At 37.8% G+C, this 576716-nt stretch overlaps 2 protein-coding genes, 1 non-coding gene and 3 pseudogenes across 6 annotated transcripts; 4 read left to right on the forward strand and 2 right to left on the reverse strand.

The window, feature by feature from the left end:
• The first annotated feature begins 47772 nt into the window (after positions 1-47772).
• LOC122752241 lies at positions 47773-47874 on the forward strand. The gene has a single exon (XR_006356026.1). It is a non-coding gene; the product is annotated as a U6 spliceosomal RNA (small nuclear RNA).
• A 50092-nt stretch (positions 47875-97966) lies between these two features.
• On the forward strand, positions 97967-302505 carry FLT1 (fms related receptor tyrosine kinase 1). Of its 2 annotated transcripts, XM_043994779.1 has the most exons (30): positions 97967-98409; positions 125002-125098; positions 127345-127571; positions 147649-147773; positions 151486-151657; positions 151750-151886; positions 155937-156111; positions 157358-157475; positions 161997-162166; positions 162565-162724; positions 186337-186451; positions 195377-195485; positions 201408-201716; positions 206848-206994; positions 223426-223557; positions 237640-237746; positions 244656-244788; positions 251520-251624; positions 255752-255862; positions 257726-257814; positions 262286-262454; positions 262995-263092; positions 264919-265041; positions 266641-266752; positions 269142-269241; positions 290036-290141; positions 290252-290394; positions 294396-294480; positions 297116-297210; positions 299527-302505. In XM_043994779.1, exons 1-30 carry the CDS (start codon positions 98346-98348, stop codon positions 299726-299728), a joined length of 4035 nt encoding a protein of 1344 aa, XP_043850714.1. In that variant the 5' UTR covers positions 97967-98345; the 3' UTR covers positions 299729-302505. The 2 variants fall into 2 exon arrangements, 1 of the variants encoding a protein (XP_043850714.1); XR_006355646.1 differs by lacking the exons at positions 262286-262454; positions 262995-263092; positions 264919-265041; ... (5 more) ...; positions 297116-297210; positions 299527-302505 and having other exon boundaries at positions 255750-255862; positions 257726-257811.
• A 6617-nt stretch (positions 302506-309122) lies between these two features.
• Positions 309123-313535, forward strand: LOC122747805 (annotated as a pseudogene).
• A 7927-nt stretch (positions 313536-321462) lies between these two features.
• PAN3 (poly(A) specific ribonuclease subunit PAN3) lies at positions 321463-480861 on the reverse strand. 3 transcript variants are annotated; one of them, XM_043991259.1, is made up of 19 exons: positions 479792-480861; positions 451925-452046; positions 444930-444996; positions 442883-442953; positions 422544-422705; positions 398143-398293; positions 356858-357105; positions 354305-354409; positions 351352-351409; positions 348607-348765; positions 348072-348188; positions 347877-347978; positions 344353-344518; positions 343729-343816; positions 338115-338254; positions 336281-336410; positions 329442-329506; positions 325892-326030; positions 321463-324490 (listed from the first exon to the last, which is right to left on the reverse strand). In XM_043991259.1, the coding sequence occupies exons 1-19, from the start codon at positions 480294-480296 to the stop codon at positions 324350-324352; spliced, it is 2736 nt and encodes a 911-aa protein (XP_043847194.1). In that variant the 5' UTR covers positions 480297-480861; the 3' UTR covers positions 321463-324349. The 3 variants fall into 3 exon arrangements, with proteins under 3 accessions (XP_043847194.1, XP_043847193.1, XP_043847195.1); XM_043991258.1 differs by having other exon boundaries at positions 348607-348768; XM_043991260.1 differs by lacking the exon at positions 422544-422705 and having other exon boundaries at positions 321464-324490; positions 348607-348768.
• Positions 480862-496307: 15446 nt separating this feature from the next.
• Positions 496308-497249, forward strand: LOC122747806 (annotated as a pseudogene).
• A 67995-nt stretch (positions 497250-565244) lies between these two features.
• On the reverse strand, positions 565245-565301 carry LOC122752342 (annotated as a pseudogene).
• Positions 565302-576716: the final 11415 nt, after the last annotated feature.

Here is a 576716-nt window from a genome sequence, read left to right on the forward strand (position 1 = left end):
AATAAAAAGGAAAAAAACAAAACAAAACCAAAACAAGCCAGGGCTTCTTTTCTCTTTCTTCCAATGAGCCTCACTTCTCTATCCACCTCCTCGAGCCAAATGCCAACAGGAGGTGCCCTCCCTGCTCCTGCTTAGTACCATCCCTTCCTAATGGGGCAACCGCGAATGAACTTAGACCCATAGAGAACCTTGGAGGAATTTTAGAAATCATTTAGATTACCTGCCTCGTGTACCAATGCACATCCACATTTTACAGTTGAGGAAACATTCAGAGGAGTTAAGTGATTTGACCAAAGTTTGCACATAGGTACAGTTAGAACGAAAACCTGCTTATAGGCTAACTCATATATATATATAAAATGAGCATATTGAACTATATAAGTATATGCATGGGTATAGAGGCTTGTGTATAAGTAAACTCATATATGTTGTACATATACATGATAAAAGCACATATATAATAAACTATACGTGTATATAAGTGTAAGTCTTGTAGAATCTTCTTCTTTAAGTGACAATGGCCCAGATAGAGCATCTGATCACTGGACTTAGGCATTCTCTCCTCCCTCTAAAACCTTCTTTTACCCAGAAGGATGGTCTTGGTCTTCTACAACTCCTCTCTACTTATGAAAAAGCTTCTGTAATAAAACAGCCCAAGAAGAACTTGTGTCCTAAGACAGGATTAGCACTGGAATCCGTCCTTACTCCCCTCGCCATGGGATGTTTGAATGTCACTTTCTCACTAGCTGGACTTCTTACTCCGAGGATTTCCTGACAAATTATATGTAATGTATACTATATTACATATAGTATACACATATAGACATATATCTATAGACATTATACATATATATGAATTTGTGTATGTGTTATATTTATATTGAGAGAAGTAATTATTAATAACCAGTAACTTGTATGGGGGAATCTAGGTCCCCCCCATTTCCTCATTTAGTTAATAGGTCAAAGCAACCTCTGAAGGACATGGCTGATAATGAGATTTGGGTTCAATCTTGGGTAGGACTCCACCAAACTAGAGAAACATAGTTCTAATTAAAGGATAAAGACCATCTTATCCAAGTAAAATTCTTACTGTAACACTGTCATTGCTCTACTGTGGTTAGACTCGGTCGAGAATAGATCCTTTTTGTCTAGATCACCCAAGGCAGGGGTAGTCTGGATAGAGATGAGTTTCTTTATCCAAGAATAACATAGTCAAAGTCTTGGTCCCCTAGACCCTCATTAGAATAAGTTTACCTCTCTTTATAATACTTATTGTCTCATTAATTATTAAGCAATCAGAGGTAAATATTCTGTATATGTATATGAATGTGTGAGTATGTTTTATACACACACACACACACACACACACACACACACACACATATTCGTATCACCAACATCTTGATATGGTCATTCTGTCCAGGGTGCAAGCCAAAATACTTATTCGGGAAAATATCGTGCCCAATTTCTTAAGTAGATGTTTCAAACAGCCCCAAAATATGATCGGCTTGTGTGTCAGGAATACCTACTCTTCCAAGGGTATTTAAACATTCAGTGGCCTTCAAGGTTTGTCATTGGCTTCTAAGAGAACTCTTGACCTCACTTTATTAATTATTTGCTAGACATAATTAATAAATTGATTATTAATTACCAAGAAATTATGTCTTTCAGACTTTTTATTCATCCCGATATATATTATAAATATATTTAGGCAGTGAAGTGACACAATGGATAGAGTGCAGGGCCTGAAGTCAGGAAGACATCTTCCTGAGTTCAAATGTGACCTCAGACACTTGACTAGCTGTGTAATCTTAGACAAGTCACTTAACCCTCTTTGCCTCAGTTTCCTCATCTGTCAAATGAGCTGGAGAAGGAAGTAGCAAACCACTCCAGTATCTCTGCCAAGAAAACCCCAAGTGAGGTAACAAAGAGTCATTAACAATTAAAACAACTGAACAGCAACAACATAAATATATAAATATATATGCACATATATATTATACTAGCATATTGATATATTCATTCTGTATATGTATACATGTGTAAGGGGCTAAAATTCTAGCTAGTCTGTCTAAAATATCTAATGAGTGGCCGCCAATAAAATATAAGCTTTAGCAAGAGTTAGACTTTTAAGCATTTATTAAGGAGATTAAGAATTTGGTGAAGAGAGAGAGAAAGGCCTAAATTCATCTATCTATCTCAAGGAGCTATAGTTCTCCTGCTCCGTTCTCCATGAGAGTCCTGGTGAAAGAGAGCAAGAGCCTCAGCCTTGCCCCCTCTTCATCCCCCAAGCCAATGTCCCTTCCTGACACCAAAGAAAAAGCCGCATGGTCTTGCCCTCAGAGGCCTTCTCCTCATGGTGGAGCTTTCCTACAGTAAGTCTCCAGCAGGTGGCATCATTCCAGTCATTACACATGTATGAGTTGTCATTCTGTAAATGTATAGGAATGTGTGATCTATATCATAAATATATATAAGTAACTATATATGTTACACTAGCATCTTGATGTGCTCATTCTGTGTGTATGTGTGTACATATGTGGTCATTCTATATATGCACATGTTCTTGAATGTGTGTTATATATCCACCATAAATATATATAATAAACAAATATGTGTGTATATATACATATATGTTATGCTAGCATCTTGATCATCTGTGTGTATATACATATATTCATACATATCTATCTATCTATGACTGGCCATTCTTTATATGTATATGAATGTATGTGATTATATATAATAAAATATATAGCTTAAGTGAATGTATGTATATATGTTATACTAGCATCTTGAGGTAAATATTCTGTATATGTATATGAATGTGTGAGTATGTTTTATACACACACACACACACACACACACACACATATACACACACATATATATATATTCACATCACCAGCATCTTGATATGGTCATTCTGTCCAGGGTGCAAGCCAAAATACTTATTTGGGAAAATATCGTGCCCAATTTCTTAAGTAGATGTTTCAAACAGCCCCAAAATATGATCGGCTTGAGTAGACAAACCCACTGCTGTGATCAGTTTCTGATTTTCCATTTCTGATAAAGGTAATATGGCCTAATAGAGTTCTGTATTTGGAGCCAGGAAAGTTTGGGTTCAAGCCCTGTCCTCCACACTTACTGTCTGCGTGACCATAGACAAGTGACTCAACCTTGCTGAGCCTCATTTTCCTCCTCTGTAAAATGGGGATAATAATATCTGTAGTGACAACTTCACAGGGGCATTGTGGGGCTCAAATGAAACAATGTGTGTAAAGTGCCATATAATTATTAGTTATTAATATGAGCAAGAACCCAAGCTTATTTCCAGATACAGTGCACTTTTCATTGCCTCTCAAGGGTTCTTAACCTTTTTCTGTACCACAGACTCCTTTTCTCAATCTTCCAGTCTTTTACACTATGAAATAGGCTCTTCTCCACTCTCTCCTGGTTCTCCTCCTACCTCTCTGGCTGCTCCTTCTCAGTTTCCTTTGCTGGATCTTCATCTAGGTTATGCCTGCTCTCTGTGAATGTCCCCCAAGGCTCTATTCTTCTCCCTCTATACTATTTCATTTGATCTCATCAGCTCCCTCAATTTAAATTGTCATCTTTATGCAGATGCTGCTAAGATCTAGCCCTTTCTCCTGACCTCCTGTCTCATATCTAACTGCCTCCTAGATATTTTGACTGGGATATCTGGTAACCATCTTCAACTCAACATGTTCAAAACTGAACTCATGATCTTCCCCTTAGACTTGCCCCTTTTCCTAACTTCACTGTTACTGTCAAAGGTACCACCCAAGTGTCTAGGTGTCATCCTTGACTAGTCATATTCTCTCACGCCATACTTTTTAGGCTTAATCTTACTTGTTAGCACTTAAAAAACAAGTATAGACAACCAACAAAATATTAAATCAGCCCTGATTTGTAGCGTTTCCACTTGCCACATGATCTTGAGCATTTTGTTGAACCTCTCTGGGGCTCAATTTACTCATGTATCACATGAGATATTTGAGCACTAGATGTTCTACATTGAACATCAGATGTTCTCTAATCCCTGTTTCAATTCCAACATTCTGTAGCCATGATGTAAACAAGTACCAGTCCACTGCTAAAGTAAGCAGCCCTGGTTCCTCTTTTCCAGAAAACCAGACACTTTTTAAACAGTTAAAATTTCTACTTAGCTGATATTTAGTTAATATGAGGTTAAGAACAGAAATTAAGTTGTAGAGAAAGAAAGCCAACTCCTCTCCTTAAACGTCTCCGTAGATATTGATATAGATGTCACTCAAGGAGTCCCAAAGGCCCAGGGAGCTAGGGAATGGTTTACTTTGTAACTAACAAAGAATAAGAGAATCCTTTCTTTTCTTTCTGCCTTCGGTCTCGCATTTTAGCCACCAAGCGAATATTTTTATTTTGTGGGTACTTAAGTGAATGCAATTTAAATCTCTTGGTTTTGGAACCCATCACCCTTGTGTTCCAACTTCTCCCAAGTGACACAAACCCTGCCTGACTGGAAAACACTGATCAGGCCTCTACCTCTTGTCTGCATTATTGCTTCTAGTACACACAACATTCAAACTCTCCCAGAAGAGCAAGTCTGTCTAGCCATTTCTGTCTTTCAATTCACCAAAGAAAAAGATTCCTCTAATTCTTGTACCAAAGTGAGAGCTTCCACAAACATTAAGAACTACATGCAGAGCACTGTGCTTGGTCTGATGGAGAAATACCAAGTATACAAAAAATACAATCCCTACCTACAAACTGTTTCCATTGGAATAGGAGGATAAGATAGCACAGTGGAAAGGAGCTCTGTATTTGGAGTCAGAGAACTAGGACTCATCATCACATGCTGTCTCTATCACTTCCCAGCTGGGCAAGATGGAACAGTTAGGTAACAGTGGATAGAGTGCTAGGCCTGGAGTCAGGAAGACTCATCCTCCCAAGTTCAAATCTAGCTTCAGACGCTTACTAGATTGTGACCCTGGACCAGTCACTTCACCCTCTTTGCCTCAGTTTCCTCATCTGTCAAATGAGCTGGAGAAGGAAATGTTAAACTACTCCAGTATCTCTGCCAAGAAACCCCAAATGGGTCATGAAGAGTAAAATACAACTGAAAAAATGACTGAACAATATATGTGTGAAACACTGAAGACGCCTTTCATAATCTTGGGCTTCATTTTTTTTTTTTTTTGGTATTTGTATGCCTAGCATGTAGCACAGTGCCTGGTACATTGATTAATTGACTGATTGAGGGGGGAGATTGCCTTAAAGTCCCTTCCAGCCCTAAATCTCTGTTCCTTTGATACAAATAAAGATAACTATAATTTACAAGATCACATAATGAGTACTTCAAAGATCTACCAAACAAACAGCTACCCATGAAATCTGTGAGGAGGAAGTTTGTTACCAACTGGGAGGAGTGAGATCTGAGGGCTTCTCAGAGGAGGTGGCATTTGAATTGGGCTTGAAGGGAACAGGAGGAATGGTTCATTCAATTTACAAGTCACAAATCAAAGGTTTTTATAATGTCTAACCCCAACTGACCAGATTTTAAATATGCCATTGTACAACTTCTGGGCAGGTAGACCTAGTCGGTCTTGAGCTCCTGGTTATTATTATTATTTTTTTTTTGCAGGGGGGGCGGGGGAGCTATTCCTTGGAATTAATTGTTGAGGATAAAGGTGTCAGAGCTGGGGTAGGAGTTGTTTGTTTAGTCTCAGAAAGGTGGGTGGCAGCGAAGGATTGGCTGAGATCAACATAATGTCTGAGTAATTACTTTTATATAAAGTGGAATTATTAGAACTGTAACATGAAAATAGCATTCTGTGAATGAAGAGGAAAAAGAGGCAGGGAAAAGGAAATATGAACTGAAAAGTTATGTACAGGGCTATGTGAGAGACAAAGAAACATTCATCTTTTTTTTTTTTTAGGGCAATGAGGGTTAAGTGACTTGCCCGGGTCACACAACTAGTCAAGTGTCTGAGGCTGGATTTGAACTCAGGTCCTCCTGAATTCAAGGCCAGTGCTTTATCCACTGCGCCACCTAGCTGCCCCTAAACGTTCATTTTTAACCCATTTTGTCAGAGGAACAAGGTGTAAGACATTCTTGCCTTTGTGGGAATAATACCACTGCAATCCAGGGGTTGAAAATTGTCAAATTTGGCAAAAGAGGCACTTTTAAATCACATAATCAAGGCCAGCCAAAGCAAAATTCATGTCTACCCTCATCCCTATTAGCATCCCCTTCTTTTCCCCTAATATCTTTCTGCTTCCCAGAACCACAAATCTCGGAACTGAAGCGGTCCATCTAGTCCAGAGCTTCTTAAGCCTTTTTATGTTGTGGGGCCCTTTGGAGGTGTGGTGAAGCCTTGGAACCCCTTCTCAGAACCATATTTTTAAATAGTGGAAGGAAATGCTAAATGTCTGTTAGAGGTACTGCCACCAAGCTGATGTCTCGAACCAAAAAGAGGCAGATTCTGTCTGCTAGCATCTGTTTCCTACTTCCTGCCCTCCTTCCAGAAATGGGAGGTTCTTCAAGTTGATTGGCTGAGAGCGGTCTCCTATCGATGTAGCAGCCAATCAAGTTGGACCCCTGGGCATCTACCAAATTCCATTAACTTAACACACCCATGAGATGCATAATACACTTTTATCAACTAACTGACTTTGGACAAGTCACAACTTCTGTGACCTGAAGTTTCCTGATTTGTAAAATGAGGGTGTTGGACTACATGACCCCAAACATCCCTTGCAGCTTGAATCTGTGGGTCTGTGTTGTGTCCTCTCCCCAGGATGAATCCTCCAACTTATCATGACTTAATGTCTGTGGCTTTGCAATGTTTGCCTTAAGGTGGCTCTATCTCTGTCCACAGCCTCCCAAAGTAACCCACTCTACCTTTGGACTACTCTCATTATTAGGGAGTTTTACCCTTTTCTTCCTCCTCCTTACCTTGTGACTTCTTTCTCTCAGTTGGCTTGCCAACTTCAGTCTTGCCAACTTCAGTCTTGCCAAGGTGTGTTGATGATAATTAAGGTGTCAGTTTTTAGGTTTAAGGTGTGACCCTTTAGGGAAGTATTTACATCCTAACAAAAGGGGCTCCCAGAGACCTGAAGGCAGAATAGCAGGTACCAGGTGGGGTTTTGTACTTTGCTTACTGGTAAGGCAGGCTGTGCAACAGCAGCTGGTGAAGTCTGTCTAGTGGGGAAGGACCTTAATTGCCTCCTTCATTTCTGAGACTTCAAGACTCAAGGGATGTTTCCTGTTGGTGTTCTCAGCCACCAATTATGCTGTTCCACAATTGCTTTCACCAGCTGATCCAACTCTCCTGTTTTTAGGAAGGAATGCAAATGCCTCTAATTCTTAGAGGAGCTACTAAAGCAAGACTTGGTACACCCTATTTGAATGTTTCCTCTAACCTAACTCCCTCTTGTTGCAATAGAAGCCTCTTTTGTCAACAGAAAATCTAAACTATTCTCTGCTAAATTACCCCTCCCTTACCTTCTGTGGCATGGAGATGATAGAGGGTTCCCCAAGCCAGTAGAGTGTGAGCTCTAACAAATCCTTTTTGAAGGGAATAGTGATAGGGAGAGTCTGGACCTGTGGCTTCATAACTGTTGTTGTTTGGTTGGTTTCAGGTGTGTCTGACTCTTCACGACCCCTTTTAGGGTTTTCTTGGCAAAGAAACTGGAGTGGCTTGACATTTCCTTCTCCAGCTCATTTTACAGATGAAGAAACTGAGGCAAAGAGGGTTAAGTGACTTGCCCAGGGTCACACAGATAGTAAGTGTCTGAGGCCAGATTTTAATTCAGGTCTTCGTAACTCCAGGCCTCGTGTTCCATCCAGTGCTCTACCTAGCTGCCAAACTTCATTACTGTAGATATATCCTAGTGAGGAAGGCTGCCCTACCAATGTCAATTAGTAACTGTTCTACCACTTCCAGTCTTAGAACAGGGGTTCTTAACCCTTTTTTATGTCTTGGACCCCTTTGGAAATCTGTTAAAGCCCATGGACCCCTTATCAGAATAGTGCTTTGAAATGCATACTATAAAATAAAAACTATTACAAAGGAAGCCAATTATATGGAAATAGTTATCAAAAATAGATAAACTGGGGCAGCTAGGTGGCACAGTGGATAGAGCACCGGCCCTGGAGTCAGGAGGACCTGAGTTCAAATCCGGCCTCAGACACTTAACACTTACTAGCTGTGTGACCCTGGGCAAGTCATTTAACCCCAATTGCCTCACCAAAAAAAAAAGAAAAAGAAAAAGAAGAAAAAAAATAGATAAACTATTAAAAATAATTCACAGACTCTAGGTTAGGAGGCCTAGTTTTAAAGAGATGCTTGCGGAACTGAGAAGTTAAAGGATTTGCCCAGGGTCACCAAACCAGGATGAGTAAGAAGCAGAATGTGAATGCAGTTTTTTTTCTGAATCTGAGAGATGCTCTCTATCCACTACTCTATACCATGGTTTGGGCAGACCCTACCAAGTTTCTTCTGTTGTCCAAGGAAGAGTCTAGTTTGTAGGAGTTCATCACCAGGGGGCACTCCAGGTGATTTAGTTTAGTTTTGTTTTTGGCCACAGCAGCTCTCAAAAACTATCCACTGAGATATAGAAACTGTCACATGCGCCATGGAGGGGGTATTGATGCCTACAAATTATTTAATTTCCTATATCTTTAATATCAAATCACTGTATTTCCTACAAAATGAAGGAATTAAAGTGAAATGAACTCCAAAGTCCCTTCCAGCTCTAAACCTATGACCCATAGGCATACAGGTATATAGAGTTAGAATTTGAAGTGGGACAGCTAGGTGGTGCAGTTGATAAAGCACCAGCCCTGGATTCAGTAGGATCTGAGTTCAAATCCAACCTCAGACACTTGACACTTACTAGCTGTGTGATCCTGGGCAAATCACTTAACCCTAGTTGCCCTGCCCCCTCCAAAAAAAAAGAAAATAACTGGAAGAGAGCTTAGAGGCCATGAAGTTCACTCCCCTCTCTGATTTTGCAGATGAGGAAACAGGCACAGAGAGGTTAAGTGACTCTTCCAAAGTCATATAACTAGTAAGTCTATGAGGCAGGATTTGCAAACAAGTCCTCTTGGCACCAAGTTGAGTGCCTTATCCATTATTCCATTTTTCCTTTGACTCCCAGCTCATTATTGTTTCTTTCTGAAGTAGTTCCCATCATTGTGTATTTATAAGCATCAAGTCCCTTCTCAGATTTCTTTTCTCTGTATTAAAAGCTCCCAGTTCCTTTGCCTCTTCCTCCTAATATCTTGAATAGGAATATCACTAAAGCAGGAAGGCACCCTAAAGGAGAGACAAGAAGAAGCATGCACTAGGCAAGTCAAACCACCACCCATATCTTGTCCACCTAAAACCCTGATGGAGACAGTCCAGGACCCTGAACCCAGGAGCCTTGGGAATAATGATGATTCCAACCCGATGTCCACAGCCATCATCCTGGAAAGCAATCCTTGTGGAGCTGGAGCCTGGCACCTGCTCCTGCAAGCGATGTGACCATAGCTCCTGATGACCCCAGAAAAGAAAGCTCTTGCTACCAAAATCCTTGGCATTGTGTAATGGTTCAACATTTAAAAGGGATATGATTTTATCAGTGGGAATGACATCAAAGGAGAAGCATTGCCATCACTTTTACTGCTGCACCTTGAGGACCACGGGACCTTTCCATTTGACTTGTAGCTGTCCGTGTTGTCTCCCCCATTAGAACGAGTTCCTTTAGAGCAGGGACTGTATCATTTTTCTATTTGTATTCTCAATGTTTAGCATAGTGCTTTGCTAGACTCTTAAGAAATGCATTTTCATTTCATTCATTCATTTACCTAATATCTCCCATACCCATATCCTTTTTTTTTTTTTTTTTGCAGGGCAGTGGGGGTTAAGTGACTTGCCCAGGGTCACACAGCTAGTAAGTGTCAAATGTCTGAGGCCAGATTTGAACTCAGGTACTCCTGAATCCAGGGCCGATGCTTTATCCACTGCGCCACCTAGCCGCCCCCACCCATATCCTTTTAATCTCCTCTACAGTTAATTTCTGTAGCTGCTGTTTGTGGTCAAAACTATCTGTTAAGATTATGGAAGAAGAAAAAGAAAAATATAAGGGGTGATGAGGTGGTGTGAAGGAATATGGGACAATACCTAGCTAAGGAATTTAGAAATGTTTATTGCCACAGAGCCTGAGTCTTATTTTGTTCCTAGTTCTGGGGGCTTCTATTAATAGACCAGGAAATTCTCAGCTGCTAAGATAAAAATTCAGCCCATGACTTAAAGCAGTGTATACATATCCATAGTGAAAATCTTCTTTCATGCCAGACAAAACTAGAATGTGACCAGAGGCCAATAAGAAGACATTAGAGAGAATTTATAGGTATATCTGTATACCCAAATTTTAGCAAGAACAAAATCTGTGCTAAATATGATTCCCAATATATTTCATTTAATTAAAAAGTATTATAAACTATAAAGCACTTTATAAATATGATATATAAATGCTCAATGAGAAGAAATTAATAATAAATGGAAATTATTATTGGTTGAGATGATTTTCTTTAATGAAGTCTTGCCAAATTATAGTTCTTTGTTATATCAATTAAATTTCCTTTTGCATCTCACTCAAAGAGTCATCCCATATAGCAACCAGCAAAACCAATCACATCAAAATAATCAGGAAAAATAAGCTGTCACAACAACACTTTTGGAATGCCCTATATATGCAATGTTCTACACCCTGTGGACCTCTCACCTCTGTAAAGGAGTAGTGGGAGGTGTCTTTTGGTATCTTTTCTTTGAAGTCATGTCAATAAATATTTAATAAGTGCAAATATTTATTTAACCATGTTCCAGACACTGTGCTACCTCTTGGGGATACTGAGACAAAAAAAAATAAAAAGAAGAAAGAAAGAAAAGAAAGTTCTTGTTCTCCAGGCATCTAGGTGGTGAAGTAGATATAGCACTGGGCTTGGAGTCAGAAAGACCTGAGTGCAAATCTACCCTCAGACACTTACTAGGTATGTCACCCTGGATGAGTCACTTAATCTATCCATCTATCTCAATTGTATCAATTGTAAAATGAAGATAATAATAGCACCTATCTTACAGGCTTATTGTAGAGATGAAATGAGATAATATTTTTATTTTGCACACCTTAAAGTACTATGTAAATGCTATTTATTATTATTACCTTCTAACGAGTGCAAACAACATGTGGATACAGAATTAATTGGGTGGGAAAGGACATTAACCACAAAGGATCAGAAGCTGGCACTTGAGCTGAGCCTTGAATGAAAGGAAGCCAAAAGGCAGACCTGAAGAGTGAAAGCATTCCAGGCAGGAGGGTCAGCCTGCACGGGTCAAGGCAGGAAATGGAAGGGAGTGTGCAGAGAACATCAGGCAGGCCAATCTGGCAGGAATGTTGAATTTGTGAAGGGAATAATGTGAAAATAGTCTGGAAAAATATGCTGGAAAGATATTGGGGACAGATTTAAATGCAAAGAGAACTTGTAAGTGGAGGATCTATGTTTTAGGAATCTGGCAGCTTTGTGGAGGATGGATTAGAGAAAGGAAATGTTTTATGTGTATTTACATATAATACACATTTATATACAAATTTATTATATCTATTATAAATTCAATTATATTTATTATATATTGTATGTGTATGTGTGATATACCACACATGTGTTATATATATATACACAAAAAAACCATATAACATGTAATACACATTTGTGTGTGTATCTATGTGTACTAAGACTTTATCAGTGTGGGGAACTACTTCCTATTCTCTTTACCCTATTGTCCTTAACTGCCCCTTCCTTGTACCTAGAACCACGCTGAGCTCTGATAGATGAGCTTTCATTTATCTTATCAGGAAAGAAAGCATCCACCTTTCCCAAACCAGGCCACCCTAAGCCTACTCCCTTTTAACTCTCTTTATTTTATCATCTTTTCCTATTAGAGTTCAAGTTCCTTGAGGACAATCCTGTCTTGCTTCTTTGCATGTGTATCCCCAGCACAATGCCTAGCACAAAGTAAGCACTTAAAAATGCTTTATTATTCAGTCATTCATGATACAGAGCAGAAACTATTCTAAGTCAGTCAATAAACATTTATTAATCACCTACTATGTGCCAGGCACTGTGGTGAACACTGCAGATACAAAGGAAAGCAAAAACAGTCCAGGCTCCTAAGGAGCTCACAATCTAATGAAGTCACACAGGGCAATGTATATTATTTTTAAAACCTCACCAATTATAGATTATATTTGGTTTTTTATTTAGAATTTTATTTTTCCAAATCACATGTAAAAACAAATTTTTACATCAATTTTTTAAAACTTTGTGTTCCAACTTCTCTTCCTTTCTCTCTCCCCCCAACCCCAGGAACTCAAGCAATTCAATATAAGTTATACATGCTTTACAGATATCATCCCTTCATAATCAATTCCCACCTGTGGCCTCTGTCTAAATGTATTATTATCATCTGCACTAATACTCAGAAAGCTCTTTTGATTTAGACATATCATCTTCCCATGTAGGAATGTAAACAGTTTAACCTTTTATCATCTCTCATGATTTCTTTTTTCTGTTTACCGTTTTATGCTTCTCTAGGGTCTTGCATTTGAAAGTCAAATTTTCTATTCAGTTCAGGTCTTTTCATCACAAATGCCTGAAAGTCTTCTTTTTCGTTGAAGTTCCATTCCCCCCCACCCCTGCCCGAAAGATTATATGCAGTTTTGCTGGATAGGTGATTTTTTGTTGTAATCCCAATTCCTTTGCCCTCCAGAATATCATATTCCATGCTCTCTGATCCTTTAATGTAGAAGTTACTAGATCCTATGCTATCCTTACCGTGGCTCCACAGTATTTGAATTGTTTCCTTCTGGCTGCTTGCAATATTTTCTCCTTGACCTGGGAGCTCTGGAATTTGGCTATAATATTCCTGGAAGTTTGCCTTTTGGGATATCTTTTAGGGGGTGATTGGTGGATTCTTTTAATTTCTATTTTACCTTCTGCTTCTAGAATATCAGGGCAATTTTCCCTGACAATTTCTTCAAAGATGATGTTGAAGCTCTTTCCTTGATCATGGTTTTCAAGTAGTCCAATAATTTCCAAATTATCTCTCCTGGATCTATTTTTCCAGGTCAGCAGTTTTTCCAAGAAGATATTTTACATTACCCTCTATTTTTTTATTCATTTAGATTTGCTTTATTGTGTCTTGATTTCTCATAAAGTTGCTAGATTACATTTGTTCAATTCTAATTCTTAGGCAATTATTTTCTTCAGAGAGCTTTTGTATCTCTTTTTCCATTTGGCTTTTCAAGCTATTGACTTTTTTTCTCATGATTTTCCTGCATTACTCTCATTTCTCCTTCCATTTTTTCCTCTACCTCTCTTACTTTATCCTCAAAATACTTTTTGAGCACCGCTGTGGCCTGAGACCAATTCATATTTTTCTTGTAAGCCTTGGGTGTAGGAGTCCTGGCATTGTCATCCTCCCCTGAGGGTGTACCTCGATCCTCCCTGTCACCAAAGAAACTTTCTATGGATTGCAACTTTCTCTGCTTGCTCATCTTGCCCATCTTTTACTTGACTCCCAACTCCTTCCCAATGTGGGGCCCTGCTTCCAGGCTCTACTGTCCCAAGCCTCAGGGGGTCCCAGGTTATAAGACTCAAGTTGGGGCAGGTTCTTCACTCACCTGGCCTATGCTTTGGTCCGTAAATAACCCCAGGCCTACTTGCTAATTCACCAGGAAACAAAATTTTGTTTGCTGTGTTTGGAGTTTTTTGGAATAATTGTGTCAGGAGCTCTGAGTGTTTAATGCCTTTTCTCCACCATCTTGGTTCTACTCCCCAGCATTCTATTGCAGTTGATTTTTTATACAAATCACATTTTGGGGTAAAGTGTGGCTTATATTTGTATCAATATTCTAATTTAGTTTGCTAAAAATTAGCCATATGGGAAATATAATGTTGCTTTATTTCTCCACTGTAATCATTTGTCAACATTTCTATTATTAATATTTATTTAGATATAAATGGGGTGCATCACTGTGTGATGGAAAGTATACCTGTCAGGGAGTCAGGGGATGTGGAATCTAATCCTGGTTCTGCCATAAATTCACTGTGTGATTTTGGGCAACCAAATCCCCACTTTTAGGTCACAATTTCTTTATTTGTAAAATGAGGGAGATACAGCAGCCAAGATGGTCTCTTAGGTACTTGCAATTCAAACATTCTGGGAATTTATTATTTAACGCCATATTCTGAGTTTAAATATAAGTTGTATCATTGACAGCCACCTGTGTGATATTAACCTCCATGGACTTTAGTTTCCTTATATGTCAAGAGAAGGTGCTGTTCTAGCACATAGGAGATCTATTTGAACTGTAAATCAGGGTTCTGAACCCCTTTTTGCATTATGGACCCCTTTTACAATCCAGTGAAACCTAAGGACACCTTCTCTGAATGTTTTTAAATGCATAAAATATGATGCATAGGATTTCAAAGGAATCCAATTTTATTGAAATACAGTTATGAAAAGACTTTTTAAAAAGCAAATTCACATAACCTCAAGTTATAATCATTTTAATTTCTCTGGCCGTCAATTTTCTTATCTGTAAAATAAAGGGGCTTGTCTAGATGACTTCTAAGGGGCTTTCTAACTGTAAATCTAGGAGTCTACTTCCTTTATTAGGTCATTAAGCCATTAAATTAGCTTCAGCAAGGTAAGGATTTTTGCAGTCAGTTTGTATTTCCTTAAACACAAGTACTCCCTGCACTCCTGAATGATGAAGAACTCAGCTCTGATTACACATTCACAGCCTGTTCTGTCCTCTGGCTTGTCAGTTCCCATCATGTCACCAATCAATTAGCACTAGTTTATTAGGTGCAAACTCACTTCTCTATTTCTCCCAGCAAAAATCCAATCCTCCAACTTCCCTGGCATTTGGCTATTTTATTGTCTGTTACTTGTGCCCTAGAGCATGAGAGCATTTTTAATGGTGAAGTCAGCAACCTTCTGTCTGCCCCTATTTATATTATGTCAGAAATATGGTGCAGTAACATACTTAAGCAATAGCAAAGGACCTGTTAGAATTTTCCATTTAAAACCATTCCATTTCAGGAAGACCTGACTTCAAGTTCCTTTTGATACACACTGACTATGTTATACTGGTTGGATCACTTCTCAGATCTTCATACAGTCTCTAAGACCCTAAGCTAAAGAACTGTTAAAGATGTATAATGGGTAGAGGGAGTTTCTTTACTGGAAGGCCCCTACACAGATGAAAAAAAGAGATTCAGACCACCCCTTTCCATGAAACAACAACAACATCCAGCTAAATAGAAAATAACAGTAACATAAGGACCTCAGGGAGTGAAGCCAAGATGGTGGAATAGAGAAATACTTCGATGAGCTCTCCCAACATTCCCCACCCCTCCCCCCAAAATTACTTTAACATAATGCCTAAAATAGAATTCTGGAGTAGAAGAGTGAACAAAATGTCAGGGTGAGATATTTTTCCAGTGTAAGACAACTCAGATGTACATCACAGAGGTGGGGGCTGGCCAAGAGCCCAGGCGGATGCAACACCAGTGGTAGACTTGGTGGTGGTGACAGCAGCAGCAGCTTCAAGAGCTCTCAAATCAGAGATAGTAGGAAGATCTAACAACTGGTAAGAAAGAGATTAAAAGGGAACCTCTGTGCTAGCAATGGGCACAGGACCAGACAATGTTTAGAAGCTGCATTGCCTATACCTACTTCCAAGTCACAGTTGAAGAGTGGAGAGGAGCAATTTCCATCACAAGGGATCAGGAATTCTGCGGAACAGTATTGTTTGTAATCCCAAGAGACCAGTGGCTTTTCCTGGGTAAGGACCAAAGCACAGACCAGGAAAGTAGTGACCACACCTCTCCCTGAATCATACCATCTTGAAAGCTTTTCCAAACCCCCAGAACTAGCTCTGAAAACAGCAGTGCAAAAAAGTCTGAAGTTTCAGACAGTGCCTGTCTCCTCCCACCCCACCCCAAACCAATGCCAGGAACAAGGCCCAACTTTAACATAAAGTTCAAAGTCAAGAAATAGACTGAAAAAATGAGAAACAAGAACAAAAGTTATTGGTGTCACTATAGTGACAGGGAAGATTAAGATACAAACTCAGAAGACAATGATGCTAAAACAGGTACAAGCAAAGAGTCAAAGAAGAAAAAGTGAATTGAACACAAACTCAATAAGAATTCCTTGAAGAGCTAAAAATTATTTTTAGTATCAAATAAGAATAATACAAGAAAAATTGGGAAAAGAAATGAGAGTGATGAAAAAAAATATGAAAAAGATAAAAACTTTGTAAAAGAGGCACAAAAAATTTTGGAAAAAAAATAACACCTTAAAAAAAAGAATCAGTCAAATGAGAAAAGAGATACCAAACTTCACTAATGGAAATAAATCTTTATAAAGAGGAATTGGGGCAGCTAGGTGGTGCAGTGGATAGAGCACGAGCCTTGGAGTCAAGAGGACCTGAGTTCAAATCTGGCCTCAGACACTTGACACTTACTAGCTGTGTGACCCTGGAGAAGTCACTTAACCCTCATTTCCCCACAAAAAAAGAAAAAAGAAAGAAAAAGAAAGAAAGAAACACACTTGAAACAGAGACAAACACAGTTAAAATAAGGGGTGGGGGCAGACTCTAGTATGTGTCAGCTGAAGTATAAAAGGCAGGGGTAGCAATTATGATCTTAGAGAAAATAAAAGCAAAAATAGCCTTAATTAAGAGAAAGATACAAGGCAACTATCTTGCTAAATGACACCATAGACAATGAAGTAATATCAATACCAAACATATATGTACCAAAGAGCATTGTATCCAAATTCTTAAAGGAAAAGTTAATTGAATTATAGTGGGAAATGTGGGGACCAATTTTTAATTGGGGAGTGCTAGCTAAGCGGCTCACTGCAATATTGGGGCAAGGAAGGAGACCAGCAGCCTCCCTCAAAACAGAACAAGATTTATTTTAACAAGAACGAATTTCAAACAAACAAACAAACAAACAGGATCAGTAGGATCAAGGGAAAGGAAATAAAATGGGTAAAGGGAAATTATAATACCTGAAAAAATACCACTGCCCAGGAATCAGCTGAAAATACACAGCAGAACGCCTGTCACTTTCCAGCTTCCACCTAGAATGCCCAATTCTTCTCCCCCAAACCTAGAAAAACACCCCACACAGCCCCAGCCAATGGGATGGTCACTCTGACAGTCACATGACTGCCCTCACTAGGCTTCCAATCATTATAATTTTGCCAGGCCCATGTAGGCGTCGGCGAGTAGTGATGACATGAGGTGCCAGAGCCCTGGCAATGGCTACAACAGTGGGTGGAGCACTGTGCGGTCTGCAGAGCCCCAGGCCAGTGCGCGCTGAGGCATTAAAAACCTCAAATTACGGAAATATACAGTAAAACTATACTACCAGGGAACCTCAACTTTTGACTCTCAGAGATAGATAAATCTAACCATAAAACAATTAAGAAAGAAGTTAAGGAAATGAGTATAATTTTTTAAAAGTTAGATATACTAAATCTCTGGAGAAAATCAAACAGAACATAAAGAAATATGCCTTTTTCTCAGTTGTACATAGCACCTTCACAAAAACTGATCATATATTAGGGAATTAAAACCTCGCAACAAATGCAGAAAAGCAGAAATGTTAAATGTACTCCTTTTCGACAATAATGTCATAAAATTACATTAAAGGACCATAGAAGCATAGATTAAAAGTTAATTGGAAACTAAATAAGCTAATCCTAAAACATGAGTGGGCCAAAAAACAAATCATAGAATCAATTATATTGGAGAATGACAGCAGTGAGACAATATACCAAAATTTGTGGGATGCAGCCAAAGCAGTACCTAGGGGAATATTTATTTATCTAAACACATATATCAATTAAAGAGAGAAAGAGCAAATCAATGAATTGAGTGTGAGAAAATAATTATTAATAATGGATTTTTGGGAGAAACCCAGACATTAGTTTCACTGCTCTCTCCTCCTCCCCAGAAACCAGCCTGGGATGAGCCTTCATATTAACAAAAAGAATGTAGATTGATCCTTCTGATTTGCTAGGGAAAGAAGCTCACCAAGATGGTTAGAATTCTTAGGTGGCCAACAACTCTAGACTTTTGATGTGGTTCCATGGATTTCAAACCCCAAAATACTGACTCAGCTGTGCAATGCCACTATTCCTACTATTCCCTCTTCTCTACTACCTTCCCTGTTTCCCTTTGGTGAATGTGTGTGTGTGTGTGTGTGTGTGTGTGTGTGGATAGATAGATAGACAGATACATACACAAATATATATACACATACATATACATATACATATACATATACACATACACATACACATACATACATACATACATACATATATATATATATATATATATATATATATATATATATATATATATATATATATATATATATATATATATATATATATATATATATATATATATATATAACAAAAAGCCTGGCAATTGATTTCATAGACAGCAGTGTGAGGGTATAAGTAACATCCTATACCCTTCTCTACAATTAAAGTCTGGAGACGAGAAATGGTAATCATGATGGAAAGTGGTATTAGAGACAAGGCCAGGGCTCATATCCCGAAGAAAAGCAAGAGCTTCTGGCAGTCAGTTTAATAGATTAGAAGCCCCTGGAGGGCAGGTGCCATGTCTTATCTGTTTATCTCTATGCCCAATATCTAAATTCAGATATAACAGGGGGTCAACAACAACAATTTGGGAAAATAATGAAGAAATGGCTTACTTTATTTATTTTTTTTTCACATAAAAGTCAATTTAATAACAATACCTTAATAGAGATATAGATCCCAAGGGTTAAAAGTATTATCCTCCCTCATAGGGATGTAAACAGTTTAACCTCATTGAATGACCCTTCCCTTCCCCACCCCCCCTTGTTTACCTCTTTATACTTCTTTTATGTCTTGTATTTCAAGATCAAATTTTCTGTTCAGTTCTGGTCTTTTTTTTCAGGAAACCTTGGAAGTCCCCTATTTCATTGAATGTCCATCTTTTCCCCTGAAAGAGAATGATCAGTTTTGCCTGGGTAGTTGATTATTGGTTGTAATCCAAGCTCCTTTGCCTTCCAGAGTATAATATGCCAAGCCCTGCAATCCTTTAATGTTGAAGCTGTCAGGTCCTATGCAATCCTGATTGTGGCTCCATGATATTTAAATTGTTTCTTTATGGCTGCTTGGAGTATTTTCTTCTTCACCTGATAATTCTGGAATTTGGCTACAATATTCCTTGTAGTTTTCCTTTTGGGGTCGCTTTCAGGAGATGATTGGCGGATTCTTTCAATGATGATTTTATCCTCTGATTCTACAATATCAGGGCAGTTCTCCTTGATAATTTCCTGGAATATGTTGTCTAGAGTATTTTTCTGATCATGGCTTTCAGGTAGTTCAATATTTCTCAGATTATCTCTCCTGGATCTATTTTCCAGGTCAGATGTCTTTCCAATGAGGTATTTCACATTTTCTTCTATTTTTTCAGTCTTTTGATTCTGCTTGACAGATTCTTGGTGTCTCATGGAGTCATTAGCTTCTATCTGCCCAATTTTAATTTTTAAGGCATTATTTTCCTCCGTAAGCTTTTGCACCTCCTTTTCCATTCAGCCAGTTTTTTTCTCCCATTTGGCCAATTGTATTTTTTTTTTACTTTCAACAAACATTTATTTTATTTTTTTCCAGTTACATGTAAGGGTAGTTTTCAACATTCATTTTCATAGGATTTAGAGTTCCAAATTTTTCTCCTGCCCTCTTTTTCCTCCTCCCTCCACAAGACAGCAACCAATCTGGTATAGGTTACATGTGTTCAATCCACAAGTGCTCTTTTTATCAGTTCTTTCTATGGGGGTGGATAATATGCTTCATCATTAGTCCCTTGGGATTGTCTTGGATCATTGTATTGCTGAGAGTAGTTAAGTCATTCACAATTGCTCATAGAACAATACTGCTGTCACTATGCACAATGTCCTCCCAGTTCTGCTCATTTCACTATATATCAGTTCATATGAGTCTTTCCAGGTTTTTCTGGGATCATCCTGTTTGTCAAGAAATTGCTTACTTTAAAAATGCTTCCCCCATGATTCCTTTCTGACCTAGTAGCTTTCTTCACCCAAGGTATGTAATAAATTGGTGGTGAGGGAATTAAATGTCTTGCTCTATGAACATTTTTAAGAGCTTGAGTGTCCTAGTTCATAAATTCCTCTAGCAGTCAGCATATTTTTGTGCTATGTTACCATCTTCAGGCCTGGTGGGAGATATTGAGTACATTGAAGTAGGGATTTGGGGGGGGGGCAGATTTAGTTCAGTGAATTTATTTATTTTTAATTTTAATAAGCCTTTTTATTTAACATTTTGAGTTCCAAATTCTGTCCTTCTCTTCCTCCACTCCCCTTCCTTCCCTTTCCCCCACCAAATTGGCAAGCACAGATATAGGTTATACCTATGCCATTACATGAAGCAGGAATTTTTTTAAATGCAGTATTTTTTTCAGTCAGTCAATAAACATTTATTAAACATCACTATGTGCCAGACTTGTGATATACACTGAGAATGAAAAGAATGACAACAGACAATCCCTGTCCTTAAGGAGTTCACCATCTAATAGGGGAAGACAAGAAAGAAAAAGAAGCTGAAAAGGTGAGGATAGGAGGAAGTAAGGAAGGCATGATGAAGTCAGAAGAGCACAGTCAGGTGGGAAATGATGAGATGACCACCCTTAAATGAAGGATGAGGGAGGAACAATCCACTGTAGGATACTGAGGAGGTATAAGTTTCAGAGTTGATGTGATCTTGCAGGACGACGAGATTCCAGAAGGCATGACAAAAGACCAGAAGAAAGCAGCCAGATGGGAAATTATGATAATATTTGGCTTCTTTAATACTTTCCTTCCGCAAGACAAACCTCACCCCTTGTGATATGATTGTTGGCAAGGGTTTTGAACATTTATGATTAGATTGGACAATCCAATGAGTTTGAAAATTAGAACATATATATTATGCATGACATAAAGCATATCATGCAATTCAGTAAGTGACATTATGCACACATAAGCAACATGTTATATATCATATACAATATGATGTTTATTACATTGCATAACATGTCTTTCTTACATTGTAATGTCACTTACTGATTGCAATGGCATGTGATTTATTACATATATGCCATGTGTAACTTGTACATGTTTAATATGTCATTTATTTTCATACAACTATTCTGACTGGATCCACTACAAATTTTTGATACACAACCTCAACTGGGCTTGCAATCCTACTATATCTTTCTTATCACTTCACTATCCTACGCTCCCACAGCGGCTCTTCCAAATCTTTTTATCCCTCCTCTAACCTTCCATGGCTCCCCTTTACCAACTCTCAAGCTAAGAACCTTGTCTTTTATGGAAAAATTTAAGGTCATTTGCCAATGAGCTCCTTTTTCTTCCTTCTTATGTCCTACCATTAAGATGCCTTTTGCTACTATCTCCACTTTCATCCCTGTCTCACATGACAAAGTGGTCTTACTTCTTACCAAGGCTAAGCTCTACTTGTTAAAGAAATTCTATCCCATCCCATTTCCTCCAACAGATTGCCCCCAATGTCATTCCCATTCTTTGGCTTATTTTCATTCTCTCCCTTCCCACTGGCTCCCTTCCTATGGCCTACAAACACATGCAAGTCTCCCCCACCCTGAAAAAACCCCCTCACTTGAGCCTTCCATTATATCCTATATTTCCTTTGTAGTTAAACTCCTTGAAAAGGCTGAGGGTGACATAATCAACCCCACATTTTAAGACAATCACTTTAGTGGCTGATTGGAGTGTGGATCGGAGTGGGGAGGGACTTGTTGCAAGCAGACCCACCAGGAGGCATGTGGTGATGAAGGCCTGGAGCAGAGTGGTGCCAGTGTCAGAGGAGAAAAAGGGGTATATTCAGGAGACGTTGCAAAGGTGAAATGCTTAGGTCTTGGCAACAGCCTGGATTGGGGAGGGGGGCAGGGTGGTGGTGAGAGATAGTAAAGAATCCAAGATGAATTCTACGTGTGAGCTTGAAGGAAGGAGAGGATGGTTTTGTCTTCTACAGTAGGTAGGGGGTAGAAAGAGTTTAAGTGGAAAGAGAATTCCTTCTGTTTAGGACACATTCAATTTCAGATGTCTAGTAAACACGCAGTTTAAGATGTCTGAAAAGCAGCTGGAGATGTGAAACTGGAGGTCAGCAGAGAGACTGGGGTAGGATAAGTAGATCTGAGAATCATTAGCATAAAGAGGGTTTTTAAATTCATGTGAGATGATGAGAAGTGAAGTCCTATAGAGGAAGAAGAGAAAGAGGTCACAAACAGAGCCCTGAGGGACACCTATGGGTATAGGATGTGATCTGAAAGAGTATCTAGCAAAGAAGACAGAGAAGGAGAAGTCAGAGATGTAAGAGGAGAACTAGGAAGAGTGTGGTGTTCAAAAAATCTAGAGGGAAGAGAGTATGAAGGGGGAGAGTATGATCAGCAATGTCAGAGGCTGCAGAGAGGTCAAAGGGAGTGAAAACTGAGAAAAGACCATTGAACAGTTTTGATGGAATAGTAAGGTCAGAAGCCAGATTGCAAAGGGTTAGGAAGAAAGTAAGAGGAGAGAAAGTGGAACCTATTGTAGACAGCCTTTTTGAGGAGTTTAGCTAAAAAGAGCAAAAGAGACAGAGTTAGTGGAGATGGAAGGGACAAGAGAAGAATTTTTTAGGACAGGGGAGAGAGACATGGGCATATTTGTAGGCAGTAGGAAATGAGCCAGTAGAGAGGGAAAGAGATCTCCACAAATGTCAGACCACATTTGAACAACTCTATTAGGAAGTTTTTCATTACTTCTAGCCTAAATTTGCCTCTTTGTGACTTCATCTCATCGTCCCTTGGTCTTCCTTGTGAGGCCAAGCAGAACAGGACTAATCCCTTTCCAAATACTTGAAGAAAATGATCACGTCCTGGACCCTAAGTCTTACCTTCCCCAGGCAAAACATCTACAATTCCTTCAGCTGCTCCTTATTTGGCACGAAATTAAGGTCTTTCACAATTACAGTTGCCTCCTCTGAAATGTGCTCTATCACATCATTGTCCTTCTGACCTGTAGTTACTGTAACTTAGTGCAAGACTTCATATTACCCAGGCAGATTGTGGTGAAACTATCACCTCCTTATTCCTGGAAGCTATGAGGAGCTGAAACCAGGGTTAAGCCAGGAGACCCCAGATGTGGCAGAATTTAAACAGCTCCAAATCTATGTCTTGGATATGGGTTGAGCAGCTATTGGTCTGCACTTGGGAGGGGTAGACATGGCACTCCGGACTCACCTAGCATACGTCATTCATCTGTAACTCGCACCTCCTTCACAATGATCTAGAGAAATCAGAACCAGGCACCTCCTCTTCCTGCTGAGTGCTTTGAATCTAACACCCTGGCCTCTTGCCACAAAAGCCAAAGCCAGGAGTGGGCTGTGAGAATAAGAGTGACTGAGTACCTTAATCTTTAAACCTCTACCACAAGAGGATTGGGGTATCTGGGTGCAGGCAGATGTGTAGGGACACCCTGACTCTATGATAAGTTCTAGAATGAGCTCATTCATTTGTCACTCTGATCCTTTAGTGCCTGGTCCTGTTATTCTCTCCCCCAACAATAGATGGGAGACTCCGAGTCATGGAGCTAGGACCAGAAGATCCCAGGAGTAGCAGAACCCCAACTCTCTAGTAGCTCAAAGGCTTATATTGGTATTTGGTAGGAGGGGGTAGGTATCCTACTAGCACCTGGTACACTAACTGGCCTAAGCTCCCACTCCCTCCTACATCATAGGCTTTTTTTCCCTATCAATAGGACTCATATGGACAAGGAGGTAACCCCATGTGGATCATGACCTTCTGCTGCCCCCTCTGCACACATACATACATACAGTAGACACAAAGCCACTTGGATGGTAGCCCACCTAGGTCTGGTTAGACCAAAGTTCTCACTTCTGACTCCTTTGTGCCTCTTCAGAAGTACAAAGTCCTTTGCCACTCACTTCCTGGGGCTGGTTTTCACCAACACAAGTGAGAAGAAGGGGATATAGACTGCATATAAACAGGGATAGCAGTAGTGTTAGGGAAAGATAGGGCAGAAAGGATGCAAGATTTCGATGCCTCTTACTGTCACCATCCTGGAATTGTGAGGCATGAACTAAATAGTTAAGACAAAGAATAATTATTTAAAACAAGAAACTATATTTCTCCCTATTTCATAAACCCATAGAAAAAATAATCTATATTCTCTCTCTCTTCCTACTCACTTCTCAACCTCTTCAAATTTGGCTTCCAACTTACCATTCAACTGGAACTGCTCTCATGAAAATTATCATAGATCTCTTAGTCGCTCAATCTGATAAACTTTCTCATTAACCTATCCTTCTTGACATCTGTTCAAGTTTTTGATACTGAACGTCCCTCCCTTCTGGATACTGGTTCCTCTATTGATTTTCAGTCTTCTTTGCTGGATCATCCAAGTTTTGCTCCCTAACTATGGGCGTTTCCTGAGGCTCTGGCCTACACCCTCTTCCCTATCTCTTCTTTCTTTCCTGATAATATCATCTACTCCCATGAATTCAGTTATCATTTCTTTACAGATGTCTTCCAAAGCCATATCTTTTTCCTGAGATCCAGTCCCATTAAGCCAACTGGAAATCTCCAGTTTGAAAATAAATCTATCAAATTCACTATTTTGCAAATGGTCTTTGTCAAAGTCCCTAACTATAGAATATGATCTCCTTGAGGGCAGGGATGGTTTTTCATTTTTTCTTTTTATTCCCCAAACCTAGTAGATATTTAATAAGAAATTTTCATTTCTGATTAGATTCGCAAGCTAGAAAATAATCTGCAGGATTGAACTTTTCAACACCAACATTTCAACTGAACACTAGCATCCCAGAATTTCTGTCTCTTCTTCCCCAGTTGAGGGTGTCTTTCAAAGTGCTTGCCCCAGGTATAAAAATTCCTAGTTTCATCTCTGAAGCTATACTCTTTTAATGCAGCCCAAGAGAGCATTAAATTCTTTTCATTACATTGACTTTATTACTGAATTTTCTTATCTGCTAAATGAGGGTAAGAATACCTACTCTGTCTCACTAACAGGATTGTTATGAGGATAAAATTATATAATAAATATCAGATGATAACAAATGACATTTGTATAGCACTTGGAGATTTGCAAAGGCCTTTATCTCTACAAAGCAATGGTACTTAACCTTTTTTGTGTGCCATGAACTCTTTTCATAATTAATAAATCAATCAATAAGCATTTATTAAATGCCTACTATGTTCCAGGCACTGTGCTAAGTGTTGGGGATAGAAAAAGAGGCAAAAGATGGCCCCTGACCTCAAGGAGATCATAATCTAATAGGGGAAAAACATGCAAACAAATATGTACAAATAAGCTATATACAAGATGAATAGGAAATAATTAAGGGATGGAAGGCACTAGAATCAGGAGGGGTTAGGAAAGCCTTCTCGTAGAAGATGGGGTCTTAGCTGGGATTTGAAGGAAGCAAGGGAAGATGGAGATGAGGAAGAACATTCCAGGCAATGGGGGACAGGCAGAGAAAATACCTCTAGCCGAAAGATGTACTGTCTTGTTCATGGAACAGCTAGGAGGCCAGAGTCATGGATCAAAGAATATGTGTTGGGGAGTAAGGTATAAGAAGACTGATAAAGCAGAAGGGGACATTCTGACAAAATCTAAGAGTCTGGCAAAGCCTTAGGACATCTTCTTAAAATAATATTATTATTGTTTTTTAAAATTCACAATTGAAAGAAATACTAAACTTCAGTTAGAAGTTAAGTGAAAATAGAGATTTTTTTTTTTTGCCACCCATGATCTCAAATTTATTTTTGGTACATCCTAGGGTAAGAGCCCTGACTGTAATTATACAAGGTAGTATTATTATTATAGTCACTCCAACATCAGGGGATAAGATTTACATCTATAAAATGAACCACTCATAAGATATCAGGCTTTTATTATGTATAGTTATATTTGAAGGGATACCAATTTGCCCTGTGCTATACCCAAGTCTATTTAATAATTGGCCCTTTATTACTAGGCCTTGCTTTCTCTTTAGTTAAGTAGAAACACATCATTAATAATAAAGGCATTTATTTTTTATTCAGCACCTGCTAATGTCTTTAATATACATACATTTATTTGTAGATTTATTTAATACAAATGATATATTAGTATTTCTGTATTGATTTATATGCAATTATTTCTATTTAATCTATTTATATATATATTTATGTGTATATGCATGTATTTGTGTATATATGTGTGTAGTTCAAGTCTTAAATCATAAGTTCCAGTGTTTCCAGGGATTGAGGTCTGTAACTGATAATCATTTCCACTAATGTAAACAGGTGGGAGTTATTTTTTTCAAGTACTGTTGAAAAGGGTCAGTAAATAAGGACCACTTGGCACATACCAGCAGTTGGTACGTGCCTATAGAAGAATAACATAAGAACAGTTTTCATCAGGGCAATCTGAATGACTTGGCTGATATTCCTTCTTCCTGCGTGGTTGAGGAAGTTCACATCCCGACCATGGAGTAACATGCACCATCTCTAGTACATGTTCCTGTGCCAGGTTTGCGCTATAGACCTGCGATTTGCTTAGAAAAAAAAAAAAAAAGAGCAAGTGTTTCTAAGTTTAGGTCCCAAGAGGATGGAATACAGACCATAAATATTGTTACAAGGTTCAAGTCCCGAGAGGGAGCAATACATAGCTTACTCCCTAAAAGCTCAAAACCAACATAGAACATAGGACATTTAAAAATAGTTGGTGTAATGGGTCCTAATTCTGTAGATCACACAATAGCTGACTGTTATGTGCCAAATGGACTAAAATGTGTTAATGTACATAAGATATCAGGTAATAATCAAGATCTTTGATAGCTCCTACCTAGACGCTAGTGCTCCAAGCCTGTGAGGTAGGAGCTTTGAGAGATTGTGACTCACAGTCACATAGCTAGAAGAAAAGCAAGCTTAAACCCACATTTCCTGATTCCATGTAATGCTCTTTCCACTACACCTTCTGCATCTAATACGAGCTTTCATTAATGTGTAACCTCTTCGAAGAGTATTTCCACTTTAACATGGTAAAAGAATGCACTGGGAGTTTTCAGGCATCTGGAATTTCCCTGGGAACTCCTGTTATTGGGTGGGCATAGACTCTTTTCCTGTACTGAAGTCCTAATAGACGGTCATCTTTTTTGCCTACTCATTAGGCTAGTCTGGCCCTGAGGAATGTGGTGTTTGAGAAAGACTTTATTTAGACACAAATTCTAATTTGCTAAAATAAAGTCTCATTCATAGTAGCAAGTCCTCTTCCAGATACTTTGTTAAAACCTAACTGATGAAGTATTCTGGAGTTTTGTAATTGAACTTATTCTGCCTGGCAAATAGGGATGTAAGCACTAACTCATTATCTGTCATAAGGCGTCCTCCCTTCTATGGGAAACCTATGCATGACTACACAATGTGACATAGTGTACTGGAAATTGAGGTGACTGGACCAATTTCAATTCTGCCTCAGACTGAAGCCAAGTGTGGAGTTCCACTCTCTTATTTGCTAATAAGAAGGAGCCAGGACTGGATGAGTCAAAGTGGAACAAACATTTCAGGCTATTTGTGCAACAAGTTTTGCAGTCTCAGACTCATCTCAGGACATTCTGAAAAGCATCTTGTCCTCTCCTAAGTTCCCTATGACAATCTAACCTTTGATTTGTCATCTGCTGCAGATATAGAAAGAAACAAACTGGATTACCTTGCTGCTTTTGGTTTGTGATTGTCTGGCTAGTCCAGTTTTCATTCAATCAAGAAATTGTTAGTCAGTTGGGTATAAGATATTATGCTAGAAGCTGAGAGGGGGAGAGAAAAAGAGAGAGCAAGAAAGAGTAAGAGACAGCAAGAGACAGAAACAGAGAGATGGGGGAAAGGAGAGGCAGAGACAAAGAGAAGAGGAGGAGAAAGAGGAAATGAAGAAAAAGAAGAGGAGGATGAAGATGAGGTTGAGGACTAGGATGAGGAGGAAGAAGAGGAGGAGAACATAAAACTAAATCTAGCACTCTATGCACTATGCCACCTAACTGCTTCAAGAGCTGGGCCAAAGGAAAGAACACATCAACAGGAGGCAGCTCTATCCCAAACACAGGATTGCCTAGGAGGCCATGTACTTATGGAACTGCCCAGTGTGGTAAAGAGCATCTTCCCAATTCTTCCCACCATACCTCCAAAGCTCAGAAAAACATGCTTATACCTAGAGGCCTGTAGGTAGAAAGGAAGCCAGAGGAGCAGGGATTATCCCTTTAGTATGTCCACAGAGTTCTGGCTCAGTAGCCATTTAAAAGTATCCTCATTGGAGACAGGAAGCAGTCAGAGGATATTTGCCCCTGCTCTGAAATGGAGGAAAGGGACCCTCTAAAATTTACCCCCAATGGGGAGGGCTACGTATACAGAAGAATTTGTAAACTTGTAAGCAATTATGAAAATAACATTTTGTTGCTTGGTCATTTTCAGTTATGTCTGACTCTTCATGACCCATTAGGATTTTCTTGGATAGATACTGGAGTGGTCTGCCATTTCCTCTCCAGCCTTATTTTACAGATGAGGAAACTGAGGCAAACAGGGTTAAGTGACTTGCCCAGAGTCACACAGCTAGTAAGTATCTGAGGCTGGATTTGAACTCAGGAAGATGAATCTTCCTGATTCCAGGCCCAGCACACTAGCCACTTTACCACCTAGTTCCCCATAAAGATGGCACATACACTTTAAAATATAGGTAGCAATTTCTACAGAGAATAGCATCCCACAAAGGAGAGAAACTGGCTGCCATATTGTCATGTGCCCTAAGCCATCTCTATTGATCATTCAGTTGATCAATCCACAGCTTATTAGTTAGCTATATGACATTGGGCCAGTCATGCATCTATCCACCCTGAGCCTTATTTTTCTTATTTATAAAATTGAGCTATGGACTAAAGTATTTCTAAAGTTTCTTTCAGTTCTAAAAAGTTCAGATCTATGAAGTCTGTGATTCTACTTTGTTGTCAACTATAAGAGGTAACTAGGTGGCTCAGTGGACCATGGGCCTGGAGTCAGGAAGACCCGAGTTAAATCCAGCCTCAGGCTGTGTGATCTCAGGAAGTCTACTGTTTACCTCAATTTCTTCATCTATAAAATGGAGGATAATAACAGCTCCTATGTCCCAGGGTCATTGTGAGGCTCAAATGAGCTAATTCTTATAAGGCACTTGGCACAGTATCTGGCACATGATAGGTACTATATAAATACCAGATAATTTCACTATAACTAATTTTACTCTAAACTAAAAAGTGATCTCACTAAATATCTAAATAAAAATTTTGATTGAGGGGCAGCAGATAGAGAGCTGGCCTTGGAGTCAGGAAGACTTAGCTTCAAGTTCTGTGTCTGACATATTAGCTGTGTGTCCCTTGCCATATAACTTAACCTTTTAGGGAACCCAGAAACTCTTTAAGACTCAAAGTTGGAGAACAGGTGCTATTCTGTGTGGGTAGAGGGATTTTCCTCACCAGAAGTTTCCTCTACTAATGAAATTATAGGTCTAAATTTTGGGGGGAGGGGCAGGGCAATGGGGGTTAAGTGACTTGCCCAAGGTCACACAGCTAGTAAGTGTCAAGTGTCTGAGGCCAGATTGAACTCAGGTCCTCCTGAATCCAGGACCAGTGCTTTATCCACTGCACACCACCCAGCGCCCTGAGGGTCTAAATTTTTTTTTAAGTTTTGATTGTGTTGCTGCTGCTGTTGTAAGTATTGTTATCCTCACTGGAGAAAATAACTTGCCCAAAGTCACATAACTAGTGAATGCTATAAAAGAACTCATGACCTTTCTTCCCCAAGCCCTCATCTCTTCCTAACCAGCCTATCTCTGTCTTAAAATAATAATAATTGTTAGCATTGATATAGCACCTATTAGGTGCCAGGCACTGTCTGAAGCACTTGGCAAATCCAGTCACCCAGGTTCATGATTTAAGTCATCCTCAACTCTTCACTCTCATCAAAGTCACTGAAATTTTAGAACAAAGGCCTGTACTAGACTTTCTGTAGTTACTGAGATGGGTAGGAGGAGTGAGGAGGAGTTGGTCTGTTAAGGCTACTCTGGCTTACTAGAGGTTCAGTCTCAATAGAATAATATTATTATTTTAATTGGGCATCTGGTATTTCTCTGTGTGGTAAAGAATTCATTTAATGATAAAGTTTCACTACTATAGCTCAATCCAGAATCACAGTTCTAAAAATAGAATTCATGTAAAAATGAGGCCTTTTGAAACATTTCTTTTTTTCTTTGGAAGCTTAAAAATGTGTTAAAAGTTCCCAGTTGAAAATCTTGGAAGGCCTGATTCCCAGAGAACAAGGCTGGCATTTGAACTGCTAAGCTTCCTTTCTTTGCCATGGGCCAACATCAATTCCCTCTATTTGGCAGCAGTGTTCTCTAAGATGCAAGGATCCTGACGGGATATTTGAGATTGTCCAATTTCTATCTTTTTTTCTTCTGGTTGTCTACCAATCAATCAACAAGTATTTATTAAGTGCCTTCTATGGGCTAGGCACTGTGCGGAGTGTTGAGGATACAGAAACAGTGAAAAAATCCCTGCATAGAATAATGATACCAACTTGTATCTAGTGTTTCACCATGTACAAAGTGCTTTCCTCATAATACCTACCCTTGTGAGATAGGTAGTGAAAATATGGTTACTCCCATATTACAAACAATGGAACTAAAACTCAGAGAGGTTAAGTGATTTATCCAGGATTGCAAGGCAAGTGTCAGAGTTGGGACATGGCACCCAGATCCTCTCTGTGACTCAGTCCAGAGTTCTCTCCACTCTATCACCGTATCTGAGATCTAGTGTGGATTTGTAAGGTTTGTCCAAGATCCAGATATATCCCCCCGACCAATCAGGACAGGTGTGGAAGGGTCTACTTTGTTCAGGAATGACCTTAGAAATTTGGGTTTGGGTCAAGATCATCCCTATTCTTTTTTTTTTTTTTTTTAGTGAGGCAATTGGGGTTAAGTGACTTGCCTAGGGTCACACAGCTAGTAAGTGTTAAGTGTCTGAGGCCGGATTTGAACTCAGGTACTCCTGACTCCAGGGCCGGTGCTCTATCCACTGTGCCATCTAGCTGCCCCAAGATCATCCCTATTCTGAAAGATGTAAGGGAATCAGGAGCTATCCCTACATTTGCTCCAGTCTTATGCTAGGATTGGTCTGTATTCCTGGCTACCCCTCAGGATGGATTCAAGCTGGTCAGGAAGATCTGAGTTCAAATTCATCCTCAGACACTCATTAGCTTTGTGACCTGTACAGGTCACTTAACCTCCATTTGCCTCAGTTTTCTCATCGGTAAAATGTGGGTAATAACAGCATCTATCTCCCATGATTGTTGTGAGCATCAAATAAGATAATGATTGTTAAGTACTTAGCATAGTGCCTGGCACATAGTAGGCATTATATAAATGCTGCCACTGCTGCTGCCATAAAAGGAAACAGTGTATATAGCAGAGATAAGTGTAGACCACTAATCTATATTGAAGCAAGATTCCTGGCCTGCCTTAATTCTACTAGGAGTTCTTAACTTGGAGTCTGTGACTTTGTTGGTTTTCTTTAAAAAATTTTTTTGATAACTATATTTCAATCTAACCGGTTTTCTTTTCAATCAATAATATTCAATTAAATAAACATTTATTAAAGGGCCTACTATGTGCCAGGAGGTTACTTCATCAGATATAGATAAGTCTGGAAAAGAGGAGGGTTTGGGTTGTAAGGAATTAATTGTGATTTGGAGTTTTCATAACCCTATCTTTGCTTTATTATGGTCAGACTAAAAAATGTAAGCTTAAAAGCCTTAGAGAGCTTGAGTATATACTTTGGGAGGTAATTGAACAAACAAAAGGAACTCTGACCACAGGGAACATTTATTGAAACTGAGTAACTAAAGCCTTCTCTAATAGCTTTCCCATGCCCATGTGGGTCTGGCTAGGTTATAATAGGGATAGCCCATGTTGGTGTGCTGAGCCAAATGGAGACTCAGCATGGCTAAGAACCACCACTCCCCTTCCTATGGAAATGTCAGAGAGACAGTTGAAATTCAGTTAGAGGGGTTAGGGATTCAGTGAAAAGGCAGTTAGAGAGAATTCTGAGGGAAACAGGGAAGGAAGGCAGACATTTAGAGGAGCTGCTGGTGTTTGACCTTCGGACAAAAACAGAAGAGACTGCACAGCTGATTCTCCTTAAAGCTGCAGGTTTTGGGTGTGATGAGTTTTGTGTATTTTTTTAGGCAAAGCTATCTCTTTGGAGCTAGCTGGGCTGGAGGCAGGTTCGGGTGCCTGGGACCTTTTTACCCCAGAGATTTATACATTGTTTCTAGTTCTATTAATCTCACTTGTGTGATTCAGATAGTATTTTAAACTTGTTCCCATTAATAAACCTATTTTGTTTTTGAAAGAGGCTATTTCTTTTCTTACCCAATATTAAGGCAAGCCACCCAATTAACTCTTCCCATACTAAATTTGGCCCTTACAGGGGGAAAGGTAATGAGTTCTTTTATAGCATTTACTAGTTATGTGACTTGGGGCAAGTTAATTAATGTCTCAAAGCCTCTGTTTTCTTATTTATCCAATGAGGATAGCAATGCTTGCAGTGGCAGAATCAACATAATGAATCTTATGTATTTATTTCATTTATTCTCTTTTAGACATTATTCTGAGAAGGGGTACACAGACTTCAACAGATTGCCACAGGGGAGACACAAAAAAAGTTCAGAATCTCTGGGACTCTGGACCTACTTACCAAATACAGAATACCAAAACAGATGGGAATTACTTACTCTGGAAGTTTACAATTGAAGTCAGATGCAGTGACAAAGAAATACAATGAATGACTTGTGCTATTCATTCAATAAATGCAATTATGGGTGTGAAAATATTTTGGAAAACTAAAAACACTAATTTGAAATTAGAAGTAAGATGACCAAAAGTATAAGCATCTAACTATTTCCTATGTGCAGAATAGAAAGAACAACAAAGAAAGAAGAGAGGGGAATAATAGGACAAACCAGTTTTAAAACGTTTTTTGTTTTATTTTTAATGGTGCGACAATGGCATGTGCCTTATGGTGAGTTGATGAGAAGGTAGGTAGCTGTCAATCACTCTTAGCTCCATCTTTTTTGGGGACAAAATTACTTCATATTTATTATATTTTGGCAACTTAAGAGACAAAGTAAATATTTAAATAAATAGATGACCAAACTTTAAGAAACGAAAAATAAGCCTATTCTCTCAGGAAACATTATTTTGACTTTTAGCCTGCCTAAAAGTGGACAAACTAGCAGCTCTCATACACTTAGTCCTGTGAAAACCCAAAATTTGTCCCACAACAAATAATGATCATGAAATCCAATGAGAAATCATGGTAAGTGACTTATTTTACTACCAGAATTGCACCCAAAAAGCAGCCAGAAATCCACAAATAATAGAAAAGAAAGTCATGAACAAAGGTAGGGTAAGATCATACTGATAGGTCCATAGCCTTCCAGTAAGACCAGAGACAGACACAGAGACATGTGTACCCTATAAGGTGTTATGTCTACAAGAAGCAAGAGCAGAGGATTCCCCTTAAAGCAAAAAACCCCAAACAAACAAACAAACAAAACTCCACCAGTTTGATCAGAAAACCCCAGGGTGATAGCATTGGAAGCCCCAAGGAATTATGGTTCCTGGTGTAGTCTAATAGAACGTAACACCCTAAGCCCAGGGACTCTAAGGTCCCTAGCACTTTGTTCTGAGATGCCACAGAAGGTCTTAAAGATCCAGTGCTCTAAACCTCAAAGAGACAGGAGGCCTAAATCCTGTGAGATGGAGATCAGTTCAGAAACCATTGTGGCCTAGGGTAAGATCATGTAGGGCCAACCACTCTTCTTCACCATACCAGCTGCCCGCCTCCTCCCCAGATACCACCCCCCCACACACACACAAAAAAAGCACAGGAGCAGAAGAATCTGACCAAAAAAACCCAGAACAAACAACTCAATTCAGGAACTAAGGCTGGAGAGATGAGTAAACCAACAAAAGCACTGAGCAATAACAAAAATTATTGTAGACCTAGAGATCCCCTCTCCCTCAAAGGAGATGGTAGCTACATAACAACTCCAAGCAGATACTGAAAAGAAAAAATGGATTTTCCACAAATACTATATGAATACTTAGCAGAATTAAAGTAAGATAAAAATAAAAGTTCTGGAGGAAAGATAATTTCCTCTAAAAGACAATAAATCTTACCTAAGTAACAGGCTTTCTAAAAAAGTAGATTAGGCCAAACACAAATGACTATATCTATGGGATTGTAAGAAATATTAGAAAAGTCAAAAGATCATAAAAATGGGAGGGCGATGATATTACAAACATTAGAAAACAGAGAGGATATTTTAGAATCACTGGCCTCCCTGAAAACCATGATAAAAAGTATGCACATTATATCTCAAGAAATTATAAATGAAAACTGTCCAGATCTATTAGAATAAGAGGACAAGGTCAAGATAGAATTCACTAATAATTCTGCTGAAACTCCAAAAGGAAAGGTTCTAGGAATGTCATAGCTAAATTCCAGACCTCCCAGATCAAAGAAAATAATACTGCATGCCTCAAGAAAGAAGTAGTTCAAATATGAAGGAACCACGGCCAGCATCACACAAGACCTGTTAGCTTCTAACATAAAAGAGAGGAAATCTTGGGATGGAATAATCCAAAAGGCAAAAGAGATAGGCTTCCAATCAAGAATAACTTACCCAACAACGCTAAATATAATCATGCAGAAAGGAAATGGATCTTTAATGGAAAAAACTTTCAAGCATTTCTGATGAAAAGAGCAGAGCTATGTAGGAATTTTGAAATAAAAACACAAGAATAAAGAAAAACCTATAAAGGTAAATTTCTTTGAGCAATTGGAAGGGGATATGTAATGATTTACTAATCACTTTCTAATAGAGAAAGAAAAAACAAGTGTCCCTTCATTACCTTAATGTCTTTGAGAAACACTGAGGAAGTGGTAAAAGAAAAATAGAGGAAATGGGGGTGGATTGATTCTGTTCTGTGAGTTTGAAGAGGGTAAAGAGAAGAAAGAGCAAAATAAATATGTGCAGAAAGGGGGAAGAAGGAAGGGTGGGAAAATTACTATTTCTCATTATTGGGATGAGTGAGAAGAGTATACAAAAAGGGAAGAAAGAGGTTGAGGAGAAGGCACCAGATGAACTTCACTCTTATATGAAACAGGCAAAGGAAGGCTTGAACACACACACACACACACACACACACACACACACACACACACACACACCCATGCACACACACACGTACATGAACAGAGTTTGGTGCAGGGATACACCAAATGGTGAAACAAGTAGAATGAACTACTACATCCATATAGGCAACCCTATGTCCTCATCTCAAACTTTTCCATTCTTATAACACATGTCATAAGATTCCTTGAAAAAGAATTGTGACCTGAGGCAGGGGAGGGAAAGGGTAAGACTGCCTGAACAATAGTGGCAGGGATATTGTCATGTACACTGGTACATCAGTATTCAGGTCAGGAGAGATGTATTGACTTAGCTTCTCTTCCACAAGTCTCCTAAGCGGAAGCCCTAAAGAGTTTCAGGCCTGTCTTCTAGCCAAGGGCAGAACTGGGTGTTTGTGCAGAGGGGGTTTTCTCATTGCTTATAGCAGTAAGTAGTCATAGTTCATAGGATTTCAGACTTGGAAAGAACATGAACAGCCACATCATCTAATGCATGTTTGAAAAAGGATCCCAATCCAACCTCTGACTGATCCCTTCCCAAGACATCCCATTCCACTTTTGGACAGGTGTAATTATTAGGAATTGTTCTCCTTACCTTGATCATAAATTGACTCTTTGAAATTTCTCATTCATTCATTCCTCTGGAGCCAAACAGAAAAAGTCTGATCCCTGTTCCATGGGACAATCTTTTAATAATTGGAGACAGCTATCATATTCCTTCCCCCACCCCCAACCCAATTTACTCTTCAGGTTAAAATTTCTAACTCCTTCAAATGATCCTCAGATGACATGAATTCAAGGCCCTTCACTATCCAGACTGTCCTCCGATCATCACTACCCTTCCTAAAATATCATCCCCAGAAGTTAACTGAACCTTCCAAATGAACAGAGAGGAGTACAGTGGTGCTATCACTTCCTCTTTCCTGGAAATTGCCTCTCTCTAATGTAGCCTATATTACATTTGGTTTGTTGGTTGTTATATCACAGAGTTGACTCATTTCAGTTCATTAAAACCATCATATCACTTTCAGACATACCACAGTCTAACCATGTCTCCCTCATCCTATACTTCTTTTTTTCATAAAAGTATTTTATTATTTTCCAGTTACACACAGAGATAGTTTTCAACATTTGTTTTTATATGATTTTTAGTTCCAAAATTTTCTCCCTCCCTCCCCCCTCCCCAGGAGAGTAAGCAATCTGATATAGAGTAAATATGTACAATCACATTAAACATATTTCTGCTTTAGTCATGCTATGAAAGAAGAATAAGAGCAAATAGGAAAAACCTCAAAAAAGAAAAAACAACAACAAAAATAGAAATAGTATGGTTCAATCTGCATCTATATTCCATGCTTCTTTTTATTCTAGATTTGGAAAGCATTTTCCATCATGAGTCTTTTGGAACTATCTTGGACCATTGTATTGCTGAGAAGAGACAAGTCTATCACAGTTGATCAACACACAATGTTGTTGATACTGTGTACAATGTTCTCCTGTTCTGTTCATCTCACTCAGCATCAGTTCACGTAAATTCTTCCAGGTTTCTCTGAAATCCACCTGCTCATCATTTCTTACAGCCAATAGTAATTACAGCACATCATATACCACAACTTGTGCAGTCATTCCCCAATTGATGGGTATCCCCTCAATTTCTAATTCCTTGCCACCACAAAGACAGCTGCTATAAATATTTTTGTACATGTGGGTCCTTTTCCTTTTTTTATGATCTCATTGGTAAAAAGACCTAATAGTGGTATTTCTGGGTCAAAGGGTATGCATGGCTTTATAGCCCTTTGGGCATAGTTCCAAATTGCCCTCCAGAATGGCTGGATCAGTTCACAGCTCCACCAACAATGGATTAGTGTTCCACTTTTTCCACAGCTTCTCCCACATTTATTATTTTCCTTTTTTGTCATATTAGCCAATCTGATAGGTGTCAGGTGGTACCTCAGAGTTGTTTTAATTTGTATTTTTCTAATCAATAGTGATTTAGAGCATTTTTTCATATGGAAATAGCTTTGATTTCATCTGAAAACTGCCTGTTCATATCCTTTGACCATTTCTCAATTGGGAAATGACTTGGATTCTTATAAATTTGATTTAGTTCCCTATACATTTTAGAAATGAGGCCTTTGTCAGAAATACTGGCTATAAAAATTGTTTCTCAGCTTTCCACCTCCCTTCTAATTTTGGATGCATTGCTTCTGTTTGTACAAAACCTTTTTAATTTAAGGTAATCAAAATCATCCATTTTGCATTTCATAATATTCTCTATCTCTTGTTTGTTCATAAACTGTTCTCCTTTCCATAAATCTGAGAGGTAAACTATTCCTTCGTCTCCTAATTTACCTATGGTATCACCTTTTATGTCTAAATCATTTTGACCTTATTTTAGTATAAGGTGTAAGATGTTGGTCTATGCCTAGTTTCTGCCATACTCTCTTCCAGTTTTCCCAGCAGTTCTTGTCAAATACTGAGTTCCTATCCCAGAAGCTGGAGTCTTCGGGTTTATCAAACAGTACATCACTAAAGTCATTTAGTATTGTGTCTCCTGTGCCTAACCTATTCCATTGATCCACCACTCTATTTCTTAGCCAGTACCAAATAGTTTTAATGACTGCTGCTTTTTAGTAAAGCTTCAGATTTGGTAGAGCTAGCCCATCTTCCTGTGCATTTTTTTCATTAGTTCCCTTGATATTCTTGATCTTTTGTTTTTCCAGATGAATTTTCTTAATATTTTTTCTAGGTCTATAAAATAATTTTAGGTAGTATGATTGGTATGGCATGAATAAATAAATTAATTTAGAAAGAATTGTCATTTTTATTATATTAGCTTGGCCTATCCATGAGTAATTAATATTTTTCCAATTATTTAGATCTGATTTGATTTGTGTGAAAGGTGTTTTGTAATTGTGTTCATAGAGTTCCTGGGTTTGTCTTAGCAAATAGACTCCCAAGTATTTTATATTGTCTACTGTTGCTTTATTTAAAGATTTTTGTTTGGTTGGTTTTTTTACCATTACTTTAAATGGAATTTCTCTATCTATGTCTTGCTGCTGGACTTTGTTGGTTACCTATAGAAATGCTGATGATTTATGTAGCATCTTGTACTTCTAAAGTAAATTTTTTTAACCTAAATTTGTGTCATCATATTTTGTCATATTTATACTAATGTGTTAATCTCTGGAGATCTTTTTGAATCCCGACTGTCATACATGGTGGTCTAGTCTTCTTTCTCAGATTTTCATTGCCTACACATTGTATAAGCATTTCATCTCAGTGGATCAATCAATCAGCAGCATTTTACTAAGTGCCTACTATCTACCAGGCACTATGCTAGGCTCCAGGGATACAAAGAAAGGCAAAAAACACACCATTTTTCAAGTCATTGACAAAAATGTTAAATATCATGAGATCAGATACAAATCCATGCCATTGGATTACTCTTTCCAAGTTGACATGGAACCACTGACTCTTTGGATTGAATCAATCGACTTGTTCTAAATATGCCTAATTGAACAGTCATCTATCCTCATCCCTCTATCTTTTCCGCAAAAATATCACGAGTCTTTATCAAATACTTTAGTAAAATCTATATACACTATATCCATAACCTTCCCTGATCAAACAGTATAAGATCCCAAATTTGGGTCTGGAGGAGACCGTAAATGCCATATAACCCAGTCCATTCATTTCATAGCCAAGGAAACTGAGGACCAGGAAGATTATATAACTTATTTTAGTTCACACAGTGAATATCAGAAGCATGATGTGAACCCAGATCGTCTAAATCCAGAGCCAGTGCTTTTCTCCTTTAAGTCACAAAATCTTTTCATAAAATGAAATAAGATTATTCCAGTATAATCTCTTCTTTAAAAAAATCTGATTGAATTAATTTACTTTTTAAAAATCCACACACAAAAAAGGCCTCACAAAATGTCATTTTCCCCCTTGACCTTTCTTTAACACACACAGCAAGGCTTTAATAAGATGCTGAAAATGTGGTACATTTGTTGGGTGATATTCTGCAGAGAATAGCACATTATTCCCTAATAAAAAACCATCGATGAAGAAAATTCTTGCAACATAAACACCTCTAGTTCACATGAATTTGCCTGCTGCAAAGTTAACCTCTGACATCTAGCTTTTTGCTACAATTAACACTATAGCTTTGAATAACTAAATGTAAACATTTTTAGATCCTGAATGCAATATTTTGAGGGGAGAAAGAATGAAATTGTATTTAATTACTGAATCCACAAACCTTAAGTATCTATAATTCAACAGTAACTTAGTAAGGCTCAACAAAATAAAGATTCATCTTTGTCCTTGGCTCTTGTACCATAGTTTCACAGTTTTTATTCAATTAGTGACACTACTTAATAAAAATACATACTGAAATAGAGAAAGGGATAATTGGGCAATAAACCTGACTGTTTATTTTAGTCTCTCTAGATTGGGTAACCAATAAATAGTCTTACACACTGGAGAAGAATATTTCAAGATGGGAATTAGTTCTTACTTATGGTTCATAAACTGTAGATTGACTTTCAATGACATATGAAGAACAATGACTCAAAGTGGCCACACTTGGCAAGGTTTGAGTGATTTAGAATAACATCTTTCTCTTATTCTTTCAATTTTCTGTTGTGTTATGCATTATAGAAGCTGGCATTACTTACAATGTTTCCTCCATTTCCATTCTAGCATAATTTTCAAATTAATAGCTGGCTAAGATTGAAGATTCAACATAATGATCTCCTATTTTTTAGAAAATTCACAATAGAAGATACTAAAATTATGCCAGAATTCAAGTGAGAGGAGAGACATTAGAAAAATAAAGAAAGTAGTGTGACAATTAAAAATATGAGAGACATAATTTCTGGGTAATTTAATCATTTAATTAATATGGCCAGCAGGATATTGATAAAAGGAAGTGTATGGTGTCTCTCTCAGACCAAAAGCCCTTAATGGCAGTGGAGTCTCTGTTCATATACCCTTCCAGCTGTAGGAGGTCCATCACATAGCAAACAATTCTAATTGGTTATTATCATTCAAATCTAACTGATTGACATGATTGAAGGTAGGTTATATTAAAATGAAGTCCAGGGATGACATCAGAGAAAGGAATTTCCTTTTCTTCTAGGTGTGGTTTAATCTCTTCAATCCTTCAACTATCTAGACAAAAGGATCTGTCTCTACCCAAGACTCCTTTTGTGAGCTTAGGTCTGGTTTGACCCAGATGAATTACTTTCAAGGATTTAGACCTTGAGTGGAGGAAGAAGAAAGGATTAAGAAAGAAGGGGAGATCACTGTGATGTGGGTGGAATTTGGGGTCAAATTTATCGTGAGTTGTCCCAAAAGAATTATAAGACTTAGGACTCAGTTTCCCAAGTTGTATTGCAATACTGTGGGTGACCACAAGGAGAGAACCAGAATAGTGGAAAGGTGACTCTCGAATAGTGAAAGAAAAGACAGTTATATTTATAGTATAGATAAATTGATTATCAGTCTCATTATAATAATCTCCACCTTAGGGAGGTACAGGGGAGGGCCTATCCTAATTTGGAGTTCCTGGGGACCTAAGCCAACCCCCAAGGCGGTTACCTTTTTCAGTGGAAATGTGTTTTGGGGGTTTACATGTCATAAGGTGAATCTGGGGACAAATTTGGCCTTTTCTGCGCATGTCTCTTTCTGATTCCCATGGCTAGTTTCAAAACATCTTCATTTATCATTTATTCCTAGTTTGAGTTTCTATAGCCTGTCATTTTATTTAAGGTCTTCATGGCCTAGGTCCCTCTGTTTTCATTATGAGTACTGATTTCTGTGGGTCAGAGAACTTAGCATCCTGACTTGTAAGTTATCCATTAACTGGGGTCTGACTCTGTTTTAGAGCTAATATCTGAATTAGAGCTTGGGTCTCAGGTTTTTCTGTTAACCCTTTTTTCACCTCCTACATCAACTGGGTCCCCCAAGATATTGATTTTTTTTTTTTTTTTGCGGGGCAATGGAGGCTAAGTGACCTGCCCAGGGTCACACAGCTAGTAAGTGTCAAGTGTCTGAGGCCGGATTTGAACTCAGGTACTCCTGAATCCAGGGCCGGTGCTTTATCCACTGCGCCATATAGCTGCCCCCAAGATATTGATTATTAATGATTATTTCTCACAATAGGCATGACCACTGCTTGATGAAGCCATCTTGACTCTTTGTGATCATTTCCTTTTCTAGATTTTCAATAACCATCTCTTTAATAACACATTCTGGAATTTTCCAGGAAAAGAAGTAAAATTCACTTATCTATACATTGTAGATGACATTCCCTTTCCTTTTTGGAAAACTGAGACATCTGCTCTTCTCTAGTCCTGTGGTGTCTCTCTACCATTCCCCACATTCTTTCAAATGTAATTAAGAATGGCTCAACAATTTTTCCACCAGTTTTTTCATTAGAAAAAGCTGTAGTTATCCTTTTTCTTATTTTTTAAAATTTTATTTTTAATTTATGGACTAAAACAAGCATTTTCATAACATAGTACAATAAAAAAGACAATTGTACATGAAATTGCAAATCTACTGTGCTCAACTTGTTATTCCTTTCAAATATACAGCAATATTATCATGTAAATTTCTTTTTTTTCTTCCCCTCTCCCCGACTCTGGAGATAGCTATCATTAGACACAAATATGTATGTTGTATAAAATTATTTTATACACACTTCTATTTATCAGTTCTTTCTCTGGATACAGATAGCATCTTTATAGGTCCTTTATAGTTAATTTGGGTATTTATAATACTATATAATCAAAATTATTCATTTTACACCTAACTTGGTTCTCTATCTTTTGTTTATTCAATAAATTTGTTTGCCTAGCCACAAGTCTGAAAAGTGATATATATGTTCCATTTTCTTCTAATTTTCTATATTTATCTTGACAAAGTGACTTGAATCCAGCAGTGACAATTAGGTGCTCTCACTATCTCCTTTCTCATTTGAAGTATTCACTCCCTATTACTCATTTTTGTTCTTTCTAGCCTACTCTAAAGTAGAGAAAATAAAAGCAAAGAACTTAGTTCTATTTCTGTCATCAGTTATCTGCATCCCACCCACTTTAATCAATAGACCACTTACACTGAATACTACCATACCTCACATCCTCTATTTCCTGCTCTTACTTCCACTTTGTGTATTTAAAAATCTAACTTGGCTATTGAATTTCCAGTGAATCTGGACAACTGAAACTCAACCTATCTAAAAGATAATCCAGTTATTTTTCTATCTAAATCTACCCCTTCTCCTGTCTCCCTATTTCTCCTGAGGAATCTACCATCCTTCTAGTCACCAGGGTAACAAACTTGGAGTCATCATTGACTCTTCCCTTTCACTCACTGCCTGGCTCTCCACTACATTCATTTGGAGGAAGGCCCCAAGTGGTAATGGACTAATTCCCTTGGCTGAGAAGCCAAGTGTAGAAGAAAGTCTTCCACTTTTTCCCCTTTCCCTTTACTATATCTGTTTAGATCAAGAGTACTTAACTTGAGGTCCATGAACTTTAAAAAAAAATTTATGTCTATATTCTAATATACTTGGCTTCCTTTGTAACCCAATGTATATTTTTTATGTTTTTAAAGACATTATTCTGAAAAAGAGGTGCATAGGATTCACCAGATTGTTAAAGGAGTCAATGAAGCAGAACAAAGGTTATCATAGAGCTAAAAAAACGAACAAAAAATAGTATGTCTTATTTTTCTATTCCCTCTCCTCCCACTCTTCAATTGATGATGGTGGTTTTGTAAACCTGATTTGATTTTTATAAATGAGTTTATTCCCATTTTCTGTGGGTATATCATTACTTGAGATCATATTGTACATGAAGGGGATGTTCATGAGGAGTTGTATAATTCACATTCTATCTACACTGCTGTTGTTGTTCAGTCGTTTCTGACTCTTCATGACCCCATGGACAATACTGTCTATGGGGTTTCCTTGGCAAAGATAGTGGAGTGGTTTGCCATTTCCTTCTCCAGTGGATTAACTCGAAAAGAAGTTAAATGACTTGCCCAGGGTCACACAGCTAGTAGATATCTGAGGCTGAACTTTAACTCAGGTCTTCCTGACTTCAGACACAGTGCTCTAACTAGGGAGCCACCTACCCATCTCCTAAACAAACAAAGTGACTTGCATGAGGTCAAGCAGCTAGTCAGTGTCTGAGGTCAACTATATCTATATATACTAGAACCTTGCAATTCTGAATTGGGAGGTTAAAAATTTTTCATCTGGGCTACTAAATACAATTTACTTCTATAAAAATCCTTTAATTCTTCAAGCAGAACCCGACGCTTGAACTCAGGGTTCACTTAGATTTTCCTTGAAAGAATGAGCTGATTGGAGACATGGTACCACAGCTAAAGGTGTGAGTTCTATTCTCAGAGGCTCAAGTTTGCCCTTTTTAGGCAAAGGGGAGGAAAGAAAGGTGTCCCCTCCATCCCCTATCCCTGAGAGGGAAGAATCTCTTTTTTAATTATTTGTCTTTCTTTCTTTCTTTTTTGCGGGGCAGTGAGGGTTAAGTGACTTGCCCAGGGTCACACAGCTAGTAAGTGCCAAGTGTCTGAGGCCAGATTTAAACTCAGGTCCTCCTGAATCCAGGGCTGGCGCTTTAACCACTGTGCCACCTAGCTGTCTCCAAGAATCTCGTACCACTGAAGATCTTCCTCCAATTGAATCACTGCAGTCATGGTTACCTGCCATGAACGGTGAGGATGGCCACCCTTGGGAGAGCCTGGTTGGCTCTGCTTCTCATTTTGTCAAACTATAAACTTTATGTATATATAAATATGTATGTGTATATTTATGAAATTTAACAGAACAGTAACAAAACTGGCATTGTTGTATTCCTATACTTTTTGTTTTCTTCTGTGCATAAAAGAAAGTTACTTGATTCTATTTTTGCATATCTATCACTATCCACTGAACTATTCCCCTCTGTACCCCCTGTTCCCCAAGTTGAAGTCTTCTCTTGCTGCAAATACGCATACATTATCAAAACAAGTCAACACATTGGTCATGTTTGGAAGTGCATCTCATTCTGTGCCTCTGGGCCATTACCTAACAGTTGTTATTCTTTTTATCTACATCATCAGTATTCTCTATTGTTATCTAGTTTAGTGGTTATAAGCAGGCAATTTTCTTGCTCTCTTTTTTCTTTATTTTTTAAATCACAAAAGTATTTTATTATTTTCTAGTTACATGTAGAGATAATTTTCAACATTTGTTTTTTTGTGGGGTTTTTTTGGTGAGGCAATTGGGGTTAAGTGACTTACCCAAGGTCACACAGCTAGTAAGTGTTAAGTGTCTGAGTCAGGATTTGAACTCAGGTCCTCCTGACTCCAGGGCCAGTGCTCTATCCACTGCGCCACCTAGCTGCCCCCAACATTTGTTTTTATAAGATTTTTAGTTCCAAATTTTTCTCCTTCCCTCCTTTCCCTCCCCCCTCCCCAAGACAGCAAGCAATCTGATATAGGTTATATATGTACAATCACATTAAAAATATTTCTGCATTAGTCATGCTGTGAAAGAAGAATCAGAACAAAAGGAAAAAAATCTCAAAAAAGAAAAACCAAAAAAGTAGAAATAGTATGGTTCGATCTGTATATAGATTCCACAGTTCTTTTTTCTGGATTTGAAGAGCATTTTCCATCATGAGTCCTTTGGAACTATCTTGGAGCACTGTATTGCTGAAAAGAGTCAAGTCTATCACAGTTGATCAAAACACAATGTTGTTGATACTGTGTACAATGTTCTCCTGGTTCTGCTCATCTCATTTAGCATCAGTTCATGTAAGACCTTCCATATTTCTCTGAAATCCACATGCTCATCATTTCTTACTCTCTCTTTTTTCAGTTTAAAATCTTCTTCATTAGATTTCCAATGCAAAAAGTAAATATATATTTAGTTTTAATTGGTAGGTACACTCCATCATTGGCCTGAAGCCTGTCATTCCTATATTTGAAGCTTTAGTCCAGAAACCCAAATCTAATTTTCAGATACCATGATCTTAACCAGTTTCATAACTTCATTTACTTGCCCAAGATTTTGTAATCTTAATCAGTGCTTTCTAGATTCCCTCAAGCAGTATTATTTGAGCTCCTATTCATTGCCAGAGGGGATATAATTTATTTTGACAAGTCTTGGAGATTCTCTGACATATATTGGATACATGCCACAGGAAGACAACAGATATCGCTGATGTACCAGATCAATAGTTGCCTCCTCCTTTCACACTATATTCATTGGTATTTCTTTCCCTTCTCCTTTAGGTGACATTCTCCTCTCAAAGTCCTGCCACAAGTCAGAATTTCTCCATTTGCCTCTTCAGATCCAATTTCTTTTTGCCTTGAAACCCCTCTTTCAATTTATTTGTTTTTAGAAATACTTCAATTGTCCTGATAATGTGGGGTAAGGAGAGATGATTCTTCAAGTAACCCTTTTTTTTTTTTAACTCAGAAATTTTCTGAATTTTATCAGATCAACAGCAGAATACCAGAAAACAATATAGTACCCTTTTGCCCACGGAGGGAAAAAGTACATACTATCATACAGAATTGTTTCAACATCATCAGGATAAAAATCCTTTATTCAATATCCTTGACAAGTGGTCATCACTTTTCTTATCCATCATGACTAGCCTATTCCATTCCTTAATATATCATTATAAAGCATTCACCAAAATCTAACATTGGGAATTTATATTTGTGACAATGGATTTATTCAGAAATTTTCTTTGAAACTTTCTATTTTAAAAATATTCCTGTTCAAAGAGTAATACAACCTTGTAATTTTACAATGGAAAAATATGACTATGTGCATAAACTTACAATTTAGGACCATAGCATCATACATTTAGAGCTGGAAGATGTCTTGATGCAACAGTTCTTAAAGTATGGTCTGGGTACTCCTGGGGGTCCTTAGAGCCTTTCAGTGGATCCTTTGAGATCAAAACTATTTTTATAATAATACTAAAACATTTTAATTTCTAATAGGTAAATATTGATAGATGTAATCCGCATTAACTAAAAGCTCTCTGGGAGATCCTCAAAAAATTATAAAAAGATCCTGAAACCAAAGAGTTTGAGAACCTCTGCTATACAGAAGTTCAAGCCCTTCATTTTCCAGAAAAAGGGAAGCTCACAAAGGTGATAGGAAGATCTTGCACCAGGTTGAATTGCATAATGCTTATTCCTAATAAATGAATAAATGTTTTAGATAATGCCACAGACTCCAAGACTAGAAACAGATTATGCTTTCACATGAATAGAAAAATTCTATTTACATAAAATATTATTTTAAGAATATATTGGGGGCAGCTAGTGGGTGCAGTGGATAAAGCACCGGCCCTGGATTGCCAGAAGGACCTGAGTTCAATCCAGCCTCAGACACTTGACACTTACTAGCTGTGTGACCCCGGGCAAGTCACTTAAACCCCCCATTGCCCCGCAAAAAAACAAAAACAAACAAACAAACAAAAGAATATATTAGGGAGGAGGGGGGAGAGACTGATTCAAACTGTTGAACTGAAAGGATTAAAGGAAACTGGTTCCTTCAAAGTCCCTCACCCCCCATCAAAGAAAATTTTTTTCATTTAAAACCCCCTAAATAAAGAAAAATGTTTTTAAAAACACACAAAGCAAAAAGATATTAATTTTTAAAGCACAACATTTTAATAAATCTAATTAATAGAGAATAAAAAATTATAGAGCCAAAGAATTATTCAACTAAAGTATCAGAAACAATGAAAATGGAAAAAGAAATCACAAAAGATTTTCTGAAGCATTCTAAAATAGATAGACATTTAAATAATGAAAGGCATAGCATTGTTATTATTGCATAACACATAATAATTTTAATATAAAAACTAAGAAACCACAAAACCAAATAACTCTCTCTTTTATCTCAAATATCAGATGCCAAGTCCTGCTAATGCTACCTTCACAATTTTTTTCCTAGCCATTCATTTCTCTGTGGAATGAAGCTGATCTTTAAAAGTTTAGAACCTAATGGCAGAAAAGGGGCTGAAAATGAGGCATTAAACTAACTTAAAAATCCCAGCTATTCTTGGTGATTTCTTTATGAGTCATGAGTCCCCAGAGTGAATTAGAAAGGGAGTAACATGATAGATTGAATAATGATTGGCTATGCCCCCTGAGGGGTTTTTCAGTCAGTCCAGGTGAAACTGTGACTCAGAGAAGAGCCCCAGAAGATGCTGCAGAAGTGCTCGCTTTGACAGCACATATACTAAAATTGGAATGATACAGAGAAGATTAGCATGGTCCTTGCCCAAGGATGACAATTCGTGAAGCGTTCCAGAGGATGCTGTGGAAGGGAAGGTTTCCATAGTGAGAGCAGAAACCCAAGCAGAGCCAATCAGAAGGAGCCAGTCAGGACTTCAGGTGTGAGGCTGAGTAGACTGATGGAGCATGAAGCATGTCGTGTTAGATTCTTTGTGGTTGAACCAACCACATGACTGCAGACCCCAAAGTGATATTTCTGTCTCTCTTTCTGATTTGAATTCAACTTTGTCTGATATCACTGGTGACAACTTGGCTTGCTGTGATATGGCAGTAACAGATTGTCAATTTTAGACTACCTTAGATTGTTCTGGCTTAACTGTGTCTCCTGTAAACAATATGTTGTTGAAGTCTTCTTTTTAATCCATTTTATGTCTTTTTAAACATTTTACTACGGAGTTAGTTTATTCCATTTAGATTCATAACTATTTGATTTGTCCTTTTTCACATTTTTTACTCATAAATGCACTACGTTATATCACACACACACACACATTTACCTCTTGTACTCTTCCAGCACACCCCCTCCCCCACCTTTTCAGATTGGTAAACATTTTGTATTTATATATTATTTTCCAATCTCTATCTCTTCCTTCCCTCCCTTCCTTCTCCCCTCCCCAAGGCGGCAAACAATCTGATACAGGCCATACATATATGATCATGCAAAACATCACCATATTTGGCACTTAATGAAAGAATGTGAAAAATAGCATGCTTCAATTTGTTCCATCAATATCAGTTCTTTCCTGGGAGGCAAATAGTATACTTCATCAATATTCTTTGTCTTGGATTGTCTTGAATCATTGTAGTGTTGAGAATAGTCAAGTCATTCACAGTTCTTCATCAAATAATATTGCTGCCTCTGTGTACAGTGTTCTCTTGGTTCTGCTCACTTCCCAATACATCATTTCATACATGTCTTTCCAGACTTTTTTGAAGCACTTATTTTTTTCAAATAATTTATGTAGTATTGGGATGAATTGTTCTTTAAAAGTTTTGTAGAATTTAATTGTGAAGCCATCTTATCCTGGAGATTTTTCAACTCATTCAACTTCTCCCTCAAAAATTTAGATGCTATACCATTTGATGCTTATATGTTAACCATTGTTAAGTCACTCTGACACGTTTATTCTTCCTGTGTGTATTATTAATATAAATTGAACAGAACTGTTCCAAACAAAATGTTCCTTTTTTGTCAATAACTATGTAGGTTGTTTTGCATTAGAATTCCCCTTTATCCAAGAAAGCAACTACTGTGACTCCTGCCCTTTTTTGTTTTTTATTCCCCTTTTTCTGAAACACCTTTATGCAATATTTAGTGATGTAGTTAATATAACATTCTAAGAGTTCCCATGCATGTATGACATAAATCCTTTCTTAGATCTCATCACTCACAATTGTGCTACTTGTGATTTTGAACTCTGAAATTCCCCTCCTTAATCATAATCTCTCCTTCCTCTGCCATAATCCTCCTACATCTTTCTTTTATTATCCTTGTAATCTTCATGCCCTCTATCCCTCATTCTCTCAAGTCTATCACTTTCTTCCTTTCACAGTCGACTGTATCATTAACCAATTACTATAAATTTTCCTCCATCCTTGGCTAACCTTAATTTCTTATCCTTCCACCCTTCATGTATTGCCAATCTCATGTATAGATGGACTCAAACTTCCATCTTCTTCCCTTTTACTCCTAAGCCATTGTCCACTGAAAGAATTGATGCCACCATGCTGAAGGGATCCACTACAAATTCATCTCATCTCAACCAGGCAATCATTGCTGCATAGTAGTCCTTTCATTCTTCTTGATCAACCTTTTACCTCACACCCTACAGTAGTCATTCCAAACCTTTTCTTCTTTCTATAAGTTCCTAATGTCACTTCCCCCTCTTCTCTAATGGCAGATTTCTTGCCTTCTTAATTTACTGAGAAAATCAAGGCCATACATCATGAGATACTAAATCCTAACCTCAACTTCTTCAACCATACTCTCCTCCTTTTACTCTGGTCTCTGAGGATGAAGCATCTTTCTCTTTAAACATATGTACCTAGTAAGTGATAATTGACTGTCTACTGACTGACTTGAAAAAGCCAATCCCTCTATCTATGTCCTCCATCTCATTGCTTCTCATCTCTCTGTATCAGTCTCGTTTTCTTAAACACATATTTGATTGCTCCTCATCTGCTGGCTCCTCCTGCCTACTCAGATGCCCTTGTCCTTAAAAACCCTTGATCTTTTCATCCCCTTAAAATGATATCCTATATCTTCTCTCCCTTGTGTTTTGAGGTCTCCTATCTAAACTGGGTGCCTATACTTCCTCCACCTTCAAATAACTTTCCAACTCTGTATAATCTGCCTTCCAACCAAAACTTAAACTGTTGTCTCAAAGATTACCAACAATCTCCAATAATTTTCAAATTATTTCTCCTGGATTTATTTCCAGGTCAGCTGTTTTTCCAAGGAGATATTTCACATTGCCCTCTATTTTTTTATTCATTTGAATTTGCTTTATTGTGTCTTGATTTCTCATAAAGTCATCTGCTTCTATTTGTTCAATCCTAATTTTTAAGCAATGATTTTCTTCAGAGAGCTTTTGTACTTCCTTTTCCATTTGGCCAATTTGTCTTTTCAAGCTGTTGACTTTTTTTGCATGACCCTCCTTCATCACTCTCTTTTCTCTTTCCATTTTTTCCTCTACCTCTCTTACTTTTCCCTCTACCTTTATTACTTTATCTTCAAAGTTCTTTTTGAGCACTTCCATGGCCTAAGACCAATTCATATTTTTCTTGGAAGCTTTGGATGTAGGAGCCCTGATGTTATCTTCTGAGGGTGCATTTCTTCTTCTTTGTCACTAAAGAAAGTTTCTATGGTCACATTCTTTCTCCATCTGCTCATCTTGCCATCTTTTACATGATTTTTAATTCCTTAAAGTGGGGCACTGCATCCAGGATGTACTGTCTCAAGATTCAGGGGGTCTAAGGTGATATGATTTATAGAGAGGCGCAGATTCTGCATTCGCACTGGTCTGTTCTCTGGTCTGTTAGATAACCCCAGGCCAATATTGCTAATTAAACAGGCAGCAAAGCTTTGTGTACTGTGGTTGTTAGCTCTGACAAGCCTGCAGCCCTCCCTAACCTGAGCCACTGCTACTCAAAGCCTAATTCCTGGTTCCTAGAAGGAATGAAACACCCAAGTTCTGCCCCAGCACTAGCAGAGACCCCTGTAATCTCCCCTCCAGCCAACCACTTAGCCATGAGCTGAGGTCCAGATGACACTGGTGCTGCAACTGATTCAGAGGCTCTGGGGGGTCTCTTTCTCTGGCCTGGCCTGCCTGGGACTGTATTTGTGTCAGTGTGACCAAGGGAATTGGCTCCACTCCTGCCCCAGCATAGCAGCCCCTCCTAGCTAACCTTCTAAAGCATCTTTGGCTAGAAAATTATCTCAGCCCATTCTTTTGTGGGTTGCTGCTGCTTCAGAAATTGTCCTATGGCATTATTTGGAGGTTTTTTGGAGTGATCTGAAAGGCTTACTGCCTTTCCTCCACTATCCTAGCTCTGCCCCAGAAACCAATTATCAACAATCTTTTTGTTAGATACTGAATTTTTCTTGGTACTCATGCTCCCTGACTTTATCCTCCAAAGAATTGCAATTTTCAACACTGTTGACCACTATCCCTCCTGGGTACCCCCATTTCTATCTTAGGTGACACGGTTTTATCTTGACTCTCTTACCTGTTTTGTCTGATCATCAGTTTCCTTTGTTAGATAATCATTTCCCAAATAGGAAGAAATGGATGTATAACTCTCCTTTGTGATCTCATTTGCTCCTGTGATTTCAGTATCATATCTAGGTGGATTGATTCCTAATCTATATATCCAGTTCTAATTTCTCTTCTAAACTCCAGTTCTGAACCATTAGCTTATCTTGGCTAGACATTTGCCCTTGGGTAACCCTTCCGCATCGCAAACATGTAAAAAAGTAAAATCATTATCTTCTCTATCTTCTCCTTCAACCATACCCTTCCTTTCAAATTTCCCTATTTTCTGCTAAAGATACCATCAGCCATTTCAGTTTGTAATTTTGTTAGTCTTCTTTGATTCCTACTTGTATCTCCCCTCCCCGCATACAAACTATTGTCAGCCTTGTTAATTCCATTTCCAAATTATATCTTATATCTTTCTTCTTCTCTTCATTTACATGTCAACATAGATTAGACCTTCATCTTTTTATATTAAGTAAAATTATATCTGCCTATAATTATTTGTATTTAAAGGTGTACTTCTGCAGAGAAAGAAGACTGAATTAGAAATTGCAGTTAAGAATGACCACACAGGGGGGCAGTTAGGTGGCTCAGTGGATAAAGCACTGGCCTTGGATTCAGGAGGACCTGAGTTCAATCCAGCCTCAGACTCTTGACACTTACTAGCTGTGTAACCTTGGGCAAGTCATTTAACCCTCATTGGCCCCATGGGGGGGCGGGGGAAAATGACCACACAGTATATGAAAGTAATGGAATACTATTGTGCTGTAAGAAATGAGAGCAAGTAGATTTTCAAAAAAAACTTCCAAAAGACTTAAGTGAACTGATGCTGAGTGAAGTGAGCAGAACTGGGAGAACATTGTACATAGTAACTGCAACATTGTGTGATGATAAACTATGATAGACTTGGCTCTTCTCAGCAGATCAATGATCCAAGACAATTCCAAGAACTCATGATATAAAATGTTCTCCAGAAAAAAGAACTGTGGAATCTGAATGCAGATTGAACCATACTGTTTCTACTTTTTAACTTTTTTTTTTCTTTTTTGAGGGTTTTTTCACTTGTGTTCTGACTCTTCTTTTCAATATAACTAATGTAGAAATATCTTTAATATGATTATACATATAAAACCTATACAAATTGCTTTCTGTCTTGGGAAGGGAGGAGGGAATGGGAGGGATGGAGAAAAATTGGGACTAAAAAACTTATGAACAAATGTTGAAAACTATCTGTACATATAACTGGGAAAATTATAAAATACTTTATGATTAAAAAAAAAAAAAGAATAACTACAGAAGTTCAGTGGTAGAGCCAAGATGGTAAAATAAAGACAGGGACTCATCCAAGCTCTCCCAAATTACCCCTCCAAATACTTTAAAAATAATGCCTCAAAATGAATTCTGGAGTGGCTAAACTAATAAAAGGGAGGCGTATAAAATAATATTTCAAACCAAGACAACTTGGAAGGTTGGCAGCAAAACCCTGTCTTGCTGAGATAGCAATCTAGCCACATGTTGCACTTGCCAAGCAAGCAGTTAAGACCTGTGCCTCTACACAAGCTGGCAGTGAGGCCCAAGCCCCAGTGCAAGCCAGAAGCAAGCCCATACCCTGCCACAAGCCAGTAGTGAGAACCCAGGCTGGCACAAGCCAACAGCAGGCCCACACAGCATAAAGCAGCAGTAGGCCTTGCTGGCACCTGAATAAGCAAATTTCCAAGCTCTCAGACCACAGACATTAAGAGGGGGCAGAAAAGAGAGAGCAAAAGGAGATTATTGTCAGGACAGAGAGTCATAGCTGGTACTGTGTATAGGACTCTGTTGTATTGCCCACATAGGGCATTGCTACTGCAGGGGAGCAGAAAACATAGTTACAGTTTCAGAGCAGAAAACAGTGCTTGTGGTCACTCACAGACCAAAGTACAGGCCAGGAGAGCAGTGACCACACTTCTCCTTAAATCAACCACCTCAGAAAAACTGAAAACCTACAGACCCCTATAAGGGCTAAAATTCCAGCAAGTCTGTCTATACATCTAATGAGTGGTCACCAATAAATTATAAGCTTTAGCAAGAGTTAGACTTTTAAGCATTATTAAGGAGAATAAGAATTTGGTAAAGAGAGAAAAGAAAGGCCTACATTCATCTATCTATTAAAAGGGAGAGCGCATTTCTAGCTGCCTTCCTCCACCAGAGTCCTCAGGAAAGAGAGTGAGTCAGTGCGCCAGCCTCCCCCTTCCTCCTCCTACATGCCAACGTCACTTCCTGACGCCAAAGAAAGCCGCATGGTCCTGCCCTCAGAGGCCCTCTCCTCATGGCGGATCTTTTCTACAGTAAGTCTCCAGCAGTGGCATAATTCCAATTGTTAATACCCCCAAAAGTAATTCTAAACTACAGAATAAAAAACCTAAACTCTTCCCACAGTTCCCCCTCTACCCTGGAAGCACAGCCCAACTTTAACATAAGGTTAAAAATTAAGAAAAAGCTGGGAAAATGATCAAGCAACAACAATAACAAAAAATAACCTTACCACAGAAAGTTACTATCATGACAGGGAAGATCAAACATAAGCTCAGAAAAGGACAACAGGTATCAAAATGACTACATGCAAAGTCTCAAAGACAAATTGGATTTGGTCACAGGAACAAAAAAGAACTCATGGAAGAGCTCAAAAATGATGTTTAAACTCAAATAAGAAAAGTAGAGGGGAGAAATGGGGGAGAAATAAGAGTAATGCAAGAAAATAATGAAAAAGGAATCAATAGCTTGGTAGAGGAAGCACACACAAAAAAAGACTGAAGAAAATAACACCATAAAAAACCATAATAAACCAAATAGTAAAAGAGACAACAAAAATCTACTGAAGAGAAGAACTTTTTAAAAAGTAGAATTGACCAAATGGAAAAAGACATACAAAAATTACAAAAATTCACTGAAGAAAACAGTAGAATTGACAAATGGAAAAGGAGGTACAAAAGCTCACTGAAAAATAATTCCTTAGAATTAATAGAAAATAATTCCTTAGAACTGGGCAAGTGGAATGTATATGACTCCACAAGACATCAAGGAAACATCAATAAAACAAAATCAAAAGAATGAAAAAAATAGAAGAAAAATGTGATCTCACTGGAAAACCAACTAACTTGGGAAATAGAATGAGAGAGAAAATTTTAAGAATTATTGGAAAACCTGAAACCATGATAAAAAAGGAGGCTAGAACATCAACTTTCAAGAAATTATTAAGGAAAGTTGTCCGGATAGCTTAGAATCAGAGGTTAAATTGAAATTGAATGAATCCACTGATCACATCTTAAAAGAGATTCCAAAATGAAAACTCCCAGGGAATATTATAGGCAAATTCCAGAGCTCCGAGGTCAGGAGAAATACTGCAAGCAGCCAGAAGGAAAACAATTCAATATCATAGAACCACAGTCAGAATAAACCAGTCAGCTTCTACATTAAAGGATCAGAGGGCTTGGAATATGATATTCTGGAGAGCGAAGGAGCTTGGATTTTAACCAAGAATTACTTACCTAGCAAAACTAAGTAATCCTTCAGGGAAAAATGGACATTTAATTAAATTGAGGGCATTTCAAGCATTCCTGATGAAAAGACCAGAGCTTTAATAGAAATTTGACTTTCAAATACAAGACTGAAGAGAAGCATAAAAAAATGAGTAAACAGGAAAGATAAATCATAATGGATTCAATAAGGTTAAATTACTTACATTCCTACACGTGAAGATAATACATGTCACTCCTGAGAACATTATCATTAATAGGGGAGGTTTAGAAGGAATATACATAGAAAGAGGGCACAGGTGTGAGTTGAATATGATAGGATAGTTATTTTAAAAATTAATGGGTGATGACCCTGGGCAAGTCACTTAACCCCAATTGCCTCAACAAACAACAACAACAAAAATTAATGGGTGAGAAAGAGGATACACTGGGAGAAGGAGGAAGAGAGGTAGACAGGTAAAATATCTCATATAAAATAGGTGTGAAAAAACTTCTAGAATGGAGAGGAAGATGGGGGGAGGAGGAGGCGTGCATGACAGGTAATTCCTTTTATGACACAAATATGGTGCTGATACCTAAACCAGGAAAAGCTAAAACAGAAAAAATAGATCAATTCCCCTAATGAATGTTGATGCAAAAAATGCATTCTACATTTTTAATCCATCACCTGTCTGTCTATAGGTTAATTGCATAGTTTATCTTCAGTCCTATGCATTAATGGTTAGTCATTGTATTGGTCATAGTGCCATCAAAGTTGTTTGTCTTTATAATGTTATTGATATTTTTATTATTTTTTCACCTGGTTTTTCTCACTTCGATCTGCATAAGTCCACACAAGTTTTCCTGGGTTTCTTTTAATCTATTCCTCTCATCATTTCTTATAGTATGATAATATCCCATTGTATTCATATCACAATTTGTTCAGCCATTCTCCAACTGATGGATACTCCCTTAGTATCTAGTTCTTTGTTTCTAGTGCTTGTCATGATAAAAAAGGAGCTGCTATAAATATTTGTGCACATTGGTTCTTCTTTTTTTGTTGTTATTTTTTGGTAGAGATATGTTTTTTAAAATTAATTTGCTATTAATATCAATTTAGGATAAGCATATATTAATTTATAATATTATATAATTAAAGGATTGATCATGTGTCTCTCTAACTTCTCATGATCTCAGGCGGCATGGTAGAGAAAGCAGGGAGAGAGCTTCAGCATGCCAGTTTGCACAGGCAGGAGAAAAGTCCCAAAGACCAGGCTGTCTCCAGTGAGAGTAGCATATGGTCTCAAGCAAACAAGTAAAAGCCTAGAAGACTGGAAGACTTAGAAAACCCCATGAAGAACCATGCTGTCCTAAAAGGAGAGTGAGAGCCTCTAAAACCCCAAAAGGCCTTGAATGGCATCTTCCAAGGGTTTTTATCCTCTTTTGATAGAAGCGGGGTCATTATACATTGAATGAAATTAATTGTCTAGCATCATCCAATCCCATTGGTTGACATGGTGAAGGTGGTCTACATTAAATGAACTCTATAGATGACATCAGGGAAAAGAAGGTAAAAGACCCTCATATTATCTAGGTGTGGTTTAATCCCATCAGTCCTTCATGGATCTAGACAAAGTAATCTGTCTCCATTTCTTTTGTTCCCTTGGATTTGTCCAAGATGAGATTTGAAAAAGTTTCTCAGGAGTTTCTGGGGTGGAGAGGGGTGGGTGGAGGAAGGACTGATCTCTGGGTCCCCCAAGAAATCCATTATTAACAATTATTTTATCACATAGGCCTACTAGAGGTATTGCTGGGTCAGAAGTATACCCAGACATGATTTAACTATAAAGGGAGATGCCAATGAGCCCAAATTAGAGACCATGGAATAGTTTATCTGTCAGATTTATGGGTAGAGGAAGAATTTAGGACTAAAAAAGATATAGAGAGCAATGCAAAATGTAAAATATATAATTTTGATTATATGAAATTAAAAAAGCTTTTGCACAAACAAAACTAATGTAACCAGAATATAAGGAAAACATAATACTGGGAAAGAATTTTTGAAACAAGTATCTCTGATAAAAGGCCTCATTTCTCAATATATAGAGAATTGAGTCAAATTATAAAAATACAAGTCATTCCCCAATAGATAAATGGTCAAAAGATATGTACAGGCATTTTTCAGACAAAGAATTGAAACCCATCTATAGTCATATGAGAAAATGCTCCAAATCACTTTGATCAGAGAAATGCAAAATTAAAACAACTGAGTTTGGAACTATGCCCATAGGCCTATAAACTGTGCACACCCTTTTGACCCAGCAATACCACTATTAGGTTCTGTATCCCAAAGAAATCATAAAAAAGGGAAAAGGACCCACATGTACAAAAATATTTATAGCAGCTGTCTTTGTGGTGGCAAAGAAGGAGATACCCATCAGTTGGGGAATGGCTGAACAAGTTGTGGAATATGAATGTAATGGAATACTATTGTGCTGTAAGAAATGATGAGCAGGCAGATTTCAGAACAACCTGGAAAGACTTAAAGTGGACTGATGCTGAGTACATAAAGTATTGATATTAATTCATCTCTATGTATCTTTCAGCTTAATGTATTTTTCCTGTTTATCTCTTTTCATCATTTCTTTTTGCTTTGGCCTCATCTGAGATAATGATTACTAACCCTTCACCCTTTTTTTAGATTTGCTCCAATCTTATTTTAACTCTGTGTGTCATAATCTTCTAAGTATGTTTTGTGAACAACATATTTTTGAATTCTGCTAAGTCATCAGATACCTTTTTCTGTTTTATGAATGAGTTTGACCCATTCACATAGATGACTATTAATTGTGTATTTTCCTCCATTCTATTCTCTTATAGTTTTTCTTCCCTTTGCTTGCTGCACTCTCTTTACAAAGAAGAGGGTGTTGAGAGAGGAATGTACTAGTCATTTATGCATGATGTGATCTGCTTCTGCTCAGCTATCTTTCTACTTTTTCCCTCTCTTGGGCCCCAATCAGATTCTTTCTTCCCTCTCCCTATTCCCTATTGTCTTCCTATTGTGTGTGAATATGTGAGCGTGATCCCTTTTGACAGAGTTCTGAGGAGACAAATATTGATTCTCCGTGTTATATGTTAACCTCCAATTTCTCACTCATGTTTAGCTTTTATGTCTACTCAGTTCTAATCTTTTCACCATTAATGCTTTCAAGTCCTGTATTTCATTAAAAATCTATTTCCCACATCCCATATGATTATATTCATTTTTCCTGGTAAGTTATCTTTGGTATTAGCCTTTATTTTTTATTTTTGGAATATTGTAAAGCAAACCCTCTGTTTCTCTCTCATATAAAGGCTAAATCTTCTCTAATTCTGACTGTGGCTTCTTGGTACTTGAACTCTTTTTTTTTTTCCTTTTCAATCACTTTAGTACCTTTTGTTTGGTATTCCCAGATTGCCCACCAAATAAATTCTACAACTTTGAAATTTTACCAGCAACAGAGGAACATGTGCCTGCTCCTGTACAAATCTGCCAGTCTTGGATGTCACTGCTTTTAACAATTTTTTGCTAGTTTGGTGAGGGTGAGGAATTAAAATGAGTGTTTTCCAAAGTGATTTATTAAACATGTGTGCTTCCTCTCTTGAAAATTCAAATCCTTTGTGGACTGTGAATTAACATTATGACTTCTTAACTGTTTTAGAAGTCAATTTTTTAAGAAGAACATAAATTTAGAGATTGAAGGGACATCATATCTCATCTTGTCCAAGTAAGTGATCCCAGATCAACTCATTCATAGTCTAGTACTTTTTCCACTTCACCAGGATTTTCTAATGCTAGTAAGCTTCCTCTAGAAATGATGGTCTTTCGGGGGCAGCTAGGTGGCACAGTAGATAGAGCACCGGCCCTGGATTCAGGAGGACCTGAGTTCAAATCCAGCCTCAGACACTTAACACTTACTAGCTGTGTAACCCTGGGCAAGTCACTTAACCCCAATTGCCTCACCAAAAAAAATTAAAAAAAAAAATAAATAAATTATGGTCTTTCAACCTAAATCTTTCAGTAACTTCAAGTTATCTTCATCCATCCTATCTAAAGGAAAAGCTTCTTCTTTCTCTCTTCTTTGAGCTCTATGAATTTGCATTTTATCTTCTGACAGAACAAGTTTCTTAGATATACATCTTTCACAGTTTGTTTAGATCTCCTTTGTTCTTTTTGGTATTTCTTGGAAGTATTTTGCTGATTATATGGCTTATTTTTCAAATTGTTGTTAAGTTTGACTTTATTAGTTTTCAGAAGCTTCTGAAAGCTCAGGACCCTCTTTTTTTTTTTTTTTTTTTGGCTTTCTGGCTTTTTGGCTTCCTCATCCTCAGGCTTCTCAGCAGCAGCACCAAGTGGAGCAGCCTTTATGGGATCTTCCATTGGTACCATGGAGGAAAAAGATCCCAGTCCACCACTAGACATTGCCCCAGCCGCAACACCCTGAGAAACATGTGTGGTCACAACTAAGATACCATAACTGGAAGTCCAAGCAGCATAACCTCAGGTCACAGTCACACCACTTCCTTCCAAAGGTCTCTTCACAATCAGAAATGGTGAATGGGGTTGGACACCAACTTCTCTGGTCAGGGAGGGAGAAGGTCACCCTCTACATATGGCATCCAGGATAGCAGTCCTGAAAGGGAGGGAAGGGAACTGGGGCAAGGAGAGGAGGTGCATGTGCTTGAGCATGAGGGACTTAAACTCTTTTTAGCTGCTTGTAATTTTTTTTCTTTGACATGGAAACTCTAGATTTGGGCTCTGATATTTCTCTGGGAGTTATCATTTTAGGATTTTTCTGTTTTCACTTTTCCTTCTGGTTCTAGTAAATATGTGCAGTTTTCTTTCATGTTTTTGAAGTATAAGATCTAGACTCTTTATTTGGTCATGACTTTCCAGTGAGTTCAGGCTATAGTGATTCTGAAATTATCTCTCTCATATATTTATCAGATTAGCTTTTAAAATATATTAGATGCATTACATTTACTTTTAACTTTCAGTCTTTTGACTTTAAAAATATTTCTTGTTGCCTCATGGAGTTATTAACTTCTGGTTGGTTCATTTTAATTTTCAAGGAGCCTGTTACTTGGTGTGACAAGTAAAATTAAGTGTGGTCACACTATTTCTGTCCCAAGAGTAGGGAATTTTAGTTGGGGTTTATCATATATTTGTTACTTAGAAATTAGAGGCTACTGCACCAGTTTGGGGGCATTAAGCATTTATTAAAGTATATTAAATATTAGTAAAGAGAGCACACATGGCTCTGAAAGAAAGGAAAGCCTAGAGAAGAGAAAAAATGGGGAATCCTAGAGGGCTGCGTCTGCACTCATCCAGATCCCACATCAAAAGAGAGCAAGTGTCTGTACAAGCTTGCTGAGGGCATGAGCAGAGCCTGCCCATACACATTGTTCAAAGCTAATTGCGGGTAGCTAGGTGGCGTAGTGGATAAAGCACCGGCCCTGGATTTAGGAGGACCTGAGTTCAAATCTGACCTCAGACACTTGACACCTACTTGCTGTATGACCCTGGGCAAGTCACTTAACCTTCACTGCCCCACAAACAAAAAACAAAAACAAAAACAAAAAATCAAAGCTAATTGGCTTAGCATCACTCAAATTTATTGGTTGACTGGATTTGAGGGCGGTTCAGAGCAGTCTTGCTGATGTCAGAGACCAGAGAACAGGTCCTCTGGTGGGAACAAGGCTTTCAGGTAGGTGTGGTTTTGAGTGAGGTAACTTCCTGACTCTGGGCTGACCTTAAGAAAGGTCAGGCCAGGCTCTCTGGGGGATGGGGTGGATGGGGGGGGGGCTGGAAGTCCCCAAACTCCTATTATTAATAATTTTCTCACATTGGATAGGTTGTTAATTGCACTGAATTGTTAATTCCCCTTTCAAATCTCTCATTTTTTTCTAATTCTTTCCTCTATTGCTCTCATGTCTTTTATAAAATCATTTGAACTCTTAAAAAAAAAACAAAACAACTGCTGCTTCATTTCTTCTAGGATTCTAATTGACCTTTTGGCCAAACTGTATCTTTCTTTTGAGCTCTGCTTGTAAGTGTTTTAGAGTTATTATTTTCTCCAGGGTTTTTTTGTTTGTTTTTTGTTTTTTTGTCTTGACAGTTTCTGGCACTATGACAGTTTTTTATTGTAACCATCTTCGTTGTTGTTAATTGTTCACTCATTCTTTGAGACTTATTTTCTATATTGAGACCTTGTTTTAGAGTCAGGCTCTACATATATCTGGAGGAAATATCACAGCTTTATTTGATACTTTTTTATGTGGTTTTTGGGGTCCTTCTATTTTATCCATCTATTGAATGCTTTGTTCTTTAAGGAGCTCAGGGATGGTTTTAGTTAGCGACCTGAAAAGTTTTAGTGCACCCTACTTGTTTTGATCTAGGGTGAAGTATGGATGTCACCTTTCTTGTCTGAGTTTTGTAAGCTTAGAACCCAGGTTTGGGTTTGGTCACCACAATTCTGGGCTTTCCCCCGACTGGAGCTCTAGTAGACTACTATAAACCCCAGGCACTGTCAGCTAGCTAGCTAGTTAATTTAGGAAATTCAGAGCAACAGAACTGCTGGATCCACCTATCTATAAACTCTCCTTCCTAGTCACTCAGTTATAGGCCTTTGATCAGACTTCAGACTGAATCCACGTCAGCACATTAGGGTCAACACCACATAGCTGCTACTTGTTTCTGTCCCTGCTCTTTGTCCTGTACAAAATCTCAAGACATATCCAAATTGGATTCACTAGAATCATGACTGCTCCTTATACTTTCACACAGACAGTTGAAAATTAACATGGTCACCTCGACTTAAATGCAAGTATTGAATAAAGGATTACTCAATGTTTACATGTTATAAAGAGATGATAGTGCTAGTATACTTTTACATTCACTTCTAATTTAGTCTCACGGAAAATACAAAGGCTAGGATTATGAAGGAAGAACCCTCTGGTTAAAAAAACAAACAGAATTAGATCACTGGGAACTGAAGGGAAGGAGAGGTGCAGTTCCAAGTTAAGGTTAATTAAACAAAAGTAGTGTGGATTCCTTTCTAAAGCACCTTCTTATCTAGAATATGCAGGGAAGCATAAAAAATAGAAAAACATTATATTGGGGGTCTCTCTTTAGCATGGGCATGTATGAGTGAGGAAAGGCATGTGGTTGGATGATTAAAACTAAATTGATACAAAATAAAGAAAACTTTATTTGTATTGGTATTGGCATGTGAGGGTGGCTATCTGTTATTATGGGGATCAAGACTAGAATATTGAAAACAACACAGGTAGTATAGTTTCTTGTCATAATAAGAGGGAGAAAAAGGTAATATAACAGCACCCAACAAAGGTAAGTAAAATCTAATAATTATAACCTTGAATCTCAATGGGTTAAGTTCACCACTAAAAATGAATCATCATCTTGGATTAGAAAATGAACCCAGTAATTTAGAGCCTCTAAGTAACACTTGTAAATCATAAGGATATATATGTGTGTGTGTGTGTGTGTGTGTGTATACATACAACATGTATACACACACACATACACACACACACAAAGTGAAGGGCTGGAATAAGCTCTGTTATTTTTTAGCTAAATTCAGAAAAGCAGGGATTAACCAGATACATAATTATAAACTATATTAAATTAAACAGATACAATTAAAAGGGACAAGTAGGAGAGCTATATTATTATTATTAAAGGAAATGCATGGGGCAGCTAGGCAGCACAGTGGATAAAGCATCAGCCCTGGATTCCAGAGGACCTGAGTTCAAATCCAGCCTCAGCCACTTGACACTTACTAGCTATGTGACCCCGGGGTAAGTCACATAACCCTCATTGCCCCACCCAAAAAAAAAAAAAAAGGAAATGCAGATCAACAAGAAAAAAATTAATTAAGGGCATCCTATGTGCATGAAACTGGAAAGTGCTAGGAATAAAAAGGACAAAAACAGTCACTGTTTTCAATGAGTTCACAGTCTAATATAGGAGACAATATGCAAACAACTATAAACAAAATATATACAGGATAAATTGGAGATTATCTTAGAGGGAAGATGCTAATATTAAGGAGTACCAGAAAAGCTTCCTGCAGAAAGTGGAGTTTTAAATACCACTACTAGGTCTGTACCCTAAAGAGATCAAAGAAAAAAGAACAGGAACTACATATACAAAAATATTTGTAGCAGCTTTATTTGTGGTAGCAAAGAATTAGAAATTATGGGGATGATCATCAATTGGAGAATGGCTGAACAAGTTGAAGCATATGACTGTAATGGAGTAGTATTGTACTATAAGAAATGGTGAGGGAATTGGTTTCAGAAAAAAAAATATGGCAGGACCTATATGAACTGATGTAAAATAAAGTGAGAAGAATGAGGAGATCATTGTGCACAGTAACAGCAATGTTGTAATGATGATCAACTATTGAAAGACTAATCACTAGAGTTGATTGAGCTAATTCCAAAGGACTCATGATGAAAAAATGCTATCCACCTTCAGAGAGAGAACTCCAAGAGCAAATCGAAATATAATTGTCTTGCCTTTTTGTGATATGGCTCTTAACCTCTTAATGTTTCAGCAAGCTCTCTAAGACAATAAGGCATAAAGAGTCAAAATTGCATTGGTAGAGGAAATTCCTTACTGGGAATTCCCTACACCAATAAAATCACAGATTCATTTTTTAAAATTAAGTATACACACACACATATATATATATAGATGTGTATATATATATACATATATATACACACATACATACATATATAGATGTATGTGTATATATGCACAAACACACATACATACAAATATACATACATAGATATACTCAATGGCACATAAAAGAAGTTCTCCAAAGAAAACTAACTAAAATGGAAATAATCCTCAATAGTAAGGCTGTAATTCCAGGCAGTTCTGTTAATATTCTCCACAGATTAGGGGGTGTACAAAAATTGGGGCATTAATGTATTGTTGCTGAAGTAATATACTGATTCAACCATTCTGTAGAGAAATTTGGAAACTACACCCAAAGGGCTATAAAACCATGTATATCTTTTGACCAAGCAATGCCACTATTAGATCTATATCCCAAAGAGACAAAAAAACAAACAGGAAAAGGACCTATGTACAAAAATATTTAAAGCAGCTCTTTAGTGGTGGCAAAGAATTGGAAATTGAGGGGGTGCCCATCAATTGAAGAATGGATGAATAAGTTGTTTTATATGATTATGGTGCAATACTATTATGCTATAAGAAATGACAAGCAAGACGCTCTCAGAAAAACCTGGACTTACATGAACCGATACAAAGTGAAATAGGCAGAACCAGAAGAACATTATATAGAGTAACAGCAATACAGTATGATGATTAGCTGTGAATGACTTAAGTATTCTCCGCAACTCAATGATCCTAGACAATTCTGAAGAACTTATGAGGAAAAATGCTATCCATCTCCCAGGGAAAGAACCGATGGAGCCTGAATGAAGATGAAGGTATATTTTTCTTTACTTTATTTTTCTTTGGGTTTTTTTTGTCTGTGTTTTCTTTCACCACATATCTAACATGGAAATATGTTTTGTATGATTGCACATGTATAACCTATAGCAAATAGCTTGCCCTCTCAATTTGGGGGGCAGGGAGGGAAGGTAGGGAGAGAGAGAATTTGAAACTCAAAAAAATTTTTAAATGAATGTTAAAAATTATTTTCATGTAATCAGGAGAAAATGAAATAATTTTTTAAAAAGATTCTCTACAAATTGAAAATTAACATAAACAACATTGAAGTTTTGTGCAAAATCTGAAAAAAGTATATTTGATAGATCTATGGAGACTTCTGAATATGTATATTAGAGAATATATATGTGATATTTATATTAACAATAATCAAATATTAGAATGCTAAAACCTCATATAAAAGTCAGAAATCTTAAAGCACATTCTTTATAGACTACAACATAATAAAAATCAGAACCAATAAAGGAAATATGAACAAAAGGCCAAGACACTTTGCTACTCAATGGATCTGCGATCTCATCAATTTGGATACTCTCTCGAATAGTGCAAATTACAACTCATCTGTTCCATCTGACTCTCCATGACTTTTTTTTTTGGTGAGGCAATTGGGACCAAGCGACTTGCCCAGGGTCACACAGCCAGTAAGTTTTAAGTGTCTGAGGCCGGATCTGAACTCAGGTCGTCCTGACTCCAAGGCCGGTGCTCCATCCACTGAGTCATCTAGCTGCCCCTCTCCATGACTTTTGACAATGTCTGCTAAATAAATAAAGTAGTGGTACAAGGGGCCCACCCAACTCCTTGCTCTCACTCACCTCATATTCAGCAAATTGGTAAATATTGTCTACCTCCAGAACATCTCTCACACTTGGTATCCAAGATGTAAAGATGAGAATGGACAGGAGACAGACAGAGAGTAAGAAACATCACCCCTGATGAGTTGCACTGGCAACTGGTGTGATCATAAGTGACCTCATGTTGAAGATGGCACTTAAATTAAGCCTTGAAGGAGACCAGGAATTCTAAAAATCTGAGGCGAGGAATGAGTACATTCTAAGTTCTGCTAAGGGTGGAAAGCCAGCACAATAGTACAGAGATAGGAAATAAGAGTTTTGGGTATGAAATGACAGTAAGAAGCCTAGTTGACTAGACCATAGGCATGAAGGGGAACAGTAAAGCTAAAAAGATAGGGGTGGGAAAGGTTGTGAAGGAGGGCTTTAATTGCCAAACAGAGGAAATTATACAGTCATACTTGCCATTTAGTAAAAGCACTTTGGCAGTTGCATGGAGGATAGATTAGAAAGGCCGTATGTAGAAGGTAACACCTGAGCTGGGTCTTGAAGGAAGCTTTGTTTTATGAAACAAAAGTGAGACAAGAGTACATGGAGTGGAGTTGAGGGATAGGGAATTTCCTATCCAACCAAAAAAAGTAGATGAAATGCTATATCTGAGGAATCATTAGTAAGTAACTTTGATGGAAATGGTGAGTTCATGAAGGGAAATGATATGACATAAAACTAGAAAGACAGGTGGGGTCTTTAAGATTCTTTTAACCTATAGGGAGTTTTCAAGGGAAGAAATCCAAATTATCAATAACCATATTAAAAAATGCTCCAAATATCCATTAATAAGATAAATAAAAGCAATGCTGAGATTCCACCTCATACTCAACTACAAAAATGTCAAAAAAGGGAAAATTATAATCATTGGAGGGGCTGTGGGAAAACAGGTACATTAGAGTACTCTTGGTAGAGCTATAAAATGGTATAACCATTTTTTAAGGCAGTTTTGTAAAGCAACGTTATCCCCAAAGTTATTAAACTTCAATACATTAACAGAGTTCTACCACCTATAAGTCAAAGATCAAAGAAAGAAGAAAGGGACCCACATGGACAAATATAATTATAGCAGTTCTTTTTTTGGTTGTAAAGAAGTGGGGACTAAAGGAGTCTCCATCAACTACAGAATGTCTGAAAAAATGTTGTATATAAATTCAATGAAAAACTATTGTGCCATAAGAAATGACCAAAGGGACAGTTTCAGAGACAACTAGGATTTCTTGAGTGAAGTAAGGAAAACTGGGGCGGGGGGGGGGGGGGGGGGGGGGGGGGGAGGCGGGAATTATACAATAACACCAACATTTTAAAAACTAAAAAGTTTGAAAGACTTAAGAACTCTGATCAGTGTAATGATCAATCATGATTCCAGAGGACCAATGAATGATGAAGAATGTGACCCACTGTTAGTGGACTCAATCTGTCTAATGAGATGTATGTTTTGGACATAGCCAGTGTGGGAATTTGTTTGCTTAACTATGGATATCTGTTACAAATGTTTTGTATTTCTTTGTTTTTCATACTCAATGGGGGTGGGAGTGGAAGGAGAGAAAAATTCTTAGCCGAAAAATTGTAATTAAGATTTTTTCAACCTCTACAATTCTGATTCTATTTTTAGGCATAGATAAATATAAGCTGGCATCCATGCCATCACAGCATTTATAAACTAATTTTTGAGAGGATGGGGATTTGCTCAGGACCTGTGATTTCATTAGTTTGGGGAAAGTCTAGCGTGGAAAGTCCCTCCACTGATGCAGAGTACCAACTCTTCTGTAACTTATCATCTCCAAGAATTTTCTGGGGGGCATTGAAACAACAAGAGATAAAACATGTACAAATGTCTAGAATACAAAATAGAAAATGAATGTGTAATAACTTAGAAATAGATAAAATTTCCTGGTGGTTTCAGAGGAGGGGGAAGCATATTTTCAACTGTGAAAATCAGGAAAGGCCACGTGGACAAGGTGGTCATTTGAATTTGACCATGGTGAAATTTGAATTGGACCTAAGAAGATGAGTAGAAATTGGACACGTAGAACCAAAGGAAAATGCTTCAGGCAAAGGAAACAATATAATCAGAGGCACAGAGGCAAGAAAACATGGGCTATATTCTGGAATTAACTCATAACTCATTTGACTGAGCGACAGGGGAATAGGAGGAGGTAGACAATACAGTCAAACTGTAGAAAGCTTTAAATATGTCTACTGAAGGCTTATAGATTTTGTAAAAAAAAAAAGGCAATGGGAATTCACTGAAGGCTTTTAGGCAAGGTTCATAACTTGCCATTGTTACCCCCCTCACCCAGAAAAACACCAAGGGGTCCTTCTTGTTCCCCTTCCCTTGAAAAACAACATGAACTTGAGAGTAGGGACTGATTTTTTGCCCCTTTCTTTTGTATCCCTAGTGCTTAGCACAGTGCCTGAAACATAGTGGGTGCTTAATAAATGCTTATGACTCAATTTGATTCAGTTGGGGTAGAAGGAGGGGAGGGACCCTTTTAGGTTTCCAAGTACTACAAGGACTACTCACATAGTAGCCATATGTGTGGGCATATGTTGTAAAATGATATTATGCTCTGATTTCATAGAAACTTTTATAGGCTGGTTAAGGGCTTAAATTCTGTAACAGCTTTAAAACTTTGGATTCTTTTTTTTCCAATACTGCAATGGATCAATGATCTCATGCATTTGGAATTCCCCTCCAAGAATGAAGATCTCAACTTATCCACGTCTGCCCATCCTGTATAACTGTGTCCTCCCATAAATTTGCCATGAAGGCTCCACTCAATATCCTGGACTCCTTCCTGAATTCCTTGAATTTTCTTTAAAAAAAGGAAAATCTGTTATTTCTCACTATCTACCACATTTGTAGAATTTGCCTAGTGGTAGGGGATGGAGGATGGAGGGCTACCCTTTACAGAGACCTTTCCTGATCCTCCCAATATTTAATTCCTTCTCTTCTGAGATTATTTCCACCTCATTTGTCTGTATCTTGTACAATCCTAGTTATTTCTGTCATTTTCCCTACTGCAATTTGAGATTGTTAAAGAGAGGAACTGTGTTTTTTAACCTTTTTTTTTTGTATTTTCAGCATTTGGCACAGTGGCTGACACATAGTCAGCATATGATAAATGCTTATTGACTGAATGAATGACAACCAAAAGTGAGAATAACATTTCTAATGATACACCAAACTAACTCTGACTCACATTTTCTAAAAGAAGTTTCTGACTTTGTTCCATTTTTCAGTCGTGCCATGGTTCCAACCACAACTTGTTTCTGAATGCTGAAACTGAAGACAGAGTGTCTATTATTGAAAGCAATGTTCTCAGGGTGGAAACCCCCAAATTATAAAACTGAGTATGTGAAACCTTGCTTCATAATAATTTTATGCTTAATTCTAAGTTCTATACTTCCTGTCAAATAGTAGCTGACAAATAGTAGACACCTACCTCTATTAGAAATGTAATAGGAGGTGTTTTGGTTGAGTGAGGTAAGGTGGCATAGCATAGAGCCTGGGGTTTGACATCAGCGGGTCTGGTTTTGCTACTTCCAGCCTGTGTCACCTTGGGGAAGTCAGTGCATCTTTCTGAGCCTGTTTTCTCATCAATAATATGACAGTAGACTGCTCAATCTCTAAGGTCTCTTACAGTTACAAATACTATGAACTGTGAAGAATATACTAAACACTACCTATATAAAAACCTTTGTGATAATAATAGCTAACATTCATATAGCACTTACTATGTGTCAGGCACTGTGCTAAGCACTTTACAATTATTATCTCATTTGATCCTCACAACACCCCTAGCAGATAGGTGCCATCATTATGCTCATTTTTAGAGATGAGAAAACTGAGGAAAACAGAGGTTAAGTGACTTGCCCAGGGTCATAAATGTAGTAAGTGTCTGAGATAGGATTTGAACTCAAGTCTTCCTTACTCCAGACCTGTCATTCTATCCACTGTACCATCTATCTGCCCCTGCACTGGAGTCCTACTCCAAAGCCCCATCTTGATACAGAAGCTTGTCATGGTTCTCAAAGGCAATTCTAAAAGAGAACAAATACCAAATGGTTCTACCAATTTGGAAAAGGTATGAGTGTGGGCCTGGCAATGAACTGAATATCTACCAAATCTACCTAACCACCAGAATTCTGGTCATCAGGTGATGAAATTTGGGGGTCCATGGCAATTCATGAAGACATCTCCTAAGTCATAAAAGGATTTTGACCTCTCTCAGTGAAAAGGAACACTCACATTAATGAAGAGAGGGAGGGAGAGGGAGGGAGGGAAAAAGGAAGGGAAGAAGGGAAGAAGGAAGGAAGGAAGGAAGGAAGGAAGGAAGGAAGGAAGGAAGGAAGGAAGGAAGGAAGGAAGGAAGGAAGGAAGGAAGGGAGGGAGGGAGGGAGGGAGGGAGGGAGGGAGGAATAACTGGGGGGAAATCTTTTATAAAGTACTTACATGCAAAGCACTGGCTTTCAAGGAGCTTGAATTCTAACAGGCAAAGATAGCTAATAGCTAATGTTTACATAGAGCATACTTTGCGCCAGGCACTGTGCTAAATATTATCTCATTTGATCCTCACAACAGCCCTGGGAGGTAGGTGCTATTATTACTCCCATTTTATGGTTGAAGAAAGTGAAACAAAAAGAGGTTAAGTCACTTGCCCAGGGTCACTCAACTAGTAAGTGTCTGAGGCTGGATTTGAACTCAGTTCTTCCAGACTCCAAACCTGGTATTCCATCTACTGTGCCACCTAAAATGCCTCAAGATGACACATAAAGAAGGTTTCAGCTGAAATCACTGACCTTTCAAAGTGTCAAAGAAAGGAAAGTATAGAAAAGAAAATAGAACATTATACATATGTGCATATAATGTCCAACTGAACATTAGGTATATGGAAATTCAATATTTTACATACATATGCACGATGTGTACATTAATCTAAATACATCTTAAACCAATTTATGTTTATCCCATAGCATTTATGGATTCTATTATATCCTCCACCAAAGCCTTATTCTTATGTCTCATCCTGGTATAGATGTGATACTGGGTTCTTAAGAGTATTCCCATGGAACACAAGCTTTACTGAGTCTTAATCTACTTCCAAAGGCTTTGTTCAGTTCAAGGACTAGCAACAGACTATATGAAAATTCTGAGGATCAGCTTAGCTTAAATTAGAAAGTCTCATTACTAGATTAATCACAGGATGGTGAATTTTTGAGGGGTCACAGAGACTTTTGAAGTCTATCTACTAAGCTATCAAGCCCACAGGGTTGTTCTAAGGAGAGTGCTTTATATAAAGAAGCAGTGTGGCTTAATGGAGAGAATGTTCCACTTGTAGTTAAGGAAGCCCTGAGTTTGACATCCCCACCACCACCATGTACCATTGTGATCCTAGGAAAGTCATTTAAACTTTTTCAATCTCAACTTGCCCATCTGTAAAAATTAGTATAATGATAGCACCTACCAAGGCTGTTGTGAAGATACCTTGAACATTTTTAAAGCACTAGATAAATGTTAGCTAGTGTTATTATTAATGGCATTATAGGATTCCACTTCATTAATGTATTATAATTTATATAATAATTTCTTGTTATTGGATATTTAGTTTGCTTCTAGGTTTTCGCCAATGTATATGATGCTACTTTGAAAAATCTTTGAATAGGTAGGTTTTTCGTGTGTGTGTGTGTGTGTGTGTGTGTGTGTGATTTTGTTTTTTGGGTTTTTTGCAGGGCAATGAGGGTTAAGTGACTTGCCCAGGGTCACAAAGCTAGTAAGTGTCAAGTGTCTAAGGCTGGATTTGAACTCAGGTCCTCCTGAATCCAAGGCTGGTGCTTTATCCATATTTATTTATTCTCAATTTTTAATTACAGCATTGAAATTATTGGGTCCCCAATGAACACAAAAAGAAATCTTGAAAAGCAAAGGAGAGATTTATAAAAATGAAATTTTTAAAAATTCATCATAACCAATGAAAAAGAAATAAAAGCAATTATTATGAACCACTTTACCCATCTGTATGCCAATAAAGCTGACAGTCTAAATTAAATGGATGAATATTTACAAAAATATAAATTGCCCACATTAACTGAACAGGAAATAAAATACTAAAATAACCCATGTTAGAAAAATTAATTAATCAAGCCATAAATGAACTCCCAAAGAAAGAAACCAGAGGACCAGATGGAATAACAAGTGAATTCTACCAAATATTTAAAGAACAATTAATTTCAATACTACATAAACTCTTTTTAAAAATAGGTAAAGAAGGAGTTTCCCAAATTCTTTCACTCAATATGGTCCTGATACCTTAGCCAGGAAGAATCAAACAGAAACCTCAATGAATATTGATGTAAAAACTTTAGATAAGATACTAGCAAGATTAAAGCAATATATCACAAAGATCATAAACTATACCAGGAATTCAGGGCTGATTCAATATTAAGAAAACTATAAGCATAATTGAGCAGATTAATAACAAAACCAAAAAAATAATTATATTATTTGAGTAGATGTAGAAAAAGCTTTTGATAAATACAACACACATTCCTGTTTGTGTTTGCTTTAAACAGCAACAACTAGAAAGCTTAGAAATAAATGGAATTTTCTTCAAAATGATAAGTAGTAGAGTAGCTAGGCACAGTGGATAGAGCACTGGCCCTGGAGTCAGGAGTACCTGAGTTCAAATTCAACCTTAGGTATTTATTAGCTATGTAACCCTGGGCAAGTTACTTAACCCCAATTGCCTCCCCACCCCTCCCAAATATAAAAGAAGGAAAAAAAGAATAAACATCATCTCCAATGGGGACAAACTAGAGGTCTTTCCAATAAGATCAGGGTGTGAAGCAAAAATGGTCCATTATCATCATTACTATTCAATATAGATATGACAAGATAAAGAACCTGAAGGAATGAACATAGGTAAAAACTCTCACTTAGCACAGTATAATGGGCGTTTAATAAATGTTTATTGATTGATTTTTTTCAGATGATGTGATGGTTTATTTTGAAAACCCTAGAGAGTTGATTAAAAGACTAATTGAAACAATTAACAAATTCAGCAAAGTAGCAGGCTATAAAATAACCCTCCAAAATCATTAGCATTTCTATATATTACCAACAAAATCTGGCAGGAAAACATAAAAAGAGAAATTCAATTTAAAATCACTATAGACAACATAAAATATTTGGGAGTCTACTTGTCAAGACACAAGGAACCTAATGATACCTCTATCAGACCAATACTCCAAAGGAGCAGTTCTTAATCTTTTTTGTGTCTTGAACCCTTTGGCAAACTGGTGAAGTCCCTGGACCCTTTCTTTTTTTGTTTTTTCAATGTTTAATTTTTTTTAATTTTAAAATTTTAAAATTTTATTATTTTTTTTAGTGAGGCAATTGGGGTTAAGTGACTTGCCCAGGGTCACACAGCTAGTAAGTATTAAGTGTCTGAGGCAGGATTTGAACTTGGTTCCTCCTGACTTCAGGGCCGGTGCTCTATCCACTGCACCACCTAACTGCCCCTGGACCCTTTCTTAAAATCATGTTTTTAAACGCCTAGAATAAAATACATAGGATTACAAAGAAACCAAATGTATTAAAATAAGGAAATAATTTCCTCCATGTAAATTCACAGACCCTATGAAACATAATCCAGATTAAAATCTTCCCTAAAGAAATCAAAGAAAGAGGAAAGGGGACTATATGGCCAAACATAGCAGAACTAGAAACTAAAGGTGTGCCCATAATACTGTATTATGCTGTGAGAAATGATAGAAAGGATGTGTTCAGGAAAATCTAGGAAGACTTGTGTGAACTAGTACAGAGTGAAGTAAGCAGAATCAGGAGAAAGAGTCGTATGATAACACAACATTGTAAAAGCAAACAGCTTTGAAAGACTTTAAAATTCTGACCAATGCATTGACCAACCATGATTTCAGAGGATTGCTGATCTTTATATGCAACCCATCTCCAGACAGAAAGGCAATGCATTTAAGAGACAGAATGAGACATCCATTTTTGGACATGCCCCATATGGGAATTTGTTTTGACTGATTATGATTATGATTAATTATGGATATTTGTTTCAAATGTCTGTTTTTCTTTTGTCCTTTTAAATTGGGGAAAGGAGTGAGAGAAAATAAATGGTTGTTCACTGAAAAATAAAATGAATGCTTAAATGCCTAAATACCCTAAAATGAGGATTCCTCTGCAGTCTCTGAAAAGTGAAGAAGCATTCATAATACACATTAGAGATGGGATTCTACTAGTATAGAATGTGAAATCTAGAAAAGCCATTGGGGGCATGGGGGAATGACTGCCATATCATCACCCCAAACTGGATGTTAACTTACCAGACCACAAGATCCCTTCTGTCTCCAGAAGATTGTAAAGAATATCCTTTAAGAGATCTAATTTAGATAAGTATATCTTGTGTATTGCTTTGTTCCTTTACCCCCTTTCTCATGTGGGTAACAACGTATTGTACTTGTAAATGTGCTATCCATCTCTCCCAATGCATCAAATGGGCTTTGGGCCAAGGATATATGTATGTAATTACTCATTTGAAGGATCCCTTGCTGCTCAATGTATGACTTGAAATGTTTAAGAAAAATTAAGTCTTATTTTAAACTCTTAGAACTTGCACAAATAGCTATAACTCAAATTACTGAAAGACCCTGACTTAAAATGGGGAACTACTGAAGGTTTTTGAAAAGAGAAGGTTAACACTACTTTAGGAAAATAGGTAGAGGCGCGCAAAATGGGGAATCAGGGACAAACCTGAGACATAAGGTTGTTCCGGTAAGCTAGGTGTGAGGCAATAATTGCCTGAATTAGAGTCAGCAGCAGAATTGGAAAAAAGACAGGTGCGACAGATATCGAAAAGAGAGCGGGCAGTACTTGACAACTACTTGCAGGTGAGTTGGATGCTCTAGAAGTCAAAGATTAGGCTGAATTGTTGGTGTCAGTGTTGTGCTGTTTGTTTTGTTTGGAGGACTGGGAGAGCGGAGGTGCCATTAGCTTAATTTTAGCAAAAAGTCAGACTATAAAATACAGATTTGGGAGTAGCACGCCTAGAGGGGAAAGTTGAAGCTTAAAGTCTGCAGAAGGACTCAGAGAAAAAAAGGATGAACGACAGAACCTTGGAGAATACTCATAGCTGACCCGAAGGTCATCTCACAGAAACTAAAGATCAGATTCCAAACAGGAGTGTCCATTGGTGTCTAGAAAATATTTCAACCCCACCCCCTGTTTTGTATAAAGTGCCGTAAGGGCTCTGGGGGAGTTTGGGACTTGACTTTTCTTCTCCTTTGCACCCCCCCCACCCCCGCCTCAGCTGTTTTTGTTTTTTTTTTTAAATGTACTGAAGATTTGATTTCATTCAAATCAAGAAATTAAGATGGAACCACAGATATACTGGTAGCTGCTGGCAGCTATTATCCCAAGGAGTTAGCCTTTGAAACCGAGTTGTTGTTTCCTCAGGAAATTCTCCCCCCAGACGGTCTCCTCTGGAGAATCTGTATCATTTTAACTCCCATCCCACCAGGGATTCCTACAGTGCCCAGAAAGCTCTTGTTTTCGCTGACAATTTCAAGGGTTTGTAGAATTTTAAATAACCCCTTTGGGAGTTGATGTCTACTTTGTTTAAGAGATCTTCATTCACTTAGGACGGAGAAAAGAGCAGCCCAAGTCCGCTTTTATAAACTGGCCAAAGCAACCGCAGGCTCCGGTTTTTTGTTTTGGTTTGGTTTGGGGGGGGGGTTTTCTTTGCTTATTCCCTGTCCTACCTCCCCTCTCCGAAGTTCTTGTTCAGACTGGGGAGGCTGCACCGCGGTTCCTCAGATGTTATTTATCTTTTCCTGCAATAGACTTGTGACAGTGCGGAGTGCAGTGTATCCTGTGCGATTGTTTATCACCCAGCTCCTGCTCTCGCCTCCTCTCCGGCACTCCACGTACCCACACTAGGGACTACGTGAGGGAGATAAAGGGCGGGGGAGGTGACTTTGGGGGGCTTCGGCATGAACCCGCGTCCTCTGAAGGCTTAAGCTCCCGTGTGCCCTGGCGGGCAAGCAAGCGAGCTGACCCGGGCGGGCCCAGGTGAAATGTGACTCAGAGCATCCAGCTCAGTCCAGTCCAGCCCAGCCCAGCCCAGCCCCAGTGCTGCGTCCAGGCGGAGGAGCCCCCCGCCCCGCTCTTCGGAAATAACCTCGGAGCGTGACCAGCTCAGCTCAGCTCCCCCTTGGGGGTGGGGGAAGGAGAAAGGGAGCCGCCTAGCCGCCCCCCGACCCTTGTGCCCGGCGCCACGAGTGCAGGGCGCGTCCCAGGAGCGACGCGCAGGGCGCTCTTTCCACCGGTGTCAGCAGCGGGTCAGGCTCGCCGGGCCGGGGCGCTCTCAGGGGAACCTCTGGGAATCACCTCCCCCCGGCGGCCATGGGGATTGCTGAAGCGTTAAATCTTAACAAACCAGCACCAACCCGCCAAATTACCGGGCTCTAGGAGCCAGCGCTGCCGGTTTCGCATAGGACTTGGGTGATTGATTGTAAAAGAAAACGCAATCTGCATTAGTTGATTGCAAAAATCTTGACTTAAATTGATTTTTTAAAAATTGCAAAGTTTGAGATGGAAGAGTCTTGTTTGGAGCGAAGGCTGGAGAGAATTTGTCGAGGAGCCTTTCGCAGATCGGATAAGGAAGGGGCCGGGCAGAGGTGATGTCCCCTGGTTCACTGGGACTCCGGCTACCCCTTTCTTAACCCACCCCCATATCTCACACACTCTTTTTGGGGAAAGATCAAAAGCTCAAGGCGGCCGCAGAAGTCTGTTTTCTCAGGCGTCCTTCCCCCATCACCTCATTGTTAGTGGGACAATGGGCTCCTGTGTCAGTCTTGTTGGCACCAGTTTTGTACAATACAGGAAACAGCATTCCTTTCGCGCTGGAAAATTAACTTGGATCGTGCTTTCCCCTTTTTTTATGAGAATCCGCACACACCCCGGGAAACTCAAACTCCCGGGGAAAGGAAGGCACAGTGGCAGGCGCAGCAGCAACTCAAGGGCATCCTTTCCCCTGATGGTGCTGGCCCCTTCCCGCTCTACTTTGCAGCGCCTCCTGGAAACGATGCTGAAATTAAACGATGAGCTATCTCGAGGTGTCTAACTCAGACTATTCCATCCCTCGGGAGAAGCAATCACCACACAGCTTCTAGTATAAAGAAGTGGGGGAAGAGATCATAGGTTCGTGGATCTGGAAATAAAGGGGCCTTTACAGATAAATCTAGTTAAACATCCTCATTCTGCAGATTAGGAGACAAGACCACCATGGTCCATAGCCCCTGTCTGCAGAGCTACAGCATATCCTTCAGCCAAGTTGGATAGTATTAGAAATAGAAATCAAAAACAAACTGGGCTCCCAAATAGTGCAGAAAACAGCTTTTTTAGGAACTTCTTAAAAAAAAGTCTTCTCAATGGATAATATCCTACAAAGAGAAGACATTTGAAAATGCTTGTTGAATTGAACAGAAAGATAGAAGAGAATAACCAATACCCTTCTTCTCCTCCTCCTCCAATCCAGTTTACATGGTGCAATTTGGGGGCCCGGGGTTCAAAGTGTTAGAACTAGAAGGGATGTTAAAGACCAACCCCTTCATTTTGGAGGAAGAGGAAATTTAATTCAATAGAGAAATGACTGACTTGGAGGCGATGAAGGATGAAGGCTATGGGTTCAGTTCCTGTTGCTTATATTTTGGCAAGTCATTACTAAATGCCCTGGGCCTCAGTTTCTTCATTTGTAAAATGATTGGGTTGGACTAGATGGTCTCAAAAATCCCTTCTATTGGGGCAGCTAGGTGGCACAGTGAATAAAGCACCAGCCCTGGATTCAGGAGGACCTGAGTTCAAATCTGGCCTCAGACACTTGACTAGCTGTGTGACCCTGGGCAAGTCACTTAACCCCCATAGCCCCGCAAAAAAACAAAACAAAACAAAAATCCCTTTATCTTTGTGATACTGTGTGAACTTATCTCAGATCTATCAGAGAAATGCCCACATTGGCTACGTGTGTGTATAAAAGTCTTCTGCATAGTAAAAAGCAATGTTTCATCCATTGCATTTGGGTTTGCATCATTGTTAAAGCTATTCTAACCCTTCCCCCCTCCATATATAAAAGTACAGTAGGTCAAAAGATACTATATTTCATTATAGTCTTAACTTTAATGTCAGCACAAACTCCATGTAAGTCAGGATTTCAAACAAATTATTGTACCTACTAAGGATCCCTACTAAAATCTTATTTCCAAGCCCAGGAGACCCTGGGTTCTCCAAGGTTTTGTCAAAGGAGTTTCTAAGCCCTAGGAGAGCCTATAAACCTGAAGGTTTTGAGTTTGGCCCTGGGGATGAATTGCATGTCTGTTACCTAAACTTCAGCTTAGTTAACCCTAGGGAGGCTCACAACAGGTTAACTCCAGGGTAATGAATTTTTCAGCAATGGCAACTTTTAAATTACAGAGGGATCATGATCCATGTCAGGGTAGTGGAGTACCTATATCAGTTAAATTACAGATTTTTTGAGAAAATGAACCTTCCTCCCACCTAGGCAGTGAGGTGGGGGGGAATTATGGATGTGGAAAATTTGAAGGCTTGGTTACTTTTGCTTAAATACTCTTTTTTTTCCCCCTTTTCTATTTTATTCTTTGTTACAAGCAATGGCTTGCTGAGTAGGGGAGGGAAGAGAGATGTATTCAGAATTAAAGGTGATGTAACATCAAAATATATTAATAAAATATTTTAAAAAGAAATTATAGGGGGCAGCTAGGTGGCGAAGTGGATAAAACACTGGCCCTGGATTCAGGAGGACCTGAGTTCAAATCCAGCCTCAGACACTTGACACTTACTGGCTGTGTGACCCTGGGCAAGTCACTTAACCCTCATTGCCCCACAATTAAAAAAAAATTACAAATCAATTAAATGTATTACAGTTAGAGTTAGGATTGTTGTGGTTTGGGGGGGAGAGAGTTTGGGGGGTTGGGGGGGTCCAGACTATAATTTCATTGGTGTATGGAATTCCTAATGTGAAAATACCTCTACCATTGCAAATAAGCAACTGATATTAGAGTCACCTGGGACACTTAATGGTTAAGTGACTTGTCCAAGGTCACAAAGCTAATTTATGTGAAAGACAGAACTTAAAGCCAAGTCTGAATACAAAACTAGCTCTTTATGCACCACTTGATGATGTCTCTCAAGATTAACGTCACAGAAATGCTACTTTGCTTGAAAAAGTTACATTTACCAACAATATCCCTTTTGCCTCCTACCTGTCTCCATGTGGTACAATGGGAAAAGTAATGCATGTGGAATTAAACCCTTGTTCAAATCCCATGTCTATCATTTACTACTTCATGACTTCTGGCAAATCACTTAACTTGTTATTCAGTTTCCTCATGTGTGAAAAGAGGGACTGGAATATATGGTCTCTTCCATGTTTCTATGATCCCCATCTCATTTAATCAATGTTTCCTCATTCATTAGTTTATTTGGGAATAAATGTGATATTGTAGAAAGAGAATTGAGGCTGAAATCATACATGAGACCAGTATGTTGCACCTTGCAACTTGGTTGAGCTGAGAGTCAATAGCTACTTTGCCAAAAAGACATGATTAAATAGAGTGGGAAGAAAAAAGAAAGACAATTTTAATCCTATTTTCTTCAATTGAAATAGCTGTTTCTGTCCAGCAATTCAGAATCTTGAAGGCTGAGTCTGTCCAAATTCTCTGTTGGCATTTTCACCTCTCTCTACTGCTGCCAACATGAGCAGGTTGTTTCCCACAATCCCCTCACAAAAGGATTAACCAGAATTTAAACTAAACCAGTCTGGGGCTTATTTCACTGTTCAGCCGCTTTGATAACCTTTCCCTGGAAGGATTTCATAGCATTCTCCTTTCACCTCAGGAGTTTCATCTTCTCTAGCAGTTGATGAATTTATAATACTTGGATTTCAACTGATCTTTGTGCTTACAGTACATGGTCGCTTAATTCTTGGAGGCTGCCACATATGTATCTTACATTAAAAAAAGAAATAAGCTTCTAAGATCTTTTCAGTAGGCTTAGTCTTTTTATCTTTTACACATGTCTAAATGAGTCAAATCTGTATGGATTTGTGTTGCATGGTCTGAAAAAATATTAGTGGATTAGAAAGCAAAAATTATAATAAAATTTGAGAATATTACTGTGAGACTTACTGTCCCTATGCAGTTTGACTTTGGTAGGTTCACAACCATAGGGACTATTGTAGTCAAAACCCCTGTTTGGGGTTTTCTTGGCAAAGATACTATAGTGGTTTATCATTTCCTTCTCATTTTTTCAGGTGAGTAACTGAGGCAAACAGGGTTAAGTGATTTGCCCAGGATCACACAGATAATAAGTATCAGAGGCTTGATTTGAACTTATGAAGATGAGTCTTCCTGATCCCAAGCCCAGTGCTCTAGATTCTGTGCCACCTGGCTACCCTAGGCAAGATACTATGATTCAAAGATAAAAATCATATTCCTTACCTTCAAAAGGCTTGAAGATATAAGTACACAAATCAGCATTCTACAGTAAGGGGCACGATGGGAGCAAAGGAGAAATATTGACAAAGTGCTTTAGGAAATCTGCCCAGATGGCCTTGAGGTTAGGAAGATGGGTTCAAGTTCACTCCTATGACATGAAGGTCAAGTTTATTTTTTTCAATTCATTTCTTTCAGACTTCATTTGGCTTGAATCTTTATCCAGAAACCTGGAACCATCTTTCAGAGAAAGCTTTCAGAGCTTAGAAGGGCCTTCACAGCCCAGCTGCCCCTACCTTTATCTGAACAAGAATTCCCTTTACAAACTTGGAGGCAAATGGTCATCTAAACTTTGCTTGAAGACTTTTTGTGAGGGCTAACAGACTCTTTCTCAAGGCAGCTCATTTCATTTTTGTATAGCCCTCCTAATTAGGAAATTTTCTCCTTACAGCAAAAGCCCATATATACCTATTTGTATCTCGCACTCATCATTTCTAATTCTGCCTTCTTTGGTCAAGTGGAATAAACTGATCCTACACCCCACCCCCTAATCCTTATTTCTATACAAGACTATCCTTCAATCACCTGGGTTTACATACTGAAAGTCATCCATGAGAGGGGCAGCTAGGTGGCACAGTGGATAAAGCACTGACTCTGGATTCAGGAGGACCTGAGTTCAAAGCTGACCTCAGACACTTGACACTTACTACCTGTGTGACCCTGGGCAAGTCACTTAACCCTCATTGCCTCACCAAAAAAAAAAAGTCATCCATGACTCTTTCTCTTCCTTTTCTGTCAGTTGCCAAAGCTTGATTCCGGTTACACAGCATCTTTTGCATCCATTCCCTTCTCTCCACTAACACATCCCCTCCACTAGTTCAGAGTCTCATCATCTCTTGCCCAGACTATTGTAGTACCTTCCTAATAGATCTCCCAATTTCCAGTCTTCTTTCTTTTTGTGCGTGTTGTATTGTATTTTCCATTTATTTTGTTAAATTTTTCTTAGTTACATTTTAATAAACATTTTTATTTAAAGATTTGAGTTCCAAATTCTATCCCTTCTTCCTTCCTTCCCAGTCTTCTTTCTCTAAAATATTATTCATACAGGTAACAAGTGGATATGCCTGAGTCACTCCTCTACTCAAGTATCATATTGCTTCTACAATAAAATACAAACTTCTCATCTTGGCACATAAAGCTGAGGTCCTGGTCATTTCATATCACACCCCTTCATTTATTCTCTGTTCCAAACAATCTAGCCTGTGACCTCTTCCTTGTATATGACATTCTGTCTTTTGTCTATGTGTTTTTGTACAGGTAGATACTCATGTCTAGAATTCCTTCCCTCTTCATTTCTGTTTCACTAACTCCTAGTTCAATTACTACCTCCTACACATGATCTGTTCTGATGCCCCACCAATTGTTAGTTATCACTCCCCTTTTTGATTCTTTAATGTGATTTTAAACATATTTTTCCATGACTTATCTGCCGATATGTTAACCACCCCCCCCATGTCACTGGCATGTTCCCCATTTAACAAATGACTGTTGAAATGAAGTAAATTGAATTAATATCTAATTGTTCTTCAGCCCTTCCAGTATATGCAGGCAAGCATCTCATCCTGCTAAGTCTTTCTGAGCTAAAACCCTCAGTTTCTTTGACACACAATATAGTTTAGTGGATAAAGTGTTGGACATAGGGCCAGGAAAACCTAGGTTCAAATCCCACCTGAGATTCTTCTTATCTGTATGACCATTGTCAAGTCACTTAGCCTCTTTGGGCCTCAGTTTCCACATCTGTAAAATAAGGGGTTAGGTTGAATGACCCCAGAGGTACCTTTCAAGCTCTAAATCTATGATTTGTAGGGCAGATATCTCAAAAGAATCTTCTTTCCTCCTCATATCATTACCAGCACTAGGTCCCCACTTGCAAGTCCCATGACCAACTTATACAAAGACAATTTTGTTAGGTTCTACTACAGATAATAATAAAAAAAAAATCCTTAAACAGGTCTAGGAAATCCTAATTCAAAAGATGCCAGAATGAGCTTTTTGCAAAAGTGATCAATAGTTTTGGTACCAAGAGCTTTCATACTGGAAACCACCAAAGAAGACTCTCCACAGTCTTACCTGAAGGGTTCCCATTTGTCTATTGTCAATCTGTACTTCTCAAGATGTATCTGTAAACAGATGATATTCTCTACAGCCATCCTTTTATGCTTTGCCCCTCTCTGTTTCTTCATGGTCCTTTCCCTGCTGTTGCTTCACGATCATCTCACCATGGCTGTGGTTCTCCGACAAGAAGTGCTCCTTAAAAGTAACTTGAGTGTTCAGGCAGGAAATTAGCCAGACTTCAGCCTCTGTATCTCTCCCACAAAGAGCCACCCCTTATTTACCTATATTTCTTCAGTGCTAGCAAGGGGAAGGTCTCAGCTTGTGACCCCATATTAGGCTATTGGATTAGGGAGTCCTAATCATGTCACTCTTTTTTTGGGGGGGGAGGGGAGAAGCAATTGGGGTTAAGTGACTCGCCCAGGTTCACACAGTTAGTAAGTGTTAAGTGTCTGAGGCCGGATTTGAACTCAGGTCCTCCTGAATCCAAGGCCGGTGCTCTATCCACTGCGCCACCTAGCTGCCCCATCATGTCACTCTTAACATAGTGATTTTTTTTTCTAACCCTACTTGGAAGAAGGTGAGATGCCTTCCAGAGGATCACGTATTCTACCTCTTTCTTTTAAAAAATTTTTTTCTCTTTTTTCTTTTCTTTTTTGTTTCTACCTCTTTCAGGGAGCAGAGAGGCATCCTGTTTAGTTGCTCTCAGTTAACTTCAGTGAGACATTAAGTCTTGTTAAGAAAACTAATCACATGGAAACAAAGATCCCTAGAATTCTCCATAGTTCAAAGTGAAGTCAAATCAAGAAGGAAAAAAAATTCTTTTTTTAATAGCCACAGGAAAGGGAGGATGACTGACTGGATTGAAAGCAGTAGATGTCTACACATTGAGTACAAAAGATGGTCACCTAAGAATGAATCTATATTATTTCCTCATTGGGGTGGAAATGTGAGTTTACCTTAACATGTATAATATGGAACATGCATGCATATGTGTGTGTGTGTGTGTGTGTATGAATCTATATAGGAGAGAGAGAGAGAGAGAGAGGAGAGAGAGAGAGAGAGAGAGAGAGAGAACACAAAATGCAAAATGTAACATTACAAAATGTATGGACTCCTAAATTGCCAAAAATGGCCCATGACTTTCAGAATACTCTAGTTTTGCCTCAAATGTTTCTACCTTTTCATCTGAACATCATCTTAAAATGTCATCCCTTGAGTTTTATCATGAAAAAAATTTCACCACTTTTGACTTATGGTAATAGTTCATCAGAAGATCCTAAGGGAAATTGAAAAAGATCAGGATTAGATTGTCTCAATTCCAGAAAGGCTATAAAGGTGATAGGCAAATCCTCAAATGAATAAAATAGAAAAACTACAAGTTGAACTTTTGGACCAGCAAAGAAATTCTTTTTGAGTTCATTTCCATTAATGACTTTATAGTCTATTACTATAACCACTTACCATTGTGTTTTTATCTGTGTTATTACTAATAATTTATGATTTATGCATGTACCTCGCCACTTTACCACATTTGTATTATTCTGTTGAGTTCATGGAGCACATCACCTCAAGAGCACCAAAATGGTACTTTTTAATCATCATTAAATTATACAAAATACAGTAGGAATATTGCAACCCAACACATTCCTGCCTTCACCCCATAATCTATAGATCTATGATGTTAGAAAAGAAAGAAAATAAATCTTCTTTGTTGCACTTGGATACAAAAGAAGCCTCTTTAACTTTTTTTTTTTAGAACGTGGCCCCAGAAACTCAAAGTGATCTACAAGGGCATTAACTAGAGATTGCCATCTCAATTTTCTCTTCCCTCTGCAGAACTGCAAAGCTGAGCAGGTCTCACCTTGAATTATCTTAAATTCACTTATCTCTTTACTTTTATACTACTCTAGGGTGTATATTGCTTAAGGGAAGGAGTGTTTTCCATTCTTGATTTTATATCCCCAGGGGCTAGAAAAATGCTGGAACACAATAGGAGTTTAATAAAGGTTTGTTGAACTGACCTGAACTGAACATAATAGTGTAGAAGGAATCACAGCAGAAAAGAGAACAGTAGCACAATCATTTCCTTCCTGCCAGACATTCTTTGTTGTTGCTAAGTTGTTTCAGTCATGTCCGACTCTTCATGACCCCATTTGGGGTTTCTTGGCAAAGTTACTGGAGTGGTTTGCCATTTCCTTTCCAGCTCATTTTATAGATGAGGAAACTGGGGCAAACAGAATTAAGTGACTTTCCCAGGCTCAAACAGCTAAGAAGTATCTGAGGCCAGGCTTTTCTTTTCCTTTCTTTTCTTTTCTTTTCTTTTTGGTAGGGCAATGAGGGTTAAGTGACTTTCCCAGGGTCACACAGCTAGTAAGTGTCAAGTATCTGAGGCTGGATTTGGACACAGGTCCTCCTGAATCCAGGGCCAGTGCTCTATCCACTGCGCCACCTAGCTGCCCCCTAGGCATTTCATATTTATTAAAATGTCTAAGCTAGTAGGTTTTGTTTTGGATTGGTTTTTGTTTGTTTTTTTCTGCCTCTGAACACTGTAGATTCATTTTGAGTTTTCGGTCAACTAAAATTTCTAACTCTCTTTCACCCTGTCATCTACCCATGTTTCCCACATTGTATCCTTTTTCAACCCAAAGTGCAAGATTTCACATTGATCTCTGTGAAACTCGACCTCATTGGTTTTGGCCTATTATTCTTGTTTCATGAAATCTTTTTGACTCCTGATTGTCTCCTCCAACCTTTTAGCTATGCCTGTCAGCCTCAGCCTTCTGAAAATGTGATGTACATCACCCAAGTCATTGATTTAAAAAAAAGAAAAGCTGAAAAGAACTGGGATAGAATTAGAGCCCTCTACCAGTTGAGGCCTGAGGGGACTTAGTACAAAAGAAATTTCACCTTCAGAGATTCCTTGGAGGAGGAGGAGGATCCCTATGTTAGAGCAGCTAGACCTGAAGATACAAACATACAGTGACTAGAGTTGCTTTTAACAGTCACACTTGCCAATTCTTTCCATTTGAATTAAATTCAGCAATCCACTATTGAGTACCTATTATATACCAAGGGCACGGTATATAGAGCACTGGAGTGGGGAAGACAGTTCAAATCTGGCCTCAAATACTTTCTAGCTGTGTGAACCTGGGCAAGTCACTTAACCCTGCTTGCCTCGGTTTCCTCATTTGTAAAAAAATGAGCTGGAGAAGGAAATCGCAAACCACTCCAGTATCTTTGCCAAGAAAACCCCAGATGGGGTCACGAAGAGTCAGGCGTAACTGAACAACAACAATTCCATGCTAGGTACTATGCTTGGCGTTGGGGTTAAAAAAAAAAGCCCAACAACAATCCCTGAGATTTGGGCTGAGTGACCTGAATTCATCAAGGACTGTCAGCATCTCTCTACTTATTTGAGATTGTCAGCTCACTGATAATCATTTTTGTTCTCTGACCTTTTCAATTCTGACAGGGAAAAAGAGCAAAATATGAACTGATAGTTCTCTATCAGCTCTCAGCATTCCATCTATATTGAGCAATGACCCTTCTTAAAGCCTCCTCCTTTTGCTACATAGTTTTTAAAATCCTTGTTGTTGTCCTCAGCATTATTTGCTGATTTGCATCATTCTGAGCATTTGTACTCTTTAACACTATTATTACAACATAATGGCAAAGATTTTGTGTTAAGCTGTTGTTGAGTTATTTCAACTGCTGATGAGCCCATTTGGGGTTTTCTTGGCAAAGATACTAGAGTAGTTTGTCATTTCCTTTTCCAGATGAGGAAATTGAGACAAACAAGGTTAAAGTGACTCACCCAAAGACACACAGCTAATAAGTGTCTGAGACTGGATTTGAACTCATGAGGATAAGTCTTCCTGATTCCAAGTCCAGGGATCCATCCACTGAGCCACTTTGTTTAAAAAAAAAAATGGCGGGGCTGAGCCAAGATGGTGGAGGAAAGAAATTAAACACACAGAGCTCCTGATACAAATGCCCCCCAAAACAGCAATAAAAGAACCCCTGGAGGAGAAAAACCCACAAAAATAGGGACTGAGATTATTTTCCAGCTATAGATAGATTACAGGGGGCCGTGCCAAGCTATGAGTAAAGTCCAACCCTGCAATCCTGTCAACAGAGACCCCAGGCATGCCGCATGGAGGAATTTACTCCAGAGCCTCTGAATCAGCTACAGCTACAGCGTCTTCTGGAACTGAGCTTGTGGTCGGGTGAGAGGGCTGAACGGCTGTCCAGGGGGAAAAGGGCTGGGGTATCAGCAGGACCTAAGGAGGAATTCAGCTGTCCCACCTCAGCTGGGAAACAGGAAGAAATCCTGAGTGGCGGGAGGCCCAGGTCGGGGAGGGGCACAGGCTCGTCTAAGCCAAGAACCACCCCACAGAAAGCTTTGCTGGTTGGTTGTTTAGTAAGTAGGCTTGAGGTTATCTTCAGACCAGAGAACAGGCCAGATGAGAAGAAAACCTGCCCTCCCTCAAACCAAAACACCTGGGACCCTCTGAAGCTGGGAACAGGAGTGGAACTGAAAAACAGGGCCCCCCAATGGAGAGTTTAAAGTCAAGTAAAAGATGAGCAGCAAAGAAAGTTCAGAGCTATAGAAAGTTTCTTCAGCGACAAGGAGGATCAAGCTGCACAATCAGAAGAGGAAATCAACCACAAGGCCCCTACATCCAAAGCTTCCAAGAAAAATGTGAACTGGTCTCAGGCCATGGAAGCTCTCAAAAGGGACTTCGAAGAGAAAGTAGGAGAGAAAGAAGATGTAGAGAGGAGAGGGAGGAAAGAAGGGAAAGGGAAATGAGAGCGATGAAGCCGTCATGAAAAAAAAGTCAACAGCTTGAAAAGTCAAATGGAAAAGGAGATTAAAAAACTGTCTGATGAAAATAATTGCCTAAGAATGAGGATTGAACAAATGGAAGCTAGTGACCTTATGAGAAACCAAGACACGGTAAAGCAAATCCAATTGAATGAAAAAATAGAGGGCAATGTGAAATATCTCCTTGGAAAAACAGCTGACCTGGAAAATAAATCTAGGAGAGATCATTTGAAAATCATTGGACTACCTGAAAACCATGACCAAAACAAGAGCTTAGACACCATCCTCCAAGAGACTGTGAGGGAAAATTACCCTGATATTCTAGAAGCAGAAGCTAAAATAGAAATTGAAAGAATCTACCGATCACCTCCTGAAAGAGATCCCAAAAGGAAAACCTCCAGGAATATTATAGCCAAATTCCAGAACTCCCAGGTCAAGGAGAAAATATTGCAAGCAGCTAGAAAAAAGGACTTCAAATACTGTGGGGTTACAGTAAGGATAAAGCAAGATCTAGCAGCTTCTACAGTAAAGTACCAGAGGGCATGGAATATGATCTTCCAGAGGGCAAAGGAACTAGGACTACAGCCAAAAATCACGTACCCAGCAAAACTGATTATAATCTTTCAGAGGAAAAAATGGGACTTCAATGAAAAAGAGGACTTTCAGGCATTTGTGATGAAAAGACCTGAACTGAACAGAAAATTTGACTTTCAAATACAAGACCCTGGAGAAGCATAAAAAGGGAAAAAGGGAAAAGAAATGAGGGACATTAAAAGGTTAAACGGTTTACAGTCATACATGAGAAAATAATACTTCCAACTCATAAGAACTTTTTCAGTAAGGAATACACACAGGATACAGGTCGGAACTGAATATGAAGGGATGGTATTTGTAAAGCATTTAATTTTTGTGTATCCTTGTTCTTTGTAGAGCAAACAGGGTGGGTTGTCTAGTGTCTGGGGCCGGATTTGGGCTCTGGGCCTCCTGGGCCCAGGGCTGGTGCTTTGTCCACTGTGCCACCTAGCTAACCCATGGTGACATCTTTAAAATAGGGTTGAGGGGTAGGAAAAATAGACTGAGGGAGTGGGAAGGGGAGGGGTGGAATGGGGAGAAGTAGATCCATGAAAGGAAATAAGAAAAAGGCTTATGGAGGGGAAGAGGGGGAAGGAGTGGAGAAGTGAGTGAACCTCACTATCATCAGAATTGGCTCAAAGATGGAATAACATACATACTCAAGTGGGTATAATAATATATTTTTGCCCCGAGGAAAAGCGGGAGGAGAAGGAGATGGGAGTGGGGAGAAGAGGGGAAGGAGAGAAGGGAAGTTTGGGGGAGGGAGCTGTAAAAAGCAAAACACTTTAGAGGAAGGTGAAGATATTCTGCATAACAGCACATGTATGACATAGATTGAATTGCTTGCTTTCATAGGGAGAGTTGAGGAGGGAGGAAGAAAAATTTAGAAAACAGAATTAGCTCAAAGGCCTTAACCTCATCAGAGTGGGCTCAAGGAGGGAATAAGACACACACACAATTGGGAAGAGTAATCTATTCAACCCTACAGGAAAGTAGGAGGGGAAGAGGATAAGGAGGGAAGAGTGAATGAAGGGAGGATAGAGCAGGGGAGGGGGCAGTCAATAGCAAAACACTTTTGAGGAGGAATAGGGCAAAATAAGATAGACAATAGAGTAAATATCATTGGAAGGGAATGGGATGGAGGGAAATAGTTATGATGATTGACTACAATGTCAAAATGTATGGTACCTACTCTGCTGGGCTATTGTGAAGAAAATTCTCTGTAAAGTTCAAGGTACTATATAAAAATTATGATGAACAGGATGCTATCAGAAAAACCTGGAAAGACCCACATGAACTGAAGCAGAGAAAAATGTACTGTATACAAAATAACAGCATTAGTGTAAGATCATCTGCTGGGAAGCACATGGTTTTTCAGCAAGGCAATGATCCAATATAATTCTGAAGAACTTAGGAAAATTGCAGTCCATCTACAGAGAAAGAACTGATGGTATCTGAAAACAGAATGAAACACATTTTTTTTGACAATTCCTTAATCTGAAGTTTTGTTTTTATCTGTTTTCTCTCACAGCCTAGCTAATGTAGAATTATTTTCCATGACTACTCAAGTATAATTTATGTTGAATTGTTTGAGTTATAGGTGTGGGGGTGGGAAAGGGAGGGAGGAAAAGAAGTTGGAACACAAAGATTTTTTTAAAAATTGATGTCGGGGCAGCTAGGTGGCGAAGTGGATAGAGCACCAGCCCTGGAGTCAGGAGTACCTGAGTTCAAATCCCGCCTCAGACACTTAACACACACTTACTAGCTGTGTGACCCTGGGCAAGTCACTTAACCCCAATTGCCTCACTTAAAAAAAAAAAAACTAAAAAAAAATTGATGTCAAAATTTGCTTTTACATGTAATTTGGAAAATAAAATTCTAAAAAAATTTTTTAATCTAATTTCATTGATGAAGTTAGTTTCCTTGTGCATTCATACCAGAACCTTTGTCTTCTCTTCTACATAAGAATACTTTGTCTCATCAGAATCTCATTCTTCAAGTCCCTCCTAGACAGATTTTTTCTTGTAGTATTTTAATCCAAGGTATCCTATTCTAGCCTTTCCCTGAACCCTTTAAAAGTCTGCTCTCGGGGCAGCTAGGTGGCACGGTGGATAAAGCACTGGGCCTTGAATTCCAAGAGGACCTAAGTTCAAATCCTGCCTCAGACACTTGACACTTACTAGCTGTGTGACCCTGGATAAGTCATTTAAACCCTCATTGCCCCCCCCCAAATCTGCTCTCCTCAAATCTAGACCACATGACAGGCTGTTCCCTGATATTTTTCCCTTCTCTATCACAAATTCTCAGATAGAGTGATCATTTTTCCCAGTGCTATGACCATTTCTACTTCAGCAACCACTTACTTCTTCTTATGGATTGGAATTAGATCCAGAATAGAATTTCCCTCTGTCATTTCCCCCACTTCTTGAAGCTCAGCCAAGGTTATATTACCTGTTCTGCTTCTGGCAGAGTGACAGCTACAGCAGATGTCTAGATAACTGATGTTCCTCATCATCCTTTAGTCTTAGGTTTGTGATCTGTTTCTCCCTCATCAATTTTCTCTTATCTCAATGTTCTATAGTAGAGTTGGCTGATGATATCACTAATTTTTATGCCCCAACTGACTTTTACACAAATGCTTTCTACCATACTTTCCCCTCTTTGGTTCCTGGATATCTGAACATCAGTATATCTTCTTAAAGTGTGATGCTGTCCTTCACTTTTCTACTCTGATTAGTCACAGACTTTTACTTATCCCTTTCCTTTTAAATAAAGTATATTCTTTCAGAGCCAGGTCTCATCCCACTAAACCTTAATGATACTTCTGAGGTCAATTCTTGCACTAGGATGTCTAGTTACATTGCCTGTTAACTAAAACCAGTGCATTTGTGCAGAGCTATTAACTGCTTTCTTTCTTGGATTTGGTCTTCTGTGAACTTTCCAACTGTATTACTACTCTCTGTAGTTTAGGGGTTTCCTAACTGGTTGACAAGATCCCAAGAGTAGTGATCACTATCAATCTGGAGGAAAGTATTTAGAGCAGCTGGGTGGTGCAATGGATAAAGTGCTGGAGCCCAAAGCAGGAAGATTCAACTTCCTGAGTTCAAATCTACTAGCTGTGTGACTCTGGGCAAGTCACTTGAGCCTGTTTGCTTCAATTTCCTCATCTGCAAAATGAGCTGGAGAAGGAAATGGCAAACTACTTGCTGAGAAAACCCCAAATGGGATCATAAAGAGTTGGATGACTGAGCAACAACAGCAACAACAATGAAAATATTTGGAAGTATGCTAAAGGGATCTCCTTAAGGAATAAACTGTTAGAGGATTGGCATGTATCTCGATATGTGTGTTCTATGATATTGAACTCAAGAGATTAAGGATATACTCAATATATTCCTAATTTCTTTTACTGATCTGTTAAGTTCTTTTTGAACTTATCAAGCAACCAACAATTATTTATAAAGAACCTACTATTTGCTAGGCAATATAGCTATACATGTATGTGCATATGTGTATATTCATGTATGTGTGTGTACATGCTGAACTTGTCAACTCAGAGTGGGAACTAACAATACAGGCTTAGGAAATGTTATATAAAATATAACTACTTTTTTGTTTGTCATAGGCAACGTCCTTAAAGTATAAGTACTCAGGATGACTGTCCCCCCACCAACTATTTAAGAACTGTTGGAATTGTTGGCTTCTAAGGAAGAACACACACACACACACACACACTCCTATTGATTTAGGGCAATGGATAGTGGTATCAGGAGGTAGGAGGAAATAAGGGTAGAAGGAGAAGGTAATTTAGGTGGTGCTGAAGAAGACCTGTATATGTACTTATATGGGTCTGTATGTACGTAGTTCATGAACGTCAAGATAAATAGTGAGTGCCAATTTCCCAGATTGGAGGTGAGCATATGCAGGATAGAGTGCTGGGCATAGAATCAGGGAGACCTGAGTTTAAATTCAGCCTTAGAAAATTACTGTGTGACCCTGGGCAAGTCACTTCACCCTTTTGCCTCAGTTTCCTCTTCTGTAAAATGAGATGGAGAAGGAAATCAAACCATTATCTTTGCCAAGAAAACCCCAAATGGGGTCATGAAGAGTCAGACACAATTGAAAAACAACTTAACAACTGGAACCACAACAACATGCAGGATTAGGGTCTGTGCCAGCAAGATTACAATAATATCAAGGCTTGTTTTTCTCAAAGTTTTGTAATAGATTCCCCCAGATATACCCCATCAGACTGCCAATTAGGAGCATCTTTCCCTCAATTTTACTTTTGATATTCATTCTAACATAGTTTCATCCTATATAAAAGGGAAAGAAACATTGTGTGGACCAACAGAGGTTCCACAACCTCCTAGGAGTGGCCCTAAATTTGGGTGATTTAAAAAAGCAAAACAAAGCAACACCTGTTACAATATCCCAAACTCTTAAAATGAAAAAGAGAGAGAGAGAGAGAGAGAGAGAGAGAGAGAGAGAGAGAGAGATTGAGAGACTGTTGAAGAAATCCATATCCTTTGGGATGGGGAAGTGGGTAGTCAGGCTAGAGTCTTTTTTTTTTTTTTTGATCCAGACTAGAGTGCTTCTCTTTTTATTGTCTTTCATTATTTGGAAGTTGCTTGAATCCCTACTTATTTTTTTTTATCTTCACTGAATCTTTTCTACATTTTTAGGTCTTTGTTAAGGTTGTTGACCATAAAAACACTTTTCTAGATGTGAATATATTACAATTTTATACAAGCATAAGACTATACTAGTTTCTGTTTCATATCCAATAGCTTTCCTGACAGAGTCCAGCTTGTTTTCTTTAAGCTAATTATCTCAACTCTTCCCCCCACCCAGAATCCATTTTTCACCTCTTTTATCATTTTAGTCCTTCTTCTCTGGACTCTCTCCAATTATTCCATATCTCTTTAAAATGTGGAGAACAAAGCTGGCCACAACACTCAGACTGTCACTAATGAGGCTTTCAAATGTCAAGGCTAGTGAAATTCATCAATCATAAGCAGCAGAATGGTGTAGTGGAAAGAATACTGGTGTTAGGAGTAGGGGACTGGGCTTCCCAGATGTATGACCTTGGGCAAGTGAATTCACCTCTCTTCTTCATTTGTAAAATTAAAGGACTGGAGGCATCCTCAGGTCCCTTAAATCCACTCTAGCCTGTGATTCTAAGTGGGGAAGGCAGTCTAGGTAAGGGTGGTGAAGAATATTATATGAGAAAAGGTTTGTGTGAAGGGTAGAAATGAGCTATACACATCTTGGATATGAAAAGTAGAACAGACTGGCTGGAATATAGTTTGTAATAGTGAGTAAGGAGAGACGAAGTTCATAAAGGTAGATTGGAGAGAATTGTAAAGGGCCTTGATGCCAGGAAGTTTTCTCCAGTTTGAAAAGAGTATTACATGGAACATCATAAGATAAATCACTGAAATCCAGCTAGATCATATATAGAGTCAGTCAAGAAATTTATTGTCAATTCATTAAGCACATACTATGTGCCAGGCACTCTCTGTTATTCTCATCACAGAAGAAAATCTAAGTTATCATCCTGGCTCTGCCACTTGCTGTGGGTCATTCCATTTGTTTTTCTGTGCCTCAATTTCTTCATCTGTAAAGTCAAGACACTGGATTGGATGATCCCTAAAGTCCCTTTAGGCTCTAAAATCCCATGATATTTTGACTAAATTATCTAGAAGATGCCTTCTACTGCTAATATCATATAATGTTATAATTCTATGACTAAATAATCTCAAAGGTCTCTTCTGACTTTAAATCTTATCATCTTCATCGTGCCTTATATCTTTGGGGCACTCAGTGATGCAAATTGTTATACTTTAGCATATTGACAGATATTTAAATTAATGGCTTTCTCATTCAGCCCTATCTTACAAGACAGAAACTATTACTTTTTTTAAAAAAAATATTTTCCAGTCTTCAGTATGCATGTGTCTTTTCATTGCTCTTTCTTTGGGTTTATTTGTAATTTAGATTCTTTCTAAATTACGACATTCCACAATTTATAACACTGCTGGGAGAATAGGATTGTTAAAGAGAAAAGTTTAAACAGAAATGAGTAGTTTAGAGTTGTTGAAAACACTACACAATTCTCCAGCTATGACTCAATCCAATCTCTTCCTACTACTTCACTAGAGAAGGTTTAATCGCAGGTATCCTTAACCTGGGATCTATGAAATTTTTTTTTAAATTTTGATAACTGTATTTCAATATAATTAGATTCCTTTATAACAACATTGTATTTTGTTTTAATGTATATAATAGTATTATTCTGCAAAAGGATCTATATGCTTCACTAGACTGCCAAAGGGTTCTGTGACCCAAAAAAGGGTTAAGAACACTTGGGAAAAAGTTTTTTGGTTGGTATTTTTTTAATGACTTTCACACAATGGGCCATGTTTGATTCAGACAGAAACTTTTTACTTTTTCCCCCCAGAAACAGTCTGAACTCTTAAAAGGCTAGGCAAAATGTTTGCTAGCATTGTTAATTACTACTGAATTAAATTCTCCCATGGTGAGTTAGATGGGTTTGAGGGGGAAATCATCTAAATCATTTGCTGCTACAGGCAGCTCTTGTTTGCTAGCCTAAGTATAAAGATGGGCTAAGGCAAGAATCTTGACCTGATTACTGCATATTTACATTATCTAACCTCAACTGGGCACTTACGGAAATCCTTTTATTCATCTCTTGTTGACCACCTATCACTCATTTCCTCTCTCAGTGCTGTCCCCAAATCACTCAGAACTGTTCTTCTTTTTTCAACCCCTCAAACTCTATCCCCAAGCCTTTTTGTATCAGCAGATGACTTTCTAGATCATCTGAGTTCCCTCATCTCTCTTCATCTCAAAATAATTGTTTTATCCCACCCTTTCTTACCCCCCCACCCCCATCTCAGAGAATGATGTGTCCCTCCACATTGCCAAGAATAACCTCTCCATTTGCCTAAGATTTCATCACCTCCTATTTCTTATGAAACATCAAAAAACCCTATTCTTTTTAGAATTTTCAGCCCCTTTCCCCTTATTGATTTCATTGACTCCCTTTTAGTTTTTTTTTAAACAAATGGTTAACTTTGGAAGCCCAATTCCTTACACACAACAGGTGCTTAATGAATGTTGAATTGAATCATTCAATAATAACAATATTTGACTCTGAATTTACTTCAGCTGCTTAATCTAATCTGTCAACCTAGTCACCAAACTAATACTGGGCATTTATGCTATTCATGTTAACAATCACACATTTCCAAATGGAAAAGAGAAGGAATCCTCAAGAAAGAATTGTTTTGTGGTTTACAAGAAAAGCGTATTTGGATATGCTAACTACAAGCAGAAAATAAGCTATTCAATTATGTGTTGGCAAGATGTAGATTTCAATAGTTTTTACATATGTCAAAAATATTGAATTTGATTTTTCTCATTGAAACTATTTGTGAAAAACCTATCTCATTTGGTTTAGATGATTAGTATTACAACCTTTTCTCATTCAAGTCCATCACAAAGACAGCATAAACAAAGGAAAAACTCATTGGATTTGGTAACAGAGGACCTGGATTCTAACCCTAGCTCTGCCCCTAACTCCCTGTGTGACCTTGTGTCTGACTCTTCATGACCCTATCTGGTAATTTTCTTGGCAAAGATACTGGAGTGGTTTGCTATTTCCTTCTCCAGCTCATTTTGCAAATGAGAAAACTGAGTCGAACAGGATTAAATGACTGACTATTCCAGGATCACACAGCTACTAAATGTTTGAGACTAGATTTAAACTCAGGTCTTCCTGACTCCAGGCGTATCACTCTAGCCACTGGGCCATCTAGCTACCCCAAATATCTGGATACCCTTGGGCAAATCAACTGTTCTTTTCTGGGTTTCAATTTCCTCATCTGTAAAACAAGGCAGTTAAACTACAGGACTGTTAAGGTGTATCTCAGATCTATATTTTGATAACATATCTAAATTGCAATGTAATCACTAATAAAATTTTATAGTAGCTATTATCATTTTAAGTTCATGGGAGATATTGCCACTTATCCAAGTGCCTTGAGATAGATAAATCGGACTATTTGTGATTAAAAATCAGCATTTGGTGTGTGTGGGGGTGTGGGGGGTGGAAATGGATGTGGAATCAAAGGATTTGGGTTCTAATCCAGACTCTTTTCCTTAATTCCTGGGTTATCTTGGCCGTTATTTAACTTCTCTGCGCAGCATTTTCTTAATCTGTTAAAAAGACAAAAATTGGAGTAGGTCATCTCTAAGGCCTCTTCAAGTTCTAAACCTATCACCTTTTCAAATGTATACATAATTGTAAAATTTATATAGATATATACTACAACAGAATGCATGGTTGTCTGGGTGTCAGCAAGCATTTGAAACTGTTCCTTTGTACATTTAAACCCCTATGTAAGGGTTTCCAAAAGGCAGTACTTTTACTGATGTGTCTTAGATCAATTTATCAAATCTGATAGTTAACCCAACTAGCAAACACATGATGGCTTTTCAAATTATCTAAAAGAGGATTCATTTTTGGCAGCAGATTAGAGAGATTTTTTTTCTCTGTTGGCTTAATTAGTAAAATGGCATTACAAATGTTTAATAAATTATTGATGAGTTGTATAAACATGTATATACAAAATATGTGTAAAGAGAAATAACAGTTTTTGAGGAGACAAAAGTAGAAGAAAGGGAGAAAAGCAAGGGGAAAGGAAAGGAAAACACATAGGAGAGGAATCTTGAGTGGAAAGAAGCAGAAAATCAGCCAAAGGGAGGGCAATCCTAACTTCCTCTCATTTCCCCCCACCCCCACAAGAAAATGGTAAGCCCTATGTAGATAATTAGTTTTCTCCAAAGCAGATTTAAATTTTATGTGTTGGTAATTTTTAAGTCCTTTCCTCTGACATATTTCTCAATCACTTTATATAGCTGACTTTGTCTGTCTTCTGGGGACAATCCAGCTGTGTTCAGGAGGCAGAGATTTGCTGCTTTATTAGAACCATTATATTCCCATTTATCTTAGTCCTCCTTATCTAGCAAAGTCTAATGAGGGTTTGTTTGATTTGGTTTGGGGTTTTTTTTAAACTGAAGAGTATTTCCATAAGGTTTGGGGAAACAAGTGTTCAAAATGCTTTCTGCTTTGGGGATCAGTGATGCATAAAATTTGGGAGCATTTTGGAACTGGTGTCATGGCGAATGACCTAGTGTCTTAAACTTAGTTTGACCCATGAATTCCAACAGAATTTAGTTATAAGAATGACAAAGGAATTCATCTTGCAAGGATGGACCAAAGAGAATCTGTCCTTAATCAAGGCATTTGATAAAGATCAAGCCACTTAGTTCTCACTGAAGTCTGTAGACAGTTCTTTACTTTCTCCAGTGATTATGGCATTTGGACTTTTGGAAAATAGTGTTGCTGGGTTCAGTACATCTTTGCGGTCTCGAGGAGACCAGGACCATGCCCTCTGTCTTCTTGGACAGAGAGCCTGCTCCCATAGGCTGCGCCCCAACCGCTGCAATTTAGCATATTGGTCTTTTCCTAAAAGGTTATCCAATCCCAGCCAAAGTACTGGCAGCCAGGTCTCGCTCCTGGTTCCATGCCAACAGAGCATTTCGTGGTGCAGTAGTAGATGATACTTCAGAATAATCCTTAATTTGGGTGGAGTGGGAAAGATTGGGGAATGGAGGGTGAGAGTAGGAAGAAGACTAATTGTTTCAATTAAAGTGTGCCAAGGATACCCAGGCGCTGTGAGGGTAGATTTGAGAGGGAAGGAAGGAGCTTAGCAGTCACTGCTGGGAAGCTGAAGGCTGAGAATAGGGCAGTTCGGATTTTCCGAACACAGGAAGGGGGGGGGGGGAGAGAGTAAGGAAGCCTGAGGAAAGGGGTCCGAAGAAACCAAGAAGTTTGCATCGGTTTTCAAAATCTTTGCCATCTCCTCTTTGCAACTTCTTTCAGCACAAGGTTCCCAATAAGTTGGGCTAGAAGGAGGCTGTGTGAAATCTCCTGCTCCGGGTGGACTGGACTGGTCCGAACAGGACAGGATGAGATGGGTTTGGAGGGCGGGGGAAAGAAAGACCTGTGTGCTGGCTCCTTGGGCTGGTTGAGTGTTGGGAGTGCAGCCACCGACTGCCCAACCCTCTTCCCTCTCCCCTCTTCTCCAGTCTTCTAGACTGCTTTCCTCTCTCGGACCTCAGCTAGCAGCAGAAAGGCCGGGAAGTGGGTGCGTCGCTGCAGGTCCCAAGAGGAAGAAAGGGGTGGGGGGGTGTCCTGGAGGCGGATAAAAGGGGGTGGGGGACCCCTTGACGTCACGGGAAGGAGGTGCCCAAGGGAGGAGGGAAATCGGACTGGGGAAAGGTTATAAATCGCCCCCGCCCCCGGCCCTCCTTCGAATTGATGTCCGCAGGAGGCTAAAAGGAGCTCACCCCTCGGACACTCCCTCTTTTCCTCCTTGGCAGTAGCAGCTGCAAAAGCCGCAAAGACTGCCGCGGCGGCAGTGGCAGAGGAGAGCAGCACGCGTCCGGGAGACGGCCGCAGCGGGCTCCCGGGGGCACTCACCAGCCGACTGGAGCAGGAGCCGGTCTGAGGATTCAAGATTGGAGGGTTACACTTTGCCCGGGCCCGAGCAGCCACGCTGCCTAGCGCGACAGAGAAACCTTGGGGATCAGGAACCGAAGGCACTGGTGGAGTTGAGCCGGAGCGCAAGGGGGCCCATCCGGCTTTATTTATTGGCGCCTCTGGGAAAAGAAAGGACAGACATCTACCCACCTCGCCACGTCCCTTACCATGTTCAGCTGGGTGGTTACCGGGGCCGCGCTCTCCGTCTTACTGGGCTGTCTGCTTCTCACAGGTAAGAGTTCCCGGCCGGCTGCCGTCTGGCATGCCAAGGGCAGTAGTGGCGGAGGGACTAGAGGATGGAGAAGGGAGGCTACGTAGAGACCCAGGGAAGAGAAACTGAAATGGGGAAGAGAAGTGGGGTTCCAACCCGCTTCCAAGAGAAGACCGGAAGGTGAAGTTGCTGGGATATATGGGGCGGCAGGTGTGGAAGTCTTGAGAAGCCGTGAGTAGAAAGTAGGCAAGCAGGCAGGCTGGGCAATGACGCAGGGGACGCCTTCTCCGTCTCAAAACCACTGAACTTGCGCCTTTGCTCTTCGCTTCTAGTTAGTCTATAGAGCTGGGAGTTGGTGCAAGTCATCAAGGGTGGTTGGCTCCGGGGACTTCCAGCTCAAGAGCTGAGTAGCCATTCTCAGTGGTCGGTCTCCCACAGCTCCAAACCCACGGCGTCCCTGCTCCGCCTCCCTCCGTTCTCCACCTGGCTTTTCTCAGCCCCGAGGGGAGCGCAGCGGGGTGGCGTCCAAACCTGGGATAGCGAGCTCACCACTCCAGGTTTAGGCTTGGGGCTGCACAGTACAGGCTTACGGACTGTCTCTGGACTCAGTCAAACTAATCCAAAAATTCTCTCTGAGTTAAGTTAGGTTGGGTTGGAAGTTGGGACAACATATGGATCTGGACTAGCAGAAGGAAGGAAGAGTAGGAACAGAACCTGACAGTTTACCAGACTTGTATTGCTGGAGGAGACCCAAAAGGTTTCCCAGAGTAGTCTAACTCCCCCAAGACCCCAGACTTCGACTTGGATCAGGGAAGGCAAAAGGTGTCCGTGGTGTCTGTTACCAGAGCCTGACTGAGCCCAGGAACATTTAACGAAACTGTTGGTCTTGTCATCAGTGAACTGTGGCTGAGTTGGGATGTTTTTGGAGACAGACCTTAGAGCTTGGAGACCTCAACCCGTTATCTTGGCTCAGGCAGACTGGCCAGTTCTTTCCCAAGTGCTGTTAAAGAGAGCGATTCACTTCTCATCTTACTCCCTTGCCGACTTGGTTAATCTCTCGTATTTCAACCCCAGACGCTTAGATTTTCACTGAACTGGGTGATACATATTTGCTTTAATATGTTCGAGACCCTTAATTTCACCGGTGTGGGTACTCCCATACTAACGCAGAGTGCAACCCAACAATACCTTATCAAACTGTATTTATAAGTTGCCGTGGCCAAAGGGGAAAATAAAATATCACTTGGTAAGCAAGCTACCGATGATGCCATTCTCACAAACCTAAGTAGGCTGATCCTCAGAAGCTATGTCCCCATTGGATAGACACATTCCAGCATTTATATTCTGCCAGCATACCTTCAAGAATCGCAGGGTCACCTCTCATAGTGTCTTTTTAGGCAAGAGGTGTAGAAGTAGGATTTTAGTGGCAGAAGGAATGAATAGATTTCAGTAAATGTACAGATACCTGCTTAGAAATTAGATGGACAAGTTCATCTTTGAGATCCAATACATCTCTGAAATCAGTACTTCCAGGGAATTAAAGAAGTCAGGTGGCCCAACAACTTGGGGATCAAGAATATAAAGGAGAGTTAATGCAATGAATGAAAAGTCCCAGGTGCTCAAGAAAGGCTAAGACAGGTTTTTGGCCATTTGTGCTTTATTTCTCCCTTTCCAACATCGGAAGGGTGAAGGGATCTTCTGACTTCTTGGGAAAGGTAAGGCGCCCACCTCTAAGAGATTCCTTTGTATGGAAGGATAAAATGGTTAAAAATCAACATGAAACTTCATAGGAAGGGCTGTCAATATAGCAATATGGGGGGAATGTTCATTAATCTTAGACACAGCTGAATTTTCTCAGTGGGAAGACCAATTAGACTGTCAATTCTGAGTAACAAGTAATAATTCCAATCAGACTGGTTAAACTATTAAACGAGGAGCCAGGAATTTTTTGTAAGGTCTAAAAGTGCCATAAAGATTGGGGAAATTCCCAAAATGACTGTAGTAAGATTGACCATTCTGTTTCCTTCTCCTAGCATTTTTTTTCTTTTTGAAAAAGTTGTCTGTTACAGGGACCCCAAGTTCTATTTGCTCTCCTTAATTAATCACTTAGAAAGAACTGATCTTCTTGATTTGTATAGATTTGGGGCAACACTATTTTGTGTTAGGTGGCCAGAAATATTGAATCCTTTTCATGTTTTTTAAAAAAGAAAATATTCAGTGAGAAGAATTTGGAACAAAAGGTTTTCATGGTGAAGGACTATGAGTTATTTTCTTACTTTTACAAACGTTTGTGGTATAAACTCTAATCATCATACCTAGTGCAGCATTATTATATTCAGGCATGCTCCAAAGTTTCTCTATTTGGTTTTGCAACTTATGGTGTAAATATTAGCCTTGATTTCTCATTATCTTCTTCTAACTCCTAAAATGCAGCAAAAATAATGGCAAAAATAGAAAACCTCTAAAATCCTAGTACATTCCAACCTTGTAAGTGAACAAATCTTTTTTTTTTATGGTGTTTTTTTTTTCTTTAAGAAAATTAGAAATTTTCTTTCATTCCATTAGCTAATGGTTCATCTCCTAACCTTTCAGGTACTACACCTGGAAAGTAAAAATGAAAATATTTTATTTTTATTTAAAGTTAACCTTTTATCATTTTTAAAAAAGAAAGATCCTTGAGATGTTTATAGATTTTAAGGCTGTATGTATTTAGTTTGTACTGAATTTCAGGAAACTGGCATTGAGAAGTAGGTGAAATCAATGTGGGAAACTATAATGAACACTGAAGTAAATTAAATGCTAGAATAAAATGAACCGTGATGTCCAAATTGAAAGAACTAAATTTTAGGGTTGGGGTAATTTTGCTTAACTGAATTTTAAGGTAGGAGTAATTTTTGTTCTGTTTTGTATGTTAACTATCCTTTGCTCTCCCTAATATACTAATGACAACAAAAGGAGATTCCAAAAATTGAGTTGAATTCCCCAAACTGCACACAACAGATTACAGTTCAGTGTCTTGTAACCTACATTCTTGACAGGTGTTTCCTAAAGTAATTCTTTCCTAGAAGCTGATTTGTCTTTTAATCAATGCATTTTACAATGTCATTAATCCATCCCCCAAAAGGAAAGCCCTGGAAAATGTGTTTAAATGCCCTCTTCTTATTAGTTGCACACTTGGGACCTATATTAAGAGATTTGTGTCTATGATATCATTAATCTATAAGTCATGTTCATCCTGCCTTGCGTGAAGCAAGTGAATTTGTGATGGGTCCAAATAATTACCATGTAAAGGTGACTGAAACACTTTATTGTTTATAAAATTCTAATATTAAACAATAGCAGTCAAACTTCTCCTCTAGCATATAGAAAATTAGCATTTTCTTAGGTATTGTTCGTCTTTCTCCCATGCACATGCAAACACACATCTCAGAAATCTGGAGTACCTAGACTCATACACACATGTACACCATAGCCAAAGAATTGTATTGACTAGTGTGTTTGGTTTTTAAAAGAATATCCTATCTGAGGACTGAGCTGCTGAGAATGCCCTGGGCTTCCCCAGTAAGCAGTAATTAATTAGACTATTCTTTTTCAGTACTAGAATATATCTTTGTGAGCAATAAATTTACTCTTAGAAAGGATGTACTTTATTAGTTGAGTTGTTGGCGTTCATAATGGATTTCCCCTTACTAGCAGTAATTATTATATTTTGCTTTTTTTTACTAGCAGAATTTGCATTTATATGGCACATGATGATATAACTTGGTATCTTGAACTGTCACCAATCATTGAAAATGTATACACTCCAACTTTGGGGAAGAAGAGGGAATGAAATATCATCAAAGTTCACATATTTTATCTCGAAATAACTTTCTAGTTAGAGTTTCTTCGGAGGAGAGGAGGGGGAACTTAGCCTCTAATGCCAAGTTTAGCCTACATTGTACGGCTTATCTTATTTTTTAAAAGAGAGAGTGCTTTGTTCTACCTTACAGTAGCAAGGAAACTGTCAAGACATGACTTCATTTACTTTGGGGACACTATTATGAGTGCTGAAAATGACATGTTGGAAAAATGCATTTTAAATGGACTAAGAAAAGTGTCATCAAGGAAAAACATTCTAAACCACTGCTACCTAAATACTAAAGTTTTTACCCATTTTTACTGTTTACTTTGGTTTGGACATTTCATATTTATTTGAAAAAGTAAAATTTTAATCCTAAGGTTTAAATATAATATATGCCAGTAAAGTTATCCCCATTAATATGCTATTTTCTTTTTTACGTTAGTATTGTAGTATACGGACAAAGAGATGGATAGGAAATTACTTTTGGTCATGGGATTCAAAATGTAATTCAATAACATTAATGAAAAATACTCACCATTGTTAGAATACTAATTAAAACTGATTTTTCAGTGTATTTGTCATGAGAGGAAGATAAACTGAGATTCAACCAGATTTTTAATTTCAATTTAGAAAAAAAAAGTTCCTGACTGTTGGAATATTTTTTTTTGATACTCTGAATATGGTTTAGATACTTCAAAGGACAGAATAATCTATTCAATGCTTATAGGTTTTGGGGAAGGCTGTGTGAAAAGAACAGCATATCATGCCTGTTGCTTTCTAGAACAATTGTTCACTCCTCACACTCTTGGGTGGCTTGGAAACTGCAAGCTGCTGATGATTAAATTACTGGATTTTATGCCAGGCTGAGAGAGTGAAAGGAAATAAGAGGGATAGGGGTAATTGAGGAAGGACTTGAAAGGAAGGGCTCTGGCTCAGCTTGTGGGACTGCAGTGGGGTTTCATTAAGGAAATGGTTCCATTGAGTCTGCTAGAGATAGTGGGTTAGATTTCCTGAATCACAACTGGGAGCAGGAAGAGGGGATACAGCAAGATTGCCTGGGGCTTTCCCACTGGGCTTAGGAAACCTGACAACCCAAAGGCCATTTCTTCTCACAGAGCCAACTCGTTCCTCTCTTGTCACAGTGGGTGCTAAATTTCCCTCACAGATCTGGGCATTCTCCTTCTGGGAAAAAGTTTTATGTAGTAGTAAGAATTCCTAACTAACTCATTGTTACTCAGCACATGAAAAAGTCTGGTCAAGGGATAAACATATTAGGACAAAAGTACAGTGGAAAGAATGCTGGATTGGGAAGTAGAAGACCTGGATTCAAATCTCAGGTTGGCAATTTTAATCTCTCTGTGCCTCAGTTTCCTGATGTGTAAAATGAGAGAGAATAGTTCAGATTAGATGGTCTTTAACATTCCTTCCAGCTCTAAGAATATAATCTTTTTGAATAGCTGTGATTGTCATAAGATAATGCTATGATTGTTATGGAAGAAAATATTGTCCCTAGCTTCCAAGGGCCAGAAATAGGGTGAACCCTCCATTGTAGAGTAGTTTTTATGCCTTCATGGCCGCTGATACCTTTAGAGCAGGTAGTTTCAGTGAAGGATTTTTGCCAACCGAAATTTCAGAGATGGGTTGTCCTCTTCCCAAGAGAACGCTGCTCACGCAAAGAAGGCATAAGCATAAAATCCTAAAACCTGGATGGAAAGACCCTTCAACGTCCAAATGCCTCATTTTATAGCTGAAAATTGATGTCCATAGAGGCTAACTTGCCTAAGGTGACACAATTAAGAAAGAACTTTAGAATGAAGAGAGATCTTGTTTAAATATACCTTATTAATAACTTTTTAAAAACCCACTAACTTCCAGATTCCAGCAGTCAGACATTTACTACCCAAATAAAAGTGATTCAGGAAAATAACAACTGGCATTTCTATAAGAAAACAATATTTAAGATAACAGGCACAGTGGAAGAGTTTCTTATGAATAATAATCTCAATCTTAGGGTACTTTTGCCTTAGGGATGTAGGCATCTAGGTGGTAGGGGGATAGAGTACTGAGCCCAGAGTCAAGAAGACTCATCTTTCTGCATTCAAATATAGCTTCAGACACTTACTAGGTATGTGACCCTGGGCTAATCATTTAATCCTATTTGCCTCAGTTCCTAATCTGTAAAATGAGTTAGAGAAGGAAATGGCAAACTACTCAAGTATCCTTGCCAAGAAAACCGCAAAAGGGGTTACAGAGAGTCAGACATGAATGAAAAACGACTCAGTAACAAAATTCTTAGGCACCTCGTGCCTACTGACCTCATAAGTAGACAGGAGTAGATCATAAAACAATCCTATTTCCCATTGCTGACAGTGGGAACCCAAAGTTGAAAGGGTGGCCCAGGTCTGTACTTTCTCCGGCTTGTGCCAGGGGAATCTCTGTTCTGGAAGTTCCTCTTTGGAAATTATTGAGAAAGAACTGAATATTTCCTCTTTAGCTCTTCTAAGGAAGAAGAAAGGAGTAGGTAAAAAAAAAAAGGTAGAGGTATGCTAAACTTTTCTTTTATTTAAAAGACATTTATATCTATGGAACTTTGCTACCAGCAAAGAATAGGGGAAACCATTGATCCTATTATTTCCTAGAGCTAAATTGAGGAAGTGTACTTTTGGGGGGAGGAGGAGGCGGGACAATGAGGGTTCAGTGACTTGCCCAGGGTCACACAGCTAGTAAGTGTGAAGTGTCTGAGACAGGATTTGAACTCAGGTCCTCCTGAATCCAGGGCCACTGCTTTATCCACTGCGCCACCTAGCTGCCCCCAGAAGTGTGCTAGTACATGTAGTAGGTGCTACCCATGTCTCTGATAAATCAATTTAGCAGCTGTGATAATGATCGTCACAGAATCCTAAAAATTGGAGGCTAGTAGTGATCCCACTTAGTCAGGGAGAGCATGGCTTATCAGGAAAGAGCACAATAGATTTAGGTTTTGAAAGACCAAATTCCAGGCTCTGCATCTTACTCCACTGGTGCCTTAGCTAGAAAACAAACAAAACAAACAAACCTGTAAAACAATAAAGGTAAAAAGAATCAAAACTAAAGGCAAGCTTGATCCCAGTGGAGAAATATGAGAATGTACTCCTCTCTGCTTTGTAGAGGAGCAGTATGGGTATGGAACATTACATGGAAAGTCAGAGTCAGTTGATGTTTTTATTCGTTTTCTTGAACTGTTTTCCCTCTTTCATTCTTCATTATGGGTTTCCATCACAACAAATGCTCATCTTTTCAATACATGTTTACCAATGTTGCTGTGAGGTAACAAGTCCTAGAACAACACTGCCTCTGAAGAATACAAGATGAGCATCACACAGAGGGTGATGGGAAGGCATGGAGTAGGTGTGAGTAGGCTGTTACATAAAGCCAAAGAAGAATTTCTGAAGAACAGGAATAATGGATCTTATCAATGAATTATATGACAGACAGAGAGATAGACTTTCATGTAGTAAGAATGAGGAATGGAGAGCCAGAATGCTCCCCTAGGACCCTCAAGATATTGGGACAAGATTTTCAGTACAATGGAGGAGACAGTCTGTAGACAAATTTTGGGGAGGAGATTGAACGGGGTGGGCAGGCATGGATAGGTTGCAATCTGAAATTGTTGGAGGGAATTCCTGAATTGAAGGTGATCAGAGATCCATTTGAATATTTTGGTTTGCTGTATTATAAGGGTGGTCTCTCTGGCAAGATTAGGTAAGAGAGATATACTGTGAAATGTAGATGATATAAAAACAAAAGATATTAATAATTTTTAAAAGATGATAGTGTTGGACTTGAATATATCCTCCAGATGTAAGCCCTATGGCCATCTCTCAAATACTTGACTTGGAAATAATTCAGTCTGCCTAAATAGGGTGAGGACAATGTGAGACAAAAATCTAACAGTAATTCTCCTAAACAGAGTGTTCAACCCATATGGGCTTGAAATAACTCAGGCTTCCTATCCACCAGGTTCCTTTTCAGACTCCTGTTTCCTCTTCTTTTAGGAGCTTTCAGATCTTAGGAGCCCCAAAGATCCATAGTTCTCTGCAGCTGCTCCTTAATGGGGCAGGGGCAGCTGAAGGAGGATCTTGAGACTTTGTCTCACCCTGAATGCAGGGTGGGGTAACAGTGTGAATACAGCAGACTACTAAAATACATCTCCAAGGAAGAGAAAGGGAGGAAATGTGTATCAAAGAAATCTTGAAATGAGGAAGAGCTAGTGGAATACATAAGGAAAGAAAAGCAGGGAAGGAAGGTTGGAACAATGGTCAGCTCTTCACTAAGGATTCTTAACTTGGAGTCCATTAATTTGGGATTAATAGATAAATACAGAGATAGGTAGATGATGGATGGATAGATGGATGGATGGATAGAAAGATGATAGATACACACATATGTATGTGTGTACATGTATAATTGTATATGTATATAGGTATTGTATACATATACATATTGACAATAATATTTGAATACAATTGGTTTTCCTTATAATCCTATGTATTTTACACGTTTAAAAATATTTTTTTAGACGGGGATCATAAGTTTGACCTGACTGTTAAAAGTGTCTACTACTCAAAAAAAGGTTAAGATCCCCTGTTTTAGCCAAAAATGGGATTTTTTTCTCTGAGTAGAAGCTTTACTGTTTTACAGACTGAAAAGGAGGTAAGTATACTTAAGCACTAAGAAGATGCCACTTTTCAGCATGATAGCCATAGGCTTCCATTTCATTTTGTAATTGATGACAGCAGATATCATTGTTGTTGTCATCATCAAAAATAAATCTTTGCTTAGCACCAATCTGCACATGGGTTCAGGTCTTTCATCACAAATTTCTTTTATTACATGTTCCCGAGCCTACATGTGAGCAAGAGAAGGCTAAATTAGCATCTAACTTCCACCTGCTTTTTCTACAGTGGGGCACTTTTCATGATCAAAACATGGTCACATTTATTAAAATTTGTGGAAGATATGTATTACGCCACCTCTAAAGTAGTTTCATCCTATGTTTGTAGGGAACATCTAGAAAATAGAAATTTCTTGGTTGTATTGTTAGAGGGACTATTAGCATGGTGATTATCTGGAATTGGAAATATGAATGTTTTTAATTTTTGTGGCTGTTTTCTTTTTTCTAAATTGACATTAGAGTAATTGTAACTGTAATGAACAGTTGGAAAGGGAGGGATATATTTAAGAGGATTACAAACAAACAAGTATGGTCATCCTTGATGAGTTTCATTGTTTTCTACTTGGGAGCTGTGGTTAACTCTCTTTCCCAACTAAAGGCTCATGCTGGATCAGTTTTTTGTCCTTTGTAATTCTTTGGAAACTTTTACAGTTTAACAGACTATTCACTGAGAATTTTAATTTAATTAGCAATTAGGAAAAATATGTAGGGACTTAATGTTTGCAGCAGCCCTGATCTGGGTTTTAAGTCATCAATCTGAAAACTACTTTGTTTAGGTACCTAATTATCTCATATACCCCTAACTCTTCAAATAATAAAAAAAAAAAGATCATGTGCAAAGAGTCTGACATATAAGGGCATTTTTTCAAAAATATCTGTGAAAATTTTAGGATATGGTTAATACAGATGGCAATATTTAGGAGGCATATTATCTTTTTGTAGGCTACCTGAAGTTTAATTAATCTATATTTGCATGCAAATTATTCTAGGGGTAAATTTCCAGAACTCAAAATGAAAAGGTTTTTTGTTTGTTTATTTTCATTTTTTAAAATATGCATTTTTCAGGGAAGCTAGGTGGTGCAGTGGATAAAGCACCGGCCTTGGATTCATGAGGACCTGAGTTCAAATCCAGATTCAGACACTTGACACTTACTTAGCCGTGTGACCCTGGGCAAGTCACTTAACCCTCATTGCCCTGAAAATAAAAATGCATTTTTCCTTCAATTTCAAATGACCTACTGGTGGGACTAAATCAATCAGTAGCTTAGTTAACAATGTGAGTTAGTAGCTTAACTATGACCTTGATAGGAGAGATTTCTCTTAAAAAAATGCTTTGGTTAAATTATTTTAGAATACTGTGTGCTTCCCTACTGGGATTTCACATTGATATTAATATAGTATATTGAGCCTAATCTTCTTGGGGTGGCTTCTAAAGAACCAGTTCAAGTATATGGCTGTTCCATTATTGATATATTTAGTATTCTCCTCTGAGAGGATCTTATTTCTGGTATGGAGGTGATCTGATGTAGTCCTATTTATTCTCATGTGAAATTTACTCTGGCTAACATAAATTGGCCAAGAATTGATACCTGGCTAATTTACATTTAATTTAGAAGAAATCTTAGTGTATTTCCTTAAGTTTCACTTCTGTGTTGTTTGGCAAATCCACTGGCTACTTACACCTCACTGGTTCCTTATAAAAGATAGTGTAGAGGGGCAGCTAGGTGGTGCAGTGGATAGAGCACTGGTCCTGGAGTCAGGAGTACCTGAGTTCAAATCCAGCCTCAGACACTTAACACTTACTAGCTGTGTGACCCTGGGCGAGTCACTTAACCCCAATTGCCTCACTTAAAAAAAAAGTGTAGAATGTGCTGGGCCTTTAGAGTTTAGAAGGGCTCTGGAGTCTCAGGGATCCTTGTTGGGGATGTTACAGCCCCACCTTGATCCTAGAATAACTTCATAAGAATCAATACTCAAAGAAGGATGGGGTTCCCTGAAGGAGCCTGGCTGGCATCAATAAACCTCAGGCTATGCCCTCTTCTCTCCCTTAGGTGTCCCACTGAGCAATTTTAGACCCTGGGCAATCCTGACCCTGCTCTGCTGAACTGTTAACTTGATTCTAGGCACAGAGCAAAATATTAGTCTGGGAGCTATAATATCATGTAGTCAACCCCATATTTTACAGATGTGGAACCTGAGGCTCAGAGAGGTTGATTTGTCCAAGCACACAGTGGCAGAGCTGAGATTTGAACTCAGACCCTTTTGAGTCTACAACTGCTCCTCTTTCTGCTGTGACTCTTCAGCAGCTAAATCTTTTCTACTACTCTGAATTTTAATGAAAATATTTATTTTAAAACTAGTACATAGGGGACAGGTAGGTGGCACTGTGGATAAAACACCAGTCCTGGATTCAGGAGAACCTGAGTTCAAATGTGACCTCAGACACTTGATACTTACTAGCTGTGTGACCCTGGGCAAGTCACTTAATGTTCATTGCCCCACAAAAAACCCAAACAAAACAAAACAGAACTAGTGCATCAATATGCACAGAAATAGTGATGGGTCAGTATTTTATTGATATTCAGTCTGATGAGGTACAACATGGCATAGTCCTAGAGAGCTGGCATTGGAGTCAGGAAGTGCTGGGTTCAAAACATGCCTCTGTCATTGTGACAATAGAGTGCCACAGGCAATGGAAACTCTAGTTGTAGAAGAGTTATGACTCTGCATTGGCAGAGGGAGCTTTTGTACAGGGCATTCCCTGTTGTGATTAAATCACACATCAAGACCAATCTGATATGAATTACTGATGACTAGTTTTGATTTTGACACTTATTAACAGCTACGGCAAGTCATAACTTTTCCAGCCTCATAAAATGGTAACAATAACTGACTTGCACTACCCACCTCAAAGGATAGTGGTGAGGAAAGTACTTCATGAATCTTAAAGCATTATGTCAAAGGGACTGACATATTTATTCATTCTTACTCTTAAAACAGTGCCTTCAAGGTGGCCTAGAGTCTCCACAAGGTGCTGGAGTCTGGATGAGGTTCACAACCTGCCACTCTCTTCTTGGCTAAGAAGTGATGATTGAAGAGAGTGGGGATCTACAGTGGGTGAAAGCAGGGAGGAAGTGGGCAGAGGAAAGATGGGAACAGTCTCCCTAAAGGATAACTCACCTGATAACAGGGTTTTGTGTCTTTTCTCTAATTCTTTTATTCAACTCTTTACCTGAAGTCTAAAATGACCACCTCTACCTCCATCTTCCATGATGCTTCTACACTAAAGTACCTAATAATCAGAGGCAGGTATCCAGGAGGTTGGATTTTTTTGTTTGCTTTAGTTTTTTTTTTTTTTTTTCCCTCCCAGAGGCAAGTGAAAGTGAATGGTATGGAGCATGCCCAAGGGTGTTTTACTCTTTATAAGTGGCTTGTAAACCAAAAAGTTTGAGTAGGAGGAAAAACTAATGGAGTTTTTTTTCTTATTTTAAAGGTTAGAGATGAAAGGAAAGAAATGTCAGAAAGGTAGGAAGAGTTATTAGACAGGTATAAAAGAAAAACACTAAAGTAAGAGCAAAGATAGGCCGAAAAAGGCATGGAAGTGGGAAATAAAGAATTTAAAGCCATAGGTAGATAGATGAAGGAATACTAAAGAAAAATTAAAGTTCTAGAGAGATAAAGGAAAGAAAAATTGAAAGATGAAAGAAAAAGATTGTGGGCCACTGGAGAATATATTTAAAAAGCAGAAGCAAGAGCTGGTTGGGCATAAAAAAGTAACCAAAAAAGGTAAATAAGAGACAAGAGTTCTACAACGTTATGCTTGCTCAAATGATCATACTTTGGATCAGATCTTAACCCATTTCTAATTCTTCATTATTATGGTGGTGTGTAATTTCTGAAAATCTTTTTTCCTAAACAGAATAATTGAAGTTGATTAAAAAAATGCAAAAAAGTTCAGGCCAAGGGCACTGCATAGGTTAATTGTTTGGGAGTATACATATTTCCAGGCTATTAATGATTTCAAGTGGTCTTAGACATTTTTTCAAGAAAGACCTATCCCTATATGATAAAATATGCTGACTAAAATAATTTACCATATCACTCCTCTAGAAAATAACATTTATGATGGAAACACAATTCCTCCAATAGACATAAGCAGAAGAATGCTTGTAAAATCTTAGAAAGGCGCCTCAATTAAAATATTTACTACTCCAAGGAGCCTAGAGAACATATTAAAATCATAGGAATCCAGTATGGAGAAGACCTGTTTGGTCAACAGACATATTCCTCTGTTTAAGGAGGATTACTCTCCAAAGTATGTGCCAGGAAAATCAATCTCATTTCAGCCTGTAACGTTTAGAAAAAAGTTTAATTTGACAATAGAAAACACAATGGTCTAATAGTGTTTAATGAGCCTTAAAATGTATGCAAACACAGCATTCAGGAAGGGATTCCCTGTGATGGATAGCTTTATTACTCAGTGTTGGCAACCTAAAGCCCAAAGGTCAGAGGCTTTGAATATGTTATTTGTGGCAAAGATAGTAAAGGTCTTTCTTAATTTACCTCCATTAGTGTCTGGATTAAAGACGGCTCCAAAGGATAGGCAGGCTCACGTACTAAAGAAAGATCTCTTCTTGGTAGATTAAACCAATATAGAGGAAAGAAATTATGAAAAACAAGAACTTTATGATTCTCAGGCACCTAGTCAATATTTCTGATACAACATCTTTTTTAAAAACAAAATAAAACCTCATCTTGGCATTATGGAATAGCTTATAAAAAACCTCTTAGCTGAAGAACTAAGTGAGAACTAAGATATGAAGGGGCAGAGATAAAACTTTCTTCAGTGTTTTCTTCAGAACACATAGATGGCACTAATGTGTATATATATATCATATATATCCTATATGTGTATGATATATATGATATATACATCACCACTATTTTGTATTTAGAATGTAATGTTTTAAATAGTTGTGAAAATTATTTTTACTCTTCTAGTTACTACAAAATACCACAACCTGGAAGAATCAGACTGACAAAAACTGAGGCAAGGAAATATGAAATGAATCAGAAGATTGGCTAAGGGACCAAGCTCATAGGGCTTGGATTAGAATTCAGATATTTGAGACCCAGCACCATGCTTTCTGAATAGGTACCCTGGGGAAAGAAAGCACTAATAAGATATTTCCCTTTTCTTCATTCTATTTTGCTTCCCAAGGGAACCCATGAGGAATACATAAAACATATTCATGAAGTTTCATGAGCATGCTATCACTTTTCACAAAGAAGGGAATAACATTGTGAGAGAGAAAACTGGGACAATGCTAGTATCTTGACAGGGCCCTGTGCTTACAATGAAGGCTGTAAGCTTTGCTGCAGAGGGTTAAGACACTGAGACTGATAACCTTTGCCCAGAAAACACTCATACTCTAACGTATATTAAAACACAAAATTATGTCAGGAAGATAGATACTGGGTATCTATCTATCTGGGTATCTCTACCTGGGCTATATCTCAATATATTCATATGGTAGCTTACAGTTTCTAAGGCACTCTCACATAAATAATCTCAATAGATATTCAAATGAGGAGTCTCAAATGGATGTTTTAGGCAGTCAGGACAGTTATTGTCATCTCCGTTTTTCCAGATAAGGAATTCAAGGTTTAGATTAAATGACTAGCCTGAAGTCACAGGACTTGGCAGTAGTGGAAGCAGGACCAGGGACAGGAGGCATTTGACTCCTAACCCAGTGTTCTTTCTGACCAAGCTGGCTCTGATTTATGGACTGATTTAATGGTAAATCATATATCGAAGTAGAGATAGGACTAGAGCAGGGTATCTTAACCTGGCTCCTATGGATCCACCCCCTCAGGTAGCTGTAGTTGGATTTCAAGGGGTCCATGAACTTGAGTGGGGAAAAAAATTACATCTTTATTTGAATATAATTAGATTATTTTGTAATACTACATATTTAATTTTATGCTTTAAAATATTTTTCTAAAAATTAATAATAATAATAAAATATTCTTCTGAGAAGGGATTCATAGGCTTCATCAGACTACCAAATGGGCCCATTGTGACACAAAAAAGGGGTTAAGAACCCCTTCTCTAGAGAAATGGATAGATTCATCTTTTGAAAAATACACTTTGAGTAATTTCTACAACTCCCAAACACTGTATATGCAACCTTGCTACTATATAGGTGTCAATATTTACTGAAATGTCATTTCTGTTCTATGAGGCAGCCAGTTTGCAGATTTTCTTATAAAAGGGCTCGATTGACATGCATAAAGCATAACTTGACAATGATTCATGAATCCATTTGAATAATAGTATAATATGGTTGGCAATCATTAGTCAGATTCTCACTCAGTGAGAAGTGGTGCTTGAGTACAGGAACATTAACAGTAGTAATATACTGGCTAATACTACTTTTTTTTCTGATTAACAGAGAAAGTAGAAAAATAGCCCCTCTAGAGACAAAGCCTCCTTTAATCATTTTCATGGGAGTAATGATCGGGTTTTTTGCTCATCTCCCTAAAAATAACTAGCTGAAAGGTCTAGCAGATTTCTACAGTCAATGCTTTATAACTTGATTTTGCATTTCCCCTTAACCAGTTTTTGGACTGTCAGACAACTCAGATAACTTGGAATATGGAAAATTGAAATGATATGTTATTAAACAGTTCTGTGGAGAGTGTCATTTCTTTTTATTTCTCCAGTAAAGAGGTCTGGAGTGTTGGGAATAGGACATTTTTAGGGGAAGGTAACAACACCTTGTTGGCAGGAGGTTTCTCACTGACCAACCTTAATTAACTGAGGTTGTCACATGAAAAGAAGCTGCACACGGGTGTAGGTCATTGTAAGGGTAGGCTCTTTAAGGTCGCCTGGTGACAGGCATAATGATAAATGAATGTGCCCTGTTAAACTATGACCCCTTAGAGAAGCCAGTGTCAAGTAAAAGGCAACATAGAGAGGCCCGCTGAAGATGTAGTCCCCTTATAAATATTTACAGTAGGAATTTCTGTGTTGTATTATTTTTCCTGGTAAATATTCAAACTAAACAGAAATCTCTTTTAAATTGCTTTTGTAAAGTTAAAGAAAAATTAATTAAGATAATGACCCAGCAAGTGCATGTCATGTAAAAGTTTTAGCTTTTTCCATGCAAAGTTCCTGTTGAGACAGTCCTCTATTCTTTGTACTATGCACTTGAAATATTATCGTAGGTTCCATGTTTGACTTCTTTATACATAATTATCTAGAATATGGAGTTTATTTCAAGTCATTTAAAAATAATAAGACTACAGTGGAATTGCTAAAATTTTTTGTGGTTAAGCATTCACGGTTAATTGCTGGTTTGGAATACTTAAAGAAGTTAGTGATTTCTAAATTCTCAAGTCTGAATTCTGGACAATAGTTGCTGGTCATTTCATATTCTGTATATAATGATATTAGGACTTTTTATAATAGACTTGTTAAAACAAGTAAACAATTCCCATTTTATAAATTCAGGTAAGAGCTGGAATAAATGTCATGTAAGTCCATCTCTCAGACTGATTTTATGCTGTAAAGCAGTGACTCAAACATAATAAATGGATTATGATAAAATGGAGATCCCTCGGAATTAGATACAATTTACATATTAAACTCACCAATACACATTTCAAATCAGAATTCCTCTGCTGGACAGCTACTTGAATATTTCTGTTCTGCTGGCTGGATAGGAATGAAGATCAATTACCTAGTCTAATCTCAGCTAGTCTACAATCTAAGTTTGCTGTCTTAAAGTTGCAAATAATCTTATCTTCACAAGAGATTAGTTAGCATTGAGTCAGAGCTTCATGCTATCTTAATGTATGGGGTGATTTCTCAATGTTGGCATACCTTCACACTCTGCCCCAGCTGAAAGAAAAATGTGATGAAAAATCTAATTCTATTGTTTAAAAAGAGTTATAAAGTTTTCAGAGAAACAAAATTGTGTATATGTGCACGTACACACACACACACACACACACACACACACACACTATCACTTCTGTAACCTTTTGCCATGAAGCCAAAAGTTTTGGAAACAGATAAATTAATATTTTTTTCAGTTAACATGGTTAATTTCATGAACCACTTTAAGTGCTTTAAGACTCAAGTTGTGCTAGAACCATTCAAATTTCTGTGGCTATGACATCTGCTATTAAGTCTTTAAGAAAAACAGAAAATGAACCTTTCAACCACCCTTTCACCCCTTGAAAAAGAAAAATAGAATACTTGTCCCAATGACATGCCTTTTTAAGTTTATCCAATGAAATTAAACAATGAAGAAGAAATGGTTTCCTTAAAACCCAACAACTTGAGTCTGGATAGCCATATACATTGTATAGGCAGATCAATATATACCTGAACTGTTAAAATATTCCATATAATCCAACAACCTATATGGCCCAACTTTACTCATAAATGTTTTTGAAACTTGATTTCTAATTTTAAAATATTTTCTCATTAAATTAACCATAGGATAATAAAATGTAAGAGCTGTAAAGGGGATTTGGCGCTTTTCTATGTAAGTGGTTCCCATTTCATAATTTGTGAATTCTTGGGGGTTTGAGACAATGGTCCGAGGTGTTCAAACTAAAAATTGTCTAATGGTGCCTTAAATAGTAAATAACTATCCAATTATGTTACATATATTCTTCCTCTGTGACAACAAACTATGTGCATATTATAAATATTATAAGTTTGTTTCCATAGTAATTCAAAACTATTTTGATCAAGTATGCACAATTTCGGTGTTTTGCAGTGATTACATTGAACTCTGACTACTTCTAAGTGTACTGGGGTCTTGTAATTTCTCAACATGTCATCAAATTGTTTGCAAAATGCAACAAGGTCTTGACATTAGATTCCCATCATCAGATACATGCACATACCCACATTTGTTTTCCTTATACTACAGTTCCCTCATCTTCTCTGTTACCTTGTGATTGTGCCCCATCAGCTATATAGTCACAACTAAGATATTACAAATGTCTGCATTCTTGCAGTGCAAATGTTGAGCTGATTGAAAATCATGATTACCAGGCATGCACATTATAAGCTATTTTGAAACTATCACAGACCATCATCAATATTGTACAGAAACAAATATCCACTCATTATAGTGTTATGGCTATTTTCCAATTTAACTTATTTTCCATTTCCATTACTTTCTACTGGCTGATTTTCAAATGAACTGGTTGGCAACAGTGGTTAGTTGTTTGGTAGAATTTCTGTGAGAGTGTTACCAGTGCACCATTGGTAGAAGAAAAGAATGTCACATCTGAAGATTTCCTTACAAAGTTTAGTTTATATGTAGAAGGCATATATCCAATTAAACTTTAAGTACATTTATCATTTAATACAGTGTTTGCTATTATCCAGTAGGAAAATAAATAAACATTTTGTATAATACTTAGCTATTCACTTTTGTCAATTAGGTGGCTAAATTTTTAAAAATGAATTTTAGGGGGCCGCTAGGTGGCGCAGTGGATAGAGCACCAGCCCTGGATTCAGGAGGTCCTGAGTTCAAATCCAGCCTCAGACACTTAACACTTGCTAGCTGTCACTTAACCCCAATTGCCTCACCAAAAAAAAAAAACCAACAAAAAACAAAAATGAATTTTAGTCTCTCAACAAAATAACTTATAAAAAGCTCTTATCATTTCCCACCACATATTTATGTATTTTCACTTTATTCTTGTTTTATATCAAATGTCAACTATTAGAGATTCTTGTTCAGATAAAAAGTCCAACATTGAAGTTAAGTTTATATATGATTATTATATTATGTTAAACATGTTACAAGCTGTAGCTTATGTCATTTAAAATATTATTTGATGTTTTATATGATTGCACATGTATAACCTAGATCACATTGCTTGCCATCTTGAGGAGAGGGGAAAGGGAAGGAAGGAAAGAGAAAATTTTGAAACTCAAAATCTTTCCAAAAAATGAATGTTGAAAACTGTCTTTACGTGTGATTGGGAAAAAAATAAAATGCTATTAAAATAAAAGGTTATTTGTATTCAACAAACATCATTGTTAAGAAATTTAATATGAAGTCTTGCAAATAGTAGGAAGCATATGAGATCTTGATGGATTTCATATTTTAATTCTTACAGAATTTCCCACATAAAAATTCATAATAATTTCATAATTAAATTTTTATAATTTTATAGTACTTTAGTAATCTAAGCAAGATAAAATTTTATATTTTATAATTATATAATGTAAATTTTTATTTAGAGGTTTGGAAGGCAAAACTTATCACTGTAGTTACTATAAGCATTTAATGAATAAATATAAACTGTTATGAATAGCATATTAGAAAATCCTGGGAACTCACAATAGGTTTGTTGTTACTGTTGTTGAAATGGCTCACAAAAGAAAAAAATGGGAAACATTAATTGTTTGAGGCACAATATAGCATATTTTATTTTCTACTTTTATTTTTGTCCCTGAAAATAAACTTTAAAAAAAAAAATTTGAGTTCCAAATTTTATCCCTCTTTCCCTCCCTCCCCTCCCCACTCCCTGAGGCAGTAAGCAATCAGATATAGGTTATACATGTGCAATTATGTATAACATTACCATATTAGTCCTTCTGTATAAGAAAACTTGAATAAAAGAAAAAAATGAAAGAAAGTGAAAAATAGCATGTGTCAGTCTGTGTTCAATCAATACCACTTCTTTCTTTGGAGGTGGATAGTAAGCTCATCATTATCATTGTATTGCTGAGGATAGTTAAGTCATTCACAGTTCTTCATCAAACAATATGGCTGTGCATAATGTTCTCTTGGTTCTTTTCACTTCACTATACATCAGTTCATACAAGTCTTTTGAGGCTTTTCTGAAATCATCCTGCTTGTCATTTCTTATAGCACAATATTCCATCACCATCATATACCACAGTTTCTTTAGCCATCCCCTTGGAAACATTAATTAGAAGAAGAAAATGAAACCTAGAAAAGTTAAGTGACATGTCCACTTGGTCAGCTAAGTGGTGTAGCAGAGAGACTTGGAATCAGGAAGGCCTGACCTCAGAGACTTACTTAGCAATGTGACTTAGCAAGTGACATAACCTCTTTCAGCCTCAATTTCCTCATTGCTAAAATGGGGATGATAATAATAGCACCCAATCACAGGATTATTGGGAAGACAAAATGACATAAGTATATTTAAAGTGCTTTCCAAACCTTAAAGCATCCTATAAATGCTAGCTATCATTAAATCTGTCCAAGGTTATAGGCCTAGTTAATGATAGAGTGAGAACTTAAACCCAGATCATATTACTCAAAATCAAATAAGAAAAAATTGTAGCTTGTGTTTCGGAATTTGTATTTGTAGATTATTTCTTCCTTGCATTGGGAATTTACTTCATCATTTTCCACTGAAGTGAAAGCTTTGGCACAATTTTAGATAAAGAAGGGTACCAAGTTCTTAATGGAGCCTATTAGGAACTGCATTTTTTTCATAGCTATCAAAGTTAGCCAAATAAAATGACTTAGTGGGTGGTTTCCAGTACACTGAGTAGATTCTCTATGGAGGATGTATGGTAGAGTGTGGACAAGAAACTCACAGGAGCATAAAGCAAGCTTGTGATCTGCACTGATGGACAAAATAATGACTCATCTTTGTAGAGTACTTTAAAGTTTTCCAAGTGCTTTTCTCACAACAATCTTGTAAGGGTGGTAGTGAAAGCATTATTATACCCATTTTCCAATTGAGGAATCTGGGGCTTTAAGAGTTTAATTAATATGCCCATGGTCAAGAGCTAATAAGTATTTGAGATAGGATTCAAATCCAAAATTCTATCCACTGTACTATATTGGCACTGATTCACTGAGGCATTTAAGTATACTGTTAGCCTGGAACAACCTTAGAATGGACATTAATTCTTTTGATTACATTTTGTTTAATTGTAAATGTAAGTTCAGACACTTGGACAACACTCACTGCATCCGTTGAAGTCACTTTTACTTAATATATAGCCTGGGAAAAAAGAGAGAGAGAGAGAGAGAGAAATGAAAGGTAGAAGCTCAAAGTAATTTCCGGATAAAATTTTCTTTTTGTTATTTAAATTTGTGATTTAGCATGTGAAGTATAATAGATTGTCACAAATTTACTAAGGAATGCCCTGGGTAGTTCTTTCTTTCCGTCAACAATGAATAAATAGCAAAACAATTTGGTACAGGATAAGAAATAGAGGTTGATCAATAGAATCGATTAGGTACACAATATAGAAAAGCAAATGAGCACAATAACATAGTGTGTTTGATAAACCCAAAGATCCCAGCTGTTGAGACAAGAACTCACTGTTTGACAAAAACTGCTGGGAAAATTGGAGAGTAGTCTTGCAAAAACTAGGCACAGAACAACATTTCACCTATATACCAAGATAAGTTCAAAATGGTTTAGGCATAAAGGGTGATAGATATCATAGGCAAATTAGAAGAGCATGGGGAAAAATGACCGGCACTATGGATAAGGGAAGAGTTCATAACACAATAGGAGATTGAGAGGTTTGCAGGAGGTCAAATGGATAATTTTGATTACATAAAATTAAAAAGTTTTTGGACAATAAACATAATGCAGCCAAAATTAAAAGGAAAGCAGGAAACCAGGAAACAATTTTTGTAGCAAGTTTCTTTAATAAAAGTCCTGTTTCTCAAATATATAGGGAACTGACCCAAATTTATGAAAATGAAGGCCATTCCCCAATTGATTAATGGTCAAAAGATATAAATGGGAAATTTTCATGAGAAGAAATCAAAGATATCAATAATCACATGAGAAAATGCTTTAAATTACTAATAATAAGAGAAATGCAAATTAAAACACCTCACCCCTATCAGATTTACTAAGATGACAAAAAAGGAAACAAATGCTGGAAAGCATGGAGAAAAATAAGCTAGTGCTCTGCTGGTGGAGTTTTGGACTAGTCCACTCCTGGAGAACAATTTGGAACTATGCCCAAAAGGTTATAAAACTGCATACCCTTTTACCCAGCATTTCTGCTACTAGATCTATACCCCAAGGAGAGCAAAGGAAAAGAAAAAGGACCCATATATACAAAAAATATTTTAGCAGCTTTTTGTGGTGACAAAGAATTGGAAACTGAGGGGATGTCCATTAACTAAGGAATGATTGAACAAGTTATGGTGATAGAATAAATGTGATGGAATACTATTGTGCTATAAGAAATGATGAGGAGCTAGTTTATGAAAAATGTGGGAAAACAACTGAACTGGTACAAAGTGATATGAGCAGAACCCTAGTACATTGTTCCTAGTACAACAGTAGTATTGAAAAGATAATCAATTGTGAGAGACTTAGTAACTCTGATAAATACAATGGTCCACCATCACTTCAAAAGACTCATAATGAAAAATGCTATCCATCTAATACAGAACTAATGGACTCATAATGAAGATTGAAGCATATTTTTCTCTTTTATTTCTAGTCCCCCTTCCCAAACATGGCTAATACAGAAATATGTTTTGCATGCCTTCATATGCATAATGGATATCATTATTTTTTGCCTTCTCAATGGGTAGGAGAAGGGTGAAAGTTGAGAGAATTTTGAATTGAAAATAAATAAATATTTTTTAAAAGGAGGGAAAAAATGGTCAGGCAACTTTCAACTCCATAAATATTTACTGAAAAAATACATACAAAGACACCTTTAAAACAAAAAAAACAATAGACCAAATAGTATAGAGAGCAAAGAATATTTGATCTCTTCATAAATGACTAAAAAGTAAAATTATTTTCTGTTTTTTGCCACTTGGGAAACTGAACTGCACAGGATGCAGTGTGGTATAAAGGAAACACAATTGGATTAGGAGTCAGAAAACCTGGGGTTCCCATGTTGCATTTACTACTACCTGTCTGATCCCAAGCAGGTCTCTGGGTCTTAGTTTCCTCACCTATAAGATGAAAAGGATTCATTTTATTTTTTTAAGATTTCCAGGGTCATTATTATGGCCCAGTATGGTTTGACAGCTTTCTTAACAGTAATGAAAACAATAGTTTGCGGACAGACTACTTTATAGGAGGGGGAGGGGAGGAAGTAATTCTTTTTATTCAGAGAGCTCAGGGTGCTAAAGTAGAGGAGTGGAAAATTCCAACCTCCCTTAGAGCTCCATGGTGGGGTAATTATTCTAGGCTTCACATGAGATTTACTCTTGGAAATCACCTCCTGATAACGTTACAATAAGGCAGTGGCATTCTAGGAGTAAAAAAAAAAAATGGGTTGGAAAAGGTTGTGTGAATCCCAATCCAAAGTAGATCCCTATTTTAGTGCTTCAGTTCAATTCAGCAAAGATTTATTAAAGTGTTTGCTATGCGTAAGGCCCTCTGGCAGGCACAGGAGATTCCAAGACAAAGTATAGTTATTGTTTTACATGAATGAATGAACATCAATAGTTTCCTGTGTGCAAAGTGCTAGGGATACACACAGAAATATAAGATAAGCCCTACTCTGAAGGGGCTCACATACTTACAGGGCAATAAAATATAAAACAAGGAAAATTGAGATGGAAAAAACCACCAACAATTGGGATGGAAGGAATCACAGAGGAAGATGATTAAGCTGGGTTTCAAAAGAAGATGAAGTTTATTGTGAGAGGAAGATGAGGAGGGGAGTACATTGTGGACATGAGGGGAAGTCCTTTATGACCATATGCAGGCAGAAGATGGAGTGTTGAGTTTAGGAAGCAGCTAGTAACACAGTGTGGCTAGAAGGTAAGGCTGGTGGAGAACATCAAATGAATAAAGTCTGATTAACTAACTTTCACGAGGTGCCATGGTCAACATTATGGCGATGAGATGTCTCCATTTATCTAAGTAGGTTCTCAGACTGGTCCACTGTGGTGTCCATATTTGCTGGGCCATATTCAGAGTCTCTCCAGCTTAGTAGGACCTTCCAAAAGTTACACTCCACAAACACTGATTATTGGACCTTAAGGTTACCTCCATGGCATGATGAAATATTGGCATCGGACTTTGGTGGAAGGTAGCAACTTAACATCTTAAAAATAAACTTAACTATTAAAATATTCCCTTGACACATAGAAGCAGTCTCATCATTACAATCTGCAGACAGGAATATTATGGCATTTAGAAAATTAATAACTTTGTTATGCATATAGATAAAGGAAAGAGTAGAGAATATGGAGGTAACCATAGAAACTCACACTTACTTTTGTCTCACAGACCTAGAATCCAGCATTTTAAACTACTCTTCTACCATGTATCATGTTGTAGAAGTTGATGTATTAAGGTAAAAAATTCCCAAAATGCAGCCAACTTAGATTTGCTTTCCAACTCTTCCTTTATCCTCAGGATCTCTATCTGTTGTGTAATAGAAACAACTTCATTGTTCTCGTTTGTAAAAATGGGATAATATTTAAAGTTGTGTGAATCAAATGCCATCTATCGGTAAGTCAGTCAATAAGCCTTTATTAAGCACTTACAAAATAGCAGGCACTGTGCTAGGGATACAAAGAGAAAAGTGAAGTAACTTCTGCTCTCAAGGGGCTTGTGTTCTAATGGGGGAGACAATGTGTAAGTAGGTACATACGAGAAATATTTGGTAATCTCAGAGAAGAAGGATTCAATGGACCAGGAGAGAACTCCAACCAAAGGTGAAGTTGGATTGGAATCTTGAGGGAAGCTACTGAAGCTAAGAGGTGAAGGGGAAGAAAGAGCATTCAAGGATTGGGGGAGAGTCAGTGCAAAGGTTTGGAGATGGGAGATGTAGTTTTATGTGAGAAGCTGGGCCAGAGGAGCTGGACCATGCAATGTGTAGAGGGGAGTAAAGCCTAAGAACATTTTGGAGGTAGGAAGAGGCCAGGTTATGAAGAACTTTAAAAGACAAACACAGGATTTTATATTTGACCCTATAAGTAGTAGGAAACCACTAGAGATTATTGAGTTGTGGGTGGAAGGATGTGACATGGTCAGACCTAGGCTTTATAAAATCACTTTGACAGCTGAGTGAAGAACAGATTATTGGGGTGGGGGAGAGAGACCAAATGCATGGCTTAGAATGAGTGTAAATAGCAATTGTTTTCTGTTCTGGCCAGAAACTCTCAGACTGATATCTTTGTAATGGTAAATTGAACCATCTTTTGTCTTGACTCTTTTTTCCTTTGTGGGATGATGAGGGTTAAGTGACTTTGCCCAGGGTCAAACAACTAGTAAGTGTCAAGTGTCTGAGGTCAAATTTAAACTCGGGTCCTCCTGAATCCAGGACCAGTGCTTTATCCACTGTGCCACCTAGTTGTCCCTCTTTTTGTCTTGACTCTTCTCTTACCCAATTCTTAGTCGTTAAATGGGCATGGCCTCAGACAAACTGAGACCTGGGAAAAACTTTAATTTAGAAAGATCAAGATTACCTACTACTTCCCCAGGGCTATCTCCTGTCATTTTGACCTTTGTCTTTCTCAATGACTCTGGAGGAGAGAGTGCAGCCAATGACTTTGTACAGCTCTGTCAAGACACCACCCTCAGGATATCAGTGGTCCCCTTTGAGAATGAAAGACAAACAACAACAATGTGGCAATAAGTCTAGACACAAAGTGATGAGGGACTGAACTACAATGGTAGTTATGAGTGGAGACAAGGAAAACTATTCTGTGAAGGAGAAAGGTGTGGCAATAGATTGGATGAATAAGGTGAGTAAGATTGAGTAAGTAAATAAGGTGAATAAGATTGAGGACTCCAGGATACTATTGAGTCTGTCAGCTTGGATAATTGGGAGGGATGATGGTGCCTTTGAAAATAGAGAATTTTTAAGAGGGGAGAAAGATAATGAGTTATGCTTTAGATATGTTGAGTTTTGATGTCTATGAAACATTGGATTTGAAATGTCCAAGAGGCAGTTGGTGATGTGAGGCTGGAATTCAAGAGAATGATTATGACTGGATAAATGGATTTCCTAGGGCTGATAATTGAACACAGGAGGACTGATGAGATCACCAAGTGATAGTATAGAGTGAAAAGAGAAAATATACCCTGGGCATGACATGGATAAAGAACCAGCAAAGAGAGGTCATACAAATAGGAAAAGTTTCAGAAGAGTGTGGTGTCATAAGAACCCAGAGGAGAGAGAGAATTCAGGAGGGGAAGCATATTGACAGTATCACAGGCTGCAAAAAAGTCAAGAAAGATGAGGATTGAGAAAAAGGCATTGGATTTTGCAATTAAAGGATCACTAGTAACTTTTGAGAGAATGATTTTAGTTAAATGATGAATTTAGAAGCTGGATTGCAGAGTCCAGAAGTGAGTACAAGAAGAGGAAGTAGAAGCAGGGAGTATTAATAGCTTTCTCAAGGAAAGTGTTTTGTAATTAGATGTAAAGAATTATTAAAATTATTATAATTATACCTATACATGAATGTTTAGGTTTTTAAAATTATATATAAACCTTTAATTCCATTGGTATAGAGAATTTCTGCTGCGGAAACATCATAATTTTAGATAATTGCCTGGATATACCAACTTGACTATGATCACATAACTAATATCTGTCAGAGGCAGAATTTGAAACCCAGTCTTCCCAATCCCAAGCATTCCCCAGCCAGGATGTCATGCTGCTGATTCTCATTTGTACATAAATGGAAGAGATAGAATTCAACCTGCCCACCACCTCTCAAGGCAAGCTGCTGAGAGAGCTGCTTTCTACTCTGCCCTTATCATAGCATTCTGACTCTATCTGCTCTGTTTTGTAAAGACTGGAATAAATAAGCTTTTTTTCTTCTAGAGTATATGGTGTTAGGTGTTGGACAAAGAACTCCTCTGTTGTGGAACTAAATCATACTAATAGTGTAAAATTCAAGAAAGATCTCAGCCCTGTTAATTATTGCTGGCTATTTGATCAGCATAACTGGGGACCCTTATCTTAGAGAAAGATGGGGGAAATTCAAGATGAAAATTTGTTCTTTAGAATGAAGGTAAACTTGAAAGAAGAAAAAGGTTGGGGCAACTTACCAATAATAATTTTTATTTTTTTTTTCAGGATCCAGTTCAGGGTCAAAATTGAAAGGACCTGAACTAAGTTTAAAAGGCACACAATATGTCATGCAAGCAGACCAGACATTATATCTTAAGTGCAGGTGAGTGATGGGATTGGTTTGGGACACTGACAAGTAGACACTGGTTCCAGCCTTCCCTATGTCTAATCATTCCCTGGTACCATTTTGAATTAGTCTCTTAGGGAGGTATAGCATGTTAAATGACCCCCAGTGTTTGGGAAAGGTGAATGTTGTTTCAAGAAAACCAATTCAGTTTGAGTCAGCTCAATCTAATTTAATAAATATGTATTAAATGCCTACTATGTGCAAGGAAGGAACTGTGCTAAGTGCTGGAGATCAAAAGATGAAAATGAAGTAGTCTCTTATCTCAAAGAATTTACATTTTCTAGGATGAAATAACACATAGTGAGTAAACACTACATTGTATTTATATATATATGTGTGTGTGTGTACATGGTAAGTATGAATATACATAATTATATAGAAATATACTAAACTATACATGTATATCAACATACACATATATGCAAATTAAATTTCAAAGGACCAAGAAAGACCTCATTGAGGAGGTAACACTTGGGGTAAATCTTAAATGGAGGTAGGTATTCCCAGAGGCATAGGTAAGGAAGAAAAACTTTTCAGTCATAGAATTCAGTCTGTAAAAGAAGAACAGAAATTAAGGAAGTCTGGCTAAAATGTACTGTTCATGAGGAAGAATAATGTGAACTACATTGCAATGAACTATAAACATCAAATGAGGGGGTCTGCATTTTACTCTGGAAGCAGTAAGAGTAACTGAAGCTTTTTGAGTAGGGGGGTGACATGGTCAGACGTGTTTTAAGAATATCCATTTGGCAGCTGTTTGTAGAAAGGATAGATTGGTGAGGAGAGAAGCCAGAGGCAGGAAGGCCAATCAGGAGACTATTGCAGTAGTCCAGGCAGGAGGTCACTATGGCTTCATCAATTATGGTAACTATGTGAAAGAGAAGAAGTGGACAGCTGCAAGAGCTATGGAAGTAGAAGTGACATCTAGGCAACTAATTGAACATGAAAGATAAAAGAGATTAAAGAATTGAGAATAACTCCAAGGTTATGAATCTAGTTGACTAGAAGTGTGGTGATGCCCTTGACAAAAGTGAGGAAGTAAGAAAGGGGGATTGGTTTGAGGAAAATGATAATGATCTCTGTTTTGGACATGTGGGACTTGGGATTCATAGGACATCCAGTGGAGGGAGATAATCAATAGACAGTGTGTGATGTAGTACTGGAACTCAGCAGAGTTAAGGACTAGATAGGTTGAAAACAGCACCTTTGGAAGCTGATAAGAGAGCCAATAGAGTCAAAAGCGGGCCCAGGACATACTCACACATAGAAAGTCAGATGTGGATGATTATCCAGCAGAGACTGAGAAGGATTCAGACAGTTAAGAGGAGAACCAGGAGAGAGCTATGTTGTAAAAAGCCATGGAGGGAAGAATTCCAAGGAAGAGGGCACAATCAAGAATGAGGTCATGGGATCTAGCAATTAGGAGATAATTGGTAACCTTGGATAGAGCAGTTTCAGTAAAGTATGAATTTGGAAACCAGAATTAAAAGTGTTAAGGATTAGAAGATGAGGAAATGGAATATAGATGAGTATAGATGGCTTTTTCTAGAAGTTTGCCTATGAAATAGAAGAGAGATATAAGATAGCATGGTTAAAGGAAGATTATTTTAATATAGGGGAAATATAGGCATGTTCCTAGGCAGCAGGGAAGAAACAGGTAAAGAGAGAATGAAGGTCAGAGAGGGAGGGAATAATTAAAGGGGCAAATTCCTAGGGAATATGGGAGGAGGAAAGATCAAAGATGCAAGTAGAAGGGTTGGTCTTGGTGAGAAGAAAAGCCAACTCTTTCTTTGTGATTGGAGAAAAGAGAATAGGGGATGGTTTTTTGCGGGGGGGGGGGGGGGTTGAGCTGGAGGAATAGAAACATGAAGTAGTAACCAAATGGTGTTTATTACTTTGATATAAAATATGAATCAGGATCATCTGCTAAAAGGGAGAGGTTTAGGGGGCTATGGAATGACAAGATTTGGTTTTGCCAGTTTGTTGTTTTTTTTAAATAACATACTGATGAGAAAACCCCCAAATCTCTTTGACTCCTTATTTTAAGCATTGTTTTAAAGCTTTTTTAAAAAAAAAGTATTGCTTTTGTGTCGAAGAGGAAGGTTACTACAATTAGAGAGGACCCTGAAATAGCGGTCCAAATAAAATGAATAGTTGGGAACTGTCGCTGTGCCACAATACCCCGATGTCATTGTTTTTTGTTTCCTTATCTTTGATTACAGGGGGGAAGTGGCCCATTCATGGTCTTTGCCTAAGACTGTGAGTAAAGAAAGCAAAAGACTGAGCATCACCACATCTGTATGTGGGAGGAATGGTAAACAGTTCTGCAGTACTCTGACCTTGGGCAGGGCGCAGGCCAATCACACGGGCTACTATAGCTGCAGATACTTATCGACACCTGTTTCAAAGAAAAAGAGAACAGAATCTACAATCTATATATTTATTAATGGTAAGAATGTGTCTTTCTAAGTGTTATTTGGCATTGTATCCCAACTGGCCACAGATTAACCATGTCTTTAGAAATGGGGATATTTCTACTTGATGTGAATAAGATTAATGGAAATATTGAATATCATTGAAAGGGGAAAGCATAAAACCTGTCACTTAAAGCTCCAATAACCTCCTATACGTGTTCATTCTTGGGTTTAACCCAAAGAGAATGATTTAGATGTTATAATACAAGTCGTTCAAATGGTTCCCTAACAACGTTGTCACTGTTTTTATTTTGGGAAATCTGGTATATGGTGTTGTTTGCTCTTAATTTAACAATGACCTTGAATTTTCTAGCACATAGAAAAATATATTGTGACAATATCATTGAGTTCCATGTTCAGTGGCTAAGTACTCATTACTGAATTATCTCCAGAAATGCCTTTCCAGATAATAAGCTAAAAGATAAAGAGGAGCATTTTTTGTGGTTGTTCCCATTTTTCTTAGAACTTATTGCTATTGACAGTGAGCACATTTAATTACATGATAGAGAGAAAAATCAAACAAATTTTTACATCAACTTTGGAGAGCCTGAAGTACAAATTGACAAGTTCAGGGCCTTGTACTTGTCTTCTAGAAAGAGTAATGAAACTGAGCTGCTGTAATTTCATGATTACTTACTTTTGGGGGGTCATGGGATATTCTCAGAGCTTTATGTCACATTGAATAAAATACTAAGCCCTTAGTGACCTTCTGGTAGAGATCTCAAGCATAGACAGTGGCCAAAAACAACCATCTGAATTGGTGGTACAGCTACGCCATGTGGATCCTATCCCTTGTAAGCTAGCTTTGGATACGCACTGGGGAGTCAGCAGGGCCTGACGAAATACAAAAGGGATTTGTACCTTTGATGAGATTCCCACTGACTCACTGAAAAGTGACTCATGTACAAGGAAATTCACCACCTTTGACCATTAGGCGTACCACCTAGTTCCTGGTTCTGGCACATCTTCCAGAACTCCTTTCTTTGTGTAGTCCTTTTATCCTTCCTATCTGGTGGGGCAGGAGGGGGTTTCCTGCTTCAATTCCTAGACAATTATATTTATAATGAGTATATTTGTCCTGGGTTCATGCCTCTTTTCTTTCCACTTTTTAAAAAGAAAAGTGAGTAGATGTTAATGAAAGGGCTAGCCTAGAGTGGAAAACTTCAGTGAAAAACTGATTTCCATAGAGATATGAAAAACATGGACGTCTGTGAGGAATGAGGTGGAAGCTATTCAGAGGCAAAGGGTCTGGTCGAGGGAAATGTTAGGAATTCAGAAGAGAGATAAATGGACTAGGGAAATGAGTGGATACAAACAAAATTGCTATGATGGCTGTTGTATAGGAAGCTCTTTCTTGGAAAGATTAAAAAAAGAAGAGGTTATAGTTACTTTATTACCTCTCAAAGAAGTTTTTGGGGAGCAGTAATTTTATGATAAGGGTAGCTAAGTGGTGTAATGGCTAGAGTTCTGGGTGTGGAGTCAGGAAGACATCTTCCTGAGTTCAAATCCATCCTCAGCTGGGCCTTCCTATCTCCGTTTCCTCATCTGCAAAATGAGCTGGAGAAGAAAATGGCAAACCACTCCAGTATCTTTGTCAAGAAAACCCCAAATGGGATCACAAAGAGTGGGACACGATTGAAAAACAACTGACACAATTTTATAATGATGATAATAATAACTTGCGTTTTATAGTGCCCTATGGTTTACAAAACATTTCCCCTATTCTAACCTTGTGAAGTAGGGAATTTAAGTTTTACTATCCCTATTCTGTAAGAGGCCACAATCACAAATCAGAGAAGTTATGTATCACTCATCGTCACATAGCTAGTAAGTAAGTTTCAAAGCCAGGGTCTGACACAAAGCCTCTAGATACTGAGTCCACAGATCTTTCCACTCAAAAATGGTTACTGTTATTTATATCCTATTGCTCTAATTTCCACGACGGTTATTCATGCCCTTCTTCAGTTATTTTTCCCCGAGTCCTATGTGGACATGCTTCCGTTGTCTTAGTGGCCAATTAGGCATGTGATAGGTAGCTTGTACTTTGTGCATTTTTCCAATGGGGCCAGCATCAATGGTCAACTTTGACTAGAAGCATTTGAGCATCTGAGAAAATACTCAGCCTTTTACATGGTGGTTGCCAAATCCTGTATGATGAAGCCAAAATCCAAGAGTAGGGAAATGGATGGAGAAGCTCCACGGATGATAGCAGTCACTCTGTCTCTGTCAGAGGAAAAGAGGTGTGGAAGGAAAGACATTTTACAAGATGGAGAAGAAGGTGTGGGATAAAGAGAAAAGATATTATCAATAGAGGGAGATGAATAATTCAGAAAAAAAGGATAAGAACCTTGAATGGATTAGGGAAAGTCATACCATGTTTTCTGTTCAGCCTCATTTTCCTTGTCTGGTTACAAAGCATGGTTGCTGAAGCAAGAAAGCCCTTCCCCCGCTTCCCTTATAGGAGAAGAACAGAAAAATTCTTTCTTTAAGACAAACTCCAGAGAACTTCCTTCTAATTATAGAAAGGATGGGTAGGCGGATTGCCCCATTTGGACACGCCCAGATTACAGCTGAAAGTTCTTTCCTCCATCCCTACCCCAGTTACTCACATTTTTATGTTACTTATGTGATCATTCCTGTCTGCAACTCTACCACAGTCTAACTTGAGGACTGGAAAACTGAAATGAACATAAATGTCTTTTCTTCCATTCCCCCTGCCTGGAAAATGACATATAAAACACTGTAAGCCTTAAAGGGTTTATATAAATGTCAGTTACTTAAAATTTTTTTCTAACATTTTACTTCTGTTTGCATCATAGCATTTTGAATTGCATGTACTCCATGATTACAATTAGAGAGGAGCCCAAAATAACAGTTCCAATAAAATGAGTGGTTGCCATCTTGTACAACCCCTCCCTCACCCAAGTGATAATTTCTTCACAAACCCTAAAACCATTCCAAAAAAATCCCATAAAACCACAAAACATAAAACCATAGATCTTTGAAACTCAAAGCGAATTTTCAAAAGTGTAAGATTTTGTGATATCATACAAGATAATATACCAGTCACATTAATGGGACATTAGGATTAGAAGATAGCAAATCTGTGACACAGAATGTTGGACTGTGAGTAAGGAAAATCTGGATTCTTCTCCTGCCTCCATCACTTACTATGTGACCTGGGGTAAGTCATTTAACCACTCTGAGCCTCAGTTTTGACATCCACAAAATGGGAATAATAATAGCTATAATACTGACCTTTCGGATGTTGTGAAGCTCAAATGAACTAATGTATGTAAAATACTTTGAAACTTAAAAGTGCTGTGTCAATTGATAAGTTGTTATTGACTGGATTCATAGCATTGTTTGTTGTTGAGCCCTTTCAGTTGTGTCCAACTCTTTGTGGCTTGCCTAGTGTCACACAGCTAGTAGGTGTCTGAGGTCAGATTTGAACTCAGGTCTTCCTGACTCCAGGCCTGGCATTCTATCTGCTTTGCCAACTAGCTGGTTGGCACATTTTAGGCATTTGATAAATGGTTCTTCAAGTATGGTAGAGATTGGGAAACTAACATGAGTTCCAGCCCTCCTGTTGTTGTTCATTCATTTCAGTTGTGTCCAACTCTTCATGACCCCATTTGGGATTTTCTTGGCAGAAGTATTGAGTTAGTTTGCCTTTTCCTTCTCCAGCTTATTTTATGGATGAGGAAACGGAGGCAAGCAGGATCAAGTGACTGTGACCAAGGTCACACAGCTAGTAAGTATCTGAGGCCAAATTTTAACTCGGGATGATGACTCTTCCTGACTCCAGACCCAGGACTCTATCCACTGCACCACTTAGCTGCCCATAGTGTGCAATACTATACTATTATGAAGTATATAATGATTATGGAGTACGATAGAAGGAACCTGGAGAAAAATACTAAATGAGGAACCTTTTATATATATATATATATATATATATATATATATATATATATATAAATTAAAAACTTTATAAATCAATTGCTGACTGTTGTTTTAAGTGGAATGGCTTTTCTTCAGAACAATTTTTTGAATGGATAAGTTCTGGGCAATTAGGTAGCACAATGGATAGAGCACCAGGCCTGGAGCCAGGAAGACCTGAGTTCAAATCTGGCCTTAGACACGTACTAGATATGTGACTCTGAGCAAGTCACTTAACCCTGTTTGCCTCAGTGTCCCCATCTATAAAATAAGCTGGAAAAGGAAATGGTAAACCACTACAGTATCTTTGCCAAGAAGACCCCAAATGGGGTCATGAAGATTCTGATACAACTGAACAACAAAAAAAGTGTGATGTAGTAAAAAGAGCATTGGATTTAAAATAATGAAGCTCTAGATTTGAATCCTCACTCAGATACTTATTAGTTGTGTGATCCTGGGCAAGTCACATAGCCTCTATCTATCTCAGTTTCCTCATCTGTTAAATGGAGAGGTTGGATAAGATGAACTCTGAGGACCCTTCTAGTTCTAAGTCTATGATCTTGAATTAAAGGCTATATAGGAGTGAGTATATCCTTGCATTTCAGGGTTTCACTGAAGTGAGTCTGGTAACAAGGGGTGTAAATATAACATATCATAGAATTTCAGATCTGGAAGTGACTACTTATCTTGTCCAGCTCCCTCATTTTACATATGAGGAAATGTTGATTTGTTTTCCATTACAGGGTGAATTTGTGCCAGTGCTAAGACTAGGATCCAGTGGATGGGGCACTGAAATTGGGAATCAGAGAAGTCTGTTTTCAGATCCTGCCTCAGGCACTTAGAGGCAGTGTTTCCAAGGTCACCTCACCTCTCTGGTCCTCAATTTTCTCATCCAGGACACCAGAGGTTTGAACTTCAAGGCCTCTAAAGACCCTTTAGCTCTAAATCTCTGACCCCATGACCCCCAGTTCATTCAACTAAGCCATTCTAAGGGATTGATATGCCACATGAAAATGTAGGAATATTTTACAGTTGGACCATATGTATCCAGTGTGTTTTATGGAGCTTTCAACTCCTAATTTCTAATTTCCTGTGTCAGGTAGGAAGCAGAGAGTTATTTCTGAATGTAGTTCCTACATGATGATTTCCAGGCTGGTTTCCTAGGCTTTATGGGGGCTATATGAGCAATAGTAGTGCCGATTAAATCATAGGTTTAGATCCTGATGACAGCAATTTTCTTTTCTCCTACAGTACAGTACACATTGTCTTCTCAGTAAATATTTGATTTATTAATTGATTTGCCATTGCATTTAGATTATTTCCTCTGCTGGAAAATATTTTTGAAAAGGAAAAATTCATCCTATGGGTTGTGATTAAGGATGTGTGTGTGTGGTTTTTTTTTTAAACTACATAGGAAGCTTGTCTGTTTTCTTTCTTGTAAGTAATCATTCTCTGTTGCTCTTCCCTTAAATTGTTTTGTCTTTAAGTTTATGAATGTGAATGTATCAAAGCATTTTCACAGCAGGATAGATTTCTCTGCATGGTCCCCACATGTATAATCCTGATGATATTTAGATAACAGCTTAATTTCAGGTTGAAATGGTACTGTATGCACTACAACTATAACCAGAAAAATAAGGGAAAAGTTCGCAATCAGCAAATATGGAGGGAAATCCTAATCATTAAGAATATCTGGCTTAAATTATAGACAAGTACATATTTTTCTTTATGGGACCATGGATTATATCGGTGTTGAGTTTTCAAACATCTCAAACTTTTTTTTCTTTTCATAAATAAGATGAAAGTTTCTTTTATTTTGTAAAAAAAAAAAAGTTTAGCAGTTTTTTTTTAACTTTCTGGTTTTGGTGGGGGGACCAGATTCAAGAAAGAGAAAGCTTTATGTTATCTACTGTTTTGGTCAACTTCCCATTACCTCCACGCAGATAAGCTGTGTGTTTCTTTCCTCTGTTGGAGATTGTCACAAATGAAGGAATAGTTGGTACTCTATTTATACAGTGAGTTGATATAGGAAAATACCACCAACTGAGGGTATTTAACGAGGAAACCTCCTGCGGAAGGATGCTCAGGGTTCATTTGCATGCCTTTATTCCAAATTAGGTGGGAATGGAAAGCATCCCTGTTCTACCAGGATGTTATATGTAGCTTTAGCTGTTTTGTGGCTTGCGGAAACACGCCCACGTGTTTCCCAAGATGCGATTTCCTCAAAGTAGGTTTAGCCTAAGGAAAAACACAAGTGAGGTCTAATCTGTTGTATTCTCTTCAGTTTGTGACGTCACAAAATCAATCAATCAGTCAGTCAGCAGATGTTTGTGATGCCTCTGCTTAGTGCAAGGAAATCTGCAGGAATTGCAAGGAGCATTATTATAAAGCCTAATAATGAAGCTTAAAAGGGCTCTGATCATTGTACAATCCTAGCTATAAGGAAAAGACTATTTAATGAGTTTTATGAGGATGTGGAAATGCACAGGTTTAATGGAGGGCATACACCCACATCTATATAAATGCATATATATACACACATGTGCACATACACATTCCTGTGTACATATACGTACATATGCATGTGTATACATATATAACACACATGCACTCATATATACATACACATATACTTGCCTGTATGTGGGTATGTGGGTATGTGGGTGGGTGTGCGTGGGTGTCTATATCTAGCTAGCTAGCTATCCATCTAGCTTTCTCCTGCCTGAGGTACCCACCAGATGCCTGCCTACCACAAGTTAAAAGGATTTAGCTCAAGTGAGTTTTCTAATATGAATGCAGCATGGGAAAGTAATGATCATAGAAACTTAGCATTTTTATAGGACCATTTTATGACATCAATGCATTTCCTCCTGTGGAACTTGAAAGTCAAACTGACAATTAACAATGCCCTATAAAAATTAATAATAATTAAAAAAAACACCAAAAAACAGTTTCCTATATTTCTCATGAGAGTCAGCATAGCTTGGTAGATAAAAGGTTGTTCTCAAGATCTGGGTTCAAGTGCTGCCTTGAACACTTAGTAGCAGAGTGACCAAGGGCAAATTAAGTTCTTGGTACCTCAGGCAACTCAGTATGATGAAAAATTACACAGTTGCCAATCTGTATATCTGTCTGTGTGTTTCACACCGGGAATGTTGCACACCAATAAAATCAGAAGTTTAGACCCCCCCCCCCACCTCAAAAACATCTATCCTGACCATGAAAAATTGAATTTCTCCTATGGTGCAATGGACATTGTCAACTTCATGCTCTATTTATTAATTGATTTGTCAAAGCATTAAGATTACAGATAAAGATAGAAATGGAAAAAAAAGCAAATCTGCATATTTACTGAGAGAAGCCTTGTTGCTTTAACATTTTTTTCCCCTTTAGTGAGTTGAAGGGCACTTACCATATGTAAATATGCACAGGATCAGAACTATTCATTCAGAGCTGAAAAGGAGGTGTTAATGTTTTGGCTTGTTTGGCTGACCTGTCAGACACACTGCATTATGCAATGTTATTAATGCAGATGGGCAGGGAGAACTTTGCATGACTGAAAGGGTTTCCAAAGCCTCTAGAAAATTTCAACAGTGTCATTGTTTTGTGAAGAGAAACTTTGAAGTGAAAACATTGGTTTTATTCATGGGAAATTCCTTAGAAGGAAAAACAGGCTGAAAAAAAGTTTACATTTTGTGGGAAGAAAAAATTAAGACACACACACACACACACACACACACACACACACACTCAAAACTTGTAACTGCAGTGGTTAGATTAATTTCTTGTAATTGGGTTCCCTCATAATTCTCTGAGGTTATGAGGCTTTAATGGCCTCATTGTTTCTTCTGTGCAGTCAATTTCCAAAGTTTACCCATGAAAAAAAAAACCACCATGTTTTCAAACACTCATTTTCTCTGTCTCCTTCTCATAGTAGTGCCTAATTATTAATTTGAACAATTTCCCCCACTCTTTTCTCTTCTTTCTTGTCTCCTTAGAATGTTTTTCTCCCAACTTTGTGACTTCCAGTAAGAACAAATTTCCAAAGTTGTCAACTTTTTGATTGTCCAAGATCACCCACTCTACTAACCACTAGATTGAATGAGAAAATAAATTAATGAATTTGCTTGTGGATGAGAAAGAAGTTGAAGCTAGCCTGGGAAAATATTTGCTAAGTTTCTCTTCTCTGAATGTAAAGTCGTGAAGGCTGGCATCTAACTCAGGGAGTTTCAGTTTACAGGCATAGGGCATATGATAGACCACGTCTTAAATGACAGCAGTGGTTGAAACAATCAGAATTTGCAAAATTTTGCCTCCCATATCCTGAGAGCTGGGAATTTTCTGGAATTACATTGTACACAGCTTTATCTAGACCCAGAAAAGAAAAATAAATTTTTGCTCCTCAGAAGTTTTACTATTTTCTGGGAGCAACCTGGTCAAATTTCCTCATCTTCTAGCAGGATAATACCAAGAAATTGGGAAATTCAATCAAGTGCCAAGAAATAGGGAGGTCCAGTGCGATCAAGAGAGTAGAAGCGGGACAGTTAGGTGGCACAGTAGATAGAGCATTGGCCCTGGAATCAGGATGACCTGAGTTCAAACCTGGCCTCAGACACTTGACACTTACTAGCTGTGTGACTGGGCAAGTCACTTGACCCCAATTGCCTCACAAAACAACAACAACAACAACCACAACCACAACCACAAAACAAAAATAAAGAAAGTAGAAGCAATATTGTCCAGGAAAAAGAGTTCCAAATTTGCAGTCGGAAGATCTCAGTTTAAATTGTTTCTCACAGTGTCTACCTTTGTGACCTTGGACAAGATAAGTCATTGCACCACTCTGGGCCTCAGAATATTCTGCTTAATTGAGAGTTCAGGGACCAGATGGTTATGAGTTGCCTCCCTTTTCTAAATCTGTGATCCTATGATCTATGTGATAAATGAGGTCCAATCAAATGCCAAGAAATGCCAAGGGACATCCAATTGGGTGCCTAGAGGATAGCAAGGTCCAGCTGTACTGAGATGTAGTCAGGTCCAATCAGGAGCATTGCTGCATGGAATATAGTCTACCCAGAGATGGTTGACCCAAATAATTCCATACCTCGATTATTTTTTTCCATAGTAGAGGTGTGGTAAGGCTTTTTACTATTCCTTATCAAGGATATTATTAGAAAGACATGTTTAATTTCTATCCATTTCCATACTGTTCTTCAGAAAACAGATACAACAAAGGTATCGTGCTAGGGGGCAGAAAATCGTCATGAAATTGTTGCTGAGAACCCCTTTTTGTAGAGGGGCTTCACTGAACAGCTCAGCCCTTTCCTGCTCTGTGTACCCCTTTCCCATTCTCCCTCCCTCCCTTCATGTATGACTACCTCTGTCTCTCTCACTGTTTCTCTCCCTTTGTCTCTGTTTCCCTGTTTATCTCTTTCTCTCTTTACTTCTCTCTCTTTCTCTCCTTTATTTCTCTGTTCATTGTGTGTTGTCACTTGTAGCCTTGCCACTGATAGATTTGTTTTGCTGAGAAAGCGATTCAGTTGCTGGGTATGCAACAGTCCAAACAGAATGGCCGAAACATGGAAAGAAGTTTGGCTGTCTAACTTTCTCTTTCCCAGTGACATGACATTTTGGCTTCAATTTCTTCAAACCTTCTTAATTCAGTTGCATTTTATGACAGACCTCTTTGAACCTTGTCTGCCAGAGAAACCTTGACTGTATATAAGATTATTAATTTAGAGCTCAGAAAGACCTAAGAAGTTGGCAGCATGGGACAGTGGAAGGAATCCTGAATTTCACAGAAGAGAGCCAGGATTCAGCTAAAGAATGTCACTGATCAAAAATGATCAGTAAAGTGGATAGAACACCGGCCCTGGAGTCAGGAGTACCTGAGTTCAAATCCGGCCTCAGACCCTTAACACTTACTAGCTGTGTGACCTTGGGCAAGTCACTTAACCCCAATTGCCTCACTAAAAAAAAAAAAAGATCAGTAAAGATTTCACAGAGAAGGCTGCATTCGAATTAAGTCTTGAAGGATTTTTATAGGCTAATATGGGGGTAGGGCAATCGAAGTAGAGGGAGAGACATGGAAAAAGAATGGAAGCAGTTAAACAGAGCATGTGCAGGAGATGACGGTGAGTATTCCAGTTTGCCTATAGCATAGGATCCATGTAGGAGAGGAGTGAAAGATAAGACTGAGAAAATAAGTGGCGCAGTGGATAAAGCACTGACCCTGGATTTAGGAAGACCTGAGTTCAAATCCGGCTTCAGACACTTCACACATGACTAGCTGCATGACCCTGGGCAAGTCACTTAACCCTCATTGCCCTGCAAAAAAAAGAAAGAAAAGAAAAAAAGAAGAAAAGAACTGGAGGGCAGATTCTGGAAAAACTCAAAATCTAAACAGATAGGTAGAAGAACTGGTGTAGCAGGAAGTAGGGATTCATTGTAGTTTCTTGAGCAAGGGAGTGTTGTAATGAACGTGTATGGTCTACTACTATAGCACAGTAAGTACTACAAGATAACATGCAATGCTAAAGACCTTAAGTAGCACATTAATATTGGGATTAAGAAATTTTGTAAAAGAATGTACTATCTACTTGTGCACATACACACGTGTATGTTGTGTTTTATTTTCTTTATATATAAAAATAAAGATATAGCATTGCTTTAAATATGTAGGTGTAATTGCCCATGTCTTTCCATATTACATAAATGTAAAGACTATGTTCTGTTTCCTGGAAATTGTTTTTATAACTTTTCCTCTGTCTGCTCTGAACTGGAGGATCTGGGTTCAAATCTCAACTCTACTGCTCCCTTTATGACCTTAGGACCTTGACCTCCCTGAACCTCAGTTTCTCATCTGTAAGATGATGGGCTTGGATCAGAACCTCCCCAGTTCTAAGTGCCATATCCTTCTAGACCCCAAGGATATTTGTTCAACATGAGCCTAATGCTTTCTGGTAGACACAATTCCTACCAACTGTATAAAACTTGGCCATGTGGCAGGTCACGATCATTGTTTTTGCTGCTAGTCTCTCTATTATGACTTTGTATTAAACTTTAAATTGTGCTTTGCTGTGTCCTTTTGGAGAGTTTCTCTGGTCTAGTCCTAGATCCACTCACCATCATACACTTTTGGGCTTATGTTCCTGCCATCTGTGCCAAGTATGTATTCAAATACCTGAGACTGCTATGGAAAACACTGCTTCTGTATGGGTAACCTGGCTGCATTCATTCTTTATTGCTATCTCCCTAGGTCATATGAAGTATATGGCTCCTAAGTGATCCTAATTAAAGTGATCATGAAGTCCAAAGAGGTGTCTGTGGTGGATACAAGCATCCATGCCTTTAATTTGGAGCTTCCTCTTCTGTGTTTGCACCACTGTAAACATTAACTCTAGGGTTAGGAGTCCTAAGTGAGAGAAATAATTCTTAATAACTAATTACTAATGAGGGGAAGATTTGGGGGTTTTCCCCCTTATTTCCTCATTTAGTTACTAGGTCAAGGCAGCCTCTGAAGTACAGAGCTGGTGATGAGATTGGGTTCAATCTTGGGTAGAACCCCACCCAACTGGGAAAGCTTAGTTCTGATTAAAGAATATAGGTCATCCTTGGATAAAGCATCAGCCCTGGATTCAGGAGGACCTGAGTTCAAACCTGGCCTCAGACACTTGACACTTAATAGCTGTGTGACCCTGGGCAAGTCACTTAACCCTCATTGCCCTGCCAAAAAAAAAAAAGGATATAGGCCATCTTATATAGGTGTAATTCTTACCATAACCCCATCAGTTCAGAGCTTTTGCTCCATGAAACTAGCTTTAACTTCAACTATGCCTCCAATGACATGATAAACAGCTTGTATTTAAACAGGGTATCCCAAAAGTCTTCATGCAGTTTTAAGCTGCTAAAGCCCAAGTAATTAATTAAAGCTAATATTTGCATACTTAATATTTGCTATTAAAACTTTAAATTTCACAAAGACTTTTGGGACATCCTGTATAAACACCTCTGGTATTTACAAAAACAAAAACCTTTTGCTGATATTATCTAACTTGATCTCTGTAACAACCCTGTGAAGTCAGTATGCAAATATCATTATGCTCATTTTACTAGCATAGAAACTGAAACTGAGAGAAGAGAAATGTCTTATCCAAAATTATATAGCTGGACTAGTAAGAATCAGGAGTCAGCTGCTAGTCCTCTGACTCAAAAGTCAATAATGCTCTTTCCATTATATCATGCTTCCTTGGGTGTTCTAGATTCCTCCCCATCCCAGTCACCTTCTACTTGATGTGTTTAAACTTGTTAATATAATTTTAAACCGTGGTGCCCAGAATGGAACACAATGCTTCAGATGTGGTTTGACCAGTCCTGAATAAAATGGAAATACTACCTCTTTTGTTCTGAACACATCTTTTTATAAATACAACCCAAGATTGCATTAGTCTTTTTGGCAGCTCCCTCATCCTATCTATCAATGAGCTTGCAAATCAATGAAAACTTCTGTGTCTTTTTCAGAGATTGCTGTCTAGTCATTTCTCCCCTGCGCCATACTTATATAGTTCATTTGTTTCAACTTAAACATGAGATTTTGATATTTGCTTTTAATACATTTCATCTTCTTCGTTAAGGCACACAGCCTGCTGAGAACTTTTTGGATCCCACTTCTCCTGTCAAGGGGATCTGCAGATTTCATCAGCATGCTTACTCCCTCTATTTTTATCCAGGCTGCTGATGAAACACATTGAACTCAACAGAGTCAAGAGTATGCCATGTCATGTGAGGCAGCTCTGCCCATTTATATTGATACTAATCCACTGGATCCTTTGGGTCCAGTCATTCAACCATCTACCAATAGAGCAAACTGTAAAAGGATCTGGCCCAAATGTCTCTATCTTTTCTACAAGGAAATCATGAGTCACTTTCACTTCAGCAGCTAGTTGGTATTAGCACAGGAGTGACATGGATATGCCTTGTACTTCATCAAGGTTGGTAAGAGTGGAAAAGGAGACACAAGGTTTTGCTTTTATTTTTGTGTTGGTCCTATCTTCCCCATTCTTATTGAGAGCAGGAGCCATGTAGTTCTCTATAAAGCATGTACATAATAGGCTGTGTAACATATAGTATATAGAACCTCTTGGAGACCATGGTTGCATAACAAATATTGTTGACCAAATAGAGAATTCTTCTCCAACTAAGAAGCAACTGTTTTACTTTTCAAAGGTATCTATCTTTGTAATCCCATTCCTTAATTTTGGTTTATTATGTTAAAATAGGTGCAAAATAGCTTTTATTATATGTATATATCCACATACAGATATGTTTGTGTGGAAACATATATGTATATTTCATATATATGTATACAAATGTGCGTATATGCAGTTCCTGCCCCCAGAAGTCTGTAATCTGATTGAATTGACAATCCATTTAGTATTCTATTCTTTTATTTAGTCTTTCTAATACTAGTGTTTCTATTCTGATTAATTTTTTAACTTTGGGGGGGGGATGGGACAATGAGGGTTAAGTGACTTGCCCAGGGTCACACAGCTAGTAAGTGTCAAGTGTTCAAGGCTGGATTTGAACTCAGGTCCTCCTAAATCCAGGGCCAGTGCTTTATCTGCTGTGCTACCTAGCTGCCCTCTGATTATTTTTTTTAAAGGCACAATTCAAAGTCCCTGAAACAAAGGCTATAATCATTTTATACCCAGATTATTAGAATAATCCCCTAAACTGATCTCCCTTCCTCTGATCTGTCTTCCCTCCAAACCATCTTACATACTACTTAATCTTCTTAAAGTACTGCCTTCATCTTGTCATCCTCCTGTTCATTCTCCTCTTGACCCTGTTCCTGACATATTGGACCTCAAAATCATGCCTTCTCTACTGTTGACTCATCCTGGGACTTCCTTTAGGACCTAGGGCTTCCTTGCCCTGGAATAGCCAGCCTACCAAGCCTGTGGCCTACTTATGCTGGAATATTTCTCAATGAGACCTGCTCCCTTCTTCCACTGGTGAGCTCCTCCTGAAGCCCCCCATTTTGTAAAAGGACAAACCATCTTCGTTCTCCTTTCCGCCCTGTCCCAGACTTTCTAAACTCAAACCACACCTGCTACCTCTCTCCTCTCCTCTACCTTTTCAACTCCCTTTTGGGTATTATCTTGCCCTGATAGAAAGTAAGCCCCTTGAGGTCAGGGACTGTCTTTCTTTTTACTTGTTATTTTATGCCCAGCATTTAGCATGGTGACTGATACATAGTAAGCATTTAATATCTTTCCTCCTTCCTTCCTTCCCTTCTTCCTTTTTTCTTTCCTTCCTCTTTTCTAACCTTCCATAAACTAAAATGGTTCCTTATTTCTCATTTCCTACCACCTCAACCTCTCTCCCTGGAAAATAACTCCCATCTCTCTCCTGAGCTTTAGACCCCCATTTCTAATTGTCCACTGACCGGTTTCATCTGAATGTTCTCTGGCATCTAAAGTTCAATGTGTCCAAACAGAATTCACTGTCCCCTACATAAACACAGCCTTCCACCTGTTGTCTCTGTTTTCCTCGAGGGCACCAGCATTTTTCCAGGCACTCAATTTCACAACCTCAGAATCATACTTTCCTTGAATTAGATTTTGAATAGTTGTAGAATTGAGACATGATCTAGCTAAGACAAGTTGGAAGCAACAGACTTTTCAAAATAAATAGTAATGGGGGCAGCTAGGTGGTACAGTGGATAGAGCATCAGCCCTGGACTCAGGAGTACCTGAGTTCAAATCCGGCCTCAGACACTTAACACTTACTAGCTGTGTGACCCTGGGCAAGTCACTTAACCCCAATTGCCTCACTAAAGAACAAAAACAAAACAAAACAAAAAAACAAAACAAAACAAATAAATAAATAGTAATGATTCTGTTGCAGGTAGCAAATTTTTTATTTTTGTTTTTAAGCTCATATCTCAAAGAACAGTCTCGCCTTAATCAATTTTAAAATCTTTCATTTAGCATCTATGTGCAGATAGTGTGGCGTTAAATGTTATGTAGGCAGGATTCAATAAACAAGCCTTTGAGGGTTTATACCCCGAGAGTTAGTCCACCTAGGTACTTCTGTCTTTATGAGGGTGTTGGTTTATTTCTACCCCCAAAGATGAAACCAACTCCCATCCTCAAAATAATCATTAGGTGCCCTTATGCCTGCAAAGAAGAGGAAAGGAAAACGAAATCAAAGGGAATCAGGAAAAAAGGCTTACAAAAATTATAAGAACATAAATGTGCTAGGAAATAAGATGTTTATTGTTGGATCCCCTTTAATCAAAACCAGGAAAATGTCCTAAATGCTTTGTGCCACCCACTGCCCTGAGCAGAGTAACGGAACTCCCCAGCTGATGTCAGTGGGAAGTCTATGTGGAATGAAGGTGGTATCTGAGCCCTTTATGTCTGAATACTTTTAACCCAGTGGCACCATGATTGCAGATTCAGAAAGGGAAAAAATGCTTTTAAAAAATAGATCCCAACTCCATTCATGGGAGCAGGAACCCGTGTTTGATCTTTGCCTGTTTCAGAGCCTGCCTGTGGGCTGAAGGGTGAGTGGGTAGACCATTGATACTTGTGGGTGAGAAATCTTAATATTTGGTGCCAGTTTCCTGTCCCTGCTTTTAGCTTGGAGAGTTCAGAGGGGTTATGGTAGTTTGGTCCCCACCTAGATCTCTGTTGGCATAGGCCTCTGGTGACAGTGTGTCTGAGCCAACAGGACACCGGTAGTCTTTGGAGTAGCTCTTCCTCACTCTTGAAATGGTCAGGAGATGTGGATTCAGGAAATCACTCTGGATTGCTGGCTAGTTTTGGAAGTCATTTTTAATTTCATGACAAAGATAAATGAGTCCTGAGGGAGCCATAAGTGGGTTTCACTGGTGATATTAAAGGAGCAGTAACCTTTTCCGTATCTAAGGTCCCTGCAAAACAAACAAACAAAAGTTTTGTGTTATAGCATGGCAGGCAGGTTCATTCTCAGTCTTTCCTTGAATCAAATTGCAAAGGAAATGTACCATTAACAAGTCCACAGAGTATTTTTGTTGCATGTGCAATTATAAGCTCATGTAACAACACAATAGATTATAACGCTCACTATTTACTAGGCGATATGTTTCAAATGATGCCTTTTTTACTTTTGTTGGATTATATATGAATCTCTGAAGTTCCGGCATTGTAATTACAGGGATCCTGGTACTAGGACTATATGGTTTTTTAAAAGTATGGCTAAGTGAGATGTAATAAAGTTTACATTTTTGAAAGAGCCCCATTAAGTGATAAAGAAAAGGAAACCAATTTAAAGAGGCATCCCTTATTTTCATTTGGGATTGGCACTCCGTTTGGTAAGAGCCACAAAAATGTTTACTGTTTCCTGTAGGAACTCCTTATGCCAGTGGTCCTTTGTTGAGGATGATTACTTAAGGAGACAGTCAATTATAAGTGAAGGATTTACAGTTTAGTTAAATGAATTAAACCATTTCCTGGCATTTCCATTTACCTTGGGACTTACAAAGGAGACAAAAATACAGACTCACAATAGGAAGGAAAGGAATGATCAAATCCCAATAGTCACGGCCTGAATGTCTGGCTCAGCAAATCTATTTAGAGAAGGAATTTAATGCTGATAAGTGATTCCCACTTCAGTGTTAAAAAAAAAAACCCAAACCCTGCATATATGAGCAAGTACACAAAGCTTTCTTAATAAGCAAACAACTTCATTAACTATGCCATTTTATGGTTCTTTCTGGTATGGTACCCCAAATTCAATTTTACTAGAAATGTGTAGCTTGTGTGAAACCATCAGCGTAGTCATAATACTATTAGTTGCTAACATTTATTATACCAATTTAAAATTTATAAAATGATTTCCTCACAATGGCTGCCCTCTACGATAGGTAGTATACATATGATTATACCCATTTAACAGATGAAGAAAGTCTTTGCAGAGAAGGTAGAACCTGATCTTGGTTTTAGAGGTGAAGAGGGAGATCATCCGAGGCCCAGGAAACAGCAAATACAAAGGCAAGGAGGCAGGAGATAGAGTTTACTTTGTGAGGAAAAGGCCAGTTTGGAAGGATTAGTAGTAAGGCATAACAATGCCAGAAAATTAAGTTGGATACCAGAGAAGGACTTTCAAAGCTAAACTGAAGGTTTTTGTGTTTGATCCTGGAGGCAATAGGAAGCCATTGGAGTTTATCGGGTGAGGAGAGGGCCACCTGATCTTTAGGATGGCTTGAAGTGGGGTGAGACGAGGTAAAGCATGAAAGTAAAAGACTAGATGGCAGCTAGGTGGCACAGTGGATAGAGCACTGGCCCTGGATTCAGGAGGACCTGAGTTCAAATCCAGACTCAGACACTTGACACTTACTAGCTGTGTGACCCTGGGCAAGTCACTTAACCCTCATTGCCCCACACAAAAAAGAAGGCTATTAGGTGAGCAGGAGTGGGCAGAACATAACCTGTATACAACTAAATAAATGTAAAATGCATGGAAAGTAAAACAAAGCAATTTAATGGGGAGAGAATGATAGGGAGAGGGCCTCAAGAAAGGCCTTGTTGAGCTGTACTTTGAAGATAGAAATTCCATGAAACAGAGATACATGTATTCCAGAGGGCACCAATGATGTCAAGGCATAGACATGGGGCACGGAAGAGTGTACATGATGAACAGCTAGTATACCTGTTTGACTGGAATAGTCACTGAGAAGAGTCATATGAAGTAGGTGGAAGCATAATTTTCAGGCTGAGTTTATTTTAACCTAGAGGCAGTATGTAGTCATTGAATTTTTTTTTTTTTTGAGTAGGTGAGTGACATGATCAGATGTGAGTTTTAGAAATATCAATTTAGGGGCAGCTAGGTGGCACAGTGGATAGAGCACCGGCCCTGGAGTTAGGAGTACCTGAGTTCAAATCTGTCCTCAGACACTTTACACTAATTAGCTGTGTGACCCTGGGCAAGTCACTTAACCTCAATTGCCTCACTTAAAAAACAAAACGAGGGCAGCTAGGTGGCACAGTGGATAGAGCACCAACCCTGGATTCAGGAGGACCTGAGTTCAAATGCAGCCTCAGACACTTTACACTTACTAACTGTGTGACCCTGGGCAAGTCACTTAACCCCAATTGCCCCGCCCAAAACAAAGCAAAACAAAACAAAAAAGAAATATCAATTTATTCATTTACTGGTGGATGAATTAGAAAGAGGAGAAACCGGAAGCAGGGGAGTAGATTAGGAAGCATTTGCTTCCTAGGTGAGGGGAATGAAAGCCTGAAGTTAGTGCTCTATGAAGCTCACTTGAAGGAACTGGGAATACTTAGCCTTGAGCAGATTGAAGGGACATGGGGGGAGGAAGGAGGGGAAAGTAGACATCTTCAAGGACCCTATGGTCTATGTTACAGAAAAAGGAACAGACTATTCTCCTTGATCCCATAGGGGAGAACTGTGAGTAATGGGTCTGTGTTGTTTGAAATATATTGGGGTTATCTATCTCCATCCCAAGTTATTGGGGAACAAAACTGGGATTTCTGATATATTGCTACTTATAAATTAGAGGCTATTGTACCAGTTGCAAATATTCAACTTTAGGCTTGAGCCTAAGGAAAACCTTCTGACCCCTAGAGCTATCCAATGAAATGGGCTACCTCAGGAGTTCCTACCTTCTTTGTCACTAGATGACTAAGTAAAACTAGATGACTGCCTACTAGGGGTATTATATAGGGGTTCTTATACAAGTTTGGGTTAGATTTAAGGACCCTTTCATTCTCTTCCAACTCTGAAATTCTGACATTCTGTGATTTTCTCTTTGTTCAATTCCTTCACTTGTCCATACAGCATAATTTAACATTTGATTTCTACATTGGACTCATGAAAATTTTATTTTGATTTGTCATAGTGTGGTCTGAAGACCCAGAGAAAATGGGTGTGTAGAAACCAATGGTCATGTCCACACTAGGAAGAAACATCAGAGGAGGACCTGAATGGAGAGTTATATGGCTACTTTATATATATATATGTCCTTTGTGGGGGAGAGGTTCTCCCTCTTAGGTTTGTAATACTTTTTCTCAAAGGTCATGTGGTAATGGGGAAAAAACCGCTGGATTTGGAGTCAGAAAATAGGTGTTTCAAAGCCAACTTTGCTACCTTATGAACTTGGGCAAGTCAGTCTCTCCCGGACTCAGTTTTGTCATATGCAAATTGAAGGGATTGGTCTAGCTTGTCTTCAAGGTTCCTTCCAGCCCTAACATTCTCTAATTCTTCTCTTTGCTCTAGAACAGGCTGATTGATCTTTTGCTGTTGTTTCCTAGCAGGCACCAGCTATGCCATATTGTTTGAATTGTGTTTCGTTGAGTATTTAAAGCCACATCTCCTTTCCCTGCCTCAGTTTGCCATACATGGATAGGTAAAGCATCTCAAATAAAAAGTAGATATATGCCATTGGTTTCTGCCCACCCAGTTTTTCTAGTCCCTCAGATCACTAGTACTTTCTTACTCAGTATGAACCAAATAGTTGAATTTGATCCACAAAACGTCTCTTTTAAATATTCTCTATTCTCATTTAATTCATTCATAGTCTTCACTCTCATTGGTAAATCCCTCAGGATCGCCTCCCACCCCCAGCCTCTTGTCATCTTTACTTCAGGCAAAGATGGCTTTCCTGTTTTACCTGACCCCCTATGACTTCTCACAATTTCTCTGGATGGTATTTCCTGACTCATTTAGCATTGTTATACCAAGGAACTTTTGTAGAAATTTCCCTGCCCCCACTCACAGCACTCCTTACTCTGTGACTTATTCCTACATTGCCTTAACCCCTCCCCACAGATCTGTACTCCCACCCAAGGAAACATGGATGGAATAAGGGGGTAGACTTAGTAAGGGAAGTATTTTTGCAGCAGAAATACATGAGTGTATATGTACATATATATACGTTTGTGTGTGTGTGTGTACATTACATATGTGTGAGGGAAGAAGTATGGAATGAGAAATGGTATGGCATTGACAATTCTTGTTTCCTAAGCCTAAAGATTCTTCTGCCATAATTTACTGCATATTTATCTCAAGAACTCTTATTCTGGTTTTGTTTTCCCATTTCAGACACAGGCAGTCCATTTGTAGAGCCTCACAGTACCATGCCTGAAACTGTCCATATGACCGAAGGACAGGAAATGACTATTCCATGTCGAGTTTCAGCACCAGACGTCAGCGTTACATTGAAAAAGGTACTACTTAGCAATGCCAGGTTCCTAATGAGGCCTTGTAAGTGTGTGCAATGGAACTCTAGTAATTTTCCTTCTATGACAAGCCTCGAGGTGGTGGTGGTTGTTGCTTTTTCAGAGACACCGTGTCTATCAATTGACCAATCCAGCATCAAACATAGAATCTGCAAATGAGAAAATGGAAGGATGTAATGATGGAGCCAAAAGTTTAAATTAATATATAAAGTAACTTTAATGTTTTATGTGCTAGCTATATAACTCTCCATTCAAGTTCTATTCTGACGTTTCTTCCTAGTATGAAAGTGACCATTGCTTTCCACCCACCCATTTTCTTTGGGTCTTCAGACCACCAATACCTTTCTATTCAATATGAGCCAAGCAGTGGAATTTAGGCTACAAAATTTCTCTTTTAAATATCTTCTATTCTAATTTAAATCGCAATTCTCCCTCTGGTTTTTAAATCTCTTGGGACCACCCTCAGCCCGAGTTCTCAAAGCCTATGCCATAGGGCACAAGCTGTGGCAGGTTTACTAAAGCATTTTCAGAGGCAGATTAGCCATAGACTGGGAACCAGCCCAGCTGTCTGCACAGTGATGACTTTTTCAACCATGCAAACTCTCATAAACCTTTATTAAATTATAGGGGTGTTGCAATCTTCATTGGTAGAGGTGATGCCCACATCAGTGAAATCACAAATTCTCCAAGTATTTTTGCAAAGAATTTAACATCCATACAACAAGTCTGTACCATGAGTGGCTGGCTCTCTCTGTAAGCTCCAAAAGAGCAGGAACTTTGTGAATAACTACACAATGTCCCTCCCCCAGTTAACATTTCACTATCAACTGTGCTTTATCCTATAGAGAAGCTATTGCAAAAGAATTAAATATTACAAGTTCTTTGGATAAAAATGACATGTATATGTGCATGTATATGTATGATCGGAAGTGACAAAGCTGATGTCATTAAGGGTAAACCTAGATGAATGTAGAGCTAGAATGATTGAATTTACCTTTCCATCTACTCACAAAATTACTTGGCTCCTAAAGTCATAAAAGCCTATATAACGTGTAACATGTCAGAAAGGGGGACTTCCAGGGTCCTACAAATTGTAGAACTTTTTAGCTTCTCAAGGGCAGATAAGAATGACTGAATTGAATCTCCTGTGCACGATTGGACCTCCCCAGTGCCAGGAGTTTTTATGTATATTGTGTTTCTGTGTGTAATATATATTATATATAATATAATATGTAATAACAATAATATATTGTATATAATATATTATATTATATGCACATATCTAACTATACACAAAAACATTGTGTGTATATGGTTTTAAACATACACATATGCATATACATACATATACATGCACATATATAAAGCTATAAAGCTATAGATATACATATAGATAGTTTGGCGAATAGCAACCCTTGTGGACAAGACTTTCTTTCTCCTGACACCCAGATTGGTGGTCATTTACAGAAAAACAAAAGAGAGAGAGAGCCTTCAGGAAAGGAAAAGAATGCAAGTATGACTGTTCTTGGTAATATGTTGGAGCCTATATAATGGTAAATAAGAAAATATTTGGGTGCAATTTAGTGCTCAATAAAGGTTTGTTTGGTGACGATGGGGGTAAGGCTTTAGACAAGTTGTTCACTTGATTTTTAGGCCCACATAAGAGGTGATACTATAGGTAAATTAAGAAAAGAAGGAATAGTCTACCTTTCAGATCTTTGGAAAGGAGAACAGTTTATGACCAAACAAGAGAGAGAGATTTTTAAGACCATGCACTGTTGAGCCAAATCCTGGAATCCTGAAATGCAGTGAAGGTGTTTCTAGCCTCTTTTCTCAAATTGCTTTTTTTAAAGGTCTCAAATGTGAAAGGGAAAAAAAAGATATTAGAAAGAACATCTTGCTTTAAGTCTTGAATGTTGTATGTTATAGATTGTTTTTCCTCCATTTTCAGGGGGGAAAAAGTGGGGGAGAGAAGGGAGGCTGAGGGTGAAGAGAGACAGAGACAGTCAGAGACAGGGATAGAGAGATACAGAGAGATATTATTAGAAAATAGAAAATCCTAGAAGTTTAGGGATTGAAGTGACCTGAGAGATCATCTAGTGCAAATTCCTTGTTTCCTTGATATGGAAGTTGGAAGCCCAGAAAAAGCCTTGCCTAAGATCCAGTGACTTATATAGCACATTTATCTTCCCCTGGCTATAAGCTTGTGTTTTCCATAGTATTTTGTATAGAATAAGTTATTGATAAATATTTATTGCATGGGATTTCATAGTTTTGTGACATATAAAGAAGTCAGAGAAAGAAAACTCAGAAGGACATTTGCTTTAGGGGGAGGAGAAATCCCATCATACAGAGTCACAAATCCATAAGCTTTGTCTTGTTATAACATCATAGGGCATTTTAAGGAGTCTGTTTTATAAAAACGTAAAACAGATAGAGACTATTTATTATGGCCATCAGGTAACAACTTTGTGACCTATTTAGTCATGTGATTTTTCAAAAAAGAACCTTTCCCTACTGGGAAAAAATAGTAGCTTTTGTCTGTGGCTACTGAAAACTGTTTTGTAGCCTTGGCGTTATAAGAACTTTGGGAATCTGCTTCCTTCACAAGGGCACAAGCCTTATTCAGCCTTAAGGTAGAATCTTTATTTTAACCTTATGCTTTTCTAGACTCATACCTTTTATTTTATGTACACTTTCTTTTAAAGCAGGAAATAGTACGAGTGAATAATATGAACCTATATCTTCTCTTGGGGGGGGTGGTGGTAGAGCGCGGTTCCTGTGTTTTGGATTCATTCTTTCCATCTTTATGACAATGCCAAGGACAGGAGGGTGGCTGAGAAATAGAACTTGAAGATGCCAAAGTTGTGGGAACTAGCACCTGACTTCGTGGTCTACCAGTTTTTTTCAAGTCAACTGGCTTAGGAGTCAAGTCAAGCAAATTCAGTAACTGAATCAGTTTTTCAAAATTAAGAAAAATGTAAAATGCGTAAGACACTAATTAAAGTTTGTATGTGTGGGGTTAGGAGAGTCAGAGTTTTGTTTATTTTTTTTTCATTGTTAAGTTTGGGCTATACTGTTCAAAACAGATATGTATGCTTATTACAAATTAACTATTGAAAAAGAATTTGGAAAAAATCTCATTCATAGTGAATTTCATTCAGTCTGCTTTGAATCTCCTCTTGGCTTTCTTTATGGTTGCCAGTTTCTCCTTTAAGTGGCACAGATGATGCTTTTTACTATTTTTCTTTTTGATCTAAAGGTGATTTGTAGAATGTTTGACCCATTGATTGCAAGAGGAATGATATGGGTCTTTTAAGACTTGGGCTTAACTAAACCTGCAAAATGGAAGAACTTCAATGGTGAAGATCAATCATGACTTCTTAAAAAGCCCCAGATGGTGAAGATGAATGAGGATAATCTGATAACCCCATTTTTTAAAAAAATGCTAATTGGTTTATCAGTGGTTCTACAAAGGACAGTTTATTGTAAATATCCTCATCAGCAAAAGGATTTTGGATCACCAACTGAAATCTTGAGATAATTGTGTTGCTCACAATGTATACATGCACCATGTTCATTGGATTCTGAAGAATTAGTGAAATAGCATTTTAGATGCTTTCATTTTATTAGAACATTATTTTGATTCAAGAATATCGTCACTATATCCAAATATAATTTTGTGGGTGCGTCTCTTTAGTTTCAGATTCCTGATGTGAAGACCTTGACCCCTGATGGGAAGACAATAATCTGGGACAGTAAGAGGGGTTTTATTATACCAAAGCCAACATACAGATTTATAGGACTTCTGATCTGTGAAACAACAGTCAATGGCCATTTGTACAGCACAAATTATCTAACATATCGACAAGGTGAGTGATGGTCTCTCATCTTGATAATAAAGCACCACATGTTGTGGCTTTCCCGACATAATTTATTCTGGTTTTTTGTGACATGTTTGCAGACAACACAATCATTGATGTCCAGTTAAGTACACCAAATCCAATCAAATTACTGAAAGGTCAGACTCTTGCCCTCAATTGTACTGTTACTGCTGCCTGGAACACAAGAGTTCGGATGATTTGGAATTATCCTGGTGAAGTGAGTAAACTGTCTATTTCTCCTTCTCTACCATATTTTTAAAATCTGTAAACAAACCCTAATATTTTTAGACATAAATAAGATCATATATTTTGCATGACTTCTCATGTATAATCTATATCAAATTGCTTGCCTCCTCAAAGTATAGAGAGGAAAAAGGAGAGAATTAGGAACTCAAAATTTTAAAAAACAAACATTAAAAGTTTTTGTTTATATGTAATTGAGAAAAAATAAAAAAAGAAATAAGCAAGATCTCTATAACTTGCTAAAATATAGTGATTTCTATAGCAGTCATAAACATTCAAGAAACTTTTATTTTAAATGCTTACCTTACTTGGCATTCCCTGATTGTAATATTTATACATATCTTCTTTTAATGTGTGATGAGGTATGTGTGTTTTTTTTTTCAACTTTGCCATAATTTGATAAACAGACTTGTGTTCCTATTTCATGACACTGAGTAGATGCAAGGATTGTTTTCTCTTTGGAAACTGTCCTCTAGGATTTAGAGATGAGAGGGAAATTTATCACTAAGAGCCAAGCAGGGACTGTCTTTAGTAACAAAAAAGAAAAGTTTCAGGAGGTTGTCTCTGTCAGCAAATTCATTTAAGAGACTAGCAGACAGTCAGGCACCTGACTGAAGCATGTTTAGAAAAGATATTACAATTCAGCAGTCCAAGATCTCATTTGTTAAGTGTCAAGAAAAAATTTCTTTCCTTTAGAAAATGGCAAGAATTATATTGAATTGTGTTCTCAATTAGCCCCTGATGGGGTGAATCCTTGGATATAATTGTAATTTCAAATAATAACTAATAGGGAATCTATGTCAAATAGGTTTTTTTTAATTGACAATTTATTTTATTTTTGTTTGTTTTTTCTTTTCTTTTTCTTTTTTTTTAATTGACAATTTAACTGATGGTCAAGAGGACTGGGGCAGTTAGGTGGTAAAGTAGCTAGAGTGCTGGGTCAGGAGTTAGGAAGACTCATCTTCCTGAGTTCAGATCTGGCCTCAGATACTTACTAGCTTTGTGACCCTGGGCAAGTCACTTAACCCTGTTTGCCTCAGTTTCCTCATCCATAAAATAAACTGGAGGAGAAAAATGGCAAAACTCTCCAGTATCTTTACCAAGAAAACCCCAAATGGGGTCACCAAGAGTCAGATATGGTTGAAAAATGACTGAACAACAACAAAGAGAATTGGGAAGAGAAGCTCGGAGATTCTAGCCTCCAGGTCTTTCATGTCAGGAAGATGTAGGCGTCATGATCTGAGTCATGTCCATTTGTGGGGGGGGGGGTAGGGCAATGAGGGTTAAGTGACTCAGCCAGGTTAAGTGACAGCTAGTAAGTGTCAAGTGTCTGAGGCTGGATTTGAATTCAGGTCCTCCTGAATCTAGGACCCATGCTTTATCCACTGCACCACCTAGCTGCCCAGCATGTCCATTTTTTATATCACTCAGATACTTATTTTTTCCCCTCAAGGAGCTTACATTTTATTGGTATACAGGTTCAAAGATGAGAGTAAATATAGAATACATACCAAATAGTGCTCTTTAAACACTTGGATGCTTATTCACTAAGTTAACTTGTGATTACATTCTATATGAAAGATTAACGGGTGGGTTTCTGGTTACTATTATTCTTCCATGGGTATTTCTCTGCATAGAAGCATAATAACTTAGCAACAAAGAAGTGTGATGAGGGTCCTGCAATTTCAAACTAGGAATTGATTCATCCTTTAAAGTAGAAAATAGAGAGGACCCAATACTGGTTATTTTCTAGAAGATGTCATCATTTCCATTAAACAAAAGGATTGGAATTCATATCCATGTTCTCCTAGTGCTGGATTAAATGGAATCATAGAAAGGACCTCAGAGGTCATCCTTCCAATCTATATCGGAACAGGATCCCTTTTGTAGCATTCCTAGTAATGAGTCTTAGAGGCTCTTTTTGAAGATCTCCAGAGATAAGGAACTCACTACCCAAGAAACCCCGTTCAATTTTTGGACTGCTCTGACTGTTGAGTTTTTCCTTATATGGATCAGAAACTAGTCTCTGCCATATCTCCCAGTACTCCTAGCTCTGTCATCTGGGGCCCTGCAGAACAAGTCTTCATCATTCTTTCTCGTGACAGCCCTTGGAATACTTGAAGAGCATTGTCATGTGTCCATTAAGTCTTCTTTTCTCCTGGCTCAGCATTCCATTTTCCAGTCCCTTCACTATCTCGATCACCTTCTAGCACATCTATGTTCTTCCTCAATCATACTAAACATAATACGCTAGACATAGTATGACCTCCCTCAGCATGAATACTGACTTTACTAATTCAGCTGAAGATCAAATTCATATTTCTGCTGAAATGCCCCATTGTTAGCTTACGTTGAGTTTATAGTCCACTAAAGTACCTCTGGGTCTTGTTTTATGTGTGTTGTCTAAGACATTTCCCCTATCTGTGTTTCTGTAATTGGATCTTGGAATCTAGTGTAGGACTTTACATTTATCCCTGTTAAATTCCATCTTTATTAGATTTGGCCCATTAGTCTAACCCACTGAGATAATTCAGAATCCCATTTCTGTTGTTTAGAGTTTTTCTTCCCACCCTTGTGCAATCCACAAATTTGCTGAGCATATCATCTATACCTTCATCTGATCTTCATCTGAGTCACTAATTTTTTTTAAAAAATTGAGTGGAATATTTCCAATAATATATCCTAAGGGCTTGGGTTCTGTTCCTCGTACTTCCACTAACTTGTTTTATGATCTTGAGTGAGTCACTCGAAAGCCTTAGTTTCCTTTAATGTAAAATGAGGAGCTTATTGAATGCTCTCTGTATACTTAACCAAGATGGAAGAAGTAAAAAAGTCCTTTTTGTATTTCCATTGTCAGTAAGAAAAATAGTATTTATTGAGTCCAAAAATTTTTCGAAACATAGAATTAGCACAGTCCTCTACCAGTAAGCTCACAAAATAAACTATATAAAACAAATTTAGAGGAAGGGGAATAATTCTGAGAAGAGAACTGATTTATAAAAATAATTATAATTATAATTGTAATAGCTAACATATATGTGTGTGTATCTTTAAGCTTTGCAGAATGCTTTACAGATATCTTATTTGATTCTCAGAACAACTCTATGAGGTAGGCATTATTATTGTCCCCATTTTTCAGATGGGGAAACTGAGGCAGAGAGGTTACATGACTTGCCAAAGGTCATGCAGAAATTGTCAGAGGCCGGATTTAAACCCAGATTCCAGGTGCAGTGGGCTATGCCACCTAGATGCCTCTTTTGCATCATAAAATAGAACTTCAGAATTTTCCTTAGTCTTCAATCCCATCACTAGAGTCTTGAAGGTGCTGTCTTGATTTTTAGTGGCTGGAGTTAAGATTTGTTTTTCTCAGACTAGTCCCTAGAAAATGTCCTGAAAAATAAATGAAAGAGCCTGAAGATAATTTTGTCCGTGTTTCAGTGGAAAGTGAAAGGGATGGCTAGCTTGAAGGGTGTGAAAGGGGACAAACTAATGAGCTAGAATTAATCTCAAAGAATCAGCTGGATTACTTCCTAACACTTTTCAGTGACAATCCATTAGTATGGAAAATCACCTCTTCTCTTTTGTAAAAATGGAATCTTTAAAATAATTATATATATGAAAAAGAAAATAAAAGACAGCAATTGAGAAAAAAGAAGAAAACAGCCCTGCTCAAAGTCTGAGTAGTTTGACCCCAGAAGGAGTCAAGTGTTACCTGCCCAGGACAATTAGCCTACTAAATGGTTGTATAATTTTCCCAAACCCATTTCATATGGTTGGGGAGAAACTGGTGGGTTCAGAGAGCAAGGCAATAATAATCATACGTTATGAGGTCTATTATACAATATTATTTAGCCTTAGTCGAACTCACTTTCTTATGTCCTTCATTTCTCTCAACACCTAAATGTGTTCCTTAAAAAACACTAATAAAATATATTGAGTTTCATACTATACTTGAATAGCATGTTTATAAGTTTATACAGCATTAAGTATTATTGTTGCATCTAAATCACTATTTTCTCCCTAGGCAAATAATAGAGCATCTATAACTCCACGATTTGATACAAGTAATTCCCAAGCCAATGTATTCTACAGCACTCTTATAATTGACAAAGTTCAAAGTAAAGACAAAGGACTTTATACATGTCAGGTGAAGAGCGGACCATCCTTCAAATCTGCTAACACTACAGTACATATATATGGTAAGAGATATTTCAGAAAGACCAACACACATCCTGCTTGTAATCAGTGTGGAATCTTTGCTTATCTGTAGAACTGGTATCTATTTCCTTTGGCTGCGAATCATGCTGATGTGAATAAATACAAGCTTGCTAGTTTAAAAGCACATGAAAACAGCATTCAACACTCTCGAAAATGAGAGGCCTTTGAACTGAACAGAAACATTTTTCTTTTATGAATTCCACATAATGAAAAATTCAGTGAGATCATAACAAAATTTGCATAGGAAATATTTTAATCTTTCATGAAATCATCAAGTGAAACAAAAAGATTATCAGTTTTATCTTATATTATTTATGCAAAGATTTCTTTGGCATTATTGTAGTAATCACAAAACTTTAAAAAAGATACATAAATGAGTTTTTACTTAGAATTAAAATAATTTCAACTTATTTTTTTTTGTAGAATTCTTATCTTATTCCTCAAGTTCTCAAATAGAAGAACTTCAAGTTAAATACAATAAAGACCCCACAAAAGAGGTTCCATTCCCTGTTCTCATTCTCCTTCCGCTGATTGGTAGAAAAACTCAAAAGAGAAGAGCAGAAAGGTCATCTCTTAATTGTCAGTTTAGCTTTCTCCTCCATCCTATCTCTTGATTCCCTATCAGTTGTCCAGAGAGTTCCAGACCAACCATTCCCCTCTTCCTTGCCTCCTTCAAATTGTTTTCCAGAAATCTCTACTAGCTTTTCTGCTGAGGAGGTATCAATATTTCAAGCTTTTCATTTTTTTTGTCCATGGCTACTTTCTTAATCTGTATAGCCAACCACCTCTTCTGTTAAGAACAAATAGAACAAATGGTAGATTTGCAGTTTCATGTGCTAATCATCTTGTTTTATTGTACTGTGTTATGAACTTGCTTTGTTCAATGAATTATAAATAAAATAAGTTTTTATAAAAAAGAGCAAATAGGATGCATTTTGCTAGGCAGAGGGAAAAGAAATTTACATGCTTCCAGATAAGCAATCTCCACTTTTTCGTTATGAGAATTAAATGAGATAATGTATTTGAGTGCAATAAAGGGTTGTACATGCATGACTTATCACTATTGTTATGAATACCAACTACAAGAATTTTTACTGATTCACTGACTTAGTTATAATCTCCGCTCTATTTGCTGATTCCTTTCTGTGCCCTCCTTGAAGAAAACACTAAGCTTATTTGAAATAAATATGACTTTTACTAATATGTCAATCACTTCTTCTTTCAAAGAAAAACCGTTCATCACTGTGAAACATCGAAAACAGCAGGTGCTTGAAGCGATAGCTGGAAAGCGGTCCTATCGGCTTTCCATGAAAGTGAAGGCATTTCCCTCGCCAGAGGTTGTATGGTAGGAACACAATTATTCTTCATATCAATTTAAAAGCTATTTTATAGGTAAGGGAATGCACGAAGTTCAGTGATTTAAGTTCCTGGGGGGAAAAAAATCAAGATAAGTCACTCACAAGGCAACATTAGTTAGCTGAGAACTGGACCACATGTGGAAGGAGAAGGGGAAAGATAAAAAAGGTACGAAGGCAGCTAGGTGGTGCCGTGGATAGAGCAGTGCCCTGGAGTCAGGAGGATCTGAGTTCAAATCTGGCTTCAGACACTTGACACTCATTAGGTGTGTGATCCTGGACGAGTCACTTAACCCCAATTGTCTCACCCCCTCCACCCAAAAAAGAGGAAGGTAGGGTAAGGACAGGAGCAAAGCATTAGTTTTATTTCTTCAGTAATCATTTCTTTTGCTATCTACTCGCTGAGCCTGTTAGCTTCACTCTAAGTTTCTTTATCTGTAAATCTTGGCTTTCTTCTTTGTCCTGTATGTGTTAGTCAATGATTTTAGCATAGCCTATATTCTGAAGAAAGTAGACTTTTCTCTAACAAGAATACTGAAAATAATTATTTTATATTTTGTATGGTCAAATATTTAAACCCAAGTAGTAATATCCTATAGTAGATAGAGATCTGAACTTGGAAGATCAGAAGACCTGGGTTCAAATCCAGACTCCCATATCAGCTAAAGGATGCTGATCAAGAAAGTTAATCCTTCTGAGCTTTTCTTTCCTCATTTGTAAAATGGGGGCAAAGATAGCACCCACCTCACAGACTGGCTGTGAGGATCAAATGAGATTATGCATGTACAATATTTTTCCAAACCTTAGAGGGTTGTATAAATGTGAGTTAACCTCATTTTAAAGTAAAATAAACATTGGTAGGCATTGGAGCAATTCGTTTTCAAGTGAGGACCAAAGTACCTACTTAAACTAGTTATTTTTTGGCTCAAAGACAGAATATTCAAAAACCCCTTAAGCAGTGTTGTGTTTTTTTTTTAACTTTAGTCCAATACCTTTACATAAAACAGTGCAATCTATTTATGATCTTAAGTTATTTTGTTAAATCATGTTTGACACTAATATATTTGGCTCAAATCATTGCATTTTAACAAAGGAATTGTTACCAGACTGATTAGGGAAGCATGAATACATGAATAGGAGCTGGTTCTCCTCACTCCATTTTTTGCTTCCAAAATCACATTAATGTAAGACTTAAAAAAAATTTTTTTTAAATCCTCTTCCACTATATTTACAGCAGTTTACACAGGAAGTTAAAGGGAACTATTAAACTGAAAATATTCTGTTTTCTTAATTCTCATTTGGTGAAACCAAGTTTAATTTTGTTTCCTAACATCTTTTCTAAAGCAATGTGTTTTGCTACTCTGTTGAAATTAAGAGGAATTTATTATTTAAATTTCTCCTAGATAGTAACCTCAATCATATCTCAGTCAAATGAGATCATATTTGTAAAAAGCACTTAGCACAGTGCCTGGGACATAGTAGATGAAGTATAAATGTTTATTAATAATGTGGGAGGTGCCTTAAGCCTTTTTGGATCCAAGTGGTATGGTAACTGAATGTATCCTAGTGACTTGAAAAAATTAATGTCCCTTCCAATATGCTTAAGTTAGCAACAGGGAGTAACTAATAGTCCAACTAAGTGGACTTGGCTAGCCACAAAATAGAGCTTAATAAATTTTAATGACTTCAATACTAACATTTAGGTTTAAGAATTTATTTGCATCTATGTAATATATATATAAATTATGAACTAATAAATATTCCAGGATTCTAAGTTATTCAGAGCAGTAAATTCTTAACATACTGGGCTACAAGAAATTTCACATTACACCAAGATGATAGAGGCTATCCTAGGACATATGTACAATGCATTTTAGAACTGAACATTTTGGTAGAATCACAGCAATATAGATGGGAAAGGTACTTAGAGATCATTTCGGTCCAATCCTCTCATTTTACGGATAAGAAAGCAGAGGCCCATGGAGGTTAACTTGTTTGCCCCAAATAACACAAGTAATAAGAGCCAGACCCATCAGGACCCTGGTCTCCTAACTTTTAGTCCAATGCTCTTTTCACTACAATGTGTGATAATTATATTGGGTCATTGCCTCCTTATTTGATTGTTTTTTTGTTTTTGTTTTTTTGTGAGGCAATTGGGGTTAAGTGACTTACCCAGGGTCACACAGCTAGTGTCAAGTGTCTCAGGCCAGATTTGAACTCCGGTCCTCCTGACTCCAGGGCCAGTGCTTTATCCACTGTACCACCTAGCTGCCCCCGACTCCTTATTTGAAAAGAGGAATTTTAAAAATGTAGTCTACTCTTGCTGTTGGATAGTGTTGTGCGCCAACCATCTTCAAAATATGTAACCCAACCAAATTAACTTTGTGTAGGTAAAAACTAAATAATAGCATATTATGGAAATATATAAGCAATAAGTATTGCTAAAATGACTGTTGACATTACTAATAAAAACACTACATCAGCCCACAATAAAACAGTCAATTTTTTTTTTCTGAAGAAATGATCTGGTTGGAAGAGAGCTTTACAACAGCTCCTGTATTGTTTATGAAGCCTGATGGAAATCAGAAAAAATATCTCAAGCCCAAATGAGACACTTTATAATTAGGTCACAGTGAGGACCAGCACTTGGCTCGGTACATTCATTTGTACAATCCAGAGCATGCTTTTATTAAGAAAGGAACCATGCCCCTAAGTGTGGCACATCCGATTTAGAAAAATACAGACCTTGGGATTATGGCCTGATTTCTTCACAAACTTTGTATATATCTGCATTAAAGCAATGTCATTTTTACTGGTACGTCACTCGTTCTCATTTCAGTTTTCTGAACAAGACTCTTCTTAAACTGATTAATACTGAATGAGAAAAAAATTCCATCACCTGAATTCATATTGTCTACTTTTATATAGTAGCTTCTTAAATGGAATTCCAGCAATTCATCTCGCATCTCACTAGATACTCAACTTGACCTGAGTATTCATGGATGTGGAATACTCCTGTTGTGTAAATTCCCTCACTGTGCTGAGTATGATACAGATATTATCTCAGTTGATCCTCACAATAGCTCTGAGCCCAAATTTGAACTCAGATCTTCCAGACACCTGTCTCAGCACTCTATTCACTGAGCCACCCAGCTGCCTCTATAAATCTACAAGTGTTCTGCAACTGGTAGACTTAGTTGTAAATAACACAAATATACAGTTAAATGAATAAGGGAGAGGAAGAAGGGAGATAGGGAGAGAGACAAATGGGAAGATGAGTAGGAGAAAGAGATGGAGAGAGGAAGATGAGGAGGAGAGGGAAATGGAGAGAGAGAGAGAGAGGGGAAGATGAGGAGGAAGAAAAAACAATAGTGAGAAAGAGACAGAGACTTGCTCAGGATCATGGGCCAATATGTGTGTCTGGGATTTGGACCCAGGTTTTTCTGACTCAAAGGCTATATATTATATATCACCAGATTAGTTTTATTTAATCTTCTAAAACATAGCTATGATTACATCTTTTCCCTGTTCGAAAACCTTCAATGGCTTCCAATTTCCTAGCAAATAAAGTATAAACTCCTCAGCCTAGCATTCATGACCATCCCCAATCTGTGCTAATTGCCTTTCTGTGAACTCCCTGCACATACGCCATTATGCATTCAAACTGGATTATTTTCCACTCCTAGAACACACCCTATCCTTTTCAGCCTCACTAATTCCATTCCCTCAGCCTGGAATGCCCTGTCCTCCCATTCCCATCTATCGGAATCCTCTATATATTTCAGAGCTAAACTCAAAGCCACCTTATTTCAGAACTTTCCCCAATCATCTTGGACAGAGCAATTTGCTTCTACCTCCCCTATCCTTTAACACTTCCCTTTTCTCTTGGGCAGTAATCCTAACCAGCCCTGTGTGCCATGGTTATTCAGGTATGCTGTTTTCTCCCACTAACTTGAGGGCAGAGATCTCACTTTATTCACTTGGGAATCCTAGAAGTGCCTCCCTTTGATGCCTTGTCCATAGCAGGCATTTACATATTTGTGGAATTTATTGCTGAATGAAAAGAAAAGAAGATTCCCTTCCTTTACTCTGTCATCCTTTGCATGATGTAACAGAAACAGGCTAAATATCACAGGATGAAATGGGTCCCATCTCATAGAAATGTTCACTCAGAGAAGGGTTCGAGAAGAATAGTCTGGACAGTTAAGTTGCAGGGCCTTGAAGCTGATCTCTGATGTTCAGTGTTTCAAGCAACAGGCAGCTTTATCACAGAGTGAGGAGGGTCAGCAAGAGAATATCGTGCAGGAAGGGCTCCCCCGAATTTCCCTGAGTCTTCTTCCAAACTTTGAATTGATTGGCTCTCTTTTGCCAAGTGTTCTCCATTGCTCAGAACTTATAAACACAGAGACACTGTTGATCATGGAGCTCACGAACAAATTTGGCCTTTGGTGTTATAAAGCTGAAGTCATAGAGTCAGCTGGGACTTGATTAATGATAACTCTGAATCACAGGTTAAAGAATGGGTTACCTGCTGCTGAGAAATGTGCTCGATATGTGGCCCACGGCTATTCGCTAATTATCAAGGATGTAGCAGAAGAGGATGCGGGAGATTATACAATCTTGCTAAGCCTAAAACAAGCAAAAATATTCAAAAATCTAACAACCACTCTCATTGTAAATGGTAAGTTTCCTATTTTAAAAATTATCTGGTTAAAAAATCAAATGAAAAATTTAAATATGTTAATTAATAGTTTATAAAAATCTTGCTTGAAGCTACCTGGACTTCCTTTTACAATAACATTATCTGGAAAAATTGAAGAATTTTATTGTTAAGTTGTTGTTCTTGTTTTCCCTGACTTTGCAACCAGTGGGAATGTTACAGGTAATCCTAATAATTACACCTACTTCACAGCTGTTGTGGTTGTGAGGGATCAAGTGAAATAATATATGTAAAGCACTTTGCAATCTTAAAGCACTTTATAAATGTTAGATATTATCATTAGCTCGTATTATCCTGTGGTCCAGGAGAAAGTGATTATAGGAATCATTGATTTATGCCTTGTTTTTCATCTTTTGTAGTGAAACCCCAAATCTATGAAAAAGCCGTATCATCATTTCCAGATCCTAATCTCTATCCACTGGGTAGCCCGCAGAGCCTGACTTGCACTGTTTATGGTGTTCCCCAACCTACAATTAAGTGGATTTGGCATCCTTGTAGCCAAAACCATTCCAAAGCAAGGTAAGGACATTCATTTACAACCTTATTTTTAAATGACTCACAAGCACGTGGGATTGGAATTCCTTTCTGCAGAGAAATGGAACTTGCAGGTACTGTAAATTTCTTAAGTGCACATATTTTTATGTGCTTCAGTGTATTTTAGATAAAGCTTCTCCCATTCATTTGTTATACTAGATGAGAAATGAGATATACCAGAAAATGATGTGGCTGCTGTAGCCATCTCTCAGTTATTCAGGAAGAGATGATGCAATTTATAAATCTTTCTCCTTTTACCTTCTGCTGTCCATCATTTGGCCTTTTCTTATGAATGCTGTCTTTAGTTGTGTCCAGAGGGCAGGGAAATGTCTTAATAATCAAATTCAAGATAAAACCACATCTTTGTACATCTAGGCTGAGTAGAGTTAACAACTATGTGTTGGCCTTTACTGTGAGGTGTAGTTTTGATTGTTGTTGTTTTTTGCAAAGTAGTATAAAGATAAAAATGCCAAAAAATATGATTAGAAAATGGGACATGTCTGATATAAAGATTAAAGAAAGAAAAATATCATTTTTTCAGAATCTTTTTTCCATATACATCTTTTCTCTTCTAACAAATTAGAAGTTGTTTGAGGGCAGGAACTTTAGCTCATTCATTCTTTTACCCCACATAGTGTTTTGTACCTATGAGGTACCTTATGAATACTGCTTGAGTATCTGAATGACTACTGTAAAGCCACCTACAGTTGTCTACAGAACAGAGGAGAAATGTAAATAAAGGTTTACAGTTTTCCTGATGATTTTAACATTTAAAAAAACTTCATTATTCGAACTTATCTTAAAATATAGATATTCAATAAAAAGTAAGCTTAGGTATATGAAGTGCCTTCTATCTTGGAATTCAATGGATTTGCTCCAATTTTCTCTCACTAAGCTTTACTGGTAGTTGGTGCTTTTCTGTTAGGAAGTGAACCTGGGAATGCCTCGCTTGTCAGGAGATGGAGCGTCTGTCCCAAAAGAATGAATTTGGGGCAGCTAGGTGGCACAGTGGATAAAGCACTAGCTCTGGATTCAGGAGGACCTGAGTTCAAAGCCAGCCTCAGACACTTGACACTTACTAGCTGTGTGACCCTGGGCAAGTCATTTAACCCTCATTGCCCTGAAAAAAAAAACAAAAACCAAAAGAATGAATTTTCCAAATAGCTGAAATTTACATCTTTAAAATAATAAAACTTTGCCATCATGTTCACAGGTTTGGTAGGAATCTTCCCACACTTCCCTGATATCCAAGATGATATGTGTTAAATACTACTTTATCTTGGTGACTCCTAGTCATCATTTGAACATCAATAATGACTTTGCTTTGTACTATCTTTGGAGGCTTCTGAGATAGGTGGAATTATTTATTTCCATTCCATGTGGTCCTAAACTATTATACTTTTTAGGCTAATAATCTTTAGTTTCCTTTTGTCCACTGTCTTTTGTCACATTTAGCTGTCATAAGAATGTTCCTGCTTCTACTCTGCTGCCTATATATAATTGTCTGGCCTGAGGGTGGCTGTCTCTCTTGCCTCTCCAACAAATCAAATGTCTTGACTTTGTGGGAGTTAAATGACACCCTGAGGCCTTTTGTGTTTGATGTTGACTTATGTGTTAATGGGTATGTTGTGGATGGTGGGGGCGGGGGGGGGGAAGAATATCATAGAAAAAAGTGACCGATTTGGTTTTTTGAGAACCCAAGATATGATGCTCCAACCTCAATTCATGAAGAGTTGAGCAGGAGTCAGGGTGGGTGATATAAAAGGTAATGACAAATACTATCTAAACTGTAAAGCATTATGTACGCAAGCCTTGTTCTTTTGTGTGAAAGCTCCTTTTGGTTCATTTTTCTGTTATAATAATAAAGACGATACTAATTGGGGAAAAAAGGTAATGACAGTGAGGAAAGCTGAGAGTGGTTAAGAAATCCTTGGTAATCTTGAAGAGAGCCATTTTCAATAGAACGGTAGGTGAGAAGGAATTGAAGGGAGCTAAGTGTAGACAGCTCTTTCCCAAAAGTTGGCAGGCACTAAAAGGAAGGAGAAATATAGGACTGAAGCCATGACAGTCCCAAATTTAAGATAATTTTGCATGTTGTTTTGTTTTGTTTTCAAAGCTAGGGAGATCAAGGCATATTTATAGCAGTGCCAGTAAAGAGGGAGAGACCAACGATGAAAGAACAAGAGGAAATGATTGATAAGATAGGCTCCCAGAAGATAGGGAGCAGAAGGCTTCCTTTTCTTCACAGAGGAGAAGATGGGTGAAAATGAGGGGAGGTTTTGAGGTAAAGAGGGAGAAGAGAGTAACGTTACTAAACTAATACCCAGTGCTGTCCATAAAGGCAAATGTGTGGGAGGGTGTCAAGGGGACAGTAAAGGGACATCTAATATTTATTTCATGAGTTGTAATGAATACAGACTATTATTTGCAGTTTTCCTCTAGAGGCATGTTTGTGTCTGTTTTGATTTTCTGTAAACTATAACTGTCTCTATTAGAAAAGGAAAAGATCCCTAAGGAGGGAGGTGTGTGTTAACACTTGGCACCAAGAAGTCAGGATTTCCTGATGGGGAATTGTACTTAAGTCTTTTATCTTGTCCTTGGATGGTTTGGCTGGTATGGTATTTTATAAATTTCGAGTCCATTTTTATCTATTTGTGGGTGATTCTAGTTCAAGGATCTTACATTTTTCCAGGACAGGCAATCTGAAGAATAGGATGTGAAGTTCTGGGCAAGGGGAACTGATTGCTCCATGTTGTTGGCCAAATCTACCAAAGGAGAAAAATTACATTAACAGTTTTCCTGTGTCTCACTTGGTTTTGGTGAGATTCTGGGATTGGTCCTGAAATTGCTATCAAAATATTCTCATTGGTTTAAGGCCTAAGAGGCAAAAAATATGTCTTTTACCATTTGCTGTTAAAAAAAAATTGTTCCTATATCATTTTAGATTGTTCTTTTTATAAACATGACAACGTGTATGGTAGCACTGTCATGGGAAAATTGCCCAATAAATTTGAAAAACAAACAAACAACCAAAGTAAGAATCCTTGAAACACCCCAAAAGGAGGAATTTGTTTGTTTTCAAGTGTTTAGGAGTGATTTTTTTCTCTGCAAATGTTCTTTTATGACTTACTCTGAACTTACCAACTTCACCAGCTGCTTCCCCATGCTGACTGTAAGTACAGAAGAGGACATGAAATGGAGAGCTCATAAGAAAAATGAACACTTGAATTCAGTTGTGAACAGAAACTTTAGTTTAACATTTCAATATGAGACATTACTTCTGAAGATGGATTTTTCACCTTCTTGCAATGCCTTCTGAGCTCTTCCATTTAAAAAATATGGATTAAAGTAAGATGAAGAAAAATAGTAGATATACAAACTCTGTAAATTCTCTTTGCCTACTTAATATAGTTCTTAGTTGTTTCTTAAATTTTGGTTCCATTTTTATAGGCAAATAGTTTAACATTCTGAATATATTAATTTGTACCAGAACCTCAAATGCCTTCTTTAAAAATGCAAACATATTGATTACTTGAATACGGTCAAATTTTTTTGAGATTATAATCAGAAAGATTTATAGATTTAACCTAATTTGCATAGTTTCCTGAAGCCCTGTAAATATTAGAATAATTTTTCAAATTATATTAATATTGCCCATCTAGTTTTTTCTTTGTGGGATATTAAGTGGCATTAGCAAATTAGCCAAAAAAAAATCCTGCATTATTTTACATAGTAAAGTATCTTATTCAATTAATTCTGCTTTGGCTGAATTAATATTATTGTGGTTTTCCTTTCTCCTGATAGGCATTAGAAGAACTGGACATTTTAAAAGGGGCAGGAAAAAACATTTATTTTTAAACTCATTAAGCAAATGAGCAAAGAGAGACAATTTACAACAAAACTTATTTTCTATTCGTCTAAATTTTGGGTTAGAAGTAAAGGAGTGGGGGAGCTAGGTGGCGCAGTGGCTAGAGCACTGGCCTTGGAGTCAGGAGGACCTGAGTTCAAATCTAGCCTCAGACACTTAACACTTACTAGCTGTGTGACCCTGGGCAAGTCACTTAACCCCAATTGCCTCATTAAAAAAAAAAAAGCTGTAAAGGAGCAAGTATTGTTAATTGTGATGGTAAAAATTAATTAGATAATTATGTATGCTTCATATACACACACACACACACACACACACACACACACACACATATATATATATATATATATATATATCACTGAGTAGGGTTGTCCTTTCCTCATCCTAAATCACTAGTAGAATCTTCTAAAAAGGCATTAAGCATCTTCTTCATTGGTAGCTTGAGAATAATTATATATTACAATTATTTACTAATTTACTAATTATTTACTAATAGTCTACTGTGTGCAGAGCACTATGTTCAACTCTAGGCAACATGAAAAGTTTAGATAAAACCCAGCCCCTGACCTCAAGAAACTTACAGTCCAGCAGGAATTTGACACCCAACACTTGCAGGTATGATCATAATAGCTGACATTTATCTAGCACTTTTAAGATTTGCAAAGAGCTTTACATACATTATTTCATTGGATATATATAGCAACTCCATCAGATAAGTACCGTCATTATCTCCATTTTACAGATGAGGAAACTGAGCCTCCAGGTAAGCAAGTTGCCCATGTTCACAGTGCTAGTGATTCTCAGAGGCAGGATTATAATCTAGACCCATACTGATTTCAAATGCAGTGTTCTTCCTTCGGCAACATACTGCAACAAAGTGCTATGAAAGGGCTGAAGGCAAATTACCACTGACTGGTAAGATCAAGGAAGGCTTCCTATAGGGTGTGGCTTTTGAATTGGGCTTTAAAGGATAAGGAATTCAGGGGAAGGATGTGTTCCAAACACATGAAAGCAGAGTGTGTGTGTGTGTGTGTGTGTGTGTGTGTGTGTGTGTGTGTGTGTTTGAAGGCTAAAGAGCAATCTAATTAGACTGGGGTATAGATTTCATGCGAACAATAAATATTAAGGAAACCTGGAAATGTCACGTCATGCTCAATCTTGTGGCAACCCTTGAATGACAGACTTTGAACTTGACTCGGTAGGTGAAGAAGATTTTGGAGCAAAGGTGTGACATGACCAGATCTATGTGTAAGGAAGATAATTCTGGAAGAAAGGAACAATTGGAGGGGGTAGACAAGGAGGGATTGCTTAGGGATTTTAGAGGTTTGTCTGAGTCTCTGTATCAGTATAATTGCCATGTAAAGTAGAGATAATATGTGGACCAACTTCCCCATGGGCTTCTTCTCAATATCGAACGAGAAAAATGGAGTTCATTTATGACTACAGAACCTTTGTAAATCAATACAAGGAGGAATTGTTTTGATGATGAAAGGGGGAAGAAGAGGTAAACATCTTTTTTTAAAGGTGCTAAGCTTTTTAGTGTCTCATCCAAGAAACTCTGTCTTCTTTTGAGGGCTGGTTTGACAGAAAATTTTGGGAATATAAGTTGCGGGAAATGCAGGGCAAATTGCCGTACATATCATAAATCATCGTATTAGCAACATTAGGAATATAACGAGTCTGGAAAATTGTACATTGAAGCAAAATGTAATTTTTTGAAATATACATGTAGATTTTGAGGAGATGAAAATTATAGTCACTTTCCAATTTATTCTGACTTCCATTTATTTATTTATTTCTATTTCCCACATGAAAAACTATCAAAAAGGGTGCTGAGAAGGAAGTGACCACAGCCAGGAGGTTGTGGCCTGGAGATGGACCTGTGGGTGAGTTCTACCCATTTGGTAGGACTAAGTCTTAACCCACATCAATTCCTTTGACTTTGCCCAGCTCCCTATGAGAAGCTTATTAATCTTTCTCCTGTTTAGGCTGAAGAACAAGGACCCCTAAGTCATCTTTGTAAATAGTCACTTACTCATCCACTAGCTCTGCCTAAGAGCCCCTTACTAAGGGACTACAGATTGGATATGGTCCTTGCTTTTAAGGAGTTCATCATCTCTTGTGACAAGTATAGCCTAATGGAAGAATAAAGGAGCTCTTCCTCTCCTGATTCATGGAGAGGACATTTCTCGGGGCCTGGGTAACCTGGTGGTAGCGGACAGATTGATGAAGAAGAGACTCATGCCTAAAATAAACTTAGTTTTCCAGCTAGCCACATTTTCACAAATTCTGAAGGGATGAAAAAAAAATGGATTAAATAAGCTAGTCCATTTTTTTCAAATTGCCTTGTACTTCAAAGAGGCTCTCAAGTCATTTCCCAGAAAATTATATGCCTAAATAAGTCTCCAACCTAATTCTCAGCTACTATCCTAGTGTCTTCCTCTATTGCTTCTATATCCTGAGCCTGCTTTTCTACCAAGATATTGTAGTAGGTCTGAACCTAATAATCATAGTGATGTTAGGACCTTCTCATCTGTCCATCAGTCCAGCCCATATACTCCTCTAGTGCCCAGTTTTGGAACTGCTGATGTCATTTTTTAAAAGTACCCTCTGCTGCCTTCCCCACAGTTGCTAGTGTATCGAACATACTAGGAATTCCCTGCGGGTGACTTCTATTGGCAGGCTCAAGACTGTCAACTTTTTATTAATGTATTTCCTTTCCAGAGTTCACTTTCTTCAATTCATGTGCCCCTTGAATACTCTCCCTCCTTGGGGAATAGTCCCTTTACTGATAGTTGTTTGGGGTTTTAGTCTATTTCTTCTTATTAGAATCCTGAACTTTCTTCAGGGTTGAGCTCAGATGTGACTTCCTACAAGAACCTCTCCTGATCCCTTTTCACTGGAAATTATCTTGTATATATTTTGCATTTTCCTATCTGTGGTCATGTTGTTACCCCCCAGCCCCACCCCTAAGGGAATGTAAGTGCTTTGAAGGCAGGAAAGTTGGTGGTTTTTCTTTGGTTCCCCAGTGCCTATCTCATAATAAGTGCTAAATAAATACTTCATGAATAAATGAATTTAATAAAATAAAATTTAATGAATATAAAGCTTTACATTTGAACTTTTAGAAATTAGCTTCACAGGTACAAGATGACAGAAGCACGTTTAGATAATAAGTTATATAAAAAAGATTTGTGGGTTTTATTGGATTGTAAACTGAATGCAAGTCAACAGTGTGACATGATATTCAAAAAAACTTGAATGTAATATTGGGCAGCTTTAAGCAAGGCAGAGATTCCAGGAATGAGGAAAATTAAAGTCCCATCATGTTCTGCCGTGGTCAGACCACATCTGGAGTATTGTGCTCAATTCTAGGCACATTAATGTAGGAAGGATATTAAACTGGAGAATGTTAAGAGAAGTGTCAAACTTAAGTTGTTTTAAGTAGGCTTTTCAATGAGTATAATTTTTTTTAAAGTATGCTGGGAAATTTTATTACCATCTGTTCACTTATTTTGTTAACGTTATTCAGTCATTTCAGTTGTGTCCAACTCTTTGTGACCCCATTTGGGGTTTTCTTGACAAAGATACTGGAGTGGGTTTACCATTTCCTTCTCCAGCTCATTGTACAAATGAGGAACAGAGGCAAGGTTAAGTGACTTGCCCAGGGCCATACAACTAGAAAGTGTCTACGGCTGGATTTGAACTCTCCACTGTGCCACAAACACTGTGCCCATCATCACCATTCTATCATTCTAAACTCATTATCTTTAGTGATCAATTAGTACTAAATAATTATGTAAGAATATGTCAAATTGCAAATAACTTCCCCAAATATGCCTACTTGCCAGCAACTAATAGCTATTCAATATCACTACATGGTTGGATGGGTGGATAGAGAACAGCGAATCAAGAAGACAAAAATCCTATTCTTGGCACAGCCAACAATTTTTCTGTGTGGCCTTGGTAGGTCACTTACCTCTCTGTACTTCAAATTTCCCTTCTGTAAAATAGCCATTGGGATATTGGTTCCTGGCCATGACCCACACAGCTCTTCATGAAGTATGTGCACATGTGTGTGAGTGCACATGTGTGGAAAGCTCTTGCAATGGAATTTTACACTGCTTCTAGAAAAACCTAAAATAATCATTTGTCAAAAGACTTCTTTCCTATTGGCAAACATTAACATTTATCATAAGATTTAAAAAAATTATAAGCTAATTTTTAAAAATCAGAAAACTTCAATTTCCTGAAATTGCCTTGGAACAGCAAAGGCCAGAAGCGGGGAGAGAGCTAAAATAAAATAAAATTAATAAAATAATACAGTTCCTGAAAACATAAGGTAATGTAATCAACAACTACAATTACTGATTTCCATATTTATGAAACTTAGAAGCATCATGATATGATGGAAAAAGCATTAGAATGAGAAGCAGAGGAACTTGGTTCAAGTAATAGCTCTACTAATAATGATTTAATAACTAGCATTTAGATGCACTTGATCCTCACAACAATCCCGTGAAGTACAATTATTACTCCCACTTTACAAATGGAGACATTAAGGCTGAGAGTGGTTCAGGGACTTGTCCAGGGTCACCTGACTAGTTAGATCTGAGGCAGGATTTGAACTTGGGTCTACCTTCCTCCAAACCCAGCATTCTACCCACTGTGCCACATTAGTCTAGTTGCCAAACCCTTTCAGCCTGTTTTTTCATATGTAAAATGGCCTTGCCTATCTCATGGGGTTGTTGTAAGAGTCACTGAGTTTATGCAAACAAAAACATTTTATAACCATAAACCTCCATGCAGATGTCAAGTGTTGTAATTATTATTGTGCACAATTTAATTTAGTCAGGGGATGCAGTGTCAGAATAAACTGTAGCTTATCCTTATATCTATGTTCTTCCTCTCAGTGTCTATACACTCTAAAATAGTTCAGAGACCAAAATAATTTTAAAAAAACGCTAATAACTTAGTGATGAGGGAAAAATACCACCAGTTTTCTGTGGTTCATGCATCAGCCCAGATTTCCTTTTGTGCCAATCCCTTTAGCCTTTGGCCATGGTATCCCATCTTCTGCCTTATCCTGTTAGATCTCCTGTAGAGCCTTCCTTGGTTGCTCCCTTAATTTTTTGCTCACGAGTCTGGGTATCTAGATAGTACGAATTCAGTTGAATTCTTAGCTAACAATTCTTTATTAGTTTTTTTTTCCAGGTAAAGTGGTAGATTTTCTAAGAAAATAAAATGAACATACTTGGAATCTCAGGGATGCTTTCTTCAAGCTCTCTAGAAGGTCAAATTTGGAGTATGAAATAACTTCATGCTTTAGGAGCTTATAAGAAGACAGAGAACAGTAGAAAAATACTAACAGTCCATTCTTGGAGCAATCTTTCCTCATTCTAACATAGTGTCACAGGATCTTATACAATCTAGTGAAACATTTTCTTTGAAAACCTGTTGTTTGCTTTTTTTTTTTGGCCATTGTTACTGACTAAATATAGGAAAGGCAAATACATCCAGAGATCCTGTACAGAGTTGGTTTAATTGCATTTCTACACTATGTCAGCAAATTCACAAAGAAAGGAAAGGCAGAGTCATTAGTGATGTGTTGGGATAGATCACTGGTGGGGGGAACATAATGGTAAGCATTAGATGGAGTATGGAAAATTAACAAGACAAAAACAAACCTAATGTTAATTCTAGTTAGTTTGAAATATGCTGAAAAATCAAAATACAATTTTCCATAGACATAGATTTCTTCTTTTTGTATTGTGACACTTTTGATTTTGATTCTATTTTCCATCTGCAAGATGCTTAATAACTTCCCACCCATTTCCTGGGTGTAAAAGTGGGTCAAATGCCAGAGGGAAACCAGTAATTGAAGAAAACTTTTTAGGAAGATGATAAATATGGCCTCTGTCTTAGCATTCTGCCTGTCTCTTGGGCCACATGCATACGTACAAACATACATACACAGAGCTATTGCTATATAGCATATAGCATGTGTTTGAGTATGAGAATGTGAACCCAGACTAGGTATGTGACAAAGAATTTTAATTTGTGCCAAAACAAAACCTTGAGTCAAATGAGAGCTTTAAAGACCACTTCACCCAAGAACACTTTACCAGGACTTTGTGTTGAGCAAACAACCAAATAAAACTGACCATCTTATACAGAAGGCTTTCATCCCAAGCCAAAAGTGGATGTTCACTTACTAATGAGGAACTTCTTACAGCCTATTAAATAATGACTGGGTGAGGAAGTGCATACAGTGCAATGTGAGTGTCCCATAGAGGGACCCTTATTAATATTTCATAAAAGCCTGAGAACAGAACCCCAGCCCATTTGCCAATGCCTCATTGCCAATTTCTGTGCCCAAGTGTGATTTGCCACTTTCCTGCTTTTCAGCTCTCCTCACATTGATAGAGTGAGTCTGGTGAACAATTATTCCTGATGAATTAACTGTCTCCTATAATTGCTATAAAAGATTTCATTGTGTCCTTTAAATAAAACAACAAAAAAAACCTCTGAGTCATGCAAAGTCTATCTTGTGTGAGTCGAATAGTGAACTTTCCGCCATCAATGATGTAGCTTCCCAGGACTGGAAACACTGGAGCACAATGACATGAAATGTGGGAAGATGCATTGGAGATGGAAGATAGGATACTAGCATTCTGTGTGTCACCAAATCGGACTTTATTCAGAGGGGGAGGAGTTGAGTTGAATACCTTAGTATTGAATCAGCAAGCTAATTGTTTGGGAGAAAATATTTAGGCAATGTCTTTATTTACCACATGAGGGAAATTATTTATAAAAAAAACAAAAAATTGTAACTAATGAGGTGTATTGTCCCCAGAAATATGGTGTTTAGCATTCAGTCTTGACACAATTTCACTACCCTATTTGGGGAGGAAGTGGAGTTTTCTGCATTTGGAAGGTGAAAAAGGAGTAAAAAATTGTGAGTTATATTTAGGTTTAATCATTGTGTTGTTGGGCAGCCTCCATCATGACACTTGACCTCAATGTTGCCCCAAGTGGGAAAATGTCATCTACTTATATCAGACAGAGAATGTATCAAATGCTAAAATAATAAGGAAATGTAAAAGAAACCAATTATCCATAAATATTTCAAAGGCACAATGTTAGGTGCAACATAATAAGCAACACATATTTTAAAAGTATTAACCAGTGACACCCCATAAATTAAACTTGATCTTGGCCAAAAGCCTGAAAAACTATCCACTTAAGTCTTACTCTGCTATATCTATATACCGTAGAAGTAACCCTGGGTTCTCAAAGGCTATACCCAGCAGAAAAATTAGAAAGACTCTAAGCATATCTAGGTGAGGCTCTGTATGTCTGCTGCCCAAGGACCAACCTAGTTAAGATCAAAAACTTTATCACTTGGTTGGTGAATTGTTTTTGGAAACATAATACAAACCAATAATAATAGTTAACATTTAAATAGTAGTTTAAAGTTTGCAAAGATCTTGAAAAATACTATCTTATTTGATGCTTACGACAACCTTGGGAAGTAGGTACTGTTATTATCCCCATTTTACACATGAAGAAACTGAGGCAGACAGCAGTTAAATGACTTGCCCGGGATCATAGAGTTAGTAAATGTCCAAGGAAAGATTTGAACATTGATTCTCAGAGACCATTTACCATGTATTGGGATTGTGGAAAGTGTACTCACACCAATGAAATCACAGTTCTTTCAAGTATTGGAATAAGCATACTTTAGGGGATTCATGAGCATTAGCAAATCAAAAACTACAACCTGCTTTCACCCTATTGGATGAAAGGTGATAAATAAGCATAATATTTTATTAAGTAATTATTTTGGTTGGTGGCCTTTTTTATACTTTAGGCTGAGTTGGTCGATCTTTGTAGGTCTCCAGGTTTATATGGTCGAATGTCACTAATGTTATAGTTTTGTATTTTAGAGAAGTCTGTTCTGAACTTGTCCATACCAGGTTCATTTTGGTTGTGGAAGGCCTCCCAGATTAAAAAGCTTCCCAACTCCATCTCTACACGTTGAAATTCTACCCATCTTGCAAATCCAAACGCAGGAGTTACTTCCATGGATCTGTCCATATGGCCCTGCTGTCTCATAGCACTTTGTTTATACCTCTCTTGATGCACATATGTTCTTGTTTTTGTTATGGTTATTTTGTGCACATCATCTCCTTAACTAGATTTAAGCTCTTTAAAGCTGAGAACTATGTTTTCTTCATCTTTGTATCCATCAATAAATGCTTAATAAATGTTTGTCAGATTGAACTGAAGTGAAAAACTTCAGGAAAAGTACATCTACTCCAGAGGCCTCTCCAATGATTTGGGTCATTTTGTCCAGGATGCCCAGGACAATGAAGTAGCCAAAAGACTTTAACATTGACCTTTAGTACCTTCAGGGCTGAGGGCAGTTTGGGTGGCCCCCCAAAGTTACTGTTGAGATAGACCCTCTGGGGAAAATACAGCCTGGATAAAACCCAGTCCAAACCCAAGGAGTTTGGCCGAAACCAGACCAGTTTCCGGAATGCAGCGAGTCAAAAGTAGTTGAACACACTGAATTTGACTTGTTTTGACACTTTCAACTAACAGCACAGTCCTCTCCTTGTAATTTTTTTCAGAGTGTGGGTGTGTTTGATGTCCTGTAGTAAAGCCTCATCCTCTCAATTTATTGCCAGAAATTAATGTCCTAGACCAGAGGTCAGAAAACCCTTGGTTCTGTAAAACATCGGTAGAGGTATTGGGTGCATGGAGTACTCTGAGGGGCCCAGAGATGCCTCCTATTCTTAGTTTAGTTGGAAGGTACATTGGGATCATCCAAGGAGGGCATTTACAGACAAGAGAAAGTAGGAAGGTGGTTGGCATATAACGTGTTTCAGAAGTAAAGACTGGCTTTTTTTAGCATGATCATGGAGTGGAGACAACATTCAGCCAGAAAAATATGGAGTGAGTGCAGGGAAGCAGAAGGAGATAGAGCGACAAGTAGCATTGAAAAGTCTCAACTCTGGGTCTCCTCCCTTTGTTTAGTGATTATAGGATGTGGGATGTTCTCATGCTGGTGCCAGTCCAGATCCACACAATGGAATGGTGTGAATGGAGTGAGTAATCATGACATTGTCATATCAGACCCAGACTAGTATTGTTTCCCTGAATTTTATCACTATTGCTTCCCCTATTAAATTTCATCTTGTTACTTTCCCACTACTGCTGGATTCGCCTTCCTCATGCAAAACAATCCAATTATGGCTTCCTGTTATCTACTGAATACAGGTCACACTCCTTCACTTAACATTCAATACCCAGCCCTATTCCCAGTGTGGTACCACTCTGTCTTTACAGACTTGTCTCCTTTTTTGTTTTCTGATTATAGACTTTGCTAAAAGCTAGACCATACCTGTTGCATGGTAAGCTTGTAGGTAAATGCTCATTCATTCATTCTCTATGTTTCACAGGCCATGTCAATTTTTAGGCATAAAACAGATGAGCATTTGCTGACATCTTGTTGGAATTCCCTTCTTGTCCAGAATGAGAATGGAGTGGATTTCATTCCTCAGTGATATGGTGATGGTACATACTAGATTTGTACCCATACCAGACTTAGGCATTTTGTAATAATGGAGATGAAGAAATAGTTATGGAACCTAGAAAAACTATCTCTAAATAGATAATGGAAGGAGGACTTCAAAATGGAGTCCAGGAATCCTCAAATGTAGCAATTCTTCCAATTGCCTTCTATGGTTATAGCTCTACATATTACTTCAAAAATCTTTGCTTTAATGTTCTATAATAATGTCCTTGTAGTCTAGCATCAGGTCTATTGACTTTTCAATTCAACAGGCATTTGTTAAATGCCTACTATGCGCAAGGCACAACACAACATAGGCTTCCACGGCCATATGGTTTCTTTGGATTCTTGACTAGAGCAAGGCATTTATTGACAATATATCACTGGCCTTTGCTGCCATTTGCTCTGAACACTTATTAAACTGAATTAAAACACTTGTGGTGGTCATGAGTTTAGTGTTTGACTCTCTCATTGAGCAATTAGAAAACAGTGGCTTTCAAGACAAAAGGTTGTTTCGCCTAGATCAGCATCACTGTATATAGCTATATATAAGAGTATGTATTTATATATTGAAATTCCCTGCTTTATCACTTTGTCAAATAGAAGCCTGTCATGATAAGTTTGTCCAAACACCTAGAAGATGTCCTTTTATTTTCATCCATTTTTGTCACTCTAATAGAGGTGTTGTGGCCCTTTTTTGTGTGGAATAGGCAAGAAGTTATCCAATGGTCTTTCATTCCTCAATTTCAGCAGGTCTGAGATAAGTGATTGTATCTGATTACAAAGCTGATACTTGGCACCCAAAGCTTTAAAGAGGGAAGGGAACTCAGGAGGAACATGTGACTGCCTTTTTCTGTAAACTGCCCATGATGAAGAAGTCTGGTTTCATTTAGGGGGATAATGTTATATTATGCAGTTATCTAACTTGCTTCTCTTCTTTCTGGATAATTCATTTTCTTTGTCCCTTATGAGCTGTTCATCTTCCACAATGCAGAGGTTACTTTCTTGGAATTCAGTTCTCTCCTATTTATTTTTGCGCCACAGCAAGAAGGATCAAGATTCATTGTAACCTGGCAAAGCTTACTGTAAGCAATATTTAGAAGACTTGCTCTGTGTAAAAAGAACTAGAAAGAGAGAGGTTCTGGGATGTCTAGGGAGATACCTGAGAGTTCTACTACTCCTTTCACCATGAATCAAACCACAGCTCACATCACTCACTTTCCTAGGACTTTCAGAAATTCCACCATCGCTAACACGCATATTTGATTTGTTTGTTTACTTTTCCTTTTTGTAGTGATAATGAATTCTACTCTAAATCCGTAACTGTATTTCAGCCAAAAGCATTGGAAGCCATGTGGGCAAGTTAAACCTGAAGTCTTAAGCTAGAGAATGGTGGTCCTATTATATCTTGTTTAGTGAAGATATTTTCTGTGCAATTCTGTGCAATATCTGTATGCTATTGGTAAAGCTGTGGTCCGTCTTCGGTGGGGGGAGGAGCAATCAGCCATTCTCCCAGTGGCTTATGGGATAACCTTTGGTTTTTGCACTATTCATAGAATAAGGAGAAGAAACAACAATGCCGTACTAACATGCTATGATGGAAATTTATCCAACCTGCTTCATGGAAATAGTCCGATACTGGGTGCCTGGTGTCTACTTTTTAGATGATTAGGGTTTCTATAATGACCATACCATGGTTCAGAGATAGTTTAGGACTTGGATGTGGTCATCCTAATGAAGACCATAATACATTTAAACAGCACTCTAGGGTTTATAGGCTTTCCATATGTTATCTTACTTGATCCTCCAGCAACTCTGTGAGGTAAACAGAGTCTGAGAGGTGACCAGAGTATCTGGCAAGAGTCAGACTCAAGTCTTCCTAACTCTAAACCTATCCACTGTGATAACAATAAGTTATAAATTAAGAATCCTTCTCAAATGTGTTAAAATAGTAATGTGAGGGGACAGCTAGGTGGCGCAGTGGATAGAGCACCGGCCTTGGAGCCAGGAGGACCCGAGTTCAAATCCGGCCTCAGACACTTAACACTTACTAGCTGTGTGACCCTGGGCAAGTCACTTAACCCCAATTGCCTCACCCCCCCTCCCAAAATAGTAATGTGCTTGCAGCCACTCCTATAATTGCCCTAAAGATTAGTCATTGCTGAATCGAAGTCTGTTCTTTCCTTATTCACTAATACCTTTCCCTGTTAGGACCAGTTCCCATTGTAAATAACAGCAATAACAACTCACATTTATAGAATGCTTTACGCTTCACAAAATATGTTCTTCACAATAACCCTGTGAGGTTTAAGTATTGTGAGTATTACCATTTCTGTTCTACAAATGAAAAAACTAAGACTTAGAGAGGTGAAATGACTTGTTCTTGGTGTCACAGCTAATAGGTGTCAGAGCCAGAATCCAAATTCGTCTTCTGATCCTGTGTCCAGGAATTTCCCTCCGCCTCCCCCAAAGTACTGAGAAAGAATGTGTTGGTCCTTAAGGGTGTTTTGAGATTCAGGCCTACACTCTTCCAGTCTAAACATCACCCATACTTGATGAAAGACATACTGGCAATGACTCAGATTTTGAGAGGATAAAAGTAAATCCTTGGGACTGTTGAAGATTATGATAGAATCAAACAGAAGAGAAAAAAAAAAGGAGGAAGGAAGGAAGGGTTGGGGAAGACAGGATCTTATTCTGAGTCTGAATGGGCTGGAAGGTTGACTGGAGCAGGAAGTAGTGCATGCCAAGAAGAACACGAAAGACTCTTATCTAAACAGAGGTGGGTCAGGACCCACAGTCACCTCCACCATTGTCCAAAGAACGGAACCAAAAATGTCGATCCTTCAGAACACCCTTAACTCCCCTGCCTTGTCCAGAGAAGACTCACAGTGGTTCTGTAAGAGACCCAGGGAATCATAAGACCTCCCTTACTGCAGGTAGAAGTCACTGCTCCAGATTCCACAGTCCAAGCCCAATTCTTGTCCTGACCACCCTGAAGTCCTGGAACTTTTGCTTAGAGCAAAAGAAATGGGATCTATTCCAGCCCAACACCCCTCCCTAAATTTTCTCTCCACCTCCACACCCTCCTTAGCTCTTCCCCACCATTAACTCCCAGCATATATTGTTTTATTTGTTTTTAAAAAATGTGTTGGGGGGAGGGAGAGATAGTTTCTTAGAAGTTCTATTTATCTGATGGCTTGGGCTGATTGTCTTGGGCGTTCTGACACAATATTCACAGTAGCAAAGAAATGTTTATATCATGACTCTTCATTCAATCGGCTAGCATGGTTTAGCCCCGTGAGCCACTCAATCTGTCCTTCTGGCAAGGTTCCAATGGGTAGTTTGTTCTTTCTCCTTTTTTAAAAGGACATTTTACAGCCTTGATTTGATCTTTACTACTGTTGTAACCTTTTGTTTCCTGACTTGAAATGATTCAATATTCTTACAAACAGATTCTAATCACTTTAGCGCGTGCTGTAAAATCCCATTCAGGAGATAAGCAGAGTTCTCAAAACAGTCTCTCAGATTTCAGCATCCAAAGGAGAAGGGAAAAATGAGATTGTTTCCTATCTTGGGGCTTTCTAGATGTTCTCTGGACCTTCTTTAAAGAGGTTCCTTGTAGAAATGCATTTAAGATGAGAATAAAAAGAACAGCCTCATTCTAGGGTATTTTTACCCAAACTATGATAGAAATGATACAGACTTAAGAAACACAAGACCCCAAAGAAAGAAAAGATAGAAGCAAATGGAGGATTCTTCTGTCCTATTACTGGCCCCCACCAAATGATAAAGCCCATCAGGAGGTAGTAAGAAACTACTACAGTTTTAGCATCAAAAGCTTTCCATTAAGAACACTCTTGGGCATTGAGATCTACAGGTTTGTGATTATTAAAGAGTTCTCTTTCATCTAAAGTGCTTCTTTTCCTTAAAACATAGCAATAGACTGTTAGGACTATTTTCCCCCACTGAATCACAGAGCTAATTAAACCCATACTTGAAAGGAATTCCCACTTTAACATACCCAACCATTAGTCCCTTGTAGGATGCTAGTGTCTTTAGGGTCAGACCTTATGACTATAGTGAAAACAAAAGATGTCAAGGTTTTCCTCTTGGCCTGGAATTCTATTTGCAGTATGGGTGGATCCCATGTGACACAGTATCATAGACTGTAGGATCACAAAATTAGAGCCAAAAGGGACCCGAGAAGTCATCTCCTCATTTTACATATGAGGAAAGTGACCTTTAGTTATATTCGGGGATGAAATTTAGATCCTTTGGGAATGAAAAACACTGCTTGAGATAGAATGAGATAAGGTTCTTAATTGCTTTGATAAATCTATAATCACATCAGTATGGGTACTCCCCTCCAAAAAATAATACAGATTGCAATCTTTGTGTACCTTTTCATTCAATGTGATTCTTCTTTTCCCTATTCTCCCATAAATCCTCTGCAGATGGTTGATCCAACATGATGGGCCCCCAGATTCAGTCCTTGGCACTTTTCCACAGACAATTATTTAGAATGAAATATAATATGCTATCATCATCTTCTGTTCAAGTCTTGGGGTCTCCAATACCCAAAGGACACATCTTTATTTTGTTGTTGTTTTTCTGATGGAAGATATAGAACACATTCAGAATTGTACCAACAATGACAGGTCATCACAAGAGAGACATGGTAATGCTTTTCATCATAACCACGCTCTGTTCTGTTCATTACTTGCAGCTATAGCATTTTAAATAGATCTCACAGAATCACAAAATTTTAGATTTGGAAGGACTTTCCAGTCTGATTTGTATCTAGACTAAAATATCCCTGATAAGTGTGTGTCTGGACAACTCAAATTGTTGGGAAATATTTCCTTAAATCAAGCTAAATATTGTGTGCTGAGGATTTTATTCATATGTTGGCATGGCATATTCTATATATATAGTTACTTTGTAATTATATGTGTATAGAGTGAAGATTTCCTTAAATTCTGAGATAATAATGTGACTAATTCTTTGATACTTAAATTCAACACAATTCATTTCATATGAGCCCATGAATAGTACAGCTTAAGTTAAAAAGGCAGAATATCGTATCTTTCTTAAGTGTTTGGGGAAAAAAAAAGAATGCACTGGCTTCTGATTCTTCTTGGTCTCCACAAAATTGTTCATATAGTTATTTTCCTTTCATAGTTGCCACTCAGGCCATGATGACCATCCTCTCTTTTAATACCTTATTCATCATTCTCAAGTACAAAGCTTTCCAAACTTTCCCCTACCTGAACATGTAGTAATTATAGGAGAGCTATAGACTTTGTCTACTAGACTGGAACAAGTAATAATTTGTTTTAAATATAGGATGGTAATTTCATTCTTTTGTCTACCAATGTGCTAATCCAAAATAGGCTGGTTGATTTTAAAAAAAAACAAACAAACAAATATGTACATACTGATAAATTTGGCACTTAGTTATAAGGTTGAATTATTTGGTCTTATTTATGTGGGAGGCAAAGTTGCATAGTAGACTCAGAAGAATTAGATTTGAATCTTACCCCTGATATTTGTTAGCTGTGTGGCTGTCTATGGATGAGTTTCTTAACAGCTTAGCTTTTTAGTTTTCTCATCTTAAAATGACAATAATACTTGCAATACATACCCCATAGGATTGTTGTTAAAGACAAAATGCTGTCAATATTATTATCACTTAGAGTAAACGCATATTCACATTCGGGCATAAGGTAGAACTCTCAGAAGACTTATTTCTTTGGTGGAGTTTATTATTCCCACTTTTACCAAATAAATGAGTAGTTGGGATTTAGCGGGAAAACACTTAAGTAAAAAAATTGTGAATATTCTTTGGTACTTGACAGCCAAATTCTGGCAGGTCTTATTTGTTGACCTGGAAGTAACTGAACTGAGGGGACCTAGGAAGGGCTCATTACCAGATTGGCTTGAGGAACTTACATGAAGAGACAACTACATAAATTAGGATGATGAAATAACAGAATTAAGTGAATGGAAGAAGTCATTAGGGTGGCCTGGGAGGTTGAAATGGTTCCTTTCTCGTGAGAGGAATCAACCTTAACGGAAGAGGATGTCCATAAGCAGATGTGGTGAAGGAGTCCCCCATGGGTCACAGACTGCTTATCTCTCTACCAGCATGTCTTGTTAGTGATAACAATAATAATAGCAAATGCAGTCTAGACAGGTGTTTTCATTAGTACAAGGAATTCTCAGATAAAGAAACTCTTTACCAATATAAGTTGGCACCGTCTCAACAATTGATAGTCACAAAGGTGCCTAGACCTGTGCTATCAAACTCAAATAGAAATGGGAGCCAGTAATCTGTACTTCAGGATTGATACAGGCTGCATGTTGACTTCATTTGAAAATGTTATGCTATCTATATTTTATTTCATTTTATTTATTTTGTTAAATATTTCCCAATTACATTTTAATCTGGTTCTGTCCATATGCAGGAGTGTTGTGAGCAGAGTGTTTAAACCTCTAGCCTAGAACATGGAGAGATAAAGTAATTTGCTCCAAATATTATGTGTTAGAGGCTCTCTATCCACTACACCAGGTTGCCTCTCAATTAAAAAAAAAAAAAGATAGCAACAGCTGCCATTTCTGTAGTGTTTTAAGGATTATAAAGACTTTTCCTCACAACAAAATTGTGATGTGGATAGTATAAGTGTTATTCTCTCTGTTTTTACAGATGACGAACTCAGGCTTAGACACTGTAAGTGGTTTCCCCAGGTTTACACATCTAGTAAGCATCAGAGCAAGAAATCAAAACCAGATATTCAGACCCTAAGTCTAGCACTATTTCTACCACATCATATCATAAATCAAAAGGGGCAGTGGACAAGATTGTTTGTTATTTTATTATTATTTGTTTTAAATTATTTGGCTCATCAGATTTCTCACCACTAATGAAAAAAAAAATCAGTACAAAGTATCTCCCCTACTGAGAGTAAGTTAGTAGTGTCCTATTTATGAAAGACAGCATTTTCCCCTTTGTGCACATAAAGTATAGTGTTAAGTCAAAGCAAGTGACAAAGTCCACCAGAGATCTCCAAATTGGAGTTCCATGACTGATATGAACCATGTATCATTTACATGGTCCTATCTTCATAGGCTATATGCATCTTTGGTTCCTTAATTTTCATTTCTTTATATCAACCTTTAAGCCTGATACTAATTCATGTTTCAATTCTAGGGCAGTCTCCAGAGATGACATGTAGTACACTCTTACCCCGGAAATTTTTTTCCTTTCAATAGTTATAAATACCCCCACGCTATTGTACTTGGCATGCTTTATGCAAATGGAGGTAGGAGGTCTAAAACTCATTAGGAAAGGGAGAGAGCTGAGGAGTATATAGAGGACAGTGTAAAGCTAAAGTTGATAACAGTGGCCTTGTCCAGAATAGGCCATGGGATTTTCCTTATCTCGCTTTGGCAGGAGGTGCGGTGAGCTTCCTGTGCGAAATCAGGAGCGTATGCTGCTTTCCTCTTGTTGTTTAGCTTCCTCCTCTCTCCAAGACGGTTCCCAGCACCGTGATTATCTCTGCATCTTCAAACATGGCACAATCTACTTCCTTAAGAGCTTGATGTATTCTTAAGGTTCAGGCAAATTCCCTTCCCCCCTAAGTCTCTTTTCAAGTGCTGTTACATAGCCAGTGCCCAAAGTGAGATTCTATTTTTAAGTTGAGCTTCCAAGTTACCAAAAAGAAAAAAAAGTTCCCCAAATGGAAATATATAAAAAAAAAAACTGGAAAGAAAATAGCAACTGCAGTTCTTTATGGCTTGTTGATATGATTTTGGGCTTTCCAGTGACACCCATATATACTCTTCCATTGCCAAAGTCTATAGAAATAATGAGGGGCTGTGTCGGAATGACTGACTGAAAGAATGCAAGGAAGGGATGCATCTGAGGTCAAACAGGCATGAGGGTGAGCCATATGAATTTGGACAGCAGACCTCCTGTCATCCTTTGTGCGGGAGAACCTACCAGTCTTCTTTCACCCTAGTGTGTAGATCTGCATTTCCTGAAGACAAGGGGTGTTAGATTAACATCCTGCACCACAACCACACCAATTCACATTGCACTCAGCATTAGAATAAAAATTAAAGGTCTCTTATTCCAAGTACAATAATTTTTCAGGAGTTGTAGATATAAGCATCAAATGTTTTTTTTAAAAATAGATTTGCAATTAAAGAGAGAACATTAATGCTGAGGAAAAAGGAGCAACGTGATTTTTATATGTGCTTTTTTAAAAAATTACCATTAAACATGCTTCAAAGAGGGGAGAAAGAATGGTGTTTAGTAAATAGCACTACTGCTTAGGAGGAAGTAAATTAAAAGCCTACTGAGATATGACAGTTTTTGGCAAGTCTTAGTAATGTAAGAAGAATTGGGAATTGTGTCCAGAGTCTGAGAATTATTTTTGGACAATGACACATAATATATATAAAACTCTTTTACTTGTTAAAACTTTGGCTTTGTCCTTCGGCTGTATTACTCATTCACTAATATACAAGATAATTATTTTTCTGTCTACCAGTCATAACTCCATTAATCAATCAATGGTTAAGATTATTTATATTATTTGTTTTTCCTTCATGCTATATTTGGAATATTTTTCATTACTTTTATACATTTCAATAGCATTTCATCATTGCTCATATAATTTTTAGCACAATGCCAGATTTGTGATTTTTTTTTCTCCTATGTCAGCCTATGCTTATTTTTCTGATTCTTTCTAGGACCTTACTGGTGTGCCACATGACCAATTCCTAAAACAAATTCTCAGGCGGGGACAATTCCCCCAAGCACCACAGACAGTTGCATTGAGGGAAGCTCATCGTCTCTGGGGAATCATTTCCTTTGGGACTTTGTTCCAGACCCTCTGAGTAGTACTGGAGAAAACTTTTTTGTGAACTTATGTCTCTTTGGGGTTTTCCACAATATTGGTCAATGGAGCATCTCAGTAATTGACATCCATCAAAGAATCTTGACCAGTTTATGCATAAGAGATGCCTTTCTGGAGGAGCACATTCAAAGCTGTCTTGCTTTACTGAGTCCAATGCTTTCTTGTCATCAGTAATAATAAACACAATGGGATCTTCTGTTTCCTTTGCTATGTCAATTGGCTGCCTATGTAGATGTGGCCTATAGTAGAAAGTCATATGTGAAAGCCTGCCTACTCTTTTCCCATATTTTCATTAATTATACATACTAGTTTTTAAAAAGCAAATAAGATTCCATGGAACATTGGGGTTGAATGGTGTCTCTTCAGTCATCTGGTCCAACCCTTCATCTTAAAGTGAGGAGGCTATGGGTCAGCTTAAGTGATTTGCTAAGATACTCTAAAAATTCAGAAGGATTTAACTGAATTTCACGAAAGCTCTACAGTGTTTCCTTCCATATGTACCTAATTAGCTCCCCCAAACCCAAATGCAGTCTTCTATTATAAAGCCAGTTTCTTTTAGATGTAAAGTAATCTTTATTAACATAACTTCAAAGTTGTTGTTTGTTCTTTTTAAAAAAGCATTTTCATGCTAGCATCTTGGAGTCTATATGAGATACAAGAGTTTTAGCTTTCCAGTTATCTATTTAATTTATCCTTTCTTGCAATTCTTAGTGTGGAGTTAGTGCATAGCAAAGTCATCTTGGAGTTAGTAAGACTTGGATTAAAGTTTTGCCTCGGATATATATATATATATATATATATATATATATATATATATATATATATATATATAACTGCAAACCATTGAACCTTTCAGTGACACAGGCAAATCTCTAAGACTATCCATTGAAAATTAGTTGCTGATCTCTCTGTTGGTGGGAAATAGGACTCCTCACTGGGAGTAATCTTTCTTACTGTGATGAAATCACAGATTCAGCCAAAGTATCTTTGGTTGAATATTCAGTTTACACAAAGGATATACTCAGCCGTCCAAATCTAGCTGTGTTTCTATATGGAGAATGGAAAAGAAGGTTTACACAAAATTTGCATCTTAGTTATTTAAACTTGATTTCCTCTCAGAACTGATATTTAAGATATGGTGAATTCTTCACACAGTATTCCCACTGCCTTGACAACTATTGTAAAAAGCAGCATTTTAACGACAGCCCTTTTGTATTTCCAGGTATGACTTTTGCACTAACAATGACAGATCTTTCAACTTGGATGCTGATAGCACCATTGGAAATAGAATCCAGACCATCACTCAACGTATGGCCATAATTGAAGGAAAGAATAAGGTATTGTTTGTCAAATGCAAAAACTATATCCTGTTTTATTACTTATGAGACAATAACTTGGAGTCTCTGATTTATGAGAGGTCAGGCACAATCCAAATATACAAAAAACCTAGATGTAATCTAGAGACACATCTTAGATAAAGCATCAGTGATGTCTGAGTCAGTGAAGAGACCCACTGGAACCTCTCTAGCTAATATGCTCTCAAAAATGTTTATAATTCTGAAGTAGTAAGCTTACTAATCAAATAGAGAAAAGTGGAGAGGTCCTCTCACATAGTGAAATGATACATATAAACAAGGCCTCCAAAGAGATGGAGGCCAGAGAACTGAGATTCTACTGAATTTATTTGAATCCCCCCCAATTTTTTTTCCATCTGTGGTCAAGAACTGAGTGGATTGAGATCCATGAGCTGCCTCTGGTTGATTGTTTTCTGTAGAGAATTATGGTCTACCTATCACTGCAAATCACTGCCATCATGGCCCCGTAATGGTGAAGGCCTCTTTGACCAAGCAAAATCTCACAGAACCTCAGCTCTACTGCCTTTTCCTGCAGAACGTAAGACTGGCCTACTTAGATATCCAGTAGAAATAGGGATAGTTTAAATGGGGGGAAGGAGAGATATAATCGCTTTTAAAATTCCTGTTTATAAAAGTTTGATAGTGTTCCATTGTGGATAAAACCAAAAAAGATCTGGGTTCACGTGTTGCCTCTGGCACATATGTGACTCTGAGCAAGTCATTTAACCTTAAGTGTGGCAGCTAGATGGCAAAGTAGATGATGACAATGATAGTAATGACAACGAGCAGTTTATAAAGTTGGCAAAGTGCTTTGCCTATGTCATCTTATAGAATATACTTGTGAAAACCCTGTTAAATCGGGACTATTATTATCCCCATTTTACTTATGAGGAAATTGTAACTGAGAAAGATTAAGTGACTTGCCCAGAGTCCAAGTCCAATACTCTGTCCACTGTAACATCTAGCTATCTTCACTGTTGGACTTGGAAGTTGAACTTGGATCATAGGAAAGACCTGAGATGAAATCCTGCCTCAGACACTTACTAGCTGTGTGACTCTGGGCAAGTCACTTAACCTTTGTCTACCCCAGTTTACTCATTTGCAAAATGGGGATAATAATAGCACCTGCCACACATCGATTTTGTGAAGGTCAAATGAGATAATATATGAAAGCATTTTATGAACCATAAAGTGCTGTATAAAATCCTGGCCATTCTTATTATAGCTGTTACTACCCAATCTCTCAGTGTTCTAGCCAACTCTCTAACACTATAAATTGCAGAAAGAGTATCAACCTGCAATGGTGGGAGTTTCCTTACTTAGTAGTTTCCTATATCAGTAAAATCACAGGTCCAAACCCTATCTATCCCTCTCCATTTTATAAAACTATACTTTGCTTTGGAGTGGCAACTATAGAGAGGGTGGCTAGGTGGCTGAGTGAATAAGAGTGCTGGCCCTGGAGTCAGGAGGACCTGAGTTCAAATCTGGCCTTGGACACTTACAAGCTGTGAGATGCTGGGCAAGACACTTAAGCCCATTTACCTCAGTTCCTCATCTCTAAAATGAGCTGAAGAATGAAATGGCCGGCCATTCCCATATCTTTGCCATAAAAACTCCAAATGGGGTCACGTTGAGTCAGAAATGACTCAATGACAACAAATTATCAAAAAGACACAGTCCTGTAATATAAGAGTATTTGTATTGTATCTTTATGTTCTTTATATTTAAAGATGACAAAGGAGCTGCTGATACTTCTCATGCCACACTTTCCAGAGTCACTTTAGCTGACTCATAACATACGGTGGTTAAAATGGTGATATCCTGCTATCCCCAACCAAACTCACTCACCCTTTTCCCGACAGTCTATGTTTCATGAGATAGTTGTCAAGGCTTAAGGGAACCAATGATGTGGCAGCAAATAATAAGCTCCAGATTTGGGTTTTGCAATTAATTTGCCATATGAACAAATTTCAGTTATATCAGGCCCTAACACCCTGCTATGTGCAAGTCACTCACTGGGCACCAGAAAAGAGAGAGAGAGAGAGAGACAGACAGACAGACAGACAGACAAAGACAGACAGACTTTATGGTTATTAAGTGTTAATGAGAGCATTTAAATAGAACACAAAAAGAGTCAAGAGAGTGGACAAGTGTTATATTTCGATTGTAGTGCCACACTATAAGGGGAGATTTGCTTTAAAATTTATTAACCACAAACATGGTTTTATATCACATCTCTACAAGAAGTAGTTCAGAACATAGTAAATGTTCATGTTCAGTTTCATTTTGTCCTTTTTCATTCATAGTAAATGTTGTCGGGGCAGCTAGGTGGCACAGTGGATAAAGCGCCAGTCCTGGATTCAGGAGGACCTGAGTTCAAATCTGGCCTCAGACACTTGACACTTAATAGCTGTGTGACCCTGGGCAAGTCACTTAACCTTCATCACCCTACAAAAACAAACAAACAAACAAAAACCATAATAAACATTGTCACATTGTCTGCTCCTCTTTTTAAAAGATTTTTTTCAGTTTACCTTTATTTGTAATACTAATAATAATTGCTACTGACACACCATTTTCAAAGTGCCCTCCAGTGTGGAATTCTCAAAAGACCCTTCTAGCTCTAAAGCAGTGGTCCTAGGGCTTAGCACAATGCCTGGCACATTATAAATGTTTAATAGATGATTCTTGACTGACTATGATCCTTTCCAGAAGGTCTATTAGAATTGTGAATGGGAATATTATTTTAGAATTCTTATGGGCTTAAATCAACATGTTATCTTTTAAAAGTATTTCATTGATGCCTTTGGTCTGCAGATCACAGTCATTTCCTAACTACTCCCTACCTCATTGAACTTTCTTCTTAACAATACATCATCTTGAAATAATTCAAAGATGGAAAGGGAGGAAGAAAAGGACCTGCTCACATTTTCCCTTGCAAGATCAAAGGACTGTGGGTTCATGCTTACATGGGATCTTATGCTATCCTCTGCCCATGGGGCTAGCTATATCCCGTTGACTGACTAATTGATAATATACAGGTATACTCTAGTGTCATCTTCCAAAATTGATTGTGGTGTATGTTCACAGCCATCTATTTCTTTTCTTTTTCTTTTTTTTTTTGGTGAGGCAATTGGGGTTAAGTGACTTGCCCAGGGTCACACAGCTAGTGTCAAGTGTCTGAGGCTGGATTTGAACTCAGGTCCTCCTGACTCCAGGGCCAGTGCTCTAGACACTGAGGCACCTAGCTGCCCCATCTATTTTTAAAGCCTGAGTTGAGAGTAGTGACTTTCTTTCAGTGACTTTTTTCTAAAGAAGACTTATGTGTATACCTAAGTCAAGAATCAGTACTTTCATCAGGGTAGGAATTCCCTCTCCCAAAGGAAGGATCCACTGACACAAATAGCCATGGACAGTAACTGAGGATCAGAGAAATTCTGTGACTTGCCCCACATTACCCAGCTAATAATTTGTACTCAAACCCAGGTCTTTCTGATTCCAGTGCCTTGCCATCTCTCAAATATCTACATAGCATATACTGTTGCTGTAATAATGTAGGCTCACATTTCTCTATTACTTTAAGGTTTGCAACACACTTTCCTCCTAACAGCCCTATGAAGCATATTGCACCATGTAACTCTTAAAGAAAAGAAGGAAATAAGCATTTATTAAACGTCTAGTTCTAGGCATTTCACTAGACACTTGACAAATATTATCTCATTTGGTTTTCACACTAGCCCAGCGAGGTGGGTGCTATTATGATCACCATTTTACAGTTAAGGAAAGTGAGGCAGACAATGGTTAAATGCTTTCCTAGCATCACACAGCTAATAATTGTCTGAGGCAGAATTTGAATTCAGGTCTTACTGACTTCAGGCTCAATACTATGTGAACTATGGTGCCACCTAGCTGCCTTGGTGATATTCAGAGAGTTTAGTGAATTGTTGAGTTGTAAAGGAAGATCCAAATCTTTAAGATCCCATTTGGCATTTTTTTGGCAAGGATACAGGAGTGGTTTGCCATTATCTTCTCCTGTTTGTTTTACAAATAAATAAATTGAAGCAAACAGGGTGAAGTGACTTGACTAGAGTCATATAGCTAGTAAGGAACAGGCTGGATTTGAACTCAGGTGTTCCTGACCCCAGGCCCAGTGCTCTATCCACTGTGCCACCCAGCTCCTTTAGTGAATTACTCAAAGCAAGAAAGCTATACCCTAACAGATTTTGGTTATAATCTATGCCTTCTGATAGATGTGACTTAAGAAAAATCTTAGTTTACACATTGGATTTATTCAATTGAACTTTATTTATATAGTTCTTATTAATGTGAAATCTAGTTTAATTTGTATAAATTTTTCACAATAGTTGAAAGTAATCGATTCATTTCTGATTAATATGTTCAAATTCATCCTTTTAAAAATTAGTGTATGCATTTGCCCTTTTCAAGAATTCCAATTCAGGCTACAATGAATGCTGTAGCTACAAATCGGCCTTCCCACTGTCCAATCACCTCTAATGGTATAGAAGCTGATTGGTGCCCATTAGCGTACAGCAACTGTACAACAGCCGAATGACACTGCTATCCCAGTGAATCCCTGAGAGGTCTCAGTGACTTTCTTTTCTTTCTTTCTTTCTTTTTTTTTCTTAAACTAAGTAAGGAAGGGTTTTCAGGGTAATAAAATCCAATTTCCTTCTTGAATGGATTTGGCCAAGACTTGTGAAAAGTGAGTCATCAGTTAGAACTGCTAAAGGCCAATGTGGAGTTTTGGACTCTATTGGTTGGAGCTGCCAGATTATTGGGTTTGTAAGAGTAGAACAGAGTAGGAAAGAGAAGGAACCCTGAGTTCAGAGAGTTAAAAGAACACTTATTAATTCTGCGAGACCGCAAAACTGTGACAAATACGACGTTTAGCAACATTTCCGTTAAAATCATTTCGAAGGCACCTTTAAGAAACTTGAGTACTACAAAGGGATAAATACATGACATAAGCAATAATACTTAATCATAAAGTTACTGCTTGAGTGACTCAGTTCCCACACCCAACAGAAGTTTAATTCTCACGTTCTATTTTCCCATCAATTGACAAAAAATGTGCCTCCCTATGTTAATTTTAGATTCTTCCTTGACCTCTGAATGTCTACTTTTATTCCTCTCAAGCACTTAAAAAGGAAAATATATTAGTAGCAGTCTAAGATTAAAATCGCTGTTTTATTTATAGATATTTTTAAAGCCAGTACTGGAAATGAAGCTGAATTAGAGCATTGGCCCATCTAATCTATCCCATCAGGACCCTTCCACATTGTATAAATTCACCAACATGGAGTGAAAAGAGAAGGAAGGACCATGAATTAATTCCCATTTTACACTACCTAGCTAAAATGTTCATGAGTGTTCTGGAACCTAAAAAATAACATGTAAATATGAACTTGAAGGGCTGGTCACTTTTCTGTACCCCTGAAGTACCAACATAATGTAAGTTAGGATGATTTATAGAGTAATTGCAAAATATGAATTCTGATTTTAAAAAATTAATCTACTGGGACTTTAAATTGAATCATGCTGAAAACCCCAACCAAAAACCTGTGTATAACATTCAGCAGCCAAATTAATTTAAAAAAAATATTGATTTACATGTCTGTTGTCTGGATATCATGCTACTTTAACACTAGAGGGTGAGGATATTTTCTATATAGTGCTCAAAACATTGTAAGCATCTAGTAGAAATGAAAGAATGGCAATAGGTTGGATTAGAAACACCACAGATTTAGGCTTCTAGCTTTATTTGAGTAGTTCTCTGTTGTGAAAGAAAAATAGTGACAGAATTAGCACTAATAATATAAAAAAACAAGATATCTCAGTTTTTTCTTTTGAAACACATTGTAAAAACATTAAGGAGTATTATAATTTCAATGTATGTGAAATAAACCCCCTTTTCCTTTGAAATATAATTTTTTCCCTTGTTATTCCCACTGTGATAGTATTTTCATTCATTTCTTACATCAGCAGGACTTCACCCTGGATATCAAAGGACTGTTGGCCATTTAATTCATAAGACTCCTGCTTTAGTCCATACATATGGTTCTAGAATGAAAATTATATAATAGTTAGCAAGTCACTTTACAATTCAGGCAAAATAAAATTATACACTGACACTTGAATTTCCCTTCTCCAACTATATAAGGCTTTGTTTTTTAGCTGTGAATGTATTGAAAATACTTTTAAGGGGGAAATCTATACATGTATACTTTTGTGAAAAATTCTGATTTTCTAGAAATGAGAAATTCGTGGAGAATCTGTTACATAGTAGTGAATTACTTTGACTAAACAAAGTGCTTAAATTTTATCTTAGCATTTTAAATTTTATTTTTTGTTAAGTATTCATTAAAGTATTTACTTTTTTGCCAGTGAAAATGGCAGCATAAATAGAAAACAAAGAAGGAATCCGTTGTTCCTGTATGCAACAATTTTTTAGTCCTTGTAGCTTTTCATCATTAATCAAAGACTAACTCATCAGGGAAGAACTGATATAAACAATAGAGATTTCTATGAGATTCATGTTATTAACCTCAGTCATTTTTCTATCTGGATGCTCCACCAGTAAATTTTAAGCTGTAGCCCCTAACAATCTCCTCCTAATAATTAGTAATAAATTCATTCATTTGATGGGTCCCAGTGTTTTATACTTTCAAAATGGAGGCTGATGGCCTCCATTACAGTAAGGTAAGGAAGACAATGTAGTGCCTTCAGTGTAGTAGAAGTACCTCAGGTGAAAAGGGAGTAAGTAAGAGAAGTTAGATGTTCATGCTGAGTTAAATTAAGAATTTATTGACTCCTTATATGACCATGGTTCATTTTACTTTTCTGAACCTCAGTTTCCTCAACTTAAAAATTAGGATCTTGACCCGTCTTTGGTAAAGTCACCCAAAAATGGTTATCAAGCGTTTTGGTCAACTTTTGATTATATGCTTTCAAACTCTTTTACTTTGTATCATGGTAGACAGAGAGTTGGCACAGTAGATAGAGCACTGCCCCTGGAGTCAAGAAGACCTGAGACATTAACTGTGTGACCCTGGACAAGTCACTTAACCTTGTTTCCCTCAGTTTCCCTGTCTGTAAAATGAGCTGCAGAAGGACATGGCAAGGCTCTCTAGCATCTTTGCCAAGAAAACCCCAAATGGAGTCATGAAGAGTTGAATATGACTGAACAACAATAACAATTTTTACTCCCAGGTTGACTTCAGCCCATTAATTACAATCATGGATTATGTTTTAAATTATTTATTAGTTAATTATTTATTGTTATTTTTACAAGCATTTGTTAAATTTTCCTGCTACTCCTCACATTGAACAACTGCTAAAAATAAAATAAAAACCCTCACAGCAAATACACATAATATAGCCAAACAAATTCTCATATTGACTATAGAAATCATAGAATTTTAAAACTATAGTGAAAAGGGGTATCTTTTATTAACTTTAGGGATAAAGTGCACCAGGTTGAATTATTCTTATTTTTGAGGTGATGGGAATATCCTATTAATTGCCTTTCTTGTTTTTCCTTTGATAAAGGTAAGGGATGTCATATACACATATATATTTGTATAATATATGTGTGTGTATCCTGATATATACATATATGTGTATATATACACATACATATATATATATATATACACATACATATATATATATATATGGAGAGAGAGAGAGAGAGAGAGAGATCCCTTACCTCTATCAAAGGAATGTGTGTGTGTTGCCTGAGACCATTACTATAACTTATAAACTTACTGAACTTGCAATGACTTGGGGAAAATGGTCTTAACTTGAAATTTTTTTGAAAAATTTGATTAAATATTCCTTTCAGTGATTCTAAAACCAAATAATCTGGCTTTAGACCTTTTGTATTTATGTGCATGTGTTGAGTACCCATTCATTCTCAATACTGAATTAGATTTAAGTAATATCAATAATTATATTTGCTTATCTAAATATTTTTTTCATGTTATAGAAGTTTCTCTGAAAGAAGACATTCATACCAGTCTTCAAACACTATGGACTTTTGTTAACATCCCTTTTTTTAAAAAAAAGTACAATTTTAGAAAGTGCTCCCAAATACACAAAAGTAAACTGTTCATTTCCTGACTTTTCATACTTATTTCTTTAAAGCTATCGCCAACCCAAGCAGCTGGAAGGAAAACACGTGAAATTTTATTGTCCATTTCATTTTTGTTGTCAGTTTAACCATAACTTCTTAGAATCTCCATTTCTAGATTAAGAAGCTCAGGGGCTCAGAGGCTGTCATTTACTAAAACACCACATAGCAATCTGGTAGTGAGTTCTAACTCCGTTAGCACTCCCTGCCCTCTAGTTTTTGTTTTCATCCTGGGTTACTGCCCTTTGAGATAGCTCATCATCCCCTTTGAGCATGTTATAACTAAGGCAGTTCAGCAGATTGTTCACCCCAAATTGGCTCACCCGGTGAACCCACACCAGGTCTGAGGAACAGAGCAAGACCTCAGTGAACATGTGATCTAGGGGTCAGCCAAACATCTCCTGCTCCCCTTCCTTTCATTGATCCTTGGACCAGGGTGGGACGTGCAATCCCTCACCTCAGGCTTTATGGCATGTAATTATGACTCCAGCAGCACGAGACAAATAAGCATGAATCGCTCATTTGATCTGGATGGAGAGAGGCCGTGAGTCTCCTGAGAAACTGTTTTCCTGTTATTTTTCCATTATTTCTGGGGCTCTGTATGGAGATGCCCTTCTGATAATCGCCACCACACTACCTATTTTTTTGCTGAATGAATGGAACAACAGAATCGTGTTAGTGGTCAGGGAGCCCTTGGGGATTATTCAAACAATTTCTTGTGTTTACACCAGCTAAAGTGATCCTGTCTTCTACAGATTGCAAGCACTCTGGTCCTGGCTGACACTAGAGCTTCTGGAATCTATAGCTGTGTGGCTTCCAATAAAGTTGGACACGCCGAAAGAAATATTAGCTTTTATGTCACAGGTAAGCCACAGTTGCTCCACCATCAAAGGTGGCCTTTTTATTAGGATTGCTTTACTGCTGCAGGTACATTCTTCAGTCCTGAGTCTGAACCGTATTTAAGAAATCCAGTGCCGAGTCATGTCATTCATAAATTGTTACACTTGGAGAGGGATGATCACACTTTGAGTAGCTTCAGCCTAGGGGTAAGCCTAGGAATTGCCTAGGGAACACAATTTTACATAAACTTTGGATTACCTCAAGAATTGTTATGTCACTGAGTCTTTTGGCTAAAATCAAGTGAAGAATTATTTCTTAGAATTCTCTTCTCCAATATAGAACAGTAACGAGCCATCTCTTGACATGGTCTTCTAATTAGGAAATTAACAGTTCCTTTGCCAGGAATAGAAGCAGTAGATTTGATTACTGAACTTGGAGAGAGAAGACTTGAATTCAGATCTACTTTAGACATTTCTTAGATCTGTGATCATGAAAAAATTATTTACCCTCTCAAAATCCTTAATTTCCTCATCTATAAAATGGGAATAATAACACTACCTACCTCATAGGGTTCTTATAAGGAAAGTATAAACCTTAAAGTGATATGCAAATGGTATTTATTATACATAAATGACTTTTGGCTCCTGATTTTGGCTCCCCACATTTTGTGGAACCAACATAACCTGCTATTACCTGGATGTAGTATTTCAGATTGATCCACAGGTTAAAAGGGATGAAATATGATTTTATTTCTTGGGCATCGAGATTGTTTTAGGGTATTCCTGAACATAGGAGGTATCCTGTTTTCATTGAAAAAATACGATGGTTTCTGCAAATTTTATATTGCCCAAGCTCTACAAATCGCCCTCTCTGTGCAGCTCTCCTGGCACAGGAAGGATGTAAGAAGCTCAGAGTATAAAAACAATTGCCCTATTCCACCCCCTCCCCCTCCCAAGAAAAATCTGAGGAAGTCTGGGCAGAGTGCCAGCTCCCTGGAAACTTCACACTATACATACTCTGCAGAGTAAGTTATGAACAGAGTATCTTCAATTTCTCCAGAATGATCCTATTCCCAGATATACAGAGGTAGCGGGGCTGTGTGGGAGGCCACCTCGTAAACTAAGCTGCTTCATGGGAAACATCAGAGAATAAGAGCATTGAACTTTAGAGCTTAAAAGGTACTCGGTTGTTGTTCAGTCATTTTCCAGTGGAGTCTGACTCCTTGTGACCTCATTTGGGGGTTTTTTTGGCAAAGATATATAAAGTATAGTTTGCTTATTCCTTCTCTAGCTCATTTTTATAGATGAGGAAACTGAGGCAAACATAGTTAAGTGACTTGCCCAGGGTCACACAGCTATTAAGTGTCCGAGGCCAGATTTGAGCTCAGGAAGGTGAGTCTTCCTGGCTCCAGGCTCTGCCACTACTACTGTGATACTTTGCTGCCCTAAAAGGTACTTTAGAGAGCATTTTCTCCAAGGGTTCTTAATCTGAGGTTTATGGACTTGAAGAAAATTTTTGATGACTATTTCAATATAATAATAGCATCTATCTCACAGGGTTGATTTGAGGATCAGATGAGTTAACATATGTAAAGTGCTTTGGACATCTTAAAGCTCCCTATAAATATTAACTATTATTATCAGATATGGTTCTTTCCATCTGAGTAACTTGCTTGCTACTATAACTTCTTATCCTCTGGTGGCCTGTTAAGGTGGATGGGAGAAGCCCACCAAAAATTCCTATATGTAAATATCAGCTATCAACCTTCTCCTCATTATTATTATTATTTAAAAACTTGAATCAAGGAAAAAATTCTCTCTGTGTTCATCAGATACGTTAGGACCTTTTTAAAAATTAACCTCTTTCTTATCAATGTATCAAAATACCCAAGATGTATGCAAAGTTGTAGGATGCCTATTTCCAAGAGGCAGATGGCTAACCTAAAACAGTTGAATTTCAGTAGTAGCAGCAGCAGCGCCTACTATAAAAATGAGCCAACCACAAAACATATTTGTCCTTCTCTTTTTTCGCGCGCGCGTGTGTGTGTGTGTGTGTGTGTGTGTGTGTGTGTTCTCGCTCGTGTGTGTGTGTGTGTGTGCTCCTTTGCTGGCACTCAGCATGACTATGGGTGTGTTTGCAATTACTGAGGGTGAAACAGGAACAGCATTACCTTATCTCCCTGGTTTCCCAATGTCACTAAATGCATTTTATTTTGAGATTCCTGGTGGTGCTTGGCAAAGATAAACAAAATCTTCCATCAGGAAACCTGGGAGCTATTTCCACAGGAAGTTTCAAATCGCTAAAGTAAATAGAAACTCTCTTACATGATCTCAGTGGTGTTACTTAGCTTTACTTGGGCTCTCATCACTGAGATGAGGCATACAAAATTTAGGGTTTGAGATATTTTTTTAAAAGCCAACTTGATTGCAAGACCATGCCATGCCTGCCCTAATGCCTCTGCAGAAATTACATATCACCATGCCTGAGACATATACCAAATAGAAAATGACACTGTGTTCCAGCAGATTTCATTTGAATATATTATTGTCTGCAAGATAAAAAATGCCTGTCTCCTTCTTTATCATCTCTTGGTGTGTTTTCCAATCTTCCTCTTAGAAGCATGAAAGCTTTCGTTGGTTTCCATTCACTCCTTGAGCACCGACAGCTTCATAAGCTCCAGCAGCCCACATGTTCCCAAGTTTCAAATGAATACTTTGGCATTTCTTCAGACAGATAGTTTATAATAAAGCCCAAACCCAGAAAATCAGAAAAACAAGCAAACTGAGATTTAGGAAAAGAGTTGATATAATATCTAATTTTGGACTATTGTCCCCTTAAGGTTTAAAGGTTTCTTTATAGCTTTGTGTGCAAAAGATAATAATAATAGTACTACATAGTGCTTTTCATCTTCAAAGCTCTTTGCAAAATGTTGGGCCAAATTCTCTCCTCACATACTGACAAGTCACAGGGTAACAAGCAGTGGGTGGTACCAGAGCCATTAACTAATTATTCTCCAGCATAGCCTGATGATGAATGAGAGACTGATAGTGAGATGGGGTGGACAGAGTGCTGGACTTGGAGCAAAGGCCTGAATTACAGCCCTGGACACTCACTGACAGTGGGACCTACCCTGGGCAAGGCTTGTGAGACTTCATTTTCTCATTAGTGTTCAGTCGTTTTCAGTCATGTCTAAGTCTTCATGACCCCATTTGGGGTTTTCTTGGCAAAGATACCAGGAGTGGTTTGCCATTTCCTTCTCCTGATTATTTTATAGATAAGGAAACTGAGGCACACAGGGTCATTGGTAACTTGAGAATTAATTACACGTTCATCACCTACTTTACCTCCTTTTGGTTGTAAAGACCAAATGAGATAATAATATATGTAAAGTCTGGGCATAAAGTGTTCTGTAAATGTAGATTGTTATTATAGAAGTCAGATTAATGAAATTGGTGGGAAAATTGGAATTGAGAAGGAGAAGCCACCAGGTGTAGCTGGAGAAACAGGAATGTATGGTAGTTGACAGCTGACAATAAATACCTCAATGAAATGGTGATGTTTCACCACAAGTGAGCCAAACCCACTGGCCCTGGTGTCTAGGAATGATCTGGTTTCAAATGCTGCCTCAGACCATGGGCAAATCAGATAACCTCTCTGAGCCTCAGCTACTTCATCTGTAATATGGTTATAATAATACCACCTGTAGTATGTATTTCCCAGTGTTGTTATAAAAATAAAAAGAGATGATGTGCTTAAAGTATTATGTAAAAGTCAGATATAGTAACTTTTGCATTTGCAAAGACATGTAAAGATTTGCCAAGTGCTTCACATATCCAGAATCCTTTGGTCCATATAATAACTCTGCAAGTTAAGCAATCTATAGTCAAGAAGTATTAATTAAATACCTACTATGTGCCAGGAACTCTAACTATACAATTACAAAGAATGAAACAATTCTTATTCACCAGTAACTTACATTCTAATGGGGAAGCCAAGTACATATAAAATATATTTTGTTATTGAATTGTTCCAGTCGTGTCTGATTCTTTGTAACCCCATTTGGGGTTTTCTTGGCAAAGATACTGGAGTGACTTGCTATTTCCTTCTCCAACTCATTTTACAGATGAGGAAACTGAGATAAACAGGCTTAAATGACTTGCTCAGGGTCACACAGCTAGTAAGAGTCTGAGGCTGGATTTGAACTCATGAAGATGAGTCTTCCTAATTCTAAGCCCACTGCTCTATTCACTGTGCCACCTAGCTGTACCATAAAAATACATACAGCACAAATATAATATTAATAAATGCACATAAAGTAGTTAAACACAAAATATCACAAATAATGTATCTTTAGTATTAGAGATAGGATCCAGAGGCTCAGGGGGTGAAGTGATTTTTCTCATCTTACGCTAAGAAGCATTATGGATGGGATTTGATCTCATCCTGGTCTCTCTCTCTTTTTTTTTTTTTTAATGTATAAGGTATTTTATTTTTTCCGTTACATGTAAAGATAGTTCTCAACTTTTGTTTATACAAGCTTTACAATTTCAGATTTTTCTCCCTCCCTCCCCTCCCTCCCCCCTCCCCTAGACAGCAGGTAATCCGATATAGGTTATATCTATATATCTCTATACATATAGATATAGATATAGATATATACACATACATATATATCTATGTGATGACAGAGAGAGAGAGAGAGAGAGAGAGAGAGAGAGAGAGAGATATGAGCAGGCTAAAACTGCTAAATGAATAGTTCTCATAAAAATGAGCTTAATAAGAGCTACTACCACTCTTTGGTTAGCTGTACCAACACAAGCAAGTGGAAAGAACTTGAGGAAGTATCAGGGTCCTGACTGTCCATCAAATAAAACATAAATGAAACAGGGTGATTTTACTTGAAGTGCAGAACACAGAGAGATGATCACTGATTGGATACTTTATAAAGCCTTTTCTGGTCACTTCAACATCTAGTGTCCTCCATCTCTCCCAGCCTTAGCAACTTTTTAAATATTTGTTTTTATTAACTTTATACTTATGCTATTATACACACACATTCTATTTTTATATGTGTTCATCTCCTCCATTAGAATATAAACTCATTGCCTTGCTTCATTCTTTGTACTTATATACAATGTCTGGGCATGTAGTGGGCACTTAAGAAACATCTGTTGGTTGACTGACTTCTAATTGACCCTCTTTTAGATCATTTTTACTATTTGCTTTTTCTTTGTCTCCTCAGATCCTAGCACAGTGATTTATGGCTTAAAATAAATTCATATTGATTGGTTCATTAAAAATATATTTGGCGGGGGCAGCTAGGTGGCGCAGTGGATAGAACACCGGCCCTGGAGTCAGGAGTACCTGGGTTCAAATCCGGCCTCAGACACTTAACACTTACTAGCTGTGTGACCCTGGGCAAGTCACTTAACCCCAATTGCCTCACTAAAAATAAATAAATAAATAAATAAATATTTGGCTCTCCATGTAGACAGTTACATCCTTATACTCAATTCAGCTTCCTTGTTGCCAGTGGTGAATATTATATTTGAGAAAGTTCTCAAGAATGGTCGTTACCTAAGTTTTTAAAAATTAACTTTTAAGATACCCTTTGGGCTAAGGGTGAAATTGTCATGCTTATGCTTATGAATGCAGACTTGAGAGCTTTTTCTTTTGGGTTCTATTTCCTGCTTCACAATTAACTATATGGGCAGCTCCTTTTCTCTTTGTCATGTTTTATTCATTACCAAAGACTAGAAAAAAAAAGGGATACTTAGCGCTCTTTTCTCTGGGATACTATAATTTCTCAGGCAAGAACAGATCAGGAGATCCTTGTAACAACCGAGAAATAGACATGGTAGTAGATGCTACTACATGGTGGTAGCATCTCATAGTAGGACGGAAATTGTTCTATGAAATGACCTTTTTTAAAATTTTTGTTTGTAGATGTGCCCAATGGATTTCATGTTAACTTGGAAAAAATGCCTGCTGAAGGGGAGGATTTGAAATTGTCCTGCACAGTCAGCAAATTTTTATACAGAGACATTACTTGGATTTTGCTTCGAACGGTGAACAATCGAACAATGCACCACAGCATCAGTAAACAAAAAATGGCCGTCACCAAGGAGTACTCGATTACCCTCAATCTCACCATCAAGAACGTTTCCCTGGAAGATTCAGGCACCTATGCCTGTAGAGCCAGGAACATTTATACCGGGGAAGAAATTCTTCAAAAGAAAGAAGTTACAATTAGAGGTGAGCACTGCAACAAAAAGGCTGTTTTCTCTCGGATCTCCAAATTTAAAAGCACAAGGAATGATTGTACCACACAAAATAATGTAAAACATTAAAGGACTCATTTTAAAAAAAAGTAACAGTTGTCTCATATCAGCTTGGTTTCTTGTCACTGTTGCTACCTTTCAGGCTCTGAGGAGGTGCTCCTCCCAAAAGGGGTTTGGAGATGATGAGACACCAAAATAACAACCCGTGGGCTTCCAATTCAGTTCTAATAGGTCTGCTTTCTTTGACCAACTTGGTGCACGTTTGGATTTGGAGGATCCCTGCCCTGCATACTCTATGTTGTTTTTGTCCTTTGCTGTCTTCTCCTGACTGATAAGCAACAACTTGGGACTGATCTTTTGCTTCCATTTTGATGCCAACTTCTTTTTTTAAAAAAAAAGTGTTAAAGCTGCATAAACTGAATAATTTAAACAAATGATGGTTTCTGCCAAAGATGGACATGAATAAGTTAATTTTCCAGCTCAGAATGAGTACAGTTGAATTTGAGACTCTGGACCTCAACTTGGTTTGGTTTTGTATTTTTTTCCATCCTCTCTTGTCTTGTAAATATCACCTGCTTATTAGCACATTACCATGCTTATTTATTTGAAATGCTTTTCTACATTAAGCACATTATTTCTGTACTGCAACTTCTAAATGAGGCCCCAAAGCTGCAAAATGTTGGTATAGCTCAGAGATATTAAAACTATGGACCAATGATAAGTGCAAACGGATAGACCCCATTGTCTTCATCTGATGCACATCCAGGTAGTTGACAAACGGTTTCATTTTGTGCAGATTCCCTGTCTTAGACTGGGTTCCTGGATGAAGGGTGGATTATACCTCCAGTTTGATGCTTTTGTCTCCTGTGTGTCCTTTTAAAGGACTTTATCATGTTAAAATGATGTCATTCAAGGACTTTCAGTCTATCAAGGAGGTAAAGACTATTATATATCTGGAGATTTATTGGTTACTTTAAACTAAAAAGAAAAATCCCACCCTCCCCATATGCAAGTGTTAATAGGATTTTTTATGGGGATTAAGAAATAGCAAAACTAAAGAATTAGCATTAAAGGTCATTTAAAAATACACAAATGCTGGACTGTTTTTTAGCATTGGTGGTGGCGGTTATGGTTGATTTTTTTTTCAGGGGAGGTTTTAGTGTCTTATTATAATAATAAAAAGAAGTCTTCACTTGGGGGGGCAGTGCCTGTTTTCCACAGTTCTGGTAATGCTTTATTATGTTGATTTCATTTATGATTGATCATTATATGTACTTGTATGAGCCACAGCAAAACAGGCTATAGTGACCAAAATAGCTGCTGCAGGGAAACAAAGTAGTTGAGCAGCTAAACAAGGGGTGACAACATGACAACTTCTCGTGCTTGGGAACTCAGCAGACGGTTTCCTCCTGTAGGTAACCGGCTCTGTCCCACGGCTAAACTTGTCTTTCACATGGGAATTGCTTTTGTCAAGTGTGAAAGAGTAAACAATAGCATTTCCCCAGAATGCCAGTTTTATGGAGCCTAATATGCTTGGAAAACAATTAGTAACCTGGAAGTTGTCAGCCCAAAGGAAAGAATAATCAATTGTATCTTGAAATTTTACCTATAACCCTCTGGCCTAGCTTTTTTGTTCATTATAAGTCGGTGTATTGGCCTTCAGAAAACAATGCCTTTGTACCACAGAACTTGGAGCCTTAAATTTTGCTCAAGCAAAAAAAAAAGTAAATGAAAGAATTGGGGCTTGCTTTTGAAATGTGGTAAACGGGCCCAGCAGTACTTCATTTTTTTCCTCCCTTGAAAAAAAAAAAAGATATGCAAAACTCTCCCTCTTTGGTGGTGGTTGTGGAGAGAATGATTTCCAATAGGGAGGTGGGCATTATAAAGGAATGGGCATTATAAGGGTTGGGCATTATACTTTACGAATTCCATTGTAACTCTTGTTCACAGGGTAATTGATTCTTGCCAGGGAGCCTCATAAAAGAAAAAAAAATTATGTAGTTTGATGGAGGGAAGAAGGTGACAAGAAAGCGCAAAGGAAACAGTAGAGATGGAGAAGGGATATGAGGCTGGTTCCTTAATCCCTGGTCTATGTGAAGGCCAAGTGCTTTGTATTTATGGAAAACTGCTAAAATCGATGCTGCCCGCATGGTTCTAGATGGTTTCTTGGGTCCCCTGGCCTCCGGAGTGGTTGTGAATGGAAATGCATCCTCAGAACAGAATTTGGGGCTGTCAGCATGAAAAATAAATGAAAGTAACTATTCCCTAACACTCCTAGGAATATAGAACTTGGAAGAACTGTCTTTAGTGACTCGTATCCAGCTAGAACATGCTACTCCTGAACCTCCTCATCTTCGAGTGAACATCAGCCACATCTTACCATCTTCTGGAGATTTTTATCTACTTCCATAAAGTAGCTTAAGCTAATGATTATTGTTTCCATGTGCCTTTCTTGTTGAAGCTATCATAATACGTTATGTTATAAAATGGGAACTGACAAAATATAATTCCCTGGTTGACTTGTGCAACAAAGTTTGCCCATCAAAAACTAGCCTGAAGAGAAGCTTTTCACCTGGGAGAATATTTTTTAGAAATGTGTACAGAGCAACTCTTCTATATGTTTTTAGTACACCTACACTAACATGAAACATATTTGAGATTCCCATATTTGATTTTGCAGTCATTCTATATCTTCTGGTTTGAGGGCTAGGCCCTGGGTGGAGAGATGGGAGTTGGGGGATTCCCCTCCTAAAGGTATTTATTTTTTTTTTGATTAGGAGATTATCTTGGGTGCAAGGAAGCTCAAATTTCATGTTGATGTTTTCATTGTTTGTAGCCTCAAAAATAATTGTGATGTTGTGAACACAGAATTTAGACTTCATTTTAATGTTAAAGAGAAAAAACCATGAAGGATATGATGTCCTGGGATGAAGAGCAGGGAAAACATCAAAGATGGGAAGGGACATAAGTAGATGAATTAGGTCTCATTCTAGAACTGTATTCTTCAAAGTTAGTCCCCACCATGAAAGTCCCTGGTCAATGTATGAATTCAAAAAATAATTTTAAATCTGACTAGTCCAAGACATGGTAGATGAAATCTATGCCCATTCTTTATTATCTTGGCATGCCTCATTGACATGTTCGGGGGTCTTGCTGTGGTAAAATGTCAAGCTTGTAAAGATAAAACGTGGGCATGGTGTCATAAATGGAAATCTTTGATGTGCAGCTGTGTTTTCAAATGAAAAAGGCTGCATGACAGACATTGCCCAGGATGCAAAAGGAGGAATATAATAATATTTCTGCCTGTGGGGCCCATTTACAGGAGAAAACCCCCTGGGCTAGCAGAAGAACGAGTGCAGTCATCCTGGTCTGAAGGAGACTGTGGAAATCAGGCCACCTTCCACCGCAGTCAGTACTGTACTCTGCCTTTGGACTTCATGTTTTGCAAAAGGACAAAGGACTAATAAGCTACAGAAATCCAAATTTATGGGAAAGTGTTTATCCTAACAGATAGTAACCCTGTCATATTATTGTGCTTCAGCAATATTTTTAAAAACTTATGTGGTGGTGTTTTTCACATAAAATTTCTAAATCGCATTAATTAGTGGTGATGCAGTTTGCCTGAAGGAATTAAAAAGAGAAGGATTTGGGGAGTCTTTGGAATCCCACAGGGGGCCTCGGAATTAATGAAGTAATTTCAGTGTATCACTCCTTGCAGCACTGTATACACTCCTTAGCTGCCTTCACTGTTACGTTATGCTAAGAGGGGGAAACAAAGCAGTTAGTGAGTGTCAGAGAAAGCTGATACTGTATGAGTGAAAGAAAGCACTGATGTAGCATGTGTAAGTTTTGCCAAAGATGTTTTCATTTCTGTTTCAGGATCTAAAGAGGGTGATTTGGGTGGGTGGGGGAAAGACATTAGGCACTATCGTTTCTCTTACTTTTTGGAAACTTGGGCTGCCGATCTATCACCAGCATAAACAGAATGTATACATATCAGCAGGACTGACTTAATATTGCCTGTGTAGAGAGACTGGATTCATTGGGGGTACTCCTGTCCTTGTGTGGGATTTTTAATGTTGTAATGTATTGCATCCTATGTATTAGAATTCATTTTGTTGTACTATATTGTTTGGCATTTCATTAAAATAAATTGTATTGTATCATATTTGTAAGTTTTAAGAGATAAAATGGATAATATAAAATATAATATTTGTGCTATTATATAGTGCAAAAAACTACAGCCCTGTGCCTCTGCCTCTTGAATTGGTCCTTTGGTCTCTCCTGCACTGGGGGAGGATGGGAGAAGTGGGGAGAAAACCATCAATAAAGCTGCCACACAACAAAATACCTCTGTTTGGTCTGTTGCCTTGAAGGTTATGCCGGGATTCATAAAAGTTCAAGTGGGAAGCCATCTTGAACCATTGTTTAGAAAATCACAATACTTGCTATATACATTTATAGCACCTTTTTGTTTATTTATTTTTCCTTTTCACATATTATCAGGTTTTGAAGTCTGTGATATATCCTCTAGAAAGCAGGACTCTTATAGTGCATCTTCCTGGAGTTGTTGATATTTGAGGGGTTCCCCATGTGTGCATGCATGCACACACACACACACATATACACACACATTCCAATAAAGATACATGTGTAATTATATCTTCTGTCCCCAAATCCACTATAGTCCCATATAAAACCATGTTGTGAAGTCATGTCTCTTAATAATTGTTCTGGATCCTTGGATTCTAGAAGTAGTGCTTCTCAGGAGAGAATAATGAATTAGTATGATCATAGTGTGCCAATATCTTTGAAATAAAATCTGATAGGACCCCTCCATTAGTCCTTGCCAATATTCTCTGTGTCATAGCTGGTTTGTTTTTTAATTTAGTGTCCTAGCATTAGCCTCAGGAGAGGGAATTTGTTGACCATACACTGACTCTAGAGAAGAAAATGGTGGTTATGTAGATGTCAATTAAGTTTTGGGTAGAATTCTTTCATGATTCGCTTTGATGTTTGTAGTTTATATTTAAAATGATGATCATGAAGATGTGAGTTGGATGAAAACTGATGAATAACCAAAGCTCCCTCTCTTTATTTACTAGATCAGGAAGCACCCTACCTCCTCCGTAACCTCAGTGATCAGATAGTGGCCATCAGCAACTCTACCACTTTAGACTGTCAGGCAAAAGGTGTGCCAGAACCACAGATAACCTGGTTTAAAAACAACCATGAAATACAGCAAGAGCCAGGTAAGAGGCTCCTTACTCCTTCCTCTTTCCCATTCTCCATTGACCTCCCTCCCTTGTCATTTTGCCATTACTTCTTCCTAAGGTCAGGGTTCTTCACCTTGTCTGTATCATGGATCCCTTTTGAAGTCCACATATGGCCCCCCTTCTCAAAATCATGCTTTTGAATACATAAAACAAAATACATAGGATTACAAAGGAAACCAATCATACCGAAACATGTTCATATTTTTTTACCATCCAAGTTCATGGACCCCCTGAAATTATTCACAGACCCTAGTTTAAGAACCCCTGTTGAAATGCATTAGTAACTCACAGTGATAGAGTTTTGGGAATTGAATTGTCCTCACCAGGCTATTTGTTCTCCTTTGGGTTGTAATTCGAACAGTTAACAATAAGGAATACCAACACTAATTCTTCAACTCTTAACACAGCATATTACAAGGGATGTGCTAGAGAAGGCCTTCTTAAACTTTTCCCACTTGTGATTCCTTTTCACCTGAGAAACTTTATGCTACTCCATGTATACAGGTATATAAAATAGGTTTACAAATAAAATATTTTTTGCCAAATTTTTGTGCCCCCCCCCACATTCAATTACATGACCCCATATGGGGTTGAGACCCACATTTTAAAGAAGCTTTATGCTAGAGCCAGCCCATACTGGCTAACAAGACTCGGTTGTTAAAATTTTCACTATGAACTTTTACACATTGGAAATGAGCAAGCTCCACAAATCAGGGCTTGATTGATTGTTTTGTTGAATTCTGGGCTTAAGAAAGTGATGGGGAAAAATTTTAATGATGCAGATTAAAGCTTCAAAGTGTGCCATGTGTACTTTTAAAAAAAATTCAGAACTGGTTGTTATACATTTACTAGCACACCATTCTGCAGTTTTAACTTTAGTGTGACACAACCATAGTCTGCTCAAATAGTACCCTAATTTAGATGATGGGTTCACAATGATTGCCAAACCACTATAAAACAAGCCTAACAATTGGAAGGTCAGGAACTCTGTACTTGAAGACAGAATAGTGATGATGGTGATGCTAGGTTTATATTTATGCAATGATTTAAAGTTTACAGGATGCTTTCCTCAAGATGATCCCATAAGGGATAGGTGGTGTAAGTATTATCTCTAATTTACAGAGGAAGTAACTCTGCTGAACAGAGGTTAAGTGACTTATCTTGGGTCACACAACTAGTAAGTGTCAGGATCAGGACTCAAATCTAGATCCCTTGATTTCAAGTCCAGAGTTCCTTCCATAAATTTGCATCCCTGATCTATATACATCTCTGAACACTGAATTTCATCCATTTCAATTGTTTTCTTTTTGCTTCACAAGTATAACAAATCGAATTTTCCAAGAGGTTAAAGAATGTCATAAAAATCTCAATTTAATAGGAGTGGAATCGATTTTTTTCCCTTAAGAAAAAAGATGCTTCAAAATCATCTTCCCATTTTCATTGGTTAATTAGGACTTTTACTGGCTTGGGTGGACACTGAAGCTATCTTTTATGCCAAGTTTTAGAGCAGTTCTAACAAGAAGCATCCTGCCTCCTAATGACTGGGTTTGTATCATGAAAGCATTTGCCGCTTATTGGCGAATTGGTGTTATATAAAATTGATGTTATATAAACTAAACAGTACAAAAAGGGGGTTTTCTTCTGATTCCTGTTAAATACATTTTCTAATTTCCAACACAATCTGTTTTTATTGTGTTCCTGAAACCATGCAGCAGCCTCTGAAGGTATACAAAAGTCCCTTTTCCGTTCCAACTTTTTTTTAATCAGCGATTTGGAGGAAGATAGATATGATTTGCTTATCAAATATTTGGATGATAAAAAGCTAAGAGTGTTAACTAATCCAGCAGAAGATAGAAATGAGGGCCTCAGAAGCTCTCGAGACTCTAGAACTAGACAAAATCTACCAAGATGAAACCTAATAAGAGTAAATAAGATAAACTTGTACTCAGATTTTGAAAAACTGCATAACCACCTAAAGAAAATGTGACTAGACAGCAGTTCATGTGAAAATGACCAAGAAGTTTTTCATAGACTGCAAGATCACTATGAGTCGGCAGTGTGATGTGACAGCTAAACAAATTAATGCAATCTTAGACTGCATTAATAGAAGTATTGGTGAAACTCTTCCCCGGTCAGACCACATTTCTAATATTTCCCTCAGCTCTAGTAGGTTCATTGACAAACTGGGTCCTGACTAGAGGAGAGTGACTAAAAGGGGGAAGTCTCAAACCATGGCATATGAAAATCTGATGAAGAAAGGGGTGGAGTGTTTAAGAAAGAGGAAGACGGTGTTTAAAGTGAAGGAAATACAAAGCTTGGGAGGACATAATCATTGTCTTCAAATGTTCTAAAGGTGATGACATTAAAAATGGGATTGGATGTATTCTGCTTGACCCCAGTTTGCAAAACTTGGATTAATAGGTGGAAGTTGTAGAGAGACAGATTTCATTCAGTTCAATGAAAGAAAAGATTTCTAAATGAAGAGCTGTCCAAAAGCAAAAGCAGCAGTCTTGGGAGGTAGTGAGTTTCCTATGGTGCCATAACTAGTGATTTTGGCACTTGGGACAAGAAACAGAGAATAGCTCCTAGGGCAAGCAGCACTAAATGCTCTCTAGTCAACCTTAGATGGGGAGAGAGTGCCAAAAGAGATCCAGGATCCCCCTTTGCTAGAACTCCAGGGGGCCACTAATAGGGAGGCTACCATTCTTGGGAGGGCAGAGTTAACTGGGTTGGGAAGGAACTCACCTGGCATATAGCCACCAACAGGTAGAAAGCATGCCATCTGGTACCTTTCTAATTTAATTAATCTTGCTACTCAGTTTCTAAGCTGCTGAAGCAGTGTACATGGTGTCAAAAAGTTAAAAGTTTATATTCTTTTAAAATCATTATAATTTTTGTGTTTTCTCCATTCCAGTGCCCTGAGGCAAAACTCTAGTTGTTTTGACTTAGTTACAGTTGTTGGTTTCCTGCCGTTGAAAGTATCTGAGCCAAAACCAAAGCAGCATTTTTCAGAGACCTCATAGAGGGCAGTCATACTTCAAGCCAGGCAAGGGACTCTCCCAACTTTGAGATACTATAATTTTGGGCTTTCCTTTCAATGTTAAAGTCAAATAAATATACACAAGTTTTTCATACTGAAGAAAGTAACCCAGAAAGATCTGATTTCAAATCATGCCTCTGACACATACTGGCTGTGCAGAAGTGCTCTAAGTCTGTAAGTGGCAGAAAAGATTCCAGCCTATATCAGTAGAGAGAGTTTCCTCATCTTAGAGTTGCCTGGATCAACTACATCACAGGTGAAGTCCATATCCCTTTGCTGAATGGATAATGATAGGAATTCAACATTTTAGGTTTATGGGAGAGCTAAGAACAGGTGTTTTTTTGGAAGGGTTTCAGTAGGGCTTTGTTGTCTGTTTTGCCTGGCATTAAAATGGAAATTGGAGAAATTTTTTTTTGGGGGGGATATAAGCAACTTGAGGGATTATCTACCTCAACCTTTTCTTTTTACATATGAAGAAACAGATTCAGAAAGATGAAGTGACTTCTCAAGTTCACATAGCTAAATACAAGAACAACAAGATTTCTCCAAATAGGCAGCAATGTTGTATAAGTTAATGAGTAGGGATTTCACAAACAAGCATGAAATTGATTTCAATTCACATCAACTTCCATCCTTTGGGTGTGTGTTTGGGAACTGGGCATAAATTACATATTGAAGTCTTCGGTCTGAAGAATGGGAATAGAAAGTGTCATCATTGTTGTAGGAATAATAAATAACTTCTTTTCTCTATGGGTCAAGGGGAAATTTCCCTTATATTTTCTTGGATATTGATGAGTTCTTTTGGGTGAGATTCTGGGATGCTCTGGAATGGTCAGAGCATGAGGCCAGAACCAAAAAGCCTCTACATCTGAGATCCTGATGTCCATGCTCAAAGGCACATGGGTGCCTTGGAAAAAAAAACAGCTTTTATCCAGTTATTTCTTTTGCTGCTTCTGTGACCAAGACTGCCAGTCACCTAGGAGTCTGCTCTCTCCGTGGTTGTTCTGAAGTGCAAAGTTTCCAAGAACATTCTTGAAATAAGGAATGTTAACATGACCATTTCAAGCTGAGCATTTTCCCCTAGATCTTTAGAGAGATATAGTGACTGGGGAAAAAAATTCACACAAACTAGGGGCAGCCAGGTGGCGCAGTGGATAGAGCACTGGCCCTGGATTCAGGAGGACCTGAGTTCAAATCCAGTCTCAGACACTTGACACTAGCTGTGTGACCCTGGGCAAGTCACTTAACCCCAATTGCCTCACCAAAAAAAAAAAATTCACACAAACTACCCATTCATAAAGGCATCAAAATAGGTCATGGCACAGACAATGCAGCAGCTAAGAGGAAACTCAGAATCACAGAATCTCAGAGATGTAAGAGACTTCAGAAACCATTTTTGTCCAACTACACCTGACCAAGAATTCCTTCCACAATGTTCCCTGCAAATTGTCGTCTTTCCTCTTCTTAAAGCCCTCCAATGAAGATAAACTCACTGCCTTCAGAGGCCTCCAAAGTTTCCATACAGAGTGAATTTTATTATCTTTACCCATTAATAGGATTAAGCCCATTATTATTGAACAGGGTATCATAAAATGAAAACTAAGATATTTTAAGGAGATTTTCTTAGAAGAATCTCAGGAGGTCTCAAGAGCAGTGATTCAAATATGTTAGAGATGTGGAACGCCACAAATGAAAACAATGTAGGAGCATCGGGGAACTATATATGAGAGGGACTTTGAACAGAATGGGATCTGTTGAGAGGGCAAGATGATTTTTATAAGATTCCTTGAAAATAGCTGGTAAAGAAAGAGAAGGAACAAACTCAAGCTCAGGAAATAGAAGATCAAAGCAAAAAGACATCATAATCAAAGTTTCAGTGCCAGAAATGTTTTTTGAGAAAGCTCTTGACTGGATTTCTCAGAGAGAACATGCTAATCCATCAGATTTCACAGTGGCTGGTGATTATGTCCTGAGCTTGTATGTAAGGAGTAGTGTGAGGAAACACTCGACTCTGTCAGGTTACAGTTTAAGGCACTTCATGCATACCTCATCACATCTCAACTATACATCATCCTTTTATAACAAGCCAAGCCTAAAGACTCCACCGATCCCTGCTGCACCAAGGTAGGACTAAGGACTGGATACCTTAGGCTGTCTCCACAGACATTCCGCTCCTTTCATCCACTTTTCCTAGAAGATTGATAATCTGTAGAATCTGCAGGCTTCTGGTACAAGCAGCTTTCCCTGAGCTACCACTATGGTCAGCCCCCTTCTGTTAGTCATTCAGTAAACATTTATTAAGTGCCTACTATGTGCCAGGCACCGTGCCTGGGAATAGAAAAGAAAGGCAAAACCAACCAGTCAGTTGATCACTAAACATTTATTTAAAACCTGCTATGTGCCAGTACTGTGCCTTCAAGAAGTTTATATTGTATCAGGGAAAACAGCATATATGTATGTAGGTAAATTTAAAACATATACAAAATAATTACAACATAGTTTAGAAGAGGCAGCACAAAATGCTGAGTTGATGAGAAAAAGGTTTCACATAAGAGGAGGTGACACAAACTGAGCTTTGAAGGACTGGAGGAATTTTGGGGTGTGGGTGTGTTTGGGGAGAGTAGTGAATTTCAGGCAGGGGGCATGGCCTGGGTAAACACATAGAGGAGGGGAAACAGAATATCACTTCTGAGAAATTTCAAAAAGGCCAAACTGACTGAACTTTATTGGGCCTACAGGAGAATACTGTATAATATTCCTAGAAAGGTAGACTGAGGCCAGATTGGGAAAGACTTTAAATGCCAAATAGCAATCCTTTAACACCATCCTTATCAATAGGAATTTCAAGAGAATACTAAAGAGATGTCTCCTGCCACCAGTATGTAATTGACACCAAACCTTCCATTCCTTGGTTGTTAAATTGGGGGGGAGCGGGGCAATGAGGGTTAAGTGACTTGCCCAAGGTCACACAGCTAGTAAGTGTGAGAGGTCAGATTTGAACTCAGGTCCTCTTGAATCCAGGACCAGTGTTTTATCCACTACGCCACTTATCTGGCCCCTTGGTTATTAAATTTAAGGAGATGTGGGACTTGAATGACAGAACCTGTCTATTCAAATCTTAAGCTGGTTAAGTCAATGATAGATGCTGAAAGATTGATGATGATGATGATGGGCAGCCAGTTGGCATAACGAATAGAGACCTGGACTTGAAGTTAGAAAGACTTGCATTTAAATCCTGCCTCAGACACTTACTAGCTGTGAGCCTCTGGGCAAATCACTTAACCTCTCTCAGCCTCAGTTTCCTCATCTATAAAATGGGGACAATAACTCTACCCACCTCCTAGGATTGTTGTGAAGATCAAATAAGATAATATTTGTAAAACACTCTCCAAACCTTAAAGCCCTGCATAAATGTTAGCTATAATAAAAATGATAATAACTCATTTATATAGCACTTTTAAGTTTTATAAAGTACTTTCTTCACAATAATTCTGTGAAGTAGATTTTTTGGGGGGAGGGGTGGGAGCAGTCTGTATCTGTCATTGTACTAGTATGGAGAATTCCCAGTGAGGAACCTTGCTCTGCCAATGCAGAATTGGCAAGTGCACTGCAATTTAGAATCCTAGAGAGGCCCCCAGGGGCACTGAGAGATTAAGTGACTAACCCAGAGACACCCAGCCAGTATACATTAGAAACAGGTCTTCCTCTCCTGCTCCCAGGATTGGCTCCCTATCCTGTCACATTGCCTGTCCTGAGGTAGACCACACAAGTGTTCTTATTCTCATTTAACAGAGGAAAAAACCTGACACGAAAGCCAAAATTTAAATAGTGATTATGCATCCTGTTTGGGGGTCAGTCTCTGTTGAGATGGATAAATTGCAAAATCTGTCTTCATCAAAGCTAACCAACTCAACAAGTTTTGTCCCAATAAACCTTGATGTTGGGAAATGTCACTTGTCCCTGTGTAGGGTGAGTCTTGCCCTTGCTCCTTGATGAAGACCTTACCTCCAGGATGTACATTAGGTTCAGCAGAAAGGGTAAGGCCTAAACCCCTTCCTTCTTCCTGACACTAGGATGGCTGCCTTGGGCTACCGAAGAGTATAAGATAAGGCCCTTGCCTTCAAAGAAGTTAGCTCTAGAGCTGGAAAGGACCTCAAAAGACAGCTAGTTCAATCCCCCCATTTTACTGATAACAAAACTGAGGCCCAGGGAGGTTAAAAAAAACTTTCCCAAGGTCACCCAGGTAGGAAGTTGAGATTTGAACCCACATCCTCAGCTAGGTGGCACAGAGTGCCAGTCCTGGAGTCAGGAAGATTCATCTTCTCAAGTTCAATTTTAGCCTCAGATATTTACCAGCTGTGTAATCCTGGACACGTCATTTAACTCTGCTTACCTCAGTTTCCTCATCTGTAAAATGAGCTGGAGAAGGAAATGGAAAACTACTCCAGTATTTTTGCCTAGAAAATCCCAAATGGGGTCATGAAGAGTTGAACACAACTGAAAAATTACTGAATGACAAAAACACTCACCTCTACTTTTTCCGCTTTACCACTAAATTAGAATCATAATTTGTACAGGTTCAATGCTAGTTGCTGTGATGGATACAAAGGAAAATAAGACACAATCCCTGCCCTCTAGGACCTTATAATCTAATAGGGGATTGAGGATAAGTGCACAAATAACCAGGTCTAAGTGCCTTATGAGATACCAACAAATTAACACAACATTCAGAGCAGGGAGCAATCACTTCTGATTACAGTGATCAGAGAGGTTTCATGGAGGAGGGGACACTGAATTGAGGTTCAAAGGACAGTAAAAATTTCTATAGACCAGAGTTGGGAAGGTAAGTTAGGGCAGATGGCTCTGTTCCAGTCCATTATAGTAGCTTATAGGCTTTCAAAAGAATTAGACCATCCATTAAATATTTAAAACAATAAACCTTTATTTGTCCCACTTTAATTCAAATAAAGGTTATATGACATAACATACAGGCACAGTGAGGGAGAAGAATCTGCCCCCCCAAAATAGGTCAGAACCCATCCCCTATATTAGGGCAGTAGCCAAAAACTTCAAAGCAGGTTAGAGAAAGGTTTTCACTTGGGCTATCCCTAGAGCCTCAAACATAATGATCTTCTGGTCATAGCAAGAAAAAGGAATCCCATGAGAGGCTTAGCACTCACAACACTTACCTGGTTTAATGTCTAGGATTCCTCACTTTATGGATCAGGACAACTCAGGGATGCAGAGGAAGGACGAGGATTTTATGGGGAGTTTAGGGTCTCAGCCAAATGGCTAATATCTAGGAAATTCTAACATTGAAAGTTCCAGATACAGAAGCTTCCAGAAAAGAGAGTGCATTAGGCAGGTGAAGGCAACATGCCTAGAGCAGAAATGGTGCATCGGGGCAGCTAGGTGGCACAGTGGATAGAGCACCAGCCCTGGAGTCAGGAGGACCCGAGTTCAAATCCAGCCTCAGGCACTTAACATTTGCTAGCTGTGTGACCCTGGGCAAGTCACTTAACCCCAACTGTCTCACTAAAAAAGAAAGAAAGAAAGAAAGAAATGGTGCATCACATAACACATTTTTTTAAAAAATGTGCCGAGAAAATCAGAAAGCCTTTCCTGACTCCCACAGTCACTATTTGCAGCCTTAGACAACTGTAATGTTCTGAGCAGATATTAAAGAACAGTTGATCAAAAAGCATTTATTCGCGGGCCCTTTACATGCCAGTCACTATGCGAGGAGCTGGGGACATGCAGACTAAAATGAAACAATCCTTGTCCTCAGGAAGCATACATTCTGGCGGGGAAAACAACGGGCACACATACAAGTATACACAAGATACAAAGTAATTTCTGGAGGAAGGCAGTAATATCTGGGTGATCAAGAAAGGCTTCCTGAAGAATGTTCCATTTGAGCCGACCCTAGAAGGGAGCCCAGTTCAGTTCAGTCGTTTCGGTCATGTCCAACTCTTCTTGACCCCATTTGGGATTTTCTTGGCAAAGTCACTGGAGTGGTTTGCCATTTCCCTCTCCTGCTCATATCACAGAGGAGGAAACTGACACAAGCATGATTAAGTGATTTTCCCGGGGTCACACCGCTAGTAAGTATTTGAGGTCAGATTTTAACTCAGGAAGATGATTTGTTTCTGTCTCTAGGCCTGGCATTCTATTCACTTCACCACTTTGCCACCCATTTGAAGAAAGCTAGGGATGCTAAAAGGTGAAGGTGAGGAGGGAGAGCATTTCAGGCATAGGAGACAGCCGATGCAAAGGTACAAAGATGGGCAATGGAGTATTGTGTGTGAACAACAAAATGGCCAGTTCAGCTGCACATTAATGACCATTAGTAACATAGTACAAGCCTAGATGGGTAGAGGGAAGTCAGGTCATGAAGGGCTTTAAATGTCCAACAGACAAGTTTGTATTTGATCCCAAAAGTTAACAGGCAGCTAGGTGGTTCAGTGGATAGAGCACCGGCCCTGGATTCACCAGGACCTGAGTTCAAATCCGGCTTCAGACACTTAACATTACTAGCTGTGTGACCCTGGACAAGTCACTTAACCCCAATTGCTTCACCAAAAAAAAAGTTAACAGGGAGCCACTGGAACTTACTGAGTAGGGGCATGGGATGGTTGTACTGTGCTTTTGGGATATCATTTTGGCAGCTGTAAGAGAGGATGGTTTGGAGAGAACAGAGACTTGAGGCAGGCAGAACAACTGGGAGGATGCTGCTGCCACAATCCAGGTGAAAAATGATGAGGGCCTGAGCTGGGTGAGCCGGGAGAAAGGAATAGATGGAGGGTGAATCCTTGAGATTTGGCCACTACTTAGATATACAGAGTGAATAGGATTGAGGAGTCAGTAATGACACTGAACACGAGTTCCTGAAACCATCGACAGGTTGTACCCTTGACAGAAATAGGAAAGTCTGGAAGGCAGGTGAATTTGAAGAAAAAGATAAATAAGATCAGGAAGTTAAGACACAAACTGTGGCACCAAAACCTCCAATAATCAGAATTCACATTTCTATTGTATTTTGTTTTATGATGTGTTTTCCCAACAATAACCCTGTGAGGTAGGGAATCAAATACTATTATCCCCATTCTACTGATTAGGTAATGAAAATTGTAAGATGTTAAATGATCATATTGGTCATATTGCTAGGAATTACCAGAGCCAGGATATGCTCTCAGATCTCAGGATTTCATATCTTACAACTACATGCTAACTCCTAAAACTAGACAATTTGGTCAGTTCAATCAAATCAACAAGCATTTATTAAGTACTTACTATGTGGCATGGGCAGCTAGGTGGCACAGTGAATAGAGCACTAGGCTTGGAGTTAGATCTGACCTCACACATTTATAAGCTGTATGGCCCTGGGCAAGTCACTTAACCCTGTTTGCCTCAGTTTCCCCATCTGTATAAGAGCCCTAGAAGGAAATGGCAAACCAATTCAGTATCTTTGCCAAGAGAACCCCAAATAGGCTTAGAAAGAGTCAGACATGATTAAAATGTCTGAACAACAACAAATATGCCTGACACTGTGCTAAGTGCTAGATAACGGCTAGTATTTATATAGTGCTTTGAGATTTGCAAAATACAAATATTATCTCATTTGATCCTCACAACAACCTTGTGAGAGAGGTGCAATTATTACTCCTATTTTATAGATGAGAAACTGAAACAAAAATTTAAAAGTATCTGAGGTGGGATTTGAATTCAGGTGTTCCATACCATAGGTATGATCAGGTGATCTATTCACCTATCTATTCCATACCATAGGTATGATCAGAATAGATCAGGTGATCTATTCACTGTGTCACCTAGTTGCCTCAAAAGCAAAGGTACCCAGTTCATTCTGATAACCAGACAATTCTATCAGAGGAAAAGAGGAAGAACAGAAGCTGTATGAATGTATTGGATCAGTTAAAGGAGTCCATCTAATAGGTCCTTAGATTGGTTAGAATGTCTTTGAAACTATGTTATCAACAAATATGCCCTTCCAGCCCTGACCTTTCTTCTGAGCTCCAAAGCATGGCCTCCTGAATGTCCAAAGATACATGACCACTTCCCCCTGAGTAACACTTCATCCACATGTCCCATACCAAATTCATTATCTTTTCCTCCAACCCTTCATCTCCCTGTGACATCATTATTTTCTTCCCTGGCACTACCACTGACAACATGTTCCATAGTATCAGGCTTATAGAACCTCAGAATTGGGAAGGACCTCATAAGCCATGGAGTCTAGTCTAAACAGAAATCCCCTCTACGATATCCCTGACAAGTGATCCTTCCACCTCCACTTGAAGACCTGTGATAAGGAAAGCCCACTGCCAATCCATTTCCATTTTGAATAGCTCTAAATGGATGTCTATAACCTTGTTCAGTTGTGACACCATTTTGAGGTTTTCTTGGCAAAGACACAGGAGTGGTTTGCCATTTCCTTCACGAGTTCATTTTGCAGATGAGAAAATTGAGGCAAGTAGAGTTAAGTGACTTGTCCAGGGTCACACAGCTAGTAAGTGTCTGAAGCCACATTTGAACCCATGAAGGTTAGCCTTCCTGATTCCAAACCCAGTGCTCTAGCCACTGCACCACCAACCTGCCTTGTCAAGGCTAACCCTATCTCTCTATACCTTCCAACCAAAGCTCCAAGGTCTGCCCTATGAGACCAAGAAAAGTAAACCAAATGCCTCTTCCACATGACTACCCTGAAAATATCTGAAAATAGTCATCTCCCTCTGATTTGCTTTTCTCCAGATTCAACATCCTGAGCTCATTCATACAATCCTCCGATGATGTGGTTCCCATTGCCCTCCCTACCTGGATGCTCTCCTCTGGAAGTGCGTCAGTTTATAAATGCCTTTCCTAAAATGCCATACTCAGGACCGAACCCACCACTCCGAACGTAGCCCTTGCAGGGACAAGGACAGTGCCAGTGTCCCCATGCTTCCTCCAGACACTCCACATCTCTCAATATGTCCAAAGATCACATTAGCTTTTGACTGCTGCCAGGTCACACTTCACCAGCTCAATATGGACTGGATCTTTGTGTTCATTCGATCCAGTCATATTCGAGATCAAACTACATTCTGGAACTTGCCTACAGCCATGGAGTCAGAAATAGAATCCACATCTTCTGGTTCTCAGGGGAGTTCCCTTTCCATTGGCAAATCATCTGACCTCGGTGTACCTCATATTCCTAATTTATAAAATGAAAAGATTAATTGACTTGCTTTATAGAACAGCATGAAAAATATTAAATTTATCACAAAATACTTTGCCTCCTCCAAATCTGATAGAAATCCTAGTTGTCTTCTGGGTCCTGGACATAGGGTTCAATATATAATCTATTTATAGTGGTTTAGAGTCTCTATGATGTAACAGCAAGCCATCATGAAGACCACTTGTGTCCAAAGCTTCCCAGTGGCTACTAATTTAATAGGGTGAAATGTGCAAATCCAGAGAATCTCTACTATCTGTGTCTGACTTGAGGTAGAGCCTTCTGAGCCTGTATGGGTCTGATCAGCCAGGGTCAGACACACTGTACCTTGACCCCAATATCGTGGTGTCATTTTGGTCCTCTTCAAGCATGAAGGACAACAACCAACCAATTTTAAAAGGAATTTAAGTCCAAGCACTGATAATATAAAACTATGAAAACCCTTCAATAGGTTAAATGTTCCTATGAAAACAACCCTATCCAACCTCCCTTTGAGACAGCTAGGTGGCACAGTGGATTGAGCACTAGGCCTGGAGTCAAGAATACCTGAGTTCAAATCTGGCTTTAGAAATTTACCAGTTATGTGACCCTGGGCAAATGCCTTTAAAAAAAAATCTGTTTGCCCCAGTATCCTCATCTATAAAATAAGGATAAAAATAGTACCTCCCTCCCAAGGTAGATAATATTTGGAAAGACCTTCACACAGTGCCTGGTGTATTTTAAGTACTATGCAAATATTAGCTATTATTATTATTAAAGCACTTAGCACAATGCCTGACACCTATGCTTGCTTGGCATACCCATCATCTCTTCTGTGAAGCTTTGGTTACCAAGCACCAAAGAGAGCAAGTTTACTTGAGCCCTAGGATGGAGAAAGTAACTTATTACAGAGTCTACTACAATTCTGGTACATCATAGGTGATCCATACATAGCCACTAATGATTAATATTAGTCTCATACCTTTATAGGTAAGCAGTTTTTAGCAAGAATTGCACAGCTGCCTGACATTATCAGATTAATCACAGTTCAAGCACTATACTATAGGAAGCTCTCTATCCCTCCCCACTACATTCTAAGGCAAGATTCATACCCCTTTTTGTGTCATAGCCCCTTTTGTAGTTTGGTGACGTCTATGGGCCCCTTTTCAGAACTTACGTCTTGCCACTGGACCCAGCTGGCTCTGGAGGAGAGAGTGAGGCTGGTGACTTTGTACAGCAGTGCCTCCCTTAAATTCTATTCACTCCCAAGTTAAGATATCACCCTCATGATGTCATTGATCCTCTTCGAGAACAAAGACAACCACCCCCCACCACCAAGGAATATGATTAAATTACTACATAAAGATTACATAGAGAGGGATAATATGGTGAAATGAGATCCCACAAATACACTTCATGTTCCATCGCAGTCCAGGTCCTCATAACTGCGTGCTTTGATTACTGCAACAACCTCCTCATTAGCCAACCTAATTCCAGGTTCTTCCCCCTCCAATCCATCCTATGAATTCCTGCCATACCCACGGCTTCAACACCTCTTTCATCATGTCACTGTCCTGATTAAAACCTTTTTATTGGCTTCCTACTTCTTACTGAATCACGTTCAGACTTTTTACCAGTCTTTCAAGCACTTCCAAAATCCAAACTTCACCTTAGCTATTCAACATTTTCCCCACTGCTCCTCAGCACATAACTTCTACTCTGATTTTATACCAGCCTCCTCATTACCCCAGAGCCTCTTGTCCTCCCTCAGCCCTTGTTTATGTTTCTCTCACCTGGAAATATCTCTGTTAATTTTTCCATTTTTAAAAATCCTCAGGGGACAGCTAGGTGGCGCAGTGGATAAAACATCGGCCCTGGATTCAGGAGGACCTGAGTTCAAATCCAGCCTCAGACACTTGACACTTACTAGCTCTGTGACCCTGGACGAGTCATTTAACCCTCATTGCCCTGCCCCCCAAAAAGAAAGGAAGGAAGGAAGAGAGAGAGAGAGAGAGAGAGAGAGAGAGAGAGAGAGAGAGAGAAAAGAAAGAAAGAAAGAAAGAAAGAAAGAAAGAAAGAAAGAAAGAAAGAAAGAAAGAAAGAAAGAAAGAAAGAAAGAAAGAAAGAGAAAGAAAAGAAACAGAAAAGAAAATAATCCTCCCCATCACCAGGCCCAGCTCTTGCAAGGAGGTTTTAATTCCTACCCCAGCCTCTCCTCTGAACTCCACAAGCATTGCAAAGTCCATAGTACACAGTTTACAACCTAATTATCCTCACTGACTTGTATATTCCCTATTGCATTATGTGTGTTAGATCATTGTTGTTGTTTGTCCATCATTCTCAAAGAGGACCATGACATCAGAGTGATGTCATAACATGCACTGAATTGGATTTAAGTGAGGAAGGACTGTGCAAGGTCACCAACCTCACTCTCTCCTCTAGAGCCATCTGGGTCCAGTGGCAAGATATACATCAGGATGACTGGAGATGGCCCTGGATGTTTAAAGCAATTGAGGTTAAATGACTTGCCCAGGCTCATACAGCTAGTAAGTGTCTGAGGTGAGATTTGAATTCGGGTCCTCCCAGCTTCAGAATCAGTCCTCTATCCAGTGCACCAGATAGCTACACCTATTAGATTATAAGCATCTTGAGGTAGGGACTGTGTTATATTCTTTTGTATGTGTCCAACATGGTGCTGAGAACATATCAGGTGGTCAATAAATTAATTGTTGAGAGTTCAGGAAGCTTCAGTAGCTCCCTATTGTCTCTAGGATAAAATAGAAATAGAAATCTCCCTGTTTCACACTGAAGGTCTTTCACAATCTGTCTCTAACTTACCTGTCCAGAATTATTCTATATTACACACACACACACACACACACACACACACACACACACACACACACACACAAAGGTAAAGCTAAACTGACTTCTTTGACTTGTAGTGGCTGTCTCCCATGCCTAGAATGTTCCCACTCTTTTTTTTTTTTCCAGGGCAATGAGGGTTAAGTGACTTGCTCTAGGTCACACAGCTAGTAAGTGTCAAGTGTTTGAGGCCAGATTTGAACTCAGGTCCTCCTGAATCCAGGGTCGGTGCTTTATCCACTGTGCCACCTAGCTGCCCCTAGAACGTTCCCACTCATGACTTCTGCCTCTTATGTTTTGTTGTTGTTCAGTCGTGTCTGACTTTGTGACCCTCTGGACCACAGCATGCCAATACTACCCATGGTATTTTCTTGGCCAAGATACTAGACTGGGTTGCCAATTCCTTCTCCGGCTTATTTTACAGATGAGGAAACTGAGGCAAGCAGGGTTAAGTGACTTGCCCAGGGTTACACAGCTAAGTGTCTAAGGCTGGATTTGAACTCTAGTTCTATCCACTAAGCCATCTAACTGCCTCCTCATAATATTGGGAAACTTTATGATTCCCCCCTGTTATTAGTGTTCCTTCCCCAAAAACTTCATGTAAATTTTGTAATTACTTATGTGCATGTTATTTCTCTCCAGTAGAATGTGAGTCCCTTGAGGGCAGGGGCTATTTTTATTTTTGTATCCCTCATGCCTTACACAGTAGGTGTTTAATAAATTCTTGTTAAACTGAATTGGACTAGAACTAAATTTTTTTTAAGTGAGGCAATTGGGGTTAAGTGACTTGCCCAGGGTCACACAGCTAGTAAGTGTTAAGTGTCTGAGGCCGGATTTGAACTCAGGTACTCCTGACTCCAGGGCCGGTGCTCTATCCACTGCACCACCTATGGTGCACCTATGTTCTTTTTACAGTTCCACCCTATGTGATCTGTGTTTACGTCTAAGCAGACTGAGCCTTCAGTCTTTGGCCCGTCTGCTGAGGGGGTGCTTTTATCCTCATGTTCAATCTCTAGTAGAGTTGACCTACAACAAAGGCTAACTTCTTTCAACCTCCACCTTGAGGTACAATGCACAGTTCTTCTGCCTTTCCCACTCTGGACACTGTCATGGCAAAAATGTAGAGAAGCCACAATGGAAAGAAAACATATAAACAGCATGGTGCTGGATTAACCTGTGGCTCGGATTTCCTTGTCTGAACGCATAATCATAGGAAGCCAGTGGTGTTACAAAAGTCACTGTTTGTGTTTATCATTCAGTCTCGTTCATCTAAACCTCTCTCTCTCCTCAGGTATTATTTTGGGACCAGGAAGCAGCACGTTGTTTATTGAAAGAGTCACAGAAGAGGATGAAGGCTTCTACCGCTGCAAAGCCACCAACCAGAAGGGCTCTGTCCAGAGCTCGGCATACCTCACCGTACAAGGTAAACAGCAGCATGAGAAAGCAACAAACAAGAAATGTCTCAGACATCGATTTCCCTGTTTGCTCCCATTCCCACCCCCCCTTCTTTTTCCCACCTCCTTCCTCCCCTCAAGGGGGTCTGCCTCTGTCTGGAAAGTCTTTAGGTAAAGAAGCTGGCTGACTAAGCCTTTCTGGGACTGAAAAATCCAGCAATCCAAGGGAAGTTTTTGCAAGGGAAATGGATCCGGGAGGAACGGAAGCTGGTGGCTCCCAATGTGTTTATGTTGACCTAAACAGACCGATTGCACCAGGCTCCCACCTGTGAGGAAAGTGGGTGAAGGAGGTGTGGGGAGGGGGGGCTGACATGGGTGCATATTGAAAACAGAAAACACACACACACTTTTTAAAAAATTTCATTCATTTTCCTCTTCCAGTTCCCATAAACCAAACAAATGCTGCTGGGGCTGCTGTGATGGATGTTTTCATGAGCTTGGTTTCAGCATGAAGTAGGCTGTAAACTATTATCAGAGGTTAATACCCCATAATAAACATATAAACATGACCAAATTTAAAATAAATATAGATGCTTCCTCCTTATATCCCTCAACAGCAAAATACAAAAAAAAAAAAAAAAAAGACTAGATCCTGCTCAGGGAAAAGTCTCACGTGCCTCTCATCTAGAAAAGGACCTAGCTTGAAATTTCAGTTCTTGATGCCAAGAACCACCAAAACACACAGTGCAATATAGCCTCAGCTGATGCCAAAACAGCACACTTAAAATGCAAATATCTGTAGCGTGTAGAGATAACATTAAACCTTACAATTAATTAGCAAAATCTTTTCAGTGACACGCTTCAGAAAACAAGTCTTTTTTAGAATGGTCAAAGATAAATTTCAGAACATTGAATATTAAATATTTTATGTTCTCTAACTATGCACATTTAAATATGTGTAAGGGTTTACTTGGAAAAAATAATTCTATTCTAAATATAGATACCTTCACCATCCTCAGAAAATGCATCACAAGATTCCCCCTTGACAATAAATGTTTTGGAATTTCAGTTTTCTAATAATATAATCTTTTCAGGGAAAAAAAGCAATGTGTTTCAAATATAAAATTCTCCTGGCAACTACTCAGAGCTTCCCCTTTTCCAATGCTCTTTCAATTCTTCCTAATGCATAGGTGAAGGATCATATTAAGTGGTCTCTCCATTGAACCCTGTAGCTTGTGAGTCTCCAAACAAGAAAAACTATTTACCTTCCCCTTTCACAAAGGAGTATCTTGCTATGAGCATCTATAAGTAGAATCAGTAGTAGGGCAGTGACAGGGGACTAATATCTCATGTTGCTGAAACACTAGGAATCAAGAGACAGCCAAATTGTTTAGCATTTGCAGATAGCTTGTAGTGCAATGGGAGTCAGGCAGACCTGAGTTCAAATCCAGCCTCAAGCTCTAAGTAGCCGTGTGAGCATGGGCAAGTCACTTAATCCCTACCTCAGTTTCCTCAAATATAAAATGGGGATAATTATAGCACCTACATCCTGGAATGGTTGTAAAGATCAAATGAGATAATATTTATAAAAAATTTAGCATAGTGCCTGGTACATAGTAGGCATTATATAAATTCTAGCTATTATTATTATTATATGTTGGTAAGGAAAAATATTTGTAGCAGTGAAACCTCAGTCCTTGAATCATAGAAGGAACTTCATACGTCATGCAGTTCAGTACGTAAATGAACAGGTATCTCCTATGGAATATCCTCGACAAATATCTCTGCTCAAATACCTCAAGTAATAGAAAACTCACTATCATTCTTTCCAATTTTGGGTGGCCTTAATTGTTAGGAATTTTGCCTTTATACTGATCCCAAGTATGCTTCTCTGTAACTTCTACCTAGAACTAAGCAAAATAATTCTTTTGGGTGGGGGGGAGCAGGGCAATGAAAGTTAAATGACTTGCCCAGGGTCACATAACTAGCACATGTCAAGTTGTCTGAGGCTGGATTTGAACTCAGGCCCTCCTGAATCCAGGGCCAGTGCTTTATCCACTGCACCATCTAGCTGCATTTAATAATTCTAATATTTATTTCATATAACAAACTTTCAGATACTTGAAGACCATAATCATGTTCCTCCTGTCTTTTTTCATTAGGATAATTATGAATGAATGAATGATCTCTTAATAAGTGCTTACTATGGGCAAAGTACTGTGGTGAACAGTGACCATATAATGGAAAAGACAATCCCCAATCTCAGGAAGCTCACATTTTAGTAGGGAGAGACAATACATACTAAAAATTTCTGCTACAAATCAGATCTAAAAGTTTTTTTGGTTTTATGGTACAGTGGCAAAGCAAACAGTAATGCATCTTCTTTGAGGTGATTTCCACTAATAATTGATATCCCTTTCTGAAGTTGAAACACTGATATCGCTAAGGACTTTGGCATTGAATTTTTTTCTAGTTCTTTGGTAGTTGTGACTACTTGGATGGGATGGGGGTGGGGGAGAGAGGCTGCAACACCTGCAGAGGAAGCTGTCAGGCTATATCTCCACAGGAGGTTGTTTCCCTGGATTATGGCTTATGGGAGCCAGGCTGGGAGCATGGTTAATTATCTGAAGGATGCTACTGTTCCCAGGCCTCTTGGGCTTACCATCCCATCAGCATCACCTGCTGTCCCTCCTGCATTTTCCTTGGGATAACTTGCTGCTTCAACCAGGCTTGCTCATCTGTCCTGTTTGAGTCAGTTGGTTGGCAGTCTGGGAAGGAGGTCCATCCTTCAGTTCCTTCAACTAATCCTCATCATCCCGGTTACCCTCCTCTGGGAACACTTGACTATTTCAGTGTCCTTCCTGAAATAGGAGATTCCAGACTTTCATTAATGTAGCCTAAGACTACGGTATGGTTTGTGGCCGCCATGTCATACCATTGACTCCTTTGAATTTAAAATTCACTAAAAGCCTCAACTCTTTTCTGTTTACATTGCCTGCTTTCTAAGCATGTCTCCTTCATAATTCACTTATCCAGCTGATTTTTTGAAAACATGATAAGATACTATGGCTTATTTCTAGTAAATTTCATCTTAATAGATTCAGACATGCATTGCAGACTATCAAGATCTCTTGGGATCATCCTCCCAGCCCTATATCATCCTAGGGTTTGGGTTGGATTGCCATCCATGTCTTCATCCAAACCACTAATAAAGACAAAGCCAGAGAGATATCCCTTATCCTCCCCTCCCCCTGCTTGCCAGCCACTACCACCAGATGCCTGGGTGGAGCAACTAGATGGCACAGTGGATAAAGCACTGGCCCTGGATTCAGGAGGACCTGAGTTCAAATTTGGCCTCAGACACTTGACACTTACTAGCTCTGTGACCCTGGCCAAGTCACTTAACCCTCATTGTCCTGCCAAAAACAAACAAACAAAAACAAAAAACTCTGGGAGGCAGTCAGGACAAACATTTTTTGATTCAATTCAATAAACATTTTTTGAGCACCTACTATGTGCAAAACTGTGTTCTAGATGCTCTGGGGAAGACACATGGGTCCAAAAATACAGCCCCTGACATCCAGAAACAGGTCTAGGAGGTCTGTCTGTAGTAGAGAGGATAGGACTTGCAAACAAATAACCATGGCAGTGTATGATGAGTCCCTTAGCAGAGGCAAAAACTCTTATGGAAGCCCAGAGGGAAAGATTCATCCATGGGAGATTACAGATCACATTGTACATAATAAAAACTGAAGACAGAGAAGGTGAATTGACTACTTGAAGTTCATTTCAAGCACAGCTCCTGACTGCTCCTTTCTACCATCCTGCATTGCAGTGGCCTTCCTCCTAAGTCTCAGTGGGTTCTTGCTGCCTAATTTGCACATCTGGTTCAAGATAGGGGATAAAAGAGAAGAAGGAAGAACAATCCAGACCCGACTGTTTTAAAGAATCAATAGTAAAAAATTCAACTGGAGAATTCTTTGAGTACTGAATGCTTGGGGAGGCGGGGTGCCAGGTCTGGGAAGATGGAAAGATTTGAATAGGCAGAGAGAAGAAGAGTAGAGAGGAAGGGAGGGGAGAAGAGAAAGACAATAGGGAAGGGAGAAGAGATAAAGGAGAGGAGAAGAAGGAAAGGGAGGGGAGAAAGAGAAAAGGGGGAAAGGGGGAAAGAAGGGGAAGAAGTTATTGTTTAATGTATTATTAGGTGGGCAGCTAGGTGGCGCAGTGGATAAAACACTGGCCCTGGATTCAGGAGGAGCTGAGTTTAAATGTGACCTCAGACACTCGACACTTATTAGCTGTGTGACCCTGGGCAAGTCACTTAACCCCCATTGACCCGCAAAAAAAAAAAAAAAAAATTTAATAGGACGTTTCTTAAGATCACTCAGTTAGCTGCCTTGGTTCTAAACAGTGGTAAGAGCTAGATAGCAGTTGATTTCTGCCCTCTCAATATTTCCTGATGGAATGAAGTTCCAGCTTCACAACTTCTTTTCTCTGACGTAGCATCCATACTTCATATCAATTAGAATGATATCCCTTAGTTTTTTAATGTTTCAGTTTTCCTTCCTCAAATAGTCATAGTTGCTTCCCCACTTAAAAATATTTTGTGCAAATGAATTCGGGCCTGTCTCCTTTGGATCCCCAGGGAAAATTAGTACCTTTGGTTCTCCAATTCAGATTATCTGAGGGTTTCATTGAGCTAAATTTTCATCGGTCCAATGTTGTTTTATGTGACATTTATTAATCAATAAGTTATTGGCCATGTTTAAGGTGCATGAGCATTAGCGAATGGACAATGTGACATTTCTTTTGGTCCGTCTATGAGCACCTGGAACTTTTTTGCTTCTTTCCTAGTTCTTAACTGTGGTAAAAATAATGAGCTTCCTGTCTTTGGAAGTATACAAACAAAGACTGGGTGAATGCCTGTAAGGGATGCTATAGAAGAGAAAACTGCATTGGATCAGAAGTTGTACTGGATGGGAAGGTCTCCTCCATTCCAATCCAATAAACATCTATTAAACACCTAATGCAAGCAAACTTGACCGGAGATACAAAGAGAAAAGGAAAAATAGTTCCTGTCTTTAGGGGGTTTACATCCTATTTGGGGAATACAATAGGTAAACAGATAAAACCATACATGATCATTTGACAAAAGATTGAGCATGAACAGTTTCCAAGTCTGAGAGTCTACAGAGCAAGGAATCAGTTAAGAAGCATTTATTAAATACCTGTTGTGTGCCAGGCACTAAGTTAAACAAAGAAAGGCAAAAGCAAAGAACAATCCTCAAAGAACTTACAGATTTATGATTTTAAATTGCTATGGGGGGGGCAGCTGGGTGGCACAGTGGATAGAGCACCGGCCTTGGATTCAGGAGGACCTGAGTTCAAATCCGGCCTCAGACACTTGACACTTACTAGCTGTGTGACCCTGGGCAAGTCACTTAACCCCAATTGCCTCACCAAAAAACACAACAAAAACAAAAACAACAACAACAAAAGTTGCTATGGAGGAGAGATGTCATCTAAAGACTTCATGTTTCCAGTAGGGGTTGGATTAAATGACCTCTGAGCTCCCCTCCAACTCTGAGTCTGTGATTCTATGAGTTTACTGGGTAAGTGGCCTCCAGCTAAGTAAGATGTTACTCTATTAGTATTATAGTTCTGGCATGTTAGAGGTTAAATGCATTTCTGTGGGCTAGTCCAGCAAGCTAATCATGATTTATAGCATTGTTTCTATGGGAAAGTACATTGAGTTCCAAACACCTGGCAAATGAACTTTGGGAACACAATCCATTCAAAAGTTGATGACTGCCCATAAATAAATTACAGAAGGTGAAGAACTTTCATTAGACACACTCTTTTTATTTAAGTTTTATTGTTTTTTGTCAATATAACCCTGCTGAACTGGAGCAAAACCAAAAGACTGTATCAGCAGTGTATGCAACATTTTGGACTAGTGGTCTCCCACCCCTTGACAGAGATGAGTGGAGTATGTTTCATCAGTTCTTCTGCTGAACCAAGGTTGGTCATTAGAATTAATCAGTTTGGCTGCGTTTTGGAAGACACATTATTTCTTCCCACTTATCAGTATGATTCATTTACTAACCATCCTTTCCTGTCACAGTTATCACATCTCAATACTGATAGTAAGACCCTCCACTTGTATAACACTATATATAATCTCATTTGCTCTTCAAAACATCCCTGCAGCACAAGCAAGGCAAGTATTATTGCAGATTTAAAAAATGACCCTTAGAGAGATTAAGTGACTAACCTAAATTCACATTGAAAGTGTTAGAGAGTCCTAGATTTAGAGCCAGAGGATATGTATTCAAATCCTTGCTATTAGGACTTGTGTGGTCTTACTAATGACCTTTCCCACAGAAAGGACTTAATATGTTGTATTTTTTTACCTGTACACATGTTGTTCCTTACCCCAACCCCCCGTAAAATGTAAGCTCTTTGAGGGTTCTTTTATCCCCAATGGCTAGGATAGTGCCTAATACATAGTAGGTGCTTAATAAATACTTGTGAGTGAATGAATGAATGAATGAATGAATGAATGAATGAATGAATGAATGAATGAATGAATGAAGCTGGTCAAAATTATCCCTAAGATTCCTTTCATCTCTGAGTCCTGGACAGTTATTCTGGGTCCATTGTCCTAGTCCCTAAATTCTAGCCTATTATTCATTGCACAGTGCCAAGTTGACTCAAATCAATAAGATTGCCAGCTGTTGGAGAAAAGTATCTTAGAATTTGTATTCTGCACATTGTTGAGCATAGTGCCACAGTTGTAGAGATTCACTCGATGAATGTTTGCTGATTGATTGGTTCATTTATATCTTCAGTCTTTCCTTAAAATGTTAGAAAGTATTCTGGACTTTATCCAAAAACCTTTACAGAGACAATTCAGATTAAGACTAGAGTTTATCTAAGGAATTAGTGTCAAGTGAGTCAAAGCTATGAAAATATTTTATATGAAGTTTAGCTATACTTTTATTAATGTATGTTCGTTAGGTCACTCTATGCAGGGATCCCTGAGGGATGAGATAATTTTTTGGGAAAATTCACATTACATGGAATACATGACAAGTCAGCGTGTGTGTGACAAAATGTATTTCTTAAGTCCCGAAGCCTCTTACTCATCAACCTTATGACTTATTGAGCAAAATTTGAGATCTGGATATTGTTCAGAAGAGTTAGATGCAGTGTCTGCCTTAGAAGTCTTTTATGTGTAATCAAATTCTTGTTATAAATAATAGCTTTAGTTTTCATCAGCTTGGTAACTCATCTTTGTTGACTTTCCAAGCTTTTAGTAGACTCAGTTTTATGTAGTAGCCATAGAAATTAAAAAAAAAACTGTAATGAATGTTTAACATTGCCTATCTTGTCCAGTGGAGCTTAGGAAATGAAGCCAGGCAAAGGACTTATGTCTGAGGCTATGTTTAACAGATTTGAAAAGAGGTTTGTGAATTAGTCAGGAAGGAAACTGTCTGCTCTTTTTATTTCCTTTGAAAAGGGGTTCTTATACTCCTAGATAAAACAATGTGTTATTTTTGTATCTGAAAAGGATGAATGGACAGTGGAATCAAAGTCGCTTCTTTAAATAATCACAGGACTTGTTTGGTTTGGATGGAGCTCATGTGGAGAGTTCCCTGAAAGAAGCTTTAACATTAAAAAAACAGCAACACCTATGGCTAGTAGTCAAAATAATAACTTCTGAGATAAACACAGTATCGTCAGGGGTACATTTAGTGAATCTGTGACAATAAGAGTGCAGCACATTTCAAGGGGTTTGGGGGGAGTTTTGTTTCATAGTTGTAATTTCAAATAATATAAGAGAAATAAATCAAGTATGTGTTACCAAGAATATGATTTTGATAAGTTCTCATTCATGTGCTGTAGCATTAAATCTCATTCTAATATGGTATTTCTACAGTTGTAGTTATATCACCATCTGGTAAATATTTAGTAGAAGTAGTAGTAGCAACAGTGACAATAGCAGCAGCAGCAGCAGCAACAGTAGTAGTAGTAATAGTAGTAGTAGTAGTAGTAGTAGTAGTAGTAGTAGTAGTAGTAGTAGTAGTAGTAGTAATTCATGTTTCTATAGTACTTTAAATTGTGCAAAGCTCTATACATTTGCTATCTCATTTGAATCTCACAACAGCCCTATGAGGAAGGCATTTTTTCTCCATCAACAGAGAAAGTATTATGGAAAACATGAAGGGACTTCCCCAAGGGCACACAATTTGAACTTTTGGCATCTCCTGGGTGTGCTTTGCACAATATGCTCCGCTAGGATCCTACTGATAGTACATCACAGTTCACTTGCTTGTCATATTGTAGGAGGCACATACTACTTGCCAATAAAAAGGTCCCCATAAATCAAGAACAGGGGAAGCTTTAGACAGAAACAGTGAAGCCAGCAGGTGTGCTTCTTGCATCCCCAGTTGTCCTCCCATTTTATGCCCCTTTTCTTCCATTCAGTCCCCATCACCAAGATATGAAGGCAATCTCTCTCCTCACAAAAGAAAGTCTCCAAAGAACCCATTACATGACCCCTCCAGAAGTGTTCCCCTTTTACATAAGGGCTAGGAGAGGGGTATGCTTTGGGCAAAGAGCTGGTAAAGGTGAGAGTTAGCATCACTGAAGAGAATCATTTGGGGTCAGGAGATCCTACTTGTAATCCACCAGATCAGATCGACCCTTCTCAGAGTGTTGTAGAAAAGTCACAAGTTTGGGGATCAGAAAAGACTTGGATTCAAATCCTGACTCTTGTGCATACTTCCTGGACCATTCTGGGGTAGGGATTCTCTATTACTCAGTTCTTCCCCTACCCCCTGTAAAATTGGGAGAACAATACTTCTAATACTTCTCATCGAAATATGACATCCTTACTGTTCGACAATCATACTTCCCTTGAGAAAAATGGTGACCATCATAGCATCTCTTTCTCAAAGGGTTGAATGGAGAGCCAAGTTACTGAGTATCACCAAGGAAGTATTCTGAGTAAAACAGCCCCAGACTCCATGATGTTCTGCTAAATTCCTCCTCCCTGTGGGGTCATCTAAGCCAACATGAAGTCGGCCTCTGGGCTCTCGAAGTGTGGTGCAGTCTTTAACCCTCTGGCTTCAGGGTCTTGAACCCAGGCCCATGATTATAATGAGCCAAATCCCATTTCACATAAGGTGACTGTAGCACAGAAAGATTTCCTAGCTCCAGGCAGGGACCCACTTAGCTCAAACAAAATTCCAGTCAACAAAATTCCAGTTTAACCAAACAACAAAGAAACAAAAACCCCATGATGTCGTAATGAAAACACGATATGGAACTCTGCCCGAGGAAGTTCCATTCGGGGCAACTATTTTAAACACTCTCAGGATGGAGGAGCTTCAAATTCCATTCAAAGCGAAATGCTTTCGTGCCCTGCTGTCCTTTGCAGCCTGAGATGAAGCTGCTTATCTGGTCCCAGAAATATGCAAATGAAAAAGGAAAGGCAGTTTTTGTCCTTTTTTAGTGAAAATTGGGGCTTCCTTGTTTCTGATGTCGCTTGACCTTTCTGAGAACCACAGTAAACACAGGAGCTGAGCCCCCTGACTCTGTGATGGTTTCAATTCTAATACATTTGTCTAGGCTTCAAAGGATCATGGATTTATGACTAGAAAGGACCGTAGAAGTCAAAAAGTCCAACTCCCCCATTTTAGAGAGAAGAAAACTGAGATCCATCAGAGAGGTTGAGTGATTTGTTCAATAGAGGGGATGTGGATTCAAATGTAGCTTCTCTGATTCCGGATTGAGAGGTCGGTGTTGCTGTGATGTTGCACTAACAGGACATACACCCCTTCCAAATATGCTACATGGACAGAAGCATAGTTATTATGGAAGCTCACATATGTTAAGGTTCCCCCACAGACTGGTCATGACACTAGTCATTCAGTAGTTCAATTTTCCCATCTTTAGGATAGGATAACAGAGACCCTTCTTATCACAAAAGGATGAAATGAAAATAACTACAACCTACTCATCGGGAGGTTTTAAGGTACAGTGGAGAGTATACTGAACAGGGAAGGGTCATAAGGCCTGGGTTCAAGTCCTGAATCTGCCTTTGGCTAGCTGTGTGCTGATTGTGAGCAAGTCCCTTTGCCTCTGTGCTCTGAATCTGTTTCTTTATCTGTGAAGTAAAATGATGCTCACACTGCCCAGGGTAAGAACACATGTAGGGTCTGGGCCCATCCACCGACAGCGATTTTTCTTTGCCAGGGCTCAGGCACTGCTTTGGAAAATGAAGTGGATGAAAGAGTCCCACTGCATTGTCCACATCCCAAAATGTTTGCCTCCATCTGCATCTTGAATCTGTCACCTTTCCATCAGGATGTGGGCAGCCTGCTTCCTCCTCAGCTAGTCACTGCATTCTTCAGAGTTCCTCAGTCTTTCAGAGTTGTTTGTCTTCAGTGCCATGGGGGAAATATACGATGTTTTAATTCATCATGGCCTTCTCATTACCCCCAAATAAAAACAACATCATACTGTATTCATGGGGGGCTACCCTGAGACTAGCCTTTCATGCCTCTCATATGGTACCAATATCTCTGTGACCACATGATAAATCATTCTTAATTATTGATGCATCCCACCCCCATTTCCTCCCCCCTTTCCCATACCATGTGCAGCTGGGCTATTTCACACAATGACCTCATCAGCTCTTGCTGACTGATCAGGCTTAGAGTTGGTCTGGACAGTAGGTGGATATTCATCCTTTAGGAAAAATATCCAGAGACTCTTGTGAACCTAAAAGTTCTATAGAAATGTCAGCTATTGATATTGACATGATAGGCAATGGGATTGAGGACTTAAGGGGATAATACATTTCCTTCCAAATCAGTAAATAGAAAAAGTGTCCCCAGTATCGCCAGAGGCCGCTAGGTGGCAGTGGGCAGAGTGCTGACTCTGCAGTGAGTTCCAGTCTGATCTCAGACACTTACTAGCTATGTGACCCTGGGAAAGTCACTTTCCCCCTGGCTGCCTCAGTTCCCTCAAATGTAAAATCAGGATAGCAATGCCACCTAACTCCAAGAGTTGTTGTGAGGATCAAATGGGATAGTATTTGTCAAGTGTTTAGTGCAGTGTATGACCCATAGGAGGAACTTGACAAATGTTGGTTTCCTTTCTTCCTGGTAATGGCTTTGTTGAAAGAGTTGGAGATGGCAGCTAGGTGTTATAGCAGATAGAGGGCCAGGCCTAGAGTCAGGAAGACTGATTTTCCTGAGTTCAAATCCGGCCTCAGACACTTACTAGTTGTGCGACCCTGGACAAGTCATTTAACCCTATTGCCTAAGTTTCTTCATCTGTAAAATAAGATGGAAAAGGAAATGGCAAAAGACTCTAATATCTTTGCCAAGAAAACCTCAACTGGGGTCATGAAGAGTCTGAAATGACTGTATGACAGCAACAGAGATGGAAAGAAAGATGAGAGAGAAATAGAGAGTAAATATACAATTACATACTTTATGTATCATTAACCCTTTCTCCCTTCTCACTTTTAAAGTTTCCATGTCTGTGGTATTTGAATTTTTAAAGATGGTTTATAACTCTAGATTCTAAGCCTAGAGTTCCATTTCCTTCTTAAAAAATTTTTCTTTGTGGGTTTTTTCTTTGATTACTTTAAAATTACATACACAAACTGTATTCACACACACATGTTTAAGGCCTGATTTAGTCCCAATGAAAGGAATTTTGCCTGAGTAAGGACGATGGAATTAGACTTTCGAGGTCACATTCCCATCCTGGGGAATGTAATGGGAGAGTTCCCACAATCCCAATGGGCTGCTCCCAGGGCATTCCATAGAAAGAGTGTCTGGAGGGGTTTGTCTATAGACAGTCCTGTGTATCTAGATATTATCAGTATTCCCAGCCTCCCCGGGTCACCATGCGTGGTTGAGCCTATCCCCATTAAGCCACGTGGAACCCATCTGCAGCATAAACAAGGATGTGTGTGTGTGTAAATACTAAAGTCAGTTAAAGACACTGTATTGTGTAGGAGGAAGCTCTAGCTTGTATTAACTTAGAACTCAGAGTACATTTATCACATGAATGTTATTGAGGGAGAGGGTCATTTCATTGTATTTTTTTAAGAAGGCTTCTCTGCTCTTGTGAGATCAGTCTCATGGGGTTTAAGGAATCTCAACCAGGATTTGACTTGAGGTAGCACAATGTAACCGGAAGAGTGTTAGACTTGTTAGATTTGTCCTCAGGGGTGGTGGGCTCAAATTCTGTCTTAGCTACTTATAACCATTGTGATCTTGGGAAAGTAACTTTTGCTCTCTGGGCCTCAGTTTCTTCATCTGTAAAATGAAGGGGTTGGTATAAAAGATCTCTAAGGCCATTTTTAATTCTACTATCCTAAATGAACAAGATCAGTTTCCACTAAATTTTCTGCTTTGTTATCAATATCTGGTGTGAACAGGGGTGTTATAAACTCTTGCAATTTGGAGATAGGTCAGTCAAGGATTAGGCAGCTAGATAGTGCAGTAGATAGAATGGCAGGCCTAGAGTCAGAAGACCAAAGTTCAAATCCAGCCTCAGACACTTACTAGCTGTGTGACCCTGGGCAAGTCACTTCACCCTTTTTTGCTTCCGTTTCCTGAGCTGGAGAAGGAAATGGCAAGCCACTCCAATGTCTTTGCCAAGAAAACCCCAAATGGGGTCATGTAGAATCAGACATGGCTGAAACGACTGAACAACCAACAACAACAATTAAGGACCAGAAGAACAGCACATTCTTATCCAGTGGAATGATTCCAGGTGGTGTTAGAGTTTGCTAATGCCCTTTGCTTGGTTTGTATATTAGGAGAGACCTAGTACTCTTAGTGGGGAAGAGATACATACTGCTAAGTTGTATACTAGGGAAAATTGCTTTCTGTGGTCTGGTCAGTTAAAAGGATCACAATTGTGAAAACACAAATTTTAAGATGAAGGAGCTGGGGCAGCTAGGTGGCACAATAGATAGAGCAGTAGCCCTGGAGTCAGGAGGACCTGAGTTCAAATGCGACCTCAGACAGATACTTACTACCTGTGTGACCCTGGGCAAGTCACTTAACCTTCATTGCCCTACCAAAAAAATTAAAAAAAATTTTTTTTTAATTCTAAAATGAAAGAGCTTCATATGCATGTGATCCTGGCCCAAGTGAATTAGCTACTCAGGGTCAGTCTTATGTCTCTTTTTATGTTTGGATTAAGGGAGAATTAAAAAAAAAATTTTTTTTGCAAATTACAGAGAAATCATGCCTGAGACTGACTAGATTTGGGAATTACTGTTCTGGTCCACGAGAAAATTCCTTGAAAAATCCCAAATTGTCTCCTCTCCTCCTTCCCAGAGGCACTGCTTAGACCCTTGGGGCCCTTCCTTACTTGTCTAAGAGTGTCAGCACTGAGCTTTTGATCTTTGAAACCCTTCTGGGAAATTAAGTGACTGGGAGTGGTCCAACCTCATCTCCTCACTCCAAAACAAACCCACTAGAATCTTAATACTAAGATCAAATCAGGAGAGTGGAGAGAAGGAAACTAAGCTTGTATGCAGTTCTTCTTGGTTAGTACAAACAAAAAAAGTCCTTGGGTTTTATTTAATTTTTTAAAAAATCTTCTGCTTTGAAGAATTTTGTGAGCCCCAAAGGAACCCTTTTAAGTCATTTTTTTCCTTTTTCTTTAGAATTTCCTCTAAGGGCCATAAGGGAATGCTAATATTTTCCAGATTTGATACTTTAATGGGCTTTTGTTTGTGTCCCAATTCTTTCCATTTTTAATTTCGCCATTGATTTTTAATTAGTTGTCTCTGGGATCCGACAGTTTGTAAACCCATCAGTCAGAACTTCTGTGGACTATTTTAATTTATTTATAGGTTAATTAAAATGATGGGATATTAGGGTGGAAGTGTGTCTGTGAAGTCATAGCATTTCTCATCTGGGAGAGATATGGTCTCAGAGGAAGGGTCCTTGGAGCATGGGGTGGGGCTAGAGAGCCAACAACATTTGATTTTGAAGGATCATTTCAGCAGTGGGATGGAAAATGTTTTATAAAGTAAGTCACTGATCCCCACACATTTTTCTTTCCAGGAAGCTCAGACAAATCCAATCTGGAGCTGATCACTCTGACATGTACCTGTGTGGCTGCAACGCTCTTCTGGCTCTTGTTAACTCTCTTTATCCGAAAACTGAAAAGGGTAAGAACAGTTCCAGTTACTCCTACGCTTCCTCCCATTCATAAGCCCTGACCTGGGGAGGACAATGATAAGGGAATTCTAGTCCTAAGTCACCTTCCTACTCTACCCAGGCATCTGAAAAATGTTGGAGACAGCTAGGTGGCACAGTGGATAGAACGTTGGCCCTGGAATCAGGAGGACCTGAGTTCAAATTCAGACTCAGACACTAGCTGTGTGACCCTGGGCGAGTCATTTAACATCTGTTTGCTTCAGTTTCCTCAACTGTAAAGTTGGAATACCTTGCAGGGTTATTGCGAGTATCAAATGAGATAATAACATAAGAACTTAGCATAGTACATGGCACATAGGAAGCACTGTATAAATGTTGACTGTTATTATTGTTCTACGACAAATGTGTCCTTCATCAGATAAAAACCACAAAGGGACAAACCTTTCAAGGGGGCAGAAGGAATCCGCCCTCCCAATAATTTGTCAAAAAAAACAACAGCTAGAAATTTTCATTTAAATTTGGCACAGATACCTATGCTTTCCAACCCTATTTTCTGGCTGGAAAAAACCAAAAACATGTTTTTAAGTTTTAAAAAAAAAAACCTCTGAACTTTCTACATCACTGAAATAGGGAGCTTTAGATAGTTTTATAGTGAGGTGTCATGCTTGGTACACTAGGGTGTGCTCATCTCCCTGATAGGATCCATATGGGTAAGGATGGTTTCATTTTTGCCTTTGCATCCCCAGAAATGGGCACAGTGCTTGGTACACATCAGGTAATTAATAAATGAGTCTTAATTGATTAATTCATACACTGATCCATTCTTTCATTCATATATTCAACAAGTATTTATAAGCACCTACTACATGCAAAGCAATGTATTATGCACTAAGGGGTAAGTCAGCAAGCATTTATCAAGTTCCTACTGTGTACCAGGCTCTATGCTCAATGTTGGGAACTCGGAGAGAGGCAAAAACAACAGAAACAATAACTTACAGTGCTCCCTGTTCTTAAGGAGTCCACACACAAACAACCATGTACAAACTAGGTATATGGAGAGAATATATTGGGAATAACCTCAGAGGGAAGTCATCAAGGTTAAGGAGAACCATCAAAGGCTTCACGCAGAAGATGAGACTATAACTAAGACTTGAAAGAACCCAAAGAAGACATGAGGTAAGAATGAAGAGAGAGAAAGTGTTCCCAGTATGGGGGACAGTCAATGGGAATGTCTGGAGTCCAAAGATGGAGAATCTTTTATAAAGAACAGTCAGTGGGGGCAGCTAGGTAGCACAGTGGATAAAGCACTGGTCTTGGATTCAGGAGGACCTGAGTTCAAATCCAGCCTCAGACACTTGACACTAGCTGTGTGACCCCGGGCAAGTCACCTAACCCTCTTTGCCCCACACAAAAAAAAGTTTTTTAATTTTTAAAAAAATTAAATATTGAAAGAAGAGCACAGTCTCCTCATTCTAGGAGGGCTTGTAGTCTAATAAGAAAACTAAGGTGTGTACAGAAATAACTATAATTCAAAGCAGTCAAGTGGTGCAATAGAAAGAAAATTGGTTTTGTAGTCATGGGAACTAGGTTTATACACTATCTCTGCCACTTAGTACTTAGATAACTATAGGCAAATCACTTAATCTTTCTCAGACACTGTATCCTCAGGTATAAAATAAGGGTGGGGGGTTGCCTTAAGGCCCTAGCTCTAAATCTATAATCCTAGAATCCTAAGACATTCTGTGCTACATGTGAATCATGTCAGCCCTTCCCTAAAAATAGTGTCATGTTAGAAATCTTCAGTGGTTCCCCATTGCCTATATAATGGAGCTCGGACTCCTCAGTCTGGCTTTCAAGGCCCTATGTAGTGTCTATTTAAGCTTCCAATTCTAATTTCCATAAATTAAAACATCCTCAATAATAAGGTTTATTTGTATAACATCTCCTAGATATGTCTTGTTCATCCCCACCATTGAGCTGTTGCTCATGATGTGATCCCTGCCTAAAATGTCTTTTCTCCCCCTTCTTTCTAGCAAAATTCACCCATCTTCCATGGGTTATTCTACTCAAACAAAATGGCACCCTGATTCTGTGATGCTCCATTTAAAAAGTCCTCCCAGCTCCACTCTTCCCTCTGCTAATATTTTTTAGTTAGCCATGTTCAGGTTAACTTATCTGAATCGACACTTTTTAAACTTTATTCTGAGAAAAGTAAAAACTTACAAGAGTTTTACCAACAAGATTGTAGTCACCATATCTCCATATCTTTCTTCATTATTCACCCTCTAAAAAAACTGGGGAAACCTCTCTGGCTTAAGCTATTTGTCACCCATATTAATGATAACTTTTTTGAGAAGGGAAATGATCACAAGTGATGGATGAGGTGAGCTATGAAGGCCTAGTCACCAAATGTAAAGACCTCAGTAACTGCTTAATCAAAAAAGGTTAAAAAAAATCAAAAAAGGTTATTTATTACTCAGCAGTCTCACCCATCAAAAAAGATCACAACAACAATTTGTTCTTATTGACTATTGATACTTTTCTGTGACCAAAAATGCCTTTCTTTGGTATATTGACAATTACAAAACTGCAAGTGCCTAGTCCTCAAATTATAGTACATTTTACTTGACCTCTTTAAGATCTCCAAGTCTGGAAACCGGGGCAGCTAGGTGGCTGGATTCAGGAGGACCTGAATTCAAATTCGGCCTCAGACACTTGACACTAACTAGCTGTGTGACCGTGGGCAAGTCACTTAACCCTCATTGCCCTGCAAAAAACAAAACAAAACAAAACAAAGAAACCAAGTCTGGAATCCATCTTACCTGGTAGGGACATACCAAATACTCAGAAGATTATTAAGTGAAAATTTAAAGTTTATTCAGTGTTTCCTCTGATTTACTTTAGTTGTTTATGGATCACAAATAAAAGAATGTTTCTATTCCAGTACTTCAGACACAATAACATGCTCTCTAAAGCTAAAAAAGGGCATCTCAGTGGTACAGTGAATAAATTTCCAGGCCTAGAGTCTGGAAGACCTGAGTTCAAACTCAGCCTCAGATAATTACTAGCTTTGTGTTCCTGGGCAAGTCACTTAACCCTGTGTGCCTCCATATCCTCCTCTGTAAAATGAGCTGGAGAAGGAAATGGGAAGCCACTCCCAGTGTCTCTGCCAAGAAAACCCCAAATGGGGTCAAAAAGAGGCAAATACAACCGAAACATCTGAACATCAACAAAAATAACAGTAACAACAAAACCATTAAATCAGGAGACTGCTGGTAAATATTTAAAACAGACTCTCCAGAAAAAAAATATATACATACACCCAACGCACTTTTATTTAGAGGCAGCTAGATGTCTAGGTGGATCGAGCACTGGGCCTGGAGTCAAGAAGATCTGAGTTCAGATCTAGCCTCAGACACTTATTAACTATGTGACCCTAAACAAGTCACTTAAACTCTGTTTGCCTCTGGAGAAGGAAATGGTAAACCACTCCAGTATCCTTACCAAGAAAACCCCATGGACAGTATGGACATGCTATAGTCCACAGGGTCATGAAGCGTGTAACCTGACTGAACAACAACAACAAAGCCACAAAGGGGAGAAAACTGTTGGCTGCCTTCTCCTATTAGAGGGCGATCTATATGTTCATTCATCAGTTTGTTAAGTGCTTGCTATGTGCAAAGCCTTCTACCAAGTGCTGAGGTATAAAGACAAACAATGAGACAATCCCTGCCTTCAAGGAGTGTACATCCTAATGAGAGGAAGCAGTGTATAGAAGGAAGTAACAAATGAAAAGGAAAAGGAAGTAATAAATGAAAAAGCTCTGGGCTTGGGTAAGGGTCTCCTGAAGGCATGAGCACATGGGTTGGCCTTTGATATGAGGGAGATATGAGGAGGATGAGCATTTCAGACAATGGGCATGGCCTTTGCAGAGGAATGGGAAGTGAGAGGTGGGAAACAGAGCAGCATTAAGGAAATGCTGAGTGTGAAAAGGGGACAAGTGTGAAATAAATCTGGAAACATGGGTTGGACACAGATTTTGAAGGTCCTTAAATACCAAACAGAGGAGTTTGTATGTTAGATCCTAAAGCCAACAGTGAACCACTGAAACTTCCTTAGCAGAGGCAAGTGACATAATCAAACCTGTGTTTTCCAAATATTGATTGACAGCTATGTGGAATTCAATTGGAGGATGGAGAGAGGAATTAAAACTAAGGAGACCAATGAGTGACCTAAAAGAATGGAGACCAGAACAAGGGAAGTGGTTTTGTTAATGAAGAGAACAGAATAGATACAAGAGATGTTGTGGAAGTAGAATTGACAAACTTCACAACTTATTGGATGGGGTTAGGAAGGGAGAAGAATTAGGGATGACTCCTGAGAGAAACCCAGACAGTTTTCTCTTAAGACTTATGGTATCCTGAGTTCTTCACTGTGGGTCAGAGAATCCTGCTCAAAGTTGTTAGCTATATTTTGACACTGGAAGGTTTAGCCAGAAAGGTTGTTCCAGTTGTTTTGACATAAAAATTACAGCACCTCTATAAAGGAATTCACACTCTCTTACACTGAGGCACACATATCTGGAAAGTTGTACTGTCCCACCCCAATGTTGATGGAAAACGCATTTTGTGGCACATGCTCCATATCTTTCTTCATTATTCACCCTCTGAAAAAACTGGGGAAACCTCTCTGCCTTAAGCTATTTGTCACCCATATTAATGATAACTTTTTTGAGAAGGGAAATGATCACAAGTGATGGATGAGGTGAGCTGTGAAGGCCTAGGGCAGAGTGAGTATGGGCTTGAAGAATGTGGATGAGTGTGAGATTTTATGTCTGCAGCACTTTCCTTTACCGAGGCTCTGGAGCTGTTTAGGAAAAGAGAGTAAAGCTTGCTGAAATAAAGTTTACATGACTTCTGGGCAAGAACGATTGAATTACACTCACTATGGGCAGGGATGTTTCCTTTCTGGTTAGTAGAAGAGTCCATCCTTGAAGGTATAGCCATCAGCTGTCAAGGTTGTGGGTATATAATTAACAGTCACAGAGAATAGATCGCCTGGAGGACTTCTAATGAGACACCGAGTGCAGAGGTACATATAATTAAAAAGAAGGTGTATTTTCTAGGCTTGATTTATGTAATGAGATAAAAGAAAAACACAAGAACACACCATTTTCCTTGGTCTTTCTGTATACCGACAGTGGATACCCTAGTGTCCTGAATGGGCATGTGGTTATGTGTTTGTGTTGTGCTGGCTTGTGAAAGTTTGCCATTTCTACCTCTAAAATATTTTTACACACACCTAGCAGCTTAGTTTAAGCCCATTTATCTCTTTTCAACTATTGCAATGGCTTCGTAATTGGTACCTGTGCCTTGAGTCTCTACCCTGCCCCCTTCTAGTCAATCCTTCCCACAGCTGCCAAAATGATCTTCCTTAAGTGTAGACCCAACTGCATCACTTCCCTACTCAGTAAACTCCAGTGATTCCCAATTGCCTCTAGGAAAAAATATCAACCTACATGTTGTTTGGCTCTTAAAACTCTTCACAACCTGACCCCAACCTCATTACACATTTCCCCCTCCGCCTTTCTGAACTCTAGGATCCAGCCAAATTGGCTTTGTCTCTGTTCTGAATACATGGAACTCCATCTCCTGCATGTGTCATTTTTTTAAAGAGGCATTTGGGGTTAAGTGACTTGCACAGCGTCACATAGCTATTAAATGTCTGAGTCCAGATTTGAACTCAGGTTCTCCTGACTCCAAGGCCAGTGCTCTTCTCTGCCTTTTTGTTGGTTGTATCCCATACTTAGATTCCACTTCCTTCTCACCTCCACCTCGTGGAATGCCTCCCTTCCTTCAAGATGCAGTTCAAGCACCACTCATTTCTGATTCCCGAACTTCTAAAACCTTCCCTAGCTACCTTGTATCTGTTTTGTATTTATTCTCCATGTAACTAGGTAGACCCATTGTGTCCATCAATAGAATGAAAGCTACTTGAAGACAGGGGCACATATGCCCAGTGTCTGGCAAAAGTAGGAGTCTAATAAATGCCTATTGACTTGACAATAAAAATCCAAATTTCATTTACATATTAAATAATCAGTTTGTATTCCTCACAAAAGGGACATTTTCTTTTTCTTAGCTTCTCTGATAGTAATAATATCAGGAAATTATCATGACTTTTTTTTGTGTGTGTGTGTGAGGCAATTGGGGTTAAGTGACTTGCCCAGGGTCACACAGCTAGTAAGTGTTAAGTGTCTGAGGCCGGATTTGAACTCAGGTCCTCCTGACTCCAGGGTCGGTGCTTTATCTGCTGCACTACCTAGCTGCCCCCATCATGACTTCTGCATGAGAAATGTGCTGGTCACTGAATCATAGATTTTGAGCCTTTAACAATTCCTTTACTACACATTTGACCTCTCTTGTGAATGCAGAAAAGAAACAAACACCAACAATGAATCCCCATCTGTTCTATATATTCTTGCTTGTACATAATCATTCTATGAAGCTATTTTTAGCCATTGTTTGGAATTGCTTTGTGAAAATGCTTTTCTTTCCTTTTTCTTTTTTTTTTAAAGAGTCCATCATATGGTAATTATTTTCGAGAAAACATGCATATGGATATCATTGAAAAATCTGTCTGCATTGTGTACCCAGAATGTAGGAGTAGAACTGTGTCTATAGCAATATGACGGGGTTAAAAAAGGGACTCGACTAGGGATTGGCCCGTGATGGTTGTGAGTTTACATGTGTGTATGAAGAAGTGCTTTGTGTACCCAGCCACATTCAATTAAGTCCAAACTGAGTGACCTGAACCAACAGAGGTTGCCAAGTATTGTTTTCCAATGGTTATTAGGAGACATTTTTTTAAAATGACATCCTTGTTTTGGCGATGACTTTGACATGTCCTCTTTTTTTCAGACTTCTTCTGAAATAAAGACAGATTACCTTTCGATTATAATGGATCCAGATGAAGTTCCTCTTGATGAGCAATGTGATCGTCTACCCTATGATGCCAGCAAGTGGGAGTTTGCCAGAGAAAGACTTAAACTGGGTAATGTATCTGTTAAATGGAAGATACTCAGCATGTATCATCTCATATTGTGTGTCTGTGGCCTGGGGAAATGGGGAGGGGATGGAGTTGTGAGAGAGAGACAGAAAGATAGTGAGAGACAGAGACCAAGAAGAGACATAAAGAAGAGACACAGAGAGAGAGAACTAGAGAGAAAGCAAAAGACAGTAAAGAGAGAAGAGACAGAGAGGAGGGAAAGAGAGACAGAGTAAAGTAGAGATAAAGAGAAGAGACACAGAGAAAGAAAAGAGTGAAAGACAGACAGAAAAGAGAGAGAAGAGACCAAGATAGAGACAGAGAGGGACAGGTATGCAGAGAATTACAACTCAGCAGCAGCACACTTTAGAGAATACTTTTACTGGAAGGTAGCAGTAAAAAATTCACATTGCATTTTGAAAGTTCTTTCTTTTCAATAGATTTGGAACTGAAAATATCTCCATTCTGATGCATAAATCACCTTGAATTTCCTTGAGTGTTGGCAACGCATAAACCAAGGGGAAAAATCCCTTTGGACTTTTGGGGTGAGAGGGGTCATTTAAGTTTAGTTTCGGTTAAGGGATGGGCTGTTGTTTTCCAGGGAATTTAGATGCTGTAAACATGCAGTGAATATGCTTTCTTTTGGCTTACCAGTACCTCCTGCTCAGACGTCACAGTGCAAATTAAACCCCAGGCTGGCCAGCCTGAAATACAAGAAAACAATTGGAGCCTTAATTACTCCTGCCCAAAATATTTTGGTAGTGGCCTCTGAAAGTTTTCCACTTGCTCCTGCATGGATGCCAGAATCATTAGTCGATAGAACTAGGAAAACACATTGTGGATCTTACATTCTTGGAGCTTGTCATACTTTGCCTAAAAGGAAAGACATCTCTCCATGTGAAGGGTACCTGTGGGTTTCACTGGTTGTGAGAAATTTTATTGGTAGTGGGTGGAAAGAGGTGGGAGGAAAGGAGGAGGGGGAGGAGGAGGAGGAAGAGGAGGAGGGAGTAATTAAACTTTTGCTTGTTGGAACCCAAACTCCTCAACTCGTATTCTTCCTTGCCTGATAAAAAACTGTCCCAGAGCATATTCTCTCTTTGGCATGGGAAGAAAACTGGAAATGAGTGAAAGGCAGAGAACAAGAAGCAGGACAGAAAAGGCTGCTGACAGATGAGGAAAGGACTAAATTTGGAGAACTTAGGGGCAGGTGGCACTCTGGATAAGTTCCTTATGCAAGTCTAAGTGACATGGCACTTAGCCCAGCCCCTCCATGACCTTGGCAGTGAACAAGGGATAGTTTTCCCACAACCATGAGCCATTCTTATGCTCCGTTATATCCCAGCATTATTAGTCACAATTAAACATGATTTCTTTCAATATAAGATATGTGTGCCTATCTATCACAGAATTCTTCTTTTCTTGGCCCAGTGTAGTAATCTCCTTAAAGGAGATGTTTATAATTCTACCAGAATTCCTTGAGTGATCCTGGTGGAATAGTAGGCCACCAGGTTCACTGTGTGGGGAAACTTTCTCATCATCCTTTTCCCTCTTGGAGCTGCCAGATGTCAGAGTTTGATTGATATCAACATGAGGCTCTGGGACATGCTTCAGGTGGATGACGTCTCCCTGCATCTCAAGTCTGGGAACTTTCTCCTGATATTCAGAGAAGAGGGGGCTGGGAAGTGATTCCATAATTAACAAAAGACCAGGAAGACCCCGCCGTTTGGTTTTTTTTAATCATAAAAGTCTCGGTCTAGTTGGGGGGGAAAAAACAAGATTATGTATTACATAGAAGGATATTGTTGTTATTGTTCAGTTGTTCCTGACTCTTTGTGACCCCATTTTTGGGTTTTCTTTGCAAAGATACTGGAGTGATTTGTTGTTTTCTTCTCCGGCTCATTTTACAGATGAGGAAAGAGAGGCAAACAGATTTAAGTGACTTTCCCAGGGTCCTACAGCTTGTAAGTGTCTGAGGCCCGATTTGAACTCAGGAAGATGAGTTTTTCTGACTCTGGACCTGGCACTCTATCCACTGCACCACCTCACTGCCCCACATATAAGGATACTGAGGCCTAAAGATTTGCCCAAGCTCATGCAGATAGCAATTAACAGAACCTCAATTTGAACCAAGGTGCTTTATCCCCTGATGGGTCACACTTAGCACCCGACTATGTGATCTGCCAGGATTTGAAATGTTGAAAAATCTAGTGGGTCTGCAGCCTGCTTCCCCCCGTTCTGTGATTGCATGCTGTTTAACATTTTTCTACCAAGGTTCTACTGATTATTATTATGAGAATAATAGTATTCGGAATTTACAACTCTAACTAGAGCAAGGTTTCTGAACTAACTTTTTGCGTGATGGACTCCTTTGACAGCCTGGCAAAATCTCTGGAAACAATTCTCAGAACCATGTTTTAAAATTCATAAAACGAAATGCATGGGATTTCAAAGGATACCAATTATATTGACGTATAGTTATCAAAATATGTTTTAATTCAATGACCCCAAGTTTGGAGCCTCTGTGCAAGATGGACCAAACTGAGACCTGAATCTCAATATTTCTTGCTGCTAGCACTGAAATCCCTGGAGTTACTAAAAACATACTTTAAAAAGTTTTGTTAATAATTCTCTATTAAGACCTAGTATGGAATTTCAGTCACAAAAATTTATCATGGATGAAAATGAGGAAAATGTCTGATGGCTTCCTTCGATTAAAAAAGCATTTCAAGCAGTAATAGTCCAAGATAGAAGACAACGCAGGGTGTCTGGAATTTGTCAAGTGAGCTAACTATTCCTGTATCTCTGAGGCTCATGTGTTAGCAATGAGTTGGGGCACAGTCTGCAAAGGGGCAGGATGGGGAAATTGTAGTGAGCAGCCCCTTCAACGTCCTGTGAGCCCCAGCAAGTCAAGGAAAGTCTGGGAGGAGATTCCAACATCCTGGCATTGTATATAATGATCCAGCACATTCCTAAGCAAACTGGTGGCATTCCAAGGGAAAAAAAATGAAGGGCAATTTCCGGGGAAGAGAAGCGAAGGATCAGGAGAATACAATTCCAGCATGACTGGGCCTCCACAAAAAGGGAATTTGGATCTTTGGGAAGGGTGCCAGCGCATCAACTAATTCAAAGGAATATCATAGCTTCATGCTGTTTTATGAGGCGGCAGTGTGCTTTCCAAATGAACAATTGAGGAGGCTGAAGTGAGTCAAACCAACTAATCATAATGTGGGAACTGGTTTATTCTGATAGAAGCTAAGTCCCCAAACACTTGTTTAAACTGAGTGCATTGTGATGTCTGAAAAGAGAATGTGTGGGGGCTAGAAGTGTGGGAAGAGGGACCCCAAGGAGTCTAGGGGTAAGCAGCCAAAGACTGAGATGGATACTTCTGGTATTTCCCAGGCTCAGGCCATGCCTTGTACACGCTCCTCCCCAGACAAGAGAGCAGAACTCTAGGAAGACCTTTATTGCCTTTAAGCAAAGCTGTGCCCCGACCCCAACAAGGACATTTTATGTTGATACTATGAAGGCATTGTCATTTCATCTGTGTGAATGCGCCTTCCCCCATGACAGATTGAACCCCTTCATGTTTTCTTCATTCAACAAGCATTTATTAAGCAACCTTCTGTTGTTTGCTATTGTTCAGTCATTTTTCAGTTGTGTCTGACTCTTCATGACACCCATTTGGGGTTTTGTCTTGGCAAAGATCCTGGAGTCGTTCACCACTTCCTTCTTCAGCTCATTTTGCAGATAAGAAAATGGGAGCAAACAGGGTGAAATGACTTGTCCAGGGTCTATACCTAATAAGTGTGTGTGGCAAATTTGAACTCAGGACGAGTACTGTATCCACTGTGCCCAACTAGCTACTTAAGCTATTGGTCATACTGTCTGTGCTTTAATAATATCAAATCATGGAGGGAAGGCTCAGAGAGAGTAAAGACTCAGAGCAGAGAGACTAGTTAAGAGGCTATTGCCGGAAAAAAAAAAAAAGAGGCTATTGCCGGCAGCTAGGTTGGTGCAGTGGATGGAGCACCGGCCCCTGGAGTCAGGAGGACCTGAGTTCAAATCTGGCCTCAGACACTTAAACAATTACTAGCTGTGTGAACCCTGGGCAAGTCACTTTAACCCCAATTTGCCTCACTTAAAAAAAAAAAAAAAGAGGCTGTTGCCATCATCAGATCCTCAGTGGCCAAAAGAGATGATGGTGATGGTGATGGTGATGGTGATGGTGATGGTGATGGTGATGATAGCCTAAACTGGGGTGGTAGCCATGAGAGAGGTAAGAGGGGGACAGATGCAAGGGCTGTTAGGGAGGGAGACTAAAGACAAGGCCTACTTTATGAACTATGTAGTTGAAAATGTCATCAGCCCTGGGTGACAGTCTTCTACTAATGGGCCTTCTTAAAGACTAGCTAGACACATACTTTTCTTCAGTCTCATATTAATAACTATCATGTATATAATGATTTAAGGTTTGAAAAGCCCTATATATTATATATACACACATAGTGCATGTATGTATTTGTGTATATATGTGTGTATATATAAATGTGTGGTGCTATATATTACATATACCTATATTACACATTAGGATGTATGTATATACGTGTCTATGTTTGTGTGATACATTTGTATATACATACACAACTCATACACATACAATATGCACATACCCCATGACAGATTGAACCCCTTCATGTTTTCTTCATTCAACAAGCATTTAGTTAAGCACCTTTCTTGTGTTTGCTTTGTCATTGGGGCATATACGATTCTCACAACAACCCATAAGTAGGTGCTATTGTGATCTCCATTTTATAGCTGAAGGAGTAGAGGCTAAGAGGTGAAATGACTAGTCCTGGCCATGCAGATATGTCTGAGGCAAGATTCAAACATGGGTTGTTCTAACTCCTTCAAGGGGCTATATGGAATCCATTTCCAACTCTGCGCCAAGGATCTACCACTCTGCCAGCTTTGCTTTTGAAAATGAGTGTGTGATCTGCAACAAGAGACATCAGAGTAGGGGATTAGTAAGGGAACAACCAAAAGAACAATCACAGAATCCTCGGTTCATGGACCACTTCTCAGGAATCTGCAGGAGAGTGCCCTCTCACTCTCTCGTGCTCTTCCTCAATCTGTCTTTCTAGAGTCTGACAGAAGTCCAGGTTATTTATGTTTAAAGGCATATTAGATCCCATTCTGGCCCATCTTCTTGAACATTTTTACATGCATAAGAAAGTGCAAAGCATTCCTCTGTAGGTTCATGCCCTGAAAGCACCTGCTCACTTTCGACTTATAAAACCTCATTTGTAAGGAAGGAAAGGGCCATCGACCAAAAGGCTGCTATGTTTTCCACTGTATTTTAAACCTCTCACTTGGGATTTTTCACTGGGGAATAAAATGCACTCCCAAAGTGATTTCTGCCTTAGATAATTTACAGCTGAAGAAGCCAAATAAAGGGGGAGGGACGTGGGATACGTTGAAAGTAGAAAGTTGCTACCATAACAAAGGGGCAGAAACAGAAACTTAGAAAATGTGTCTCCTTGAGGGAAGGGGCAGGGGTGTGTGAAGGAGGATAGAAGGTTAATTAGCTAAAGCAGATGGAGGCAAACTGTCAGGGGAGGCTGGTGGGAGAGATTGAGGTAGCCAATTAACACTGTCAGTGCCAGGACTCACTCTGGGAATGTAGCCTATTTCCAAAGGAGAGGCATGGATTCCCAAGAGAACTCAAAAAGCACAACTTGTTCATTCGGAGACTTGTAGGGATAATTTCCACTCATCTTTCCGTGCCTCAGAGCACATCCCTCCTCTGAGTTCTCTCTTCCTTCTTTCCTGATGATGGGATGGGTGCAAATGAGGACTAACATGAAAGGAGATAAGATGGTTCTGTGGGTACATTCTAGGAGGCTCAGGCTTGTTGGGATGATGGTTCATCCCAGCATGACCCTGGACCTTGCTTTCCCTCGAGTATCATGATGATGCCACGCAGAAAACCTTCCCCTCTTAGTTCATTTGTAGGTACAGATATCTCCTGTGATTCCCCAAGAAGAGCTGATTTTTAATGGACTCCGATTTGGAATCTTAGTTTTTAATAGATTCATATTTAGAACCCCAAGTACATACAACCAACATGTGAAGAAAGGTTAGAGAATATCTGGGAATATCTAATTTCAAAGAAAAAAAAATTAGGTAATAACTATAATTTTATATCTCCAGTTTGTGGAGCAAACAGATAATGGCCACTTTGTTCCTTATTACTTTCTCTTTTAAAGAGGAAAGAACACAAGAAATTACCATTAGCTTCAGCAGAAGCAAGTTAAGTTAGATACAAGGAAGGCCCTTCTAGTTGTCAGAGTGATTAAATAATAGAACAGGTTTATCAAAAGAGATTGTAAATTTTATGGAAATGTTCATGCCAAAAAATGATCTTAAATGAAACTTGCCTATAACAGTTCACTTCTAGAGGTCCTTCCTCACCCACAAATCTTTAATGAGAGTCAGGGGCATTCATTAGGAGCCATGTGAATACAGAACTGACTAGGAGAGGAAGGGACAGCTAGATACATGCTGCCCGTTATGTGCCATCCTTTGGGACCATTCCATTAGGGGTCTTGCTATGCAAGAAAGTCGAAGAGAATTTCTATAGCCCTGGGTGGATCTAGGAAGAGGTGCTCCTCTGCCGAATGGACTTCAGTTCACCCTGTTGACTTGTCACGGAGTTCAGTAGTTTGTTTTCATTGCAGGAAAATCACTTGGACGTGGAGCTTTTGGGAAAGTGGTCCAAGCAGCTGCATTTGGCATTAAGAAATCACCCACGTGCCGGACAGTGGCTGTGAAAATGCTGAAAGGTATGTGCGTGTATGTGTGCGTGCGTGTATGCATGTATTCATGTTCTGGAGACAAAGCCACTGTCCATCAGTATTCCCTGGGTTTCAGGGTTGGCTCACAGCTGTTGTATACCATCCGAGTGTGGTATACTTTTCTACACATTTTCTTCAATTTCTCCAAGTCCTTATCATCTCTTATCATCTCTCACACTCTACCAGATTTGTCCACAGGATAATCCAGCACTAGACCCTGGGGAAATAAACTCTAAGTCCTTAAAGGTCCTTTCCCTCTCTCACGTAGAAGATACTGGAACACTGGAGATTCCAGCCCATTATAACTCAGGGATGTGATATTTGGAATGAGCTGCCATGATGTTGTAATGGAAATTTAGCAGCTATTCTACACATCATAAATCCCAAGGGTTTAGCTGAAGTTTGACTTAACCATGAAGTGAAGCTAAGGAGGGTATGTGAGAAAAATTAAGTCGATCAGACCTATAAACTGTTCTATACCCAAATGTAAGGCATTTCCTTACATTTGGCAAAAATTCTTCGTTTGCTAGTGTTGAAAGATACTGCTGTTTTGTGAAGCCCTCGGAGATAGAACTGGATCTCAGGATGAATTACGATCCCTTGTGCCTGAGAGATTGAGCATGGAAATGAAAGCTCCCCAAAGCTCTCACGTTCTTTTAAGAATAGAAAATGCTTCATTTCCTCTTTCTCATCAGGATCTTCAGATTATTTCCATTCTCAAGCAAGCTTTCTTTAGGACCCCAGGATAGGGGGCAGCCAGGTGGAGTAGTGGATAGAGTACTGCCGCTGGATTCCAAAGGACCTGAGTTCAAATCCAGCCTCAGACACTTGACACTTACTAGCTCTGTGACCCTGAGCAAGTCACTTAACCCTCATTCACACACACACACACACACACACACACACGCACACACATACAAAGACCCCCAGGATAAAGGAAACAGTGGCTGCTAAAACAAAACAAGCAAATAAAACGCTCTAAGGGCTGTGTTTTTTAAGCTGTAGGAATCTCCAAGATTTACAAGGGAAGTTCAGAAGCTCTGGCTTCATGTGACAACAGGTGAGAGAAATGTTTGAGGAGGTGAAGCTCCCAGGATTCTTCTTCTCACCCTGATATTGCCACTTGAGAAATCCAGGGTTTGACATTATTATTCTCTCCTGAGTGGACTCTTGTTTATTTGTTTGTTTGTTAGTTTATCTGTTTGCTTATTGTTTGTTCATATCATTTGCTTATTTGTATTTGTTGTTGTTTGGTGAGGCAAATTGGGGTTAAGTGACTTGCCCAGGGTAACACAGCAAGTAAGTGTCAGTGTCTTGAGCCTGGATTTGAACTCAGTCCTCCTGAATCCAGGGCTGGTGCTCTATCCACTGCGCCACCTAGCTGCCCCTATTTGTTTGCTTTTAAACCGGGCCTCCATTCAAACTGGGTCTCCTTACTCAGAGACCCAATATTGCTATTACTCTTCATGGGAAACTTGGACCTGTTTCTATTTCCAATCAGGGTGAGTTTGTCCACCTCCTCAGGCAGCCAGGTTTTTCCTTCACACCTCACATTTCCAGACAGCTCACCACATTGGCGTGGGACTTAATGCAGACATCAACTAACTTAGTCCTTTCTAGCTCCAGAACTGCTGTGTTCAGTTGCTCCACTAGCCTCAGCCTCCCCAGGAACAGGGATCATGAGACAGCTCTAGGACACTCCGAGACAATTTTATATGTGGTCCAATGATACTGTCCTGGAAGGTGGGTCAGAGACAGAGTATTCAGCAGCCTATCAGTGATATTTGTTCAGACATAAGCTACTCAGGGTTCACTGGGAATTTTCCTGGTGGCTTATGGGATAACACTTGTTTTCTTAGACAAAAAAAAAAAACAAAATCAAGGAGCCACCACTCCTGGAAAATTGCCTCCCAGGCTAGCATCCTGAAAATTTCCCTGGCCTGATTTGTGGAAGCCATCTACCTCTTCCTTGCTCCTTATGAGATTGTTCCCACTCCAGGGCCACAGAGGCCGTTCCCTCCCTGCCAACAACTCAGCTTCCCCATCATGCCTGTGCTCACAGAATTCTAGACTTTCCTCTGAAGAAATCTCAGACAACATACAAGACCCCAGCCGGAGGAAGGAAATGATTTCGGCAGTGGTGATGGGATCTCTGTAGTTTGTGATGCTGGTATTCTCTCACAGTACTCTTCCTTGTGCTATATTGGGAGCTGGTCATATATGGATGTATAGCTTATTGCTGGGCTGGGTGGGGTTGGGAAATGTACTGGGAATTGTAATTATTTTTAGGCACTAAAATATTCATTGGATATGTATCATAAGGGATAGTATTTTTATTTATCAAGCCAAAGAAAGTAAAACTTAGACAACTTAAAAAATTATTAACCCATACTTAAAAATACAAACTAAAAAATGAAATATAATGACCAGTTTTCTGAGTGTCTTCTTGTTATTTTGAGGACTTTAGAGTATGGCTGGGCTTACACTATGCACACATATATGAGGAACTGGAACTGGACTGACATTCATATAAAAGGCATTTGAGGGAGCCTGATGAGTTTCTAAGATTAGACCTTTACATTTCTGCGATATTTTTAAAAGGTCCAGAGAAATTAATATGTATCATAGACAGGCCTAGGCAAGTCATTTAACACTGTTTGCCTTAGTTTCCTTATATGTAAAATGAGCTAGAGAAGGAAATGACAAACCACTCCAGTATCTTTTCAAGAAAACCCACATGGGGTCATGAAAAGTCAGACATGACTGAAAACAACTGAACAAAAAATAATAGATAAACAGTGGACCCTACTCATTTTAAGCCCTCATCCTGTTGTCCTTTTTCCATTGGGTACACAAATTCAAAGCATCTTAAATTCAAACTCCAGATAAAGATCCTTAAAATCCTCTTTTATTCAGATTTCTCTTTGTCACCTTATCTTTGGCTGACAGATACAGGACAGAATGTTACCCCAAGTTAGAAGCTGCCTGGTTTTCCTTCCTTTCTCTGCTCTTTTCACTGTTGGGCTTGAAATGGATAGAATAACCTCTCTGGTTTCACTTTCCTTTACTGAAATGAGAGAAATATTTATCATCATCCCCCAGCTTTTTTTGGAATATTCTGAAGGTTTAACTAATAATTATTTGTAAATGGGGGGCCGTATTTGAATGGAAACCATGGTAATAATGTATAAGGGTACAAATTATTAGGGTTCCAGCCCCAGCTAGAACTTTTATTACAGATTTATTGTCAGAGGATGTGGATCCAAATCCTGGCTCTTGCACTTGCTGTTTCTATTACCCTGGGTGAGTCACTTAACCCCTGGGCCTTAGTCTGATCTGTAAATTGAGAAGATTGGACTAGATAGCCAATCAGAGTCCTTTCCAGCTCTAAATCTATGAGCCTATGAGCCTAAATTCTTAGCCTTGGGCATGAAGTTATATTAAGAGACTGAAAATAATCCTGTGAATCCACAAGGAAGCAAGGGCTGTGATGAGAAAAGATGCTTTACAAACATTCCCAGAAATGGTCAATTGAGCATCTCAGAAATACCCAAGAACTCTTGGTCAAAATTTCACAAAGTTCTTCCTCTTATCTTTGTGATTGGAGTAGGGAAGAGAAAGAGGAGTAGGGAGGGAGAGAAATGGAGGGGGAGGAGAGAAAAGAAAGGAGAGAGAGAGAGAGGTTGGGAGAGTGAAAGAGAGAGGGAGAAAGACAGAGAGACAGAGATGGGGTGTTGAGGGGTGGGAAAAAGGAATTAATTTTCTTGCTGCCTGCCACTGGTCAGACAGAAGCACTTGAAAGGAGACTTATTGTACATTACCCTCTGAATTGAAGTCAGCACATTGCTGACTACAACCAAGTCCACTGAGAGGAAATGTTCAATGACTAACCCCATCACTGTTCTGGATCTTACTGTAATCAAAAGGATGTTGTGTGGGGAGAAAAGAAAGAAAAGAAAACACAGAGGAGTCTCAATCATTCTGAATAATGTGGGGAAGTTAGTGAGGCAGTAGCAATTCCTGGGCCTTGACCAACAGGGAGGCAAGAAACCTACCCGAGACTGGAACCCCCATTGTCCAGTTGTCTTGACTCTCCCTGCTTTTTTCAAACAGAGGGGCCACAGCCAGTGAATACAAAGCTTTGATGACTGAGCTTAAGATCCTGACCCACATTGGACACCATCTGAATGTGGTGAACCTGCTGGGAGCCTGCACCAAGCATGGAGGTAAATAGAACGAGATGAGATGTCTCTTCAGCTCAGCCCCACTACCGCAACCTTAAGAGAAAGATGCTCCTATTCTTGCCTATTAGGAGGCAGGAGTTTCTGCCCCAGGATCGTCTGTAGTGAGGTCAAATAGAAAAAAGATAAGATGAACTGCTCTTTAGGCGAAGTGACATGGGGCTTGAAGTTGGAAGCTCTGTTTGAATTCTGAATTGGAATTATTTGTTGTATGACTATAGAGAGATCACTCCAACTCCCTCGTTTCCTCTTCTATACAAAGAGGATAGTTTACTTGCAGCTCATGCGCCTTATTGTGATGATCAGTTTAGAGAATGAGCATGAAAATTGCTTTCAGAAGCTGTAAAGTACCATGCAAATATAAGTTGGCATTAGTCAATCTTGCTGGATCAAAAATACAGGGTCTGGGGGTTGAATCTACAAAGGGAGCTCCTGGGGACTCAAGATGAAGCCTTGCTTACCTAGAAAGTTGTACTCCCTCAGGTGACCAGCCACATTGCTCCTCCCAGGTTGCTGCTATACATCTTCTATACCATCTCACTTTCCATCCCACCCCCCATGCCCCGGCCATCTGCTCCCACTTATTGCTGTGAAAGATTTGTGTTTGTCCCTAGAAAAAGAGGCATTTACATTACTGTATTAGAGCCTTGGGTCCCATGATCTGACAGAGAGGATATTGCCTATCTTTGAAAACTTGTGGGAAAGTAAGGTAGTCCCGATGCTCTGATTCCCACCTGCTCATCCAGTGAATCTGTGGCAGCCACCACACACTCTCTCTCCCCCTTTCTGGCTGTGCCCGCCACATATTATTTTCTATGGAGGCAGGGAGATCAAATTGTGGGCATGACCTCTACTACTTTGTCTCAGGTACATGAGATCAGGCCACTCTCCTATTAAGGGTAGCTCTTCCACCTGTCAAACCCATTCTGGTCAGAAAAAGTAACAGGTGGGACTAACCACAGGAAAGACTGAAAAGAAAAGTAAAAAAACAAGCTGGAGGGCTGTGAGAAATGTTTGCGAGGCAGCTAGGTGGCACAGTAGATAAAGCACTAGTCCTAGAGTCAGGAGGACCTGAGTTCAAACCTGGCCTCAGACACTTGATGCTTCCTAGCTGTGTGACCCTGGGCAAAGTCACTTAAACCCCAACTGCCACACACACAAAAACAAACCCACAAACCGAGAAATGTTTGCAAAGCTTGTCCTAAGCCCTCTATTACTCATTTGAATGTATTTTAATACCCCTATTAATTAAAATGCTATGGGACTTGGAACTATTTTAACTATATCTACAATGGATTCTTAATCTGGGGTCCATGACATTGTTTTTTCAAAATATTTTGATAACTGCATTTCAACATAATTGGTTTCCTTACAATCCTGTGTGTTATATTTTGTGTATTAAAAAACATTCAGAAAAGGGGGTCCATAGGCTTTACTAGACTGCCAAGATGGACAATGGTGGGCACACTCGCACACAGGTTTAAGAACCTCTACTTTGCATACATGCATAGAATGTCTATGGGCTTTCCAGATGCATCCAGAAACAAGAAAGTTGAATGAGTGAAGGTTGGTTTCAATTAAAGACCACTGAGATACTGTATAAAAAATTCAAGATTTCTTTTCCTTTTTTTCCTCTCTTTTCTTCTTTTTTAAAATGGTCTCTTATCTGTTTTCTTTTTAAGCTTAGAGGTCACCTTGTCTGTGGCAGTCCTAATTTCAGAGGCCCTCTGGGGTATTTGCCAGTACATTGCTAAAGATGGTTTCACTTGAAACTCATTGAGTCTGTCATTTGAGTGCTTGACTTTAAGATGCTGAAAATATCCTTTTTTTTTTTTTTTTTGGCTGCAGGTCCTCTCATGGTGATAGTTGAATACTGCAAATATGGAAATTTATCCAACTATCTCAAGAGCAAAAGAGATTTCTTCTTTCTCAACAAGGTAAGTAAAATGTCTGGGCATACATTTAAGGTGGGGAGGGTGTCTTTTTTTGAGCTAATCTACTTCAGGAGTTTTAGTCTAAAGAGTATGAATATTCAAAAGGAGAAACACATTAACTTCCCATTATTGGGAAGACTCAAAATTCAACTTCAAGCTTTAAAGCCTCTTCATATTCCAATCCTTCCCAATTTGCTATAATTCAGTCACCCTTCCTTTATGAATAATGTTGAGAATCATCCTATTACAATTAATTCCATAATATCTGAGAACTGAGATGTGAGTCATTCTAATCTTTTTTCTTAACATAATCTAAATCATCTTAACATTAGAAACATGTGATAATATACAACACTCCCTTCTTGAACGATGATAATAAGCATCACTTTTCATTTTCAAATGGAAAAAAAAAGCAATGATTAGGTTGGCTAGGCCACTCACTCATAATCAATGAGCATTAGAAACTAGCTCCTAAACCAGCTTTGCCTGGTAAGTCCTACTTGTTAGTATAATAATCTCCAGTAGTCAGGACCTGAAGGAAATTGAGCAGAGCCTTAGAAATCAAATGGTAGGGAAGAAAGAATTTAGCAAAATGTTGTCAACACAACCCTTCACACTGATGCTGTACTTTTTTAGTCTAGCCCTAGAAAACCTCAATATCTCTCTAGTATTGTTAACTAATAAACAGTATTAGGTATATGCACTCACATGCTGATAGAACCAATTAAACTGAAAGATTTGGTGGGCTTGACTCATTACTGTTGTATACAAAAAGGCAGAAACTCAGTATTGCCCCTCTCTTGTTATTTTTGTCAGTTTGCGCATACCAAATGAATCATGCCCACCCTCTCCTTCCCTGAGCAATTTCTGTCATTACCCAAAGTGCATCAAGCTTTTGACAGGGTAACGGTTCTAATCTGGCAGAATGAATGGTGGGCTGAAGGGTGGGAATGGGAATATAGTTTTTCTCCACTTGTAAAGCCAATTCCTTAGTGGATCTGATGGAAGAATACATTAAAAGGCCCTGCTCAGGGAGTAGGCAAGTGAGGTGTGGCACCACTGGGACCCTTAAGATCAAACAATGTCTCACTCCCATCTCCAGCCATGAAAATTTGGACAGGCTTTCGGAAGGACTAAGCCAAGAGAACACTCTAGAGACTGGGGCAGGATGGAACTTTCGGATTCGTGCGTCCTTTGTTTTGAAGGTTCTGTTTCCTTCATCAGCTATATTTAATGATTGGCCTCCCTGTGTGGCTTGGTGGCGCTGAGTGTATTTGTGGTTGTATTTCATGAGCTAAAAGCCTAAGGCATGAAAACAGAGAGTGATGATGGGAAAGCATCATCAAAGGACTAACTTCAGTCAATCTGCAAGGACCAGTTACCACCCAGGCGCTGTACTTGACACTAAAGATGCAGAGGCAAAAGCAAGAGAGCCCCTGCTAGAAATGGTTTGTTCTTCATGCAGATGAATTCCCCCAAACTCCCAGAACATTGTGGGTTTTTTTGTTGTTGTTTTGTTTTTTTGGTAGGGCAATTAGGGTTAAGTGACTTGCCCAGGGTCACACAGCTAATAAATGTCAAGTGTCTGAGGTTGGATTTGAACTCAGGTCCTCCTGAATCCAGGGCCAGTGCTTTATCCACTGTGCCACCTAGCTGCCCCAGCACATTGGTTTTTTAACCAGTCATTCAAGTTTGGTAACTTGTCTCATTTGGACAGATAGCTTATCCTGTGACCTGATTCCCTTTCATCACCAGAATTTATGTTTCATATCTAGTGTCAGATGTAATGTCTCAGCTTCCAGAGGAATTTGGGTCTATGGATATGAGAAATGCTCTCCAAGTCTCACACCCTAATGTGTGATTTTTATCAGAGGGCTACAGGCTGCAGGCTCCCAGAGAAAGCAGAGGCTCCGCAAAATGGACCTTGAAAAGAACAGCTTGGGAGTTTTTCTACCGCATGTTGTTTTCTTGATTCTCTTATCCTTTCTTTCCTGGGGAGGAGCCTGTGAAAAATCTCTCTTTGACTGAACAGAAGCCAAATCAAACTTTACTTCATGTAAAGGGAGGAAAGTCTTCATTCTTCTCTCTGGCTGACCCAGAACACTAGAGAGCCCTCAGGTCTGGAGCCTCCCAGATTGTAATGTGTGTGCACAGGACTGGTTTCCTCCATTCCTATACAGCCTTAGGAAGTGGTATTTATTCCTCTGGTGAAACAGCAGCCCAATCGAGGCCCGGTCTACCCTCCTGGCCAGCACAGTTATCACCTCTGCGGCCTGGACACTGCATGCTCTTCCTGTTCCTACTGTGCCCTCTGGTGGAGGGAACAGCCCATTTCTTGGAATTAAAAGATGCAGGATTCAGGATCAAAAGGCAAAAGATGCTGAAGTCTAAACCTCACTCTTTTAGGGCTTTGCACCTGGAAATGAGCTATTACTGAAACTTTGAGCACCTAAGTTCCTGCTTCTTCTGTAGACCTCAGTACTAACTACCTCTATGTGTTCTATTTGCAAAGCCCTATGGAAATGAGTGCCAATATCAACAAGCACTAGGTTAATTACTAAAACCAAGCAATCAACAAATATTTATTAAGTGTTTATTATGTGCTGGACACTATATTAAGCACTTGAGATATAAAGAAGAAGGAAAAACAGTCCCTGACCACAAGGAGTTTACCTTCTGCTAGGAGGAGACATCATTTCCTCTGGTTTTCCAGGAGTACTTGTAGTCAATTTATCCTTTCTAATGAATTATAAAATCATCAAATGTTACACCTAAAAGGAACTTTAAACACAATCTCACCCAATTTCCTTATTTTTTACAAAGGAAGACAGGGGACCCAGAATGATTAAGCAATTAAACATCACAGGGTTTAGAGCCAAAGAGACATAAGGGATCATAGTGACAGACTCTCAGTCAAGCATGAAAAGCATTTCACTACATTAAAAATCGATTCAATGATTAATGTCCTGCCAAGATAAATTAAGTTTTTTGAAAAGAGGCAACAGGGTACCACTGACCTGGGATATAAACACCTATGGCCTACTATCAGCAATACCATTAGATAGCTATGGAACTTAGCAAAATGCTTCACCACCTTAGGTCTCCATTCTTATCAGTAAAATGAGACATTTGGCCTGGATGAGCTCTGTGTGTTTTAAAAGTTGTCATAAAAAGGGACAGCTAGGTGGTACAGTGGATAAAGCCCTGGCCCTGGATTCAGGAGGACCTGAGTTCAAATCCAGCCTCAGACACTTGACACTTCTAGCTATGTGACCTTGGGCAAGTCACAACCCTCATTGCCCCCCCCAAATTAATAAAAGTTGTCATAAAAAAAATCATGATCACTTAAATTTCCAGGGGAAAAAAAGAAAATTCAATCATTAAACCAGTTGGCCCAGTGATACTTCTACTAGGCCTATATCCCAAAGAGATCAAAGAAAGAGGAAAATGGCCCACATGTTTTATATATATATATATATATAATAGCTCTTTTTGTGGTGACAAAGAAATAAGGAGGTGCCCATCCCTTTGGAGAATGGCTGGTATGTAATTAGAATAGCCTACTATTGTGTCACAAGTAATTACAAAAGGTATGAGTTCAAGAGAACCTAGGAAAATTTTTATGAACTGATTGTGAAGTAACTAGAAGCAGAAGATCAAATTGTACAATAACATCATAGAGACAAATGACTTCAGAAGGCCTACAAATTCTGATCAATGCAATGACCAGCAACAATTCCAAAGGATTCGTGATAAAACATGCAGATGGACTCAGGGTACAGAATGACACATATTTTTGGACACAGTCAATGTGGGAATCTTTTTTACTTGACTATGCTTATTCATGACAAGATTTTGTTTGTTTTTTGTTTTTGTTTTTCATTTCAATGGGGGAGGGAAAAGAGAAATATAAATCAATTGAACTGAATTTTTCATTGAAAAATAAAATAAAACACAAGTCAAAATGAAACCATTTTAAAGAGGTTTCAGCACTCATTACCCATGCCCCATTGCACTCCACGGGGGTTCCAAGCTAAAGACTCAGGTGCAGATTCCATCAGAAGTGTCATTATTCCACACATTCCTTTTACCTGCCTAGAGACAGAATCAAGATTAGATCAGCATGAATTGCCCTGGATGGGTTCATTAAGTGGTTTTGCCCATTTCCTCCCTCTCATTGCCAGAGTACTGGCGCCTTCTTGGTGTACCATGATCTTTTTTTGGGGGGGGGGAAGGGCAATGGGGGTTAAGTGACTTGCCCAGGGTCACACAGCTAGTAAGTGTCAAGTGTCTGAGGCCGGATTTGAACTCAGGTCCTCCTGAATCCAGGGCCGGTGCTTTATCCACTGCACCCCCTGGCTGCCCCCTTGGGGTGCCATGATCTTGAGGGCAGCCAAGAGTCTGCTTGGCAGTTTGATTCCTCATTCCATCCTGGTGTTCCCAATCAGCAACCTTGCCCTCTCCATTTCTCCAGGTCTCTCTCAAGGATGCAGCCTTACAGACGGAGCCCAAGAAAGAAAAGGAATCTGAGCTTGAACAAGGCAAGAAACAAAGACTGGATAGTGTCACTAGCAGCGAGAGCTTTGCGAGCTCCGGGTTTCAGGAAGATAAAAGTCTGAGTGACGTTGAGGAGGAAGAGGAGGGTAGGTATTAATCCCTTCCTGTTCCTACAGTCCGTGATATTTTTACAACAACTGTGCATCTATGAATTTTTTTTCCTTATTTATCACCCTAATAAACATCCGTGGGAGACTCATAGGGTAATAATGGCCGGAGGAGATAAGATTTGAATAAAGATTATTGCGAGGTTACTAATTCTGGCTAGGGGAAAACGTGTGATTGTCTAGCCCAGGGGCTCTTTGGGAATCAGCTGTGTGTGTGTGTGTGTGTGTGTGTGTGTGTGTGTGTGAGAGAGAGAGAGAGAGAGAGAGAGAGAGAGAGAGAGAGAGAGAGAGAGAGAGAGAGAGAGAGAGAGAGAGAGAGAGAGAGAGAGAGAGAGAGTAAAACTAGAAGGAGACCTGGAAATATCTCCAATACACATGTTGAAACCAAATGCTCTCAAAAGTGGATTCAGATCAGCTGGCTGGCTTCTCTTATGTTTTGCTAACACTGTTCTAATAAGCTGGGATTTGGTGGAATAACAAGGGCCATTGTAAACAAGGTCTGAGACTAATGTTTTCCAGATTCTGATGATTTCTACAAGCAGCCCATCACCATGGAAGATCTCATTTCGTACAGTTTTCAAGTGGCCAGAGGCATGGAGTTCTTATCTTCTAGAAAGGTCAGCCCCACTTATTGTTCTTTTCCTTCTTTACCAAATACAGACACCCTACAAGCATTCCCACGCACATCCCTATAGGGATGCACTCATTGATGAGATAATGCATACATACGATTTTTGTTCTATTTTGCCATAGATAGGCACACACAGATATAACCAACTCTGTAGGATCTTCATATGAGATGGATGATATTTACATAAGCACAGACTTCCGCTCTTCAGGGAATCATGATTTACGTTATATAGGTATTCTCCTTACCAATGCACTTTGGAGTTCCTGTATGATTGAATTTTTTTTAAAAGTCTGTATGAATGTCTGTGGCCGAAAAATTCGCCACTCTGTAGTCAACCTGGTGATGAACTGAGGTAAGAAGCTTTTCCAGCTCGGTACAGGACCTGCTAGAGAGTGCCCCCTACTGGTATAAACTTCACCTGTATGCTATGATACAGCACTAGAGAAAGACGTTAGTGGGAAATAATGTATTTCTCTGTATTACATATGTTCATTCATGAGCTCATGGCAGTATTCATATAGACATAAGTATGCTCTTTTGCATTGGCTTAGAGATGAAGTATGAGACACTACAAAAATCTTTGACTCACTCTTGTCTAGTTGGAGCATGAAATTTGGAAAACCTGAAAGTGATGTATAATGGAATTTGATTTAAAGAAAAATCTTTTAGGAGTTGAGTACCAAATAGAGCTGGTAACTAACTGTCTTGGACCTCTAAGTGGCACAGTAGATATTGAGTGCTGAATCTGGAGTCAGGAAGACCTGAGTTTAAATCAAGCCTCAGAAACTGACTAGTTGTGTGACCCTGGGCAAGTCACTTAACCTTGTTTGCCTCATCTGTAAAATGCCTGCTGTCTGGGGGAGGGGGGAGAGAGGGGAGGGAGGGAGAAAAAATATGAAATTGGAAAGCTTGTATAAACAAAAGTTGAGAACTATCTTCACATGTAACAGGAAAAAAATAAATAAAATACTTTATTAAAAAAACAAAAACAAACCAAAAAAAATGAGCTGGAGAAGGAAATGGCAAACCACTCCAGTTTTTTTTTGCCAAGAAAACCCCAAATGGAGTCACAAAAATTTGGATATGACCGAAAATATGACTAAACAACAATAAACAACAAACTCTAGGCAAGTCCCTTGACCTTTATAAATCTCTATTTCCTCATCTGTAAAATGGATGAGGGTGTTGTGAGGATCAAATTACATGCACATACATATACACATATATATTGTCTATAGATATAAATAATTTGTACGCATATTGTATGAATATTTATATATACAGTAATAAATATATAGATTATTCATGTCTGTAATTATATATTGCTTTGTAAATCTGAAAACACTATATAAACACTAGCTGTTATTCTCCACATAGCTCCCATAATAATCCTTTGACCAGCTTTTTAGTAGGTATCACCTTTACCTTCCCAGCCTGGTGGTGACCTTCCATATTCCTATAAGGATGAATTTATCATTATTATTATTTCTCTATAATCAGATAAGAATCTGACCAATTATCTGATAAAAGGCTATGAGGAAGACCTGTAGGACTTTGGTTGTAAATGACGTTAACCAAGATCATTCCTAGAACAAAGCAGAGACCCTGGCCAACCCCAGGACAGAGTTTGACTTCTTGGCCTTTGGAGACCGCTATCTGTAGAAATCTTTGTGTTTATAGTAACTCGGTGTACACTTACAGTGGCTTCCTTCACAACATGTGAAATGGAGACTTTAATTTTTTTTTAATGACACTAAGGACTCAGGAAATTTGTGGGAAATGCATTTTGATTGTGCGACTATTTTATTATAGTGCATTCACCGAGATCTGGCAGCCCGAAACATCCTTTTATCTGAAAACAATGTAGTGAAGATTTGTGACTTTGGCCTCGCTAGAGATATTTACAAGAATCCTGATTATGTCAGAAAAGGAGATGTAAGTCGGTATCATGTTTATTTGTCTCATTCGTTTACAGTGATAATTTCCAACCACTAACCAGAGCTTTCATAAATAGTTACCCCCCACCCTTAAGCTGAGGTCCCCTTTCTGCAAAGATGAGATGTGCTGTGGACTTGGGAAACTCAGGTATTCTTTAACTTGGGGGTTCAAAAAGGCCAGCTCTTTTACAGATCTCTCTCATATTGATACCTATCCCTAGGGCAGATTTGCTCAGCATCTCTATACCTCAGATTTTGCTGAGTTCTCCCAAGATGTCAGTTGCCATAAAGGTCATACCTACGATCCCTTTATAGTCTACCCCGTGGGAGCTTTGTTTACCTCAGCTTCAGAGAACACACTGGACTTAGTCTCTTAAATTCAAATGATTCATTCAGCAGGTTTTTTTTAATCAGGAAAGGGTGGGGGAAGGTATAATTCTTTTTACATCAGGGAGAAAAATGGTTTCCTCCCACTTCTCTGCCTACCTTTCCAGTATTTCCTTTGTTCCTCCATAATAAATCCTATCTATTCTACCTAAGCAAGCTACATCTGCCTATACTGTTTTCTAAACTTCATATATGTGTGTGTGTGTGTGTGTGTGTATGTGGGTGTGGGGTAAGGGGGTGTATGTATGTATATATGTATATATGTGTATCTGTATATTATATGTATTTATATAAGTATATGTATGTTGGGGGGTTTCTGGCTCTCGATGTTTCTTTTTAATATATGTATTTTATTATTTTTCAATGAACAAAATCCACGTTCTCTCCCACCCCCATTGAAAAAGAAATAAAAACAAAACCCAGATATAAATATTCTCTCCCTTTTTTTCTTGCTCTTTATTGTCTGTCTGTCCGTCCGTCTTTCTATCATTCTACTCTGCCATCCTCCCTTTCCTTCTGCAATGCCATTCCTTGTTTAATCCCTCAAAGAAAACGAAAACCAGTATACTGACCTGATAGTTTGGCCACTTCTCAAATTAGTCTCAATCTCTTTTTTGAATACTTTTCTTTTCAAGTTTTTATACTCTTTCCAACACCTTTTCTCCTCTTTCGAGCTCTTATTTATTCCCCTTTTTTTATACCTTTCCCTGTTCCCAGATCTACTTTTTGGTTCCCTTCCCTTCTCTCTGTACAAGGCCTACCATGGTACCCCATGCACAAAAGGTATTTAATAAGTGCTTGTTGGATTGAATTGATTGAAAAATTCAAGAGTGTATCCTGAAAATCCCTAATGTTCCCTCAGCCCAAACTCAAGTCTTTCTCTTCTAGACACCAAATGTTCCTATTGTCCAAGTTTTTTAAGACAGTAATTTCTCATTGAATCATAGGGTTAGAATGAGCCTCTAAATGTCCTCATAAGTCATTCCCATGCCCTCAGATAACAGTGTACTTGAACCATGTTAATGGGTATCCATCCATGTATCTATTTTAAGATTTCATATGTCTTCTAAGTGATGTAGCATTTATAGGACATCTTAACTAGTCCCTAAAATCGTGTGTAGTTCAATTCCTAATCATAAAGTGAACACTCTGTTTAAATATGCCTTGTTTCAATATATGCCTGATAAAGATTTCTTTCTCCATTTTCTAGACCCGGCTTCCCCTTAAATGGATGGCTCCTGAATCCATCTTTGACAAAATTTATAGCACAAAGAGTGATGTGTGGTCCTATGGGGTGCTACTATGGGAAATATTCTCTTTAGGTAAGTTTGAAGGGGCAAAGAATTAGCAGACTTACATCAAATGTCTATTCCCTCCTTTCAGTTGTTTACATGTAGACCTGCAAAGTAACAGCCAAGTATTTACAAATTGTTTCTTACCTGGATCTAAATCTGTTTAAGATCTTAAGTACCTAACATACTGTGAACCTGAATCTAATTAATCCACTGTATGCGCTGGTAATAACTATTCACGTGGCAAGGCTGGCTGACCCAAAGCAACACTGTGTGGGGCTATCTTCAAACCTGAGGCACATAGGTCAGTGAAGAGGAAGGTATTATTGAGAGTAGGAGATTCTTCTCTTATCATCCATCACCCTACTGCAAGGCCTGTCTAGAGGCAAGCATCATGATTGAATTTTAGAAAAAGCATGGATGTATAGTCAAAGGACATGGTTTTTACATCTTGTTTCTGCTGTTTTCCCCAAGCTGTTCACCTTGGGCAAATTCCTTTACCTCTCTGGACTTTATTTCATCATCTATACAATAAGGAATTTGTATTCAATGATACTGAATGATCCATTTTATTTACTACTAATAAAGAATATTGATTTTCTTTCTTTTACTGCCTGCAGACCCTCTGGGAGAAGGGTAGTCTGATAAAGAAATTGAGTGCCTGGTAAATTTTTTCAAAGCTGTATACACACACACACACACACACATACACACACACAATCTATCTATCCATAGTGTGTATGTATGTGTATGTATGAATGTATACACACACTATAGATAGATGATGGATGGATGGATAGATGATAGATGGATAGATAGATGATAAATGGATGGATAGATAGATGATAAATGGATAGATAGATAGATAGATAGATAGATAGATAGATAGATAGATAGATGATAGGTAGATATAAATAGATGCACATGCATAAGTGAATTGAAATACAGACACATCAGTGTTTAATAGCCAACTCAGATTCAGTCCAAGATTCTATTGGCCTTTGCCAAGAGCTTGCTTTCCACAGCAAATAAAAGTCCCAGTAACATCTCTCACTTCCCGTTAACATGTGAAAATCATTCTTCCCCTGCTTTCGATGACAGACACCTGCTCCTTCCACTCTTTGAAAGTTGCTAGCCGGCCCCATTGGCCCTTGTGCCAGCAATGCAATGATCCCAGCTGCTTCCTACTCACACTAATCAGTAGAAACAAATCAGACAAACAAATGCTAAGGCAGACAGGGAACAAGCTAGAGCTGAGGAGTCCAGAAGAGCTGCCAGTGTTGTGAGGGCAGCCTGCAGCCATGGATACTGAGAAGACAAAGCTAGACAGTGGACCCCATCCAGCATAAAGTATATGCCAGCAGGCAGGTCTGGCCCTGGGCAAAATGGCGCCCTTTCTGCCCTGTGTCCTGACTCCTTTTATGCCCCCTTTGGAGATGCCTGTGTTCTCATGGTATGTCTCTCCCTGTGGTACCCTTCCCCTACAGTATAAACATACACACAACCCTCCCTCTCCCGGTCCCAAGCCCCTTCCCCATTCCCACGAAACACCCATTCCTCCAGTGCTAGAAAATCAGCACGTGGGCACGAGCATGTGCATGTGTGTACACACATACACACCATTTACATTTTTTAACGAACCTCTAATAATAGGATACCATCAGCAATCATAGCTGGAAGGGAGTTTAGAGGCCATGTAATTTAATTTCCTCACTTTACATACAAAGAAAACAAGGGAGAGAGACCCAAGGTTACACAACTGGTAAATAACCAAGTCAGGATATGATGGGCAGCTTGGTGATGCAGTGGATAGAGCAGTGGTCTTGGAATCAGGAAGACTTGTCTTCCTAAATCCAGATCCGGCTTTAGAGACTTACTAGCTGTTGACCCTGGGCAAGTCACTTCATCCTGTTTGCCTCAGTTTCCTCATCTGTAAAACGAGCTGGAAGAGTAAATGGCAAAGCACTCTAGTATCTTTGCCAAGAAAATCCCAAATGGGTTCACAAAGAATTGGACATGACTAAACAACAGGATTTGAACTCAGCTCTTAGCACAGTGTCTGACACATAGTAGGCGCTTAGTTAGTGCTAGTTGACTGACTTGTTAAATTGAATGGATTCAAAATCCAGCACATTGTGCCACACTGCCCATACACCAAGAAACAAAAGAAATAATTCTGTGTTTCACTGACAAATATTTATTTTGAGATGATGTCCTCATTTACTGAGGAATAGTATACACTCCTTACATTGGGCTCTGACCTGTTCCCACCAAGTGGCAAACAATTTCTCCTTCTTTTCAGACCCGTGAAGTTTGTAAATCACACAATTCTTTTTTTTTTAAGAAAAGGAAAGAAAAACAGAATTGTTCCCTCCCAGGTCCCATGATGTAATTTCTCTGCCTATTGTCCTGTCTTTAGGTGCTTCTCCGTACCCGGGAGTACAAATCGATGAAGATTTCTGCAGCCGTCTGAAGGAAGGAACAAGAATGAGAGCTCCAGAATATGCTACTTCTGAAATGTGAGAAGGCCCTTTGCTCAAATCAATGTTGGATGTCTGTTATTTTTATATTTGAATTCATATATTCAAATCCCTGCAGCCTAATAAGGATATGGGAAAAGCTTTGCTTTTATCATTAAGATTTAATTGTGAAGTACCATCCCTGCCCTCCATCCTCTGCCAAATCAGGGGTTATGACTTTTCAAATAGTTAAGATGCATTTCCATGAATCCATACAACCCTTGCAATTGTTTGACCTTCTTATATGACTTGAGAGACAGCTGGGGTGAGGAAACATGATCTAGGACTAAGAAACCAAAGCAAGATAACTAGACCATTGAGGGATGAGGTTGAAGACCTTGGCCTTCTGGGAATGATGCATTCATCAAAGTGAATGAACAAACCCACAGATTCAAGGGATTACAAGGAAAGGATGCTGCCCATTTAGTTTCCCATCCCCACTAAAGACAGAACAAGACAGAGTGGACTTAGGCTACAAATAGGGTGGAAGGGATTTAGATTAGAGCAAGAGAAGTTCCTGCACATGTAACTAGCTAACCAGTAGAGTCATGCAATGTCCTTTGAAGTTGTCTTCACAAGGTAGCACAGTGAATCACACCCTTGATTCTTCATCAGAAGATCTGGGTTCAAGTGCCATTGTATCACTAACTAGCAGAGTGATTAGAACGAGATACCTTTCTGAGAGCATGGAACTTCTTTCCATTCATTTCTCTATAAAATCATACTTCCTAAACCTCAATTATAAAACCACAAAATTTGGGAGTAGGAAAGGACTTTGGTGGCCATGTAGTCCAACCCATACATGAGAGAATTCCCACTATGCCATCCTCACAAGCTCAGGGGAAGACCTCCGGAGAAGGGGAACCCACTGCCTCTCAAGGCAGCCCACTTCACTTGGGGTTGGTTCTAATTGTAAGGAAGTTTTTTCTCAACATCAAGCCCAACTCTATTTCCTTGTGATTGTCATCTGTTGATCCTGGTTCTCCACCCTCTGGACCCAAACAGGAACAAGTGTTCTTCCACCACTTGACATCCCTTTATATGCCTAAGCCGGGCTATGGTATCCCCTCTTCCCCCAAGTCTTTTTTATCCAGGCTGCACATGCCCGGTCTCTTCACCTGATTGATCTTCATATGAAGAGCCTTCACTAACCAGATTGCCTTCCTCTGGATTCCCTCCAGAACCTAGAACTGAATCCAATTTTGTACCCTAAACTCATGTTAGCTTTTCTGACCATGACCTCCAGCTGTCTAACCATGTTGAGTTTGCAGTCCACCAGAACCCCCAAAACCTTTTCAGAACAACTGTTGTCTACTCATGGCTCTCCCATCTTGGGTATTGAGGGCTGGGTTTTTTGTACCCAAGTGTATGACTTCACATTTTTTTTTCTCATTGGATTTCATCTTATTAAATTTAGCTCAATGTTCTAGCCCAGTGGTCAGTCACTAAATAATTAAGCACCTATGTGACACAGGCACTGTGACATAGGGGTGTCAAACTCAGATAGAAAGGGGGGCCACTAAACTGTACATGGGGATCCTGGCAGCCCCATACTGACTTAGAAAATCACACATTAGCATTATGTCTGTTCGCTTGTATTTATAGAGTTCCCAATTATATTTTATTCAAGTTCAGGCCACACTGGGGAATATTGAGGGCCACGTTCCCTCTGCTACCAGTTTGACACCCATGTTCTAGCCTGTCAAGACTCTTTGGGGGCTAAAAATAACATATCATATGTAAAGCACTATACATAAGTATAAACTGCTACTTAAGAATAGGATTTAGGGGCAGCTAGGTGGCACAGTGGATAGAGCTTCGGCCCTGGAGTCAGGAGGACCTGAGTTCAAATGTGGCCTCAGACACTTAACTTAGCTGTGTGACCCTAGGCAAGTCACTTAACCCCAATTGCCTCACCAAAAAAAAAGAATAGGATTTTTAAAAAGAATAGGATTAATGGTGACCTTTGTTGGACATTTCAGTGTGATGCTGGCTGAACTACATGCTTTTTTATGCTGTGTGGCTATATGATCTTAGGAATGCCTCAGCTCCCAAGGGAAAGCCTTGTTGTGGCTTTGGATAGGTGCATGCTTTCCCCAGATATTCCATTCCCCTGTAGAAACCTCAGTTTTTTGCAGCTTGGGGCAAGGGCAAGAATGTGATGACACTTGCAGAAACACTGACCGGCTTACAGGGCCCTGGGCCTCCCTGCGGCACCACCTTTCCTGAGCTGGCTGGCAGCTCTTCCCTTTCCATGCCTCCCCATCCTCCTTCCTACACCATGGGGTGCCCTTCGAATACTTCAATGATGGCCTCTGGGGAGGAGGCAGAAGGACTGATGGAGAAGAGGACAAGGTCAATGGCTCGCTCTCTCCATCATCTCCTTGGGATAAGGCTGGGTCAGCTCTAGGACAGGGAGAGAAAGGAACACAACCCCAAAAAGCCGCAGCAATGAAAACAGATCCAGAGTGGGAAGGAAAGAGGATTTGTTTTGTCAGCAGCCTAGATTGGCCTCATTATGAAAGAAGTCTGGGAACGTAAGGATTCCAAGGATTGGTGATAAAGTGAAAAATGAATCCAGGAGGCCTGGGTGGGTCTTTTTTTTTTTTTTAAGGGAGGGATCTTTTTTCATTTTTTAAAATTTCAACAAATATTTATTAAGTGCAAAGATAGACATGTCACGAACCCTACTCTCTGAGAGCTTTCAGCTTAGCCCCAGGGGTTGTGGATCTTTTAAGATGCCAAGTATTTTCGAACTGCTCTTATTCCTGATATTGGGTGAAGAAGGTGTCAAACACTTTGGGGCCTTGCTTAAAATCTTGGTACGTGGGGGTTGTTATGAAAGCAAGTGTACATTTGATTCCTGAATCCATCCCCTGGACCACTGCCTGAGGAATCTTACATTTCATTCTTCCACTAAAAAGACTTCAATAGCTCTCTATTGCCTCCCAAATGAAATATCAATTATTTATCCTGCTTTTATCCCTCCTGTTCAGCCTGATCTTCTAGAACTCTTTTTGGCATGTCCAAGTTCCCACTGAGCTCTTTCACACATCTCCCTCTCCCTTATATCATAAGAATTTGTATACTTTTCCTTCCCATACCTCCCCCCTTAATTCAATTGGAAGCTCCTTAAAATCAAGGTCTGTTATTTCTCTCCCCAAGACCTAGCACATAATGCTTTACACATAGTAAGCTCTTATTAAGAGTTTGTTGAATAGGGGGCAGCTAGGTGGCGCAGTGGATAGAGCACCGGCCCTGGAGTCAGGAGGACCTGAGTTCAAATCCGGCCTCAGACACTTAACACTTACTAGCTGTGTGACCCTGGGCAAGTCACTTAACCCCAATTGCCTCACCAAAAAAAAAGAGTTTGTTGAATAGAATCAACTAGGATTCTGCAGAAGAAATATTTCTTTGAGGGTCTACACATGCCTCAAAGCACAGGTTTTTCTTTTCACCTTTAACATTAATCTGAAAAGAGCTAGACTAGGTGTCTATTACCAGGAGTAGCTCCATTGACAAGTTCTACAAAAGATTAAGAATTCTTTCTTTGTGCAAAGATGCTGTTCCCAAATCCTCTGAAGACTCTGGTCTGCAGAGGCACTGAGATTTTGTTGGGGGGAGAGGAGTAAGGTACAGGACATGAGGAATTTAAAACACTTGACTTTGAAATTACTTTCACTCTTTCAAATCAAATACTCCCCAATCAATTACTCATTCGACAATCACTTACTAAAGGAACTCAAGCATCTCCTCACGGGGCCCACGAAGAAGAGGCAAAGGAACCTCCTCTAGAGACCAATTTATTTGAAAGTCAATGAAGCCTAAGGTGACCTGGTCTGAAACTTTCACTTAGAGATGCAGAGTTTCGACTCTGTCATTGCTTCAGGTCTTTTGGAGGTTGTTAAAGTGGTTTCCTCTTTGTCTAACCCAACCTTAGGAAGACCTGGGTGGGGAGCAGTTTCCCAGGACTGGGCCTCTCTGACCTGAAGTAGACCTAGAATGATGTGTCCTGGAGTGGAAAAGATTCCTTGAGCTCTGAACTCCTTGCCCCAGATCCTGGCTTCATCTGTGAAGGGCCATGGGGATGGTGGTGACTGATGTCATTTCTTTGCTTTTTAAAGCTGTTTACTTAGTGACGTAAAACTTCATAAGGCAGAATCTCTGGTTCTTTGCCCAGAGTCTGTTTAATCAGATGGCTGTTCAATAAGTGAATAAGCAATGAATGTTTTGATTTTTTTTTTTACTTTGGTGTTTGCTGGGTTGAGTTGCATCTGAATTTCAGGCAAAAAGAGTGACCAAAAATCAAAGAGAGAAAACAGCAAAGAATTGTAGGTGGTCCATTTCACTGGGTTCTCCAGAAAGAAACCCACTAGGATTTCGATGCCCAGAGGCTTAAATCAAATGCAGCCTTGTCCAAAATGCCTGAGGATGAAAGGTCCTGGTGTGACTCTTCTGCTCCCACACTGGGAGCACCTTTGCATTTCTACCCAGGAAATGAATTGTCCAGTTACCTTATCTATATTACACCTATATGAGGGCAGCTAGGTGGCACAGTGGATAAAGCACTGATCCTGCATTCAGGAACACCTGAATTCAAATTCGGCCTCAGACACTTGACACTTAACTGGCTGTGTGACCCTGGGTAAGTCACTTAACCCTTATTGCCCCACCAAAAAAAAAAAAAAAAAAAGGAAAAAACATATATTACACCTATAAGTTTAGCTTCCTCTTTCTGACAGCCTCCCAGGCTCTAGTAACTGCTGTAGATCTAGGCATCCCTTACTAATGTGATCACAGTGATGGTGGAGTAGCTGAGGGTCAACACCAGACCATCAGACATGGAAGGACCTCGAGGCCCAAGGAGCATCCTTCTCTGCAGTGCTATTGAGCCCGGAGATCTGGCCTTGGCATCAGGAGCCAGTTCAAGCTCCACCTTTTGACTCATACTGGCTCTGTGATCCTTGGGCAAGTCACTAGCCGCTCAAAGTCCCAAGAAGCTCTGTAAGACCACAGTCTTTACAGGGCAGCTAGATGGCGCAATGGATAGAGCACCGGCCCTGGAGTCAGGAGTACCTGAGTTCAAATCCGGCCTCAGACACTTAACACTTACTAGCTAGCTGTGTGACCCTGGGCAAGTCATTTAACCCCAATTGCCTCACTAAAAACAAAAAAACAAACAAACAAAAAAAGACTGTGTTACAGGGCAGGTACCAGTGTGCCCTGGTGGAAGGCAATCTTCATGAAGAGCTCTCCTCTACCACTGATATCACAGGTATGGTTTTTTAAAAAATGTATGTATAAGGGTCAGCTAGGTGGCGCAGTGGATAGAGCACCGGCCCTGGATTCAGGAGGACCTGAGTTCAAATCTGGCCTCAGACACTTATCACTTATTAGCTGTGTGACCCTAGGCAAGTCACTTAACCCCAATTGCCTCACCAAAAAAAAAAAAAATGTATGTATATACAGGGTGATCCAAAAGCCTTAGTTTTAGGCTTTTAAAACTTAAAACTGTAGCAACTTTTGGAACACTCCATATATATAATTACACACACACACACACACACACAGCCTGGAGTCAGAGAGACTTGAGTTTAAATCTGACCTCAGTTACTTAGTAGCTGTGTGACCCTGGGCAAGTCACTTTCCTTCTGTCAGCTTTAGTTTTTTTAACTGTAAAAACAGGGATCATAATAACCTATACAACCTCTCAGGGTGATTGTAAAGATAAAATTAGATGATAATTGTAAAATAGCACAGTGGCTGACCTATGGTAGGTACTATACAAACACTAGTCAATATTATTCCCATTAATTATAATTTGTATTACTAAAATCACTTTTGAAAAGTAATGTCTATCAGATTATGTAGATTGGGTATCTGACAGCTGTATTCCTGATGTTGCCTTAGATTCCCAATTCCTAGAGGATAAATCCTGTTATATGTACATAGCCTAGACAGTGAAGGGGTCAGTATTGAAAGAGGAGAAAGGTCAGGGGCCCTGGACGTGTCCAGTGAAAGGAGCTCTCTGCATACATTAGAGAGGGCTTGTGGCACCTGTGTCTCAGCTCCCCGTCTCACATGGGAGACAGAACGTCTTCTCTTCATTCAAGAACAGGCAAAAAGTCAAAACTGAACAAGAACCAAGAGTCAGTCACCTTCCCATCCCTACTTTAGTCCCTAAATTGAGCCTCGGTCAACTTTAAGGAACCTGACATTTATGGGTATCCTACTTTATACTTTTCAAAGAGCTTCTGCATAATTTGGTATTGGTAGCAGTAAGACCTTAGACAAGTCACTTAACTTTTTCAAATGTTACTTTTCCCTGAAATAAAGAAGGAATAGTATCTGCTCAACCCCATAGCACAACATTGATCTGAGGCTCAAATGGCATCCTGTATGTGAAATGCCTGGCAACCTATAAAGGGAGTAGTCTACTTTGGTGGATCTATAATTTCACTGGTCTGGGGTAGGTTTGGGGGTAGAGCCCACCATGGGCTGGGGTGGGAAGGATTCCACAGGGCTGACTGAAGCTTTCCCAATTTGGAAAGTGTGGGGAAAAGAGGCCGCAGCAAGGCCATTCTTGGGCAGGTAGTGAGGAAACTCAAAAGGAGAGCAAGCCAACATAAGTAACTGTGGAGCCAAAAGGCCAGAGGCCATATGCAGGGCCTAAAGCCAAAGCAGAGTCCAGACCAGGAAGTTAGCACGGTCCAAGGGAGCCAGTGAAAAGGGTGGTCTGTGGCTCAGGCTGCAGGAGATGGGCATGGAGAACAGCAAAATGGTCAGCTGGAAGTCCTATCCATTTGCCACCCTCAAGTGTTCCACTGACATATGTGTGACATCGTGCCTGGCTGTGTACATTCCAGCTTCCTCTAAATTCCCTTCAGCTAAAGAGCTTCTGCTGTTTCCTCCTTGTTCTCTAATGATACAACTGACTCCAACTGAGTTTGGACACTGGGCACTCTCAAGAGTGGTATTCCTTCTACTGGTATGGATCACAACCCCTCCACAACATGAACAATTCTTCCTCATCTTCCTTCCTCCCTTCCTCACTCCCTCCTTTCTTCCTCCCTTCCTTCCTTTCTTCTAAGAGAATCCATTGGAGCTAATGAGATCACCAAGTGAAAGTTTGTTTTTATGAGGGACTATAGATCTCTTCCCAGAGTCTTCGCAGTGTCTTAGGGTCTGATACAAGCAACGCATAGTCACTCATAAATGGAATCATCTGGATAACCTCACCATTCACAAGAAACTGCCACTCAACCTGGACTCTGTAGTGGATAGCCTCCATCATGGTGGTAAATTTCATCTTTTTAAAAAATATATCTTATTTTTTCCCCTATTTACATGTTGAAACAATTTTTTTTGACATTAGGTTTTTTTTTTTAAAGTTTTGAGTTCCAAATTCTGTTCCTCCCTCTTTCCCTCCCCCTTCCCTGAGGTAGTAAGCAATCAGATATAGGGTATGCATGTGAAATTATGTAAAACAATTCCATATTAATAATTTTGTACAAGAAGACTCGAATAAAAGAGAAAGAATGAAAGAAAGTGAAAAACAACATGCTTCAGTCTATGTTCAATCAATATCAGTTCTTTCTCTGGAGGTGGATATTATATTTCATCATTAGTCCTTTGGGATTGTCTTGGATCATTGTGTTGCCAAGAATAGCTAAGTCATTCACATTATTCATCAACCAATATTGCTGTCACTGTGCACAATGTTCTCTTGGTTCTGCTCACTTCACTCTGCATCAATTCACGTCAGTCTTTCCAGGTTTTTCTGAAATCATCCTGCTTGCCATTTCTTGTAGTATGGTAATATTCCACTACAATCATATACCACAGCTTGTTTAGCCATTCCCTAACTGATGGGCATCCCTTTGATTTCCAATTCTTAGCCACCACAAAAAGAACTGTTATAAATATTTTTGTACAACTAGGTCTTTTTTCTCTTTTTTAGCATGTTTTGGGGATATAAACCTAGCAGTGGTATTGCTGGATCAAAGGGTTTGCACAATTTTATAGCTCTTTGGGCAAAATTACAAATTGCTCTCCAGAATGGTTGGATCAATTCACAACTCCAACAGTGCATTAGTGTTCCAGTTTTCCTCTCCAACATCCATAATTTTCCTTTTCTGTCATATTAGCCAATCTGATAGCTGTGAAGTAGTACCTCATAGTTGTTTGAATTTGCATTTCTCTAATTAATAGTGACTTAGAGGGGCAGCTAGATGGCGCAGTGGATAGAGCACCGGCCCTGGATTCAGGAGTACCTGAGTTCAAATCCGGCCTCAGACACTTAACACTTACTAGCTGTGTGACCCTGGGCAAGTCACTTAACCCCAATTGCCTCACTAAAAAAAAAAAAAAAAAAAAAGTGACTTAGAGCCTTTTTCATATGACTATAACTTTGATTTCTTTATCTGAGAATTGTGTTCATATCTTTGGACCAACAAATTATCTTTAGTTATGTGTAATTTAAGATTCTAAATGTGGATTCTAATGTGTTCCCCCAGTTTGGGGGAAACTGACTAAAAATCACTGATAAAACGAGTTTAGGGTTTTAAGGGTTTATTGGAAAAGAAAAAGAAAAAGATTGAGAACAGAATTCTAACAGTCTGGCATTCCTATCTTTCCTCAAATCTCCTGTGAAGTCCTCTGCCGCCACCACCATCAAGTCCGGAAGCCAAAAAGGGCCTGCGCTCCCTGCGCAGGCTCCCTTTCCTCCTTCCTGTCTCCTCCCAGACCATAGGAGGCTCCTCCAGTTGATTGGCTGGTAGACTTGATAGACAGCACCCATGAGCAAGCGTCATTTCCTGACGCCAAGGAAAAGCCACAATGCCTCTGAGGCATTTTCCTCATGGTGGAGCTCTCCACAGCAAGTCTCCAGTAGGTGGCGTCATTCCAATCATTACAGTCCCCCCTGTTGTTCCTCAAGAAACAAAATGTTTCCTTGACGGAACACTGAAAAGCTGGATTCTCTTCTTTAACTGTTTGAATTGCTGTATTTTTACTAAACCTTAGCATAGCATTGTCAATGATCAAATTAATAAATTCCATTACATTCCTTCCTTTATATGGTTAGACTTGTAATAGAGGGTTGAGGTAGTTATGCAATGTGTAACACTTTTTACCACCATGTGTCTGGATCAAAGCCAAATTTAGTATGTGTTCATGACACCTGAAAATGTTATGGAAAGGTTATCATACCATATCTCATGGTTCCGAGACAGCCAGTGATTGTGCTAGGCCACAGGTGAGTTCAACTGAGTGAGATAAAAAGATAATTAAGTTCAGTTAAATTAGGTTAAATTAGGAGGGAGAGAGGATGAATACTGGACTGTGCCTAGTAATTGTGCTCTACATAGTCACCATCATAAGCAAACCATGGACTTACATATACCTGTCTCTCCTTTTGTTGCACATATATTCTCTACAGGGCCTGCATCAGAGTTCACAGCAAATTAGTCTCTGAAATGATAAGTTTCCATACTTCCAAAATCTCATTAATTTCACCAAAGACAGTATGATGGTAAAAATGCGTGCTATGCTGCATAACTGAGAATATATTAGTGATATATACAATAATTCCAAACCATACCCAGAGTATGATGACATATAAATAATAAACGAATGTAAATAGCTGATTACATTAGACATTATCACATAATCTTCTTTTAGCTAGTAAACCACATCATCTTATACATGAATTCTCTAGTATAACAGTAGCAGATACTTAAAGTGGTGATTAATTTTTCAAAAAGAAATAAGATTTCAATATTCAATGTTTTCAGTGAGGTATCAAGCAATAGGGTTCAATAACCCTTTCTGGTCTTTTTTAGTTAAACAGAACAACATAAAAGAGAAAGGAGAAAAAATAAATAAATAAAACAAAACTCATTAGAACTCATGGTTCTCTCAAAAAGAAAGAGTAAAAAAAAAGAATTCTGGTAGCTTCTGAGGCCCGATAGCCTCACCCACAGCATATACTTAAAATGTCTTTGAATAATCACTTAGTTTATAAAATTTAGTTTTAAAGAAAAGCAAAAGAAACAAAAGTCAAGAAACAAAGCAAAACCAAAAATAAAAATAAAAAACAAAAGATTCGCTAAGCACCCTTTTGTGCTTTTAAAGAACTTAAAGGTGTGGTGAATTCCAGGTTTTTTTAGTGCCTTTCAAAAGTCAAAACAAAAGAATTTTTTAAAAAATAGTTGAGGTGGGCCAGAAAACTAGGCCATGTGCTTCAGTGCTTTTGCCTGTAGAAGGAAATGCTTGTTAAATTATAAGGTATTTAAGCTGCTAGAGTTTGGGGTATGCCACATTGTTTTAACTGGTTCCCCAATTCTCTGCAAGCCAAAGTGGCAGGGGTTTCTGAATTGTCATTGATCTTTCTAATGCTGTCATAATGTTCTTTATGGTAGAAAATGTGGAGTTCTCTAGCATCAGGTTTGTCTGTGCCACTGATTTTCAATAAAGGCTGATTTAATTGATGAACCACAACATTCAGCTGATGCTGCTTAGCAAATGCTACAATTGTATCATTTCCTCCCCACTTTCCAAATTTCTTTAATTCATCAACATATTCTTCAAAAGGGGAGTCATTTACTATAAAAGACTCAAACTCTTGTCTATGGTTAATCATATAAGAAGCAGCTTCTTGTCTGTGTCTGAGATGATTTCTACAGTGACCTTCTAGCTGGTCTGCTAAAGCCCTAAAAAGGCAATTTCCGTCTCCTGATACTTTACGAAGACTGAGTCCCAAAGCATTTAACTGATCAGTGGGATTATCAAATGGGAACTGCCTATTTCCTCTGAACTCTCTTTGCTCTTTAACAGTTGCTATCGTTAGGGTTTTTAGCTTTTTAGCATCTACCTCAGGTCTATCTGAAATCTCTTCACCTATGAATGGTGCAGGCTTTATATGAGAGCAATGAATCCATGAGTCTTTTTCACCAATTTTAATGGCAGTAGGAGTTGTCAATAATACCTGAAAAGGTCCTTCCCAGGCAGGTTGGGTTCCACTGGTTCTCTGAAAATTCTTTACATATATTTTATCTCCTGGGTTGAAGTTATGCAATGAAAAGTCTAATGGGCCTGCCTGGACCACAGCTCCTGCCTCATGGAGTTCACGTAGCCTGGTCTGTAATTCCTGTATATAGGAGGCAACAGAAGTATCACCTCCCACCAGTGATGTATAAACTGGGGAAAAAGTTTTAGCTTGGATAGGAGGGTGACCAAAAAGCATTTCATAAGGAGATATATGAAGTTCTCCCCTTGGTCTACTTCGTAGATAGAATAATGCCAATGGTAGAACATCAGGCCATTTCAAATGGGTTTCAGTACATAATTTGCCAATCATGCTCTTAAGCTCTTTATTCATACGTTCAACTTGGCCTGAACTTTGTGGATGGTAGGGCGTGTGGAATTTTGGAGTCACTCCCAAGAAAGAGTAGATTTGGGATAAAATCAAATCAGTGAAATGTGTGCCTTTGTCAGAATCGATGCGGGCTGGTGGGCCAAAACGAGGTACTATCTCTTTAAGAAGAATTTTGGCAACAAAGGCAGCTGTGGCTCGGGGGCTGGGAAAGGCCTCCACCCACCGAGTGAGCTGATCAACTATAACAAGGCAAAATTTATAATGTCCTGCTTTTGGCATAGTAATATAATCAATTTGTAAGTGCTCAAAAGGTGTATATGCTAGAGGACGCCCTCCATAAGCTTTGGCCTTAAAAGCATACTGATTATAAGACTGACATGTGGAACAGCCCGAGCAGATTCGAGATGCTGTATTAGTTACACCTGGTGCTATCCAGGTTCTCTTAATAGAGTCTACAATGCCTTGTGTACCAAAATGGCCTTTTCTGTGAACAGAGAGGCATACCTGGTGGTAGAATTTCCGGGGAAGAAATGGCTTACCTTCCGGAGACACCCAGATGCCATTGATCTGTTTCGCCTTAAATTTCTTTTTCCACTTTTCTACTTCAGAATCGTCATAGGTTAGGTTGGAAGGAATATCCTCAGAAGGTGAAAGGTTAAATACATGTTCAGGAGCTTCTAATGCAGCAAGCTTGGCTGCAGAATCGGCTCGTGCATTTCCCTTTGAAACAGGATCACTATTCCCTGTGTGGGCAGGGCAATGTACAACAGCTAGGGAAGAAGGCAGTTTCAGGGCATCTAAGAGGTCCTTGATAAGGTCCCCATTGGCAATAGCCTTGCCCGAGGATGTTAGAAAGCCTCGTTGACGCCAAATCATACCAATAAAGTGGCATATGCCAAAGCCATATTTCGAGTCAGTAAAAATAGTGGCACTCTTACCTTTGGCTATATTACAGGCCTGTGTAAGAGCCACAAGTTCAGCAGCCTGTGCACTAAAATGGCAAGGCAGAGAAGCTGCCCAGAGGGTGTCATAATCAGAAACTACAGCAGCTCCAGTAAAACGGGTTCCCTCTCTCATAAATGAGGAACCATCTGTATAGAGGACAAGATCAGGATTTTCTAAAGGTGTATCAAAAAGATCATCACGGGGTTTTTCAGCCATATCAACTAAAGAAGCACAGTCATGCAACGGTTCCCCCGAGAATGGTAAATTAGGGAGTAGTGTTGCTGGATTAAGAACTGTGCAGCGTTTTAAAGTGATATTCTCATTACCTAACAGGGTTATTTCATACTTAGCCAGCCTTTGATCTGAAAAGGCTTGTGTCCTGTGACGTAGTAAGAGAGCCTCCACTTCATGAGGGCATTGCACAGTTAGAGGGTTACCTAGGACCAAATCAGAGGCTTTTTCTACCAAAAGGGCTGTGGCCGCCACTGCTCTAAGGCAAGGTGGCACTCCAGCCGCTACAGGGTCCAGCTGAATTGAATAGTAGGCTATAGGGCGTTGGTTAGGCCCCAGTGACTGAGTCAGGACTCCAGAAGCCACCCCCCTTTGTTCATGCACAAAGAGAGTGAAAGGCTTACTATAATCTGGTAGTCCCAGGGCAGGTGCTGATAACAAGGCCCGTTTTAATTCTTTTATGGCTGAGAGATGCTGGGGATCCAACTGTAAAATGTCTGGAACAGAACTTTTTGTAAGAGCTATGAGGGGTTTAGTAATTTCACCAAAAGAGGGTATCCATTGTCTACAGTACCCAGCTGCTCCCAGAATGGCTCTTAATTGCTTCTTAGTAGAGGGGGCAGAAAGTTGTTGAATGGCCTGGACTCTCTTAGAAGAGACAGAGCGAGTTCCAGCAGCCAAAATAAATCCTAAATATTCTACCTGGGGCAAACACCATTGTACCTTTGTCTTGGAAACCTTGTGTCCTCTCTTGTGCAGCTCCAGCAGTAAGTGACGGCTATCTTCCTGACAAATTTCAGCATTAGGAGAGGCCAAAAGTAAGTCATCTACATATTGTACTAGTGTGGAGCTTTTAAAGGTAATAGAGGCCAGATCCTGCTGTAAAATTTGGGAAAATAATGTAGGACTGTCTACAAATCCCTGTGGGAGTCTAGTCCAGGTCCACTGTCTATTTTTCCAGGTAAAAGCAAATAAATATTGGAAGTCCTCATGTACTGGTATGGAGAAAAAGGCAGAGCAGAGGTCTACCACTGTGAAACATGTAGATTCATAGGGAATGGAAGAAAGTATGGTAGAAGGGGAAGCCAATATAGCATGTCTAGGGATAACATAATTATTAATTGCTCTAAGATCTTGCACAAAACGATAAACAGGTTTACCATCTGGCCCAGGCTTGGGTTTTTTAACTGGCAAAATGGGAGTATTGCATGGAGAGTGATGACATGGAATAATAATACCCTGGCTTTTCAAAGCCTCAATTATAGGTGTGATCCCTTCTATTGCTTCCCTAGACAATGGATACTGTGGAATGGAGGGGGGTGGTCCCCCCTTAACTTTAAAGGTAACAGGCATGGCAGACTTAAGGAGCCCCACCTCATTAGGGGATGAGGCCCATAAAGACTCAGGAATGTCAGAGGGGATTTTGGATACCTCCCCTGCTGTTCCTTGAGCTTCTGTAAGTAAAATTGGTAATAAATGAACAGTATCCTCTGGCAATTGTAGGGAGACACCCCCATCTGGAGCACAAGATATGGTTGCTCTAAGCTTACAAAGGAGATCACGACCTAATAAATTTACAGGGGCATCAGGCATGAGTAAAAATGAATGTTCTACTGTTAAGGGCCCCATAGATACCATGCGAGGATTCAATTTTGCCACTCTCTGGCTCTTTCCTGAGACTCCTACTACATTTAAAAATCCTACAGGTCTACACCCAGCATCTGGTTTGCTTATTAATACTGATTTAGAAGCTCCTGTGTCTAGTAAACAGTCATAATACGTGTCCCCTACTTTGAGGGTCACATGAGGTTCATTACTCTGGGGAGGTGAATGAACTGGCACAAGCGCATTCAAAAAATCCAGATCTGGGAATATGTTGCTTTCATTATCTTTGTTCCATTCCTCCCCTTCCTCTTGTCAATCCTGTGCCCCCCTTTGAGGGAGTCCATGGTTACCCTGATTCTGGTTCTGTCCTTCTGTTCCTCCCTGATAGGGTGTACGGTTATCCTGATACTGTCTCTTTGTATCCCCCTGAAAAGATTTATATCCATTTTGATTCTGCCTGTAATAAGGGTTATAATTACTCCGGTTGTTTCCTTTCTGATAGAAGTTTCCAAAATTATTTCGATTTCCCCCAAAGAATTCCTCAAGGCTCTCGGTCATTGTCCTCTTAAGGTCTTGTTTTCTAGTTCTACATTCCCTCAAGAAGTGTCCTTGTTTTTTGCAGTACTCACAAAATTTAGGGGGTTGATAACGATTTTCAATTTTCCAGTTTCTCTGCCCTGTTGTTTCCTGTACTGGAGCTAAAATGTCCTGTCTGTTCCTTTCTTCTCTCTCATTTCCTTCGTAAATATATGTTGCTATTTCTTTAAGTCTGTCAGGACTCAAACTATTCCACCCAGGACATTGCTTTTTAAAATATTTCCGAATTTCTGGTAATGACTGGTTTACAAAATGAGAGCAGATAATATGGGCGTCTCTACTGTCTAATGGGTCTAGTCTAGCATATTGCCTGGCATACTTACACAGCCTGTCATAAAATCTATTAGGTCTCTCATCAGGTCCCTGAACTATATCTATAAATTTTTGCCAGTTATCAGTCTTTCTAATACAGGATTCCATTGCCTTCAGCAATGTTTCCCTTGCATCTTTCAACATATCAAAATGCTCAGGGTTATTGGGGTCCCAGTCAGGGTCTTGAATAGGCCACCCAATATCAACCTTTCCCGTGGCTTCCAGGCTGTTTGCTGCAGCTACTATATCTGCTCTTTCTCCTGGGGACAATATTATTTCCATAAGGTCAGTAACATCATTCCAAGTGGGCTGATATGCTCTAAAAATTGCTCTAAACTGCCTGATAACTGCTGTGGGATCTTCATCAAATTTAGGAGTGCTTTGTCCCCATAAAGCCAAATCCTTGGGTGTAAAAGGTGTGTATTGTCTGAGCTTACGTATAGTACCTTTTTGACCATGGGTGAGGATCTCTTGAAGGGGAAAAATTTTTACTTTCTCTGTCTCCTCTACAGGGAAATCATTTCTTTCTTTCTTTCTTTCTTTGTTTGGCATGGAGGAAGTAGAGGGTGAGGGAATAAGAGTTGGGTCATTTGGAATTTCAGTCTGAATGGCCTTGGATTTAGTTGTTCTGTTGGGCATTTCGGTTAGGCAGGCCATGTCTGTCTGCCAGTCTATCGTTTCAGTTTGGGTGGCAGACTCAGATGTAAACTGGGGCCTGGATTTTCCTCGTTTTATATTTTTAGTATGATAATTTTCACTTGCTCTGGCCCAGATTTTCCAATAACGTAAATGTTCAGGTGGACATCTACTTAGGGTTCTTTGCAAATGCCTCAATGTTTGGGGATCAAATGACCCATATTTGGGCCATTCTTCCTGTAATTCCTCATGCCACATAAAACACAGTCTGATAAGCTCTCCTCTGGTCATGGTTGTATTTAGTCTAAGTTTTCCCTCATTCCAATCCATAAGTAGCTTTCCTAATGGGGAATCCCAGGGAATCATCTTTATTCTAACATTATCTAGGACATGCCAAATTCTCCATACCACACCAAAAAGCCCCACAAAACCACAAAGAGTAATAAAAATATATTCAAGTTCAAGCTGGCCAACATCTTTGATTAGTGAAGGTAAAGCTAGAAAAGGGGTACTTAGGGTGTTTAAAAGATCCATTTGAAATTTAAAATAGCCTATACTTGGTAGTTCTTTCCAATTTAAGGGGACAAGGGAGGGGAAATCTTACCCAATCAGAAGATCAGAAGATGAACGTTCGGTTTTCCTCTTCGTGGTCAGCCAAACTGTGTAATTTAAGATTCTAAATGTGGATTCTAATGTGTTCCCCCAGTTTGGGGGAAACTGACTAAAAATCACTGATAAAACGAGTTTAGGGTTTTAAGGGTTTATTGGAAAAGAAAAAGAAAAAGATTGAGAACAGAATTCTAACAGTCTGGCATTCCTATCTTTCCTCAAATCTCCTGTGAAGTCCTCTGCCGCCACCACCATCAAGTCCGGAAGCCAAAAAGGGCCTGCGCTCCCTGCGCAGGCTCCCTTTCCTCCTTCCTGTCTCCTCCCAGACCATAGGAGGCTCCTCCAGTTGATTGGCTGGTAGACTTGATAGACAGCACCCATGAGCAAGCGTCATTTCCTGACGCCAAGGAAAAGCCACAATGCCTCTGAGGCATTTTCCTCATGGTGGAGCTCTCCACAGCAAGTCTCCAGTAGGTGGCGTCATTCCAATCATTACAGTTAGCACACATCTACCTTTTTTTTATACTTCAATTGATGTTTATTATTAGAAGCTCACTGAACAAGGTTATTTTTATTCTTATAGCTTCCAGGGAGTCCTTGATGACCTTAATGAATAGATGAGAGAAACTTTACTGTAAAAGAGCCTGTAAGGGGACATTTTGTTCTACAAAATCTAATGTTTTTTGTAATAAAAAAAACCAATAGGGGCAGCTAGGTGGCGCAGTGGATAGAGCACCGGCCCTGGATTCAGGAATACCTAAGTTCAAATATGACCTTAGACACTTAACACTTACTAGCTGTGTGACCCTGGGCAAGTCACTTAACCCCAATTGCCTCACCAAAAAAACAAAAAACAAAAAAAAATTTTAAAACCAATAAGTACAATAGGATCTTATATTCTGGACATATTTTGTCAAAAAAGAAAATGTGTGATATATTGATAAATATAATTTATGAAAGCCTGCTTGCTCCCTACTAATATTCTTATCTATTTTTATACAGAAACCTTCATAAAGATTTTATATAGATGGGAGAGTAGGTATATGAGTTAGTAATTATTGATGTTCTATTGGTCACTTTTTTTATAAAGTATAAAGTCTGCGATTTTTCCATGCTTTTGTTGTCTTTCCTTCCTTTGAATTTTTTGTAATTCAGTCCCCAATGCCTTCCCAATTTTGTCACCTCCAATATATATAATGCGCCATCTCTCTATATATACCTGTACCAGGATGACTGCTCTACCCATATTTGTTCTCTTCAGGGCAATTTCTGTCTTCTCTATAAAAATTTCCAGGATTTTAGGGTCCAAGTATAATAGATTCTATTATGCTTGATAGAGAAGACAGCTTGTTGAATTATTTTTTTTTTGCAAATCTCCATTTTCCTTCTCCAGGAACATAGATATAAAATGGGAAAGAACCTCAACAACTATCTTGTCCAAGTACTTATTTTACAGATGAGGAAACTGAGTCCAGGGAGGTTGTGACTTACCTAGAGTTATGCAGATAGTAAATGTCAGAGATAAGAGTGGAATTCCAATCCTCTAACCCCAGTCTTTCCACTGTACCACTTAACCTTGGGATGATTTCACTTAGATGGTATCTTCCCAAGCTTTCTTTTAACTAGTTTTACTCTCTACTGCTTTCTTCTGTTTTATGAACCAATTTTCTTCATGATCATCCATCATATGTCTCTGTAAGATATTACAGATATTTATATTCTAGCCTAGTGTTGCCTTTGGCAGTCATCACTCTCCTTTTGGCAAGTCAAATATTTGCCGAATGAGATTTGGGTTTGTTTTTTTAAGTCTCCTTGTTGTGCTAATTAATTTCTATTAGTTTAACTTGTGGATGAAATCGCTAGAGTCAGTGTTGTTGTCATTTTTATTGTTCACTTCCTTTAATTTCAATAATTTGTTTAAATAATACGGATTAAACTTGTTAAAATACGCACCATATCTTTTTTCTCATTCTCATTATTTCTTTTTCATTTCAAATTCTGATCTTAGCTCTGACAAGTTAGTCCTGACTGTGGACAGACAGCTGACTCAGGGATAACACCTACATCAATAAGTCTCTTCCTGTCTGCTAAAATGTGGTCAGTTTCATTCTTTGTGGTGTTATTTAATGCTCACCATATCCAGCACTTACCAATTCATTTTTGCAGAAAATGTTCATGAATGATGAAGCTTCCATATAAACAAGTCTTTGACTTCTCTCATTTCTTTCTCCTGAACCATCTTTTTCCATTTGTTTCTCTCTATCCTCACCTCTCCTCTTCTTTGTATTGAAGTCATAAAGTGTCAGAGTGTATGCAGATTTGATATGGAGAATATTGACAACTTTTTCAAAGGATTTCTCTACCACTTCATCCTCAGCAATGAGTATTAGTGTGTAAGCTACAATTATTTCCATGACATTTTTTTGCACATACTTTTATCATTAGTACTGCAATGTGATGATGAAGTGTCCAGTGAAATAATATTTCTTATAGCCTTTGGAAATGATAGAACCCACTCTGACAACTTCTTTCTTAGCCTCCATAAGGAATACCCATTAGCTATCCTTCCATTTTGTTGTACCTTCCTTCTTTCTTCTGGTTTCACTTATAATAAAAATGTGAAGATAGATACAATTTAGCACCTGCAGTAAAAAGTCTATTCATTGGTCATTGATCAAGGAGCTGACCTTTATAGTACCAGTAGTTAAGTTGAAGCTTGTGGATGATCTAAAAGCTATATGATTCATCGTGCCCTCTCCCCGCTTTCCACCTCTTTGCCACCATCACTTCAGAAGCAAAAGGGGGCTGCACATGACTAATGGCTATTTTTAATTTTTTCTTTGTTTCATTAGTTGCTATGTCCCCCCAAAAAACCCCAAAACAAAAAAGCACTTCATTACTTGATTAGCTAAGTTGATCCTTGGAAAACAGACTCAGTCTAGTATCAGGCCATAAGTGAAGCCTTCCCAGCATAGTAGAGCCTGCTAATAGAAACAGTACTACCAATAGTAGTCAGTGTTCCAGGCCAATCTGCAAAACCTAATTTTAACTAATGTTAGGTAGCTGGACCATAACAATGATAGCAGCCCAGAGGCCTCTCTGTGTCCCTGAGCATCCTCTGCAACTTTTTTGAGCCTCAAGCTTTTCTCCATACAGAAGAGGAAGAGGAAGCTCTGTCAGGTAGACAGCTTCCATAGCTATTTCAGGGCTCAGGCAGCCAGATAAAAAGACGGGAGTAGTTAGGATTGGCATTGAGTATGGACTGAGATGGTAATGGCTTCTAGAGGAGCAAGGCCTGTTTGGGAGTACCTGTATAATCTCTGTTTAAATTACTAATAGATGGTTTTGTTCAAACACTTAAATTGTTCTAGGAGGGAAAAAAGTTTAGAACATTGGGTGGTGGGGGTGAGGGGGGAGGCAGATTTATGTCAGTTATCTTTGTCAAATGCAGGCTATAAAATTTGAATGGCAAGTGAAGTGGTTGAATAACCTTAAGTATCTGAAACATTCATATGGTCAGAAAAGTGAATCACAAGGAAGACAGTTTTGCAATATAACAGGTACACAGCTACAATTATCCTGTTTCTGATTTAGGAAGGAAAAAAACCTAGGGCTGCTCATAGTACAGTCTAAGACCTTTTTGTAAGCAACAGAAAGCAGTTAAGATAAGGTTCTTTTGTTAGAACAATCATAGATTGGAGTAAAAGAAAAGTCTCATTTTAATTCCAACAACCAGAGAGTCAAATAAAACCTCAAAACCTTTCAATATTCAGAGTATCATTTTTGGGAGGAAGTTTTCTCTTGAAAGCAAAGTGGGAAAAACCAAGATTTGACTACAAAGGAATTGATAATAGTTGAAGGTTAAAAAGAAGATGCCCATTTTTACTCAGGTGTTTCTATTTCTTTAAATCTTGCTAAAATTTTGTATCACTTTTAAAAATATAAAGTAATCTGATAATAGTTCATTGTCATACATTATTTTTTCTTATGAACTTGGTTTATGAAGTGGAAAGTTTTTATTATGTTACATGATTGTCATGAGAATTTAATTCAATTTCCAAATATTTATGAGGCCCCATTGTGAAACAAAAAGGATAGTGGGCCTGAACACAGAAGCCATCAATCAGAGGCCTACCTCCTTCACTTACCAAGAGCCTCATTTAGCATTTATCTGAGGCCTCATCATGCAGAATTTTTCAAGAATTATAGAAAAAGCATATAGTCTATGATATGAAAAATTTGGGCCACACATATGGTGACAGCTTGCCCAAATTTCAATCATAGTGCCTTCAAACAAACAAATTTGCTCACACATGCTAGCTTTGGCCAAATCCAAAAGGTGGTTTCCATCACCTTTCTCCAAAATACTGTAATAACAGTATTAAGCCCTTATTAGTACAATGGCACTATATAGATTATCTTCCAACTCACAGGAATATTAACTGATGTCCATTTGTTTCCTTTCATATTTCACTTTAACAGCTATCAAATCATGTTGGATTGTTGGCATAAGGACCCGAAAGAAAGGCCAAGATTTTCTGAACTGGTGGAAAAACTAGGAGACTTGCTTCAAGCAAATGTGCAAAAGGTAGAGCCAAACCTGTATTAAATTACAAGGGACCAAATGCCTTTTCAAATGTATCTTTTTTTTAAAGATCACCATAACATTTGCAATTATCTTATATTTTGTTATTTTAGGATGGTAAAGACTATATCCCACTGAATAATATACTGAAAGGAAATAATGGGTTTGCATATTCTACCCCTGCCTTCTCTGAATCCTATTTCAAAGAAGATAATTCAACTCCAAAATTCAATTCAGGAAGTTCTGATGATGTCAGGTAAGGCAAAAAGCAATTCATCTCAGTTCAATTTAAAAAAATTATTAAACATCTACTATATGTCAGTAACTATGCTAGATGATGGAAATACAAAGACAAAAATGAATAGCCCTTTCTCCCAAAGAACTCACATTCTATTTGGGTCAACAATATACAGTTGTGTAAGACAGGTGATTTTTTTTATTGTTTCTAGTGAACAAAGAATCCTTCACTTTAGGCTGAGATATATAAATAGAAAAAATGCTAGAGTCTTTCACTTAAGAATTCTAGGAAAGCTTGGAATTCTCATCATTTCTTTTCTTCCCATCAGGACACAGTTGGGAAGGCTTCCTAGAAGCAGCCTTCTCAGGCCAGAGTACTGTGTGGAATTCTGTAATAGACAACTGGGTTGAATGCAAGGACAGGAACAGACAGAAATCACGTGTCAGGCACATATAATTAGGAAAGGCTTCTATAACCATAGAGTCTTACATTTGAAGGGACCTCAAAAATCACCTAAGTCCAGCCTGAGCATGAGTCCCCCTTTCAGTGTCTCCCCAAGTGACTATCCCTTCTCTGCTTAAAGATTTCCCATGATGGGTGGGGAGTTCAGCAGAGAATAACTGAAGGACATTTGAACTTAGCTTCCTTGGGAAGATCTGTAGGCAAAGGATTTTCTGCAGAGAGGATCTGGCTCAAGCTCAGCCTAGTCCAAGTTGAGTTTGCTCTGCACTGTTTTCTCCACCCCAGGGTCAAGTACTGGGCATATTCCCAGAGCCTGGGTGATACATGCCAGTTGGGGGAAAACTCTAATGGCTCTTAGCCTGAACCTACTTCCACAACAGCTGTTTTGTGGAATAAGGATTAGACTTGTTTTCCTTGGCCCTGAAAAGCTGAACTAAAAGTAAGAGGTAGAGTTCCAGAGAATCAGATTTCAGCTCAAAGTAAGGAAAAACTCTCACAGAGCTATCCAGGAGAGAATGGTCAGCCTCAAGAGGAAACAATCTGCCCAACATTAGAGGTCTTCGAGCAAAGGCTTGATAATGACTTCTTTGGGGATCTTGTGGAGGGGATTCTTGTTTAGGCATGGTTAGACCAGTTGATCTCTGAGATCCTTTTCAACTCTGAGTTTCTGAAGAGTCAGAAAACTTGAGTTTGATGGAATTCCTTTTCTAACCCTTATTAGCCAAATTACATGCGGTCACCTTATTTCTGTCCCAAGTTTGGGGAAAATTGGCTGGAGTTTCTAATATATTGCTACTTATACATTAGAAGCTTTAGCACCAGTTTTAGGTCATTAAGCATATATTAAAGTATATTAGATATTAGTAAAGAGAGATAGCAAAAAAAAAAAACCACAAAAAACAAAAAAAAACCTCATTGGGGCAGCTGGGTGGCACAGTGGATAAAGCACTGGCCCTGGATTCAGGAGTACCTGAGTTCAAATCCGGCCTCAGACACTTGATACTTACTAGCTGTGTGACCCTGGGCAAGTCACTTAACCCTCATTGCCCCACCAAAAGAAACAAAACAAAACCAGAAAGAGAGATAGCACATGGCTCAGAAAGTTAGGAAAGCCTAGCCAGGATAGAGGAGGAGAGAGAAAAAGGCGCCACCATCTACAAGTCTCAGGTCAAAAAGAAAGTCCCTATGCTGCTGTGAGGCAGTCCCTACACACCACTCCAATCTAATTGGCCAGCATCACCCAAATCCATTGGTTCACTGTACTTGAGGGCGGTCCATGAGCGAAATGTGCCCAAGGTCATAGCTCAGAGAACCCACCCTCCAAGGGCCAGGCCCTCAGATAGGCATGGTTTCAACCAAGTCAACCTCAAGTGAGTTAATCAGCAAAGGCAATCCAATCAATCCCAATATTATCCTCTTGAGTGGGGGCCTCTGGGCATCCCAAAAGCCATTTTTTTCTCACACTATGGAACCATGGACAAATCATTTAACCTTTCAAAGCCTCAGTTTCTTCATCTATAAAATAAGAGTCAGCCTGGTGGAATGGATATGTTGCTGGAGTTGGAGTCAGGAAGAACTAGGTTCAAATCCTTCTGTAGTCACTAGCAGTGTGACCTTAGGCAAGTCATTTAATCATCCCATACCTCAGTTTCCTCAAATGAGGAACTTGGACTCAAGGGCCTGTAAAGTGCCTTCCAGTTCCAAATCCTATGATCTTGAAAATGGAGACAGACAATAATACTTGTACCATTTACTTCATAGGTTTAAAATGAGGGGGGGAACAGCTAGGTGGTGCAGTGGATAAAGCACCAGCCCTGGACTCAGGAGGACCCGAGTTCAAATCCAGTCTCAGACACTTGAGACTTACTAGCTGTGTGACCCTGGGCAAGTCACTTAACCCTCATTGCCTCACCAAAAAAAAAAAAAAAAAGAAAAAAACCCAATTTTTTAAATGAGGGAAATGCTTTGGAATCCTTGAAATGCTAGATAACTATAAGCTATTAAATGCGAACTAACTCCTAGGTGCTGCTCATTCTAATTATAAAGGAAGTGATTCCTTATACTGAGCTGAAACCTGCAGCACTATAACTTCTATCCATTGGTCCTAGTTCTACCTTTGGGATCCCAAAAGAGCAAGTCTAGAGGTTCTTCTATATGCTAACCCATCAAATATTTAAAATCAATCAGTAGGGGCAGCTAGGTGGCGCAGTGGATAGAGCACTGGCCCTGGAATCAGGAGTACCTGAGTTCAAATCCGGCCTCAGACACTTAACCCTGGGCAAGTCACTTAACCCCTATTGTCTCACTAAAAAAAAACCGAAAAAACCCAAAAAACAAAAATAAAATAAATCAGTAGGTGAATTTGGAATCTGCAAAGATAATCCATGGCAGGAGTGGAACCACAAAAACACTTTCTAATTCCCCCCAATCAGGACAATCTCATCTTTTCCTGACCATCGGCTTACTAGCTCCTAGACAACTAGCTCAGTTGGTTTTACTACAACACAGGTTCACTCCTCATCAAATATAAATGAATTTGCTCCAAGGACAGGTGGCCCCAAAGCCAAGGGCTACTGGTCACAAAAGAGTGGTATGGGGGTATGAATGACTGGACACCAACCCACCTAACTTCTGGGCAAGTCAATTTACTTCTTTGTGAATGTAAATCTTTCATCTTGAAAAAAGGGGGTTATTAGATTCATTGATCTCTGAGTTCTTTCCAAGCTTGAAAGTGATGTGTCTAATAATAATTCATATTAGCAATAGCATTCATATAGCACTTCAATGTCTGTAAGGTGTTTTACATACATTGTCTCACTCAAATTTCACAACAACCCTGTGAGACAGAAGTATAGATATTAGTATTTCCATCTTAAGGATGAGAAAATGGTCACACGATGAGTTTCAAAATAATCTGAATCCAGGTGTGACTCCAAGTTCAGCCCTTGTGGTTACAAAGCACTGTAAAGATCTTATCCTACTTTATCCTTACAGCAACACTGTGAAGCAGATCATGCAGGTATTACCCCCATTTTACAGATAAGGAAACTGAAAAGCAAAACTTTATAGTGACTTGCTCAAGGTCACACAGATTAAGTACATCATGCAGCAGGGATTCAAATCCAAAGTTCTTTCTCCTACACCCTGCTGCCTCTCACTATTTCATGCTGCTTCTGCCGATGAGGTGGCCGTTAGCCTCTAGATGGTGATACTGCTCAGGAAGGCCCTCTAGAGTTTGTGGGCTCTCACTGTGGAGGATGACTGAAGCATGACTAGGACATCTGTGGAGGCAGGCACTTCTGCAGAGGGGTCTTTGGGCAATATTTGACTTTAGACATCAGGATTTTTAATGGACTCTACTGGAAGTAGCAGTGATAACATCAGGATTCCCAGAAAAAGTTATTAAGATTTCAACCTGTGGGAAGAGCACACCAGACCCTACTGATGTCTCTGTTTACCTTGGGTACTACCCAGTACCCCTATAGTCTCCTAGCCAACCACAGCTGCATACCTTTTCCCAGCCTTGACTTTTTTCCTTCTTTCCTCTGTTTGAACAGATATGTAAATGCTTTTAAATTCACACACCCACAGAGAGTAAAAACCTTTGAAGAGCTTTCCCCAAAGGCCACCACAGTGTTTGAGGTAAGTAATGCAGCTTCATGCCCTTAATGAATTGCACTAATCTGGATTATGGGCCAGACATCAGAGCAACCCAAGAGCCTCCTGCAGCCTGGCTGGCTAGTACTAGCTTAAGACTGCTCAGCAACAAGGACTATAGTGAGGGTCTAATTATAATTTCTCTGCAGATGACTCCCAGGTCTGGTCTCTCCATTGATTTCCAGTCCCACATTCACAACTGGATATTGGACATTTACAACTGGATATCTCATAAACATAAACATAATCGTAAACATCTCCAACTCAAAATGTCCAAAACAGAACTCTTGATCTCCACCCCCTCCCCTCTTCCAAACTTCCCTATCTCTGTTGAGGACATCACCATTCCAGTCTCCCAGGTTCATAACATTGGTGCAGTCTTTGACTCCTCACTCCTCTCCTCTTGCTGAGGATTATGCTTGAGGAAAAAGTATCAGATTTTGTCATTAAGAAATCATTGGTAGGGGCAGCTGGGTGGCGCAGTGGATAGAGCACTGGCCCTGGAATCAGGAGTACCTGAGTTCAAATCCGTCCTCAGACACTTGACACTTACTAGCTGTGTGACCCTGGCCAAGTCATTTAACCCCAATTGCCTCACTAAAAAAAACCCAACCAAACAAACAAACAAAAAAGAAGTCATTGGTAGGGCAGCTAGATGGCACAGTGTATAAAGCACCAGCCCTGGATTCAGGAGTACCTGAATTCAAATCCGGCCTCAGACACTTGACACTTACTAGCTGTGTGACCCTGGGCAAGTCACTTAACCCTTATTGCCCCACAAAAAAAAAAAAGAAAGAAATCATTGGTGACTTTGTAGAGAGCAATTTCAGTTGTATGATGTTGTTGGTAGCCATATTGTAAAGGGTTGAGGGGGGAGAGATTGCAAAGGTAGTCAGGGAAGAGAAAGTCTAGGCAGTGAGTGAATGTACCTGACTTTATCAAGTTTGGCTAAGAAATAGAGGAGGTATATAGGACGTTAGCTTTAGGGGAGAGGACGGTCCAGTGAGGGGTTTTATGGATGAAGGAGACTTGATTTGAGAGGTTGCAATCTGTTGGAAAAGATGGGAGGAGACGGAACCAAGTATACATATAGAGGTGCTAGCCTTGTCAGAGACTGAGGGAAGGGAGGAGATTGAGAGATGATGTCACTGAGTCTTGAGATTAAAAGAATGGGAAAAGAGGGAGTTCACATCAAAAGGCCTCGATTTGTTTTTTCAGCATAATAAGAAGCAAGGTCCTTATAGCTAACACTTCCTCCAGCTTCAGTCAGCAGCTTGTGAATAGCAGTGACAATAATATTGATTGCAAGACAAGAGAAGAGTTGTTATGGGATAAGGGGGCAAAAGACAAATAATTTTTAGTGCGGTTTGGTGTTTTTTTTGTTTTTATTTTTATTTTTCTAAATTACATGTAAAGATATTTTTTGAGTTCCAAATTTTTCTCCCGCCCTTCCTTCCCTCCCCCTTCCCAGGTCCAGTAAGCAATTTGATATAGGTGATATATTACTATCATATTTCCACATTAATCAGAACAAAAGGAAAAAATGAAAGAATAAACAAGAACAATAACAAAAAGCAACAACAAAAGTGAAAATAGTATGCTTCAGTCTGCATTCAGACTCCATACTTCTTTTTTCTGAATGTGGATAGTGTTTTCCACCATAAGTCTTTTGGCATTGTCTTGGCTCATTGCATTACATTGCATTGTTCAGTCCATCACAGTTGATCATCATACAATGGTGTTGATACTGTGTACAATGTTCTCTTGGTTCTGCTCATTTCACTGTGCATCAATTCATGTAAGTCTTTCCAGGTTTTCAAAGGACAAATAATTGATGAAATATTGTGCATTTAAATGAACGGAAAACTGACAAACTGTGAGGGGGCGATAGAGACATTTGCTAGAACATGCATCAGAGTGCTCTTTCTCAGGCCTTTTTGATAGATTATCCTCCCTTGACATTTCTGGACCTTCTCTTCTTTTTCTCCACCATCTCTGGGGGGAAGCACATCAGCTCCCATGGGCTTACATTGCATATTTATGAAGACAATTCAAAATTCTATATGTCCAGTCCTGCTTCTTTTCCAGAACTACAGTTCTTGTAATCAACTGCCTGCTGGACAGTGTCTTTAGGCATGTTCAAAATGGAATTCATGATATCCCTTTAACCTCTTCTCTGTACCTCAGTATTTCTGTTGATGGCAACACCACCCTTCCAGATACCTAATCCATTGTCTTGGAGACTTTGTAGTGTACTTCTGCCCCATTTTTTCTACCCATCCTGTCTTTCCTTTAAAACTCAGATCCCACAGAGAAGTGAAATCTCTGATTCCCCCAACTGTTAGTGTTCTGCCCTTCCTAAATGTTTACTGAATTTAATTTCAATATTTAGGGCCATTGGTGTAAAAAACACCTTCCTAGTAGGAGGATTCATACATACTTGTATAATTGGGGCCAGAGGGAAGGACACAAACCCACAAGGAAAGCTGATGGTGGGTAGGAAGTCCTGGAATAGTTTAAGACATATACCCTAGGCAGGACGGATAAAGTCTGAGTCTCCGAGGCCATGTTGCTCTGCATTTGTTGATCCCAGAGCCTAACTCTATTCCTCTTTCCATAGGATTACCAGGCAGATAGTGGCATGGTGCTGGCACCCCAAGAGCTGAAGCGCTTCACTTGGACAGAGAGCAAACCTAAGTCCACCTTGATGTTTGGGTAGGGAATGTGGGAATCAGGATGGGGAATGGGGAGATGGGGCAGGGAGGAGTAATTATTTATAAAGAAGAACATTGAAGGGTTTGTTACTCAGAGTCTTTCCAAGAGCAGAGAGAAAACTACATGTTACACAAGAGTGTTTTTCAGAAAAAGCTTTTTCCGAGGGCTGTAGGTAAAGGTATCAAATAAGGGCCCTTCCAGTTTTAAATCTTTATGGTGCACTAGCCAACAGCAGCTTAGTTCCAAAGAAATGGAAAGTTGAATGGATCTTTCCAAAGGGAAACACTCTCTCATTCTCCCTCATGCCAGGGTTAGTTCTTGATAACCAGAAAGTAGTTGAACACCCTTCCTCTCTATGTTTAGGAGATGATTACTGTTGCTCATTAAGAGCAGTTGTCCAGAGAGTGACCCCTATCAAGTAAAGGTCTTCTAATTCTTCCACTTTCTGGCAGCTGGGTGTTTGATTCTTTTGCCTTTTTCTCCATTACCACAATGAACCCCTCTGACCTAAACACTCGGCACAAAGCTAAAGCATATGTATAGCTACCTATCCTATCGTCCCTAGTGCTTCGTGTCAGAACACAGACATGCCCTCTCATCCGCCCCACTCACCTCAGCTTCTCTGGCTGCATTCCTGACCTAGGCAATGGGAACTGGGCCCAAGAGAGAGAAGTCGTGGTGGATATTCCTTCCCCTCCCTGCTCACACTGATACTGGAAGGGATTGGCCTTTTCTCAAAAGCTGTATCTGCCCTTTCATGTAACCCTGGCCTACAATGGCAAGAAACTCATCTAAATAGCCTAGGCAATTCTAAGTCACAAACTACAAGGAAATTGAGGTGGCCAAGAGTGTTCCCAAGCTAAATTTCATATATTTGACATTATTTAACTGCTAAGCATTAATAGGACTATTATAATTATGCAGTTTTGAGTCACTGAAGATAAAGGAACAGAAAGACATTAACTCGACAATGAAGGGGTAGGGATAAAATTAAGGTCCAAGTCCTATAAGACTTTTTTTCCTGTTGTTGAAACACTTTTAAGATGAGCAGCTGCCTGAACATACTAGACTAGAACACTTATTTTTCTAAGGGAACAATCCAGCCTATAAATATCTACTATGTTGATTCTAAAATTTTAGTCAGGGCATTTGTCCTCTGCCCATGAGGATATAACAAGATGAACACATTGGACACAATTTACTTATTGCTTTGGGTAGAAGTATCAACTGAATATTCAATTAAGATTGTGAGTAAGGAAGAATAACAGTTTTCCATATCAGCTATTTGGATAAATGTAATGTGTCAAGCTGACCATAGAAGTTGTTTTCTCCAACATCTGAGACCTCACTCTTTCATTTTATGATTATCTATAGACCTAACCTGCTAATGCTATACTTATAGGAATGGGAATGCCCCAGGAGAGCATAGTGAAGTCTCATTAATTTTTATCTTCCACAATGCTTCCCTTCGCAATAGGGAAGGTTTAATATCAGGGAAGGGAAATGTATCTTAGGCTTGAGCCTCCATCTAGTGTAGAATCTTGTCACAGGCCATGCAAATCAACAAAAATCAAATAAATGAATTATACTAATAAGGTATAACAGGTAAACCCATGTAATAAAATCATTCTTAACCCTCCTAAATCAGTGGGAAAAAGTTATTTTCTCATACTCCCAAAAATTCCTGGGTTGAGGGGGAAATGTTTCAAAGACAAAAGGAGGGATGAATAACCATTTGAGTACATCATAGAAGAGATTTTTAAGGTATGGGTTAGGCTTGGTCTTTTAGGGCCTTTCCAATGCTAAGAATGTGCTACCGTATGATAATAGTAGTAAAATCATGCCATCCCTTCGACGTAAAACAAGTATTATTGACCCACTGGCAAGAAGTGTATATAAACCTTTAGACTGGGGGCAGCTAGATGGCACAGTGGATAAAGCACCAGCCCTGGATTCAGGAGTACCTGAGTTCAAATCCGTCCTCAGATACTTGACACTTACTAGCTGTGTGACCCTGGGCAAGTCACTTAGCCCTCATTGCCCAGCAAAAAAAAAAAACAACAAAACAAACAAAACAAAAAAACAAAACCCTTTAGATTGTTTTCGCACTAGTGGGTTTGCCCTGATTTACCCACGTATCCAGTTCCTCTTGGGACCTTGTTTTTACGAAATGATTGAGTTGAGGAAAGCTTTCTATACACTCTGAAATAGAGCAAAGTGAAATGAGAAGCAAACACACGTGAACATAAGCCACATGTTCATTTTCAGGAAAAGGAGGGAACAAAACCAACTCTTTTTTGAATTTTCTTTTTGTAGCTTAAAAGTGGCCAGCAGAAGCAAGGAGTCGGGCCTTTCTGATCCGACCAGGCCTCGTTTCTGCCATGCCAGCTGTGGCCATGTCAATGAAGTCAATCGCAGGTTTACATATGACAACTCTGAGCTGGAAAGGAGGATTTCCTGCTGCTCCCCTCCTCCGGACTACAATTCCGTGGTTTTGTACTCCGATCCACCGGTGTAAACCTTTAGCATAAATCAGTATTGCAAGAAGCAAATGCATATTTATATCTGATATAAATTAGCTTTCCCCAGTGTAATACACTTTTGTTTTAACCTCTTTCCTTTCCACAGGAGCCGTTTCTAATTTTTTTTTAAGAGTGCTTTTCCAGACTAACAAAAAAAAAAATGAGCATGAACATGTACAGAGGTATTCTGACTAAAGCTTCCAGATAGCTAGTAAATGATCTAAATTATTTCTGGGCCCAAAAGCATAACCCTATCCTCTTAGGCCCCTGGGGAGTCTAACATCTGGCTCATTTGGATAATCAAGGAAAAACATTGATTGTCTGGCGAAAGAAATCAAAAGAGGCAGCATGGTATAAAGAGCACTGACTTGGAGTCAGGGCTTGGACCCATATTCTAGCTCTCTTACCTGTGAGACCTTGGGAAGGTTACTTAGATCTTGGTTTCCTGATCGATAATATGAAGGGGTTGGATTAGGTGATTGCTAAAGCCTTATCCAACTCTAAATTCCATTTTCCTATTTTCTAGGAGACCAGTAAGTAGCTTTGTTTCTTGTTCTAAGGCTCTCTGGGTTCTAGATCAACCTTTTATCTGGAGGTCCAGCAGCATTGAAAACCAAGAACAGCATTTTTTAAAGCTCTGAGAGCCAACAGCAAGCTAAACATTTACCATGGGTACTTACCACAAGTAGATTTAAGATATAAGAATGGGATACAGGAGAGGAGAGAAGACAGAAGAAAAGAGAGATAGACAAAAGAAAGGAAAAGGCAAGAAAAGGATAAGCAAAAGAGGTATGTCTCTGTGGTGGGGATTAGGAGAACGGCACAGCACTCACATCATGGGCAGATTCTTCCTAACCTAATATATCTTAGACTTGGACTATGTAAGTAGAAAGAATGATGGAGTAAAAGAAATATTATTCTTCCCTTCCTTCCTGGAATCCAGGGAAAAAAAGACATTCCTTGGAAATGTTACTGTAAACCATTCTCATCCCAAGAAATTTTCATTGTGACATTTGTACCATTTAGCTGATGATTGTCTGTACTGCTAGCCTTAACGAATCTCACTGATCTGCCTTTCCTATGCCCAGAGTTCTGGGTATACCGTGCCAGGATGGCTCCAGCTTTTGTACGTGGTTCACATGGGGCGATGACTGTCGGATCTAATGAATGCTGGCTGTTGGACTCAGGGTCACATTTTAGATTTATAATGATGAATGTCATTATCATTAGCAGTATTTATGTACAGGAGCTAAACTATTTATGTTACTTTTGTATCGGATTTTTGTATAGTGATTCATAAAAGGAAGTTTAGAGTGAAGATATAGGCTTTTGGAGAGAGACTTGATGACAGGATCTTAAAATTGGCAAAATAAAGGCTGGGGAAAGGGGGGAAATCTACTTCTGAAACCAAGTGCACTAATACATCTCCTACAATAAGATCAGGCAACAAGAAAGATACCTACATCCCTATTTCAACTGATTAACTGATCTGATAGGGATTCCTTCCCTACTACAGGGAATTCTGGAGAACATGAACTATATATTACCTAGTAAGCACTTTAAAATCCTTGTAACATATAATCCATAAGGTCTTATGTCATCTATGCAAGCCATTAGAATTAGGAGAGGTTGGCTAATCAGCCACCTAGAGGAGGAATGTCCACTTTTACTTTTTCTATCCCTTGCCTTAAGTCATTGGGCCTAAACACTGAGGGATGAAGAGAGCCATAATGTCAAAAAGTGTTCATTTTTAGGGCCTGGAGATTTAGAGAGGTCTGACTTGAGCTAAAACCCATAAAGAAAAAATAAAGCTAAAATGTAGTCATGCTTGAAGATGCCCATGAAAAGCCATGTACTTACCCACTGGGATCTCTAACCAGAACCAGACAGACTAGTCAACATTATGGAAGTTGCTACTCTCTTTAGAACAAACTCCATCTCGTTGTCCTCAAATGTCTAAGTTGAATGAGAAGGATTTATGCTTCTCTATTTAACATACTCAAATTCCATTTGCATGGAAGAGGAAGGGACAAAGTACCATTTAAATGGGGACATTCCCAAAAAGGAAAATGGAAGCCCAAAGGTTAGTAGTGAGGCCTGATGATGCAGATGTGCCAGAGAAGAAATGAAGCAAAACAAAAGGATCAGGGGCAGTACCTATGAGAAGGTAAAACTGTGTCTTCTCTCTCCTTCACACTTCTTACATATCATGGCTAACTAGAAGTACAAGTTAGACAGCCAGAAACGTCAGGAAATACAACAGGAATTTTAAAAAAAGACAAAACCCCAATTCAATTGTCTAATCTTCCAAATCACACAAAAACAATAATGTAGAAAAATTAGGAGACCCAGCAACTCCAAACAAAGTCAAGCAGTATCATTTTGGAATTAAAATAGAAAATTTCATTTCATGATTAATTGGGAGATGAAATGATGCAGGTAAAGCAGGGAACACCTTATCTGTTTGTACTTAGCTAGGGAAAAAAATGCTAATTACACATCCAAAACAACACTTTGGCACTGATTAAACAGAATTGTGCTTGGTTTTTCAGTCTATAAGAATCTTGAACCAGAAGCCTAATCTTTCTAATACATCTTTGATCAACTATATGTATATATATATATTTATATGTATATGCTTTTTGTGCATAAATATTTAAGGAAACTGGAATTTTTAAGTTACTTTTATACAAACTGAATGTATGCTGCAGATAATGAATGAGTCTTGGTCATGTCTTATATTTCTAGTCATTTAACAAAATGTATTTTCTGTATCTTCATATAATAAATTAACTCTCCAAAATATCTGACTAATTCTTGATGATTATATTAAAAGTGAAACAATGGAGACACACAAATCATACATTTAGTAAAGGACCTTTTCTAAACAAACAAATAAATAAATAATTCTTGGACATTGCAAAGAGTAAACAAAAACTAAAATCTAAACAAACCAAACTAAAAACTAAAACTAAAACCAAAAATCAAAGCAAAATGAGCAAATTGCCCAGAAAGACAGACACTTCAAGATAAACTTTCACAAGAAGAATAATTAACCTTGAATGATGAGCTGACTGGAAGGTGCCATGCATGACATTAAAATGGAATGAAGATGTCCTGCCTTACAGACGAGATCTCTTTGGAGAGACGACATGGTACAATGGAAAATAAATTGGTAAATTGAGAGTCAATGGATGAACCTGGATTCAAATATCACCTCTGCAGGGGGCAGCTAGGTGGTGCAGTAGATAAAGCACCGGCCCTGGATTCAGGAGGACCCGAGTTCAAATCTGGCCTCAGACATTTGACACTTACTAGCTGTGTGACCCTGGGCAAGTCATTTAACCCCAATTGCCCCTCCCATAAAAACCCCAAGACACCCCCCCCCACTAAATGCCACCTCTGCTATTCCCTGTATGACCTAGGGTAAGTCACTTAAACCCTCTGGGCTTCAGTTCCTCATTTGTACAATGAATGGTATGGACCAGATGACCTCTGAAGTCCTCCCAGCCCCACATCTAGGATTTTAAAAATATTCCTAAATTGTTTTCCATTTGAGAAACACGATCTCAGGTAGAGAGATGTGAAAAGAACAGCTCACTAAAGAATTCCTGCCAACCTTGAGTAAAAAGCCCAAGTTGTGGGTCAGCTAGGTGGCGCAGTGAATAGAGAACCAGCCCTGGAGTCAGGAGGACCTGAGTTCAAATCCAGCCTCAGACACTTAACACTTACTAGGTGTGACCCTGGGCAAGTCACTTAACCCCAATTGCCTCACTAAAAAAAAAAAAAAAACAGCCCAAGTTGTATAAAGCAAGCAGAAGGATCACCTGTTCCTTTCTGGGATTGTGGGTAGGTGGAGAACGCCATATGCAATTATATATCATGCACAATGTCTGAAAAACTGTCCTCCTGCCACCTGCTGTTAATGGCACTTTAAGGAAGCAACACTGGAAGCAAAGCATGAGAGAAATGCTGCATTCTTTCTACAACACCAGAGCTGTGGTAAGGGAACATCACTAAAAGAAAAAAGACATAGGATGGAGAGCTAGAAAAACTAGATATTAACAAGGGACTATGGAGATCATCTCCTACCATTCCCTCATTTTATAGATGAGGAAAAGGTAAAGTGATTTGCCCATAGGAGATCACACATGGAATAAGAAACAGAGCTAAAGTTTGGATGCCTGTTCTGCTAACAGTGATCTTTCCAACTGGGTGGTACAATGGATAGAACAAAGGTTCTAGAGTCAGGAAGACCTGAGTGCAAATCCTGCCTTGCTTACAGGGATATCCTGGTCAAGTCATTTGACTGCTTCTCTGTCTGTTTCCTCAAGTGAAAAATGGGGATAGTAATAACACCTGCTTCCCAGGGTGATTGTGAGGATCAAACAAGATAATATTTGTAAAGTTCTTAGTGCAGTACTTTGTGTGTGGTAGGCATGTAATAGGGGCAGCTAGGTGGCTCAATGGATAGAGCACTGGGCCTAGAGTCAGGAAGACCTGAGTTAAAATCCAGCTTCAGACACTCAGAAGCTGTGTGACCCTGGACAAAGCACTTAACCTCTGTTTCCTTTACTCCCTTGGAGGAGGAAAATGGCAAACCACTCAAGTATCTTTGCTAGGAAAACCCCATGGACAGTCTTGACAAATTATGGTCCAAAGAGTATGACAGGGCACTTAATAAATTCTTATTCCCTCCACACTATACCAAGAGGATCACTCCCATGGATTGCTACATAACCCAAACAGAAAAATGGCATTTGAAGTCTATTACTATGAATGCTAATTGCCATAGAATGAATAAACAAACCAAAGCATTTATTCAGTGCTTACTTTGTGTGAAGTACTGTGCTAAGTGTTGGCGACACAATCTGAGAAGTCAGACGGTCGCTGTTCTTCAGCCTCCCATTCTAATGGGAGAGACAACATACATGGAAGATTTCAGTTGCAAGTCAGATAGAAAGGTCTCGTGATCTTTAAGGTGCAACGACAGTGCAGATGGTGATGCTGCTGCTTCTTTTTAATATCATTTCCACTGATGAAATGATGTCTGTCTGCTGTTTACATTTTCTAGATTGGACAACTGATTTATCAAAGTGGGAAATCCATGTTATAACAGGACTTAGATTCATAAACTGATGCTAAATGCTAGAAAACACTTCAAAGTTTTCTACAAAAAGATTTCCCAGTAAAGCTTTTTTTTTTCTTTTCTCTTTATAAGTCTTGTCAGTGTATTAGTTCCTCAGAACTTTGAAAGGCAGGTCTTTGAAATGTTGTTTGTTTGTTTTTTCCTTTCCCCTACAAACCCTTTGGTTTATTGGGCAAAGAAGAAACTGCAGGCCTTTATAGGTTTCTATGACAAACCATGGCAGAAAACACAACTTGAACTATTTCAGTTTAGATAAGCAGAGATCAAATTATATCTATATCCATCAAAAAATAATCAATTTAGGGACAGCTAGGTTGCGCAGTGGATAAAGCACCAGCCCTGGATTCAGGAGGACCTGAGTTCAAAGCTGGCCTCAGACACTTGACACATACTAGCTGTGTGACCCTGGGCAAGTCACTTAACCCTCATTGCCCCCAAATCCCCCCAAAAAGATACTATTGAGAAATCTGGAAAGCAGTTTGCCAGAAATTAGACATAGACCAACAGTGCATACCATATACCAAGATATGGTCAAAACTGGTACATGATTTAATAAAGAGTGCCATCATAAACAAATTAGGAGAGCATAGAAAAAAATTACCTGTTAGATCTATGGATAAGGGAAGAGTTTATGACTAAAGAAGAAATAAAGATAATTACAGGAGATAAAATGGGTGATTTTGATTGCATTAAATTTGAAAGATTTTGAACAAACAAAACTAATGCATAACTAGAAGGAAAGCAGGACACTGGGAACAAAACTGCAGCAAGTTTTTCTAATAAGGATACCATTTCTCAAATATATATATAGAGAGAACTGAGTCAAATTTACAAAAAAGTAAGAATTATTCCTCAATTGATAAATGGTCAATTTATCTGGTCAGGCAGTTTTCATATAAAAAAATAACACCTATCTATAGTTCTATGAAAAAATGCTCTAAATCACTAATTAGAAAAATGTAAATTAAAACAATTCTGATGTGTCACCCCATATTTATCAGATTAATGTGATAAAAAAGGAAAATGGCAAACACTGGACAGGATGTGGGAAAACAGGTATACTAATACACTGCTGGTGGACTTTTGAACTGATCCAACCATTCTGGAAAAAAAATTTGGAACTATGCCCAAAGGGCTATAAAACTCTTTGACCCAGTAATATCGCTAAGTCTGTGTCCCAAAGAGATCAAAGAAAAAGGAAAATAATATATACATACAAAAATATTTATAGCCACTCTTTGTTGTGGCAAAGAATTGGGCATTGTGGGGAAGCCCATCAGTTGGGAAATGGCTGAACAAATTGTGATATGCAACAGAAAACTATCGTGTTGTAAGAAATGATTAAAAGAATGGTGTCCATAGTACTTGGGAAGAATGATATGGGCTGGTGCAAAGTGAAGTAGGCAGAACTAGAAGAGTATACAGAATAACAACAATATTATAATGATCATCAATTGTGAAAGAGTTAACTACTCTATCAATACAATGATCCACAACAATCCCAAAGAACTCATGATGAAAAACACTATCTACTTCCAGAGAGAGGGCTGGAAAACTCAGTAAAGATTGAGTCATATATTTTTCACTTTAGTTTTCTTGCCTTTTTTTTTTTTTTTGGCAACGTACTTAATGTGGAAATGTTTTCCATGACTTCATATGTATAATGGGGATTGTATTTCTTGCCTACTGAATGGGTGAGAGAGGGGATAGAGAGGAAGAGAATTTGGAGCTGAAAATATTTTAAAAAAATAAAATTTGAAGAAAAAAATTGCAACTCCTCTCTATCTTCATAGTAGATAAACAGTCTTCATGAACTGCTGTGGATGAAAAAGTTCATCAGCAGGCAGGTATGTGGCCAGCCTCTCTGTGATGAACTTTTCCAGACTTAACTAGTAGAGGTGTTGGGGGCCTGCCAGAGCTTGGGATCTACCAGAATAGCCTCCATACTCCAACAAGGAATTGGAGAAGCCATGAATCACGGCACTTGGCACACTCAAAGCAAAGTCAATTGTCACAAACCGAATCAAGTATAGTTTTTCACTTTTATTCCTTTTATCAAATATCACTAGGGAATAAAAAGACTACAATATGTGTTTATGGAAGATGTAACTTTCAGTGGTGAAATCAGAGATCCTTTCAATTATTTTGGAACTGTTCAACTCAACATTATATGAAGGAAGAACAGCTTACTGGCCCTTCACAAGACCTCCTGCCAAACAACCTTCTCTACCTACAATGCTCAGGCGGCCAATTCTAAAAACATTAATAAAATCTTCATCTCTTCTCTTTATTGTACACAGAATTAGTTGCCAAATTCTGCTCTTTCTATCGCAAATGTGGAAAATAAAATAATCCTGTTGACTTTTTCTTTGAATTTGTATTTATTCCTAACTCTATTCCAACCCACCACTACCCTCCTCGAAAGCCTTTATCACCTCGTGGTTGTTTTTTTTGTTTCTGGTGGGGCAATGAGGGTTAAGTGGCTCGCCCAGGGTCACACAGCTAGTGTCAAGTGTCTGAGGCTGGATTTGAACTCAGGGGCTCCTGAATCCTGGGCCAGTGCTTTAACCACTGTACCACCCAGCTGCCCCATCACCTCATGTTTGAAGAACTACAACAGCTTCCAATCTCCTTCCAATCCAGCATTCTGCATATTGACTTCACATTCTAATTTTTCTTAACTATTATTTTCATCATGTCACTTTCCTACGTCTATATAAAGTTTAGCAAAAGACATGATCGAAAATATCTTGAGATATCAATGTGGTTGCAATGAAGGGATTACTCAAATAGACAAAATCTTGGATCTACCAAAGTTTAAGTATCAAATCTAAACTCTTTTGCCTGGCTTTCAGGGCCTTCTATAACCTGGTCTTATCTTACCTATCCAACTTCTTCACTCACTTCTTCCCAAAGTAAATTTATCTATACCTTTACACAGGCTGTTTCCCTGGGCTCAAATGCCCTACTCCTCTTCCATCTTTAAATCTTCAAAGGAGCTTCCCTGACTCCTTCCCAGAGGTAAGTAACCTCTGCCTTCAGGAGACAATATATCAATTACAAAGAAATGATAGTTGAACACATAAGAGCTAATGAAATCAATGAGATAAAGAAGAGAAAGGGGCTGAGTAGAACCTTGGGGTAATACCCACAGCATTGTGAAATCTCTCAAACTAGACTGTATACTATACTTCCATTTTTCCCCCTCTATCACTACCACCACCACCACATTCTAGGTATTAGTTGTCTTGGCAGGACAATATTCTCCACATCACAAACACTATACCCTTATATCTAGTACTGCTCATGAAACCATGTTTGTTTGTTTTTTAACCATACTATCTCCCTTGATGTTTTTTACTCAGTTTCAAAACCCTTAACCTTGGATTCTTTCACATTCATCTTTTCCTAATCTATTCCTTTTTACTTGTCTCAGGTATACTCACTCAACACCACTGAAAAATGCAGAGGGAGAGACATGAGAGCTTTCTCTAAGAATTTTTTGCCTTCAAGTCTTTCTGCAGGTATATTCTTTCCTTGCCATGTAATCTTCCTCATCTTTAAAAGCCACTGAAATGTCACCAGCTCAAAGCTTTCTGGGATTGATTAGAACAAGTTTCCTTACTTACTCTGAAGATGGCTCTTGAATCACTTCTCTTCCTGTGTGTTAACATTTATTTTCAATTCATAAAACTAGAAAGCAGGAGCTGCCTATTGCCTTTGTTGATATTCCCAGTGCATAGCACTTAATGTTAGTGGACTGGATTTGTGTCTAGTATAACTTCTTTAAATCTTTCATCTTTTATCCAAACCTGCTTTTTCTTCCTTCCCTATGTTCACACTGATCATCTCTTTAATGGGTTCTAGAATGTAAAATTAGAAGTCAAATTCATTGACCTATATAGCTTACCTAGTCCATTCTCTTCCTTTTTGTAAAGACCCTTTTCAATTTTGAATACCTCTTCCATGCTTCATGAATATTCAGAGCACACAATAGTGGCTCAATAATTTTGCACATCATACACCCCAAACCATACCTCTAGTCTTTCTCTTATCCCCAATATAATTAATTGAAACCCAACAAAATCTTTTTCATTTTTAACTTCCCTTGCCAGCCTCATCTTACTCTTAGCTTTAGTATTAGTGACACTTTTTGGAGGACTATACCATACCTTTTCCATTATCTGCCCTTGCTTCCATCTTCTCTATATCTTAAAGAGATAATCAAGTCTCTTTAGACGATGCTCCTCCCCTTTCCGTAATTTGTTGCAATTTTGTGTTTTGGGAATTTCACTCTTAGGAGCTTTTCATTTCTTCTGAGCTAATCTTCCCTGCAGAATTTTTGGTATATGGGATCCTATGAATCTTTGAATTCTTTGCTTCCAAAACCTAGGGTAAATATCAGAATATTCTCAGCTTTCTTCTCCATCAAAAAGGAAAAAAAAAAAAGAAAAAAAAAAGAAAAAAAAAAGATGAGACCGGCTTACTCTCTAGCTCTCACTCTAAAGTTTGCCATAATTTCCACAGGGGCAGCTAGGTGGTGCAGTGAATAGAGCCTTGGCCCTGAAATTGGGAGGCTCTGAGTTCAAATCTTACCTCAGACACTTACTAGCTGTGTGACCCTGGGGAAGTCACTTAACCCCAATTGCCTTAAACATCCAGGGCCATCTCTAGTCATCTTGATATCTATATTGCCAGTGGACCCAGATGACTCTGGAGGAGAGAGTGAGGTTGGTGACTTTGCACAGCCCTCCCTCACTTAAATCCAATTCACTGCAAGTCATGACATCACCCCAATGTCATGGTTGTCTTCAACAAAGGACAAACATTTCCATTGGTGTAACCAGTTCTTCCCTGTTATTGATAATCAGATTCTAAATAGAACTTACCTTTGTTGGACACCCCACCTTTTGAAGGATGAAATTATCATTAAAACAAATCATGTCGGGGCAGCTAGGTGGCATAGTGGATAAAGGACTGGCCCTGGATTCAGGATGACCTGAGTTCAAATCCGGATTCAGACACTTGACACTTACTAGCTGTGTGACCCTGGGCAAGTCACTTAACCCTCATTGCCCCCCCCCCAAAGAAACAAAGAAACAAAGAAATCATGAAATACCTGCTGTTTTTGAGACTGAGGGGAAGCCAAGTAGGAAATATCGGTAGAGAAGAGAGAATGGGAAGACATATGAGGAAGTGTATGCTCCCACAGATATTCAGATAATTAAAGTCCCCCTTCACTACTCTTAACACTTATCTCTACATGGCTTTGTTCTTAGTGCTCTATAGTATATAGATGACAATAGTTTGTTTGCACTGATTTTTGTCCAAAATGCTGTACACTATGCTTTATCTTCTCTTCTCAAATTCCTCATATGAATATAATTTTATAATATTCAGTGCTTCCTCTACTACCCTCCCATAGTTTACATTTCGTTTCAATATAGCACATCCTTCCAGTTAGGAGTCTCATCACACCAAATCTTAGGGGTATTTGAGATAAAATTTGTCTCCTTGCCTTAGGAGTTTTGGTTCATCTTTGTTGCCCATACTTTGTGAATTTGTGTACAGACATTTGGAGCCATGTTTTCTTACTCAGTTTTCTTTAGTTTTGTTATCTGTGACTATCTGAATATCCAACTCATATTCATTCTATCTGAATATCAGTTCTCTATATTCCTGTTAAATGTAAATAAGTTTTTTCCCTCTTTTTCTTTCAGCTTAAAGTCCTTTTGATTCGATGTGCAGAATTCCAGACAAATACAAAAGTACTTATTAAGGACATTATATCCCTAGACAGATCCTATTATTTCTTTATTTTAATTGTGGTTCAGAAATCCAAATTACATTCTATTATCTTTTTATCCAAATGGTCACTTCCCCAAACCATCTTTTTCTTTTGAATCCCTTGCCTTAGATCAGAAGTAATGAAAACACTACCTGTGCTCTTAAGGTCCTTTAAAATTCCTTTTTTGTTGTTGTTTTTTTTTTAGTGAGGCAATTGGGGTTAAGTGACTTGCCCAGGGTCACACAGCTAGTAAGTGTTAAGTGTCTGAGGCCGGATTTGAACTCAGGTACTCCTGACTCCAGGGCTGGTGCTCTATCCACTGCGCCACCTAGCTGCCCCTAAAATTCCTTTTGGTAACATTATTTGTGGCTGAATAAATGACCAGAAATGAGCAGTAGTTATCCAGTTGACAAAGTTTTGATAATTTCTGACATTTCTTAGATTCATGCCCTGGGAATACATCAGACTTTTGTATTCACAAATACCTGTGTTCAGTAATACAAAAAAGTCATCAACCATCACACTCCTCCTCCTTTCTTGGTCTGACTCTATTGGATCTTCATCATTATTCCTTGGAATACAAGCAACTACTTCAGAGTATTGCTCTCCCCTCTTCAAGAAGTCTTATACTGGTTTCTTCACCCCAAGTGTTCAGTGGTCCTGCTTTCCATTCCACTTCAAGACAAGGGTCAGTATTCTCCTGTCTTTTTAGATCCTTTTTCTTCTTTTCAGATTCGTTTTCTTCTTCACATTGAAGCATTTCCCCCACCCCCATTTTTCTTTTTTGAGGAACACAACATTCTCCCTGGTAACTTTGTGCATATAAAGATGTTACTTGGCCATGACAGAAATGAAGACACTGAAATCTAAATGTAGTTCTTTGCAAGTTTCCCTGTTTCCATGCGTAAAGAAATAGAGCTCCTCGATACTTGTCTTTCTTGCTAGTAGCTTCCCAGAACTTGAGCAGTGGGGCGGGAGGTTAGCATCTTGTAATTACCTTTATGGTTACACCCAACTTCCTTTCTCTTCCCTCTCATCTCTATATCTTGTCACAGTAACTATCTTCTCCTCAAGTCCTTTTTGAAATTTTCCTTCAGCTGTTCCTTGTCCTCTGTAGGTCTTCCTACCCAAGCCTTTCTCTCTTCCTTTCCTATGAATCCCACTTTAACTTCTTATGTCCTCCCAAATTTCCCCTCCTCAAATTTAATCTTTGGTATTTTTTCACAACTCTAAAACCCCAACAAATAGCCTTCACAATTCCTTCTACTACTTTTTTAGCTAAAGTCCTTCTCCTCCCATGAAAGCAGGAAATAATAGAAAGTAAGGACTCAATTTCATTTATAAATTATCAAAAGGAACATCAGCTTGATGCAATCTCTACTAACAGTTCCCAATATGTATGATACATACAAATCTCTAACAAATGATCTTCTGTACTTCTTTTCAGCATTAAAAAAAAGTTATGGGGGCGGCTAGGTGGCGCAATGGATAAAGCACCGGCCCTGGATTCAGGAGTACCCGAGTTCAAATCCGGCCTCAGACACTTGACACTTACTAGCTGTGTGACCCTGGGCAAGTCACTTAACCCCCACTGCCCTGCAAAACACAACAAAAAAACAAAAAAAAAAGTTATAAAACATTAAAGGCAACATTCTTGGACACTACAAAAGATGGAGATACTATAGAAACAATTGGTCAAGAATTAATAAAACACTTCTGTTTAAGTATTCAATTAAACCTCAAACTATAAAAGAGGGGGCAGCTAGGTGGTGCAGTGGATAAAGCACTGGCCCTGGATTCAGGAGGACCTGAGTTCAAATCTGGCCTCAGACATGACACTTAGTAGCTGTGTGACCCTGGGCAAGTCACTTCACCCTCATTGCCCAGAAAAAAACAAAAACAAAAACAAACTATAAAAGAGAATGCAATTAGACCTAAATTATAAGGAAGGGGACCATTAGTAGGAAATTAGAACTGGAAGGTAGTATATAGTCAAATATGTGGCCTCAAGACACTTGATTCCTGCATTCTAATGAAGAAAGGCATGATTTTAAAAAGAATGGGGGACCTGAAATTGACTGAAATCCTATAATTTTCAGAAACTCTGTAGCCTTAAATAAGCCATTAGACGGCAAGATGCTGAACAAGAGTACCAATCCTAATAAGGCTGTTGCCTCTGGTACAACCGTCCAGGCTGCCATTTTGTCTGGAGATAAATCTGAGAATGTTGAGGATTTGCTGCTGTTGGATGTCACTTCTCTTTCCCTTGGAACTGAAACTGCTGATGGAGTTATGACAGTTCTGATCAAATGCAATACCACCATCCCCACCAAGCAGACACAGCCCTTTACCACCTATTCCGATGACCATCCTGATATGCTTATTTAGGTTTATGGAAGCGAGAGAGCAATTGACAAAGGATGACAACCTGCTTGCCAAGTTTGAGCTCAGAGGAATCCCCCCCAGCACCCAGGGGTGTTCATCAGATTGAAGTAAAATTTGACATTGATGCAAATGGCATCCTCAATGTTTCTGCTGTGGATAAGAGCAAAGGCAAGGAGAACAACATCACCATCACCAATGACAAAGGTCATCCAGGAGGGTGAGGATGAAAAGCAAAATGACGAGGTATCTTCCAAGAATTCTCTTGAATCGTATGCTTTCAACATGAAGGCTACAGTAGAAACTGCAAGGCAAAATTGGTGATGAAGACAAACAGAAGATCCTTGGCAAATGTAATGAAATAATCCACTGGCTGGATAAGAACCAGACTGCTGAGGAGGAAAAATTTGAGCATCAGCAGAAAGAATTGGAGAAGGTCTGCGACCCCATCATTACTAAGCTGTACCAGACTGCAGGGACATGACAGGAGGCATGACTGGTGGGTTCTCTGGGGGTGGAGCAGTCCCATATGAAGGTGCTTCTTCTGCACCCACCATTAAAGAGGTCAACTAAGAAGAAAGAGCACTGCACACAGCTTTCCCAAAACTGAAGGACTCAAATTTGTAGCCAAGGCAGTAGCAGTTTAAGAAGTTAACATTTGGAGGCGGAACCAAGATGGCAGAGAAGAAGCAGCAAGCTGCCTGAGCTCTCCTTCTGTTCCCTCGAAAAGAACATTAAATCAAGCCTCTGGACGGATTCTGAAACTACAGAACCAGCAAAGAGACAGAGAGACACAGTCTTCCAACCAGAGATAATTTAGAAGACTTCAGGAAAAGGTCGGTCTGACTTGGGCAAAAGGGAGGCCCAGTGAAGGGCAGGAGCCCAGCACTGAGGGGGTCGGGGCAAGTCAGCAGGAGCTGTGGGCCACAGCCGAACAACTGAGGCCCCTGGAACCTGGCTCAAAAATCTGGTGCCTGGGGGCAGCTAGGTGGCGCAGTGGATAGAGCACCGGCCCTGGAGTCAGGAGTACCTGAGTTCAAATCTGGTTTCAGACACTTAACACTTACTAGCTGTATGAAACTGGGCAAGTCACTTAACCCCAATTGCTTAAAACAAAACAAAACAAAAAAATCTGGTGGCCAAGAAGGACAGTGGAAAAACCTACCTGCACCGGCCGGGAGGGCAGGGTGCCAGCTGTAGGGCCATGAACGGTATAGGTGGGATTGGGAACCTGGCCGAGTGTGCTCAGACAGGAAGTGCTGGGGGGCGAACTGCACACACTATAAAAGCCTCAGAGTAAAAAGCCGGTCACACAGCACCTATACCCCTGCACAAGAAGCCCAAAACAGGGACCCTGGTGCCCCCAGAGCAGACCTCAACTTAAAAATTAAATAAATAAGCTGCAATAATGAGTAAGAAGCAAAAAAGAGAGCCCTCTCCATTGAGAGCTTCTATATCAATAGGGAAGAAGCCAACACAAACTCAGATGAGGACAATACCCTCAAACTGCCTACATGTGAAGCCTCATGAGGGAAGGTGAATTGGTCTCAAGAACAAAAAGCCTTCCTGGAAGAGTTCAAAAAGGATTTTAAAAATCAATTGAGAGGGGCAGCTAGGTGGCGCAATGGATAAGGCACTGGCCTTGGATTCAGGAGGACCTGAGTTCAAACCCAGCCTCAGACACTTACTAGCTGTGTGACCCTGGGCAAGTCACTTAAACCCCATTGCCCAGCAAAAACAAAACAAACAAAAAAATCAATTGAGAGAGGTAGAAGAAAAAATGGGGAGAGAAATGAAAGCAAAACAAGAAAAAGAATCAGCAGCTTGGAAAAGGAAGCACAAAGATTGACTGCCCAAATGGAAAAAAAAAGTGCATAATCTCATTGAAGAAAACAATGCCTTAAAAAATTCATTTGGCCAAATGGAAAAAAAAGGTGCATAATCTCATTGAAGAAAACAATGCCTTAAAAAATTCACTTGGCCAAATAGAAAAAAAAGTGCATAATCTCACTGAAGAAAACAATACCTTAAAAATTAAAATTGGACAGTTGGAAGATAAGGAATCCAGGAGACACCAGGAATCAGTCAAGCAGAATCAAAAGAATGAAAAAATAGAAAATGTGAAATACCTCATTGGAAAGACAACTGATCTGGAAAACAGATCCAGGAGAGACAATGTGAGAATCATTGGACTGGCTGAAACCATATTCCAGGAAATTATTAAGGAGAACTGCCCTGATATCATAGAATCAGAGGATAAAATCATCATGGAAAGGATCCACCGATCACCTCCTGAAAGAGACCCCAAAAGGAAAACTCCAAGGAATATTGTTACCAAATTCCAGAATTATCAGGTGGAGAAAACACTCCAAGCAGCCATAAAGAAGCAATTTAAATATCATGGAGCCACAGTCAGGATTGCTCAGGACCTGGCAGCTTCAACATGAAAGGATTGCAAGGCTTGGAATATGATATTCCGGAAGGCAAAGGAGCTTGGATTGCAGCCAAGAATCTATTACCCAGCAAAAATGTGCATTCTCTTTCAGGGGAAAAGATGGACATTTAATGACATTGGGGACTTTCAATCTTTCCTGGTGAAAAGACCAGAACTGAATAGAAAATTCGATCTTAACATACAAGACTCAAGAGAAGTTTAAAAAGGTAAAGAGAGGGGGGGGAAAAAGGTTACTCAATTAGGTTAAACTGTTTATATACCTACACGGGAAGATAATACTCATAAGTCTTAAGAACTGTAAATGTATTTGGGCAGAGAGAAGGAGTTTACACAGAGGGTATAAATATAAATTGTCTGTGATGATACAAAAAAAAACCATTAAGGGGTTAAAAAGGGAGTTTATGGGGGCAGCTAGGTGGCGCAGTGGATTAAGCACCGGCCTTGGATTCAAGAGTACCTGAGTTCAAATCTGGCCTCAGACACTTGACACTTACTAGCTGTGTGACCCTGGGCAAGTCACTTAACCCCAATTGCCTCACTAAAAACAACAAAAAAAACAACAAAAAGGGAGTTTATGGGGAGGAGAGGAAAGGGGAGGTGGAATGGGATGAATTATATCATATGAAGAAGTGAAAAAAAAAAACCTATTACAATAGAGGGAAAGAAAGGAGGGGTGAACATTGTTTCAACCCTACTCTCATTAGATTTGATTCAAAGAGGGAATAACATATACGTTCACTGGGATAAAGAAACTTAGCTCATTCTTTAGGGAAGCAAAATGGGAAGGGAAAGGGGGGGACTGATAGAAGGGAGGACAAAAGCAAGTGAGAAAAGGGTAAAGAAAAGAGGGGGGTAATAAAAAGGGTGGGCAGATTGGGGGAGGCAGGGGTAAGAAGTAAAACGTCAGTGAGGAGGAATTGGGGGAAAGAAGGGGGGAAAGTACAAAGGGGCTAAATAGAATGGACGGGGATAGACAGTTAGTAATAATAACTGTGAATGTGAATGTGATGAACTCTGCTATAAAACAGAAGCGAATTGCAGAGTGGATTAAAAACCAGAATCCTACAATATGCTTTTTACAAGAAACACATTTGAAGTAGAGAGATACACACAGAGTAAAGGTGAAAGGCTGGAGCAGAATATATTATGCTTCAGCTAAAGTCAAAAAAGCAGGGGTAGCAATCCTTATCTCACACAAAGCGCAGGCAAAAATAGATCTCATTAAAAGAGATAAGGAAGGAAACTACATCTTGCTAAAAGGTACTATAGATAATGAAGTAATATCAATATTAAATATGTATGCGCCAAGTGGTATAGCATCCAAGTTCTTAGAGGAGAAGTTAAATGAGTTACAAGAGGAATTAGACAGTAATACTATACTAGTGGAGGATCTGAATCTCCCCCTCTCAGAATTAGATAAATCTAGCCAAAAAATAAATAAGAAGTGAAAGAGGTGAATAGATTACTAGAAAAGTTAGACATGATAGATGTCTGGAGAAAATTGAATGGGGTTAGAAAGGAATATACCTTTTTCTCTGCAGTACATGGCACATTTTCAAAAATTGACCATGTATTAGGGCACAAAAACATCATAGTCAAAAGGCAGAAGAAATAAATGCATCCTTCTCAGATCATGATGCAATAAAAATTACATGTAAGAAAGAGCCAGGGAAAAGTAGAATGAAAATCAATTGGAAACTAAATAATTTCATACTCTTTTTTTTTTTTTTTTAAGCGAGGCAATTGGGGTTAAGTGACTTGCCCAGGGTCACACAGCTAGTAAGTGTTAAGTGTCTGAGGCCGGATTTGAACTCAGGTACTCCTGACTCCAGGGCCGGTGCTCTATCCACTGCGCCATCTAGCTGCCCCTAAATAATTTCATTCTAAAGAATGAATGGGCCAAACAACAAATCATAGAAACAATCAATATCCAAGAGAATGACAATAATGAGACAACATACCAAAATCTATGGGATGCAGCCAAAGCAGTGCTTAGGGGAAAATTTATAGCTCTAAATGCTTACATGAATAAAAAAGAGAAAGAGGAGATTAATGAATTGGGCATGCAACTTAAAAAGCTAGAAAAAGAACAAATTAGAAATCCCCAATTAGATACTAGAGATCCTGAAAATTAAAGGAGAAATTAATAAGATTGAAAGCAAAAAAACTACAGAATTAATCAATAAAACTAAGAGCTGGCTTTATGAAAAAACCAATAAAATAGATAAAATATTGGTTAATTTGATTAAAAAAAGAAGAAAACCAAATTACCAGTATCAAAAATGAAAAGGGTAATGTTACCACCAATGAAGTGGAAATTAAATCAATAATTAGGAATTATTTTGCCCAACTGTATGCCAATAAATTTGACAATCGAAATGAAATGGATGAATATTTACAAAAATACAAACTGCCCAGGTTAACTGAAGAGGAAATAAAATCCTTAAATAAATCCATATTAGAAAAAGAAAATGAACAAGCCATTAATGAACTCCCTAAGAAAAAATCCCCAGGGCCAGATGGGTTTACAGGTGGATTTTACCAAACATTTAAAGAACAATTAATTCCAATATTATACAAATTATTTGGAAAAATAGGTGAAGAAGGAGTTCTACCAAATTCGTTTTATGACACAAATATGGTGGTGATACCAAAGGCAGGCAAAGCAAAAACAGAGAAAGAAAATTATAGACCAATTTCCCTAATGAATATTGATGCTAAAATCTTAAATAAGATATTAGCAAGGAGATTACAGCAAGTGATCACCAGGATTATACACTATGACCAGGTGGGATTTATACCAGGAATGCAGGGCTGGTTCAACATTAGGAAAACTATTAACATAATCAACCACATCAATAAGAAAACCAACCCAAATCATATGATTATCTCAATAGTTGCAGAGAAAGCTTATGACAAAATACAACACCCATTCCTAATAAAAACACTAGAGAGTTTAGGAATAGGTGGAACTTTCCTTAAAATAATAAACAATATCTACCTAAAGCCATCAGCAAGTATTATATGCAATGGAGATAAACTAGAGGCCTTCCCAATAAGATCAGGGGTGAAACAGGGATGTCCATTATCACCCCTATCATTTAACATTGTCCTAGAAATGTTAGCTTTAGCAATCAGAGAAGAGAAAGGAATTAAAGGAATTAGAATAGGCAAGGAGGAAACAAAACTATCGCTCTTTGCAGATGATAGATGGTATACTTAAAGAATCCTTGAGAATCAACTCAAAAATTACTTGAAACAATTAACAACTTCAGCAAAGTAGCAGGATATAAAATAAATCCACATAAATCATCAGCATCTCTATACATGACCAACAAAGTCCAGCAGCAAGAGATAGAAAGAGAAATTCCACTTAAAGTAATAGTAGATAATATAAAATACTTGGGAGTCTACTTGCCAAGACAAACCCAGGAACTCTATGAACACAACTACCAAACACTCTTCACACAAATCAAATCAGATCTAAATAATTGGAAAGATATCAATTGCTCATGGATAGGCAGAGCTGATAAAGTAAAAATGACAATACTACCTAAATTAATTTACTTATTCAGTGCCATACCAATCAGACTACCTAAAAATTATTTTATAGAGCTAGAAAAAATAATAACACAATTCATCTGGAAAAAACAAAAAATCAAGAATATCCAGGGAAATAATGAAAAAAAATTCACAGGAAGGTGGGTTAGCGGTACCAAACCTGGAGCTTTACTATAAAGCGGCAGTCATCAAAACTATCTGGTACTGGCTAAGAAATAGAGTGGAGGATCAATGGAATAGGCTAGGTACAGGAAATGCAGTAGTAAATGACACTAGTAATGTAGTGTTTGATAAACCCAAAGACTCCAGCTTCTGGGATAGGAACTCAGTATTTGACAAAAACTGCTGGGAAAACTGGAAGATAGTATGGCAGAAATTAGGCATAGACCCAACATCTTACACCTTATACTAAAATAAGGTGAAAATGGATACATGATTTAAACATAAGAGGTGACACCATAGGTAAATTCGGAGAGAAAGGAATAGTCTACCTATCAGATCTTTGGAAAGGAAAACAGTTTATGACCAAACAAGAGATAGAGTATATTATAAAATGCAAAATGGATGATTTTGATTACATTAAATTAAAAAATTTTTGTACAAACAGAAACAATGCATCCAAAATTAGAAGGGAGGCAGAAAGCTGGGAAACAATTTTTATGGCCAGTACTTCTGATAAAGGCCTCATTTCTAAAATATATAGGGAACTAAATCAAATTTATAAGAATCCAAGTCATTCCCCAATTAAGAAATGGTCAAAGGATATGAACAGGCAGTTTTCTGATGAAGAAACCAAAGCTATCTATTCCCATATGAAAAAATGCTCTAAATCTCTAATGATTAGAGAGATGCAAATTAAAACAATTCTGAGGTACCACCTGACACCTATCAGATTGGCTAAAATGACAAAAAAGGAAAATAATGTTGGAGAAGTTGTGGAAAAATTGGAACACTAATGCATTGTTGGTGGAGCTGTGAACTGATCCAACCATTCTGGAGAGCCATTTGGAATTATGCCCAAAGGGCTATAAAGATGTGCATACCGTTTGACCCAGCAATACCACTTTTGGGTCTTTTGCCCAAGGAAATCATGGAGAGGGGAAAGGGACCCACATGTACAAAAATATTTATAGCTGCCCTGTACGTGGTGGCAAGGAATTGGAAGTTGAGGGGATGCCCATCAATTGGGGAATGGCTGGACAAGTTGTGGTATATGAATACAATGGAATACTATTGTGCTGTAAGAAACGATGAGCAGGAGGAGTTCAGAGAAACCTGGAGGGTCTTGCGTGGGCTGATGATGAGTGAGATGAGCAGAACCAGAAGAACATTGTACACAGTATCATCAACATTGAGTGCTGATCTACTGTGATGGACTATATTCTTCTCAACAATGCAATGGTACAGAAGAGCTCCAAGGAACTCATGATAGAAGAGGATCTCCAAATCCAGGAAAAAAAAAAAAAACTGTGGAGTAGATGCTGAATGAACCATACTAATTCTTTTGTTTTTGGTGCTGATGTTTTTCTATTTTGAGATTTTTCATCATTGCTCTGATTTTTCTCTTTTCTGCATGACTAATGCAGAAATATGTTTAATGTTATTATGTGTGTGTGTGTGTGTGTGTGTGTGTGACACACACACATATACATAACCTATATCAGATTACTTGCTGTCTAGGGGAGGGGGGAGGGAGGGGAGGGAGGGAGAAAAAAATCTGAAATTGGAAAGCTTGTATAAATAAAAGTTGAGAACTATCTTTACATGTAACAGGAAAAAAACAAAATACTTTATTAATAAAAAAAAGTTAACATTTAAGCTACTGACTAAATCTGGGAATTCTGAATACTTGAATGTATGCAGAGGGGGAGAAGTGAACAACATTACACTTTATCAGTACTGTAAACAAGTGGAAATGAAATTCTTGTCCTGGAGAATAAAATCTACTTAAAATTGGCACCATAAAATAAATAAATGGAAGGATGGACAGATGGACAAATTAATAAATAAGTAGATGTTTAGGTAGATGAATGAATGAATGAATGAATGAATGAATGAATGAATGAATGAATGAATGGACGGATGGGTCATTAGAGAAAGGAAAATATCCCATACATTACTACCAAGGTGCAGAAACAATGAAAGCAAATTACGGTGAGGCTTTCATTGTGAAAATGAGCAAGAAAGTTACAATAAATATATCCTTTTACTGTTCACATAAACTGTGTGAAGAAAGACTATATAAGTATTTTAACTGAAATGATACAAATAATCTAATAAATCCATAGTTATCTTATATATCTGCAGTTGTATAATTTAAGAACTACAAATTCTCCAGAAACGTGTATGAGAATCACAACCTTTAATCCCATCATGGTAAATACTATATAATCTGACAGAAGAAAGAAGATAACTTTATTTTTGTAATTCTTTATTAAAAATACTGCTGTACACATGAAGACTGAAAACAGGATTAAAGATGAGTAACAGATATTGGGATCATGACATTAGAACTTAACATACTGGTGCTTTTTAGGGAAGCTGTTGGAATTTGAATCACTGAAACAAGGTCAAAACCAAAAAAGAGGTACCCTCAAAAATATTTACAATGTAGTAAATACGTAACAGAATTTAAAACAGGTACAAAAATTTAAATGACCAACATCACATGATTTTTAAGGTTGCCCTTTCTGTGCTTTTATCTGTCAAAACAGGAAGGAGTGGAAGGATTATGTCCTTAACTTGTGGCTGTGTTTTAGACATTGAAATCTTCGTATGAATGAAACAGATGAACTTTTAGACAACCTCGAAAATGGAGTTACACAATGGAAAAGAGGGCTCCCCCAAAAAACACCTAAGCAGAACTTCTGGACAGTTCTTGTTAAAATCATTCCCAAGAATGGACTAAATGAAAAAATAAATATAAAACAGAGCTTAAAAAATGCATTACCTGACACCAACTGTTTTCTGGCTGACAATATTTACTTATGAAAACATATCAGCTGTCTACCTTTTATTTTTTTAACCAAGTCCTGAGGTTACTGGGGGGCTGAAGCAAACTGGCATTTACACTGCAAATACACTTGGGTTTGCGATTTGGACTTGCCTTGCAGAGGGAAGTTTGCTGGTCTATGCAGAATGAGAAATTCAAGCCCTATTTTAACCCTACCCTTCCTTTGCTTTCACAAAACATTGGTCCACAAATTAAATTTTTAAAGGTTCCCAAACCCAAAAACTAAATAGATGATCCCCTTTCATTTTCAAAGAAAACAATATTGGAAAAATCTCCAGCCCGCTTATAAATTAAGCATTTCATATTTCTTCTAGAATACAAGTACTTCTTTTTTGTACAAAAGAATTACAATATGATTTGTCAAAAACATATATAAAAAGACAGCTGCTCTTCCTCAAATACACGAGCTAATGATAAAAGACTTTTGCATGTTAACTTCTGCAAATTCTTGTTCCTTTTACATTAAAAAGAACAATATTGTGGCAATTGCTAATTATCCTTTTAATAGTGAACATTATGTTCTTTTTAAAATCCATCCAGATCAAATGCAACAATAATTGATTTTTTAAAAACTCAACAACTGATGCTACGAAATGTGGATTCAACCACATTTCTTAAAATGTGTAAAGCGCTTCTCTAGTCTTCAAAGCTTTCAGGTGAAGAGAGATGCTTTTTCTTGATGCATATCTCAAGGCAGAGAATCATTTTTAAAGCTTATAAAAAGTGGACAGAGAAATATTAAAAACTTCTCTGAAAACTACAAATATGTAGAATTATTAAAATTGAAGTCAGTAACATCAGTTGCAAGTGCTTAGAGTCTGTCCTGACCTTTTGAGCTTCCACATTTTCTTCATAGTTGCGTGGTGAGCACCCAGTGCTATTAAAACATTCAGTGCTGGGAAAGGATACATAGTCTTCACTACTGCATTAAGAAAGAAAATTCCTATGTATTTGGCAGTCTTCAGTATCAAAGTATAGGTGTTTTATCTTTTATTATAAATTCCATGAATACCCAAGTTTGGCGGCAACTGCATGTCCAAATATTAAGAAAGTTAAGAGGAGGAAAATTCCAAACTTTTGAGAGTGACTTATTCAGGAATATTCCACATGGTGAGTTATTATCAAAAGTAATATTACTTTGGGCTAAGCAGTGACTGCAAAGGCACAGCAGATCATTATCCCTCCAGATTCAGGCTGAAAAACTTCAAAAAGCTCTTGATGCCAGACTACTGCTGTGTTTAGTTAATCTTCTTAACAGTGTCTTTGTATCTGTATCCAGTGTAAAGTACCATAATAAAGCTGTGGTTCAAAGAACAGAACTTTATACAAAAAAAAGCATACTGTAAATAACCTAAAGTAATACACTCCTGAACTTCAGGCCTTTTTTTTTTTAAAAAAACACAATTTCTTTAAAAAAATTTTTTTATCTATTAAAAAAATTGCATAAATGTAAATGCATCTGACTAGCAGGGAAACAGACATACAATTTTTTCAAAGGCGCTGGCTGTATCTGGAGCAAACACCTAAAAATGCTCCTTAATTACTGATGTTCATCCAAGTGTCTGAAATAACATTAGCTTATCGCTTTGCTCAGAAAGTATTTAAATCAATTGACAGGGGAATCTGAATCCATCAATTCAATGATATTCTGCTTTGTGTGTTCTTTTACAAAAAAAATCTCCATCTTCTGGCTGGATAACTAACAGTGGATGGCATATAGAGCTTGCATACAACACTCCTACAAGGATTATGCGCTATATTGTACTTTAAAGAAGGGCATTTCTATGAAATTATTTACCTGGTCCTTTATGTCATTCTGGGCAAATCATATCAAAAGGAGCAAATTTTGCAATATCCTCAGTGACAAAAATATTGCCCAAAAGTGTCCTTGCAAATAGTTTCCCTTAATAAGTATACAATGTGGCAAAACTTCAGAGATCAGAAAAAAGTCTTAAAAAATTAAAATTAGTGCATATACAAGTGGAAAAAATAAAAGCAGGAACATCATGCACCTGCTGGTGTTCCTCACTCTAAAATAAGTTCTTCACAGATAAAGCCTCCAGCGGCAGCCATCGCTTTAAGATAAGGGAAACAATCTCCCCTTCAAGTAACTGTGTACCTGACTCAACCGTGAGCAGTTCTGCTCACCTCCTGTTTGCTTCCCAAATGTGAAATGAGAGACGATGGCGATGACAACAACAACTCAGCGGTAGTGCAATTTGCTACTGGTCAAGTTCCTCAGCAATGTCCTGCATGCTTTTAGCAAATACTACAACTGGCCGTTGGCAGCCGCAATTAGTTCTTGAAAAGTGTTCTCAAAGCAGCGCTTTAAGTCGCTATACGTCACCACGAGGACACTCTTCTCATCCCTGGAAATGAGGCTTATTTTTTCGGGCACACCAGCATCTAGCTGTAACAAGAACAAAAAAGAAGAAATTAAAACTACGATTAAAAAAACAACCAACTACCCACCAACCTCCTTAACTTCCTTCTAAGGGAAAATTTGGGAGAAAAAGTTACACAAAAACTGCTATACTAGGGCAGCCGTGAGGTCCCAATACCAATGGACAATCCCCATCCCAAAGTCCAACACACTGTCCAAACAGAACAATAATGGGGGAAGCTATACTGGATCAGAGACTTTGAAGAAACTTAAAACAAGGACATAGGCTTCTGTTTTAAAAAACAGACTAAATAAAATTCATTTGGAAACGAAGAGTGACAACATTTGCTATGGTTGGCTTACACTTTCAACTCAGTGACAAAGCCACTGTTAGTCTTCACACTCTATGTGTCTCCTCCTTATACATTGATATCCATATGTTACGGGTGGGTTCTTACTTTCACCTGCTTAAAGATAAGGGTTCTGTAGTGTGTTCTAGGGCACCTCAGCATAAAATTCCTCTCCATCCACCTTCTGCCAATTCATGCACTTTCAAAGTTACAAACCTTTCCTCTTCCAATGGACTTTTTCCTAACTAATCCCACTCACCTCATGACTCCAATCACTAAGCAATTCATCATTCTAAATCATGACCATCCTCATTTCTTTATGGTTGTACCTTATCATTTAGAGCCTTATGCGTTTGTATTTTGCAATTTTATGTAATGAGGGACAAACTAATAAGTACATATAAAAAACCTACAAAGTTCCTGTGAGACAGTATTCTATCTTACCTTGTACAGAGCAGCTGCACAAATGATGACCAATTCTGAAATTGTATTTTATCACATGAAAGGCCATATGATGCTAATAATTACTTTTATTTTTTTATGGTTCTGACCTGTGATTTCTCTGCTGCAGGGAAATAACTGGTAAGGAAACACCTTCTATCAATGCCTATCAGCAACTGCTTGGGAACTTAAAGTTTCAGAGTTGCCTGGGACCTGAAGAGATTAATGAGTGAGTTGCCCAAGGTCATTCAGCCAGCACAGGCAAACCTTGAAATCCAGTATTCCTAATTCCAAGCATAGTGATCTAGCCTTTCATTTTCTTTATGAAAATTATAATAGACCACTCTAAAAGGATAAAAATGCATCAAAATAATAAATTCTGTGGAATGCAAAAGCCCACATAATATTTGAAATAAAGAGATTTCTTTAAATAAATTAGAAATGATTTGGTGTAGTTATGAACACCTCCATTCCATAGGGTAATTAAATGAAATCAGTTATTACCTTATTAAATTTCTTTAGAAGCTACAGTAATGACAAATCTTTATTTTATTTATTTAAAAATCTTTTACAAAACTTAAGGTTCAAATTAACAAGTGGAAGATAGCATTATAATTTGAAAGTAGATATAGGTTACCTTGTTAAGACAAGAAATAATGTGACTGAGGTCAATCCATGGGGCACCTGCTTCTGTCACCTGATGGAAGAGATGATCTCTAAAGAGTTTCAACAGATACCTATCTCCAGTTTCTGACCAAGTGGGGTCCTTCTGAAACCTGGTAGAAGATTGATTTTTCACATTAGCAACAAAAATGATATAAAAAACAAAAATTAATTCTTCAATATGGATATTTATCTTTGGCTTATTACAAGAGAACTCTATTTATTACAATTTTTCCCATTTAAAAATGTCACAATTCCTTTAACAGTACCCTAAAAAATAGAAAATTTAGAGGTTTTATATATATATATATATATATATATATATATATCTTTAAATGTATTCTGACAATCTTCAAAGTATACTTTGTGGTAGTTATGTCTTTGAAAAATCACTTAATACTGCTCATTAATACTTGAATATTCTGCATTTTAAAAAATGATCATAGTACAGCATTTAGTGATGTTCCTCATCTTTAATGTTGTTGGTAAATAGAGATTCTTTTAGGAAACATTCAAACATGTTTTATTCTGTTGAAAACCACTATGAAGTACTTAAGGATTAACTCAGTATGCCTGAATTTACTATCTTCAAATTCTCTCCTAGGCCTTCATGTTCTCAAATTACAAGAACCCTCTGAAAGGAAAGGGATCTAAATTCTACCATTTATCTTTAAATCTCATTATAAATGAAAATATGGCTCTGAGGAAGGCTGAAGTATTTACTTGTTATGTTGAACTTTCCCCTCAAAGGACAAGCTGGGAAGAAACAAAGGGAAATAAGATTATTCAATTTGGGCAGAGAACTATCTTGGTAATCTACCTCTGTTTAGTCCAACCCACTGGAAAAAAGAAGAAAGGGAAATATGTTAGTAGTCTGGATAAAGCAGGAGTGGCCAATTCAAATTTAGTTTTTCCTCAGCTGTCAGGGGATCAGAGGAAGAAAGCTCATAAGAGGAGCCAAAAAGGTGTTCCACTTCAATGGTAGGCAAAAAAAAAAAAAGGGGGGGGGTGTAAAAAATTGAGATAGAACAAAAGCACTTGCCCCTCTTTGCTCTTCAATACATGAAGCCAAACAGGGGCTAAAAAGGAAATAGCAACAAAGATAAATTGACACTCAGATTTTTCTTGGCAGAGCTGAAAAGGAATCAAAGCAAACTGTCGCCAAAATATGGCCAAAGAACCACTAGTAGAACTGACAAATATTCTCAGTAGCTTTTTATTTCCTGCAAATCTTTCCATTGGCTCTCTGTGTTTCTTACCAAATCTTATGTCATATACTTCTAATAGAAAAGAACTCAAACACATAGAGAACTGAATCAAACTGATTAAAATAAGAGCCATTCCTCAACTGATAGAGGATCAAAAGACAGGAAGTTTCCAAATGAAATAATCAAAGCAACCTATAGCCATATAAAAAAAAATGCTCTGACTACTGATTAGACAGATGCAGGTCAAAACAATTCTGGGATACTACCTCACACCTACTGGATTGGATAATAGGATAAAGGCAGAGGAAAATGACAAATGTAGGGAAAAATGAGACATTAATGCACTCTTGGTGAAGTTGTAAACTGATTCAAACATTCTATAGAGCAATTGGGAACTATGGCCAAAGGGCTACAAAACCATGTATATATCTTTGACCCAGTAATACCACTACTAGGTCAGTATCCAAAAAGTGATAAAAAACAAAAAGTTGAATTAGAAATCGAGGAGAGGCCATCAACTGGGAAATGGCTGAACAAATTGTGGGATAAGATTATGATGGAATACTATTATGCTATAAAAAATGATGAGCAGGGCACAGTGGATAAAACACTGGCCTCGGACACTTGACACTTAAAAGCTGTGTGACTCTGGGCAAGTCATTTAAACCCCATAGGAAGGAAGGAAAGAAAGAAAGAGAAAAGACACGCAAGATGCTATCAGAAAAACCTAGAAAGACTTTACATGAGCCGATGCGTAGTGAAATGTATTATATACAAAATAACAGCAATATTCTAAGCTGTGGATGACTTAGCTATTTTCAGCAATACAATGATCCAAGACAACTCTGAAGGACTTATGAAAAATGCAGTCCATCTTCAGAGAAAGAACTAATGGTGTCTGAATACAGATTGAAGCATAAATTTTTTTTAGTTCTTAAGTTTTTTTTGGTCTGTTTTCTTCAACAACCTGACTAACATGGAAATGTTTTGCATGACTACACATGTATAATTTATACTGAATAGCCTGCATTCTTGGGGGACAAAAGAGGGGGCAGGAAGGAAGAGAATTTGAAACAAAGTTTTTAAAAATAGACGTTAAAAATTGTTTTGACATGTAATTTGGGAAAAATTCTAAATAAATGAAAACCCTCATTTAAATAAATAAATGAATAAATAAACAAATAAATGAGTGGATGAATGAATGAATTTGGGGTTGAGGGAAATAAAAAAGAACTCATCCAATGATAAAATGTGTGAAAATGAAGATAGAACTGAAAATATGAAAACAATTATTTCTCCTCTTAAGGTTATCCTGAAAATTACGTAAGAATAGGTCACACTTTTTTGACATGACACATTTTATTAATAATGGATGAACAGAGTTGTGGCTTTAACATTCTACTGGAAAAATCCTGATTGGGGGGGTTTATTGGGTTTGAAAAGCATAAGGTAGATTATCACACACTTGCAAGAGACCCTGTCAGCAATGCTATTTACCCATCACCTTCTGCTAAGGTCATTGACAATTTAATGTAATATATGTCAAAGGACTAAAAATTAGAATTCTCTTGATTATTTATGAAATATCATTTACATGATACCCTTACCAGCTATCTGACTCAGGCAAATTACTTCTTTATTTTTCAAGAAGCCTGTGGTATACACATTAACTTCCATACATGTCCACACACTTAATCTTATAGACTAAAAAGAAAATAAAAACTAAAGATCATTGCCCTGATGTCCATTCAATTAATTTTAAATATGTAGCAGTGTGGCTAAATCAGTTACAAAATATCAATGGCAACTTTGGAAAGGCATTTTAATCAAACAGAATAATGGAATAAATTTTCCGAGATCATCCCCTTAAATTTTTTCTAAAGTCTATCTGGCCAATGCAAACACACTTCCTAAACTATGGTTAAAAAGAAAGTATGGGGAATAGGTAAATTCATCCATGATGTTCATCCTATTGTTGAAACCATAAAAGCACATATTACTTTTAACTTTTATGTTTCTTTTCAAATGATAGATCCAAATTCAGTGACCACAACTAGTTTTTTCAAAAAGCAGACATAAAATGTATACCCACATGTCTACCTATATGTGCCTTTATGGGGGCTATGTCTTAAGTAAATGTTCCCAATCTAAGACAATTTATAAAGAATGCTCATTTACTTTCCGTGAGAATTTTTTTTTCTTAATGTTTCAGAAAAACACAGATATACTGATTCCTTTTTTCTTTTTAAAGTCTCAAAAAAAAAGGCAGTACACATCCATGAATGAAAAAATATTAATGTGCTATAAATTCCTTACTCTGGTCTCTCATTGATGGTTCCCAATTTTGCTAGAAGCCTAAACAGCCTTCCATTCTGAACCTCCTAGAAAATATAAAAATGTTAATGTTTTAGTTTTTTAACATAAAAGCGACAAATTAAAGAACTCTCTATATTGTATAGTTTTTTTCACCATATTAAAACTATATTTATTATGAAAGGGCTTTTAAAAAAACATTTCTTTCCATTTCTATTCCTGTTCTTCCCCCTCAACCCTGCCCCCACCTCTACCCCCCTGCCCTACCACTGATACTATCATCACTTCGAGATTACCTTCATTTTACTATATTTATATCTCTGTATGTGCCTAATTGTGAGCTCCTCCTTCAAGACAGGGACTGCTTTTAACCTTTCTTTGTATTTCTAGCATTTACTGCTGTGCCTTGTACACAGGAAACATTTATTAAATGCTTTTTACTAATCCTATGAGAAAAGTCCTAAAACCTTCATATTATGATTTGAATTTACAAACACCCATTTCATTGAAAAGTATACAGAATAGGGCAGCTAGGTGGCACAGTGGATAGAACACCGGCCCTGGATTCAGGAGGACCTGAGTTCAAATCCGGCCTCAGACACTTATCACTTACTAGCTGTGTGACCCTGGGCAAGTCACTTAACCCCAAACTGCCCTGCAAAAAAAAAAAGAAAAGTATACCAAATACCTATGTATTATTATATTGATTTGTTAAAATAACTTACACTAAAATTCCCTAAACTCTTTTCAGAAATTTAGGACCACTTAATTCTATAAATTATGTCAACATGTCAATTTTTCTTTTATTATTCTGGTTTACCCAGTACAATACCTGGATACCAACAGATATCTGGATGTCTTATCTTACGACAAAGATATAAATTGTTTACCCCCTACTAATCCAAATGGTTCACCCATCCATCTAAGTTGATTCCACTGGGCTCTGTGGAATCTATGATCAATTCTCAAACTCCTCTATAGCCACAACCTTTTCTTCTAGCATTCTTTCCATTTCATTAATTTAATGAAAATCTAGTTTTATAATGAAGACAGCACAACCTTCACAACCTCTCCATTGGCAGGTACTGCTCCCACTCCCAGCAACTCAGAGGACCTGTATGGGAGTGGTTGGCATACTGGTGGTAATGTGGATACAGTAACAGACCTTGAATCAAGAAGCCCAGATTTCAAATGTGGCCTTTGGACACTTGCTAGCTACATGACTCTAGGCAAACAACATTTGGGTTTTGTTTGTCCCAGTTTCCTCATCTGCATGATGGGGATAATAATAACACCTACCTTTTAAGGTTGTGGTGAAGATCAAATAGGATAACAAATGTAAAGCACTTTACAAACCTTGTTAGTGCAGGAGAAGTAGCAGCAGCAGCAGTAATAGTATTAACAGTAACATAGTCCTTGTTCCCCAGTTTGACTGCCTAACAAGTCTCAGTGATACTTTTTAAATTATTTTTTTTTCCCATTAACAAGCATTTATTTTCTCTCTGCCCTTCTTTCCCTGCCTCTCCCTACTGGGGAAAAATAAAAGAACAGTAAAATACGCACAGTCAAGAAAAATAAATTTCCCAAATAGGCCAATCAGTATCCAAGCCACTTTCCCAATTTACTCAATGCCTAATACTTACTTCAAACAATCCTTCCTTTCAGCCCATCCACTGCTCTCAACCTCAGGGACTTTAAATGCTCATGCTGACAAATACAATTGTTCTACCTCCTATTGCCTCCTTTCCTATATCAATTCACTTCAGCTATATACTGAGACAGTCACACCTTTGAATCTTGCTGCCCCACAAGAATCACTTCTGTCCCTGTACCCGAAACTTTGAAATGACACTCTCCAACAATGAAGACCCATCCTAACCTCACTCTGTTCATCTCACACTCAACCAAGGCTTTACTCTCACTGAGATCACGAGGACCTTAGCTTCTCCTTCCTATTCTCCATCTCCCTACCCTGGGTCCACTTATCTTCATATCTAGTGTCTCAGAGTACCTAAAAGAGTATACTGCATACAGCATTTGCTTAATACTTGTTGAATGGATTTCAACTGGTATATCATTAACCAAGATTTACTCACCCCTCAGACCTCTACCTTACTAGAATTTTGGATAAATCTGACCATTTTCTCCCTCCCAGTTATGTTTCTGCTGCATAATTTTAGTGAGTCCTTTTTGTTTCCCATCATTTCTGTCACTGATTTCCTACCTAATTCCCCACTTTGACTGGTCCAAACCTTTTCATCTCTCCTCAATCCCCAATCATACTTCCAACCAGGAGGAGTAATTTTCAAACTTTCTCAGAATCACCTATTCTCTTTGTTAGAAAGAAATGAAGAACTTATAGCTACTCTTTATTAAACCAAATCCCTTCTGATTTCAAAAGTCTCCAGCTTTCTCATGTATCTTTATTCTCTCCAACTTCACCAGCTCTTTCCCATCAGTGTGGCACTGTAACGATTGGAATGACGCCACCTGCTGGATACTTACTGTAGAAGAGTTCTGCCCATGAAGCGAAGGTCTTTGAGGGCAAGACCAGGCATCAGGAAGTGACGCAGACTAGTGGGAGGAGGAAGGAAGAGACTGGCGCTCAGGCTCGCGCTCTTTCCTCTGGACTCTGGTGGAGAGCGGAGCTAGAAATGTGCTCTCCCTTTAATAGATAGGAATCTAGGCCTTTTTCTCTCTCTTTACCAAATTCTTATTCTCCTTAATAAATGCTTAAAAGTTTAACTCTTGCTAAAGCTTATAATTTATTGGCGACCACTCATTAGATATTTTAGACAGTTTAGCTAGAATTTTAGCCCTTAACAGCACTGTAGGAAGAGAACTGGTTTTGGAGTGAGAAGACTTGGACTCAAACCCAAGGACTGCTTCTTATTCCATGGGTAACCTTGAGTAAGTCACTTAAGTTCTCTGGGTCTTAGTTTCCTTATCTACAAAATGAGGAGTTGGAGGAGGAGATGAAGGCCTCTTCCAATATTAAATCAATAATCGTATATCATTACACCTCCTGGTGTGTCAATACCTCCAAAAGGTACTAACAGTATGGGGCAGGATAGGTGACAACTTCTCTGAAACTCAGAAACCTTGTTTGCAAAAATGAAAATAATACCTGTAACAACTATACTTCATAGGAAGCTAGGTGTTGCAATTGATAGAATGCTGGACTTGGAATCGGGAAGACCTTCATTCAAGTATTTTCTCAGACACTTGAAATCTATGTGATCTTGGGCAAATCACTTAACCTGGGTCTCCCTCACTTTCTTCATCTATAAGATGGAGATAAATGATAGCTATTATGATATGTTTAGTGTGGGTAAAGTAATTTGTGAATTTTAAAACGCTAACAGTGAATTATTATTTTGTTTTCATCTTGTTTGATAGTCATAATTGTTTTTATACTCAGATTTTCCAAATATTAAGAAAGTCTTTCCCTTGATCCAACTACCACACCAATTTCTTTCCTCTGTTTTATGACCACACTTCTTGAAAAGGTTGCTAAATATGGAATGTGTTTGCTTCCTCATCACCTCTTTTCCAATCCTTGAAGTCTGGCTTCCATTTCTACTGCTTTACTGAAACTATTCTCTCAAAGAGATTTCCCATTATCACCCAATTACCAAATCCAGTGACCATTCTGTGGGTCTCGTCCTTATTGGCCTTTGTTGATCATGATGACCACTCGTCCTTCCGGAGACTCTTCTTCCATGGTGCAATGGTACCACCCTCTGCTGTGTCTCTACTTGGCCCTCTAAATATTCCTTTTCAGGGACAAGTAGGTGGCACAGTAGATAAAACACTGGCCCTGGATTCAGGAAGACCTGAGTTCAAATCTGACTTCAGACACTTGACACTCACTAACTGTGTGACCCTGGGCAAGTCACTTAACCCTCATTGCCCCGCAAAGAAAAAAAAAGAAAAAGGAACATTTTAGAGGCAGCTAGGTGGTGCAGTGAATAAAGCACTGGCCTTGGATTCAGGAGGACCTGACTTCAAATCCAGCCTCAGACACTTGACACTTAATAGCTGTGTGATCCATGGCAAGTCATTTAACCCTCATTGCCCCGCAAAAAAAAAAAAAAAAAAAAAAAAAGAATGAATGAATATTCCTTTTCTCTGGCTCATTTTCTTTCCCACCTCTTAATGCTGATGTTCCTAGAGTTTCTTTACTTATCCTCTTTCTACACTCTAACCTGTATATTCTCATTCATCCAATTATTTCAGCTATCACCATCGAGCAGATGACTTTGGCCTTGCCTGCCATTTCCTGAAGTCCAAGTCCCCATATCTACAAATACTTATTATAAGGGCTATCTCTATTTGGATGGTCCATTAATACCTCAAATGCAGCATGCCCCAGAACAGCAAATAAATCAGCACTGAAGTTGAAGGAGCTATCTAGATCCCAGTAGGAATGGAGGAGCAAGGCGTGATCTAATTAATTAGACCTTACTTATAGTTGGATATTTGTGCTAATTGCCAGGTGTGTCAACCAGCATTTATTAATCACATACTATGTGCCAGGCACTGTCCTAAGCACTGGGGATACAAAAAAAGGGAAAAAATATAATCCCCATGCAAGTCACAATAATTCTGGGTGCTACCTCATACCTACTGGACTGGATGATAGGACAGCAGAGGAGAATGACAAATGTTGCAGGGGACGTCCCAGGATTCAGGAGGACCTGAGTTCAAATCCAGCCTCAGACACTTAACAATTACTAGCTGTGTGACCCTAGGCAAGTCACTTAACCCCAATTGCCTCCCAACAAAAAAAAAAAGAAATGTTGCGGGGGATATGGGGAAAATGGGACATTAATACACTGTTGGTGGGAGTTGTAAAATGGCTCAAACATTCTATAGAGTAATATGGAACTGTAGCCAAAGGACTATAAAACCACGCCTAGTCTTTGACCTAGAAATACAGTTACTAGGTTGGTATCCCAGAAGAGATTAAAAGACAAAAAGCTAAAGGACCTATACAAAAAATATTTACGACAGCTTTTTTCTAGTGGCAAAGAATGTGAAATTGAGGGGATGCCCACTGATTGGGGAATGGCTGAACAAATGGTGGGTTTTGATTATGATGCTCACCATTGTGTTGTAAGAGATGATGAGCAGGATGCTCTCAGAAAAACCTGGAGGAGCAGCTAGGTGGTGCAGTGGATAGAGCACTGGCCCTGCAGTCAGGAGGACCTGAGTTCAAATCCAGCCTCAGACACTTAATACTAGCTGTGTGACCCTGGGCAAGTCACTTAACCCTAACTGCCTCACACACACACAAAAAGAAAAAAGAAAAAGAAAGAAAAACCTGGAGAGATTTATATGAGCTGATGCAAAGTGAGACGTACTGTGTACAAAGTAACAGCAATACTGTAAAATGATCAGCTGTGGATGACTTGTCTATTTTCAGCAATACAATAATGCAAGACAACTCTGAAGGACTTATGATAAAAATGCTATCCATTCCCAGAGAAAGAACTGATGGGGTCTGAATACAGATGAAGCATATATTTTTTTAGTTTATTTTCTTGAGTTTTTTGGTCTCTTTTCTTTCACAACTTGACTAATATGGAAATGTTTTGCATGCCAACACATGTATAACTCATACTGAATTGCTTGCCTTCTTAAAGGGGGGAGGGAGGAAGGAACTTGGCATACAAAGTTTTAAAAATGGGGCCATTCTTCCAGTCTCCCAGGTTTATAACATTGGAGTTATATTGGACTGTTCACTTATATTCTCTGTATATAACCAAAGAGTAAACAAATCTTATCATTTCTATTTCTACAATATTTCTTTCATCCTTCCTCTTCTCTTTGACACAGCCAGCGCTCAAGTTCAGGCCCTCATCACTTCCACCTGGAATACTTACTGCAAGAGTCCCCAAACTGGTTTGTCTGCCTCAGGTCTCTTGACTCTGCAATCCACCCTTCATATAACTGTTAAAGTGATTTTCCAAGTCTATACTCTCCAGCTTGATAAACTTCAATAACTCTATCGCCCTCTAAATCAAATATAAATTCCTCCTTTTGGCTTTTAAAGCTTCTCATAACCTTGCCACAAACCTACTTTCCAGCATCATATACATAACTCTCCTTGATATATTCTGCATTTGAGTCCCTGACTCTCTATTCTTCATACATGACAGTATCAGATTGGAGTTAATGCTGATTGGGAGACTCCCCTCTTGAAACACATTCCACAGTGCAGGCAAGCTGCCATCTTCCTGCCTCCGTGCCTTTCTTCAGCCATTCTCTTTAAATATGATGCAGTCTCTCTTACCCCCACAACACGTAGCATAGGTTTCTGTCAACAGGGGACAGCTAACAGATCCTGGCTGAACAGGTTCTATGCTCCTTTCCATACGGATTAAAACCTATTCAAAAATAACTTCTATAGTAAATTTTCCCTGCTTCCTGTAGTTGACAATGACCTTTTCCTCTCAAATTTCCCAGCAATTCTGCTGTATATATGTTGTATATATGTCATATCACCTTATTAGATTAAATTGCAAATTAAACTAGAACAAGGGTTATTTCTTTTCTCCTCCCAGGCTTAGCACAGTGCTCTACACTTGAGAAGTGCTGGTGGAATTGGAACTACGTTTTTCCAGATTATGTTTGACCAGAATTGTAGGGTAGCAACAGTATCACGGAGATAAAAATTTAAATAATATATGCTTGGTTTGGCTAAAATGGAGTCTGAAGAAGTACGGACTTCAGAACAGCTGTGTAACACACCTTTTAGTTTAGTCATTGCTCTATGCAAAGAAGATGGCTAGTCATTTGTGGGGTTTTACATATGTGTGGATGATTCCTTTCTTTACCTTGGCCAGGTCTTCCTCTATGACATCATTTCTCATTTGAGCAGCATCCAACTGAGTATAGAATCGAGCACCAATCATTGGCATGATGTCATTTACACTTCGTAGCCTGTTTTGGTCAGTCAGCAAATACCTATCAACAATAAATGGGAGTTACTTGAAGATATAATTAAACTGTTGTTATCATACCAGTATAAACATATTTTAGAAAGTATTTCATCTTCTAGAAGAAGTTATTTCTTAAATTTTAATGGTCATATTTCTTTCCCCTATAAAATTTTAAGAACCAATGGAGAAGCAGAAAACATACCTTTCCTCTTAATTTCCTGCTGTCATGGAAATAAGAAGGGGAGGTTGGGTAGGGTCAGGTTTAAACTCTTTCCTTTCTCACACTCTTCCTCAAAATAATGCCTGATGAGAAAGCTGTGATGAACTTTTATTGAAAACAAAAGCTTTTTTCTACTACTTTTGAATGACAACTTTCAAAACCAAAGAATGAGTTTCAATTAGCCAGTATCAACTGAGTCACAGCTTTAGAAAGTTAGACGAGTGCACTGAGACATACCATTATTAATAAGCACCCTGGCTATCACAATACTGTTTAGGAATCGCTACTGTCATAATATATGACTGAGACAAGATATGGACAAATCATCATACCTGAATGTTAACAGAATTAGACACCAGTAAACCTCTCTTGCACACCACTGCTATCAATGGTAGTGCAATGGGGGAAACGCTCTGTGGTCCACAAGTGACAAAATGGTCAAAGAAAGATCCTAGCTCATCCAAGGCTATAGAACTCTGTCAGCTGAGGTAAGTTTAATGCCACAGCCTCAGTTTTTGCCTCTGCTGACTGGAGGTTTTATGTGTGTGTGTGTGTATATATATACACACACACACACACACACACACACACACACATATACAACTTACATCATAGGGTTGTTGTTGGAAAAGTGATTTTGAAACCTTCAAGAGCTAGGTATGTGAGTTCTGAAACACTTGGAAGTTTACTTGCCCGAACCTGCAGTGCCTCAGAAGGGTCTTACCAGTGTTTAAATGACTTTAGGATTTCCAAGTTACTTCTGATGTCTATTGTAGTGTCTTCTAACACTAAAGAGCTAGGATACCACCTGCTCCTTCACAATTTCCCTGGATAATTTGGATCTGGAACAGACTATCTATGAAGGCTTTGGGCCATACTAGATCTTCATCGAATCCAATTCAAACCCACTATCCAGTATAATCCTACAGGCCTTCTGAAGGCTTCACACTCTATAGCCATAGAACACTCCATTGGCCTGTGCTCTTCTGACATATAATCACTTATGTGTAGTAGTTCTATCAACAATGGGAATTGAGGGCATCTTGCTAGCAGCTGCCCAACTGTTCTTTTGAACAACTTATCAAAAAACTTATTGAACTTAAAAATAAAAAAACCCTAACACCTATATCTATATTGGGGTATTAATTACAGCAAATATCTGTAATATGAAATTATCTACCTATAACTAGTTTGATATGACTAACAGTAATAATTTCAGAAAAAACTCAGTATGCTTTTACAATTTTATGATTCTAATTATCAATAACTCATTGATCATGTTTTGGGATTTATATCAAGATTATACGGTTAGCAATAATGATGAATAAATTAGACTGTAGATTCACTAAAAAAAATTGTGGTTTATTTTAAAAGGGTAAATCAAATAGATTATTTCACTATTAAAACAACATATGGAAAAGATATCTGGATTAATTCTTAAGCCTACATTTTGGTCATATTTCATAGAGTCTAAGATAATCTTTTTAGCTCATTGTAATTAAAACTTACAAAATCAGATTCTTCAGATCAGAGGAATAGTTGATTGTCACCAGTTCCATTGCTTTCTGCAAATTTTCCCGCTGAATTCCTGCCAAAGAGTTGCAAGCCAAAGCCAACACAACTTTTCCTAATGACATCAGATCTGCTTGCTGACATGAAAGAATGAACATAACTTTTAACTTTAATCTCATAGAGATAGATGTTTAATGCATTGATATTACTTTGCCTTCCAGGAAAGAGTAATGGCACTTTAGTCATTTACATCAAGCAAGTCAAGAGCATTCAAAGTTAAACTACTAAATTATTGATTTCTTTAAGCTTGTTTTCATAAAGCTGAAATTTTCCTGTTAGAAACTGATTCACAGGTAGCCGTAACTTGTTACACGATTACCACCATTTGAAATATGAAATTTTATACAGTTCTACTGAATCTGGGGAATTTGTCCACTTATCCACTTATGTGAAGAGAAGCTCCCACTGAAGAACCTGATGCTGGCAATGACACTTTAAAAGCCAGACTTCTCCATCAATTAGGATTCTGCACACTTTACTCCATTTCTAAAGAACTACTTTAGGCATTCCCTTATGAGTCTTCAGTCCTGTAATGACCTTGGCTTCCCTTTTCAAGATTATCTTTTCTCTCTAACACTCTAGAGCTTTAATTTTAGAGGATGTTTGCAGTAGGAAGTGATTTGGGGGTGAGCACTCTGCATCCTTAAGGAAACAGAGTGCTCATTCCAAGTAAACCTAATTCACAAGCAATTGAGACAAATAAAAGGGAGAATGGAATCATTTTCGAATTGCTTCTTACAGAAGTGGAACATGCCCCATCAGATAATTTGGTTAATCCTATGATGTGAGATGACTCATAAACTAAATTATAGAACTGGAATTGGACCTATGATTTCACCGCTATAAGGAACTCCCAGATGAGGAAATTACCCTTACCATTGCAAGCTGGCACCTTACCTAAATCTGAAATTTAGGTTTTTAGACAGTTTTCTAGAACATGAGAGGTTAAGTGACTTGTTCAGGAACTTACTTCGAGTCAGAAATGGACTTGAACCCAGGCTTTCCTCACTCTAAAAATATGCCCAGTTCAAACCATGCTGCCTCTCGTTGCAGCCTAACTATGTAGCTAAATATTCATCTATTGAATCTATATAGGATGGTTGGAATCCAACTTACTGGCCGGCATAATTACTTGATCACATTGGATATTTAAAAAATCAGATTAATGGCTTCAAGACATTACCGATATGACACTATATGCCATAATCTGCATCATGATATTCTCAATGAAACACCATAAGTTTAAAAACAAGTCAATTTAAGTAATGAAAAATAGTATATACTAAGGTTGTATTTCCCCTGTTTTATAAATGAAAAAATACTATTCTTTAATAGTAAAAACTTCAGGATAGATTAAGAGTTGGGACTGAATATTTTGAAGGCAAAGGCTTATGTAAGTGGTGTCAATAGCTTAGGGAGGGAAGTGAAATGGCACAAGATGCAAACCAGCTCAGGGATGTTTGCAACTGTATGTATGAGTGACTCCAATTAGGTGTAAGAGTTTTGCTTAATGAAAAAGCTTTTGAGCCTGGGTTGGACTAGGGATAAAAGAGGAAGGAGGGCAGGGGGAGGAGAAGAAGAAAGAAAAAAGGTTTAATTGAAAAAAGTTTTCTGGGCAGTTAGATGGCTCAGTGGATAAAGCACTGAACAGAGCTGGGAAGACCTCACCTCACATTTTCCCTCAGATACTCCAATACTAGCTGTGTGACCCTTGGCAAGTCACTGAACTTCTATAAGCCTCAGTTTCTTCATTGATTAAATGAGAGAGTTGGATGTGATGGTTTATAAGGTTTCTTCTAGCTCTAACTCTATGATTTTATGAAAAGAATATTGCTCCTGACACTGACATCTTGGTGATACCACTATGGAAACAATCCCACAGGGAGGGGGAAAGGAAAATTTATCTTAGGTCACCTAGATTTGGGGATATTCAACCAAGAGGAAAAGCAATTAAAAAAAAAATTATCGCATTGGGGGCAGCTAGGTGGCACAGTGGATAAAGCTCGGGATTCAGGAAGACCTGAGTTCAAATCCGACATCAGACATTTGACACTTACTAAGCTGTGTGACCCTGGGCAAGTCACTTAACCCTCACTGCCTTGCCCCGCCCCCCCCCCCCATCGCATTTTATAATAAAATGTATATAACAGAGACGGGTCATATGTAATTTCATGAAACTGGTGTCTTCATTGAGGCACTGATTTAAATTCAAATGGATGCATCACACAAATTAAGGCTACTTATTATACACTGAAGACAAGTATTTGGCCAGCATGGACCTACACATCCCATTTCTCCCCAACCCTGAGCAGTAATACAGTGGCTGAGTCACACCTCCACCTTGCACTATTGTTCCTCTGAGAACTCCCATGTTCTTGGTTTCCTTCTTCACATCCTGATATAAGACTGACAGGTAAGACCCCCAAGGCCATGAGTAGTCTGAACAGGTTTAAAAATAAGGGGTTATCTGTTTGAAATGTATTTTTTCTACCACCTCCCTGAATCTGACTCAAGGTAGAAAATCTCACTTTTTTAAAGTTATTTAGGCTGACTCAGGAAAATTCCAATCCAATATTGGAATTTACCATCTCCAAAAAAGGTTTACCATCTCACTGCTTCATTTTAAAATAATATGGTTAACATGACAATATCTCAATAACTTTCCTTTTTTAAAATATCATTTCCCAACTCGATATTTTCCATTTATTATTTTGCTTCTTACCTCCATCTGTTTTCCCCCCATTTGTTGCTTTGTGGGGGTTTCCCCCCAAAATCATTTTCAGTTTCTTCCTGGTTTTCAATTCTTGGTTTCTTTCTCTGATTCTATCTATGGCTCTACTTATGTCCATTTTACTGTAAGTCAGTCTCTATTCACGTGTCTGAAACAGACTATGAAAAATAGACTGGAAGAAACAATGCACTCCTTTTCTCATGTACCCTCTTTCTCTGTCAATCACACTCCCCCTTCTATGACCACTGCTCTCCTATCTGTTCATGCTATAAGTTGTAAGGAAACATGTATCATTCCCAAACACTCACGCAGGCATGCAAGCACATCTGAAAAATTTCTAACAATTAACAAAACCAAATGAAAAGTAAAAGATTAGTTAACTGGGCTCACCAAAAACAAAAAAAACCACCTCCTAATATTACCTGTGGACAATAATGATGGAGCAGTGAGTTAGGAGGTAAAGGAAAGACTAACTATTTATACTATTCTATAAGGCAGTTTCCAACTTACAAATCAAGGCTTGTTGGTTTTATGGATTACCAAAGTGCATTTGAAATGAAGATGTTTGGAATTCTGAACCCATTTCCCCTTAAAAAACAGGTTCTCAAATAGCCACAGAAGCCTAGGTCTTTCATATTATATTTGAAATACCATATAGTTCTATTTTTTAAATTAAGGAATATTATATCTGACATATAAATAAAATAAAAATAATGCAATTAAATGAAAAACTACTTAGCATTCCTTCTGAATGCTGGTACTTGAGTAAAATCTCTGCAGATATCAGTAGTGATCTCTGTGCACATAAAAGGACTTTTAGAAGTGGTTACAATGGTTCTTTGCAATATCCAGCTAATTCAAAATTTCTTGACATCGAAATCACTGGACTTAGAATTAAGATAACCTTTTAGCTCATAAATGGAATTTAAAAAGTACAATTTAGGGCAGGAAGAAGAACTCACATTGTGGAAAGAAGGACATGCTGGGGAAAAGAAATGAAGACAGACAATTCCCTGCACTCCCCACCTGGTGACACTGCTGGAAAAAGGCAGCTCAGTAGCTTGATGGTGGGGGATGTGTGAGAAATGAGGAAATAGTAATGAACAGCCATGGGTGTGTACATGACAGCTCTTTTTAATACAGACAAATGTCTGTATTTCCTCTGATTCAATAAGAAAATTCTGGTTGAAAAATTGACACAGGAAAAAAAATTACAACTCAAACACTGCTTCTCTGGCTGTTTCCTTTTCCTTTTTGATTAAGAGGAATAAAAGGAAAGTAAAAACTGATGTTTCCAATCGAAACTGTTTCAATTTGTTTCATGTAAACACTATATAACATACAAATAAGAAAAGCAGCCATTATAACACAGTTGGGAAGAGTATGATTATTTTTTAATTGTTCTTTACAAGTCAATGTATTCTATTATCAAAGTTGTTTTCAATTAAATCAGTTAATTTTAATTTAAAGAAATAAAAATAATTTGTAAATTGAAAATCTTGTACTTTAGAAAGAGCTTAACTGTATATTACAACAATGGGCATTTAAATTAAATATATAAAGTATTACAACATCAAATGTTATGGAAAATGATGAATTTGCTTTAACTGCCATACAACTAACACCTTGAAAGAGTATTCTTTCAGTATCAAAATCACTAGTCTTCAACCTTCTCTCAAAAATTGGCATGCTTATTCTTTTACATTTTCTTGTTAGGAAATTAGTTTAAAAGACCAAATATCCAAAGTCAAGATTATATTGGTCGGTCTGGATAGTCACTAACATTAAAATTAATCCTTTAAAAATCAATAATGTATAAATCAAATTATATTAAAGAAATGAGTGACAGTCTTTGGTGAAATAAATCATCTTACATTCATAATGTTTGCCTTCTCAGTGGGTGAAGAAGGAGCTAGAGGGAGAATTTGGAACTCAAAATTTAAAAAAACTGATGTAAAAAAAATAAACAGAAATACCAAGAAAAAATCCTACTTGTAAAGAACTCAGTTTCTTTACACAAGTTAGTTCCTACATAAATATTCTCAAAATATATAATGAATTTGACTTCCTATTAGGAATGACTTAAATTTTATTACTGTAAGGAAGGAAAAATAATCCTCAAGACAGAGTAAGAGACAGGAGAGAAAGATGTCAGTGACAAAAGTGAATGCAATAGGGTCGGCTAGGTGGCACAGTGGATAAAGCACCGGCCCTGGATTCAGGAGTACCTGAGTTCAAATCTGGCCTCAGACACTTGACACTTACTAGCTGTGTGACCCTGGGCAAGTCACTTAACCCCCATTGCCCTGCAAAAAAACCCCCAAAACCAAAAACCAAAACAAATAAAGTGAATGCAATAGTACCTCTTGGTAGAAATAAGGAATGGGACTGTGACATGAATAGTAGAAGCAATAAATTTATCTGATTAATCATTTTGCGTTTACATATATTTGGGATTAATTTCCTTAACACATGAAAAAAATTGAGTGCACGGTTATGTGCCTATACTAGACTGTAGGCAATACAAAGGCCAGATCCAAATGATCTAAGATTTCAAACAAAGCTTAGCATAATGCTCTGTATACAAAAAGCATGTGATATTTGTTGAATCTGAAGAGGTCTTGGCTAGCATTAAATTTTGAATACACCCATGGCAACCCTTGAGGCATGATAACAAGTTTTACAGCCTCAAATTAGTGATATTTGGAAAGTTTGCAAAAGCAAAACTAGAGTTTTGCAATTAAATATTATTTGCTTTTCTAAAATAAGAATATCAGACCTAGAATAACATGGTAAAGACCATATCAGTGTTAAACTTACCTGGAATTGAGCCATTAGAGCCAATGGATTATTCTGACTGTTATCAAATGTTAAAACATCAAAAATGCCAGCACAATTTACTCGCAACCTTTAAGAACCAAAGAATTAGGGAAGAGAGACAGAAATCAATTTTCTTTTTATATATTCTAAGAAATGTATTTCTACTTGAACTGTCTACAGTAATTCATATTCTTCTCAAATAATGGGAAATCACTTTAACAAAAGGAATTCGGATATTTGGGTTACATTTTGTCCCCTGAAACAAAAGCTTGATTAAAGCACAGCCTTTATGCAGCATGGTTACTGAGTCCTATTCCTCTTTTTTCCCTCCCACAGGTCCATTTCTTCACTGAATGCCACCTTCTGAGGTTTTATAAAGAAGGTTCCTGTGTATTTTGAGAGTACTAAAAATTGTTTCCCTTAATTTTCTGACTTTTTGCTGATAAAATTTTTCAAGCACACAACAAATAAAGGAAGAATTAATTCAAAGCCTCAATAGAGAACTGATTAGGATATACAAAAAGGCAAGATTAAAATAAACTACTGATTGTTTAAATATTACTAATTCTTCAAATATTGGTGACTAAGTAGAAAAAAACAAAACACAAAGAATGATATGAATACCTTGTTTTGCCAGTTATCAGAATTTTTGTTGGGTCCATAACACGACATGCCAATCCTGCTGTATGAATAGTTCTCAATGCAGAGCTGAGCTGGACAACATATGCCCAAATAAGAGACTCTGGCAATAACCCAGCATGTTGTCTTGGTAATGGTCCATCATGCTGACCTAAAAAGCAAAACAAAACAAATATATATACATATATACACACACACATTATTTCACAAAGCTTTAATTTCAACCATAAGATTAAAAACCCCAAATCAGGAAGAAAAATAAAGGTACAACATACAGTGTAGCACAGCATTCTGCAGAGTAGAAACTTAAGTTGTTATTAAAAAAATTTAAGAAAACACACCACAGAATATAAACATTTCAAAAGTATAATTTAAAAGATAGAACTTATTAAGATAATTATATGTAACTTTAAAGCAATTTTTAAAAAAACCAAATTTCCATATTAGGGAAAATCTTTCGCTATACTCTAAAGAACAAAAGAAATATGTCTTCTTTTATTTAAAGGGTCTGAACTTGCCCAATATGAGCATATTCAACAAATGAATGTGTCCCTTTAAATACAAGTAAGAATGCAGTCACTCAACATCCATGAAAATGGAAATAGAAAACTAATAGCAGATAACATTTTACAAAGTTGCATATAGTTGAGGAAGTAGTAGTCATCTCGATTCTACTGTACTATGAAAAGTCTTTTTCAAGTGATAGAACTAGAATTTCTCCTCCCTCTAAGTTTAGGATTCATTATGTTTCTCAACAACAAAAGTTAGTTAAAACACTAAGAATAAAGGGAATTCCCATCAACTGGAGAATGGCTGAACAAGTTGTGGTATATGAATGTAATGGAATACTATTGTGCTATAAGAAATGATGAGCAGGTAGATTTCAGAAAAGCCTGGAAAAACTTAAGTAGACTAAAAAAAAAAAGACTTAAGTGGACTGATGCTGAGTGAAATGAGCAGAACCAGGAAAACACTGTACATTGTACACAGTAAGAGCAACATTGTGTGATGATAAACTGTGGTAGACTTGGCTCTTCTTAGCAAAGAACTCATGATGGAAAATGTTCTCCACATCCAGAAAAAAGAACTGTGGATTCTGAATAAAGATCGAATCATAATGTTTCTACTTTTGTTTTGTTTTTGTTTCTTCTTTTTTGAGGTGTTTTCCTTGTGTTCTGATTCTTCTTTCACAACATGACTAATGCAGAAATATGTTTAATGTGATTGTACATATATAACCTATACCGGACTGCTTTCTGTTTTGGGGAGGGGGAAGAGAGAAAAACTTGGAACTAAAAATCTTATGAAAACAAATATTGAAAATCATCTTTACATGTAACTGGAAAATAAAATATTTTTACGATTAAAAAAAACCACTTATGAAAAAAAATCATATTAGCTGCTGGCAAGAATAAACTGTCCCTCTCAGCACATGAACTCTTTTATGCCACAATTTAGAAACAGATAAAATTCATATTTGATGTTTTCTTTGTAAAGTATACAGTCCAACACTCCTACAAAGAGACAGTGGGACTGTCTTCTAAGAAAACAATTCCCATCCATGAGAAGACTGGTTTCTAATCAACCTACCACGAGTGCAGCGTGTCATCAAATGTAAATAGTAAAGTTAAGAACAATGGACCATTGGCCTGAGGAGCACCTCAATGCATTTATACCATTTCACTCATGAAGAAGCTTGAAATTCCCTTTAATGTTTCAGGTTTTTGGTTATGTTTTAACGTGATGACACTGAATTAAAAACCTTAACCAAGACTTTACATCCACCCCACAGTGTAGGTTCATTTAATTATCCAAATGTTTGTCATCTAGACTTAATACAAAAAGGACTATTTGCCAAAGGGCTAATGGTTTGGAAATACCAGCATGAAAAATTGTTTTGCCTTGCAATTGTACATAGGAAGCATGTTATTCAATTTGATACCACTTTAATATATGATTCTTTCAATTTAAATGTAAAGAAAAAAGTTGCTACTATTACTACAGCAGGATTTTATTAAGAAAAATTGACACATTTGTGATAAAAATGAATATTTGACTCCTGGGAAAATGTTATATTTATTACATTTAATATGCGTAACATACCAAAAGCAATACAGAAGCTCCAGAAGCTCTATAAATTAAAGAAGTTAACAGTCATTTTCACAGGTGTTCATTACTAAAAAAACACACACCCATATTCTTACAACTACATTCATCTGTCAAGGAAAAGCTGTACCTATACCACATCCCTTTCAACAAAATTCTATGTCCTTGCAAATGACATAGCAAAATGGAAAACTATACAACTGACCACACTTCATGACCGAGAATTTTATGTGAAACAGCCATGTAACCACAAATTTCTTGTTTTAACTGTCAGAAATCAGAAAGTAAAATAACAAAGAAAGATTAAAAAGTTCTTTGGTTTTTGTTTGGTTCTTTCCCTGAGAAGATGGCTCTGCAACCTGAATATGGTCTTCATAAAGACATTTGCTAGATTGTGAATTCAGTACTTTAAAAAACCACAACAGTGGAAAGGATCTCATCACACAAAGATTTGATAAAGGAAGAAAAAATTCAAACTTTTCACAAGCCAAAGAATCAGAAATAAGATAGCCAGAGTAGGAACTCAAAGACCCAATAGGGAGAATATCTATTATGTAAAAGTACTTTATTTTTCTCATGCAGCCATATTCATTCACTCCCACTACTAAAAGAAATGCTCACTTTTAGAATTGTATTTTCCCAGACCTTGATCTAAACAGACCTACCATCTTCCTACCAGAAAGTTGACACAAATGAAGAACTCTCTGTAGAAGAAATACCTTTCCTGAGAACCTCAACTGACATCAATTCTGCATCTCCTACCTGTAATGAAATAAAAAAATTCTCTTCACAGGAAAAATGAAACTATTTCCCTTAAATTCTATGTCAACCTAAGATTAAAATGGGGCAGCTAAGTGGTGCAGTGGATAACCATTCCAGTATCTTTGCCAAGAAAACCACAAAAAGGGTCACGAAGAGTCGTAAACAACTAAAAAAAAAAGGCTAAAATAAGAGATTAAAATGTGATTTTATTTCTCCTTGTTTTGTATAAACAATTTCCTCAAAGGAACAGGAAATTAATAGGTCTTTACTTAAATTCAATTTCTATTACAGACCCTTTTTAATATTTATTTTGAAGCACGACTACCTATACAACACTAACTTTCATCTTTAAAAGGATATTTAACATACTGTTCTCAACCACTTCGATTCTTAAAAACTTGGGGTTTATCTTCCCTGTTCTTCAACTATTCTCTAAGCCTAGAGACATGTCATAGAAAATTAAGTTAATATCTGTTGTCAAACCATATTTCTTTGAGCTACTCTTTATTTAAATGAAGTAGGATGCATCAGCTCAATGATTAAGGGTTCTATTTATCCATATCTAAGAAACAAACATAACACCTCTGCCAGGTAGCATTAAGTATTTTTTTTAAAATAGAGCTTGCTTATCTTTTTCTTACCCCACTTTCTCTTTGTGAAATAGGCATCAGCACTAGGATCATTAAAGTGTCTGCTCATCATAGTTTCTCCTCCAGCATGGAAATCATATGCAAACACAAGGGCTTAAAATAAAACACAAATATGCAACTCGTTACTTAAATTTGGTTTCAGTATCGAAGTAGCCACCAATAGAAATTTAATTACAAATTACTCACAATGCTCTCCAAATGCTTTAGTGGTAAATACTTCACGCAATGTTACAATATTTGAGTGTTGAATTTTTTTCCACATATCAACCAATACCATACATTTTGTATTAACAAGTCGAAAACCTGTCAAAAGAAAAATTAAATTATATATTTTTGTCTTTATAGTCATCATTCAGAATTTTCACATCACAGCCTAACAAAAGTGTATTGATTTATAACTTGAAAATTAAATTGTGTGACATTTTATTTTCAAGTTAGGTTTAGGGGGCAGCTAAGTGGTGCAGCAAATAAAGCACTGGCCCTGAATTCAGGGGGACCTGAGTTCAAATTCGACCTAAGACACTTGATACTTACTAGCTATGTGACCCTGAGCAAGTCACTTAACCCTCATTGCCCCACCAAAAAAACCCCAAAACAAAACAAAACAAATCAAGTTAGGTTTCATGACTACAATTAATACTTAAATCAATCACACATTTAGAATTGGTTAAATCCTCTAAGGCATGCTAATGTTTAAACAAAGATAAATGATCTTGCTTACCATGAATCCTCCGAAGGCAATATGGCAGATCATCTTTGCTGTTTACAGCTTTGTAACATGACGTGATATACCCAAAGTTACTTGATTTCTGTATCCTGTTGGGTGGTGGCAGTGGTTCTAAAGGGAAAAGGCTATGGTAGCTGTCGACTTCTGCAGGAACTGCTACAATAATTTATAGGAGATAACTTTAGACTTTTAGCATTTATAAAGATTCAATATTAAAGAAGACATGAAAGACACTGCAAATCAAGTGTCAAATACATTATTGTGTGATACCTTGCAGACAATATTCAGAAATGGTTCTAGAAATCAAATTATTTCATTTTGTCTTAGAATAATTTAGCATTTTGAAACCCACACCATAAAGTTACAAAAATACATTAAGGCCCATGCATTAAGCTAGCATAAATCTCTCATCTTGCTTACAAACTATGACTCAAGTAAATTAGCAAAGAAATATCAGAATATTCCAATTTTGCTTCTGAGAAAATAACAGCAAAACTAGAACAGTCAATATTATAAAGAAACATTTTTATTTTGTGCAAAAAAAATTGCTTAAACAAGGGAGTAGCCTATATCATCTTTCTTGAAAGCAGTCACTTAAGTCAGATTTATTGTTCAGTAAAGGAAACATTTGCTATAGCTGCAGACTGGCAGCCTGTCCTTAACTTCTTAAGAGAATTGTCTGACACACTGAGAGATTAAGTCACTTTCACTTGGTCAGTTACACAGCTAAGGGAGGCTAGACTTTAACACATATCTTGCTAACACCCTAGGTACAAAAAAGCTGGATCAACTATACCACACTGCTTGATAATCACAGAAAAAAGTTTTAAAACTGTTTCAAAAGGTAAAAATCACAAATGTAATCATTGCTTTGAATAAGTAATCAGTTCGATGGCACAGGGAACAGAGGGCTGGACTTAAAATCAGGAAGACCTGGGCTCAAATCTGGCCTCAGACACTCACTAGTTTTGTGACTTATCAGTTTCTCCATCTGTAATGGGGGAATAAAAATAACACTGGCCTCTCAGGGTTGTTTTGAGAAACAAATGAGATAATATATATATATATATATATAAAGTGCTTCTAAAACTTTTAAGTGTTAAGTAAATACTAGTTATTATTAAGTAGAATAAAATTCTATTAGGAATGCTCACTAAAAAGTTTATAGTGGACATGTTCAAAGGGTCTCATCTACTATACATAATTGTCAATATCCATTCCTAGAAATTTAAAATTTTCCAACTCAAGCAACAGAAAACAAAAAAGGTTATTTGCCTCAGCACAATACAAATGACCATTTCCCCCATCATTTGATGAATAAATAATCATTTAGTTTGAGATTGAAATCTTTATTCTCAGGATGATCTATAAAAATGATTGTAGGGGGCCGGTTAGGTGGTGCAGTGGATAAAGCATCGGCCCTGGATTCAGGAGTACCTGAGTTCAAATCCAGCCTCAGACACTTGACACTTACTAGCTGTGTGACCCTGGGCCAGTCGCTTAACCCCCATTGCCCCACCAAAAAAAAAATAAGATTGTAGAAATAACTTTTAAATGCATTTACTCAAAAAAATTAAGAATAGATTTGACAGTTACATATTAACTTCCACATAAAGCATATAAAATGATTATAAATAATAACAATGAAAAAATTAGGAAAAGGCAATTTCTATAACGATTTATTCATTCCTGAAGGGCTAACTGACAAGAGTGTCCTCTAAACCGTTTATGTCTTATATGACCAGTAGCTGTCCAACTTTTGCCTCTAGTAATGGAAAACAGTCAACTTTTAGGCAGCAAATGACACTGAGGAAGGTTTTTCTGACATCAAACCTAAATTTGCCTCTTCCTAACTTCCACACATTGTTCTTTTTTCTGCTAAGAGGAGTCAAGCAGACCAAGTATACACTCTCTTCCACAAATACTTTAAGACAATTACATCTTCCTTGTCCTTCCCTATATCTTCGAGCTAAACAGCCTAAATTGTTTCAATCATTTATCATGAGGCATAATCCTGAGGCCCTCCAGTCTCCTTACTGGCCTCTTTAGGTGCTCAAGAGCTTACCATCATCCGTCTGAAAATATCATACCCATAACTGAATGTATCAGGTATGCTCTCTGGCAAGGGCAAGGGAGAAGAGAGGCTATCACTTTGTTCATTCTGGACATTCTGACTTTTTGGATTCAGCCTAAAATCTTGTTGGCTTTTTTGACTACTTCATAACATTACTGACTCATGCTGAGCATGTTGCCCACTGAACCCTGCAGATCCTTTGCGAACAAGCTCTTGTTTAGCCACACAACCAGAACGTGACTCACCTACAAACTGCATTTTAAAACAAAAAATAAGGAAAAGCAAGACAACATTTAACTAAATCATTTAAATTGGTTTAACACTATATAAAACTATACTGTATTACACACGTAATCATACACATATAATGCAATCGTAATAAATATAATACACAAAGAAAAGAAGTGTGATATAGTAGAGGGCTGGCCATGAAGTCAAGAAGAACTGGGTTTAAATCCTATCTCAGACACATACTAGATACATGACTATGGACACTTAACTTGAGAGCCCAAGGCAAATTTCTAAAACAAAAACAAAAACAAAAACCCATAAGAGATGTTTTTAATCTAGATTAAAAAAACACCTCGGGACTCAAAAGAAAAAAAATACTGTCCCACACTCTCTCCTTCCCTCTATTTCCTCTCTCAAGTTAATTTGCTTTTTACCTGGGATATCTGCTTGATCAATTTGAGCCATTGTTATTAAATGCCTGTTGATCAGCTCCTAAGAGGAAAAAATACAGGAAATCTTATAATGTGGAACATTGGAAGCTCATTTTCCTATCTTATAACAGAATAAAACAGATATGCAATTTCTCAGTTATATATATTTTCCATTATAAAACATGATATATAACATTTCTGAAGAGGTAAAGGGAACAGGTTCTGTAATCAGGCCTGCATTCAGACTGAGTTATGGGTCCAATAACCCAATATATCTTTTTTGATTCTGTATGGTTAAAATCTAACCTGAAATTAACAGAGCTCTACAAAATTCTACAAACATAATCCCAGAAACAATATAACAGTTCATCTTTAACATTTACAGTTTTGTAGACTAATGTGAGGTAGAGAAAACCATTTTTTCCATTTCTGATTGGGTGTCCAGAGTGTTCCTAAACAGCAGCTATCAACTTCTGTACTGTAGGAATTACCAGAATCATTTCTAAAGATAACAGAATTTAGCTCTGGGAAGGCCTTTAAAGATCACCTAAGCCAACCACCTTATCTTATAGAGGTTCAGAGAGAGTAACTTCCTCAGTCACAACATCCAGTCCTTTTGAGTAGTTCAGTAGAATCCTCTTGTCTATGTATATGAGAAATAGAAAACCCACATCTGTAAAATTGGGGGGGAGATGGGGGGGGGGGGGGGTTGGGGTTGGACTAAATGGCCTGTGCTTTCCGTTAACTCCAATTCTGGCACTATATTCATTAAAGCATATTCCCATGGAAATGAGTATAAATAAAAGTTTAATATAATATACTTTTATATAAATACCTATTTTTTAAAAAGTTGTGTTAATCCATTTGTGAAAAGCAATTTTTGTTTGCAAGTTCAAATACTTAAAATACAGAACATAAACATGTGTATACGGCATTTGCTAAAAATTACTTATTCTTCATCCATGTGTAAGGAATTAATTGTGATTTGGGGTTTCCATGACCACATCTTTGCTTCATTGTGGTCAGACTGAAAAGATGTAATCTTGAAGAGCCTAAGAGAAGATGGGTGTGTACTTGAAGAGATTATAGAAAAGAACATTGAGACAAAGTATCAAACTAAGTATCTAATCCTCCCCTAGTAGTTCCTCTATGCCCACATGGGCCTGGCCAAATTCTAATGGGGACAGCCCGGGGTATGTTGAACCAATTGGAGACTCAGCATGGCTAAGAACCTCCCCTTCCTGTGGGAGAAGCAAAAGTGGGGGTGGGGGATGGGGGGGAGGAGCTGTGTGGTTGAGCTTTGGACGGAATTGGGAAGAGACTGCTCAGCTGACTCTCACTGAAACTATGGACTCCAGGTAGTGGTGAGTTTATGTTGTAGAAGCAAGCCCAGCTCTTTGAGCTACCTGAGCTGGAAGCAAGTTTGGGGTTTGAGTCAGTCTTTGCTAGAGCCAGGGAGCTTATTCATTTTCTCTTCCCCTATTCTCTTTCTTATTGTCCCTGGCTTTATTAACTTCACCTGTGTTGTAAATTTTGCTCCCATTGGGGCAGCTGGGTGGTACAGTGGATAGAGCACCGGCCCTGGAGTCAGGAGGACCTGAGTTCAAATCTGACCTCAGACACTTGACACTTACTACACCTCTGTAACCTTGGGCAAGTCACTTAATCCCAATTGTCTCAGCAAAAAAAAAAAAAAATGTTCCCATTAATAAAACCTGGTTTGTTTGTGGAAAAGAGACTGTTAATCTCCTTTCTTATTATTCTGGGAGAAATAACTAAAAAGGCAGTTTGGAAGGGGGGAAACCTTTGACCTAGAGGTCTCTCATTATTTTCTGAACCCCAATATTATAGCGAGCCGCCCAATTAAAATTTGGATCCATCTGTAAGGGCCAAATTTAGTATGGAGAGAGTTAATTCCAGCTCAGCTAGCTCAAAGAGCTGGCCTCGATTCCACAACACAAACTCACCACTACCTGGAGTCCATAGTTTCAATGAGAGTCAGCTGAGCAGTCTCTCCCCAGTTCCGTCCAAAGCTCAACCACACAGCTCTTCCCCCCCCCCCCTTTTTTGCTTCTCCCACAGGAAGGGGAAGTTCTTAGCCATTCTGAGTCTCCAATTGGTTCAACATACCCCCTGGGCTGTCCCCATTAGAATTTGGCCAGGCCCATGTGGGCATAGAGGAACTACTAGGGGAGGATTAGATACTTAGTTTGATACTTTGTCTCAATAAATGTTCTTTTCTATAATCTCTTCAAGTACACACCCATCTTCTCTTAGGCTCTTCAAGATTACATCTTTTCAGTCTGACCACAATGAAGCAAAGATGTGGTCATGGAAACCCCAAATCACAATTAATTCCTTACACACCCAAAGAAGCAGTAAGCCCACCTTCATTTGAATAAATGACTTAATTGATAATCTACAAACACTTTCAATCTGCCATCCTTAAGGGGTGACTCATTTAAACAGGCTACTATATGCTTTAAGAATCGATTGCTGAATGGCAATCGATTCTTATAATGCTTTATATTGAAACTCAAAAACATCTTTATTTCCCTCTATCAATAAATATCCTTAAACATACAGCTAGGTCCCAAATAGTACAAATAATGAATCCCCTGAAGTGGTCATGTTATTCAAATTAACACTGCATATTGCCATTGGGCTAAAATTACTTACCATGGTTTTACACAATCATACCGAAGAACAGTGTGAATTAGAATACATGGGACCGCCACTTAAAGGGATTCATTATACATGGAGGGACTCAACTGCATATGCATACCAAGTTAAAATGTAGATATTTTAGTTTAATTTGCTTCTTACTACCATATCATTTGAGAAGACACAATTTCAATGCTTTTAGAGCATTACATTATTACTTACATCTGGTTCTTTCTTCCTCAAATTGTAATAGTTATTTTAAGAATTTCTACTCCCAACTATAAAAGCATACCTGCCGGAGTTCATCAGCCATGAAGAAGGAAGGTGCATTTGCTTTTGGTTGCATATATGCAACATGAGGTGCAGTTGGAGGGTAAATATGATAGTTCGGAAATACCTAAGAGGGGAAAAAAAATAATGAAGATTGCTTTTAAATATAAGACATCAGAATTCTGATAAATGTTTAACCTTTAAATGAAAAAAAAAACATTTTAAGAAATAGGTGATAGCATTAAACATTCTGAATCAATTTATTTTGATTAAATAAATTGATTTGATCAAATAAACTAAAATATTCTTAAAATAACTAATGTGAAACAATATGTACATCAAAAGATACAGAGTAATATTTACCTTTGGTGAAAAAAATGAGCAATACTGTCTTAAGAAATTTTGGCAGATTTTTAAAAGTGATTAGGAAAAAAAATACTGAAAACAGATACTGAAGAAAACATAGAGGAACTTCCAACTACAAAGTAATACTTCTCTGGCTACCAACACCAGAATCCAAAGAATAACTATCCCACTGATGGACATTTTTTGGCTGTCTCATTCATCATGGACCTTAACCAACTTTTCAAGGGTCAAAGATTATATATAGGTACAAGTTTACTCTAAAACTCAAGTGGACAGAAGTTTGTAACAAGGTGCTTATCTCCCATTTTAAGAGATACCTAAGAACCTATGCAAATCTTTCCTTCTCCTTTCTTCTCTATCTCTTCTCACCTGGATCCCAACTCAATTGGCTTTGAAATATAAACAAAAATATACAAATAGTATATGAGTATTTTGTTTACTGAGTAAATATTTGTCCTAAACACTGATTTGAAAGTTTTAACTACTCTTTTTTTATATTAAAAAAAAATTACATTGTTTTACTTGAAAGTGGCCCTGAAATTTTTCCCCCTATACCTCTAATGTCAGTGGACCTCAAAAGGAAAACAATTCTCCACCATCCCCTTAACAGAACCCACAAGTTTTTCTGCAATCATTTATGATTTTTCAGTTAGCAGTATATGACACTTTTTCTTGTTTCAGTTTCCTCATCTCTAAGTATAATACAACATGATAATAAAACATGACTATGTCAGACTGCTTTGAAAAGTAAAGACAGAAATGAGCTATTTTTGAGCTCCCTAAAAGTACAATTTGGAAAAGGAAGAAAACCTTCACAGATACGATATTAAATACAAAAGAACCCAGGCAAACTACAATAAAAGAAATATCCTTTTGCCATTAAACATATCTCTTTCCTAGAACTGGAAATCTTTTACTTTGAAATAAGTTGATTTTTTTTTAGAGATGAGCTATGTTTGCATTTTTAAATTATCTAAAGGCTTTTTAATAAGATCCTAAGTTGTTAAAATTTTAATCAAGAAATTGATGTATTTATTTTTTCAAGAAACAAAAAAGTATCTGAAGAACATTAAAAGTAAGGCTCCCTAAAAAAAAAAAGAAAGAAAGAAAGAATACTTGAAATTAAGTCTCTATTCTAATCAAACAACTCAGGATTTCATGTTTAATTATCTGTTCCATTATCACTTTGGGAAAAAAAAAAAACAAATTTAGTTCATTACTAAAAGGTAATAAAATATAGCTACAATCTATGGGTTGGTCATTTTCCTGAGACAAAATAATGATCGATACATTTTCAAGTGAACATCTTTACATTCTACAGTTTGGAGAAGCACTAATCCTTAATATTTGTTTATATACTAATAGCAGCTCATTATTGAAATAGAATATAATTTATCAGTTGCAATTCCTTCATTAGCACCTGACATATTTTTTGAAGGAGTAAAAATTATTTTTAACCAGATTTGTGGCAGAGTTTGTTTGGCATAGAGTAAGGAGAGGCACTCTGGCACATTTTTCATCTCTGATGCACTTGTTCAGCTGTCCCATGTCTGTTAGTCTTTGTATTTATATCATGACTTTGACCTATGTGTGCCTTGTGATGCTTTTCTCTCTTCTGAGCCTTGGCTCGCCCAGGAGATCTCCTACCCAATCATTACTTCCTTCTACCGGCCATGAGAACTGATGAGAAAATGATCAATTCACTCACTTTCCAGCTATCCCCTCAGTTAACAGATGTATCAGTTCATAACCTGATTTCTTTAGAGTTATAGCTTCTATTTGAAAGCCTAACCACAATAAGCCAACAGGAATCCACTCTCATAATCACCATGAAGAGACATTTCTGTAAGAGGGAAATAAATGCCCTGAAATTAAGATTGGCAAGAGAGAGGAAGAACATGAAATAACATGTGGCCCTTGGTTAACACCAGTTTATCCAAAATTAAAGGAATCTGAAGGAAGGAGTGAAAGAAAAAGACCTAAAATAAGGAGGAATTGTGGGAGCTATAAAGTAAAGTGGAAAACCAAATTAATTTCACTCTCTTTAAGAGAGTAAAGAAGGAGGAAGGAAAAATGAATCCTTTCTAAATCTAACCAGTCATTCACTCCATTTATATTTGAAGTGGCAAAAGTGAAAACTTTTATTTTAAAGGGCAATTTAGGTTGAAATGTTGTAATAGTATTGATTTCTTCTCCAAAATAAACGTACCATTCCAGTCAAAGGTGCTGGAGTTGTGTCAGTATAGAAGTATGTTGTTCCACCTACAGTTTCCTTCTGGATAACCTGGCCAGTAGATGAAGTCTGAGAAACAGGATTATTAAGAGGTGTAGAGGCACTAGAAGGCACCAAGTAATTTGCTGGGTTTGGAGTGTGACTTCTTCTTCTAGGTGCAGGAGATGTATGTGGAGTGATTTTAGGGGAATGAAGAGGTGAGGATCCAGCAGAGAGTGACATTCCTGAAGAAAATGTAAAATATTTTCTTAACGAAATCATCTGTTTTTCATAAAATAGATTAATAACCATTAATTTATGAAAAACTCATTTTAGTAATTCTAAATCCTACTCAATAAAAGGTAATAATAAATAATAATTTTAGAGTTTTATTAAAAAAGAAAAAAATTTTAAGATCCCCTTAAAATGCAGTAATTATTGAAGACATTAGAAAGCTCACAATACAAAACTCTTCCACACCAAAGCTTATGTTAAACACTTTAAAATAGCAAGAAACAATTATTTCTCAAAACATTTTAAAAATTATGTTAATGGTAATATTGTTTGTTCAACAATTATCATTTTGAAGTATTTTATGTTTAATATAGCAATTCATATCACAATCCCAAAGTTTATTCTAAAGTGTTAACAACTCTCAAAGGAGCTAGTAAAGATGCTAATCCTATTTTCAACTCAATATAGTTAACGGCACTTTTTAGGTACTAAACCTAATCTATTCATCCTAAGAGTTAAGAGACTGAATGCATGGTAGTTTAAGCACTTGATTTTAAGTATCATATCTTTTTATACAATCAAGAAAAAAGAATGAAAATTACCTTCAACTGTAAATGGGAAAAAAAATGTAATTATTTATACTATGTTCTGGAAATTCACTTAACAATGATTACAAGGAAAATAAGATAAGCATACCCACATCTACAGAATATAAACTCCCTGAAGGTAGGGACTTTCATTCTTTTCTCTGTATTCCTAGTACCCAGCACGATGCTTGGTACGCAGCAGGCATGTAATAAAATGACCACCCGAAATATACTAGGTGTTATAAGAAACTCTGAAGAGATGACACCGTCTTTGCTCTCCAAGAAAAAGTGCTCTTAGTATACTGAAGTATTTGGGGGGCATCGTTCCAACTAAAAGTATGCTATGTAAAAACTATGCAAACTCGCTTTGAATTCATGAAGAAGTAATATCAATACTTGAAAACATGGTTAACAGAATAGATTATTTATAAAAGTAGTGAGAATTTCTTTTATCTGAGAACAGACCCTATAGAAAACCTACAGGTCACAGCTGAGTTTGTGAGGATTTTTAGAATATCAATGGGTTCTTCAACATTCTTAAAAAAGTCAAGCATTGCTCAAAATCTTGCCAAAATTTAAGCCCAGCCATGCTGAAATTAATGGTATTGGGAAAAGTAGGTACAACACAAACTAAGAAAAAAACTTTGATAATCTTCCCCTTACCCCATTATTTATCACCACCTGCACAGTGTTCATAAATTTTAAAACACCACCATATAGAATTTATGAGGTTTGTAACTGCTTTCACAATTTAGCAGAAAGCATCAGAAAGAAATCAGTGAGCAGAGAGTGACATTCCTAAAGAAAATGTAAAATATTTTAACTAAATCACCTGTTTTTCATAAAATAGATTAATAAAGAGTAACTACTGAAAAACTCACGTTAGTCATTCTAAATACTGTTCAATAAAAGGTAATAACAGAATTTTTGAAGAGAATGTTTTTCCAAGTTCCCCTTAAAATGCTGTTAATTATCAAAGACATTAGAAAGCATACTGTAACACAAATCTCTTCCATACCCCAACTATCTCTTAAAATAGAAGTATACAGATGGGACAAGCTTCATGTTGACTGCTATGGCATGTCAGAGGTGAAGAGAACAGGGGAGCTTTTGGTCAAAGAATGTGATAAAATATTGCTTACTTATTTTTTTCTAATTCAACCCCCCAAATATTGAATTAATGCCATTGGTTAAAAAAAGGGTGGGAGCAGCATAAAAAATGTGTAAATATTAATTTCATATGAAACAAAATACAGGGGGCAGCTAGGTGGCACAGTGGATAAAGCACCAGCCCTGGATTCAGGGGAACCTGAGTTCACATCCAGCCTCATACACTTGACACTTACTAGCTGTGTGACCCTGGGCAAATCACTTAATCCTCACTGCCCTGCAAAAAAAAAAAAAGAAAGAAAGAAAGAAAGAAAAAAGGGGAAAAAACATAATGCGATGAGAAAAGAACTTAAAGAGTCCAAGACCAAGGTCTAGGAGCATACTCACTTGATATTTAGGTCAAATTTACTTGATATTTAACTAATACATTACAAACCATAAAATTATATTAATATGAAGATGTTCTATCCACTTTTCTCAAGGCAAAAGAGAAAAGATGATAGCCCATATTTATACAATGCCTTACAAACAACTATGTGAAATAGTTAATAGTTAATGGCTGATGAGGAGTTTGAAGCTTAGAAAGGATTAGTGATTTACTCAGTCACATAGCTAGTTAAGTTTTGAAGCCAACAGTCCTGATTTCAAGTTGAGATCTCTCTCTACCATGTAACAGTGCCTACCAAAGAGATATACTTGGGAAAAATTACGTGGATTTTGCAAATATATGTGGAAATATAGGTAAGAGGGAACAGTCAATGTTGGAGGGGTTGAAGAAAGAAAGTTAACATTCCTGCATTGTTGGTAGAGCTATGAATTAGTACGATCATTCTGAAAAGCAATTTGGAATTATGCTTTGTACCTTTTAATTGGAATACTAAAAATAATCCCCTTATTCTTACAACATACTGTAAAAAAAAAATAAAATAAAATAATGCAAATTAACTGACTAAAATGTCCATATATCCAGGCATACATCTCCGGGAGGTAACTGACCAAGGAAAAAGAAAAAAAAAAGCTGCATAAACAAAAAATATTTACAGCAGCATTTTTTGTGGTAAGAAAGAAATGGAAACAAAGTAGACGCCCACTGATTGTGGATTATTATAGAATATCACAGTGCCAAAAGAAGCAACATGACGAATACAGAAAAACAGGGAAAGAATTCTATTAATTGATCCAAAATGAGACAAGCAGAGCCAGGAAAACAATATACACAATTATTACTATGATGTAAATGCAAAGAACCACCACAAAACTGAAAAGAAATGTTACAAAAGCAATTTACAGAGAACAAGCTTGGCCTTCAAGAAGAATTATATATAGGAAGATGCCTCCCTGCCAATTCTTTGCAGAAATGGGAGATATGGGGTCATGGGTATATAACAATGTATATAATAAATATTAGATTTTTTTTCTCAATGTATTGTTTGAGTTTGCTGTAATTTTTTCTCTTAAAAATCCTTTTTTTGTCTATAAAACTTTTTTTTGTGTGTTCCATATAAATATTTTATTATTTTCCAGTTACATTTAGAGATAGTTTTCAATATGTTTTTATAAGATTTCTAGTTTCAAAATTTTCTCCCTCCCCCTCACCAAGACAGCAAGTAATCTGATATAGATACAATCACATTAAACATATTTCTGCATTAGTCATGTTATGAGAAAAGAATCAGAGCAAAAAGGAAAAACCTCATAAAAATCCTTCTTATAAAGCATGGTGAAGGAGAGAGAAGAAATTAAGCAATGTAAAAACAAAAGATATTCAAACCATTTTTTTCAAACCCAGGTCATATGATCTGGGTTGAATCATCCTATGATTTTTATCAACTATGACCTTCTCTGGGCCTTGGCTTCCTATAATAAGGGAGTATAATAATATATATAATAATATGTATATAATTTATAATAATAAGATGCCTTCTGAGGTCCCTTCTAGCTTTAGACTCTGATTTCTGTGAAATCCTTTAAAAATATACTGAGAATGGCTTATAAAAGGGGTTCTTGACCTTTTTTTTGGCAATCTGGAGAAGCCCATGGACCCCTTGAAATGTTTTTAAATGCTTAAGATACAAAAACTTACAAGGGAAACAAACTCAACTATACTGGAATGCAGCTATATCAGGATATTTTAAAAACTAATCAATTATCAGACCCGTGAATAAGAACTCCTGACTTAGAAACTGAGACTAAGGGACAAAAGGGACTGGGGAAGTTGGAAAGGGAGAGGGAGAAAAAGTAAAACATTTTGGAGGATTCTGTAGTTGAACAGTATTTTAGACATACACAGTCTTGTGCTTATGACTAAAAACTGCTGTTAATGAGCATACGCCAAAAGGCAAGACAATAATTTTCCTGAGTGTTTGTAGTAAACACTGACTAAGGATTGTGACCTATTCCTGATGCTGCCCTGCTGTTCTCCTTCCACACAGCCCAGGGATATAGGATCAGACACTGTCAACACTGTAATAAGCCTCAAAAGTGCCTCATCCCTCTATTTCAACCAGGCCCCAGAACTCTACCAACCTCTCTTTTGACCATCATACAGGCCCAGGAATTCTTAATTTTTCCTGCCAACTCAGGGTATTATATCCCCTCACCCCATTCTCTTATCTGTACACCTCTTATTCAAGGAAATAACCAAAACAACATTACTACTGCTAGCTGGAAAGGCTATAACAATCCTAATGATTCTAATCAAAATCTGTCAAACTATGAGTTTTAAGTTGCCTAGGTAAAAGCTCTCTTCCTTGGACACTATGCCCCATACTCTCATATTAACACATGTCTACTTCATCCCTACCTTTCTCTATCCCACATCATCCTATACTTGGATGGACAGAATAAGTGTTTATTGAGTAACTACTATGTGCCAGGCAACATGCTAAGTGCTTTACAAATATTATCTTATTCAATTCCCTTTCCCTTATGGCTTCTGGAGCCCTATTCTATCAAAGTGTCCTTCAAATCTCACCTGTAGCTCTCTCCAGAAATTACTTTGTATATATTTTAAACAGTTTTCTAGATAAATGTTGCTTCCGTACAAGAAAATATAAGTTCCTTGAGTACAAAACTGTTTAGTTTTTTTTTTAAATAACCATAGCATATTGCACATTGCCTAAGACACAGGTGCTTAATAAATGCTTGTTAAATTGAAATGATTAACTATTCAATTCCAGGGTGTGAAATATATTCTTCCAAAGGCAATTTGGACATTATATCTATAAGACATGGAACATTTTCCCATTCAGAAAGCAGATAAGCCAGGTTTCCTAACAGCTGCATGATCCAGACAAAGCTGCTTTTGTGCAGGAAGCCACAGTTGTGATAATGTCTGTTTTAGCAAACAGTGCCTTGTTGACCAAGGAAAACAATTCAAAATGGCCTTACAGTAATACATCAGAAAGAAATTGAATCTCCAATGTGAACACAATGCCTTGCACAATTAAATCTGGTGCATCTATATGGAAGGTTGACTTCAACTCATATATCCAATAACCAGTCATACTCAATAGGAGATGAAAGAAAAAAGTCTTGTCCTATAAGAAAGCAATTATTAAAGACTATGATACCAAAGGAATTTTTAAAAAATTCAAATCACACAGACAGGTTTTATGAAATAACCATTACTTTAACAGACTTGAATCAAGTTTTTCTTTCAGATAGTAACTGGGCTCTATCTTTTCCCCAATAACTGGATAACCATTGAGGACTCTACCTTTCTGGAAGCAATGGACACAGAATGCCTTCACAGATTTTAGAGGAAAAAAAAGCTTCCAAAAATGGCTATTCATGTTCCACCTAACTTCAGATCAGTTCCTTTCACACAACTACATTGTGTTCCATCAAGTATTCCTACTCTTTCATAATAAGCAAGAACTAAGATCAATGAAAGGTTCTTCATCAGAGAACAAATTGCTTGCATCTTTTTTAAACAAAAAGTTACATCTACCAACTACTTATATCCTTTACAAAAATTTCACATAAACCACAACATTTTGGATTTTAGGCCATGCAACAGTAGTACATTCTATCACATGGCCTTTGACAATTTTAGTCTCACTGATTAAAGAACTGTTTCAGCTTCTTAGAAAAGGTCCCTTTCCTCTGGTCTCTATAATAAAAAGAGAATTCTTAAGGTATGCACAGTTTTAAAGCCCCTTGGGCATAATTCCAAACTGCTCTCCAGAACAGTTGTATCTGTTCACAAGTCCACCAGCAGTGGATTAGCACCCCAGTTTTCCCACATCCCCTCCAACATCCAATATTTTCCTTTTTGTTATATTTGCCACTGTGATATGTGTGGTGATACCTCAGAGTTTTTAATTTGCATTTCTCTGATAAATACTGATATAGAGCATTTTTTCGTATGACTATAGATAGCTTTGATTTCTTTGTCTGAAAAATGTCTATTCCTATCCTTTGACCATTTATCAATTGGAAAATGACTTGTATTTTTATAAATTTGACTCAGTTCTCTATATATTTGAGAAAAGAGGCCTTCATCAGAGATACGTGTTTAAAAAATTCTCTCATTTTTTTTGTTTCCCTTATAATTTTGGTTACATTAGTCTTGTTTTTGCAAAAACTTTTCAATTTTATATAATAAAAATTATCTATCTTACATTTTGTATTGCTCTATATATGTTCTTTGGTTCTAAATTCTTCCTCTGTCCATAAATGCATTCTTTAGTGTTAGGGAGGGTAATGAAGCACCAAGTGCATTTCAAAAGAAGGTATTAGGAAATAAAAACATATTTTCCAGATAATAGTTATTTATTAAAGATTGTTCCCTGAAAATATGAACAACAAATTGAGTAACTGGGACTATCATAGCATTTAGAGCTTAGAAATCTTGGAGAATTTCTAGGATCACCCTCTTATTTTACAGACAAGAAAATGAGGTCCAAGGAGGTAAACTACCTTGACCTTGCCTAAAGTCACAGAAGTAGTAGGTAACAAAGCCAGGATTTGAGCTCAAGTCCTTTGGCTTCAAATCCAGTGCTTACTCTGGTGAAGACCAAACCAATGGTTTCTTAGACCATTCTGAAGCCTTGTTCTTATGGTTAGCAACTACAAGGGAAGGAGAAGACATGAGTGATGATGGGTCAGTCATTCCACAACTTGTACACATATGCTCTAGAATTAGCACAATGACATACAGGCAGCCCTGGTATGTTCCAAAAGAGATCATGATTTTGTCTACAATGGAAAGAACAAAAGCAAAGCTGACAATGAAATAACAACATGCCATGGTAACAATCAATTTTAAAAGTCCAATACTTAATTAAAGGTATGTTAAGCATGTGATGTATAGGCATGTGAATTTTAAAACATTAGTCTGGAACACTCATTTCTACACACCCCAAAATTTTATGTGGACTCGTATATTATATAATGTATATTGTAAAAATATGGCAGGTCCATAGACCACTCCACTTTATGGCTCTCTTCCCACGCTTTTTCTCCACCATCCATCTCCTCTGCCTCCTCCCCACCTTGGACTCCACTAATGAGTCACTTAGTCGTATTAAAAGTAAGCAGTTTTTATAGTAAGAGAGTTAATAATGATATCTTCCTAGAGCCCAGGTCTCCATCCTCCAAATTCCCCAAAGCCCTACTTTCTAGCACCATTTCATGTGTGGTCTTTTCCAATAGAATGTAAGCCTGTTGACAGAACAGACTGTATTGATGTATGTATTTAAATCTCTGGTGTTTAGCATAATACTTAGCATTCAATAAGCACTCAGTAAATGTTCAATTTTCTCTATGTGTCTTATTTCAATATGACTTTAACAAGCTTCTTGTACAAGCTTCTTAAAAAATAGAAATATATAACCTTACAGATATAAATTAATATACTGAAAATGATATACATAAATGATAAAGTAAGTGGCCCACTGGATGGATCACTGGGCATGAAGTCAGGAAGCCTTGGGTTTGAATGTGACATTAGACACTTACTTAGCTACATGACCCTGGGTAAGCCTGCCTCAGTTTCCTCATCTGTAAAATGGGGATAATAATAGCAGCTACCTCTCAGGGTTGTTGTGAGGATCAAAAGAAATAATAACTGTAAAGCACTTTGCACAGTGGCTGCCGTACAAGAAACACTACATATTAACTTTCATTATTATTACTATTAACTAGTATGTAGTGTGAATTACTATTATCATAACTGGCATATGAACTTAGTAAGAAAACTTGATGGAATGACCAATTATCTAGAGAGTGAACGGTATAAATCAAACCTATAAGCAAAGATTTTTTAAATTAACAAGCATTTGTATTTCCCCCTGCATCATTCAAGTTTCATTTCCCACCCCAACCCTTCCACCTTTTAGGTCTATACTCAAAATATTACTGGGTAAGTTATTCTTGTCTCTAAGCCTATATCCTTTGCCTTCTATATTCTAAGTTCTCCAATATTTTACAGTGGTGACTACTAAATGTGTGATTCTGATATCGTGGCTCCTAGGTACTTGAATTCTTTCTTTCTTGCTCTTTGACGTATTTTTACTTTGATATGGAAGCTTTAGATTTTGGCTATAATGTTCCGGGGAATTTTCATTTTGTGAGCTTTCTTTCAGGAGGTGATTCGATATTCTTTGCATTCCAGTTCTGAGATCTGGGTGGTTAAAAAAAAAAAGGATCTCTTAAATTATGCATGGAATTTGTTTTCTGGTTTAGGGGTGGTGTTGGTCATAGCATGTTATATAGTCCAGTGGTTCTTAAATTATCCCTCACTGATCTCTTTTTCAGGTCAGTTTTTACTATGAAATACTTTACATATTCTTCTAATTTTTTACTTTTTTGACTTGTTTCATGGAGTCCAATTTTTAGGAAATTTTCCATTTGAAAAAGGTTTTATATCTCCTGTGCCACACTATTAATTCCCTCTTCAACTCTTTCTTCTGATTCTCGTCTTTTCCCATTTATCTCATATCATTAAAAAAAACAACAACATAAGATTGGCTAATATGACCAAAAAAAAAAAGGAAAATAATAAATGTTGAAGAAGCTGTGGAAAAATTGGAAGACAAATGCATTGTTGGTCAAGTTGTGAATTGATCCAGCCATTCTAGAGAACAATTTGGAGCCAGGGCTATAAAACTATGCATGCCCTTTGACCCAGTAATACCACTGTTGGGTCTTTTAAAAAAAAAAAACAAACCACCGTTAGGTCTTTATCCCAAGGAGATCATAGAGGAAGGAAAAGGACCCACAAGTACAAAAAAAAAAATGTATGATTGCTCTTTTTGTGGTGGCAAGGAATTGGAAATTGAGGGGATACCTATCAATTGGGGAATGGCTGAACAAATTGTGGTATATGAATGTAATGGAATACTATTATGCTGTAAGAAATGATGAGCAGGAGGATTTCAGAGAAACCTTACATGAACTGATGCTGAGTGAGATGAGCAGAACCAGGAGAACATTGTACACAGTATCAACAACACTGTGTAATGATCAACTGTGATAGACTTGACTTCTCTCAGCAATACAATGATCCAAGATAGTTCCAAAGGACTCATGATGGAAAATGCTCTCCAAATCCAGAAAAAAAGAACTGCGGAATCTAGATGCAGATTGAACCATACATACTGTTACTACATTTTTTGTTTTTCTTTTTTGAGGTTTTTCCCTTTTGTTCTGATTCTTCTTTCACAGCATGACTAATGCAGAAATATATTTAATGTGATTGTACATATATAACTTGCTGCTTACTTGCTGTCTTGCAAAGAGAAGAGAGAAAAGGGGAAAAATGTGGAACTAGAAATTTTGCAAAAACAAATGTTATGGGGCAGCGAGGTGACACAGTGGATAGAGCAATGGCCCTGGAGTCAGGAGGACCCGAGTTCAAATCTGGCCTCAGACACTTAACACTTAGTAGCTGTGTGAACTTGGGCAAGTCACTTAACCCCAACTGCCTCACCCCACCCCACCCCCCAAAAAGGTTGAAAAAAAATTTTAACGCTTTTTAAAACTCATTTCTTCTCTTCCAGGAATTCTAGTTCAGTTTCTACTCAAGCTGTGTCTTTGAAGCTTTGTTCATAGATACTTTGGAGTCAAGTTCTTCTTATGAATTTGCATCTTGATCATCCCTATTACCATAATAGTTTTTTAATGATGGGAGGTTTGGGGGGAGGGGAGGAGGAGAGTGAAGAAGCTTGTTTTTATTCATTCTTCTAACCTATTTTTCTGACTTCAGACTTGATGTTAGAGCCAAGCTCTGTGAACTTTGGGATGGAAGGTCTTGGTCAATCATGTTGCTGTTTTCTTGGGGTTCTGAAGGTATTTTTCTAGGATCTCAGGGATAACTCAAGCTGAGAACTTATAAACTTTCACTCATACCAAAGTGTTCTGATCCAGAACAAATTCAGAACACTGCCCCTGGCAGTTTCTAACTTAGGTTTACACCTAAGCAACAGTAGATTTCTATGAAGTCATAATGACAAAACTTGGCCCAAAGGAGGGATATGAGAATGGCTCTTTCTCTCCCTTCTTTGCAGAAGGGGAAGGCTCTAAGCACTTCGTATAATGTTTCACTTGGTTGATATGTTGTTCAATTTTCCTAAACTGTTTTTCCCCTTTCTTTTTTATCCTTTTGTTATGTTATAAGGGGTGGCTCTTTGTGAGGGAAGGAAAGAGGGATACACTGGGAAATATAGGTGATGTGAATACCAAATATATTAGTAATATTTTTCTTAAAATTTGAAAAAGGCCTATGTTATAGAAAAAAATAATAATGGTTCTATTATATCCTGTCCTCATCAGAAGACACATGAAGTACTATATTAAGTTTTATCACATTTTCCTGAAAGGTTTATAAGCAGACTAGAATATGTCCAAAAGAAGGCAACCAAGATAGTGAAAGGACTAGAGAACAATTCATTAAAAGGATTAGCTAAAGCATGTTGGGGGGAGGAGGAGAATAGATAGACAAGAGGAAATACAGATGATAGGCATCTTTGACTATTTCAAGAGTTGGCATGTGGAAAAGGATTAGACTTTTTCTGTTTGCTTTCAGAGGGAAGAAGTAACAGCAGTCATGAGAAGTTAGAGAAGCAGATTTAAGTTTGATGTAAGAAAAATCTAACAACTGGAGTGCTCTAAAGATAGACTAGGCTGCCTCGTGAGGTGGTAGGTTGGATCTCATGAGACACTGGAGGTTTGCACATAAAGGCTGGACAGCCACTTGTTGGGAATCTTATAGATAGGATTACTAGTGACATACAGTTTGGACTAGTTGGCTTTTGGAGTCTCTTCCAATTCTTGGATTCTAAGAATATCATGCCACACATGGATCTTTGTTGTTTAGTTGTTCAGTCATGTTCAACTGTTCATGACCTTATTTGGGGTTTTCTTGGCAAAGATACTGGAGTTGTTTGCCATTGTCTTTTCCATCTCATTTTACAGATAAGAAACTGAGACAAACAGGGTTAAGTGACTTGCCCAAGGTCACACTGCTACTAAGTGTCTGAGGCCAGATTTAATGAAACTTGGGGAAATGAGTCTTCCTGATTCTAGGCCAACACTCTATTCACTGTGCTACCCTAGCTGCCCATGGCAATACATGAACTACCACAGGGCAACTACAGTATGTTTCCTACATACTAATAAGATATGAAAAGTTTGAGGTTGTTGATGCATCACATGTTTAAAGAAAAGTAGAACACAGATCAAATGTATAGCGTTGGCATGGCATGAAAAAATCCAAGACAGGTATTGAGCTTAAAGTTTCCCCCATTTTCTGATTGTTCCTTAGAACTGTCAAAGCTCTCTGTATTCTCTTTAAACATTCAACTTAGAGAAGCCATAGTTATATCTGAAAACAAATAAATGACTTATGCCTCTCATCTAGGAGGAATCTGTTACCAAGGAGAAATGGCCATTTCAGATGTATGTCTTTATCATTGTATTTTTAAACCTGATAACTTGGAAAAACCCCATATACTCTTATTCAATGCCAGAATTTCCTTTATTTCCTTAGAATTCTAAGCTACTGTGAAATGTCACAATTTTTGAATGTTTAAAGCTTTGGGTTTTTAATCTACATGGAGTTTTGCATAAAGACTTCCTCTCAAGACTTATTCTGTTTATGAAATGATATCATAAAGTATAAATAATTATTAATACTGTGAATAACTAACCAATCACATGCATTTATCTCTATATATTGTTTCCTTCTAACGGAACATAAGCTTCTCGAAGGGCAGGCATCTTATTGATTTTGCTATTTGTCTCTGTATACCCAATGTCAGCTACCTACCAGATGCTTAATAAATGCTTGCTGCACTCAATGGAATTAATAATCTGGTGTTACAAAGCACAGAGGGTAGGCATTAATGGTTTCATTTGATCCTTATGGAATCTCTAGGAAGTGGGTAGTATGACTATTACTGTTACTAACATACAAATGAGAAACCAAGCTTCATATGTTTAAATGATTTACTTCTAAGGCTGCATAGATGTGGCAAGTAAAACAGCTTGAGAGTCAAGGTCAGGTCTTTTGACTCAAGGTATGGTTCTTATCATTATCCATCTCACCATGCTTCCTATTGCAAAATATTTGTCATATTTCTTGAGTATCTGGCTACTAAAGTCTGGGGCTGGTAAAAGTGTTGTATTGCCTTAAAAGGAAAAAAATCCCACCAATATGATACTGACCAGTACATCTGTACACACATGACTTTCTCTAAAGAATGCCAATAAAAGCAGTGCATTTTTTTTCTCTCCTTCCTTCCTTCCCTCTGTCCCATAGGATGCTTCATTTTATAAAGAGGCCAACCTTTATTTAACTGAAAAAATTCAGTTCCCCAGAGAAGCCTTCAATATTGAACCATACAAGTTGGAAAAGAGAAATACACACACACATATGCGTGTGTATATACACTTATGCACATAAAGAACAGAAACAAATTTATATGAGGACTTCCAAATCACAGAAATCTATGCTTACAGTATACAGCATTCATTCCAAGCACCTGTTGCTTTTTCTAGTCCAATGATTATATAAGTAACTCTCTTAGGAAGGACAAAGAATTTAATGGTGAAATACTTCTAAGAATAACAAGGAATTTTCTCTTTTTATTAAAAACTTGCTGTTCACCGAGCGTAAGAAAATTTAAGGAAGTTCTCTCTCATAGTCAATTCTCAGTAATCAACTTAACATGAAGCAACATGTCAGACCTATTGAGAATGGCAAATAAGAATTTAGGAGAAATGAATAAAAGATACAGTTTTAATTTGACAACATTAAGTGCTTAATCTGTACAAGGCACAAGGCTAGGAACTAGAGACACAAAGACAAAAATAAGATCTACCTTCCGTGATCTTACATTCTCTTGGGGTGAAGATAATAAAAAAGTGAGGATCATGGGATGCGTCATCAAAGAGGTGAACATAGGCCAAGCTTTCAAGACTGGCATTTTTAGAAGCAGACAGGGGCTAACTAGTAAGAATGTACAGAAGCAAGAGAAAGAATGTTAAATTTCAGTTTGTTGGGAGAATAGAGAATATGAAACAAGGTTGCAAAATTAGGCTGAGAGCAGATAATGGGAGTCTTAAATGCTGGGCAAATTTTTTTTCTTTTAAACAGGAAGTCAATGAAGGTTGTTTATTTTTTTTGAGGCAGGGGTAACGGTTAAACATGCTTTAGGAGAATTATTTTGTTTGCTGTGTAAAAGATGGATGATAAAGGAGGAAGACTGGAAGCAAGGAAAGTAACTGGGATACTACTGAAATAGAGGCAAGGAGGGCCCACACAAGTGTGGTGGTATTATTAGTGAAGAGAAGGGCAATAGAATTGATAAGATATGATAACTAATTAGAAATGGAGAAGAATGAGTTAAGGATGACTACTATGTTAAAAGCTCAGGTGACTAAAAAAAAAAAGGAGCAGTTAGAGGGCGAAATGAGGTTTTAAGCATTTTATTTTCAATAAAGATGACATCATTTGATTTGTTGAAGATAAACTAGATAGATCTTAATGCACTGAGGAGAAAAGAAAGTTGTCTTTCCTTTAATCACAATTAATTTGAAAATAATCTCTTTTTAAAAAACAATAGCTAGAGCAGCAGTTGATAGAAAAGGCATACCTAATCACACTAAATATTGCAAACAAGAATAAGTTATGGGCTATCTATAGTCAATGTCTAGTTTTCTACTAAAAAGCAAGTGTTCTAGCCCACCTGAATCGATCTAACATAACATAGGCTGCCTAAAAAAATGTCTTGATGAAAAAGTGGAATTAAATGTGGGGGGAGAAGGGGGGTTATGAAAGGTAAATGCCTATAAACAACTCACAGCAATTCTTTTAATATGCTAATTAACAGCTGATTCCAAAGATGTAATGCATCTCTTACCAATTCAAGTTCCTGCCAAACAGCAAAATGACCCTCAATCACACACAAAAATTCAGCTATGGGAATATAACACTGGAATTCCTCATGATGTTCTTTTCTAAGGGATATGTATGTCCTGCCAAACAACTGCCTGGATATTGCAAGGCTACTATAAAAGAAATAATAGTAATACATGATTTCAGAAATGAGACCTAAGTTACAGAACAATTTATTTTTCCCAGAACAACTTTTGAAACAAAAGTTTCTGTGGCTTACATACATAAAATACCAAGAGAGCAAATGAAGAAAAATTAAGTTATCATTATACCAACGTCTCATTGTAATGTTGTTCTTAATATTACCAGATAAATGCAGGCGGACTATCAAATCATATAGACAAAACATCCTCATGATGAGCTCTTTTCAGGACTCCAAAGACATAACACCTTTGGATGGGCTCTAAGACATTCACATTTATACCAACTTTTTGCTCTTTAGTAAATATTTTGATGAAGTTATAATATATTTCCTTATATGTACACAGAAATATGTTTGAATTACTTTCCAAAAGGGCAGCTAAGTGGAACAGTGGACAGAGCACTGGCCCTGAAGTTGGAAGGACCTGAATTCATATCTCACCTTAGACACTTACTAGCTGTGTTAGCACGGACAAGTCAGTTAACCCTAATTGCTTTAAACATCTGGGGCCACCTCCAGTTGTCCTGATGTACACAGCTTTTTTTTTCTTTTTGGTTCTGATGTATATATCTTGCAGCCAGACCCAGATGGCTCTGGAGGAGAGAGTGAGGTTGGTGACATTGCACAGTCCTATCTTACTTAAATCCAATTCACTACAAGTCACGACATCACTCTGATGTCATGGTCCACTCTGAGAACAAAGGACAAACAACAAATTATGCTGATAGATTAGTACTGATTCACCTATACTCTCCAATGTCATCACCAACAGTATTCATTTATAAAAGAGTTAGTAATTACAGCTGCAGTCTACGGAGAATAGCTAACCAACTGAATGCATGGCACCTTAGAGAACATCAAGTTGAATAGCTAAGAAGTAACAGATAATACACAGAAGATAGCTTAAGTAGAACTTAAGTTGATTTCCCTAAATAGGGGAAAATATTATTAAAGATTTCTTTTCTTCTACTTTTATGAGTGAAAGGATAACGGTCATTTTAAAAAGTAAGCTTGTTAAGATGAGTGACTGGCACATTACAGTAGTGGAGCAATATTTCTTATATGTGGACATAAAGCATAAGTCATAAAAGACCTCAGAGCTGGCCTTAAACAAGTCACTCTCTCAGTATTCTCATATAATATACCTCTTTCACAGGACTGAAATGAGTTCGATGAACTGTATAGCTCTAAATAAATGTACTATCATTATAACTCTCAATTGCTGTTATTGACTTTTTGTAAAATTAAAGGAGCTAGGTGGTGCAGTAGATAGAGCACTGGCTCTGGAGTCAAATCTCACACCTCAGACACCACAAGCTGTGTACCCTGGGCAAGTCACTTATCCCCAATTGCCTTAAAACATCCAGGGCTATCTCCAGTCATCCTGATATATATCTTGCCACTGGACCCAGAACAAAGGACAAACAACAACAACAATAATAAAATTAAAAATTAGTTTCATCTCCTAAACATGGCTTCTAAATTAAGTATACAGTATAGTAGTGACTGAACTTATAAACATGAAAAATGTTTTAACTGCAAAAACTCACTGCTAAATGTTGACTTATAAGGGGAATGTTTGAAGTTAACAAAAAAGTATCTAAATGTTGTGCATATTCTTAGGAGGAGAGGCAAAGCAATCCTACCACACAAACTGGAGCAACATCAAATGCCAACTAAGGATTCTACCATTTTATTCATGTCATTAAAACCTTTATTCCATACTAGCCCAATGTTTGAGTCACTAAGGAGATGATGTACAAAACCAGAAATAAACCATCTGAATATTGTAAGAATTACTTCCCATCATAAGTCAGTTTCTTGGGGGTGAAAGGAGGTAATCCTTATAAAAACTTAGTTTAAATGAGGTCCCTTATAACAATTTATTACAACTGTTATGCTGACTCACAATAGTATTTATGAACACCTTCCCTGGATGGCAGCTGTTTTGGTGGGACAAAGCCCATTTCAGGTTAGTTAGCACTCCACCAATTCAATCCTTGTGAACATGTATTACGCTCCTAGTATGTACCAGACATTGGGGATCCAAATCTACAATAACAGTCCCTGCTCTTTTTACTCAAAGCAACTCAGCCAAACTGTAAGGGCCAAATTTTAATTGGGCGGTTCACCATAATATTGGGGTTCAGAAAATAATGGAGATCTCTAGGTACAAAGTTTCCTCTCTTCCAAACTGCCTTTTTTAGTTATTTCTCCCAGACTAATAAGAAAGGAGATTAACAGCCTCTTTTCTACAAACAAACCAGGTTTTATTAAAGGGAACAAAATTTGCAATACAGGTGAAGTTAAATAAAGCCAAGGATAATGAAGAAAGGAATAGGGGAAGAGAAAATGAATAATCTCCCTGGCTCTAGCAAAGACTGACTCAAACCCCAAACTTGCTTGCCGCTCTCAGCTAGCTCAAAGAGCTAGCCTTGCTTCCACTCACCACCTGGGGTCTGTAGTTTTTCAATGAGAGTCAGCTATGCAGTCCCTCACCGGCATCAACTCAGCCAAACTCTTTCAACCTTGCCTTCCAAACAGCTTTAAAATAACACTTCAACTCAAGTTTGGGCAAAGGTAAGAAGCAGAAGGGAGAAAACAACCTGTGGTACAATTTGGCCAGAATGTGGAGCATATAAAGAGGAGTTCTGTGCAAAATGCAAAAGGTAAGCAAGAGTCTAAGAGCGAAGGGCTTTAAGTGTGAAACCAAGGAGGCCATAAGAGGGAGCCACTGAAAGTTCTTGAACTAAGGAGGAACAAGGTTATGTGGAAGTAGAGAGGGGGAGATAAGAATTCAATTAAGAGGCTACTGCAGTAGCCAAGGTAAGAAGCTCTTTTCATGTGGGCCAGAAGAGTAAAATTGTGGCCAGAAGAGTAAAAAGAGACTGATACAAGAAAACTGTACCTTATAAGAGAAATACAAATACAGTCCTAATTGATTTTGTAATATCCAGAGTACTTGCTATGCAGATACTGTTATCACAGAATTTTTTAACTACAAGTAACCTTAGGATTTATTGAAGTTTAACCCTTCTTATTCTTCAATAAGGAATAAACACAGTCAAGTGACTTGCTCAAGGTCAAATGACTGATAAGAGCAGAATCAAAGTCTCCTGATTAAATCAAAGTCCAGTGATCTTAATAATATTCTGGTATCAAAGATTCAAACTCTTGTATTACTGGATTAAATTCAACTACCAGTGTTGATATTTTTTATTTCTTGTGAGAAAAATATTTTATTAATGAGTTTATCATATTCTTTTAATTTTGAAAGCTAGCTTTGCACAGGACAGTTTTAAAAATTTGGTAATTATTGTCTTTATTTTCATTAAATCAATGGAATTAATTAATTGGTTTGGTCTACCTATCCCAAATAAAAGTAGCTCTTTATAAAGGCTTAAAAAAATAACTTATGGGGAAACTAGGCGGCACAATGGATAGAGCACCAGCCCTGGATTCAGGAGGACCTGAATTCAAATCTGGCCTCAGACACTTAACACTTACTAGCTGCGTGACCCTAGGCAAGTCACTTAACCCCAAATACCTCACCAAAAAAACAAAAACAAAAACAAACAAAAAAAACCACTTAAAGAAATTTTTCTTCTATTGCATTAGACAACAGGAAATTACATGAGCAAAATCATTTAAAAGTTTATTTCATTCTGAAAAAAAATCTCACCACCTCCCTACAATATACTATATGAATAACAGAACATTAGTTTTAATGAATACTTATTTTTTAAAATGATTTTATCTCTAGGTAAACTGCAGTAAAAATTAGTGTTGTCTGAACTTTGGCCAAATTTATTTTTCCTACCAATCGGTACAGCAATATAACTGCTGATCATGATCTCTTCATGATCCTGTTATTCTGTAAGTCACCAGTAAAAATAACATATTATAAATACTGACCTAAATTTGCCCTAAGAACATTTACTATAGAATATGGGCAGGGGCAGCTAGGTGGCACAGTGGACAGAGCACCAGCCCTGGATTCAGGAGGACCTGAGGACCTGTGTGACCTTGGGGCAAGTTATTTAACCCTCACTGCCCTGTAAAAACAAAAAACACCCATAGCCTTTCCTAATTATGTTAAACACTTTGGGGCAGCTAGGTGGCGCAGTGGATAGAGCACCGGCCCTGGAATCAGGAGTACTTGAGTTCAAATCCAGCCTCAGACACTTGTATGACCCTGGGCAAGTCACTTAACCCCAATTGCCTCACTAAAAAAAAAAAAAAGTTAAACATTTGAAAGGCATAATGTTAATAAAATGCTTATAAAATCATATACAATCAGACCTAAAGCAAATAAGGCCAAAAATGTACTCATATCTTTAATAGGATATCCCTTAGGCAACTCAAATTCAACATTCCTAAAACGAAGCTCATTATCTTCCTTTCTAACTGTGGCCCTTTCTCCCCATTTCCTTATTTCTACAAAGGGCACCATCAATCTTTACCCAGATTCGTAATGTCAGTCATGCCTGATTTGTTCTTCTCTCCTAGTATAGGCATGTTCTCCCCCAACATCATCCGCTTAGTTGCCAAGTGTTGTCAATTCTTCCATCATAATCTCTTATATTTCTCCACTTTTATACCAGTAATACCCAAGGCCTCATCACCTTTCTCCTATTGCCAGTCTACCAACTGATTTCCCTCCTTCCAGTTTCTCCCTTTTTAAACATCCTCCATACCTGACAGACTGATATTTCTAAAGCACAGATATGACACACACGACTGCCCTCCCCCAGTAATCTTCAGGGGCTCACAACTGCTAAGACAAAATGCAAAATCCTCTGCCTGAAATTTCAAGCCCTTGACAATTTAGCTATAACATACCTTTCTAGAATGCCTGTACAATACTTTACTTTAGGCATTTTACAATTTAGTCAAAGTGAACTATTATTTCTTTTCCCTAAACCTGTCAATCCATAACCCATCTCCATTCCTTTGTACAGGTTGTCCTCCATCCTTGGAATGCAACCCCCTCCTCACTTTTTTCCCTTAAAGCCCATATCTTGTTTGAAGGTTCAGCTCAAGGGCCCCTATCTATGGCACTACTGATCTCCCTAACTGCCAGTGTTCTCTCACTTCTCAAGACAGATAGAATGTGAATTACTTAAGGGTTTTTAAACATGGCTCTTCCACTAATATCTTAATCTGATGCCTCAATGTGCTATGAATGCAACCCTATGTTTTTAAAGTACATGCCAACAAATTTTAAGTTTCAATAAGGCTTCCCAAGCTGAAAAGGCTTTAATGCATGAATTTGGCCATGGAATGAACGTCTTTGGAGGACCAGCCTCACTAAGTTTGAAGCCTTATTACTAGAGGATTGGCTACCGGATGATACTTTTTGGGCCACAGTGATTCATAAAGACCACCAACTAAGGTACTGAGGAATTGTAAAATGCTCCTGAACATGGAAGCTCTTTATTCCACAATGATGAAATTATCAAGGATCCTTGAAGTATTATTGGCTACATATAATTTCTAATACCATACATTTAAAAGATCCTTTCAAAAATTAAAATAACAATCCTAAAATATTTATAATCCTTCAGCTTTTTATTACAGAATCACAAGGCTAATGGTGATATAGTATGTATTCTTATTTTTGGTAAAAGTATTAACTACATCATCTAGAAATAGGAATACATCCTGTTTCTACAATTCTCCAAAGAAAATGCCACAAGAGCCTTCAAATATCCATTCTAGCAACTAACATCATAAGCATGAAATTTTCTTTATATTTAAAAACTATGGGGCAGCTAGATGGTGCAGTGGATAGAGCACCGGCCCTGGAGTCAGGAGTACCTGAGTTCAAATCCGGCCTCAGACACTTAACACTTACTAGCTGTGTGACCCTGGGCAAGTCACTTAACCCCAATTGCCTCACTTAAAAAAAAAAAAAAGCTTATTTATTCCTCAGGCTAAAAATAAAACCTATTTCATTAAGCATTGTCAGTACAATAACCATTCATATCACAGTTGTGTATAGGACTTTTTTAGTCTTATCTTCAATAATATAGTATTAGCCACAAGGAATATGTAAAACATTCATTACTAGATCAAGTACTTCTTACTAAGTTATTCTGATCAGCTTAATCAAAAATGTTTAGGACCACAAATACATACTACCTTCAAGTAGAAAATGGAACCTATAACTCTAAGAGTAGGTAATATACAAATACATATCCATGCTTGGAGTAACGTTTACCTGTGCATTGGGGGGGGGGGGGAAACAGTGCAAAACCCTATGCTAACCACTTTTGCTAGCAAGATGTATATGGGCAAAGTTTCTCCAGTTTCAAGGAATATTCTATGGACTTCAATAACATAGAAACAACACCAATAAGAATATAAATGTTAAATGCCAAAACTAAATCTTTTACAACCCCCCATTTTCACTGATAATTGGGGAGTTTAAAAGTTGCTGAACTCAACAATCCCCCTCAGTTAAACAAACAGACCCCTCATAGAGCTGTCCAACGCTGCCCAAACTATCCATCCTTTAGTCGAATCAGTCAGTTTCATGAATTGTAGGATTTATCTTCAAGTCCAGTGCTGACTCAGAAGGTAGCTTGTTTCCCTAGAGAAAACAACCAACAAAAATCAGAACAGCTACTGTTCATGAGATCTTTCAACACCCACGTGGAAAGGCTTGAGATACAATTCAATGTATCCAAGAAAGGCTAACATTCCTTTATCTCCAGTAGCTGTTCATTCTAAGCAATCTAATAATAAGTAAGCAGCACTTACTTAAATACTTTCAGTTACCAAAAATAAAAAAGATCACGAAACTATGACTTTTCAAATACAAGTTAGCTACCACACAAACCAGCTATTTTCCCATTAGTCACTGAAGGTATATTAAACAGAAATATACTTTAATGAAAAATGTTACCACGTATCAAAGTTGATTTTGCACAAACATCATTCTTACTAAGAAAAAGAATTCCACAAAGCATTATACTCATTATACTTTAGACAACGACAATGACAACAACAAAAAGAAGGCTGTTGATTATTTCTGATGGATCAAAATCTTGAGTTTGGCATGTTGGACATCTATATTAGACTTAACATGCCCAAAATGGAATTCATTTTCCTTAAAACCTATCCCTCCTTCTAACTTCCCTGTTTCTAATGAGGGCACAACAATCTTTACAGTCATGTGGGTTTTCAACCTCAGAAACCTCCTTGTTTTTCTCTTACCTCTGATATTTAATCAGTTGTCATGCCATCCTGATTCTATACCCATACTACTTCTGGAATCCTTCCTCTTCCTGCCATTCAGATGGCTAACAATTCCTTTAGGCCTGAGCTTCCTGATTCTCACTTGGAATACTGTAAATGCCTATCAAATACTGTCCCTGCTTCCAGGCATGTCAATCTCAAATCCATATTGCACAATGCTGACAGTGATATTCCTTTAGCAAAGATCTCACCATGTCAAAAATACCTTTGGTCACCATCCATTGCTTTTAATATGTCAGACAAGCTATGGCTTGGCAATTAAAGTACTCCACAGCCTATGTTTCCAGCCTATATTTCCCATTTTTCTTTATTTCTATTTTCTATTATTTCTCTGACTAGCCCAACTGGCAATCTAGGGAAAACATTTCACTCACTTCAATACTTTTGTACAGACTGCTCCCTAACACTTGAGTGTCAAGACTGTCTCAGACTCTTTCAAAAATTGATTTGAGTCTATACTTAAATGAATAAAGACATGTCTAATTTTCCTTGCTTTCATTTTGGATATTCATTATTGCCTCTTGACTCTCAAGATACTGAAAAGTTAGAAACCATAGAATCACACAATTTTTTGGAGTTAGGTGTTTTAAAGTAGTCAACTAGTCCAACCCATACCTGAACAGAATTCTTATTATAACATACTCAACAAATAGTCCTCCAGTCTGTGCTTGAACACCTCTAATAAAGTCCTCCTATCTTCTAAAACTGCCTTTTCCACTTTTGGATAGTTTCTACTGTTCGAAAGCTTTTCCTGACATTAATCCTCAATTTACCTCTGCCCACTTCTCCTGATATGCCTTCCCAAGCAAAACAAAGTAAGTTTCATCCTTCATACATGACAAGTACAATGTCATTCCTCCTCTCATTCCCAAGTCTTCTCTTCTATAGGCTAAACATACCCAGCATGGCATGCACGCAAGATACTGCAGCATTATGTTTGACCTCCTCTAGACACACACCAGCCCAACATCCTTCTTAAACTGTGGTTTCTATAGCCGAATACACCACTCCAGAAGTGGTCTGAACAGGACAAAGTCTAGAGGGACTATATAACCTCCTTGTTCTTGTAAGCTATGTTCCTCTCAATGCTCAATCTCCCTGGTGCCTATATTGAATTTGTAATCCACTAAAATCCTGAGATCTTTTTTACACAAACTGTCTGACAATACCTCCCCATCCCATACTTTTGAAGTTGTTTCTTTTGGAGCCAAATGTAAGGTTTTGCATCTGTCCTTATTTAGTTTCATTTGATTTAAAGCCTGTGTCTGTCAGGATCATTTTAGACCCCCAGCTGCCATCCAATGTGTGCTCTCAGCTCCTCCCAGCTATATGTAATCTGAAAATCTGGGATCTAGGAAAATGAGAACAGAATGTCACTTATCCCTTTATCTGAGTAAATGACATACTTGTTTAAATAGCAATGAGTCAATCACAAGTCCCTGGCACTACACCACAACCTGCCAACCTGACACTGAACCATTAATGACAAACTGGGTCTGACCATTCAATCAGTTCTAAATTTATTTAACTATATTGTTAACTGGTTCACACTTCTCCCTGTTCCACAAGTACATCATAATACTTTAACAAATGTTTTGCTAAAATCTATATAAACTATATCAACAACATTCCCCTGACATAAGTTTAGCAAACTGTCCCAAAAAAGGAAACATGGCTAATTCAGCATAAATGACTCTGGGTGGGGCCACATTTACCACCACTTCCCTCCTTCTAAATGTTTGCTAACCAGAGTTTTAATGATCCAATCTAGAATTTTCCTAGGAATTGATGTTGTCCCGTTTATCTAAACTGCCTTCTCAATGAATTACTCCAAAGCTGTGTTCTTTTTTATTTAAAACTTCATTGAGGAAAACAAATAGGAATTTTAAAAATTCTCTTCTAGTGAAATTAAGCTACATACCTTAAGCCGGGGAAGGCAAGGGGGAAAATGAGAAAGACACAAGTGCTATTGTCAATGATTTAAAATAGGCACTCATATATATGGCACTGACCTTTATTTCAGTACTTTGTTCTAACATATTAACACCCCTGTATTTGAGTCTAGACTGTTATTACTGTAACTTCAGTTAGTAAACAATTTCTCCTATTATTAGTATAGTTTAAGCTTAATTTTTTCCTAATCTAAAATATAGTGATAATAAATTTAAAACATGATAATACATCTGTGAAAATTAAAAGCTGACTACTTTCCATATGGGATGCATGGAATCTGGCATGTTGCCTTGCATGTAACATGCTTAGTTTTAGCTGAATGTATCAGAAGATCAAATGACAAAAGCTGTGATCAAAACAAATTGATCATTAGGAAGTAGGGAATGTCTATAACAGATTTCAGGTGTGTTAACTCTCATCACCTCTATTCCTTCCATTAATAGGAGTCCATTAATCAAAATCTTAATAGAATGTAAGCTCCTCAGGGGTAGTGCTGCTTTTAATCTTTATCTTTTGTGTTCCCAGTGCTTTAACAGTGACCAGTACAAAGTAGATGCTTGATAACGGCATATTGAATTGAATTGTGAGATTATGATTCACAAATATAGCAATACTTTGGGGTACATGTAAGCTTTACTTAATTTTTAAATCTCATAACTTATTTTGGAATTTGGGAATGTTAAAAACATTATGTAATTTCCCAAATGTAATACAACCCATTTATCTTATGTAATTCTGGTCCTAGAATTAAATTGTCCATCTGTTATAGTCATCTAAGATATATCTATCTATAATAGACTAAATGAATGTTTTGTCCATTAAATAGCAATGTCATACTCTAACAATAGGTACTGTTCCTCAATTTGATTTAGTCTAGGAAGACTATTAGGCTGATTTCTTCTGAAAGGTCATGAATCTCATTAAGAAAGTCCCAAAGTATTCTGAAACTTGATGTAATCAACAAAATAAAAGACTTCTTCATTTAAGGAAACCCCACTCCCCTTTCCATTTGAACACTTGCAAGGTATCTGGATAGTGGTGAATACCTCTTCCTATTTTATGTCTCAAGAGATGTGGATTAAAAATAAGATCATTAAACAAATAACTTTGTGGTTGCAACTACTACTTCTTGGCACAAAAATCCATTTACTGAAAATCAATATCACAGTGGTGCTTCTTAGCTGCAATTCAAATATTACTATAACTCTTGAAAAATCAAAATGGCAGGTGACTCAAAGGACAATGGAAATACAAAGAGGTTAAAAGTAGAATACTAAAAATTATATACTTACACACAATGAGTGGAATAAGGGACATTATCCAGGAAATGTTGCGATTGAAAAAAAGAATATCTCTGTCATGTAAAAAGAGTAACAGGCAATAATGATAGCCTTAGTATGGCATTGGTATGCAGAGACTGTTTCAAAAGACCTAAAAGATGGCCTCTGTTGTGTTGGATAGATTCTCTATCAAGGATTAATGGGCTAAAATGGTCAGTAAACACACAAAGAAAGCTGGTATGATTGGGTTGTGTTCTGCACAGATGAAAGGAATGCTTACACATTTTAAGACAGACTCAAATACTTCTAGAAATAGAAACATTACTAGTTGAGACTAGAAAACATGCTATTTTCTTTCATTTAATCTTAATTATTTTAGCAGCAAATTGAACATTACTGAAATAATGTTAAGTTTCAGGCATCAAAACAAAAAAAGAATTTGTAAAAGTTGAAGGAGTCTTAGGAAAACACAAGAATAATTGAAGTACTGAAAAATAACAACTAGTAGGACATTTAAAGCAACTTTGATTACTCAGTATGAAGAAGAGAAGGGTGAAAGATAATTAGGTGAGTCTTCAAGTATAACTATATTCCACTCATAATGTGACTGTTTTCCATTACAACTATTCCCAGAAAAGTAAAGGTGGCTTTAAATCACTAAATTAAGGACCTTTAAGTCATTAACTGATCATGAGAGTTGGTTATGGGTTATTAAAAGGAAGTTATAAAACACTCCTGTTGAAATTTAAGTAGATTAATTTCTGTATGACAGATTAAGATTGCTCCTGAAGTTGAAGGTAGGAAATGATCAAAGTAGATGACTGTAGCCTTAATTCTTTCAACAAAACACTCAAACATTGATTAAGTACTAGGAAATAGAAGAAAAAATAGGACACATGCCCCATCCTCATAACTCTTGTAGCTAACTACTGATTATATTTCCACAAGTATAAGTAGATAGCAATATATATCCATAGTATAAAATTCAATGTGGCTAAAGAGAAAAAACTCAAAAACAGCATCTTTGCCTTTTCCCTTTTTAACGAAATAAATGGAAATTTGTGGTCCACTATTGTCCTATATTTAAAACCATTTGGAATAAGCTCTTTGCTCTATCTCCTCGAAAAATAACTCACATTTATATAATGACTGATTCTCACAAGCATCCTGTGGGGTAAGTGATATCCCTTTTTACAGATAAGGAAGAGGGTAAGTGTCACACAGCAAATGAGTGAGGGAATTCAAACCTAGGTCATTCTGATTATAAGTCCAATGCTCTATCCACTATGCCATCTATGCATGACAATGCTATGCCTCTCTGGAATGTATAAAGTATATAAGAAAGATCAGAATAACCAGTGTTACTGAAGGGAATAACATACACTATATTTTTAATAATGCTTTGAGGAATAACTCTTTCCAGTTATTATTTAAGATGAAAATCAGACAAATTTTGTTTAGTAGCTTTTAAATGACAAAGGATGATATACAGGAATAGTACTCTTTAAAATATCCCTATCAAAAATTAAAATTCAACAGTATATTAAATACTAGAAAATTAGGATTAAGCAAAGAGTTTTACATAGCAAAATTTTAAACAGAACATTAGTAAATACTAACAAAGATTTAAACATTCTTATATTTAAAAGTTTGTTTAAAGTTTTAAAGTTTTAGTATAAATATACATAAATCTATCAAAACAAAGAAACCAAATGTGAAAATGTGCTTAAAGATTGCTCAAGGCAAAAGGCCATGGATTTTAAAATGTATTCAATTAAGAGTAGAGGAACTTATTCGTCCATTCCCTGTATTTAGAAATGTAATTTTAAAATGTATTAAAAAATATGCTGGTCAATGTTATCAGAATAAAAATTTATGAACTTCTAAGCCAAATTTAAATTTGAAAGTAAATCTGTAACATTAATAAATATTAAAGGAAAAGATGCTTAAAACTGCAATTTAGATTTTAAAAGTAAAGATAGTTAAACTTTAGTGAAAAAAGTTTAGTAATATGACAAACAGAATAAAGTTTAAGATTGAAAAAATCTTTCATCAAGGAGATTAAATGGATGAACATATGAGCAAGGAACTGATGATGAACTGAAACTAAAAGTTCAACTTTCATTTTTTATGATGGAGTAAATTAAGCCCTTATCCAGTTTTGTTACATAATAAAATATCTCCAAATATATTACTAAGTGTATCAAGAAACACTGAAAATCATGAAAAACATGCCACTGTAAGATATTTAGGGGCAAGGAGTGGGACTGAGGGAGGTATATAAGAAAATCCAAAAACATGTTATTACCTAACAAATCATAACCTTTCTTTGCACCCATTTAAATGTTTAAAGGTGGGGAATCAAAATGTCAACCTACTTCAAAATGGTGCCAAGAAATGCCTAGTGACAAGTATGCATATTGACACTGATTACAGAGTGTTTTGCTAAAGATAAAAAGAATATAATATTAAGAGCCTGAATATTCATTAAAATCAAGATCTTTTCTTTGAACAGCAAACTACATTCTTTGTCTCACTTCAAATTAAAATTACTGTTAAAACAATTAATTTGGTAAAAGATTTTAATCAGGCTACAAAGTATCCCTTTCTAATTTTATTCTTGTCTTATTGATTCCAACTGTGCAGTGTCATATTGTCATTCTCCCAATCACACCAATGGACTGGAAATTACAAAACAATCAATGATATAAAAAAGCTCATTCGTATTAAATATCTACTCATTAATTTAAAGAAAAAAATTCAGTTCTCTAAACATTTTGCTGTTTTCACATTTCACAAAGCCTTACTTTGAAACTTTTGTTAGAGGTATGATACATACATAATATTCCCCTCCACATGCACAAAATGGAAATTTAAAATTGTTTTCATTTAGTTTTAATAAAATTTTAATGAATAATCTTTACCCAAAATTACAATCAAAAAGGAAAAAAAAACCTTTACATCACTTACTTATAAAGAGAGCCTTATGCTCAATCCAGAATGTGTATTCCCTAAGAGAAAACAATTACATCAAGTTCTGAATACATGCAAAATATAAAGTTATAGCTATCATCAGTTTTGATGCCTATCAAAATAAAATTCTCCATGAAATCTATCTCATAGATTTTTATTTACTCCAAACTTGAGAAGCTTCAGATTGTCATACATAAAGATGTTCCACCTGGAGGTAAAATAAAGTCAAATTATAAGATATTACTAAAATAATACATTTCATTAAATGAGAGAAAAGAGATTACTTTTTTTAAAACCTCAGAGGCCAAAAGGAGAAAATTAAATTCAGTTCTCATTAATGTTTTCGTTTCCCCAACTTTTGAGATACATGTTATTTTAAGACATAACTATTTCATCTACATCTATCCATGGTCCAACATCCCAATGTACACCTGGATCTACAGATTAGCTGGATAAAAGAAACCTATATATACTACTGTTTAAATCTACCTTTCACAAACTATAGAAGCCCACGATATATTTCTATTTAGATGAAAAACACTGAAAAAGACAATGAAAAATCCACAAATGAAACACATGCATTTCTTTTTAGAACTATAGTGTTACACTTACAAACTGTTAACAATATCCAAATGTTCAGAACCACACTAACATACACAATATTTAACTCATTTAATTAAATTTTCTTAACGTAGGAATAACTCAATCTTATACTTCATCCTACATAACCTCTGTGAAAAGTGACTGAAGTTACACTACTACTGGTTTCCTCCCAATTTTCTGAGAGTATAGGCAAGTAATCTATATATCACTGTTACAAATTTATCATGATTATAAAAACAAAGATCATTTCATATAATGAAGTTGTGAGGATTAATCGAAATGATCCAAGTTCTCTAAAACACAAATTTTTACAAAGGATTTTTCATGGATCATCACTAACACTTTCATCCACACAACAGAGGCAGCTCTGTTGTTCTGAATCCAAATGGTGTTGAAATCCAAAATCTGCTTCTCCCTGCATGATTGTGGGCAAACCATAACCTTGCTGAGCCTCAGTTTTCAAATCTGTAAAATGGGAATAAACAAAACTTACACCTTCTACCTCACAAAATTATTGTGAATAAAGTATTAACACCTACATAAATTGTGGCCTATCATAACACCAAGAAATATTATCTGAACTTTATCAAGAATATATTTTAAAATAGCATGTGCTATCAAAACTTTCTCAATCTTTTAGGGGCAGCAAGGTGGCACAGTGGACAAAGCACCAGCCCTGGATTCAGGATGATCTGAGTTCAAATCCAGCCTCAGGCACTTGACACTCTCATTGTGTGACCCTGGGCAAGTCACTTAAAACCCTCATCAGGCGGGGGTGGGGGGGGGGGCCGCAAATCAGTTGAAATCAGTCTTCACTGGTTTTGTGCAGGACTCTTGTTTTGCCTAACTCTCACTGGTTCCTTTCACACAAAGCAGTATAGTGTAGCTAACTCATTCCTTAATCGCCTCACCTGGATGACTGTTCTTTATTGCTAGATCAGTTTTTCATACACTGTAAAACCAAAGAGATACTGGAATTTATCTATTAGCCTGTGGTAGTGACCTGCAATTCAGTAACTATTTTATGGGGAAGGAGCAGCATAGCAGCAGCAGTCTCTCTCTTACTGAACTCTGCCTTGTGACAGAAGTTACGTGAACATCCCTAGCTTGTTCAGTACAGAGAACCCTGTGAAGTATGCCACCACTATTTAACAATAGAGATGAAGAAGGTGTCATCATTTATCAATAATGGGGTTACACATTTTAGTCTAAAAAGACACATTATTGAGATTAAAAGTCAATCATTGGGGCAGCTAGGTGGCGCAGTGGATAGAGCACTGGCCCTGGAGTCAGGAGTACCTGAGTTCAAATCCAGCCTCAGACACTTAACACTTACTAGCTGTGTGACCTTGGGCAAGTCACTTAACCCCAATTACCTCACTAAAAAAAAAAAAAGAAAGAAAGAAAGAAAAAAAAAAGTCAATCATTTGTCCTTCCAAAATGAAAATAAATTTTGCTCACAACTTATATAGCTGTGGTAGTATTTTTTTTTTCTTAGAAAAAGCACTAGGTTTTAGTAGATAGGGCACAGGACTTGGGAGTCAAAAAAGATGTAACTGCATCCATCCTCTAACACTCATTATGCATAAGCCATTTAAATTCTCTGTGTCTCAAAAGTTGTCCTCATCAAAAATAAAAAAAAAGTTGTCCTCATCTATAAAGTGCAAACAATGTTACTTGTAGTACTTACCTCACAGAGCTGTTGTTAGGATCAAATGAGATAACATTTATAAAAAGAGCTGTTTGGAAGCCTTAAAGTGCTATATAAATGTTATCTATTATCATTATTTAATTCAGTTATACCCTTTTCATGTTAAGAAAATTTTACAAAAAATTTTAATCTTACATTCTGAAAAGATAATGTGAATATTTATGGATTAGATAATTTTTCCTACTGATTACTTATAACTTTGAAGCTGCCTTCCCAAATAAAAAAAGATTGGTCCCACCAGGCATTTAGTATATTGGGATTTTTAATCTTAATATCCACTTCCAAAAACATTATGTCATGATCAGTGAGTAGTTTATGTATACTTGTTTCCCATGACTTTATTACATGACTTTTAAAAACTTAAAACCAAATATATTTTGAAATATTAAGAACTAATTCCTAATAAATTTTTTTCTTTGTGGGGCAATGAGGGTTAAGTGACTTGCCCAAGGTCACACAGCTAGTAAGTGTCAAGTGTCTGAGGCCAGATTTGAACTCAGGACCTCCTGAATCCAGGGCTGGTGCTTTACTCACTGTGCCACCTAGCTGCCCAACCTAATTCATTATTAATTCTGACTTCATGGAGCTCAAAAAGTTAAGGAGGCATAATGGTTAAGCAAATATCTGAAGAGGTGTTTTGAAAAAGCTATTAGGCACTACAATAATTGCTCTGAACTACCACTAGCAATTTAACTCAATCCCAAAGAGAAGGAAATTCCAGCTAATAGTTTTGCTTAATCTAAGTACAGTACCACATAGTATACTAACTTACCATTTATTTAAAGGTTCCTTATATGGTAACCTCAATTATTTGAAACAGTCAAGAACTGGAGGGGAGGAGGGACTGTTTAAAAAAAAAGACTGAGTAAACAAACTCATGTCGAAAAATTCATGTACTAAATTTCATAAATCTTACAACACTCCAAGCTTGTTTATTTTTATTTTTTAAAATTCCATAAGTTTAGTTATTTGTTTTCTGAGCCCTGTTACAACCAGAAACAGTAGATTGAATGAAAGGTTAAAAACTGGGTTGATCAACAGTAAATGAAGGAACAACATACACACACACACACACACACACACACACACACACACACACACGACATTAAAAAATAAAGGGGGGGGGCAGCTAGGTGGTGCAGTGGATAGAGCACCAGCTGTGGATTCAAGAGGACAGGAGGTTCAAATCCAACCTCAGACACTTGATGCTTAATAGCTGTGTGACCCTGGACAAGTCACTTAACCCTCATTGCCCCGAAATAAATGAATGAATGAATGAATGAATGAATAAATAAATAAAGGAATGAATGAATATTATTTTCAGGCTATATAATGTAGAGAAAAAGAGCACTATATAACCTAAAAGATCCTTGAAAACTCATAATAGCAAACTAAAATATTTTATAGTCAAAATGATTAGCTCAAACTATTCCCCCCCACCCTTGCCAAAGTTAAATTCTGATCCAACTACTCCATATATGAAAAGTGGAGAAACATGTCATACAACTGAGAAATATTTCTTAGGCAAAAAAAGTTTAAAATGAAAAAGGTTTTAACATTTGGTGGGGATAGAAGAATGAATCTTAGTTATTTAGACAATTCAATTTTATAAAAAATCTCATTCTTCTCAATGTTAGACAAATAAAGGACCCTCAACTGGCATCTAGTCTAACCCACACTTGAAAATGAAAGAATCATTACTACAACATACCTGAAAAGTAGTCATTCAGCCTTTGCTTGAAGCGCTCCAATGAAGGGGCACCCACAACCTCTTGGGTGACCAATTCCATTTTTAGACAGCTCTATAACTGTTAGGAAATTTTTATTTTTTTCTGACACCAAGCCTAAATTATCTTCTTTGTAACTTCCACCCATTGCTCCTAGTTCTACCCTATGGGATTTTTTTTTTTTTTAAATCAAATGTTCTAAGGAAACATCTGTATTAGTATACTGAGCAGAGTGTCTGAAGTTATTCTTGCAATTTTTGAAGCAATCAAAAATAAGCTAATTTCCTGGAAAGTGAAAACTATATATGAGATATCTAGATATTAGGTGAATCTAATATGATTTTCTCAAATTATGTTAAGTCCCAAACTGCATTAATACGCACCATATGAAGCTGAGCTGTAGTGGAGTTATATTATTTGACTCAACCAAACACCATCCCTAGAAAGGAATGAAGGTGGAATTCATCAGCCTAGCTGTTAGCATTATGGAGCTAATAAACTATGATTTTAAAAGCAGTTCGGTATCTGTGGTATTCTCGAACATCAACATGCTCACAAGATTTCTGCATTTCATTCAGCACTGAAATCTAAAAGTCTGTATCAGACGCCTTGAATTTGAACACACTGAATTCTTCAATATGCTCTGAAAGCTACAAGGCAAAATCTGAATAGAATTTTTAAAAATACCACAAATAATTAAAATGCCAGATCACAGAAGAGAATATTTCAACATGGTAATAAAAATGTTGAAGATTATAGACAATATGATGCTTAATTCTAGTTTACTACAAACCCCTTGCAGGAGAGATTCCTATTCTTGTTGAGTATGTTGGGGCTTTCACAGTCACTCCTCTGAAACTTGTCGGCTTCCATAAGGCTTCATGTTAAAAAAGCCTCATAGACCAAATAAGAAAAATGAGAACCAAAAAAGAAAGACAGAGGGGGAAAGTCCCTTAGTCATCCCTGGAGCATTGCTGCTGAATTGTTCTGAATGGGATCAAAGAAACATTTTAAAAATAGTTTTAAGGAAGTAAGGAAGTAACCCTGCTGGTCCCAACACTGTGCACAATGCCTTGTACGTAGTAACCATTTCAAAAAATGCAGGAGAGGTTAGTTTATCTTTGTTCCTTCCTAACCAACCTCAATCCCAGAAATGACTAACAATACCTAAAGAAGAAAAGAGTAGTATTTAATATTCAGAAGGCACTCCAAAGATCATCCCATCCAACCTCTTTAAGTTACAAGTTTCCTGAAATTTTCAGTTAAGAAGGAAGAACAATTGTGCAGGAAAGAGTCAGTAGTTGCTTCAGTTCTGCAACCCCTGTTTCTGGAAAGTCAGAACCTATGTACAGTAACTACCATCTGGGGCTGATCTAAAGGCTCCAGGTATATGAAAAGTAACTTCTCACGAAAAGTTGAGGGATACCTAACCTTAGTCTCTGATTATCACTAAAAGTAAAACAACAATCCTAAAAATAGACAATCTCAAAAGCCTGAAAATTATTCCACAAAATACATAGATCAAAAGCCAAGATATTACCAAAAGTCACATATTTTTTCATGTTCACACATTTTAAGAAGCAAGCATAAGAATGTAGATAGCCTGTAAATAACCCACTCTCAACAACCAAAGGAAAGAAAACAAACAACTACTCCAGGTTGTGATGGATTAACAGAAGAATTCTCTAAAACAACATTTAAAGAACAATAAGTACTTCACAAATCATTCTCAAAAATTGAGAAACCACCCTACCAGAATCCTTTTATGGAACAAATATAATTCAAATACATAAACCAGGGGAAAAAAAAGGAAAGCAGAAGGAAATCTATAGGATAACATCATTAATATTTACCTAAAACTTAACAAAATTCTGTCAGACTATAGCAATTTATCCACAAAATCATACCAAGTGGAATTGTTACCAAGGATAGAAGGATGGTTCAACATTAGGAAAACAATCAACACAACTGATGATACTAAATAAAAACCAAAATATCTAAAATCATCATTTTCTCTATGGATACAACAAACCTTTGAAAAAGTAAAGCACTCATTTTCCCTAAAAACCCTACAAAGTATAGAAGGGCATTTAAAAACAAAATCATAAAAAGCAACTACCCAAAATCAAGTAGCATATGGGGGGTGGGGGGCGGCATGCCTGTAGGCCATACTAATAAATAAGGGAGTGAAGCTAGGATACCCATTCTCCCCATTATTATCTGATATGGTTCTGAAAATGCTAGCCATAGCAATTAGACAAGAGAAAGAAATTAAAGGTAAAGTAATAAAAAGGAGATAAACTATCATTATTTGTTGATGATATTATGGTATATGTGGAAAATCCTAGGGACTGAGAAGATGCTACTTGAAGCAATTAGCAGCTTTAGCAAAGTTTCAGGCTACACAATAAACCTACAAAAATAAAAATTCTTTCTATATAATAATAACAAAATCCAAGAAGAACAAAAAAAAAGTAAATTCCATCCCCACCAAAAAAAACCTTTAATAATCCATAAATTATCTAGGGTAACAACCTCCTGAGACACATAAAAGACTTATATAGATTTAATTAAAAATTGCTCTTTAAAGAAATAAAGAACAACTTAAATAGTTGGGAGTTTTTTTTTTAGTTACAGTTAGGCCATGCCAATATAATAAAAATGATAATACTACCAAAATTAATTTACACTTTTAATTTTAACCAATCAAATTAACCAACAGGATACTTTATAGAACTTGATAAAATAATAACCAAAATTTATATTAGGGCATAGGGGGAGCCGGGAGAAGATACAGAATATTAAGAGAAATTATGAAAACAGGTATGGATGAAGAAGAAAAAGCACTTTCAGACCTCAAACTATATTATAAAACAGTAGTTAACAAAACCAAAATGGTTTTAAAAAATAGATCAATGGAACAGACCAGATGAGAGAATGAGAAACACTAGAAGTCAGTAACCCAATGTTTGATAAAGTGGAAAAACAAATTACCTAGGTAAAAAACTGGTAATTTGTTTAAAAACTGCTGGGAAGGGGCAGCTAGATGGTGCAGTGGATAGAGCACCAGCCCTGGATTCAGGAGTACCTGAGTTCAAATCCGGCCTCAGACACTTAACACTTATTGGCTGTGTGACCCTGGGCAAGTCACTTAACCCCAACTGCCTCAGCAAAAACAACAACAACAACAACAAACTGCTGGGAAAAGTAAAAAGCAGTCTGGCAGGAACCTTAGACCAGCACTCTAAATGGATATATAACCTAAACATTAAAGATCATACTATTAAAAAAAAATTAGAAAAGAAGATCATATACCTTTCACAGTTATGGGTAAAAGATGCATTCTCTTATAAGAGATAGAGGTAATTACAAAGGATAAAATTGATAACTTTGATTACATGAAATTGAAAGGTTTCTGTATAAACAAAATTAATGCATATTTGATAAGAAAGGTAATCAAATGCAAAAAACAAACAACACCATTGTATCACATTCCATTGATAAGAGTTTGATATCCAAGATATGTAAACAAAAAATATATAATATTAATAGCCATTCCCCAAAAGATAAATGGTCAAAGGAAATGAATAAACAGCTCAAGAACTGCAAAGTATCCACAACCTCATGAAAGAATGCTCCAAATCACTAATAATGAGAAAAGAAATCAAAACAACCCTAAGCTTCCACCTAATACCCTGACAATTGGCAAAGATGACAAAAAATGGCAATACTCAATGTCAGAGGGGTTGTGGAATGATAGGCACACTAATATAATTGTTGGTGGAGCTCTTAAAGGGTACAACCATTTTGGAAAGCAATTTGCAAAAGTTACTAAAATGCCCATACCTTCTGAATCAGACTCCATTTTGGGGCTTATACCCTCAAGGAAGCCACTGATATGAAGAAAGTCCATATATATATCAAAATATTTATTAGCAGCACTTTTCGCTAGATGCCAAGTAGACGTCTATCATCTGGGGAATGGCTGAACAAACTGTAGTACATGAATGTAATGGAGGACTATTACAGTACTTTAAGAAATGATATATGTGATGAATACAGAAAAGTATAGGAAAAGCTACTTGACCTGATACAGAATAAAGTGATTAGAGTTAAAAAATAAAATAAACACAATAACTTAAATAATGTGAATGGATAAAACAAAACCACACACAACCAAAAGCTAATGTAATAAAATTATAAAGAACAACAATAATTTAAAAAGAGATGAGAGGATACTCTCAACCCACCCCTTCATGGATGTTATATATTGCATATGTTTTTGGATTTTTTTCAATGTATTGATCAGTTGTGCTGACTTTTTTCCCCTCTTCTTTTTTTCTGTTTTTTGTCTTCAAAAAATATTATTTGCCATATAAAATGGCTCGCCAGGTGAAGAATGGGACAGGATGCTGGAGCTATCACAACGTAAAAAAAAAAAAATCAAAGATATCAATAAAAAAAAGAAATCAATAAAAACCTGTTTTAAAAAAAAGAATACCTTAGCCTGGGTTAACACAAAATGGTTCAGATCTGTTTTCAATACTAAAGTTTCTTTATTTAGAATCTACTTGAAAATTACAGTATTTTAGAAGTAAAGCCACACCTCTGATACACACTGACTGTGAGACAAGTCACTTTACCTCCAGGGTTTTCTGCAACATTCTAAGAATATAATTTGCATAGAAGATGCCAACTGGTACTAGGAGAGGAACGTACTTATCAGGAGCTCCCTGTACCAATGAAATCACAGGTCCAGTACAGTACCTGTCCCTAAAAAAATAAAAGCCACCATACATTGCAATTAAAAGTTGTCTCCTACCATTACGTATACTGTTTCTTCAAGAAAGGGTGTAAACTGCCTAATCAACCAAACAAATATTTATTGAACATCTTTTGCATGTCCAGATATATGCAAATGCTAAAAAGGGTCATAAAGACATATAAAAGGTCCTTGTTCTCAAGGAGTCTAATGGGACATGACTGGCATACAACAAAAGAATAATAACACACTAAACAACCTAATTTTGAAAAGAAGTGCAAAAGCAATTCAAGGAAGATTAATAAGGGTTAGAACAGTCAGTAAAGATTCTCGGGGAAAAGTGGATCCTTGAAACATGGCACAATGGACAGGTCAATCTGCAAGAATATTGATATTTAGTACCTTATGAGGCAAAAAATCAATTTACAATTCAATCTGTCAAAATATAGTCAACTACTGTAGAATTATACAAGTGTCATTTTAAAACTAAGAATTGTTAGGCAATTTGGTGAAACGGCAATTGATTCAAGATTATCTGCAAAACAGAAGAGCAGGTATATGTGTGGAATTCTTTTCTAAATCATCTCTGACTCTTACACACATACATAGGGCTATAAATCAAGAGCTGGAAGGAATTCAAGTCATCTAGTCCAACCCCATCATTTTACAAATGGAGAAAACGAGGCATTCATGCATACCCTCCTACCAAAAAAAATGGCATGGCCAACACTGGTGAAAAGAGTATCACTACTATATACATGCATGCATGTATGTATAATGATCTAGAACTACAATGGTGTCTAAAACCCCCCAACTACAAATCACCCCAAGACAAGTCCACATGTATTTACTAAGTCTCAACTATATACCAGACATCACAGATACAAATAAAAGCAAAAAACTAGTACCTGTTCTCAAGGAGCTGACAGTATAATGAAGGAGACAATATGCAAACAACTAGGAACAAACAATATGTATACATGAATGATAAACTGGAGATGATCTCAGAAGAAAGATACTAATGTATGGATGGTCTAAATGATGATCAAGAACTCACTGCTTTAAATGCAATTAAAAAAAAATTCTTAAAAAAAAAAAATTCTTAACCATATTTTTACCTCCCCTGGATTTTGCCCACAACAAAAGCAAAGTCTTTATTGCTCTGGTGGACAACTTTTTAAAAAGGCTTCTGATGCAAGCATCTATATATTAACTAAAATTCTACTAAACTATAATTCTGATGTTATTTCTATGCCATTATCTAACAAAATTTCAAAATACCACCTTGAAACACAAATTCCTATTTCTATTAAATAATCTTAGATATTTTATGGTAATTGTTAGTATTAAGATAGCTGGACTCTTTCAAAATACAGAATTATCTTTCTAATGCCTACCACCAAAATAAATATTCTGTTCCCTTTGTGTGGGGGGGGGGCCCCCCCGCAATGAGGATTAAGTGATTTGCCCAGGGTCAAACAGCTAGTAAGTGTCAAATGTCTGAGGCTGGATTTGAACTCAGGTCTTCCTAAATCCAGGGCCAGTGCTTTATCCACTGCGCCACCTATCTGCCCCCATAAATATTCTTATAAAAGAAAATGTAATGGAAAAAGAAATAGTCAACTAACTTTCATAATGAAATCCTCTTTCTGTTGCACAAAAAAAGAATATTAAGATTATTTGTATATACTTGGGATAGTCATGCCTCTATTCCCAAAATTCTAGTATTATTTTCCAAGAACAAGTAACAGTTCACATTCATATAGTACTTTAATGTTTAAGGTATTTGCCCCCTACAAAAGCCCTATGAGATAGTACACATATTATTTTCCCCATTTTACAAGTGAATAAAAAACAATATCAAAGGAATTTTGACTTGACCAAAGTCATGTAATTAATAAGTGTCACTGAACCCAGGGGGAAAAAATCAAGGAAAATATCTCAATGAGAAGATTTGAAGACATGTCTACATTGATAATAGCTCTATGCCTCTAAAAGAAAATTAATTTTGTTAAATGAATTTTGTTCAGAAGCCTTTAAAACAGTTCCTCAAATGCTATGCTTTTTTAGCACTACATAAGGTAATTCTGTTCTATTTCTTATGAGAATTGCTTAAGCCTTAATCAATCCAATGATTTCTCATCTTAAAAAAGGTAGGCATAAAACCAAAAGGCAGCTAAGATAAAGTAGCACATCCTGTTCATTTATTTTATGTTAAAGATTAACTCAAATTCAAAGCACATAAGTTGTTAAACTTTTAACTTCTTTACATTTAAAATTAGAAAACAAGCCCATGTCCAAAAAAGGGCTTTTTAAGTAATGGAAAAATTTAAATTCTTAATTTACATTTTAACAATATAACTCAAAAACACAAACAATAAAAGAAAATTCCCCTTGCTCTAATTTTTGGTATATGTCACTAAATTATTTTACTTCCTACTTAATTAGTGAAAGGTTAAATTCAATTGTATATTTTTCATACTAGTGCAAAATACATCAGGTGAAAAGACATTGATTTAGCTTAAATGAAAGTGACTCAAAAAGTAAGCCCAATTTTTAAAGACATATAATGAGCATGCCAAGTTTTAATAGATTTTGATGGAGAGAGCAAAGGTTTTTAATGAAAGGATCAAACCATAAGCTGTAATAAATGAATTTCTGATAACTGAAAATCAGTTAGAAGACTGAAGAATGCCACAAGAGGAAAGAGAAATGTTAATCTCTAGTAAAGTGGCTGAAGTGTCAGAACTGAGTAAAGAATCAATTTTTTTAAAAAATGCACTAAACTGCATCTTCTGCATAGCCCTGATCTTGCACACCTTCAAATCACCACCGTTTCCATGCCCTGAAAGATAACATTTGTCAGTGAAGATTTTAGTCAATGACAAAACTATTTATGAAAGTTTAGCTTTTGGAAACAGGATTAAAATTTGCTCTTATTTTTAAATGTCAGTTAAATGGAAGGAAATAATGTGATAAATAATACCTATTATCCAATTCGATTCAAACATTTATTTTTGTTTGTATTTTTACGTGCAAGGCACTGAAGATGATACAAAGATAAATTGCAAAGTATTACAGCTTCCCTAAAGGAGCTTACAATGTAGTAGGGGAAAAAATAGGTCATAGACAAATAAATACAAAGTGGCATTTAAATGCATTAAAGATACAAAGTGGTATATGAGTTTATATTTACTATGTTAATAATTTGAGGGATATGATTTAGTTTATTATAATGTGAATAGGGAAAAATTCTTAATACAATTCTTTTAACTGCTCATGTTCATGAAAACTGCCTTTTGGTTTTTGTTTTTTTTAAGGCAGTGCTTAGTCATTTATGTTGGTCTGTCTCAGATAGCTCTAAGGTACAATCTTTCTCCGTTCATGGAAAGGGTCAACATATTGTTTTGATTCATCAAAGATTCATCTAAGTCAGTTGCACCTTTTGCCCACAATTTTAAAAGTCAATTTTTAATGGGTCCACTAAAATACCCTCCTAACACCAGAGGACTTAGGTAGATATCAGAGCAGTGATATCTCTTCTAACTAGAAGATACTCTTAAAACAACATCTTCTGCAACCTTTTCACCTAAATATTCAAAAAGAAATACTTCCATAAACAATGAATGTTTCTTAATAACAAAATAACATCTGTTTCTGTGGCTAAGAAGGGTGAAAACTTTTTCAATGATCTCCAAATGTCACTTCCCTCCCCCCTCAAAAAAACTGTTGGAAGAATGCTTAAAATCTAAGCCCAGGACCACTTATGCCTGAAAATGATAAGTATGTCAATAATCATTTTAAATAATCCAGTGCCAACTGATATTATTAGATATTATATTACATATGCCTAATAATATTCTTTTAAAATTTCTTAAGAAGAAATTGCTTATGTGGTAATGTTCAAGTTACTAATTTCTTCCTTAAGTCTATTCTTTTCCTTCCTCCTAATCTCCTGGGTATCAGACTTTTAAAAAAGAAAGACAGAAACACACTGAGGTTTACAGTAACCTTATTAACTACCTCTTAAGAAATTTAGAAATAATATCATATTTTTCTAAGTGTTCTAGGAATTTTTCCTTTTAATCAAATCTTAAATCATTTCACATTAAAATTGAGTGAGAATTACACTAGTCTCAAACCTAATGTGAAATAAAATATTTTATTAAAATAATCAAAATTAAACATTTAATTATTAAAATGTTAAAAATTAATTGCTGAATGCCAAAATAGCTTTCTGATAGTATTAAATACCTATACATAATAATATAGACTGAAATTCCAAAACACACATATATGTAGCATTTCTGAGACACAAGGAGACTCAGAAAAATTTAGATTTTTAAAGTGACAAATGTTTGGACTGAATAATTTAATTTTAGTGTATGTGTTTTACCTGCAGTTCCAATTCTGAAGCACAAAATTCATAAAATCAAAGATATACCATTTCCCTCCTAAATTTTTGGTTCTGGTAGTTAAATATAAATAGTATTTAAAAATCTCATATTTGCAATAACATAGTTTTTCAACTTACCTGGTGCTAGTCCAGCAGCAGCAGGACTTCCCACAGATGGGTGAGAAAACAAGGCTTGAGAGAAGGCAGACATATTTGACTGGGACAGGTTACTCAGCCTGGAGGTTGATCCTCCTTTAGGAATAAACTCACTTGCAGTAGGATTTGGTGTCTATTTAAAAATCAAATATGATGAGTTAACACTTCATGCTTATTAACAACAAACATATGTAACAAATATGCATTATTCCAGTTTTAGAAATACTTTACTTTTTACTTATCCTTGGTAAAGAAGTTTTAACAGCTTGTTTTATGAAATATTAAACAACAATTTGCAAAGCTATTATCATTAAGAGAAAGTTTAGTCATAGTTAAAGACTTTAATACATTTTATTTGCAGTATTTAAAGCTCAAGGACAGATATATAGATATATAAATACATATCTTTTTTCCTTTACAGTAAAATATGTATGATTACCAAACTCTACTCATACTTTAGAGAACCAGGAGGTTGAAACTACTTCAAAATTGAACAAGTTTCAAGTTAATACCATTAAAAACCACTTTCTACTATATACTATGTATTTACTTTTATTTAGAATAAGATAACTTCCTCCCTTCTTTATAGTACAACTTTTCCTAAGGATTATGGTGACATATTATGCACACAATGTAAACCAAAGAATATTTTAAAACCAAGCACATGGAATGAGTGATGGCCCTGAATACTGGAAAAGCAAACTGAAATGTAAATTATAATAATTTAATATCCCTTTAATATGAGGCTCAATAAAAATATAAAAAGTCCTATAACTACAGAATTAATAAGTATAATACCAGGTGGCCTTAACTAAAGGGAGGTAAGAAAAATTTTAAAAGATGCTAAAGTCAAGCTGTATGAATCTTTTGCCCACATTGATACACATCCTTTTCTTTTTCTTTTTTTCTATTTTAAGACATATTTTAAATTGTGGTCACTTATTAGGCAGGAAATATTTGTTCAATTTGCAGTCCATGAGAGGATCATAGACTAAATAACGTTTTTTTTAAGCTGATAGGAAGTATCATTCATAATACATATTTTAAAATTTAAGTTTATTGCAAAATTAAATGCTATAAAATCCAGAATAACATAAATGTTAAATGATTCATTTTAAAACTATACTACTCAATAAAAAATAACTTTAACAAAGGTATAATGTGATCAGTGAAATGTGGCATATAGTTGATGTGAGGCAGATTAACTAGGTAAATCATGAGGGTAACCGTTAAGTGACAAATAAAGTTACTTTAAAACTTAAAGAACTTTTAAAAATCAGAATATAAAATATTTATTGTAAAGAAGCTGGAAGAGTAAAACTAAAGGATTATTAAGAAATGTAACAACAAAAACTTGTCATAATAAAAAGAAAACAAATGGTAAATTAAGAGGACAGAATTATGAAACAATAAGCTATCTTAACACTAAATTATAATACTGTTTAGCTTTAAAAAAAAAAGAGATGCAAGAAAGCAGAGTGATATGGAAAGTGTCCAACAACTGGACATAGTGTGCATATTTAGGAAGTCCATGTAGAAGCTGATTATATTTCTTGAGTTAAAGTCATGTAAAACTGGAGCAGGGAAGGAAGGGTAAAGTCAAATCACTTGTGCAAAACAGACAACAAATATCCTACCTACAACCTTTTTCAAAGAAATCATTCTCTACACACAAAAAGACTATACTTAATTGAGGGCAATTCCCATCCCATTATTCACATAAGAATTTCAAACAATCACTAGGTCAAGAGAAATTACTTTGTAAAGGCAGTAAGGTGTAGAACAACATTTTCTTTATTATGATCTCTTACTACGAGACAATATATACCAAAAGTCTCTAGAGTACATTATAAGCCAGAGTACTTTATGAAGAACTTCAGAGTGAAACTGGGAATACATAAGACAATGCAAGGAGTTATGACATTCTTAACCTGAGGAAAGCACTTAAAACAACAGAAATCACACCTTGCATAAAAATGGGGGAAGGAATGTACAGAAAAGAAGAAAGATTGTGACCAACAACTTAACCCTAAGAGCAAGAATAAATTCACAATGATAGCACAAGTAGTATTACTTCCACTTTATAGATGCAGAGAAACTAAGGCTCAGAAAAAGTTAAGTGACCTCCATATGATCACAGGACTAATGTCTAAGTTAATACTCAAATTCAGATCTTATAACTTCATATCCATGATTCACTACTTTCACTATACAACAACACCTCCCAGTTCCACAAGTTGATGAAATTTATTTGCGGTTTTGTACGCATGTAATTTCTTTTCTGTGAAAGATAGTCATGTTTGTATTTTTATTTTCATACTGCAACTGGATTGAACAAAAGCATATAATCTTTGCCTTTGCAAAGGTGAAAATGATAATCTGGCTTAGTGTGTTCCTTGAGACTACACTGGAAACAAGAAAGGAACTATGAAATCCATTCCAAGTAAATTCAAATTGGAAACAATTTCATCCTAACAAACTATTCAAGACTTCCAAAGAAATTTAATTTGATATTTACTAAGGACCACAATGTACAATTAAATTCAGTAAGATTCATCAAATAGTTACTATGTAAAAGTTAACGGAGCAACAATTTGTCCTTGTGCTCAAGAAGATTACACTCTAACAGATACATTTAGACCAAAAAAGCAAAATTAATAATATGAGGAAGGAAAGGCTATTAATAATGAGAAGAATGAAGAAAAGACTCAGTTGAAAGATGTCTTGTGAGAAGAGCCTTAAAGTCAAGAATTCCAAGAGGTAGAAGGGAAAGGAGAATGCATTCCAGGCATAGAGGGACAACCTGTGCTAAGGCATGGGGGGCTGGAGAAGGAATATCCAAATTTGGTAAACAGAAAACAGGCCAGTTTGGCTAGAATGTAGAAAGCATTAAAGGGAATAATGTGTATCATTCCTGGAACAGTGGACTGGAGCAAGATTGTGAAGGGCTTTGAATACCAATCTGAGCAATTTTCTTCACCTGAATCCTAAAATTAATAGGGAACCAGGCAGCTAGGTGGCACAGTGGATAAAGCACCAGCCTTGGATTCAGGAGGACCAGAGGTCAAATCTGGCCTCAGACACTTGACACTTACTAGCTGTGTAACCCTGGGCAAGTCACTTAACCCCCACTGCCCCGCAAAAAAAAAAAAAAAATTAATAGGGAACCACAGAAAATTATTGAGTAAGGGTCAGACCTGTGACTTTAGGAATATTATTTTGGCAACTATAGGGGGAAAGCATTGGAAGCAAGTGAACCAATTATAAGGCAACTACAGAAGTCCATGTGACAAATTTTAAGGACTTGAATTATAGTGATTATGAGGGTAGAAAGTAGAACGTAAGCAACATTAGATCAGGGGTTATTTTATGTTTTGTTTTTATATACACAGCATCTAGGACAGAAGTTTGTACATAACAGACACTTAAAATGCTCATCGCACTGGATTAGATTGAGATGAGGGAATGGATGTGGAAAGCACTATGTAGCCTAGAACTGATAAGAATGAAAAGACTGGAATTAGGGAGAGGGTGTCATGGGCAAAGAGAAGAGTCAAGTACAACTCATGACTTAAAAGATTAGCAGTACCATCAACAGAAATAGGAAAGTTTAGAGGAGTAAAATTTCTTTCTTTTTTGAAGGATTAAGAAGAGGAATAGAATAGTGAGTTTCATTTTGGACAGGCTGAGATGGAAATGCCTGCAGTGCAGACAGTTGATGCTGCTGCTAATGTCTTCCACTCTGAAATTACCTTTAACCTCTAGAATCTTATATAGACTTATTTATATGGTATCTCCCCAATTAGAATGTGACTTCTTTGAGGAAAAAAACTTTTTTGCCTTGTATCCCCACTGCCTAGCCCACAGTAAGGTCAATCACCAGCTGATGGAGGCTCTACCTCTTGGCAAGCAGAGACTGTCTTTTACCTTTCTTAGTCTCCCCGGTGCTTAGAACAGGGTCTGGGAAATAATAGGTGCTTATTAATAAATGTTATCTGACTGATGAAAATTTGTTGACTAAATGTCAGGAGAGAGATTAAAGGCGGCTGCACAAACGAAGTAGTCATCTATACAGATGACTCTGAGAACTGATGAGATCATCAAATAAAAGTGCAGAGGGTCAAGTGCCAACTCTTGTGGGAAGAGAAGGATACTAAGAGACTTAGATAAAGATGAAGAAGGACTTTCATCCCAACCGTGGGAAATAACATCTCTGAATACCTTGAAAAGGGGGTGGGAGTGGGGGAAAATGATGGCCAGTTTGTGAAACATCTGGTTCCAGGTTGACTGAAACAAAGCATGTGAAAGAAAGTAATACAAATTAATTCTGTAAAGACACATTGCAGTAAGTTTAAGCAGAGCCTAAAATGCCAGGATTAAATGTCTGTATTTGGTCAATAAGGAGGTCCAAAAAGTCTTAAGGAAGTTGCACAGTTGGACATACAACATGAAAGATTATTTCGGCAGTTTTGTGGAACATGGATAAGAGGAGAGAGCCTGGAAGCAGAGAGACATATTAAAAGGCTAATAGTTCAGTAAAGGGATGATGAGGGCCCAAACTACAGTGGTGGCTGTAACGATTAGAGAGAAAGAAATGGAAGCAATAAAAAGATATATAGAAAGGAAATTAACAAGGTATGGTAAGTAACTGGATATGAGGGTAAAAGAGGAACATTTCATGGATAACTCAAAGGTTAAGAATATAAAGGAAAATGGTAGCACTCAACAAATATAGTGAAGTTCTGAGGGGGTGAGGGTGAAAGTTTGTGGCAAGAAGTGATCAAATGCAGGATCTTAGTCTATGAAACATTAGGGCTGAATACACAAATTTTGGAGTCACTGTTGACCTTTGAGAAAAGTTTCACTAGAGTGGTAGAGATGTAAGTCAGACTACAGGGGCATGATAGAAGCATCAGTTAGCTGTACATGACTTCTCAATAGGATTAATATATAAGAAATTTGGGGAGAGATTTGGTCAAAAGAAAGCTTTGCTCTCCACTTTTTCTAAACATATATATGGGAAATAGTAGAAGAATAATTGTAAATGCAGTAAAGGAGATCATTGGAGAGATATTGTGGAAGATGGAAGGAATAGGATCAAGGACCCAGATGAAATAAATGATTAGCCTTAGAAAGAATAGGGCCACCTCCTTTTCTGACAAAGGTAAAAAGCAAGATGAATTTTCTTAAAATTTTTATTTTATAGAGTAGTACTATAGTGAACTTGAATCACTATTATTCTTTAAAAGTGCATGGGGGCAGCTAGGTGGCACAGTAGATGGAGCACCAGCCCTGGAGTCAGGAGTACCTGAGTTCAAATCCGGCCTCAGACACTTAACACTTACTAGCTGTGTGACCCTGGGCAAGTCACTTAACCCCAATTGCCTCACTAAAAAAAAAAAAAAAAAAAAAGTGCATGGTGGCACAATGGATCAAGTATTGGCCCTGGAGCCAGGAGGACCCGAGTTCAAATCTGGCCTCAGACACTTGACACTTACTAGCCATGTGACCCTAGGCAAGTCAACCCCAATTGTCTCGCAAAAACAACCCCCCAACCAAAAAAAAACAAAAACAAAAACAAAACCCCAAAACAACAAACCCATTGAGGTCCTTATCTCTCCCTTAAATTAATGCACTGGCCTCCTAATTTACCTTAAGTCTCCCACAATTCCAGTCCATCCTACACAATGCTGCAAAGTGATCTAAATGTCACTCTCTTATTCAATTTTAGTGGCTCACGATTGTCTCTAGGATCAAATTTAAACTGTTTAGCTTTTAAAGTTCTTCAAAACCTTTTCCCAATATCAAACATTTCTCCCTCTGCTACCACCTGTGATTGAGCCAGACTGGCTTTCTCTTTGTTCCTCATGCAAAATACTTCATCTTCTATCTCTGTGCCTTTTCACTAGCCATCAGAGAATTATTTTCTTGGATAAGATTTTGTGTCTCTTGTTCCAAGCTGTTAATTCTCTCTCCGTATGTTTCTTCTACTGCTCTCACTTATTTTTAAAAGTCATGTCTGCCCGTTTTTTAAACTCTTCCTTTAATCTCTTCAAGGAATTCTGATTGAACTTGTGTCCAAGATGCATTTTTTCTTTCTGGTTTTGCCTGTTAGTGTCTTGAGCTTCCCTGTTGTAATGATAGCTCTTTATGGCGGGATTCTTTTTTTGTTTACTCATTCTTACATGACACTTCTTGACTTTGGACTTGATATTAGGATTGGACTCTGCACATTTTGGGAGGGAATATTTAGGTCAGCCATATGGCACTTTGTGTCCTGCTGCTTTCACACCTCACACTGGGAACCCAAAAGCTTTCAGTATTCCCTAAGTGGTCTAAAATACAGGGCAAAATCTGATCACTCCCCCTAACCCCCAGGTCATCTGAACTCTGAAAGTTCCTGACCCAGGTTTGGGTCTGTCAGCTTGTCCTTGGTTTCTTAAACTTTTTCCACTTAATCCTTTTTGCCCAAGAAATTTTTATATGACCCTGGGTATATAGGTATATCAAATAAGTGTATATAACTTATTACCGTTGCCAAATTTTTCACAATTCCCACATTCAGTTACACAAACCACAGTTTAAGCAGCTTTGGACTACTAGACAAAGTCACTGAGAAGCTCTACAAGTTCAAAATGAATGAACTCCCCTTTGACCTATAATTCCTGTCCTGGTTGTTCCACTGAAAGCTTCAACTAGGGTTGGAAGCTAGAACTGAGTCACTACTCTAATCCTGGGATCAAAACCACACAACCACTGCTTGCTTCTGAACTTGCTCCTTGCTTAGTACACAGCTAGGGCACAAGACTGCTAATAAAAACTGCTCCTCTGCACCGCCTCTAAGTGTAATCCCTTCCTCCTTAATCCACCCTGCATCTGTGATCTGGAAATGTACAGGGGGCAACTTAGCAACCAGATGGCACCCATTCTTGTACCCATACTAGTTCAGAGATTCCCCTGGGGTCTCTTCCTGTCCTGATGCCCAGTTCGATCCCTCAGCCATAGAATGCTCCTAGTCAGATGCAATGCCCAGTGCTTGCAGACCTCTCTGTCTGCATCTCTAAGATGCCCTGGGCTTAAAAAAAAATGACTGTGACCTTTTCTTAGATTTACTGATCAGAATATGTTCTACTGTATGTTCTAAATCTTTGTGGAGAGAGTGTGCTGGGGGCTGGAATTCTGCTACTCTGTCATCCTCACTATGCTTTCCTTCTCTGGATTTTCAAGACACTAATTTTCTCCTAGTTCTCTTCTTCTCAGTCTCCTGAGATCTTCTCATTTCTATCTCCAAAATGTCTCTTGCAAACATCCCCTCCTCTCCACGCACCTCCTCTCCAGAGCCATCATTCTAGTTCAGGCCCTCGTTTTCTCTCATCTGGACTATTGGAATAGCATCCTATTTGGTCTCCAACTTCAAGTGTTTCTACATTCCAATCCATTTTCCAATTAACTACCAAAGTGGTTTTCCTAAAGTGCAGGTCTGATCATGCTATGCCAACCCTATTTAAACTCTAGTGGCTATGGGGCAGCTAGGTGGCGTAGTGGATAAAGCACTGGCCCTGGATTCAGGAGGCCTTGAGTTCAAATCCAGCCTCAGACACTGTGACCCTGGGAAAGTCACTTAACCCTCACTGCCTGGCCAAAAAAAATAAAAATAAAAATAAATTAAATTAAAAAATAAACTCTAGTGGCTCTCTATTGTCTCTAGGGATCTAACCATACAATCTTAGCCTATGTACTGTTCCATACCCACAACACTCCCATCTCTGTCTTTGCACTGCCTGTCCACTGGGCCTAGAATTAACTCCCTTATCTCCTCCTCTTGGAATCTACAATTTCCTTCAAGATTCAGCACAAATGCCATTTTCTACATGAAGACTGATACTCTCAGCTGCTCAAACATTTACCCCAGCCAACCATTCAAAAAGGCCTACATTTATGTACACATGTTGTCTCCCACATTAAACCATAAGCCCATTGGGGGCAGAGACCATTTCTTTTTTCATGGAGTGAAAGATAAGACTGTATTCATGGCTGGTATTTGCACAGTACCTGATGGTAGTAAGCACTTAATAAAATGCTTGTTAATTGGCAGAAACAAGAGGAATATAATTGTTGCATAATATTTTTCTTTTTTTAAAAAAATCTGTTTTGGGGCAGCTAGGTGGCGCAGTGGATAGAGCACCGGCCCTGGAGTCAGTAGTACCTGGGTTCAAATCCGGCCTCAGACACTTAACACTTACTAGCTGTGTGACCCTGGGCAAGTCACTTGACCCCAATTGCCTCACTAAAAAAAAAAAAAAAAAAATCTGTTTCATCTAAATCAAAAAAGCATTGTTACTATAGCTAAGGCAAAACTGTAAAAAACATTTAACACACCCATACCCACATAAATGCACATGCATGCCCATGCAGCTAGCAACATTATAATAGGTACCTACTGTAAAAGGATTGTATCCATATTAACTACTCTGAAAATGATGACTGTTTCAAGTTATTGATAAATATGGTTAAAAATTCAGATTGAAAAGTTTAAAATGACAAAAGAACAGTAAACTGCTGAAAATATACCTCCATACAAAGTGATAAGTAGATTAAAAGAAAAATCCTGAACATGTTAAATTGATTACTATAAAGCATATTTAAATTGTAATAGACTCTTTAGCAAAATAATTTTTATAGCTTAAGGAACAAAATTTTCTAAGAAGAACCTGAGGGGGATAAAGTCATACAAATGGTTAATGTCTTTCATTCTAAGGGGGGGAAGGGGGGAGGGCAGATCCATGGAGAGTAGAATTACAGAATTCCAAAATATGTTAGCTATACCCTACAGTATGGTCTACCATATAATTTCTTTCACAATTCCCTACCAATGTTACCATAACATATTTTCAATTTTTCTGTAAACTAAACTGGCTTACTATCTTTTCTCAATATTAACACTAAAAGGACCAGAATTTAAGACTACCTCAAAGGACTAAGCTGTGTCAACCTACACAAAGCATTTTTCAAAAATCCATATGGGAAAGATAGGATAAAACTTTTTATTTTAAAGTAAAATTAAAATAACATTTTTACATCAATTGATGTGTCTAGCCCTTCTAATGTTAACATCCTTCTCATAGAAATGACATCATTCTTTCCATATAACACTGTTTTATATATCAATACATTCACAACAAATCCATTTACAGCATTTCATTTGTTTTTGTTTGCTTCCCAATATGCCTTCTTTTACCTGCTGATAATGATTAATCAATATTTTCTCCTAAGCAAATTTAACACTTTTCTACCTAGCTAACCCAGAGGTATATGTTAATTCCATGGCTGGGCTACAATATGACTACACTCAATCTTACATAAAAGCCTAAAAAATTTGAATACATTTCTAAAATCACCTTAATATCTTCAAAACCAAGAAAGTTCAAGATCATTCAGACAATTTACCATTAATGAAATCATAATGTTCAATGATGATGTTCGAGGATATGAGTTTTCTTTTTAAATGTTATTTTAAACAGGTATAGTATGATTGATTTTAACTTGGTACAATGAAAACAGTGCTAGGTTTGGAGATAAAGAACCAGGCCTCTACTACTTAGTACCTATGTGACCTTGTACAAATAACTTTCTACTCCTCAGATGCCACATCTGTAAAAATTAGAGAACTGAACTACATGGCTTCTAGAGTTTCTTGAAGACTTAAATCAGTAAGCCCGAAATGAGTTATTTCTGCTGGTAAAATGACCCTGTTTATAACTGAAGAAGTTACTTTATCATAAGTAATTACTGAAATATAATACTTACAGTGGCATATTAATTTAGCTGTAGCCAAGTAAAATAATTAAATTCATTTATATATACAAGAAACTTAACTTTTTACATCTTTTAAAAATATGCAATCTTTGCTATAATCACTTCTTTTTCATGAGTTCAGTTCACAAGATTTTAACACACATTTAAAAATTCATCATAAAACTATATTTTTATAATACTGTATATTAAGTATATTTTTGATAAAAATCCATTCATCTGAGTCAAGCCTTGAGTAAAGTTCAAAGGTTTTCAATGGGGCTTAAATCAGGGAAGGTCCCAAGCCACTGAAACATGATTAACACCATCTCTTCAATAAAGTTCTTAAATGTTCATGATGTGTGGAATGCTGCAAAATCTTGTTGCAGTATTACATCTCCATTTGGGAATTTCTGTAATTCCAGAACAATTTTGCTTCTTGGTACGTAAGTATGTTCACCATTCCTTCAATAGATCCAATAATGACAGGTCCACTGAAAAAACTTTTTAATCTCCCAAATATCTTTTAGGCGGGGATGTTTTATAGTCTGATGAAGATGCTTAGATCTTACAGACTCACCTGGACTTCTTCCAACAGTGATGTAGGCATTTTTAAATGAAAATTAATCTTCAGTAAATTCTACCCTTTTCCAATCTTCAGAATTCTAGTCTTTATATTGTCTTGCCAGTAACAAGTGTTTTTTTCTTCATAGCAATAGCTAGCAGCATTTTTTGTTTGTTTGTTTAAAAAAGGTCTTATACTGTTCTTAGGCTTTAAGAAGCCTATAACCCATTGTACAGGAATCAACAACAACCCCACAGGCTGCCAGTTCCCTTTGAAGGTCCTTGCTGATTTTCTGAGGATTTCTGAAGTAGCTGTTTTATCAGTTCTTAGACCACTGTTTTTTGTTTTTGATTGCACTTTCCTTTGTGCTTTGTTGTAATTCATCCTATTTCACTCTAGGCTTAAAGGATAAATAAAAAATAGGTAAATATTTTAAATACTTGACTCCCCCACATCAACAGCCACTTCAATATCTAACAGTCACTGAAAGTTCTCTTTTACATACTTCCCTGGAGTACTATCCATTCTTAAAAACAAAATATTTAAAACACAACAAATAATGAAATGTGTACAGTGAAAATTTCAACATTCACCTAAGAGAGAACTAATTAAAGGTTAGAAAACGAACTCAATCCAGTGTCATCTGGTCAAGGCCAATCATCCTGTATCAGGCTGGTATCAAGAGAAACATGTATGTTTGACCAGTGCTATCACAAATTAAACATCCAAATTATTTCTTGCCTCAAGTAATCCATATTCCATTGTATATGGATTTCCTCCCTCCAATGATACAGATTATAACCCAGCCATACCTTTCCAACATGGGAGATTCTTATAAATATTATATAAGGGATGAACCTAATTAATCTTGATCACATCAGCAGACTATGGCTCAAGGGTCAAATCCAGTCCAGCATAGGTCTTTGGCCCATGAGATAAGATAGGTTTCTACTTTTAAATCCAATAAAACTTTATTTCAAACATGTAAAAGGCATTCTTGGCTCATGGGATGGATTTGGCCCACAGGCTATAGTTTGCTGATCCCTGAGCTAGACTTCTCTGCACTGCATAGGTCCCAATGAAACATGTGACCTAATGATCAGCTATCATTCACTCTTGTGCTATCAGTCTGTCTTTTCCTTGATCGTACATCTATCTGATGGCATCCACTAAGCTATTTTTCCCAGTGCAATACTTCACTGATAATTTGTGATAGCCTATACAGAATTACCAGGTGCCTCTAAATAGCCTTTTGTGTGACTGATAATTAATTCTTCCAATCAATGGTATAGTGGTATTCTATGATTTATATCCCTACATCATCACCAGAGGAATACAAATATTTAAGGGGGAGGAGGGCATTAGGGTAAGAAATTGTGATATTATTGAAAATGAGATAAATACGATGAAAATTTAAGTCTATTCAGATAAAGGTGTGCTTATAAATTTCAACATATTTTATGTTACCATTTAAATCCTGATAATCTATAACATAAACCAACCCTCTAACAGTATATCATACTTCTAATAATCTTTCATACAGTCATAAGGAAAGATTCCTATCTACCCACAAATCTGTCTGTTCTAATTTGAAGTATCTAAGTTTAGTTTAAAAATTTCAGGGCAGAGAGGAGAAGGGATACAGGAAGACCACTCAAAGCTAAGATAATGTTACAACTAGAAAATCTTTTAAGTTTTCACAAATTTGTGTGAGAGAAAGACATGGAATCCTACTTTGCTATTAACTCCTTTATTATTACTTTCAGGAATGAGCTATTCATCATCTAGCAAAAGCTATAAGGTAAGAAGGTTTAGGGTTTCCTGTCTGTACAACGGCTCAAGTTAACAAGAAAGGACTTAACATTTCATGAATTTAAAAAAAATACTACCACCATCCAAGATAGAAATAAGTCAAATGCAAGCTTACAGCGGTGGTCCCAGTGTAGTCCAAGGACTACGAGATTATCTTCCAAGTTGTCTTTAACAGCTAACCCAAAATCAACAACTTATAATAATATAATATTATTCCTAATAATAATAACAACAACAACAACAATAATAAAAACAGTGCTAGTACCTGAGTGAGGTTTCCAGTCAAAAATGGATCAAAGTAAATATAAATAAACTTGGTATGGGGACAATAATGTTATTTGTTCCCATTAGTGCTAAAAGTTTCATTTGCTTAAGAACACTGAATAAAGATTACCACAAAGTCAAATCTGTCTCAACTCTGGACTGAGAGGATAGCAGAAGCAGGGAGAATTTAAATACAGTAAGGTTAACAAACTATCCTAAACTTTCCTACTTCACGACAAACATCTGAGAAAAGTTGTCCGTACTCATTGACTCCACTTCCTAACTCATTTCTCAACCCCTTGTGATCTGGCTTCAGATTTATCACTAAAACCATTCTGCCTAAAGTTAACAGGGTCTCATAATGCATACAGTCTAAGGACCATGGAAGATATCTTCCAGATGTTCTAATAGTTGATCCAAAACAAAGGACTGTGATCATCTGAGGTCATCCACTACCTTTTGCCTGAACTATTAACTGCAATAGTCTAATTGGTTTGCCTGCCTTGAAGTCTCTTACCTCTTCAATCCATCCTCCACAAGGCTGGGAAAGTGATTTTTGCTAAAGCAAAGACTAACCATGTTTCTCCCTTACTGAACAGATTCCAGAAGCTCCCTGTTACCTCTATATGCAAGTATAAATGCCACTATTTGGCACTTAACGCTCTCCACAATCTGGCCCAAACCTACTTTTCCAGGCTTATTATAAATAACTCCAAACACATTTCATCTCTCATATCCACGACATTGAAGAGACTGTCCCCAAAACCTGGAAAGCCTAACCACTAGCTTATTTCTGCTTTTTTAAAGGCTTGAGTTTCTTTCAAAGTTAACTCCCAAATCTTACAGAATGTCTTTCTGGATGACCTCAGCTACTAATGCTTCCTTCCTAAGGTTACCAAGTATTAAAACACACACACACACACACAGAACACACCTACATTTATACATGAATAGTTTCACTGTGTATTTTCAACACACATAATACATGTCTAATAAATGCTTCTTGATAAATTGACAGATAAAAAGGATAACATTTAATATTTTGGCCATGCTCCTTTATTTCCTTTTCCCCCAATTTCTTCTCTTGCCCAGGGCCCAAAGTGTTTATTCCACTCTTTGTCCTATTTCATCCAATCCACATCCCAATGGCAGCAACAACTAATTTTTCTACATTACCTGACAGCTTTCCAATCCCTCTCTTTTTAATACAAAGTAGACACAGCAATTATTACCATTCTTATTTTACTAATGAGGAAATGGAGGCACAAAAAGGGTATATGATTTGCCCAAAGTCACAGAAAAAAGACTTGAGCCGTTGTCCTCCTGGTGACTTTCTGGACCATGAAGAAGAGATGTTGGGAGACAGTAATGTGAAACTGAGTTCATTTGATAGCAACTGCAATTCTTCCCTGTTCTTCAGGAAATAGCCGTAATACTAAAACAAATAAAGAACTTTATCTTTTAGTATATACAAGTCAGCAGATCAAGGATAACCTAAAATATATAATAAGTTTAATACAAACATTTCATCTATAGCTGCCACAAATTCATGTAATAATAACTTCATTTCATATATCCAATATTCTGAATATTATCAAATGCTAAAACTCATGATTTAATAATGACTCCTTTTTTCATAAAAGTATTTTATTATTTTCCAGTTACATGTAGAGATCGTTGTCAACATTTGTTTTTATAAGATTTCTAGTTTCAAATTTTTCTCCCTCCCTCCCCCATCCCCAAGAAAGCAAGCAATCTGATATAGGTTATATGAATGCCTCCTTCTTTAAAGGGTCAGGGATCTTGCTAGAGACAACATGCCTGCTAACAAAGAAGGTCTGAAACATAATAATGCCACATACCCTATCCAATCACAAAACTCAACTCATATTGAAGTTAGCATTTCATTTTCCCCAATATTCATGAGCTAAATGCATGCAGTTTACTTGATTTGCAACTTGAATCAAGAGGCCTAACTGAATGAAAAAATTTAAATAATGCAGTAAAAAGTAGTATCAGTAATTTCCATATAGGCCATATAAGTAAAGGTGCATGGTCATTTTATTCAGAAAACATTTATTCAGCACCTATCTTCAAGGAATTCATCTGATTACTACAGTAGACCTGGAAAAGCTGAATACATGGTAAGCCTTAATGTTAACGTCATATATTTATAAGCTTACAGTTTGGTAGTCCAGAAGCTTACAGCTTGGTGGTCAACTCAGCTATAAAAAACTCTCCACAATCAAAAGCCAGAAAAACTGGATTCAAATCCCACCTCTGATACTTATTTATGGAATGGGGCAAGTCACTTAACTTGAGATTCAGGTTAAGTGACCTACAAAATGAGGAGGTTAGAAAAGTCACCCAAATCCCTTTTAAGGAGAGATTTTTGATCCTAAGATTGGTAACGCTGGATGCAAGCAATGCACCAACCACATCACAGAAGACTCTAAACAAGCTAAAGACTGGGAAGTTCAAAGGACCCTTGAGTGGACAAGCTGATATCAAGGGGTCTCTCCTTATCAATTCTTGTCCATGATAAATAGTTTCTAAAAATATCCTACTCCTAGAGGTTTCTAGAGACTGGTAGTTACCTGACCATGATTAAACTTCAATGAGCAATTAAATGCTTAGATAAAACTTTTTTATGCTCTTCCCAAATTGGCCTGAGATGCCAGTATCTCAAACAATTTCACATCAAACTAAAATAAAAATTATAGCAAATGAAAATAAACATCTACCAAAAAGAAAACTCAGTATTTTCCCCCAACTCCCTCCTTGATGATTTATAATTGATGTTCCTTTGGGTGAAAACAATGATGAAGTCAAAATGCTAGAGCTAGTACTGGACCAAGTAGCTTTTCTGATGTGATCCTCAAATTCAAATAGTCAAGGTTCTGAAAATCCTTTTCTACTTAAAAAAAAATACATAATAATATGTCTCCTAAGAAGTTGTGGTATATAAATATAATGGAATACTACTGTGCTATAAGAAATGATGAGCAGGCAGATTTCAGAAAAATGCAGAAAGACTTAAGTGGACTGATGCTGAGTGAAGTGAGCAGAACCAGGAGAACATTGTACACAGTAACAGCAACACTGTGTGATGATCAACTGTGATAGACTTGGCTCTTCTCAGCAATGCAATGATCTGAAACATTCCAAAAAATTCATGATGGAAAATGTTCTCCACATCCAGAAAAAAGAATTATGGAATCTAGACGCAGATTGAACCATCCTGCTTCTACTTTTTGGTATTTTTTTTTTGAAGTTTTCCCCTTGTGTTCTGATTCTTTTTTTCACAACATGACTAATGCAAAAATATGTTTGATGTGATGTTTAAAATCTAAATTGTGTGGTCGCCTTAAATTAGAAGCTTTAGCACCAGTCTTTGGGTATTAAGCATACCAGGTATGCTTATTAAAGCATACCAGGTATTCACGTGGAGTTCAGAAAGTTAAGAAAAGGCCTATCTAGCCTAGAGTTCCAGCCTGGTATGGTTCTTCCTCAAGTCCTCCGCCAGGAGCCTGCTTCAATCACGAACTCCCCAGCAAACTGATTGTGGAAGCTTTTTATAGGTCCAGAGTATGGTCAGTCCTTACACACTGCTTCAAGGTGGATTGGTTAGCGTCATCCAAATCCAATGGTCACTGGACTCGAGTTAATAAGTTCAAAGTCTAGCTTCTGAGAACAATACCTTCTTAAGGGCTAGCCAGGTGTGATCACAATCTAGTTAACTAGAAGTAGGCTAATCAGCATCTGCTAAAGCCCATTATTTTATCACATTACATATATAACCTATATCAGATTGCTTTCTGTCTTGGGGAGGGGGTAGGGAAGGGAGGGAGGGAGAAAAATCTGGAACTAAAAATCTTATGAAAGCAAATATTGAAAACTATCTTTACATGTAATTGGAAAAAATAAAATAATAAAATACTTTTATGATTTAAAAAAGAGTTCATTATGAACTATAACTATAATGTTAATATAAGAACCACTCATCTTTAGTGATCCAAACAGGTTCTAAATTCCAAAGTAAAGCTAATGAGCAATTAAGAATGATCTAGGAACTCAATGCAAAATATCCAAGAGAACTAACAAAAAATGCAAAATTATACACAAATTTATGGACCTGTTATTAAGATGTCCAATGTTAGTGAACTTAAGCATATGTTAAAATGGATATTCATAAACCCGCCCATTCACAATATGTACACTTATCTAAAACAGTCACATGGACCCTGAAAAAAAGTTCTAATAAATATAGGCCAGTAAAAACCCAATATACTTTGAGTAAGTCAAGTCAACAAGCATTTACTAAGCACTTATTATGTGCCAAGCATTGTGCTAAGAGGTAGGGTTACAAAGAAGGGGAAAACACCATTCCTGCCCTCAAAGCAACTAAGCAGGCATCTGCAGCTTTGCTTGGTCTCAATTCCACCAGAGCAAGATGCCTCTTCTAGGATAAGCTGATTACTTGAAATCTTTTCATCATGCCATTAAGCCTTTAACTCAGCACCTTCCCAACTCCCTTTAGCCTCCTTTCTCTTCTGATTAGAGGGCTGGCAGGTGGAGCACTAAACTCCTGCCAAAATTTTCCTTTACAAAGAACTGAATCTGGACTTTGGAGTTCACTCTACACCTTCCATCTTACATCTCTGCTAGGTCCGAATTCAACAGAACAAGATGCCCACAGCCTTGGGAGCCTCATCCCTGCCCTTTTATGTATTCAAGTTTCCGTTTGTGCATTTTCTTTCCCTATTATACCTGAGGCTCCTTGAGGTCAGGGACTTTCTCTTTCTAATTGTTATCCCTAGCATTTAGCATAGTGTCCCAGGCAAATAAAAGTTTACTAAACTGATTACAGAGTAGAAAGAAGGCATTCTGAGAAGGGAGCTGTTGGGGTAAGGAAGAAAAGTCTCCTAAAAGAGGTGGGATTTGAGCTGAGTCCTGAAAGACATTAGGTGAACTAAGAGGGATGAGGACACAGAGCACTTATGAGGGAGTAGGGGAGGGGCATGGAGATGGAAGATGGAACCACAGGAAGACCCAGGTTACTGGGAGGTGTGTGCAGAACCAGATGTAAAAGGTAGGAAGGAGCCAGAGTGTGCAGAACTTTCAATCACGAGCAATCTATATGTGATCTTAGAAGGGGAGGGATGAAGGAGGGAAAATAAGCACTTACTGAGCACCTGCTATGTGCAGGGTGCTGTGTGCTAAGTACTTGATAACATGATCTTATCTGATCCTGTGGGGTAGATGCTTTTATTACCCCCGTTTCACAGCTGAGGAAACTGAGATAGAGGCTGACTGACTTGCCTAGGATTACACAGCTGATAGGTGTCTAGGAAGCAGAATTTGAACTCAGGTTTTCCCAATTCCAGGCCCAGTGCTCTGTGCACTCTAAGGCCACCTAGCTGCCTCCTAGAGATAAAAGAGAGTCATCTTGAAGCTCAAATGCTCAAACCTATACATTAGAAAAATCCTCTTGATCAAAATCAGAAACAGAACTAACAGAAGAAGTGCCTATGAAAAAACTCCTTATTTGATAAAGGCTACTGGGAAAACTGGAAAGCAGTTTGGGAGTAAGGAGCCTTAGAACTTACACAATACATTCTAAATGGGTACATAACATTAATATTAAAGGTCATACTATTAAAAATATTAGAAGAAAAGCATATACTTCTCACAGTTATAGGTAAAAGATATGCTTAAAAAACAAAAGATAGAGGCAATTACAAAGGATAAAATAGATAATGTTGATTATACAAAACTGAAAAACTTCTGCATAGACAGTATGCATCTAGGCTAAGGAAAAGTGTGGGAAAAAATCTTTGTATCAAATTTCACTGACAAGAGTTTGACATAAAAGATATGTAAACAAATAATAAACATATATAAGACTAACAACCATTTGCCAATAGATAATAGTCAAAGGACATGAACAAACAGATCTTATAGGAAGAATTGCAAAGTACTCATAATCACAAGAAAGAATGCTCAAAATCACTAATGAGAAAAGCAAATCAAAACAAACCTGACCTTTCACCTTACACCAAAGATGACCAAAATATGGCAATACTCAATGTGAGAAGGACTGTAGAATGATAAGGGTACTAATATTAAGTATGGGTGGAGCTGTTAAATGGCATGACTATTTTGGAAAGCAATTTACAATCATACAAATAGTTACTAAAATGGCCATCCCCTTTGAACTAGAGACTCAATTACTGGGCTTATTCCCCAAGGAAAACCATTTATAAGAAGAAAACCCACATGTACACCAAAATATTAGCAGCACTTTTTGTGACAGCAAAAAAATTGGAAACAAAGTCGATGTCCATCAACAGGGAAATGGCTAAACAAATTGTGGTACATGAATGTAATGAAAAATTACTATACTGTAAGAAATGATGTGCATGATTAATACAATCGAAAAAATTCTACATGAACTGATGCATAGGGAAGTGATCAGAAACAAGAAAATAACATACACAGTAACTATAACAATGTAAATAGAAAAGAATAACCACATATAAAATAATCAAAAGCGAATGTAACGAAATTATAAAGATCAAGTATGGCTTGAATGAAGACACCTTTGTGGAGGTCCACTATACATAGCACATGGGTTTGGACTTTTTCAATGTGCTGGTTTTTTCTTCTTTTTTTTCCTTTCTTTTAGGTCTTTAAAAAATATGATCTGTAATTTGGGATAGATCCCTGGTAAGGGCAAGGGAAGTAACTATGAAGATGAAAAAATGGTGACCAATAGAAAAGTTATTAAAACTTTTCAAAAAATATTTTTAAAAAAGAAAAGTCTTTGCCAGCTGAGTAGAAGATGAGGTAGAGTGGAGAAGTGACTTGAGGAAGGATCTATAAGAAAAGTGATGAAGGTCTAGAGTGGTGATCGAGTGAGTAGACAAAAAACATATATGAGGGAGATTCATGAAGGTAGAAATGACAGGATTTGGCAAAAAAAATGTACATGTGGGATGAACGAGATTAAGGAGTCGAACTGAGACTAGGCAGCAGGGCAGATAGTAAGTACTCTCAACAGTAACAGAGAAGCTGGGAACAAGGGAGGGTTTGAGGAGAAAGATTTGAATTCCATTTTGGCATGCTGAATTTTGAGATGTCCACAGGATCTTCAGTTTGAATTATCCAAAAGTCCATTGGTGATGTGGGATTGGAGCTCAGGAGATGTAGTGTTAGATATATATAGATCTGGGAATCATCCGTGAAGAGAGGATAACAGAACCCAGGGAAGTTGATGAGATCCCTAAGTATAGAGGAAGAAGAGGGCCCAGGACAGAGATCTGAAAGACACTTGAAAACAGTAAACATGATAAAGCTGAAAAATCAGCAAAAAAGGAGAAGTCAGTAGGAAAATAAGAAGGGAACAATGTCACAAAAACCTACTGAGAAGAGTATCCAGAGAGAGCTGAGGAAGCTGCAGAATTCAAGAAGGATAAGAACAGAGGGGGAAAAAACCCTCAGATTTGGGAATTAAGCACTTATTAGTAATTGTGGAGAGAGCAGTTTCAGTTGAAGGGGCCAGGAATTTTTTGAAGAGACTGAGAGGAAAGAAAGCTGAAATGTGGAGTACAGACCACACTTTTCAGGAAGTTTGACTGAGAAGGAAAGGAGAGATATGGGATGATAGCATGGATCAAGTGAGGGGTTTTTTTTAAGGATAAAAGAGACATGAATGTGCTCATAGGCTATTTTACGTGTTTTTGTGCTGAGTTAAACAGAAGAAGAGAATTAGCCCATTACAATGTCTTTGATCAAAACCCATCTGAGAATGTTCTTAGAAAAACACATCTATCTTTAAATGGTAAAATTTCTATATATGGTCCATTCACATGTCATACTCATCCAGTAGCTGTCATTAAAAGAAAGAGTTCTTTACTAATTAAATAAAAACTTCTGCCTTACCAAATATTTGCTTCATTTAGTTATGGGATATAAAATGTGAGGCTTGTGAAATTTAGACATAATTAAAGTGAATTTTTATTTGCTGAATCCTATATATTGAAGCAAAAACTCTAAGAGTTATTAGTCTAGAAGATGGCAGAGGACAGGCAGTGCCTCCCCCAAATGCCTTCAAATAATGCCATAAGACAATTCCTGGAGTAGCAGAACCCACAAAAGGACAGAGTAAGATCATTTTTCAGCCAAAGACAGCTTTAGAAGGTCAGTAGGAAAGGTCTGTAGTACCAGGGTGAGAGTGGAGTATAGATCCAGGCCACACAGCACAGACCCAACCCCAGCAAATCAGGCCTCCAGAGCCTTGGAATCAGCTGAGGCAGCAGCTACTTCTGGAACTCAGCTCACAGACTGGTGAGGACTCAAGTGGTTGGCTGGGGCGGGGGATGATTGCAGGGGTCTCTGCTGGTGCAGAGGTGGAGCTCTGTTGTGTTCCCCATGCTCAGGAACCAGGAAGCAGTCTTGAGTGGTGGCCTAAGTAGGGGAGGAGCACAGGCACACCCAAGCTTGCAACCACAGTAAAGCAGAATTCTGGAGCAAGCAGGCCTGTGGTTACTTACAGACCAGAGGAAAGGCCAGGGGAGTGTAGAACGTGCCTCTCCTGGTAGCACCTGGGACCCTCTGGAGCTTGGGACAGTGTGCCCTGGAAGCAGTGCCCCATTTTAAGAAGGCGTTAAAAGTCAAGAAATAGGCTGGCAAAATGAGCAGACAGAAAAAAATGCAGACACTAGAAAGTTTCTTTGGTGACAAGGAAAGATCAAAATACACCCTCAGAAGAAGGTAAAGTCAAATCTCCTACATCCAAAGAGTTAGTCTAATAAGAGGGGAAATTAAAATATAACTCATGAATTTTAAAACTGTTCTTCCCTGCAATTAGCTCTTTGTACTTACTATGATATAGGTAAGAAAATCCAAGTTATTTGCAAAACTAAAGCCCAAATGAAAATACTATGTAGAAATAAAACCTCACATTTACCACCAGAAACTAATATGTCATGTGAGAGTTCCATACATAATTTCTACTAAAAGTGATACAGTAGCATAATCCTGCCCTGGAAGTCTCAGTTGTACTGCCATTTGAATGCACCATTCTGATTGGAAAGTTATCACTAGAAAGTTTCTCTCAGTCATTCCACCACTTTATTTTTACGCAAATCTCAAGATGACCAATCAAACTTGTTATTCTAAATGCAGAAATTTACAAACAAGTCAAGGTAGTGGAATGACATAAAATAATAAAACCAATAATGAAAAAAAATTAGTTGTAATCTGTTTTAACATCTCCTCTTTCAGCAATAAAACAACCAAAGGTCAATCAAAGAAAAACAATAAGAAGAAAATGGGGGTAAATAAGGCTAGCTCATTTACTAACTGGACAGCTATTTGATGATGGTGATGATGATGATAGAAAAAGAGCACTTTAGGTCTACAAAATGTTTTAAATGTTACTTCATTTGATTCATACAACTGGGGGGGGGGGATTATTATTAATCCCATTTTATAGTTGAGGAAATTGAGGCAAAGGTTAAGTAACTTTCCCAGAGTCTTATAGCTACTAAGTTTCTGAGGAAAGATTTGAACTCAAACATTCCTAACTCCATGTCCAGTGTTCTATCCACTGAGCCACCTCAATAACAATAATTGAATTAAGTATACTTATCATTCCATTCTACCACTCAACCCATTCACATGAGCAACACACTTTAACAACCCATATTTTTAAACAAAATAGAAACTTGCTATATATGTTTTTTAAGTTTTGATTTGTAGCATTACCATATTCCAAATTCTTTAATGTGAACACACACACACACACACACACACACACACACACACACCCAGCCCAAGGGGCAACTGCTGTCTGACAAAAAAAACAAACACAAAAAGCAGCCTAGTAAAATTGAGAACAGTAATCTTATCTGGTTTTACAAGTCAGGAGGCTTGGGGCCACTGACTTCATAACAGCTTAGATTCAAGGAATAAAATCACTTGCTCAGGAAACATTTCTATAAATCTCAATGATGGTTCACCGATATTAGAAGCAGATTCAGCTTCAATTAAAAATCTAAGAGACAGTAGAAAAAAAACTGATCAATAAAATTAAGTTCTTTAGGGTAAGGAGATTTAGAATTCTCCACAAATGAACTCTTATGAGCCTTTAGATAAGCCATTTAACTTTTCTGTGACCACTAAAACTATCTGTAGCTAGAATAGGGATAATTTTCACATTACCTTGAAGAGTTATAATGAAGAATAGCAGGAATTTTTGTCAAGTAGTTTTAGGACTTAAACCATGGAGGAACTATTGTCTCCCACAAAATTTTCACTACTACCACTGTTAGAGACACAATAGTAGGATAGGGGCAGCTAGGTGGCGCAGCGGATAGAGCACCGACCCTGGAGTCAGGAGTACCTGAGTTCAAATCCGGCCTCAGACAATTAACACTTACTAGCTGTGTGACCCCAGGCAAGTCACTCAACCCCAATTGCCTCACAAAAAAAAAAAGAAAAGGAAAAAAAAAGAATCGTAGGACAGACAGAACAGTAATCTGCCTCAATATAACTAATTCTTTAAGTTCTTATAGGAAAATAGGAGTATACATCAGACACAAGACAGATATTCTTAATTCAATATTTCACAAGAATTAATTCAAATACAAGTCTTTTTAATTTTAAAGAATTCGTATCTTAATTATATATAATCATTTGTCAATTCTCTCCCCTGAACACAATGACCAAGGAAATTCTGTAAAAAAAAAATTTTATTGCCAACCATATTTGACAGACTTCAAAAAAATTCCCAGTATCATTCAAGTACTTAGTTGAATGTTCATTTCCTGTTTTATTTTGTCTTGTAATGAAACATGACCAAAATCTTATCTGGTACATAAATCAAATTTTACAGTGTTGATAGAGTGAGAATTTCCCTGTGCTCTGGGCAATATGTTATATAAAACTAGGTGTTAAAATATTAATATAGTTGGACATAGCTAAATGATCTAGTATCAAATATAGAGGAATTCTTTTAGAATATTGATGTTCAGGGTAAAAGTAATATCCATCACCTTACAAACTATGTTATAATTAACTCTGGATGTATGTAAAGTATCTATTTTTGGTGAACAATAATTAACAATTTATTTGTGTTCATTACTGATAAAGGAAAAAGGACTACTTCTTATTCTTAATAATTAAATATTTTTGGTTAAGTTATCCAGAAAACAAATGACCAAGTTTCAAAGACAGAGAATATAATAAAATGTGTTAATTTAATCACTTATTCAGAAATATCTGGATACTTTCAGAGTTTAGTGCATTAAAGTCTACAGCTGTAACATTTAATCCTCATTAATACACTGCTATAGATATAGGTGACAAAGAGGAGAGTGGATAGAATCAATACTGACCTTAAAACATACACCTGAGTGTTTTTTGAAATAAGTACTTGCTATTACTTTATGCATTTGTAATTTGTTTCTTTTAAGATAATGTGCTGCCTACCACCCCCTACATACACACACACACACACACACACACACACACACACACACACACACACACTCACTCTTATTTTTTGAGCTCTTTGCTCAAATTCTAGATGAGAATTTACTATGATTTTTAAAAAGAGTTTAATTGACTAAATACAAACTACAGTCTCCTATCGAGTTTTGTGTATTAGAAATAATTCAGTTCCTGATAAATTCAGTTCCTGATATTTTGAAATAAAATCCAATTTAGAAAAAAAAAGAGGGGGAAAATTATAAAGGAAAATTAAACTAGATAAACTACTAAAAAAAAAATCAGCTAATTTGTTTTGCACGGACCACTTAACTTACTTTCTTGGTGAATAATCTGGCCCAAATAATCTCCCCAAATTTAAACAGCAAAAAACTTTTAAAGTAAAAGCAGCCACGATATCAACTTTCAAAGAGTGTCTAGTAAAAATTACTTTTACCTGTAGATTGTTTTCTGTGACTCTGTTCCACCAAACCATATTGATGGGTACTCCTGATTTACACCTGTCAGTCAGGCAGCCAATAGGATTCTTTGCTTTTCGTGCCTTTGATCCCACCGGAACTAGCCTCTCCTCCAGCATCCCCAGTCGGTACTTCCTTGGCTATGAAAAAGAAGGAAAGAAACCAGGCCACTCCTAACATCCCTCACTCTTATCTAAACTAACTAGCAGAAAGAAGACATCTGGGGATTGGTGGAAAAGGAAATAATTTGAAAGTTTCTGATGGAGTTACTTCCCCATCCCTTATTCCCACATCAATCCATCATCCTATTGGGCAGGTTTGGGGTAACATTCATAGAAAAACAACATTCATATTTTAAAGTGAAATCTTGTAATATAAAAGTATGGAGTATGGGAACTGATTCTGCTTCTATGCTAAAAGTTTTTAAGTCAATTTCCACATAAATGCTTCACAAAAGTTTCTCCACTGGCACTTACCTATTCTCACTGTATTATGAAGAAATGGCTCCAAGGAAAGAAATTACAAAATTATCCAAACTATATCCTTTTTTATTCCTCCCTACCGTCACTCCCCACCTGGAAGCCCAATAACTTCAATTATTCATGTTAGATAAAAAGTATGCTACCTAACTTATAGGAACTGAGTTCTGAGAAAATGTATAGCCAAATAAAATTTAAATTCTACCAATTGTCCAGTTGTCACTTCTAAATCTGTTCAGTGTTAGACTTCAAAGAGAAACTTTATTTAAAGAGGAGAGTCAAAGAAATAAATTGAGCATGAAAACTCTAACATCAAAATTTCAAAATCTGAAGAAACTAATAATTTTAAAGTCTTTACCTAAAAAGTAAGCTTAAGGAAAAATTTTTAAAAGAAATCAAACAAAACACAATTTCAGGAAATCTAAAGGAAATAGTCTAAACCCCATGTTGCTGATCTTACATAGTGAATCCATTCAACAAGCGCCTACAACTGTGTACTAGGCAAATAAATATAAGGTAATGAAGGGTGGTCTCAAGCAGTTTGGGGTGTGTGTGAGAAGGGGGCTGGAGGTGAATTCAGGAAAGGTCTCATCTAGGAGGTGACTTTTAAACTGAGCTTTGAAGGAAAACTAGGATTATAAGAGATGAAGGTAAGGAAAAAGTACATTCCAAGCATGGGAGAAAGCATATACAAAGGCACTGAGAAAGGAAATGGAATGTCATGTTGGAGCAACAGGCCAGTCTGGCTGGACCAAAGTATGTGAAAGGGAGCCATGTATAATAAGGTGTGAAAGGCTTTAAATGCCAAAACAAAGGTTCTGTATTTGATCCTAGAGGTAAGTGAAATCAGATTATTCAATCTTTGTACAAATCAACCTAGATTACTGATATCACAAAGGTTAGGCAACAGTCATAGTAGAGGTAATGGTGTTTTCACTTCTATGACTTTAAACTTCTTCAACCAACACACTTGTGAAGTTTTTTTTTTCTTTAATGATAACAAGTTTACACTATTTCATCCCAAAGAAAGTCTTCATAGATTTCTCTAAAAAAAAAAAAACTCTAAAAAATTCCATTATTCCCAAAATTCTTTGTTTTAAAAAGATACAAAGAGAATTTCCTCACATCAGAAGGATATATGAAAAACTCTTTTATTCCAAAATCGGTTTCTACACACTGACCAATGTTGGTACCAATTAAAGTGACATAAATTAATAAGGCATTATTAAGTACCTACTATGCACCAGGTACTGTAATAGGCACTGAGGATATAAATAGAAATTCAAATAATAAAACAATCTCTATTCCCAAGGAACTTAAAATATACATCCTTCCTTTCTGTTAAATGTAAACCCAGATGTATAAAGTGACCTGTAGGATTTTTCTCTTCTTTTCTAAATCCTCTGCAATTTGTCTTCCAACCTCATCATTCAACTGAAACTGCTCTTGCCAAACTTAACAATGATCTCTTACTTAATTGCTAAATTGTCCTTTATTCATTAGCTATCCTTTTTGACCTATCTGTAGCATCTGGCATTGCTGACCACCTTCTCAGCCTGGACACTTTCCTCTCTGGATTTTTGTGACACAGTTCTCTCTTGGTTCTCTTCCTACAGTTCAATCCTTTGTGGTATCTCATCCACAGATAAAGCATTTATTAAGTGCTTACAATGTGCCAGGATAACTGGGTATGCCAAGATTCTATCCCAAGCCCTCTTCTCTTTTGTCTAATCTCTCATTTGGTGATCTCATTAGCTCCCATGGGGTTCAATTATCATCTCTATTCAGATGATTACCAGATCTATCACTACTTAGCTCTGAACCTGAATCACTACCTATCAGACGAAAGTGGATATACCATAGGCATCTCAAACTCAATATGTCCACAACAGAACCTGCCATACTTCCCATCACAAAAATTCACAACTTCTGTCATTTTGTTCCTGAGCCCTTACCTTCACTCACCCTCACATGTCCAACCAACTTCCAAATCCTGTCATATCTACCTCCATGGTATCTCTTTCATATGTCTACCTCTCTCATAGTCACCACCATAGTATAGGCTATAGGCCCTCATCCACAAATGGATATCCCTTAAGCACCTCAAATTCAACATGCCTAAAATTAAACTAATCTTTTCCCTTAAAATCTCTTCTCCAAATTTCCTGTTTCTAATGAGGGCATCCCTATCTTTCTGTTCCAACCAGGTTCATGATCTCAAGAATGATCCTAGGACCTTCACTTTCCCTTAGGTACCATATCCAATCAGATGCCACACCTTGTCAATCCTTGTTCCATAATATAGCTCATATCCTTTCCCTTCCCTTCACTCACACTGCCACTACCTTAGTTCGAGGTCTGATCACCTATTCTAGACAATTACAATAACTTTCTTCTGTTATGTACTTATTATAATTTTTTCCCATCTCCTTTTTCTCGTATCTCTTATCTCCCTTTCCACAGCTGAAAAAATAGTATTATCAAAGTTAAAGTCTATGACCCTCCCCTGCTCTAGAACTTTCAATGATGCCCTAATGTCTTTGGGATAAAATACAAACTTAGCTTGGCATTCAAAGCCCTTCACAGTATGGCTTCAGCTTAGCTTTCCAGGCTTATCTCACTTGACTCTTCTTTACACATTAGACATTCCTGTCAAACTGGCCTACTAGCTGTTCCCAAACCTGGCCTCCCAGGTCCTGCCTTCAGAGAGGCATGCCTGAAATAGGCTTTCTTCTCACTTTCACCCACTCAGAATCTTAAGCTTCCTTTAAGGCTCATCCAAGGGGACACCTTCAATGGAACTTTTCCTGGTTTTCCTACTTGTTAAGTGTTCTCTTCTTCAAATTGTTGTTTATTTACTTATCTGTTTTACAAGTTATATCCCCTAATGTAAGCTCCTTGAGGGCAAGGAGTTTTTCCTTGCAGCCTTTGAATCCCTAATGTCTACCCAGCACAGTGATATGCATACAACATGTGCTTAATAAATAACTAGAGAGGAAATCTGAGATGCTTGATCATCCTATAATTAGTAACTTGTGATTATACTACATTAAAAAGGTAAAAGCAAGCAATCGGTTCACTCATTATCCTAACTTTAAGTTGCAATAAGGTTGATAAATATAAACAGTGTTAAAATTAAGTTTAGTAGAAATAATTTCCCATCCAGAAATTAACATGTAAAGACAAGCTCTAGATCATGGATCAACTAAATGAAGAAACTTTCAAATTTCTCTATCACTAAGCAACCAGTAGTTTAGAAAATAAGAACGGTGGAAATTAATTAGATGTTATGTTAATCAAAGATCTTCCAGGAGTACTTCTCATACTATGTTCTTTCTGGATAAACATAAAAGAATCAGGATAATATGAAGAAATATTAACATATTTCTTTCTACTTAGCATATAACTAGGCAGAGAACTATATTAACAAAATGAGTAACGCTGGGTAAATTCAGTTAACATCTGTATTTATCATTTGCTCTACATTAGCAAGGATATTTTTAAAATATAAGAGATAGTGAAAATGACCAGTATAAGGCACCCTTCAAGGTCCATTTCATGAAATCACGTTATCAGTGAAAGAATGTGGAAACAAAGTACTTCTGGCAAACAGGTTCAAATCCAACCAGCCCTTTGTGTATAATAAAGGACTCATCTTATACCAAAGAATGTGCTACAGCAAGGTTCTAGTGTATATATAAAATAAGCAGAGAGAAAGTATTAAATAACTAATTCAGATTTCACCATTTTGAAAACCATAAAATTTATAGTAAAGATTAGACTGAAGATTACACCTTTTGAAAAAAAATGGGACTTCTCAAACAAATATGGAGAATAAATGAGATGTGAAGGTGAAAGTTTTGTCTAACTATGAAAATAAACTGATTAAAACCATTTAAAAGAATGCAGTTACAATAAAAAACCAAGGCCAGTAGTTAATATTAACAATTTCTTCCTTAAATGTTTTGTCTATTTCTACCCATACTACAAAAATCTAAATATGGACTAGATGACCTTTTCCAGCTCCCAAGTTCTATGACTCTGAATAACAAATGAAATGAACTACCCTTAATGCATGGAAATATGATATGATGGGAAAGGGGTGTTCTGATACTCAATTATTAAGTATTTTAATTAGCTAAATCATCCAGAGCACCAAACATGAATGACCAATTTTCAATGAATGAATACAATAAAATGTGAACATAATCGAATCTTTCTTAAATTATTCAGAAATACATGGATACTTGCGGAGCTTGCAGTGCCTCAGGTCCACTGTTATGAAATTTTCATTTGGAGTCAGAGGATGTGGGTTCAGACCCCCACCTGTGCTGCTTTCTACCTCTATGACCTTGGGTTGGTCACTTCACATCTCTGGGCCTCAGTTTCCTCATCTGTAAAATGAGGGGGTTGGACTAGATAACCCATAAAGTCCCTTTTAAGCCTAGAAGAACACATTTATACAAAGTAAAGAGAAGCCGCAGGATAGGCTGGACTTTTGATAGCTGTTAGAAATCATCATTTATTCAATTAAAAAACATTATTAACAGAATAATGCCATTAGAAAACACTTAATTAGCCTAGAATTTCCTTTAAAATGTGAAGATAAGGCTATTTCTTTTAAAAATATTCTAAAATACTTTTCATTAAAACTGTTCTTCCTTCCAGAGCAGTGGCACTTTACACTAAATTAGCAATGCTTTATTAACAATGCTAAGAACAATGCATAAGTCTGTAACTGAATTACTTCTCATCTCTGGGTCTTAGTTTCTTCATCTGTAAAATAAGATTGCTAAATTAGATGACTTCAAAGGTCCCTTCCTGTTCTGACCCATGAGCCTATGATCTTTATCCAATTTTATGAACTCAAAAGTCATTATTCCTGGCTATCAAACTGGTTCAATTTATTTGAATCCTAAGAAAAGAGAAAAAAAAGTTAGCTAGTTTTTGTATATGCATGAATATGATTACTCAAATTAATAACTGAATTACTTATTTTGTAGCTGAATTTCCACAATTAACTTAAAGTGGCAGTCTATATTTATAAATTCTATCTAGCTTGGGCTCCAGTCACCTTAGAAAACAATTCATTCCATTTCTACTGGGTCTAAAACATACAGAAAAGGCTAGGACTCAGTAAAATGCATAAGTTACTTCTTTTCCTGTCTATTTATTACCTTTTTCAAGTTTTCATGAAAATGTTTTTTAAGTTGGTAGGCCCTAATTTCTTATATTATTTTATCTTAAAATATAGATTGTTAACAGTATTAATAAAATTGGTGGAACTACAGGAAAGGGGACCAAATTGGGCAAATGAAGGTCAGAAAAGTTCAAGTCTCATAGACATATAAAACTATCAATAATTAAGAAGATATAAATATGTAAGGCCCAAACTTAAATATTAGAATTTTACAGGAAAAAAATTCAAAAATATATCAATTTTTTGTCTTAATTACAGTGTATCTATACCCAAAACAATAGAACATAATTAAAATTTACTTGTCATATAAATTTAGATATGTTTCTGGTCAAATGATGTTTGTCTGGTCAATCTAAATATAATAAAGGCTTGATATAATACAGATACTTTATATAATAGTGGTTAGCCTTGTCCTCAAATGAACAAATGAGATAATATTTGTAAAAACACTTAACACCGTGCCTGGCACATATAAGGCACTTAATAAATATTTATTCCCTTTCCCACTCTTCCTCCAAAACCAATGTTACAATGACGTTCCATTGTGAAATAGGGTATATAATCACCATAAATGAGATGATTAGGTACAGGCTTTCTGGTAAAGACTAAATCCTAGTTTATTTAGAATCGAGGCAGCAAATGTCATTTTTCTGAAAATGGATGGTCACAGAATGCTTAGTGACCAAAAAAACAAAAATACAATTAATCCCAAACTAGTGTTAAAGTACAGTATACAAAATGGAGAAATTGGTTTTTTTCCAGGTAAGAGATGGTATAATTAATAGTTTAATGAGCTAACCACTGCCTTATTCTTATATGGATATAACCCTGGGTTCTCAAAAGTTTCATCAGAAGCAGTACAAGTTCTGGCTTCTCCACCAAACATGATGCTCTAAAATACACCGGTATATACTATACTTCTCCATCTCAGCTCTTATAAACCATTATTAAGGTAAATTATAAAGTTTGTGAATGTTTATTTGGAATATAAAGAGGAAATCACTGCTCTACAGTGAGCCAGAAAGGTTTCAAGACTACTGTCAGAGCACCAGTAGAGCCACCAAATAATAAATTTTTTTTGACCACAGGAACTCATGAAGACTATTTCCTAAGGTGTGGAGCAAGTCATAATCTGAACTGGTGAAGGAAAGATCTATAACAATAAAATCACAAGTCTTTTGAAGTATGGAAATGTTGGTTAACATAATTACTCAATTTCTAAAAGGAAGTATCCAATATGTACACCAAAGGGAACTGATTGATAGCTACTTTCTTTTGCTTTTAATGCATTTGTTTAGATAGGAAAAGGCTCAATCCAAGTAGATTAAACTAGTAATCATACTTTTATTAGCTCTAGCTAATAATAGGAAACCCAAATTAGTATGAAAGACAACTTTTATAAAAAATTTTAATAGCAGAATCACAGATATGTTGTGAATATTAGAAGAATACATTCTAAGGTCTATAATATAATTTTAGTTCACTACAATCTTAACATCATCTAATCTAATGCAGTACTGTTAATTCTTTTACCTTCCCTCCTGAACCCAAATGGATTGACTGGATCAATGGAAATAGAGAACTGTACCACAGAGAGACTTAGATTATGACCTATCACCAGTCAGGCACTTGTGAATCTACTTAACAATTGTGGATCTGTTTCACAATTGTAAACTCCCAAGAAACTGTAAAGCCTGAATTAGGTTTTTTTAGCTAATAATCAATCTCCAAAAATTTCAACAGAGCAAACTGAAACACAAGAAAACATTGGCAGCACCATATCTCTATCAATAACATAAACTGCATGTTAATTACAATTTGAGTAACTACTATCTTTAACTTACTTTGTAGTTCATAAGAGGTATTAAGGCCACCCATAGCTTTGCTTAGAACACTTATAGCATTATATGCTACATAATATCTAAACACAATGAAAATCTAATTTACACATATTCATGTCAAACATTTTTAATGTCCTTAATTGCTTATTATAATGTAAGCTATCCATCCATAGCTTAACAAATGAATTAGAAAATTTTTAACTCGATGAAGATCTGTAATCATTGACAACATACCACTTTATAACTTAGTTTTTGGGAAATTAGATTTTTCCCATCATCAATTCTGCTTCACCAAAAAGAACGTAAGATTTTATATAGTTCTGTAAGTCAAGTCAACCAAAATCTAATTCCTGAGGCCCTAGCCAATTAATAAAGGAAAAAGTTTCAAATAACTACATAATTAAATTTTAATGCATACCTATATGACATCCCCTTTAAATTACAAATAAATCACAAACTTTGTATCAGAAGCTTTATAATTCACCTTAATAATGGCTTATAATAGGGAGCTAGAGATGGGGAAGTATGGTATATATCATCATATTTTAGATCAGGTTTTAGAGAGAAGTCTGATTCTAACTTCTGATTACAACCTTTCTAGGAATGGCCCATAGTCATAATTGTCTACGCATGATTAGTCTTATTGTTACACCTTCCCCAACCATACCTCCAGCTCCCACCCTGGGGGAAATGCTGTCTTGATTGGTGAGAGTTCAACCCTATTGAGGGCAGCATCAGATACTAGACTATGCAAAATAGACATCTTCCTGCCATGCCATGGCATCCTTGCTACTCCCCACTTTTCACCTCTTGCTCTATCATACCACCACTGATTCTGGAAATAAACTATTATTACTCTATGGCTCCACTCAGCATCTTGTGAATTCCCAAACCACACACCCATCCTACCTCTACCATGGGTCAATTTCTCTATTAAAAACACTTAAGAGGGCAGAGATTTTCTTTTGTATTCACATCTTCAATGCTTTGCACAGTGAATGGTTTACAGTAAACATGCTTAATAAATGCTTTTTCATTCATTCATACATTCATTCATTCAATATTAAGAATTTAAAAGAATATTAACCTCACATACAGCAAATAGCAGTTTATACCACTAACAATTGGGGAAGCTTAGTATTTTGTAGGGTTTTCTCTCCCATTATAAAAAAGGCAAAACAATTAAGTTTGTCACTAAGAGGAAAGGACATGACCAAAAAAACCCACTCTCATTATGTATGATAAATGTTCTAAGTATTCATGTTAAAAATTGTTATGGGATAAGATTTATTGTTTGCTCCCATAGGACAGAAATAAGAGCAATGTTGGGAAGTTGCAAAGAGGCAATTTAGGCTTGATATCAGAAAAAATCTTCCTAATAGAGCTATTCATATAGGGAAAGGGTTGCTTTAAGAAACAGGAAGTTCCCTCTCTTAGGTCTTAAAGCAAAAGCTAAATGACCACTTGTCAAGCCGACTGCAGAAGGTTGTTTTAGATGGCTTCTGAGATCCTTTCCAACTCTGAAATTGTTTCTCATTTAAATTATTATTGGGTTCAGTTAGCTTTTATTTCAAGATCAAAGAGCAAAATAAAAACTATCAAGTCAAGCTTTTAAACTATAATAGAGGGGGCAGCTAGGTGGTGCAGTGGATAAAGTACGGGCCCTGGATTCAGGAGGATCTGAGTTCAAATTTGACCTCAAACACTTAACACTCACTAGCTGTCTGACCCTGGGCAAGTTACTTAACCCTCATTGTCCTGCCCCCCAAAAAACCTATAATAGAACTTAAATCATTTCATCAAAACTTTACTTATTATCATAGTCACACTGACAATGAAAATACAGTATCAGAGTTAATTAAGCGCCCTATAAACTAGTTTGTGAATTTATACTCAGAATCTCATGGAATCAAGAATTCTCATCCTTCATGCCCACTATAAATTCTTTCCTTAACCAAACATATTTTTTACCTTTTACCTTTTAATTTTAACAAAATTAAGAGTCTATACCAAAAACAGACATACCAAATAAATATTTAATATTTTAAACACGTGATTTCTTCAGTGTGGTTGGTCCTTCCAATGATGCAAACTGCAATCACTCTAAACAGACGGTATTTAAGAGTCTGCATCCAAAAAAAAGTATCACCCTGTGGCCAACCTGGCAATAAATCTGATCTTATAAAAAACTAAATTCATCATGATTATTTATCCTCATTTGTTGAGTTAGGCATAAAGTTCCTATTCACAGAGCAGTAACCTCTCTCTCAACTTCAATATAAATCAAAAAGGCCTGATACTGGGGGCATGTAGGTGGCTCAGTGGATAAAGCACTGGCCTTGGATTCAGGAGGACCTGAGTTCAAATCCAGCCTCAGACACTTAACACTAGCTGTGTGACCTTGGGCAAGTCACTTAACCCTCACTGCCCCACAAAAATTTAAAAAAAAATTTTTTTAAAAGGCCTGATACTAATTCTCAATAACCCTAACTAGTAACAATAACCCTAATTCAATTTTCTAAACCTAATTCTGGTTCTAACTTCGTTCTAATAAGTTTTTGGACATTTAACAGGAGAAAAGCAGCCTAGTATACTGAGAAAGGTATTGGATATGGATGCAGGAAATCTAGGTTTAAAACCTGGTTTTGCCACTTTTATAACCTTAGACAAGTCACTTAACCTTACTGGGACTCAAGTTTCCTCAAGCATAAAATCAGAGGTTTGGACCAAATGGCCTCTAAGGCCCCCTTGCTTCCAGCTCTAAAGCAGTGATCATATCGTCCTCTTTTTAAATCAGAATGTATTGATTCACCCCTTTTACTGACATTACAATTGCAAAAGCCCAGTTTTTCCCCCTTCAAAAAAAATTTAGGGAGGCAATCAGGATTAAGTGATTTGCTTAGGGACACACAGATAGTAAATAAGTGTCTTAGACTGGATTTGAACTCAGGTCCTGACTCCAGGGCCAGTGCTCTTTATCTACTATGTCACCTAGTTGCCCCCAAAACTCAGTTCTTTGAAGACATGTCACTCAGTGTCCACCTTTCCTGGTAGCAGCAATCCAGCAACCCTACACATTAAGAGCAATGGGAGATAAAGATGAAATAGCACACACAATCTTAAGATACTCTTTTGTTGTTGTTGTTTGGACCAGACCAGTGATTTCATTGCTGTAGGGAATTCTAGGCAGACAAATACCCTGTAGGGCAAGTAGGTGGCTCAACAGATAGAGTGACAGACCTGGAGTCAGGAAAACTCATCTTCCTGAGTTCAAATTTGACCTCAGACACTTACTGTGTGTGCCTCAGGGCAAAGTCACTTAACCCTATTTGCCTCAGTTCCTCATCAGTAAAATGAACTGAAGAAGGAAATGGCAAACCACTCCATTATCTCTGCCAAGAAAACCCCAAATGGGGTCACAAAGAGTTGGACACAACTGAAAAACGACTGATTACCTCTACCAAAAAATAGCATTAAAAGAGTTGCCAAGATGTTAAATGACCTGCCCAAATTCATAATCGGTAAGTGTCAGAGGTAAGATTTGAATACAGGTCTTTTAGATTCTAAGGCATCTGATTCTCTATCTATTATCTCATACTGCCCCATAGTTATCACTTGAGATGATAAAAAAAAAATCAAGAGGTAAAACGCTGTTTTAACAATGACAAAGACTTTTAATGCTACAGGTTCTGCTTAGCAGAGCTTTTGTGTTCTTGGATAATTTGACAAATTCTGTTAAATTGTTAAATGCACAAATCTCACTTGATACAACAATCAACTGAACAAAAGGAGTGTTTTTATTTTTACTATTTGTTTATTCTGCTACACTATAATAAATTGTATTTCTTTCCTAGGGTTCCAAAAGAATATCTAGAACAGATGGTCAAGTGGGTTATGTTGCAAGGGCACTGGCATAGCTAAGCAGTAATACACCCAGGTGAAGCTGGGAAAAGCAATGAGAGGTAAACAGCACTGTAGCGTTGGGGGAGGGAGATTTCAGTAAGGTATATATTAATATAGTGAAGGGGTGGAGGACTTCATCAAAAAGCAGTCCTGTAGAGTAACAGACAAGGTCAAGGAAAATGCAAAATGGCTAGAATCTCAGGGGCAGTTGCAATAAAAGATAAAAATACAGGTACATAATCTAAGACTATTGATTGAAGGAATTGGAATATTAAGCCTGAGAGAAAACTTACATAAGATATAATAGCTAATTTCAAATGAGTAAACTGTCATATAAAAAAAGGTTTAGCTCAGTCCCAGAGAGTAGAACCAGGACCAAAGGGTGGAAGCAACTGAGAGGCTGATTTTTGGCTTGATAGAAAGAAAAACCTCCTATCGCAGTGGCTAGTAAATAAAATGGGGGGGGGGGGGCGCTATAGACAGTATTGACTTTCTAATCATTGAAGGTCTTCAAGTTGAGGAGATGTTGTAGAAGACAGGATTTATGTTTCTGTTGGGAAATGCATGAGATGGATGACCTGCTGGGGCCCTATGAACTCTGCAATTCTAAGAGTAAATTGTGCAATATTTACCCTCTCACTACTTTTGTAATACAAAAATTTCACCCAAACTAGTAACTGAACATCCAAAATATCAAAAAGATTTCATGAAGTTGCTCATTTTTACAAATATGGATAAACTGGAGTATTTCTTTGAACTATACAACATAAACATCACCCTTTCTCTAGACTGTACTAATGTGAGCTAACTATAAGTGAACTGACTATAATTCAAATTTAATGAAATAATTCTGATTTTTCACTATCTGTTAGAATAGAATTTTACCTAGAGTTTTTGTGCTGTTTTTTTTTTTTTATATGAATGAGTTTTCTTACTAGGGGGATCATAAAATCACAGATCTAGAACAGGAAGGAGCCTGAAAGGTCATCTTATTTTACAGATGAAGGATATGAAGGTAAACAATGAACTAACATCACTAAGACTATTCAAATGTCTTGAGTTGCTTTCCTCATTATGTAAAAATAGTCTATTTATACCTTCTTACCTTATTAACCTTATTAACAACAGCACACATGTGTAACACATGGTTAGAATTATTAGTTCAGTCTATGATCATAGAACAAAGCAAAACTAACTGAATCACGCAAGGATCAACTAGTGACATTGGTAAGCCACATTAGCACTGTTCACAAGCCAAATGGACTAATATACCCAATATTAACCATACCTTCACCTTACTCTTTAGTAAAAACAAAATATAAGATTCATTTAACTAACTAGACTGGAATTTTATTTACTATATTTTCGCTTCTAACTAATATACAAAAATCTTTACTTTTTACTAAGTGTAGCCTCTTTAATGCAGATTTTTAAGATTTTATTTATAGTCTTTGTTTTTACATTCCCCTACCTTCCCTACACCTTTCCCCCAAGAAATGCCTCGTAACAGACATTTAGAAGAAAAAATTTGGACAGAATGATTTTTAAAAGTCAGCAAAATTGATTGACATAGTTACCATTATATGTATGGTTCCATACCCATAGACAGAGTATGTTGGCAAAATGTTTAACAACCAGTTCCTCAAAAAATAAAATAAAAATACACTACACATTTTTAAGCATAATCTGCATTAATATTTTTTCCACCAGTTTTGAAGTCTAAACAATCAAGAAAAGAATAAATCAAGCCCTAATTTATAGTGCTTGTTGATTTCTGTGGTATAAATGTTCTCACTGAGGATTTCGCAATCAGCTCTCAAGAGGTGATAAATGCTGGCTCCAGTATACTGCTGCCCATTGATAGCAACCTTTCCAAACGAGAAGGGATGGTATCTTTTCATATCTCCTTCTTGGGGCCATAATAGATTTGAAGTTTAAAAAATTAGTTTATGTTGCGATGCATGATTTAAAAATTAGAAGCATGGAACTGAAAAGATATTCCAAAGATCATCTGATCTAGCCATGTTCAGGTACATAAATGCTTGAAACACAAGATTTTGTATCTTCAACTTTGTAAATGTTTCAAAGGATGATGATTTTACAACTACCTAAATCAGTATTTAAATCAACCTTATAAATGAAAAAAAAAAGGTCTATCATATTATTAAAATGTAAGCTTCTTGAGGGCAAGGACTGACTTACTTTTGAATTTGTACCTCCAGTGCCTAGCACAGTATATGGAACATAGCAGTCATCTAATACATGCTTGTTTATTTAAGTGTTAATTTAGCTGAAGTCATCAGTTAAACTTTGCACGGATCAGTTAGTTTTGCTCTGTTGCATGATACAGAGGATAGGGGACTGGACTTGAATTGGAAGCTTTAGGTTCAAATATGATTTTGGATGCTCAGTACACATGTACAACCATGGATAGGCAAGTCATTTATCCCAAGCCTGTTTCCTTGTCTGAATAATGCAGATAATACCTGTCACCTACTTCACTGTGAGACTTGGTTTATGCAAAGAACTTTGCAAACTTTAAAGTGTTATATAAAAGTCAGTTAAGGGGCAGCTAGGTGGCACAGTGGATAGAGCACTGGCCCTGGATTCAACACTTACTAGCTGTGTGACCCTGGACAAGTCACTTAACCCCAATTGCCTCACAAAAAAAACACACACAAAAAACCCAAACAAACAAAAAAAAGTCAGTTAATTTTTTAAAATTCTATTTATATCCTTTAGTTTAATCACCTATAATGATGAAAAGCAACTGTCAACAAACTCTTCACTCCACATTTGCTTGATAGCAGCAAAAGCTGCTCTATTTGCTTTCTCTTCTCCAAGCTAACTACATCTTTAAAAGCTTTCCTTATAGGTACCATCTTCTATCACTTTAATAATGCTTTTTATTTCTTCAACTTTCTCTTTATCCTTTAAAAAATGTACAGACCAAACAGACATGATATCCCATATAAAGGGACTGATATATGGTAAAGGAAAGATTATTTCCCAGCTATATAATTTCCCAGCATACTATAATTCTGTAAGTACATCCCAATATCATTTTTAGCTTTTGAAAGGACAAAACCAACCAAACTCTATTAACAAAGAGACTATGACCCAACAGTACATTGCATTAAAAATGTATTACTTAGAAGTAGAAACAATATAGAAGGTACATGAGGGATCCATTCCAGGTGAAAAATGCTATAAAATACTAACTAAAATAACTTCACAAGTACGAGAAAACATGAAATATGTATCTGGGAGTCTTGAAGCAAGGCAAGGGGAGATGAAGTAAACCTAACCTTACCAAGACTGGGTAAAACTCTAGAGGGAGGGAGCCTCATAAGGATACCTGTCCTAATGACTGAAAAGATTTCTCAACCCACCCACTCTGATCTTCCTTTCCCTCCATCTACTCCTAGGGACAGGCCTCTAGCACCAACCTTCTCCTACCCAAAAGGACAAGAGGCCCTCTAGAAGGTAAAGATAAAATCACAGGGGGCGGCTAGGTGGCGCAGTGGATAAGCACCGGCCCTGGATTCAGGAGTACCTGAGTTCGAATCCGGCCTCAGACACGTGATACTTACTAGCTGTGTGACCCTGGGCAAGTCACTTAACCCCCATTGCCCCGCCCAAAAAAAAAAAAAAAGATAAAATCACTTTTTTGAGATTGCCACCTATCCCAGGAGAAATAAATGCAAAAAGATTAAATCATAACTGTGGTCCAGACTGACCTCAGTATGTATATGACTTAAAGAATTAGTTTAATATCTTAATGTAATATGATTTCAAGGCTTGCCTACCCTACCCATTTAAAAACAATTTTATTTACCAATGCCCAAAATTCCTTTAAAAGGGATATAGCAAATTTTAACCATTGTAATGCCTGGTTGAAATAATATATTGACTTAGATATTCTAAAAAAACCCCAAACACTAAATAACCAACCAACCAATAAATATAAATAATTGCCATACAATACTTTCCTATTTTAATAGGAAAGAGGAATTTAGAAAACAGAAGGACACTGGTCACTAGTTAAGGGAAGAAAAGCAATAAGATGATAAAGAAGTTATAGAGTCTAAAAATAAACCTTAAAGTCTTCTCATTTCCTCATAGGGTCAACTATATGGCTTTGATGTCATGAACTAAGAGTATCTGAGCAAGATACTCCTAGTTGTATACATTTAGCAAACAGCAGAAACAATAAAATTATATAGGGTAACAATGCTTCATGTGATTTAGAAAGATTCTGTTGCAGCTTTTTTTCTTATTAAAACACCGTCAACATTTAAGAAAGGATTTTTATTTTCATAGTATTCTTAACTGAAGTATGACTATTTCAAAACCCACTGTGTTTATGGTTCATAGGGACTTCCTCATCTCTACCAATACTATGCACTTAATCAGACTTTTATCAATTCCCTATCTAAGTTTTTTGTTTTTAACAATCAAATACAGTACTTTAATCTCTAATGTCTTCTCATTTCTGACACTTCTTTTTTGGTTGTTTGTTTTTAAGATTCTTTGTCAGGTTTGCTGTTAGGTTTTTGAAGACACTTCCTGGCTTCATACATCTTAGCCCCAGCACCCAACTGAATGTCAACTAAAAACAAGTATCTAGAAATGAAGCTTACTCTCAATTCTTTAAATATACTAAATGAATATAATACTATACCAGAGCCTAAGGTCTGAAGGACCCCCACCCCCATACCTGTTGTGTATAAGTTGGGGGGGGGGGGAGGGTATATATTAATCTTGGAGTACTTCAAGCACTAACAATATGACCCAGACTAACAGTGTGGTTTGGTTTGGGTTTTTTTTTTTTTTTACATTATTTTTAGACTGTTCATCCTTCCTATAGACTTTTTTTTTTTTAGATCTTCAAACCCCATCTCTTTGAACAATGTTTTGCTTAAATTTAGAGGAGATAGAGCAGATCAAATTAAACATGTCTGAATAGCATGATCTTAAAAGAATCCCTAGCAATACTAAGGTATTGTTTCAAGAAATTTGGAAACATTATTCAAGTTTTAAAACCATGATTTAGGGAGACAGTTTTCTAAAAATTTATTAAGGAAATTTTCAAATGGTAAAAAAAATAAAAGGCCCTACCAAAGTTCCCAAAGCCATACTTCTTACAGCTCACTTACTTATCAATGCACATCTTTCACTTACAAAACTCTGCCCCAAAATAATGAATGTCTCCAAATAGGATTCCTATTATTTTTCTACTCAATACTCATTTAGCATTCATTTGTACTTGACATTTTTTATAGTGTTTCTACTGGGGTTTTTAAAGTTCCTCTGAGGACAGAAACCATGTTGCTATTTTTTGGAAATCTAATAAAATAATTTGTAATAAATATACTGAATTGAGTCCATTAAGCATTTTCCTTGTATTTATCACATATAAAAAGGTAAATTGGTTTGGTATGATTCCTCAAAACTAAGCTGAATAAGTGATCTCTATGAACTTTGTGTTCTTTTGGATGGCTGAAAACTGACTCCTTATTTTCTTTAATTTTGAGACTAAAGAGTAAAGCATCATAGATAGGTATCATTGTATTAGACCTCTTCCAATCTTCAGGGACTACTGTTTTCTCAAACTTATAATTAGTTAATTCTATATTGATTAGATATAATAAACCCACCGTAATTTAAAATAATACTTTCTTAAGAATAGCTCCATATTATAATTTGGCTTCCTACCCTTATGTAAGTGATATTTGCTATGCTTAACTAATCACGTTAAACATCATGAAAAAACAATTTCCTTTCTTATTGGTTATGAGCATTTCACCTCTTATCAGGCCAGGGAAATGTGCTAATTGATTCTCCTCTTTTGCTTTACATAAGCGAAGATGTCAGCATGGGCAGGGAAAGAATGCTACACTTGGAACTCAGGTGACCCAAGTACAAACGCTGGGTACTCCTCTGGGATCCTAGGTAAATCACTTAACCTCTCACTTTCAATTTCTTCATCTGTAAACTCAAGGGTTGGATTAGATAATCTCTTTCAGATCTAGGATTTATAATTCTAGAAAGCTGAGAATGTTTTCTGGGGATTTTTTGGTGAACTGTATCTCAAAATTATTTTTAAAATCAAGGAATTGGGGTAAGGTCTGGAGTTGTGCCTCTCAAGTGAAGAAATTCCCCCTATAGATTCAGATAGGTACCTTCTCAGCTATTTACAGTCTCAGTTACCTAGAGCACTGAGAGGTTTGTGACTTGCCCAGGGACACACAGTCAAGTGTATTTGTGCCAGTGATGGGACTCCAATCCAGGTTTGCCTGGCTCTGAGGATAGGTATCTACTGTATCATGCTATCTCTCATTTACAACCTTAAAAGCAACTTATTCTTAAAACAATTACGGCATTTCTTTTCGCTTTTCCTTGGCAATCTGTCATATTTCCCACTTTTCTGGCTAATTTATTCTTTTTAGCTTTTGCACAGTTCTGAGACCTTGTCATATTCTACTATACACTAATAAACCTCAGCCATCAAGTGTCACTGAGGAATAAATCTATCAGAAAATTATGTATTTCAAAAATGTATTTTAAATATCAAATTTTATTTTGATCAATTTGGGCAGATTTTTTAAAATAATAATTTTAACCTGAACTTTAAACAACAAAATTGAATTTATATGTATAAATCAATATTTTAAATGACTTTCAACATGGACATTTATAACAATCATTCAGATATTACTTTCTTCTAAGTCTCCTTTGATTCTGTTTCCGCACTGACTCCAGAACTCAATCATTTATTTGCTGATCTTCTGGTTCTGTTTTTAGTTCACAATACTGCATCTCTTTCTATATCCTTTTATATTCCTTATATGAAAGTTATCTTTCTAAATTACATACTTCTCTCATCTTAAAGTAAAATATAATTTAAACCTTTTCTTAATGAATGAAGGTTATCATTAAGTACATCAAATATTATATACAGTGACTTAATAAAGATGATGCTACAAGGGGCTAAAATTCTAGCTAGTCTGTCTAAAATCTCTAATGAGTGGTCGCCAATAAATTATAAGCTTTAGCAAGAGTTAGACTTTTAAGCATTTATTAAGGAGAATAAGAATTTGGTGAAGAGAAAGAGAAAGGCCTAGATTCATCTATCAAAGGGAGAGAGCATTCCTAGCTCTGCTCTCCACCAGAGTCCACACGAAAGAGAGAGACAGAGCACCAGCCTCCCCCCTTCTTCCTCCCACAAGCAAACGTCACTTCCTGACGCCAAAGAAAAGACACATGGTCTTGCCCTCAGAGACCTTCTCCTCATGGTGGAGCTTTCCTACAGTAAGTCTCCAGCAGGTGGCGCCATTCCAATCGTTACAATGCCCTCAAGCTCCACTGGAGTATGTAAGACTATTTGTAACAAATACTAAGTGGTTCTGGACTGTGCTTGTCTTATTTCTTGCATTTGATTTTCATACCTTCTCTGTCTGCCCTTGTTAAAGTGAGCGCTGCTAATTCTCATGCTTTTTTTCAGAAGAACTATTTGTAGGCACTCTTTTTTTCCTTCTAATCTACTTTTATCAGCTAGTGAGGAAAATCCATAACCACACATTATAACTGTGTCAGGTCAGAGTAAAGAAACTAGGGGGGCAGCTAGGTGGAACAGTGGATAAAGCACCCACCCTAGATTCAGGAGGACCCGAGTTCAAATCCGGCCTCAGACACTTGACACATATTAGCTGTGTGACCCTGGGCAAGTCACTTAACCCTCATTGCCCCACCAAAAAAAAAAAAAAAAGAGTAAAGAGACTCAACTGCAAAGCTCTCCAGTTTTAGTCCATGGGTTTTGAAGTATTCGGCAGGTTTTGTTTTGCACTTACTTTCTGGTACTTATTTGGCTCTATTTTTAATTAACAAACGAGGCAGCCAGTGAGCTGCTCTGGAAAAGTAAGATGTCCCTATGATTTGTGTCTATGGAGCTGAGAAAAATAACTTCCAAGAAGGCTGGGCGATCCAGATTTTCTAGCCATGAAATAGATCCTAGGTATATCAAAAAGGTTGTTTTTCTTAAGTTAAAATTATCCTGTACACTTTTTTTCCTTCTCCTGGCATCCTGATCAAAACAGTCATTTCCAAAAATGTCTAGCCATTTATACATGCCAAATAATAATGAAAACGAAACCAAAAGGCCAGTCTACTTTAGATGATTCATTCCTTTACTAACAATATTGAAGTTTTTACTGAAAATTCAACAAGGAGAAAAATGCAGTAAAACCTTTAACTACTCTTTTTCAAAAAGTTGTAATAGCTCCAACTAACTAGCAACAAATCTAGTGCTTTTATAGTATTCTGTAACATTGAAATTCTTTATACATTTAAATTTTAATTAATCTTAGTTCTAAAATAATTTTAAATGGCTTAAAAGCACGTTACTTTACACACTTAATGATACAAAAATTTTAAGTTCTCTTTGTGGTGTAATAGTTGTTCAGTACTTTCAGGAGTCTCAGTTAAAAATAGCATCTTTGAAATTCAAACAAAGCAAGACAGTCATAACACATGGTCAAAAGATGACACTTGGAAAAGCTCACAATAGAAAAAAGTCATTCCAGTGTGACAAAATCATGTATAAATTGAAGAACAGAGCATATGTTAAAATAAACAAAATGGCCAAGAAAAAAAAGTAAGTAGCAAGAATTTTGTCCCAACATACCATAGTTTATCTATTCCATGCACAGAAGTCACGGGAAACTACACACATAGAAAAGATGTGAATGGAAAGGTAAAGGGAGCAACAGTGCACCCCAGGAAGTATTTTTGTCCTATTTAAAAAATAAAGCTAATGAGCCCAACCTCACCAAATATTTACAAGACATTTTACTTCTTCAATCATTTTACATCAAAATCTAAAAGTAACCTACCTTCCTCCTCTGAGAGATGCTGAGGGCACCAAAGTCATTAAACAAAGATGAACCAGGTGAACCTAAAGGATCTGGAAAGTAAATAACAAAGTTTCTACCTCATCACCTTAGCCCACCATATACAATGTATCCCTAAATTTTTCAAAAAGCATATGCCTATCATAGCAAAAGCAAAAGCCAAAAACATTCATAACCCAAATTACACAAATAAAGTTTTATAATTTGGCATATTGTGCTAGCTCTAAATTGAATTAATTAAATCAACATTTAGTCTAATATGTCATAACAATTACATAAACATGCATATACACACAGAGAGATGTGTATTTTATGGCTTTAAGAAACATCAGATCCATAACTGACTTCAAAGATATATGCTTGGGGGCAGCTAGGTGGCACAGTGGATAAAGTACTGGCCTTGTATTCAGGAGGACCTGAGTTCAAAGGCGGCCACAAACACTTGACACTTACTACTTGTGTGACCCTGGGCAAGTCACTTAACCCTCACTGCCCCACCAAAAAAAAAAAAAAAAGACATATGCTTATAGAAATATTTAGTGGGGCTGCTAGATGGTGCAGTGGATAGAAGCACCGGCCCTGGAGTCAGGAGGACCTGAGTTCAAGTCTGGCCTCAGCTAACCCCAATTGCCTCACTTAAAAAAAATTTTTTTATTTATGGGGGCGGGGGGAATCATTGTAGACAAAGATTTTGTCATTTTAGCCAAATGATTATGACAAGTAGCTTGAAAAAAGGGAAAGAATAATACTGATAAATGTAGAAGAAACAAAGATAAATTGTGATGGCTAAAACAAATTTTAACTGTCAATTACAAGGCTATTTTTAAAGATTATGCCATTTAATTCCAGGCTATATTTTTCTGAAATTCCCTGTTATTTAGACTATATCTGCTATATAAGCTAATCTATATTTTCCCATACTTCACAATCACCCTAAGTTTAACTTCCATACCAAAAAGGTAAAAACTGAGGCAACTAAATAGACAAACATTAGATCATTGGGAACAGACCTAAAGCTGGAAGGGACCTTCAACCCCCTCATTTTATAGATGAGGAAACTTGGGACTGGAGAGTATGGCTGACTTACCCACAGTCACAAAAGCAGTAATAATCACAGGCAGGATTTAAACTCAAATTCTCATGACTCCAGAATCAGTGCTCTATTCACCGTATCACACTGCCTCCCCCCAATTCAAAATCGAGATGTTTCAAAGCACTGTTCAAATAAAATCATGCAATTTTCCAAGTCAAAAAAATCTAATCTTCTGCACCCAAATGTTACTTAAAAAGGTAATTGAAAATGCAATACCCAGCCGTTTCATAAAATTAAGTGTATATCAAATCCAATTTTCCTGCTGATTTGTACTGTAATGTCTTCATTTGTGATTGCTAATCTTCAGCTACCAATGGCTTAACACTTAGGTTTCTCCTGTCCTATTAGCCTTTTAGTTAAGGAATTCATGAATTAATGTTTATCTTAAAGAACACTGAATCCTTTGAAATAATTACTCTATATTTTAGCTGTGTAATGACCTAATTTTTTTTACATACTTGAATTATTAATTGCTACTGTTATTCTTAGCTTAATAGTGTAAAATAACTAGTAATACAAAATGGGGGAAAACCCAAACAGATTACCCCTTAAGCATCAAAAGGAAAAAAGGGAAAATATGCAATATAGCACTCTAAGTCTATATTTAAAATAAAATCACTTCAAAAACTGGTGACATTATTCCATTTCATCCTACTACCTAGTGATCAGTGCATCTTATTAACTATTTAGTGGGGTTACTTCTCCTATTTTAAATGGGGGGGTGCAATTTTAAAATAGTATCAGTTGTTTGACTTTAGAATATAATCTAAAGCTATTCTTTAAAAGTTTTGAATTATCCAACACAGAAAATATTGAAAAAAAAGTTAATACAAGAATTTTTACCCTCTTTTGCTAATTTAAAAATATAGCATGAGGATTTATAGATTAGTAGTTCTGAAGCTACTTGAACACCCTTTAAAAAGTTTCAGGTCTTACCATGGCTGGCATATGGCTTGGCACTGTCATTAAGAAGGCTTGGGGAACTGCTGCTATTAGTCATCCTCTGAAAAACAATAGATATGGGGCTTATAAAGGTAAGGGTATATACAAGACTGAAGAACTGGGATATAAGAAAGTTATAAAAAGTTAACTGAGTCAGTAACAGTCAATAATATATTCGGCAAAAGAACATAAGTTATTTTTCATCATAACACAGATATGGAACTTGTAATTTTCCACAATTCGTATTCACATCTGCCACTGTGAACCACAATGCAAGTGAAGAGCTAATGAATACCTGAATAAACAATTCTGGTTTTGTTTTTCCATCTTTGTCCAAATAACCAGATAACTGGTTTAGCTTATTCAGCTTTCATCCTCCCACTTATTCATGGGCCCATGGGATCCAAAGTATGAATCAAAGCCTCACAGGATTTCTAAGTTGAAAGGGAACTCAGCCTTCTATTTCAAACCGTACTGAACAAACACAATCCTCACTGTAACACACTCAACAAGTGGTCATCCAGCCACCGCCTGAAGATCTCCAAGGAGTGAGAACTCACTCTTTTCAAGGCAACCCAATCCACCTTTAAATAGCTCTAATTGTTAGGAAACTTTTTGTAACATCAAGCCTCAATGAGCGCCTGTACCTATTTGCCACTTTCCATCCTTGATTCTTAGTTCTACCCTCCCCAGTCAAACGGGAGAAGCCTTCCGTGTAAGGGCCTTTCAACAATGAAAACAGCCTTTATGTTCCCCAAGTCATCCTTTCTATAGGCTAACCATCCCCAGTTCCTTTCACTGAGCCTCATATATAGACATATGTCATGATATGTGAATAGAGAGAGACATTCACTGTTCATCATCCACCCAGCAGCTCTTCACAAAACACGCTGCCTCTAAATTATCTAGCACCTCTGACCCTCTGTAGAATTCTTCCCACAGAGAGGCATAACACATCATACATTCTATTGCACCGTGGATGACTGCAAGCCTTTGCTGGTCCTTCCCACTATGCTGCATATGCACATTCTGATGTGTATAGATCACTGTAAATGGCACTTTAGAGTTACGACTTCCTGCCATGAAATATTCTTAAGGTTACATCTCCCTCTTAAATGTACATAAAGAAATTTATCATCCCCTCCCTCTCAAAATACATTAGCTTCCAACAAAGACCATTAAACTCAAATTAACTGGATTTCATCAATAGCAATTCAAGAAAAAGCATACCAGAAATATCTTCACTATGATAATTGTTTTCAGCTTAAGAACTGTAGAACATCATTTCAAAATGCTTTCACATTTTTTCAGATTAAACATAATTATAGTCTACCTAATCAAAAATAATATAATAAAAATATTTTCTATACCCCCCCAAAATGATAAATGAAAGCGAAATTGGCTAAAACACCTCAAAGCATTTCAAAGATATAAACACTACCTATTGGCTGTTCACCAAGCACTCCCTATTAATGAGGACTCAGCTAGTAATGTCCTCCAATAACTGCTAGGTCCATCTATACTTCCATTTTAGAACTTTAGGTCAAGAAACTTGAGTACTTGTACATTTTTGGAGGAGCTAGATTTTATTTAACTCAGTGGCATTTTATTGGCAACTGAGATAATAGATGTTGGTAAACTATTGGCTTTGCATTACATAGAAGGGTATGCCCATAATTGTTTAAGAGGGAACCTACTGATAAAAAGTGAAAAGCATATAAAAACATCGCTATTCTATATGAATTGCATGGGGGAAAGGGGGACCAGGGTAGGTAGTCAGAATCAAAAGTTTATTTTTTGAAAGAAATGTAATCATTTAAAAATACATTTAGTAACCTTAACCAGGTTAGTAAATAACCTTGGGAACTTAAATATTAATTTTAAATCAAATAAACAGCTATATATAGATGCTTCAAAAATGAGTGCTTGACAAGGTCTGAGCGTAAGAAACACTTACAGATGCCCACTATCTTGTTTACAGAGGCACTCACTGTAGTATAATGGAAAGAGAAGTGGGTCTGCAGTCAGAGGACCAGGATTCAAATCCTGGCTCTTAAGCATGTGGTTTCTGATTAAGGCCCTTAACCTCTTCATCTGTAAAATGAAGAGGTTAGAATAGAAAACCTCTATGGTAATTTATAGCCCTAAATCTATGGTCCTATATTCCTCATTTGTTTAGAAAACATGTTTTCTACACACAATAGAAATATATAACTATAACCATTATACAAATTACACAAGTCCTTCTATAAATAACAAATTCTGAATTGTCTTAAGTTACAATTAAACATAATGTACCGTTAAATTCAGTTCTATGAGAAATATAATCCTTACAAACACAACACCTTTAAAAACATGAAAGTAGGATTAAATCTATGGAAAATTGGGAGAAAGGAAACGTATCTTATTTTGATATCATTTTGGTGAATAAGATGTTTACTATTTTTGACAAATTCCACAGCAAAATTTTCAAAGTATAATTATAGTGAAACTTTCAGGAAAATGTAATATGGTTTTGAACAGAAAAAAAAATCAAAGCATGAATATGACCTATTTTAGAGTTGGTTTTCTGAGAGGAAAAATTACTCTTTTCATTATTAAAATGACTAAAATTTCTTTATTGTCTGATTTAGGAAGGCATTCAATATAAACAAAGAAACTCTAAGTTACATAACATGCATCTGTCAACTAATATATCTTTTGTGGAATTTTTTGGATTGAGGGGGTATTAGAATTTTGTGGAATTATTCTTAATTGAATACAAATTACAATTACCTTTCCCTATCAGCTCTTCCTTTGGCTTCTTAACTGCCCACTTGCCCCCCCCTCCCCACCCTTGCAAAGAGCTCTGGCAGGTTCTAAATATATAGGATATACTATGTGACTATGTAACCAGCACCTCTAGGCTGGGGCTACCACAAACAGGTTTATTAGGCTAGAAGAGTCCAGTGATGTCTAACTTCAGTCATGAATGTGGGCAGGTTCTAGAAACAAAGGAATATTAAGACTTACCTCAGTTTTAAAAAGTTAAGATTTATCATGTAAGATTATCTACTGCACCTACTTCTGATACATACATACTACCTGAAAATCTTTTTGTGTCTAGTATAATAATTGACCAACCATATTTTATTTAACAAACATTGTTAAAAAATGACTTCTTAGTCTATCTTTTAAAAAGATTGTTTTTCTTTACAAAAAAAAAATATATATATATATATATATATTAGGGGCAGCTAGGTGTCGCAGTGGATAGAGCACCGGCCCTGGAGTCAGGAGTACCTGAGTTCAAATCTGGCCTCAGACACTTAACACTTACTAGCTGTGTGACCCTGGGCAAGTCACTTAACCCCAATTGCCTCACTTAAAAATATATATATATACATATATATATATATATATTTAGAAGTATCATAATGGCTAATAAAACCTTTACTCACAAATCAGACAAACTCTACCAGGTGGTAGGTAATACAGCTGAAGAAGTAGGAGAGAGACACAAATGAAAATGGGAGCATTTTCTCCTTCCAAATATCTTTCAGATATCTCCTGGATACTATTTTTCCCTTTAATTTAGAATAAATCAAATTAATCTGACAGGAGGGCAATAAGGCAGTGAAACTACACCTAAAATTGATGATAACATCTTCAAAAACACATACACAATGGAGTATTTAACATTTCTTTATATTTGACAAATTAAAATATTCCATAGATGAGCATTACTAAATTATATAACAAAACAGGATAAATATTGAAGACTATACAAGCAACAGCAGTTACCATTGTAGTAATGACTAACATTTTTCAAACGATGGTACTATCTAAGGTTCAGCTTTGAATACTACCTTTTCCAAAAAACACAACAAAAGGATACACAAAATGAAAAATTGTGGAGAAATTTATCTTCAAAGCTTCCCTACCTACCTCTTCTAACAAATCAAATCAAATCAACAAGAATTTATTAAATACCTATTACATGGCAGGCACTGTGTGATAAGTGCCAGGGATACAAAAAAATGTAAAAAGAGAGAATCTGTCCCCATTCCTCCTTCTATCTCCTTTCCCTAGAAATGTATTCTCCTCACCTCAGTCCCTATCCTAAATGCTACAGCTTCCAAAGGCTTGTCAACTAAGTCTTACAGCTTTAGCTTAAAGTATAATTTCACCTCCCACCCTTATTGTAGGGTATTCACATTTTAAAGAACAGTTCCTGGAGATGAAAAAGCCTTCTAGATCTAAAGGAATAAAGTTATAATAAGGGAATGATTATTAAAGATATGAAGAAGGTACTAACATTTCAGGAGAGTTTAACAATTGGAGTGTCGCCACCTGCTGGAAAGTTACTGTAGGAAAGCTCTGCCATGAGAAGAAGGTGTCTCAGGGAAAGCCATGTGGCTTGGGAGGTCAGTTCCTTGGTGTCAGGAAGTGATGTCTGCTTGTGGGTACTGTCTATCAAAGCTACTAGACAATTAGCTTGGAGCTGTGTGTGCATGTGGATGAGATATTCCCAGTTTCACAGGAGGCTTGTGGGATGAAGAAGGGGCAAGGCTTACTCTCTCGCCCTCTTTCGGGAGGACCTCAGGGGGGAGAGGAGCTGGAGACACTGGCTCCCTGAGATAGACAGATGAATCTAGGCTTCTTTCTCTCTCCACCAAATTCTTATACTCCTTAATAAATGCTTAAAAAGTCTAAACTCTTGCTAAAGCTTGTAATTTATTGGTGACCACTCATTAGAATTTAGACAGTACAGCTAGAATTTTAGCCCTTTACGAGAGGGGGTTTTCCTATTATGCCTATTGTGCACCTATTATAAGACACAGTGGCAAGAGCTATAGAGAAGTATATAGAAAGGCAAGTATGGCTGCCTTCTCCATTGTCTGTGTTGCTGAAAGCCAGAAGTTCAGGGAAATACCCAACAACAAGCTCCCCAATCATGCTTCTGCAAAAAAAGAAATCTTACAGTTTCTAAGGAAAGAAAGCTTTGGGCAAAACTATATATGGGCATTAAACATGACTGACAGGACAGTGATTCAGTGAAATACTGTAAAGAAATAATGAGGGGCAGCTAGGTGACACAGTAGATAAAGCACAGGCCCTGGATTCAGGAGGTCTTGAGTTCAAATCCGGTCTCAGACACTTGACACTTACGAGCTGTGTGACCTCAGGCAAGTCACTTAACCCTCATTGTCCCACCAAAAATAATGATGATGATGATAACTGAAATAGATTAGAAAAACTCAAACTTGGAAAAGCGACTTGCCATGGTTATATCATAAAAAAGTATCAGATGCAGATTGAACCATACTATTTCTTTTGTTTTTGGTGTTGTTGTTTTTCTTTTTTGAGATTTTTCCTTTTTGCTCTGATTCTTCTCTTATAACATGACTAATGCAGAAATATGTTTAATGATATTGTACATATATAACTGTTAAGGGATAAAATTCTAGCTAAACTGTCTAAAATATCTAATGAGTGGTCGCCAATAAATTATAAGCTTTAGCAAGAGTTAGACTTTTAAGCATTTGTTAAGGAGAATAAGAATTTGGTAAAGAGAGAGAGAAAGGCCTAGATTCCTATCTATTAAAGGGAGAGCACATTTCTAGCTCCGCTCTCCACCAGAGTCCAAAGGAAAGAGAGCGAGACTGAGCGCCAGTCTCTTCCTTCCTCCTCCCACTAGCCCGTGTCACTTCCTGATGCCAAAGAAAAGACTCCTGGTCTTGCCCTCAAAGACCTTCGCTTCATGGGTGGAACTCTTCTACAGTAAGTCTCCAGCAGGTGTCGTCATTCCAATCGTTACATAACCTATATCAGATTACTTGCTGTCTTGGGGAGGGAGAGAAGGGGGGGGGAATTTTGAAACTAGAAATCTTATAAAAACAAATATTGAAAACTTATCTCTACATGTAACTGGAAAAAAATAAAACACTTTTATAATTAAAAAACAAAAAATTAAAACTATCAGAGATAGTATTCAAACCTGGGAATTGTCTAAATCCTGTGCTCTTTCCACTACACTATACTATACTGACTCAAAAGAAAATAGAAGCTCTAGCTAGTTGGGTAAAATGTGTTTATGTAGGTATACATACATACATACATATACACACACATATATAGACTTCCCCTTGTTCCCTTATACACACATCTATAAAATCAATGGAAACTCCTTTGATATATAATGAGTAGAACAAATATATATATATACACACACAAATATATGTCAATAAAAGGAAAATTCTTTATTATTTGTAAAGTTCTCCAAATGCACTTAATCACCAATGACATTGTACTAATAGCACTGAATCCCCAAAAATTATAAAGCCTTCTGGGTGAAATCCACAGTAATACAAAAAGAATCTAACCAACCAAGTGGCTAAAAGATGCATGTTATGCAGAAATAGCATACAGCAAAGACAGCTGCCTCTATCCAGAGATATTCACAGAAACACAGGATAACCACCAAGCTTCCACACAGGTGACGTCTCTATACAAGTATCCCAGAAAGCTAAGGAAAAATCTAAGTGTGTGGGTATAAATAAGAACCATACCCCACATTTATACAGTCAGTCTCACAACAATTCTTCATGGTAGGTAGAAGTATTATCCTCATTTAATAGGTGACAAAACTGAGATTCATTTCTACATGTGCTTGCTCACCCTCAGAGTCCTGATTTTTAAAAACTTTGCCCCCCCTCCAGAACTGACCTTATATTAAATTTAACCTGATTTAACCTATTAAAAAGGATGTTTGGGTTGGGTTTTTTTGTTTTGGGGGGGATGAGGGGGGAGGAAGAAATACTACAGTGTCACCAGTTACTACATGTAACTAAGGACAGAATGACCTGCAGATATAGACCCTCTTCTCCTCTGACCTAAGGTATAAGTGAAGACTACCCACAGTAGTCAGATGATGACTAACATAAAAGAACACAGATCAACTACTGAAAATTAATAGAGTAATTACAGTGAATTCTTGCTAACATTACCTGCATCATGGGAAACTTGTTTTCTCCAGGACTTCCAAATCCATTGACTCCAATAAAGCTGGTGCTGAAATAGGAATCTGTGAGAGTACTATCAGTTAAAGCACCTCCATCTATTCCAGGAACTGAAATAAAAAGAAAATTCGATTGTTTAATGTTTTCATTTATAGGACAAGACTGATCTAATTTCTCTGTCCTAAGTAGGAAAATAACATGAAATATTTCATTTCATTTGAATGGCAGTATGAAATGTGACTATAAAGTAATGAGGTTGTTCTTCTTTAAACAAGCATATCTAGAACTTATACATTCAGATAAGTGTTATCACCTCCAAAGTAGTCACCCTGGGGAGCCATGTACTTATTCCAATGATACTGCCTCTGCTCACAGCCTTGTAAGAACTCTTCTCTCAGAACTACTGTCAAAGACAGTACTCTTTTAAAAATCTTCAATGATGAGCAAATCTTCCTTTGATGGTAGATTAGATTTTTGAAAACAGCCAAAAAACATTCAGAGCCAAATGTGGTGAACACTTTGGACAATCAAGCCAGGTAATACTTTTTATCAAGAACTTTCAAAGATATCATACTACATGGGACATTGTCATGGTAACAATGTCAATCATAGCACCGCAAGTCAACCTTTTTTCTTTTACTGTGACTCCCTTAAAAGGTTATGAATGTCTAAACAAATGAGCCTGATTGACTGCTTGGCACTGTGGAATGAGTTCTGTATGAACAATGTCATTGATGTCAGCATAACGAATCAAAACTGTCTTCTTTTGTGATTTTCACATGCAAACATTCCTGAGTTTCAGGGATAAGTTTTCCATGACACAAGTTTAATATTGTAATCAGTTTGATACTGATACTGCAGAGTTTATTTCAGGTCATTCAAGAGACAGTTTCATCACCAAATCCAAGAGTACTTTCAAATTCATTTAACTTCACACAAAATCTAATATAAATTCTTTGCTCTAAAGAAAAGTACCTTGGGGGCAGCTAGGTGGCACAATGGATAAAGCACCAGCCCTGGATTCAGGAGTACCCAGGTTCAAATCAGGCCTCAGATAATTAACGCTTACTAGCTGTGTGACCCTGGGCAAGTCACTTAAGCCCAATTGCTTCACCAAAAAGACAAGAAAAGTACCTTGTTTGTAGGCTGATACAAGATAACATACACATAAGTTCACAACTACTAGCATAAGACTGGACAACTTGATACAAATTAAAACATACTAGTATATTTTTAGTGAAGCATAAACTTCACATGAAAATTTGTTTCAATACTTTATAGCCACACCTCTTTTCAATAGATGCAGGTCACATGTTAAGAGGCAACACTGAAGAATTTAGCCATTTCACAGTACTCAAATTAATGCCTTCCCAATACTAGGTTTTATATTAATTTTACATTAGTGACATAATGAATGGGCAAAGAGAAAAACCTCAATGTCAATTCTGATTTACCCACCAAAATCTCTCTGCTTCAATTCAGTCAAAAAATATTTGTTAAATGTAAATGGTATGAGGGGACCAGGGACCCTTCATGAGTGAAGAGCAGATTGTAGACCAGGAGAGCAGTGACCATACCCCTTCCCAGAATCATACCATCTTAGAAGCACCAAAACTTGCAGATCCCCAGAACTAGGACTGAAAACAGCAGCATGAAAAAGCTTAAAGCTTGGGCACCTCCCCACCCCCAGGTTAGCAGAATCCAACTTTATCATAAATTTCAAAGCCAAGAAATAGTCTGAAAAAACAAGCAAACAACTACAAAAAAAGAATTTCACCATAAAAAGCTACTGTGGGGGGCAGCTGGGTGGCGCAGTGGATAGAGCACTGGCCCTGGAGTCAGGAGTACCTGAGTTCAAATCTGGCCTCAGACACTTAACACTTACTAGCTGTGTGGCCCTGGGCAAGTCACTTAACCCCAATTGCCTCACTAAAAAAAAAAAAAAAAAAGCTACTGTGATGGGGCAGCTAGGTGGCGCTATGGATAAAGCACCAGCCCTGGATTCAGGAGTACCCGAGTTCAAATCTAGCCTCAGACGCTTGACACTTACTAGCCGTGTTACCCTGGGCAAGTCACTTAACCCTCATTGCCCCACCAAAAAAAAAAAATAGCTACTATGAGATGGCAAGGAAGAGCAAGAAGGCAAACTTAGAAGAATACAACAATGTAAAAACATCTATAAACAAAGCCTCAAGGAAAATCCTAAGTGGACTCAAGTCCAACAAGAATTCCAGAAAGAGTTAAAGGAAGAGATAAAAGTGGTAGATAAAAAATTAGGAAATCAGTGATGCATGAAACTTATGAAAAAAGAATTAGCCTGGTAAGAGAGTCACAAAAAAAATATACTTAAGAAAATAAGAATTACTAAGACTACCTGAAAGCCATGCTCAACCAACAGATCAAAGGATCCAGAGGGAAAACAGAAATTGAAAGACTCTTATCATCTCCTGAGATTGCAACATGAAAACTCCTAAGAATATGACAGCCAAATTCCAGAGCTCCCAGGTCAAAGAGAAAATATTTTGAGCAGCCTGAAAGAAACAATTCAAACACTGTAGAGCCACAGCCAAGATCATACAAGATTTAGTGTCTTCCATCATATATATTGTGAGCAAATGGCTCAGAATATGATATTCCAGACGGCAAAGGAGCTAGAATTACAAATCAAGAATAACCTACCCAGCAAAACTGAGCATAATGCTTCAGGGGGAAAATGGACATTCAATGAAAAAGGAGTTTTCAAGCATTCCTGATGAAAAGACCAGGGCAGAATAGAAAATTTAACATTCAAATACAAGACTGAAGATGTGACAATTGGAGTGAAGCCCCCTGCTGGAGAAATACTATAGGAAAGCTCTGCCATGAGGAGAAGGTGTCTGAGGGCAAACCATGTGGCTTGGAAATGTCAGTTCCTTGGTGTCAGGAAGTGACGTTTGATGTTTCCGGTTTAGACAGAAGGCTTGTGGGACGTAGAGGGGGAGAGGCTCCCTCTCTTTCACCAGGACCTCATGGGAAGTGGGAGCAAAAATGCTGGCTCCCTGAGATAGAAAGATCTAGGTACCTTGGCCTCTTTTTCTCTCCTCACCAAATTCTTATGCTCCTTAATAAATGCTTAAAAGTCTAAACTCTTGCTAAAGCTTCTAATTTATTGGCGACCACTCATTAGATTTTTAGACAGTATATCTAGAATCTTAGCCACCTCACAGACAGCAACCATTCAGATGTAGAACCACGATAAGGAGATGATGAACCCTGAGATCTTCTGATCTTCCAGTTTGGTAAGAAATTTTCCCTCTATTTCCACATGTGCCTGTCCTTTAAATTGGGTTTCTCTTAACAGCTAAGTACCTGATTTACCTCTTAAGTACTCTTAGCCTCCTATTTTCAAGCCTCTCTCCCTTTTACTTTATAAAATGGACCAGGGACTGTGGAACCAAAGAGGTTTTCTATGTTTTAGTATTTTCTAAGCCTCTTCTGCTGGCTTTTCAACCAGGTCAAGATTGACCTCATTTTTAAGGTCGGTCCTTAAGAGTTTGAATGTTCTATTCCTATTTTTATTTTTATTCTTATTTTTCTTTGTGTTATAGTGAGGAAATTTTTGAATTACAAAAAGGGGACTGATGATACTATGGAAAATAAGAACACTAAGAAACTATGAATACCAGAACATACCACATAATACAGGGGGGTCTCCCTTAGAGAAAATAATTGCAGCATGGGACGCTTACAAGCTACCATTCAGCCAAGCATGACAAAAGCAAGGCTTATCAAACTGTGTTTTATGTGGCATAAAAAATATTCTAGCTCACTGGAAAACAAATGGTTAGAGAATGGATCTTTCAACTACTTAACTCTGAAAAATTTGCAAATAATCTTGCACTTTGAGTCCCCCAAAGATTTAATTTATTGGGACCTGTGCAATGAAGTGTGCAAGAAGCTTATACAGATAGAGGAGACACCAGCTTTTCCAAATTCTAACAGTGTTTCTCTCCTTTTGCATGATTTGGAGGCAACGACCCAGCCTCTAGAAGCCTTTGTCCCCCTGGCGTTGGGAGGGGAACCCAGGCCTGAGTTGAAAACCAAGCCTGATTCAAATTGCCTTAGTCCCTTCCCTGGCTGTGCTGCACTTGGGACAGATGGTCCTGCCCCCTCCTCAGGACCCCACGTCCTCCACCCTCCTCAGGTCCTGATCTTACACATGCTCAGCCTTCACTCTTAGCTTCTACTCAGTTGCCAGAGCAGTCAGCCTCACCCCTACCCCAGCCAGGCTCCCAAACCAATCTTGGAAAACCCTTTGAGTTCCAGATATGCTTGTTTTGTTCATAATTTTGTTAATCTGCTTTTGTCTTTAATTAGTAACCTTAGAAAGCATTTGTATTATGAAAGGACCGACAGAGAATATAAAGGGGTTAAAGCAGACAAACTTAAGCTGAATAAAAATGACATCATCATCATGTTTCAAGAAGACGTATTTTGCAGAAATGTAGAAGTAAACAGCAAGGTAGTAATATGAGTATGGGGGACTTTAGATATCTGAATCAAAAGTGTTCTAAATTCACTCAGAGAAATAATGTCAATTCAGAGGTTATATAGGATTTCTATGCTATTATATCTACATTTTGAAATTAATAGTATGGGTTTATTTTCATAGAGATTTTCATGCTTTTGAGATTGTGTTTTATATTTAGTTTAAAAGGGGGGAAATATTTGTAAAAGCTTTTTATATTAATGTGATCAAGTTTATATTTTGTAATACTCTCAATTTTGTTGAGTTCATATTCATTTAGATTTCCTCAGTTTGAATTTCCTTGTTTTTTATTATTCTTCCATGTGTATTTTGTTCTATTCATTCATCTATCTAATTTTGAAACAATGTAAGATGATTTCAATTTTATAATACAATGTTAACTCTGGGAGTACTGTGCTCCCATATTCTAAATTGTTTGTGTTTTTTTCCAACTGATTATTTGATCAAATTCTAAAGCATTTCTCTGGCAAATTGGTTGCCATGACAAGTGTAAATTCTAGAAGTATTACTTTTGATAAGCATATTAAAAAAAGAGAGAGAACATTTGCAAATTTTTTTTCTTTTCTCATATTTGTGTAATCTAATTTATTATTTCCATAAATAGGGATATATTGTATAATATAATAATATGCTATTTGGGTATTTTAGATTTTTAAATTTTTTTTTTAATTTTTAAAAAAGTTTAAATGTTACATAAGGGTTTATTTTTTATGCTATTACAACCACATTTTAAACTCAATAGTATGGGCTTATTTTTGTAAATATTCTTATTCTTTTAAGATTGTGTTGTGGGGCAGCTAGGTGGAGCAGTGGATAGAGCACCGGCCCTAGATTCAGGAGGACTTAAGTTCAAATCCGGCCTCAGACACTTAACACTAGCTGTATGACCCTGGGCAAGTCACTTAACCTCAATTGCCTCACCAAAAAAAAAAAAAAAAAGATTGTGCTGTGTTTTAAGTTGTACTTAAATATGTTCTGATTTTCCACAAAATTGTATACTTAGAAAAAAGAGGTCGGGGCAGCTAGGTTGGCGCAGTGGATAAAGCACAGGCCCTGGATTCAGGAGTTCCTGAGTTCAAATTCGGCCTCAGACACTTGACACTTACTAGCTGTGTGACCTTGGGCAAGTCACTTAAGCCCCATTGCCCCACAAAAAACAAAAACAAAAAAACAAAAAACAAACACAAAAAAGGTATCATTTGAAATTATTGCATAATTGTATATTATGCAATATTATGTACATTCACATTTTTTGCTATCATTATTATCCTCAAATTTTAAATCCATATGAGACTTAGATTATGGGAACTTATCATTTAAGACATTAATTGCCTTCATTCTGAGTTATCAGATGCCAGTTGGCCAGGATGCCATCCGATCACAAGAGGAAAATCATTATTGGACTACCTGAAAGCCATGATCAAAAAAGAACCTAGCACAGCGGAAAGAGCACTGGTCTTGGATTCAGGAGGACCTGAGTTCAAATCTGGCCTCAGACACTTAACACCAGCTGTGTGACCCTGGGCAAATCACTTAACCCCAATTGCCTCACCAAAAAAACCCACCTAGACATCATCTTCCAAGAAATTGTCTGGGAAAATTGTCCCAATATTCTAGAACCAGAAGGTAAAAGAAATTGAAAGAATCCACCAATCATCTCCTGAAAGAGATCCACCCTAAAATGAAAATTCCCAGGAATATTATAGCCAAATTCCAGAGCTCCCAGGTCAAGAAGAAAATATTACAAGCAGCCAGAAAGAAACAATTCAAGTATAGTGGAGCCACAGTCAGGATAACACAAGATTTAGCAGCTTCTACATTAAAAAATTGGAGGGCTTGGAATATGATATTCTGGAGGGGAAAGGAACCAGGATTACAACCAAGAATCACCTACCCAGAAAAACTGATGATAAGCCATCAGGGGAAAAAATGGGAATTCAATGCAAGAGGACTTTCAGGCATTCGTAATGAAAAGACCTGAGCTGAATAGAAAATTTGACTTTCAAATACAAGACTCTACACAAGCAAAAAAAGGTAAACAAGAAAAAGAAACCATAAGGAATATTAAAAGGTTAAACTGTTTTCATTCCTACATGGGAAGATGATACTTGTAACTCATAAGAACTTTCTCAGTATTAGGGCAGGTAGATGGAGTATATCTAGACTGGGACAGCTGAGTTGAATATGAAGGAAAGATATCTTTAAAAAAAAATAAAGTTAGAGGTAAGTGAGGAATGCAGTGGGAGAAAGGGAAAAGGAGAGGTGGAATGGGCTAAAGTATCTCACATAAAAGAAGCAAGAAAAGTTTATCCAATAGAGGGGGAGATGGGGGAGGTGCTGGAGAGTGAGTGAACCTTACTCTCATCAGAACTGGTTCAAAGAGGAAATAACATACACACTCAATTGGGTATAGTAATCTATCTTACCCTGCAGAAAAGTAGGACGACAAGGGAATTGGGGGATTAATAGAAGGGAGGGAAGATTGCGGAAGCAAACACCTTTGAGGAGGGAAAGTGTGAAAAGAGATAGAGAATAGAGCAAATGACATGGGGAGGGAGTAGGATATAGGGAAATTCAGTTAGCAATAGTAATTGAAATGATGAGCAGGATGCTCAGAAAAACCAGCAAAGATTTACATGAGCTGATACAAAGTGAGTTGTACTGTATACAAAGTAACAGCAACACTGTAAGATGATCAGCTGTGAACGACTTGGTTATTAATACAATGATCTAAGACAACTATGAAGGACTTATAAAAAATGTGTTCCATCTTCAGAGAAAGAACTGATGGTGTCTGAATAGAGATTGAAGCATTTTTTTTTGTTTCTTTTTCTTAAGTTTGTTTTTTTGTCTGTTTTCTTTTACATTCTGACTAACATGGAAATGTTTTGCATGACTACACATGTATAACTTATACTGAATTGCTTGCTTTCTTAAGGGGAGGGAGAGGGAGGGAGGAAGAGAATTTCAAACACAAAGTTTAAAAAATAGATGTTAAAACTGTTTTTACATGTAACTGGAAAAACAAAATTCTAAATAAATAGGGGAAAAAAGAATATCACCTCCTGAAAGAGGTCCCCAAAAGAAAATTCAAATATATAAAGAACTAAGTCAAATTTATAAAAATAAGAGCCATTCCTGAATTGATAAAATGGTCAAAGGAAAAGCTATCTATAATCATGAAAAAAATGCTCTAAGTCACTATTGATTAAAGAAATGCAAATTAGAACAACTCTGAGCTACCATTCCATGGCTACTATGGAAATGTTTTGCATAACTTCACATGTATGATCTCTATCAAATTGCTTGTGTGGGGACCAATTTTTAATTGGGGAGTGCTAGCTAAGCAGCTCACCGCAATATTGGGAAAAGGAAGGAGACCAGCAGCCTCCCTCAAAACAGAACAAGATTTATTTTAACAAGAACGAACTTTAAAAAAAAACACAAACAGGATCAGTAGGATCAAGGAAAAGGAAATAAAATGGGGAAAGGGAAATTATAATACCTGAAAAAATACCACCACCCAGGAATCAGCTGAAAATATGCAGCAGAACGCCTGTCGCTTTCCAGCTTCCACCTAGAATGCCCAATTCTCCTCCTCCAAAACTAGATACACCCCACACAGTCCCAGCCAATGGGATGGCTGCTCTGACAGTCACATGACTGCCTCACTAGGCTTCCAATCATTATAATTTTGCCAGGCCCATGTAGGCGTCGGCAAGTGGTGATGACGTGAGGTGCCAGAGCCCTGGCATTGACTACAACCAGTGGGTGGAGCACTGTGCGGTTTTCGGAGCCCCAGGCCAGTGAGCACCGAGGCATAAAAATAACAATTAATTCTTTACATTTGCCTTCGAAAGGAGGCGGGAGGGGAGAAGGATGCAGAGAATTTGGAACTTAATCCTAAAAAATGTTTCATGTAACTAAGAAATATTTAATAAAATAAAATAAATATACAGGGGAAGAAAAATTAATATAAATGGTGTGTACTTCCCTCTACTATAGTATGCCAATAATGATGCAAAAGAAGAAATCAATTTAAAAGCGAACTGAGGAAACTCGTTACAGATAAAGTATTAAAAATAATAATTATAATAATAGCTAGCATTTACATAGCACCAATTATGTGTCAGGCACTGTCCTAAGGGTTTTACAGTGATAAACTCATTTGATCTTCACAACAACCCTCAGAAGTAGATGCTGCTATTATCTTTTTTACAGTTGAAGACATTGAGGAAAAAAGAGGTTAACTGACTTACCTAAGTTCACATAACCAGTAAGGGTTGGAGGCTGTATTTGAATTCAGGTCTTCCAGACCTGAGGCCCAGTAAGCTCTTTATCCACTGCGCTACCTAGCTACCAGGCATACAAACTAATAAATGAAATAAAATAGAAACAAAAACAAGGTACAGATCAATTTAAGACTTCTGAAGGATCTTGAAGAAAGTGAAAGATAAGCACTGGTGGAAAAGCAGTTGAAATTGAAAGGCAAGGAAGTGCCAGTAAGCTAATAAGCATGTATTGATCTAAGTAGCCACACTGGGAACAAGAAGTTCCCAAATTACAATTGCACAAAAGCAAAGTTCAAAAAGCTCATCTCTATAAATTGGTTATTTGGTGATAAAGACAAAACTGATCACCAAAAACTGAGAAGAAATGAGGGACAAGATAGCAGCAAGGAGTTATATAGGAAGAGACCTCCTTTTAGTAGAAACTTCAGGAAATCCTTCTCAAGCCTGGCTTCTCCTCAGGTCCACCCATTTCCAAAATCTAACAACCAGACACTAATCTGACAGCTTCCCAATTGTCACCACTTGTTGCTTCTGAAAAACCTCCCTTCCCTTCTGGGGCTATGGATCTTCTCCCTGGCTCAATATGAAACAGAAGGGACTCATAGTTTTCTCTTCTGGGAGATTTTCTTTGGGCCATTACAAGAATAAATGGAGAATGATGGTATCCTTAGAGAATCCTAGAGAATCAACTAAAAAATTACTAGAAACAACAACTTTAGCAAAGTTGCAGAATATAAAATAAATCCGCATAAATCATCAGCATTTCTATACATAACCAACAAAGTACAGTAGCAAGTGATAGAAAGAGAAATTCCATTTAAAGCATTAGGGCCCAATTTAGTATGGGGAGAGTTAATTGGGCGGCTTCCCATAATTTTGAGGTTCAGAAAATGAGAGACCTCTAGGTCCCAGAGTTTCCTCCCTTCCAAAATGCCTTTTTTTTTTTATTTCACTAAGACTGATAAGAAAGGAAATTAACAGCCTCTTTCCCACAAAAAAAAATCAGGTTTTATTAATGGGTAACATCTATAATACAGGTGAAGTTAATAGAGCCAGGGACAATGAGAAAGGGGATAGAGAAAGGAAAAAATATGACCCACTTCCCAGATGATTAGAATCTAAATCTCTAGAGTAAAAAGGCCCCCAGGCACATTGAACAAGCTCTGTCTCCTCAGCTACCCAGAACAGCCTAGCCCAAACAAAACTGACTCAAACCTCAAACTTGCCTCCAGCCCAGCTAGCCCAACAAGCTAGCCTGGCCTCAACAACACAAACTCACCACCACCTGGAATCTGTCATTCCAAGGAGAATCAGCTGTGCAGTGTCTCCTGGTTCAGTCCAAAGGTCAACTACCCCCCCCCTGCTCCTCCCTCTCTCTCTCTCTCTCTCTCTCTCTCTCTCTCTCTCTCTCTCTCTCTCTCTCTCTCTCTCTCTCTCTCTCTCTCTCCCTCTCTCCCCCTCTCTCTCTCTCTCTCTCTCTCTCTCTCCCCCTCTCTCCCTCTCTCTCTCTCTCTCTCTCCCTCTCTCTCTCTCTCCCTCTCTCTCTCTCCCTCTCTCTCCCTCTCCCTCCCTCTCTCTCCCTCTCTCCCTCCCTCTCCCCCTCTCTCTCCCTCTTTCTCTCCCTCCCTTTCTTTCTCTCTCTCTCTCCCCCTTTCTCTCACGCTTCCTTTCTGCCTGTCTCCCCCACCAGAAGGGGCAGTTCTTAGCCATGCTGAGTCTCCAATTAGTTCAACATACCCCCTGGGCTGTCCCCATTATAATTTGGCCAGGCCCATGTAGGCGTGCCAGTGTCCAGCATGAGGTCAGCGTGCACAGGCATGCACCAGGGTTTCTAATTTTAGCCAAAGATGGGGTCATAGAAACCCAAAATCACAATTAATTCCTTACACAAGTAACAGTAAACAATATAAAATACTTGGGAGTCTACTTGTCAAAACAAACCCAGGAACTCTATGAACACAATTACAAAACACTTTTCACACAAATCAAATCAGATCTAAATAACTGGGAAAATATCAATTGCTCATGGACAGGCTGAGCTAATATAACAAAAATGACAATTCTACCTTAATTAATTTACTTATTCAGTGCCATACCAATCAGACTACATAAAAATTATTTTATAGAGCTAGAAAAAATAATAACAAAATTCATCTGGAAAAACAAAAGGTCAAGAATATCAAGGGAACTAATAAAAAATGCACAGGAAGGTGGGCTAGCTGTACCAAATCTGAAGCTTTACTATAAAGGTGCAGTCATCAAAACTATGTGGTACTGACTAAGTAACAGAGTGGAGGATCAGTGGAATAGGTTAGGCACAGAAGACACAGTAGTAAATGACTTTAGCAATGTACTGTTTGATAAATCCAAAGACTCCAGCTTCTGGGAAAGGAACTAAGTATTTGACAAAAACTGCTGGGAAAACTGGAAGAGAGTATGGCAGAAACAAAGTATAGACCAACATCTTACACCTTATACTAAAATAAGATCAAAATGGGTACATGATTTACAAGTAGGTTTTTTGGTGTGTGTGTGTGTGTGTGTGTGTGTGTGTGTGTAAGAGTTAAGTGACTTGCCCAAGATCACACAGCTAGTAAGTGTCAAGTGTCTGAGGCTGGATTTGAACTCAGGTCCTCCTGAATCCAGGGCTGGTGCTTTATCCACTGTGTCACCTAGCTGTCTTGGGTACACGATTTAGACATAAAAGGTGATACCATAGGTAAGCTAGGAGAGGAAGTAGTTTACCTCTCAGATCTTTGGAAAGGAGAACAGTTTATGACCAAACAAGAGATAGGGAATACTATGAAATGCAAAATGGATGATTTTGATTAAATTAAAAAGGTTTTATACAAACAGAAGCAATGCGTCCAAAATTAGAAGGGAGGCAGAAAGCTGGGAAACCATTTTTATATCCAGTATTTCTGATAAAGGCCTCATTTCTAAAATATATTGGGAACTAAATCTAATTTATAAGAATCCAAGTCATTCCCCAATTGAGAAATGGTCAAAGCTATCTATTGCCATATGAAAAAATGCTCTAAATCACTACTGATTAGAGAAATGCAAATTAAAACTCTGAGGTACCACCTGACACCTATCAGATTGGTTAATATGACAAAAAAAGGAATATAATAAATGCTGGAGAAGCTGTGGAAAAATTGGAACACTAATGCATTGTTGGTGGAGCTGTGAACTGATCCAGCCATTCTGGAGAGCAGTTTGGAACGATACCCAAAAGGCTATAAAGCTTTGCATACCCTCTGACCCAGCAATACCAGTATTAGGTCTTTTTCCCAATGAAGTCATTAAAAAAGGGAAAAGGACCCACATGTACAAAAATATTTATAGCTGCTCTTTTTGTGCTGGCAAAGAGTTGGAAATTAAGGGGTTGCCCATCATAGTGGGGAATGGCTGAACAAGTTGTGGTATATGAATATAATGGAATACTATTGTGCTGTAAGAAACGATGAGCAGGCAGATTTCAGAGAAACCTGGAAGGACTTGCATGAACTGATGCTGAGTGAGATGAGCAGAACCAGGAGAACATTATACACAGTATCAACAACATTGTGTGTTGATCAACTATGATAGAATTGATTCTTCTCAGCAATGCAATGGTGCAAGATAGTTCCAAAGGACTCATGATAGAAAATGCTCTCCAAATCCAGAAAAAAAAAAAGAACTGTGGAATCTAGATGCAGATTGAACCATACCATTTCTATTGTTTTTGTTGTTGTTGTTTTTCTTTTTTGAGGTTTTTCCTTTTTGCTCTAATTCTTCTTTCACAACATGACTAATGCAGAAATATGTTTAATGTGATTGTACATATATAACCTATACTGGATTGCTTGCTGTCTTGGGGAGGAGGGAGGGAGGGGAGAGAGGAAGAAAAATTGAAACTAGATATCTTATATAAAAAATGTTGAAAATGATATCTACATGTAATTAGAAAATAATAAAATACTTTTATGGGGGAAAAAAAAGAATAAATGGAGAAAAAAATGTCCCTTCTTTGCCTTATCCCTCTTTTTCTCCAAACTGGGTCTTGTAAAAAGAGTCAAACAGCAGATCTCAGAATTAGATCTAGAAGGAACCTTAGAGAACACAGAAGTCAATCTTATTTTGATAGTATGGAAACTAAAGATTCCCAGTAAAGTTAAATGATTTTACCCAAGAGGACATAGCTAATAAATTAGAGGCAGGATTCAAATTTAGCCCATGACTCCAAATTCAGAGTTCCTGACATTACAATATGTTGCTTATTTAACAGCTAGCTCTAAAGATACAAACCATTAAATAAGAATTATCTACCTTTCATAGGAAAACCAAACTCAAGCAATTTTGAACATTTCATCAAAAGTACTGACAGAGGGTTCTGGGATGAAAGGATCATAGATCAAGAGCTGGACGATATCTCAGAAGCCTGGTAGTCTAACCCCATCATTTTGTAGATGAAGAAACTGAAGCTCAGAATTAATCATCTGTGGTGGCTTTGAATTTAGGTCCTCTGACTCCAGAATCAGTCCAACAGGCTTTACCAAGGGAATGTGGATGATGAGCTAGACAATACAATTGGGTAGATTTGGAACAAACTGAATGGCCAGACTTCATCAGTGGAAGTTAATGGATGAGAATCTTCTCCAGTGGAATTCCCCACCCAGTGATTTATGCTTGGCCTGACTTAACATTTTTACCAAAGGCTTAAAAGTATAAATGATATGTTTATCAAATTTTCACATGACAAAGCTAGAAGGGAAAGCTAGATGACAGGATCCAAAATTATTTTGACAGGCTACAACATTAGACAAAATCTAAGAAAATTAAATTTAAGAGGGATAAATGTAAAGTCTTACATTTAAGTGGAAAAAACAACCCAATTTTACAAGTACAAGATGGGAAAGGCACATCAAGGTAAAATGCACCAAAAAAGATCTGCAGGTTTTAGTGGACTGAAAAATTGATGTGAATTGGGGCAGCTAGGTGGCACAGTGGATAGAGCACTGGCCCTGGAGTCAGGAGTACCTGAGTTCAAATGCGACCTCAGACACTTAACACTTACTAGCTGTGTGACCCTGGGCAAGTCACTTAACCCCAACTGCCTCACTTAAAAAAAAAATTGATGTGAATTAACAGTAATAATAATCAAGACTGAAATCGAATTCCACCTCGGGCTACAAGAAGAAAGAAATCACTTTCAAGGTTAAAGAGGTGATACACCTGGTATACTTTGCCCTGGGAAACAGCTGGAATAATGTCTTTCAGTAAGGACACCATCCAGAAAAGGAGTTTATCACCTTTTACATGTCATGGATTTCTTCTCAGAATGTTCTTAAATAACTGAATGAAATGCAAAACTTCAATTAGAGTTCAATGAACTCTAATTAATGCCCCCCCATCCAAGTTCACAGAATCCTTGAAATCTCTCCACAGACTGGACACCAGGGTAAGAATTGAGAACAACCTTGGATTGTGAAAGGACTTGAGATATAAGGATAAGCTGAGAGAACTGGGGATATTTATTTAGCTTTAAGAGAAGACAAGAGAGAAATCATAAACATACAAATGAAAGATTCTTCTGAGAATTCTATTAGACAACCATAATATGATTGAGGTTTTTAACTATCAAATTCATTCCATTTCTGAGAATAGGTCATTTCACAAATAGGCACCAATCTTTTTGAAGACTAGAACTTTAAAACATTTTGTCCGATAAAAGTATCATTAGACACAAATTTATTCAAGTGGTATTAAGTAATCGAAACCAGTTATGGTAAATCACTCTACGTGGACAACCTGACTTCAATCTAAATATAGATATGCCTCAGAAATTCATTTCTAGTACATACTCAATCCAATGACAGAAAGAAAATTCCAGAAATCTCTTGCCTGGTGATTTCCAAAGTGAATGTATGCACCTAAAGAGTGTAAAAGACAATTCACTTGGGTACAGACAAAAAAAAATTAGAATGAAGAAAAGAAACACAACTGTTTAACATGCAGGCAACTACCACCTATGTCTGCTATTCTTCCCTTGACTAGCCAGTAGAGGTTCTGTACTCACCAAGCAGGCATGCATTTCATCAGTCATCCCCACCCACCTCCACCCCTGCTGGCCCTCCCCTTAGGCTGTCTGTACTACTCCCCTTAGGGCAGCAGCGCACCTAGAATGGTCCTGGCCTAGGCAAAAAGGGGTTTTTTGTACTATTAATGAATAATTAACAAGTAAAAGGTACTATTTATTTCATCTTTAATCTTTTCAAAATTTACTTGGTTTAAAATAATGTATGTATTAGTACAGTAGCACTTTATAAATTTTATAAATAAATTAAAATATATTTGGGAATGTGCTCAAAATCTTTTACAACTAGAGACATGTAATCAAAAAAGTCTAAAGACAACTCAACTCTGTGGATGTATTTATGAAGTTTCCTGGCTGAAGGATCTTCATTATAACTTATTCTACCATATATCAGAATCCATACTAGAAGTTTCTTGGAAAATGCCTCTAACTACCCTCAAGAGTAATCCCAGAAATAAGGAAGGTAAATAATTCTTATAACCAGAAAATGACCTTAATAAAAGAAAAAATATTTCTGCTAGCATTCTCATGCTCAACCAGCCCAGTAAAGACCACCTGAAAAGAAATAACTAGAAAAACTTCCTGTCTTCATAAAAAAAACAAAACAAAACAAAACAAACAAAAAACAACCTTGATGGGCAGCTGGTATCAAGAACTGGCCTTAAAGTCAGGAAGCCTCATGTTCAAGCCCTGTCTCTGTCATTTATTGGCTGAGTGGCCTTAGTCACGGAACCTTTCAAGTACCTAAGGCAAAAAACCTAAAAAGGTATGGGGGAAGGAGGAGGGAAAGAAAAGAGGAAGAAAGGAAGACTGATGGTAATTATTTGGACTGACAGAGGTAGTAGTAGCATGTAGACTTTTTGTTTGTGTTTTTTGCTGGGCAATGAGGGTTAAGTGACTTGCCCAGGGTCCCACAGCTAGTAAGTGTCAAGTGTCTGAGGCTGGATTTGAACTAACTCAGGTCCTCCTGAATCCAAGGCCAGTGCTTTATCCACTGCGCCACCTAGCTGCCACAGCATGTAATCTCTTATTGGAATGTTTTAAGTCTCTTGTTTGAGCCTCAAAATAACTCTGTAAGGTAGGCGATATAACTATGTCATTTTCACAGATGACAAAATGGGAGACTTCTAGAAGCTAAATGACCTGCTTGAAGTCACATTGCATCTTCCTTCAGACACTTAGGGACTAACTTAATTCTTACAGTCTGTGGGTCCAAAACTCTAACCACTATACCAGAGGTAGAACCCTCTCTGAACTTGAGGTTCATAGACTTGAGTCTATGAACTAGTTTTTGTAGATAGATGAAACTATCTGCATTTTAATATAAATGGTTTCCTTTGAAATTCTATGTATTTTATGTATTTAAAAACACTTATATTACCAGACTGCCAAAGGAGCCCATGACACAAAAAAAGGTTAAGCACTCTTTAACTACACATGGTGTTGACTCAAAACCTAATTGAGGACTTCCTTCCAGGAAGCCATGATCACATTTAAGGTACCCTGAGGCATTAACAATCACAACCCAGTGAAAAGTACAAACAGGTGTAGATTTAACCCAAAATTAGGAGTAGGAGATTTAGCAAATTCAGAGAAATAAAATGTTGGTCCCTTCTCCTCAACAAAATGAACAAGAATATAAAAATAGTTAAGACTTATGAAAATTGCAATCCATCTACAGAAAAAGAACTGATGGTATCTGAAAACAGAATTGAAGCATATTTTTTTTGATAGTTCCTTAATCTGAAGTTTTGTTTTTGTCTGTTTTCTTTCACAACCTGGCTAGTGTGGAGCTGTTTTACATGACGACTCATGTATAACATTTTTAAAAAATGAAACAATATTATATTAAGTTTTAAAGTAGATAAACTTAGCTATTATCAAAAAAAAAAAGGAAGGAAAGGAGGGGGAGAGGGCAGATAAGTGTGGAAGACAGACAGAGATAGAGAACTGCCTGCTGCTCTATCCAGCAAAAACAAAACAAAACAGGAGCAGCTAGGTAGCTCAGTGGATGAAGCACCGGCCCTGGAATCAAGAGGACCTGAGTTCAAATCCGTCCTTAGACACTTGACATTTACTAGCTATGTGACCCTGGGCAAGTCACTTAACCACAATTGCCTCACCCCCCCCAAAAAAAAATTACTGGTAAATATTATATAGCCCACAAGTATGGATATTTGCACCTGACTTTTACTGTCAACACCATCCACGTTCATTCACAAAAAAAGCATTTACTAAGCGCCTATCATGTAACAGGCACAGTGCTAGGCACTGGGAATACAAAGAAAAACTGAAGTGCTTGTCCTTCAAGAAGCTTACGTTCCAGGGGGGAAAATGTGCAAAAAAATCAGCAAAAACAAAATATATATAAAGTAATATATATTGGGGGGGGGGGAGTTGCATTAGCAACTTCCAGAATTAGAATAAGCCTTATGTAGGTGACTTGGGTTAAAATGATAAGGGTGCTAGGAATTCTAAGAGACAACGAACAGTGAGAAAAGAATACATGACAAGACCAGTGCAAAGATGAAAAATGAGACACTGTGTAAGCAAGTCAATGTGGCTACAATGTGAAGGAAAGAAATGTGCTACAAGCCTAGAATAGAGAAGAAACCAGACTACAGAGGGATTCAAATGCAATATGCTTGCATTTAATCCTTTAGGTAACTGAGGCACTATGGGGAATGTGGGGACCAATTTTTAACTGGAGAGTGTTAGCTAAGCGGCTCACCGCAATATTGGGGCAAGGAAGGAGACCAGCAGCCTCCCTCAAAACAGAACAGGATTTATTTTAATAAGAACGAACTTAAAAAAAACACAAACAGGATCAGTAGGATCAAGTGAAAGGAAATAAAATGGGGAAAGGGAAATTATACAACCTCAAAAGATACCACTGCCCAGGAATCAGCTGAGAATACGCAGAACTCCTGTCGTTCCAGCATCCAGCCAGAATGCCCACTTCTCCTCCCCCAATCCCAGAAAAACCCCACACAGCCCCAGCCAATGGGATGGCCGCTCTGACAGTCATATGACTGCCCTCATTAGGCTTCCAATCATTATAATTTTGCCAGGCCCATGTAGGTGTCGGTGAGTGGTGATGACATGAGGTGCCAGCGCCATGGCAACGGCTACAACCAGTGGATGGAGCACTGTGCAGTTTGCAGAGCCCCAGGCCAGTGTGTGCCGAGGCATAAAAACCTCAAATAACAATTAATTCTTTACATTCCCCCCTTTGTTTCATCAAGAAACATGAGGTGTTTCCTTGATGAAACAATAAATAATAAATAAATTTTAAAAAATAACAGAATATCATAACCAATGCTAACAAACAATATGCTAATAACAATATAAGAAAGGGAAAATACATATTACAGATGATGTATACAGTAACAGAAGGAAAAACAAAAATGTCCATTTAAAGTCCTTAAAATCTTGTCTTAGAAGGAGGGTTGAGGGGCAGCTAGGTGATGAAGTGGATAGAGCATCGGCCCTGGAGTCAGGAGTACCTGAGTTCAGGTCTGGCCTCAGACACTTAATACTTACTAGCTGTGTGACCCTGGGCAAGTCACTTAACCCCAACTGCCTCACTAAAAAAAAAAAAAAAAAAAAAAAAAAAAAAAGAAGGAGGGTTGAGATGTCATCAGGGGAACTGGACTCTGGTCTGGATTCTGACTGTGTCTGGATTCTGGTTGTCTCTGGAACTGCTGGATTTTCATTAATCTTTAGCATAGCATTGTCCAAAAATGTTCAAATTAAACAATGAAAGTTCTTCAAAATATACAAAATAAGTTTAAACTTGATATATATACAGCATATTGGAGTCCCCCCTTTGGAGGATACTTATGTCCATATGCAATACAATATTGAGACAGTTATGATATTACTAACACTTTTTACCACTATATGTCTGGATCAAGGCCAAATTTAGTTATGTATCCATGATGACACCTGAAAATGTTATGGAAAGGTTACCATACCACATCTCGTGGTGCATAGACATCTAATAATTGTGCTAGGCCTCAGGTGGATGGATTCTGACCATGCCACCAGACTGAGTGAAGAAGCCAAGTTAAGTTAAACCAGGAGCATGCATTAGGGCTAACATGGCACCAGAACATTTTTGGAGTGAGAGAGGAAGAAACTGGACTATGTCCAGCAATTGTGCTCTACATAGCTGCTCTCATAAGCAAACTATGAACTTCCTGAATATATTTGGCTGTTCTCTCAGACTCCATCAGAGTATCTTACATGTACCTGTCTCTCCTCCTGTTGTACATATATTCTCTCCAGGGCCTGCAGCATGGAGTTGAACCATCTCCATTAAGCTCATTGTAAGAGCAATTAGTCTCTGAAATGTTAAGTTTCCATAAATCATAAATCTCATATTAATTTCACCAAAGACAATTTGACGGTAAAAATGCGTGCTACACTGCATAACTTAGGATATACTTGAAATATATATATAGTCCCAAACCATACCCATAGTATACATAGTCACAATGACATACAAATGATAAATGAATGTAAATGGCTGATATTATTAAACATTATTACAGAATCTTCATTAAGCAAGTAAACCACATCATCTTGTCCATGAATTCTCTATCTAGTTCAATAACAATAACAGATACTTGAAATGATAAACAATTTATCAAAAGGATAAAACATCAGCAAGACTCAATATATTCATTATCTTATAAATCAAGCAATAAGGTTCAATAACCCTTTCTAGAAGACAGAGCCATGGCAACAGCTACAACCAGTGGGTGGAGCACCATGCGGTTTGCAGAGCCCCAGGCCAGTGCACACAGAGGCATAAAAACCTCAAGTAACAATTAATTCTTTACAGGAATGATGTGCTTCATTTTGAATCTATGTTAAGGATGAAATGGAGAAGAGAGAAACCAGAAGCAGGCCACTGTAATGCATAGTTCAGAAAAAGGGAAAGATGTTAAGGCCTTGTGAATATAGACTCAATAAAAGTCTATAACTGATTGGACATAGAGAAGGAAAAGGAAATAATCAAGGCTGACTCCCAAGACTGCAAACCTGTGTAGCTAAAAAGGTGGTGGTACCTTAACAGAAACAGGAAGTTGGAAACTAGGGAGAGTTGGTAGAAAAAAATACATTTTCATCAAATGAGATATTTATAAAGTGTTTAGCATAATGCCTGGCACACACAGTAGGTACTTAATAAATGCTTATTCTTATCCTTCCCCTTTGTTGAGTTTGAAGTGTTTGAGAAGAAAGAAGAGGCATTATTGGGAGTCAGAGGACATGGGATTACTAACTGATTAGATTAGGACAAATCATCTAGCATCTAGGACTCCATTTCCTATATAATCTGACATTTACTTACCTTTCCAGTCTTATTTCAAACTACTCTCCTTACACAATCCATGTTCTGGACAAAAAAAAAAAAAAACCTAGCTTTTTTGTTTTTAACCTTATCCTATAACCCTCCCCACCTTCTTGCATTTTAGAACATCTTCCTTCCTCTTTTCAAGACACAGCACAGAAGCTAATTCTTTTATGAAGCCTTCTTTGATCAGTCTTTCTGACAGCAATTTCTCCTTCCCCTTTCAAATTTTCTTTCAGAATTATACCTCCTTTATCACTATTGTATTATCCTTTATCACATTCTTTTATTGTAGTTATCTGTGCACATGTCATAGCTCCCCTATTAAAATGTAAGCTCCTTGAGAACAGGAACAATCTTTTTCATTTTTGTATACACAGCATTTAACCCCATGCCTTACATAATAGGAGCACTTTTAAGAAAATGGAGTAAGGGGCGGCTAGGTGGCGCAGTGGATAAAGCATCGGCCCTGGATTCAGGAGTACCTGAGTTCAAATCCGGCCTCAGACACTTAACACTTACTAGCTGTGTGACCCTGGGCAAGTCACTTAACCCCAATTGCCTCACTAAAAAAAAAAAAAAAAAAAAAAAAAAAAAATGGAGTAAAGGAGGGGCAGCTAGGTGGCGCAGTAGATAGAGCACTGGCCCTGGATTCAGAAAGACCTGAGTTCAAATCCAGCCTCAGACACTTGACACTAGCTGTGTGCCCCTGGGCAAGTCACTTAACCCTCATTGCCCCACCACCCCCAAAAAATGGAGTAAGAATCACACAAAAAGTAAAAATGAAGTATGGATGAAATGGTATCTGAATTATATGAAATCACCTCTCCATCAAAGTTAGTGGCAAAAATCTTCTATTTTTAAGAGGCAGTAAAGAATAGTGGATAAAACTGAACTCAAACATTCAAGAAGACCATCGGGGGCAGCTAGGTGGCGCAGTGGATAAACCACCAACCCTGGATTCAGGAGGACCTGAGTTCAAATCTAACTTCAGACACTTGATACTTACTAGCTGTGTGACCCTGGGCAAGTCACTTAACCCCCACTGCCCCCGCAAAAAAAAAAAAAGAAGAAGAAGAAGAAGAAGATCATCATTCAAGTCCTGATTTTGGCATACTGAGCACATCATTTTACCTCTCAGTTCTCAGAATTCTTAACCTGGAATCTATTGACTTGATTTAAAAATTATTTTGACAATTGTACTTCAATATATTTGGCTTCCTTTGAAATACTATGTGTTTTATTTTATACATTTAAAAACATTATTCTGAGAAGAGTCCATAGGCTTCATCAGATTACCAAGGGTGTCAATGACACCAAAATGGTTAAGAACCTTTGGATTAAATCTCTTCAGTTGCAAAGGATCTACCTGCATTGATTTCTCAATAGGGAACTCCTGATACCAGTGAAATTATAGCCCTTTATTTGTTTTTAACCCCAGAAAATTAAGCATTTGAGAACTAATATATATGTTTAAAACCTACAAAAAGAACCCAGGTAGCTAGAAGCCAACCATAAGAATCTTAGTACAGTAGCCTTATCATAGACTATGAGATCATACTTAGATTTATTCTTGTTTGAAAATCTTAAGTACAATTCAATTAAGCCCAAGTTTTAGAACAATACAGAATTGAGGACAAACAATCCAACAGAAATCTTATAAACCAAAAATCTCAAGTAAATGTTTTTTAAATTAATAGAATTTCATCAAGTAGCAAAAATATATGCTATGATACATTCACTTTCACCCCACCATTTGTGCATTAAACAATGCCTGAAAATGGAAAGAGATAAATATATAAAAGCCAAGAAGGAGGAAAAAGGTAATAAATTCAATGAAAGATTAAAACATTTCTCAGGTCTTATATGAAATAGATATGATATTAAGCAAAAGTCTAGCTTCTTTGTATCTTAAATGTCCCACTTGTAAGATAAAGGCATGCTACTCAAACTTTTACAAGACATTTCTTTAAATATCAAGCATTAAAGAAATACTGTACACTTTTGACTCAAAAAAATAAACATTGGTATGTACAAATTTAACTTATAATGGTAATAGCGCAATCTCAGAGTGGGCCAGGTGTGGCCCCTCCCAAATGATTCAGCCAAAACTTTGGATATTAATCTTTACCACAAATAATTTTTACCACAGTAGCAACACTTTTTGAGGTATCAAAGAACTGGAAACAAAGTAAATATCCATCCGTGGAGGATGGCCTAAACAAATGGTGATACATGAATTAAGGAAATATTACTGTGACATAAGAAATAATGAAATCAATAATAGAGGAAAGCATAGACTGACTTATCTGAACTGATGCAAAGTGAAGTAAATCAACCAAGAAAAACAATATACAGAATTATAACAATGTAAATGGAAAGAACAAAATACCCCAAACTGAACACTGCCATTATTATGACCATCAAAGTTATGAAAATGCAATTCCCTCCCTTCTTTGACTTGGAGTGGGGAGGGTTCAATTTGGGTAGGAATGGGTAAAATGTAAGTGTGTGCTACTGCATACACAGTCAACCTTGGTAATGTTTTGCTGAAATGCTTTTTTTTCCCCTTTCTTTGTTAATTCTTTATTAAAAGGGATCATTCACTGAAAAGGGAAAGACTATATATTCAAAAATCAAGGTGATGTGAAGACAAAAGATACCCCAAAAAAATTTTTAACTAAGAAAGAAAGAACTTCTGAAGACAGCACTTGCACTATCAGACATGAGGAATAGAGAAAACATTCTAGGCACATGGGACAGCCTATACAAAGTCACAAAAACAAGAGATGTCTTACACGGGGAACAACAAGACAACTTGGCTGGAGGACAAGCTTGAGAAGGATATAAGAAAAAGGAGGCAAATCAATTAAGAGGCTATTCCAATAGTTCTGGTGAGAAGTGATGAAGGGCCTGGTCTAGAGCAAAGCATCTTAAACGGTGGGTCAGAACCCCATATGGGGTCATGTAACTGAACGTAGGGGATCACAAAAAAATAGTAAAAGGTTACATACAACTATTTTACATACCTAAATACCTGGGGTCAAGTAAAAATTTCTCCAGCAAAAAGAGGTCGAGTGGAAAAAGTTTAAGAAGCCGGGTCAGGATTGGTTGTGTTTCGAGTAGAAAGGAAATGCTGAGGAGGTGGTATGGACAAGTCTTGACAATTGGCTGGCTATGAGTGGAGAGAATGAAGAGTAGTTGATGACTCCTAGGTTTCCAAAATAGGCATCTGGAAGAGTAGTGATAGCTTCAACAAAAAGTAAGTTGGGAAGTTTAGGAATAAAGTTCTAGTGTGAACATGTTGAGTTTGAAGTGCCAATGATATATCCATTTGCAGATGTCTATGTGGCAGTGAGAAGTGGGGAAATGGAACTTGGCAAGAAGAGGACGGGATCATCTACATAAACATAATAAATGAAGCCATGATGAGATGGGAGAAGCACATGAAGACTAGGTCAGATTCTTGAGGTACACCCATGCACAGGAGACAGTATATGGATTGGATGATCCTGCAAAAACTAAGAAAACTTGGTCAGACAAGTTAAAGAGAATAATAAAAAAGTAGTATGAGAAAATGGAAGGTGGTGAGAATATTCAGAATATTGGTTGACCAACAGTACCAATATGATAGTTGTTAAAAAGGATGATCCAGAAAAGGTTATATGATTTAGCAATAAGGACATCAATAGTGACCTTGGAGAGAGCAGTTTCATTTAGGTGGTAGAGATGGAAGCCAGATTGCAAAGAGCTGAGAAGAGAGTAGGAGGTGTGAAAGTGCTGGCAAAGAGTACAGACATCTTCTAGGATTTTGGCTGTGAAAGAGAAAGAAGGACATAGGATAAGACCTGAAGGAATAGTAGGATAAGAAGTCAAGGTTTGTTTAGTTTGTTCAGTTCTTAATTAAAAATGAGAGATTTCTGAGGATGTTTAAAGGCAGCAAGTAATAAGGAGAGACTGAAACATCTGTACCTCAAAAGCCTGCATTATCTTCCATTCTTTTTTTTTTTTGAGGCAATTGGGGTTAAGTGACTTGTGCAGGGTCACACAGCTAGTAAGTGTCAAGTATTTGAGGTTGGATTTGTACTCAGGTCCTCCTGACTTCAGGGCCAGTGCTCTATCCACTGTGCCACCTAGCTGCCCCCCATTCTTTTTTTTATTGCAACTTCTGATGAAAAGATGGCCCTTCTTGCCAAGGTTCACTGTCTAACATTATAACCTAAAGAGCACTAGTGCTATAGTCAAAGGACCTACATTCAAATTCCACCTCGAATGCTTACTATGCATGTAAGTCAGCAAGTCACAACCACCTAGGACCTGAGTTTGCTCATTTATAAATGGAAGGGACTTAGACTAGATGGCTTCTAAAATAAGCTTTCAGATTTAGAACTAGAATCTAGAATTCTTGCCCTTTGGATCATTCCCACCTAATTCTTTCTAATCTTCAATCTCTTTGTTTGCACTGGCACCCTCCACACACACACACACACACACACACACACACACACACACACACACACACACACACACACACACACCCCTTATAAAACTTTCACAAGACTCAATCATTCCCCCAAGCTATCACCCCTTCTTTCAAAGTCAAATTCCTTCCTCTCCTCTCCATCAATTTTCTTCTCAACCTCCAGGCAAAAAGTTTCCAACTTCACTACACAACTGGAATTGCTTTTTCGGAGTTCATTCTTCCAGACATCACTGCACTATTTGAAACTGCAAACTACTGCCTCTTCCTGGTTACTCCCTCCTTCTGCTTCATCCTTCCCAGTCTCTTATCTTGGATTATCATCTCCGTCATAAACCCAGTGAGGTGATCCCAAGGCTCTGTCCTTGGCTCTCTTCTCCCTCTTGCTGATAGAATCAATTCTCATGAAGGGACTGGGTGGGTGATGTCAATTATCAGCTCTATGCCAATGACTCCCAGATCTACATATTTAGCCCTAATATCTCTTCTGAGCTCCAGTCCTGCATCACCAACTATTTATTAGGCATCTCCAACAAGATGCCCATAGTCATCTTAAACTCAACATGTCCAGCAGGGAATTAATTCATTATTCGCTCCTGCCAAAAAAACAACCTCCAGAATTCCCAGACTGTTTCTGCTGAGGTCACCCGAATTTACATCCTGTGGCATTCTCTACATTTCTCTTGATCTCCATATATCCAATTGGTAACCAAGTCTTGTCAATTCCACCTCTACCACAATGTAATTGTTCCCCTGTCTCATCTCACTTAGCCACCAGTTCTCAAAGTGTAGTACTGGAACAAGTAGTGGTCTAGAAGAGGTAGACCAAAAAGTTTGAGAATCACTGCACTAAAAACTATTACATGAGCCTCAAACTGGCCTCTCAGCTGCTAATCAATAATCCTCTCCAATTCATCCTTTAAAAGGTTGCTAAAATAATCTTCCTAAAGCACTAGTCTGATGATACCATTCCTTTGCTACAAAAAGCTTCAGGCTTCCCCGTAGCCTCTAGGATAAAATGAAAAACTCCTAGGCTGCAAGCCCTACACAATCTGGCTTCCGTACACCTTTCAAGGGTTACTGCACTTAACTTCCCCAATTCACACATTCCACATTCTAACCCAACTAGCCTACACACTGTTCCCTGAACAAGGAATTTTATCTCCTACTCTGTGCCTCTGCACAGGCTCCTTTGCCCATGCTTGGATTATGCATTACCTCTTCACCTCTACCCCTAGGAATCCCTAGGTTCCGTTTATACCTACCACCAACTGGACCCCCTGCAAGTTCCCACTAGTTAGTTATTAGTGCTCTCTCCTTACTCATGCTATCTAGTCTATAATTATCTGTTTACATAGTGTATCCTCAGCCTAGAATATAAATTCCTTGAAGGCAGAGACCTTTTCACTTTCCTTGTATATTCCCAGTGTCTACTTTAGGATCTAATAGAGCAGGCACTTAATAAATGTTTGTAGGATTCAAATGGATTATTCAAGATCAGAAATAAGAAGCCACTTGCAACCACTTAGGAGTTTACCTTATTCAGCCCAACCCAGAAACAGGAGCAGAAAAAGAACTGATAGACAGGGAATATGAGATAAAAAGATCTCATATTATTATAAATATATCAGTTAAAAATTGTGCATATCTTTAACGGTGACATCCAAGTTTTGTCTCTCTTACTACGAATAATAAAACTATATCAGTAACCTTCACAATTTCACTAGTTTATCAATACTACTAATTCACAACTCTGTAGTTGCAACTAAAACTCACTCTAGAAAAGCCAAAAGTATACTTCGAAATGCAAATTAGCTTCCTAAAATCTTGGAAAAGTATAAACTGTCTCATGTTTTAAAGACCCAATAAAGTATGCCAAGAAAAAAATGCTCATTTCCTGCAAGACACCAAATTTTAAGTCTGAGATAAGTAATTATTTAGCAAAACAAAAGCAATTGTGTTATGTTGAAACTGATGTGCCAAGTTCAACTACAGGAAAAAAAGCTGCCCTAACCAAAGTTCAACTGCTTAGGCAAATTATTTTGAAACCTAGCTGTCTAAAAATTCGTGGCTATTTCATATTTGAGAAATTTACAAGTCAACAAACATTTATCAAATGCCTACTATGTGCCAAGCACTGTGCTGAGGGATACGGATACAAAAAAAGGCCAAAATAGTCCCTGCTCTCATGGAGTTCACAGTATAACGACAGCAAAACTAAAAAAACAAAAATGAAAATTCAGTAATTATATCACTCCAATATGTCAGCTCTACTTTAGAAGCAGTTTTCTGAAAAACATAGTTCTGGAATACAGCACCTTCTCTACTCATGGAGGATATTACTGACATTGATAAATATTATAAAGGTATCTTGACATTATCCACATTGTCAAGCAACGCAAACCAGCAGAGTTACAGTCTTTCGTTCAATTAATATCTGCTTGGTGCTTAGCATATGCCAAGTGTCTCGTTGGATACTTTGTGGCATATTTGGGACATGTATCTGTGGCATTAAAAGTTGTGGAAAAAATTACCCCGGCCAAGAAGTAGTTGACTAAGCAAGATAAGACAGAAAAGAAAGATCAGAAAAGCTGGAGATTCCCCACCCTAAAAGTTAAAACCTAAGTCACTTCATCCCCACCCTTATTAACAATTCCCGTCTCACAAATTCTCCCAAATGTAAGCACCCAAACACTTACACACCCAGTTCCCCGCAGAAAACCAACTTTCTCTCCCTCCTACACAGAGTGGAACCTCAAAATTCACTCTCTTTCAAAGCATCAATCCCTTCTTCCCCAACACCACAAGTGTCTACAAACCCAACCCCTTTCCACACCCCCGGAAACTCCCCAGTCTCTCTCACACTCCGGGCTCCGCCGCCCATCCCCCTTACTCCCCCTCCCATTCCCGGATCCCAAGCCTCCCGGGTTGTCCCCGGGCAGAAGGAAGGAGGCGAGGGGGCCGGGCCTGGGCCTAGGCCTCGCCCGGGAGGGGAGGAGAGGAGGCAGCGGCCCTAGCGCAGGGCGCCGGCGGCCCCGGAGCCTTGTCCCGTCCCGTCCTAGGCCTCTCTGGCCTGGCCAACCCAGCCCAGCCCGCAGCCCCGGACTTGGCACTCACTTGGCAGCCGCGGTGCGTCCAGCCCCCCGCCTCCGCCGCCTGCTGCTGCTGCTGCTGCTGCTGCTCCTCCTCCTCCTCCGGCGCTGCCGCCTGCTCCTCCTCCGGGCCCCGCCAGGTCCGGCTTCTTGGGACCTGGCGGCGGCCCCACTCCGCCACCTGGGCCAGCTCCGAGCGGGTAGCCCGCGGGTCCGGGCGCCGCAGCCCCACCACCGGCCAGGGCTAGGGGAACGCTGTTGCTATGGAGGCCGAGGCCCGGGGCTGTCCCGGCGGCCGGGTCTTCATGCAGGAACTGACACTCCTCCCCGTAGAAACACGTCTTGTCCTTGGCGTAGTACCGACAGTACTTGAGCTTCACGCCCGCCGCCGCCGCAGCGACCACGCCGGGGACCCCGCCGACCCCCGGCGGGGCCACCACCACGGCCGCGGCGGCCGCAGAAGAGGAGGCGGCGACGGCGGAGGAGGGGGACGGCTGGGGGGGCGGGAGGCCGCCGCTGCCGCTGATCATGGCAACGCCGCAGCCTCGCCTTCCGCTGCCGCCCGAGGAGCCGCCGACGCCACCATAGACTGGGGAGGGAGGGAAGCACAGCCCGTGCCGGAGAAAAGCCCGGGCGGGTGGGTCTGTCCCGCAGCGGGAGCCGGAGCCGCCCGGGGAGAAGGGGGGGAGGGGAGAGGGGAAAGGGGAGGGGGAGGAGAAGGGGGTAGAAAAGAGGGAAGGGGAGGGGGGGGAGAGTTGGGATTCTCTCTCGCTCACTCTCTCGCTCTTTTCTTAAAGGGGCCGCGCGGGACGCCGGGGCGGGCGCACGAGTTTCAGCGCGAGGGCCCGGGCGGAGAGTTGCAGGGAGGGGAGAGAGGGGGAAGAAAGGCGGCAGCGGCGGCGAGGTGAAAGAAGGGAAGGGTAGGTGGGGTAGGGTGGGGGGAAGTGCGGTTTATTTTTAAATTCTGCCTTCACTCCGTGGCTCGCGCTCTTGCTTCTCGGAGTTGTTTATTCCATTTTCCTCTTCCTGAGGCGGTCGCCTCTACTGCGCGTGCGTGCTGGGGCGCAGTGGCTTCTGGGTATTGGGGACGAGAGGAAAGACGGTTGGGGGGGAGGGCGGGGAGGGAAGGAAGGCCGGCTCCGTAGGGGGTCCTTCTGGGGCCCGCGGTCCTGGGCTGGCTTGGATGGTTTCGCTCTTAGTGGGCGTCTCAGAAACCGTGCCGGGTAGGGAGCCCCCCGCCCCAACAATATTCATACCTTCTTTTAAATGTTTTAAGCCGTATTGCATCTTTTATATCGAAAAGGCAAAAAAAAAAAAAAACCCCAAACCCCACCACCCTACCCCATCTTCCTGTGACTGCAACCCTGGACCGGGGCCAGGGAGCGAGGCCAAGCCCCATCTCTGGAGAAACAATGATTTCACTCTCCCCGCGCCTGCTCCCCACACTTCCCCCTTCTTTCCTCCTCCTCAGCCGGCCCCGCCGGAAAGGTGTTGAAAGCTCCTGTGCGCTGACATTTTCCAGTCAACTCCGGACTCCGGCCGGGCCCGGGACTGTGCGACCCCAAGCCCCCGCCGGGCGCCGCACCTGGGCCGCCGGGCTAAATTATTGTCATTGTCCTCGGGGGCCACGCCACCGAGTCTTTGGGGCGCGCATGTCCCGAGTCCCGAGCGTGGCCCGGCGCCGCTCGCTTACACCTCTGCCTTTTAGAGTCGCCTCTGAAAGGTGACTTCCCAGCCCCTCCTGGCCTGAGGCTGGAGCTTTGGGACAACACCACACATAGGCGATTTTGTTTTGCTGGGACTTGGCGATATAGTTTCTCATAAAGAAAAATGGTATGCGGGTTTTCCGCTGTTTTCAGCCTTTAGGGGGAAAACAGACGTTTCAAATAGAAGTTCATTTAAATGGTTTCTCACCGTAAAATAGCGAATCTCCAAGCCCAAGCTAATCAGATAAATCTCAAGGTAACAGTAATAGTTTACATTTATATAGCCCTTTATAGTAAATAGCATTTATCTGGTGTATCCCCAAAAGTCTCGAGCTGTTTTAAGCTTTAGGACCTTAAACTGCTATGCATTACAAAGCACTTATCTTATTTAATCCTCATAACAACCCTGTGAGGTAGATGCTATTCGTTTTATAGTTGAAGAAATAAGCAGAAAGAAAGTTTCAGTGACTTGCTCAGGGTTTTATACACCTAGTATCTGAGGCACGTATAGGACTGCACAGCCACACTGTGGCCTGTGGCTCTTCAAGGCGCTGATCCATGATCGTCTGCGACTGGTGGAAGCCTACTACTACTACTACTACTATGAGAGGCACTTAGTTTTCATCCCAATAGCCATATAAGTGAGTTTGAGGAATGCAGATAATTAGTTTAATTTTAACTTTATTTAACGGGTGTGGAACTTAAAAAAGAACTTGAAGATATGCATCCACAGTTGGTAATCTTTAAGGAATGCTAGGGAACAAGAGAAGTGGTAGAAGATAACCAGGTGTCCCCCTTTGCAAAAAGAGTGAATTCTGAGAACTACAGACCAGTGATAACAGTCACCAATCACCAAATTGCCTTTCTGAGGCCTTAGCTGCCTTTACTTTGCACTATCTAACTCCCAATGCTTACCCACTGACTTTCTTTTCCCTTTAACTGCCATGATGCTACCATTCCCTAAGTATAGCCTCTTGAAGTTCTGTCCTTAACCCTCTTGAGTTCTCTCTTTTTGACTTCTGTCTAGGTGAACTCATCTACTTGCAGGGCTTCAGTTATCACTTCTATGCTAATGACTTTAAATCTATTATCTTCTATCCCCTTCCAGCTCTGGAAATATGAACTTTGACCCAACCTGCCCCTTAAGTCCTAGCTCTGTTGGGGGAGGGGGGGGCTGGCAGGACAATGAGAGTTAAGTGACTTGCCATGGGTCACACAGCTAGCAAGTGTCAAATATCTGAGGACAGATTTGAACTCAGGTCCTCCTGAATCCAGGGCTGTGCTTTATCGACTTCACCATCTAGCTGCCCCCCTAGCTCTATATTCTAATTGCCACATCTCAAACCCATGTTTAAATCTGAATTCAACCTCTTTCCCCTAATATTTGCTTCTCCTAACTTTCCTAATTTCCACTGCCCTCCCAGCCACCCAGGCTCAAAACCTTAGTGACCATGGATTTTTAACCCTTGCCCATACCCCAGGATTCAATTAGTTGCCAAGTCATGTGGATTCTATAGCCACAATATTTTTCCTATTCCTGCCCTCTTTTCCCCTCTTATTGCTATCACCCTAGCTCAGGTCCTGATCACCTCTCTCTCACCTGGGTATCTTTTATTGCAGTAGAAATCTATAGGAGGACCTGGGTTCAAATACTAGCTCCCATACTACATACCCATAGGGCCTTAGGGAGATGACCTATCTGAGCCATAGTTTCCTCATCTGTAAAAAGAGGGCATTTTACACTGATTAATCAACAAGTAAGTATTAAGTGCTTAAATGTGATAGGTACTATGCTGGGCAATAGGAATACAAATTAAAAAATAGGATTCCTTGTCCTCAAGGATCTTAGATCTTATATTCACAGAAAAGTATAAATGTCATACACACACACACGTAGTGATTGGAGGTAGAGTAGGGTACTTAGGGAACAATGTACAAAAAGGAAAAGGATAAAAGGCTTCTTGACAGGTGGTACTAGAGTTGAAAGAGCAGCCAGGTGGGGCAGTGGATAGAGTGCCGGACTTGAAAGTCAGGAAGACTCATCTTCCTGAGGTTAAATCTGGCCTCAGACACTTACTGTGTGACCCTGGGCAAGTCACTTAATCCTATTTGCTTCAGTTTCGGAGAATGCAATGGCAAGCCGGTCCAGTATATTTGCCAAGAACACCCCCAAATGGGGTCATGAAGAGTCAGACATGACTAAAAAAAATGACCAAACAGCAACTAGAACTGTGCTTTGAAGGGAACATTGGTCTTTTTTCCTCTACTCCATCCAATACACACTTCCTGTTATGTAGATCTTGGCTACCAGTTGGATGTCGTAAGCCAGTTCTCGTATCTTGGCTCTGTTGTCTGTGACAATTTGTCACTTGATTCTGAGATCAATCAGAGGATTGGGAAAGCTACTTCAAACATGTCTAAGCTTGCCAAGTGTGTCTGGGTAAACAGTAAACTGACAAGACGAACCAAATTTGCTGTCTATAGAGCATGCGTCCTGAGTACCTTACTGTATGGCAGCGAAACATGGACTACATACGCTAGACAAGAGAAGAAGCTTAACAGCTTCCACATGTGCTGCCTTCCGCGCATCCTTGGCATATCTTGGTTAGATAGGATCACCAACACAGAAGTGCTCCAACTCGAACAACTTCTGAGCATCTACACGCTACTGAAACAAAAATGGCTGTGCTGGCTCAGTCTTGTGCACCTCATGCAAGATGGGTGCATTCCTAAAGACCTACTCTATAGCAAGTTAGCCCCAGGCCAAAGACCTGCTGGGCGCCCCCACCTTGATGTATGCAAGCCAGACTTGAGGGCTCTGGGAATAGACTCGCAGCTGGGAGGAGATAGCCAAGGACCGTGCCTGATGGAGTTCATTACTCAGGAGCAGCTTGTGCACAGCTGAGAGGGGCCTTCAAGCTCTTGAGGAAGAAAAACGAATGAGACGCAGGAACAGACGGGCAACAGGGAGCGCAGTTTTCTGATGTCCTCGTTGCAGCAGGAGCTGCAGCTCCCCTATTGGGACTGCACAGTTACAAAGTATTGTTAATGAAATAGATAAGAGCCTAAGGGATGATTTTTCACCTTCCAAAACAGCTTCTGATATTGCCAACTGGATCTATCAAGCCCAGGAGTGGCTGACTGCCATTAGTCATCAGGTACTGAACTTTGCTCTATTGATTGTTCTTGTGTGTCTTGCTTGTATCGTGATACCTCGTTTGATACACAGGGGGATGGCCATTGCTAAGCTGATGACATATAACATCAAGCTGGTGCAAAAACAAAAAGAGGGAGGTGTGGTGAACCCAGAGGTCTCTCTGTCGCCCCTCTGATTGAGTTCCCCCTCCCCAGGCTTGGGCCATGGTCACTGAAGCAGCAAGTCTCCTAGGAAACTTTGTGGTCAAGGCCTGAATTCCTGAGACAATGCTTGGCTGGCCTCCCAGGAGTCCAAAGCCTCAGCTGTACAAACCTTGCTCTGCCTAAGCCTGGAACAAGTTCTGCCAGGTCAAGGCTGAAGGGCTGAAAAATTATTCCTATTCTCTTAGAATTATTCTAGCAGGGACTCTATTTGATTTCTTTATGGCTTTCTGCCATAAATATTGAGCTATCCTAGATAATAAAGCACACATAGTTTTTCACACATAATGTGGTGCTGATGTGTCAATGATTAATCATCTTCCATCCTAAACTTCCGTCAAGGCGATCCCGATCCCGACAACTGGCAGAAGCCTACTACTATTAGCCATAGTATACAATACAAACTCTGTTTGACAAACTGTTGAAAAATGTATCTTCCTAATATGCCTCACTAAATCACTCCCTTGATCAAAAACATTAAGTGGATCCCAATAGATTAAAATGCAAATTCTATAGCCCAGCATTCAAGGCACTTTGGCTCCATTCTACCTTTCCTACTTTACTTCCCTCTTATTCTACCTTCCAGCCAAACTGGGCTACTATCTATTCTTATGGGTCTACCCTCTCCTGACTCCATGCATTTTCACAGACCATGCTTTAAAACAGACCAAGCCTAATCTCGATCCTTTGAAATCTCCAATTGTTGCATCCTTGGTGATTTTTGCCCTGTCCCACTCCACCCCACCCCCACCCCAGCTAGATGTTATCCTTCCTCTCTGAATCTCACCCTTTTCTGTTTTTAAGGTCTCCTATATTTACTTCATTACATAACTTGCTAGATTATAAACTCTTTGAAGAAAGAACCTTTCATTTTCCTCTTTGTCTCCGTAGTACCTAACAGTATCCTAGATGTTGTAAAGTATTGCTTATTGAAATGAATTGATACCACTTTTGAGCACTTAGAAAAGAAAACAGTAATCACTAGGAAGCATATATGGTTCACAAGGATGAAGGAATCCAAAACTATCAAGTTTTCCTTTTTGTAGACTTATTTGTACAAAAATATTTATAACAACTCTTTTTGTGGTGACTAAGAATTGGAAATCAAAGGAATGCCCATCAGTTGGGGAATGGCTAAATAAACTGTGGTATATGATTGTGACCATCACAATATTGTTTGTCCTTCATTCTCATTAACATTATTATTTTTTTTTTTTTTTGCAGGGCAATGAGGGTTAAGTAAGTTGCCCAGGGTCACACAGCTAGTAAGTGTCAAGTGTCTAAGGCCGGATTTGAACTCAGGTCCTCCTGAATCCAGGGCTGGTGCTTTATCCTCTATGCCACCCAGCTGCCCCTTAGTCCTTCATTCTCAAAGAGGACCATGATATCAGGGTGGTACCATGACTTGCACTGAATTGGACTTAAGTGAGGGAAGGCTGTGCAAGGTCACCAACCTCACTCTCTCCTCCAGAGCCATCTGGGTCCAGTGTCAAAATACATTATCAGGATGCCTGGAAATGGCCCCAGATGGTTAAGTGATTTGCCCAGGGTCACAGAACTTGTAACTGTCTGAGGTGAGCTTTGATTCCAGGGCCAATGCTCTATCAACTGCACCACCTAGCTGTCCCTGATGAAATAGTATTGTACTGTAAGAAATAACAAACAGGAAAAAAAAAAGTAATGACAAACAGGACTTTCAGAAAGACCTTGAAAGACTTATATGAACTGATGTATAGTGAAGTGAGCAGAACCAGTAAAACATTGTGCACAGTGACAGCAATATTGTTTGATGAAGAACTGTGAATGACAACTATTCTCAGCAATGCAGTGATCCAAGACAATCCCAAAGGACTAATAGCATACTATCCACCTCCAAAGAAGGAACTGATGTTGACTGAACACAGACTGAAGCATGCTATTTTTCACTTTCATTTTTTTCTTATACAAAATGACAAATATGGTAATGTTTTACATAATTGCACATGTATAACCTATATTTATTTGATTGTTTACCCCGTCAGGGAGGGAAGAGGAAAAGGAAGGAGGAAGGGATAGAATTTGGAGCTCAAAATTTTAAATTCATATGTTCATTATTATTTAAAAATAAATACCGCAGAAACCTAAAAAAAAAGTTTCCTTTTTTATGATAGGATTAACTAGACTGGATGATTAGTGAAATGTCATAACCTTTGACAATATCTTTTGTCCACTGTGGGGACAAAATGGAGTAATGTGCGTTTGATGGTAGGTTAGGTGATTATATGTGGTATATAGTAGATAGGGTGTTGAGTATTGGGACTACCTTCCTCACAGGGTTGTTATAAGGTCCAAATTAAATTATGTGAAGTTCCCTACAATTTTAAAGTGCTACATGAATGTCAGGTTTTACGATACCCTAAAAGTGCTAATTATTAGATCAATTCTAATCTGTCAAAGAAGATTCATTTATCCCCCTATGCTTTATCATTTTTATCAAACTTGAACAAAGATTAAGTTATGTAATCAAAAAACCATACCATTCATTTAGTCTCCGGTGTACTAAACCTTGATTTATTATCTCAGATTCTTCCCACTCCCTTCTTTAGCATTCCTATATAATTAGGTGTTTAATTATTTTGATTCTACCCACACAATATCTCTTTCATCTATAACTCCTTTCTATTCCCACTGCTATTATTCTAGTTTTTATTACAATAATCCCCAAATAGGCCTTCATACCACCACTCTTTAATCCATTCTTCATACTACAGACATAATTTCTATTGTGCTGAGAGAAATGATTATTTCTCTCTCATATTAATAATTGATTATTGATTTAGGACTAGGATTTTTTTCAAAAGCCTGTAGGTTATTCAGTCTCTGTGGGACATTGATAATGATATTGTATCAAACTTTGTTAACAATCTTGTTCAGACCCCACTCAGGTGGGGAAACCCACTGTGCTCTGCTCAGGTCTGGGTGGGGATAAATTCTTTGATTAAATTGCCCAAGGCTGGGAGTGATTTGGAAGTAAATTAAATGAACAACATGATCAAAGTTCTGTTTGTCCTTCCTTCTAGAAGAGGACCTTGACATGGTGAGGTGCAGTGAATTTTATTTGAGGGGGAGTGCTGTGCAAGGTCACCAACCTCACTCTCTAGAGCCATCTGGGTCCAGTGGCAAGATAGACATCAGGACTACTAGAGATGGCCCCAATTAAGTGACTTGCCCAGGGTCACACAGATAGTAAGTATCTGAGGTGAGAGTTGAACTCAGGTCCTCCCAATTTCAGGGCCAGTGCTTTATCCACTGTGCCACCTAACTGCCCCCTGACATGATCAAAGTCTCATCCTCACCCTTCATTAGAATAGGCCCATCTCACATTATAATATTGATTCTGTCATTAATTGTTAACCAATCAGAGTTGATTTCCATCCTTAGGAACACCCACTTTCCAAGGCCATAAAAGTGTTGAGGGGATTCCATGATTGGCTTTGGCATTCAAGGGTGTCACCCCTTTTATTAATAATATGCTAGAATTATTAATAAAATGATAAATTACCCAAAAACTATGTATATGACAGTGCATAAACCAGATTGTATCACACTTCTCCTTTCAAACAAACAAACTTTGTATCTTCCTTTTAACAAGTAAACTTCACATATCTTTACCTACCATTCAAAACCTTTCACAGACTGGCACAAGCTCTACTTTTACCTTCCTATCTTTTATGCCCATACATAGTCTACACTCCAGACAAACTGGACTACTCCTTGTCCCCAAAACTTGTTCTGTGTTTTCTAGTCTCTTATTTTCTTTCTTATGCTTGGGCATGCTTCCATTTTTCTCTTGAAATCTTGAAATTTCTATCTTTTAAAGGTGAACTCATGCCACCTCCTTTATAAAAATTCCTTGATCCTCCTGCCATCTTAAAAACTACTTTGTTTTATTTGCCTCTAATGTTCTTATATGTTATTGTTTATTATAGCTTTATATATGTGCTCTACTGTACTGTAACTTTGATGAGGACAGCTATTATGCTATATCTAATCTGCCTAGCACTTATCACAGTATTCTGGACGTGGTCAATGCATGGGGAGGGGAGGAGGGGAGTGGGCAGGGATGAGAAGGATTGGTGGGGGGTGGGGGGTGGGCAGGGAAAAGTATCTCTTCATAAGCCCTCTCCAAGAGTCACTGAACAAATTAAGAAACACAGGAACTGGGTGACTTTGTTCTTTTTTGTTTTTGTTAAGAAACTAGAAATGCAACAAATTAGAAGATAAAAAAATAGAAATTCTGCAAATGAAAAAAGAAAAGTGAAAGCAAAAAAAATCATTAAATTGAGAAATAAAACTAGTTTTTTTTAATGAATAAAATAAATAAACGGTTGGCTAATCTGATAAAGAAGAAAGACAAATTACCAAAAAAAAAAAAAGAATTCACATCAAATGAAAGGGAAGAAAAACATTATTAGAACTATTTCATCCAATTATATGCCAACAAAATTGATAAATGAAATGGATTAATATTTATACAAGTATAAAATACATTAACAAGAAAAAAGAATTTAAGTAACCTGATATCAGAAAAGAAAAAAAGAGCATGCTATAAAAGAACTTCCAAAGGAAAATATGACCAGATAGATTTACATATTAGTCATATCAAATTTACAAAGCATGATTAACCCCAATATTACATTAATTGCTTGGGAAAATATATAAATAAAGGATCCTACCTAACTACCAAGAGACAAATATAAATATGGCTTTAATACCTGAGGGAGAGAGGGCAGAGAAAAACATTAAGAGATCTATATCACTAATGAATACTAAATCCAAAATTTTCTTAAAATATTAGCAAAGAGGGGGCAGCTAGGTGGTGCAGTAGATAAAGCACCAGCCCTTGATTCAGGAGGACCTGAGTTCAAATCCAGACTCAGACAGTTGACACTTATTAGCTGTGTGACCCCGGGCAAGTCACTTAACCCTCATCACCCCGCAAAAAAGAAATAAAATAAAATATTAGCAAAGACACTACAACATAGTTATTCACTATGACCAGGATGGATTTATACAAGTAATGCAACATTGGTTTGCTATTAGCTATAAACATAATAGATCATATTGAAAACAAAAATAATGCATATCAAGAGAGGAGGGGAAAGGTTTTTTACAATATGCAATATCTATTTCTTGTTTAACAATATATTAAAAGGTATATGAATAAAATATACCTTTTCTTAACATGATAAACTATCTCAAAATAGGGGCCAGAGTTATTTATAATGGAGATATGTCAGAGGCCTTTCCAGTAAGATCCAAGGTAAAGCAAGAATTCTTTTTTTGCAACATTTTGATGTAGTTCTAGAAATGTTAGCTGTAGCAATTAGGAAAAATAAAGGAGATAAAAGCAATAAGCATAGTCAAAGAGGAAGCAAAGTCATCTCTATCTCCAAATGACTGGATGGTCTATAGATTACCCTAAACCTTTAAATGTTGACAGAATGACAGTATTACCCAAATTAATTTGCAGATCCCATACCATACCAAACTGTCAGAGTTACTTAATGTGTCTAGAAAAAATAATGACAATTCATCTTGAAGAACAAAAGATCAAGAATCTAAAAAGGTAATAGTTTATTTTTTAAAGTATTAAAGAAGTAGATTCAGCTGTACCATTATCTCAAGCTATACTACAAAAGTTATCAAAATAACCTTGTACTGATTCACAAGTAGAGAAGTTGATTACTGGAACATTAGGTGCACAAGAGTTAGAAGCAGTCATTAAGCAGCACAATATTTGATAGACTCAGAGAACTCCAAATACCAGAGTAAAAATTCACCAATCAACAGAAGCTGTTAGGAAAATTTGCATGCAGCCCAGTAGAAATTAGGTATAAACCATTATCTCAGACTAAAAAGCAATAAACACCAAAAGAATAGAGGAATTGGGTATTTAAAGTCATATTACAAACTAGAGGAATAGAAAGGAAAAGAACTTTCCCAACTCTGAAGAAGAGTTCTAGATTGTAAGGGGCTAAAATTCTAGCTATACTGTCTAAAATATCTAATGAGTGGTCGCCAATAAATTATAAAGTTTAGCAAGTTTTAGACTTTTAAGCATTTATTAAGGAGAATAAGAATTTGGTGAAGAGAGAAAGAGGCCTAGATTCATCTGTCTATCAAAGGGAGCACACATTTTTGCTCCACTCTCCATGAGAATCCTCACAAAAGAGAGTGAGCCACAACTCCTTCATCCCACAAGCCTCCTGTGAAACTGTGAACATCCCATCCACTCGCACACACATCTCCAAGCTAATTGGCTGGTAGCCTTGATTGACAGTACCCAAGAGCAAACGTCACTTCCTGACGCCAAGGAAAACCGCATGGCTTGCCCTGGGAAGCCTTCTCCTCATGACAGAGCTTTCCTACAGTAACTCTCCAGCAGGTGATGTCATTCCAACCGTTAAAAGATGAAACAAGGGATAGAAAGGTTCACAAAGAAAATGGGCATTTTTGATTGCAGAGAAGGAAAACATTCTGCATAGTCAATGCAACTGAAGTTAAATAATCAAATAGTAAAAGTTAATTACTGCAACTTTCTCTAAAAAAAGATCTGCTATTTAAGAGATATAGGGAATGGATTAAAATATATGCAAATAAGAAACATTCCCCAAAAGATAAAATGGTCTAAGAAGATGAACAAGCAATTCTGAAAAAACAGAAAGGTAATCTATTTGAAATGGTATAACAATTTTTAAAATGTTCTAATTCATTAATAAGAAAATTTTAAATTACAAAAACTCTGAAGTTCCTCCTCCTACCCATCAGATTTGCAAAGATAACAAATAAGGAAAATCAATTATTTGGGGGCGGGGGACTGAGTTGTAGGAGGACAGACACACAAATGTACTGTTTGTAAAATTGTGAGACAGTCCAGCCATTCTGAAAAACAACTTGAAATTATATCACAAAAGTCATTAAACTTCATAACTTTGATCCAGCAATACCACAACTAGTCATATACAGCCATCAAAGAATGAAGGATAGGATTCATGTAAAAAAAATATTTATAGCAGCCTTCTTTATTGTAGCAAAGAATGGGGCATGATTGAACATATTATGGCATATGAGTGTAATGGAATATTATTATTCCATAAGAAACTATGAAAAGAATGAATTCAGAGAAATATGAGAGAATTCATCATGATATCATGAAGTGGGCAAAACCAGAAGAACAATTTATAAAATTACTGCAATAGCATAAAGGGAAACCTCTGTAAAAGACTTAAGAACTAAAAAAAAACAAAAAAAAAAAGACTTAAGAACTATGATCAACATGATGACCAATTACTACTTTGAAAATTGATAATTCATGCTCAACTCCAAAAAAACTGATCATTCAAGCTCTTCCTATGTATAAATTTGTTTTTGCATAATTGCACATATCTGTTGCAAGGAGTGATTAGCTGTATATTCATTCTAGCATTCTCTTACACATTATACCACATGAACCTCGCTGGAAAAGGGCGATGAGGTTGATGTAGGAGGCAAAAGGGGGTTAATAGAAAAACCAAAGATCCAAGCTCTAATTCAGATATTAGCTCCAAAAGGGAGTTAGACCCCAGTTAATAACTTATGCTGGGTTATCATACCCACAGTGATCAGTACCCATAATGGGATCATAAAGAGTCAGGTCAAATAACAATAAGACATAAGACAGGGATATAGAAATTCTCATGAAAAATGGAGATATTTTGAAACTAGCCATGGGAATCATAAAGAGACATGTGCAGAAAAAGCCTAATTTGTCCCCAGATTCACCTTATGATGTGTAAACCCCCAAAAAACACCTCCACTGAAGAAGGTACCTGCCTCAGGGGTTGGTTTAGGACCTCAGGAACTCCAAATTAGGATAGGCCTGCCTCTGTACCTCTCTAAGGTAGAGAATATTATAATGAGGAGGACAGGCCCTCCCTTGTACCTCCCCAAGGTGGAGATTATTATAATGAGACTGATAATCAATTTATCTATACTATAAATATAACTGTCTTTTCTTTTACTATTCAAGAGATACCTTTCCACTATTCTGGTTCTCTCCCTGTGGTCACCCACAGTATTGCAATAAAACTTGGGAAACTGAGTCACTGAGTCTTGTAATTCTTTTGGGACAACTCATGATCAATTTGACCATAAATTCCATCCCACATCAAGGTGGTGCCATGGAGTTAAGAAGACTCATCTTCCTGAGTTTGAATCTTGCCCGGACACTTGCTGGCTATGTGACCTTGGGCAACTCACTTAACCCTTGTTTTTTTTGTCTCAGTTTTCTCATCTGTAAAATGAACTGGAGAAGGAAAAGGGAAACCACTTCAGTATCTGTCAAGAAAATCCCAAACAGGGTCATAAAGAGTCAGACATAACTGAAATGACTGCACAACAACAAATGTTCACCAACAATGAATACAGTTCCAACTTAAATATTTCCTCTCACCCCAGAGTGGAGCCTCTGAAGATCATCTCTACTGAATTAGTATCTCCTGTTAATGTAACCTTGGCTGGAGTTTAAAAGCCTTTGGCTTGTCAGGAAAACTTACCTACTCCCTCTATCTGGCCTCCCATCCTCATATAGGCAAAGCTACTTTGTTCCCTACTCTTCCCTTAAGGCAGGACTTTCTCTATATTCACCATTCCAGCCTCCAGCCTCCAGGGAGAGGTTTCTTTAAACTTCCTGGGTAGGGACCAAGGAAAATCTGATGATCCCTGGGCTTCTGAGGGAAACAATTCCTGCCTTTTAATGACTAAGTTCTTAACATTAACATCACTATTTAGCTTAGTTGAATCCAAGGGAATCCATGTGTCTTTTTTCTTTTCCATAATTATGGGGGAATTGTACTGCTACTTATCTTGGTTTAAGCTAGGCATCCAAAAAACCTTCATTTCTCTGTCCTTACTGCCTCTTCATTTAATCCCCCCCAAACACACACTCACACTCACACACACACCTCCCTATCTTAAATTGGTTTCTTTTTTTAGAACATTCAGCAAATAGGATGTTTAAAGAAACAAGAAATGGGAAGTAGGCCCAGTGAGAGCAATCTGGAAGTAGAAGATGGGAGTGAGAGTTTTAGCAATGTGGTTAATGGCAGACAAGAAAGAGTTACAGTCTATGCTGTCTTGCTCTGGCAATTCTGTCCCACAAGTTCATTGTCATATCAGGTGCTATAATAAAACATGCAATACTCCTGTCTTCTCTAGTGATCATCTACCATGCCATAAGACAACCTCATACTTTCCCAAACACATTGCTCAGAGGAAAGAGGGTTTGTCTTCTCCAGGAGGGTAGTCACAGCTCTCAATGAACCTTGAATCAGAATATGTTAATAATTTCTTTCTCATCCTGCAAACTTACCTACCAGCTGCATTTCAACTCCTTGGATAAAAGGGGAAGGGAAACCCCATACTAACATTGGAATTGTCAATCTTTAGAGTTTGGGACGTGTCCCCCTATTGACTCTTCAAGAACTGTCCACTCCATTTATTCCCACTTTATGCCTTTATTTGTTCCTTTTATGCCTTTAGATTTCCTCAAATGAGACAATCTACTGGTTTCTAGACCCTTTTTTCTTGTGGTTTCCCCACTCAAGAAAGAGGCTTGAATTTAAAAGTCTTCTCTACTGGGAGCTTCTTCATAAGTTTATAAGCAAAATTCTCTGGACTTCTATACTCATGGTAACATAACCTATGTGCCACTCATCCCTGAATTCCCATGGATTAAAAGAATCAGTTGCTGGGTTATTTAAAATTATAGCAACACATCTGGCTCATTTGCCCTCACACAACTAGAAAATGATAAATTTGGAAGCCATTCAGGATAGAATATTACTGTTGTCTTTTGTCCACATTCTTGCAGAGAACCATGACAGATGATGTAGGAAGCAAAAAGGGGTTAACAGAAAAACCTAGGACCCAAGCTTTAATTCAGATATGAACTCCAAAAGGGAGTTAGACCCCAGTTAATGGATAACTTATGCTAGGTTCTCATACCCACATAAATTAGTGCCCATGACGGGAACAGAGGGAGAGGGGCCATGATGACCTTAGTCTAAATGACAACCTATAGAAATTCTAAAGAAAAATGAAGATGTTTTGAAACTAGCCATGGGAATCAGAAAGAGACAAGTGCAGAAAAGGCCAAATTTGTCCCCAGATTCACCTTATGACGTGTAAACCCCCAAAACACACCTCCACTGAAAAAGATGCCTGCCTTGGGGATTGGCTTAGGACCCCAGGAACTCCAAATTAGGATAAGCCCTCCCTTATGCTTCCCCAAGGTGGAAATTATTATAATGAGACTGATAATCAATTTATCCATACTATAAACATAACTGTCTTTCCTTTCCTTGTTTGAGAGATACCTTTCTACTTTTCTGGTTCTCTCCCTGTGATCACTCACAGTATTGCAATAAAACTTGGTAAACTGAGTCACTGAGTCCTATAATTCTTTTGGGATGACTCACGATCAATTTGACCCCAAATTCCATCCCACATCATTCCTTCTGATTTCATGAGTGGCACTCTATTCTCTTTGCCACCTAGATTACAACAACATAAATGGTAAGAACCACAAAAGAAATAAAGACAACATTATAATTACTCTATACAACCTGAGCCCCAAAGGAGATGTACAAGAATGTACTTCCCTCTAGCCCTTCTTTGCAGAAATAGGGGACTAAGAATTTGAAACACTATAATTTGCTGAGCTGCTTTTTTCTTTTTAAAATTTCTTTTGTTATGAGGGATGGCTAGGTGGAAGATGGAGTGATATATTGAGGAATTAAGGTGATATAAAACCAAAAGATATCAATAAAAATTCAAAATAAAAGTTTAAAGTACACATATTTATGTGTACATAAATATATATATGCACACATATGTGTACATCTGTTATATATAATCAATTGTCCAGTACTAATAAGGCCCAAGCAAAAGATAGTTTTGAAATAATAAAACACAGTTTGAAAAATATCCAGAGAAATTAATTGAAAACTCAATTTGAATCAACAGTGTGAAATGGCAGCCAAAAAAAGCTTATAAATGTTTACAGATTGATCTTAGGTTGTATTAAGAGATGTATGGTATCTAGAACCAGAAAGGGTTGCATTGTACCTTGGTTAGGCACATCTAGAGTATTGTTTTTAGTTCTGGGGACCATATTTTGGGAAGGAAAAAACTTAAGACGGCTCAAGAACCACCTTCTACATGAAGTCTTTACTACTTCCCAAAACTGCTAGTGTCCCCCTCATAAATTACTTTGTATTTAAATACTTTTAATACATTTTAGTTTATTAACATTTATGCTATAAATATTTTTATACATATTTGTCTTCCCTATTAGAATGAAAGGGGGCCCCGCCCCTGCCCGTGCTTGTGGGGGTGGGAGCCTCCAGCCCCCACGGTTACCAGCCTGGAACACTCAGGTCACGGACTGCTGCAGAGATGCAGTCCAGGCAGGAGGAAGGAGTGGCCCCGGGACCTGAGTTTGGTGAAGCCTCACCAGAAATGCCCAGGGAGGATTCTCATCAGTCAGAAGTGGAGGATAGCAGTGTTCATTCCAGCTATTGCAGTGAGACCTTTGAGTCCTTCACAGAGGAGGAGGTGAAGGAGGAGGTGGTAAAAGAAGAACAATGTCAGCTGATTGAGGGGAAACCCCCTGGCTCCTTGGCCTCTTCTGAAGAATGCCTGACCGAGTCTAGTGCCTCTGGGAGCAAAGCTGTGAGCAAGAAGCTGATGCCAAGCTTAAAGCATGGAGATGAGACCTTGAACCCATTGGACCCTGCTGCTTTAGAAGAGAAATTGAGTCAAAAGTGGATCCAGCATCTCAAGGCCAAAGAAAGTCCTGCTGGACAGCCCCAGGCTGATGGACGACCCCAGGCAGGCCCCAGGCCCCAAGCAGATGTCATGGAAGCATCAGAGAGTGAAGAGGATGCTCTGCAGGCTTTTTATGCCACTAAGATAAAGGTGATTCGTCATCAGCTGAACTCTTAGGAGACAAATGGCAGCAGCCTGCAGAGGCAGCAGCAAGGACTGGGTACAAAGAAGGCAGTGACAGATGAGCAGAACGACTGTGTTGTTCCTCATCAGCTGATCAACAGAATCTCTCAGCAAAACCTGAGGATGACACCCAACAAGGCATCAGCAGTTAAAGAGCACAAGTGTTCCCAGTGCCCAGAGTGTACCAAGAACAGAGGAGAACTCTCCCAGCTGACCTTTCTCTGATAGAAAAAGACCTTCCTAGAGTCGGCTCTGCTCAAACAGACAATGGAAGAGCATCACCATACCAAAGACTTTCTCAGCTTCATTGGAGAAATCCACAAAAGCCTTCCCAAGCTTTCAGATGACCCAGAGACCATCTTAAATGCTCCAGGTCAGGTTGGGTAGAGTGTGGCTCAGCTTGGTCCCAGAGCAGGAGGCTGGATTGACCTATCAGGCCCTCTCCTCTCCATCCTGGGCCCTGCCTCAAGCCCTTTGATGCCACCAACTATCAGTAATAATGTGATCAATAAATAGATGTTTCTGGGAAAAAAAAAAGAATGAAAGGGACTTTAGGGATTGTTTTACTCTTTCCACTTTTATCCCTAGGTCTCACACGGTGCTGGACACTTAGTAGGCACTTTACAATTTCTATACTGTTTGATTAATTGATTGATTGAAGAACATTGATAATAAGATGAATGTCCAAAGGATGACAATCAGAATGGTGAAGAGCCTCAAAACTGTACAACATAAGGAGGTGTTGAAGGAACTGGGAATGTTTGCTCTGGAGACGACAAAGAGACATTAGGAATCTTCAAGTATTTGAAGGGCTCTAATGTAAGAGGAATTTGACCTCTTCTGCTTGACCTCAGAAGGCAGAACTAGAATCAGTGGGTAGAAGTTGCTAGCTAGCAAATTTAGACTTCCTCTTAAGGTAATGAGTTCACCCAACTGGAAGTCTTCAAGCAAAGACTAGATAATTACTCTTTATTTGTGATAGGAGGATTCCTGCTCAGGTATGGATTTTGCTAGATGGTGTCTGAGATCCCTTCCAATGGTAAGACTATAAATAGTAAAACAGGAAAAAAATTAACTCATATTTCCAAGGTAGTGTATAATAAAATCCTCTCTTCTGAGACTCACTGGTATGAGTTTGATTTAGAACCTTCAGTTTAGACCACCTTGCTGTTCATACTCGAAAACTCACTCTGGTATCTGTCACTCACTCTTATTCTGCATCTCCACTCAGTTCTTATCAACCTTAGCATCTGTCACTACTTGGCAGCTTGGTGACAGATATCTCTAAGATAGCCTAGGAAGGAAGGAAAGGTTTAGTTTCTTTTGAAATTTTGTGCTACTTATAAGGGTCCCATAGGCATAAGCATGCCTAAGAGAACATATTCAGTGCCTAACATAATGCCTGGTATATGGGTGCTTAATAAGTGCTTTTTGATTGATTTTTGGGGATGTGGATGCATACAACAGAGAAGGATACATACAGCATTGGAATTTTTTTTAAAAATACAATATTTTATTTCCCCCAATTACATGTTGTTTTTTTTTCTTGCTGAGGTAATTGGGGTTAAGTGACTTGCCCAGGGATACACAGCTAATAAGTGTCAAGTGTCTGAAATCGGATTTGAATTAAGGTCCTCCTGAATCCAGAGCTGGTGCTCTATCCACTGTGCCACCTAGCTGCCCCTCCGCCAATTACATGTTAAAACAATTTTAAACATTTTATAAAAGTTTTGAGTTCCAAATTCTATACTTCCCTCTCTTTCCTCTTCCTTCTCTCCCTCCCATTCTCCCTTCCTAAGACAGTAAGCAATCCAGTATAGTTTATATATATGTAATCATGTAAAACATTTTCATATTAGTCATTTTGTACAAGAAGACTTAAAGAAAAAAAGAAAGAGGAAGGAAGAAGGAAGGAAGGAAAAATATGCTTCAATCTGTATTCAGACAGTATCAGGTCTTTCTCTTGAGGCAGATAGAATGCTTCATCATGAGTCCGTTGGGATTGTTTTGGATCATTGTATTGTGGAGAATAGCTAAGACATTCACAGTTCTTCATGATACAATATTGCTGTTACTATGTACAATATTCTCTTGGTTCTGCTCTCTTTACTTTGGATGAGTTCATTTAAGTCTTTCCAGGTTTTTCTGAAATCATCCTGCTTGTCATTTCTTATAGCACAATAATCCATCACAATCATTTGCCACAACTTGTTTAGCCATTTCCCAATTGATATGCTTCCTCTCAATTTCCAATTCTTAGCCACTACAAAAAAAGCTACTGTAAATATTTTTGTACAAATAGATCCTTTTCCTTTTTTTTTTTTAATGTCTTGGGGTATAGTGATATTGCTGGATCAAATGGTATGCACTTTCTATAGCCCTGTGGGCATAGTTCCAAATTGCTCTCTAGAATGGTTGGATCAATTCACAACTCTACCAAGCGTACAATAGTGTCCCAGTTTTCCCATATCCCCTCCAACATTTATCATTTTCCATTTTTGTTATATTAGCCAATCTGATAGGTGTAAAGTGGTACCTCAGAGTTGTTTTAATTTTTATTTATTTAATCAATAGGGGCCTAGAGAATTTTTTCATATGACTATAGATAGCTTTGATTTCTTTTTCTGAAAATTGCGTATTCATATGCTTTGACCATTTCTCAATTGGTGATTGACTTTTATTTTTATAAATTTGACTAACTTCTCTTTATATTTGAGAAATGAGGCCTTTATCAGAGATACTTATTGCAAATATATCCCCCCAGTTTTCTGCTTTCCTTTTAATTTTGTTTTCATTGATTTTGTTTGTGCAAAACCTTTGTAATTTTACATAATCAAAATTATCCATTTTTCATTTTGTAATGCTGTCTGTTTTCTTTGTTCCTAAATTCTTCCCTTATCCATACATATGACAAATAAACTATTCTATGCTCTCCTAATTACACATCATTGTTAATTCCTAGTCCTTTGCTATAACTTAAGACCTCTAGCAGCTTGCTACTTGCAATAAAACCTACTTCACAACGTTTCTCAGGAATACATAAAACAGAACACAAAGACAACAATTTAGATAACACACTTTTCTGAGCTCCACTGCTCTACCACATAGACATCACACCAGGTCCACTTATTCTCCCAACTATCAAAATAGTAATTTATGCAGTATAAAAGCAGTTTAAGAAATATTGATTCACATGTACTTAATAGAATATTATTGTGCTGTAAAAAAACAATGGATGTGATTAATAGAAAAACACAGAAAAACTTTCATTAATTAATGCATAATGAAGTAGAGCCAAGTAAGCAATATACAAAATAACTACATAAATATAAATGGAAACAATAAAACCCACAAGAAATTAAAAGTGAGTAGCATAAAATTACAAAGAACAAGAATGTTCTCAAAAAGAAATATGAAAAGACAATACCCTTTATTCCTTTGAAGAGGTAGCAAGTCTATGAGTATATAATATTGCATATATTTTCACCTTTTTTGATGAAGTGATTATTTTTTCTTTCTTTCTTTATTCTTTATTTTAATTTATAAATGGAATATCCTATTAAGGGAAGTATACAAAAGAACATAGAATTTCCTTTTTTCCCTCTGCTTAATAAAACTTTTATTTAAATTTTTTACAGGCATTGGCTTTCTCTGGTTTTCCTTCCCTTTTTTTTAAAAAGTATTTTATTATTTTCCAGTTACATGTAGTTTTCAACATTTGTTTATATAAGATTTCAAATTTCAAATTTTTCTCCCTCCCTCCCCCCCTCCCCTAGACAGCAGGTAGTCTGATATAGGTTATATATATACAATAACATCAAACACATTTCTACATTAGTCATGTTATATGAGAAGAATCAGAGTAAAAAGGAAAAACCTCAAAAAAGAAAAACAACAGCACCAAAAACCAAAAGAAATTATATGATCCAATCAGTTTCCATATTCCACATGAACTGATTATTTTTGCTGATTATTTGTTCTTTTTTTCTTTAAAAAAGATTCCCTGTTGGTTGTATCTCTAGGAGAGAGAAAAATGCAAAGAAGTGATGTAAAAAAACAACATAATAGAAAATTTTGATATAAAAAATGAAAAGCATCTGCACAAACATAATTAATGAAGTTAGGTTAAGAAGGAAAACAGACAAATGGAGAGAAAATCCTTGTATCAAAGAAATTTGATATTCCCCAATAGGTAAGTGGTCAAAAGATATAAATAAATGGTTCTCACAAGAATTGCAAACTGTGGACAGCCATTTGAAAGAATGTTCCAAATCATTAATAATAAGAGAAATGCACATCAAAATAACCCCAAGCCCAGGAGCTATATGAACACAATTACAAAACATTTTTCATACAAATAAAATAAGATCTAAACAATTGGAAAAATATCAATTGCTCATGGGTAGGCCAAGCTAATATAATAAAAATGACAATTCACTCAAAACTGATGTACTTACTCAGTTCCATGGCAATTAAATTACCAAAAACTTTTTATGGAGCTAGAAAAAATAGTAACAAAATTTATCTGGAAGAACAAAAGGTCAAGAATATCAAGAGAATTAATGAAAAAAAAATTCAGAGGAAGGTGGCTTAGTCATACCAGATCTAAAACTATATTATAAAGCGGCAACCATCAAAACTATTTGGTACTGGCTAAAAAATAGTGGTTGTGAGAAAATTATTAATAATAGAGCCAGGCCTGACCTTTCTTAAGGTCAACCCAGAGTCAGGAAGTTACCTCAGGCCTGGCCCTCAGGGAGTATGTTCTCTGATCTTGTTATGTTCTGTTTATGGACCGCCCTTAAGTCCAGTGAACCAATGGATTTGAGTGATACTGGCCAATTAGCTTGGAGTGGTGTGTAGGGACCGCCTCTCTTCCAGATCTGCAGGTAGCTTCCACTCTCATAGGCACAGGGACTTTCTCTTTTTGGCCTGAGACTTTTTGTCACACCAGATCTAAAACTATATTATAAAGCAGCAGTGCCATGTGCTAGGTATATAGAGCTTCTGAACTTTCTGAACTCCACATGTTGTCTCTTTACTAATATTTAATATACTTTAATAAATGCTTAATGCCCCAAACTGGTGCAGTAGCTTTTCATTTCGAAGTAACAAATATATGATAAACCCCAGCTAATTTTCCCTACAATTGAGACAGAAATAGGGTGACCACATTTAGTTTTACTCATCATATGGTGGATCAGTGGAACAGGTTAGACACACAAGACAGTAGTAAATTACTATAGCAACCTATTTGATAAACCCAAAGACTTTTGCTTCTGGGATAAGAACTCAATATTTGACAAAAACTGCTGGGAAAACTGGAAAGTAGTATGGCAGGAATTAGGCATAGACCAACATCTTAAACCATAGGCCAAAAAATAAGTTCAAAATGGATACCTGATTTAGACATAAAGGGTGATACCATAGGCAAGTTAGAAGAGGAAGGAATAGTTTACCTGTCAGATCTATGGAAAGGGGACAAATTTATGGCCAAAGATAATAATACAGAGAACATTATGAAATGCAAAATGGATCATTTTGATTACACTGAATTAAAAAGGTTTTGCACAAACAAAATTAATGGAACCAAAATTAGAAGGAAAACAGAAAGCTGTGAAACAATTTTTACAGCCAGTATTTCTGATAAAGGCCTTATTTTTCAAATATATGGAAAATTGAATCAAATTTATAAGAATACTAGTCATTTCCCAATTGAGAAATGGTCAAAGCATATGACAAGGCATTTTTCAGATGAAGAAATTAAAGCTATCTATAGTCATATGAAAAAATATTTTCAATCACTATTGATTAGAGAAATGCAAATTAAAACTACTCTGAGGTACCACCTCACATCTATCAGATTGGTTAAAATGACAAAAAAAGAAAATGATAAATGTTGGAGAAGATGTGGGAGAATTGGAACACTGATGTATTGTTGGTGGAGTTGTGAACTGATCCAACCATTCTGGTTTTTGTTTTGTTTTTTGGAGCAATGAGGGTTAAGTGACTTGCCCAGGGTCACACAGCTAGTAAGTGTCAAGTGTATGAGGCTGGATTTGAACTCAGGTTCTCCTGAATCCAGGGCCAGTGCTTTATCCACTGCACCACATAGCTGCCCCTGATCCAACCATTCTGGAGAGCACTTTGGAACTATTGGTCAAAGGGCTATAAAACTGTGCATACTCTTTGACCCAGTAATACCACTACTAGGTCTATATCCCAAAGAGATCATGAAAAAAGGAAAATGACCCACCCGTATAAAAATATATCTGCTCTTTTGGTGGTGGCAAAGAATTGGAAATTGAGGGGATGGCCATCAGTTGAGGAATGGCTGAACAAGTTGTGGTATATGAATATGATGGAATACTATTGTGCTGTAAGAAATGAACAGGCAGATTTCAGAAAAACCTGAAAAGACTTACATGAACTGATGTTGGGTGAAGTGAGCAGAACCAGAAGAACATTGTACACAGTAATAGCAATATTGTGTGATGATCATCTGTGAGAGATTTAGCTCTTCTTAGCAATACAATGAGTCATCCTGCTTGTCATTTCTTATAGCACAATAGTATTTCACTACAATCATATACCACAGATTGTTGAGCCATCACCCACTTGATAGGCATCCTTTTGATTTCCATTTCTTAGCCACCACAAAAAGAGCTGCTATTGGGGGCAGCTAGTTGGCGCAGTGGATAAAGCACTGGCCCTGGAGTCAGGAGTACCTGAGTTCAAATCCAGCCTCAGACACTCAACACTTACTAGCTGTGTGACCCTGGGCAAGTCACTTTACCCCAACTGCCTCACTAAAAAAAAAAAAAAAGAGCTGCTATAAATATTTTTGTACAAATAGGTACTTTTCTTTCTCTCTTTTTGGATATCTTTGGGATATAAACCTAGCAGTGGTATTGCTGGTTCAAAGGGTATGTACAGTTTTATAGCTCTTTGGGCAAAGTTGAACTATATTTTTCAGCATAGTTTTTTGTCATTCTCCTCTATGTCTACTTTCACACAAAAGTAATCAAATGTGAAAGTGTATGTAGACTTAGTTTGAAAAAGCTTATCTAGTTATTCAATGCATTTCTCTGCTTCTTCAACCCATGTTGCACAATTATATCTCTTATATCTTTATGATGATCAGCTTTCTCATACCCATCATAAACATTGCAAGGTGAGATAACCAGGTATCCTATGAAATACTTTTCCTCGCTTTGGGCACTAGATTAAACTAGTGCCACCAATTCTTTTGTTTGCTTTTCTGAGGACAACTCTAAAGCATCCTTTCATTTAGCTGCAATGCCTTAATATCTTTTAGTTTCATTTAAACCAAAAATGTCACTGGTCTTATCTTCTTCAAGTTGTATTATACATACCATCTGTCTAAAGGTGTACTTCTTCCCCCCCCCCACACCCCCCCATAAGATATAAAGTCCTGTAGGGCAGGGACTGATTTTTGCTTTCCTAAGTGCCCATAGCAGGCACTTAATAAATGTTGGTTTAATATTTTTAGGGCTGTTATAACTTATTAGTGGTAGGAAAAAGATAACTGTTAGGAGTTCTGATAGTTAACATTTATAGTGGGTCTAAGTACTACTAATTACTTAGCACTTTCTGCCCCCAACTGCCACTACAGAAGTAGGAAGGAGCTATATGGAACTGTTCTTTTCCATTTCATGTATTGCTATGGCCCAGCAACTTTCATTAATTAGTTGCAAACTTTCTGGTGATAAGTCTTTCTATGCTTAGTTTATCTCATCTTCAGTAATCAGATACATAGTCTGTTTCAAGACATATGCTTAAAGACTTTCCAACTAGATCAAACTTACCAGAGCTTTATTCCAGTTGTACAATCTTTAAGGCTCTACATCACAATGTGTCTTAGAAATAGGCAGTTTGTGGAGACTATATTTTAAAAATTATTCTCCCTCTACTGGGAGAAATATGTACTCTCCCATCAACGACATCATTCTTTGTATTATACTTATCCATGATTTTGTTGGTGTAGGTAGTCCTCTAATGATATTGAATACTATCCCTCTGTGATTTGGTTGATCATCTTTGAGAGTTGGTTAGGTCAAAAAATTTATCATACTGTAGCCAACCTGGCAATGTTGAACCTGTCTAAAGTTAGGCTAGCCTTCAGATAACAGCCTTTCCAGATGAATAAATCTACTAGAGCTTGTGTTCCATTGATAAAACCTTTGAGAATTCAAAGTCACTGATGATATTTGTTACATTTTTACCACAAACCTGTCAGAATTTAAGTATCCTGGTGTGGACATTTGCTCTGAGGGAATAGAAAGGCCTTGGCAAGCAAGTCAATAGCTGAGTCTTCAGTTGCTTGTCTTATTGTTGGCTGATTCCCCATGAATATCCCTTCTACTTGCATGCCATCTGCTGGGGAGTTACTGTAGGAAAGCTCTCCATGAGGAGAAAGCATCTGAGGGCAAGCCATGCGGTCAGGCCCTTGGCATCAGGAAGTGATGTTTGCTTTTGGGTACTGTCTATCAAACCTACCAGCCAATCAACCTGAGGAGCCTCCCATTTCTGGGAGGAGGACATGAAGTAGGAAGCGGATGCTGGCGGAGGGGGTTTTCCTCTTTTGGTTCCTGACCTTGCCATGGCGGGTGGGATGATGGGGTCTCTTAGAAATAGTTAGATTTTTACCTTTCTCTCTGATCCTAATGCTCTTTAATAAATACTTAAATACTCTTGCTAAAGCTTGTAATTTATTGGCAACCACTCATTAGATTTTTAGATAGTATAGCTAGAATTTTAGCCTCTTACAGATTTTTGTTTGTCTTGCTTTCTCAATGGGGGTGTGAGGAGAGAAGGTGAGAGGGAGAGAAGACAGATATTCATTTGAAAATAAAATAAAATTAAACTTAAAAAAATAAAGGTAAAGCTAAAAAAGAGTGCTTTTTGAGGGAGGAGAGTTCATTTGTTCAGTATCAGGTAAAACTAGGGCATCTAAATCCTTGGAAGCAGCTAAAAATATGAGACCAGAGAATAGGGTAGGAGCTTTAAGATTTAAGAATAATTAGCATAGTGATAGGAGTTGAAGTTCACTAAAATTGGGACACTACATATACAGTTTTATGAATTTCAATCCCTAAAGGCAAACTACAGTTAGCAGACCATAAAATTAGTTTTACTAATAAATTCTCAGAATCTGTAGAAAAGCTAAACTATCCTAAGCTAAGTAGCTGATCCCTTTCATGTACCAAACTGACCCTATATGTAATGGACTTGTAATACTTCTAATTCTATTTTTATCACTTGTCTAAATTCAACCACAAATGTTTAAAGATTATCATATTCAAGGGACAACACTAGGGCTAGGAGAATCAAAGATTTTAAAATGATACAATCTTGACTCTCAGAGAGCTTATTATATTTTAGTAAGATGAAACATTAGATAGAGAGGGAGAGAGAGAAAAAGAAAGAAAGACAGATTGTGATTTCATTGGCTTAGGGAGTTCCCAGTGAGTTACTTCCTATAGCAGTGCAGGTTGGCACCTTCTCTGCAACTTAAAGTCATAGCATTTGACCATGAAGAAAAGGAAACCATGGCACTGACACAGTCAGTACAACTTTATTAAGAACAGGTCATGCTAAACCAACCTAATTTCCTCATGTAATAGGATTATTCAACTGCCAGACTATAAGGATGGAATAGATTAGTTACCTAAATTTCAGAAAAGCAAGTGACAAAATTCCTCATTCTATGTCTTTGGACAAGATAGAAAGATATAAGGTAAACAGTGTAGGTAGACAGTAGATGTGGAACTAGTGCTATCATCAGACTGAAAGAGTAGTCATTAATGGATTGATGTCACATTGGAAAGAGATCTGTTGAGTATCCCAGCTATCTGTGATTGGTGCTGTGGTGTTAAACATCTTTATGAATATTTTAGATAAGGTAATAGGTGAAATATTTATCAATTTTACAGATAATATAAAGCTAGGAGGGATGGTTAACCAACAGATGAAGAATTAGTATTTAAAATACCCAAACAGGTTAGGACAATCACTGTCAAAGGGTGTCTCTTGGAATATTAGTGTGCTTCAAGTTTTACTAGGTGTGCTGGGAATTGTATGGAATTTACAATTACATTTGCATTCAGAAATCTACTAGTTCTACTGTAGTGTGTCTTGATCAATCATGGTGAAGAATAGTACTATGTATGCCATGAGCAACAATAAATTTGAGACATAAGGATTAGAATGTTATGATGATTAAAATTTAACAGAGATAAATATAGTCTTTTACTTGGTTTCAAAAAATCATTTCCACAAATGCCATGACTAGACATCAGTTTATCTAAGATCTGTTGGCTTTAGTGGATTTCAAGCTCAATATAAGTAATCTATATATTAATGTGATTTTAGACTCCATTAAGAGAAACAGATGGTCCAGAAGGAGAGAGGTTTTCACACCACTATACTCTCCTTTGGTCAGATCATAGCTGGATGTTATAGTTAACTTGAGGATTCACATTTTAGAAAGGACATTGATAAACTAGAAAACATATATAAAGGATAACCAATGTGATTAAGGTTCCTGAGAATATGCCATATGATGATCAATTTTTAAAAATCGGGTTGTTTAGCCTTGGCAAGAGACTACTGAGGGAGACATGATAGCTGACTTCAAATATTTGAAGAGCTTTGATATGGAACAGGGATTGGACTTGTTCTTTTTTTTTTTTTTTTTGCAGGACAATGAGGGTTAAGTAACTTGCCCAGCGTCACACAGCTAGTAAGTGTCAAGTGTCTAAGGTCAGATTTGAACTCAGGTCCTCCTGAATCCAGGGTTGGTGCTTTATCCACTGTGCCACCTGTAGCTGCCCCCTAGATTTGTTCTTTTTCACCCTAGCAGGCAGAACTAGGTGCAATGGGTAGAAGTTGGCAATGAGGCAGATTTAAGCTTTATATAAGGAGAAAGTTCCTAACAGAGATATCTGAAAGTAGAATAGGCTATTTCAATGGGGTTCCCCCTCATGTGAGGTCCTTAGTGGAAGGTTGGATCATCACTTATTAGCGATGTAGTAGAGAAAATTCTTGATCAGGTACAGTTTGGACTAGTTGACTTTTGAGGATCCTTCCAATTCTGACATCTTATGTTTTTGTGATTCTGAATTGAATAGTAAGTGGGTGGTCAAAGTAGTACTAGCAAGTACTCATTCTAGATGTTTGAGGGTGAAGAAAAAAAGCCATATGAGATTGATAGTTTGAGAGAATATGAGGGTCAAGAGAAAGTTTTTGAAGAATATGGATAAATGAGCAGCTTTGAGGGCCTCAAGGAAAGAGTTCATATATATGAAGACAGTGAAAATGAGAGAGAAAATTACTAAACTCATGAAAAAGCCAAAAAGAGATGAGGTCAAATGTATACATTGTACACATTAGCTTTAGCAATTAAAAAAATCATGCCATTGTCTCAGAGGTGTAAATAAAAAGAGGATAGCTAACGATGATGAGGGATCTGTTCACTTCTCGGTAAATCAGAGGGGGAGGGGGAAGGGGGGGAGGAAGAGAGGGAAAGAGAGAGAGAGAGAGGAGGTTATGGAATTCAGCATAAAAAAAAATTTAGAACAACCCTTCTGAAGAGTGTAATAAAGAGTAAGAGATGAATAAAAGGATTTCTGTGTAGCAATTAGTGACCTGTTGAGATTGGGTAACATGAATTTGTAGTAGACAGTTCAAATGATATTGTGTTTTTCTCCAAAAAGAGCCTGAGTGGTAACCAACATTAAAATTTAGCAGAATGTGAATGGTAGCACTTAAGGAATTCAAAGGTAAAGAGGGTACTTTATTGAACTGATTACACATCAAAGCTATGAAGAAAGGAAAGTCAGAATAGGATTAATGGATTGGTAGCACAGAGAAGAACTGAGGGAAGTGAAGGTCATGGCAAGGACAAAGCAAATTTTGAAGTAGTGAAGCCTTAGGAGAGTTAGAAAGACAAGAAATTGTGCCAAAAGAGAACTTCCAAGTAGAGGTGGAACAAAGTGATGGTGAGATCTAAAAGTAAGACCTCCCTAGTGAGCGGCTAAAGAAGAGTGGAAATGAATATTAGGAGTTGAGGTCAGTGGAGTGGGAGACCAAGGTATTTATTTAAAGAGTTGTTAACATGAATATTAAAATCAGTAAGAATAAAGTAAAGAGGAGACTAAGATAGAAGGAGATTAACCATGTACAGAGTTTATTGAGGAAGGAGGCAAAGTGAATGGGAAGTCAGATCTTATCAACAAGGATCTGAATAAGCTGATGCAGTCCAAGGGTATGAATGACCTTCAAAGGAGAAGCTGCTGGGTAATGATTATAGAGGAAAGGCTTGGAAGAGGCAGTGGGAAGCAAAACATATATATTGATTCCTCCTGGCAGTATGTGTCAGGGTATGAAAAATGAGTCCGCTTTGGAGAGAATGGCAAGGGATCTGGTGTCTTCAGGAGAAAGTCAGGTTTAATGAATACGAGAAAGTAAAAGAAGCCTGTGGAAGAGATCTAGAGATCATGAAGGGGAGTTTATCCATAATACATCTAAGATTCCTGAGGGCACAGTGAAAGAAGGATGGGGTGAGGAGGTGAGGAAGATTAGAAACAGACAGATTGGGGTAGGGATAAACCAGACAGGAATGAGTGAAAGAAGGGAGAAGTAGCTGCGGAAGGGGGAATTTTGCCAAGGCAAGAAAGCTTTCCCCAGCCAAACCCTTAAGCAGCCAATAAGAGGTAAAGATCACCTTGACACTCTTCATACTGTTAACAATTATTTGACATTTCAGCAATTGCTTACCTGGAAAAGATAAGAAGCTTGCCAGATATGGCTGCCAAGAACATGGATAAGAAAGAGACAGTATATGATAAAAGTCAATTTGGAGAAATATTTTAAAATCTTAATACTTTTAAAAATATTAAAAACTTCATGTTCAGGGAAATTAAAAATTGAATTTAAATTAAGGGCCCCTCCCCTCCCATTTTAGTTCTATTGCCCAAGTAATTTAAACCTGGACTTTAAGAACATATGCTAATTTTTTTTTTTTTGGTGGGGCAATGAGGGTGACTTGCCCAGGGTCACACAGCTAGTATGTGTCAAGTGTCTGAGGCTGGATTTGAACTCAGGTCCTCATGAATCCAAGGCCAGTGTTTTATCCACTGTGCCACCTAGCTGCCCCAATGATTTTTTTACATATGCTAATTTTAAAGGTTATTTTAAACATGATATTCATTTCATTTTATGAGGTGACTCTTGTCCTACATCACTAGATAAGTCTCTAGTTGCTTATTCTTAAATACTATATTTTCTGAATAATGATAATAAAAATCTATATAGCACTTTAAAATATACAAAGCACTTTGTGCTTCATTTGTATAGTAGACTTTCAGTAGTTGTTGAGTTGCATTTGAAGAAGAGGTGGGGGTGGGTCCATGAGTATGGAACCTTGCATATATTTTCAGTGTTTTTTGGGATACATTAGTTGGCTTTGTTGATTTTTCTCTATTCCACCTTTTTTCTCTTTAAAAAAAATTCTTTGTTATATGAGATGACTCTGTAAGGAGTGAGGGGGAGAGGGATATAGGGAGAAATTTAGGCCATGAAAAAACAAAATATATCAATAATGTTTATTTTTTAAAATAATTGTTGAGTTGAATTATTCCTATATGGCTCTTCCTTTTCTATGTGTAGGTGATCTTATATTTTATATATACATAGACACACACATATACACATACACACACATGTGTATATGGTTATATGTGAGGGGAAAACCAATCCTCTTCTCAATAATTCTCAGGAACTCAACAGCAATGTGACAAAGGCTCTTTTATTTCCTTCTCCTGAAAAGGAGGCACCATAGTGTGCAACTAGTGGGTGCCAAGAAAGGGGGCTCATTACTCAAGGGTTACAATCTACACCCAAAAACTAGCTAATCGGAATGCAGTATTCCCACCCCTCTTCCTTGTATGGGCATAACTCAGGAATGGACCTTATACTTCCTTATATGGACACAACTCCAGATTGGACCTTATCGAGACCAGGGCTCCTTGAACCATGTGATTTTGTTAGCCAGAGCGGGAGGAGGGGATCTGAGATCTTTGTCCTACAAACAGGTCAGGAGGAGTATGATTGACTGTTATATCCTCATTGAGAGGAGACAATTACCCATTTTCTCACATTATAGTTCTAGGTATTAGTTCTATAGGGAAGGTAGGTGGCACAGTAGATAGAGTGCTGGGCCTGGAGTCAGGAAGACTCATCATCCTGAATTCAAATCCAGTCTCAGACACTTACTAGCTCTCTGACTCTGGGCAATTCATTTCACTCTGTTTGCCTTAGTTTTCTCTTCTGTAAAATGAGCTGGAGAAAGAAAAGGCAAACCACTCTGGTATCTTTGGCAAGAAAACCCCAAAAGGAGTGACAGAGTTGGACATGACTGAAAAGATCGAACAACAAAATAGTTATAGTTTATAAATATAAATGTGTGTGTGAGAAAATAATTATTAATAACTAGTTTCTTGGGGACCCAGGGACCCAGTTTTAGTTAGCTTTTTCTACACCTCACTTCAGAAAGGCTAGTTCTTGAGAAAGTTTTAATCTCAGGGTGAGCCCAAAGGAACAAAAAGAAAGGAGATAAAATCTTTCTCTAGCTAAATTGAATTGATGGGATTAAACCACACCTGGATAGTGGATTTTGCCTTGAACACCTTGGGGGAGAGTCTTTTTGCATACTTCCCCCCAGTGTCATTTTACAGCTCATTTTAATATGGACCATCCTCAGGTCATGTCAGCCAATGGAGTTGAATGATGCTAACCAATTAGCTTTGATCAATGTGTAATGACCCACCTTTATCAAAAAGGATAAATGCAGAGACCATGAGGCTAGCACCATCTTGGCTTGCACTCTTGGCCTGGAATGACTTTTGGTTGGTGAGCTCTCTCCCCTTAGGACAGGATAGGCTGGTAAAACATGTGCCCTCTCTCTTAGAAATATAGTGCCAAGGCTTTCCTCCTTCTTGTGTTAACTGCCACGCAGTCAATTCTTTACTAAAATTCTGCCAAGCAGATGCGTTAACCATTATATAAATAGCATTTGAGTAAGCAGCAGCAATTATCTCACTAAACCCAGCATAGCCTCACAAATAAAAAACCACAATAGTTTATAAGTAAACATATAGTTCATATATATTAAAATATGTTTGTAGTTTATATCCTAACTGTAAATCCAATGCCTAACTTTTATCCAAATACATATTTTTGTTGTTCAGTACTGTTCCAATGCAGTTGCCTCTGATACTTGAAATAAGAAACAATCTATAAAACCTCACAGAACCTTAAATAATTTCATGCAATCAGTGGATACTAAAGAAATGTTAGAAGTTGATGTCAAAGTGATAACCACTTTTAAAGGCTTGATATTTTAAATAAATAATGTAATCCATATTTCTGATCTTATTTTTTCCAAAGAAAATATTTTTCAGTGTAATATTTTTCTCTCATCATGTTTCATCCCGAATCAGTAATTAGTAAGAAGATAATTTTTTTAAAGTTTCTGTTTATTCTTTTAATATAGTGATCTCACTTCTAGAACTATTTCCTAACTGACAGGAGGGGAAAAGGCTAAATAAAAATATTCATAGCATTACTTATAAAAGCAAAAAGCTAGAAACAATCCATGTTTCTGAGAAATGACAATAATTTGAGGCATATAAATATAACAATATTATTGTACCATAAATAGAATAACAAATATGAAGAAGTATAAGAAACATGGGAATATTTTTGTAAAATTATTCAGTCAAGAAAACAGACAAAATAACATACAATTGACCACAAACATATAATTAACCACCAATATCACAGTAATAAAATCCAAAAAATGCCTACAAATTTTAGAAGAGGACACAGAAACAAACAACATTACTTTGATATTGTACTATAAAATATTTAAAATGTTTTAATAAACTATAAATAACACAAACCTATATTTTCATATATAGTAGTAGGATTTATTTTTAAAATGTATGTTTTAACTTATTTTTATTGGTGGCCATTATTTGTCAGTTCATTAATAGAGATCCATGATCTCATCATGTGTAGTCCCTCTACTAATATAACTCCTCCACTCCTTTTTTTAAAGGTGTAATTTAATTTTTAAAATTTTTCAATTCCAAATTCTCTTCTCTTCCTCTACTCCCTAGCCATCAAGAATCATCCACTCCATATCTTGTAATTCTTGTTCACATTTTCCTATAAATCTTCAGTAGTTATCTACCCAGCTCACTGGAGGTCTTACTTTTAAGTCTCTTAATATTCCATGGGTAACATCACAGCACTCAGATTGTCCATCCATTATCCTTTGCCATGTGGCTGGTTTAATTCTCTCCTGGTCTTTACCTTAATAGTTCAAGGGCTTTTTTTTGTGAATCAGAATCCATCTAGCCACTCTCCATCCCAAGAAGGTAGCTAGAAAAGCCCACAGGCAGGTTTAAATCTGTCTTTTAAGCTCTTTATCTCTTTTTTTGCTTGAGGTCTTTCAGCCTAAGGGCTTATCTGATTTATGGTTCAAAAGTCTTTTTTTTTTTTTTTTGGACTGCTATTGTATCCATGGATTACTAGCCTGTTGTTTACTGGTTTTCAGTTATGTCAGTCTTCATGTCCCCATTTGGAGTTTTCTTGGCAAAGATACTAGAATGGTTTGCCATTTCTTTCTCCAGCTCATTTTATAGATGAGGAAACTGAGGCAAACTGGATTAAGTGACTTGCCTAGGGTCACACAGCTGCTAAGTATCTGAGGCCAGATTTGAACTCAGGAAAATGAGTCTTCTTGACTCTAGGCCCAGAGTTCTATCCTCTTCAACACTTAGATGTCCTATCACTAGCTTGGGTCACCTTCAAATCATCCCATGATAAGTGATTGTCAGTCAGATATAAAGTGTTCTGAGAACCTAGGTTCAAATACTGTCTCTGACATTCTTACCTGTGTAGAGTGAGGGGTTGGAATAGTTGGACACCGAGATCTCATCATCCCATGATTCTGTTATGGCATAATTGGATTGATTCAGGACATGTGATTGACATGGCTTAAAGAATCATCAATATACTAATGCCAACTTGGAACAACATGGAATTCCTCCAAGAGCTGTCTGTGACATGTTTTTCAATATTTTTTAAAAAAAATCAATGACATGGTCTTCCTTATCCAATCCAGTCCTAAGGAACTATGTCCCAGGCACTGTGCCAAACACTGGAGATACAAGTTTTAAAAAGAAAGATAGTCCCTGCCCTTAAGGAGCAAGGGGAAGGGAAGGGCAGTAAGGAAACAGGAAAGTGCAGAAATCAGGGAGTACCCAGACCAAGGGCATCTTATTCCTTGGAATAGAAACCAGGTAGAGCAGCAGATGCAGAGTGTAATGAGCCTGAAAAGTCCAGGCTCTGCCCTCTATGAAAGAAGGCATTGGGAAGAATTTGGCACTCCACCTACAGCCCTCCAGTCAGAGGGGAGATCAGACTGAGGTAGGTGGTGTCATTTAGGGCTGGAATGAGCTGCATGGTGATGAGATCAGAGATGATAAGCTTAACCTGGGAAAGGCATCTTCTGTGGAGGTGAAAGCAGATACAGAGTAAAGTGAGCCCCAAAATCCAGTTTCTGCCTGCTGTGAAGGAAGGCATTGGGAAGAGTTATCAAATTTATGTCTTAGTTAGTCACTGGCTATTAAATTTTGGGCCTTGTAAGTGGCACAGTGAATAAAAGGCCATGCCTGGAGTCAGGAAGACAACTTCCTGAATTCAAATCTGGCCTCAGATGTTTAGCTATGTGAACCTATGCAAGTAGCTTAAGTCTGCCTCAGTTTCCTCATCTGTAAAATGAGCTGGAGAAGGAAATAGCAAACCAATCCCAAATGGGGTCACAAAGAGTCAGACATGACTCAACAATAATCACAACAACAAATAGATTTTACAAATTAGACAGTCTGTACTCACAAGGAGCTTGTGTTCTGCTGGGGAAAGAGGAGAAAGGAAAAAGCATGTATTAAGTGCCTACTTTATGCCAGCTACTAGGCTAAACACTTTATGAATATAAGTTCACAGATAAATACAGGACATATGCATATAAATACTCAGTGATGATGGGGTAAGTTCAAACGATTGAGGTCTATTAGAAAGGCTTCTTCTTATAGCAGATAGAACTTGAGCCTGTCCTTGAAGGGAGGCAAAAAGTACCAGAAGGTTGTAGTGAGAAGAGGGTATTCCAAGAACATGGTAGACCCTATGAAGAGGCATGGAGATGGGAAAACAAATATTACATGTGAGGAATAGTAAAAAGGTCAGTTTGGTTGAACCAGACAGTGCATCAAGAAGAAAAATATAGAATATGACTGGACAAGTAATTTGGAGCAAGGGAGTGAAGGATTTTATGTGTGAGATAAGTTTGTATTTGATCCTAGAGGTAATAAGAAGTCATTTATTGAACAAAGGTTCTATGTATTCAGACCAGTGCTTTAAGAATGCCACTTTGAGCTCTGATTAAGATGGGGAAGTGAAAGTCTACAGTAGTTCTTAGATCAGTGAGGCCCCAGGCAGACAAAAGTCCACAGCAAAGCTCTAACCAGGAAGAAGAGGGTAGAAAGTTCTGAACAATGCCCAAAATGGGCAGGCCTCAAAGAGATGAAAGCCTATAGCAACATTTAATCATGGAACAGATAACTGCAGAGCTCTGTCCTGGGTGGAACTAGCACTCTGACCCTACACACAGGTAGCCAGTAGCAGGAGACCAAGAAATCAAGGTAGAGACCAAACTGAACCTGAGCACCCCATCTAAAAATATGTGAGGGGGGAGAGCCTAGACCTTACCCCAAACCCCAAATCAGGAAATGAGGTTAGAGATATGAATAAACAGAAAAAATGGCAAACCCTTTGAAGAAGTATTGTTAGTTAAAATACATTCAAGCGATAAACCCAGACATGAGAGTAACAAATATAAGCAGAGCCTCAGACTGTATGAAAAAACATGTACAAGAGTGCCTAAAAAAAATGAAGCAAGAGATAAATATAAATATCTTAGAATATAAGGTGGAATACCTTACCCAAATAATGGATTCCCTGAAAATTAGAATGGACCAAATAATTCAATGACTCCATGAAATGAAAAAAAAAAAAAGAACAAAATCAAAAGATTGAAAAAAAAATGGAAGAAAATATAAGTTATCTACTGTCTAAAACAACTGACCTGGAAGACAGATCAAGTAGAATCTAAGAATCATTGGATTCCCTGAAAACAAATTGTGAGCAAAGAGAATCTTTGTTGCCATGCTTTAAAAAATCATAAATGAAAACTTTCCAGATTAACTAGAATAAGATGGCAAAATGAAAACAGAATTTCACCTCTTGAAATAATTCTAAAAATGAAAACTTCCAGAAATGTTATAAGCAAGATCCAGGACTTCCATATCAAAGAAAAAATACTTCAAGTATTAAGAAATAAAGAACCCAATTACAGTTCAACCATAGTCAGAACCATGCAATAACTGACAGCAGCAGCTAAAAGGAAAAGGAATCTTCCAATATGTTATTTCTGTAACCAGGCTTTTTAACATGTCTAATTTACCTAAATTGAAGCCCCTTTTATCCCCCAAATCATGTAAGTGGGCTAGCCTCCTTGACTGGATTGCTTGTGTCTCCTGTCATCTTTTTGGCTGTGCTGCTGGCTGCTGTTCCCAGTGTGGACACCATGAACTGACCAGGCAAGAGGGAGAAGGTAATGTCCTGCTTAATTCTCTTTTACCCCGGCTCTATATCCTGGTCTTGTACCAATTACCTCCAGCACCTGAAACTGAGAACAAACAACATAGAACAAGTCCCAGGCCCATTTTTGAGATGGGGTAAAAAGCAGGGGAAGGACAACTCTCTTCTTCCCCTCATCAGTGCAGTAGGTAGCATGTGTGCTGGTGCAGCAGTTAGAAAAAGGGTGGCAGGAGGAGAGCACTGTTAAGGGCTAAAATTCTAGCTAAACTGTCTAAAATATCTAATGAGTGGTCGCCAATAAATTATAAGCTTTAGCAAGAGTTAGGCTTTTAAGCATTTATTAAGGAAAACAAGAATTTGGTAAAGAGAGAGAGAAAGGCCTAGATTTCTATCTATTAAAGGGAGAGCACATTTTTAGCTCCCTTCTCCGCCAGCGTCCCCAGGAAAGAGCCCCAGACTGAGCGCCAGTCTCTTCCTTCCTCCTCCCACTAGCCCGCGTCACTTCCTGACTCCTGGTCTTGCCCTCAAAGACCTTCCCTTCATGGGCAGAACTCCTCTACAGTAAGTATCCAGCAGGTGGCGTTATTCCAATCGTTACAGTCCCCCCTGTTGTTCCTCAAGAAACAAAATGTTTCCTTGACGGAACAGTAAAAACAATATGATAACTATTGCTAACTAATAATATGTGAACAACAATATAGAAAAGGAAGAGAGGAAAGTTTTGTCCAGAGGGGCGATTTTTTTTGTCCTCATGAACCGACGCTTTGACATTAGTCTTGCAAAGGGAGGGCCTCTGCAGAGAATACATGTTACAGATGGTGCATATTATAACAGAAAGAGAAAAAAAACAACAAAAAGAACAAATCAAAACTGTTCATTTAAAGTCTCTGAAAGTCTTTTCTCAGATGTCCTCTAGGTGTAGTCGTGGAATGGAAGTCTTTTCAGGGGTTGATGTGTGGATGCTGGTAATCAGCCAGGAAAATTTCCTACAAAATTGAGCTTAACAGAACTTTAAAATAGCTTTGTCAATAATCAAATCAAACAATGAAAGTTCTCAAAAACATGTCTAAGGGAATTCAGAATCTTAGTTGTTACACATGAAACATATAATAAAACAAAAATTAAAACATTCTTTAAAATTATAATATTACTATAGTCCCCCCTCATGGAGGGTAATTGAGAAGACAATTGCTGCAATATTAATTTTTTAAAAATAGTTTTTATCTTTGTTTCATCACCTTTTGCATCATCTGCCTAATTATCCTCATGCCATTATGAGAAATTACAAATCTAATATAATTGGTAACAGATGTCAAGGCCAAATTCAACACTGTTATTTATCATGACATCTGAGATAATTATGGGGGTTACCATAAAAGAACAGAGAAATGATGGGATATGAGCATTCCCACACTTGAGCAATATATACTGTCCATGCAGTATGCCAGGCTTAAAATAGGTGGATGGAATATATGTCCATGCCACCGAACATATTGGAAGAAACTGAGTCAGACTTAATCAGATGCATGGGATTGAGATGTCCATGGCATCAGGCATATAGGAGGGAGCATAGAAGCCAGGTGTAGGAGTGAGATGGGTGGGATGAATACTTCCAGCCATCTGTACAATATTGTGGGGAAAAATAAAATAAAATATTAAACCAAGAGAATCCAACCTCAACATTTGTCAAAAGCCGTTCCCTCGGCCATACCTTGACTTCATGCATGTCTCCCCTCATGTGACAGTTCAGTGTCTGCTCTTGCATGTATTCCTCTGGTGATTGGATGGCATCTTGGCCAACTGGCATCTGATAACTCAGAATAAAGGCAATTAATGTCTTAAATGATAAATTCCCATAATCCAAGTCTCATATGGATTTAAAAATTGAGGATAATAAATGATTGCAAAAAATGTGAATACATCTTGACTCAGAACACAATATATAATTATGCAACAATTTCAAATAATACCCCTTTTTTTTTTACTTAGTATACAATTACTTTTGTGAAAAATCAGAACATACTTAAATACAAGTTAAAGCACAACAGAATCTCAAAGAACTTTTTTTTTTTGAAAAAAGAAAACTTTTACAAATGTTCCCCTCTTTTTTTTTTTTTTTTGGGAATATGCTTATCAAAAATAATACTTCTAGAATCAATTTACACTTGCCATGGCAACCAATTTGCCAGGGAAATGCTTTAAAGAGTTTGATCAAATAATCAGTTGAGGGAAAAAAAAAATAACAAAAACAAACAACTCAGAATATGGGAGCACAATACTCCTAGAATTAACATTGTATTATGAAATCAAAACCATGTTTCAAAATTAGATAGATGAATGAATAGAAGAAAATACACATGGAACAATAAAAGACAGTGAAATTCAAACTAAGGAAATCTAAATGAATATGAACTTAATATCAATAAGAGTATTATAAAATATAAACTTGATCACATGACTATAAAAAGCTTTTACAAATATTCTCCTTGTTTTAAAAACTAAGTATAAGACACAATCTCAAAAGCATGAAAATCTCTATGAAAATAAACCCATACCATTAATTTCAAAATGTATATATAATAGCACAGAAATCCTATGTAACCTCTGAACTGATACTATTACTCTGAGTGAATTCAGAACACTTTTGATTCCGGTATCTAAAATCCCCAATACTCATATCAATATCTTGCTGTTTACTTCTACATTTCTGTAAAATATATACCCTTCCATGGCAAAAGAAGCGGAGTCTTGAACTATGGTGATGATTGTCATTCTTATTCAGCTTAAGTTTTTCTTCTTTAACCCCTCTATATTGTCTGTCGGGCTTTTCACCATACAAACGCTTTATAAGATTACTAATTAAAGACAAAAGCAGGTTAGCAAAATTATGAACAAAACGAGCATATCTGGAATTTAAAGAGTTTTCTAAGATTGTCTCAAAAGCACAGCCAGGCTGGGAAAGGGCTGAGCCTGAAGCTGCAAATGTAGTTAGAGAAAGTTGAGCATGTGCATCAGATCTCTGGACTTCCCAGGCAGGGGAAGCTATGGGCTTGGCCATAGGAGTAGAGGGTGGGGTCTGGAGAGGAGGGGAGGGACCAGAGCAATTTGAATCAGACTTGATTTTGAACTCAGGCCTGTATTCCTCTTCCCCCACTTTGCCTCCAGGTGCTAGGGGATTAAAAGCTTCTAGGGGGTGGGTCATTGCCTCCAGGCATGCAAAATTAGAGCAACAATTAGTGTTAGAACTGGGAAAAGCTGCGGGAATCTCTTCAGGTTTCTCTGAAAAAGCATGGTTGGGAGAGGGAGAGATATTTCCTTGTGTGAGTAAGTTGCTGGCTCTTTTAACAAAAATAAAAAGAAAAATAGAAAATCCACAAAAACAAAGCATTAACATGATCTTATCTCCCATTTGTCTGGTTAAACAGACCAAAATCAAAAATAGGATAATTAGGGAGTTTAAAAGGTCCATTTGAAAAAATTTGAAGGAAAACACAGCCAGTACACCAGTACTTAGCAGTTAAAGGGAGAGGGAGGGGAAATTTCTTACCCAACCAGAAGATCAGAAGAAGACTGGGGGTTAGCTTTCCTCTTCGTGGTCAGCCATCTGCTAAGGGCTAAAATTCTAGCTAAACTGTCTAAAATATCTAATGAGTGGTCGCCAATAAATTATAAGCTTTAGCAAGAGTTAGGCTTTTAAGCATTTATTAAGGAAAACAAGAATTTGGTAAAGAGAGAGAGAAAGGCCTAGATTTCTATCTATTAAAGGGAGAGCACATTTTTAGCTCCCTTCTCCGCCAGCGTCCCCAGGAAAGAGCCCCAGACTGAGCGCCAGTCTCTTCCTTCCTCCTCCCACTAGCCCGCGTCACTTCCTGACTCCTGGTCTTGCCCTCAAAGACCTTCCCTTCATGGGCAGAACTCCTCTACAGTAAGTATCCAGCAGGTGGCGTTATTCCAATCGTTACAGCACAAAGCTCCTTTCTGCCATTGTAAAGACACAGCAGGCACCAACTTAGGCACACTAGGTGTGCTCAAAAGTTAGCTTACATTTCAAAGGCAAAAGATTGATGTTTACCATGAAGAATTACTAATGTGGCAAGACTGAGTATGATACTACAGGAATAAAGTGACCTTTAATGGACAAGTGCTTTTTCAAAAATTCTAGATGAAAAGACCTAGAGTAGAAACTTAGAATTGTAAGCGCTGGATTCAATAGAAACCTAGAAAGGTAAATGCATTTGAGCAACTAGAGGGGGCCAAACAGTGATGAAGTGCTTATGTTCTAAGGAGGGGAAACAAGACAAATGTCCCTTCAAAATCCCAATGTCTTCAAGGGTCACATAGGTAATTAACTAAGGCAAACAGGAGGATTGGAGGTGGTTTTGTTCTGGCTTTTTTTTTTTTTTATCATATAAAGAGGAGAAATAAAAGCGAGGCAAAAAGGAATACACTATAGAAGCATGGAAGAAGAGGATTGATCTTACTATGTCTTATAATTAGGTAAATGAAAAGTATATAAAGATGGAGCAAGCATCACATGTACTATATTCTTATTTGAACCAGATGAAGGAGTGTTGGACATGGACACACACAGAGTTTGATGTATTCATATATTAAGTTCAATAGAGAAACAGTAATACTGAATGAGGAGAGAGGGCATAAGAGGGAGAGGAAGATGGGGGAGGGAATAGTCACAATTAAAACAAACTTTAATTTCAGAGGGTAGATTTTAAAGGGATTAAAAGAAAAGAAAGTGAAAGCATCAATTAACCAACAAGCATTTATTACTATGTACCAGATACTATGCTAAGCATGGACCAGCAACTGGGGTCTAGGTGAGGGGAAGAGGAAAAGGGTAGTGGAATGAAAATTTATCATTTCAGTTACAGATCACATTCCTTCTCTTTTGCTATAGCCTTCTTCATAAAGAGTAGGGAAGAAACCAAAGGAAAGAAAAAAGTAGAAAATATGAAGGAAGAAAATAACAATTAACAGCAGTTACAACTGTGATTGTGAATGGGATGTCTCATTCTGGACTTTGAGTTCATCACCCTTCTCTGAAATGATTGTTCATCACACTGATCAGAGTTCATAATGCTTTTAAAGCACTAACAGTGGGTCAGCTAGGTGGCACAGTGGATTGAGCACCAGCCTTGGATTGAGGAGTACCTGAGTTCAAATCCAGCCTCAGACACTTGACACTAGCTGTGTGACTCTGGGCAAGTCACTTAACCCCCATTGCCCCACAAAAAAAAGAAAAAAAAAGTGAATTCTATTAAATATTTAAAAAGCAACTAATTTTAGTTTGACAAAAATAGAAAAAAGAAGGGACCTACCAAATATATATATATAGTGGGGCAATGAGGGTTAAGTGACTTACCCAGTGTCACACAGCTAGTAAGTGTCAAGTGTCTGAGGCCGGATTTGAACTCAGGTCCTGAATCCAGGGCTGGTACTTTAATCACTGTGCCATCTACCTGCCCCACAAAAGAAGCTTTTGACAATATACCATACCCATTTCTGTTGCCACTTCAATCCATATCTACCATTCAATCAAAATTCTGGTAGGTGTTATCTGTTGACCTACAAGACACTTCACTTCTTTCCTCAATGAGTTCAGTACCTAGTTCACAGTATTTCCTCACCAAATTCTGCCCTCCTACTAGGAGACATAGACTACATATTGATAGACCCTCAAACACCCTAACCTCCCAGTTTCTTAACCTATTCATTTCTCTGTGGTCTAATCTTCTACCCCGCCTGAGTTACAGAGAGACTGTCATGCCCTTGATCTTGATATCATTCCAAAATGTTCCACTTCCATGCTTATAAACCCTGAAATTCCCTTATCACAATCTGTCGCCATTCCTCCTCTCCCTCTCCTTTCAACTGCTAACCATGTTTTTTGTTCTCACTGTGACCCCCAATCTCTCAACCTCTTAGTTATCTCCCAGGCCATTATCCTTATCTATACTCTCTTCCCTTCCCCATCATGACCGGGTAGTGAAACCATTTCAATTCTACACTATTCTCTTCTCTCAAGCTTCAGCTTTGGATTACTCCAACTATCCATAAAATGCTGTGGAACAAAGCTGGAAAAAATCATGAAACTGTGCTGAATGGGTCCACTATAAATTTATCTTATATAATTTCAGCTGGATTCTCACTGTGGCAAGGCAACTCTTTTGCACCTCCCAAGATGACTCACTGTCCCACCCAGAACAATAGCTTTTCCAAACTCTTTCATCCCTTATTAAGCTTCCCATAGCTACCCCTACTTCTATCCTCTCAACTGAGACCCTTGCATCATATTTTACTAAAAAAAAACTGAGGCCAAAAAAATTGAGAAAGTGACTTTTCTCCTGCTCATCTCATCTCATGCATATGGCCCCATTTAAAAAAAAAAACAAAAAACAAACATTTTTATTTAAAGTTTTGAGTTCTAAATTCTATCCCTCCATCCCTTCCCTGAGGTGGTAAGCAATCAGATATGTCATACATGAGCAATTATGTAAAATATTACCAAATTAGCCATTTTGTATAAGAAGACTCAAAAGGAAAGAAATGAAAGAAACATAGCATGCTTCAGTCTGTGTTCAGTCAATATCAGTTCTTTCTCTGGAGGCAGATAGTATGTTTTATCATTAGTTTTTTGGGATTGTCCTGTATCATTGTATTCCTGAGAGTAGTTAAGTCATTCACAATTCATCAAACAATATTGCTGCTACTGTGTATAATATTCTTCTGGTTCTTATTCACTTCACTATACATCAGTTCATGTAAGTCTTTCCAGGTTTTTCTGAAATCTGCCCTGGAACAGCAACTAGGTGTGGAAATTTATTTTGATTTGGGGACCCTATCTTTAGGTTGAGATTAGAAAGCCTTAGGCCCTCAGGGTCTCTTCTATGTGGGAGGTGCTGGTGCCCCTCCCCCTTGCTTCAACTGAGCCAGAAAGCCCCGTGGGCTGTACAAGACCCCAGGTCAGACAGCTGGGGAAAAAAAAAGCCCCCAGCTCCCTCTGACCTGAGCGGAGCTATCCAAGAGATCCTGGACTGGTCCAGGCCGGGCTCTGGCATAGCCTGAGGCACGTGAGGCTCAAGCGCCCCGCCCCCCCAGCTGCAGCCCTAGCTAGTGGATTAGCTTGGTGTGTGGGCGCAGGAAGCCCCAAGATTTGAGTGGAGAGAAGAAAAGGTATATATAGACCTGGGAGTTAGACAGCAAGAGGTTTGGACGAGAGAGGCTGAGAAGAGGTCAAGCGGCAGCTGCTGAAATTAGAAAGGTTGGAGTGTGGCAGACTAGAGATGGGGCTACAAGGACACAGGAGAAGATGAGAAGGACTAGGAGCAGGGAAAAGAGAGGCCAAAGGGCAGACTGATGGAGCAGACAGACAGAAGGTCGGTGAGAGAGAAACACAGGGGTTCAGCAGTGGCAGTAAGGAGAGGAAAGTTAGAAGCAGGGGGATTTACAAAGTGAAAGGGTACAGGCAGAGTTAGTGAAAGTAACTGAGCAAGTGAAAATACCCTGAGGTGAGAGGTGGCTAAGGCCCTTATTGTATTAAAAAAAAGTTTGAATCACAGCAGGTGGGAAAGAGACACAGTGGAAAGAGATGCACTGCAATGCAGTCAGGTTGTACATTTTATTTCCCTGTATTCTTAATTTTAAATAGTATCTCATAAATAAACTCTGCTTTGATTATTTAGTTAAGAGGCTTCTTAATCTTTTGCTTATCAATTTGGGAGCAGTGTGGTAGAAATTTATAAACGGCCCACATTAAATTAACAGCAGTCAGATAGCCAGTCAGTCAAAAGTTCCCAAATTAGTCATCCATAGATTAGTCCCCCCAAATTAGCCCTAGTCATTCAAAATATTTCTACATAAGGTAACTTGATCCTCTTGGCCCTGGAACTGAGACTCAGAACTGCATATGGGCAATGGAGTTGCCAAACAGTACTCAGTTCTTTGCCTAGTGTCAGCTCAGGGTCCCCTGTAATTTCTTTCTGACTAGTTGTCCAATCCCCTTGCCATCTCTGGGTTTAGAGCTCCTGAAGTGGCTGTTGCTGTTATTGCTGCTGTCATTGACTCTGAAGTCCCCTGCTGGTGTTTCCACAGCGGGAGCTCTGGGCCATTCCCCCACCCCCATGTTACAGACCTCTGCTTCTGACCTTCTAATTTGTCTTGGGCTAGAAAAAGATGTCTCATACAAACCTTTTGTTAGCTATACCCCTTTAGAACTTGAGTGTTATTTTAAAATTATTTGGAGGGGAGGTTGACAGAGTTCAGCTGAGTTGTTGCCTCTGCCCCCCCCCATCTTGGTTTTGCCCCTAAATTAAATTTTAATTTATTTTCAGATCCGAATTCACTCATTGAGGCAGGTGGGTGGTACAATGGAATACTGGGCTTAGAGTTAGGAAGTTCAAATCTGGCCTCAGACCCTTACTAGCTGTGTAATCCTGTGAAATTCCTTACCTATAAAATGGGGATAATAATATCTACCTCCCAGAGTTGTGAGAAGCAAATGAAATAAACATTTGTAAAGCACTTAGCACAGTGCCTGGCATATAGTACACATTTAATAAATGCTTGTTCTCTTTTCTTTCTTCCATCTCCCTCCTCCTCTCCCCAATTCTCTCACTTTTCTTTAATTTCTCCTCTGGTTACTCCTCCTACTGGCTGCTTCCCTACTATCTACAAACATACTCATGTCTCTCATAACCCTTAAAAAACCCCTCACTTGATTCATTGATCAAGTGATCAATCAGTGATCACCACCGATTCCTTACCTCCTTTTCATGGTTAAGTTTCTTGAGAAGGTCATTTACAATCAGTGCCACTCCTTTTCTTCTCACTCTCTTCTTAATTCTCAACAGTCTAGCTTCCAGCCTCATTATTCATTATTCAACTGAAACTGCTCTTTCCAACTTTACCAATGATCTCTTAATTGCCAAATTTAATGACCTTTTCTTAATCCCTATCTTTTTTTTTTTTTAGGGCAATGAGGGTTAAGTGACTTGCCCAGGGTCACATAGCTAGTGTCAAGTGTCTGGGGCTGGATTTGAACTCAGGTCTTGCTGAATCTGAGGCCAGTGCTTTATCCACTGCACCACCTAGCTGCCCCCAATCCCTATCCTTCTTGATCTCTCCACATATCTTTTGCCATTGTCAGTCACTTTCTCCTTGATACTCTCTTCTCTCTAGCTTTTCATGATACTCTTCTCTCCTAGTTTTCCTCCTACCTATCTGATTACTCTTCTCAGTCTCCTTGCCTACATCTTTAAAAAAAATTTTTTTTTTTTTGCAGGGCAATGAGGGTTAAGTGACTTGCCCAGGGTCACACAGCTAGTAAGTGTCAAGTGTCTGAGGCCGGACTTGAATGCAGGTCCTCCTGAATCCAGGGCTGGTGCTTTATCCACTGCGCCACCACCTAGCTGCCCCCCTTGCCTACAACTTGATCCAGGTCATACCTGATAGCTGTGGGTATTCCCTAGGACTCTGTTCTGAGTTTTCTCCTATTCTCCCTCTATACCATTTTGATTAGTGATTCCATCAGCTCTCATGGATTCAATTATCTTTTCTATGCCAGTCATTCTCAAATCTATTTATCCATCACTAACCTCTCTCCTGACTTCCAGTCTCTCATCTCCAACTTCCTACTGGACATTTCAAAGCAGGTGTCCCACAGATATCTTAAATTCAACATGTCTAAAATTGAATTCACTAACTTTCACTTCCAATTCCTGCAATCCTTGCTACCAGTTCACTACCAAATCCTCAGCTCTTTCTCCTTTCCCTTTTGCTATTGAGAGTACTACTATCCTCCCAATCCTCCTGGTTTGCAACTTAGGTATCAATCTTTGTTTGCCTCATCATCCTCTTTCAGTCTCTATATCCAATCTAGTCCTGTCAAGTTTTACCTTCATGTTTATGTCCCCTTCTTTCCTCTAAAATTACAACACTCTTGGTGCAGGCCTTCATCACATCCCTCTTGCACTATTGAAATAGCCTTTTGATGGGTCTTCCTGCCTCAAGTCTCTCCCCAATTCATTTCATTCTCTATTCAGCTGGTAAATTGATTTTCCTGAAATGCATGTGTGACTATGTCACCATCTGGTTTAATAAACTCCAGTGGTTCTCTATTAATTTCAAGATAAAAGAATCCTCTGTTTAAATCCTTTATAACCTGATCCCTTTCTACTGTCAGTCTTATTCCTGCTCCATCCCCACCAAATACTCAGATGCAGTGATACAGGAATCCATTCTAGCACATGACATTCCATCTCCAGATCCTGAACATTTTCACTGGCTATTCCCCATGCTTGCAACTCTATCCCTCCTCCTGGTTTCCCTGGCTTCCTTCAAGTCTCAGCTAAAGTCCTACCTTCTGCAAAAAGCCTTTTTGAATTTCCCTTAATGTTAACGTTTTCACTCTGTGACTATTTACATTTTCCCCCTTGATATATCTTGTTTGCATGTTGCCTAGCCAATTAGAATACTGTTTTTTCTTTCCCTTTCTTTTTATCTTCAGTGCTTAGCAGGGCAAGGACTCACTGTTGGATAAAAACTAGAAAGCATAATAAAAATAATAGCTAGCACTTATATAGCACCTACTATGTACCAGACACTATGCTAAACATAATAAAGAAATGAAAGGAACAGAATATATATATATATACATATATATATACACATACATACATACATACACATATATATATACACATACATACATACATACACATATATATATATACATACACACACACACACACACACACACACACACACACACACACACACACATATATATATATAAAATAACTATGAACAGGAGATTTCCTGACCAAACAAAGGATGTAGATGACAGGAAATAAAATGGGTAATTTTGGTTACCTAAAATTGAAAAGTTTCCGAACAAACAAAATCAATGCAAAGAAATTAACTAAGAGGCAGTGACATCATTATAGCAAATTTCTCCAGGATGCATAGGTATCTAATTCAAATATGTAAGAATAAAAACCATACCTCAATAGAGAACTGGTGAAAGGATATAAAGAATCAGTTTTCAAAAGAATAAAATCAAGTTATCATCAACTATATGGAAAAATGCTTCAAATACTTAATAATAAGAGAAAGGCAAAATAAAATAACCCTAACATACCACCTCACACATCAGATTGGCAAAAGAAAGGGAAAAAAAAGGAAAATTACAATTATCAGAAAGGTTGTGGGGAAAACAGTGCATTGATGCACTATTGACAAGAGCCAACCATTCTGGAAAGCAATTTGGAACTATATGCAAAACATTAATATACACTCTCATTCAACATTAATGTTCTATGAATATATCCCAAAGAGATCAAAGGAAGAAAGTTCCCATATGTAGCAAAATATTTTTAGTAGTACATTTTATTTTAGCAAACAACTGGAATTTAAAGGAGTGTCCATCAATTGGGTAACAGTTGAAAGATGGTATATGAATATTATAGAATATTTTTATACCATAAGAAATTACCAAAGGATTGGATTCAGAGAAACTTGAGAATATTTATATGAATGAATATAGAATGAGATGAGCAAAATAGGGAAACAATTCATATAATTATAACAACATTGTAAAAACAAACAACTTTGAAAGACTTATAAACTTTGATTAATTCTCTTTGTTTTTCTATGATAACTTGTTTCAAGGTATAATTTTTTTTCAGGGCATGAGGGGAAGGAGCTAGTGATAATGATATCAAAAAAGGAAGAAGAAAAAGGTTTCAATTTAAAGAAGATATGCAGAAGTTTAGAATGTTGCACAAACAAGTGAGACAACTTTGCAGCTAACAGCATATACACACATATATATATAAATTTAATTTGATTTGATTTAAAATTTTTTTCCCAATTACATGTAAAGATTTTTTTTGAGTTCCAAACTTTTCTCCCACTCTCCCTTTCCTCCCCCCTCCCAAAGTCAGCAAGCAATCTAATATAGGTTACATTACAATTGTAACGATTGGAATAACGCCACCTGCTGGATACTTTACTGTAGAAGAGTTCTTGGCGGGAGGAAGTGACGCGGACTAGTGGGAGGAGGAAGGAAGAGACTGGCGCTGACTCTGGGGCTCTTTCCTCTGGACTCTGGTGAAGGGAGCTAGAAATGTGCTCTCCCTTTAATAGATAGGAATCTAGGCCTTTCTCTCTCTCTTTACCAAATTCTTATTCTCCTTAATAAATGCTTAAAAGTCTAACTCTTGCTAAAGCTTATAATTTATTGGCGACCACTCATTAGATATTTTAGACAGTTTAGCTAGAATTTTAGCCCTTAACACAATCATATTAAACATATTCCCATATTAGTCATGTTGTAAGAGAAGAATCAGAACAAAAGGAAAAATACAAGAAATATTAAACAACAACACAAGGCAACAACAAAAGTGAAAATAGGGTGCTTCAATCTGCATTCAGACTCCATAGTTCTTTTTCTAAATATATAGAGCATTTTCCACCATGAGTCTTTTGGCATTGTCTTGGATCATTGTATTGCTGAGAAGAGTTAAGTATATCACAGTTGATCATCACACAATGTCGTTGTGTACAATGATCTCTTGGTTCTGCTCATTTAACTCAGCATTAATTCAACTAAGTCTTTCCCTGTTTTTTTGAAATCCATCTGCTTATCATTTCTTACAGCACAAGAGTATTCCTTTACTTTCATATACCACAACTTGTTTAGCCATTCCCCAATTGATGGGCATCCCCTCAATGTCCAATTCTTTGTCACCACAAAAAGAGTAGCTATATATATTTTGTACATGTGGGTCCTTTTCCCTTTTTGGGGGGATATAGACCTGATAGTGGTATTGCTGGGTCAAAGGGTAGGCACAGTTTTACAGCCTTTTGAGCATGGTTTCAAATTGCTCTCCAGAATGGTTGGATCAGTTCACAGCTCTACTAACAGTGTATTAGTGTTCCAAATTTTCCCACATCTTCTCCAACAGTTATCATTTTCCTTTTTAATCATATTAGCCAATTGGATAGGTGTGAGGTGGTACCTCAGAGTTATTTTAATTTGCATTTCTCTAATCAGTAGTGATCGAGAACATTTTTTTTTTCATATGGCTATAGATAGCTTTAATTTCTTCATCTGAAAACTGCCTGTTTATATCCTTTGACCATTTCTCAAATGGGGAATGACTTGTATTCTTATATATTTGATTCATGTCTCTATATATTTCAGATATGAGGCATTTATAAAAAACACTGGCTGTAAAAATTGTTACTCAGCTTTCTGCTTTCCTTCTAATCTTGTTGGCATTGGTTTTGCTTGTACAAAACCTTTTTAATTTAATGTAATCAAAATGATCCATTCTGCATTTCATCTTTGGTCATAAATTCTTCCCCTCCCCATAGATCTGACAAATAAACTCTTCCTTCCTTTTCTAATTTTCCTAGGGTATCACACTTTATGTCTAGATCATGAACCCATTTTGACTTTAATTTGGCGTACAGTGTAAGATGTTGGTCTATGCCTAGTTTCTGCCATACTATTTTCTAGTTTCCCCAGCAATTTTTGTCAAATTGTGAGTTCATATCCTAGAGGCTAGAATCTTTGGGTTTATCAAACAGGAGATTGCTATATTCATTTACTGCTGGTTTTTTTTGTGTGCCTAACCTATTCCACTAACCCACCTCTCTATTTCTTAACTAGTACCAAATAGTTTCGATGATTGCTGCTTTATATTATAATTTTTGATCTGGTACAACTATGCCACCTTCCTTTGCATTTTTTATCAATTCCCTTGATATTCTTTACTTTTTGTTCTTCCATATGAATTTTATTATTTTTTTTTCTATTTCTATTGTAACAATTACAGTGATGCCCCCTGCTGGAGAGATACTGTAGGAAAACTCTGCCATGAGGAGAAGGCGTCTGAGGGCAAGCCATGTGGCTTGGAAGGTCAGTTCCTTGGTGTCAGGAAGTGATGTTTGCTTGTGGGTACTGTTGATCAAAGCTACCAGCCAATTAGCTTGGAGCTGTGTGTGTGGATGGGCTGTTTTCCAGTTTTCACAGGAAGCTTGTGGGACTAAGAAGGGGCTCTCTCTCTCTCTCTCTCTCTCTCTCTCTCTCTCTCTCTCTCTCTCTCTCTCTCTGGCCAGGACCTCGTAGGGAGTGGGGCTGGATATATTGGCTCTCTGAGATAGATATATGTAGGCACCTTTGCCTCTTTCTCTCTTCTCACCAAATTCTTAAGCTCCATAATAAATGCTTAAAAGTCTAAACTCTTGCTAAAGCTTCTAATTAATTGGTGACCACTCATTAGATTTTTAGACAGTATAGCTAGGATTTTACCCACCTTACAGACAGCAACTGTTCACTATGAAATAATTTTTTGGTAGTTTGACTGGAATGGCACTGATTAAATAAATTAATTTAGGTAGAATTGTCACTTTTATTATATTAGCATGACCTACCCATGAACAATTTATTTTTTCCCATTTGTTTAGATCTGATTTTATTTGTGTGAAAAGTGTTTTTTAATTGTCTTCTTATAGTTCCTGGGTTTGCCTTGGCAGGTAGACTCCCAAGTATTTTATATTGTCTACAGTTATTTAAAATGGAATTTCTCTTTCTGTCTCTCGCTGCTAGACTTTGTTGGTCATATATAGAAATGCTGATGATTTATATATCCTGCAACTTTGCTAAAGTTGTTAATTGTTTCCAGTGGTTTCTTAGTTGCTTCTTTAGGATTCTCTAAGTATACCATCATATCATCTGCAAAGAGTAGTGATAGTTTTGTTTCTTCCTTACCTATTCTAATTTCTTCAATTTCTTTCTCTTCTCTTAGAGGTAAGGCTAACATTTCTAGTACAATATTGAATAATAGTAGTGATAATGGACATTCTTGTTTCATCCCTAATCTTATTGGGAATGCCTCTGACATCCCCATTACATATAATGCTTGCTGATAGTTTAAAATAGATATTGTTTATCATCTTAAGGAAAGCTCCATTTATTCCTATGCTCTCTAATGTTTTTAATAGGAATGGGTACTGTATTGTGTCAAAAGCTTTCTCTGCATCTATTGAGATAATCATAGGATTCTGGTTAGTTTTGTTATTGATGTGGTCGAGTATGTTGATAGTTTTCCTAATGTTGAACCAGCCCTACATTCCTGGTATAAATTCCACCTGGTCATAGTGTATTATCCTGGTGATAAATTGCTGTAATCTCTTTGCTAATATTCTACTTAGAATTTTTGCATCAATATTCATTAGGGAGATTTGTCTATAATTTTCTTTCTCTGTTTTTGCTCTTCCTGGTTTAGGTATCAGAATCATATTTTTCTCATAAAAGGAATTTGGTAGGATTCCTTCTTCATCTATTTCCCCAAATAGTTTGTATAATATTGTAATTGATTGTTCTTTAAATGTTTGGTAGAATTTACTTGTAAAACCATCTGGCACTGGAGATTTTTTCTTAGGGAGTTCATTGATGGCTTGTTCAATTTCTTTTTCTAAAATGTGCTTATTTAACAATTCTATTTCATCCTCTATTAATCTGGGAAGTTTATATTCTTATAGATATTCATCCATTTCATTTAGATTGTCAAATTTATTGGTATATAGTTGCACAAAATAGCTCCTGATTATTGCTTTAATTTCCTCTTTGTTGGTGGTGAGTTCACTCTTTTCATTTTTGATGCTGGTAATTTTGTTTTCTTCTTTCTTTTCTTTTCTTTTTCTTTCTTTCTTTCTTTTTTTTTTTTTTGGTGAGGCATTTGGGGTTAAGTGACTTGCCCAGGGTCACACAGCTAGTAAGTGTTAAGTGTCTGAGGCTGGATCTGAACTCAGGTCCTCCTGAATCCAGGGCCAGTGCCTTATCCACTGAGTCACCTAGCTGCCCCCTCTTCTTTCTTTTTTTTAAATCGAATTCAACATAGTATTATCTATTTTATTGTTTTTTCATAGAACCAGCTCTTAGTTTGATTTACTAATTCTATAGTTCTATTACTTTCAATTTTATTAATCTCTCCTTTAATTTTCAGAATTTCTAATTTAGTATTTAATTGCAAGGTTTTAATTTATTCTTTTTATAGCTTTTTTAGTTGCATGCCCAATTCATTGATCTTCTCTTTCTCTATTTTATTCATGTAAGCATTTAGAGATATAAAATTTCCCCTAAGAACTGTCTTGACTGCATCCCATAAGTTTTGATATGTTGTTTCATTCTTGTCATTCTCTTGGATGAAGTTATTGATTGTTTTATGATTTGTTGTTTGACCCACTCATTATTTAGGATGAGATTATTTAGTTTCTAATTAATTTTTGGTCTATATTTCCATGGCCCTTTATTTCACATAATTTTTATTATATCATGATCTGAAAAGGATGCATTTACTATTTATGCCTTTCTGCATTTGACTGTGAGGTTTTTAATGCCCTAATACATTGTCAGTTTTTTTTTGTATGTGTCATGTACCACTGAGAAAAAAGTATATTCAAAAAGAAAAAGAAAAAGGTATATCCTTTTCTATATCCATTTAATTTTTCTAAAATTCTATCCACCTTCTTTACTTCTTTTTAATTTATTTTGTGATTAGATTTATCTAGTTCTGAGGGGGGGGGGTTGAGGTCCCCCACTAATATAGTTTTGCTGTTTATTTCTTCCTGTAATTCACTTAATTTCTTCTCTATGTAATGATTGGAATAACGCCACCTGCTGGATACTTACTGTAGAAGAGTTCTGCCCATGAAGCGAAGGTCTTTGAGGGCAAGACCAGGAGTCTTTTCTTTGGCATCAGGAAGTGACGCGGACTAGTGGGAGGAGGAAGGAAGAGACTGGCGCTCAGTCTCGCGCTCTTTCCTTTGGACTCTGGTGGAGAGCGGAGCTAGAAATGTGCTCTCCCTTTAATAGATAGGAATCTAGGCCTTTCTCTCTCTTTACCAAATTCTTATTCTCCTTAATAAATGCTTAAAAGTCTAACTCTTGCTAAAGCTTATAATTTATTGGCGACCACTCATTAGATATTTTAGACAGTTTAGCTAGAATTTTAGCCCTTAACAGATGGCTGACCACGAAGAGGAAAGCTAAACCTCAGTCTTCTGATCTTCTTGTTGGGTAAGAAATTTCCCCTACGCTCTCCCTTTAACTGCTAAGTACTGGCGTACTGGCTGTGTTTTCCCTTTAAATTTTTTCGAATGGACCTTTTAAACTCCCTAATTACCCTATTTTTGATTTTAGTCTGTTTAACCAGACAAATGGGAGATAAGATCATGCTAATGCTTTGTTTTTGTGGATTTTCTATTTTTCTTTTTATTTTTGTTAAAAGAGCCAGCAACTTACTCACACAAGGAAATATCTCTCCCTCTCCCAACCATGCTTTTTCAGAGAAACCTGAAGAGATTCCTGCAGCTTTTCCCAATTCTAACTCTAATTGTTGCTCTAATTTTGCATGCCTGGAGGCAATGACCCACCCTCTAGAAGCTTTTAATCCCCTAGCACCTGGAGGCAAAGTGGGGGAAGAGGAATCCAGGCCTGAGTTCAAAATCAAGTCTGATTCAAATTGTGCTGGTCCCTCCCCTCCTCTCCAGACCCCACCCTCTACTCCTCCCATGGCTAAGCCCATTGCTTCCCCTGCCTGGGAAGTCCAGAGATCTAATGCTCATGTGCAACTTTCTCTAACTACATTTGCAGCTTCAGGCTCAGCCCTTCCCCAGCCTGGCTGTGCTTCTGAGACAACTTTAGAAAACCCTTTAAATTCCACATATGCCTGTTTTGTTCATAATTTTGCTAACCTGCTTTTGTCTTTAATTAGTAATCTTATAAAGCATTTGTATGGTGAAAAGACTGACAGACAATATAGAGGGGTTAAAGAAGAAAAACTTAAGCTGAATAAGAATGACAATCATCAACATAGTTCAAGACTCTGCTTCTTTTGCCATGGAAGGGTATATATTTTACAGAAATGTAGAAGTAAGCAGCAAGGTATTGATATGAGTATTGGGGATTTTAGATACCGGAATCAAAAGTGTTCTAACTTTACTCAGAGTATTAATGTCAGTTCAGAGGTTACATGGGATTTCTATGCTATTACATATACATTTTGAAATTAATGGTATGAGTTTATTTTCATAGAGATTTTCATGCTTTTGAGATTGTGTCTTATACTTAGTTTCTAAAACAAGGAGAATATTTGTAAAAGCTTTTTATAGTCATGTGATCAAGTTTATATTTTATAATACTCTTATTAATATTAAATTCATGCTCATTTAGATTTCCTTAGTTTGAATTTCACTGTCTTTTATTGTTCCATGTGTATTTTCTTCTATTCATTTGTCTATCTAATTTTGAAACATTGCAAGATGGTTTTGATTTTATTATACAATGTTAATTCTAGGAGTATTGTGCTCCCATATTCTGAGTTGTTTGTTTTTGTTATTTTTTCTCAACTGATTATTTGATCAAACTCTTTAAAGCATTTCCCTGGCAAATTGGTTGCCATGGCAAGTGTAAATTGATTCTAGAAGTATTATTTTTGATAAGCATATTCCAAAAAAAAAAAAAGAGGGGAACATTTGTAAAAGTTTTCTTTTTTCAAAAAAAAAAAAGTTTTCTTTGAGATTCTGTTGTGCTTTAACTTATATTTAAATATGTTCTGATTTTTCACAAAAGTGATTGTATACTAAGTAAAAAAAAAATATATTATTTGAAATTGTTGCATAATTATATATTGTGTTCTGAGTCAAGATGTGTTCACATTTTTTGCAATCATTTATTATCCTCAATTTTTAAATCCATATGAGACTTGGATTATGGGAATTTATCATTTAAGACATTAATTGCCTTTATTCTGAGTTATCAGATGCCAGTTGGCCAAGATGCCATCCAATCACAAGAGGAATACATGCAAGAGCAGACACTGAACTGTCGCATGAGGGGAGACATGCATGAAGTCAAGGTATGGCCGAGGGAACGGCTTTTGACAAATGTTGAGGTTGGATTCTCTTGGTTTAATATTTTATTCTCTTTTTCCCCACAATATTGTACAGCTGGCTGGAAGTATTCATCCCACCCATCTCACTTCTACACCTGGCTTCTATGCTCCCTCCTATATGCCTGATGCCATGGACATCTCAATCCCATGCATCTGATTAAGTCTGACTCAGTTTCTTCCAATATGTTCGGTGGCATGGACATATATTCCATCCACCTATTTTAAGCCTGGCATACTGTATGGGCAGTACATACTGCTCAAGTGTGGGAGTGCTCATATCCCATCATTTCTCTGTTCTTTTATGGTAACCCCCATAATTATCTCAGGTGTCATGATAAATAACAGTGTTGAATTTGGCCTTGACACCTGTTACCAATTATATTAGATTTTCTAATTTCTCATAATGGCATGAGGATAATTAGGCAGATGATGCAAAAAGTGATGAAACAAAGATAAAAATTATTTCTAAAAATTAATATTGCAGCAATTGTCTTCTCAATTACTCTCCATAAGGGGGGACTATAGTAATATTATAATTTTAAAGAATGTTTCAATTTTTGTTTTATCGTATGTTTCATGTGTTAACAACCAAGATTCTGAATTCCCTTGGACATGTTTTTGAGAACTTTCATTGTTTGATTTGATTATTGACAAAGCTATTTTAAAGTTGTGTTAAGCTCAATTTTGTAGGAAATTTCCTGGCTGATTACCAGTATCCATACATCAACCCCTGAAAAGACTTCCATTCCACGACTATACCTAGAGGACATCTGAGAAAAGACTTTCAGAGACTTTAAATGAACAGTTTTGTTTTGTTTTTTTCTCTTTTCTTTTTCGGTTATAATATACACCATCTGTAATATGTACTCTCTGCAGAGGCCCTCCCTTTGCAAGACCAATGTCAAAGCGTCGGTTCATGAGGACAAAAAATCGCCCCTCTGGACAAAACTTTCCTCTCTTCCTTTTCTATATTGTTGTTCACATATTATTAGTTAGCAATAGTTATTATATTCTTTTTACTGTTCCGTCAAGGAAACATTTTGTTTCTTGAGGAACAACAGGGGGGACTGTAACGATTGGAATAACGCCACCTGCTGGATACTTACTGTAGAAGAGTTCTGCCCATGAAGCGAAGGTCTTTGAGGGCAAGACCAGGAGTCTTTTCTTTGGCATCAGGAAGTGACGCGGACTAGTGGGAGGAGGAAGGAAGAGACTGGCGCTCAGTCTCGCGCTCTTTCCTTTGGACTCTGGTGGAGAGCGGAGCTAGAAATGTGCTCTCCCTTTAATAGATAGGAATCTAGGCCTTTCTCTCTCTTTACCAAATTCTTATTCTCCTTAATAAATGCTTAAAAGTCTAACTCTTGCTAAAGCTTATAATTTATTGGCGACCACTCATTAGATATTTTAGACAGTTTAGCTAGAATTTTAGCCCTTAACATCTAAGAATCTGGATGCTGTACCACTTCATGCAGACATGTTTAGTATTGATATTACTTCATTGTGTATGGTACCTTTTAGCAAGATGTAGTTTCCTTCCTTATCTCTTTTAATTAGGTCAATTTTTGCTTTTGCTTTGTTTGAGATAAGAATTGCTGAAGCATAATGTATTGTGCTTGAGCTTTTTACCTTTACTCTGTGTATCTCTTTACTTCAAATATGTTTCTTGTAAGCAACATATTGTAGGATTCTGGTTTTTAATCCACTTTGTTATCTGTTTCCATTTTATAGGAGACTTCATACCATTCACATTCACAGTTATGATTACTAACTGTATTTCCCTGCATCCTATTTTCCCCCTTGTTTGTACTTTTCTCTTTCCTTACCCCCTGTCCCTTCTCACTAGTGTTTTGTTTCTGGCCACCACCTCCCTCTGTCTACCCTCCCTTCTATCAGCCCCACCTCCTTTTTTCTCTTCCCCTTTCCCCTCCTAGCTTTATCCTCCCTTCTACCAGCACTTCACCTTTTTTCTTTTCCCTTTCCCCCTTTCCATTCTTATAGGGTAAGATAAAATTCTTTTTTAAAAAACTTATCTCTTTCTTTATTTTATTTTCCAGTTACATGTAAGGGTACTTTTCAACATTAATTTTCATAAGATTTAGAGTTCCAAATTTTTCTCCCTCCCTCCCTTTCCGCCCCCCTCCACAAGATTGCAACCAGGTTATATATGTACAATCCACAAGTGTTCTTTTATCAGTTCTTTCTATAGGGGTGCATAGTAAGCTTCCTCATTAGTTTCTTGGGATTGTCTTGGATCATTGCATTGCTGAGAGTAGTTAAGTCATTCACAATTGCTCATTGAACAATATTGCTGTCACTATGCACAATGTCCTCCCAGCTCTGCTCACTTCATTATACATTGATGTTCATTAGTCTTTCCAGGTTTTGGGGGGATCATACTGTTTGTCATTTCCTGTAGCACAAGACCATTCCACTACAATCATATAGCACAGCTCTTTCCATCATTCCTCAGTTGATGGACATTCCCTTGATTCTTAATTCTTAGCCTCCACCAAGAGTTGCTATAAATATTTTTTGTACAGTTTTCCCCCCTTTTCTCTTTTTCATGATTACTATTGTAAACTGTTTCCCTTCCATCCTATTCCCTTCCCCATGATATTTATTCTATTATCCATCTTCTTTCATCCTATCACTCTTCAAAAGGGATTTGCTTCTATCTGTCCCCTCCCCCACTCTGCCCGGGTAAGATAAAATTCTATACCCAATTGATTGTGTGTGTTATTCCCTCTTTGAGCCAAATCAAAAGAGAGTAAGGTCAAAACCCTCCCTTCTTTCCCTCTGTTCTAATAGGTCTTTTTTGCTTCTGCATGTGATGTGATTTAATGCATTCTGCCTTCCCTTTCCTTTTCTCCAGTATAATCCTTTTTGTTACTCCTTAAGATTGTGTTTTTTTTAAATATTATCACATCAGAATCAACTTATACCCACACCTCCAGCCTTAATAAAGATACAGTTCTCAAGAGTTCTAAGTATCTTCTTCCTGTGTAGGGATGCAAACATTTTAACCTTATTTAGTAATATGTTTTTCCCCCCTTTTTACCTTTTCATGTGTCTGTTGAGTTTTGTATTTGTAGACTGAATTTTCTGTTTAGTTCTGGACTTTTCATTAGGAAAGTTTTAAAGTCCGCTATTTCCTTGAATGCCCATCTTTCCCCCTGAAAGATAATGCTTAATTTTGCTGGGTAGCACAATCTTGATTGTAATCTCAGTTCCTTTGCCCTCCAGAATATTATATTCCATGTCCTCTGATTCTGTTGAAGCTGCTAGGTCCTGTGTAATTCTGATTGTTGTTCCTCGATATTTAAACTGTTTCTTTCTGGCTGGTTGCAGTATTTCCTTCTTTACTTGATAATTCTGGAATTTAGCTACAGTATTCCTTGGAATTTTCCTTTTGGGGTCTCTTTTAGGAGGTGATCAGTGGATTTTTTTCAATGACTATTTTTTCCTCTGATTATATGACATTGGGGCAGTTCTCCTTGATAATGTCATGAAATATGCTGTCTAGGCTCTTTTTTTTTTATCATGGTCCTCAGGTAGTCCAATTATTCTTAGTTTGTCCCTCCTGGATCTATTTTCTAGATCTCTTTTTCTGAAGAGGTGTTTTACATTTTCTTACACTTTTATATTCCTTTGATTCTGCTTTACTTCTTCCTACTGTCTCTTTGAGTGATTAGCTTCCATCTGCCCAATGTTGATTCTTAAGGAATTATTTTCCCTAGTCAGCTTTTGCACCTTCTTTTCCATTTGTCCAATTGTATTTTTAAGGCATTATTTTTTTCCCATGCTTTGACTTTCTCTTCTTTTTTTTTGCAGGGGGTGGGGCAGGGCAATGAGGGTTAAGTGACTTGCCCAAGGTCACACAGCTAGTAAGTGTCAAGTGTCTGAGGTCAGATTTGAACTCAGGTCCTCCTGAATCCAGGGCTGGTGCTTTATCTACTGTGCCACCTAGCTGCCCCAAGCTTTGACTTTCTCTTGCATAACTTTCATTTCTTTTCCCAATTTTTCTTCTAATTCTCTTACTTGGTTTATAAAATCCTTTTTGAGCTCTTCCAAGAGGGCTTTTTGGTCTCAAGACTAATGACTTATATTCTTACAAATCTGACAGGGTTCTCTCTATTTATTTGAGATATGACACCTTTATCTGAGAAACTATAAAAACTTCCCCCAATTTTCTGCTTTCCTTCTAATCTTTACTACATTGTTTTATTTATACAAAACCTTTAAAATTGAATGTAATCAGGGGGCAGCTGGGTGGTGCCCCACCAAAAAAAAAAAAAAGAAAGAAACTAAATTTAATGTAATCAAATTATACAATCTTTTTTCTTGTTCTTTGTGTATGAAAACATTCATGTTTATTGGTATTTGTCAAGTTTAGAAACAGTTTAGAACAATGAAAATTTTAAAATAAAAAAGTGATATCATTGGCTGCTATGTTGAGGATAGGTTGGAAAAGGAAAGGATTGGAGTCAAGGAGACCAATTAGAAGGCTATAATAATAGGCCAGCTTAGGATAATAAGGGTCTAAACTAGCTTTCCCAATTCCCATATCTGTGATTGTGTGATATTATATTTTTTGCACCTTTTAATCATTTGTATGACTGGAAAGGGTCACTTGATTTAGCAGCTTCATCTTTTTAGTCATTGAAGAGGAAAACAATTTAATGGAAAGCTTGGCATGGGAGCCAACTAAGCCAAATTTCTACAAAGCACTTATAGCTTGAAGGAGAATAACAATGTAATGGGTTGTACCTCTCCCTTTGAGTCACAGACATAATATTGGTAATTACTGGTTCTGCCAACTTCCCAATTCCTTGTGAAAATATTCAAAGCAGCCCGGATAAACTTATTTTATCACTTACCCCAGAGCCACTATATGGTCCAGAGTACTGGCCTCTCATGAGACAATATTGTAAGTTATAAGGTCCTTAGAGTTGCTGGTTCAATGAAAAGTAAAGTTTCTTAACTTTTGGGGTTCAGAGATAAATCCTTTGTGTGTAAATAAAACTATTCTGTTTTGAAGCCTGGTGAGCCTTAGTGGGTTTTTTTGTTTGTTTGTTTGTTTGTTTTAGTGAGGCAGTTGAGGTTAAGTGACTTGCCCAGGGTCACACAGCTAGTAAGTGTTAAGTGTCTGAGGCCGGATTTGAACTCAGGTACTCCTGACTCCAGGGCCAGTGCTCTATCCACTGTACCATCTAGCTGCCCCGAACCTTAGTGTTTTTAAGAGGATTCACAGATTTTTATAGTTGGAAAGAACTTCGGTGGTCATCTAGTTCAACCCATACCAAACAGAATCTCCACTATAACACATCTAGGGCGCGGTTACCCAGCCTTTGCTTGAAGTACCCCATTGATTGTGGACTCAGTATCAAATGAGGCAGCCCATTCTACTTTTGGACAACTCTAATTGTTAGGAAGTTTTCCATATATCAAGCATTCGTTTTTCACTTTATGTCTTCTACCCATCTTTCCTTCTTGAACCAGACAGAATAAGTTGTATCCTTTTTCCACATGACCTTTCGTGTTTTCTTGAAAAACAATGATCATATCTTACCTGAATCTTTTCTTCCTCATTTCTGTCAACCAATTTTCATATGGCATGTATAAATAAGCCCCTTTATCATTCTCTTTAACTGGTGGCTATGCTTAGGAAGTTGCCAAATACCGAAATGTCTAGGTTTCATGTGAGTAGCAGTAACTAGCAGAAGCTAAAGGTCCCCAAAGTATATCCAAGCCCTTTATGCCAGCAGGGAATCTATCACAGTAGGGTTACATTTCAGGGGTTTAATTTATGTCTATTTTTCTTTTTAACTTGAGCTTTCCTCACCAGCAATGGTCAAGTCAAGATAATCCCCAAGGAGCAAGGAGCTAGTCAGGGACGATCCCACAGAGTATTGTACACTTATTATTGTACAATGTAGGGGGTGGGAGAGGTGAACAATGACACAGCTGCCCATTTGTTACATAGAGATGAGTATCTGCCCTCACAAAGGACTATTGATTAGGGGGGTGTCAATGAACTGTGATAAGGGCAAAATTGTAAGGTCTATGGATCGCTTTAGACTCCATATGAGCATAAAGAACAAGAGAAGTATTCAGGAGAGAAGACAATGCAGCTGCTGCCTTGTCTGAGCTGTCTGAAACTAGTGAGCCTTCCCATATCTCTAGAGAGATGCCTGTATAAGGACTGATTTCTAAACTACCTGTTCTTGGCAAGGATTTTCTGCAAAAGATGAAAAAAAACCTGATGGATATAAAGGATGTGGTGTGACTGTTAGGATGTCAGACATCTTATTTTCAAAACTGTGCCAAGATGGCCATGAGCCTAAGATGTGGGACAAGCCCTGAGGGAAATAGTGAAGTTGGAGGGAATCTAAAAAAAGTTATGGATATATTCAGGAAGGAGTTTTCATTTACCTAAGGAGAAAGTCTTTGAACTATGTCTGGACATGTCACTGGAATATTATGAAAGTGTCAGGTACCTGGTACAGAGAAATAGAGGTACTTACTACAGAGTTCCCAGGTTCCTGCCTTTGATGTTCTCTGTACTTTAAATATAGGATGCTCCTCTGCTAATATAACTGAATGTTTGTGGGAACTGGAGAGCTAATTCACTGGTATGACAAGTAGAATAACCATTTGTATTAAGTGCCTAATTGCCTTGCTAGAGGAGAGTGAGAAGATTTTAGTTTTATACAAAGACTGGAGAGAATATACAGAAAACAGTGATCAGAGGTAAGATGGATGTGGGATGTGTAAACTATGCTAGGTTGGCCTAAAGGTTTAGAGGCACTTATGATGACAAACTTATTGTGACATTACAAATGGCTTAGTAGGGGGAACATCCCCCAGCTCCTCACAACTGATCTGATTGATCAGGGAAGAAGAGACAAAGCACACAGAACAAGAGTAATCAGAGACTATGAAATTTAGTCTCTTGGGTCACTGAACAATTTGCTTAGATATAGTCAACCAATACCAAAACAGAGGCTGACACAGAATCCCAAGGCCTCACTAGAGACATTCAGTCCAAAACTGCTGTCTTTCCAACTGTCGTTCAGTTTCACAATTACTTCAGTGACCAAGGGGTGCTTAACCCAGGTTAAGAAGTCAAATAATTTAATTTTGGTATGTGTATACAAAAGTGAGCGCCTGAGGGGATCAAGCAGTAATTTTATATCCTCTTTGAATACAGTTATTTATATGTTGCATCCTCCCGCTGGACTGTTAGCTTTGGAAGAGCAGGAGGATTTAAAAAAATCTTTCTTTGTATCCCCAGTACTTAGCACAGTCCCTGGAACATAGTAGGTGCTTAACAAATATTCATTTATTTGATTTGACTTGAATTGGGGACAAAATGGGAATCTGTGTTCTGAGTGTATTCAAGAGTATAATCCATCACTGGTTTTCCAGGTGAAACCCAAAGGGTCACAATCAGAAAATAGATTTGGTGCTAGGGACAGGGACTACTCCCTACTCCTGAAAAATAATCCTTATCCCAGTAATGTTTCCTGGGTCAATTCCACCTAGATTTATAGGATCTTATACTACAGTTACAGTGAAAATCATGGATGTAAGATTCTGCAAGTCTGGACAGTGGACTGTAGTTCATAATTATATTCTAGTTTTATGAATAACATAAAAAAGTATCATGTACATTTAAAAGACCTGAGAGGAATCAATAAAGACTACCCAAATTAGTGTCATGTCACTATACACCTGGAAAATTAGGCTAAGGAGGCTATGAGCATAACAAAAAAAAAAAGAAACTATATCTCTGTAGTGCTTCATCCCAACTAATATTTCTACAGTGTTTGCTAGAGCTCATTGGAAGCTTGTTCCTTTGAAGGCAAATTACTGTTCTGGGAGTAAGAGAAGTTTGAACTCCATAATGTACTGTATCAGATTATAAGATGCAAGAGATATGGCAATTAATGCTAACCAAATCCTACTAATCTAGGATGTTGAAAGCCTTCCATAGTAACTTTGGACACTTAGGTCGAGAGAAATCCCAGGATATTGTGGAGCTTAAGTTCTGTTTGACCTCAAGTCAAAGATTTATATGAGAAGTCTAGTACCTATGCCCAGTGTATTTAAAGTCAAAGACTGACATTGCAAATGGCTTACTTGGAGATCATAAGTATGGCAAACATTTGACCAATGGCAAATTAGCGGAAGGTCAGCCAGAGTGATATACAATAGGACTCTATGTACTCTGAGACAGGTACAGTAGACCTAGCAGGAGTTCTGAAATGCTTGCCAGTTAAGTTCTGTCAATACCAAGGTTTGGGTTGGCATCCAAGCTAGTGATGAAACTATTCTTGTGAATCTAAGAAATAAATGGGTAGGTATAAGGTTCTAAGCTGGCCCTACTTGAAATCATAATGATGATTAGCTTGACAAAAAAGGAAAGTAGAGTGAGTATACTTATTTCTATTCTAGTACCATGAGATGTCAGAAAACAATTGAATAAATCAGATACCACTATTCTTGCCTGCTGAAAATGTTTAAGTATGGATGGTGCTGACCACTTAAGTGGGGAAAACCTCAGTGTGTATAAAAGACCTGAAGATATGAATGCTTTCATTATGTGCCAATACTGTGTTAAGTAAATAAGCATTTATTAAGTGCTGCAATGTACCAGGCACTGTGCTAAGCACTGGGATCACACACACACACACACACACACACACACACACACACAAAGGCAAAAATAGTCCTTTCTCTAAAGGAGTTCATAGTCTCATGGGGTGGGGTGGAGAATAACATACAAACAAGAAATGTACAATATAGAACTGGAGATAATTTCAGAGGGAAGGCACTAGCATTAAAAAAGATTGGGAAAGGTTTCTTGCAGATGCAGAAGAAGAAGGAGGAGGAGAAGAGAGGGAAGAAGGAGAAGGAGAAGAAGGAGGGAGAAGGAGAAGGAGGAGGAGAAGGAAGGGGAAGAGGAGAAAGAAGAGGAGGTGGAGGAAAAGGGGAAGAAGGAGAAGGAGAAGAAAAAGAAGAAATGTTAAAGGATACAAAAGACAGCACACAATGACAGAATAACTTAAAACAGAATACAGTAACATAACATGACATAACTACTATTATAATCTCTCAGAAGACTGATACTTAAGCCTCATCAGAATATAGTGCAGTTTATAGGCATGGCCACATTTGACCTTATTTCTGCTCTGTCCAAAAAACTCCAGTCATCCTTCTACCACTAATAATCTTCTCCAATGTCCCTTAACCACTAGTCAGCTCCATATGATGTTCCTGATGGACCTCCAGACATCTTGATCTCACAAGGTTACCTCTAAGCCTAGACATCTCCATCTTGAGGTTGATGTTTAGCCACTTAGGAAAGGAAACAAAATGGAAAAGGTGACCAGGGGTCCAAGCACAAATGTTTTCTGGGTCCCTGCTGTAGCTGCCACATGAGTTTGACCATCATGATGCATAACAGAGAAGGTCCTTCCCTACCATTCACTGGAAGTCTGGAGTTGTACAAAGCCACCTGGAGGGGTTGAAGGAAGAGAATGATCTGGAAGCTGTCTCTTTTTTTAAACCGATGGGGCACTCTGCCCCCTTGCTGCTGTCATGATTATTGCAACAACCTCCTAATGAATTGGTCACCCTGCATCAAGTTTCTTATGCCTGCAATCTATTCTGCACATGGCTACCAAAGTAAATTTCCTTTAGCTCACATCTGACCATGTGACTCCCCTACTGAATCACTGACCTCTAGACGTGATCTCCATGCACCCTCTCTTTACCTTTGCTTCAGAGAGTCGTTCTTTTTCTTTAAGAAGCAAGTCACACACTACCTTCTATATGAATCCTTTCCTGATCCACCCAATTGCTAGTACCCTTCATCCCAAACAATCTTGCATTGAACTACTTTGTATATATTTGTATTTATTAGTTTTATCCTTATGTGCATGGATATTATTAGAATATAAGCTCTTTGTGAGTAGGGATTGTTTTATTCTTTGTATTCATATCCCTTAGCATAGAACCTGGCATATGTCATTCAGTCATTCAGTCATGTCTGACTTTTCATGACCCCATGTAAAACAGGCTCTTCTATCCTCCTTAAGTCTGTCCAAGCTCATGTTCATTGCTTCCATGACACCATCTATCCATCTCATCCTCTGCCATCCCCTTTTCCTTTTATCTTCAATCTTTCCCAACCTCAAGGTCTTTTCTAATGAGTCCTATCTTCTTCTGTAGCCAAAGCATTTAAGCGTCAACTTCAGTATTTGATTTTCCATTGAAATGAATTAATTTCTTTAAATATTGGATGATTTGATCTCTTTGCTGTCTAAGGGATTCTGACAAGTCTTTTCCTGAACCACTTGTCAGAAGTGTCAATTCTGTGGCTTTCCTCATAGTCTAACTCTCACAGCTATACATTGCTACTGGAAAAACCATACCTTTGACTATACAGACATTTGACAGCAAAATTATACATCTCCTTTTTAATATGCTGTCCAAATTTGCCATAACTTTCATTCCAAGGAGCAAGCATCTCTCTCTCTCTCTCTCTCTCTCTCTCTCTCTCTCTCTCTCTCTCTCTCTCTCTCTCTCTCTGTGGCAGGGCAATGAGGGTTAAGTGACTTGCCCAGGGTCACACAGCTAGTAAGTTTCAAGTGTCTGAGGCTGGATTTGAACTCAGGTCCTCCTGAATCCAGGGCTGGTGCTTTATCCACTGTGCCACTAGTTGCCCCAACAAGCATCCCTTAATTTCATGACTGTAATGTAGTGATCTTTGAGCCCAAGAATGTAAAATCTGACACTGCTTCCATTTCTTCTCCATCTATTTGCCAGGAAATGATGGAGCTACTTGCCAAGATCTTAGTTTTTTTTAATGTTAAGCTTCAAGCCAGCTTATATATTCTTCCCTTTCACCCTCATCAAGAGGCTTTTCAATTCTTCTTCACTTTCTGCCATTAGAATGCTATCATCTGCATAACTGAGATTGTTGATATTTCTCCCAGAAACCTTAATTCTGGCTTTTGATTCATCTAGCCTGGTATTTCACATGATGCACTCTGTACATAAGTTAAATAAATAAGTTGACAATATGCAGGCTTTTACTCCTTTTCTGATCTTAAACCAATCATTTGTTGCATGTTTAGTTCTAACTGTTGCTTCTTGGCCTGCATACAGGTTCTTCTGGAGACAAGTAAGATGATTTGGTACTTCCATCTCTCTGAGGACGTGCACATTTTGTTGTGATATCAGTGAAGCAGAAGTAGATGCTTTTCGGGAACTCCTTTGTTTCTTCTATAATTCAGTGAATGCTGGAAATTTGGTCTCTAGTTCCTCTGCCTCTTTGAAAACAAGCCTGCTATTCTGGTAATTCTCTATTCGCATATTGCTGAAGCCTAGCTTGGAGAATCTCAAGCATAACCTTGCTGGTATGTGAAATGAGCGCAACTATTTGAACATTTTTTGGCATTGTCCTTCTTCAGAATTGGGACATAAAAATCTTTTCCAATCCGGTGGCTTTTGTTGAGTTTTCCAAATTTGCTGGTATATTGAGTGTAGTACTTTAAAAGCATCATTTTTTAGGATTTTAAATACTCAGCTGGAATTCCCTCACCTTCACTATTCTTTATTATTAGCAATGCTTCCTAAGGCCCACTTGACTTCATTCTCCAGCATGTCTGGCTCTAATCAGTAACAACACTATAATGGTTATAGGTGATGTTAAGATCTTTCTTGAATAATTCTTCTGTGTATTCTTGTCACCTCTTCTTAATCTCTTTTACTTTTGTTAAGTCCCTACCAGTTTTTGTCTTTTATCCTGCCATTTTTGCATGAAACTTTTCCTTGATATCTCTTGAAAAGATTTGTCTTTCCCATTCTGTTGTTTTCTTCTATTTCTTTGCATTACTCAATTAAGAAAACCTTCTTATTTTTCCTTGCTATTCTCTAAAGTTCTACATTCAGTTGGGTTATGTCTTTCTCTTTCTCCTTTCCCTTTTCCTTTCCTTCTTTCCTCAGCTATTTGTAAAGTCTCATCAGATAGTCATTTTGCTTTCTTGCTCTTCTTCTTCTTTGGAATTTCTTTTCTTGCTGCTTATGATACAATATTTGGAACCTCTGTCCATTGTTCTTTAAGTACTCTGTCTACAAGATCTAATTCCTTAAGTCTATTCTTCACTTCCATTTAATATTTATAAGGGATTTTATTTAGGTCATACCTATACTATTTGAAGGTTTCCCCCTACTTTCTTCAATTTAAGTCTGAATTTTGCAATAAGAAGTTCATGATTTGAGCCAGTCAGCTCTTGGTTTTGTTTTAACTGACTGTGTAGAATTTTACCTTTGGCTACAAAGTATATAATTAATCTTATTCTATATTGACCACCTGGTGATGTCCATGTCACTTTTTGGGTTGTTGAAAAGGAGTACTTCCTATGACCAGTGAGTTGTCTTGACAAAACTCTATAAGTCTCTGCTCTGCCTCATTTTGTACTCCAAGGCCCAATTTGCCTTTGATTTCCTATTTTAGCATTTCAATCCCTTATGACACTCGTGACAGCATTTTTTTTTTTGGTGGGGAGCGGGGAGGGGGTGTTATTTCTAGAAGATGTTCTAAGTCTTCATCAAACTGATCAACTCTGGCCTCTTTGGCACCAGTGGTTGCTGCAGAGAGTTGTATTACTGTGATGTTGAACAGTTTGCCTTGGATTTGAACAGATAGAATTTTGTCATTTTTGATATTATGCCCCATTACTGTTTTCTTACCCTTTTATTGACAATAAGGGCTACAACATTTCTTCTTTTTTCCCATAAAAGTATTATATTATTTTCCAGTTACATGTAGAGATAGTTTTCTCCCTCCCTCTCCTCCCTCCCCCCTCCCCAAGACAGCAAGCAATCTGATATAGTTTATATATGTACAATCACATTAGACATATTTCTGCATTAGTCATCCTGTGAAAGAAGAATCAGGAAAAAAGGGAAAAACTCAAAAAAGAAAAAAAATAGAAATAGTATGGTTCAATCTGCATCTTGATTCCATAGTTTTGTGTGGTTTTTTTTCCTGGATTTGGAGAGTATTTTCCATTATGAGTCCTTTGGAACTATCTTGGACCATTGATCAGCACACAATGTACAACATTTCTTCTAAGGGATTCTTGCCTACAGTAGTATATGCAGTGATCACCTGAGTTAAATGCACCCATTTCTATCCATTTAAATTTACTGACACTCAAGATGTTGATATAGAATCTTTCTGTCTCCTGTCTGACTATATCCAGCTTACCTCAGTTCATAGATCTAACATTCCAGGTTTCTATGCAATATTGATATTTATGGCATAAAACTTTCTTTTCACCAATAGAAATATCCACAGATGAGCTTCATTTCAGCTTTGGCCCAGTTAGGGCTACATTATTAGCACTAAAGCTACTTGTATTTATCCTTTGCTCTTCCCTATTAGTATGTTGGACACCTTCTGGCCTGAGGCTCTCATCTTCTGGTGTCATATCTCTTATCATTTTAATATTGTCCATGGGGTTTTATTGGCAAAGATACTGGAGTGGTTTGCCATTTCTTACTCTAGTGGATTACTTTCAGTCAGAATTCTCTATGACAGGTAACCCTGGTTACAACATAGCCCATAATTTTATTGAGTTACAAAAACCCCTCTGCTATGAATGATTCAGGCAGTGATCCAGGAGGGTTCCCTGGCATATAGTAGACATTTAATAAATCCTTCTTAATCAATTGATTGTTTTAAGGAACCACCCGGGGCTTGACATGTCAGGATCATGTGAAATTCGGCAGCCACCACTATAAAGGACAGGGGAGCTTGAAATATTTAATTTCAAAAGACTTGTAGCCAAGAATAACTTACCTGACAAAACTGAATATAATCTTACAGGTGAAAATGGACCAAAACTTAATAATAATAATAATAATAATAAACAAAAGCACTAATAATAGCTAAAATTTATAAAAACATTTTATCTTATTTGATCCCCACAACAACCCTGGAAGGCTGGAACTATTATGATCCCCATTTTACAGATAAGGAAACTGAGGTAAACAGGGGTTAAGTGATTTGCCCAGTGTCACACAGTTATTAAGCATCTAAGGCAAGATTTGAACTCAGGTCTTCCTGACTCTCCAACCCATCAGTCTATCCATTGTATCACATACCTACTTTGAAATGCACACAGAGGAGTAAAAAAACGCCCATACAAATATAAATACATTTGAAGGAGAATTGTTTTCAATATTTTTTCCTTGACCTGGAAACTCCTGGAAGTTTTCATTCTGGGTTTTCAGGAGGTGACAGGTGGATTCTATTTTTACTTTGCCCTATAGTCCTGATAACTCTTGGCAAATACATTTACTTATTAAATGCTATTTATGCCCTGGATGATACTAGGATTATCTCCTCCCAGTAAGGGTAAAATAGTATAAGTGATTCAAACCAAAACACCATTTATGATTTCTTGAAATGTAGTATCCAAGAGTGTGTGCAGTGTGTGTAGTGTGTATACAGTGTGTGTGTGTGTGTGTGTGTGGTTTTTAAGTAGTCCAATGATTCTTAGATTTCTTTTCTGTCCTTGATCTATTTTATAAGCTAGTTTTTTTGTTTTGTTTTGTTTTGGTGAGGTAATTGGGGTTAAGTGACTTGCCCAGGGTCACACAGCTAGTAAGTTTCAAGTGTCTGAGGCTGGATTTGAACTCAGTTACTGCTGACTTCAGGGCCAGTGCTCTATCCACTGCGCTACCTAGCTGTGCCCATAAGCCAGTTATTTTTTTCCATATATATATATATATATATATATATATATATATATATTTTTTTTTGTGGGGCAGTGAGGGTTAAGTGACTTGTCCAGGGTCACACAACTAGTAAGTATCAAGTGTCTGAGGCTGGATTTGAACTCAGGTTCTCCTGAATCTGGGGCCAATGCTTTATCCACTGTGCCATTTAGCTGCCCCCCCATATAAATATTTTATTATTTTCTAGTTACATGTAGAGATAGTTTTCAATATTTGTTTTTATAAGATTTCCAGTTTCAAAATTTTCTCCCTTCCTCACCTCCCTCCCCCCTCCCCAAGACAGCAATTAATCTGATATAGGTTATATATGTACAATCACATTAAACATATTTCTACATTAGACATGTTATGAGAGAAGAATCAGAGCAAAAAGGAAAAACCTCAAAAAAGAAAAACAACAACAACAAAAACTATAGAAATAGTATGGTTCAATCTGCATCCAGATTCAACAGTTGTTTTTTTTTTTTCTGTATTTGGAGAGCATTTTCCATCATGAGTCCTTTGGAACTATCTTGGACCATTGTATTGCTGAAAAGAATCAAGTCTATCACAGCTGATCAACACACAATGTTGTTGATACTGTGTACAATGTTCTCCTGGTTCTGCTCATCTCACTCAGCATCCGTTCATGCAAGTCCTTCCAGGTTTCTCTGAAATCTGCCTACTCATTGTTTCTTATAGCACAATAGTATTCCATCACATTCATATACTACAACTTGTTCAGCCATTCCCCAATTGATGGACAACCCCCCAATTTCCAATTCCTTGCCAGCACAAAAAGAGCAGCTATAAATATTTTTGTAGATGTGGGTCCTTTTCCCTTTTTTATGATCTCTTTGGGAAAATGTCCTAATAGTGGTGTTGCTGAGTCAAAGGGCATGCAAATCTTTATAGCCCTTTGGGCATTGTTCCAAACTGCTCTCCAGAATGGCTGGATCAGTTCACAGCTCCACCAACAATGCATTAGTGTTCCAATTTTTTCCACAGTTGCTCCAACATTTATTATTTTCCTTTTTTTGTCATATTAGCCAATCTTATAGGTGGTATCTCAGAGTTGTTTTAATTTGCATCTCTCTAATCAATAGTGATTTAGAGCATTTTTTCATATGGCAATAGATAGCTTTGATTTCTTTATCAGAAAACTGCCTATTCATATCCTCTGACTATTTCTCAGTTGGGGAATGACTTGGATTCTTATAAATTTGATTTAGTTCCCTATATATTTTAGAAATGAGGCCTTTATCAGAAGTACTGGCTATAAAACTTGTTTCCCAGCTTTCTGCATCCTTTGTAATTTTGGATGCATTGCTTCTCTTTGTACAAAACCTTTTTAATTTAATGTAATCAAAATCATCCATTTTGCATTTCATAATATTCTCTATCTCTTGTTTGGTCATAAACTGTTCTCCTTTCCAAAGATCTGAGAGGTAAATTATTCCTTGCTCTCCTAGCTTACCTATGGTATCACCTTTAAATCATGTACCCATTTTGACTTTATGTTAGTATAAAGTGTAAGATGTTGGTCTATGCCTAGTTTCTGCCATACTCTCTTCCAGTTTTCCCAGCAGTTTTTGTCAAATACTGAGTTCCTATCCCAGAAGCTGGAGTCTTTGGGTTTATCAAACAGTACATTACTAAAGTCATTTACTACTGTGTCTCCTGTGCCTAGCCTATTCCATTGGTCCTCCACTCTATTTCTTAGCCAGTACCAAATAGTTTTGATGACTGCACCTTTATAGTAAAGCTTCAGATTTGGTACAGCTAGCCCACCTTCCTGTGCATTTTTTTTATTAGTTCCCTTGATATTCTTGACCTTTTGTTTTTGTTATTATTTTTTCTAGCTCTATAAAATAATTTTTATGTAGTCTGATTGGTATGGCACTGAATAAGTACATTAATTTAGGTAGAATTGTCATTTTTGTTATATTAGCTTGGTCTATTCATGAGCAATCGATATTTTCCCAATTATTTAGATCTGATTTGATTTGTGTGAAAAGTGTTTTGTAGTTGTGTTCATAGAGTTTCTGGGTTTGTCTTGGCAAGTAAACTCCCAAATATTTTATATTGTCTACCATTACTTTAAATGGAATTTCTCTTTCTATCTCTTGCTGCTTGACTTTGTTGGTCATATATAGAAATGCTGATGATTTGTGTGGATTTATTTTATATCCTGCTACTTTGCTAAAGTTGTTCATTGTTTCAAGTAATTTTTGAGTTGATTCTCTAGGATTCTTTAAGTATACCATCTATCATCTGCAAAGAGTGATAGTTTTGTTTCCTCCTTGCCTATTCTAATTCCTTTAATTCTTTTTTCTTCTCTGATTGCTAAAGCTAATATTTCTAGTACAATATTAAATAATATAGGTGATAATGGACATCCCTGTTTCACCCCTGATCTTATTGGAAATGCCTCTAACTTATCTCCATTACATATAATGCCTGCTGATGGTTTTAGGTAGATACTGCTTATTATTTTCAGGAAAGCACTACCTATTCCCAAATTCTCTCATGTTTTTATTAGGAATGGATGCTGTATTTTGTCAAAAGCTTTCTCTGCATCTATTGAAATAATATGATTTTGGGTAGTTTTCTTATTGATGTGGTTGATTGTGTTAATAGTTTTCCTAATGTTGAACCAGCCCTGCATTCTTGGTATAAATTCCCCCTGGTCATATTGTATTATCCTGGTGATCACTTGCTGTAATCTCCTTACTAATATGTTATTTAAGATTTTTGCATCAGTATTCATTAGGGAAATTGGTCTATAATTTTCTTTCTCTGATTTGGCTCTGTCTGGTTTGGGTATCAACACCATATTTGTGTCATAAAAGGAATCTGGCAGAACTCCTTCACCTATTTTTCCAAATAATTTGAATAATATTGGAATTAAATGTTCTTTAAGTGTTTGATAGAATTCACTTGTAAACCCATCTTGCCCTGGAGATTTTTTCTTAGGGAGTTCATTAATGGCTTGTTCAATTTCCTTTTCTGATAAGGGCTTATTTAAGGATTTTATTTCCTTTTCAGTTAACCTGTACAGTTTTTATTTTTTGGAAATATTTATCCATTTCATTTAGATTGTCAAATTTATTGGCATACAGTTGGGCAAAATAGTTCCTAATTATTGCTTTAATTTCTACTTCATTGGTCGTGAAATCACTCCTTTCATTTTTGATACTGGTAATTTGGTTTTCTTCTTTTTTAAAATCAAATTAACCAATGGTTTATCTATTTTATTGGTTTTCTCATAAAACCAGCTCTTAGTTTTATTAATTCTATAATTTTCTTGCTTTCCATTTTATTAATTTGTCCTTTAATTTTCAGGATTTCTAATTTAGTATTTAATTGGGGATTTCTAATTTATTCTTTTTCTAGCTTTTTAAGTTGCATGCCCAGTTCATTGATCTCCTCTTTCTCCTTTTTATTGATGTAAGCATTTAGAGATATAAAATTTCCCCTAAGCACGGCTTTGGCTGCATCCCATAGATTTTGGCATGTTGTCTTATTATTGTCAATGTCTTGGATGAAGTTCTTGATTGTTTCTATGATTTGTTGTTTGACCCACTCATTCTTTAGAATGAGATTATTTACTTTCCAATTAAGTTTCAGTCTACCTTTCCATGGCTCTTTATGACATGTAATTTTTATTGCATCATTGTCTGAAAAGGATGCATTTACTATTTCTGCCTTTCTACCTTTGGTAGAAAGGTTTTTGTCCCCTAATACATAGTAAATTTTTGAATATTTGCTATGTACTGCTGAGAAAAAGGTATATTCCTTTCTATCCCCATTCAGTTTTCTCCAGACATCTATCATATCTAACTTTTCTAATATTCTATTCACATCTTTAACTTCCTTCTTATTTATTTTGTGATTAGATTTATCTAGTTCTGAGGAGGGGGGTTGAGGTCCCCCACTAGTATAGTTTTGCTGTCTATTTCCTCTTGTAACTCATTCAACTTCTCCTTTAAGAATTTGGATGCTATACCACTTGGTGCATATATGTTTATTATTGATGTTACTTCATTATCTATAGTACCTTTTAGCAAAATGTAGTTTATTTCCTTATCTCTTTTAATTAGATCTATTTTTGCCTTTGCTTTGTCTGAGATAAGGATTGCTACCTTGCTTTTTTGACTTCAGCTGAAGCATAATATATTCTGCTCCAACCTTTTCCCTTATTCTGTGTGTATCTCTCTGTTCCAGATGTGTTTCTTGTAAACAGCATATTGTAGGATTCTGGTTTTTAATTCCCTCTGCTATTCACTTCTGTGTTATGGCAGAGTTCATCCCATTCATATTCACAGTTATTATTACTAGCTGTCTATTTCCCTCCATTCTATTTACCCCCTTTGTACTTTCCCACCTTCTTTCACCTAATTCCTCCTCATCAACCTTTTGCTTCTTACCCCTGCCTCCCGCAATGTGCCCTCCCTTTTATCATCCCTCCTCCCTTTTTTACCCCTTTCTCCCTTGCTTCTGCCCTCCCTTCTATCAGTCCCCCTTTTCCCCTTTCCCTTTTACTTCCCTAAAGAATATGCTAAGTTTCTTTATCCAAATGAACGTATATGTTATTCCCTCTTTGAATCAAATCTAGTGAGAGTAAAGTTGAAACAATGTTCACCCCTTCCTTCTTTCCCTCTATTGTAATAGAGTTTTTGCACCTCTCCATATGATGTAATTCACCCCATTCCACCTCCCCTTTCCTCTTCTCCCCATAAACTACTTTTAACCCCTTAATTTTCTCTATATCATCACATCAAAGACAATTTATATTTATACCCTCTGTGTATAATCCTTCTGTCTGCCCAAATATATATACAGTTCTCAAGAGTTATAAGTATTATTTTCCCATGTAGGAATGTAAACAGTTTAACCTTATTGAATAACTACCCCCCTCCCACCCCCGTTTACTTTTTTAAACTTCTCTTGAGTCTTGTATGTTGAGATTGAAGTTTCTATTCAGTTCTGGTCTTTTCATCAGGAAAGATTGAAAGTCCCCTATTTCATTGAATGCCCATCTTTTCCCCTGAAAGAGAATGATCATTTTTGTTGGGTAATAGATTCTTGGCTGCAATCCAAGCTCCTTTGCCTTCCAGAATATCATATTCCAAGCCTTGCGATCCTTTCATGTTGAAGCTGCCAGGTCCTGAGAAATCCTGACTGTGGCTCCATGATATTTAAATTGCTTCTTTCTGGCTGCTTGGAGTGTTTTCTCCACCTGATAATTCTGGAATTTGGCTACAATATTCCTTGGAACTTTCCTTTTGGGATCTCTTTCAGGAGGTGATTGGTGGATTCTTTCAATGATGATTTTATCCTCTGATTCTATAATATTAGGGCAGTTGTCCTTGATAATTTCTCAGAATATAGTGTCTAGACTCTTTTTCTGATCATGGCTTTCAGGAAGTCCAATGATTCTCAAATTGTCTCTCTTGGATCTGTTTTCAGGTCAGTTGTCTTTCCAATGAGGTATTTCACATTTTCTTCTATTTTTTCATTCTTTTGATTCTGTTTGACTGATTCCTGGTGTCTCATGGAGTCATTAGCTTCCAACTGTCCAATTCGAATTTTTAAGGCATTGTTTTCTTCAGTCAGATCATGCACCTCCTTTTCCATTTGGCCAAATTAATTTGTTAAGGAATTGTTTTTTTCAGTCAATCTTTGTGCTTCCTTTTCCAAGCTGCTGATTCTTTGTGCTTCCTTTTCTAAGTTGATTCTTTTTTCATAATTTTCTTGTGTTGATTTCATTTCTCTCCCCATTTTTTCTTCTACATCTCTCAATTGATTTTTTTTTTTTGCAGGGCAATTGGGGTTAAGTGACTTGCCCAGGGTCACACAGCTAGCAAGTGTCAAGTGTCTGAGGCCAGATTTGAACTCAGGTACTCCTGAATCCAGGGCCGGTGGTTTATCCACTGCACCACCTAGCCGCCCCCTCTCAATTGATTTTTAAATTCCTTTTTGAGATCTTCTAAGAAGGCTTTTTGGTCTTGAGACCAATTCATCTTCCCTCTTGAGGCTTCACATGTAGGCAATTTGAGAATATTGTCCTCATCTGAGTTTGTGTTTGTCTCTTCCCTGTCGACATAGAAGCTCTCAATGGTGAGAGCTCTTTTTTGTTTCTTACTCATATTGCAGCTTATTTTAATTTTTTTTCAAAGTTGAGGTCCACAACTTGGGCACCATGGTTACTGTTTCAAGCTTCTTGTGCTGGGAGATAGGGGCTGAGTCACTGACTTTCTATTCTGAGGCCTCTAAGGCTTGTGGATTTCTCACCACCTTGTTCTTGCTCCCTGTGCTTGCTCCTGGCATGCCCTAGGATGGCCAGGCCTCATCATGCCCATCCTGTGGGTGGCCCACTAGCTGGCAGCCTGCCCTCTTAGCTGGTGCTGGTGAATCTCACCACTGGCCCATTGCACTACCAGCCCACGGAGCCAAGATCAAGGGGCCTCAGTTGCTCCACTGTGGTCTATTGCTTCCTGCTGATTTGCCCCGACCCCCTCCATGCTGCACTGCACTGAGGTGTGCTGTGCTCTGCTCCCCCCACCCCCCGCCCCAGTGAAACTGACCTTACCTGAAGTCTTTTAAATTATCTCAGGTTTGAAGATTGTGTCTCTCTGTCTTTTTGTAGGTTCTGTAGTTTCAGAATCTATTTAGAGGCTTGATTTAATGTTCTTTTTAAGGGAACTGAAGGAGAGCTCAAGTAGCTTGCTGGCTTCTCTCCACCATCTTGGCTCTGCCAGCCAGTTATTTTTGATAGGAGATACCTTCTATTATCTCTCCCCCATGCCCAATCATTTTATTCCAGTATACCTTGTTTTCTCACGGCATAGACTGTCCATTTTAAATTTCAGAGTGTCTTTTTTGGGTGAGGCTTTTGGCCTTTTCAGTAATAATAATAATAATAGTCATAATTTAAGGTTTGTAAAGCATTATACAAATATTATCACATTTGTTCTCCACAACAACCCTGTGAGGTAGATTTTATTATTATGCACAGTTTATGGATAAAGAAACTGAGGCAAACAGAAGTTAAGTGACTTGCCCATCATCATATAACTAGTGTCTGAATTTAAACTCAGGTTTATCTTGAATCCAGGTCCAGCTCATCTACTGTACTACCCTGCTGTCTTTATAGCATTTATGTAGCATTTTAACATTTGCAAAGCACTTTAATTTGGTCCTGTTTTTTCTGCTTCTAGGTATTTCATCTAGACCTTTCATTTCTAATTTTTCCTTCTGGAAATTTGTAATGCCATTTTAATTCTTGTTTTATCTATTCCAGGAATTCTAGTTGACCTTATGGCTATGTTGCGTTTTTGTTTGAGGCTTTCCTTTTTAAAAATCAACAGTTCTATTTTTTTTTCTCCCTTTCACCCCATACTCCACTGAAAAGAAAAAGAGAAATAAATTCCTTGTAACAAATATACATAGTCAAGGGGGCAGCTAGGTGGCACAGTGGATAGAGCACCAGCCCTGGATTCAGGAGGACATGAGTTCAAATCCGGCCTCAGACACTTAACACTTAGTAGTTGTGTGACCCTGGGGCAAGTCACTTAACCCCAATTGCCTCACACACACACACACACACACACACAAATATATATATATATATATATATACACACACACATAGTCAAGCAACACAAATTCCCTCATTGGTGGTGTTTCCAAATATACATTTATATGTATATATATCATGATCATATGTTTGTGAATATAGATCTAGATCTAGATCTAGATAGATATATATAGTGCATCCTGAGTCCATCATCTCTTGCTCAGAAGGTGGATTGAATGCTTCATCATCAGTCCTCCGGAATCATGGCTGGTTATTTGAATGATCAAAGGTCTTCTATTTTTCAAAGTTGTTTGGTTTTACAGTACTGTTGTTGTAGTATAAATTGTTTTCCTAATTCTGCTCATTTCATGTTGTTGTTATTTGGGTGTTCCAGTCATGTCTGGCTCTTCATGACACCATTACGAGGGTTGGTTTTTTTTGCAAAGATACTGGAATGGTTTGCCATTTCCTTCTCCAGCTCATTTTATAGATGAAGAATAGGAGGCAAACAGGATTAAATGACTCACCCAGGGTCACATTAACTAGTAAATGTCTGAGACTAGATTTGAACTCATGAAGATGAGCTTTCCTGATTCTAAGCTCAGTGCTCTACCCACTGTATTACCTAGCTTCCCTGCTAATTTCATACAAATCTTCAAAATTGTTTATTTTTATAATATGAATGTTATAGTCAAAATTGTTCTTCTGGTTCTACTTTCTTCACTCTGTGAATTAATTAAAATTTTAAGAATAAGTATTCATTCCTCAATTGACAAAATCTAAAGATATGAAGAGCCAGTTGTCAAAGGAAGAAAGCTAGACTATCTAGACATTTGAAAAAAAAATTAACCAAACCACTAATAATTAGATAAATGCAAATTATAGCAATTTCAAGGTTCTACCTTACATGTATCAAATTGGCAAACATGACCAAAAAAAAATGAAAAATGGTGGTGGGTCTGTGGGAAAACAAACACATTAATGCACTGTTGTTGGAAAAATGAATGGGTACCTTCTGGAAATCCATTTGGAGAAGTATACACAAAAAGTTACCAAATAATACATCCCATCTGACCTAGCTATACCTCTGCCAGGCCTATACACCAAAAAAATCAAAGAAAGAGGAAACGGTTCTATATGTACAGATGGATATAGATATAGATAGATATCAGGTCTCACCTAGATAGATATATATCCATTTATAGATTCATATCTGTATCTTTATGTCTATCTATCTGCCTATCTCAGTTATCTTTTTTGGTGAGAAAAAAATCACACTTGAAAACCAAGGGGATAACCCATCAATTGGGGAATAGCTAAACAAACTGTAGTATGTGAATGTAATAGAGTACTCTTTTGTTGGAGGAAATAGATGGTTTTAAATAGACTTTACCTTTAAATGTTGTGAAATTATTTTCTTCTTATAGTTTTATATCTTTGATATCTCTCCATCAATTTTTTTTCATAAATGTCTTCTTTTGTCATGAATGTTTTCTTTTTTTTTCCCCTAGCCTTACTTAATGAATTAGGACTTTGTGTCAGTGCCAGGTTCTTTGCACTCCTGCAATGAGTTGGGATGGAGTTACTGGGACCTGATCTATATTATCTCATGCCTTGTCACTGTTTTCTCCAAGTATTGAGCACAGTGTTCTTCACAGGCCTCATGGACCTCTTAAACCAGTCAGCTGCAAATTTTTAGTGACCTGAGCAGTCTGAACCAATGGCCTTCTGGTTTGAGCTTTGGTTTAGGAATGGTCTAATTAATGTCCCATTTCTATGAGTCTAGAGAATGGTATCATTAATGTTTTATTGTTCTGAGATTTTCAGACTTCCAGCACCATTTTAGGGTGTGGACAACATGGGTGCATACTTGATCCTGATTAGAGCTCCAGTAAACAGTTGCTAGTCACAGGTCCTGTCAGCTTCTTGGTAGACTCCACTGAGTCAGAGTGAAAGAACTGCAGGCTCATCTCGGGTCCACTTTTCCTAAGCTAGGCTCATAGCTTCAGGCCCCAGATACAATCTGTCTGCCAGAAGGCTCTGAAACTTTGATCATTACTTAGAGCTGAAGGCTAACTTGGTTCACAAAACTTCCCTTCCCGTATATACAACTGGTATAGTTGGAAAATGAAATAGACTTGGAGTGAGGGGACCAGGATTCAAACATCAGGTCTGCCACAGATTAATTATATAATGTTGGACAAGTTGTTTAACCCTACTAGAACTTGGCCTCCTGAGCCAAGTTCTTACCTCTCTAATGTCCTATTGTGATGAAATAATGAGATTTAGCAGATACTCAAAGACCCACCTGGAGATTAATCTAGACTGATTGAATCAAGGAGAGTGATTAACTGCTGATTAGCCTACTTCAAGTTAACTGGATTGTAATCACACCTTGAGAACACCTTCAGAACCAAGGGATTTGGATGATGCCAACCAATCAGCTTGAAGCAATGTGTAAGGACCGCCTCTGTTCCAGACCTATAAAAAGCTTCCACACTCAATTTGCTGGGGAGTTTGTGATTGAAGCAGGCTTGTGGCAGAGGACTTGAGGAAGAACCAGACCAGGCTGGAACTCTAGGCTAAATAGGCTTTTTTCTTAACTCCTTGTAAGTATCTGTATGCTTTAATAAATGGGTTTTTTTTTGTTTTGTTTTTTGGTGAGGCAATTGGGGTTAAGTGACTTGCCTAGGTTCACACAGCTAGTAATTGTCAAGTGTCTGAGGCCGGATTTGAACTCAGGTCCTCCTGAATCCAGGGCCGGTGCCCTATCCACTTCGCCACCTAGCTGCCCCTTAATAAATGTTTAATGCCCAATGACTGATGCTAAAGCTACTAATTTAAGGTGACCACAATTTAGATTTTAAACATCACAGTTTGGTGACCACGAAGGGACTGCTGAACCCTTCAACCTTCTGATCTTCACATTGGGTAAGAAATTTTATGTTTGTAAGTATGTTAATGCTTCATTTTTGTGGAATTTCTGTTTTGATTTATCTTTACCTGCTTTTGCCTTTAACTAATAACTTTATAAAGCATTGGCATTATGAAAGAGAAAATAAAGGGGTTGAAGAAAAACAAGAGAAACTTCATCATCATCATATTTCAAGAATCTGCTTCTATTGCCATAAACTGGGACATATTTTGTCGAAATGCAGAAATAGACAGCAGGATATTAATATGAGATGTTGAGATTTTAGATATCAAAATCAAAAATGCTTTAAATTCACTCAGAGAAATAATGTCAGTTCAAATGTTACATAAAGGTTTCCTTTTTATGCCATTGTATCTACATTTTGAAATTAATAGTATGAGTTTGTTTTCATAGAGATTTTCATTCTTTTAAGATTGTGTTTTGTTTTTCCAACTGATTATTTGATCAAATTATATAAAGTGTTTCCTTGGTAAATTGATTACTATGACAAGTGTAAATTAGTTGTAGAAATACTATTTTTGCAAAAATATATTATTTGGAATCATTGTACATCGTAACTTATATTCTGACTCAAAGCAAATTCACAGTTTTTGTGATCATTTCACATTTTTTGCTATCATTATTATCCTCAAATTTTTAAATCCATATGAGACTTGGAGAGGAATACATACAAGAGCAGGCATTGAACTCTCACAGAAGGGGAGACACTTATGAAGTCCAGGTACTGCACAGATGGCTGGAAGTTTTCATCCCACCCATCTCATTTTACACCTGGCTTCTATTGCCCTACAATATGCCTGATGCCATGGACGTCTCAATCCCATGCATCTGATTAAGCCTGACTCGGTTTCCTCCAATATGTTCAGTGGCATGGACGTATATCCCATCCACCTATTTTAAGCCTGGCATACTGCATGTGCTGTATATATCGCTCAATGGTAATCCCCATAATTATCTCAGATGTCATGATAAATACAGTGTTGGATTTGGCCTTGACATCTGTTACCTATTACATTAGATTTTAAAATTTCTCATAATGGCATGAGGATAATTAGGCAGATGATACAAAAGGTAATGAAATAAGGATTTAAAAAAATTCTTGTCTTCTCAATTCATGTTTTTAAGAACTTTCATTGTTTGATTTGATTACTAGAAAAGCTATTTTGGGGGCTTTTCAAAGGCTTAAACATTTCTTCACTTTTTTATTGCAGTTTGTATAAATATTGGGACTGTTTCATCAAGGAACAACTGTTCCTAGAAGAAACAAAGGGGGGAATGTGATGAAATAATGAGATTTAGCAGATACTCAAACACCCACCTGGAGATTAATCTAGACTGATTGAATCAAGGGAGAGTGATTAACTGCTGATTAGCCTACTTCAAGTTAACTGGATTGTAATCACACCTTGAGAACACTTTCGGAACCAAGGGATTTGGATGACACCAATCAATCAGCTTGAAGCAATGTGTAAGGACCGCCTCTGTTCCAGACCTATAAAAAGCTTCCACAATCAGTTTGCTGGAGAGAGTTCATGATTGAAGCAGGCTTGTGGCAGAGGACTTGAGGAAGAACCAGACCAGGCTGGAACTCTAGGCTAAATAGGCTTTTTTCTTAACTTTCTGAACTCCTTGTAAATATCTATATGCTTTAATAAATGTTTAATGCCCAAGGACTGGTGCTAAAGCTACTAATTTAAGGTGACCACAATTTAGATTTTAAATATCACACTATCTAGCCTGAAATCAGTGATTCTATAATCTTGAGTAATCTTTTTTCCATAGTGAGCCTTGCTACTTTTTTATTCTTATCTAATTATGTGTGAAGAATAGTATATATTAAAACACCAAAAATGTTCCTTTCCTATTTTAGATTGCTTCCAAGTCTAGTATTTTATTATTTATAGGGTCAATATTTTTATCTGCCTTCAGGTATGATGAAATCAGTTGCAATTCTCTTCAACATTCTGTTTTAAGGAATGCTAGAATGTATACTTTTTAATAAAAGGGAATTTTTTCTCATCATTTTGTGTATACATATACATATACATACATACATATATATACACACATATTAGCAAAAGTCTGTCTTCTCTCCCTCCCATCCTTGCACTCTACTTTGAGATAAAAGGAAAAGGAAAACCCTTATTACAAGTTGTTATAAACATCTATAGTCAAACAAAACAAATTTCTACATTGTCCATATCCAACTCTCAATCTCTCTCTCTCTCTCTCTCTCTCTCTCTCTCTCTCTCTCTCTGTACCCTGACATTTTCTCTTCGCTATCAGGAGGTGGGTAGTATATTTCATTATTGGTCCTCTGGAATTGTGGCTGGTCATTATTTTGATCGGAGTTCTTAATTCTTTCAAAATTCTTTGTATTTACTGTATTGTTATTGTAAAAACTTGTTTTGGTACTGTGTCCTTCATTCTGCATCAGTTCACAAAAGTCTTCCTAGGTTTTCTAAGATGAAATAATCCCTATTATAATTTTTTACAGCTCAATAGTTTAATATAATTTATATACTATAACTTGTTCAGTGATCTCCCAATTTATGTCCCCCTCAGATTCCTATTCTTTGCTGCTTCAAAAGAACTAGAAATATTTTAAGCATATCCTTAGAATGTGTTTTCCTTTGAACTAGTTCTTCCACTAATCTATACTCCCTCTAATTCTGCCCTCTCCCTCTTCCTCTTTCCCTTCTATTTTCCTGTTGAGTGGAATGTATTTCTTTACATACCTCTGTGTGTATCTTTTATTCCTTTAACCAGTTTAGATGAAGGTGAAGTTCAAATGCCAGCCACTCCCTCATCCCTTCCTCCTTGTTTATATAGTCTTCTACTTGTGCATTCAATTATATGAGAAAATTTTCCCTATTGTTCCTAGTCTATTCCTCTTCCCCTCCCTTTCATTTCTTCTTTTAACAATCATCAAGATATAACAGAAGCACTCTGAGGCCTGATGATAGGTTTCAGAGGGAATACATGTATCACTTCCCCATATTGGAATGTGAACAGTTTATTCTCATTTATTCCCATATGATTATTTATTCATATTTACTTTTTTATGGTTCGCTTGACTCCTATGTTTGCACTTCAAAGTTTCTATGCAGTTCTGATCTTTTCATCAGTAATCTTTGGAAGTGTTCTATTTCTTTAAAAATCAATTTTTTTCTGTTGTAGGATTATACTCAGTCTTGCTGGGTTATTCTTGGACTTAAAACTATATTCTTTGCCTTAAGGAACATCATATTCCAAGATCTCCTCCTCTTTAAAGTTGTGACTGCCAAATCATGTGTGATTCTGATTGTGGCTCCTCAGTACTTGAATTCTTTTTTTTCTGGCTAATTATAGTATTTTTTAATTTGACCTGAAAGCTCTGAATTTGGGGTATAATATTCCTAGGAGTTTTCATTTGGGGATTTCTTTCTGGAGGTGACCATTGGATGCTTTTTATTTGCACTTTGCCCTCTGATTATAAAAGATATGGGGGGGGGGGCAGCTAGATGGCGCAGTAGTTAAAGCACCGGCCCAGGATTCAGGAGTACCTGAGTTCAAATCCGGCCTCAGACACTTGACACTTACTAGCTGTGTGACCATGGGCAAGTCACTTAACCCCCATTGCCTTAAAAAAAAATAAATAAAAGATATGGGTGATTTTATTTTATAGTTTCTTGAAATAAAATGGCTAAGCTTTGCTTTTGGTCATTGCATTTAAGTAGCCCAATGATTCTTAATTTTTTTTCTCATCAATCAATTTTCCATGTCAGTTGTTTTTGCTGTGAGATACCTTCTCTTCCACGTTTTCAGTCTTTTGATTTTTTAAAAAATATTTCTTATTGTCTCATGGAGTCATTTGTTTCTTTTTAGTTTATTCTAATTTTCAGGAAGTTTGATGTTTGGGTAAGGTTTTGTATATCTTGGGCTAGCTATTAATTCTCTTTCTAATTCTTTCTTCCATAACTTTAATCTTTCCCCCCTTTTTTTTCTCTGATGTATTCATTTCATTTATAAAAATCATTTTAAACTCTTGTTTCATCTCTTCCAGGAATGGTCATTGATTTTGTGCCCATATGGTATTTTTCTTTGAGGCTTTGCTTATAGATGTTTTAGAGTAATTTTCTTCTGTGTTTTTATCTTGATTTCTCCTGTCACAATAATAGTTTTTTTTATTCTGAATAGAATTTTATTTTCCAAAATATATGTAAAAACAAAATTTTAACATCAATTTTCAAAAAAGTTTGTGTTCCAACTTCTCTTCCCCCTCCATTCCCGTCCCCCACCCACAAGAATTCAATCAATTCAAAATAAGTTATACATGAGTAGTCATGGAAAAATTCCCATATTATGCTAATCTTCTCTGTATCATTCCAATTTTAGTATATGTGCTGCCGTAGCGAGCACACAATAATAGTTTTTATGGTGAATATTTTTTGGTTTATTTGTTTGCTTATTCTTACCGCCTACTTCCTGACTTCAGACTTTATGTTAGGTGAAGACTCTGTACCCTGGAGAAGGGAATGTCTGGGTTGGTTTTTCTACTACTTTTTTTCAGGGTGTTATTTCAGTATTTTAGAGACAGCTCATACTGGGAAACTACAAATATTTGGTCCTCTAAAAATGTTCTGATGGAGGACAGAGTCTGAGCTCTACAAGTTCCTGGCTTGTGTTTGAGTCTGAGCAACAGGTTTGTGGACTCAATCTGTTAGAATTTTCAGTAAACTGCTATTGTTCAGAACTAGTTCTTCTTCTACAGCCTTCAGCTTGCACTAAAAGCTGGAAATTATACCGTGCTTTACTCCTGGGGTCTGAGCTGCACAGCTGCTAGTCACTTGTGGATTTGCTCTTTACTTGAAACACAGTCTAGAACCCTTGACCTCTATTTACCCTGAAATGCTACCCCTAGGTGCAGGGATAGTCTACCTCTGATATATAACTTGGAACTGAATTATGAGTGACAAGACTGCCATTTGGCACCTGTCCCCATGCCCTATACAAATTTAATTTCCTCTATACTGGATATGGGGGCTCTCACCATAACGCACAGCCTTTCCTTGCTCTGGAAAACTCTGTACATCTCATCTCCAGTGTTTGCAGACCTTTCTGTCTGAATCCCTATGCTGACCTGGGCTAGAAAAAGTAACTCACTATGATGTTTTTTCTAGGACTTCCTAGTCAATATTTGTTGTGGTGCATTTTCTAGATCTGTTTGCAGTGAGATAGAAATAGGTTAAATTTCTTCTACTACTTTGTTGTCTCAGTCTCACCATTTTTCTGTGCCTCTTAGTTCACCATAGCTAGGAATAGGTTTTTTTTTTTCTTCAGTGCCATGCTATGATTCATATGTTTGCTAATAGACAAGTTCAATGGGGAAACAACAACAACAACAACAATAATAATAATAATAATAATTACTATCATGTAGAGCTTTAAGGTTTGCCAAATGCTTTAGATATTATCTTATTTGCTATAACAATCCTGATCCAATTTATTATTATCCCCATTTTATAGATGGGGAAAACACTTGGAGATTTTTTTTTTTTGGTGAGGCAATTGTGGGTAAGTGACTTGCCCAGGGTCACACAGCTAGTAAGTGTTAAGTGTCTGAGGCTGGATTTGAACTCAGGTACTCCTGACTCCAGGGCTGGTGCTCAATCCACTGCACCACCTAGCTGCCCCCACTTGGAGATTTTTTTAAAGGTTTTTAGAATGAATTTTATGAAGTCATCCAGCAGTTAGGAAGAGCTGGAAAAAAGCATGGCTTACTCTGAAAGCTTTTCTTAATATAAAGATCAAACAAGGGCACTGCATATAAGTACCTTCCAGAGCACAAGCATACAACTGCTTTAGCAGGCAGTTTCCAGATTAGGCAGATGGTTTGTTTGAGATGCTTATCAGCAGGTAAGTCTACACATTCAATAAAATTTGGACTGTCAATCCTAGGATGAAGACTTAACATAAGACTTAACACAAGAAATACAAATATTTCTTACAGCAATGTCCAGCTCAACTGCTAGGAGATGTTAAGTTATTTTCCCAGGATCACATAGCTAGACAGTGTCTGAGGCAGGATTTGAGCATAGGTTTTGCAGACTCCAAGTCTAGCACTTGATTCACTGTGTCATGAAGTTGACTAATCCAATCCACTCACATAACATAATTTGAGCAACATGCACTCTTCATTCTCTTGGTTTTTCCTTTGTGGAGTCCTGGACTAATGTCTTTTTTGTGGCCATGCATCTCATTAAGGAGACTTATGTTCTAGGGCTTGATAGAGTCAGCATAGTTCCTTCTGAGGGAATTCGTCTTCTATTTGAACTTTGCACAAGCCATCCTTTGACGAGCATACATTTCCCTATTTTTTTTTTTTTGGTCTGGCTTGCTTTGATATTCACTGGATATCACTTAACAACAACATTTTTGTGATTGTATCTATAATTATATTTTGTATTTTCTTAACATATGCAAGGCAGACATGTAACTGGACGAAAGATTTTAAGGCTAAATTTTCTTCTAGTGAGTCAGATACCTTTAGGGAAAAAATGAATAAACAAAATATGGTTCTTAGATTTACTACACTTTCCAATCAACAATGTGACTAGGAAGGTGCAAATCTGTTGTGGGAAATTATCTTTGGAAACCTGTTCCCTTTTCCTATTTTCATCAATGAATCCTTAAGTGTATACACAGATAATTTTGATAAAGATTTTCTACATCAAGGAACTATGTTTTACCAAGTTATAGATGCTTGAAAGATTCCCCATGCTACCTACAACTTAATTGCTAAGTCTTAGAGAGTTTCTTGAGCCGCAGATAAATAAGGTGATTTGTCCATGGTCACACAGCTAGTGATAGAGCTGGAAATTAAGCCCAGCTCTTTCTGATTGCAAGTCTAGCATTCTGCCTAATAATAAGCACCTCTTGCTATATCTACTTGGCGTTGTGTTTAGCATGGGGAATGCAAATACATACAAAAAGACAATCCCTCAAAGAACTTACATTCTAATAGGGGAAGACACCACACTTAAGGGAAAGGGTGGAGAAAGAGGAGATACTCATGCAGGGTAATGGTGGTGGTGATGTCTGGAAAATGAAGCATATTTGGTTTAGGCCCATCCTTAAAATAGAGATTCTGGGAAGAACTATTCCATGCTGCTTCTCCAAAGATTTCATAGAGATGAAAAAAATAGACATGTTTTATTATTTGCTGGTGTTTCTTTAGTTATGGGAGTGGAGGGGGGATGATGTAATACCAAATTGTTATATTTGTAGAGGGTGGAGGGACCAAAAGTAACTTGAACATATCTTTCTACACAAATCATGAATATTTCTACTGAGATGATCTAGAGGTGTCAAACCCAAGGTGTATGGACCACATGCAAACTACAACTCTCCCCAGTGTGACTTGAACCAACTTTAAATGCAATTGGAAAATATTCAACAAAATACATATTTTAAAATTAAGTATCCTGCTGCAGGGAGTCTTATGTATGAATTAGTTACCCCCATTTCTATTTGAAGTTGACACCACTGATCTATGGCATTCTTTAAAAAATACAATTACTTTTATTAATGCCGTTTGCTTTTATATCATATTCATTTTTAATATATCCCTCCCTCTCCTCTACCCAGTAAGATTTGTCCTATAAGAGAGATTAAAAAAGAAAAAAAAGTATCAAAACCAACCAACATATTGACTGTAACTTAAAGTATATATATGATATTCTAAATGCATATTCACCTCTGCCATGAAGAGAAGGAAGTACATTTAATCAGTTCTTTACTGGAATCAAGTTTGGTCATTATAATTACACAGTATTCAATTTCTTTTAAAAATCTTTCCATTAACATTGTTATAGTTATTTCATTCTGCACCAGTTCTTATATAAATCTTCCTATGCTTTTTTGAATTCTTTATTTTCATTTTTTTCTCATGGTACAATAATATTCTGTTAAATTCATCTACAGTGGTTTGTTTAGACACTGTACAATCAGTGGGCACCTACTTCATTTCTAGGGGTTTTTTTTGCTACTAATACTTTTCTAAGTCATCATTCTGCCTATACTCTCTTCCCTTCCCAATCTCTATATTTTCATGAACATTGTTCCCAAGTCCTAGTACCCTGTCTTGCCAAACCGCAGTCTTGTTTACTCCCATCATCTGTCTCCTTTGCACCTATTCATATGCTGCTGAATAGTGTTGGAGGAAGTCACTAAATCATGCTGATTAACCCTAATATGTATTTAAATGATCTAACTTCAACTAAGCCTTCACTAAAGCAAGATAATCCTATTGCTCTCTGATTCTCCTTCCCATTCGTGACAGTTACTGTTCTAAATCTTCTGTTTTCCACAACACATCTTCATCACCTTTTTCAGCTAATGATCCTATCTCTTACTTGCCCCTCCCTCCTCAAAAAAACAAGGCCATTATTCAGTTTTTTATCCTCTCCTCATTATGTCTGTCTGACCTCATCCTTCACTATATTTCTTCCTTTCCTCAAGTATCTGATGAAAAGATGTTCCTTTTGCTTTCCAAGGCCAACCACTCTATGTATATTCTTTATCATATATCCTTTCATATTCTTCAGAAGATTTTTCCAACTATAATCACCTTTCTCTCTCTAATATTCAACTTTCTCCCATCTACTGGTTTCTTCCCTGCAACCTACAAACATGTCAAAGTCTCCCCCATTCTTCTTTCCCAATAATACAATTTTTTAAAAATTCCAAATTCTTGTCATCCCCCCTCCCACCCAGTGAATAGGAAAGAAAACAAAACCCCTTATAAATAAGTTTAGTCATGAAAAACAAGTTTTAGCATTAACCATGTCCAAAAATAGAATGAGTAAAGGAAGAAAATATGCTTTAATTTGCACTCTGAATCTATCAACTCTGTCTGGAGGTGGATAGCATGTTTCATCATGAGTCTTTTGGAAGTGTGGTTGGTCATTATGTTGATCAGAGTTACTAAGTCTTTCAAAGTTGATTATCTTTACAATCTTGCTATTACTATATATATATATTGTTTTGGTTTTGCTCACTTCACTTTGTGTCAGTTCATACAAGCCTTCTCAGGTTTTTCTGAAACCATCCTCTTCATTGTTTCTTCTTCTTTTTTTTTTTGCAGGGCAGTGAGGGTTAAGTGACTTGCCCAGGATCACACAGCTAGTAAGTGTCAAGTGGCTGAGGCCAAATTTGAACTCAGGTCCTCCTGAATCCAGGGCTGGTGCTTTATCCACTGCACCACCTAGCTGCCCCTTCATTGTTTCTTAAGGCACAATAGTATTCTATAACTTTTATATACCATAACTGGCTCAGCCATTCCCCATTTGGTGGGCATCTCTCAGTTTCCAATTCTTTACCACCACAAAAAATGCTGTTATAGATAATGTTGTACATATGGATCCCTTTCTACTTTCTTTGATCTTTTTGGGGTATAAACCTAGAAGCAGTATTGCTGAGTCAAATGGTACACACAGTTTAATAGCTTTTTGGGCATAGTTCCAAATTGCTTTCCAGAATTATTGGACTAATTTTATAACTACCAACAGTGCATTAGTTCAACTCTTTCCCCACAGCCCCTGAAGTATTTGTTACTTCCTTTTTTTGTCATCTTAGCCAATCTGATAGGTTTGAGGTGTTACCTCAGAATTGTTTTAAATTGTATTTCTCTAGTTATTAGTGATTTGTAACATTTTTCATATGGCTGTTGTAGGGGCCATATTTAATATGTGGAGAGTTAATTGGGTGGCTTGCCGTAATATTGGGGTTCAGAAAAAAAATGAGGTACCTCTAGGTCCAAAACTTCATCCCCTCCAAACTGCCTTTTTAGATATTTCTCCCAGGCCAATAAGAAAGGAGTTTAACAGCCTCTTTTCCACAAACGAATCAGGTTTTATTAATGGGAATAAAATACACAGCAAAGGTGAAATTAATAAAGTCAAGGACAAGGGAATAGAGAAAAAAGAAAAATGGATAATCCCCCTAATTCTAACAAAAGCCTATACAATGCCCAAACTCGCTTCCAGCTCAGCTAATTCAAAGAGCTGGGCTCATTTTATTAACTCACTCCCTGGGGTCTGTAGCTTCAGTGGGAGACAGCTGTGCAGCTAAGGCCCACAGGACAAACTGCCAGGACCAGCCTCTCTCTCTTGTCCACTCCCAGAAGCTCACCCACCGGAAAAAGATAGAGCTCTCCTCAGTGAGCGTTTACTCTCCCTCCCCCAAAAGGGAGGTCCTTCAAACTGCATGTGGAGAGTGGTTACCTTGCTGACATCAGCAGCATACGTCACTCAGGGCAGGCCAGGTGTGGTCCATATCCTATCATCCCTAGCTGGTGTCTGCCAAATTCCATTATTTTACCACACCGTTGACAGCATAGATTTATTCTCTTGAAAATTGCCTATTTATGCAAAAAAAGAAAGAAAGAAAGAAAAAGAAAATTGCCTATTTATATCTTTTAACCATTTTTCAATTGGGAAATGACTTTTATTCCTATAAATTTGATTCAGTTCCCTATATATCTTATAAATTTGATTCAGTTCCCTACATATCTTAGAATTGAATCTTCTTAATTCTTAAAAATCCTCATCATCTCCATTTAAGTAACATCTTAAATTTCTCCCCACCTCCTCAGCTAAACTTGAAAAAAAAAACCCACCTACACTTTGTGACCTCACTTCGTTTCCTTTCATTTCCCGCTAACAACTTGCAGTTTGTTTTCCAACCTCATCATCTAACTGAAAGTTCTCTCTCTAAGGTTAACAAAGACCTCTTAAAAGGATCCTGTCAAGTAGGTGTTATTATTATTACCATTTTACAGATGAGGTAGAAAGAAGTTAAGTGACTTGCCAAGGGACACATAGCTAGCAAGTGTCTGAGATCAGTTTCAAACTCGGGTCTTCCCGACTCCAGGTCCATCATTCTCTCCACTGTATCATTTAGTTGCCTCTAGCTGTCTTGCAGTATATACATAGCTTTAGTATTTCTGGGTAAAAGGACATGGGCATTTTAGTCACTTAAAAAGACACAATTCCAAATTGTTTTCCAGAATGAATGGACCAATTCATAGCTCCAACAACAATACATTAGTGTTCCTATCTTCCTGAGGTCCCTCCAACATAGACTATTTTAATCTTTTGTTATCACTGCTAATTAGTAAACTCAAAGTTGTTTTAATTTGCATTTTTCTTATTATTAGTTATTTGGTACAATATTTCATATGGTTATCAATCTTTTGCAATTCAGCTTTTCGAAACTATTAGTTCATATCCTTTCAGCACCTGTCCATTGGAGAATGACTCTTGATAATGACCTCATCTTGATGAATAACCTGGTCAATTTGAAGAGATGAAAAAATTCTTTTGCCTTTGATCAAATCTTCCCAAGGAAAGTACAAAAATTACCTTTAGGAATGATTCATTGGGTCAAATGTAAGATAATAAAGATACTTCTTCCAGAGATGAAAGAACCAGAACTGAGCTTGAGATCAGAACAGAAAGAACCACACATAGTAAGACTTGGGTCCCTGGAGGATTAGTACTGAATACCCACAGCCCCCAGAAGATCTCTCAGCTACAGAGATAGCAGCTCTGTAAAGAGGGTGACAAAAGAATTTCCAGAGGGGAGAACCAAATTATTTGAATGTAGGCAGCAGCTGGAGACAGTGGTAGAGTAGAGGAGTCCTTAGACCCATCCTCCTACAGAGATGAAGGGAAATTTTGCAGATAGTATTGGATTTTTGTTAGACAAATTCCTGGGAACTGTCTCCTGGAGTAAAGAAGAACATCCTCATGGCTTGAGAGTTGGAAGAACAGCAAAAGAGAGTTACAAAGTGGAAGATAAAAATTGGACCTTGTCCTCCACTACTAACATAAGCCATTTGAATTATGCAAATTCAATAGAAAAAGGACTCTATGGCAAGTCCATATCCAAATTCCTTTTTGGGAAACATCCAAAATGTTTTTCACTATAAATCTTTTTTGGGGGAGGGCAGGGAAATGAGGGTTAAGTGACTTATCCAAGGTCACACAGCTAGTAGGTGTCAAGTATCTGAGTCTGGATTTGAACTCAGGTCATCCTGAATCCAGGGTTGGTGCTTCATCCACTGCACCACCTAGCTGTCCCCTTTCACTATAAATCTTGAAACCTTTTTAGGTTCCTAGAAAAGGTGAAATGTCTCACCCAGAATGTGAATGGTTCACTTTCTACCAATCTCAGCTCCAAAATTTCTTTTTGGGAGAGCTTCAGACCTGAGTAGCATTGTAAGTTTGGGTTGGGGGTGCAGGTAGGATCTGGAACTCTTTAAAAGAGGAAAGGAGAGTTGTTGAGTATTTATGGACTCCTGCAAATACTTGTATGTTTTGCAATTTTGGGGGGTATAATATTGTGTTGTCTTATCTAGTTAGCTAGCTATACATCTATCCTATCTGTCCTATCTATCTATCTATCTATCTATCTATCTATCTATCTATCTATCTATCTATCTATCTATCTATCTATCTGTCTTTCTATCCATCCATTCATCATCTATCCATCCATCCATGCATCCATCCATGCATCCATCCATTCATCTATCCATCTATGTCCCTAAACATTGCTAAGATACCAGGAGCTTCCTTTTTGGCTACATCTGTACAGAACTAAACATCAACCAAATTTTGTTATTCCCAAGGAAAAGTGTTGGTGGGAACAATAACAACAACAAAAAAGCCAGATTCTGAGGTTCCCAGGGAAAGTCCTGAGTGGTTAAGATTGACCTTGGTTCACGTAATCCAGTAGATTAGGGTTCTGGGTCATAGGTTGTAACTTGTCACATGTGATCTTTTCCATTCTTTTGGAATCTTTCTCTTTTTGAGATATTTCAAAAATCAATCCCCAAGTTCTTTTAAAATTGTGTTATCCTATATCAGATTGCTTGCTGTCTAGGGGAAGGGGGAGGGAGGGGAGGGAGGGAGAAAAATCTGAAATTGTAAAGCTCGTATAAACAAAAGTTGAGAACTATCTTTACATGTAACAGAAAAAATAAAACACCTTATATGTAAAAAAAAAATAAAATTGTGTTATCCATACTCATATATCTCCTAGATGTATTTAGTCAATTTTAATCAGTCTTCCCAAAATCATCTTCTTAATTGCTATTTCCACTTTCTTTCAAAGCACATTGGGAACTAGGGTGATAGAATTCAAATATAATTTTACTTCTATCAATAATAAGAATAGATCAATATAGAAGTCCTCATAGACCTGTTTTTTAAATTTCATGTTTATTATTTTCTTCCTAGTTTAATTTTAAAATATTCTTGGCCTGATACATCTGCTATAAAGTTTTTTGAAGTCTTGTTTTCCATTTAATCTTTTTTTTCTATTTATGAGGCAAGATTACTCATAATCTTTCATAATAATGAAAGATTCTCTGTAATGGTTTTGTTAAGGGCTAAAATTCTAGCTAAACTGTCTAAAATATCTAATGAGTGGTCGCCAATAAATTATAAGCTTTAGCAAGAGTTAGACTTTTAAGCATTTATTAAGGAGAATAAGAATTTGGTAAAGAGAGAGAGAAAGGCCTAGATTCCTATCTATTAAAGGGAGAGCGCATTTCTAGCTCCCTTCTCCGCCAGAGTCCAGAGGAAAGAGAGTGCTAGACCGAGCGCCAGTCTCTTCCTTCCTCCTCCCACTAGCCCGCGTCACTTCCTGATTCCTGGTCTTGCTCTCAAAGACCTTCACTTCATGGGCAGAACTCTTCTACAGTAAGTATCCAGCAGGTGGCGTTATTCCAATCGTTACAGTCCCCCCTGTTGTTCCTCAAGAAACAAAATGTTTCCTTGACGGAACAGTAAAAAGAATATAATAACTATTGCTAACTAATAATATGTGAACAACAATATAGAAAAGGAAGAGAGGAAAGTTTTGTCCAGAGGGGCGATTTTTTTGTCCTCATGAACCGACGCTTTGACATTGGTCTTGCAAAGGGAGGGCCTCTGCAGAGAATACATGTTACAGATGGTGTATATTATAACAGAAAGAGAAAAAAAACAACAAAAACAACAAATCAAAACTGTTCATTTAAAGTCTCTGAAAGTCTTTTCTCAGATGTCCTCTAGGTGTAGTAGTGGAATGGAAGTCTTTTCAGGGGTTGATGTGTGGATACTGGTAATCAGCCAGGAAATTTCCTACAAAATTGAGCTTAACACAACTTTAAAATAGCTTTGTCAATAATCAAATCAAACAATGAAAGTTCTCAAAAACATGTCTAAGGGAATTCATAATCTTAGTTGTTACACATGAAACATATAATAAAACAAAAATTGAACCATTCTTTAAAATTATAATATTACTATAGTCCCCCCTTATGGAGGGTAATTGAGAAGACAATTGCTGCAATACTAATTAATAAAAATAATTTTTATCTTTGTTTTATCACTTTTTGCATCATCTGCCTAATTATCCTCATGCCATTATGAGAAATTTAAAAATCTAATATAATTGGTAACAGGTGTCAAGGCCAAATTCAACACTGTATTTATCATGACACCTGAGATAATTATGGGGGTTACCATAAAAGAACAGAGAAATGATGGGATATGAGCATTCCCACACTTGAGCAATATGTACTGCCCATACAGTATGCCAGGCTTAAAATAGGTGGATGGAATATATGTCCATGCCACCGAACATATTGGAAGAAACTGAGTCAGACTTAATCAGATGCATGGGATTGAGATGTCCATGGCATCAGGCATATAGGAGGGAGCATAGAAGCCAGGTGTAGAAGTGAGATGGGTGGGATGAATACTTCCAGCCATCTGTACAATATTGTGGGGAAAAAGAGAATAAAATATTAAACCAAGAGAATCCAACCTCAACATTTGTCAAAAGCCGTTCCCTCGGCCATACCTTGACTTCATGCATGTCTCCCCTCATGTGACAGTTCAGTGTCTGCTCTTGCATGTATTCCTCTTGTGATTGGATGGCATCTTGGCCAACTGGCATCTGATAACTCAGAATAAAGGCAATTAATGTCTTAAATGATAAGTTCCCATAATCCAAGTCTCATATGGATTTAAAATTGAGGATAATAAATGATTGCAAAAAATGTGAATACATCTTGACTCAAAATATAATATATAATTATGCAACAATTTCAAATAATACCCTTTTTTTTACTTAGTATACAATTACTTTTGTGAAAAATCAGAACATACTTAAATACAAGTTAAAGCACAACAGAATCTCAAAGAACTTTTTTTTTTTGAAAATAGAAAACTTTTACAAATGTTCCCCTCTTTTTTTTTTTTTTTGGGGGAATATGCTTATCAAAAATAATACTTCTAGAATCAATTTACACTTGCCATGGCAACCAATTTGCCAGGGAAATGCTTTAAAGAGTTTGATCAAATAATCAGTTGAGAAAAAATAACAAAAACAAACAACTCAGAATATGGGAGCACAATACTCCTAGAATTAACATTGTATAATAAAATCAAAACCATCTTGCAATGTTTCAAAATTAGATAGACAAATGAATAGAAGAAAATACACATGGAACAATAAAAGACAATGAAATTCAAACTAAGGAAGTCTAAATGAATGTGAACTTAATATTAATAAGAGTATTATAAAATATAAACTTGATCACATGACTAAAAAGCTTTTACAAATATTCTCGTTTTAAAAACTAAGTATAAGACACAATCTCAAAAGCATGAAAATCTCTATAAAAATAAACCCATACCATTAATTTCAAAGTGTATATGTAATAGCATAGAAATCCTATGTAACCTCTGAACTGATACTATTACTCTGAGTAAATTCAGA

The sequence above is a fragment of the Dromiciops gliroides genome, chromosome 3 (assembly GCF_019393635.1).
Source record: "Dromiciops gliroides isolate mDroGli1 chromosome 3, mDroGli1.pri, whole genome shotgun sequence".
Classification (NCBI taxonomy): domain Eukaryota; kingdom Metazoa; phylum Chordata; class Mammalia; order Microbiotheria; family Microbiotheriidae; genus Dromiciops; species Dromiciops gliroides.

Bases quoted from the DNA above. Each gene is read 5' to 3' on its own strand.
- FLT1 (XM_043994779.1), top strand. From the start codon at position 98,346: ATGTTCAGCTGGGTGGTTACCGGGGCCGCGCTCTCCGTCTTACTGGGC. The intron at 244,789-251,519 runs GTAATGTATCTG...TTTTCATTGCAG, and splicing joins CAGAGAAAGACTTAAACTGG to GAAAATCACTTGGACGTGGA. The intron at 266,753-269,141 runs GTAAGTTTGAAG...TCCTGTCTTTAG, and splicing joins ATGGGAAATATTCTCTTTAG to GTGCTTCTCCGTACCCGGGA.
- PAN3 (XM_043991258.1), bottom strand. From the start codon at position 480,296: ATGATCAGCGGCAGCGGCGGCCTCCCGCCCCCCCAGCCGTCCCCCTCC. The intron at 338,255-343,728 runs GTAAGTTTAACA...CTTTCATGTCAG, and splicing joins CTCTAATGGCTCAATTCCAG to CAAGCAGATCTGATGTCATT. The intron at 336,411-338,114 runs GTAAGTTTTAAT...TATTGTTGATAG, and splicing joins GATCTGAAGAATCTGATTTT to GTATTTGCTGACTGACCAAA.